At 38.8% G+C, this 576,716-nt stretch overlaps 11 protein-coding genes, 2 long non-coding RNA genes and 2 other non-coding genes across 30 annotated transcripts; 6 read left to right on the top strand and 9 right to left on the bottom strand.

Annotated features, from left to right (window-relative positions):
• Positions 1-31,980: 31,980 nt before the first annotated feature.
• Positions 31,981-73,622, bottom strand: ESM1 (endothelial cell specific molecule 1). 10 transcript variants are annotated; one of them, XR_002802574.2, is made up of 7 exons: positions 73,410-73,610; positions 58,747-58,860; positions 57,785-57,954; positions 48,871-49,525; positions 45,677-45,829; positions 41,507-42,348; positions 31,981-33,139 (listed from the first exon to the last, which is right to left on the bottom strand). XR_002802574.2 is itself a non-coding variant. In XM_005604270.4 (6 exons), the coding sequence occupies exons 4-6, from the start codon at positions 49,169-49,171 to the stop codon at positions 42,248-42,250; spliced, it is 555 nt and encodes a 184-aa protein (XP_005604327.1). In that variant the 5' UTR covers positions 49,172-49,525; positions 57,785-57,954; positions 58,747-58,860; positions 73,410-73,622; the 3' UTR covers positions 40,808-42,247. The 10 variants fall into 10 exon arrangements, 6 of the variants coding, with proteins under 6 accessions (XP_005604327.1, XP_070102368.1, XP_005604328.1 ...); XR_011430373.1 differs by having other exon boundaries at positions 48,871-49,677; positions 73,410-73,592; XR_011430374.1 differs by lacking the exon at positions 57,785-57,954 and having other exon boundaries at positions 73,410-73,590.
• GZMK (granzyme K) lies at positions 72,742-81,250 on the top strand. The gene is made up of 5 exons (XM_001497014.7): positions 72,742-72,924; positions 73,201-73,348; positions 78,286-78,436; positions 79,194-79,463; positions 80,855-81,250. Exons 1-5 carry the CDS (start codon positions 72,861-72,863, stop codon positions 81,014-81,016), a joined length of 795 nt encoding a protein of 264 aa, XP_001497064.1. The 5' UTR covers positions 72,742-72,860; the 3' UTR covers positions 81,017-81,250.
• Positions 81,251-136,885: 55,635 nt separating this feature from the next.
• Positions 136,886-145,509, top strand: LOC102149072 (granzyme A-like). Of its 3 annotated transcripts, none has more exons than XR_001379369.3 (6): positions 136,954-137,057; positions 139,493-139,726; positions 139,904-140,042; positions 140,143-140,325; positions 143,212-143,463; positions 144,540-145,507. XR_001379369.3 is itself a non-coding variant. In XM_070246266.1 (6 exons), exons 3-5 carry the CDS (start codon positions 139,960-139,962, stop codon positions 143,458-143,460), a joined length of 360 nt encoding a protein of 119 aa, XP_070102367.1. In that variant the 5' UTR covers positions 136,954-137,057; positions 139,493-139,726; positions 139,904-139,959; the 3' UTR covers positions 143,461-143,463; positions 144,540-145,442. The 3 variants fall into 3 exon arrangements, 1 of the variants encoding a protein (XP_070102367.1); XM_070246266.1 differs by having other exon boundaries at positions 140,143-140,170; positions 144,540-145,442; XR_011430372.1 differs by lacking the exon at positions 140,143-140,325 and having other exon boundaries at positions 136,886-137,057; positions 139,904-140,048; positions 144,540-145,509.
• Positions 145,510-160,566: 15,057 nt separating this feature from the next.
• On the top strand, positions 160,567-168,156 carry GZMA (granzyme A). Its single transcript, XM_001494044.6, has 5 exons — positions 160,567-160,834; positions 163,455-163,593; positions 165,053-165,194; positions 165,407-165,676; positions 167,924-168,156. Exons 1-5 carry the CDS (start codon positions 160,582-160,584, stop codon positions 168,083-168,085), a joined length of 966 nt encoding a protein of 321 aa, XP_001494094.3. The 5' UTR covers positions 160,567-160,581; the 3' UTR covers positions 168,086-168,156.
• Positions 168,157-171,030: 2,874 nt separating this feature from the next.
• CDC20B (cell division cycle 20B) lies at positions 171,031-230,221 on the bottom strand. Its single transcript, XM_001494024.5, has 13 exons — positions 228,061-230,221; positions 226,584-227,336; positions 226,244-226,306; positions 203,221-203,449; positions 200,320-200,450; positions 197,267-197,360; positions 191,133-191,249; positions 186,576-186,772; positions 185,364-185,458; positions 183,090-183,315; positions 177,887-178,012; positions 177,262-177,379; positions 171,031-172,426 (listed from the first exon to the last, which is right to left on the bottom strand). Exons 2-13 carry the CDS (start codon positions 226,644-226,646, stop codon positions 172,326-172,328), a joined length of 1,560 nt encoding a protein of 519 aa, XP_001494074.2. The 5' UTR covers positions 226,647-227,336; positions 228,061-230,221; the 3' UTR covers positions 171,031-172,325.
• On the top strand, positions 214,981-219,775 carry GPX8 (glutathione peroxidase 8 (putative)). Of its 2 annotated transcripts, XM_005604269.4 has the most exons (4): positions 214,981-215,095; positions 215,182-215,248; positions 215,818-216,079; positions 219,161-219,775. In XM_005604269.4, the coding sequence occupies exons 2-4, from the start codon at positions 215,219-215,221 to the stop codon at positions 219,322-219,324; spliced, it is 456 nt and encodes a 151-aa protein (XP_005604326.1). In that variant the 5' UTR covers positions 214,981-215,095; positions 215,182-215,218; the 3' UTR covers positions 219,325-219,775. The 2 variants fall into 2 exon arrangements, with proteins under 2 accessions (XP_005604326.1, XP_001496949.2); XM_001496899.7 differs by having other exon boundaries at positions 215,016-215,248.
• Positions 224,583-224,642, bottom strand: MIR449A (microRNA mir-449a). The gene has a single exon (NR_032979.1). It is a non-coding gene; the product is annotated as a microRNA mir-449a (primary transcript).
• On the bottom strand, positions 224,669-224,793 carry MIR449B (microRNA mir-449b). The gene has a single exon (NR_127959.1). It is a non-coding gene; the product is annotated as a microRNA mir-449b (primary transcript).
• Positions 230,222-260,328: 30,107 nt separating the features above from the next.
• On the bottom strand, positions 260,329-267,727 carry MCIDAS (multiciliate differentiation and DNA synthesis associated cell cycle protein). Its single transcript, XM_001493977.6, has 7 exons — positions 267,224-267,727; positions 267,034-267,130; positions 266,769-266,860; positions 263,490-263,562; positions 262,729-262,952; positions 261,975-262,085; positions 260,329-261,733 (listed from the first exon to the last, which is right to left on the bottom strand). The coding sequence occupies exons 1-7, from the start codon at positions 267,338-267,340 to the stop codon at positions 261,293-261,295; spliced, it is 1,155 nt and encodes a 384-aa protein (XP_001494027.2). The 5' UTR covers positions 267,341-267,727; the 3' UTR covers positions 260,329-261,292.
• Positions 267,728-271,160: 3,433 nt separating this feature from the next.
• CCNO (cyclin O) lies at positions 271,161-273,900 on the bottom strand. Its single transcript, XM_001916627.5, has 3 exons — positions 273,190-273,900; positions 272,398-272,583; positions 271,161-271,876 (listed from the first exon to the last, which is right to left on the bottom strand). Exons 1-3 carry the CDS (start codon positions 273,574-273,576, stop codon positions 271,391-271,393), a joined length of 1,059 nt encoding a protein of 352 aa, XP_001916662.1. The 5' UTR covers positions 273,577-273,900; the 3' UTR covers positions 271,161-271,390.
• Positions 273,901-293,838: 19,938 nt separating this feature from the next.
• DHX29 (DExH-box helicase 29) lies at positions 293,839-341,498 on the bottom strand. Of its 3 annotated transcripts, XM_001916390.6 has the most exons (27): positions 340,953-341,498; positions 333,508-333,581; positions 332,202-332,315; positions 331,157-331,286; positions 330,275-330,420; positions 328,630-328,758; positions 325,416-325,542; positions 324,253-324,411; positions 320,641-320,806; positions 320,255-320,378; positions 318,179-318,787; positions 316,728-316,871; positions 312,436-312,612; positions 311,647-311,787; positions 310,345-310,489; positions 310,096-310,213; positions 309,382-309,466; positions 307,754-307,842; positions 306,530-306,658; positions 306,361-306,436; positions 305,404-305,628; positions 304,216-304,352; positions 303,124-303,217; positions 299,298-299,600; positions 297,949-298,080; positions 296,747-296,843; positions 293,839-294,130 (listed from the first exon to the last, which is right to left on the bottom strand). In XM_001916390.6, exons 1-27 carry the CDS (start codon positions 341,131-341,133, stop codon positions 294,075-294,077), a joined length of 4,107 nt encoding a protein of 1,368 aa, XP_001916425.2. In that variant the 5' UTR covers positions 341,134-341,498; the 3' UTR covers positions 293,839-294,074. The 3 variants fall into 3 exon arrangements, 2 of the variants coding, with proteins under 2 accessions (XP_001916425.2, XP_070102366.1); XR_011430369.1 differs by lacking the exon at positions 303,124-303,217; XM_070246265.1 differs by lacking the exon at positions 325,416-325,542 and having other exon boundaries at positions 340,953-341,086.
• Positions 341,345-457,601, top strand: MTREX (Mtr4 exosome RNA helicase). Its single transcript, XM_023625667.2, has 27 exons — positions 341,345-341,686; positions 350,644-350,781; positions 352,371-352,437; positions 355,841-355,903; positions 356,815-356,927; positions 372,901-373,075; positions 374,636-374,726; positions 376,314-376,438; positions 382,974-383,072; positions 383,538-383,640; positions 385,366-385,497; positions 386,829-386,908; positions 388,430-388,540; positions 390,408-390,509; positions 391,631-391,756; positions 400,203-400,353; positions 410,463-410,635; positions 411,186-411,254; positions 419,007-419,135; positions 427,785-427,895; positions 429,696-429,884; positions 434,560-434,723; positions 439,025-439,130; positions 442,772-442,828; positions 444,194-444,356; positions 455,767-455,871; positions 457,317-457,601. Exons 1-27 carry the CDS (start codon positions 341,553-341,555, stop codon positions 457,367-457,369), a joined length of 3,129 nt encoding a protein of 1,042 aa, XP_023481435.1. The 5' UTR covers positions 341,345-341,552; the 3' UTR covers positions 457,370-457,601.
• Positions 457,486-553,351, bottom strand: PLPP1 (phospholipid phosphatase 1). 2 transcript variants are annotated; one of them, XM_023625668.2, is made up of 6 exons: positions 552,825-553,351; positions 521,414-521,568; positions 487,023-487,303; positions 468,249-468,306; positions 458,455-458,631; positions 457,486-457,948 (listed from the first exon to the last, which is right to left on the bottom strand). In XM_023625668.2, the coding sequence occupies exons 1-6, from the start codon at positions 552,880-552,882 to the stop codon at positions 457,817-457,819; spliced, it is 861 nt and encodes a 286-aa protein (XP_023481436.1). In that variant the 5' UTR covers positions 552,883-553,351; the 3' UTR covers positions 457,486-457,816. The 2 variants fall into 2 exon arrangements, with proteins under 2 accessions (XP_023481436.1, XP_001493944.5); XM_001493894.7 differs by lacking the exon at positions 521,414-521,568 and adding an exon at positions 491,995-492,146 and having other exon boundaries at positions 552,825-553,333.
• On the bottom strand, positions 548,551-552,807 carry LOC111769757 (uncharacterized). The gene is made up of 4 exons (XR_011430371.1): positions 552,766-552,807; positions 550,397-550,482; positions 548,777-549,072; positions 548,551-548,678 (listed from the first exon to the last, which is right to left on the bottom strand). It is a non-coding gene; the product is annotated as an uncharacterized lncRNA (long non-coding RNA).
• Positions 553,352-553,603: 252 nt separating the features above from the next.
• On the top strand, positions 553,604-556,958 carry LOC102148723 (uncharacterized). The gene is made up of 3 exons (XR_011430370.1): positions 553,604-553,775; positions 554,837-554,925; positions 555,539-556,958. It is a non-coding gene; the product is annotated as an uncharacterized lncRNA (long non-coding RNA).
• Positions 556,959-576,716: the final 19,758 nt, after the last annotated feature.

Genomic DNA, 576,716 nt, shown 5'->3' with positions numbered 1-576,716 from the left:
CTAATGATTAGAAAGAGATTTTCTTAAGTGCCTGGAAATAATCAATCTTCCAGCTTTTGCCAAGGGGCTCTCTACGCGTGTAGGGGCATGCCTGCAACATTCAATCAGCAAGTTTATAGCTCTGCCTTAGCCTTCACTTCTTACTTCCATGGAGCCTCAAGGTTAACCAGAGTGAGAGCTCAGGGCCTTCCAAAGTCTTCCGTGAGCGTGCACACAGCTCTACATACACATGTGGTCATCTAGATTTTCAGGAATATGTTGGAAGTTTTCAAAGCACCTATGGCTAATTCCTTCTTCAGCGTCTCCTTTTAAGTTTTTGTTTAATTGTTTGCCCCATTGTTATCCATCACCTCAGGCAGTCGTTCCACATATGACCCCAGGAAAAGGGTTTTAGCCTTGGGTGAGCTCAAGTTAGGTTAAATAAAACAAGATCTTTTGATTGAAGTCTTCTGGGGAAGCACTAAAAAAATCAAGTAATAATAGTTCTTTGGGAATGAGGCTTTGAAAGAACTCAGATTCCATCTGCTCTTTCAGGTACCAGGCATGCAGACTGATTTTTTCAAGGCTACCACTGAGCTGGAGAGCAGGAGATGAGACTAGAGCATGTTAAAATGCCATAAATCTCATTTTTTTTAATGAGATTCAGTAATTTTTCTCTACTAAACACTCCTCAGTTTTCTGTAAGTTTTTGATTAATTTCTAGATTTCTGAAAAAGTTGATTTTATCCCAGTAAAATCCAAGCAAGTTATTTTATGAGTATAAACAAGCTGATTCTAAAGTTTATATAGAGAAGCGAAAGACCCAGAATAGCCAACATGATATTGGAGGAGAAGGAAAAAGTTGGAGGACTGATACTACTCAACTTCAAAGTTTATTGTTAAGCTACAGTAATTAAGATAATGTGGTATTGGCAAAAGAATAGACAAATAGATCAATGGAACAGAATAGAGAGCCCAGAAACAGACCTACATAAATATAGTCAACTGATCTTTGACAAAGGAGCTAAGCAATACAATGGAGCAAAGAAAGTCTTGTTAACAAATGGTATTAAAACAACTCGACATCCACACGCAGAAAAAATGAATCTAGACACAGACCTTACATCTTCCACAAAAACTAACTCAAGATGGATCATAGACCTAAATGTAAAATGCAAAACTATAAAACTCCTTGAAGATAACAAGAGAAAACCTAGATGACCTTAGGTATGGTAATGCTTTTTTAGATACAACACCAAAAATACAATCCATGAATGAAATAATTAACAATTTGGACTTCATTAAAATTAAAAAGCTCTGTTCTGTGATAAACAATATCAAGAAACTTACAGACAGGCCACAGACTGGGAGAAAGTATTTGCAAAAGACACGTCCGATAAAGGACTGTTATCCAAAATACACAAAGAACTCTTAAAACTCAACAATAGGAAAACAAATAACCTGATTAAAAAATGGACCACAGGTCATAAAAGGCATCTCACCAAAGAAGGCATACAGATGGCAAATAAGCATTTGAAAAGATACTCCACAGCTTATGTGTCATCAGGGATGTGCAAATTAAAACAACAATGAGATACCACTACACATCTCTTAGAATGGTCAAAATTCAGAACACTGACCTCACCAAATGCTGGTAAGGATATGGATCAACAGGAACTCTCACACATTGCTGGTGGGAATGCAAAATGGTACAGCCACTTTGTAAGGCAAAGTGGCTTTCTCTTTTGCAGTCTCTTATGAAACTAGACATACTCTTACCCTACCATATGGCAGTCGTGCTCCTTGGTATTTAACCAAAGGAATTGAAAACTTATGTCCACACAAAAACCAGCACACGGATGTTTATAGCAGCTTTATTCATAACTGCAAAAACTTGGAAGCAGCCAAGATGTCCTCCATTAGAGTGAATGGATAAATAAACTGTGGTACATCCAGACAAGAAAACATTTTTCAGCACTAACTAGAAAAGGGCTATCAGGCCATGAATAGATGCAGAGGAACCTTAAATGCATATTACTAAGTGAAAGAAGCCAATCTGAAAAGGCTGCACACTGTATGATTCCAACTATATGATGTTCCAGAAAAGGCAAAACTATGGAGACAGTAAAAAGATCAGTGATTGCTAGGAGTATATGGGTGGGGGTGGGGAAAAGATGAATAAGCAGAGTACAGAGGATTTTTAAGGCAATGAAAATAATCTGTATGATATTATAATCATTATACATTTGTCCAAACCCGTGGAATGTACAGCATCATTAAATTTCAATATTACCAAGTGATAATATTTTACCACTTAGTAAGCATCAAGAGTGAACCCTAAGGTAAGCTATGGACTTCAGGCAATTACAATGTGGCAACGTAGGTTCATCCTTGGTAAAAAATGAACCAATTCTGTTGCGTGATGTTGATAATGGAGGAGGTTCTGCATGTGCTGGGGCAGGGTATATGGGAAATCTCTGTACCTTCCTCTCAAGTTTGTTGTTAACCTAACACTGCTCTTTAAAAAAATTGGCTTTTTTTTAAAAAAGAGTTGATTCTGACCATTTTTTTCCAATTTTTTTGTTGCCTTTCTGGAGGGGCAAATTTTCAGAGGTCCGAACTCTGTCATTTTTGCTGACACTCCCCTGTGATGTGGTTTTTGCTATCCCTGCTCTAGAAATCTCATGTTCCTTTCAGGATAACATGAAGAAACATAGACATTAAAAACATATCAATTATGTAGTCCCCCTGTGACAATATACCCCTATACTGATCTTATTAAATTGGAGATATTATTGTTGGTGTTTAGGTCAGAATGAGACTTACACTAATTCCATTGCAATCAATGATGCCTTTCACTACATTCAAATTTTATCAGGGTCATGAGGTCCAAGCCAAAGAATATAAACAAGAGGAGCTTGCAGGGAAGAAAGAAGAGTCAGTGCACAGTATGTGTTAGCTGCTGTTAAATGCCACTGATGAGCAATCCCATTTGTACAGAGTTCATTGACTTCCCCGCCTTCCAAGGACACTGGGTCTGGGCCCTACACAAAGGAATGTGTCTGGGCTCGGGGCCAAAGATGGCCACTTCGGCCCTGACTCTAAGGCACAAGTTACAAAGAATATGTTCTGCGTCACGTTCCTTGTCTGGGCTGGCCACCCCGCCGGGCACCTGATTGGACTTTAGAAACATCCCATCCGTGGGAACAAAAAGGATAGAAGCACCCCATCCGTGGGAACAAGAAGAAATAACTCAAAGTATCCAAATGTCTAAAACCCTGACTCAGAACCCAGAGAAACCCTAGGATAAAAGGGAGTCACAGCCATAGAACAATTGGAAGTCTCACTGAGGAAAGGATGCTATGCCTCAGATCCGGACAAACAGCACTCCCACCCGCTGTAGAAACTATTAGGACTTCCCTGACTGATTGTGGTGTGGATGTTGTAAGTACCTACTTGTTGTTCCCCTTTATCCCTGCTCCTCGTTCTGTTTCCCTTTATCAATAAACTTTGATTGCTTAAACAACCAAATAGCCTTGGCGGTACCTGTCATTCCTTGCCTTTTGCAGCTGCAGGCAACACGACTGAACCATCCTCTGAGGAGCTTTATAACATCACAGAAAAGTTAATCCTAGGAAGAAAGGTAGTTGATCTACTAGCTTTCATATTCCATTTGCCAAAAGTCCACTTTCCTCACTGCTAGGTTGTGTATGCATCATAATTAAGCAAGGTTCATCAGCATTCCATGCTCAGTATCCACAGGGAAGCCCATGGAAGAAGATGGGGGCGGGGGAGGTAGGCCAGGAGGTATACCAAATTGGAATGATCTTGAGGAAAGGCCCAGTTGGCTTGTCCCAGTATGAAACCCACTCCAGCCCTCAAAGAGCTGACTTCTCACTGAAAGCTAGAACAAGAGACAGTTATGCAGACTGGGATCTGAAATGGTACCTAATGAGTGGCTGACAAGGTGAATAAATAGGATATTGATGCAAGTTACAAAGACATAGATCAAAATTTGGAAAATATAAAGAGCCATAAGAAAGATATTAAGCTGAATGCTTTGTGGGATTCAGAGAAGGAAGCAGGGAAGTAAATCCGGGCATGGGAGGGGTCAGGAAAACTTTCATGACTGAGGAAACATTTGAGCTCAACTCAGAGGGATAGGAGGACTGTGGAAATGGAGTGGAGGTTGTGGGGTAAGGGAAAACAAAGGGGCATTCTAGCTAGGAACAGGGTGATCAGTGGTTTAGCAGCAGAAAAGTGCCTTAGCTGGGTTCCCTCAGCAGATCCTGAGACAAGGATTTAAATGCAATAGTTTGGGAGATGATCCTGAGAAGCTCAGCAGAGGAGTGAGGAAGAGAGAGAAGGAAGGGAAAGAAGTCAATTCAGGATATGTCACTCGAGCAGATTCATCTGCAGGCAGCTGGTGCCCACTGCCACTGGAGACGTCTGGAAGAGCATGTAGAGCAAGCCACAGAGGCTCAGTCACTTGAGGATGCAGAATTTGGAGCATTTTCTTTTTACCTCCATTGTCATTGCTTGAGGGCATCACCTCTCTGGTTTTCTGGCCTATCCTCCGTGTAGGCCGATCATGCTCCTGGTTAGAGAATCCCTCCGGCAGAGTCACAGATGATTTCAGTAGAAAGTCACTGACATTTAAGGGAATGGTGAGTGCCAAGGGGATACGGTCTGGGCACTAACAACATCTGCTCAAAAAGTTAGCGTTTACTTGGAGAACAAGGAATTAAAGAGTTGGGCAGGAATAGCGGCGTGTTTAGAGCTGGGGCCACAAGTGCCTGTAGGGGCTGAGTAGGTTACCTAAAGAAGTGATGTGAGTGGGTAGGGGGCTGGGGCACACTGGGGTTCTCATGATGATCAAAAGTGGTAGCCACTACTCATATCTAGCTGATCGTGACATTGGGGAGATATAGACCCAGTGTTGCCACATCTTTCAATGTTTCAGAAGAAACCAGAAATCCACGTTTTTTTGTGTGTATGAAATGTCTCAATGCCTAAATGTGAACAACTAATTAATAATTTAAGAAAAGTAGTCTGCTAACAACAAAATCTGCAGATTGGGAATAACCAGTCTGCAGGCTGGTTGCCACCTCTAATGTGATGTAACAGTGGGACATAATGCGAAACATTTAATAAGGTTGGGCTAGAGCCACATTATGAAAAAAATGGATTTCTAGCGTTGGAAATTGTGCCTAAATTATTTTGCACTGGAAAACTACCAAATAGTTTTGAGCAGGAAAGTGGAGTGATAGGAGCCCTGCTAGAAGAAGATGAATCCGATGATGGAGTAGAGAATAGACAGGAAGCAGAAGGCAGGGAGATGACTTATGAGGCTACAGCTATACTTTAGGTGGGAGATCATGAAGACCTGGGTAGGATTTGGGTAGAAACTTAAAAGAGGCGCTCAACAGAAAGGAGGTGTCAGGCAGAATAAAATGTAGATATATCAGTACAAATAAAACACTACACTCTTGCTGGAAAAAAAACATTCATAGGGCCCAAGTCATCCTGAAAGTTTAAGATCTGGGTGAGAAAAAACAAGTGGGGTGTGAATGCTAGCCAGTTTTGGAGCTGTGCCCCCTGCCCAGCCACCCTGTGGAAACATGGGTTTCATACACTCCACCCCACATACACACATAGCAAATAGCTCACGGAAGAGAGCTCTAAGGAACCAGGCAAGCTAATGATGATAAGGCAGAGGACTGCCAAAGGGTGACCCATTTGAGAAGTCAATCATAATGGGCTGGGAGACACTTCATAAAACTCTGCCTTATGCATCACCCAACTCTCTCCTTATGTTAATGGAATCCCCAAAGTTCAGAAGGACCAAAAGGACTAGGGCAGGTTCCAGACCAGCTACAAAGTGTGTCCTCCAGTTTCCTTCTATCTCCCAGGATTCTCAGGCCAGAGCTTCCAACATTGAAATCTCACCTCAACTCTCTATCTTCAAAGACTGTTATTCCAACTTCTGTTGACTTTTCTTTTCCTCCTTCCTCTCCTCTCTCCTCAAAACAACTCATCCCTTTGCTCTGTTCTTTCACACTTTTGTTCTAGATCACAGGATAAACCAAGTAATGCACTGCTGATGCTACACCTCATACTGTCTCACTCTACCTATGAGTTCATCTGCAGCTGCAGTGGGCAGCTCTGTCCATCAGGCTTACATCAGGTACGGCCATCCTGCTGTCCTCTGCCTGGGGCTTTCTCCTGTGCCTTGGGAGCTGGCTCAGCCCATGCATATCGCAGGGTCCTGGGTGGTCCAGGGATTAAACACCCCCATGGACAACCTTCAACCACTGATTGATGAATGTCGTGGGATAAGTACCTGGTTTTCTGAGGTATAGTCCTGAAGTGCATTTCTCACATTTCCTTAGAGGATCTTCAGCTGGAGGGAGGCCCAGTGGCCAACAGTAGTAATTCTCTCTTTAACACAACTTTTCTTGGTTTTCTCCCTTCACCGTCTGACTTGCTCCTCTACCTCCTCCCACCTTCCTGGAATCACTCCCCACATAAACTGCCTGCGTCAGAGTCCTTGTCTCAGGGTCTGCCTTTACAGGTCACTCAGACGTTACCTATTCAATCTGTGAACAGGTCATTGTGTTATTAGGTTGCCCTTTTTAGATTACACTTGAGTTCTTATAGATACCCCCACTAGAGAAATCAAAAAAAAAGAATCTCTTAATATAAAGGAGTGACAGCAGAATTGGTGATTTGGGACACAACCATAGACCATAGAGGAGACACTTTGAGGCACATGGCGCCTGTAAATACCCCCAAAACACACCACCTAAACTCTACTTACAGGATTTTGCCCCATATGAAGATGAGAACATGCCTCCCATACTTACATTTACAACCACAGTGGAACAAGTTGTGGTTCCATGACTGGACAAGCTGCTTTGTTCATTAGAGAAAGATATAAACTGCTTTTTCTCCATGGAGATCAATTTGAACTGCAAGTGATGAATGTGGTAGAGGCTGAGGGAAGTCAAAATTGGCACTACTAAATACAACCATTGATTAATGACCTGCTATGAACCGAATGGTCAAGGAGCATTCAAAAGATGTCTACAAGCCCTATGATTTATTTAAATGGGAAAATTTTTAAAAGCCCAAACCATTTCACAGTCTTTCATTGCACTCATATAAAAAAATGTCAAGTTTAATGTGGAAATAAACTACATTTACATTTAAAATACATTATACCCAGAGCAGGGAGAATGGTACAGTAATGGTCAGACTATTGGCAATGTGTTGTTTCTCTTTGTGTAAATTTATATTCCTACATTTTCCATCAGCTTTTCACCTTCTGGATTTTTTATAACCCATCAGTCCTTTAATATATTGTGTCAAATTTATTTGTTGAGCAGCTACCTTACTAAAGACGTGATGCCAGGCACACAGAGATGAATTATGTACTGTAGTTCTGGCTTTCCACAAGCTCATGATCTAATAGGAGAGGGAGCTAACACAAAGGATTACATTTTCAAATCAAACTTCCATGAATCAGAGATCTTACCCAATGTCAAGCTTTGTTAATAATTCAAGGATACAACATTCAGGAAGCACAGACAAAGCCAGGGTGGGGGACGTCTTGGCTCTCCCATGTGGCTCCCGAGGTCCTTGCTCTCATTCTAGACATGTGCTTTCTGGCCCAACATCGATAAAGTCTCTCAGCAAGAGCCATGGGTCACCTTACATATCAGGGAGCACAAAAGTTATGAAATATTTCCATTTTATACCCAAGGAAATTGTATAGCACACAAAACACTCCCCAGGGAACTATGCTTCATAAATCCATAGGTACCAGATATGTTTCCCTAAGCAAACCAAAGACATCCTGTGAAGAGCAATCCACAGGCAAAGACTATCCTCCTAGGAAATATCATTAGTCTATTTCCCAGCTACCTAGTTACTATGTTAACAAGGAGATTGAGTCAAGCCACCTCCTTTCCTTTCTTTCCCTTGGGATCATCTCCCACAATGGGGAGAGAAAATGGATCATAGGCCGGCAGCTTCAACTTCTTCCTCCCCAGCCAGGGAGATAGGACATATTCCCAAACAACTCCAAGATCCAACAGAAATCAGTAACTTTTATAAGGCAGTGACTGATAGAGAATTCAGAGGATGCCAGAGCATAGAAAACTCTATTGTCTGTGAGAGTTCGTCATGAACATTTAAAATTTGAAATTATGGCTCCTAGTTATGATAAACATGTCCAGGGAGCCCCAGACACCAATCGTGTCCATTTTTTGAAGATCTGAACCAACCAAATGGAGATATGAAAGTCCAAAATGTTCAAAGACAGGAGACCAGGGTGGGTAGTTATGGGAAAGGGAGATCTGGTTTGAAAGGCAAGTGCTATTAGATTGTAACATTCCTTAGGTCAAATAGTCATCTTTAAGAGGGTTGTTCCTCCTCTTCATCTCCCCTTCTTTCTCGCTGTCTTACTCTCTCCCTCTCTGGTTTCCTTCCCTCCTCCTCCTCTTCTCCTTTTTCCTCTTTAATTCAGTGACAGGTCTTGGGATAGACATAAATAAATATATTTTATACCATATTATAAAAATATTTTGTAATGTATATCTATATATCATAATGTAAGTTCTAAATTATATTTGTGTGTGTTTCTATGTAACAATTGATATTGATCTTAGAAAATACTTATTGAATGCCCCCATGTGGTGCCTGGCACTCTTCTTAGTGCTTGATACATCCATGAACAAAATAAACAACAGCTTTTCCACAGTGAGCTTAGCTTCTGTCAGGAGGAGATAAATAACAACCAACAAACATAATTAATAAGTAACCTATGTAAGTTTGTTAGAAAATCATAAGTGTTGTAGAAAAAGGAAAGGGGACTAGGAATGCTGAGAGGGAGCAGGCTGAAATTTTAAGTCGCATATTCACCCTGCACTTAGGAGAATAATAGAGTGAGGGGAAGAGGCAGATGATAGAACCCTACAGGTAATTTTTTAACTTTGGCTTTTATTCAGAGAGAAAGGGGGAGAACTTGGAATGTTTTGGGTAGGGTAATGCTGTAGTCTGATTTATGCCTGCCATGTTGAGAAGACTAGGGGTCAAGAGAAGCAAGGAGACCAGTTAGTAGACTATGAGATGAGGGTAGCAGTAGCAATGGAGGTGACAAGAAGTGATCAGATATGGACATATTTTAAAAGTGGAATCAACAAGATTTCCTGATGCGTTAGATATAATGTGTTCAAGAAAAAGCAGTCAAGGATATCACCAAGGATTGGGTGTGAGCAACTTAAAGGAATTACCCTCAACAGAAATGGAGCAGATGGAGAATGGAGCAGGTTTGAATGGTGTATTGGTTATTAACTGTTGTCTCTCAGCCCCATACTTGCCTATCTATACTCTGCTTAGTACTTCTGGGGCTAGGAGTCTGCAAACTACATTTTCCAGGCTCCCTATTAGAAAGCCCCAGTAGGAAACGAGAAGGTAGAAGGAAGAAAGAATCTCCCTGCTCTGGGACAATGTGGTAGTTGCTGGCAGTTGCTGAAATGAGAGTGGGTAGAGGTGATTGCAAAAGCGAGGAGCACATGCAGGGACAGCTTCCGCACTGATCCAACAGCCCTGACGAAATAGCATCTCCAACAGCGCAGGCTCGTGAGCTCCAGCATGGGAGAGCAAGCAGTAACACCCCGTCTTCTTTTATTGCCTCCAGACCTCTGCCATCTCCCTTTTGCACTTCTAGCCCTTCCCATGCCTAGGAAACTTCCCTGTATTGAAAAGTGCACAGTGTTGTTTCTGTTTTCCTGATTGGACCTGACTGACATGGGGAAAGACCAGGAGTTCAGTTTTGGACATGCTAAGTTCAAGAAGTCTGTTAGAAATCCAGTAGTTGATGCCAGGTAGGCAGTTAGATGTATGATTCTGGAAAAGGCGAGATTGTCCTCTTTTCTTGGGAAAGAAGTGTAGGTTTGAAATATACTTTTGTTGCACCTTGGCAGTATTTGAAGTCATGAGAGTGGATGAGATGATGAGAGAGTGAGTGCTGATCAAGAAGACTTCCAAGGACTGAGCCGTGGACCCTCCAACATTAAGAGAAGGATCTGGTAAAGGAGCCCAAAAAGGGACCTAGTACTATCATTTACCAAATAATGACCTAATTCAAGTTAGTAATCTTTCTGAGTCTCATTTTCTTTATCTGTAACAAGCATAACGCTGACAGCAGAATGGCCATGAGAATAATATGATGTATTTGCAAAGTACCTGATATGCGGTAAACAATAAAAAAGAAGTTAGCTCTATCCCCTCACCCCACATTCTTAGAAATTCAGCAGGCAAGTGATCATATTTTAACATCAAATAATTTCTAAATATAGACATGATGAAAAGCCTGAATTGTTTTAATTCGATAAGGCAGTGAGCCATGAAGTTATGAGCAATGTTCTCAGGAAGTGAACACTAAAACAACGAGAACCTCAATTTGTCTAACTCAACTCAGGTCGTGCCTAACCAGCAGGTTCAAACGTTAGACAAAGAGATGGATCGGTCACCCTGCTTTTGTTTGTTTTATTGTTCATGGTACCGGTCATGTTTCAAATGATTAGATGGATTCATGCCCATGCCTTTCTCTCTGTGTGTCTATTGTCCTTTCAGAGCTATCTTTGGTGCACTGGGTTCAGGTTTCCTTTTGGAGGCATCTCACTTTCTTTGACTCAAACTGGCAAATCTACTCCTAACCTGCTTGAAAGTTGGTTAGTGACAATGTACCCAGAGGTTTCCTAGGCTGCGAGTGAGCTGGACCCTGTTGCTGCTCTGGGAAGGTCATGGCTGAGCAGCTTCCGCTTTGCTGCTTATGCTTCTAGTGTACGTACAGGACAGTGCAGGAGGGCTGTAGTAGCTTCCTAGGGCTGCCATAACAAACTGGCACAAACTGGTTGGCTTAAACAATAGAAATTTATTGTCTCACAGTTATGGATGGTAAAAGTCCAAGATTAAGATTTAGTTTCTTCTGAGGCCTCTCTCCCTGGTTGCAGATGGCCATCTTCTCGCAGTGTCCTCACATGGTCCTTTCTCTGTGTGCACATCCTTAGTGTCTCTTTGTGTGTTCCAAATTCCTCTTCTTCTAAGGACACTAGCCAAATGGGATTAGAACCCATACTGTTGGTCTCATTTTAAATTAGTCATCTCTTTAAAGTTCCTATCTTTATATACTGTCAAATTCTGAGTTACTGGGGCTTAGGGCTTCAACATATGAATTTGGGGGGACACAATTCAACCCATGACAAGGGCTGACTTAGGGTCTTAGGGAATAGGACCCCTTTTAGGCAGTGAAGATACAGGGCGGCTTACAGGCAGAGGCAAAAAGAGATACCTAAAACATAAGACTCTGGGAGTTCAGGAGGAGTGTGCTGCCACAATGAGGGGGAGCTGTTACTATTAAAATAAGTGGCAGAGCCAGGATTAGAGCACAGTTTTCCTGGCACCAGTTCAAGTCTCTGTCCACTACGGTATTCACCGGAAACAGGGCCAGCAAGGATATACCACAGTAATTCCTTCTTTCTCTCACAGACTACACAGGCTCAGGGGAGAGTGAGATCTCTTCTGTATGTCACTCCCTTGACCCTGAGACACCATCCCTGCTCTGTACTGTATGTCACTCCGTACATCTTTTACACAAGTGTCAGAACTATTGTTGTAAGAGGTCCTAGCTGAGGGAGTCATCCTTGGCTGCCTCTGAATAGAAACTGAGACCCAGAGGAAATGGAAGAAATGGAGACAGAGGAGGCTCTGCTTCCCAGGCATCTACTCCCGGGGGATGTACTACGTTCAGATGGAGATGAAAATCAAACACAGCGTTAAAGACCACAGAAATTAGACTAGACTTTTTACTTCCCCAACAATAATGAAATGATCCTTTCATTTATATTGATCCAAAGCACATTCTCTGAGCTCAAACAGCCAACAGAACATACAAAGAAGGTAGTCCTCCAACAAGGGGGTTCTCGTCCCTAGGTGAACATTAGAATCACCTGGCAGCTTTGTAAAATGCCAGTACAACCTCCTCCACTCCAGGCTTACGAAATCCAAATCACTGGGAATGGAGCTCTGGCCTCAGTATTTCTTAAGTATCCCAGATGATTCCACCGTGCAGCCCAATAGTCTAATATTAGGATTGCATGATTGAGAAACAATTTTATAGACCTAATACTGCCATTGAACATAAAAGCACATTTTGGATCTATGTTAGTTTCCTACTGCTGTTGTAAAAAATTATCACAAGTTTAGTGACTTAACACAAATTTATTATCTTATAGTTCTGGAGGTCGGAAGTTCAAAATGGGTCTTACTGAACTAAAATCAAGGTATGGGCAAGGCTGTGTTCCTTCTGGAAGCTGTAGAGGAGAATCTATTTGGCTTTTCTGATGTCTATAAAGCACCTGAATTTGGCTCCTGGTCCATTCCTCCATCTTCAAAACCAGCAGCAAATGGCATCTTCAAATCTCTCTGTCTCTCTGCTTCTACTGTCACATTTCTTCTCTGACACTTATAAGGACCTTTGCAACTACATTGGATCCATCTGGACAAACCAGGATCATCTCTCCACCTCAAATTCTTTAATTTAGTCACATTTGCAAAGTATATTTTGTCATATAAGATAACATTTTGACACGTTCTGGGGATTAAGGTGTAACCATCTTTGGGGCTTCGTTATTCTGCCTGCCACAGATCTTTAAAGAACTAGAGACATGGTAGTAGGGACAATCAAAGTAAGATTACCTTTGGCTGCAGAGCTGGGTAAATTTTAAAAACTGCCTAGATCCTGAGAATGACTTCCAGAGTTTTATCCTATCACCCAGAAAAAAGTGGAGAGATTTCAGGTCAGAATTCTGTGTCGACTCTCACTGCTGCGCACCCTTTCCCTTCTTGCCCCCAACCCGACTCCCCAAAAAAACTTTAGGTTTCTCTGCAGGCTACTAGACAAAGGCCTTAGTGCTTTTTTACAGTAAGTCAATTCTGGGGAAAAATAGAAAATTACAGTTTTCCCACTTTTATCAGGAAAAATATCATTTATAATAAAAAGAGAGGAAAAGGTTCTAAACATGTGAACACAGTTGAGCAGTTGAAGCATGACCACTCGTTTCTTTTCTTAGCTGGGACATGCATGTACCCACAGGCGTCCATTCACAAGCTGACATTGCTCTCCAATTGGAAATCCTTTTAAAGAAGGAGGGAGAATCTGTTGTTATTTTCTCTCATCATCTGTGGGAATAAAACTCTGCAAACAGACAGGTGTCATGATGCAGAAATCTTTTCCGAAATTCTCCAGAATGAAAATCCCACTTTCTCCTCCATTTTTAATCACCCTGTGCATGTGGGATCCCCTTCTTTCTAAGGTCTCACCTTGTACTGCTTGCAATTGCAAAGGAGATACTTTGATAGATTACAAATTGTTTTCAGTAGCTGACCTAGACATAACATCACCACATCCTGATTATATTGATATGTGTTTCTATTATTTGCTTATTTGCGCCTCCAGAAACAATTCTTTTTTGTTGTTTTACTGTAAACAGCACTGCAAGGTCTCTGTATTAAATCATAATTATTTACCCATGCAGTTCATGCACCTTTGTCCCTAGGGAATCTGGTGACGTGAATTTACAGGAACATCAGGGTATTTCTCACCAACAGTTTCCTGTTATTGATATGCTTTTGTTTAGTTGTGATCTTTTTTTTTTTTTTACTCATTCAGTTTCTCAAGGGAAAAATAAACAGGCACGTGACAATTATCACAGTCCTGGGATATCATCTGGGGACCTCACAAACGTGTTTTCATCAGGGACTGGGCCCTCTGGCAAGGCCAAACGCTGTGGAATTGTGTAGACAGACAATTGGTTATCATTCATTTGTTCTCTTGGTTTTCCCATGTGCTTCAGATAGCTATCTTAGCGAATGTGTATTGCATTATGGAGGAGAAATTCCACAGACTAGGAAAAGCCTATACTAAAATAGAAAACCACACAAGAGATTTACCGATAAGAAATAATTGATTTTTCTGAGCTCTGAAACACAGAAATCCAAAGCTTGACTTTTCCACTGCCAAATAGTATAGTCTAATCAATATAGATTAGGACTCTCATGAGCTGAGGTATGTATGCCAATTAAAGTAGAACTGTATTACTTGATTACTGAATTGGGACTGTACAAAACTTGGAAAGATATGGAATGTACCCAAGTTTTTCAGTCTTGCTTTATCGTTACTTAAATATACATTTGTCATGATTTTCAGTGTCCATTTTAATTGAAAAATGAGAATCTTTACCCTCAAAAACATTCAGGAAAACATAGCTGTTTCTATAAGTCCTCTCTTCTATATCAATATGCTTATAAAACATAAGCTGAAAACTGACATCAGCAAATGACCGTCTAGAACTGTACTGTCCAAAACGATGACCGCTAGCCACATATGGCTATTTAAATTTAAATTTTAATTAATTAAAATTAAATAGCAGTAAAAATCCAGTTTCTTTGTTACACTAGCCATATTTCAACTACTCAATAGTCACATGTAGCTTGAGGTCGTTGTATGGACAGCATGGATTAGTAAACATTTCTATCATTGCACAAAGTTCAATTAGATAGCAATGTTCTAGAATGGCACTCAACAAGCATTGATTCAATAAGTAGAAAGTTAATACCTTTTGAAATGAGCATTTACTGATGGAAATGTCACTGAAATTTTCTTAGGTTTGAAAATTTTCCATTTCTAAATTTTCTACAATGAAGGTGATCCTCTTAAACCTAAAATCTCCTGTCTACATTTCTCTGGCCCCCTCAGATTTTGTTCATTTCAGAAACAAGTTAATAAAATATACAGATCTGGTAAACCTGAAAAAAAGAATCAGAAATATAAAAAGGATTGTGGAGCAATATTGTGTCTTAGGGCAATAGTATCACCATGGCCAACTGACAATTTGCCTGATGCTTACTTGTTTTCCTTCTCTCCTCCTTTAAAATGTCAAACTCAAGTGCAGGTTTAGGAGGACATCAAAGCATGTATGTATAGGAGACCAGTAGTTTGAAAATTCTCTCTATGTTCTGTTTGCCCTTAGCATCAAACTCCTTCCTTCTATAACCTCTCAAATTTTGTTAGCCGTCTCCCCACCCCAAGAGTCACTTCTAGCTTATTGATCCCTTAAATATGCTGAAGAGATGAACTGAGAAAAAATCTCAGCTCAGATTTTAACTCCTAGATCTGCCGTTTATCTTGAGCCTCATGACTTTGGGCAAGCTACTTCTTTCTGAGTGATAACTCCTCACTTCTACAAACTGAAGGATGCTGCCAAGAATAACTATTCCACAAGGTTGCTGCGAAGCCCCTATGGGAGGACAGATGTGATGGCATCATGTGAGTAGTAGAGCACAACACAAATGCAAGTGGCTGCTCTCACCAGTTATTTCACTTTACTGACTCTATGTGAGGTTCTGAATGCCACAGTGCCCGGGAGTCTCATGCAAAGAGAAATCGAATCATTGATTCTCATAACGTACAGAAAGCTCCAGGAGAACTGGACTTGTCAACTCATTGTTAACTCTAGGATCCTGTATCAGTATTTTTCACCTTGTTTTAGAGATGAGGAAATCAATGCTCAACATTAAAATGCTTGTCCAAGAATGCACAAGTCTTGGCCAGTCAGAGAACTTGTACTGAAGTTCCTTATTGAAAACTAATGTAATCTAATTTATATAACCTAATTATTTATGTCATCTAATGTGGGTATTGTTTTCAAAACTCTACTCAATAAGAGGTAATGTAAATGTAAACATAACAAATAAAACAAAATCACAGTAAAATGAGAATGAAGGGCAAACATTTATCTGAATAGAGGATTTACGATTTGTAGATAGTCTGTTCTATTTTTCCACTTAAACTTCACTAGAAGATTCTTTTCCAAGCAAAGAGAAAATAACTTTTGTTCTATCCCTTTTGTACCTAGTCATCTCAGATTTGATTCTAGGGAGGATTTCCTTGTTGATGAAACAATGATCGATTTTTAAGTTCGCGAAACGGAACTCTTGCCAGGACTCCACCAGCCACGGCAGTTCGTGCAACAATCTCTGAGCAGGCTTCCAGCAAGCCCCTGCTGCTTCTCCCCACCAGGTCTGGGGATTTACGTGGTCAATGATGTTAAAATCCTGAAATGATCACAGAACCGAGTTCTCTACTGGACACCTGAACTGGGCATTCATTTACAGTTCCAACACTTTCTCTTTTGCAGTGTAAAATTTACCATTTGGAGGTAATTAACCTTGCTCTTCTTCAGTTTCTTCATCTGCAAATTGCCTGCCTCACAAGGGGTATTGTGAAGACTGCACACATTATCCCATTTAACATGCTAGCACGGTGCATGGCACATGGGAGACACACAATAAATATAAGTCGATCTTCTCCTCCCTCTTGTATTTGCGTAGTCAATTCAATTTAACAAGCATTTACTGAAAGGGCAAGACCCAGCTGGCACTGGGAGGGAAGCAATGATAAACAACATGGTCTTCACTCTCGAGCTGTTTACACTCCAGGAAGGGTGATAAAACAAGCACACAAATGACTGTAAAACAAGGAAAAAATATAACAAATGCCTGAGAAGGTAACAAGCAAACTTCTAAAGAAAGACAGAGGAAGGAGAACACGATTCAGGCTGCGGAGATTTCTTGTGATTTCAAGGAGGAGGTGACATTGGCTCTGTCTTTGAAAGGATCATAAGAGATCCATTGTGCAGATGAGGAAGAAGGGTATTCCAAGTGGAGGAAACAGAAAGAGCAAAGCATGGGAGGCAAAAGTGAAGGGTTTTAGCAAAGGATGGGTAGTCCAGGGAATATTCCAAGGGCTGTGCATGAGGGGATCTGTGAGAGGTCAGGCTGGAAGGGAAGGGCACAGGCAAGACTGTAAGACCTTGAATGCCATACAAAGGGTTTAGACCTTGTAACTAGTGCTGGGGCCTGTCAGCCTCTTCCCTGTCATGGCACATATAGAAAATAACCATGTTTGTACAGCATACTGGAGTAAATGGATGAGACTGTCTTTGGCTGGATGCCATAGCCTGGAGCTCCCCAAAGCCCAGGGGGATCAATACCTTAACACATCTATAATTTATTTGTGGTACAGCTGGGTCACATGGCACATGGACAGGAGGGAGATCAAGGGCAATCTCTGCTCTCAATAAATGGGGACTAGGGAGGCTTTCTGGACAGGGATGTTACAGCACCAGAACTTCCTATCAAATGGTCAGCATTCCAAATTGTAAGTACATATGTCATGGCTGAAGTCCAGAAAGTGGAGAATGTCTGCAAGGGAAAAGAAATCACTGTACATTGGCCTTCTGTTTAGCCTTCTGTCTGAAAATCTGATGGCTTAATTAAGGGTGCCTGACTGTTAATACTATGTCTTAACACATAGAAGTATCACTTATACCCAGTTTGCTAATGGGAAATGTAAGACTTATGAAATTAAAACATGTTCATGCCTGAATGGCCTAAATCAACACATCAGCCTTCCAGAATAGGAAGGTGAGAGAAATAAACTTGGTAGTTGTTTTTCTACTGCAAACCTTTGCTTAAGTTTGGTTCATCGGCTGTAACATATATTCTCATTTTTTCTGACACTTCTCTTTAGGGAAACTTTGTATATGTACAACAAAACTGAAAATTATCAGGGAAAATCCTTGTCTCCAGCCAGAAAGAAATATACAAGCTTTACTTTTTGAACTATTTAAGTGTTGAGTAATTCTTGTGTCTAGATAGGCTGTTCAAAGGTTTTCCAGAATTCCTATGAATATTCAGTCATTTTACTTTTGCTTTCTGTCGTGCCGCACTGGCATCTTACAGGAAAGCCTGACACACATAAATCTAATGAGTAAAAGAGGAAAATAGAGTCAGACCCCAGAATTAAAGCAGGCATTCGTATTTTATGTTTGTCTATATATAATCTTTAATGAAGATGGTGAAAACTAAATTAAAATATTTTAATGCAGAACGATAAAAATGTATATATGATAATCTCTCCTCCCTCTCTTTCCCTCTTTTATTTCGGGGGAAGGAAATTAAATTCCTTCTTAGATGATGTTGACTTTCATTGTTTTATCTCAAAAGTCAAAGATGATTGTAGGGGCTGGCCTGGTGGCACAGTAGTTAAGTGCACACGTCTGCTTCGGCTGCCCAGGGTTCGCTGGTTCGGATCCTGGGTGCAGACATGGCACCCCTTGTCAAGCCATGCTGTGGTAGGCGTCCCACATATAAAGTAGAGGAAGATGGGCACAGATGTTAGCTCAGGGCCAGTCTTCCTCAGCAAAAAGAGGAGGATTGGCAGCAGATGTTAGCTCAGGGCTGATCTTCTTCAAAAAAATAAATCAATAAAATAAAGATAATTGTAAATGGTAGAAAAAGAGGGACTATGGGTTGTCAACTTATTTCAACAAATATCCTAATACACGCTTGATAAAAATACAAACACATAGGTGCTGGCCCCGTGGTCGAGTGGTTAAGTTCATGTGCTCCACTGCAGGCAGCCCAGTGTTTTGTTGGTTCGAATCCTGGGCGCAGACATGGCACTGCTCATCAAACCATGCTGAGGCAGCGTCCCACATACTACAACTAGAAGGACCCACGATGAAGAATATACAACTATGTACCAGAGGGGCTTTGGGGAGAAAAAGGAAAAAATAAAATCTTAAAAAAAAAAATACGAACACATAAACGTGTATGTATGTATGTACACATATGTCTCTATAAATGTATGTAAGGATGATGTGCTGGAAGCAGCTCCCACTGGCTCAAGAAAGCTGGGAGGGTGTATCTCTTCCCAACCCCTAGTTCAGTGACATCGAGTTGGTAGCTTGAAATCGGCCATGGCGGAATCTTTATACCATGGAAATCAGCAAACACTACAAATTGGGACATCCTCCCCTAACGCCCCAGAAAGCCAGTTAAGTATTTGCCAGCACACACTGAGTGTACATGTATATCTATATGTATAAGTTTATGCAATAAATATATATGAGCATGTGTATATCTAGACATATAGACATATATATGTTTTGAAGGTTAAGTAGGGTAATAACAGATGAGAGGATATAAGACAGGAGACTTCATTATCAAGAAAACAATGTAAGCAGTGACAAGGAGGTGGCAAAGCACAGTGTGTATTCCAAGAAGACAAAATCATTTGTTGAGGCCAGAGTGAAAAATATATGAGGAAGAGAGGTAGGAGGTCAGTCTGGAAAGGTTTTTTGGGACCAAAGGAAGAAGACTTTAAAAGCTTTGCTAAGAATTCTTTACATACTGGTGAGTCCTTGCAGAATGACCTTGCAGTCGTTAACAGTAGAAATAACATCATCTGATACACGTTTTGTAAAAATAAAGAACAAATGGATGGACTAGAGATCGGAGGCAGTAAAGCCAGTTGGAGCTATTTCCATTGCCCATATCAAAGATGTGGAAACTCAACCATGACGGTAGCAGTGGGAAGGAAGGAAAGCATAAAGTTGAGAGTGATTTTAGACTTAGAATCAACAAATCTTGACAATTAATTTGATGTGGAGAGTGAGGGAGAAAGAGAAGTAAGAAAAAAGTGATGGAAAATATAAGAGACACCCAGCTTGGGAAGAGAGAGAAAAAGATCAGTTTGCATGTAATTAATGAGTGATATATGCTGGGATATTTACACATCTACTATAGACCACACAATTGAATCTATTCTGAACACTGTATCAGTAAAATGAATACCTAAGTCTATGTACTTAAAGATCTCAAGTAGCAGTGATTCCTCAAGTGATGGTCTGAGGGAGCAATTGGGCTTTTCCTGTTTCAGGGTTTTGTCAGATGAGTGAAGCAAAAAGTCAGAGGTCCAATCTGGGGAATTGGCATGAGTTTTTTTGTTTTCCTTTCAGCTGAAGTACCACGAAATCCCAGATTAAGATGAAAGGAAGTAGAGGCATGGAAAGGCTGACGTATTTGAGGCTGAAGTTCTCCTGCAAATGTTGATGGTGTGAGTAACTGGACAAACAGATTGAAAGGAGGGTGGCCTAGTCCGAGAGCAGGAGGTCTGAATTAGTGATTTTGAAAGTAGAGCAGTTATGAGCGCTTATGGTCTGAAGTAGACTGTGGATTTATTGGGTAAAGAGAAGGCATTGTAGATGGGGATGTGGTGGAGCTGAGAGGCCCTGATGTTGGATGGCTTATTCACATGGCTGTGAAGTGGCCCAGGAGGACAATTTCATGGAAGCCTATGAGCCAAGAGCCCAAGTCATCAACGCTCAAGGGGAAGAGAACCGGACGCTGGTAGGTGACCAGTAGGAGGGAGAAATGGTGCCATAGTTGAGTGGCATGAGTCTTAAATACACAGGGTTTTTGCTTCATTTCTCAAAAGCAGAAGAGGAGTTCTCCAGGGCTTCAGGTTACCAAGGTTAGGGAGGTGGCTAGAACCTCTAAATTTCCCAGCTTGTAGAATTCTAAAACCATCCTCAAGATAGTTTCGATTTTGTAGACAGACGGCTTATGTTTTTATGGTCTCCTCTGCTTTTTTGGATACTGATTCTAGTTTTACTGGATTAACCCAGTCATAAAGCTTCACTTATCCTAGGGATCTGAGAGCATGGTAGACTTTCCAGAAGATTTTGGGTTTGTTTAGAGATGATTTACAATGAAGCAGCACAAATAATTGCCAATTAAATCATGGCCATCACTGTCCTTGAAATGTCCCCCAGCTAACCCACCCGTGAATTTGAGCTTCATGCACCTTCACCTTACCTGTTCTCAGCCTCTCTCCATCTTATTGGCTCCTCTCTTCCTTCTGTTCTCTCATCTCTCCAATCCTATCCAATCTGAGAAATGGAATACAATTTCAATCACTTAGATCAACTTACTAACATCTCCATTTCCAAAATGGGAGGTAGCAGGCTTTGTTGACAGTTGGAGAAGTAGCCCAGTATCACTGAACTGACATTAAATAAACCTCTCTCTCCCTGCCTAGCGAAACAAATAAATTCCTTTCCTTCTTCATGCAGAGGAAGTCTTCTCTCTGCCCTAAAGCTATCAGCATTTCCAGGCCATGGGGATCTCACCTTTTTGCACTGATTGATCCTTCCCTAAGGGAAATTCTGGTGTCAGATGTTGCAACGGTAATATTCTGTTCTACATCATCACTCCTATTTACTACCTCTTGCCACTCTGTCATCCTAGTCAGGCTTACTCCAGGGCTACCGGGGGCAACCCTCCAGTGCAGGCTGTGCTCTGGCCATGGCAAGAACTTGAGAGAGAAGCCACAGTTTACTAGAAACATCACAAAGCCTATACATGCCTGTCAGTTACATGCTCTCTTTTAGGTAAAGAGGCTCCAAATGGCATTTTTCTGCCCAAGTTGCTACGAGTTTTACCACTGCCACTGAGTGAAACCAAACCATCTACTCTTGCCACAGCTCATTTGACCAGAGGTGAGGGCCTGAGCTAAATGAAAGGCAAGGCTGAATGGACTGGGCAGGAGAAAGCCAGCCTCCCAGGGGTGATTTGCACTATCTCTGAACAATGAGGGCCCTACGTTTTGAATGGTGACACATTATCTCAATCCAACCCTTTCTTCAGGTGATCAAATGCTAGAATCAACCAAGAGAAACTGAATGTTCGGAAATGATTTAATTTAATTTTGGTAATATCTATCCATGCTGATTACCTTCCTTCCCTTGCCCCAGTTTGAATCCTCCATTCTCCTCCTAAATTGTGTTTTTCTGTTTGCTTATATTGTTTTCTTCTCTCCGCGTCTCTCCTACTCCCTGAGAATACATGCAAGACTTTATCTCAGGCTGTGCTTATGGGGAAACATCTATTGTAAGGCAAAACACAATACCCAATAACTATTTGTTTTTAGGATAAGAACTTTGTCTTCCTTAGTGTTAAGATTTCACATGTATGATGTTCTCCTCCATGAATGGATTTGCGGTGGTCACTGACAGGTGCTCAGAACCCAGTACTGCTGCTGTCAACTGAGCACTCAAAATTGAAGTCATTAGGTAACAGTCCATTAAAAGCTGAATAATTCAGAGACAATGTGAATAAACTGCATCTTCATTCTCACGTGGTATGACGCAAGGTATGATATTTGTGGTTTTTTGGTGAATCAAAAACTGTATTATTTTATACCTAAGACTATCATAGCTGGTGTGGAGAGAGGGGATTACAGAGGTACTTTCATTTTCACATTAAAGTTTTAAAATAATCCTAAAGTATATGAATATGTAAGTATTAATTTCCATAGTTGCCTAAGATACCTTTTTTCCATTCCTTTATTTTTCTATCTTTTTATACCATTTTGTTTTAAAGTATGACTTTTGCAAGCTATGGGATTTGGTTTTTTTTCATCCAATCTAATAAACTCTATTTTTTTAATGGACAAAGAGGGAATCCACTCACATTTATCAAAATTATGGATATATTTGAATTTATTTCTTCCATTATCTTTATAAAATTTTTCTACTCATAAATTCAACAGAAGGCAGAAACAATTTTTTTAAAAGGATGGTTAAGTTTCCTTTACTCATTCTCTTTTTTACTCAGTCAGTTTCAAAGTTAATGGCTACATTTTGATTTTTTGTGATTACTCTTAAATACGCACGTTTTTAAAAGTAATTGAATTTTTCCTACTAAGTCTGAAGTTATTCTATCCTCTTCTGAACAAATGAAAGATCTGAACGTGCTTTAACTACCTTTTCAACACTGTCTCCTATTGTAATGTCAAAATTTAGTTTTACCTTTTTTAAATGCATGTGCACACAGACACACACACAAAATGATCATTTTCGTGTCCATTTTTAATCCAATTTACCAACTTTTAAAAAATTGATCTCTCTGTTCACAGTTATGTCTTTAATTCTCTGTGTTTCCTTTGGGTTCACTTTTCCTCTTGTTGAAATACATACAATAGCAATTCTCCCACCGAGGACCTATGGATGGTTCACTCCTTTAGTCTTGTATGTCAGAAAATGCCATTATTTTGCCCTTGTCCTTGAAAGAGAGTTTATTTGGCTACAAAAAGTCTTGTTGATAAGCATTTTTCCTAGAACACTGAAAATATTATCCCAGTTTCTGGTGGCATCTATCATTGCCAATAGGAAATCTGCCGCCAGACAGCTATTCTTTTGAGAGTAATCTGTCTTTTCACTCTGGAAACTTTAAATTATTTTCTCTTTATTCCTAATGTTCTGCAGTTTCACTATAATGAATCTCAGTGTGGATTTATTTATTTTTGTTTTGACCCTTTGGAGTACATTTTCAATATGAGAACTCCAGTTCTTTTTCTATTCAGCATTTGACTCTTCATTTACTGATTCTCTATGATTCGCCTGGATCTCTCCTTCTGGGATGCCAAGGAAGGAGAGGCTGAGAACCTTCAAAGTGGGCTCTTCACTGCTCGTTGAGGTTTTTGTGTGTTTCTTTGTGTTTCATTTGGCTGAATTGCTCAGTACCTTCTACTAATTCATAATTCTATCTCTGTAGCCAGTCCAGGCTTTACTTCATTTACTGAATATTTTATTTAATAATTAAATTTTATATTTCCAAGTTTTCTAACTGGTCCTCTTTCATAACCAACTATTCTTAACACATTTTTTTCTGTTCTATTTTCATGCGTGTACGTATTTCTGCGTAAAAATTTAAATGTCTATTTAGAGTCCTCAGGTTTTATAAAGTTAATTTTATTTTTAGAAAATGTATGTTCCAATTGTTGATCTTATTGGATGACTTCCTTGGGTGGATTTTGGAAGTCTGACGTGCAGGTGTATTTTTGAGTGGAAAGCTTTAGGATTTTGTTTTTGTGAGGTTTTTCACTGTTCCTCCTCCACGCTCCCTTCCCTATTTAGCGGTTTTGAGTTGACTCCATCAGGTGCCACTGGCCCTGTACAGAGCCTAACAGGTCAGAGAGCTTGCACAGGGATGGTTTTGGAGAGAGACTGCAGATCCATCTACCCAGTCAAAGGGCATCTTCGTTTCTAGGCGTACGGTGGCAGGTTTTCCTAGTTCAGAAGCTTCCTTGAACCATAGCCCCCCGCAGAGGCTTCCACCTCCTTTCACATCTGTGAAAGCCCACCCTATCCTTTCACTTCAAGTGAGTCTGGTTCTTGTCCTCTGTCTTTCAAAATGCTTGTCCCCACTATCCTTGCAGAAGCTAAACCTCCAGCTCCAGCCCAGAGCTCAGCAGGCTAGTGGCTTTAGCCCTGCTTACCACATTCCAGTGTCTTCCATTTCATGAGGATTGTTCATGAGGATATTTATCTTGTTTTTTAGTCTGGCTACGTCTTTTTTATTTTCTCAATACGTGCACCACATCACAACATTTTGGTCAATGACCAACCACATATACAGTGATGGTCCCATAAGATTAGTACCGTAGCCTAGGTGTGTAGCAGGCTATACCATCTAGGTTTGTGCAAGTACACTCTGTGATGTTCGCACAACAATGAAATCACCTTACGACGCATTTCTCAGAACGTGTCTCCACTGTTGAGCAATGTGTGACTGTATGTGTGTTTGGCACAGGAGGGATTACTCAAACATGACTTATCGAGCCATTTTGACAGAAGTCTTCTATTACTTTCACATTCAAGAACAAGAAGAAAGAAATTTTTTAAGTAACGTATTCCTTTTAAATCTTAGCTCTATTTAAAAAAACTATGAAATGGGAACTCATTTTAAGTTGCAAAAGATAACTTTGTAATTTACATTTTTCAATGTGTTTTTCTTTCTTCTGTTAGAGCTTTTGTTATCTCTGGAGACATTTTAAAAATGTTGGTGGCAATGTGGTTTTACAGTCATTTTGGTTCTTCACTATTAAGTTATAACTATGTTCTGTTTTTGAAAGAACAAACATCCAACGTAAAATTAAAAAACTATCCTGGCAATACACTCTTTATGAACTAAATACTAGGCTGATCACAGTAAGTGTAAAGTTAATGGCTGGTTTGAAGAGCCTCTAAAATATAGGCCACGATTCTCCATTTAAGTTGTAGGATAGGAAATTTGAAATATGTTTATGGATCTTTTGGCCAAACTTCTTAAAGTGCAATCCTTCCTTTGGCAAATACTCCATTTGAAAAAACAAAATAAAAAGCACTCAAAAGTAATAGGAAAAGTTTTTATTTATCCCGATATTTGATCCCAAACATATTTAAAATTTTTACTTTCTGGGTTTTTTTGCTTTGCTTACTTTCACATTTGTGCAAAGTACTAAAACAAACAAACAAACTAAATCTGACAGCAGAATTTGGAGCCAACGGCACCTGCTTCCTTTTTCATGAAGAATCATATTCTTCCCCAGGATTGCTGTTTTCTTTACTATGACTAGCTACATACTCTCCTTCTGCCTATTCTGGAGTCTCGCTAAGAAGACTCTGTGCTGCTTTGCCACAGATCCAGTAAAATTTAACATGGGATGCAGATGATTAACTAGGGTATCAGTAACAGGCACACCTGCAGTCATGAGGCTCCCTCAAGCCACACGCATCAACGCTCTGAATGTCAGGCCATGGCACCCTGACGTATCTCCAGTTTGAGTTTGTTCCACAGTCGGTCTGCCAGCCCAGGGCCACCTTTCCACAGAGTTAGTTAACTCATCGTGCGGAAAGGCGCACCTGAGGAGTTCCATCTCCCCAGTACATGGATCACTTCTGGCAATCATAAATTTACAGAAAGAAGGTATCTGCCACAAATCGCTGTGCGATTTTAGATATGCCATCTAACTCCACAGTGGGGAGTCTGGGATATCTCTGCCCCTGCCCATCTCGCAGCCTTGTGTAAGGGTCCAAAAGGTGTTATATTTAGAAGACATTTGAGGACTGAAAATTCTCTCCGCATGTAAGGGTATTATTCAGTTATTTGTGTTTATCCAGCTTTGGATATGAGGTCATTCCATCGCATACTAAATATCCCGACAACTCAGATTTACTGTCCCTACTACTCATCATCATCCCTGTTTCATTCCTGGACTCTATCTACCTCAGCAAAGCTACAAGAACACTTCTTCACCCGTTGTTCTGTGTCCATTACACTAGTGTACACACATACAATTGAATTCATCATCGTACAGACGTGCATAGAATTGTGCACAGAACCACATACAGCTTCTACTTGTTTGCTATAGGAGAAAATCAACCTGTTGGACATAGCACTGAAGACGTTGCACAGTCTCTCTTGAGCCTGCTTCTACAACTTCATCTTAAATTGCTCCATCCCATAGACCCATCAGTCCTACGGAATGATTTCAAATTCCCATATGTGCCGTGATCTCACAAATCTCCATGCCTTTGCATATGCTGTTCCCTCTGCCTCAAACTTCCTTCATCTACATTGTTCCTGACCAAGTCCCTACAAATGTCTGCTCACCTTCTCTGAGATGCTTCCCTGGTCCCTGGATACACCTCACTTCAGAGCTTAGCCCACTGTATTGTCCTCTCTGTATAATAGCGTGTCTTTCTCCTGAACTATGAGTTCCCTTTTGATCCATAGAAGGCAGTTGGTAAACTTATTGAATGAATAAATCAGTGCAAAGGCATCTTGTGAAAGACCAAGGTTGATCAGTAGAGGCCAGATTCATTCATAACTAAGCACCTATTGCTCTTCCAACATGTGTGAATTATTGGACCAGGTTTATCAAGGTTACAAAATGACCCCCCACACCCCCCACAGCCCCTCCCCTATCTTTAAGGAGCTTACATTCTGTTCAGGGTGGTGACACATATAAATAACAATTCAGGGCAAATCTGCAGACCTATCTCACTTTCCCAAGTCTTCTGTACAAAGGAATTTTTCTATTTTTACTTTTTGGACACTTTGGATGTTCCATCTACAGTTTCTTTTACTTGGCCTAAAATTAAATTTAAGTAGTCCTGATGGAATTGTGGTGCCTTTTCTCTGGTTCCTGTCTATTGTTCGCCAAGAGCCCATGGGTATAGTGGTGAGCTATCGCAATACCCAGGAGATGCCACACGACACTGAAAAAATATTTTTTGATTGTGCCTAAATAGCAAACAGCAATGGACTCCTCAGCCATTTTCCTGCCACCTCAGGAGTTGCCTTTAAATCTGAAGAGCGATTTCCGTTTGGCATTTTCCTCCTTCAGATTAATAAAAATCCCAAGGACCTGAGCTCTGATGACCTACCTATGGAATTTCCTTTTAGTTTATTTTTTTCCTCAAATTCAAGACACTATATTTCACTTCCTTCTTGATTTTTTTTTCCCAGAAATAGTTTTGTCTTTTTTATAGTTTATCCAAACTTAAGTAATAGGCCTGCACCATGGTGATATGGAGCTTGGGTTGACAAAAGACACTTTCTGGTGGTTTAATGTGAATTGCAAAAGAAGACCCACCAGGCAGATAAATTACAAAGGTGGTTCCTCCCAGCTGATGAATTACACAAAGGCACCCCCTCCAGGCAGAGGAGTTGCAAAAAAGGCACCCACTGAGGGCAAATGATCAACAAAAGGCAGCTGTTGCAGCCCCATTGGCTACAATTTGGTGAGCAAACCTGGGCTGTGTGGAAACCCACACTGGCTGTCTAGGCTGGGTGCTTGTCGCAGGTTTTGTTCCCCGGAAAGCCAACTCTGAGATGGAGATGAACGTGTGCAGGTGGTTCATTAGGGAACACTCTTGGAGCAACACCTGCAGAAGGGCTCGGAGGGGAGAGGAATAGAGGGGAAAGAAACAGGATTGGACAGAAAGAGAAGCTGAGCTGTGATGCAGTCTCCAGGGAAACCTCAGAGGACCTTGCCGGGAGTTTTGAATCTGGGAAGACGGTTCAGAGCTGTACCAAGTTAGGGCAAGGGGACTGGGCCTTTAGATCCCCACGTTGGTTCATCTATGGATTCAGGTAGCCCCATAGAAAGACTCTCTTTAGCAGAGACAATCCTGGCAGGAAGCTGACAGCTGAGGGCAGGCAGCACTCCTAGCAAAAGGGTGAGTAAGTCTTTCATTCCTGAAGGAGTCTCTGGGCAGCATGCTGGAGTTTCCACCCCAGACCTGCACAACTGTCTTCACCTTTTTAGCTTTGGATGGCCCTCCAGCACTGCCGGTCAATGCTCTCCACATTAGCACCCTCCTTGCCTCCCAGAGCCATGACTCTCTCGCAGAATTGTCAGCACCATAGAATCAGACCTGATGTCCTCCAGGATCCTGAGGACAATGGAAGGAAGTGAGGCAAATCCAAATGTCACCATACTATTCCGCTTTTGTGGCTGTTCTTTAGATGGCACAGCCCAAGTGTCAAGGATCCACAGAGGTTACAATTCTTCTTTGCTTAGTGAAAAGATATGTGGATTAAAAGATAGCTCTGCTCTGCCCCACATTGCCACTATTAGCAACAACCAGGCTCTACTTTGATCGTGGAACACTAGCTAACACAGAAACACATCCAGCCTTCCCCGGGAGAGGCAGGTTGGTTTTCATATCTTGCCAAATGAGGGATGGATGTGGGGTCCCTTAAGACGGTCTTTGGGTCCTACATGATGCTTGGTGTTAAGAGTTTATACTGAGAGGGTAAATGCCAAGGAAGAAAAGCCTAATCACATCAGCTATCTCTTGACTAAGTAAAAGGATGAGAGTTCTGGGACATTCTTCCCTCATTTGTCACTAGTCTTAGCCAATCATAGACCACACTTGTGAAACGTAAGTTGAAAAGAAATGCACGGAAGGGAAACCTTGCTATATACAATTTTCCCTGATGAAGCAAGCCATCTTAAAACTAAAAATTTAACAAATACTTATTGAGTCTCTACTATATGCCACGCACTGTGCTACTTCCTGGAGATAAGTGATAAACAAAAACAGACACAGTTTCTATCTTCATGGAGCTTATAGTCTCACCAAAAAGCCTAATGTGTGCCTAACAGATACTACCTGCAGCTGTCATGGATGCCTGCAGGGAAACTGCGTGGTGCTGGGAGAGCATATCAGAGAGGAATTTAGCCCAGTCTAGGGATCCAGAGAAGGCTTCCCTAAAAAGGGGACAGTTAAACTGAAATTTGAAGAATGACTGAGTTAACTCAGCAAAGGATGGGGGTCGGGGGAACATTATAGGCAAGAGAACAGGAGGCGCTGAAGCCAGTGTGCTCAGGGAGTGCCAGACAAGCATAGTGGGAAGTAACTCGGGTCTCTGACCAAAACCTAAAAATGGATCAATGCTGGAGTTTCAGGCACTATGCCAGATGGCGGGAGAAATTTGAGGGCAAGTGACAGTTCTGTTGTCTTCAAACCGCGTCACATGGGAAGCCAACTTTGCAGCATGCTCATGAGTCTATCTGCACACACGCACATCCTCCCTGGACTCATCTTTCTACTCTGAATTATCTCGAGTAATGAGATGATCATTATAACTCAGAGGAACAAAGTAGAACTCAAGACCTTTAAGATAAAATAATAGAATTTTAAAACTGGAAGGAGTCCATAGAGATCAATTTAACAAGTCCCTCATTTTACAGATGGAGAAAACTGTGGCCCAAGGAGATTGAGTTTCTTGCCCAATGTCATACCCCTAGTTAGTTGCACAGCATGGCCCAAATTCATGTCGCCTGGCACCTAAGTGTTTCCTTCTCCTAAGGTCAGGTGCTACAGTATACTTCCCAGAACTTACCTACTCGGATATGCCAAGGCCAGCCGTGTTAGGCATGCTTTACCACATTTGCTCCACCCATACCGTCTTATCAGAGACTTTTCCTCCTGGCTACAGCTCTTTAGATCCTAAATTCATTTGGTAGCATGTGAACTGTGCCCCATCTCACCCCCAGGTACAGCCAGTTGTGACAGAGTTGGCCCTCTAGAATTAACAGGTATTATGTCTGCTGCTCTGCATTCCATCACCTTTTCCATCTGTTTTTGGTATCTGAAACTTTCTTTCCTATGGAAGATTCTTCCATCCTCATTCCCAACCCCGCCCTGGTCATTCAGACTATCCCCCCAGGGCGCTTCCTAGGACTTTTCTGCTGTAGCTATTGGGGAAGTCCTGCAGTCACTACATTAGATTGGCCACCCCAGACCCCCCGCCCCTAAAAGATGGGGAGTGAGACAGAACCCTGATGAAATAAATGTAGCCACTGGATTCAGCCAGACCTGAAACTAGCAAGACTCACTTTCTGGGCTTCCCAGTTAGGAGGACAAATACAGTCCGTTTTTTATTTAAATAATTTTATACTGAGTTTCTATAACTTGCCACCAAAAAAAGAATTTGAATACATAGTGAAAGAACTATGATAGATTCATCTTTTAAAAAAAGATAAACTGGTTGGCCTGTGACCAAGCAGAACTTTTCTCTCAAAAATTTGTACTAATATACCCAGAGACTGTCCTGTAGTCAACCAGTGTGTTGAAGCTCTAGAAATAAAAAGATTATGTAGGGTTGGGGAAGAGATTACTGCCAAAATATGGCAATGTTTTGTGCAAGTCAAAGAAATGGAGGAGATAAAATGGAGCCAGACTGACTGAGTTTGAGACCTGGCTCTGCCACATACTAGGTATGTGATCCTGGGAAAGTTACTCTCTCTCGCTCTGCCTCAGTGTACTTATCTGAAAAATGAGTAAAAAAATTGTACCTGCCTTGTAGGGTTGTTGTGAGGACTAAACAAGCTAATCCATGTAAAGCTCTTAGAACAGGCTTGTACAGAATAAACAGTGTTAGCCACTACTGGTATTATATTAGCATCATTAATGTTATAGTTAAGCAGAAGAAGCCAATTGATAGAAAGGAGAGTGCACCAGGCATAAAGAGTCAAGCAAGATCAAAAACAAAGTCGCAAGATTACTGACCACGGAGGGAGAGAGGAGCTGTCTCTGTTCCAGATGCCTCCCCAGTTCCCATAGGGCCAGCCATACTTCATAAGATTTCTGTGTCCTTAAAATAGCCACCCACCCACCCTTTTTTTTTAACTTGAGCCCCTTTCATTGCATTTCTGTTCCTTGTAATCAAACAAGCCTAGACAAATGCATAGCATTTGCAGAGCCCAGTGCAGGGCAGACCAAATGGCACTTCATGGTTCGACACCGTCGACTGCTCCTGGGGCATTTCATTTATGTGTACTCTCCTGAAAATCCATCTTACTCTGAAAAAACAACTCAGAAGCAAAAGCCTCTCCATGGCAGGCGCCAATGTCATCTCAGTTGTGTGGACAGCATGTTATGCTAACCAGGAAGCCCTGGTCCACTGATGCGTAGGAGGACAAGAGGGAATCCTCTTAATTTCCACCTTTGAAGAGCAGGTAAATCATTTCCTTTGTTGGGATCAGGCATCCAGGACTGCCATGTGAATCCAAAGCGTTTCTAACACTCTTTGCTGAGTTCTATTCATAGAAAAGCTTGGCCTGACTCCAGGTGCGTATCACATTGTTTGTGTGGAATGAGGATGTACTCTGCTTTTTCAGAATAACAAGCCCATGTTTTCGAGTCATTAAGGGAAAAACTTTTCCCACAGCATAATGAGCGGAGTTCACTTCATCACACCCAAGGTGTGTCATTCCAAAGACACAAATAAAATGTCCCCAAAGAAGAAATCCCAAAGCCACACACATTCCAGCTCCCTTGTCAGTTAGTAAACAATGTGTCTGAGAAGATTTACCCCAGTGCCCTCACACATATTCTTCCCCAGGAAACCGACTCCCTCTCATACCTTTTCTTCCTACTTCAAAACATGTAGAAAACTAAATGAGGGCAGATGAGTCAGCCCACAAGGGAAAGAACACAGATACTGGAAGAGGAGAAAACATCTGGCCCAGTTTTTCCCTTCTGAGTTTTCACCCATCAATCAGTCAAAATCCACACTCGTCCTGAATTTGAGAATTTTAGATTTACCACCCTGACATACTCTACAACAGCCATCACCCCATGAAGATGGAAATATGTAAATATAGTAATAATCTCTCTACCAATTAGAATATTTCTCTGAAGATGGAATATTAATCTTGCTTGAATAAGAACAAATAGATACACGTAGTTCATTGACCCTTTTTTTATTGAGGTATAATTGACATATAACATTATGTTAGTTTCAGGTGTATGACATGATTTGATACTTATATACATTGCAAAACAGTCACCACAATAAGTCCAGCTAACATCCATCACCAGACATAGTTACAAAAATTTTTTTCTTCTGAGTACCTTTAAGAGCTACTCTCTTAGCAACTTTCAAATATGCAACACAGTATTATTAATTATAGTCACCATGCTGTGCATTACATCCACATGACATTTATTTTATAACTGGAAGTTTGTATCTTTTGATCACGTGACCCATTTTGCCCACTCCCTGGCCCCTACCTCTGGCAACCACCAATCTGTTCTCTATATCTATGAAGTTGGTTTTTTGTTTTGTTTTTAGATTCCACATTTAAGTGAGATCATATGGTATTTGTCTTTCTCTGTCTGACTTATTTCACTTAGCATAACGCCCTAAGGTCCATTCATATCGTCACAAATGGCACGATTTGCTTCTTTTTTATGGCTGAATAATAGTCCATTGTACCACGTTTTCTTTATCCATTCATGTATCAATGGGCACTTGGGTTGCTTCCATGTCTTGGCTATTGTCAATAATGCTACAATGAACACAGAGGTGTAGATATCTTTTCAAGTTAGTGTTTTTGTTTTCTTTGGATAAATACCCAGAAGTGGAATTGCTGGATCCATTAGTTCTTTATTTCTTGGAAAATAATTGCACAAACAAATGAAGACAATGTTGACCAGACATGGTGCTTTACAAGAAGTGACAATGATCATAGGGTTAAGACGAACTTTGCACCTACCCTGGGAAATTCCTCCTCAGCCTCCCTGACATATCATCTCATTTGGTCATAGACTCCTCCCTCTAATCATGGCCTTCACTTGCTGCAGGTGACAGAGTCAGTCATGACTTGGCCCTTGCCAGCACTGCTGCACTTCCGCCTGCAAAAAGCAAATGTTCTGGTCCCTCAATGATGCAGTCTTGGCCTTTCCTGTTCCTTCTGGGTGTCATGGTCCCCATGTGGACTTGGATGGAGAAGTAGTGCTTTTCAGGGCCTCAGAAGCAAGGAGGTGGTCACCATCCTGAGCACATTTCCTAAGAGAGGCAGCTTGTCAAGATTTCTAACAGGTGTTGTGTTGACCTAATTCTTCTAAAGACAATAAGGAAAAGATAGTAAAGGAAGCAGTATGGAAAGTCTAGTCAAAATATCAAAGACCACTTTTTTAGCATTTACTTTGATCTAATTTCAGACTTACAGAAAAGTCTCAAGAATAGAGAAAAATTCCCATATTACGCTTTATCCGGATTCCCCAGATGTTAACATTTTATCATGTTTACTTTATCATTCTCTCTCTTGCTATGTATACATATTATATGTTTTTCCTGTTTGAGCATAAATTGCAGCCATTTAGGTAGAATTGAAAAGAAGAAGATTTTTAACAATAAACTTCAAGATGAGGAGCAAAAAGTCACTGATGTTAAATAACTAGATTTTTTTTAAAACAATTTTGCCTTAAAGCAATTGTGAATAATAATTTTTTGTCTTTAACACCAAATAAAGTCATTTAAGAAAAGAAATCAAGTCAGACCATGAGACTGACCTTTGACTTCATGAGGTAAAGGAGGCAGTCAAATGGGTACTGCTTCCCGCCACCAACACCACAGCCCTTGCCCCGATGCTGGTCCCATCAGAACCTGGCCATGCCTCTGTTCCAGCCATCAAGAAGCTTCAACCAACCCACAAAGACACTAGAGTAACACATCCCATGTTTCCCCCAAAAGTACCAATAACACAAATGATGTAGGGCAGACTCCTACTTCCTAACTTCCCACAACCACAGGGTGAGTTTCTTTGTTCCCCAAGGCACGCCTTCCTGACCAGATCTTACTCCTACTTATTATCTTATCTTGTTATCTTACACAACTTGGTTTTCGCCAAAACAGTACTGCCCCAATAGATCAACATCTCATTGACCACACTCTGAATGGCTTTGGTTACATCCAAAAATGCAATCCACCTACAAAGGAAGAATATTGGTCACAATTGAGCTATTCATTAAAATGGGCCACAAGGTCTGAGGGTAATACCCCAAAAAGGAGTTTCAAAGAGGCTTAGAACAATGGAGTAGCACTAAAATACGAACAAACAATGGGAGCCCTTTGTCCCAGCAGCAGCACTCCAGCAAGAATGTCAGTTTGCTCCTGTCACCTGCACCTCCCAAGCTGCCCTGCATCCTCCAAAGCAACTGACTGAGCAGGTGTTTTGTTTTTTCATTTTGTGAAGCACCCCATATTCTACAAATAAATTACCCTTTTGTCAAAATTGGCCAAAGTCAGTTTTGTTCATTTTTTTGTTTTGTTTTGCTTGCAACAGAGAATCATAAACTACCACACATGATTAAGTTGCACACTTGTGTGCTTCAGTTTTGTTTGTCCCATCTCCACAGGCTCTTTAAAGACAGGAACCATAACTTTTCATCTCCTCACTCTGTTTCCAGTGACATTGTGCAGAATGAATGCTCTCCAACCAGACTACCTGACTACTCATAAATAAAAAGTGAAATAGCCCTAAACTAGACTTACTGGACTTTCTCCTTACTTTTTAAACTGGATTTTGCTTTTGTATAAATCTACTGAAACAGTCCATTTTCAAATTCCTCCAGTCTCTATAAGCCATGAACAATTTCATGAAAGTGGTTTTCGAAATCTACTCATCTCTGGCCGCAGATCCCTCCATAGCTCTGATTCATTAATAACTAGAAAGTCAACAGTGATCCTGATTTCCAAGGTTGTTTTCAAACCAGGAACTTTGCTGCTGCCAAGACTAGCAGGGGTTTCTGAACTGGCCAACATTCCTTGAGTTTCCTTTGAGAGATGGAAAAAAAAGGCAGCTGAAATGCATTATATCAGAAAGAAAGGTATGAACACGTTAAGGGGAAACTACAAAGGAAGCGGGCCAAGTCCCAAAATAAAAGACAGGAATAGAAAACTAAAAATAGCACACGGGGAAGTGTGCCGCATCTGTAGGGCTCCCTCGCATTCTCCTGAAGCATTGTACCTTTCTTTTTTTCTGGAGCATGCTAATGATTGTTTGGAGATTTAAATAGAACACTATTATTTGCTCTTTAAAAATAGTCACTTCTTTTGTAGAATTGTGAGAGAGTTTCAAATGCTATTAATTGAACTTCACTCATTGCTATTTATCTTTTACAGATATCTTCAAATTTGTTAAGGAGTCAGCCAATTTTCTTTAATCTCTTTATTTTTTTCATCTTTAACAGAACATATAAAATATTGCAATTATTTCAGTCTTGCTGCAATTAATGGACACTTGAAATACCAAAATAATGAGTTTTGGCTTATACGATAACACTTTAATTATCTGCCATTTATTGGAAAGCTTGGTGTATGCCAAACCCAGTGATAGGATAAAATGGCATAAAAAGAACATGTGGAGAGGACCTCACAACTTTGCACATAAGCCACTACCCACACTTTATACAGAGGACACTAAGGGGCATTGCGGTTAAGTAACACTCCTGAAGTCAATAACTAGTGACTATTACAGTGAGTTAATCCTGGCTCCCTCTGACTCAAAAACTCTAGGGTCCTTCCACAGTATTTAAGATAGTCAAAAATATTTTTCACATAGGCTAAGTACATTTAGTGAGCACGGAGCCATCAATAGGACATTAACTGCTCACTTTCTCAGTTTTGCATACTTTTGAAGACTTACAATTGGATTTATTTTTAAATCTGAAAATGCATCGTACACATCCCATGACTAAGATAGGTACCATTCCTCCTGGGTATAAGGTTTATCTTCCACCATCCAATCAGTTGTCAGATTATTATGACAATTACTTTTTTCCCTTAAGAGAAATATGTTATGATAGATTTTAAGAAAATGAAACCTCATACTGGGAACTGCCTATGTAGAGGTCATTCACGACATTTGTTTAATAATCACTTCCAAGTTGTTAATTCCTGTTTTCTCTAGACAAAACAAAAACAGGAAATATTTACCAACTTCACAGGTGTCGGGAAATACTTTAGAAATCCTGGTGGCTGACCACCCGCTTAAGCAGAAAGCATTCCTGTGCATAGGTGCAGAAGGTATATTGTCATTTAAAACGTGTCCTTATGATCCAGAGCCCTTCATCTACACTTTCTAAGGATTCCCAGCTTTGCTTCTGTCAGACCAAAGATCTGTTCCAGAAAGGAGTTGCCATTATGCTAATGCGCTTTGTAGCCTTTCAAGTATTTACAGGAAAACTACAATTCTCTACACTTACTTGGTTTGAAATCCTATTTTCATATCTAAGTGCCAAGATGACAAAGTACATCCCAAAACTACTGAAATATAGGATTATGTTCTTAAGTCACCATTTATGTAGTAACCCACTAGTTTGTTTTCATTTGTTTAAATTTGCTGCAATTTAAATTTTCAAAAATGGAGAGAGCTTTATTGTTTTTCCCAATCATAAAACTAACTGCAAAACTTTCAGAAAATAGTTAAAAATATAAAGAACAAGATAAGCATCACTCTTAATATCTCAATTTATATCCATTTATATATTTTTTTTCACAAAAATTAGAATCTCCCTATAGCATTGTAGCATGCTTTTTCTCACTAAATATGCAGTAGAAGTGCTCTTAAGCACCCTTTACTCAATCATCTCACTTGAGTTCACTGCATCTCTACTCTCCCTGGGTACCATATGACTACTGTCATCCGTGGTGTACTGAAGGATGCAGGCAGGCAGGCCTCCCTCTGGGATGCACCCGCACACTTGCATTTCCACTGTTGAAATAAAAACGTACCAAGAGTCTTTTGCATTTGTTCCCAAATCCATTTGCAACAGTTACCACTGTTATATAACATAATTAAATATTATGTAGATCAATAAGCTGGCAATGCAAAAAGAGGATTGTCGTTTCTACAAAACCTAAGGTAAATGTTTGAGGGAAACCTGATATAAAGGTATCACTTTAAAAAACAGCTGCTCTCAGACTGGGGAGAAGGTGTCATGAAAATCTAGGAGTCTGCTCCCTGATTGTGGTTTAAGCGAGGAAGACCGTGTGCGCTCAGCAGCAGCCACACTACCTGTCCAGCTCCCAGCACCAGTTACATTGTCACCCTCTGCTTTGAGTGAACATGTTTGTGTCAACCACTCTATATGCACCTCATCATTTTCAATATCTAAATCATAGTCAGTTCTTGGCTACACTGCCATTTCCTTAATCAATAACCTATCAATGACCTTTTCAGTTTGCTTATCACTTTTCAATACTGTAATAACTTTGCAATGTTTTTTGTACATATGTTTATTGTACATTTTAAAAAATTATTTCCTTGGAATAAATTCATAAAAGTAGAATTTTTGCATGAAATGATGTATACTTTTTTAAGCCTTCATATAGATATATATGTGCATTTTGTTTTAATATGGGGTAGGTAAACTAAAGAGTCTAATGTTTTTAAAAATTGAATGGCTAAAAGTGGTACAATGATAAGTAGTAGAGTTTTCACCACCACACACAGCATTTTATCACCGAATTTCCTTGGAGCCAGGTGTTTTCATCTGTAAAATAAAAGGTTTAGACTAAATTCTTTAGGCCTCTCCTCTCAAGTCCAATATCTCAGATTCCCTGCACTGCTATATTTTCTAGGGGGCTGGAAAATGTATTTACTTTGTAAGAGTTATGTCTCAAAAACCTATGTAAGTGGAGCTTTATAAACCAGATTCATATAACCACATCAAACTATGTCATTGCTTCAGGAAGTCTTTATCTCCATTTATGACTGACAACCCTGAGCTTAGAATGGTGCCTCCCTAATCTTTGAGGGGCAGGGGGAAGGTAGACAGAAAGAAACAAAAACTCTTCTAGTGACTAGGGTCTCCCCTCTCTAGTTGTAGACTAACTGCCCTTCTGTCCTTCCTGGATGACTTCTAGAAAAGTGCTCACCTGCCATGCAGTTTTCGGCACCCTTCACTCAGGCTTCTGTCCTGACCTCTCCATAGACGCAGCTCCACTGTGGTTACCAGTGGAGGTAACCTCAGGTTACTCCTGAGGACTCTTCAGGTCTTCCTGATCTCTCCATGACACAAGGCACCACTGGTCACTCTTCTCGAATGTCTTTTTGTGTGTATGAGGAAGATTGGCCCTGAGCTAACATCTGTCGCCAGTCTTCCTCTTTTTACTCAAGGAAGATTGTTGCTAAGCTAACAAGTGTGCCAGTCTTCCTCATTTTGTATGTGGGATGCTGCCACAGCATGGCTTGATGAACAGTGTGTAGGTCTGCACCCAGGATCTGAACCCGTGAACCTGGGGCCACTGAAGCAGAGCATGCGAATTTAACCACTATGCCACTGGGCTGGCCCCTTGAATGCCTTTCCTTCTATGAGACCACAGGCTCCTTGATTACTTCCTAAGTCTCTGGTTCTTCCACCTCCATCCTCCTTTAATGGTCTTCTACTTGTCTCTGACAGGTCCCCACAGTTTAGCTTAAAGTGTCTCTGACGTTTCTCACCTCTCTCAGCTGCTTAAATAGTTAAACATCCTCAAACAAAAAAATTGAATGAACCAACTGGTTAGGAAATATTGCAGTGTATTTTTTCATTAGGCCAGCAACGTTTGGTTTCGATCATCTCTTAGTTTATCTCCCTTCTAGGCAAGTCTACATTTCCTTATATCAGTGATTCTCAAAGTGGGCCCCTGGACCAGCAGCATCTGTATCACGTGGGTACTTGTTAAAATGGAAAATCCTTGGGTCTCCCCTCAGACATACTGAATCAACAACTTGTGTTCTAGCAAGGCCTCCAGGTGACTCTGCTGCATACTAAAGTTTGCAAACCACTGCTCTATGACATGCATCCTTTTACAGCCAGGCTTTAGTTTAATGACTCGTGTTAACTGATGGGTAACCAGAAATAAGCAATTCTCCCTTTAAATATCTGTGTGATGTTCAATTACATCTGTAAATGCTTCACTTGTAGGGAGCTTAGGGTAAAGGAAAGGAACAAAATGCAGGATGGAAACAACAGTCCTCCCAAATTGCCTCTCACAGAAAATGACAACACAGTCTGGCTACCACAGAAATTGCTTTATGCATTTTGCTACCACTGGTGACATCTCCAGAACCTAAGGGAGAAGTGCTCCCTGTCTCTATTGCCCTGGACAGCTCTGTCAGATCCACTGACTCTAACGTACGTCCCCAGTTTTATCAATCTCCTCATGTCCCAATAAGCAAGATAAGTAGCCATCAGGGAGACAGGGGAGCTGGCAGATGAAAGAGGCCATCGGCTCCCTCAGTAGCTGTGCTCTGCTGGAAGACAGAAGGCCTGTCACCTGCTTCATCCATCCACTCATTCATTCCTCCAGTCATCCATTCACCCATTCCCTCCCTCCTCCCATCAATCCTTCTATCCACCTATCTCCTCATCCACCCTTTCACTCATCCATCCACCCATTCATTCATTCCACAAATATTTATTGTGTGAAATATGTGCCAGCTTAGCTTCTCTTCAATATCAAGTGAAGTTGCACCTCAAAGGAGACCACTGACCCATGGCATTTTCTTTTGCTTCTCCAGTGTTTCCCAGGATGGTCCACTGGGGTGCAAGGGAGAAAATCTCAGATCTATATTTATTTGTTTTCCTTTTAAAAATTTCTAGGGGCCGGCCCAGTGGCATAGCGGTTAAGTTTGCATGCTCTGCTTTGGTGGCCCGGGGTTTGCAGGTTCAGATCCCAGGTGCAGACCTAGTATGGCTTATCAAGCCACGCTGTGGCGGCATCCCACATAAAATAGAGGAAGACTGGCACAGATGTTAGCTCAGCAACAATCTTTCTCAAGCAAAAAGAAGAGGATTGGCAACAGATGTTAGCTCAGGGCCAATCTTCCTCACACACACACACATACACACAAAATTTCTAGTTTGAGCGTATGTTTTAGAATGAACACAATGCGCTAGTACTATGCCGTGTGTACAGTTTAAAATTGCACACTCAAAAATATTGCAATCAAAAAGTGTGCAAAATCCAAGATTTTGGAGACCACTGCTATGAAGAATAGAGTGAGAAGACTACAGAGCAATTCAGAGTAGAATGTCATTAGCATTTGGAGTGAAGAGCACAAACAGGCCCTAGCAGCATGAAGCTGGGCAGCTAGAAGACAAGCCTGCAACTGAGAGTGGATGAGCCCGCCCAAGTTTGATTTTATTGCCCATGGTCACACAAGTTGTTGCTGCAGAGCCCGGAGCAGAGGCAAGTCCTACCCAGGCTAGCTCTTGTTCCCCTGTCCACACTGCCCCAAAGGGCAATTGGACTGCAGCCCGGGCTTCAGGCCAAGAAGGCAGATCTTTAAGCAACCTCACTCACTGAGAGGGTATCCTGAAACTTCATTGCACACTGGTGAAAGTAACGATTTTCAGTGCTTTCTGTTTTTATTTAATAACAATGTTAATATCTTGCATTAACATGGCTTTTTATCTCATTCAAATCCAATTTTTTTCATCTTAAAAAAAGATTAATTGTTTTTCCTAATACAGACATAATATATACATATATATATGTGTGTGTGTATTGCCTCTGTAGAATGGGTTAACATATAGGGACCAACTTTTTAGGAAGTAGGCACAGGTAGACCAAAAAAATTAATTTTCTGGCGTCATGTTTTGGCTAAAGATACTTATCTGTAGCAGAAAATTCAGGTGAAGAACCTGCCCTTTAATATGCATAGAAGAGTTCTTATTCATTGAACAAATCATTTAAACAACTTTCAACAATTTAACAAAGTCATGAGTGGACTCACAGCAGCTGTCTGGTTTTTTTTATTGAACAATCATAAACTTGTCCTTTTAAAACAAATCCTAACAGCTTATTCAGCTTACATTCAAAGACCCTCCCACACACACATTCACAACTCTGTTGGCAAAACTTTGAGAATAAAATATAGGTAAATAGTGAAATAATTCTTAAATAATTCTTCACCCCAAATAAAATACTTCTGTAAATATTTCCTAACAAAATCTAGTAAAACAATCTTGTTTATGCTAAGATCCTCCCAAGTGTACTCATCATTCCACTTATAAACCAAGTTTAAAGGGAAAAAATATGAAAATGAACTACATTTTAAAGCTGATGTTTCCTGGTGAAAATTGACTCTTTTCCAAACCTCCTAAAAAGCATTTTCTACTTTAAATTTAAAACTCATCCAAGTCACTGCACTTACTTTTAAGTAAATTCCCTCTCTTGCTCATTTTTTGACATTTTATAAATCCATAGTGACTAAATTTTTCTGTTTCTCTTATGTTAATTACTGATAATATTACTATAATTATTAACGATAAATTTACCATGCCTTGGATGTTTTCAAACCTTATAGAGTTACACTTGTATTCTAATCATTTTAAACAAACAATATTATGTTCATTTTCTCAAGAGGGTGATAAATACGGGTATGGAGGATGACTCGTACTAACATAATTGTTTACAAAAATATATAAATATTTACCTTCAAACCTCCTCCAGTGGGCAAAATAATTCCTAGCTCTCTCTCTGAGGTGGCGTTCTTTAAAGCCATTTATCGAAGCGTATGCTTGCCCTCTGCTCCAGAACCATCCTTCAGAGACGGTAACCTGGGAACCACATCAGCAGCCCTTTGAAACCTGCCTCAATTCAAGGCTGCTACTCAAACTCCCACAAGCTTCAAACATCCCACTTCTTTCAGGGATTGTTTTGTTTTGACTTTTCCCAAAGTGAAAAAAAAGAGCACAATTAAATTCTATTAAAGCTACCACAAGGAAGACCTAAATATCACACTCTCCCACCCCACCCCCACCTTCTCTTGCTCCTAACTCTTCCTCCATGTGGTATCCCGATATTGACAGTCATCCAAGTCGAAGAACTGGGCACTCACTGCGGTCTTCAGCTTTGGCTAGCTTTCCCTTTGGCTCACCTGTCTCCAGGTCAAGATTGTCTAAATTGCATTTCGAGTTCTTCAGTATTGCTATAAACACATATTTAACAAATCTCTATGCATTCAAATATTTAACAAATATCTAAAAGTGTTCAGTCATATGCATTTTATGGATTGTTAGTAGCCTACTTTTTTGTTTTCTGGACCCACCCTGAATCACACTTGGTCTCCAAAAATTACATGTCCATATGCTATAATCTAGACAATTCCTAAAATGTCAGCTGTGTGTTGAATGAACATTAAAATAGAGTCTTCTCTTGGACATCCCACCCAGGATCAGCGGGGATTTAACCATTTCATTACAGGAGCCCGGGCAGCATTCTCTTTCACGAGTTCTTCTCTCACAGCATTGCCATCTCCAGATGCCATGTCATGCTCTGAAATGAGAAGGGATACAAATCATGTCCTAACGTTTATAACTCCACGATCAAGTACAGTTTTGTCTTATTTTTGTATTACAATGGATTTACAATGAAATCTTTAATAGATGTAAAGAGCCTGTGCTTACCCACTCTCTATCAATTAGCACCTCCCATCAAAGACAGGACCTTCTTGAATTATTTCTCTTCATACATCTCTCATCACCTGACATTATCTTACACATGCATTTGTCTTTTTTTTCTGTCTTATCTCACTCCACCACTAGAATATCAGCTCCATGAAGGCAGGGGCTTTGTTTCATTCACTGTTACAACAGTGCCAGAAACATGGTAGGCACGTAATAAATACTTATGGAAAGAGCCAATGCTGCCGGAACAGATCTCTAAGTAAGATTTTTATACCATGTGGTATGGAAAAGAGGTTAGCTTATTGGTGTGGCTCCAGAAGGCAGAAGGCAGACCAAAGGGCAGAAAGATTATTCTTGCTCCACATAAGAGAAGAGTTTGCAAGATTTAGAATTTTTTAAAATGAAATTTTTCTGCTTCTCAAAGTAGTGAGGTGTGTTCGCTTCTGCAGCGCACATCCTGAAATGGAATGCTATAGGAAGATTAACACAGTCCAGCAGATGAATGCCTGGAAATTCATGAAACATTCCAGATTTTACCACACCTTTCCCAAAAAAAAGTTGTTTGTGAATTCCAAGTCTTGGAAAGTGTGGAAGTTCACTACAAAAAAAAAAAAAAAAAGAACAACAGATGAAGACAGGAAGGCGACTTGCCAAGAGTATTGTAGTCAACAGGTAGACAGAGAAGACAACCTCATGCAACCAGGGCATGAAAGGGACCTCCGGAAGTCCCTATGCTGTCGAACCGTGGCGCCATTTCCAAAGGCTGGGCCAAAACAGGTTTGTGCAAAGGTGACATGAAGCCCAGGGCAGGACTGAGGCCCCAAGCCCCCTCTTGTAAACTGTCAGGCCTGAAGCCCAGGAGGGCCCATGCAGACAACACACAACTGTCTGGAAGAGATCCAGGGCAGCCTCTCCACAAGGCCTTTAGGATGCTCTGCTCTCCATCCTGAGCCTAGCTAAGATTACCAAGATTACACTCATAATCGTCTTTTGCTGCTCCTTTAGCCAATGAAAGAAAATGCTTTTTCCGTAAATTTCTAATAAGGATCTTGATACCTCATTTGGATATAGAAATATTTTCTGTGTGACCTATAACATAGCAAAGTATCTGTTTTCAAGGCATCCCCATAGTAGTCAAGATATTTGCAGAACCTGCAAGCAAATGAGAAAGGGGGCCAGGCCTGAGGGAAAGAGACTGCACACTGGTCCAGGGGAGAAGGGACCCGCTGCTGTGTGTGCAGCAAGACGGACGGAGGTGAGACGCCGAGGGTTCTGTCATTGAGGATTATTCCAAAGGAGCGTTCACGGCCTCCCAGACATTCAGGCCAAACACGAACAAAGATTCACAAGGGATTCAGTTCTCTCTCGGTGGGAAAGGTTTAGGTGTAACCTTAAAGAAGTGAAGGGGAATGTGCAAGCTGTTCCTTCAAAGCTCTTTTCAGCCTGCGGTTTTAAGAAAGCAAAGTAAGACAAAAGAAGTGGCAAGGGTTTGAGGCAGCTAGCTGAGACAATAGGTTTCGAATCTATACAAAAAGCGATCAAATCATTCAAAACAGTTTTAGGTCTCAAAAAGTACATTGGGGGGCCGGCCCAGTGGCTCAGCAGTTAAGTGCTCATGTTCCACTTTGGCGGCCCCAGATTCACCCGTTCGGATCCCAGGTACAGACGTGGCACCATTTGGCAAGCCATGCTGTGGCAGGCATCCCACATATAAAGTGGAGGAAGATGGACATGGATGTCAGCTCAGGGCCAGTCTTCCTCAGCAAAAAGAGGAGGATTGACAGCAATTAGCTCAGGGCTAATCTTCCTCAAAAAAAAAAAAGGTACATTGGTGGTGCCAGGGGATGGAGGGGTGAGTAATGGGGGTAACTGCTTAATGGGTACAGAGGTTTTCTTTTGGGCTAGTGAAAACGTTCTGGAACTAGATAGAGGTTGTAGCTACATAACATTGTGAATGTATTAACTGCCACTGAATTGTTTACTTTAAAATGGCTAATTTTATGTGATGTGAATATCACCTCAATAAAAAAGTTTTTTTCAGGACTTAAACCTCAATCTTCTTCCATTTTTCTTTTCAAGGACTATAAAGACAAGTCACAAGTATTTAAAATGTTAATAACAATCTCAAGTTCCAGATCAAATATTCACAAAGATATTCACCTAATAGGTTAAAAAAAGAGAGAGGTTTCCATTTTAAATTAATGCTTCGTGGTATAGCCACTCTTAAAAATAATAATTCACTTAAAAGTGCAGTATTTCCCCCTTTATCTTAATGTACTTATTTGTACCCATGTGTAAGAAGCAGGTAAAGCTGGGAAATAAGCACATTTGCCAAATATTTCAAATTGTAATTAATTTGAAGAGCAAAGAACCAGAAACAAAAACTAAATAAAATGGGTTTGGATTGCCAACTATTTATATTTAAGGGAGAAAAGTGTATGATTTGTTAATACCAGTAGTTGCTGTGGCTACATGTTGTCTTAAATGAGCTACTTTCAGTTTAATGAAGCTTTACTATACTGGCCATTTATCCAAAAAGATAACCGAATAGATGCATAGCACCATCTCATAGGCTGTATTCCCCATATACTAACAACTGTGTAGAAAGCACGCGAGCACTAACAAGCAGCATGTGACTATTACTACAATTTTACTCAAAATTCCCAAATTTCAATCACAGATACGAGTTCTTATCCTTTCCAAAATCCATAAAAATACATGCTTGGAATTATTCCATTTAAATACTTCCACTTGGTTAAAAATAAATGTTCTATATTTTCTATCTTGGCTCTTAAACCTCATCCAGTAAATTCTGCAGAGTGCTTTTTCTATGTGAAGTTGGGAAAGAAGTAGTTTTGTCTAGTTACGTATATAAAACAGATCCCTAAAGAATTTAAAGAACTTTGTATATCTTGGTTATTTTTTTATTACAGGTTTTTTGGTAATCAATCATATTTGTCCTCCGTATAAACTGGTAACTTTATGAGAAATTATATCATCTTCAAGATTACTAACGAGATCTTTTTAAAAAACAGCTACAGCAACCAACTCAACAACCACTCACCTCTCCCCTGACTAAAATAGAGGAAACAAAATCATTCAAATCAACATCTTATTCCACTCATCAGTATTTTTTAAGTCATTCAAACTGAAAATGAAACTATTGTTCCAATGTCTATGCTGGAATCAATTCTTACCTGTGTGAGAAACAAATCTCCTGTTGGACGACTTGGCTACGGAAAATTGGAAGAAGGGAAATTTCAGACATTTGCCGGTCACCCTGTCGCATATGCCTGACTGACAGTTGCAGGTCTCTTTGCATTCCATCCCGAAGGTGCCGTAGGGGCAGTCTGAGGACAAAGGGAAGGTTTAGAGGGAGCTGCTGGTTGTGCATAAGCCTCCATCCTTATAGCCTCAGGGTTTGAACAAACCTCATGAATCTTGACTGTTAGATAAAACCCAATTCTCAAAAAACCCCAGGCTTTAAAAGTTGAAACTTTAATTCACAAATGTGAAATCCCACACAAAGACCAGAAAATAGGCACCTCAGTTGTAGCGCCCCACCGTGAAGTTTAGTTGACGGCATAACCAATATCCTTGAACGTATCTTAATTCTGTTTACTCTGCTGAGAGAGCAACAGACCAATTCTCATAGCTTATCTCTGTGACAGCTCAGTGAAGGTGGGCAATTGAACAGACGCAGGCATCAGCTCCTCAAAGAGTTTAAAAGATATGATGCTGTGTTTTAATCCCTTGCAGTATTCACAAGACAATTTACTGCTTTAAATGTATAGAAAGAGCTTCAAATTAAGCAGGAGCTAAGAGGGCTGTCATCCCAGCTCTCCATGAAGCAAGCAATCAATCTTCAATCTGCTCCATCACTTATCAACTTCCTTATCTGTCAAAATGGCAGCACAATTTACCTAACTTCCCCAGATGTTAGGAGGATTCGCTGGTTAAACCCCCTGGAAAGCTAAGATGCAACATGCTAAATGAACAAGAAAGTTGAGAATTTATTTGTATACCTACCCAAATCTGGAAGCTTTTAGAGCTTCAATGTTTTCATACTTAGACTAAAACATACTATATTGAGAAAAAGAAGATAAACTTATTTATCAAAAATGCATGGTTTTTATGACATAAACAGCATCTCAATAGACTAGACAGTCTTGAACAGGCAAGCAGACTAGATGTAGAATATTTATTGTCTCGGCATGAGAATGTCCTTGTAAATGTACAAGCACATACGGGTAAAGAAACAAGTTGTGAGGCGTCAGAACCTTCACAAATCTAGTATTTCACAGAACAATCAAGATAGACATGAATGAAATCTATTTCTAAATGAGGTTTAGGATTGCTTTTTTCGGCATCCTTCAGATTGCAGAAGAGTCTGGTTTTAAACACTGACCTCTCTGCTGGGAGAACAGTCCTTGAAAGGGATCCTGGAAAAGCCTCTTGCACAAGGGCACACAAGACAGGGATTTGACTGTGTCTCCAGTGATATTGAAAACTAAATCTTAGTCAAAATCTCAGTTCTACTTCTATTGTCTCCCCATGTATTGAATAGTGCTGGGCAGATGGTAGGTGTTCAATAAACATGTGTTGGCTGGCTGATATCTGGCAACACAACGCCGAACATCTGAATATTTAGAAAACATCTGGATATGCAGCTAGAGTATACAGTTTTCATAGGAACGTTCTGTAAAAAAGCTGAAGGAGGGAGTTCGCCTATAGCAAAATATAATGTCTCTATCTAGTGTTTCTGAGGTTCACACAGGCTCTCTATTCCCAGCAGAGAGAAGAATGTTCGAAACTGAAATTGCTTGCAATCTTAAGGATGCCAAAAAGAGCAATCCTAGATATCTTTTTAAAATATATCTCATTGACAGCTACCTCAATCATTCAGTAGAATACTAGAGTACTAAAGACTTCGCATGCCTTACATTTTGTTTCTTTACCCATGTGTGACTGTGCACTTACAATCACATTTACAGAGGAGATTGTTATGCCAAGAGAAAAAGCAATCCACTGCATATACTTGCTATATCATAAGAATGATTGTGTTAACCACTTCCTCCCTAATTTCCTTATGTGAAGTACTGTTTTCTTGGCTGATAAGCCCTGTAATTTACAGAAAATACAGATCCTATTCAGCTGAAAGAAATACATGTGAATGTTCACCAAAGAAAATATTTGCTCAATATTCTACCTTTTATTGGCTATAAACAAAAATAAACTAAGCAAAAAGTAAAATTCTCCAAATAGTTCAAGTATTTATTTCCTAACCTTTAGTTTGTTTTATGGATTAAAATGTGATTAATTTATAAAATATTTGTCTAAAAGGTAGGAGAATTAACGACAATAGCTCAATACTGGATGATTATCATTCATAAAAGCATACAATTGTATTAAATACATAAAATATAAGAATTATTTTAAAATTTCCCAGTCCCTTTAATAAAAAGGTTCTTTGTGTTGTAAAACTGACAAATAGGGCTATATCATATGTGTTGCATCTTAATAATAGCTCTTAATGATGAGATCATGAGGTATCCATATAGAGAGTATTTTAAAATCGCCATTCTTTTGATCCTAAACATTTTAATCATTTTAAACTATAGTCACTAAGTTTAAAATAAATTCTATAAATGCTTACCTACGTTGTTTAGCTATAATTTCAACCTAATGAAGTTTTTAAGTCTGTAAGACTGCCAACCTCATTCTGTATAGACTTCCAATTTTTATTCCTCTTTACTGTTATTTTGTTTGTCTTACACCATCTGCTATTTTTCTAGATGACCAGAAACCTTTATAAAGTGGAATGAAGTTTGTTTCATACCTCAGGAAACCTCTTGCAAGACTGACAGTCATTTTGTTAGATGACTTAAGCCCACCCTATTTCACAAAGTGCATTAGCGTTCATCAGAAATATTCGATCTTGAGAGATGCCCTCTGGTCTGTGGACCCTTTCAAGATCAAAGAATCACTAAACCCTGTGGCTAGATACCCCTCCAAGAGGTTATCTAGTGCAGACCTCTGTAATCACTGCCTTGCAGAAGAGAGCATCTAAACCATCCACAACAGATTACCTGTCAAGTTTCTAAAGTTTTCTAGAAAAGGAGGCAAAACAATCTTCCATTGCAACTTTTTTCTTAAATCTCTTAAACTTGAGTGAAACACTGCATTTCCTTCTGTGCTTTCCTGCACACTGGGTTCAGTTGCTATTTGCAGTTATCCCTCTCTCTCCCTATGACACCTGTGTGGGGGCTTGTCCCTAACCCACCTGCATTGTCCCCCTTCCTCATGAGGAGGAAAGGCTCGTCACTTCCCACCCTGGCTGAAAGCCCTCAGTGTGCCCTGGGTGGGGAAAAGCAAGGGGGTCACTCGTTACCTTTGCAGATACCAAACTCGTCACCAAAATCATCCTCCTCACTGTAAAACTGACACCTCAGCCCCGGGCCACACTTCACGCCATCCATGCCCGAGACTGTTCGGTAGCAAGTTTCTCCCAGCCCCGCGGCGCACACCCGGCAGCAGCCACAGTCGTCGAGCACTGTCCTCTTACAGCGCAGGCTGCTTTTGCACACGTTACTGTCACAGCGTTCAGGGCAATCCACCGCATACTTGGTACTCCAGGCCGTCGCCAGGTGCGCAGGTACAAGGAGTGTGGTCAGCAGCAACAGGCTCTTCATGTTTCCCCGTGGGCTCGGGCTTGGGCTCAGCTTCCAGTGGCGTGGTCTTTGCTGGCAGGAAGCAGCTGTCCAAAGTGGTAGCTGAGCCCCTGCCTACACGTTTATGAGTTTTATAGTACACTGGGTTGCCCGCATGCTTCCCCGTCATCAATTTCCTCAACCCAGCAGCAGCGCTGTCCTCCTGCCAGGCTCTCTTGTTTTAGTTTATGAAATCCAGGATGAAGGCTGGATTAACACGCTGCTGCCATCCAGGAATTGAAAAGCCCAAGCTGATGTCATCTGTTATGTTTAGATGGTTGTTTTGCATGAGGACTAAAAAACTCGCTCACATCCGTCTCAAGGGCTCAAGGACATCTGTGAAGGGAGAATAAAGAAGATTGCATACCTCCTTCAGGACAGGAATTGTTCTGACACTGGCATATCACTTGGGGTGTCGCTTTGTCTCAGAGCCTCTGCAGTCCGGAGGAAAATGATATCAACATGAATCATCAGGACCGAAGAAGCTTCTTTAAAAAAATAAATAAACATTTGGTATTTCCCCTCAATAAATAGCTATGAGATCATTTGAAAGAAGAAAGGGTTATATTGTGCCTTTTCAATACTTAGAAGAAAGAAAATATTTTGAAAGGGATTTTTTTAAAGATCCTCTCTTCCTTCCTCCCATCCATCTCCTCAAATGTTATTTCTAAAATAATTCACATCACATATATCTAAGTTTATTGTGGCTGTAGCTGTATTTCTAGTAAGAGTGGAACTGCCGCTGAGAATTTCCTTTAAAATCAATACAAAACCCACAAAAGAGGTAAGATGTTGCTGGCACTGTTTCTGGGTTACTCAGTTCTGGAAAAACTTATCAGTTGGACTTCTGCTGACCAAAAACTCCCTGGAGAGGAGGCTCATCCATCACCGAGTCTGCTTGTCCAATGATTGAGCCCATTCAGAGCCCTTCCCCTCACCTCCTGGCATCTATCAGAGGCCTCACTAAAAACCGCCAAACAAGGCAGGCAGCCCAAGGAAACAAATGAGCCAGCAGGGAAATCAGAACGTGGCCCATAGAGGCAAGTCACAGAGCAGGGAAAACATTACCCGTCAAGAAACAAGGTCTTCATGCTATAGAGGGTCACAGGGCCTAGGTCCCACTGGGGAAGACAGAGCAGCCCTCTAAAAATATTAGCTGGACCAGTGCCTTGTTAAGCAAGGTTAGTGGGGCAGAAAGAGCAAGGTGAAAGAGGAGAGAGGAGAATTCTTACAGCAGCCACAGGTTGGATTCCAAGCCCCCCGACCCACTTGTCAAAATAGATATAAACCCACTGTTATCTAATAAATTCACATCCCAATAAAGTTCAGAACTCTTGATCTGTTGCAAATTAGTGATGGGCAAACGCCAGGACCTCTCAGCCTCAGCCTCCTCTTCTGAGAAGTGATGATGTAGGCTAGTTGATCCCTAAAATTCCTGTCCCTTCTAGAAGACGAGGCAGAGGCCATGGGATGTGACTTGATGATTAGCCTTCAAAAGTGCAATTTTAGGAGGATGGAGGGAACAGAATCCAGACCGCAGGAAATTGAGGAGGTGGGAAATGAAGGCAAGAGTTTTAGCTTGGAAATTTCCCAGTTTCCATGACAATCCAATTTGAAATATTCTAGCTGCATCTCCCCAGAAGGAAACACATACTTAGCAAATGGCACACTCTGATTTATCGTTTTCAATAGTGGGGAATGTTCACTCGGTGCATAATATGTGCCAAGCACCATTCTGAAGCATTTTACATGTATTAACTCACTTGCTCCTCACCACAACCTTATGAAATAGACACTATTATCATGCTCATTTTGCAAATGAGGAAACTGAGTCAGAAAGAGGTTAAATAACTTTCCCAAGGTCCCCATAATTTCAGAGATCAAACTTGAACCACGTCAGTCTAATGTCAAAGACACACACTCTTTCGCCTATTACAACACAATCATGCCTCCAATGGCCAATGGTTCTGATGGCCTAGTTCACAGTTTAGGCTGACCCTGGGAAAGGTTTCTTGTTCAAACTTTGCTGAACACCACTTTCTGGGGAGAGAGTGGTTAACTGTAATAGTGGTTAATAATAACACCTAACCATTATAGATATCTTGCTATATGCCAAACACCATGCTGAGCACTTGATATGGATTATTGCATTTAACCTTCAAAACAGCCTCAAGAGCTAGGCATTATCCTTATTCCCATCTTAGTGATGAGAAAATGGAGGCCTAGGGTGGTTAAGTAACTTGTCCAAGGCCACACAGTTAGCAAATGGTGAAGCCGGGCCTCCAACTCTGAGACAGACTGTCTTTAAAGACTAGAACAGGGATCACAAAGTGAAACGCAGGTAGGTGCCCAACAGGTGACCCAAGTGAGTGAGGCAGTAACCTATGCCAGGTATAGTGTAGTGGAAAAGAGTGGATTTTGTCCACCTGAGAGTACGTGACTCCACTAAGGGAAGCATCCACTCCTTAGGGCCAGTGACTGCTGCCATGCAAGATTATGAGCCCACTGTGCCCAATCTAATTTTTTTAAAGAGAAGCTGGAATACAAACGTTTTAATGTAATACCTTAATTTCTAAATGTTGACCAGTATTTCATTCAAACTAGAAAAGTTTATATGTGCCCTCATTTCTTGTGGACTAGATGCAGTCTGTCACCTGTTCAGTCCTGCTAAAAATTTTGGATTCTGACAGTGCTGGATTCGAATCTCTGCTCTGCCACTTACTACCTAAGGGACTTGGAAACTTATTTTAATGTCTCTAAGCCTCCATTTCATCATGATGTACAGTGAGGTTAATAACACCTTCTTTACAGGGCTATTGTTAGGATTGATAAAATAAGTGATGGAAAGTGTCTATCATTCATTCAATAAATGGTGGCTATTCTTCATTTTAAAAATATAATCATCATAAAGTTGGCAGTGAATAAAAACAGAATAAAAGGGTAAGAACTTTCTGATCTTTTATAGGAACCTAAGATAGAAATAATAAAAGCCCTTGAATGTCAACATTGTAAGTGGTGAGGGAAAGAAGGAGAAGAGGAGCTGGTGGACAACCACCTTCTGCATTTCCAAAAATGGATGACACCTTTAGTAAATGACAGCTAAACAGAAAGAAGATGGAAGTCGAAGGTATCAAATCCCAACAAGAGTAAACCAAAACACAACACACGGAAGAGTGAAGAAAATATGCTCAACAGAGTTCATAAATGGTGGAACTATCTCAATACATGGTACCTAACTACTCATTCTTGGGGAATCTTCAATTTCTTCCAAGGCCCGACAAAAACTCTGTCTCAGCACAATACCTATGGGACTTTTACGTAGTTGTATTTCTGTCTTTCCAAACCTTAAGCCCAGATCAACCAATTTTCTGAGGAAAATTAGCAATGACCACAAAGGGTTAGGAAATCAGAGCATGAGTCAGCAAGGGGACGACAGCAAAAAAAAATAAGGCAAAGTTAAAGCTGTTAATGATGAGGACATGAGGTCCACCCTGATTGGTTTGCTTTGTGCTGGGGCTGGCAATCTCTAACCTTGCTCTGCCGGTTCATCATTTATCAAATCAAAGAGTGAAAAAGGCCTGGGGGAATCACATAAAGCATTTCTCAACTCTGAAAATGCGAGTTCAGGCTGTAGTAGGTCAAACCACACCATCTCGGGATCCAAAGGACAGTATGCAGCCTCTGCAGTGGGGTCCAGAGAAATGATAAAAGTAAATACTAGCCCAGGACACCCTGTTCATTTCAAACACCATTGTGATGAATTTTGCTTAAACTTCATATTCTGTCAAGACAGAAAATAAGCCTAGGTAATGTGCATTGGATTTTTTGCTTTATTTTGCACATTACAATTGCTAGTAACCAAATAACAAGAATTTTTTCTGGATAGGCAAAGTGGGAAAGGCTCTGGAAAGGTTCCAAACCCTCATGTCAAGTCAAATTGTCCGATGCTTACTGTGCCTTCCTCACAAAACTCTTTACCAGAGAGATTTGATTTAAATTGAATTCTGAAGCCAGCCTTGAAGGTGAAAATTTCCAAGGGGCAAGTGAAGAAATTTAGGTGTATAAGACTTTCAGTTTTGATTTTGTTTTTAGTACCATCTGAAAGTTCTCCTGCTTGGACACCAGCTGATGGCAATTTTGCATGCACCTAGAGCAAAGTCTAGCGCATAATAAGAACTTACTACTTAATAAGCATGTAAATGTAACCAATAGTTTCCCAGAGTTATTTTCAGAGAGCAGTAAGTTAAAATGGGCACCGATGTGTTCCCCAGGGAGAGCAAAGTGAGGCCCAGGTTCTTGGACAGGTTGGACTGAGCTGCAGACCCTGAGTGATTCTTTGTAGGAGTAAGGTAGAGGTTTCCAGAGACAGCAGAAGCAGCTGAGATGGAATGGGGTCTGAGCAGGCACGTAAGGCTGGTCATGTCAGCTCCTGCACAGCTAACCAACTTCGTCCTCGACCTTCCAGCCTTGAGTCTGGCAGCACCACACCTACCCTGAGAAGAAGGTCATGGAAGCTCCTCATGGCCAATGGACCCTGAGGAAACATATCTGCCAAACTGACTGAGCTTTACAGCAGTCACTGGTCAGCTGTCACATGCCCTGGGGACTCCTTCCAGAGCCTCCTGCCCTAGGAACAACTTGCAGAATTTCTAGAAACAGCTCTGCCACTACCAAGTTATGTGATCTTAGGCAAGTCACATGACACACACCCTAGGCCACTCCATCTCTCCTCTCTACCTTAATAATGAGTTAAAAGGGGCCTTATGACTATCATTATCAAGAGTCCAAATTTATAAAGATTTACTTCATTCTTTAAAAGTGATCTTCTATCTTGGAGCAAATATTTTGCCCAAAGAAATCTCTCTCCAGTTTTCTAAGTTTCAATTCTTAATAAAGACAATTTTAATAGTAAAGGAAGATTCGATGTTACAGGCAATTTTCAAAAACTACACCTGCTCAGGAGAGTAAAGCGAAGTGCCACTGTTTTAATTTGGCTTCTTGCCTGCACCGGGATTTGTCTGAATGAGCAGATCATGGCTGTAGGCAGCTGGGGGGCAACCACAGTAGCGTATAGCAAACAGCCGTATAAGAACCGTGAGCACAGGGGAGTTGAGAAGATAAGGACATGACATCCACAGTGTCTGCTACAGACCTCGACCCTGCATCTCTGGGCACCCCTCAGAGAACTTTGCCACCATATCCAGAGCTCTGGCTACAGTGGAGTCCTCTGAGGAAGCAGACACAGAATCGGGTGTTTTTTAAGTTTGGCCAAATCTAGAAACTTCAACTTTGGGTTCCCACTGCCAGGAATTCTTTAGAATTCTGTAGAGGGAGAAAGTCTAGACTTGGGAGCATGTGAGGAGTTCTCACTACATAGCTGACTACTTCTCTTTGCTCTCAATTCTGGCAAGTTCTAGAGCGAGGAGTCAGTCAAGTTTTTCTAACAGCTAGCTTTTTCTCACATCAGGGTTCTGAGTCGATGAACCCATCTGCAAGAGATTCCAGTCATACGGTATCCTTCGGCCTCCAAAAATGAAGCCATGTTCAGAAGCACCAGGTGCTGCCCTGATACAAGACCACAAGCAACATGAGTAACAAAAGTAGCTCTGAACTTGGAACCAGAAGACACGAGTTTGAGTCCCAGCTGCATCGTTGGTCCTGGGCTAAGACACCAACCAGCCTTCCTGATTGACATGAACTCACTTTTTCAGAAAAATGTAAAGGATAGAAACATCATCCCTTTCTCAAAGAGATGTTGTGAAGATCAAAGGATAACGTAGATGTGAAAACATGTCAACTCTAAATTACCATACAGGTGTAAAACATTATTACTTATTCCATGAGACAAATTATCTATCGTGAAAGAAAATAAGCCTGTGGCTCTCTATCTCAGACCTCACCCATTCCTCCATTCCACTCACCTTCTGCAAGACGGGGTAATTTTTCATTCACTTAATTCACAGAATGATGGCTGAGCATCCACATTCCCGCTGAGGAAGACCACCACGTCCTCCGCAGCCTGCCTCACCCATCCTAGCGTGGGATGACTAAACAGCTCACAATCTGCTCTTGGAGGCCAAAAGAGTTTTTTTAATCACCAGTTTCCTAAATGACTAGAGAATTAACTTAGGCATTGGGAAGTCATTTAGACATTAGAACTATCTGACATGAGAGAACATAGGTTTAAAAAGTCATGTTAGAAGTTATTGCTAAGACATTTGGAATGTTCACTAGGAATTTTGGAAAGACTGGGATTTCTGATTAATACAAGAATCATAGGAAATGATTCTGCTACTTTGCTTCTCTAATAACACGGCACTTCCTTTGCCTAACCTTAAACTGACCCCTTTCACAATGTCATAAAACATTCATCAGGACCACCCTCGCCAGACTCATCAGAGTTTGTCTAGTGATGAAGAGCCTTGGCCTTTACATGACATGTGAGTGGAATAAATGATTGAATGTTAAAAAAACAAAAAAAGTTGAAGGTAATCACTAGAAGAAGAGAAATAAGAAGCATAATTTCCAAGCCCCTTATTAAGAATTTTTTTTAAGGAATTGGCAGTTTCAGACTCACTCTCTAATCTGGTGTCAAAATATCTTGGCTCCTTTCTTTCTGGGATGTTCTGAATGAAGGGCACATGGTGACCTTCTTTTCTTTGAAAAAGTGTCTTGCTTTCTTTTGGCTGTCATGGGTTTCATGAAGTCTCCAGGCCTATAATCTGAGAGCTAAATGTACACTGAGGGTGCCTCAGACAGAGCTCAGTGCACTGTGCATTAGAGCTCAGTTCTCCAGACCACCTGCATCAGAGTGTCCTGGGGAGCTTGTCAAAATGCCACAGCCAGGGATTCCAATTTGATGGGTCTGAAGTGGCCCTGGGAATCAATATTTTTAACAAGTAAGCCACTTGATTCTGACACACTCAAAAATTTGAGAAACCTCTAGACTAATGGTTTCTCCCAGTCACATCACTTCATGCTAGCAGAATTAGTACTTAATCTTTACTCTGGAGATTTCTGATAGGAAAAGCCTGTCTTTGAGGGATTGACCTAGAATTTTTAACTCTGTTATGCACTTCAAATTTTTGAGCATATGTCACTGTATCTAAGACATGCATCTTGACACATTAACATCACTGAAGTTGGGATATGGCCATTATGACATCATTGTCATTGCCTATATGTGCACATCAAAACTTGCAGTTGAGTGCCAGTCACTTGGAAGAGACTCTTGAAGAGAGTAGTGGAGCTATCTTTTAAGAAATGCTACATTTTCTGATTGTGATTACTGATGATCTCAGTGGCCCAAGGACCTATATTCTGTGAAAAAGACATGACATTGATACATGATCAGAAGGACCAGATATGAAAACGGAGCCATTTAGGAATATTTTAGCCAATTTATTGAATTTATATTTTCCTTTCTATAATGTTCAAAAATTCTAAATGATAGAAAGCTATGTCCAAATAAGCCTAAAAGAGTGCTTTCCGTAAGTAGAAATAAAAATTCTAGTGATATAAAAGCAGTATGTTAGAGTTTAATTAGAAGAATTATTTTTCTCGCTTAATGATATATAAAATAATGGCACATATCATACTGAGAAAATCTTAGATTCAGTGAAATACAGTAGTTGCCTAAATAAATAGACCTGCTTTTATTTTTATCAACTCACCATGAACAGTTTGCTTAGCAGTAGAATGAACTGTTTGCCCCTCTCTAGGCTTCTGCTAGAACTGTGCATGATGAAGTCAAAGACCTTGCTCTTGCAAGCTGCCTGATAAACATCATCTTAACTTGATCAGACTAGAGGTGATCTGGTCTGAGTGAGAGTGAGATATAGGTACCGAAAGCCCAAGTTTAATATCCCATGCAATTCCAAAGTACACACACATGCACGTGTGCACACACTCAGCTTACATTTCTAACAGTGGATCATGAACCTGTGTGCACACAACCACTTCCAGACAACATGCTGAGCCTGTCTCCTTTGTAAACATATTTAGGAAGTACTCACTGAATAAAACACCAAACAATGTCTCCAAGAATGAAAGGAATCCAAAGGACTTTTGGCTTTCTGTATTCAAAGTGTTCTCAAGATGGCAAATCAAAATTTCAACCTTCATGCGGTCTAGGCTAGAAAGCTAGTCTATTAGGGATCAACAGTTATTACAAACGGATAATTTAATAAGCACTGACCCATGGTGATTTTGTAGTATTAATGCCTTCACTTTATGAACTTAAAATAATGGAACTAAAAATAAGGCCATGACTAATTGCCTTTCAAGCATCCTACATCCAGACAAGAACCTATATTGATAAGAAAATGTAGGGTGTCTGAGCCTACCAGGAAATATCTGCCAGGCACTTTTGAAGGAACCTGAGAGGAAACCACTTAGTAAAGCTGTTGGAAAAAGGGATAGCACATGTGGCATGCTTGCCACAACAACCCTTCCTAACTGGTTAACACACACACACACACAACCCATAAAAGCAACAGCAGCAACAACAAAAATTGTGAGAGATTCACTCTGTGGAACAATCCTACACGGTGAGTCTTCAAAACTGTTCACTTGCAATTGCAAAGCCACGCAAACCTGCTGCAGGAAGACATGCCTCTCCTTTGAGGGGCGGATGCGTCATCAGAGCACTTCACACTCCATTAGGAGAGTCCGTTTTGCTTCAAAACACAAAGTAAGGCTCTTCTCCACATCAGTCCCACTGCTAGGGCCGTGAGAATAACCAGATAGTCAAAGGCCTTTAGTACCTGAAAAGAGGAGAAACAGGTTGAAGCAACAAATGTGGCTCCAGAAAGCTCCTCAAGCCCTATATACACCAGACCTCTGAGCTTAGAGCTAGGAAAAGTCCAACTTAAGAAGTGTTTCGGGGGCCGGCCCTGTGGCGAGTGGTTAAATTCACGCGCTCCACTTTGGCGGCCCAGGGTTTCACCAGTTCAGATCCCAGGCGCAGAGCTAGTACCACTCATCAGGCCATGCTGAGGTGGCGTCCCACATAGCACAACCAGAGGCACTCACAACTAGAACATACAACTATGTACTGGGGGTCTTTAGGGGAGAAGAAGGAAAAAAAAGAAGATTGGCAACAGATGTTAGCTTGAGCGCTAATCTTTTTAAAAAAAGTGGTTCAGGATGAGTTGTTCACTCAGCTGCCAAAGAAACCAGGTTAAGAAACATTTAATAACTTGGAATTTTGCCATTTATAACTAAATGTTTTTTAAACTTTTATTTTTTAACCTTGCCCTATAGTAGCCATACAACATTAGTATATACAGTTTAGTAAGTTACTAAATATTTGTCTTCATAGAAAATAAAAATGACCAGATTGTAGGCATATGTGTCCACAATAGAAGACAAATGCGGCCTGGGCCTGGGGCTCCTCCACCATGCACCTGCTTAGCCTCTTTTCTCTAGCCATCAAAACACTTCAGCCCCCGAGGCTGGGATGCCAGGGCCTGTGTGATGCCCTAGCTGAGCTCCTCCAGGCCAGAAGGGATCCCTCACCCAGCTTGGCATTTAGCACACCTAGCACCATCCTTTACCTGCAGGGGCCCTCTAGTTCCACGAGCAGGAAACATTTTATGATCATTGTGTGGTCTTCACAATCCTTGGCTCAGGTCCAGCACTTCCGAGGGGCTCAAGAAATGGCATAGCCTCTAAGAAGAAACAAGCGAACTTCAGAGACAGCCTCACGAGCCCCAGCCCTCCAAGTGAGAGTGGACGGGACGGACCTCCCTGCTCTCCAGTTTTCTCCCACTCTGCCCAAGCTCTCAAGGAGCAGTGCTTTAAAGAACGCTCTCTCACTTCATCCTCTTCTAAAATTGAAATGCTAGAGGCAGCTCTAACATTACCTCACTAACCCATTTATGGAAAAGTTTATCAGATCCTTTTCCTTTCTGCCCTGTGTCTTCTACCCCGCTACTCCCGCCTGCCCCAAGCCCACCACTCCCCGTGACCCCAGCTCCTCTGTCAAGAAGTAAAGAGAGGTGGAAGTAGCAAATTTATTTCACCATATAGAGAAGTGGCTAAGAACATATGATTTGGGGTCAGATCACTTGAGTTTGAATCCTGAGTGTACAATTTATTAACAGTATAGACTGAGCGCAACATCTAAATCTCTAAGCCTTGATTTCCCCAGATGCAAAAATACATGAGAAGACCTACTTCATAGGGCTAAACTGACACCCAGAGCCCGATGCCTGGCAAGTAGTGCGCACTCAAAATATGCTGATAACAACATGGCCTTGGGCTGGGGCTCCACCAGACACCTCCTCCTGCCCTGGTTCTCCATGACCTCATGATCTCTGGTCTCCTTAGAGCACCCAAGTGGATGTACACAATGGAAAAAAGGGATGGAGAACGTCCCCGGGAAGTGACAGAAGCTCAGGCTGTGTCTACCCACTAAACTCTTTGATCCCATTTACTTGGGGGGGCGGGGAGGAGGCGAGGGTGTGGATGAAGCTTAATTCATACAATAAACAGTCAATTTAACCCCAAAGTGTTAAAGTGGTTTATTTTTACAGACACGGTCTTGCACATGTGGAAAGAGCCCTCAAGCATTGGTCCAGAGTTCTGGGGGCTCTGGGGTCTGCAGAATCCAGCCTTGAGGCTGAAGGCCAAGGCGGCCAGGAATGGATCTTATTTTTAACAGCCCACAGTTTCCAAGGCAGTGAAACAACAAGACCTCGGATGAGATGAGTCACTCAGACTCGCAGGATCAGAGAAGTCATGGAGGATCAAAGAACGGATGAGCCTTCCAGCTCTCTGCCCCTCTGAAACCGAAAGATGCATTTCACAAGGCTCACCATAATCCGCTCCGACTAATTTTCAGGGATTGAGTCTAGAGGAAGAGTCAACAGGAGATTTAGTTGCTATGGCCACTTGGATCCCTGACAAAGTGGGCTTCAGTGGAATAATAAAAAGCCACATTTTCCCACAATACTCTCCCCCAAACAAAATGAATGGAAGTCAAAACCTTACTGAGGATGAAGGGATTAAAAACATAACTGAGCAACTTGCACAGCAATCAGAAATAAATAGGACATAATTGAGCAACTTGCAGTACACCACAAATAAATATTACTAATTTATTCAAGGGTGCTATGTAACTGTTTTTTTATGGGCACATCTATTTTGCTTTTCCTGTTTGATTCTTTGTCCCATTGTGAGGTCTGCCCACCACCCACAGACTAGGTGTCACACTGATGTTACACAAGCTGGGTCATAACACTCAATGCTCATCCCACTGATCACCTCACTTTGCAAAGCAACGTAGGTGAGTATTGTACAGCCGTCTTGGCCTCATGAGCTGGCATGCAACTGATTAAAGGAGATGCTGGCTGGAGGATGCGGAACAAGAGGACTCAATGTCTGCTGTGGGAGCTTTGTTGCCACCCATGCTACCCTGTCAGTTCCTGTCTGGGTTTCTTGCAAACAAGGGCGACTGGTAAAGTAGTGCACAGGCACCAGGTCTGACAGAGCAGAGTTCACTGGGAGACGGGATCAATTTCCTCATGGCCCACCCTAGAGCAGCGCAACGAAAGTCAAACAGAGCTAGACTTTGGGCTGCATGATTAGGAAGGAAGCCCCTTCTCCTCACCTGGTATGATCACGGACTGGACACAAGTATAACATGACACATCAATACCTCAACTCCAGCCCTATCCCACCAGCTCAGGATTCATGCTTGGGGAGAAGCTAGTCTTTCTTGGCATGATGGAGGCTGAGGACTGAGTCTTGCAGGTCTAGGAAGTCACAAGCTAGCTGCAGAATCCCCCTATAAGCATTAGCGGTTGAGGAAGCATCAGCCCCTCTCCTGGCATGATCAGAGGCTGATCAGGACTGGTTGCCATAGGCACTGAGGCATCCAGGTTTCCTGAAGAATCCGTCTCTTTTTTGGGGGAGGCCAGTCTGCTCACCTTTAACAAGTGAGCACTCACCTCTACGAGGTGTAAGCTGCTTCGTACAGTCGCATACCTGCTGCCCACATGTCCATCTGGGCCCTGTCTAGGGTTAGACAAAGAAAGGATTTGGAGTTTCAAATCTGAGCACAAAGAACAGATTCCTAAGGTACCGTGTGGTTTTTCGCCATTTGCCCTACCCACTCCAAATCCAATATCTGCCCTTTCCTGCCCTGTTCCATGTCCTCTGTGGACGACATCACCCTGACTCCCTTGCCTTCTGGCTTCTGGTTGGGTTTGGCCTATGGGAGGCACCTACAGAGGCTCAGAGGAGGGGAGAGGGGCAGTAGTATTTATTCCCTACTCCCTCCCTGGTTTGGCCTGCATATATGGCAGGGGCTGCATCCCTCCACGCCTACAGCTCCTGTCGGGCACCTCATCCACGGCTCAGCTCTCACTGGGTTATCAGAAGCAGCAATGGCTTCCTGCTGCTGCTTATCCCTGGGTGCCTCAAGTCCTTTGCCCTGCCCACACCTCGCTGAGTAGTCTCTTTGCTAAAGTCTCTTCATTCGAGCCACCTGAGTCAGATTCTATTTCCTGACAGCATCTGATTGAAACAGGTGTCTTTCAGCAATAACATCCTGTGGTTCTAACACTTGTGGTCCAAGCAGACATATATGCTTTGTTAAGCCACATCCTGAAAGGAGTACATTATGGACACCAGAAGTATGACTTGTGACTCAGATGGGTTTTGTTCTGCCCTGGTAACCCTACGTAGGCTGTTTCTTTAACTCAGGACTTTAGACTGTAAAAGAATCTGTTGATAATGATTGAATCCAATTATATCAAGTTTACTAAACAGTCACCTTGAAAAATACATATATAAAAACACATATGAATACTAAAATAGCATTACTGGTAAGGCTTCAGGTATAAGCTTTGTGTTGACTAATGAACTGGAGAAAACAGAATATTCCCTGTTGTAGACTTGTCTCTTATTTGCATTGTCCACATTCTGATCATCCTTCTATGTATGTTCCATGTTGATCTTGTTTCGCGTCCAGGACTTGATTCTCTGTCTATAAAATGAATTTCAGCAGGGACTAAGCCTCCATTGCTAAATTATTATGGAGTCTTGGCTTCGCTCTGATGCACTTGGCAAAACACTGGCTGCCTTCTTCTTTTATTCCTCGTTTTCCCATCAGAAGAGTAATTTTTATTTAAGTTAAAAATATAGTTCAAGATGCCAGTTGTTGCCAATGGTTATTAATACTACTTTAAAACTTGAGAATGAAGAGATTTCCCCCAGAAAATTATTTTTAAATAAAATTCAGGTTTACCACATGTTGGGTTTTGACCCAGAAATTTTACATCAATTTTTCTGACTCTCTTCTCTAAGAGAATTGGTTATTTGGATGCACACAACAATTTGTCATCCCCAGTCTCCTCTCTCTCTCTGGATCTCTTCTGACACTTTCACAAAACAACATTCTAGGAATAAAAGCCTGAAGAACAAACGATGAAGAGTGTTCTAGATGGAAAGCTGACTGGTCTGCGAGGAGAGTTTTCCTTCTTCCCTAAACTATGAATTATTAAAAAACTTCTCATCTTATAAAACACTAGGAGCACCTTGATGTAGATCCCACGACAAGCATCCTTGGCTTTAGTTTGGGTTGGTCTCTTTGCATACTGTCACCTGGTGCTACAACCTGCTGGCTTGGATCCTGTCACAAGAACACTTTTTTTTTTAAGACTTCTGATTGCATAAGAATTGTTCTTACAGCAGGTGTCTGGCAGTTAGTAACATGGGAAATGTCACTTAGAGAAGGACTTTCTTCCTCAACATCATGCTACCTCACTGCCTGGCTTCTTATATTTTTAATACATATTACCTGGAAATGTGTGTGTGTTAGGACAATCCGTGAACTGGAAGCCCATACTGTTTCTGGGGCCCTCACTCTTTGGGTTCTTTGCTTCTTCAGAGAGGTGTTTAAAACTCATTCTAGTGAGAAGAGTACTCTCTGATTGAAGTCCAAACTTTACAATATTTCTCTGGCCACATCCTGCACAACCTACACACACATTGGGGAGAAATACATGTGCCTTAGCACTTCTGGTGTGACAGTTTTAAACATCCCCCTGGCAGCAGCAGTTCAGGGGCTTCGGGCTTACCAATTACCCAACAATATTGCAAAATCAAAACATCATTCCTAGAGCCAGCCTATCACGTGCCCAGAGTAGGTGATACCTATGTTGTGTGACTTAAACAGAACAAAGAATATTCTCTCCCAAACTGCCTCCATCCCCATCACCATAACTGACAGCTCATCAGTAGAGGTGCTTCCTCTGAATCTTTAGAGTTTTTTTTATTATTTAAGAAACTTTAAATAAAATGAGAATACACTGCAAAGTGGCAACACCTTAAAATATTCTTGAGCTATGAGATGTTGGTGGGTATTTGCTGACAATAAATCCTTGCAGATGAGGACTGTTAAGAGAAATAGGAACACAAGAGCAGAGATGAAAGGGTACCCATGGTCATGTTACCTGTCTCGGAATTTGGTCTTGACCAGTTCTGAAATTCTGTTTTTTTGGCAAATTTCAGAAAGCATAGAGAGAACTAAAAGATATATATTCAAACTTCATTTTGTTTATTAAGAGAGAAATGGGCAGAAGTGGATTTTGAAACATGATCTTTCCTGTTGACACATGTTCAAAGAATGTCTGGAGGAAATACTAAACTAAAATACAGACTGATTCAACTATTGGCATCAAATCACTGACAATGAAATATGGTTGCTATCTTGAATATGAGGGAAAGAAAAAGAAGCTTCCCAATGTTATAACTTTGCTGAAAACAATGAAAAACTTAATTGAGAATCTATTTTATGTTACCTTGATTTCATCATTGTGAATTCCCTTGGAGACATTTACTCAAAATGGCTCTATTATACTCCTGGCTCCTGATATTACTGGTATTAAGAGTACAGGGGGGAAAAAGGCTTTAATATTTCAAATGCAGAATCAACAACGTGTTCACTTGTGAACATTCATTCCTTTTTATAATGTAAATTTTTAGTCTTCCTCCTAGAAAGTCAGGAAAGATAGTAGATAGGTAACAAGTTACAGAATCTTGACTAAACACATTATTTGACACAACTCTCTGTCCATACTTTCACTCACTTAGCAAATGCATAGAATGTGCAGCATAGTCTGTGGGGAGCTGAACAGGATATTAATGTAAAAATCCACTTGAGCCCATTCCCACCTTGCTAACAGAGCCCCTATTTTGTTCAAGTCTCTATTCCTCATCAAAGATGATCCAAACCCCAGCTTGGCAGATGTGTCTAAGCCAGTCCAGTGGGAGATCCCATTGCCAGTGATTGGTTTTGGGAAGGCAGGTGATCTTGTTCTGTCCAATGAGAAGTTGGTGGGGAGAGGTGCCAGCACAGAAAAGGTGTGAGATACTGAAATATACCTATAGGAAGAGCTGTATACTTTAACCTTCCCTTTAACTTTATTGTAGCCAGGTGTGACACCTAGGACCATGAGGTTAGTGAACATGAGTAGTGAGGATGCACATCTGAGTCCTGATAGTAACTTTGAGCCACAGAATTAATCAACCCTGGTGCCACCCTATCCCGAGCTTCTTGTTGTATGAGAAAGTGAATTGTCTTGCTGCATAAGTCCCTCTGGTTGGGTTTTCTGGTACTTGCAGCTGAAGGCTTTCCTTGCTGGTACAAAGTGCATAGACACAGTCCTCAAGAAGTTAACAAAATCAGAGATGAATCGGCTGAATATGATAAATACTATAATAATATGGAGCAAGATCTTAACTATTACTTCTAAGGATTCCTCTTATATTTGAAAGAAGGGGAAAAGCGCTTCTACCTGGAATGATCAGGAAATACTTTGTGGAAAAGGTAGCATTTCCTATAAGACTTAAATAATAGAGTAGGTTCTATAGTAGAAAATAATCTATTCCCTCTTGATAGTAAGGAGGCTAGAGGAGAGTAGTAGAAGAAAAAGTTGTGAGAGCAATATTATGAAAAGAGGTCAAGGTGGAAAATTGGAAAATGTACACAGTTTTCCCCCATGAGTTCTGTGGAATCCAGGTCCCTTGATATGTTCTATGAAAAGAAATGTTCTTTGGTCCAACAAGTTTGAGAAACTGAGCATACTATCTCCCCACAGAGCCCCCTGGGTATTAACAATACACATCAGCATTTAAATGCTCTGAGAAGTCCTGAAGACTACAATTACATTTAACTTTGTTAAATTACCTATATGTTCCTGAAACTTCTTGGACAACAGAACTCTTTTTTTGCCTCAGGACAACTGTTATCATCACACCTGTGGCTAGTGCTCTATGGTACACACTTTGGAAAAGTCTGAGCTAAAGAGAATAGTAGAGATTTACAGAGAGCATTTGGAGAACAGGAAGAGGAAGTGGCAGTAAAGAGGCAAATAGTAATAAAAGGGGAGAAGAATATCAGGACAGAGAACCGGACAGGAGTCGGGGCAGAGGATGCTTCAAGGAAAAGCTGGTCAGAAGAGTGAAAAGATGCAAAGAAATCAGAGAGAATGAGGACTGAGAAAAGCCCACAAGATTCACCAATAAAGTGTTTCACTAGTGCAATGAGAAATGAAAATAATTTTTCAGGATGACAAGAGAGACCAAGAAACTATGAAAGAAAGGACTCTGATTATGAAAGAAAGAAAATGAATAATAAATTGAGGAGCAAACATGTTCAAGTGAGTATCGTTCATGAATAGGTAGGTCTGTGTATGCTTGCCTACAAAATTAATGTAGGGGTGGATAGATGGATGAATAGATGACTATCGAAGAGACGAGCTAATAAAGATGTAGAAATGTAGGTTGCCATATAAAGAAATAATTAAAAGGTTAAGTCCCCAGGAGATGAGGAAAAGAATAGAAGTGTCCCTCTATGGAGTTATTCCCACCTGACCAGGAAGAAAAGATGAGCAGTTAGATAAAGAGATAGAGTTCACCTTCAACTTCTAAAGTAGAAAGTAAAGTGAGGGAGTCTTGTAAGGTGGAAAATGGGGGCCTGGGAAAAATGAAGAAAGTCTGGAAAGGCTACTGTGGCCAGTGATCTCAAGAATGAACAAGAGACGTGTGAAAGAATTTCTAGAGTCCAGTGAACACCCTGCTCTTGAGCTGATGAGCTAGCCCATCGGAGTCCTGGGCAGCAGTACTCTTTAAGGCAGAATCTGAAAAAGCAAATGGTAAGGATGGTGTAAGAGTAGGCAGTCCCATAGTGGAAGGTTAAGGGGATAGGGAAATGTGGAGTAAATATAAGGGCCATGTTACCACAACTATCTTGTTCAGACTGAAAAGAGGTCAGAGGTGTCCAGAAGAGAGTTAGTGAGCACGGTTAAATTACAAGAAAGTCAGTGATTTGGAATTCTGGTGAGAACAGAAAAGTACGTATTTTGGACTTTGGAGAGAAGAGGGGAATTAAGGAAGCTGTAGAAAGAAAGAGGGTTTACAAAGTTCAGGATCTAAAAGGAATAGCAGGGTGATTACATTGTTGCTAAAACCCATCAACTGACTAGTCGACCAAAAATGAGAATTTAGTAGATTAATTCTTTTGTTGATTTATATCTTCTCAACCTGGTGGTCTTTTTATCAGTTCCTGCTATGATTGTTGTGTATCAAACTTATACTTACTAAGACTTGCAAAAACGTGAAATGTGCTTTATTTTTTATCCTATAAATACTAAGATTTGTTTTATTGTTATTTATACTCTAAGTCCCTAATGAGGAAATTTAACTAACTGTTATTTCATTTGTATTTACATTGATTTGTTCACCGTTGAGCCCATTTATTATTACTCATCTTTTTTGATTGATCTGTAAGAGCTCTTTATATATTAAAGACACTATTGTTTGGGGGAAATGTATTTCAATACAAATGACAAACATTTGATCATATGTTTTTGGATATTGCCTGTGGTGTTTTTTGCCTTACAAAAGTCAAAGTTTTATATACTTTAACATATTGGTGGTTTCCTTTTTACCTTCCTCTCTCAAATATTATTTTTAATTTACCATTTCATTTAGTGTTTATAACAATTTCATTTTTTTCAAAGAAAATCTTTGATCCACCTAGAATTTATTTGTGATAAAGAGTAGGATAGGGATTCAGAGATCAGTGGGTGTTGGGTGGGGATGCACACATGTGTATGTGTATGTGGGTGTGGGTGTCGGTGTGTGGCTGGGTGGGTGGGTGTTGTTTGGTCCATCATTAGCCTTTGGAAAAAGTATTTCTATCATACTTAAACTGCCTAACAATTTCTACTTGTATTTATTGTAAATGAAAAATTAAGGAATTCTAAGTCAATTGATTTATTGAGTTCCAGCTTGGCCATAGCATTTACTGTATTTCCCTCCTTAGTGAATCTGATCATCTCCTTTGAAATAACTACTATTTTGCCTGCTATGACTTTATTTATTTTATGAAACCATTTGGATTAAACAACTGAATCACTTTCCATATGATAAGGTTATTCCTAATAGACCTGTTTCTCTTGTAAAGAGATGACATATTTGGCTTGGGACACATCACAGTACCTGAGATGTTGAAATATAAATGGAAGTGTTCCATTGTCCCACCCTCAATTGCTCGTTTCCTCCTTTCCGCTACAATATTTATTTATTTCCTTCCTTTCCCTTCCTGCTTCCATCTTTCTTCTGGTCTTTATCACTGGGTTCTTTCCCTGGCATCTTTCCCTTGACTTGACCTACACGTTGACTCCAGTTTTCTCCCTAAAACTCCACTAGGCTCATCCAAGTCCTCAATTCCTCTGCGCAAAACCAGTGTCCCCACAAGCCCGTTGCTTGGGAGAGAGGTCAGGGCTGCAAACCTTCCTTTGGCAGTCAGCCCTGCTGAAAGGATTTTCACATGTGTAAATCTTTTAGGACAAATATTGCAGACAGTGTAAGTGATCTGCCTTGGGTCCAGTGACATCACAGGGACCACCCCATGTGGGACCTTCCCCACCCCTCCCATGACATCTCAACACAGTGAAAATGAGCATCGAAAGCCACCCTGAAGAAGAAAAGAAAAAGAAAAGTTTTCACAAAAGGTCAGCTTGAGGCCTAGGGGAAACGTTGAGATAAGCACAGGGTCCCACCCGGCAGCCAGCTCCAGGAGGACTGGGAAACCCCCACTTGCCAAATTCTCAAGGTGTTTTCCTGTGGTTACTCCTTATGCCACGATCCTGTACTCAACTATTGCACTGCTCATCCACTGCAATTATTTCCTAGTCAACTTGGAGAGGAGCAAAGGAGGAAGAGGTTAAAGGACGATTGTGTTAACTCAGTAATGGTGGGTAGGAAACATATTCATATTTAATAAAGGAAGATAATTAATACGTGAAATATGTTCTGATTAAAAGTTAAGGTGGAGGAAAATAAAAAAAAATTTCCCTGCCTCCCACTCTCATCAGCACTGTCATTCCACCAAGGGGAGGCCACAGAGCAGTTCCCTGAAGGATTTAAATTTAAGTAGCTTAGGAAAAGGCAGTGGGCCATATGCCCCAGCCCAGATTAACTAGTTTCCCTGCATTGAGGGTAAGGCCAAAACCCCAGATCCTAGTCAAGGGGTACTTGGCTTTCCTTTGCCATTGCTCTCAAGCTCATCCATTTTAAGAAATCTCATGAGAGGAATGGCTGAAATCTGAAGTAGGATTTATACTTTCTTGGGACCTTGGGACATAACGTCATCATATAGCACCCCAACAGCACCCCCAACTCCAAAGCTGCCATAGTTTCACCATAATTATTAGCGGATTCATTATCAAATTTGCTAAACCATTACTGGACAGAAATCAAGGTCCAGGGGGTAGTGGGCCACAAAGGAGAAACCCAGGGGGATTCTGCCAAATCCTGATCCCAAGTGCTTGGGGCTCGGGAGGGTGGGACAGTCATGGAAACCTTGGTGTTGCGAAACTTTTTCAAAGGAGGCTAAAGGGAAGAGAAGAGAAGGGCTTGAAACACATCTGCTATGCAGTCGCGTCTACAGAGCCGTGCTCACACCACCTGTGGGGAAGACCAGGTGTGTCTGGGGTTTTTGTTTATTAATTTATTTGGTTTTCGTTTCAGTCCCTTGTGGACTGATACTTCTATACAATACAACACAAATGAATAGAAAAATTAAACTAAATTTAAAAACAAAGGCATAAAAAATACACGCTCTATTTTCTGATTAGACTGAACATGCATTAAATTGCATTTCATTAAATAAAATAAATTAGCATAGAGTCACAAGAAATGACTGTAACAGCTTCTAAACTCTGACTCTTGATTTCTGTCCTCATCTTGCCCCAGATGGGTAACAAACAAGTCACACGCTGGCACAGGTCTGGGAGGTATGCTTCGAGTGACCTGGCTTTAGAGGGCATGGCTAATGAATGTGCCGAAGCAGTGACTGAGCTGGTAAAGAAAAGCAGCCCAATGGAGAGAACGCACGTGGCCTTTGGAGCTTCCAGACAGCTGTTCTATAAGGATCTCCTGAAACACAGGAGGGTCGAGAGAGAGGAAGGATGGAGGAAAACAAAAACCCTATGCTCAAAAACAGCATCTCTAAGAGCAACTAATGAGGACAACTGAGCACAACACAGCAAAGGACCACAAGGCCCTCAACGTGTGAAGCCAGTCCTGTGATGAGCACCGTCTCACACTTGCTCAGACCAGCACAGCTGCTGCAAAAACCATCCAAAGCAAACATGGCTCTCCCCACAGCAGACTCAACAGAACAAAAATCAACACCCAGAAATGAATTAGATCGCCCAGCTCATCATGTTACACAGCCCACTGTTCTCAAATCCAGGATCCTGAATATAATAACAAATGATGCTCTTCACTGGCCCATCGGTCTAAAGCCAAAACCAAATAACTCATTATTATAAACCAGCATGAGTCTCAGAATTTTCCAGGTCAGCTACAAGAAAGATTTATGAGACTGTCCTCTCAATTGAACTAAATCTCACCCGTGTCTAATTGCAGTATATATGGCTGAATCCTTTTCCCCTCGCACAGCCAGTTTGCCTCTTAGAGCAACTCAGCCCCAGGGACTTCTCAAAGAAAGGCAGGCATGTGGTCGGTCAGGTTGCAAGCAACATGGAGCCTGGAGGCAGCACATAAGGGTTTAAGAACTGACTGTACCACTTGCTAGCACGGTAATCTCCAGCAAGTCTTTCCCCACAGAACAAGACTAATGACAGCTGCCACCCTGTAAATACAGCGGAATATGCTTAGCAATTTGTAAAAAGCGATGTGGATGTTAGTCCTTATGACAAAGAAATAAGCAGCTGAGAGATGTGGGGGGGGGAGGGGTTGTTTTTTGTTTTGTTTAAATTTTTAAGAATAGCCAATTTTTTTTAAGGTATGCTTTCTTTGGGTGAGGAAGATTGGCCCTGAGCTAACATCTGTTGTCAATCTTCCTCTTTTCTTTTTTTCTCCCCAAGGTCCCAGTACATAGTCGTATATCCTAATTGTAAGTCCTTCTAGTTCTTCTGTGTGGGATGCCACGATGGCATGGCTTGATGAGCAGTGTGTAGGTCCGTGCCCAGGATCCGAACTGGGGAACCGCCAAAGCAGAGCACACGAACTTAACCACTTGACCATGGGGCTGGCCCCTGAGAGGTGTTTTTAACCATACATCCCTGCCCACCCCACCAGAAATGAAGCTTTGTCTTTTACACAGTTTGTTTCTTCCTCATAGTTCAAATCACTCCCACATGTCACACATTATCTTCCTTATGTTCCCAACATCACTGGGACACAGCAGGGAACTGGCATCATCATATCCACTTCGCAGCTTGGAAAAGCGGCACACAAAGGATCCATCTAAGGCACATCAACAGTGACAAAGATGACTTGAAAACTGACAGGGGCGTTTGGCTGGAACTAACAAGTTTGGTTTATTACATTTGTGGCTTTTCTTAATCCGGCTCCTCCTTGTCTCACCCACAGGCTTCTGTGACAGGAAGTTGCTACTCTGCATTGCTTTTGTTAATTCTGTTTTTTCAATATGCAGGAAAACTTTATTGTTGCTGCATCTCTGTAAAGTGAAAACAGAATATTTCTCAAATTCTGTGCTCCGGCAGTGTGTTTATTAACACAAAAGTTATTTCCGGTCTGGCAAATGATTTGGTCCAAGTCGTATGCTGTGTAAATTTAGGCAAATTACTTAGCCTCTCTGAGCCAATCTTCAGTTGTAACATAAACATAATAGTGGTCCTGCCTTCCTCATGGACCTAAGACATGAAAATATGTAAATAACATGTAAAGAGAATTTTGGAAATAATTTAAGGCACTTTTTTTTTTTTAAAGATTTTATTTTTCCTTTTTCTCCTCAAAGCCCCCCAGTACATAGTTGTATATTCTTCGTTGTGGGTCCTTCTAGTTGTGGCATGTGGAACGCTGCCTCAGCGTGGTTTGATGAGCAGTGCCATGTCCGCGCCCAGGATTTGAACCAACGAAACACTGGGCCGCCTGCAGCGGAGCGCGCGAACTTAACCACTCGGCCACGGGGCCAGCCCCTAATTTAAGGCACTTTTTGTACATTTTTAAATTATAATTATTACATATAATATACAATTTTACTATTATTTATTATTATTCCTGCTGTCTTATGCTAGCAAACAACAATTTGGTAGGAGTCTCTTGAGATCTGCCAAGCATAATAGCTCTGGCTTTCAATTCTCCTTTATAATAAAAATAGAAGATAGGATGCATGTATCTTAGAAAAAAGAAAGTAAGATCTGTTAATTCAAGGTACATTTTGGTGAGTGTTTCTGGAAAATGATTGGGGTTCTGGTGCCTCATTTGCCTATTTGGACTCATTTTATAACATCTGCACTATTGATCAGCACCCAGCACAAACAGAATCCTGTGGGATCTTAAGTCTAATAGCTTTTGTAGTGAAGGAGAAAGTACTGTAGAAAGCCTGGCAACGCATTATCATCTGTTCCCGGGGAGAATGACGAAATGCAATCGTTGATTTTCAAAAGATATTATTATTAAGGTCCTGCATAAACACAAGGTCATTTTCAATTACAAATGAGTAAAAGAGAGACTTGGAATTAAAAATATGTGGCCAATGTTTCCCTTTAATATCATTATGAAATCTCCCAAAAATGTAGCTAAAATTTAACCAAAATGGCCTGACTAGGAATAAGTTTGCTACAAAAATGTGGGCTTCTCTGGATGACGTTCAGGCTTCACCTAAGCCTTACTGTAACGCAACCACGATCTGTGCAAGGTCCCATGTCTCTCTACATCATAATCCTACGTCCAAATGAAAAATAGAGAGAAACTACATATGATAGGCATCATCTTCTGCCAGGAAAAATAGTAAGTATTGCTCTAGAGCAACGAACATCTTTGAACTCTGCCTGCAACTTCATTAAGTTCTTACGGCTTGAGTATTTCTTATTCTTTCATCATGTATAACATGAGTATCCATACAGACATTGAAGACAGCTAACCCCAGAAATGAGTTTTTATTCACACATTCCTCTCCCAAAAAAGTGCTAAAAGCTTAGATCTGAAACTCCCCAAAGTGATATATACCTTTAAACTTAGGTGTGAAAAACCTCACCTCTAGAACACTTGTGGTAAGAAAGTTAAAACTTGCAAGATCAAATCTTAATCCTCAGAATCTTCTTCCCTCTCCAATGCGGTCAGACTATTTCATCTGGGCTTCTTAATCTAAGCTAGTAAAATGACCAACTTTTCTTCTTTTCTTCTATTTTTTCTAACAGCTGGGGCTTATATGACTCCAGAGTGTAAGTATGTCCTATGCCTACCACATACCAGCATTAAATGAATTTCTAGTCATTGCACCGTTATACTATAAATGAAAATGATTTTTCACAACCATACCTATCCCTCTAAACCGTGATGTATTATACAATTGTTAATCGAGAGAGTTATAACTATTAGGGAACCGTAGGGTTTTTGTTTTTAAACTTTGAAAATTATTTAGTGACTGTCGAAAGAAGAATTACACGAAAAAATCTGCTTAGATATTTTATGTTAAATCTTTTGGTTTTCTTTTGTAGGTTTCAGCATGGAGATTATCGGAGGGAGAGAAGTGTCCCCTCATTCCAGGCCGTTCATGGCTTCCATCCAGTACGGCGCCACACACATTTGCGGAGGCGTTCTGATCCACCCGCAGTGGGTGCTGACGGCGGCCCACTGCCACCCTCGGTGAGTACCCACACTTTCCGCGTGTGTGTTTTCCCTCAAGTCGGCTAGAAGAGAAGCTTACCTCTCCAGGGAGAGAATTGGATCTACGGTTTACTTCTGCGATAACTGACCAACTGGTGGAGTTTGTTTACCCTCTCGCACATCCTGTTTTCTGCCCTGAGTTTTCCTTTTCGGGGAGAGCAGGTCTACCTGTCTCAGGCAGGCCGTTAGACAAACTCGAGCCGCCCGTGGAACGCCAGCGCACGCAGCTCGGGTAATAACTGCAGCAGCCGTGGTCCTGACCTTGTGAGGTCATGCTGCTCGTGAGCAGATCAGACCACCTGAGTTTGCATCTCCGTTTCCCAATTTTGCAAATGAGTCATAAGAATAGTAGGACCTGCTTCATGGGGTTTTGAGGATTAAATAGTATCTATTTAAATTTTTTAGTCTGCTTAGCACATAGTAAGTACAAATAAGCTGCAGCTATTATTATATGCATGAGGAGCCCGCTTTGCTGATGGATTTTCAGACCCCTTTCATTAACTCCTCTGCACCACCCACCCCAGCCCAGAGGTCTGGAGGCCCCCAGTTTGGGAATCACAGCTGTAAGGGGCAAAAAGCTTACCAGGTGAAATAACAAATTATAGATGATTTACAGAGAGAGAGAGAGAGAATTATTTTTCTGGACTACTTAGAACAAAAGCTTTCTGAAAACAGACCATAGCCTATCAAAGTCCATTTCAGCCTATAATTCTCTTACTTCTGCTAAAAAAAGTGGAAAACCCTTCTTGCCAAACTGCAGCCATCACAAAAGGAAAAGCAATAGAAAATTAATTTGTTGTTTGTTTGGGTTTTGGGGTTTTGTTTGCATGTTTTCTTCCTTATATTTCTTGCCTGAATAAGCTAAGAAGAGACGGGGCCTTCTTTCCTTACAAACGGTACAGCGCTTCACTTAAGAATCTCTTAACCATAGTGGTTTGCTCTTTCGGCATCAGCTATGTCTAAACGGAACAACTGAATTGACTTGCTTCTCCATGTTTGGGGGGTTTTGTTTGATTGCCCCAGTTTAATGAGACAGTTTGAACACAAATTAGAAATTTTAATGCTTGCACACAGTGAGAATTTGTTTTATTTCTAAATAGCAAGCCACTAATTTCTAATTTAATATGGCTACTTCATTTATATAGGGTTCTTGCTGTCCTCGAAATCACTCTTGCATTCCCATCACTTCTGTCCTTTCCAGGGCACTTGTCCCCTGGGGACCAGCTAGGCAGAGGGAGACCATCAGTCAATGTTCATTCAATTCAAAATATGCACATCTTCGAATATGTGTAGGGTACGCATTCAAATGGACTATAACCTCCCCAGACACAGACCTTGACTTATTATAAATGCTCAACAAATGCTGGGTAGAAAGAAGCAAATTAATTGGAGGATTTTTTTCCCCAAGCCAAAAACACAGTGTGTGAAATCTTTCACAAGCCATAAGGTGCTATCCAAAGGTAATAGTATTATTAAGTTGAATTTTTAATTTTGTCAAGTGAACTTGACTCATTAGGAGTGGATTCCCAAATTGAGAAGTTGGGGAAAAGAGATCTTGGAATTTTTTAAAAAAAAAAAACCTATTGCTAAATATCATTTTAAATGGCTAGAGTTTAAGGAACTCCAGAAAATATAGATCAAATTTCCTCTACAGGACACCTGGGTGTAAAAATATAGGTGAATTGGTACTTGGAAAAATATTAAGCTTTATGAAATCCAAAATATTTGTGAAATAGTTCAATGGTGGCTTCCCACAAATGTGCTCCCAAGTATGCTGTGGGAACAGCTTACTACCCCAGGCCCCTCTCTCAGCAAAATGGTGAAGGAGGCCATATCTGGAGTGCTCGTTTCTCACTACCCATCCACGTGGCTCCTTGCTTAGTCGCTTGGTCCCTTGATTCATTGCCATGCCAATTATAAAAGGAAACTGGTTAAAAAGCTTTTTGTATAATCTTATTTCCAACATTTGAATGCGTCAGAAGGAAAACTCACCAACTCTTGTCCATTGTCTTCTGGTGACCCCTCCAATACCTTCCCTCACTGAGTGCTTCTCCTCCTCTCACCTGCCTTGTTGGTGAGTGGATGGAACCCGCACAGCCCCTTCCACATGGCCTCGCTCCATCTCACATCACTCAAGGCTCCCAGAGGAGAAGGGTTAAAAACTCAGGCCTTGGATTCAAACCACTGAGTTTGTATCCCGCTTGCATTTGCATCCTGGAGCCTCTGCTTAATATTTGTGGGACTTTCTCAAGTTTGTTCATTTACCTGAGCCTCAAATTCCTTATCTGCAAAATGGAGATAATCATAACATCTCCGTGTTGGGGCTATTGTGAGGGAAAATATGCAAAATGCTTAGCACAAAACCTGGCACACCACAATAACTAATAAATATCATCTAATGTTGTTAATTATTATCTATACCTTGCATGGTAATCACTGAGGAACAAATCTGATGATCCAGTCATGTTGATCGGGTAGGACTGTGACAGCCCTCTCTGACAGCCAGGGCATTTCCTCCTCTCTTAGGCAAAAGAGACCTCCAAGAAAGGGGACCCTGCCTTCACGGTGAGACCTGGAGGAGGGGGTCTAAGCAGAAACGCTGCTCAGTGTCACCGCAGACTGGCAGAGGAAATAAGAGGCTTGAAGAGGCTTGGCGTGGGGCTTATGGAGGTGATGCGGAAAGAACACTGGACTTGGAGTCACAAAAGTTGCTTTGGGTCCTGATTCCCATACTTACGATGTGCATCACCTTTAGCCAGTCAAAGAACCCTTTCACTAGTAAGGACCACACAGCCAGTCGGCTTTAACAACGCTGAGAAGAGTTCTTATTAAGCGCAATAGAGACCATGTTTATGGGTGTCGTGAGCAGACAATGGAAAGACTTACTGTCAGCAATACTTTGCTTCTGCTCTGAATGTAGTTCTGATCCAGGTAAGTCCAGGAGGGGACTCAGAAAGCTGCGTTTTAAACAAAGACCCCTAGATGATTCTGAATCAGGTGGTCCAAAGACCACCCATGGAGAAACACTATGCTGTACAAATGAAAGACACTGGTATTATTACTTCTCCTCTGTGTGAATTCAGACCTGGCTTTAGCTAAGGAGGTGGGATCCTAGAACTCAGTTAATTCCAGGTATCCTGTGGGCAGAACAATTGACCTTTGAAGTACAGATTACGGTTGAAGTGTATCCAGAAATGGAAAGTTCAGAAAGCATTTGTGGTCTGCTTATGTTGTTTTTGGTATTAACTTGTCCCAGTGGAGACAAAATAACAAAAACATTTCAAAGGCATTAACTAATCGAGGAAATTGGTAAAAGATGAAGGGAAGTGAGAAATGTTCCACACCCCACATTTGTACCTTGCAGCCCTCCTTGTTAGTTATCTATGCGTGTATTCTTCTTTCCTAGTAGAGCAGTAGTCCTGGGGATTTTATATCATCCTTCCCCTCCAAAGCTTTGGGTTTAGTGAATATGTTGAATTTGAGTTTGAATCAATCCTAGGAAACCTGATCCACGTCCTTTGAGAAATTTCATCCCCTGATTTTGCAATAGACAATCTTTTCAACAAATAAAGCTGGAATTCCCAAAATAAATTCTTTTGGTTGAAACCTAAAAGTGGTAATTCCCAGCAGTCAGAGCCCTGCCATATGCAAACCTGCCCCACCGTAGTCATGTACTCATTCCCCAAACCTGAAACAAGCTTTTCTTCCTTTTTCTGTGCTCTTTTTAACTTTTTTTAATCTTTATTAATATATTATTAATATTAACATATGAGTATGTGTGTTTTTATTGTAATATGCCTTAACCTTTTTCAAGTGACAATGAAATAGTTATACATAAACAAATAAATACAATTCTTTTTATAAACTTCTTTGTTCCAAAAATGGATTTGAAGTGGCTTCCTAAAGACACACATTAACATGGGACATTTTTATAGTATGCAAATGGATCTAAGGTGGTGTTAAGATCTCAAAAGAATCATTTCTAGTTTCATAACTAGATGTAAATGTAATTTTATTCAACATACAGTAAAATCAGATCAATTGTGGCGCTGTTGAAACAGTGGTACTAGAACTATACACAACCAGGGATTTTTTTTTTAATGTTTCCTTATCTAACTCACAGTTTATATCCAGTGAGTTTCCACAATGGAATATCACTGGCTACTAACCCTGAAGTGTCTTCATTTCAAATTAGCAATGATTTTTCACCTTGGGGAAAGTTTTGCTTTCCTATCTAAATCATCTTTCTAATTGAAAGGGCAGAACATATGAGCGTGTTTGACAGCCATGAAATGGACCTTACTTCTTCATTTGCCCTGAGATGAGGTCTAGACATACTGGATTAGCAAGCGCAGGATTGAGTCGCTACCTTTTAGCTATTAAAACAGTTAACATTGGGAAGATGAAAAAGTTCTGGAGATTGATGGTGGTGATGGATGAACAACAATGTAAATGTATTTAATGCCACAGAAATGTACATTTAAAAATGGTTAAAATTGTAAATTTTACATTACATATATTTTATCTCAATTAAAAAAAAAAAAAGCCTTAACAATGGTGGGTATAAATCTTAATCCACAAACTCAAGAAATATGATTTCCTTTATTTTTACATAACAACACAATTTTCTAAACTTGATCTCAGTCAATTAGGATTTCACTCCTTTTTTCCCACAGTAGGGCACAAGTTCTGATATTCTTTGGCAATGCTTGGGAATTGGAGTGGGAGGGGTTTGAGAGTGGGTCATTTGGTCCTTGGTATCATCCACTTAAACCTCTGTCACTCTGCCTAATCCTAGACAAGTTACTTTGGAGATGGTCCCTGTTCCTCTACGTATATGACCTTCTCCACCATTTCTGCTCTCACTGGGAGATTTGGGAATCACTCTGTTGCTTCTATTCTCTTTGCTTTTTTAGGTTTGTCCAAAGCCAGTCTGCCACAGTGGTTTTAGGAGCACACTCTCTCTCGAAGAATGAGGCCTCCAAAAAAACGTTTAGGATCAAAGACTTTATACCGTTCCCAAGATTTACGTCAGATCCTGAATCAAATGATATTATGCTGGTTAAGGTATGCAGCACTGCCTTGCTTCAATTTCTCCAACATTCTTCTAAGCATAGATCAGTTGTTAAATCTTCTATACAATAACATTTTATCACTCTCCCCATGTTTGAAGTGACTGTGACATATACTGTAGGGGCCCATTTTACTCCATATACTGCCTTGAAAGAAATAAGAATTTATTACAAAGCCATCAGAGCTGTGTTTATACAAGGAAAAGCAACTCTGATGCTCGCATATGTGGGAGGGGAACATCCCAAAAGACCCAAGGATTCACACTGAAAGAATTTCCCAAAAGCTTTTATCGTTAGCAAGTGAAAAATATGTCATTTATACAACAGCGCCAACCAAGTGACTTCAAGGACACAGAATTGAGTTACAACTTAGTCTAGACCACACTTAGTCTAGTCCAAACTTAGTCTAGACCATGCTCAAGGGTCCTATCCAGCAGGAAACAGCCCAGCCCTCGAAGTCATGACCTGTGGATGTTATTCCACAGAAAACCATCCAATGCAGAGCAAAGGCCAGTTTGCTTGAGACTGGGCAAAATTCCTGCTCTGCTTAAGCTCCCTTCCCAAGCATCGATGGGAATGGAGAGCATGTTCAGAAAAGCAACAACCGCAAATGCAGCTGTGAGCTACCACCAAAGTAGATTCAAGAAAAGGGACGCCCTCCTAGAACAGAGGGACCACACATACATCGCTCAGGCTCATAGCAGAATACTATGGGGGACACATGATAACTTATTCTCTTTTTAATCTGTCAGCTTCACAGGGCTGCAAAACTCGACAAGCATATCCAGCTGCTCTACCCAAGATTCAAAAATGATATTAGAGCTGGAACAAAATGCCACGTTACTGGCTGGGGAGCCACCAACCCAGAAGATTCAGACCCCTCTGATACCCTGCAGGAAGTTACTGTTAGTGTCATAAGTCGAAAACTTTGCAACAGCCGAAGTTATCACAACCACCACCCTATTATAACTAAAGACATGATTTGCGCAGGAGACACCAAAGGCCAGAAGGATGCCTGCCCGGTAAGAGCATATCACTAAACAGGCCTCTCAGAATGCTGTGCTACAGTCAAGGCTCCATCTGCTCACTAGCACAGAGGAGGCGAGGCATGAGGAACACAAAATCACCATTCTCAAAATTTACTTTCCATTCCTGCATGGCATTCTCTATTCTTTTTCATCCACCGGTGTGAAGAGTCATAAGAACTTCCCTAACACATAATAAGCACTCATTAAATATTTGTTAATCAAGATAATAGAATATATAAGATAACTTTTATAGGCTTCCTCTGAGGGATGTTACTGTCCTTAGAAAGCCTACCGACTCTGAGGTCACTAGTGGTGATTAGAAGATAACTTCTCTGAAAAAAGACCCACCATTTAAATTAATCAAGAGACAGGTCTTATAAGACTCAAATGCAAAAAGCTCAAATGTATAGTATCTGCTTCTTAAATAGTGTTGACTGACTGACTAAAAGGAATAACAATCATACTTTTCAAAATCTTTTGTTTCCTGAGTGAGTAAAAAAAATAGATGTTCAGGTTTATAGGTGACAAATAGGTAGCAAAGATGGATTAATAATTTTTGAAAAATTAGAATACAACATTCACATATTACTATATTAAGCATTGTTGAGGAGAAGGTATGATTTCAAAGATCATGTGCATCTGCAATGCCCCAAGATCATCGTTCCCCACGCCTCTGTTTTCCTGACCGACCAGAGCACAAAGTACTGTAGTGTGCCGTGAGAGCGGCAGCGGAGGCGAAGGCTGCTCTTCAGATTTGGAAGCCATCTCTTCCTCTGAAAGCCCGGGCCTCTGTCACCCTGTCACTTTCCTCGACAGAATTTTGGTTACACATTTCATTGTCAGAGTGAGTCCTCAAGAATCAGTTCACTGAGTAAATATTTGCTAAGTGTTGTGTACGTACAGAGCACTGTGTTCAATCACATGAGGATACAAACACAGGAAAAAATAACCGAGCAGACAGCGTCCATGCCACTAAGACATTGACTAGAATACATTGCTCTTTTCTTTCAGTCTCAATAGCAACTTAATTTCAGATCCATGAGCACCAAAATGAAATTCATAGTTTAAAAAATTTATTTTATTTCAGTGGGTTGTTTCAAATTTTATGTCTACTTGTTCCTTAATAAATAAAGTTCAATGGTCACTGATTACCAAAGGATACATATATCCATAGTCCTAGACATGGACGGAGAGACAGACAGACAGACAGACAGACAGAACCGTGGTCCTGGATAGAGACAGAGACACAGAACCTACACTGAGTAAAGGACTGTTTCAGGGACTCTTCAAGGACTCAGACAATAATGCTTTGAGTAATCAATAGTTGGTGGTAGAAAAAGTTCAGCAGCTTCTTACCAGGTATCTGCCCCTTTTCTTCTTTCTAGGGTGACTCAGGTGGCCCCTTGGTCTGCAAAGGTGCCTTATATGCCCTGGTCTCTGGAGGTGGTAAATGTGGTGTTGCCAAGAAACCTGGAGTCTACAGCCTATTAACCCATAAATACCAGGCTTGGATCAAAAATAATCTTGATCCATCTCATAGAAACTAAAACTACAAATGATTTTCTTGGATCTACCAGTTGCTTGTTTCTGTTTTTCATAACATATTCTACGGGTCAACTTGATCTTCAGGTGTAGTTGGATGTAGTTAAAGTGGAGCACGGTAATGGGCCCCTCCTGCCCCGTTAGGACTAACTTTGTTAAGGAATCAAGTTTTTTTTTTCACATATATTGCTGATGTATTTCTACTATGCTGATTTCACTGAATAAAATTTATAAAACTATCTGTCTATTGTGGAAATAGGATTCATCAAATTAAATATCCTGCCCACTCTACCCACACTCCCACAAAGGGCAAAAAAGTGATTAAACAAGACAGTTATGGCACCACCTTCAACCAGGTTTATCTTGTGATTTCTGCTAGAACATCCTAAGCCGTACTTTTAAAATAAGAAACAGTACATTAAAGCACCCCAACTCAAGAAAGAATTATCAAGGTTTATACAAATATTTAGGATAGTACTTATTATTTATTTATGTCACACTTTGTTCCAAATAGAATTTAATGCAAGGTACAAAAATACCTGCAATAAAACAAAGTATATAATTAAAAACAATTTTTCCTCAAAAAATTTAAAAAATACCATATGATTCAGCAACTCCACTTCTGAGTATTTATCCAAAGAGAACAAAATCACTAACTCAAAAGATATATGCACCCCCATGTTCATTGCAACACTATTTACAATAGCCAAGATATGGAAACCACTTAAGTGTTCATCAATGGATGATGGAAAAAGAAATTATGGTGTATATGTATACAATAGAATATTATGCAGCCATAAAAAAGAATGAAATCTTGCCATTTACAACAACAATGAATGGGCCTCAATGGCATAATGCTAAGTGAAAAAAGTTAGAGAAAAGCAAATACTGTATGATCTCTTTCATACACAGAATCTTTAAAAGAAGAAGAAGAAGAAGAAAACCAAGCTTATAGATACACAGACAGACTTGTGGTTGCCAGAGGCTGAGCACGAGGGGTGGGGGAAATTGGTGAAGGAGGTCAAAGGGTTAAAAAAAGTAAAGTAATAAGATAAATCAATAATTTGGTGACGAAATTGAGGCAAGGGATAAATGAGAGTAAGAAAGAGAAGACAAAGACAGGGATGTTATTAATACCCGAAGTTCCATAATTTTCTTCTTATACTTTTGCTAGAAGGAGACGTATTTGCGTCTATGCTTCATGTGAGTCAATGCAAAAAGATAAACACAATCAGTTATATGAATTACAGTATCCAGGAAATAAATTAAACTATTTTCCCAAAAGCAGAACCACTGATCCTGAAACTGAGACCAGAGAAAACTTTCTTCCATGATCCTCTTAGGAAGGACACTGTGTCATAATCACCATGTCCTTACCAACTGCATCAGGATCGCCAGAGAAGATTGTTTACAATACACATTACCCTGACTCCTTGCCCAGAAATTCAGATTGAATAGGCTTGAGGTGGGCCTTGAAATCTGCATCATTTAAAAGCAATTCAGTTGATTCTGATAAATGGGCAAATCTGAAAGCCATTGATAATGAACATCCTTAATCACATCTTAGAAAAAAGAACAATAAGCAGTGACATCAGGATCATGGCAGAGTGAGTTGTTCCCTTTGTCTCTCCCCTCTAAATTACAACCAGTAGGACATCCATTTACCAAAAAAAGACTCTCTGCACTGCACACCAGAATACCTGAGAGATCCACACATCTATGCATCTGAAGGTGGGTGGACTGGACCTCTGGGAGGCAGTGGAAATAGGGGAGCATCCTCCTCTCCCTCCCCCAGTGGTGGTGATCAAAAATGCAGATACCCCAGCAGGGGTGGTGGTGCCCTGACCTGAGGTTTCAAAAAGCACACCAGAGCCAGAGACCAGAGGCTACAGGAGCAACAGCTGCACTCACAGCTCAGCCCCTACCCCTCCCCTAGCAGTGACAGGTAGCACCTGGGACCTGAGTCTTCAGAAGCCACAACAGAACCCATGCCCCAGCCCCCAGTGGCAGCACCCTCTGACACTGGCTTTACCAACAGCGGGAGCTGCATACAAGACCCCAGGACCCCACAGTGACAGTGATACATGTGAACCCAGTGCCCCTGCAGCAGTGCTGCCAGTGCCCCCAGATAACCTGGGAGCAACAGCACAGGTGGTGCATGGAGCAGCAGCACCTGAGCACATGGAGAACCTAGAGAGTGCCAGTGGGGGAACACAAGACCCAGGTGAACCCAGAAGCACCAAAGGTACCGGCAGCCTGGTGATCCTGGTGATGCTGGTGGCAACACCCATGACTGCAAGGACATCATAAGCAGCAAGGCACCAGCAACCTCAGAGGCACAAGCAGCACCAGGAGGGCATGGGTGATGCCTCCGTCAGAGGCAGTGGAGGGTGGAAAATGCAGGCTCTCAAATGCAACCAGAAGCAGCTCAGAATCAAAGTAACCAAAGTAACCAAAGCAACCAAACCAAAAAAGAAAGGTGTTTGCTACAACAAACACAACAGCAGAGGAACAATTCATCAAGCACCATTGCAAACTACTGTAACACAGTAGCACAGAAAGAAAATGACAACTCTCCAGAAACCAAAATGGAAGTCACCGAAGACTGTAATCTAACTGACAGAGAATTCAAAATAGCTGTCATGAAGCAATTCAACAAGTTACAAGAAAACTCAGGAAGACAGTTCAATGAGCTCAAGCATTAAATTAATGAAGAGGAGTACTTCACCTAAGAGACGGAAACTCTATAAAAAAAAAAAAAAAGAAATTCTGCAGATAAAGAACACAATTAATGATATGAAAAATGAAGTAGAAAGCCCTGGAAATAGAGCAGACCATATGGAAGAGAGAATTAGTGAAGTCGAAGACAGAAATCTAGAAAAAATGATTCAGGTGGAAGAGGAGAGACAACTAAGATTTTTAAAAATGGAGAAATTCTACAAGAAATAGCCCACTCAATTAGTAGAAGCAACATAAGGATAATGGGAATCCTAGAAGGAGAAGAGAGGGAGAAAGGAGCAGAGAACTTATGTGAAGAAATAATAGCTGAACCAGCCCTGATGGCTTAGCAGTTAAAGTTTGGTGCTCTCACCACTTTGGTGGCCCAGGTTCAGTTCCTGGTCATGGAATCACACCACTCGTCTATCAGTAGCCATGTTGTGGCAGTGGCTTACATAGAATAACTAGAAGGACTTACAACTATGATATACAGTCATGCACTTGGGGTTTGAGGAGGAAAAAAAGAAGAAAAAAAGAAAATTGGCAACAGTTGTTAGCTCAGAGCAAATCTTTCTCTGCAAAAAAAAAAAAGAAAGAAAGAAATAAAGAAAAGTTAAAGAAAAAAGAAAAGCTGAGAACTTCCCAAACCTAGGGATGGAACAGGATTTACAAGTACATGGAGCTAATAGAATTCCTAATTATCTCAATTAAAAAATGGCATTCTCCAAGGCACATTATATTAAAACTGTCAAAAGTCAGTGACAAAGAAAGAATATTAAGAGCAGCCAGAGAGGAAAATAAAAAGGAACTCCTATCAGCATATTTCTCAGCAGAAGCACTACAGACTAGGAGAGAATGGAATGATATATTCAAAATATTAAAAGACAAAAACTATCAGCCAAGAATACTCTGTCCAGCAAAGTTATCCTTCAGATATGAAGGAGAAATGAAAGCTTCCCCAGACAAACAAAAGCTGAGGGAGTTCATTGCAACTAGACCTACCTTAGAAGAAATGTTGAAAGGAGCCCTCATACCGGAAACAAAAAAGCAAAGGCATACAAAGCTTTGAGAAAGGTGACAAATAGGCAGGCAGAATCCAAATATTGGGGGCCAGCCCAGTGGCATAGTGGTTAAGTTCACACACTTTGCTTTGGTGGCCCGGGGTTCTCAGGTTCAGATCCTGGGTGCAGACCTACCTACCATTCATCAAGCCATGCTGTGGCAGCACCCCATATACAAAATGGAGGAAGATTGGCAGAGATGTTAGCTCAGGGACAATCTTCCTCACCAAAAAAAAAAAAAATTTTAATCCTAAAATTGAAACTCTATATCAGAATAGGTTAGCAAACAATTATAACATAAAGGCTAAAGTCAAAGAAAGCATAAAAAATAAGTATAACTACTTCAATTTGATAATGAACTCACAATGCAAAAAAGGATAATTTGTGACCAAAAAACATAGAGAGGGGAGAGGAAAAGGATGGAACCCGCATAGGCTAATGGACATAAGATACTATCAGCATAAAAAGGACTGTCTCATCTATGAGATCTTTTACACAAACCTCATGGTAACCACAAAACAAAACAAAAAATCAGACCAGAATCACAAATTGCAAATAAAGAGGAAATGGAGAAAAACATCACAGAAAACCACCAAACTAAAAGGCAAACAGAAATACAAGGAAAAAGAAACAATGAAAATATAGAACTACCAGAAAACAAAAGATAAATTGGCAGTATAAATCTTTATATGTCAGTAATCACTCTAAATTTAAATGGATTAAATTCACCAATCAAAAGACACAGAGTGGATGGATTAATAAACAAGACCAACCAATATGCTGCCTCCAAGAGCCCCATCTCAGCTCTAAAAACAAACATAGGCTTAGAGTAAAGGGTACTCCAAGCTAATGGCCAACAAAAGAAAGCAAGTGTTACCATACTTTTATTAGACAAAGCAGACTTCAAGTTAAAAAAGACAATGAGAGACAAAGAGGGGTAGTATATAATGATAAAAGGGAGATTGCACCGAGGACATAACACTAATGAATATGTATGCACCTAACACAAGAGCACCAAAATATATAAAGCAGCTATTAACAGACCTAAAAGGAGAAATTGACAGCAACACAATAATGGTAGGGGACTTTAATACCCAAATTACATCAATGGATAGGTCATCCAGACAGAAAGTCAACACAGAAACATTGGCCTTAAATGAAACACTAGACCAGATGGACTTAGATATATATAGAATATTCCATCCAAAAGCCATGGAATACACATTCTTTTCAAGTGCACATGGAATGTTCTCAAAAATAGACCATATGTTAGGAAACAAAACAAGCCTCGATAAATTTAAGAAGACTGAAATCATATCAAGCATCTTTTCCAAGCACAGTGGTATGAAACCAGAAATCAACTACAAGAAGAAGTTTGGAAAAGTCACAAATATGTGGAGACTAAATAGCATGCTACTGAACAACTATTAGATCAATGAAGAAATCAAAGGAGAAATCAAAAAAAAATACCTGGCGACAAATAAAAATAAAAACACAACATACCAAAACGTATGGGATGCAGTAAAAGTGGTAGAAAGAGGGAGTTATATAGTAATACAGGCCTATCTTAACACCTAAGAAAAATCTCAAATAAATATTCTAACACTATACCTAAAAGGACTAGAAAAAGAAGAGCAAATGAAGCCCAAGTCAGTAGAAGGATGAAAATAATAAAAATCAGAGTGGAAATAAATGAAGTCATGCCTAAAAAGACAATAGAAATGATCACCAAAACTAAGAGCTGGTTATTTGAAAAGATAAAGAAAATTGACAAACCCCTAGCTAGACTTTCCAAAAAAAAAAAAAGAGAAGACTCAAATAAATAAAATCAGAAATGAAAGAGGAGAAATTACAACAGATAGCACAGAAATATAAAAGATTATAAGAGAATACCATGAAAAGCTATATGGCAACAAACCAGATAATCATACAACTACCCAAAACTGAGCCAAGGAGGAATAGAAAATCTGAATAGACTAATCACAAGAGCTTGAAACAGTAATCAAAAACCTCCAAGAAAACAAAAGTCAAGGACCAGATGGCTTCTCTGGTGAATTCAACCAAACATTCAAAAAAATTTTAATACCTATCCTTCTCAAACTCTTCCAAAGAATTGAAGATGACAGGATGCTTCCTAATTCATTTTACAAGGCCAACATTACCCTGATACCAAAACCAGACAAGGACAGAACAAAAAAGGAAAACAATAGGCCAATATTGCTGATGAACATAGATGTAAAAATCCTCAACATGCTATCAGTAAATTGAATACAACAATACATTAAAAGGATCATACACTACAATCAAGTGGGATTTATTCCAGGGACTCAGGGATGGTTCAACATCCACAAACCTATTGATGTAATACACCACATTAACAAAATGAAGAATAAAAATCACAAGATCACCTCAATAGATGCAGAGAAAGCATTTTACAAGATTCAACACCCATTTATAATAAAAATTCTCAATAAAATGGGTATGGAAGGAAAGTACTTCAACATAATGAAGGCCATATATGACAAACCCACAGCCAACATAGTCTTCAACAGTGAAAAACTGAAAGTTTTCCTCTAAGAACAGGAACAAGACAAGAATGCCCACTCTTGCCACTCACATTCAACAAAGTATTGGAAGTCCAAGCTGAGCGATTAGGCAAGAAAAAGAAATAAAAAGGATCCAGATTGGAAAGGAAGAAGTTAAATTTTCACTATTTGCAAATGACATGATTCTATATATATAGAAAACCCTAAAGAATCCTCCAAAAATCTATTAGAAATGATTAATGAATACAGTAAAGTTGCAGGGTACAAAGTCAACATACAAAAATCAGTCACAATTCTATACACTAACAATGAACTGGCAGAAAGAGAAATCAAGAATGCAATCCCATTTACAACTGCAACAAAAAGAATAAAATTCCTAGGAATAAATTTAGCCAAAAAGGTGAAAGACCATACACTTAAAAATATAAGATATTGTTGAAAGAAACTGAAGGAGATATAAAAAAATGGAAAGACGGCCAACCCTGGTGGCCTAGTGGTTAAGTTCAGCGCTCTTTGCTTCGGCAGCCAGAGTTTGGTTCCTGGATGCAGACCTACACCTCTCTGCTGGCAGCTATGCTGTGCTGGTGATCCACATAGTAAAAAACAGAGGAAGACTGACATGGATGTTAGCTCAGGGTGAATCTTCCTCAGCAAAAAATAAAATAGAAAGAATGGAAAGATATTCCATACTCATGGGTTGGAAGAATAGACATAGTTAAAATGTCCATATTGCCTAAAGCAATCTACATATTCAATGCAATCCCAATCAGAATCCCAATGACATTTTCCACAGAAATAGAACAAATAATCCTAAAATTCATATGGAACAACAAAAGACCCAGAATAGCCAAACTAATCCTGAGAAAAAAGAGCAAAGCTGGAGGCATCACCCTCCCTGACTTAAAAATATACTACAAAGCTATAGTAATCAAAACAGCACGGTACTGGCACAAAAACAGACACAGAGATCAATGGAACTGAATCGAGAACCAAGAAATGCACCCACACATCCATGTGCAGCTAATTTTCGACAAGGGAGCCAAGAACATACAATGGAGTAAGGAAAGTCTCTTCAATAAATGGTCTTGGGAAAGCTAGACAGCCACATGTAAAAGAATGAAGGCAAACCCTTATCTTATACCTTATACAAAAATTAACTCAAAATGGATAAAAGACTTGAATATAAGACCTGAAGCCATAAAATTCCTAGAAGAAAATATAGGCAGAAAGCTCTTTGACATTGACACTAGTAGCATCTTTTTGAATACCATATGTACTCAGGCAAGGGAAACAAAAGAAAAAATAAATAAATAAATGGGACTACATCAAACTAAAAAGCTTCTTCACAGCAAAGGAGACCATCAACGAAATGAAAAACAACCCACCAACTGGGAGAAATATTTACAAATCATATATCTGATAAAGGGTTAATATCCAAAATATATAAAGAACTCATACAATTCAACAACAACAAAATGAAGAACCTGATCAAAATATGGGCATAGGATATGAATAGATATTCTTTCAAAGAATGGGCATATGAAAAGATATTTGACATCACTAATTATTAGGGAAATGTAAATCAAAACTATAATGAGATATCATCTCACATTCATCAGAAAAGCTGTAACTAACAAGACAAGAAATAACAGGTTTGTAGAGGATGTGGAAAAAAGCAAACCCTCATACACTGCTGGTGGGTAAGCAAACTGGTGCAGCCACTATGGAAAACAGTATGGAGATTTCTCAAAAAATTAAGAACAGAAACTCCACGTGATTCAGCTATTCCACTTCTGGGTATTTATCCAAAGCACATGAAAACACTGATTCAAAAAGATATATGCGCCCCTATGTTCACTACAGCATTATTCACAATAGCCAAGACTTGGAAGCAACTCAAGTGCCCATGAACAGATGAATGGATAAGGAAGATGTGGTATGTATATACAATGGAATACTACTCAGCCATTAAAAAAGACAAAATTGTGCTATTTGCAACAACACGATGGGCCTTGAGGGTGCTATGCTAAGCAAAATAAATCTAAGGAGAAAAAAATTACCATGTGACCTCACTCCTATGTGGAAGGTAAACAAACACACACACACATACGAAGAACAGATTGGTGCCTACCAGAGGGGAAGAGGGTGGGGGAAGAGCAAAAGCGGTAAATGGACACATATATATGGTGAGTTTAGATGGAAGCTAGACTCTTGGTGGTGAACACAGTGCAGTCTATTCAGAAGTCAAACTATAATAATGTACACCTAAAGTTCATATAATGTTATAAATCAATGTGACCTCAATAAAATAAATTTTGAAAAGAAGAACAAGTGTCATTGGATTGTTTTTTTATAAATCTCTCAGTGTAAACTGATGAGTGAAGACCAAAGTGCAATTCAGTAAGTGCACTTGAGGGTCTCAGCTGTCCTAGACTGTGCTAGTCCAGTCATTAGAGTATTAACAATTTCTAATTTGGGTGGGAGGTGGTGGAGGATGGGAAAGTTATTCAGGCTTCTCCTTCAACAGTCAGAAACCAAATGGTTAATCTCAGTTCTATATTTAACTTGTGTTTCAGAAGATAAATAGCGCCGATCCAGGTGGCACCATCAAGTTTTCTTCCATTCGTATAGAAGTGGAGGCTTTTATTTGTTTGTTTGTTGTCATGGTTCTCAGAAACCATTAAGAAGTACTACTCTACTATGAATACTTAGACAAACGGAGGCACTAGGTTAAAAAGCAACCTAATGAAAATTATAGAACTGCTTTGAGACTAAAGTAGTAAAAAGAGTTCTTGAGGACCAGCCTAGTGGCGCAGCAGTTAAGTTCCCAGGTTCCACTTCGGTGGCCCAGGGTTCACCAGTTCGGATCCTGGGTACAGACCTACTCACTGCTTATCAAGCCATGCTGTGGCAGGCGTCCCACATATGAAGTAGAGGAAGATGGGCACTGATGTTAGCTCAGGGCCAGTCTTCCTCAGAAAAAAGAGGATGATTGGTGGCAAATGTTAGCTCAGGGCTAATCTTCCTCAAAAAAAAGTTTTTAAAAAAAAGTTCTTTAGGTATTCCATTTTGTGTCATTTTGATTCATTAAAAATATACTAATTATGACCAGGACATCTCAGACTATATTTCATAAGAAAAGAAAGGGAGGAGATTGTAGAGACTCTGGACTCACCATTAAAAAAGTTATCTATTTCTCCTAAATTTCACATCAATAGAGCATATCATTGTAAGTCTCTTTAGTCTAACAAAAGGACTCTTGAGAATTCTTCTGATTGCAGTTGGTGAGTACCCTGAAAAGTTGTCACTAAAACCTAAGAGTTATGTTTTGATTTTAGACTCTATGCCATTCACATCCAATAGTCAAACCAGATCACATTGCAGGAGAGGAAGCTTCTGTCAACAGCTATGACAGACGGGTAACTCTGAAATTGGAAGATAAACAGTTTATTTTGACAAGTAGCTGATGATGGAATCCACAATTGAAAAGCATCCCTCATCCTTCCAGGGAACTAGTATTTTATTAAACATGTGAAAACCTCAAGATAGCCTAAAATAATATCACATTTTAGTTTTGGGAGTTCTGTCTTTGAGAGATTATTTGATTCCATCTATGGCCTCGAAGACAAGTTGAGACTCAAAATGCGGCAAAGGTCCAAATTTGAAAACTTCTCAAAGGTTTTAGGGGAACATGGTTGGCTGTTGTGGTTCTGAATTATCCCACTTTCTCCCTTCCTCATGACTGTGGACAGAATACATTTGCCTTCCCCGTAGACACAGAAAAAGGCTTCATGCTTTATTTTGTGTCCAGCCAGTTTTAATAGAAAGTGACAGCATTAAAAACATAGGTCCAAATATAACGCATGAAATAAATCAACATCAATTCAAGTGAGCAACTAAACCAGTCTAGAACAAAGTAGCAGGATGAGTCCTACCTTCTGACACTCACAGTTTTTGCACATAATGAATCCCAGCTCACCCTGGAATGATAGGAAGAGCAGTGCTTCAGAGACACATCTCATTAAAGGAGATCTGTTCTCAGTCAATCTTGGACATTCTTCCTCTTTGACTGAGCTCTCAGTTTAGGACAGGGCACACACGTAATGAGAGAGAAAGGAGACTGCTCAACTTGTCAGTGGGCAACGTACCCAAATCTCTCAAAAAGCTTACAATTTCATGATATTATTGAGACACACCTAAAAGCTACTCATATGTTACCTTATGAGTTATTTGAGTACCAAGTGCATGCTGGCTGAACAGCTGGGTTCCTTGCATCTTGAATGATTCAGTCCTGCTTTTAAGCTTTCACACATTGACTTCCTGTCTACAAATGTTAACTTCTTTAGTCTTTTTGTTGAGTCATATCAGTCGACTCTAGATTGACATTGTCTGCTCATAACCTTTATCCTCTACTATGAAAGCATCATGTTCATTTTCTGGTTTTAACCACAAATGTCTATGTAACAGCCTAGTGGAGGCAGCATATGGGGTTCACACTGAAGCTTCTCCTGGGAACTTAAAAGGAAGGAGAACAAAATTGCCCACTGAGAGTTAAAACTTAAACTCCATACATATTTAGTCAGAGCAGAGATACAGACAATCACTCTGACGAGATGGTGAGGTTCCCAAGCCTACAAGACTGGCTGTAATCTGCTTGAAGGTTAACAACTCTCAAGATGAGTGTCTCAATCAGAATGGCAGAATGTCAGCCATGGATACAGGGAAAAGGAGGCGACAGACAGACAAGAACTGATGGGGAAGGGAGGGAGGTGAGGCCCTAGACCTGCCTTGTGGTTCCATGGCAAGCCCATCCTTACGTTAGCCTGATTTCACTAAGCACTCAGCAGACTTACCTGATCTTTTTCTAATTCCATGCTTAGAATCCTTTATCAGCTCAAGCTGACTTGCCCTATAAAGGAAAGCCAATTAGATTGGAAGCTTGAAATTGAAAAAAGAGCAGAGCTCAAACCAAGAGTGTTACTGAACCAGGTTCATTTTGCCCACAGCATGATCATGCTGATCACTGAGATGACGATTTTGGAGCAGAGAAAGAGTTTAATTCACAAGGCAACCAAGAAAAGGGGACGAGAGAACCAATCTCAAATCTGCCTCCCCGAAAAATGAGGATTAGGGTTATTTATGGGATAAAAGTATGGGGTGGTCTGAAGCTTGGGAATAGATGATTGGGGGTAAGGAGAAGTGAAGTAATTGATAATATGTGCAAGACTAGTCAAGCTTCATGGTTCTTCATAGGACACATGTTCACAAAATGGCAGCATTATCATGATCTAAGGGTGGAGGTTTTGGTTCTTTGGCATCAAAGGGTCACCTATCAGACATCCACACAGCCCCATTTGATGAGTTGGTGGTCTTAACTGGCCTGAACAGGACAAGGAGTAAACACAGTTTGTGAAAAATTCAAGTACCCATTACCAGGGTGACCCAAACATCAGAGATGTTCACTCTAGAGTGGGTTTTAATAATGCATTATATAACTACTTTTGCAAACAGACAACTGAGTGTAGTCAAAGCAAGTTGGCCCCAGTTTCAAGAGGAACTTACCAATGGCCCTTGGAAATGGCGAGAAAGACGGTGAACTCAAAAGTGTTCGCAGGTGCCATGCCTGTGTTTCTTGTTGTCCCTGAATGCTGTCAGAAGTTCACTTCAGATCTAACACTAGCACCAAATCTGTTAAAAAACAAAATTCAGCTGAGTAAATTTGAAGATCTAATTGGCTTTATTAAACAATTCATGAATCAGGCAGCATCTCATCTAGCAACTAGAAGGGTGCTCCAACGAGTTGTACAAAATGGAAGGCTTTTACAGGCAGAAGGAGGGTGGTGCAAGAAGGTATTAGCAAAAGAAAAGAAGGATTGTTTCAGGCCAGGACATCTCCTTTAGGGAGGAAGAGAATGACAGGGGTCCTCTTTTTTTTCAGGAGTACATCATCATATTTTGGTTACTGTGAAGGTTACATCATGTTCACCACTCAAACACTAATTACAATCCATCACCACACACATGTGCGCCAAATCACCCATTTCACCCTCCTCCCTCCCTCCTTCCCCTCTGGTAACCACCAACCCAATCTCTGTTCTATGTGATTGTTTGTTGCTGTTTTTATCTTCTAATTATGAGTGAGATCGTACAGTATTTAACTTTCTCCCTGACTTATTTCACTTAGCATAATACCCTCAAAGTCCATCCATGTTGTCACAAATGGCCAGACTTCATCATTTCTTATGACTGAGTAGTACTCCATTGTGTATATATGTCACATCTTCTTTATCCATTCATCCCTTGATGGGCACCTACATTGTTTCCAAGTCTTGGCTATTGTGAATAATGCTGCAATAAACACAGAGGTGCACGTATGTTTACACACTCGTGTTTTCATGTTCTCTAGATAAATACCCAGGGGTGGAACAGCTGGATCGTATGGTAGTTCTATTCTTAATTTTTTTAGGAATCTCCATACTGTTTTCCATAGTGGCTGCACCAGTTTGCACTCCCACCAGCATTGTATGAGAGTTCCCTTCTCTTCACATCCTCTCCAACACTTGTTGTTTCCTATCTTGCTAATTATAGCCATTCTGATGGGAGTGAGGTGATATCTCATTGTAGTTTTGATTTTCATCTCCCTGATAGTTAACGATGTTAAACATCTTTTTTTTTTTTTGAGGAAGATTAGCCCTGAACTAACATCTGCCACCAATCCTCCTCTTTTTGCTGAGGAAGCCTGGCCCTGAGCTAACATCAGTGCCCATCTTCCTCTACTTTATATGTGGGATGCTCACCACAGACTTGACAAGTGGTGCATAGGTCCTCATCTGGGATCTGAACCAGCGAACCCCAGGCCACCCAAGGGGAAAGTGCGAACTTAACCACTGTGCCATTGGGCTGGCATCCTTGAACATCTTTTCATGTGCCTGTTGGCTATCTATGTATCTTCTTTGGAGAAATGTTTATTCAGATCTTTTGCCCATTTTTTAATTGGGTTGTTCGTTTTTTCATCGTTGAGATGCATGAGTTGTGTATTTTGGATACTAACCCCTTATCAGATATCCGATTGGCAAATATCTTCTCCCAATTGTTACGTTGTCTTTTAATTTTGTTGATGGTTTCCTTTGCTGTGCAGAAGCTTTTTAGTTTGATGTAGTCCCATTTTTTAATTTTTTCTATTGCTTTCCTTGCCTGGTACTTGAAAATATGCTGCTAAGACCAATGTCAAAGAGCATACTGCCTATGTTTTCTTCTAGGAGTTTCATGGTTTCAGGTCTTACATTTAAGTCTTTAACCCATTTTGAGTTAATTTTTGTGTATGGTGTAAGATAATGGTCTACTTTCATTCTTTTGCATGTGGCTGTCCAGCTTTCCCAAGACTGTTTATTGAAGAGACTTTCCTTGCTCCATTGTATGTTCTTGGCTCCCTTGTCAAAAATTAACTGCCCATAGATGTGTAGGTTTATTTTTTGGTTCTCAGTTCTGTTCCATTGATCTATGCGTCTGTTTTTGTGCCAGTACAATGCTGTTTTGATTACTATAGCTTTGCAGTATATTTTGAAGTCAGAGATTGTGATGCCTCCAGCTTTGTTCTTTTTTCTCAGGATTGCTTTATCTACTTAGGATCTTTCGTTGTTCCATATAAATTTTAGGATTCTTTGTTCTATATTGTGAAAAGTGTTGTTGGAAGTTTGATAGGGATTGCATTGAACCTGTAGATTGCTTTAGCAGGTGTGGACACTTTAACTGTGTTAATTCTTCCAATCCAAGAGCATGGACTATCTTTCCATTTCTTTGTGTCTTCCTCAATTTCTTTCCACAATGTTTTATAGTTTTCAGTGTACAGATCTTTTGCTTCTTTGGTTAAGTTTATTCCTAGGTATTTTATTCTTTTGTTGCAATGGTAAATGAGGTTGTATTCTTAATCTCTCTTTCTGCTACTTCGTTGTTAGTGTATAGAAACACAAATGCTTTTGTATGCTGATTTTGTATCCTGCAACTTGACTGCATTCATTTATTACTTCTAAAAGTTTTTTAGTGGATTCTTTAGGGTTTTCTATATATAAAATCATGTCATCTGCAAATAGTAACAGTTTCACTTCTTCCTTTCCAATTTGGATCCCTTTTATTTCTTTTTCTTGCCTGATTGCTCTGGCTAAGACTTGCAGTACTATGTTAAATAAGAGTGGTGAAAGTGGACGTCCTTCTCTGGTTCCTGTTCTCAGAGGGATAGCTTTCAGTTTTTCTCCACTGAGAATATTAGCTGTGAGTTTGTCATATATGGTCTTTATTATGTTGAAGTATTTTCCTTCTATGCCCATTTTATTCAGAGTTTTTATCATAAATGGATGTTGTATCTTGTCAAGTGCTTTCTCTGCATTTATTGAGATGATCATGTGATTTTTATTCTTCATTTTGTTAATATGCTGTACAAGGTTGATTTGTGGATGTTGAACCATCCCTGCACCCCTGGAATAAATCCCACTTGATCATGGTGTATGATCTTTTTAATGTATTGTTGTATTCAATTTGCTAGTATTTTGTTGAGGATTTTTGTGTTGATGTTCATCAGTGATATTGGCCTGTAATTTTCTTTTTTTGTGTTGTCCTTGTCTGGTTTTGGTATCAGGGTAATGTTGGCTTTGTAGAATGAGTTAAGAAGCTTCCCTTCCTCTTCAATTTTTAGAAGAGTTTGAGAAGGACAGGTATTAAGTCTTCTTTGAATGTTTTACAGAATTCACCATGGAAGCCATCTGGTCCTGGACTTTTAATTTTTGGGGAGGTTTTTGATTACTGTTTTGATCTCCTTACTGGCAATTGGTCTATTCAAATTGTTTCTTCTGGATTCATTTTTGGAAGGTTGTATGATTCTAAGAACTTATCCATTTCTTCTAGATTATCCATAACTTCCAGATTATCCATAAGAAATGGAAAGATATTCCATGCTCTTGGATTGGAATTTGTTGGTGTATAGCTCTTCATAGTATTCTCTTATAACTGTTCATATTTCTGAGGTGTCCATTGTAATTTCTCCTCTTTCATTTCTGATTTCATTTATTTGAGCGTTCTCTCTTTTTTTCTTGGCAAGTGTAGCTAAAAGTTTGTCAATTTTGTTTATTTTTTCAAAGAACCAGTTCTTAGTTCCATTGATTTTTTCTATTGTTTTTTTAGTCTCTATTTAATTGTTTTCTGATCTGATTTTTATCATTTCCTTCCTTCTACTGATTTTGGGCTTTGGGATTTTTTTGTGTTTTTTAGTTGGGGGGTGGTTGGTGAGAAGATTGGCCCTCAGCTAAAATCTGTGCTGATCTTACTCTATTTTATATGTGGGATGCTGCCACAGCATGGTTTGATGAGTGGTGCATAGGTCTGTGCCTGGGATCCCAACCTGTGAACCCTGGGTCACCAAAGCAGAGTGTGTGAACTTAACCACTATGAAACCTGGCCAGCCCCAGGCTTTGTTTGTTCTTCTTTTTCCAGTTCCTTTAGGTACACTGTTAGATTGTTTATTTGAGATTTTTCTTGCTTTTGAGGTAGGCCTGCATTGCTATAAACTTTGCTCTTAGAACCACTTTTGCTGTATCCCATAAATTTTGACATGTCGTATTTTCATTTTCATTTGTCTCCAGGTATTTTTTTTTAATTTCTCCTTTGATTTCTTCATTGATCAAATCATTTTTCAGTAGCATTTTGTTTAATCTCCACATATTTGTGGCTTTCCTGATTTTCTCCCTGTAGTTGATTTCTAGTTTGATACTGTTGTGGTCAGAAAAAATACTTGGTGTTATTTCAGTCTTCTAAATTTATTGAGACTTGTTTTGTGGCCTACTAGGTGATCAATCCTGGAGAATGTTCCATGTGCATTTGAAAAGAATGTGTAGTCTGTGGTTTTTGGATGGAATGTTCTATATATGTCTACTAAGTCCATCTGGTCTAATGGTCTAACAGTGTCTAAGGCCACTGTTTCCTTATTGATCATCTGTTTGGATGATCTATCCATTAGTGTAAGTGGAGTGTTAAAGTCCCCTACTCTTATTGTGTTGCTGTCTATTTCTCCTTTCATGTCTGTTAATAATTGCTTTACATATTTAGGTGCTCCTATGTTGGGTGCATAGATATTTACAAGTATTATATCCTTTTGTTGGATTTTTCCCTTTATCATTATGCAGTGCCTTTCTTTGTCTCTTGTTACAGTTTTTGTTTTAAACTCTATTTTGTCTGATGTAAGTATTGTTACCCCAGCTTTCTTTACTTTGCCATTTGCATGGAGTATCTTTTTCCATCTCTTCACTTTCAGTTTGTGAATGTCTTTAGGTCTGAAGTCTGTCTCTTGTATGCAGCATATATATGAGTCTTGATTTCTTTTATCCAATCAGCAAGCCTATGCCTTTTGATTGTACCATTAGTCCATTGACAATTAAAGTAGTTATTGATAAGTATCTACTTATTGCCAGGTTGTTATTTATTTTCTGGGTGTTTTAGCAGTCCTTCTCTGTTCCTTTCTTCTCTTGCTCTCTTCTCTTGTGGTTTGATGGTTTTCTTTAATATTATGTTTGGATTCCTTTCTCTTAATTTTTTGTGTATTTATTATAGGTTTCTGGTTGGGGAGTTACCATAGGGTTCATATATAATAACCTACATATATAGCAATGTATACTAATTTGATGGTCTCTTTAGTTTGACCTCTTTCTAAAAGCTCTACTCCTTTACTCCCCTCTCCCTACATTTTATGTTTTTGATATCACATCTAACTTCTTTTGTGTGTATGTGTGTATCCATTACCCTCTTATCTTGGAAATAGGTAATTTTAGTAATTTTGTTTTTTGACCTTCATATTATCTTCGTAGGTGGTTGATTGCTCCCTTTACTGTATTTTTGCCTTTACCAGTTATTTTATTGCATTTTTAAAGTAATTTTCTTATTCTTATTTGTGGTCTTCTCTTTTTCACTTAAATAAGTCCCTTTAGCATTTCTTGTAAGACTGGTTTCTTAGTGATAAACTCCTTTAATTTTTGCTTGTCTGGGAAATTCTTTATCTTTCTTTCCATTCTGAATGATAACCTTGCCAGGTAGAATATTCTTGGCTGTAGGTTTTTTCCTTTCAGCACTTTAAATATATCATGCCACTCTGTTCTAGCCTGTAAGGTTTCTGCTGAGAAGGCAGCTGATAGCCTTATGGGGTTTCCTTTGTATGTAACTTGTTGCCTTTTTCTTGTGGCTTTTGAGATTCTCTCTTTATCTTTAACTCTTGACATTTTAATTGTAATGTGTCTTGGCATGGGCCTTTTTGAGTTTATCTTGTTTGGTGCTCTCTGTGCTTCCTATACCTGGATATCTGTTTCCTTCCTTAGGTTAGGAAAGTTTTCAGCTATTATTTATTCAAATAGATTTTCTGTCCCTTTGTCTCTCTCTTCTCCTTCCAGGACACCTATAATACAAATGTTAGTGCTCTTGATTTTGCCCCAGAGGTCCCTTAGACTGTTTCTGTACTTTTTAATTCTTTTTTTCTTTTATCTGTTCAGCTTGGGTGATTTCCTCTAGTCTTTCATCCAGCTCATTGATCCCTTCTTCCATATCATCTACTCTGCTATTGGGTCCCTCTAGTGAATTTTTCATTTCCAGTATTGTGTTCTTCATTTCTGATTGGTTCTTTTTTTATTTTCCAGTTCTTCATTTAAACTGTCACTGAGTTCATCGATTCTTCTCCCAAGATCAGGGAACATCCTTATGACTTTTTGTTTGAACTCTTTGTCAGGTAGATTGTTTATTTCTGCTTTGTTTAGTTCTTTTCCTGGAGTTTTGTTTTGTTCCTTTGCTTGGAATGTATTCCTTTACCTCCTCATTTTTCCTCTTTCTCTATGTTTTTATCTATGTGTTAGGTAGCCCAGCTACATCTCCTAATCTTGGAGAGATGCCTTATGAGGTCCAACAGTGTTCTTCCCTCTCATCACCAGTCCAAATGTTCCAGGAGTGTCCCCTGTGTGGGCAACATGTGTCCTCCTGTTGTGGCAGGGTTGCTCTTGCTGCAGGTGCCCAGGGAGGCTAGGCTGTCCCCCTGGCCAGTTGGTTATAATGTTCAGCTGTGTGTGGCTGCTATGGACCCTTCAGTCACTTTATTGGGTGTGGGGAGCCCTAGCACAGTTGGCTGCAAAGTATAATAGCACATGCCTGTTGCAGTTTTTCTGTTAAGTGAGTAGGACCCAGGGTGTCTGCTTGATAGGCTCAGGGGCTTAAAATTTCTGTAGGTAAACAGTCTTCAAGGATCTTGTCAGCTGTCTCAGGATTGCAGCTGAGTGGGGCTGGCCCCAGGCAGAAAAGCACCCAATTGTTTCAGGCTTTGGATGATGGGGCTGATCCCATATGTGGCTGTTTGAGAAGCACAAGTTTTCTGCAGCTGACAAGCCCCACTGCCCAGAGGTCCACACACACTGTCAACACAGTCCTGCCCCATGTGTACTCCCCAGATCCCCAGAGCAGACCCTGTCGTCCCACTGTAGAATCCCCACAAACTCCACCAATATACCACACACTCCACCCGCTCCTTGCACATGCTGTGCCCCACTGAGGCAGACCCACTGGCTGGACTGCAGAGGATCCAGTCACCCAACCTATGCAGGCCCACAAGTTGCCCAAGGGCTTGCTGTTGGGTGGGGCCAGTCCCTAAGGCAGGCTGCATGCCCTGGCTGAGATGGATTAAATCAGCACTGTAATGATTGGGTCCAACCTGGGGCTAACAGGTCCATGGAAGAACTCCAATAGTGTCTACCAGTGTTTGTGTCAGCATGCCTGTGCTACATCATGATAATGGCTGCCACGTGTCTCAGTCCCTAAAGAGGTCTCATTTCTTACTAAGAGTCACCCAGAACCTATCAAGTGAGCCTATTTTCACCAAAGGACTGTGTACCTTCCTTTCTGGTGATTTTAGGTTGTCTTCCAAAACGGGTGGATTTGTGCATGGGCCCTTTAAGAGCTGGCTTTATTTCCCTATGTCCGATAGCTTTTCTGGGGGTGTTCCCCATTGTTATTAGCAGCCAGCAAAGCCAGGTATTATGACACTCATCTCAGTTGTTCTGAGTCCAAAAGATGCTTATAGTGGTAATGCTCCCCTACTCCTCCAGGGAAGGCTGCATACCTTAGGATTGCTCCCAGCCAACCATGAAGTGCCGCAGCTTGTGAAGGTGGCTTTTTTCTCTCCAGAAAGGAATTTCTGCCTCTTCTACCTCAGTCAGGACTGTCCCTTGTTATAGGGGTCCCTTGTATCCAGTTTTCAGTTCTCTCTCAGGGGTAATTTTTCCCAGAGTAGTTGTAAATTGGTTGTGTCTTTGGGAGGAGGTGACTTCAGAGCCCACCTACACCACCATCTTGACGCCAACCAACCAGGGTCTTATCATGCAGATTACTCACCAGTGCCGTCAGGAAATTTCACCTTAACTGTTTAATTGTCACATTCCTGGGAGGGTCTGAAACTAATTAAGTCTTGGTTTTGCTGTCATGGAGCAAAATGACTCCACTTCAGGCCTGTTATTTCTTTTTTTAACAGTTGGGGTAATTTGAATTTCTCTTTGAAAGTCAAATCCACTCTCCATGTGCTGAAAAAAATCAAGTTTCAACCCCTGCAGTAATAAAGGTCAAACCCTGAACCTTGGTAAATTCACCAACATCATGAATGTTAACCACCCCCTGAGACTTTTCAACAGATGGACAGCCTGCCTTTCCCCTAGAGAGTACTCCTGGCATCCTGCTCTGGCCACAGGCATGAAATGCGCTCACATTTGAAGCATCTGTACATCCATATTCCCATTAGTACTCTGACTATCCAATAACTCCAAGAAGTATGGTTTTTCAGTTGCATTCTGTCTAGTTCATTCAGTAGCAAAGACTACTGGTTTGCTACTCAACATCTATCTCCTCTCTTCCCTAGTAACAAAACTCAAATTTTATTTGGAGCCACAAATGTACACAGCTAAAAGATGGTATTGTAACAGCTATATCTTAAGTTAGCATGAGGGAAGCCGTCTTAGGGAAAGGAAGCAATATTGTAACTATGACCCTACTCACTAGTCTCTGTGAATACATTCTAGTCTTCACGTAGCTCGGATGATTAAGCACCTCTTGCTTTTGCAAAATACACTATCTGCTAGTTCTGTGACTCTTGCTTACATATATCTCCCAGCTGTAATAAGACAATAACTTTGTTCTCTGAGTTCCCCAGGAACATGACAACCTCTAGAAAGAAAAATTCTGCATTGATATCCATCAAGAATGACAGAAGAAAGTGATAATGTGGTGCCTTGAAGTTCGTCACAGCAGATGGTCAACATCCCCAAACTCCCTCCTTCCCTGCCCATTTCCCCTATATAACTGCCTCAAGATTCTGGATGATTTAATATGGCTCTTCAGGACACTAGTCACCATCTTCTGATTCTGCTAGCTAATTATATAAACTTTCCTTTCTCAATCATTGGCTTATTTGCAACTGATTGGCACTGGATTGAGGTGAGCAGAAGGTGCCACTTTTTGCTCAGTTATGGTATTTTCCAGCTTCTCTCACTGCTACTAGTGGTCAAGGAGAGGTAAGTAAAAGTCATCGGCTGAGATTTTCAAGAAGTTCCTTTAAAGAAAGCTGATTCAGCAGGAAGGAGTACGCTTTCCCCTTGCCTCCTTCCTACTGCCTGGATTGCAGATGTGATGGTTAGAACTCCAGCAACAATGCTGGAACCATGAGGCAGAAAATAAATAGAATAAAAAACAAATAAAAAATAAATAGAAAATAACTAGAAATAAATAAATAGAAAATAAAAATAAATAAGAAATAAATAGAAGCCAAGTATTTGTGACAGTGAAGCAGAAGGAAGGAGCCTCTATACCAGTCCTGTAGTCTTTACCTGAGAATTTCTTTTACATGAAAGAAAATAAACACTTATATGTTTAATCCACTAATATTTGGAGCTTTCTGTTATATACATCCCCACCCAATCCTAATAGTTAAAGTCAGAAACCTAAAATTTCTGTCCATGATGTATGCTCCAAACAATGACAAGCATATTTCTTTATGCACTTAGGGCAGATCCTTCAAAATCCCAAACGACTTTAGCTTTCAACCTTGTCCTATTTAAACAAGAATTGATTCAGAAAAGTCACTTTTAAATGTTATAATCAATAAATAATTTTCCTCTCACCATTCCATCCTGTGGCTTAACATGGAGAAAATGCCCTGGCTTCCTTGAGAAGATATTTTTATCTTAACCACATTCTGCTGCATGGCAAACATTCTTGTTCCTATTGTAAAAATAATACATGAGGCTCAGTCATCTTTAACACTATTTTCCTCTGTTATGTGTATTTTGTAAGTGGATCTTGTAGAACCATTTTTTGTAAAGTTCCATGAAAATAATGTTTTCTGGCATTTGAGCTTATTATTTGTTTTATTATTTCACAATCATTTGAAATAACATGGCAGTTTTTCCTTTCAAACTACAAAAGGAACTCCATTGGAAGGCAGTCATATATAGTAATACCCTGAATACAAGCAATGTTGTAGAAAAGCTGAGCGGGCCCACATGTGGTCAGACCAACCAACAGGGCAAAGAGTGACTATGTTAACAACCAATCCAGATAAACTCCTGAATCCTCACAATTGAGCATGCAGAGAGATTCCGTCATTCCTTCATTCCTTCATTCACTCAACAGACACTTATAAAACGCCTCTATTTACCAAGCACTATGCTGGTCACTGGAGATACCAAGAAGAAAAGACACACATCCTGCCCTGCAGGAACTCATAGCCCAGTGAGCACACAAGGACATGCAAAAAAACAAATATACTATGCTCCAAAAATTGCTGTAAAGGTGACATGTATAGAATAGTCATAATGGAGACACGCAAAACAACTATTCTATGATCCAAAAATTGTTACAATGGTGACATGAGTGTGGGAACAGAAAGCTCAGTGGAGGGTGAGTCATTCAGAATTCCTGCAGGACTAACAATTTGCTCTACCACTCTGGGTCTACAGATGAGAACTGATTCACTTGTAGTTTGTCAACAATTTCCCAAAGTAGACGAAGGGAAAGAGCTAGACGACCAGATTTGTACTACCACCTCTGACCAGATAAAAGAGAGCAAGAGCTGCAGCAATTGCTGTAAAACTACGTCAATAAAGGTGAATACATTTACTCTTTAAGAACTCAGCTCTCTCCACAACCTAACCCCACCATAGCGACATCCAAAACGAAGCAATGTGAGCAGACATTTCTCAGGACGAAATGTTCCAATTCTCTCAGCAAGAAATGATTCAGCTTGTTCTGTGAATCAGGAATGGTTATTCATCTGCCCTTTTAGAAGCTTCAGGGATCAGGGAACTGAAGAAGAACTTGTGAACCTCAACTTGACAAGGCAATTCTAGGATATACCCATCCCAAACTTTGCTTGCCTGCAGCCTCTGTTCTCTTAATCATAAAAAAAAAATAATAACTCGACAAAATAACATTAAGACAGAAGGGGACTGATATATTGGATTCCATGGGCCACCACCCTACTTTTCCAAGCGAGAGACTGGCACCCCTCATAGTGATCTAACCATATTAACCTGCACAGACTACAGGTTTGGGTTTGTTGAAACTCAGCTATATTTACACGAGGCCTCTGTTCTCGTTCCAAATGTTCTTATCTTTACATCTGTGTAGTTAAAAGTACTAAAACCTCAAATTAATTGAGTCTTAATTAGGAAAAACATATTTCAAAAAATATTTTAGAGAGAAATAGTATAATCACAAAAATCTTATTAGAATTTATGCTTTAGAATTCACTATACCATTAGCTCCACAAGAGCTGAGATCCATGTGTTTGATCACTACCGTATAGCCAGAATTTAGCATAGGACTCCACATGTGGTGGCTGCTTAATAATTAGCATTTGTACATAGATGAGTGAGCAGGTGGGTGAATAGATGGATGAATGGAAGAATCTATTATACTGATGATGGATGGATGAGTAGGCGGATGGATTTGTAATAGATGGATGAGTAGGTGGAGGAACGGATGCATGAATGGAAGAATTTATTTTATTGATGAATCATTGAAAGAGTGAATAATGAATTCAAAAATCTTTACTTCTGGAACCATTTAAGAATACAATGGTTATATACTTGAAATCACCTTTAAAAATTCCTCATAATGGCAAGGGGTATGATGGTATTGGGGGTAAAGTAGGTGACCTAGAAAGTCCCATGATTATTTGATAATTCTTGGAGCTTCATGATAAAAAAAATATTATATAAACATTGAGTAGTATTATTTATTTGAAAGTTTCATTGAGCCATCCTTTATATAAGACTTGGTAAGCATTATCATTGCTTTGTAAGAGCGGAAAAAAAGGTTATGAAAATAATTAGTATGCCTGGTCTGAAAGATATTACTTTCAAAGTTACTTGTTTTGGCCTTGTCATTATTGTCTAAATGCTGCAATAGTTTAGTCAGCTTTTAGCAATATTGAATTTTAAGTGGTAAATTATTTCATTAACTTTCATAAGATACTTGTTTTCTTCAGTTCATTGTATACTTAGATTTAGAAATGCTAATATTTTCCAATTCTGTATAAAACTATACTTTCAAAGGATCCTGATGAGCCTGATGTGGTCATTATAATACCATCTGAGTCAGTAAGGCTGAGGATGTATATAACCTGCAAATCTTGTGGATGGTGGTATTGATGCAAGGGATATCAGATAACTTGTCTCTAGCCCAAGCTTGAGTTTCCTGATTTCATTTAGGAATTGGTTTGTCAAAAGAGGTCGCAGTCTTGAGCTTTACAGAGAAATGGTTTTTTGACATTTTTCCCCTTCCCAAATGTCATTCTATGTGGTTTACTTGTCTCAGGAGGGTTTGTGAAACTATTAATTCTGAATACCTATTCCTTACTTACCCCAGGGAGACTGCCATAGAAATATTTGAGACCAAGAGGGTGTCTATCCTACACTGCAGTAATAGCTAAGTCAGAAAAAAAGCCCCTAAATGTGGGGGTTGGATATGTGGGAAACAGAGAGAGGCAGAGAGAGCAAGAGGTGAGAGGGAGACCAATCAAATACTTGAAGGCGGATATCTTGGTTGGGCTCCCCCAATAGCAGATCCTGATTCACAGATTTGAGTGTGTGATATTGTGACTTATAAGAAATATATATTTGGCCACTCAGATGACCAAAATATATCTGTCATATATAATTGGTCTTTGTCCATGGTTCCTGGCTCACAGCTTCCAAAACCATTTCCTGAGCAATAAGAGCAGTGAGAACATCCTTGATTATAATATTTGGCCTCTTGTCCTCAGCTTCTGAAATTTCTTCAGAGCCATAAAGGTGAAATGGGTGTCTTGTTATTCATAACAAGCCCTTTTCCACTACAACTGAATTTATGTTAATGAGATGACTTTTGGAAAGCACCTAAGGATGGGGGCCGGTTGCTAGGGGAACCAACCATGAATAGAGGGTGGGAACTTTCAGTCCACCCCCTGATTTCTGGGGATGTGAGAGGGGCTGAGGTTGAACCAATCACCAATGGCCAGCGATTTAATCACTCACACCTATGTAATGAAGCCTCCATAAATTCCCCAAAGGAGGAGGTTCGGAGAGCTTCCAGGTTGGTGAACCAGAACACTGTCAGGTGCCACCATTCCAGGCCCAAAACCCATGGGGACAAAAGCTCCTTTGTTTGGGACTTTGCCCTATGTATCTCTTCATATGACTGTTCATTCATATCTCTTAATATCCTTTGTAATAAATTGATAATCTAGTAAGTAAACAGGTTTCCAGAGTTCTGTGAGCCATTCTAGCAAATTAATTGAGGGGGTCATGGGAACCTCTGATTTACAGCCAGTCAGTCAGAACCACAGGCAACACCCTGGACTTTCAATTGGCATCTGAAGTTGGGGCAGTTTTGTGGGACTTAGTGCTTAACATGTGGAACCTGAAGCTATGTCCAGGTAGATAGTGTCAGAATTGAGTCAAATTGTATAACACCCAGTGGTGTTGAAGCCATGCTTGGTGGTGTGAAGGAAATCAATAGAAGAGCAGAGGAGTGAGAAGGAAGGGAATAAAAAGCCAATAAAGGGCACATTTCCATGCTGGTTACCACTATGGGCAATGGAAGCTCAATCCCATAGGGAACTCAGGGCAACAGTGTGAACACATCTCAGAGTTATTCCAAGTAAGGGACCAGGAAGCTGAGATATTAACCACCAATTCCCCCACCATCATTGTTGGAGAGTCACTCCAGGGTCATTAACTTTCCTTCACTTACAGCTTTTCCTGTTCATGGGCTGAAGGCACTCCCACAGCTAAAAAAGAAAATCACCCTCAGACAGAGTTATTGGTTTTTCAGTAAGCAGCCTTCTGTGTGAAGAGGTGAATGCCAAGGGGATATGGGCATGCACAATGTCTGCTATAACTGCTTTGGAGGTACTCAACAGATCCCCTCAGTCTTGTTCTTGGCTGTGCTTCCTGCCATAAAGACTTAGCTAAATGACTAGCTCTCTCAGATGATAAGTGAATTACCAGTGAGGTGTTAATGACTTATAAGATAACATTTACTACTTCTGGATAACACAATTGACTGAAACAATCTTTAATGTCATTATCCAAGGCTGAGACTTTCAGGCACTGTATCAGCTGTGGTTTGAAGGAGAATTTTAGTATCCTAAAATCACACCCCACAAGTAGGTTCAACAAGCAGGCCCTTTTTGAAATTACCAAGATACCTACAAGTAAGTCCTATTGGTCATACCCAATGACTGCTACTTGCATCCAATTTCTCCTCTTACATTGATTGACTGAATGGTGCCAGGCATTGGCCTAAGAGTTTTGTACTAACTCATTCAGTCTTCACAATGACACATGATGTAGGTGCTATAATTATCCTTATTTTATAGATAAGGTACAGAGTTGATAACTTTCCACGGTCAACAGCTAGTAAGTGGTAGAGCATGGTTTCAAACTCAGATAATCTGACTCCAGAGCCCCCTTGTCCTCTAAACTCCTTCCTGGGATCTGGTAAACACAAACTCATGCTCTGATATGCAGCTTTCTTCACTACCAACTGTGAGTCACAATTCCCTCTAAGGAGTTTCCTTCAGCCAATTATGCTATTTTGAAGTCACACTACCCACTTCCCACCAACACACATTTCACTAGCCTCTTTCTCCTTGCACTGGAAGGACTGAAAATTCCACAGTGTAGTAGCATGTTGCTCCAGAGAATTGGTAATATCAATTATAGGGAGTTCAGACTGAGACCAAGGAAACAAATCAAAGTCCCACCTACTCCAGGTACAGGGTGAAGGAAAGAGCAGTGAACTATGGAAATTGGTGAAATATGAGCTCTGATCCCACGTCTTCCATGAGCTGTGAAATATTGACTAAGTCACTTCATCTCTTTGGGCTTCCATTTCATCTGCCACAAATGATTTGGACTAGACAGGCTATAAGGTTTCTAACAGCCCTAAAAACCCATGACCTTGGATTCAAAACTTTGTCAATTATTATGCTGCTACATGGAGTGGAGGCAATATTTTATGTTCCTCATTTTTAAGCAATTGACACAGCCTTGCTGTTGGAGGTCCCTCCTTTTCAGATGCCACATTATTTCCAAGCCACAGCCACACATGGCTGTTGGGTTTCAGTATCAGAGACCAAATGGAAGAAGCAGAAGCCGAAAGAGCAAGTCAGCAACCACATGAGGCTCCTCACTCCAGTCTCACTTTCACAGGTTTGGCAGCCCCCGATATTTCTTACATTAGGGGAGCATACGGAAAAAGTATCTCAGCAAAGTCGTTTTTCTTTTTGTAATAATATTTGTTGGTATCTAAGGAAACGAGAACCAGATGACAGGTCCTAAACATGGTCAGACCGAGGCTAAATGAACTCAGAGAGTAAACCTTACATTAGGTGGGCTATCTCTTTTTGTAATTAACCTTTTATTATGAAAATTTTTAAACATATGCAAAAGTAGAGAGAATGTTCTAATGAGTCCTCATGAACCCATCACCCAGCCTCAACAACTTTCAATTCACAGCTAATCTTGTTTCATGTCTACCCCACCCAGTCTCCCCAACTCTGGATTATTTTGAAGTAAACGCCCATCGGTATCATGCCATCTATAAATATTTCAACATGTATCTCTAAAAGGCAAGGACTCTTTTTAAAAACGTAATCATTACTGTTGTTTTTAAAACTTTTTAATTAGCATATTTTTAAAATTAATGTTAATTCTTTAATATCAAAAACTATCCAGTTGTCCAGTTTTTTAAACAACTAACTTATGTGTCCAAATATGGTCCACATATTGAAATCAATTAATTGATTAATATGCGTCTTCAATCTCTTTAAATATACAGTTTTGCTTGCTATCACTTTTTTCCCCTTATAATTTAGTTGTTGAAGAAGCTGGGTCATTTTTCCTGAAGTTTCCCCAAGTGTCTTTTGATTATTGCATCTTTATAGTGTCGTTTAACACGTTCCTCTCTCCATTCTACTTTCTGTGAATTGTTAGTGAGATCCAGAGGTTTGATGAGATTGAGGTTCAATTTTCGGGCCGTATGTGGTTTGTATTTATGTTTGGAACACACAATATTTGTCTGTCTCTCTTGTTGTGATGCTAGCTGCTATTGACCAGCACCTAGATCCATTAATTCCTTAGAGTGCTCCTGACTATTAGATTAATCACTGTTTCTAGGCCTTTCCATGGACACAGCTAAGAAAGGAGTTTGTTTCTTGGCTTTAAGAAAACACATAACAAGTACTTACTGACGCTTCCTATTTGAAGATTTGAAGTCAGGTCTGCGGGGTATTTACCTAATCTCATTCTTGCAATTCGTATCTCCTTTTCCTCATGTTGAAGTCCCAGTTTTCAATGACAAAAAGCATAATTACTTATTTTCTTTTTCACAAAATACACGCATAACGGCCTCATAATGACAATATCAACATTACCACCAAAAATATGATTACTGAAAAGAATTTGAGTTTTTTATTGTTGGGGGGAGGTTTGTTTATTTTGCAGGGATTTTTTTCCTTCGGATATATCCCACTAAGTATTTAGAGACAAACTCCTATGTTTTACAGTCACTTAAAATGGTTCTTATTTGTATCGTTATGCAACCAACCTGACACATAGTTCTGTTTGTTTCCTACTGCTTTCAATTTTTAGGGATTAGTTTTTTAAATCGAATTTTGTTTTACAGTTATGTGAAACATTTATGTGGTTTCAAAGTCAAATCTACAACAAAAGAAATATTAAGAGAAGTACAGCTTTGATTACAGTCTTATTCCTTCCCTTTCCTATAGGTAACTGTTTTTACTAAAATTTGTCTTTAATTTGTCCTTTCATTTTTTTAATGTTATTAACATTTGTTTTAATTTATCCTTCTATTTCTCTTATATGATAGCATACTTTACATACTTTTACCCACCTTATTTTTTTTAAGTTAACACCGTATTCTAAAGATAACTCCCTAGCAATAGACAGAGATGTTTCTCATTCCTTTTTACACCTACATGGTACGCTATTGTGTGGCTATTCCAGTAATTTATTCAGCCAGTCCTCTACAGATGGACATTTAGATCATTTCTAGTCTTGTCAATTCCAAATAATGCTGCAATAAATAGGATGTCTCTTTTCTTTCCACTGTTTTTTTATAAGGGTCACACAGAGAGAGTTAAAAGAGAGATTCTCTCTGCTTCAATTCTCAATCCTCTGTACCTTCCTTGACTTTGTGTCTCTAAGGCCTGGTACAGAGTCTGACACATAGTAGAAGCTCAATAAATGCTTGCTGAGTAAAGAACTCAATCATTCATATGCACAATCTACAGGTATACCCATTAATTACATGAATGAAAATTGGGAAATATTGGTGAGGCTAGTGCAAATCCTACAGTCTAGTGAATATTTTGTATACTCAAAGACTCATTTATCTATGAGGAGGGTAGCTTAATGTACTATGAATCTAAAAGCTTCTCCTAGCTAAGACATTATGAGGATGTATTTTTTAAAAGACACTTTCAGTGAATTATAGAATCTTGGGTTTCTTTTCTGGGCCAATTATTGACCAAGGGATTACAGGTGGTAGTAACCAGTGGGGAAGAGAGAATAGAGTCTGGCTCCTAGGTATGTGTTTATCCATATGCACATGGCAGGTACCACCAAAAGGCTAATAAAGATATGGTTCTCACATCATGCTCTGTACTAATTAATAGCACTTTAATTATTTTATCTAGCTATAATTTATTCATTCCTGTGAAGTCTCTGTTCCCTAGTAGAATGTAATTCTTCATGGGCAGAGATCATACCTATGTCTGTCTTGTTCTTAGTTCTCTCTTCAGTGCCCCACATTGAACCTGGCACAGGGTAGATACTCAATTAACATCTGCTGAATAAAAGAATGAATCCAGAGTTTTAATAGTAAACACCTCTCTCCAGTGCAAACCAAAAGGTTACTGTATAGCAAACCTGATTTTAACCTTCGGTTTTAACTGGCTTCCTCTGACACAGCTCCAACAAGAGAAGGTGAGACACCACCTCATTACTGCAAGGTGGAGGTAGAAGTCCAGGTTTCCCACTTAGCCTTCATTGATGCCTGAGGGGAAGGGGCCCTTCATTATTGCAGGGCAGAGGGGGGAAATTCTGGCTTTCCACTAGGTCTCCACTGATACGTGTCTGGCTGTCAGGGTTCAGAATGCCTCATTGTTACTCTCCACCTGCCCCCCACTGACACCACGTGGGCACAGGCAGCTCACTACCATCCTGTGCGGTTGAAGTCCCAGCTCCCTACTCAGCTTTCTCTGGCACCACCCCAGTGAGGAGCTTAGGAAAACTCATTACAGACTGGGTAGAAGTCTAAGATCCCCATCTGGCTTTTGCAAGCATGGCAGATGGGGGGTGGAGGCAGCACAGTTTTTTTGTGGTGTTTGGCTGGAGTAGAATGGTTATTGTCTAACAGTTTTCTGTCTTTCTAGGCTGCTCCTTTCCTGGTCCTTTGACAAGAGAGAGAAGGCTTTTGTTGGGCTTTTTTCATCTGTGCAAATTGGTGTTTCCAGGTTGCCAACTCCCTCAGCTGTAAGTCTGGGAAATGACAGGCAGAAAGAAAACTCAAGGAACTCACCACTGAGTTCCTCAGGTCCCCAGGTCCTAACGAATCTGCCTTCTTCTCTCCAACTTCCAGAGTCTTCTTACGTGTGTTTTGTTTTTATAACACCCAGAGAAGGAATAAAGGAAAGTAAATATCCTATGTCTTCCCAGAAGTAGAAGTCTGACATTACATTCTTTTATTCTCTATTTTTAAACATTGATGTGTTAGGCAATGTTTTATCACAGTGACATTGAGTATATCCTCATCCACTTATTTGTTAATTCAATGAGAATTTGTAGAGCTCTTACCACGTGCCCAACACTGAATCAGTCCCTGACGGTACAAGGATGAACAAGATCTCACTTCCAGAGTCCGGTAGAGGAGACAATACAAAGTGATGTGAAGTGTAATAGAGATCTGTACAAGGCACTATAGGACACACAGGAGAAAGCAATTCACTGGAATGGGTTGGAGGTGAGGGTGGAGTAGATTTAGAGAAGGCTCCACAGAGGAAGAGACTGTTGAACCGGACTAAAGAGTGAGCAGGAGTTTTCCAGATGGATGAGAGAAATGTCACCATAGGCAAAATGTTCGGCATGAGCAAAGGCACAGTGGCATGAAAGAAGAGACAACAGCAAGTAGCTTCACCAGGTAGGAACATGGGATAGGAGAAAAAAGTGATAAAAGACAAAACTGGAAAATAGATGTGAGACAGATCATGAAGGGCCTTTGTCAGAAAAGGCCAGAGCCACAGTTTTCCTTAAGCAAAACTCATGCAGGCTACACTACATGGATGGCAAAACACCCCACACTTCCCCTTCAGATGTGGCAGAATCGAGTCTCCTCCCATACTTGGTTGTTACGAATTACTCTCTTTATCCAGCCAAAGCACGTTTCAGTCAACAGTTTGTCAAATCCCAGTTCCCCAGGCATTGCCACAATCATATCCCAAAGAGAAAAGACTGGTGCATTTGTCTCAACCAATTAGTGGTTCATTTGTGTCTGCCAGCAATTTAAAGACCCAGAAACAATTTCCCATGAAGTTTATTTATGTCATTGCTGCCCTAAAAATGAAAATGATAGAACAAAAGAGCAAGAAAGTAAGAAACTAATGATATTAAGCCTGAGAGGAAGACCTTAAACTAAGGCTCCAAACTTAATCTTATCCCAAGTGGGAGGCCCACATAGAAAGGAAGTGGGCCTGAAATTGATGGGCTTTGGCTGGAACAGCATGCTCATTTGACAGGCCACAGAAGCGGCAGCTATAATCGAGGGGAGAATTTGGCCCTTCAATGCCAATCAACATTGCTGCTGGGGATTCTCCTGGACTAGCTGTCCCCCACTGTGGGCTGTTTGATGACCCCTTGACCCTAAGGCAGGACCACAAGCTCCACTCCTGTTAGAACAAGTTTACTGCTCATGCTTTGAGGGGAAAAACAACAACAACAACAACAAAACAGAACCTACATAATGTTTTCCTAAGCTTCAGGCTATACCTCTAACTTATGATGATAGGCATAGAATATTTGCAGGTGAGTGTCCAAGCTCATAATTTAGAAGACTCAAGAGAAGGAAAGTATATTGTATTTAACCATATTTTTGCTTACTATTTCTTTCTTCCCTCCTGATGTTCCAAGATTCCTTCTTTTATCATTTCCTGTTTGGAGACCTTCCTTTAGCCATTTTTTTTAGGGTAGATCAGCTGGCAGCAAACTCTCTTAGTATCCTTCATCTGAAAATGTCTTGATTTCCTCTTTCCTCCTGATATTTTCACTGAATATAGGATTCTGGGTTGACAGGTATTTTTCTTTCAGCACTTGAAAAATGTTGTGCCATTTCTTTCTGGCTTCCACAGTTTCTGATGGGAAATCATGTATCATTTGAGATGTTCTTCCCCTAAAGGTAAGGTGTCACTTCTCTCTTGCTGCTTTCAAAATTTTTGCTTTGTCTATAGTTTTCGAACTTGGACCATGATGTGCCCTAGTGAAGAATTCTTTGGATTTATCCTGTTTGGGATCTGCTCAGCTTCCTGAATCTGTAGATTTATGTCTTTTTCCAAATTTGGGAAGTATTCTGCCATTATTTCTTAGAGTACATTTTAAGGCCCACTTCCTTTCTCCTCTTTCCAGACCTCCTATGACATGAATGTTAGACCTTTTTTAATAGTTCCACAAGATCCTCAGACTCTGTTCTTTTTCTTTCTTTCTTTCTTTCTTTTTTTCCAGTCTATTTTCTCTCTGTTTTTGAGATTGGGAAATTTCTATTGCTGTATATTTCAGTTTACTGATTCTTCCTTTGTCCCCCTATTCTGGTGTTAAGCCCATCCTTTGAGTTGTTTTTTTTCTCTTTGCTTTCTGCATTTTTCAGTTCTAAACTTTCCATTTGGTTCTTCTTTATATCTTCTATTTCTTTCTGGAGACTTTTTATTTATTAATTTGTTTCAAGTGTGTTGTAATTGCTCATTGTAGCATTTTATGAGGCTGCACTAATATTTTTGTCAGGTAATTCTAACACCTCCATCATCTCAGTGTTGGCATTTTTGTCTTTTTTTATTCAGTTTGAGATCTTCCTAGTTTTGGGTATGACGAGGGATTTTTTATTGAAACCTGAACATTTTGGGTATAAGTGGACTTCTCTAGATTTTATTTGGTTCCAACTTATAATAAGGACATCAATACAGGATACATTTCATGATCTTCTTAATTCTAAGAAAAGTAACAGCAAAAGCACAATAATAAACAGTAATTAGCACTTGATCTTACTGTTGATGGACAACTGTAAGTGGTGGAAACTGTGGCAAACTGGAAAGTGATTGCTTCATCTAAAGGTGGCAGCTGCTAATTAGCTCTTACTGATTGTTGATGAATGAGATTGCAGGCTTAATGCTGCCAGATATTCTGATTTTTCAGGAAAAGTCAGACATCCAGATTTGTATATGTAATTTTTCTAATTTAAAATGGTTAAACCTGATTTGAATTATTTAAAACAATGTGTTGGTCCATACCAGGAAGACTAAATATAACTGTGATCAGAATATAGTTTATGTGTAGCCAGTTGACAACTTCAGCTTTATAAAAACAAAATTTTTTCTAAGCAAGAATTTAGTGGCTGAAATTCAGTTTTTGTTTTGGAGAGAGATATATGTTCTCATGTGAGTTGCTCACAGGAAACCAGGAGTCAAGACGTGAGTCCTCATCATAGCTGGAACTGGAACTAGACCAGTCTGGAGGAAGCTCAACATGGACAGCACTGTTGTCTTAATTGTAGTGTTACTTAAGAATAAATAATCCTGGGCTGGCCCCATGGCTGAGCGGTTAAGTTCGCGCACTCCGCTGCAGGTGGCCCAGTGTTTCGTTGGTTCGAGTCCTGGGCGCGGACATGGCACTGCTCATTGAGCCACGCTGGGGCAGTGTCCCACATGCCACAACTAGAAGGACCCACAATGAAGAATATACAACTATGTACCGGGGGGCTTTAGGGAGAAAAAGGAAAAAATAAAATCTTTAAAAAAAAAAAAAGAATAAATAATCCAGCCTTGGAAATGTGAACTGATGAAGGGCTCTCCTAAACTAATAGAAGTGTTCTTTTGAGACCCAAAGGTAATACCACCCACAATGAATAGGAATGAAGTTTTCCCTGAAAGGAATGGACATTCCCAATGTCAACCATTCTGGGAGGGGAAGATCCCAGAAAAGAAATAAAAATTTAAAGGACGAGGCCTGGACTGGGGATGGGAAAATGTTGCAAACTGACCTAAGCCAATCTGTCCACTCCACACACATGAGGTTCTAACTGGTAAAGATCTGCAGCCTCCAGCTTAGAGGTGGGTGAGAGCTGCGTGCCTTCTTCCCCAAAACCTCTTCCAGACAGTGTTTTACACTGAAAACAAAACTGAGACACAAGTCTTCTCTAGTACAAATCTTTTTTCAGCAAGCAGGAACAAAAATACTCAAGAAATGTATCCTGGAGGCTCAGGAAATTCCTACCTGTCCTTTAGAAACTCAAGCAAGCACATGGCATGAAAGGTTCCCTGTTAGGGAAATACAATTTTTGACAGAAGTATTAGGACAAACTCCTGCTGTTAAGTGGTATAACATAGGACTAAAAAGTTTTGGTCCTAGAATTCTGTCCTAAAGGAATTAGCCTCCCTCGACTTTTATATTTCATTTGTGCAAGGGTTGACGTGCCTATAAAATCTTTCTAAGCAACCATGTATCTTAACATGATGCATTTCACCAATTAAAATATATTCTTATCATCCCTTATGCCACCAAACCAGCACTTCAGTACAAATTTAGATAATGATATTTGAAGAGTTTATTGAAGCCACCTCTGAGTAAGGACTCCTGATTAGAGTCCTTCAAATGCTAGCCTCCCCTCAAGTGTGGGTCCTCCCACCCAGGGTGTGGATTAATGTTAATACATGCATACACGTACACATGCACACACACAAACATACAAATATAATTGCACACACACAAACATGTGTCATGTGTCATACAGCCTCTAGAGCCTGTCTAGACTCCCCCTAGTCAGTGTTTGACCTTAGATCAGTTACTTACCCTCTCTGTGTCTCAGTTTTATCTTCTGGTAAATTGAAATGATAATAGGACCTACCTTACAGGATTGTTATAACAATTAAATGAGTTAACATACAATATGCTTACAACAGAACCTGATATATAGTAAAATCTATAGAAACATAATCTGTTGTTATTATTAATGTTTATATTTTTGGTGATTAATTTTTAAGTTAATGAAAGGCAATATAACAATAGAGAACACCTTTCTGTCGAGGTTCGGTGGACAACAAAGGTTGCTGAGAACCTGATTCTCAGGAAGAGAAATCAGTTTGGTGGAGCTTTCAGGTGTTGGGAGGGGGACCTTGGCTCCTTCTCCAGGGCAGCAGGATGGGATCTGAATCGGGGAGGCAGAAGATCCCGGGCCTGTGCCCCAAGGGCAGCCACACTCAGTAGCCAATTGATAGTCACTCTTCATGTTATAATTCCCTTTTCTTACCCTTGAGTTATCAATAAAATCCAACTAAAAGATATAGCCTGGCTTAGCAGTTCTGTGGGGAACTAAGGGAAAAAACATGCCCCCCTCGGCCAGATAAATAAAAAGGGAGGGAGTAGGAAGAGTCAGCGATGGGGGAGCAGGAAGGGGGTATCCAGAAGCACAGGCACAGTGGCCTGTGGCTAAGCAGAGAGTCCATCTAGGTGACTGCAAAGGCACAGATGCAGTGGGGACTGATGAGGCGACACCTGCTAGACAATCCTCCAGATCAGTTGATGGGGAGAACATCAAAAGGAGCGAGTAGAGGTCCTGCTCTCACAGAGTGGGAGCATTCACACAAGAGCAGATTTAATGTAATCTCCTTTATATAGTCAAATGAGTGAGACCTAAAGGTTATTTGGTCCACATTCATTATATAGATAGGTAAACTTAGGCTCAGAAGTGATAACAGTAATAATAACCAGCAAATAACAGAGCTGGCATTTGCACCAAGTTGGACTGACCTCTAACTGGAAGCCTACAACTGGAGACCTAGAGGGTAAGGAGGAGGCAGAAGTATTTTTTGCCAGGGAATGACTGGCCAACTGACCAAGATAGAGTTAAGTCACGTGATCACTGAATGTGGTCACATACGCTGCTTCAAAAATGATGATAGTCCAATAGGCAGCATCCATTGAATGCACTTGAAGTTCACAATTCTCAAGGAAAAACAGAGAAAATAAAAAAGCACACTGCCCAAAAAGATTGCTGCTTGGCAAGTGGACCTACAGAAGTTTTGATGACCAGGTCTCTCAGCCTAACCTAAAACTGGCCGTGGGCCACAACCTGTTTTCATCCCGGGCCACAACTTCAGTGTAGAAAGAGGACTTCTTTGACCCAGTCGGACTGTATCAGTGGCCCAAACACATAACTTCCTATATGTCTCAGTGTGGTGGTCTACCTGCAGAGGAAGAGAGGATCCCCCGAATGCTGCCTCAATCTTCGAGATGACCCCCAGATCTCATGGATAGTGAGATGTAAGTGCAATGCCCTTGAAAGCACAGCAGTCAGTGGTGTACTGGTAAATGGTTAGCAACTGGCTGGTCCTCAGGGGAAAAGTCCTAATTTATAGTGTTTGCCAATTTCCCTGATGTAAATATTCCTCCATAATCAATTTCGAGCAACCAATGTGACATCATTGAAGATGGAGTTGGGAAGAGAGGCATGATAGCACACCATTATACAGTACAGACATGATTGAAATAAATAACCTTGAGAGCATAGATATTAATAGAAAATAGCAAAATAATTAAGAAGTGGTGAGTTTTGTGTATTAATTACCTTTTCTTATGTGATTTATTTAATTGTAAGCTTATCTAATTTAATTTTTAATATTGATAGTTTAACAACTGGCTTACAAAATTCCTGAAAATTTAACGATTGACTTTTGTGAGCTGGTACAAGCCAGAACCAGCACACCACTGAGCCAGTCTTTTCTTTCATGGATATGTGTTGACTGAAAGGTGAACTAGTAAAAGGATAGGCTTTTTACAAAGGGGCAAATCATCCAAGGAGGTAACACACACACACTTGACTCTAAACTCTAAAGCAATCTCAGGGTTTTTTTAATTCATACTATGTCAGAGTAGGTTTGCAAATTTTCATCAAAATTTGCTGTATTGTTTTAATTAATGTTAATGATTTGTTGAGCTGAGACTTCTCTGGTCTTTTGTGACCCCTACAGAATAAACTAAAGGCCTAACTCAGTCTTACACATGTTTCCATTAGAATAAAATATAATAGGTACTATCTTTACAGCTTTATCTGTCTCATAAATAATGTTAATGGGGGCAGAGGGTGGATTGAGGAAGATTAAAGATGAAGAAGATAAACTGGTGGTTTTGCACCACTTCACTCACACAAACTCCATATTAAATGTAAGGCTGCTCCCAAAGATCAAAGAGGCAGATGGACACATGTGGAAATCAGCAGGAGGCACTGGAGCAGTTAAAGAGCAAAAATCTGCTCTTGCGGATTTTTGTTCATCACTGTGTCCCCAGTGCCCAAAACAGTACTCGGCAGGTGCACAATGGTGTCTGGTGCTCACTCGTTGACCATTGGTTCTCCCATCCTTCAGAAGCAAGCTCAGCGCCCTTGAACGCAGAAAGGCCTATCGAAAGAAGGACTTGCTAAGTAAAAGGAATTTATCCTGTAGGAAAATTCAGCTCCCTGCCACACCTGTCCAGAGACCTGAGGAAGAGCTTCTGAGGAATATTTATATTATCGGAGGGCTTACGGGGAGTTTGTAAATTGTACCACTCACCTCCAAACCTCCATGAGTTATTAAGGAAAATTAATTTGCTACCACCTATCTTGTAACAACTGAACAGACAACCACATCAAGGTCAATTTCTCCTTAACTTGATAATGGGTTTAGTTTCTCTGAGAAAATCTTCAGGTTGATTTATGGGATTGTTGGCCACCAACTAAATCTAACCCCCAGCTGGCCTCAAAGCTTTAAGAGAAATTATATTTTCCCACCAGAAGTTTCTTCCTCAGAGTCTGCCTTTATTCCCTGGAAAGGATCCCCTTCCTTGAGCTCCTGGCTATAAATTTCATCTGACTTTAAAACTTTTAGCGAATCTGCTGTGAGACATTTAGACTGCCAATAGCACCAAAAAAATTAAAAATAACTCCTTGGCCACATACTTTTCAGGTCCCACATAAATCTTCACTTAAGACACACAAAGTATACTTATGGCAAATCATGTTCTCACATAAGTAGAAGTTGCTTGTCCAGGGATCTTTAAACTATATTCCCTCTTGACATTCATGAAAGTAACACTTGGGAATAGGAAATTCAAAGAATGGTCTATCAAAAGAAAACTAAAAATATTGTCCATTAGAAGGGCATAAATTTGACCGAGTGAGATTTCCTGAAATTTCACAAATGAAACTCTCAGCACAAAAGAAAAGGCAATAAATATTTCTCTACGTATGGAAAGCAAGGAGAACAGAACTTCAAGGCCTATTTACCTTCTAAGACTAAACATAGCTGGAAACAATAATATACCCAGGAGCAAGCAAGAAGCCATCTTTCCAAGTTGGGACACTGTATGAATCAGAAATACACTACATAACCTGAGACATCTGTGAAAGACACAGGCTGCAGGCTAAGGATAACAGAGACACAACATTTTCAAACATTGTGTATAGAAGAATGATCAAAACTTTGAAATGGTCAAGGAAATTCGTTTTTATTACATATTTAAATAACTTCACAGGGAAAACACACATAGATTGCTTTCACCAGGAAGAAAAAGCTCTGGTTACAGAAATGTATAATAGGTTCTGAAGCTTATTTTCACACAAACATAATTTTGATCCAGTTATCGTCCTTTTCTAATGTAACATTATTTTATAAACTCTTTACCACGTCACGAAAAAGTCCACATAGTCATCGTTGCAAGGACTATCGTAGGTTGGGTCCCTCCAGAAGCAGATGCTGAGACATGGATGTGAATGCAAATAGCTTCTTTAGGAGATGATGCCAATAAGCACTCATAGAAAACCAGAGAAGTGAGATGGGGAAGGGAAGGATGCCAATGAAGGGTATATTACTGAGTAGGCTATTGCCATGGGCCACCAGGGCTCAATCTCCAATGGGGACCTCTGGGAGACACTGTAGAACACACTTCAGAATTAGCCCAGCCAAGGAGTGAAGCAGCTGGGGTATTTCTCCACTAACTGCCATCAGTCATTGGTTGAGGGATGTTCCCAAGGGTGTTAACTCCCCAGCGCTTCAAAGCTGCCCTGCTCATGGGCTGAGAAGGTGCCAGCAGCTAGAAAAAGTTTTCAGGCAAAACTTTGCAGATGCTTGCAGTTGGAAGCTGTTGGTTAGAGCACATGAATGGTAAGTCCTGAGGGTGTATGGTCAGGGTACAATAATTATATGTCTCACCACATTACTATGCCACTGTTTTTCTATTTTCTTTGAGAAGTACAGATTTAATTGTCCAAGTTTTGGAAAGAAGTCAGTTAGCATAACATCCATGTGAAACTTAGGATAGATACCTCAGGAAAGAGATGTATTAAATTGTTTTGTAATCAATTTTGTGGAAAGCTAAGTAAGTTATTATTGTTCCAAAAGTGTTCATTCACTTCACATCCATTAAAATAGCTATTATAAGAAAAACCAGGGGCTGGCCCCATGGCATAGTGGTTAAGTTTGCGTGCTCTACTTTGGCAGCCTGGGGCTCGCTGGTTCAGATCCTGGGCATGGACTACACACTGCTCACCAAGCCATGCTGTGGTGGCGTCCCACATTGGAGAACTAGAAGGACTTACAACTAGGATATACAACTATGTACTGGGACTTTGGGGAGAAAAGAAAAAGAGGAAGATTGGCAACAGGTGTTATCTCAGGGCCAATTTTCCTCACCAAAAAGCTTTCCTAAAGAAAGTAAGAAAAGAAAAACCAGAAAATAACAAGTATTGGCAAGGATGTGGAGAATTGGAGCCCTTGTACATTGTTGGTGGGAATGTAAAATGCAGCTGTTATGGAAAACAGTATTGCAATTCCCCAAAAAATTACAAATAGAATTACCATATAATCCAGCAATCCCACTTCTGCATATATAGCCAAAAGAATTGAAAGAAAGAACTCAAACAGGGATTTGAACACCCATGTTCATAGCATCGTTATTCACAATAGCCAAAAGGTGGAAGCAACCCAAGTGTCTATCAGTGGATAAATAGGGAAACAAAATGTGGTATAAACATATAAAGGAATATTATTCAGCCTTGAAGAAGAAGGAAATCCTGACACAAGGTACAACATGGATAAACTTTGAAAACGTTATGCTAAGTGAAATAAGTGAGTCACAAAAGAACAAGTGTGTGATTCCATTTATATGAGGTATCTGAAGTAGTCAAATTCATAGACACAGAAAGTAGAATGGTGGTTTCCAGGGGCTGGGGGTGGAGAAATGGGGAGTTATTGTTTCATGTGTATGGAGTTCAGTTTGGGAAGATGGGAAAAGTTCTAAAGATGGATGTTGGTTGCACAACAATGTAAGTGTACTTACTATAACTGAACTTAAAAATGATTATAACAGTAAGTCTTATGGGTTGACTTCTCCTGCTAGCAGTGTATCCAGCAACACCTTCTTTGATCTATTAACATAGTATTCACACAACATAGCCTCAGACCAAAGGACACCTTTTATCACAAAGGACATGAAGCAATGGGTGCATGACCATTGGATCCTATATAACCTATTATCCAAAAATAGCCAGCTTAATGGAATGGCAAAATGGCCTAATAAAGATTCAGAAAAGGTCACAGCTGGGAAAAAAATCCCTGTGGTTTCCTGGGGCTCTCTGACGTTCTTTCCATCCTTACTCTAAACTTGTACACACGTGAGGTCTTCCTCATGCCAGAATAAAGGTAGTGTTGGATCCAAAAATGGAATGCTTTTGCTTCTGCTCTTTCTCCAAGATACAGTTCACTTACAGTTGTGTTTCTGGTGTTTGTGAAGAAGAGTCAGCCTAAGAAACTAATAGCTTTCAGTGTCCAGAAAGAGCTGACAGCATAGGTTTGCCAGTGGCATCCATGTTGGTTTAACTGCCCCCTTCAGAATGGTTGTCAGAATCTGTTCAGGAAGCCATAAAGGAAGGCAGTTTTCAAGTTGGTCTTTTGGCATTCTTCTTTCCTTGGCAGGATCCTAAAGACTCCATGAGAGAGGTGATTTGATCCCTAACTCCTTTCTCATCAATACTAATTGAGGCAAGAGTTGGGCCTGATGTGTCTTGCATATGATATCTTATTCTTGAAGGTGCAGGAAGTGAGTGAGAGGAAATCCTCCTAATCGCCTTCAGTAACCTCATGTTTCTGCCAAACTGAATTGCTGGCTGTGCCCCAAACACTTTCCCTCCTCCCACCATTCGCGCATGAGCCTCCCATCATCCGGAGGACCCTTCTGCCCTCCCTCGCCAATCTCTGCACATCCAAATCCAACCCCCTCCTCCACAATTCCGTACCTAATCCCTACAGTTGGAGGGAAGTTCTTCCTCTTCCAGAATCCCGTAGCACTTTAGCAAGACCCAAGAAATTTAGCAATTTCTACCCTGTGTTTTAGGTATTGATATTTTTATCTTTTTTCCCTTACTAGACTCTAGCCTCCTTTAAGACAAGATCTCTGATTTACCTTAATCCCCATCCCACTCACTCCCCACCACAGAATGTTAGTTCATCATCTTTCTCATAATAGGAAGTCAGTAAATATCTCACAAATGAATGAATGAACCAATGAATGAATATATAAAATCCTACAAGAAAAGCCCAGTAAGCCTGGAAAAAGCTGTGTGACCAACCATTAGTTTTTCGAATGCCCCTGCTTCTGGCCATATGCTGCCCCTCCCCACCTCGGCAGGAAATAGATGCTGTAATGGGAGACACGTCATCATCTTCAAACTCCTATCTCCATCACTTGAGCCTCTAAGACACTAGACAAGAAATAATCCCCATGCTGCCTCTCTCTGCACACTCCCATCCCCATGCCTTACAGTCACTTCGAACATGAGCACCGGATTCCACCAGTTAAGGAGCCTGAGTATGGACCACAGCTTTTCCAACTGTTCCCTGGAGCCCTATAGTTCCAAGAAGATGAAGGGGCCATGAGGAGGAGCCAGAGATGGCAAAGCCTTGGGACCCCCATACACATATACACACATTCACATTGTGCTTCAGCAAGAGCAGCCCTGGTTTTCATCTATTTTATATATTTTAGTTTCCCAGAGAAGATTTCATGGAGAAAAAAAGCTTCCCTTCTAAAAAATAAGATATTTGAAAAACACTGGTCTAGCCACATGTTGTATGTATAATTGGACTATGATCTCCAGGGAGGCAAGAGGTCAGAATTGTACCACCACCCCCGATACCTGGCACAATGCTGTAAACTTAATTAGGAAGCTTCTTCATGGCACGAGGCAAGAAATGCCCATTACCTGGGTCCTAGTCCCAGCTCTAGTATGAACCAATTGGGCAAGTCCTTTCCCTGAGCTTTAGTTTCCTCATTTTCAAAACAAAAGGATTGGTCTAGAAGACTCTAGAACAGCATTATTCAATAGAACTTTCTGAGAGGATGAAAATGATCTATATCTGTGCTAACATGGTAGCCACCGACTATATGTGGCTAGTTAGCATCTAAAATGTGGTTATTACAACCAAGAAACTAGATTTTAAATTTTAATTAATTTAATTTATTGTCTACTATGTTGGGCAACACAGCTCTATAACATGATCTCTAAGAACACTTCCAGCTCTGACATTCTAGAACTCTCTAAATAATCCTGCCTCGTCCTCACTCCTCCCACCACCAGGCCATTGCTATTACAGCATCCCTCCCACTTCCCCTCCCTCCCCCGACATGCACACAAACAAGACAGAGACACTTGAATTCGAAGGACTAAAGTTAGCTGTCTTCCTGAAAATAAACAGCAGGTGTCTCCATTACCCTGGACAACCACTGCTGCAATTGCCTCAGAAGCTCCAGCGACTAAAGCAGACATTGTCCTAGCCAGTGTGCTGTCACTCAGCTGTAACTAGGCCCAGGAATCAAGTCACTCTACAGGAAACTCTCCGAATGCTGGACTACTGGGCAGTTTCCCCAAAGGGCAGAAAGTCAGGCTACTCACAGGTCCCTGGACAGCTGCCCAGCCAGTCACCCTGAGTTGTTCTCCCCTGTCCTCTGGGCCCCAGGGTCCCCTTCATACTTTCTCAGACATTCTCACACTTTGCCCAGACAAAGTCACAAAGGAAATGTAGATCAGTATACATTTGCCCAAGACTACATTTTGCAAATTAATTTTGCAAGGGATTCCCTTAGCCTCTGAGGAAGTTCAACCACTTTACTTCTAACTATTCTCCTACCTAAGAGAGAGAAACTGTAGCTGCAAAGTAAAATAGATGGATTAGAGTGGCGGCAATCCACAGGGCACTGAGTGAGTCAGGGCTAGAATCCAGATTTTCTGCAGCTCTCCACCCACTGTAAACAGGCTAACTCAGGTTGACCAGCTCCCTCATTTGAGGGATAGCTTCAGACATCACTGTTGCACAGACACCTGCATAGATATCACCATTGCACAGACATCACTGTCCCCAATACATTCCCATTGCACAGACCTCACTATTTCACAGACATTCTTGCACAGACATCCCCACTGCACAGACCAGACTATTGCACAGACACTCTTACACAGACCTCAGTGTTGCACAGACACTCTTGCACAGACCTCACTGTTGCACAATGGTTAAGAGCATGAGCTCTGGAGTCAGCCTGGATTTGCAATCCAGGTGCCTTATTAACTACCTGTGTCAAGTTACTTAACCTCCCTAATCATCTATTTCCCCAAGTGTAAAGTGGATAGTTGAGAAAACCGCAAGAGACCATCACAGCGGCAGGCTTCTACACATATTCCACTCAAAGAAGGCAAGTTCTTTTCTGCAGCTCAGCTATATAACTGCTTTTCCACCTTACTCTTAAAAACTGGTGCCATTCTCAAGATGTTCCTATTTAGCCTCTTAGTAGAACTATCTCATTCATTATTTTCTCAGCTTAGTTGAAGTTTTTCATTTTAACTAAAGACATCTTAATCAGGCCTTTGCTTTTATAATTGGTCAGCTTACAGCACATGCACACACACACTCTTTCACCACACACCATCCCCCTACACATCACCCCACATCCCGCTGCCCAGGGCACCCTGGGACCCCACCACATCCCTTTCCAGGTGTCAGTTAAGAAGCTAAAGAGATCTCATTCTCCATTTACCCCTAAATACCTTCTTGAGAGGTAACTACATCTAATCTAATAAAGCGCTCTGGTGGACAAAGCAAACGCTATAACACAAATTGCCCACAGGAGTCCGCCAGTCCTTAGCTCTATTCTCCCACAACAGAAGATGCGGTTTTCAGCCTCTGAACATTTAGTCTAGTAAGATGGGGTGTATCTAACTCGAACAGCTAGGACGTCACCACTCCCGGGCCCAACAGCTGTGCTTTCAAGTGGTTCAGCACCCGGCCACAAAGCTGTGTGTGTGTTGCTCTCTAAGAACGCCATACAAAGCCAAACATACCCATACATTTCTGCAAATTCACCCAGACCAAAAAAAATCAGCTGTCTCACAGACTATCAATAAAACAACTCAGAAAAGTCCAAATAAAAACAGAATAAACATTTAAAATACACTAAAATGAAGTTTAAATCTTTTTTACCCATTGTAATTAGCCGAGTTCTTTTGCGGTGTTGATATGAGATATTTGGTGAACCAGCCAATTCACCAATACCTCTCCCTATGAATGGCGAGAGTATGTAACCTTTCTGCCAAAGGTAAAATTAACACAGACAACACAGGGAAGCCATCAAGAACTCTCTTTTCTTTTCTTTTCTTTTCTTTTTTTTTTTAAGATTGGCACCTGAGCTAACATCTGTTGCCAATCTTCTCTCTTGTTTTTTACTTCTTCTCCCCAAAGCCCCCCAGTACATAGTTGTATATTCTAGTTGTAGGTCCTTCCGGTTCTGTTATGTGGGATGCCACCTCAGCATAGCCTGATGAGCAGTGCTAGGTCCACGCCCAGGATCCAAACTGGCGAAACCGTGGGGTGCCAAAGTGGAGCACGCAAACTTAACCGCTTGGCACAGGGCCAGCCCAAGGACTCTATTTTTTAACATCCAAAGTATAGAGAATAATACATGAATCCCTACATATCTATCACCCAGCCCCCATCACCAGTTAATTATCAAATTTTGCCAATTCAAGGACTCTTGAAAGGCCAATTTATGTCTTACCCCATCATCTAAAGTACGTGTTTTCACAAAAAATAAAACAGGTACATGGTTGTTTCGAGGAAGAGAAAAGACTGAATTCAGTCTCAGGGAAATGAGAGGAGGGCACTATCCGCGCTCTAGCTGAGTACATTGCAGAAATGGGTTGCCTTGGGCTAACGTACCTGATATCCAGGTCCTGAGAGAAACTTTAACCTCCTGTGTTCCTGGAAAACAAGTCTCAGGCAGCTACAGCCCATCCAGTATCTGATTCACTCCATCCATTCCCCACCCCAGTCATGATAAAGAAGAAATCAGCTTTACCGTCTGGGCTGCATCTGGCAAAAGACTGTGATGTGGAGGTGATTCCAGGTCAGTACAGGAGATGCAGGAACATTTGCTGAGTGCCCACTATGTGCCAGACAACTCTACATCAGCACTTCTCTGCCCTGACTACTGCTTTAGAACCACCTGGGAGAGATGCCTGGAGTCTTTCCAGACCAAGTATTTTAGAATCAGAACCATTGCTTTACAGCAATCTTTTCAACAGCCCAATAAGCTATGTACCACTGTGCTCAGATATAATGTGGATGCTAAATGGCAGAGTCAGGATTTAGAGGCAGGGTTATCTTCTTTCCAAAGTCCTACTCTTCTCACTGACCACACCACTAGACACTAGTGTCTCTAGTCTCTATTTAGCCTATAAAATCCATTCGGGCAGAAACTCCTAGATCTAGCCCGTAGTAGGTACTTTATAAGTATCTTAAATTGAATGAATAAGTGAATGAAAATATCGTGTTCTAGAAATTGATTTAGAGAGGTAAGTTTGTCCATGTAGTCCTGATTATCAAAACAAAGAATGAGACTCTAAGGGTAGGCTCAAGCTAACGAAGAAAATTACAAAGTCTTTTATTCCTTCACTAGGGATAAAAACCTCACCCTATTAACTATCTTTTCAAATATTTCTTCTGCCACCTTGTCTCTCTTTTCTTATTGGGATTCCAATTATATGACTGTTAGTTTGATATTGTCCCACAGCTCTTGGATGGTCCACCCTGGGTTGTTTGTTTCTTTTTTTCTTTCTTTTTTCTCTTTGTGCTTTAGTTTGGCCAATTTCTATTGACCTATCTTTAAGTTCACTTTTTCCTCAGTTGAGTAAATTCTCCTAATGAGCCTACCAACGTTATTAGTCTTTCACCATGGTTTTCACTTCTAGTGTTTCTATTTGGTCCCTTTGTATAGTTTCCATTTTTCTGGCGATATCCTTCATATAGTCAAGCACATTGTCCTTCTTTTCCACTAGAGGCTTTAAAATAATAATCGTATTATTTAAATTCTCTTTCTGATAATTCTAACGTCCGAGTCATATCTGAGTCTGATTCTGTTGATTGTTTTGTCTCTTGACTGTGTGCTGTTTTTCTGTGCTTCATTCTGGGTCTCATAATTTGCAGGACAGCAGACACTGAGGTAAATAGTTTCGTGTCTGGATATATAAACAACTCTTGTTTTTCTAGGACTCTACTGTGAGGAATTGAGTCAATCTAGTCAGAACTTAAACCCAGGACTGGGTTTGCATTCGTTGTTGCTACAGTTACCCTCAGTATACCCTAGATTTTAAATTCCTCTAGTGTTGCCTTGTACCTATGCCTGGGGTTGAGTTACCAAAAAGTGTTTCTCAATGTTATGTTCCACTTCAGCCTATAAGCCTGAACCTCAAAGAGATTCTCTTTCTTCACTTTTGCCCATCTTCTAGTAGTAGATTGCTGCTATTTGCTACCCAGTTCTTGCTATCTTAGGGGTGGGAAGTGGGGAGACATTGTCTGCTGTCCATATTCAGCCCCAGTCTGAGGCAGGCACTGTGTACCTTGGTCCTTGGTTTGGGGCCATCTCAGTGATCCTATTCTTCCCCAAGTAGAAGAGGACTTTTTCCTGCCTCTCCCCCAGAAATAGTTGATTTTCTCTCCTCCTTTCCAGCAGCTAAAATGGATCTTCAGCTATGCCCTGAGTGTGTAAGAATTTGCTGCCCTTTCCTCAGCAGTTAAGGGCTTTGGCTTTGTGAAGAAAATAGGGGTAAAGAATCCTGGCAAGGCTTTTTCCTCTTCCTGCAGAGGTAGCTTCTCTTCTCCCCTTCACCCAAGTTGAGGCTGTCTGCAGTCTCCTGCCTTGGCCCTAACTTTCTCATGGTGAGATCCATGGAGAAAAGCCCACTAGCTAGTGTGAACTCTCCTTGTTTCTGTAGATCCCAGGGGCACTTTATTCTCAAACTAACCCACACTCAGCCCTTAACAATTTATTTAAAAATTTGTCTGAATTCTTCTGTTCAGTTTCTATGATGTCCCGCATCTCTTCCCATCATGCTTTGCTCCAGATAAGCAAGTCCCATCCCTCCATGGAGGTACTTGTCATGCCTTATATTTTAGTCTGCTTGGTCGACCTGCAGCCTGAAAAGTTATGATTTTGTAGATTATCTAGATTTTTCTTTGTTGTAAAGGTGACATTAACACTTTTCCCAACTTTCTACATCCTAATCAGAAACCAGAAGGCTGTAGCCAGGGTGCTGCAAGGATCACTACTTGTATATTGAAATCCCCAAGAATTAAGACAGAAGTAGAGGGAGAGAAAGTGACAATAAGCTAGGACCTAAAATTGTCAAGTGAGGGGGTTCCTCAGAAAGCTAAATATAGAATTTCCACATGACCCAGAAATTTCACTCCTAGGTATATAACCAAAAAACAGAGATTCAAACAGATGGTTGTATACCAATGTTCACTACAGTGTTTTTCACATAGCCAAAATGTGGAGACAACGCAAATGTCCATCAACAGATGAATGGATAAGCAAAATGTGTTGTATGTGTACAATGAACTATTATTCAACCATAAGAAGGAATGAAGCTTTGATACATGCTACAACTGAACAAACCTTGAAGACATTATACTAAGTGAAATAAGCCAGACAAAAGGACAAATATTGCATAATTCCACTTATATGAAATATCTAGGATAGGCAAATTCAGAGGGACAGAAAGTGGACTAGAGGTTACTAGGGACAGGAAGGAGAGGGGAATGGGGAATGGGGAATTATTGCTTAATGATTACAGTTTCTGTTTAAGGTGATTAAAATGTTTTGGAAAGAGGTAGTGGTAATGGTTGCACAGCATTGCAAATGAACGCTACTGAACTGTACACTTAAAGTGGTTAAAACGGCAAATTTTATACACGTCTTACTACAACTTTTAAAAATTAATAGTTTTATATACAAAACCATTGAACTGTACATTTTAAATGGGTGAATTGTACAGTATGTGAATTATATCTCAACAAAGTGGTTAAAAAAAAGAAATGAAATGAGGGGGATTGTTCCAGTGATCACAGTAGATGCAGCAAGAGTGATGTGGGGCATGATCTAATGGGGTGATATGAGATGCAAAGCTGGGGGTTGGGGAACAGAAGGAAAATGATCTAGTAGCTTCATTACCTAGAAAACGCACCACATAGCAACTTCTAACCCTAGATCACTTCTAACTGACCGAATTGCAACCAGAAAGGTTTGGTGGGAACCTCATGAAAGTCTGCTCTCATGATAAAGTTCATTCTAAGTCCATAGTTCAGAAAACCAAAGAAGTTATGATTACCCCTCTCCCACCTGCCTCACTTTGGGGAAATTCTGTTCCCACACATGTCCTTCACCAGGGCAGGAGAAGCACAGGATCCCACTGCTTTCTCCACTCTCCAATCCAGCCCACTCTTCCCTGACCCTGTCTCTTTGTGGGAAATTCATTATCACTAAACAAACTAATTTCATTCCCTTTTTCTGTCCCATCCCTTCTATCCCTACAGCTTCAGTTAATTCTGACCTGGGCAATAATTTCCTAATTAGTCTCCCTGTCTCCAGCCCCATGTCTTCCTCCATCACAAGAAGCATTTGGCCTCAACCCCCAAACATGAATTTCTGCCAATCTCCTCCCATTAAGTATCCCTCCACAATAAGCATTCATTCTAGGTAAAAACTGGGTCTTCCTATGCAAAGATCACTCTAAGACAATTTCCAGATCCCTGCCTTCCAACAGATTGCTGCCCCTAAATCCTCTTATTTACAGACGTTCCAGAGCTGCCACTGCCTCCACATTGGTGCCAGAGTGGTCCCTTTTTAACAAGGACAGAATCCTGGGCCTCTCCCACTTAAAACCCTTCAGTGGCTCCCCATTGTCTCTGTGATAGTCCACATACCTCATTTATCTTGGTGCTAAAAGTTCTTCATAATGTTCCTATCTCTCTACCCTCATCTCCTACTCCTTCCCACACTCAGGTTCCTGTAACACTGAGCTACTTATAGTTCCCTTACCCAGGTCTTGAGGGTCAGGATTTATCATTCGTCTAGCCCAGTGCCCAGCATGTAGAAAGCACTTAATTACATATGGATTAAACTGTATATACTGATATCAACTCAGTATGTTAGGATAATTTTTCCACATCAGCTTCAAGTATCTCAGAAGCAGCGTATTTACCCTACCATGTTGATAAGACAACATCCACTTTTCATACCTATTACAGTTTCTGGAACACAGCAGCCCCTCATTAAATACTGAGTGGATGGATGGATGGATGGACAAATGGAAGGAACTGAAGGACTATGAGAGAAGATAAGAGACATTAGGAGAAGTACTTCTCTGGATGGTGAGGTCCTTGAGTGCAGAGAACACGTCTTAATTCATCTTTGCATTTTTGGAGTTCAGAACACAGTCTAACTCAGAAAGTTTTTGACAAATATGTGAAGAAAAAATGAATGTGCAATTATGTGAATTACACAAATAGTATTTTTATTGTAAACCTTCAGCATCTTCACTCAGTGGGGAAGCCCAGGAGGGAAGAGATGAGAGATACACTGAGAGGGCATAAGGTAAGGCGACATCGAGTGGTATCCATTTAAAGTTGGTTGTAGCCCATCCATATTTACTTGCAATAGTAAAAGCTAGGAAGGAATAAGTGGCCTGGAGACAGGGCAGAAAGCATCTGAGGTATCCTTAAAAGACATGCGATACAAATCTGTTATAACTGGCCTCTATAATGCAATATGGTGCCTCCATTTTTGTGAGAGTGATTCCCTCACTTCTTCCTTAAGAGGTGCAGGGGATATGGTACACATTCCATCAGAGTCCCCTTCAGGTTGGTGGGCAGCCACAATCTCTGAAAAGGCTCAAGGCAAGAGAGTTAGTGAAAAAAGCTACAGTCTCTTTTCTTGCAGCTGGTCTCACATTGAAATGTATCATCTCCCTTCTCTATCATTCATTCCAGAATTTTCTCAACTTTGGCCAGCAATTTGTCTTCTCTGGGTTTCTCTCCTGGCATGGTGACCCAGATCTTCATCTCCAAGGCGCCTAAACCTTTTATTGCCTTGCCTTTGTCAGGCCATGATTATTGTAACTGCTCATTCACCATTATTCGTGGGCGCAAAAGCACCAAGCGATACCCAGTGAACCCACCAGGTTCCACACATTCTCTTATCTGCCCACATTATGGAGCAACAACTCTAGCTTGCCTCATAGTAAGCAGGGTCATTTACAATCCCTCCACATCAGTGCCTCCACTACCTCCACTGCCATAACTCCACTACCGGTCCACTGACATGAGCAACCCAAACTGGCCATATTAGTCCCAGCTTCCAGTTTAACAGAAGCTAAAGCTTCCATTTACTATCTTACTTTGTCTCAGGGAGAAGTGGCTCTCCATCCTCCTCGATCTTGAACCAGGACCTATACCCCATCAGAACCTAATGTTAGAGATGTAAAGCACAAAATTCTACAAAAGAGTCACCAGGAGTCTTGATAAGAGGGATACCATTCCTGCTTCTTCATCTCTCTAGATTCATGCATTCCAGTTTGGGGGGACATAGCACCATGTATTGGCCATTGGTTCAGCACTTCAACCCCACAGGGAGTTTTTTTCTCAGCTGTCACCTTTTCTGAATCTTCATTAGACCATTCTGCCATTCCATTAGACTAGCTATTTTTGGATGATAGCTTATATAGGATCCAATGGTCATGCACCTAATGCTTCACGTCCTTTATGGTAAAAGGTGTCCCTTGGTCTGAAGCTATGTTGTGTAAATATTAAGTCAATAAATCAAGGAAGGTGTTGCTGGACACACTGCTAGCCAGAAAAGTGAACCCTTCTCTGGAATAGAATCTGGAGTAGAAATCAATTTCTGAGAATGAATTGCTGTCCCTGCTAGGGTGAAAGGGGCCTGATATAATTGATATGGTGCCATATTTAGAGTTTATCATCAGTCTTTGCTGCCGGCAAGTCGAGTACTCAGCGGCAACAGTAGCTGGATTGCCTTAGTGAGGAGGTGCCCACACTTAGCCTCCATCCCTTCTACCATGGCTATTTGTTCATGGCCCAGTGTGTCAGTACCAGAATAGATGAGACGCTTGAACGATATCCACATTATGAGCTTCCCAGTCCATCTGTTGGACAGTGGGGTTTAAGTTGTGTAAATAAGGAAGAGAAGACATGAAGAGGGTGAGAGGGAATAAAAAGGAGATAGTATCAAGGCCTGGAAGTCCTGGTGGGATCAAAGGATTAGTAATCAAGGGTACTAAAGAGAGTGAGCTAGAAAGATGAGAGGTGATATGGAAAAGGATGCATGAAATTGAAGTTAGGGTAAGGATGCAAGGGTGAGGTATCAAGGCCTAAGGTATGACCATGTATGGTCATTGTGAGAGGCTGAGGGAGTTTGGGGCCCCCTGTCCTCCAAGGCTAACACCCTTAAGATACAATCCCACGTGTGTTCTCTCACTTTGGGCTGATGCAAACTTGTCAGGTCCTGCTTTTCCTTTGCAATGTAAGCTAACTTCTCCCAGAGCAAGCACAGTTCTCCACTGGGGCTGTGCTGAGAATTGACTCAGGTTGTCAGTCTAGAAGCCATGAGGAGCGGCAAGGGCAGATCCTTCAAAAAGAGAAATCTCATCGTGAGGCACCTGTCTCAGATGAGTTCACTGCATGGTGTCCAGGCAAGGGAAGCATTCTTCCTTGGGCACAGGTTCAGGGTCTTCTGCCAGCCCACAAGGTGTAGGCGAATTTGGGCATTCAAGATTCTCAGGCTTGCCTCGCAAACATCCCCTATGTGGGTCTCAAGGCCTGACTTTTCCTGTCAGGGCCCTGACTTTGACCTAGGAGACATATTGAGGCTGTACAGTCAGTGACCTTTGCAGCTTTTCCATCATTACACCCAGATTCTGGGTCTAATTTTCAGATCAGCCTGAACCACAGCTCAGATGATTAGAGTCTCCTTAAAAGCTGCCACAAAAGCCCCTGGCTTCCACAAGGGCCTTAAGTTGGCAGTCAGCTGCCCTAGTCTGCTGTGTTTTCTCAAGGCTCCTAATACCATTAACAGAAGCCCATGCTCTATAATTATCATTGTCACCACACTGCCACACTCTTCACTGCAACAACTGACATATATCCCCTTTTTTCTCCCACCTATGCCCCATCTCAATTAACTGTAGAGAAAATCCTTAGTAATGTGACGCCACTGAATGCTACTGCATGCTAGGGCTATCACCACCCCACTTATCACCAGCAATGGGATCCCTACTGTGTCAGATCAGTGAGTCATTCAACTCCAATATCATTTCATGAGTTTAATTTACAAGGCCACTCAGAACTCCTGGTGCTATTCCCAATTGTTTTAGCCCGAGCTCCCAGAGAGCAGAGATTACGTGCTACCACTTTCTTAGGGATTACAATAGTGGGAGGTGGGGGCAGTGGACGGAGAAAAGAGGAGCGTTGAGGAGAAGCACCAACACAAGTGTGCACAGCTGGGCAGGAAACCTCTTGGTATCAAACACAACTGGTTATTCAGCCTTATCTTCCAAAAGCCATAAGAATGACTGCTTCAAAGAATACTGTAGGGGGAGAAGAGGGAGGAGAAAAGAACTTATCCCCTAGATTCTGTCTCCTGCTAATCAACAGACTTCCCAAAAAGGCATGAACTCCCCTGCTTTTCTGCATCCTGCTGCATCCTAGACCTCAGCAGCAGCAGTGGAGTCCAGGGATGGGAAACAAAAGGTGCATCGTGCAGGCATGAGGCAAATATCATCAGGTGGTGCCCAATGAAGACTGTCCAAGGCCATGCAGAATGGTCTCCACCAAGGAGCAGGAGAACAAGTGGCCAAAGTCCATGGACTTTCATGGGGTCAAGAGGATCTGTGGTGACACATAAGAGTTGTCCACTACAGCAACATTTTGTGGTCACTTTCCATGTTATTTAATGATTTCATAGAATGGTTATATGGATTAATTATACTTACTATAGGATGCAGAATAATGCCTCCCATCCACCCAAAGATGCCCAAAGATGCCTGGCGTCTGTGAATATGTTAGTTTACATGGCAAAGAGGAATTGAAGTTGTGGATGGAACTAAGGTTGCTAATCAACTCATCTTAAAATAGGAAGATTACAGGGCCAGCCCAGTGGCATAGTGGTTAAGTTCATGCTTCACTTTGGTGGCCAAGTGTTCGCGTCCCGGGCACGGGCATAGCACCGCTTGTCAAACCACACTGTGGTGGCATCCCACATAAAATAGAGGAAGATTGGCACAGATGTTAGCTCATCAACAGTGTTCCTCAAACTAAAAGAGAAAGATTGGCAGGGCCGGCCCCATGGCCGAGTGGTTAAGTTTGTGCACTCCACTTCGGTGGCCCAGGGTTTCGCCAGTTCAGATCCTGGGTGCGAACATGGCACCGCTCATTGGGCCACACTGAGGCGGCATCCCACATGCCACAACTAGAAGGACCCACAACTAAAATATACAACTATGTACTGGGGGTGCTTTGAGAGAAAAGGGAAGAATTAAATCTTTAAAAAAAGAGAGAGAGAAAGATTAGCAACAGCTCAGGGCCAATCTTCCTCACCAAAAAAAAAAAAAAATAGGGAGACTACCTGGGTGGGCCCAATGTAATCACAGGGGCCCTTAAAAGTGGAAGCAGCAAGCAGAAGAAAAGTCAGTGTCAGTGTGATACAGTGTGAGAAAGATTCCACCAGCCATTGCTAGCATTGAAGCTGGAAGGGGGCCATAAGCCAAGGAACGCAAGCCTCTGCCTCTAGAAACAGGCAAAGTAATGGATGCTCCCCCAGAGCTTCCAGAAGAGAATGCAACCCTGCAGACACCTTGGTTTCAGCCCCGTGAGACAGACCCACATTAGGCTTCTGACTTACACAAGTGTAAGATAATAAGTTTGCATTGTTTTATGCCACTAAGTTTGTGGTAATTTGTGACAGCAGCAGTAGGAGACTAAAATGCTTACCTAATTCCTCATTTTGGGGCATTTAAATTATTTTCCACATTTTCTCATTATGAGCAACAATGCCATGGAACTCCTTATAGCTAAATTTTTATGCATGTCCACTACTTTTTTTAAATTCATAGACATTACTTGTTGGGTCAACAATAATGAAAAATGTAACAACCCTTTAAATGTATTACCTTTCAGAAAGATAGTAGCACTTTGAAATACCATCAACACTTGAGAATTTCCAACAATAGAGGGTATTCTTTTTGTTTTTTAATTTTTGGCTATTTGACAAGCAAAAATAATACTTAAATGTTTTAAATTGCTTTTTGTGGAGGGGGGCAGGAAGAAGATTGGCCTTGAACTAATATCCATTGCCAATCTTCCTCTTTTTGCTTGAGGAAGATTGTCCCTGAGCTAACATCTGTGCCAATCTTCCTCTATTTTGTATGTGGCACACCACCACAGCATAGCTTGATGAGCAGTGTGTAGGTCCACACCTGGGATCTGAACCCATGAACCCCAGGCCACTGAAGTAGAATGTGTGAATTTAACCACTACTCCACTGGGCCAGCCCCTAAATGGCATTTTTATTATTGATAACTTGTGCTATGTGCTTATGCATTCCTCCTATATAGACTAGGAATACAGCAGCCATTTTAATTTCTTCTTTTGTAACTTACTTATTCAAATTCTCTGATTATTTTTCTTTTTAAGTGTTCATCTTTTCTTACTGCTTTGTAAAAACACCCATTTGTGTCACATATATTGAAAGAGTTTGCAATTTGACTTTGTTATATTTTAAGGAACAGAAGCTTTAATTTTTCATAATTGAATTTATCAGTCTTTTTCTTTACGATTTCTGCCTTTAGTGTCATATTTCAAAGTACCTTTCTCATTTCCACATGTGTATAAATATTCATCTGAGCTACACCTAGTGCTTCTATAGTTGACTGAGTGAGTTAAGAATCTAACTTCAGTTTTTCCTCAGTGATTCCTAGCAGCCTCAACAATGAATGCATCAGATATCTACCCTTTCTCCATTAGAATTGGTTTAAGGATGAAATTTCAAAACAATTTCTGATATAGACTTGAATTCTTAGCTTTTTAAATAATTTGTATTTGAAAGTGAAAAAGCCGTCAAAAGAAGAGCAATTTTCTCTTTAATGTTCTTGATTTATCAGTCTCCATGACTTCATTTACACAGGGGAGGTCTAACCCCAAAGGAAATGACCTCCCCTGCAAAACGAATAAATAACCACACCATCGCTAAAATAAGGTTATGTTTTTCAGTAATAAAACACCAAAATCTTCAGCAGTACAGCAGAGAAAGAAAAAAGAGAGAAAGCCACATCCTTTGCGTTTTATTGTATGTTACTAACATTAATATCTGAAACTGAATGGCCTCCATATGTGGGGAACACAGCCATGAAAACTCCTGTTCCATTCTCATTCCCTGCTGCCACGTGTCTCCTTCTAATTCCTGGCGGTAAGACTTGTTTCCATATGCTCTTCAGTTCTGCTCATGAGAAAATGGAATTCTATGTTGGTTTAATTTATGCTTAACATTATGTAAAAAGGGAAAAGAAATCATAACTTAATTTCCAACAGTTTTTAATGCTATTATGTGTCTTTCCTGTCTAAAAGGCATGTTGGCCTTATAAGATGAAAATGTACCCAATGGGTCTACAGCAAAAATATGAAAGCATTCACTACATCTGCTGGTTCTCATCAACTCAGGCCAGATCTACAGAACGAAACATTTGAATGAAAAACTGACACAGCCATTAAATCAGGATGTATAGGCTACTTATTAACTAGACCTCCCAGTCATCCGTTTACAACTGAATAACCCCAGCTCTCAGTTGTTTAAACTTCTGGTTTCAGATGTGTTTTTGAGTGTCTGTTTCTAGTGGTGGGAGTGGTAAAGAAAACAATAATATCAGTGTAAAATAATCCAATGAAACACACATATATATATGCCAACATTTTTAAAAACGTGCAATTAAGCATAGCAGTATTTTAAGTGTTTTACATATATTAGCTCATTTAAGCTTCTTAAGTATCATCATTATCAGCCCCATTTTATATATGAGGAGACTCAGGCAGAGAGAGGTTAAGTAGATTTACTGAAGTCATCAGCTAGTGAATTATAAGTCTGGGATTGGAACCGAGAGTTCATGGTCTTAACCACACACTATGACATCTTATAGCTCAATGATGCCTTCAGAGCTGGGATTCTTAACAATTTTTTTTTTTGAGGAAGATTAGCCCTAAGCTAACATCTCCCACCACTCCTCCTCTTTCTGTTGAGGAAGACTGGCCCTGAGCTAACATCCATGTCCATCTTCCTCTACTTTATATGTGGGATGCCTACCACAGCATGGCTTGACAAGCGGTGCATATGTCCACACCTGGGATCCAAACCAGTGAACCCCGGGCCGCCAAGCAGAATGTGTGAACTTAACCGTTGCACCACAGGGCCGGCCCCTTAACAAATCTTAATGAGTTCCTTCAAGGTCATTGATGGGCATCAAGAAATCTGTGAATCTCCCAGAACTGTATGCAAATATTTACATGCATACGTGTGTCTGTACTTTAGTGGGTTCTCGAATGGCTCTATATTTCAGAAATCAAAAATAGAAATGATAAAGAGCCACTACTTTAGGAAAACAGCGCTTCACAATGGAAACAATATGGTTTTTACATGATGTAGAACCACGTCAGAACACCGCTTTGCCATTTTCGTTGTGTGAACTTGGGAGAGTTAATTGCCCTGTCTAAACTTCCTGTTCCTTATCTCTACATGGGAAGAATAACACCCCCCTTGCATTGTAGTAAACGTTCGAGCCAGATAGCATGGAAAATTGTAGAAATTGGAAAAAACTTAACCTGAGCAATTAAAAAATAATACCAAGTCAAGTTGTGGCTTTAAAAAGATCACTTTGCTAACAGTCATCATTTTGAGGACTGGCTCCGGGGTAAGTGTCAAGTCTGGACTCCAGAGGCATTTAAACATGCTGGATGATTAGGCTCATTTAACATTTCTCTGAGGGCCATCTGCTTCATTCTCATAATCCCCGACCATCACACCTGAACCTGAAATCTCCTCCAGCCCGCGCCTACTAGCATCCAGTATTTTTCCAATCACTTTCAGAAATATATAAATATATAAGCAAATAAATAACCAGCCTTCTTTGTGAAAACTTCTCAACCTCCCTGCCAACAGCATTTTCTTGTGTCTCTGAATTCCTTCAGTTCTTCTTTTATACTGTCTCAAGGCACTTAGCTCATCATCTTGCATTGTGATCATTTGTATGTAGCCGGGTATCTGTTTGACTTTAAAACATAGCCATTTCCTGTGGTTCAAACTAATATATTTCCTAAATAACAGTGCCTGTTATTGCCCAGGGCACTTTAGTATAAATTGCACGAATAAAAGAAGAGGCTTAAAAACTAACTTCTCACAAAGAGAATCCAAACACATTCACATTATTCACATTATATTGTTGTGTAAAATGAGAATTCATCAAGCAGGAACTTCAGCACAACACGTGCTGTAAATAAAGTTAGCCACTGGCACACTTCATTAATAGGCCCGCTTGGTGCAAAGTCTGCCCAGCAAATCAAGAAATGCTTGTGCCCACCTCTCCCAGGGTAGCTATCCTTAGGTTCACAAACTAGACTGAGGGCTAACCCTATTGTGTGTGCTTGCTTCTGTCTATGTGTATGTGCATGCATGTGTTTGCTTAGATTCAGCTTTAAAACTTCACTACAAAATCAAGATTCATTTATTTAGTCCTACCTATTAAAAGCTTGACTTTTGTCGACCTGTGTTATCTCCAAAGACTTACGCAAGGTGCATTATTTCCCTGAAGCACAGAAAAGCGAACCTGCTACTTCTGCTCCAATTCTTGGGTTTAGTCTCTTCCCTTAGGTGTGGATTCCACAAATCCAAAGCAGGTGGAGGAACCAGGAGCTCCTCTTTCGGTAGCAACCCTCCTTGGTCATCATCCCAGCATCCCTGTCCAGGCCTTCACAAACCCAATGCTCTTGCATCTGCCAGAAGACCTGAGATCTCCTTTCTGATGCTTCTTCCTTGAAAAGATGTGATGAAGTTGAAGCAATTTGTGATAATACACATCCTGGGAGTTTAAGGTAAAAGTCACTAAAATACCAAAAGAAAAAAGCCCCATAAATTCCCTCTGTCTTGCTGTGCTTGTTTATAAATAAGAAGCCATGTGAAAGAACTGATCAGATTTGAATAAATTAAGGTTATGACTTAATTTCATCTATTCTTTCACATAGATGATATGTTTTCCTTGTTTTTTCCAGGAAGGGCAAACCTCAAGCTACTCTTGGAGCCCACTCTACATCCCACAAAGAGAAACATGACCAAATATTTGCCATTAAAAAGGCGATTTCCTATCCATGCTACGACCCACAGTCATTTGAAGGGGCTCTTCAACTCCAGGTAAAGGTGGGTTTTTTTTCAGCAACTAGTCTGAAATAGCATAATTTTGAAATTTGGTCAGTTTAACCTGAAACTGGTTTTTGCACACTCTGCCCCACAGCCAAGCTTGGCTAACACAGGATATCAGGGTAAGAAGTGCAGCTGAGACCCAGCACAATTGCCACAGGCAGACCTCTTCTTGGAATTCAGTTCAACTCAACAGATATTGACGAAAGTCCTACCGAGGAAGGACCTGGCGATCCAATGTGTGATGCCACCAGGAACTCACCTACAGTCAAACCAAGTTGGGTCTATTACAGTTTGCTCTACAAGGGAGACTGTACGCCATGAGGAACCACAGGATGGTTCTGTAGGAGGGTGTTAGATGGGGGTTGTCATCGGATTTGGGCTTGTGTCAGGCAATTTAGGGGAGAGTTCAAGGAAGTAGAACTTTGCTCTGAACTGAATGTTGTCAGGAAGTGGGGTAATTCTGTGATTGGGCATCTCAATGAATCTTACTTATCTAGGAGGCAGAAAGAATGGAGAAAGGCTAAAGCTATGGTTGATAAAGAAGCAGCAGTCACTCATTTTCACTAATAGAGGATGTGTGGTCATTTTTGTGGTGTGCACAGTGACCTTGTTTTCGCCCATACTCTTACATGACTGCAGAGCGGCCTTGGTTTGCATGCTTCGTTAGGGTCACTTTGTCTGATATTGGTGATCAGAGTGTGTTTGATCATCAGGAAAAATCATGGCCCAGCTGTAAGTGGTTAACTGTGAGTTTTGGTCTGCTTTTCTCTTCCTCTGAAGATAAATAGTAATCGGGTCCGGCACTCATAGTCTACCAGGAGAGAAAAGTAGATGAACGGCTCTGATCTGACAATGTTTTACTCATCAGTGACAGAAGCTCTCAGGGAAGCTTTCCTAGAGAAGATACAGGAATCAGCAGAAAAAAAGGGAGGGAAGGGTCTTCTGAGCAGGAAGAACAGCACATATAAGAGAGGTCTTTCTGGAAAATGCATTTTGGAGGAAGAGGGTTGAGAAAAGGACGTTATCGGGAGATTTGAGAAGGAAGGGACAGAAGTCCATGGAGCCAGGCATTGCAAATTATGGTAAGAAGTTTGAACTTTATGGGGAAGGAAGTGGGAAAGCGTTTTAAGCAGAGCAGTGACAATCAGACAATCAGACTTGTTTTTAGAATGATTATCTGGCTGCTGTGCATAAAGTAGAACAGAGAAGGCAAGACTGCAAGGCAGAAGGTTCACACTAGTCCAAAGGGGGCTGATGAGGAATTTGCCCAGCAGGAGTTAAGAGAAAGCTCAGGGGATCCACACACCCTCAATATCAGGAGTAAAGAGAGGGCCCGAGAGCTCTGCATGCTTCTGGCAAACTCCCTACACTCCTTACCCTGCCTCCCAATTCCTATACATGACCTCACACTATCTTCCTGAGGACCAGCAGGCTGGACCTCTGTCTCTGGTCCCTCCTCCTCCCCATACTCTAATTCCCATCCAGTGTCCTGGGCAGTGAAAGGCAACTCCCTCCCCTGCCCCAGAGGCTGCTCCCTGACCTACTTCCCTCTTGTGTTTTTCTCCTTAGCACGCATCTCTGATATACTTTAGATTGTGTCTACTTGTTTGTCTGCCTCCCTCACTGGAATGTAAGCTCTACAGACGAGGTATTTTTGTCTCTTTACTTCTATGTCCTCCAACACCTCGAATAGTGCCTGATACATAGTAGGCCCTCAATAAATATTTCCTGAATAATTTTGGATAAGGGATGGAATTAAGCTAGACAGTGGCAAAGGTAATCAAGAGAAGGGAAGAGATTCTGGACTCAGGTTTCAAGCACGTGGTAGAAGTGGTCAGGTCTCCTTCAGGGCCTAAAATCTTACCTTTACAAGGGGGTGGGATGAGTAGCAGATATGAGGGGTCTGTGTTCTTGGTGTAGAGTCAAGAAACTCGCTCTCACTTCTGACACTGTAGCCAAGAGAGTGATGTTGCTAGAGAAATCATAAAGAGTGTGTCAGGACTTCACCAAGGTTAACCTTCCGGGGTTAAAACCTAATGATGTGCTCATTGCTGTTCTGTGTGCTTGTCATCAAGAGAGCTTGAGAGGACTGCTCCTTACAAATGTATGCTTCCAAGACTCCAATTTTGATCCATTCTTGTAGACCCGAATTTCCTTTGGGGGTTCTCCTACCTCCTTGTCTGTCCTACCAGATAACAGCATGAAGGCTATGAGAAAGCGTGAGTGGGGGAGAAGGAGAGAAGTTACACACAGGCATTTGAAGTCATGTTCTATAGAAAGACTTTCATTTTGGCCATTTCACCTTCTAAGTGTTAGCAAGATGGGATTTTGAAGCACCAGCAACTCAGAGAGGGCACAGAGGAAATGGGGACAGTCAAATGTCAGGAAGTAGGGGCTGAAAGCAATGCAATGATAGGAATGTGACAGTGGCCCTTGCTGTTGTGCTCCTGTGTTTTTAGAAGTTTCACAATACTAGAGCCTTCAGTTTCAAACAGAGCTTGAGACAAGAAGAAAAGAAAGAACTAGAATTGTCTCCCTTTACTGTCTACTCAATCTTGATCACACTCCATATTCTCCTTGCTCTGACTTTTTGGAAAAAGACAGAGCAGGGTGGTAACCCAAGAAGAGGGTTTTGTGAATGAAACAAAAGGGCAGAGTGTGGGTGAGCATTTGAAGGCAGATGAGATCCCAAGGGTGTTTTGTACATGCTCAGAAGTGGGGAAGCCGCATTTCCACTGAAGTGGAAAATGAGGACACTGGTCACTTTCCCACCCTGCCCACTGCATCAAGAGCCTTGGTTTCCTTCCACTGGTCTCAATACGAGTCAGTTCACAAGCCTAAGACCATGTGAATAAGACAGTGCTTGAGTTCTCCACTACAGCTTTCAACCAGAGAACTGTCAGCCACCACCAGTATAATTTTATCATTGACAAGTCAACTGAAGTTTACCTAGATCAGTTTAGCAAAACACTCCTGAAAAGGTGTGCCACAACTTTTTAAAAGTCAATTACTGATAGTCAGTTAGTTTGGAATATGTCTCCAGCCATGTCCTTCATAAGAATATGCTAAATAAGCAAGATATATATTCCAATCAGAGCTATTTTCTGGGTTTTGTTACTGTTGTCCTTGCCTAAAACTGCATTTCCTGTCTCTTTTCTAGCTAGAAGGTAAAGCAACTATAACCAAAGCCACCAAAACAGGAGATGTCAAACCCCACACCAAGTTTCATGTGGCAGGAAGGGGAAGCACCAAAAGAGACTCTTGCAAAATTTCAAATACCTTGAGAGAAGTCAATGTCACTGTGATAGACCAAAAACTCTGCAATGACGTAGAGCACTATAATTTTACGCCAGTTATTGACAACAGCATGATCCGTGCTGGTCCTCGAAAAGGTGAAGATGATTCATAAGAAGTAAGTAAATTACAAATTTAAGCCATTTTTTGGCTATAGGAAATAAGGTAAAATAGAGTGCTTAGGAAGCACAGGGTGGACAACTGTTATTACTTGTTATGTATAAGGCCTGCAAGGACTACTATTTGACACTGATGTTGTGTGTCCGGCTTTGTCCCAGGTGAAACCTTCTGCTCTGGGAGTGTTCCCTCCTTCATAACGGTCATTCTTAGGATACCATTTAACCACCATTTATGGATGCTCTCCATCCCTCTCAAAAATGATCGTGCCAGCTGGCATTTATCAAGTGCCAGAGACTATACCAAATTCTACACTTCGTGCCACTTAATCCTCAAGTAAACCCATGAGATAGGCACTATTATCATCAACTCTATTTTACAGACAAGAAAATTAAGGTGTAGAAAGTTACTTAACTTCCTCAAGTTGGCTATCAGTAGGGTGGATTTGGACCGAGGCCATTTGACTCTCAACTCCTGCATTGTTCTGCCTCTCAACGTGCCAAGAACAGGTTTGACCAGGGTTTGACCTATTTGGAACTCATGATCCATGAGTGGTTTGCAAGGTCAGAGAGAATATGAAATAGGATGATGAATCCTGGGGAAAAAAATCTCTAAAAATTGTTTGAAATTCCAGAAGTAGCCCTTGGTCTGAGATGGCTTAGCTAGTGTCCTCCTCAGAGCAAGGAGGAGTTGAGATCTCATCTCAAGTCTTCTAGAATCCCATTCAGTTTCTTCCCCTAACATCTATTGACCAACAAAAGAGGACACAGGCCGACTGAAGGAGACAATTATTTTCATTGTGAAAGGTTTCCTTTGTTATTCTTTTTTCTTTTCCTGATGAAAATGAGTTTGCACATTTTCTCCAGAATTTCATTTTTCAAAAGATGAATGATTGGAAAAGACGAACAAAATCAGTATTAATTGATGCTGAGGGCAGACTATTAATAAAAGAGATATTAAATTAGCCTTTAAGTACGGAAAGAGAGAAAGAATGCATGAAGGAATAAATGAATGAAGAAAAAGATGAACAGCATCTTTGGAAAGCACTCATTTCAAACATTTGCCTTTCTGTTCCAGGGGGATTCTGGAAGTCCTCTGATATGTGATAACACTTTCAGAGGTGTCACTTCCTTGGGAAGTGTGGGAACCCCCAGAAGCCTTGTATCTACATTCTCCTTACAAAAAAGTATCTCAGCTGGATAAAGAAAACCATTGCAGGAGCCATATGCCATTCCTTCTTCAAAGAAGAGAATGGTGGTAACCACCTGGAGATGCCAAGCAATCCTAAACAGCACCTCAGCAACCCTCCCAACCTTGTGTACAAATGACAGCTTGTCTGAAGCAAAATCAGCAGTGGAAAAAAAACAGCTTCTTGCTGTCACTCTTCACGAATAGCTAAGACTGTTTCATCACACGTTCTCCATCCACAGCAAGAGAGGACCTTTGAGAAAAAGTTTCCCAGTTCAGTGACTCTGCTTTATTCAGAATTTGAGGACTGTCACTGTTGTGTTTCTCTTTAAAAGGAAGTCAATCCCAGGAAAAGTTACAATATTCTTCATTCTTCCAAATAAAGCTCCAAAATATCAGTTGCCCTTGGAATTTACAACCTGACACTCCATTCAGTGTGGGAGTGAGGCGAGAGATGAAAGGGTATTTTCACTTCTTACTATAGACTTCTGTAAATTTTCATATTTTACAAAATTTTTAATTATAAAGACAATGAGAAAGATTCAGTGTTTCAGATATTTGGAAATTCAGAACTTGAAGTTAGGGATTGTTCAGGGTATTGCATCATTTACTAATTACAAGTAGACTAAAGTTTCATGTAACAATGGGCCATAGTCGAGCCAATATCTTGATGTGTATTTTGCCTTAACTAGTCAATTTACACCTGTAAGCACTAAACTTAATTCTATGTTATTCTCAATAACTTGTGATACATAATAAACAAAGTGGGTTTTTTTACCACCTACCATTTATATCTCATCTTTTTGTTGTGCTGTTTTTCCAAAGAGTTGATTTATAATAAACTCATTCTCTAATAATCGCCAGTGACTTACTCAATTCAATTCCTCACACATTTCCTGAGGGCCCACCAGGTGCCAGGCATTTTACTCAGCTCTGTAAATACTAAAACATTTTCACTGCCTTCTAAGTGCTTGAAGTCTAGTAGAAAAACAAGGAGAAATCTGTAAACAAGAAAATATCTACTTCAGGTTCTGAAGAATCTATAACAATGCTGTCTACTGTGTTAAGTAGGTGACGAGAGGAAAGATAAATAATATTTCACTCTCCCAGCAGCCATCACAATTAGCCCTAAGAGTCTTGCTCCTGAGATCCACCCTTTACTGAGACAGACCTATGCACATTCTGGATTCCTGACTAGAATGCCACAGACATCACAACATCCTTGTGGAAAGATCACGTGTATACAAGACAGACACCAGCTCCATCATTAGAAAGTATAAGACCTTGAGCAGGGAATTCGTCTGTGCCTCCATTTTCACATCTGTAAACTGAGTTTCACATTTGTAACATAAAAGAATCTAAAAGGATATGCCCCCACAATTTGAAGAATTATCCATCCTCCTAGTTCATATCCCCTAAAATGGTTATCATCAAAAAATAGACAGTAACAAGTGTTGACAGGGATGTGGAGAAACTGGAACCCTCACTCAGTGGTTATGGGAACATCAGATGGCACAGACACTGTGGAAAACAGTTCAGCAGTTCCTCAAAAATTCAGACATAGTGTTACCATGTGACCCAGAAATTCCCCTCCTAGGTACATATTCAAGAGAAATGATAACATGTGTCCTTGCAAAAACTTGTACATGAATATTTATAGCAGCATTATTCATGATAGCCAAAAACTGGAAACAAACCGAATGTCTATCAATTGATGAGTAGATAAACAAAATGTGGTATGTCCATACAATGGAATATTATTCAGCCATAAAAAGAAATGATGTACTGATACAGGCTATCATGGATGGCCTATATGAACACGGCTGAACACAGATGAACCTTGAAAACACTATGCTAAGTGAAAAGAAGTCAGAGAGAAAAGGCCATATATTGTATGATTCCACTTATAGGAAATGTCCAGAATAGGCAAATTCATAGACAGAAAGCAAGTGAGTGATTGCCAAGAGGTAGAGGGATGGGGGAAATGGGCGTGGCTGCAATTGGATATGGGGTTTCTTTCTTGGAGTGATGAAAATCTTCAGGAATGAGATAGTGATTACGGGTGCACAACCTTGTGAATAGATTAAAAACCACTGATTTGTACACTTTAAAATGGTGCACTTTATGGTATATGAATTATATCTCAATTTTTAAAAAAGAATTGTCTGTCTTCTGAGACTGAAACTAGAAGCATCAATTTTAAATGGGTGCACAGCCCTGACCAAAGCACCTCACCCAAGGGGAGGAGTTGTGAAGGTGCCACTGAAGAGACTTGAGAAAGAGCAGATCATACAGCGTCTCCAAAGGGCATCCTGGGAGACTGGGAAATAACTGAAGAAAGCTATTCTTTAATCTAATCCTCTCTGTTATCACCAATAAGACTAAAGAAAAGGGACTTTATACAGGAGGGACAGACCAGTTTCTGGAAAAGGATGGATAATGATGAATCATTTGTCAGTGTTTATTATTGCAAAGATTGTGCTGCTTCTGGAGAACTGATGTCAGTTCCTTTGATAGAGACATCAATAGATCAGAAAGCAGAAAGTCTTACTGGAAGGAAATACAACTTCAGATTCAGAGTAGAACGGAAGGGAGTTATATATTCCTGTCTAACCAAGCAATCTTCTGCGTTTAAGTTGATGTGCCTTGAGGAGAGAGGTTGCACCCTGAGCAAATAAAACACGCCATTTATTCTGTCAGATAATAGTGTCATAAGTCAGCTTCTCTTGTGCTAAATCTGCTTTCTGTTTTAGATGTCAGTCTCCTCCAAGTTTGGGTGCATGAGTTAGGCCTCCAGAGCTTCAGCAAAGAGCACACCGCAACATCGTGTTTCAGGAGTCCCTGTCACCTGCTTAAGGACATCAGCTTCAGTAATTTTACACCCCTCTCCGCCCCTCTTCACGTCCTTGATTTTCTCCATTCCCATAAGCATATAAACTTGCTTTTATCCTTTCCATCTTAAAAAGAAAACAAGACTCCTTCTCCAGGCATTTCCCCATTTCTCTGCTTTGCTTTACATCAAAATACTTCAGACGAGATGTCTTCAGTTTCTCTCCTTTCATTCTCTCTTAAACTCCAACATGGCTCTTGCCCCACGCTCTACTGAAATGGCTGTAGTTAAGCTTCACCTTGTCAAACCCAGTGGTCAGCTTTCAGTCCCTTTCACTTGCCTTCTCAGCAGTACTTGACAAGGTTGAGCTCTCCCTCCTCTTTGAAGCATTTGCTTCACGTGGTTTCCAACACACCACACTCTCCTGGCACACTTCTACTTCACAGGTGGCTCCCCATTGCTAGCTGCTCCTCTTTTCCACCTCTTCTTGCCGGGGCCACCCACAGCTAAACTCTGGGACCTCTTCTCTTCTCCATCCTCACTCACTCCCTTTCCAACAGCATCTAGGCTCCATGACTCTATAGACAACATGCCATCTATGTGCTAATAATTCCCAAATCTGTTTAGCTCAGACATCTCCCTAACTCCAGACTGCTTAGTCTGCCACCTTAATCTACAACTCCACGTGGATGTCTAGGACACATCTCAAACCCAGCCTGTCCACAGCAGACTCATCTTCCCCTTCAAACCTGCTTCAACTCTAGACCTCCCCGTTTTATTTCATGGCAACTTCATCCTTTCAGTAGCTCGCCAAAAATTCTGGAGTCTTTTTTGACTCCTCTCTTTCTCTCACACTGCACATCAACTTGCAGGGGAATTCTATCTGCCCTACCTTCCAAATATATCCAGAATTCAACCACCCCTCATGACCTCTGCTGCTGCCACCTAGGTGCAGCCCACCATCCTCTCTGGCCTGAATCACTACAATCGCCTCCTAACCTTCCTACTTCCACGCTTGATCTGGTTCAGTGTGTTCTCCACATAGCAGCCAAAGTGATCCTGCTCAAACAGGTCAGATCATGTCACTCCTCTGCTAAAAGCCCTGCCATGGCTCCTAATTTCACTCAGGGTGAGGGGCAAAGTCCATACAGTGTCCCACAAGGTGCTCACAATTTTGCCTTCCAGTGTTTAGCCGACTTCAATTCCTTCTCTCACTTCATTTCCTCACTCACTTCTCTCCAACCACACTGGCCTTCCTGCTCTTCCTCAAACCCAGCAGGCACAGAACACACATAGGGCTTTTGCACTGGCTTTTCCTTCTTCCTGGAAAGTTGAAAAATGAGATGGTAATATTGGCTTCTCCCCAGGATTCTGAGGCCATGCTGGTGAGAGGTCCTTAGAAGGGATCTAATAAATATCAGTTTTCTTTCTCCTTCCCTCTTTAAGTCCAAATTCCCTCTTCTTTAAAATATGTTGAAATAGGGGCAGCCTGGTGGTGTAGTGGTTAAGTTCACCCACTCCGCTTTGGCTGCACGGGGTTTGTGGGTTTGGATCCCGGGCTTGGACCTACTTACCACTCATCAAGCCATGCTGTGGCAGCATGCCACATACAAAATAGAGGAAGACTGGCACAGGTGTTAGCTCAGTGACAATCTTCCTCAAGCAAAAAGAGGAAGATTGGCATTGGATCTTGCCTCAGTTTCCTCACACACACACACACACCTGGCTCCATTCCCACCTGGGGCTTTGTGCCCAACCACTTGCCCTCACACACATATTCACACACACCTTCCCATCCATACAGGCACTCACACCGGTACATACATGCTCACATGCACACATTAACATGCATTCACATCTGCACTCACACTCATTCACCAGCAAACTAGGTTTTGTTGGGTTGTCTCCTTTTCCTTCAGCAGGTTTCTGCTTAAACGTCAGCTGCTCAGCAAAGCCTTTTCTATCACCCGCTCTAAATAGACCCTCTTCTAACATTCTCCGTAAAAAAATTAGCACCCAATTTTTTTCCTTTATGATACTTAACAACAACTTTAAATCATTTCATATATTTATAAATTTCTTCCTTAGTAGACGCCATGCTCCATAATGACAAGGATTAAATCTGTTTTATTCACCTCTGCTTCTTATCCCCAGCCTTTAGCATTGTCTCTGGACCTAACACACATTCAATAAGAATTTGTGTAATTCATTAACTAATATGATTCCATGCATTTTCCCCAGTAGTGGATTCACTCTTCTACTCCTGTGGAGGGAGTACATCAAATTCAAAAACAAACGCATGTAACAGCATGCATTGCTCTTTTGAAAAACATCAATTCACTGATTTCTGTAGATGTTCCAAATGTTGACACATTTTATTACACAATATTTTTTCAATCACATTTGTTAGCATCACTACCATCTCAGGAAAGTCCTTAAGTGCTGGGAAGATGTCAAGCTCATGATAGCAGACACAAGTGTTCCAAACATTCTAACTTTCACTTGAAAGTTCTAATTTTATTATTAGCAACAAACATTGTCAGTTGTTTTCTTTAAAGTGATGGGCTCATTTCATTCATACTTGAGAAAGTGTCTGCCAAACATCCAAGTCTGAATGATCGTATTTTGTCTGTCAGCATTCTTGCAAGTAAAAATAGTATTCCATGGAAGAGATATAGCAGTTCCCAACTCAAACAACTGCACTAGTGCTTTTCCTCAAGGTAACCATCGTACTTCAGTGTGCAGCCTAAGTGCAGCTTTATGCATACATTGCATACTTCCCACATCACATAGAATATTGAAAAGCCATTTATTACAGGACAAAGAAGAGTTAAAATTGAAACTTTTTTTTACTGCTTCTACTGTTTCATCAAAGACATTCTTAAGTGAAATTGGCTATTTTTTCTTTCCTTTTTTTTTTTTTTTTTTTTTTTTGAGAATTCCTGACAATGAAGAATACAGTGATTACCAGCACAGTTTGGTGCTACTGCATTGATTTGAGCTAAGGCACCAGCAGTTTTACCCATCACTGCTTTTGTGCCATCAGTGAAAATTTCAACACACAGGTGAAGAGGCAAGGAACACCTCAATATTATGATGAAAATGGTTTTGACCTCATAGATCCCTGAAAGGGTCTCAGGAACACCCAGGAGTCCACAAACCACACTTTGAGAACTACTCACTTACAATATTGCAACGGCTCATTCACAGTTGGAATAAGTAAATTTTTTCCCCAAGAATATAAGGAAATAGCCTGCATACACAGTTTTTTAAATTTATATTTCACAGTCAAAAGAATCCTGAAAAAGATTGTTGGAACAGAACAAAGTTAGTGGAAAAGTTAGTAGATGCACATTTTTTAATTTCAAAACTTTCTACAAAGCCACAGTAATCAAGATAGTGTGGTGTTGGCATAATGAGGTACACTATGGTGCTGGCCTAATGATAGACAATATTATAGAACTGAGAATCCGAAAATAAACTTTAACATTTATGGCATATTGATTTTTGACAAAGGGATTGAGCTCATTGCATGGGAAAAGAATAGTCTTTTCAACAAATAATGCAACTGAATATCCACATGTGAGAGAATGAACTTGGACCCCTACCTCAAACCATACACAAAAATTAACTCACACCATACAAAAAATTTAATTAAAAAAATAGACCTAAATGTAAGAAGTAAAACTATAATGATCTTAGAAAAAAAAGTAAGAGTAAATCTTTGTGATCTTGGGTTAGTCAATGATTTCTTAGATCTGACACCAAAGGCACAAGTAATAAAAGAGGTTGATAAGTTGGACTTCATCATAATTTAAAACTTCTGTGCTTCAAAAGACACTGTGAAGAAAAATAAAAGACAACCCAAACACTAGGAAAAAATATTTGGAAATCATATATCTTTTAAGAGACTCACATCCAGAGCATCCAAAAAACACTTACAACTCAATAAAAAAGAGAAAAATAATGCAATTAAAAAATAGATGAGAGAGAGTGACATCAGCCTCATGGTGGAGTGAGTTGTCCCCTTTTTCTCTTCCCTCTATGTTACAACTAAATAGATATTCATTAACCAACAGAAGATTCCCTACACAGCCCAACAGGATGCCTGAGAGATCAGTGCAGCCATACCCCTGAAGATGCATGGACTGGGTCCCCAGGAAGCAGTGGAACTAGGTGAGCACACCTCTCCCCTTCCCTGGCAGAAGCCATCCAAGTGGCGGATCCTAACACAGCAGCTGGCATCACTGTAAGTGGAGGCAGGGGTAGGCTGACCTGCATGCAAATGCTTTCAGAGTGGTAGCCTGGCCCATGGGAGCACCCACCCTGCCATAGTGGCCCCACCTGTGGGAACACTCCCCACCAAGTGGCAGTGGCTCAGACCCCATGAAGGTGCCCACCCACCAAGCACAGCAACTCAGTCAAACTGCCCACAAGCACAGTGCCAGCCCTCATGAAAGAAAGAACCCTTTCTGCCTAGCACAGGAGCTCAGCCAGTCCCCTGCAAAGTGCAATAGCCCCTCCCACATGAGAGTGACGCACCCTCTGGGTACAAATGCCCCACCTACAGCTCACAACCAACCCACTGAGGGAAGAGGCCCTGCCTACATGAATGCAACCTGCCCAGCAGTTGCACGCAGCCAGCCCATGAAATGCAGAGCAGCCCTACTGGTACAATTACCTGGAGACAGTGTTGGATCAGAAAACACAGCTCCTGCCTCCCCCCGAGTGGTGGCAGGTAGTATCTGTAACCTGACACTACCAAAAATGCACTGGCAAAGGATCAATTCATCAACCACCATGAATAACTACAGTAACACTTCAGAGGAGAAGCAAAATGACAAGTCTCCAGAAACCTATCCTGAAATCACAGATGTTTACAATCTAAATGACAGAGAATTCAAAATAGTTGTCATAAAGAAACTCAACAAGTTACAAGAAAACTCAGAAAGACAGTTCAATGAGCTCAGGAATAAAATTAATGAGCAGAAGGAATACGTCACCAAAGAGATTAAAACCCTTAAAAAAAAAAAACTATACAGAAATTCTGGATATGAATAACACAATTAATGAGATAAAAAATAATCTAGAAACCATTAAAAATAGAGCTGACGTTATAGAGGACAGAATTAGTGAATTAGAGGATAGAAATATAGAAATGCTTCAGGTGGAGGAGAAGAGAGAAATAAGATTAAAAGAACAAAAAATAAATTCTTTGAGAAGCATCCAACTCAATTAGGAAAAGCAATATAAGGATTATAGGTATTCAAGAGGGAGAAGGGAGAGAGAAAGGAGAAGAGAGCTTCTTCAAAGAAATAACAGCTGAGAACTTCTCAAACCTAGGGAAAGAACTGGACTTACAAATACATGATGTCAATAGAACTCCTAATTACATCAATGCAAAAAGACTTTCTCCAAGTCATATAATATTAAAACCAGCACAATTCAATGACAAAAAAAAAATATTAAGGACACAAGGCAGAAGAAAACAAGCTACAGAGGAACCCCTATCAGGCTTTCAGCAGATTTCTCAGCAGAAACCTCACAGGCTAGGGAGAGAATGGAATGATATATTCAAAATACTGACAGACAAAACCTTTCAGCCAAGAATACTCTATCCAGCAAAAATATCCCTCAGATATGATGCAGAAATAAAAGCTTTCCTAGAAAAACAAAAGTTAAGAGAGTTCATAGCCACTAGACCTCCCTTACAAGAAATGATGAAGGAAAACCTCCCACCTGAAACAATAAAGCAAGGATTTACAAAGCTGCAAGCAAGAAGATAAATAGAGAGATAAAATCAGAAAATTTCAGCTCTCTATCAGAACAGATTAGCAAACACTAAATTATAACATAAAAGATGAAGGGAAAGAAAGCAAAAATAACTATAAGCACTTCAACTTAGTCAAAAACTCACAATACAAAAAAGAATAATTTGTGACAACTCACAAAGGAAGAGGAAGGGAATGGAACCTGTTTAGGCTAATGGAGACAAGAGGCTATCAGAAAATGGACTATCTCATCTATGAGATCTTTTATAGAAACGTCATGGTAACCACTAAACAAAAAATCAGAGCAGAGCCACAAATCATAAATAAAGAGAAAACAGAGGAAAACATCACAGAAAACTGCCAAACTGAAATGACAGTCAGAAATACAAGAGAAAAGAAACAATGGAAATATAGAACAACCAGAAAACAAGAGATAAAATGGCAACATTAAGCCTTCATGTATCAATAATCACTCTAAATGTAAATGGATTGAATTCTCCAAACAAAAGACACAGAGTGGCTGGAAGGATTAAAAAACAAGACCCAACAACATGCTACCTCCAGGAAACACTTCTCAGCTCTAAAGACAAACACAGGCTCAGAGTAAAGGGATGGAAGACGATACTCCAAGCAAATGGCAAACAAAAGAAGGCAGGTATTGCCAGACTTAAAGCAGACAAAGCAGACTTCAAGATAAAAAAGACAATGAGAGACAAAGAAGGGTAGTATACAATGATAAAAGGGACTCAACCAAGAGGATATAACACTGATGAATATGTATGCACCTAACACAAGAGCATCAAAGTATATAAGCAACTATTAACAGACATAAAGGGAGAAATTGACAGCAACACAACAATAATAGGGGACATCAACAACCCATTACATCAATGGATAGATCATCCAGACAGAAAGTCAACAAGGAAACAGTGGCCTTAAATTAAATACTAGACCAGATGGACTTAATAGATATAGAAGGGAACATTCCATCCAAAAACAGCAGAATACACATTCTTCTCAAGTGCACATGGAACATTCTCAAAGATAGACCATATGTTGGGAAACAAGGCAAGCCTCAATAAATCTAAGAAGATTGAAATCATATTAAGCATCTTTTCTGACCACAATGCAAAGAAACTAGAAATCAACTACAAGAAAAAAGCTGGGAAAGGCACAAATAGTTGGAGATTAAACAACATGCTACTGAACAACCATTGGATCAATGAAGAAATCAAAGGAGAAATCAGAAAATATCTGAAGACAAATAAAAATGAAAACACAACATACCAACTGTGACGGGATGCTGCAAAAGCAGTTCTAAGAGGAAAATTTATAGCAATACAGGCCCACCTCAACAAACAAGGAAAATCTCAAATAAGTAATCTTAAACTACACCTAGCAGAACTAGAAAAAGAAGAACAAACAAAGCCCAAAGTAAGCAGATGCAGGGAAATAATAAAAATTAGAGCAAAAATAAATGAAATAGAGACTAAAAAAAACAATAGAAAGGATTGATGAAACTAAGAGCTGGTTCTTTGAGAAGATAAAAAAATTTACAAACCCTTAGCCAGACTCGCTAAGAAAATAAGAGAAGGCTCAAATAAATAAACTTAAAAATGAAAGAGAAGAAATTACAACTGATAGCACAGAAATACAAAGGATTATAAGAGAATACTATAAAAAACTATATGCCAACAAATTAGACAACCAAGAAGAAATGGATAAATTTTTAGACTCATGCAACCTCCCAAAACTAAACGAAGAAGAAATAGAGAGGTGTCAACCCTGTAGCTGAGTGGTCAAGTTCACGCACTCTGCTTTGGTGGCCCGGGGTTTTGTGGGTTCAGATCCTAGGCACAGAGATGGCACTGTTCGTCAGGCCATGCTGAGGCAGTGTCCCACAGAGCACAACCAGAAGGACCTACAATTAAAATATACAAGTAGGTACTGGGGGAGTTTGGGGAGAAGAAGAAGAAATAAATAAATAAATAAAAATAAAGATTGGCAACAGACGTTAGCTCATGTGCCAATCTTAAAAAAAGAAGAAGAAGAAGAGATAGAGAATCTGAATAGACCAATCACAAGTAAAGACATTGAAACAGTAATCAAAAACGTCCCAAAAAACAGAAGTCCAGGACCAGACGGTTTCTCTAGAGACTATTACCAAACATTCAAAGAAGATCTAATACCTATCCTTTTCAAACTATTCCAAAAAATTGAAGAAGATGGAATGCTTCCAAATTCATTCTATGATGCCAACATTACCCTGATACCAAAGCCAAACAAAGACAACACAAAGAAGGAAAATTACAGGTCAATATCACTGATGAACATAGATGCAAAAATTCTCAACAAAATATTTGCAAATTGAATACAGCAATATATTAAAAGGATCTTATACAATGACCAAGTGGGATTTATACCAGGGATGCAGGGAAGGTTCAACATCCACAAATCAATCAATGTGACATACCACATTAACAAAATGAATGATTAAAAATCATGTGATCATCTCAACAGATGCAGAGAAAGCATTTGACAAGATCCAACTTCCATTTGTGATAAAAAAAAAAAAACTCTCAATAAAATGGGTATAGAAGGAAAGTATCTCAACATAATAAAGGCCATATATGACAAACCCACAGCTACCATCATACTTAATGGTGAAAAACTGAAAGCCATCCCTCTGAGAACAGGAATAAGACAAGGGTGCCCACTCTTGCCACTCCTATTCCACATAGTACTGAAGGCTTTGCTCAGAGCAATTAGGCAAGAAAAAGAAATAAAATGTATCCAAATTGGAAAGGAAGAAGTAAAACTCTCACTGTTTGCAGACAATATGATTCTATACACAGAATACCCTAAAGAATCCACCAGGAAACTATTAGAAATAATCAACAACTACAGCAAAGTTGCAGGGTACAAAATCAACTTAAAAAAATGAGTTGCATTTCTATATACTAATAACAAACTAGCAGAAAGAGAAGTCAAGAATACAATCCCGTTTACAACCACAACAAAAAGGATGAAATATCTAGGAATAAATTTAACCAAAGAGGTGAAAGTTCTATACACTGAAAACTAGAAGACATTATTGAAAGAAATCAAAGAAGACTTAAAGAAATGGAAAGATATTCCTTGCTCATGGATTGGAAGAATAAACATAGTTAAAATGTCCATGTTACCTGATGCCATTATTTAATATTATAAATATAAAAACTACATTAAAAAATATATATACATAAAAATATAAAAATACAAAAATAGTACAAATATTAAATATTTATTAAATAATATAAATATTAAAAATAAAATATATTAAAAATATTTTTAAATAGGTAAAATATTTGAATAGATATTTCTCTAATTTAGGTAATGTACATTGACTCTACAGATTCAATGCAATCCCAGTCAGAATCCCAATGACATTCATCACAGAAATAGAACAAAGAATCCTAAAATTTATATGGAATGACAAAAGACTCCTAATAGTCAAAGCAGTCCCGAGAAAAAAGAACAAAGCTGGAGACATCACAATCCTTGACTTCAAAATATGCTACAAAGCTATAGTAATCAAAGCAGCATAATATTGGCACAAAAACAGATGCATAGATCGATGGAAAAGAATTGAAAGCCTAGAAATAAAACCACACATCTGTGGACAGCTAATTTTAGACAAAGGAGCCAAGAACATACAATGGAGAAAGGAAAGTGTCTTCAATAAATGGTGTTGGGAAAACAGGACAGCCACATGTTGAAGAATGAAAGTAGACCATTATCTTACACCATACACAAAAATTAACTCAAAATGGATTAAAGACTTGAAAGTAAGACCTGAAACTGTACAACTCCTAGAAGAAAATATAGGCAGTACAGTCTTTGACATTGGTCTTAGCAGCATCCTTTCAAATATCGTGTCTACCCAAGCAAGGGAAACAAAAGAAAAAATAAACAAATGGGACTACATCAGACTAAAAAGCTTCCGCAAGGCAAAGGAAACCAACAACAAAATGAAAAGACAACCCACCAACTAGGAGGAAATATTTGCAAATCATATATCTGACAAGGGGCTAATTTCCAAAATGTATAAAGAACACATACAACTCAACAACAAAAGAACAAACAACCCAGTCCAAAATTGGGCAGAGGATATGAATTGATATTCTTCCAAAGAAGATATACAGAAGATATACGTGCCCAACAAGCACATGAAAAGATGTTCATCATCACTAATTATTAGGGAAATGCAAAGCAAAACTACAATGAGATATCACCTTACACCGTTAGATTGGCTATAACTAACAAGACAAAACATAACAAATGTTGAGGATGTGGAGAAAAGGGAGCCCTCATACACTGCTTATGGGAATGCAACCTGGTGTAGCCAGTATGGAAAACAGTATGGAGATCTCTCAAAACATGAAAAATAGAAATACCATATGATCCAGCTATCGCACTACTTGTACTTAGCTAAAAAACATGAAGTCAACAATACAAAGAGATTTATGTGCCCCTATTTTCATTGCAGCGTTATTCCAAGACTTGGAAGCAACCAAAGTGCCCATCAGTGGATGAATGGATAAAGAAGATGTGGTATATATATACAATGGAATACTACTCAGCCATAAAAAGAAGGTAAAATCATCCCATTTGCAACAACATGGATGGACCTTGAGGGTATTATGTTAAGTGAAATAAGCCAGACAGAGAAAGACAAACACAGTATGATTTCATTCACATGTGGAAGATAAACATATGGATAAGGAGAACAGATTAGTGGTTACCAGAAGGGAAGTGGGGGGTAGCCGAAAGGGGTAAAAGGGCACATATGTATGGTGACGGATGAAAACTAGACTATTGGTGGTGAGCACAATGCAGTCTATACAGAAACTGATATATACAATGTACACCTGAAATTACACAGTTATAAACCAATATGACCTCAATAAAATAATTTTTTAAAAATAGGCAAAATATTTGAATAGATATTTCTCCAAAGAAAGTATACAAATGACTAGTAAGCACACAAAAAGAAGCTCAACATCATTCGTAATTAAAGAAATGCAAATCAAAACCACAAGATGCTATTTCACATCCACTAGAGTAGCAATTATCAAAAAACAATTAAGAAGTATTGGTAATTATGTAGAAACATTAGAACATTCATGCATTGCTGATGGGAATGTAAAACAGTGTCGCCACTTTGGAAGACAGTTTAGAAGTTCTTTAAAATGTTAGACATAGAATTACATATGACCCAGTGGTCCCACTCCTAGGTATATTCCCAAGATAAACGAAAACATATGTCCATACAAAAATTTGTACATAAATGTTCATAGCAGCATTATTCATAATAGGCAAAAGGTAGAAACAACACAAATGTCCATCAACCGATGAATGGATACATAAAACGTGGTATACTGATATGATGGAATATAATTTGGCGATAAAAAGGAATAAAATACTGATAGATGCTACAAGATTGAAGAACCTCAAAAGCACCATGCTAGGTGAAAGAAGTCAGTCGCAAAAGACCACATATTACATAATTCCATTTATATGAAATGTCCAGAAGAGGCAAATCTATGGAAACAAAAAGCAGATTAGTGGCTGAGTAGGGCGGGGGCGTGGGGGAAGGAGGGTAATGGGGAGTGACTGCTAATTGGTGCGAGGCTTCTTTGGGGGATGATGAAAATGTTCTAGAATTAGTTATGGTAATGGTGGCACAACTCAGTAAATACACTAAAAACCATTGGATTCTACATTCTAAATGAGTGAACTTTATGGTATATAATTCTATCTCATTAAGCTGTTAAAAGTCAACATGAATAGAGTATAGCAACCACATTCACATAAAGAGAAACAGAATTGTCAATATTTCCTTTAAGGAATTTTCAGTAGCTATAGTCAATCAATATTTGATTTTTTTAAGTCTGCACTAAAATTACTCACTAAAACCAGAAGCCAGTAGCCCACTACTATTACTGAAAATGACTAACCTTTGATGCACTAGTAATATCTAAGAAATGGAAACACAGGGGTCTCAGTGGGGCTCCCTTCTCTAAGATCATGTGATTTCTGAAAAAGTAACCACTGGGTCTGAAGTCATCAGAGTGTCAACTCTGGGGATGGTTGGTTTAACACCAAACATCCTGACAGAACATTTGACCAGATGTATTATGATAAAGACCATATCCTCAGCTCAGAACAAGGGCCAAAGACATTTCTAATAGAATACTGAATACTGTTCCATCAGGGACTGAGGTTGATCTATCTTAGGGAGAGATGTTCCCCAATATTGGAACAAAATAGCTGTGTCTGACTCCCATTTTTCTTCTTTAGCTAAATCCAGAAAGAAGGAAGAAAGGAAGGGAGGGAGAGATGAAGAAAAAAAGGAGGGAGGGAGAAAGGTAGGGAAGAAGGAAGAAAGGAGGGAAGGAAGGAAAGGGGGAAAGAAGGAAGCAAAGAGGGAAGGAAGGAGGGAAGGAAGATGAGAAGGAAGGAAGGGAGGAGGGAAGGAAGAAAGGAAGGAGGGAAGGGGGTAAAGAAAGAGGGAAGGGAGGATGGAAGGAGGGAAGGAAGATGAGAAGCAAGGAGAGAAGGAAGAAAGGAGGGAAGGAAAGAAGAAAAGAGGGAAGGAAGATGAGAAAGAAGGAAAGAAGGAGGGAAGGGAGAAAGGAAGGAAAGAAGGAGGGAAGGGAGGAAGGACGGAAGGAGGGAGAAAGGAAGATGAGAAGGAAGGAAAGAAGGAGGGAAAGGAGGAAGGAAGGAGAGAGGGAGGAAGGGAGGAGGGAGGGACAAAGAAAGCAAAACTCAGAGATACTTTCCTGTTATCTAAAGTTGTAAAATCCAACAATCAGAGGCAGCACAATCAGAGGCTAGAAAGAGCCAACACCCCTCACCCCCACCAGCCTTTGTCCCCACACCTGCCACAGACTCCAGAAAGGAGCATAATAAATTATCCTCCAAAAAAATAGGGAAGGAAAATCCAGGCAGGAGATGACAAATAAACAAGGCTCCCAACTGCATCTCCACTTGCCCTTGGCCTTTTGATCCTTATACAACCCAAAGAGATAACTAGAAAGAAATTTGGTTCGTGACCAATTTTTGACATTTTTTGAAGTCTTAATTTAAGTCTTAACAGAGCTTCCATTCATGGATACGGAAAACAGTATTGCTGATGATGAAAACTAGAATCCTAGAAATCTCCACTGAGACATTTTAGAGTCTCTTCTGGTGTACTAAGTCCTGAGGGTAAAAACACCCCCATACCCCCACCCACCGTGTAGAATTATCGTCCTCTCCCTCTGCAGTCCTAGCCAAGGACAGCATGCCCACAGGCAAGAGTGATTTACAAGTGATCTCACTTACGTTTCATTTCTGGATGCTCAAATTTGAAATGGGAAAGAAAGAAAAAGAAGACAGGAAACCACATCCTTTGTCCTCTCAGTATATAGACAGAGTCAGTCACGAACTGAACACAGATTTCGTGCTGATTGATGTGGGGACACCAGCCACAATGAGGAACTCGTTTCTGGCATCCTCTCTCTCAACTGTCATTTTTCTCCTGCTAATTCCAGAAGGTAAGACTGATTCTTGTCATTTCCCTTATAATCATTAGTCAAAACAGAGCAGACTTTCATTGAACTTTTGACAATATTAGCTAAGAGTACTAAGAGGAGATTTTTTTTTCCCCAAGCCTTAACATTCTTTCTTGGATTCTAAATATGTCTTTATTTTAGGAGGAAAAACATCCTTCTTTCTTCTTTACAACTTCTTCACAAAAGATATAGAACCACCAGTACTTATTGCTGTCAATTTGTAGCTTGAAAATTGCCAAAAAGGAGAAGGTAAAAACAAGCAAATAAACAAACAGCTCTTGAGTTAGGAAAATAAATAGGACTTTTCAGGAAAGGAATAGTGTTGCCTCAGCCTTTCTTGCTGCAGAAGATGCACAGATTGTTTTAAAGGCAATTAAAACAAACCTGACCTAGACGCGCAAAACAAATCAGGAATGATTTGAATCTTTAACGTTATTTCTCTAGGCTAGTCTTAATAGATTAGGACATTGGGAATGTCCCCACATCGATTCTCTGGAAGTGCTGTAGTATTCTGTATTGAGCTAATTCTCTGGTGTACTAAGTAGTAACCAACAAGCCTAATTTTGTGCGAGCTGCACATGCGTCAGTTTGAAATGCTATAAAACCCATGGCATTATCACAAGAAGGGTAATAGCTCCAGATTTTCATTAAAAACCTCTTAGGAAGTGAGGACTACTCTGGGGCTAGGCTGAACTGCGCTGACAAGTGTGGAGCAGCAAAGCATTGTCCCCAGGGTCTGTCAGATTTTGGAGGTGGGAGTGGTGGGCATGGGCTGATGCAACAACCTGTCTTACCAGAAATTCCCGAGGAAGTTCTCTGGTTTATCTTGCACAAAAAATGAGAGAAATTTTAAAAATAACAAGGTTATAGGACATTTAGGACTAAAGGATGGGCATAGTATAAGCATAGTATACTATAAGTATATGACTATGTTCAGGCATGTTAAATCCTCCATGACAGTGAAAACAGGACAGATTAAAAATCCAATTATATTTTTCCTTCAAAGGAAACAACAAAAGCAACTTGCTCTGCTCTTCTTTGTTTCCTGTGGTGAGAGAGAGCTATGTGGGCCCATAAATGGAACAGACACTGAAAGCAAGTCTTGATGCTCTGGACCAGTGGTCTCAACCTCTCCTACTCATTAGAATACTCTGGAGGGCTTTTAAACCATACTGACATCCCTGCCCCTGCCCCAGAGATGCTAATTTATTCTGATTCTCTGTGGGGACTAAGAACTTCTAGTTTCTAAAAGCTTCTCACCTGCTCTAAACCCTACCCCCGACCCTTCTAGGAGCGGTTGGTTGCAGGAGATTTGGGCTTTTTTCCAAGGTGGTAAAAGTGCTCACCAAACACAGGACTCTGCAAAAGGGAGTATTCTATTGAGTTTACCATTTCTGCAGCCCAGAAGGTCTAAAAATGCACCTTTGGAATCCATCTATATATATACACTCCAGGAAAAGTTGAGAAGTGTGTGAAGTTCTCTTGGTTTCTCTAGTTCCTTCTCCTTTTACTTCTAGAGACTAGAATTTCCCCATCCCAATTCCCTTCTGGAAATTAGAGCTCTCATGGTCACTCTCTTCCCCTTCCCTCGCTCTCATCGTTTACACCTTACAGTGAATTTGGCAATGAGTTAGCTTTAATAATGGAGTAACAGGCCCTGTGCCCTATTTAAGGAACCGCAAGTCTCAACCGATGGTCAGGAGAAACACTTTAGGAGAATCCAAGAACATCCAGTGTAGGAAGGGGGAGAGCTGAGAGTACATCACAAAGGCAAAAGATCCTCTCAACCAATGTGGATGGTTTGCTTGGTGTTTGGGTCTCGTTCCTAATAAGGAATCCAAACTCCTGGTCTAGCATCAAGGAAATTTGAGTAAGGCAGAGTTCTCTTCTTATAGCATCTTTTCTCCTCCCTCCCCCTACCTCATCGGAAAAGGGCTTAGATTAAACCATGTGGTTCAGTCTGGAGATTAAAGAGAAGCCTCAGGGGCAATAGATATTATTCTCTCAACTTACAAATGAGGAGAGTACAAATTTCAACAAACAGAAGTCTCACAATGACCAAAGAACTCATTGGTAGGGTCACAGCTAAAAGGTGTTCATATCAATTTGTAAGCTATGTGGTTTTTGCAAGGGCTTGGGGTGGAAAGAGCAGTTCTCAGGGTTGTAAAAGCCACTCTGCTTCCCCAGATTAATACTCAGCCTGAAAGTGGGAGGAGTGGGAGGGCACTCAAGGTTGTCATCATCACTAGCATCTCCTATAGCAACTGTTACTGGTATAGACCAACGCACAGTTGTCTGCCCTTTGTAAGCCCAAGGCTCAAGGTCAGTGGTTGCGACAGATCACCAGCCTGTTAATCCCCAGAACTGCCGATGGCATGGCTTCTGTGGGTGAACGAACAGGACCCTCTCAGAGAGTCCACTAGAAATGGGATTTATATTCAGATATCTGAACATCTATATGGAGAGTAGCGGGGGCAGGGAAGATGCTCTCATCCACACTTCCTCTCCAAGCAGGAAAAGCATGTCTGGTCTTCGAAATATGGTTCTAGGGAGAGCTCTGTGGGGTGGACGCTGATGTGATTTGCCTTTTTCTTTTTAACAGATTTCTGTGAAAAAATTATTGGAGGAAATGAAGTGACTCCTCATTCAAGACCCTACATGGTGCTACTTAACGGAGACAAAGTCTGTGCTGGGGCTTTGATTGCAGACAACTGGGTATTGACTGCAGCTCACTGTGTCATGTAAGTGCTTGGGTTTTAAAAAGAATGTTTGTGGAGATAATCCAATTTAGGCGAATATTAATAAAAAGAGTAAATCCCACTAAAGCCATGGAGGCTCACATACTGCTTCACATTACGTACCTAAGTTTCTAGAAACTTATTTTCTTTACCCCAACAGAGAGTTAAGTCCAGACTTGACCCCAAAGAATCAGACCAATGGGGAAGCAGCATCCCCAAGTTCTTTCTGTAGGTCTCCTCTGGAGCCGATGGGTCAGGGTACTGCAAGGCTTGGCTTCTGGTCTTAATTTCGTGAGTGGGTAGAATTAGCCACAGTGTGGGAGGGTAAAACTTTCAGTGTCCCCTCAGGGCCCTGAGCGCAACTGTCCAATAGAGAAATGATTTCCTGTTTCCCTTAGTGAATTTCTCTGACACCTTCAGCCATCTCAACCCCTGTCGATCACCACCTTCAAACTTCTTCCAGGCCTGGTTTTTTCTCCACTCCCTAAATCAAGCCTCTGAACTTCAGCTGTCCAATATCATGGCCACTATCATATTGGCTATGTAAATTTATACGACCCTATATAAATTTAAATTAAATTAAATTACAAATTTAGTTCTTTGGTCATACAAGCCACATTTCAAGTCGTCAGTAGCCACCGTGGCTAATGGCTACCATATTGGACAGCGCAGATTTATAGAACATTTCATCATCAAAGTACGCACACTGAAAGCACTGTTCTAAGGGATTAAGTGAGATTAATATCGGCTGGTGTAATGGAAAAACAGCAGTGCGAATATCTGGGTGGTGGTTTATGCTAGGTTGTGAATGATAATAGCCTTAATAATTATTACATCAGAGAGTATTTTGATTTTATTAACCACAATGAACCTTATCATAGGGTAAGAAAAGAAAAACATCCTGGACCCCACCTTTAGACCACCTTCCCCCCAAGATACACACACTCAATGTCATTCAAATAGGGTCCTCCACTAGGTAATCTATTTCTGAAAGGTTTCCCATTTAAGATGTTTGTTTTTTCTTACCAAGATCCCCTCAGTGCATTTCTCTACAACTATCCAGTGACTTTTGCTTCTGTTTCTAGACTACTGAGACCTTTGTTTTCTAGTAAGCCTGATTCTCTATCAATGCTTAAGGAGGGTCGGGTGGGTGCGGCACTAAAACCCCAAGAGAGATCTCAAGACTTGGCCTAGCTGCCATGGAATTCTCCTATTACTTGTTTCCAACGAACCTAGTTCAATTTGTTATAAATAAGCTGGTAATGATAATGATGATAATAAATTCATAAACATATTGCTTTTTATTCTTTAAAGTATACCTTTTTCTCCCTTCTGAGCCACAAACAGGTATTTCCATCACAACCATATTGACAAATGGGACAATGAAGCTGATCAGTGCCTCGTATGCTCAGCTCCTGATTTAAAGAGTAAACCCAGTTAATAGCGTTGTGTCTGTTTTCAGGAACAGAAAGTCCGAAGTCATTCTTGGGGCTCACTCAAAAACCAAGAAAGAGCCAGAAAAACAGATCATGTTTGTTAAGAAAGAGTTTATCTCTCCATGCTATGACCCAGAAACACATGAGAGTGATCTTAAACTTCTACAGGTATGTCCCTTTGACTGTACCTTTGACTGACTTAAAAGTCATAGAACCTCCTACAACCTGGCCACCTACATGGAAACCTTTCCTTAATGCCCCTGTAGCTACAGACTATAGCTACATAAGGGGGTTCTTGGGAGTTGGGCTAGAATTTAAGTAAAAACATGAATATTTTAATTATTTCATTCCGTAAACTCTTTATGCTTGTTTTCCAACAGCTGAACAAAAAAGCAACAATTAATAAAAATGTGGCTATCCTTCGTCTCCCTAAAAAGGGGGATGACGTGAAACCAGGAACAGTGTGTCGAGTTGCAGGGTGGGGGAAGTATTCCAATAGGTCACCTGCATCTGATATCTTGAGAGAAGTCAATGTCACCGTCATAGATAGAAAAGTCTGCAATGATCCAAAGCACTACAATTTTAAACCTGTGATTGGACTGAATATGATTTGTGCCGGAAACCTCCGAGGTGGAAAAGACTCGTGCAATGTAAGTAAAATGAGATCCCACAGTTTAGCTATTGGATTAAGTCAGGCAGATATAGAAAACATCACGCTTAGTCTTATCACGGCATTGGCTTCTACAGAGTCCTAGTGCTTTTTGGAAAAAGTTTGATAAATCCCAGTCAAATAAATTAATGTTCTCATCTCAAGTGAGTTGTTCATCAAAAATAAGTTCAGGGGACAGCCTCATGGTGTAGCAGTTAAGTTCACCGGCTTCGCTTGAGCTGCCCGGGCTCGCCAGTTCAGATCCCAGGCATGGACCTATCCACCACTTATCAAGCCATGCTGTGGCTGGCATCCCACATGTAAAGTAGAGGAAGATGAGCACGGATGTTAGCCCAGGGTCAATCTTCAAAAAAAAAAAAAAAACAAGTTCATTGCTACTGCATGAGATGACCTACCACATCTTCTTGTTTTATATCAAAAACCACTAAGAAGCAATGGTTTTTTCCTCATGTTTCATATTGACACATGTAGATCTAAATTTTAAAATGCGTAACACTCAGGAGAGCCAAAGTCAAGTTTCCTCCAGAGCCATCAGTACCCTTTTGCCCATCACAGCACCTCCCAAAAATTCCCCCACCAGTTAACTGGGCAAGTCTGAAACTCCTATAATTCCCAAGCCTGACTGAGGATCTTAGGCTAGACCCCCATGGCTTCCTAGAGCCAAACTCAATCCCCAAGAATAACTTCCAAGCATAACTCATACCAGAGAATGTGTAAGCCTCCATACCAGAGTTCCTGGAGAAGGGATGTGACAGGACCCTGCTTAACAATAGAAATAGAAGGAACATGTTATAAATGTTTAAGCTCTGCGTACTGGCTTATCATTTCTCACCTTTCCAAAAGACTCTATAGAGCCTTATCTGAAGAGAAGGAGTGCGCAGTGTACATGGTTTGGGAGTAATCAGACACTGAGAGATCCAGAGGTCTCTGCCCTTTCCAGGTGCTTGTCTAACATCAGCGTAATCTGAATGGACCAGCACAATGGAATGCCTTCAGGACTAAGGCTAGGCAAATCCCAGGAAAAGATGGTGTTTGTCTTCAGCACCCTTCCACTTTCTCTTCTTTGCTCTCCCTCACCCCTCCTCTCCTCTCATCCCCGAGTCCTGGCATTCAGGAGCCCAGAACCTGTATGCTTTTGAAACCCACATGCAACATCCTGAGGCCACGACAGCATCCCAAGATGGCTGTCCCCCTCCCACCAGCCCCCTCTATCATCAAAGCTTACCAATTCGTTTCCGTTCTCTCAATGCCCAAGACTGCCTGGAATTGGCCCTTGATGAGTTAAATCTAAAGGACTAATTCTGAAATTTTCAGGCACTCTATTAGGCAGGAGAAATATACTCATCCAGGAGGACCCCAGCTTCTCACATGGGTCTTTACTTCATATACTCATAAGGCTAGTTTTTGCCTGGAAAGGGAAAATCATTGGTGCCTTCCCATTGCTGGGATGGAGTTGGACCCTCAGAGCCTTGCATTTGCAGAGCTCTGTGTACATGCCTCAGTGGCCCTCCATCTGGCATTGCCAGTCTTCCCTAAAGCCGTAGCAGTGAAATGGCCAATCCAGACTCTAGACCTCCAACACCTTAACATATGCTGATTCTAGAGTTCCATGAGAGATTACAAGATCACACACTGGGTGACACAGTCAGAAAGACTAAAGCAACAACTTACAGCTAACTGAAGCTCTCTGCTATGGAATCAGTTAGCTCCAAAGTGTAATCACTGATTTCCGGGAGCTTCCATCTAGCATCGGATGCTCAAAGAAGACTTGGGGGAGCAGTTTCTGTCTATTTGAGAGGATGAAGGGAAAGGTTGCTCTGGTTTTGTTTCATTGGGAAGACAATTATCCACTGGAAAAACTAGAAAACATGGTTTTTACTCTTTGCCTCAGTGTCTCATCTCCATCGATTATGTTATCCCTTGAGTTATTAAGCATTTTGAAAAAATGACAAACAGGAGGGTTTAGTTTTTAAAGCGGAGAAACAGTCTCAAAATAGTGGGTAACATAATCAGTAATACAAGTTTCATTTCAATTTTCACAGGTTTATAAATAAATTGAGTAAGCCAATGTAAAAACATTAAAATATTCTCAAATATTTTATTTTTTTAAGCACTAATTTTCAATTAAGTCAAGGTTTATCTCAACTCCACATTAAATGAAATTTCTTTGTTCCACTAGTGGCTGTGTTTGATGCTGATCCCCAGCACCCCTCTTGTTTTCCTCCAGGGAGATTCTGGAAGCCCGCTGATATGTGAGGGTACTTTCAGAGGTGTCACTGCCTTTGGCCTTCCAGGGAAATGTGGAGACCCTCGAGGACCTGGCATCTATAGTCTTCTCTCAAAAAAACACCTCAACTGGATAATTAAGACTATGCAGGGGGCAGTTTAGATAACTGCATTTCACTTTACTGCTGTCACTTCTTAATCTTATCATAAATAAAATCAGTTTGTATGACTGTTCTCGTTTCTCTCCTATAACTTTAGTGGGTAGATCTCCACCAGCAAAGTGAGGCAGAGTAAAATAGTGACCTCATGGATGATGCAAGGGGGAGATTAGGGGACCATTGTCACCAATGTCATCCACGTGTCAAGTGACATGCTAATTTTGCTTGAATTATTCACTTCACTCTCTCATTGGGACCCAGCAGGAGTGACACTAAGGTCAGTCTGTCTAGTAACCAATACAGTGAAGACCTCAGCAATTCTGCAGGAAACAAAAACAGCCAGTCTGGAGCATTTGGGTTAAAAGGAAACAAGTTCACCCTTCAAAGGCCATTGTTCCACATCAACATCTGCTATTCAGATTTACATGCAAGAACCTGAGTCTATGGGAGAAATAGAAACAGGAAATGCCTTAGAGTATTTTCCAAAGGCAGATGAGAAATAGAAATTAAAATTCTAGGGGATATAAATGGAGCATTTGGCCAGCTCAGAAAATTATGTAACAGAAAGTCAGCCTCCTTTCTCAGTAGTTTGCATTTAAGCCTTGGATTATCTAGGTGATTTCTTGGTTCTCCTTGTCCCTGACCCTGTGTAGGTCCAATCAACATGGTCGCTGCCATAGTAGGGAGTGAGTGTTGAATTGTGGCCAGAAAGTTTCCTTTGGAAAAAACCCCCTGATGTTTATTCAGCATATTGAACTTAATGGATAGTCATCAGCCCAGTAGCCACTTCAAGATGTGATTATGCGAACAGATTCCTCTGATTCCCATCAGTTCCTTTAGGAGTATAAATTGTGTGTGTGAGTGTGTGTGTGTGTCTACCACACACACAATGTATATCCAAACCAAGAACGTACAACACTGAGACAGTATCTTAAAACAAAGGAAGAAGCAGAGCTTAAAGACTGACCAAAAGACTAGCATACTGGATTTCGACTACGGCTCACCAGACTCTTTAAAATTACCAGGCCCTGGCCCCACCTCTAGAAATTTTTATTTAATTGGTATTCAGTGGGACCCAGGACATAGCATTCTTTACATAAGCAGTGCAATGATTCTAACATGCAGCTAGAGATGAGAACCTCTATACTAGAAAGTAAGACCTGGTGCTAATATCTAAAAGAGAAGCTCTAAAAAAGTCATTAGGATGATATTCTACATACCCACTATAATCCCTAATTCCTAGTTAGGATTTTAACAGCAATAAGAGGATGTAATATTCCCTACTGGCAACATTTGTTACAAGTTTTGAAGTCCACTTATGAAGTAGTTGTATGGAAACCTTGTTCACTGCTGGTGGAAGTGGTACAACTAGTACAACTTCTTGGGAAAACTGGCAGTGTCTATTAAAACTGAATGTACACACACCCTACGGCCTAACAGTTCCACTCCTGGCTATATACCAAACAGAAATGAGTGCTTGTTTCCACAAAAGATGTGGTTGAGAATGTGCATAGGTGCTTTATTCTTTAAAGTCAAAATTGAAAGTAACTCAAATATCTATCCACAATAAAATGGACAAACAATGAAAAAGAACAAACTACAGTTACATGCAACAACATAATTTAATCTTACGCACTTAATGCTTAGTGAAAAAAGCCAGACAAACAAGAGCATATACTGTATGATTCCATTTATCTGAATGTTGACATAAGGTGAAACTACTCCATGGTGATAGAGGTCAGAATAATAGAGGGGTGTTGACTGGGAGTCTTTTAGGGTACCAGAAATGTTCATATTTTGATCTGGAAAGTGGTTACACACAGTTATCTATTCATAAATTAAAACTCATCAAGCTATACACTTAAGACTTACGTACTTTCCTATATGTGAATTATCACTCAATAAAAATTTTAAATTACAAAACTAAAAAATCAGTTGTACAAAGGCTTCTGTTTTATGTGTTATCTATAAGTTCACTTTTTTTCTTTACTAAAACCATATCCCAGACTTCCCACCAAAATGAACAGCAGGTAAAAGATACATTGCTATCTTTCTTAAATGTGAGCCTGTTGTCACACACCAGTATTAACTGAGAGAAGTGATCTTTAGTAATGACATAGTGTCATAAGACTGTTAAGACAGAAGTACCCAGATCAGAATGATGGGGAACACTGGAAATGGTCTGATCATTTTGCTCATTTCCCTGCTAACTATTTTCTTATAGTTTATAGCTAATTAAGAAGAAGATGAAATTAAACCATTAGCTTAAAGACAAAGAATGTGTATTGCAGAAAAGTATAATATTTGCAGCTTTTGGTGACCTAAAAATTTTCTAAGGCAAGAATTACTAGCACTACCAAGCAGATTTTCTGAGTTAAAAAACAGAAAAAATAAAAGAATATATTGGCAAGTTAACACTAATTTGACAGGAGAGTCCTAACTCCCCTTGTATATACCATTCCACTTTTCGATTATTAAAGCTTTTGTTTTATTTTATGGGGGGTGGTTTTTGGTGGGGCAATGGGGGTTAGGGGAGTATGTATGTATTGCTAAAAAACATTTTATGACAAAGAAAACAAATCAATCAATATTGTTATCTGACATATGCAAAACATTCCAAGGGGCACTAAAAAGTCTATTATAGGGGGCCGGGCCGGTGGCGCAGTGGTTAAGTTCACACGTTCCACTTCTCCGTGGCCCGGGGCTCACCAGTTCGGCACACCATGCTGTGGTAGGCGTCCCACATAGAAAGTAGAGGAAGATGGGCACAGATGTTAGCTCAGGGCCAGTCTTCCTCAGCAAAAAGAGGAAGATTGGCAGTAGTTAGCTCAGGGCTAATCTTCCTCAAAAGAAAATGTCTATTATAAGCTCCCTCAACTCCTCAATTTAATTGTCCAGGGGAGAAATAAACACATTAAAACTAAAATAACCAAAGATTCACACAGTAATAAAAGATTTAAAAAACAACTAGAATAGTTTATTAATACCAAATAGGTGATACCAACTGATGTCAAGAGTTCAAACCCAGGTAACAGCATTTCAAAACACTTCCTGGAGAGATTAGGACCTATGTGGCTAAGCAAAGGAAAGGCAGAGAGGAGCATGAATTCCAGACAAGAAGAAAAACTTCAACAAAGGCACCAAGGCAGGAAATCACAAGGCTTAGCCCAGGGCAAATGTAGGAGATGAGTGGGAATTAATCTTAAAAAGACAGAACAGTGGACTGAAAAGCTTGAAGAAAGCTTAGCAGTTATCAAATCCTAATTCCTATTCTTGCAAATGTTGTGACACATTCAAGGTCAGTTAGTCAGTTTATGACAAAGCCGAGGCAAGAACAGTCCCCCAACTTCAGGTTCTGGGCTCAGGACTCCAAGGTTGAGGCCAAGGGGTTTAGGAAATAGAGAGTCATTGAGAGTTTATGAGCAGGGGACTGACAGGATCAGCACAGTGCTTTTAGAAATTTGACCCAACAGTAGTGTGAGATCCATGAAGACTGAAGGCAGGAAAACCAGTTAGAAGACAATTATAACAGACTAGGCATCAGGTATTCAAGACATGACTGGTGTGAACAAAAGAAAAGAGAACAGGGATAAACTGAGAAAGCATGGAACAGAATAATCAGGAGATTCCCTGATAGGGGAGGATATCCTTGACCGGGATAAGGATGAGACCATGAAGAGGGAAAAGAGAGTCCTAAAGAGGAGCTCATTTTGAGAGGAAATAATATGGATGCTTAACACACTGCCTAGCAAATTATAGGATTTTAATCAACATTTTTCAAGTGAACAAGTTGTGTCTTTAAGGCATTGAGTTTGAGCTAAAGAGAGGGAAAGGATCTCAAACAGGAAATATCCAGAGGCAGACCAAAATAGATGGCAGGAGCTTGGGAGAAAAGTCAAGTGGGAAAGAAGTATTTAGAAATCTATGCTATACATACTATTCTGACTATAGCAGTGAAAATGCATCTCTAACAAGGAAGAGATAGAGAGAGAAGAATAATAAAAAGGAGGAGAAGGAGGAAAGTAGAGAGAGAAGAATGGAAGGTCAAAGACAATGTCTGGGAAACACAATGGGAGGAAGCAGAGCAAATAAAGTAACCAGAGAAAGAAGGTCAGGAGGACAGAAATTCACCTCAGGAAAAGCACTTCATCTTGTTTGGTCCTGACAACAACTCCATGGAGAAGGCAAGGCCAATATTATTCTCACTTAGAAACAAGGAAACTGAAGCTCAGAGGGGCAGAGTGGCTAGCAGCAATTCCACACACAGGCTGTGCCATCAGCTGCAGCAGAAAACACTCGGGTCTGGTCCGGACTCAACGCCAAGTGCAGTACTCTGCCTCTGTGGCCTGTGGGAAGAAGGAAACACAGCTCATGTTCCGCATTACAGGTGCTATTGATGAGGACTGGGGAGCAACCTAAGGTGGGGCCACAAATCCCATCCAGGATAAAGGGCTTCTTCGAAACCTGCCACCTTCAGAGCTGGCACTCCTACTGCGCCTTTGCTGTGGTAAACACCAGTCAGGGCTGACTCTGGGCAACATCCTAATGTGGCTGAGGTTTTGCTTCAGGGTTTCCTCTTCAGGGCTCTTCCCCCTTGTATTAGTCTCTAAGATGGCCATAACAAATTACCACAAACTACCCGGCTTGAAACAACTGAAATTTATTTTCTCACAGTTCCGGAGACCAGAAGTCCAAAATCAAGGATTTGGCAGGGCTGGCTCCCTCCGGAAGCTCTAGGGGAGATTCTGTTCCTTGCCTCTTCCAGCTTCTGGCAGCTGTTGGAAGTCCTAGATTTGTGGCCACATTACTCCAGTCTCTGCTTCCACGGTCACATCACCTCCTCTTCTGTGCATCTGCTCTCCTCTGTGTTTCTCTTATAAGGACACTTGTCATTGGATTTTGGGCCCATCTAGATAATCCAGGATGATTTTATCTCAAGATCTTTAACATAATTACATCTGCAAAGACCCTTTTTCCAAATAAGGTCATATTCACAAGTTCCAGGAATTTGACGTGGATATCTTTCGGGAGACCATTTTTTAGCCCACCACACCCCTCATACCCCACATCATCATTAGTTCTATGTTCTTGAATTCACCAACACCCAGGAATTGCCATTGCTGTGCTCCTGCCACCCACCCCATCCTTCTTCCTATCCTCCCCCAAAGTCAACCCCTTGGGACCTAGGTTTCAAGACACTAATCAATAAACTGATGCAACTTAATGGAAAAGGACCCAAAAAGCTCTCCCACACAGCACACATGAGTCTTACTTATGGAATTCTAGAGACAATACCCTCTTTCTGTTATCTAACTGAATAATGGTCAAACCGAGAAATGTTTGGTCATTTCTCAAAGAACATTCTGTGGAAAACAGTTCTATATGAGGTTAATAGGTATTAAAAATGAAAAGAGTACATAATATTCATATTAATTTGGGAGCTCCAGGCTAAGAAAATTAAACAGGATTCCTTATTTCAACACTGCTATATGCATTACAAATATTTGGGAGAAGGGGCTATAACAGGCAGCATTTCTGAAACTTATGTGGCCAGAGTCCTTTTGACTTGAGCCTCTCAGCGACTAGTGTTCCTTGGAAAATACTTTGCAAAACCTATCCTAACCCAACAGTGACTTTAACAATCAAAACTTCAGGCCAGAGTAGGGGAAGTGGAGTCCATGAAAAGAGACTGGGGCTGGGAGAATGGAGGGAAGGAGGGAAATTGGATAAGTTTTTGAATGGGTAGGTATTGGAGGGCACAACTAAAATCAAACTACGTGGGTGGTCACCTCCTCCTAGGACCAGTACTGCTTACAACTCAACTGAGAGCTAGAATTGCAGAAATAATCTTGTGCTCTGACACAGGATTCTCAGAAGCAAGTACTGCATATACCCTATTCCACTCCCAAAGGAGAAGTATCTTCAACACTTGGGGCTTTTTCCATCTACACACATCACTTCCAATGCTCTCATTCATGCACACACGCACACACACACACATATAGAGAAGCGTCCCCAAGGGACCCTGGGTGTGTCAGCACCTTAAAAAGTTTACATTGCATACATTGATACATTGCAGCCCCCTTATTTTAAAGGTGAAGAGAAAATTTAAGAATATCAAATGCCTTGCCCAAGATCACATCACTAATAAGTGGCAGAGCCAGAAGTAGAATCAAATTCAATGCTCTAACCATTTAGACCACACTCCAATCCCACAGCAAAGAAGAATCTCTTTTTCTATAAGAGGCCACTGTCCATTATTTTTTAAAAAATTAAGGCAATATAAATGAAAAGCAACTTAATTTAGTTAGGATAAATATAAAACATTACACTAATGCTTTTAAATTAAACTGAAGGAAAATCTATTCAATAAATATAACAGGTGATAAACATGCTGTCATTCTTTATTATGATGTGTTAAGATGAAAAAGAAGGAAGAAGACAAAATGGAGAAAGGAATAGCAGAGGAAAAAAATCCCAAATCTTTTCCAATGCAGGCTTTGAAAAATACCTCAACTTAAAAAATGGACAGCTACTTCTGGAACTTGTTAGGAAAATGGTGTTTGGATTGGAAGCAAAGGTGTTCTTGGAATACTTCCCTCACATCAGTGACAGTCTTAACTTACTAGGTAGTGGGAAATGCCATCTTTATCTCAAAGGTCATCTTTTAGGACTTATAGTCTCAGACTCCAACAATATTGTCACTGGAAGCATTGAAAGTTTTGTTTTCTTTATGCAGGTACAATCAATCATAAATGAGACCATGTATTGATGCAAGTGCTATGGTCTGATGAAACCAAGTCAAAGGCCAGATCTTGCCTATAGACTAGAAAAATACCTATTCCTGTTTCAAAGCTCAGAAATTACAACTCTTTGGGGGTGAGGAGAAAATGATGTGTTATTTTTCTTCTGTAGTCAGGTGGGCGAGGCCTCTTTAACTGAAATTTTCCCCCAGAGAATCGTGACTGTGGCTAACAGGGTGAGACTTAGTAAAGACATGACCATGATCTAGAATACCTTTTTTCCAAACTTTTGACCACAACCCACAATCAAAACTATATTTTACATAGAAACCCCATATATAGGCACATATACGTACTGCATAACTATAACAAAAGTTTCACAAAATAATACCTACTTCTCTATTTTTTCCATTCTATACTATTCTATTTCATTTTTTTTTAATGCTGATGTTGACTCATTACATCCATGATCCAATGGGCCGCAACCCCCAATTTGAAGACCCTCATCCAGATCTCAGTCACTAAGGTATACGTCAAGACAGCTGTCCTTGAGCCACAATGGAAACATTGACTCACAGTGAAAACACATGGAAATCAATACCCTAGCAGTCCCCTGCCATATGGCACGCTCCCTGAAGTGTATTCATGGAACAAGTACCTCAAGATGCTCCCAAACAAAAGATTTCCCAAATGTGTTTGAGGAACACTGAATGCTATAACCCCCTCTTGGAGATTTACAATACTCATAATTTATCAAAGGCTTTGAGACATCCTTAGGAAAGAAAAACTTGCTATTTAACCAGGAATTTTCAAACTTCTCAGACCACATAACATATATTTGTATAACAAACATCCTACTAAACAACTTTGGGAAATATTGCATATAGGAGAAACCACGGGGTTAGAGATGAAAATTAGTGTCTAAGCGCTCAAAAGTAACTGCATCTACTCCAACCATAAATATTTCAAGAGAAGGAGAAAAGGTCAAATGTACTATTTGGAATTCTGTCTGGTATCAATGAAAAAAATTCACAAGGCATTAAAACTAAAGAACTAAAGATCTCTGTTAAGGCCAGAGAAACAAGGAAACATACCTGATAAGTTCAATCTTTATTCCAAGCAACAGCAAATTGACTTGAGTATCTATCAGACGCCCTCACCTAGCTGAAGGGTCTACTTAGCCGCTGGAATTGCAATTTTGTAAAGAATTGGGTTGAAGGCTTGATTTAAAATATTTTTCTAGTCAGAAAAAGTCCAGTGAATTGCATGTCTTATGATTAAAAATACACAAAGGATCAACTCATGCTCCTCCAACACTCATGCCTGGCCATCAAAGTGGCTCTGTCAAGAGCTGCCTGTATTTTTACTTACCAAGTCACATAGTATAAAAGCTTAAGGATATAAAGGGCATTCTGAAGCTAACCAGAGGTCCAACCAGACTGACCAACAGAAGAAAGAAGCCTTTCTGTTGCCAAATAACATTCTCAGAATCTCCAAAGAGAGTCAGAGCATTATCACTATCTAACATTGTATGTATTTGGGTTTTTGTCTGTTTCTTCCCACAAAAGTGTAGGCTCCATGAAGGCAAGGATATTGTCTGTCTTGTTCACCTTGTTCACCTGTGTAACACCCCAAAAAGTGCCTGGCACATAGTAGATACTTGATAAATAAATGTTAGATAAATAAACTCCAGAGATTGACCAGGAGACAAGTTCAGTGGAAAGAAGATAGGATATGTTCTTAGAGATCAAGAGATTGGATGCCAGTGCTCTGTTCCTTCATTAACCATAACACCTGTCTTCCTATTTCCCAGGGCTGGGTGGAAGGAGATACCTACTAACCCCTGAACCTCTTTAACAGTCCAGATTGCACCCAAGAGGATTTAAGACCCTTGGGGACAAGGTCTCGTCTTGTTCCCCATAATGGGGGATTGCTCTCAAGAAATACTCAGTAAATGTTTACAGAACTACACTGAGAAAGAACAGTTGTTAGCCTTGAAAGTGCAGAGGCTCACCAGACCTCATGACCTTTAGCGGCCTCCCCACACAGAACAATGCTCACCCTCTTCATATTTCCTTATCTCCCAAGCATTCTAGCACTGCTGGTTCTTCTCCAAAACAAGGAAAGATGAGTTATGATGGTAACTTCACAGTTCAAAAACACAGTTCAAAAACTTTTCATGATTGTCACTGCATCATCCATACATGTGTGCAAGGAGAAGAAGACACATCAATGATGAATGACAGTGATGAATAATCTTAGTGAAATTCAGAAACACTCATCTATACACCCCCTGAGGTGTGGTGGGTGTAGGCCTTTTTCCTATGATGAAATATATACTTAAAAGAACCAAAAGAAGAAAATCTTTCATTCAGGGCTTTTCTCATAAATGACAGTTCACATTGCTATAGCTACATTTAACTCACCTATTTACTTACCAAAAAATCCACCTGACTTGGCCAGAGCAGGACAGGCCCACACAGTCACATCATTCTTAGGAGTACCTTGGCCAGTTGCAATCTCCTTTGTCTTAGGTAGCCAGATTAGGGAACAAATCTGTAATAATAACCCAAAAAATAAAGAATTACGGCAATTCCTGATTCATTACAAATATATTTCAAACTGATTCTAGGCAGTATGCTCTGTCCATATCCATCCTCCAGTCCACAGCTGGGGCTAGGGTGTTAAGGGAATTACATCAGTTCTAGGAAGGTTTATCCCAACGTAACAAAGGGCTATATACAAATAGTCTTAGGTGCAATAAATCTACGAATTTAAGTGGATGATGATCATTGTCCAGGCATAGTTGGACTACTGTCAAGTTTCACAGTCAAAGTAGTGCTGAGAAAGAAGGGAAATGAGGGGGAAAAAAGAGGATACACAAGTTAAATTAACTTTAGACTCACATATGAAAGTTTTACCAAAAGAAACTTCCAAGAACTGAAATCCTCATGGACTCAGCAGGTATAAAGAGGCGTGTTTAGGTCCTATGCTCCATCATAAATTATTTTCACAAGATTCTAGAAGACCAGAATGAAGGCAAACTCCAGAGGAGACATTTACCTGGGAGTTTGTGCTTGGGGTCTGGATGCTCCGCCAAGTATTTATGTCCAAGATGTGTAAGTGTCCATCCTTCATTCCTCCTCCAACAGCAAGAACTGCAGACTGCCAGGGACACCAATTCATGGCCTTTAAAGTTCCAAATAGTCACACAGACAGGTCAGCCTTGGAGGAGGTGAACTTGTGAACGTGATGAATTCAGGCAGGCAGAAGTTCCAGAGGTCTGCACCCATCACAGCTCTCATGGATCTCTCTGACCCAAAGGCAGAAGCAGCTGCACTCTCAAGAGATTACTCCTGGGGGACTAGAAATTACCTACTAGATGCCTTCCTCAAATTTTGGTAACAATTGGAAACATTTTAAACATAGAAAAATCACACAATTATATGTTTGAAAAACTACATTCAACACATCCTATGGGGCAAAATCTGCTGCCGGAGTAGTTGACATGTGTCCTTAGAATCTGGTTATGAAATGAAGCCTTTCTCTGGTTTGTCTACCTGTGTCTTTAGGTTCCAGCTCAGAGAAGAGACTAGAAGACAAAACAAAGCCATACATGATTGCTCACAACTCAAAAAGTCCCATGCATTTCAACTCCTAATACAATTCAGAAAATGAAACTGCTTTTTATTTACTTATCTACTTGTAAATTATTATAGTTAATTCTGAAAAATAGGATTTAGTATTGCACATTTATATTGATAACTACAATGACCAGAAACAATAGTTTTAAAGAAAATTTTAACAACTGTTTCAGTTATATTTATCTGTATATCCTTATCAATCATCTCGGTAACAATTCTCACTATTTCATATTATCTATATGTAAAAATATTTTATAAAGCACTAAACATAGTGTACACATTTTTATTTTCCTGTTGTTTTCACTTATTATATAAACAGTTTTTCATGTTTAACATATTTTTCATGATTAGGATTTTTAATAATCCCATAATTTTCCATTACGGTATTGTACTCTAATTTTTGTTCTAATGCTGGACTCAGGTTGATTTCTTATTTTGGTTTGGTTTGCATTGGGTTGAGTTGAGGTTTTTGGAGAGGAGAGGATTTGTTTGTTGTTGTTTTTTACGTGTTTTGTTTTAACTGTTTGAGGGGGTTTGTTCTGCACTTCTTTTTTTTTCATCTTTTTTTTTTAGGTAACATTGGTTTGTAACATTATATAAATTTCAGGTGTAAATCATCATATTTTTATTTCTGTGTAGACTTGATCATGTTCACCACCCAAAGACCAATTACCATCCATCACTGCACACATTCGCCCTATCACTCCTTTCATCCTCCCCCATCCCCTTTTCCCTTCTGGTAACTACCAATCTAGTCTCTGTATCTATGTGTTTGTTGTTTTTATCTTCTACTTATGAGTGAAATCATATGGTATTTGACTTTCTCCATCTGCCTTATTTCACTTAGAAATGTCATGTTGTCCATCCATGTTCTCACAAATGGCAAGATTTCATCTTTTTATGGCTAAATAGCATTCCAATGTGTATATATATATATCACATCTACTTTAACTATTCATCCATTGATGGGCACTTAGGTTGTTTCCAAGTCTTGGCTATTGTGAATAATGCTGCAATGAACAAAGGGGTGCAAATATCTTTTCGTATTTGTGTTTTCATGTTCTTTGGATAAATACCCAGAAGTGGAATAGCTGGATCATACGGTAGTTCTATTCTTAATTTTTTAAGGAATCTCCATACTGTTTTCCATAGAGGCTGCACCAGTTGGCATTCCCACCAGCAGTGTATGAGGATTCTCTTTTCTCCACATCCTCTCCAACACTTCTTATTTCTTATCTTGTTAATTATAGCCATTCTGACGGGCGTGAGGTGATATCTCATTGTAGTTTTGATTTGCGTTTACCTAATAATTAGTGACATTGAACATCTTTTCATGTGCCTTTTGGTCATCTGTATATCTTCTTTGGAAAAATGTTCAGATCCTTTGCCCATTTTTTAATTGGGTTGTTTGTTTTTTTGTTGTTGAACTGTATGAGTTCTTTATATATTTTGGATATTAACCCCTTATCAGATAGATGGTTTATAAATAACTTCTCCCAATTTTTAGGTTGTCTTTTCATTTTGTTGATGGTTTCCTTTCCTGTGCAGAAGGTTTTTAGTCTGATGTAGTCCCATTTGTTTATTTTTTCTTTTGTTTCCCTTCCTTGGTGAGACATGGTATTCAGAAAGATACTGCTAAGACCAATGTCAAAGAGTGTACTGCCTATGTTTTCTTCTAGAAGTTTTATGGTTTCAGGTCTTAAATTCAATTCTTTAATCCATTTTTAGTCAATTTTATAAGATAATGGTCTACTTTCATTCTTTTGCATGTGGCTGTCCAGTTTTCCCAACACCATTTATTGAAGAGATTTTCCTTTCTCTCTTGTATGTTCTTGTATGTTCTCCCTTGTCAAAAATTACTTGTGCATAGATGTGGGTTTTATTTCTGGGCTCTTGATTCTGTTCCATGGATCTGTGTGTCTGTTTTTCTGCCAGTACCATGCTGTTTTGATTACTATAGCTTTGTAGTATATTTTGAAATCAAGGAGTGTGATACCTCCAGCTTTGTTCTTTTTTCACAGGATTCCTTTGGCTACTCAGGGTCTTTTGTCATTCCATACAAATTTTAGGATTCTTTGTTCTATTCCCGTAAAAAATGTTATTGGGACTTTGACAGGGATTTTCGTTGTTTTTCATGTGTTCTAAGTGTTTGCTTTTGTAAAGAACACTATAATTAATATATTCTGGCATATGTCTTTTGTTTCTGACAACTTATTTTTTAGGTAATTCCAAGCTTCAGAACTACTGACATAAAGTTTTCCAAATAATTGTAACTTTTTACAACAACAGCATCAAATGAGTACACTAATTTCATCCTGACTTAAAGGCTACTTGGAGATAAAAATTAAATCGCCCATCCCACATGTCCTTCTAGAACTTTGCCCATTTCCTCCATCAATAGATAGAATCTCATTCCCCTTCCTTTGAATCTGGGGAACTTGTGACTTGCAACCAACAGCAGCAAAAATAACACTGCAAGACTTCTGAAAACTAGGTTATAAAAGGTTATGCCACTTTCACCTTGCTCTCTGAAGCACTGGCTCTATTGCCCTGAACCACAAAGTTCAACCGTCTTAAGGCTGCCATGTTGTGAGGAAGCCCAAACTAGTCCAAACAATGTGGAGAACCTCTGAGACTACACGAAGAGGGAAGGATGCCTGGCCAGCCAACACTGCTCCAGCGCCCAGCACTTTTAGCTTCAGCCACTGCCTAACTACAACCACATGAGAAACCCTGAGCCAGAACTGCTCAGACCAGCCTTTCCCAAAGAAACCATAAAAGATAATAAAATGATTGTTATTTTAAGCCACTAAGTTTTGGGGTAATTTGTTACATGGCAATAGGTAATCAACATAGATATCATGAGTAGAAATCTTAGACAATGAAATACGGCTATAATTCACACAAGAAAGACAATGAAGAACTCTGATCAGCCAACCTACATTCAAAGTAAAGACCTTGGCCTTGTATTGTGAATAAACATACAATTTAAAGTTTTCAGTCAAAATAAAATATTTACAATATGTATATATCATTTCCTACCCGCCTTAATTGTCTTTTTCAAATTATCATTCAGCTACATACCACTGACTGGGCTGGATAAGACGGCTACTTCAGTAAACGCAAAATTTCGCATAGAATTTCAAGAGGCTCAGAAGTCCCCCTGAGCCCATGGCCCCGTTTTACCATGTGATGAATATCAGTATTTTTTATATTTATTAGTAATAATTTTTTTAAATACCCTACTTCCAATTAGCTTTTACTATAAACAAGTTGTTTTGGAAAAACTAGAAGCTCCATCTTGAGAGGAATCACACAGACGTCAACCTCTGAAGTCCACTCCTGCTGTACCAATTGGCTAGTCAGTGGTGAGTGTGAAGAGACACACACTGGTGACCGTTACTGTGATTCCCCAGGGATTAGCTGCCGTGAGGCTTGGCTTGCTCAGGTTTCCAGAAACTCTCTCTTAGCTCAATTCATTGTATTTCTGACAACAAGCCATTTAAGAAGGTAACTTGCTTTGTTTGGCTTTTTGTTTTGCTTTATTTTTGCTTTTTTATTTTGTTTGCAGACAGAATATTTTACATACATTTCTCCTAGATTTTTTTCAAGTCATTAGTAATGGTAATTTGGACCTAAAATCATTCTCAAGGTCTGTGGACATTAAAAACCACAAGCTAAAGCTATTGGGCCAGTACTACACAGTAGCAGTAGGCACTGTATATTCTACCCTATATCAGGAAATTTTATGATAACTTTTAAGGTCTTATTCTAATAAATCTGTTTGTAGTTAATAAAGTAGAATCATTTCCTTGCTTTACGAGTGAAAAATATTCTAAGACTATGTTAAGGCCAAGACATACATCTATGACACGAAAGGAAGGAAAGTATGGACTTTTATTTTTACTAGAAATAAGAATTTAAAACACAGAGAAATAAGAAATTATTATGCAGAGTGTGGTAGAGTATTGGTTTAACTCTATCGCACCTTTCCTCTCTCTTCCGGAAATGGGTCTCCTTTCTTGGGTGTGAGCTCATGACCCAGGCCTGGCAGTCAGTGTGCCCATCTCTCTGGTCACAATTATCAAATGAAAGATGCGAATGCAACCAAAGCCAGACCAGAGTCCTGCCTAGGACTTTTCTACCAGAGTTATAAGGAACAATGTTTTCTTATCAGCTCCTATCTAGGAGAGTCTGAATGTGAAGCTGCCAAGAGCCATCTTGCCCACAAAATGGAGTCTGAATGAAGAATGAAACTAAACGGAGACAAGCAGAGCCAAGAGCTAAAGAAACAGGATTCTAATGACATTATTTAAGACCGTGGATCCAGCCAATATTTGAAAGAGCTGTATGTACCCAGGATTCCTCAGTTACACGAGAAAATATATTTACTATTTTGCTTAAGCTCAAGCTTGACTTTAGTTTCAGTCACTTACAACCAAAAAATCTGACACATGGGGAGTATAAATAGGATTGTCTTCCAGGAGAGTGATGGCAAAATCCAAAACAAATTCTGGGGGAAGCAAATCTCCAAATATTGGCTTAATGATTTGTTTTTATGTGTGAAGGAGATCTACTGGCCTCAGAGTAAAGGGAAACCGAGAAACTGTGGGATTTCTTACCTTGACTGCCGTAGGTTGGGGTATGACTTTTAGTGGTTGACCCTGTGCACTCACACCTGGATCATGGGGCCATATGGTCAGCAGTCCGTCACTACAGCCACTGGAAAGCAGCCTGCCATCAAATGACCACTTCAGAGCACACACGGCTTGCTTGTGGTGAAGTGTTCCGACATGATGCTGGGCTACCCGAACATCGTGGTGATAAACACGGCCCAGTCTCGACCCACTGCACAGAGGAAAGGGGCAGCTTTATGACAGAAAACTCGAGCCCTAATACTACATAGACATTTGAAAATGTGAAGGAAAACATAGTTCAAACTACTGAAAGACCCCTTAGGAAAGATTCAAAAGACAGTAGGCATTCCTTGGGTTAATGAGGATAGAGTATTCTGGCTCGGTGATTCTTTTCACAAGTCAAATAGATTTGTCTGGCAGAGTTTCACATCTGGATATCGAGAAGATATCCTTTGATAGATGTCTATAATGACTTTAACATGATGCAGGCAGCCACGGAAAAGATAAATTTAGAAGATTACCAGATTTTCTCAGGTAGTAGTATATATGCTGAACCTAGGAAATATTACTTTTCTGGAATTCAGAATATTTCATATTATCTCAATGAATGGTTTTAGTGTGTGTGTGTGTGTGTATATATATATACACACACACACATAGTAAAATGTTAGACATAGAAATTTATTATTTCCTTTTTCTATTGATCCATAGATCCACTATTAGTTTTGCTAATGCTGCTAATATCTGAAAAGAGTATGAAGCTATCTGAATGTCAGAGCAAACCGCAATGATTCAAAGTCAGTGGATAACATCTCTGCTCACTCTCAATGATTTGGATCCAAACAATAAAGATCCTGTCACTCTGTCAAAGATAATGAACTCTTTCCGAACTAATTTAATTTTCTCCAAGGAGCAAGTAAATGACTGCCTATAATTCTTTCTGAAATTTCTCAAAGTTCAGTGTCATATTTTTAAAAACTATTCAGGCACAACACTGAATAGCATTCTGATGAACAACAATATGGTCTCCGCAGCCAGCCCACCTGGGTTCAAAGGCTGACTCTTCCCTTATACTAACCAGGTGACCTCAGGCTAGTGTCTCAGGCTACTCATCAAAAGTGGGGGAGATAAGAAACCACTGTACAGTGTTATTGCAGGAATTAAAACACTATTACGTACACAAAGAGTACAACACCATGCCTGGCACAGAGTACTTCAAAAATGTTAGCTGCTGTTATTGTAAGAAAGGATCTGTTCATATTCCTCCTGGGTACTGAAACTAAACTTAAACAATTGAGACTCCAAAAGGAACCTGAGTCTAGAATTGACCTGACAGCAACAACTTCTCAGGGTAAATATTTAGGCCTTTATAGGATGTTTTGCGTAAGTGGTTTTAAGTTTGGCCTACAATCACAAAGTATTAAAATCTCAAATCTACATCTGAGCTACTTTAAAAAACTGCAAAAGGCTTTGGAATTAATTTAACTTAAATCTACCTTAAGAAATACAGTACAAAAATGAATGGCTATTATTAAAAGCAAAATATATTTAAATCAGTTATGTAGGATCATAGGGACAGTCGCAACTTTTCTGGTTAAAAAGAAGCAGTTAGACTAAATCAGTAGTTCTCAAAAGTGATGAAGCATCAGCATGACTTAGGAAATTAGAAATGCAAATTCTCAGCATACCGTAAGACCTACAGAATCAAAAATTCCTGGAGTGAGGCCAGCAATTTGTATCTTAAGGAGCCCTCCAGGTAACTCTGATGCATGGTCAAGTTTGAGAACCAATGAACTGGTTATCTCTGAGGCTACTTTCAGTTCTAACCTCTGTGGGTCTGTGAATTGGAAATGTGCCCCAGAAAGCTTAATATATTCAAATTATTGATACTGGTAGCAATAAATATTTAATTGCAACCAAATATCTTTCTAGTAAGTATTATTTGGAACAGAGAAACTTTTCGCTTAAACAGAGTTTTACATTTTGTCTGAACAATTTAGTGAATCCTGCACCTCACACTGCAGTACTAGCACATGCTGTGGGCACACAGCCACCACGGTACACGTGGTCGCTGCACCACCTCCATCACCAGAAGATCTGAATGCCTGAGAGGGTAGGATCATAACTGATACTAACTAATGTCTTGTCTTGTTTCATTTTTGTTTCAGTTTTGGTTTTAAATATTATGGTTCTGTTCACTCAGCCCCCCTAATCAATTGGTGGTACAAATATAATTCGTTCCAAGAAAATGCTTCTTACCTGCTGAGGATACAGTGATTCCAGCTCAGAGCCCCAACTACAGACAAATGACCAAGCATATTTCTCAGCCGCTTTTTAGTTACCACATCCCATAACTGAAAAAGTGAACAAGCAGAGTTATGCAGCACTGATATGTTCACAGTCCGCTGTCTTCTGAAAAGCCCGATAGCCAATTAATGCTAATATAGCCAGTCCTTGAACCAAGTGAAAGTTCAGCACCTTTAACCCTAGTCAGCAGTTCTCAACCCTGTCTGCATATTAGGATCACCTAGGGAGCGTGCTATGGATGCTAGCGATTCTATTTAATGATGGGGGTAGAACCTGGGGATATGGCATTTACTTTAAAGTTCTCCACGTGAATTCAGTGGGCAGCCATGAGTGGAGAATCACTATCACACTTCTGGTTCCTTCTAAATAGTTGAAATTTCAAACCTGGAAATCTACCTACAGTTACAACAAAATTTGGGTACCTAGACACTTTGTAGAGTCAGGATTTCCATTTACTGCTAAGGGACTCCTTTCCTGCCAACTATAAATGATATTCTGACCCATATGAGGAATGAGAACTTTGGTGTAAGAAGAAATCAGGACATAACCTTCACAGTATCCAACATCACTGCAGAGATGAGAAAGCAGTGAGAGCCATCTGTGGCCCCCCACAAAGTCATCAAATACATGAGGAATATTGTTCACACTGTTGCTAAAAAACAATAATAATGACAATAAGAAATTACATAGATTGATGGAAACTTGGTAAATCTCCATTTCAGAAAGCCTATCAGAAAAAAAAAATCCTTTTCTAAATGAATTTACAAATTCATGTTTTTTTAATTCACTCATTTTAAGTAATTCTATTCCTGATCATGGCTTGAGGTGAGAAAGGAGAAGTGAAAGGTTGTCTTCTTCTCTCCAAAGTCCTAAAACTGGAGATTCTACAAGCTCAACTTTAGTTTCAGAGAAAAGACTAAAAAAAAAGGATATGTGACAAAAAGAAAGATTGTGTGGAAAAACTAAGCAGAGTACCCCAAAGTGCTCATGAAATGCCATTCAGAAAAGAACCAGAATGGTATATCCTCTCATCCCCCGTAGCTTCAAGTACACACCCACCCAATATAGTTTCTCTCTTTTGTATTAACCTGTTAGTAAAAGTCAATTTTAGTTATCTAGCAATTACACAGAGCACATTATGAGAAAGAAAAAACTGTCCAGTACTTGCACTTCTCCCTCGCTGGTGCCAACCGCCAGGCAGCTTCCCTCTTTTATCCAGGACACAGAAGATACATAGTTACAAGTGAGATTTAAGTCCATATTTTCAATCCTATTGTGGTTTTCCCCATTCCAGATGCATACAGAAGATCCAAGGGCTATAGCAACAAGATTTTGAAAATTCCAGTCTAGGATATTCAGATCTACAAGAAAAGCATTTCAAATTAGGGTAATTATGCAGCCAAATAAAAATATGTTCAAGTAAACAACTTTATTTATAGGAAGAAGACAAAGATTACTACTTTCCCCATGGTCACTTGGAAAACAGAATCACGAATCCAACCAGATCACTAGAAGTTCAAAAATGAAAACTGGAATAGAAACTTGTGTCACAGTCTAATAAGCAATAATGCTTACCATTTATGCTCAGTTATATTTATTTAAAGGCATTTAGAAAACTTGGCAGTTTCATCTGCCATTTTTAGTATATATGGATTTCATCTAACAGATCACTGAAATTAAAAGCACGTAGTTCTTATGGAGACATCCTTGGACCTAGGACATCCATGGGAGATGTCACCATCATTTCTAACCTAAAATACCACCCAGTATATCTAGAACAGGTGGTCACTGGCTTATTTATGATACCTAAAAGTTCTTAGTAGTATTCTCTAGCTTACACTATAAGAAAGCTTTGACTGCTAAAAGAAACCATATTTATATGACCACGTATTAAAATCTACCTTATCTTATTTCTTATAAGACAGAAACTCCTATCCTGATTGACACATATCAGTATGAAACTATGAAGCACACCAATTCTAATACTGCAGTCTAAGCCCCCTATAACTCATCCCTCCCACTAATGACAACTGTAAACTCTGAACAAAATATAAAAAATAAACATCTGAGAACTCTGGAAAATAAGTAAAAGCAGGTAAACTAAGTGAAGGAGTCAAAACTTGGAGAAGCAACCTGCCCAGGGGTGAGTTTCCCACTTTTTTTCTCACATGGCTTTGCCCTGAGGTTGGGCCCCAGTCATGGATTAGCACCCGCAGCTCAAGCTCTAGTAGAAAGCCCACCATCTTTCTGGTCAGAGGAACCATGGAAAGGAGCCTAAGATGGCCAAAGTGTGAGAGGAAAGTCCTTGCGGGGAGAGAGCCACAGAAAGGCATCCTCTTATTGTGAGTGTATGAACCCACACACAACTCAGCTTTACCCTGAAGTCACATAAGAACAGCAAGGAAAACTCAAATCAGCTTAGTAAAGGCTTTGAGAACTGAACTAAGTTTTGAAACATCCAGACAAGTCTCAGCTTAGACTCTGATCCACATACATGGGAGATAGACCCAAACCAGCATAGTCAAGGCTTAAGAAACTGATCTGAGATTTGGAACACCATCCACGGAAGGCAAGACAAAACTTAAGCTGTGAACCTAACTAAGACAAATATACCAACAGTGTTGGAAGTCCTAGCTACAGCAATCAGACGAGAAAAGGAAACAAAAGGCATCCAAATTGGAAAAGAAGAATTAAAACTATCACAATTTTCAAATGACATGATACTATATACAGAAAACCTTAAGGACTCCACCAAAAAACTATTAGAACTAATAAATGAATTCAGCAAAGTTGCAGGATACAAAATAAATATACAGAAGTAAGTTGCATTTCTATACACTAACAACAAACTAGCAGAAAGAGAATTTTTTTTTAAATCCCATTTTCAGTGACACCAAAAAGAACTAAATACCTAGGGATAAATTTAACCAAGGAAGTGAAAGACCTGTACACTGAAAACTATAAGACATTGATGAAAGAAATTGAAGACAACAAAAATAAATGGAAGATACACCATGCTCGTGGATTGGAAGAATTAATATTCTTAAAATGTCCATACTACCCAAAGCAATCTACAGATTCAATGCAATCCCTATTAAAATAATCCTTATTAAAATTCTGAAGAAAACACTAATTCAAAAAGATATATGCACTCCATGTTCATTGCAGCATTATTCGCAATAGCCAAGATACAGAAGCAACTTGTGTCCATTGGTAAATTAATGGATAAATAAGATGTGGTATGTGGTATATACATGTAGATACATATACACGCACATATTGGAATAATACTCAGCCATAAAAAAAGAGTAAAATCCTGCTATTTGCAACAACCTAGATGGATCTAGAGGGTATTATGCTAAGTGAAATAAGTCAGGCAGAGAAAGAAGAATACTGTATAATTTCACTTATATGTGGAATCTGAAAACAAAACAAATGAACAAAAAAAAAAATAGGAAGAGACTCATAGATATAGAGAACAAATTGGTGGTTACCAGATGGGAGGAGGGTGTGGGAAGGGCAAAATAGGTGAAGGGGATTAAGAGGTACAACTTTAAGTCATAAAATAAATAAGTCATGGGGATGTAATTTACAGCATAGGGAATACAGTCAACAATATTGTAATAACTTTATATGATGACAGAAGGTTACTAGTCTTATCAGGATGATCATTGTATAATATATATAAATATTGAATCACTATGTTGTACACCTGAAATTAATACAATACTGTATATCAACTATATTTCGTTTTAAAAAAAAATTTTAAAGGGGCTGGCCCCGTGGCCGAGCGGTTAAGTTCGCGCGCTCCGCTGCAGGCGGCCCAGTGTTTCGTTGGTTCGAATCCTGGGCGCGGACATGACACTGCTCATCAAACCACGCTGAGGAAGCGTCCCACATGCCACAACTAGAAGGACCCACAACGAAGAATATACAACTATGTACCGGGGGGCTTTGGGGAGAAAAAGGAAAAAATAAAATCTTTAAAAAAAAAAAAAAATTTTAAGGACCTGACTAGAGGGGATTCAAAGACAATGTGGGGAGAGAAACAGGAAATTGTGAATATAGACACCTTTTGACAAGTTTTGCTGTCAAAAGGAAGAGAGAAAAGGGGCTATGGTTTGAAGCAGAAGTGGGAGCAAAAGGTTTTTTGGTTTTTTTTAAAGATTGGCACCTGAGCTAACAACTGTTGCCAATCTTTTTTTTTTTTTTTCCTGCTTTATCTCCCCAACTCCCCCACCCCCCATACATAGTTGTATATCCTAGTTGCAGGTCCTTCTAGTTGTGGCTCATGGGACGCCACCTCAACGTGGCCCGACGAGCAGTGCCATGTCCGCGCCCAGGATCCAAACCCTGGGCCGCCACAGCGGAGCCGGGAACTTAACCACTCGGCCACGGAGCTGGCCCCGCAAAAGGTTTTTTTTTTAAATATGAGTGTGGTATTTTTTAAACATCTCTTGAAATGTCTCCTCCAACTGTCATTGGTCACGACAATAAAGTCTCTTAGAGAAGGAGCTATAGGAGAAGAAAAGTAGGAGAACTGTTCCCTTGAATGATTTTGCTTCTTCCAGCTCATTGTTCTCTGTGAATGTTCACAGAACCCAGACCCCTTCCCTCTGCTCCTTTCTCCCTCACCAGGAGATCACACACTGGCTCTTGGCCTCAGCCATAACTATCTGACCTCTAGTTTATCCTCTCTTTTCAACTACCAACCTCACTTCTAATGATCTGCTGGAACCTCTTCTATGTCTCACTGTCCCCTCAAATGTAATATTGCAAGAATGGGGTCTTTCCTACCCAAAGCACTTCACTGCTAACCTGTCTTCCCAGTGACATCACCTTTGTCCTGCTTCAAAAACTTGAAATAATCTTAAATTCATCCCTCTTTCCAGGTATTTTTCCTCATGGAGAGAAAAAAGTCCCTTACCTTTTGGTAGCTCTCTCCTACTGAATGCATTCTGCATCCTCTGCCATGAATTTTCCTTTGATTTTTTTCATAGTCAACAACTCCCACAGCAAATATAAAAATCTACACCCAACTTTTGATTCTCCATAATCTGCATTCACCTACATATTCAACAGTTCCCAATATATCCTCTTCATTGCCATTAATTATCATTAATTACCAACATCCTGCCTTTGCTCATGCTGTTAACATCACTGAAAATGCTCTACATTCTCTCCTACACCCCCTCCAAATCCTACCCATCTTTCAAGACCCAGCTCAACTCTGAGTATCTCCACAAAGTCTTTCTAGACAACTCCAAAGATCATTGAGCTCCCTAATCCTTATATCTCCTTATAATGCACAGTTTATTATTTATATTTTACATTGGCATGTTGGTAGCAGTTACATGTGGGTTAGTCTTGTCTTTCCAACTTACTTACAAGCTAGGCACGTAACAAGAAAACCCACTGTGGTTGTTTGACTGATTAGATTTACCCAGCTTCAAAATATATGCATAAGAAAAGGCTACCATTTGTACAGTTCATTCTAATATAGTAAAACAAAATGTATATTCTCATGCCCCTCCAATACCAACAATACCCATTCCTGAACATAAAAATTGCACAAGGAAAAATCAACTATTTAATCATATTTGGATGGTACACTATTTGGACATGAAGCAAAGGCCCATCTGGTTCTTCCAGAATCAAGTTTCAAGTTTATGGCAGAGCACAGGACCAACTTTTCATTTCATGATCTAAACAATAACTTACAGTAGTCATTTCGAAGACCAGTAAGATGAATCTTCACCTCTGGTTGGAGTATGGAAGAGTTTATATCACTGAACCTTTTAAGATAGAAGGATTCATCTCTGACTCCATCTCTGCAGCCTATAAGAAACAAACAGTTCCACACATCTCTATGATCCTGGAAACATAATATTTATCCTTTCAGATATTAAGAGATAACAAAGTGAAAAAGAAAGTGGTATTGTAATAAAACTGAATTACAAGTTGCAGGGGGAAGAAAGGGAAAAAAGAAAACTTCAGTATTAATTTAAACAAATACATTTTTTAAATATTCAATAGCATTTTCTAACAAAAATCACTGAGTGCCAAACCAAAATGTAATGACAGATCTTGTGGGGAGCACACAGAGACACTACATCTTGCTTTGAATATTTACTCAAAGATTTTAAAATAAAAGTAATTTTTGCATATCCATATGTCTATCACATCCACAACTACCCGCTAGACCTAAATCCCACTCTGAGTCTTTGTCAATAAATATTTGTTGATTCATTGATTTTGGCTCTTTCTCTCTCTGTTTCTGTACCAGAGCACACAAAATTACTTTTGGCTTGTATTACCCATGATTATCTGGGTTCACAATTATATCTTATGTTCAGTTTTAATTCTCATCAAAAGACCCCACTAAGTCTAAACCACAGACCACTGTCTTTTCATCTCTCCAACCACTTGACCTATGATCAAACTGAAAATTACATGATCAACAGGAAGTGACCCCACCTAGGTGACTTGTGGTCTCTATGACCAGATAACTTCTGATAAAGGCATGAGAGTTCCACAGTGCTATACCAAGAAGCCAAATTGTTACTCATAGCCTCATTGTTAGCTTTGAAATGTGCAGCTGTGGAAAGAACTGCAAGCTTACTAGAAATACTCAAGCACTACCAGAAAAGAAACACTAAAGATTTTACAAAATAATAATACCTAGAGAATCAACAAAAAACTCCTGGAACTAACGAGTGATTATAGCAAGGTTGCAGGCCACAAGGTTAACATACAAAAGTCAATTGCTTTCTTATAATTCAGCAATGAGCAGTTGGACTTTCACATTAAAAACACAATGTTATTTACATTAGTACGCCAAAAAATGAAATACTTAGGTATAAATCTAATGAAATATGTACAAGAGCTATATGGGGAAAACTCCAAATTCTAATCAAAGAAAATCGAAATAAATGGAGAGTTATTCCATGTACATGAATAAGAAGACTCAATATCATTAAAATGTCATGTCTTCCCAACTTTATAGATTCAGTGCAATCCCAGTCAAAATCCCAGCAAGTTATTTTGTGGATATTGACAAATTGATTCTAAAATTTATATGGAGAGGTAAAAATCCCAGAATAGTCAACATAATATTGAAGGAGAAGAACCAAGTTGAAGGATTGGCACTCTCTGACTTTAAGACTTACTAAAAAGCTACAGTACAAAACAGTGTGGTATTGGTGAAAGAATAGACAAATACATCAACGGATCTATGGAGAGCCCAGAAATAGACACATACAAATATAGTCAACTGATCTTTGACAAAGGAGCAAAGGCAACACAATGGAGAAAAGTCAGTCTTTTCAACAAATGGTGCCAGAACAACTGGACATCCACATGTGAAAAAAAAAAAGAATGAATCTAGACACAGACCTTACACTCTTCTCAAAAATTAAATAAAAATGGATCATGGACCTAAAAGTAAAACACAGAATTATAAAACTCCTAGAAAATAACATAGGAGAAAATCTAGATGACTTTAGGCTTGGCGTTGACTTTTTAGATACAACACTAGGCATGATCCACGAAAGAAATCATTGCTAAGCTGAACTTCATCAAAATTGGAAACCACTGCTCCGTGAAAGACAACGTCAAGAGAATGAGAAGACAAGCCACAGACTGGGAGAAAATATTTGCAAAAAATTTATGTGATAAAGGACTATTACCCAAAATATACAAAGAAACTCTTAAAAGCAAACAATAAGAAAACAAACAATTTGATTTAAAAATGGGCAAAAGATCTGGGCACCTCACCAAAGAAGATATACAGATGGCAAAGAAGCATAGAAAAGATGCTCAGCATCATATGTCACTAAAGAACTGCAAGTTAAAACAACGAGACACCACTTCACACCTATCAGAATGGTCAAAATCCAACACTGACAACACTAACACCAAATGCTGATAAGGACGTGGAACAACACGTGCTTATGGAAATGCAAAATGGTACAGCCACTTTTGGAAGACAGTTTGGTGGTTTCATACAAAACTAAACATGCTCTTATCACACGATCCAGCAATCACACTCCTTGGTATTTACTCAAATGAGTTGAAAAGTTATGTCCGCACAAAAAAACCTGCACACAGATGTTTCTAGTAGCTTTATGCATAATTGCCAAAACTTGGAAGCAAGCGATGTCCTTTAATAGGTGAATGGATAAATAAACTGTGGTACATTCAGACAATGGAATATTATTCAGTGCTAAAAAGAAATAGGTATCAAGCCATGAAAAGACATGGAGGAAACTTAAATGCATATTACTAAGTGAAAGAAGCCCATCTGAAAAGGTTACATGCTGTATGATTCCAACTATGTAACATTCTGGAAAAGGCAAAACTATGGAGACAGTGAGAAGCTTGTCAGGGGTTAGAGGAGGAGGGAGGGATAAATAGATGGAACACAAAGGATTTTTAGAGCAGTGAAACTACTCTTTATTCTACTGGTGGATACATGTCATTACACCTTTGTCAAATTCCATAGAATATACAACACCAAGAGTGAGCCCTAATGTAAACTATGGACTTTGGCTGATAACGATGTGTCAATGTAGGTTCATCAACTATAATAAATGTACCATCCTAGTGTGGGATGTTGACAGTGGGGGAGGCTGTGCTGGGGGTAGGGGATATATGGCCCCCCTCTCCGTAATTTCTGCTCAATTTTTCTGTGAACCCAAAATTTTTGCAAAAAAATTATATACAGTCATGCATCGTTTAATGACTGGGATACATTTTGAGAAATGTGTTGTTAGATTATTTTATCACTATGCAAACATCGTAGAGTGTACTTACACAAATCTGGATGGCACAGCCTACTACACATCTAGGCTCTATGGTACTAATCTTATGGAACCACCATCATACATGCAGTCTATAGTTGACCGAGACATCATTATGTGGTGCATGTATGTATATACAAATATATATTTAAGATACCAGAATAATATAAATATAAGTACATTCTCTCTGCCTTGATAGAATATGTAATTTTTGTTCTACATGAAATATTTAGCATCTTACAAAAACACAAACTTGTTGCTGGTCAGATCAAAAGAAGATTAGAGAGCTAAAGGAAGACATGTCCCCAAATATTTTATTTTGATTTTTTTTTAAATATCATCCAAAAGAAAAGAAGAAAGAAGAAAAGGATAAGTGTCACTCATTCACCCCAATTGTACATTCCCAAACCTCCAAAAGAATACTCAGCAGGCTTGAAACTTTTTGTGCTCATTTCAATGCATCTAAGTCTGTTTTTGTCCCCTTTACACAGTTGGGAAACAGAGGCTTGAGGAGTAAACCTGCACAAAGTTCTAGATGGAAAAAGTGTGTATCTTGGTATTATCTATATAATTTTTTAAAAGAAAATTTCCAAAAACAATTTTAAATGAAAAATTAGGATAGAATGTAAAAATAGAGGTATACTTTAGCATTAAAGATTTCTCTTTGTTGTTCACATTTATATTTGAGACCCTCCCAAAGCACTCAATGGATTTGCTCACCAGAACTTATCACAGAGGGAAATGTAACAGGCAAGTTTCCTTGACATTAATGAAATGAGCTCTCTCAACAAGCTTCTCTCACAAAACTCAGGCACCTAATCAATTACTTTCCAACCAGGATAACAATTTCATAAATAACACAAAGACTTCCAAGATGGAGAGAGAAAGTTGGAAGGAGAATATGTGGGGCTCAAAGTAAAATTGACTTTGGGAGCTTTAAATGCAGCACAGAAGGAGGATCTTCTGGAAGTTGCAACAGTAACCATTCTCTCCCCAGTACATGGCTGCAGAGCTGCCCTGATACACTCATGGCATCACCATCCAAAGATCCCCACCAGCTTTAGGCCTAATTGGTACACTTACTCTGAAGTTTCAGTCTTATCAGATATGGATAAGACATGAAGAAGAACTTTATATACACAGCACCTGGATAAAATTTGTACCAGTGATCTACTTGTCTAAGATCAGTTACTTGGCTTATATGGGATCCATTTCATACTTTAAATCCCCTTAAAGGAATTAAGAGCCCTATATAGAATATTCCAAGGACCTCTCAATGAGTCTCTGCCTCCAACATCCTCCCCTTGAAATCTTAATGCTGCCACCAAAACACACACACACACACACACACATACACACGTGCACATGCCAGAAGAAACCAGATGTTTATTCCCTGGACAAATAAAAAATAACAATCTCTTAACTCAAGAACACCAGGCACCATGGAGATGGATATATGGTGCCTGTAAAATTAGAGATTGAGTAAAAATCTTTATACTGATTTGAGTAGCCCATAGCTCTTTATCCCGGTACTATTTCCAGAACACCACACATTTCAGAAAGCTTTTATGTTGAAAGGGAGAAATCTAAACAAATAGGGAGGGAAAAAAACTAAGGCAAAGAAAGACAATTCATGGAGAAGAGGAATATTTCCAAAATCTATCAAATAATACTATCAGAGAAATGAGAAGATAGTATATCCATAAAGCATGAAGAGGATGCTGTTAAAAAAAATTTTTTAAATGTACAAGAAATTTATAAATTAAAACTAGAATAGCCATAATAAAAAATTTAATAGCAAGGCTAGTGGACAGGGTTGACGTAACCACCTAGAAGGTAAGGGGAAAAAAAAAACAGTGACATGAAAAATAGAATAGAAAAAAACAAGAAAATTAGAGAGTCAATCCAGAAGGACCAACATAATAATTTCAGAAAGAAAGAAAAAAGAAACAAAGGTAAAGAAATTTCTAAAGAATAATTCAAGAAACTTTCCAAGAACTAAGTTGGTCTCTAAGATTGAAAAGATCCACCAATAGGCTTTTCACTTACGAGTTCAAAAAAAAAAAAAAGCACACCAAGCTTATTATTATGAAATTTTAGAACACTAATGATAAGAGATTTTCCTAAGAGCTTCCAGAGAGAAAAAGCAGGTGGCATACAGAGCACAGGAATTCACAATAGCAGATGACTTCTCAACAGCAATAGTGGACGCTAGAAAACAATAAAGCAATAACTTCAAAATTATAAGTGAAATTAGAATTTACAGCCAGACAAACTATGAATCAAGTATAAGGGTAGAATAAGGACATTTCAGACCAGCAAACCCAGAAAGAGCACAGCACAGCTGCTAGGAAATAGTGGGTTTAACATGAGAGAAAAGACCCAGAATTACAACTGTTCAACAGGCTTGGGTGGGAGGTCACCATGGAAAACACAAACTGATATGGGCGGATACATGCAAAAGGTCATTGATAGCTTTGGAACAAAACATGGGCGCATTTGGTGGAAATAGTCTTGGTTTCATAGGCATCAAGTAAGTGAAAAAATAAAGTAACTTTTTAACTTCAAGAAAAACAAAGAGTTACCCTAGAAAAGCGGCATAGTTATAGTACACTACTGGGCTTGGCAGTGAATAACAGTTGTAGTGTAATGTGATGTAAACATTGACTACTAATTTTGCCTCTTAAAAGTGTGATATAAGTAGACTGAAAGAAGTGAATGAGGCAGGAGGAGAAATAAGTTCTTCCCTACTATGCTAGAAAGTCATGATAAAGTCTAAAATTGAAGAAATAGTAGTTTACAAATATTATTTAGAAAATAGGTGTAAATACCAGGGGGACTAGCTCGAAGAGCTAAGGGCGGTTGCCTCTGGGAAACGGGACTTGGGGGTGGGGATGGTTAAAGCAGACAATTATGAGAATTATCTAAATTTTACAATTATATTGATTTAGTCTAGTAAATATAAAAATAATATATTTTAAGATGAAGAAGAAATGAAAGACGCAGGGAGAGAGGAGGGTAGGAAAAGACAAACTGAAAATCTTTGGCCCATACCTTTCCAAACACATTGGGATTGCTCACAGAGCTGCATTTTCCCATTCACCTGGTGAGCTACCTTCTGGGTTGAAAATAGCTGATTTAGGCATTTCTGAAAACAAACACATAAAGAGAATAATTCTTTAGAAACATATTTGTACATCTCAGATGTGATGTATGATACAGAGCTAAAACTGATAATTCACTAGGAAGTTCAAAGATTCCACATTATCAAAACCAACACCATAACAATTGTTATTATTCATTATCTAACCACCATGTAATAAACACAGTGCTGAGCATTTTGCATATATTATTTCTAACCTTTCCAACAACTCCATAGGGCAGGTATTACTCAGCTAGAATAAAATCCTCATTTATCCTTCTAGCCTAAAAATCCTTTTAGCCCACAAATCAACCATAGACCAGTGATATCATCAAAGTCTACAAGAGCTGAAATGTCATGATATCTCGAATACTTTCTGAAATTAAAAGACTTTCCCAACATAATAAAGTTGATCATTAGTAAGGCTACTTTTCTCAAGAAAGGTTTCTTTCAAGGGGTGCCTCTCAGCACTCAACTCAGAGATGTTCCCTCAGTCTGTTACTGAGATTTTTCTCTGGGCTTCAATTTTCCTCATCTGTAATACATTGGGATTGAACTAAATCATCTTAAATGTTCTTGTCCATTAACACCATTAAAAATGGGAACATCAAGTCCCAGAGATCTTAAATAGTTTGCCTAAATTTCCATGAGCAAAAAAATCTGGTTGCTGTTTCTTTGGACCAGTACATAAAGAGCACTTCTGACATTCTCATATCCAACTTCAATCAAAACCAGATAAGAAAATTAGTAATAAGGGTAAAGAAAAGTATTTGTCAGAATTTTCTAAAAACGTAATAGTGAATAGTTAAAGAAGAGAAGATTCTTTTTTCTTCTTCACAACAATATATTTCATCTTAAATGTACAACAATCACTGGATTACCGTAATTCAGACAGAAGTCTCTCTGACAGGCATCATTTTGAAATTTTGGTATTCTTCCCAAATATTATGTCACATAACAGGCATTGCCAGTCAAGTAAATCATGGGTTTTGAGGTATTCAAAGCAGAACATTAAGTATAAAGCAGAGTTTCCCAGTCTCAGCACTGTTGGCACTTGGCGGCAGATAATTTGTTATTGTGGGGGCTCTCCTGTGAATTATAGGATGTTTAGCGGCATCCCCCGCCTCTATCTACTAGATGCCCTCCTCTTGGGTTGTGATAATCAAAAATGTCTTCAGATCCTGTCAAATGTCCCCTGGGGAGCAAAATACCCCAAGTTGAGAATCACTGGTATAAAATAACATTCCTAAAGTGGCCTGCTGGCCAGTAGCTCACTGTATCTCTTCACAGACTCGCTTCTTCAGAATCCCATAGTTACCACAAAGCTCACTAAGGCATTGTCCAGCACGGTGTGCTTCTGTTCAACGTACCCAGGAGTGCTCTTCCCTAGGCGAGATCTACTATGACTTAAATGAGCAACGTGGCATAGAGCTCACTGGATATGAGAATTCTGCATGTCTCCACAGCTATGTAGGCTTTCGCTGGGAAAGCACCCTCCAGATGATCTCTAAGAACCACATGAAGACACACATTTACTGTCAAGGTGAAAGTCCTCACTTTGTTTCTTCACCATTCTTGATGCTGTTTGACTTCAGATTATTCATGACAACAAATGCTCTAGATACAGTACAGTCATGTGTCTCTTAACAATGGGGATATGTTCTGAGAAATGCACTGTCAGGTGATTTTGTCATTGTGTGAATATCATAGAGTGTACTTACACAAACCTAGATGGTATAATCTTCTACAAACCTAGACTATATGGTACTAGTCTTATGGGACCACCATCATATATGCAGTCCATCATTCACCAAAACGTCATTATGCGGCACATAACTGTAGTAAAACAGTTTCCATGATCTCCTACCCTGGTTCTTCAGTGACGCTGTAACGATGTTCTGGCTGGATAACAATTGCTGTAACAATGGTAACTTGCTGACACCATTATGACGTCGCAGAGTCACCAACTTTGCTGCCACCAGCTACCAAACAGCATAAGAGCAAGGAAAAGGGAAGTCCTGCAGGACGGGGCAGTAAAAACTCCAAGAGAGTGGAAAGGACAGTGGTGCTAATGCCCTAGCCTGGGCATGAGGTCAACAGTGCCCCAATTACCTCAGTAGAATTCCCTGGCCATCCCCATCCCCAAACCTTACCCAACAATAAATCACCCAGCAAAAGACCTGCTTTAATACATGTGTTTCCAATTGCATAAGAGTTTAAATAATCAAAGTTTTACATTCACAATATTTTATTGTTCCTCTAGCAAGATATATATGCCAAACACTGGAGGCACACACTAAATGAGTAATTTTGCCTAAACTGAGAACTTACACTTTCCTAGTTCAAAGCTTTTTAAATGAAAATTGATTTCTTCAGGGGCTCTTCATTGCCTTTGATAAACTTGAAAACATGCTGCTGATATTTAATATGCCCAAAGGATTTAGGGTGAACTCCTAGGATCTTAAATCCATCATAAATAAGAGACACCTAAAAGAACTAAATAAACTGAGTCAAGAAACAAACAAACAACAACAAAGACTTAGAGGAAATGTTTAAAAAACCATGTTATAAAGGAAAAATTGAACTTATCCTGAGAGACTCCAAAGGACAAATCAAGTCACCAAATGGTTGGAAATGATGGCCCAAGAGATCTTTTGGCTAGAAAAAGCACACCACAGTATGTATAATTTTACGTATTTTCAATCTTTACCTTTTTGATGGTTATTCTCATTTTCACTCTTTTGATCCACACTTACTAAATACTTTCTTGTCTATTTGTCGGCTATTTTATTTCTTTTATGAAGCACTTCTATTCGTGTCCTTCACTCATTCATTTTTTTCTATCAGGAATTCATCATTTCCTCATTGAATGCAAGAGCAGCTAAGATAGCTCTTTCCTCGCATTTGGGACTCTGTTGTCTAGCTTCTCAAGATAAGAGATCTTCAGTTTTCTGTCTTTACCTACCTGGCCTTTTGAGGCAATGTTTTCCTTCCAGCCTCTGTCCAGGGCATGAGGTGCCTTGCCAAAACGGAGAGCAGAGTAATTTGTTTCGAAATTTCCTTTGATGGGGGTATTCCGTGGTTCTTCGTAGGATCCTGTCAGAAAAACATTTAGCTTTGAACTTGGTTTTTAAAACACGATAATCACTTTGACTGGAGGTCAGCCCATGGCATCTTTCACAGTAGAACAAAATGTGGGGACACACGCCCTTGTCTCTCCAAAATCCTGGGGCAGCAGGGAGGAGGAAGGGCACAGGGCCCTATCCAGAGTACTGGGCTCATAAGTGAACACTGGATGAAAAACTACATCAATGGGTTCCAGAGCTAAATCAAATGGAAATGCCAAAATTAAAGGCCTGACCCCAACTGCAAGAGCAGCCGAAGAAATGCTTTATCTCTGCATGGAAAGAACATATTGCACATTTGAAGACTAGAAACAAACAGTTCAATAGTTTAAAGTGATAGAGCCAAGAGTGTCTGGCTTGCCTAGGCTATGATCATCCTGCCAGGACATCACTATGGGATGCTTGCTTTGCCAATCATCTATATTAACTACATGATCAAGAGCAAGTCATTTTGCCTCTCCCTCTTCCTATTGCAGAAAGCTGTTGTAAGGCTAATTTGAGATGACAGCATTGAAATACTTTCTGTTAAACTAATAGAAGAGTCAATGTTATTTGCATCATTATTATTCATATCTATTCTCTTCTCAAGATTAAGAAAGCTCTCAAGATTGAGTAAGCTCTCAAGATTGAGTTATCCTCTAAAACTAAGTATCTGCCATATCACTTACTTGATCATCAGAGGGCCCAAGGGACTATTGGAAAATCTTGGCCTTTTGCAAACATGGCAATCCCTTCTTCACTTGGACAAACATGGGCTTGATAAACTGTCATTAATGTTCCTAAAGCCCAGCACCTCGAGTCTGGGCTATCCAAAATCCAAGAAATACAGCTTACATCAAAGGGAAAGGGAGGATGAAAACAGGAAATAGCTGCAAAGTTTTAGAACTTGCTCTTTGTCCTGAGAAATGATGCATGCTTGTTTGCTGTGCTATTTGTAGATGAGTATAGAAGAGAAGAAGCCAGCTCTCAGAACCTCAAATGAGAAAGAAAAAGTTGCAGTTGGATGCTAGTACTGACAATTATCCTAGTTATCAACAAAGAGGTCGGGTCCACCAGCCTAAGGAAGCAGGTACCTCTTAGGTTTTGCTTACAGAGCATGTCTGCAAGGGAACCTCTCTGCATACATCCCCTTTAGGATGGGAGGATCTTCAGTATTCACTCTTCTGCAGCAAAAATGAAAGAAACCCTACCAGCAAAGCAGTGAGAAACCAATGTATCTTATTAATACACAGTATTAGCTGAAGTACAAAATAGACTTTCTTTTAAAGTCCTTTTGACCAATAATCTGTCTCTTAGAATTCTGAATTTCTCATGCAATGCCTTACAAAAAGAAAAAATCCAATAAATTAATTAAGGTTTAGAGAGGCCGGTCCCATGGCCAAGTGGTTAAGATCACACGCTTCACTTCGGCAGCCCAGGGTTTTGCCGGTTTGGATCCTGGGCGCGGACCTAGCACCGCTCGTCAGGCCATGCTGAGGCGGCGTCCCACATAGCAGAGCCAGAAGGATGTACAACAAGAATATACAACTATGTACTGGTGGGCTTTGGGGAGAAGAAGAAGGAAAAAAAAGGAAGATTGGCAATAGATGTTAGCTCAGGTGCCAATCTTTAAAAAAAAAATAATTAAGGTTTAGAAAGGAAAAAGGATCCCCTAATTTTAGCCAGAAATTCCTTTAAAACAATCAGCATAAAAATCACCCCTCAGTTATAATGGGATACAAAAGATTTATTTCAGAAGATGGCCATAACGGTGACCTTTCTTACAACCCTATATTTCCTACTCATTCAACCAGCGACTTTCAGTATAGATACTCATCATTACATGGGAATATCATTGGTTTAAAAATGATTTGGGCTCCCTTTCATTTCAGTCCTATAGTCTACGGGACTTCACTGTCTCATTGTGTCTAATGTCATTGAGAAAAGAGCACCGCTGTTAACATTTGTCTTAAATATGCTGATAAGATAATGATTTATGTGGCCTAGGATTTTGAAAGGGGAGAACAGAAATTAAATCACTAGATTATAGTGGCAAGTTTTGCTTCCGAAAGAGGGGAATAGAAAAGGCTGTGCCCCAACGAGAGTTACATATTTTAGAAAGAGAGCTTGTTGATCCTGTATCCTTGCCCACCACATCAGAGCTTTGGTGCCCCTTCCCCATCTCTACCCCAGAGCAGGGGCCAGACTGCCTCTCACTCTCATCTCGCCTTCCCTTTTCTTCTCTCTCTCCTCTCCTCTTTTTTTCTCTTTTCTCTCTCTCTGTCTTTCTCTCCTCCCCTCTCCTCTTCTTTCGTTTTATTTTCTCTTCCTCTCATCCTCTCCTGCTTTCATCTTTTTATTCTCCTATTTCACACCTGATTATTTCATTACTAACATATCTTTTTCCAGACTGTAGTAGACCAGGAATCTTACCAAAGACATTAAAACTCTATACTTTGCAAAACTTGTGTGTGTGTATATATATACACACACACACATATTCATACATACTTAGAATCTTTACAAAAGTAGTCATCTACCAATGCAATTCTCAGAAATGTATTTAAAATACAAATACTTTCTTTTGTTTTTGTTTCATTTCCCACCCCCACCGTGGAAATTTCTTATTCAAAGGGAAAAAAGACAAAAGCAGTTGACTAAATGTGACACTAGATATTTCTGTAAGACAAAGATTCTCTCAGGAATGAATATATCCTTTTTTAACATTTCAAAACTGGCCTGTGGCATTTCTATCACCTCACCTAGAATCAAGGTCTGGTTCTCCGGTGTTATTTTCAGCACAGATGCAGAAGCTTCTGGGAGCTCAGTGGTTGAATGCTCTTCCTCAAAGGAATAGGCTGCCAGATCCCTGGTTTGGCTTTGCCGCCATCTTGTGGTAACTGGGCTACTGGCAACGGGAACCTCAGCTGACAGCCTCTTCACAAAGTTGCTCTTAAAGTTAGAATATGTAGTATTAACAGCATCAAATACCTATTTAACAACAAAAAGAGCTGTAATTTATAGTGGCCTCAATGATGCAGAAGTAGAAATTCCTTAAAAGAGGATTAGAAATGACTCATCTAGTACAACACAAATAAAATATATAAGAGATTTTTAATTTTTGTGACCTGGGAGAATATTATATGTATATATATATTCACACTTAGAGCAGCAGCTTAGGGAGTAATTATGTTTATAGTTATTACTGTTACATATCAATATAAAGTATGAAGTTGAAATAACACTATATACTAAACACAAAATGTTTATATAAAATTATAAAATTTCGGGGGCCGGCCCCATGGCTAAGTGATTAAGTTCGCGCGCTCTGCTGCGGCGGCCCAGGGTTTCACTGGTTCAGATCCTGGGCACGGACATGGCACCGCTCATCAGGCCACACTGAGGCGGCATCCCACATGCCACAACTATAAGGACCCACAACTAAAATATACAACTATGTACTGGGGGAATTTGGAGAGAAAAAACTGAAAGAAAAAAAAATAGATTGGCAACAGTTGTTAGCTCAGGTGCCAATCCTTAAAAAAATAAATAAATAAAATTATAAAATTTCAAATCTGGAAATAGAGAGCAGTTTTGTAGTCCAACCCCTTCATTTCACAGATAGGAAAACTGAGGCCTAACTTGCTCACCATCTGTCCATCCCTCTGAGAAACACCAGGAGTTTGGTATTTACAGATCCTATAGCAGTGAGCCATGACACGCAGCTATTCAAAATTAAAATACAAGTGACAAACTGGAAATGAATTACTTTTTAATAAATTAAAGCCATGTTATATTAATATAAAGAGCTTTTAGAGAAATTTAAACAAGTTTACCAACACAAAAGAAAAATGGGCATAGAACATAAAAAAAGACAATTCACAAAAGAGACATATAAATGCCCCAAAAATATTCAACCTTACTAGTAATCAAAGAAATGCAAATTTAAAACAATAATGAGAACAAGCAATGACTTTTTTTTAATTATAATCTCCAGTGTTGAAGGTGCTAGAAGCAAACATTGGCATACACTGCTGGTGGAGTGTAAATTAGTCTCTGGAAATGAAAATTTGGCAATGTCTGTCGAAAGCCTTCAAATATGTGCATGACCTCTACTGACCCAGCAATGTCACCTCTATGAATTTAAGAAAGAAATTACAGATGCAAGGAAAGATGGACAAAACCAACCAGCATCTATTGAGTGCTCACCACGTACGAGCCCATATGTTAAAGGTTTTACACACATTCATGTTTAATCCTCAGAAACACCCTGTGAAGGAGGTCTGTTACTTAATCCTATTTTACCAATGAAGAAACTAAGATTTAGAGGTAAAGTGAATTGCCTAAGACCACAGGGTGGAAATGCCACACCCTAACTTCATCTGTCTGACTCCACAGTCCACACTCTCAACTGAGAACATGAGGGTGTCACTGCAGTATATGTTTATGGGGCAAAAAGATGGGGAGACTCAATGTTTACCACTGGAGAATTGACTACGTAAACTATGCGACATCCGTAAAACGGAATACTCTGCAGCCATTAGAAATGATAACATACATTAGAGAAATGCAAATCAAAACCACGATGAAGTACCACTTCATATGCACAAGGACGGCTATAATCGATCAATCAATTAATAACAAGTGTTGCTGAGGATGGGGAGAAATTGGAACCTTTGTACATTCACTGCTAATGGGAATGTAAGATGGTGTAACTGCTATGGAAAGCAGTTTGGCAGTTTCTCAAAAAGTTCAACCCAGAATTATAACATGACCCAGCAATTCCACGTCTAGGTATACACCCAAGAGAAATTAAAGCAAGTACTCAAACTCAAACAAATACAGGTACAGGATGTTCATAGTAGCACTATTCACAATAGGCAGAAGGTAGAAAGAACCCAAATGTCCATCAGTGGATAAATGCATAAACAAATTGTGGGGGATACATGTATATGTGTGTGTACATACATTATACATTATAAATATATAAATATTACTCAGCCATAACAAAGAATAAAGTACTGATAACATGCTGCAACGTGGAACATACCTCAAAAACATTATGCTAGGAGAAAGAAGCCAGACACATTTATATGAAATGCCCAGAATAGGTAAATCCATAAAGATAGAACACAGGTTGCTGGTTGCCAGGGATTGGGGGAAGGAGGAAATGGCGAGAAACTGCTTAATGGGTACAAAGCTTTCTTTGGGGTTGGTGAAAATGTTTTGGAACTAGATAGAGGTGGTGGTTGCACAACATTGTGAATGTACTTAATGCCACTGAATTGTTCACTTTGAAATGGTTAATTTTACGTTATGTGAATTTCATCTCAATAAAAAAACTAATAAGAAAATGATAACATAGGATAACATTCCATCAAACATTAAAATACTCACAATGTATTGCCAAGTGGAAAATGGAGACTCTGTGGAAGAGTATTCCAATATGGTCTCATTTCCTGTCTATAAATGAAAGATAGGAAGGAAACATGCCAGAATTTGGGGCAGTAAATATTCATTTCGTTGGGGTTTTTTTTCCCTTTTTCTCCCCAAAGCCCCCCGGTACATAGTTGTGTATTCTTCATTGTGGGTCCTTCTAGTTGTGGCTTGTGGGACGCCGCCTCAGTATGGTTTGATGAGCAGTGCCATGTCCGCGCCCAGGATTCGAACCAACGAAACACTGGGCTGCCTGCAGCGGAGCGCACGAACTTAGCTACTCGGCCACAGGGCCAGCCCCAACATTGCGTTTTTTTAATAAGCATGTGTGAAGGTGATCACCCAGCCCGCCTGCAGCCACTGCATCTGATGAAGCGAGCTCTCTCTCCTCACTGCTGCTTTGTGTTTTCCTCCAGAAACTGCACCGAAGAGGACACCTTCCCCAGAAAAAGGGAAGTCAGGAGCCCGAGACCTCAGCTGTTGTAATCAGTGTTGTTAGGGGTCTTCTTATTTTTTTTTTTGCCTTTTAGATGTTCTGCTGTTATTCTTGGTTTTTCAGTAGGAAGGGGAAAGCTGGAAAGAGGGAACGATAGAGCCCTGGAAATGTAAAGCAGGCGTCTCGAACTCTGAAGCCCAGACAGGGGAGCAGAAGGGACGGTGATGAGAGAAGCAGGCCTGGAGGGAGAAACGTGGCCCACTCTGACTTCCATCCTCCCACTTTTCGGTTTCTCTCCTCCAAGGAAACCTGCAATGCCAGTTCAATGGCTGGGGAGACTGGGCCCCAGACAGAGGGTGGTGGGAATCTCTCTAAAACTGTAATGCTCATGTTTCAGCCTCAGCAAGAAAGAGGGTCACAGGAGCATGTTGTCCCATGTAATAAGAGAAGTTAGAAATTCAAACTTCTCATATCAATTTCCCCACTTTGTAAAGTTTTCAACTAATTCAGATTTTTTTTAGAACACTGTAGCAGAGCATGTCTGTGGGCCACATTCAGGCTATAGGCTATGTCTGCGTCCTCTGCAGCACTAGATAAGTAGCCCTCACCTTTCTAGGGAGCAAGAAAAGGAGGAGCCACCATATCTGAATATACATTTGATTTGCAACAAACATGAAAGAGACACTTGCTCAAAGTTTTCCTTGGAGTCTCAAATTTAAACATACAGTAATAAAAAAAATAATCCTAAGTTTAAAAGAAGGAAAATAAAGAAGAATTCAAAATGTCAGCTAAGAAAAATGATCGAAAAATTTCACATTGACAATCTCACATTGCCTTGGCAGGTCTCTGTTTCTCTGGCTCATCTATTGTCACTCTCTCCATACTGTTTCCCCCACTGAGATGTTCTTTCACGATTCTCTGCCAGGGTAACTTCTAGCCTATCTCCATGGCTAGGATCAGCCACCAATTCCTTCAAGAAGATGTCTCTGACATTCTCTTCTTCTCCATTCTAAACTGGGTTAGGCAACCCGTGGTAGGCTAAATAACTGTGGTGGTGAATGTTATGTGTCAACTTGACTGGGCTAAGGGACGCCCAGATAGCTGGTAAAACATTGTTTCTGGATGTGTCTGTGAAGGTGTTTCTGGAAGAGATTAGCATTTGATTCAAGAGACTGAGTAAAGAGATCCTCCCTCACCAGCATGGGTGGGCATCATCCAATCCATTGGGGGCCCAAATGGAACAAAAAGACAAAGGAAGGGTGCATTCTCCCTCTTCTTGAACTGGGCTGTCCCTCTCTTCCTACCTCAGACATCGGAGCTCCTGGTTCTCAGATCTTCAGACTCCTTGACTTACATCAGCAGCCCCCCAGTTCTCAGGCCTTTGAACTCCAACTGAATTACACCACCAGCTTTCCTCGTTCTCCAGCTTGCAGATGGAAGATTACGGGATTTAGCTTCCATAATCTCATAGGCCTCTTGTATACATCTATATATATCCCATTGGTTCTGTTTCTCTAGAGAATCCTAAGTGATACAATAATGGTCCCCTAAAATAAATCCAGATCCTAATCCCTGGGACCTGTGAATGCTACTTTATATGGCAAAGGGGCTTTGCAGATGTGATTAAATTAAGGACCTGGAGATGGGGAGATTATCCTGGATTATCTGAGCAGCCTGTAAATGCAATCACATGTCTTTCTAGAGGGAGGCAGAGGGAGATCTGACTACACAGAAGAGGAGAAGGTAACGTGACCACAGAGGCAGAAACTGGGGTGATGCACAAGCCAAGAAATGCTGGCTGTCACCAGAAACTAGAAGAGACAAGGACTGGATTCTCCCCTGCAGCCTGTGCAGGAAGCAAGGCCCTGCTGACTCCTTGGCTTTGTCCAGTGAGACTGATTTCGGACCTTTGGCGTCCGTAACTGTAAGAGAATAAATGTGTGTTGTTTTAAACCACCAAGTTTGTGGTAATTTGTTACATCAGTCGTTGGAAAATAATAGCCCTCTGTGTGCTTCCATAGCTCACGGTGTGTGCTTCCAATAGAGCACTATCCCATTTTATTGGTAACAACAACATTTATCAAGTGCTCAATATGTGCTAAGCATTGGGATAAATGCATTGGACGGATTATTTATTTAAACTTCCTCACGAGGTAGGTACTATTATTTCCCCCATTCTACAGAGTTGGAAAATGAAGGTTAATAGGCTTGAGCAAGAATAACTGGAGCAAGGATACAGAGCCACTGCATGCAGTTGTACACATCGTTGTCTTTATGAGTGGCACCCCCTGGAGCATGCAGTGCACAACCCCACAACCAACCAGAGAAACCCTGCCAAGGTTTGAACTCACAAATCGATCCAGTCCCTCTGCTTTTAGCACCTCTGCTCACGCTATGGTCTGAATATTTTTGTCCTCCCAGAATTCATGTTGAAATCCTAAGACCCAAAGGGGATGATATTAGTAGGTGGAGACTTTGGGAGGTGATTAGGATATGAAGGTGGAGTCCTCATGAATGGGACTAGTGCTCTAATAAAAGAGATCCCACAGAGCTCCCCAGCCCTCTCACCACAAGGATACGAGAAGTCTGCAACCCGGAAGAGGGCCCTCATCCGACCATGCTGGCACCCTGATCTCAGACTGCCATCCTCCAGAACGGTGAGAAATAAATTTCTGTTTGTTATAAGCTGCCCAGTCCGTGGTGTTTTGTTATGGCAGCCCGAATGGACTAAGATAGCTCATTTTCCACTTTTCTGATTATTTTTATTTCTCTCCTACTATATTACAAATTCCTTAAGACCAAGGACGTTGTCTTTTATCTTACTTTCCTCAGAGCAGAGGACATTCATTGGCATCTAGGAGAATCCATCATGAATAAATGAATGAATCTCTTCCCCTAGAGGCAATTAATGCTAAAGAGGTACAAGGGACTTAAGAAAGAATCCAGAGGCAAAGAACTAAGCTATTTCCTTTCTTTCTTCTCCATTAAGAAGAATGATTTTCAAGTTAGGCGGGGTATAATAAACATTTCTACAGAAACTGGAGAGTGAGATAAGTTAAGCAGTAAGTATTCATCTGGGCACTTTAAATAAGCTGAAGTCTCTGGGACCAGATAAATGAAACCTCAGAGAACTGACAACACTTCCAGAAAGGATGTTAGTTAGTGATCTACGAAAAACATGACAAATGAGAAAAGTGTCCCCCAAAATAGACAAATGTTTTCCAATAGGAGAAACAAGTAACCAGAAATAAGTAGCTTGCTGCCAGTGCCCCGGATGGCACAAGTCTCAGGGATCTATCCTATGTGAATCCCCCTGCATTGTACCCCAAGGCTTTTGTCCCTGGTGTTACGCTGTCCAACTTGATCTCAGTGGCTTGAATGGAGATTTATTAATCAAAATTGTTTATCCTAAGTTGAGGAAGGTAGTTAAAATATTAAAGGACAGAAGTAGGGTTCAGAATAAAAAATATGGGACAAGGACCAAAATTGGCAAAATTAAATTCAATAAGGATACATGAAAAATCTCCCCATTGAGATATTTTTTCCCTGCAGAGACATAACATGGGGGAGAGTTGATACAAAGTGCAAAGGACTGGCAGTATCAGGCAGCCACCCAGAATATGAGTTTACAGTATCATGCAATTACTCTTTTTTGAGCAGTACAATTTTAGGTCTCATTAAGGGGGGAAAAAAGTGTCCAGAACAAGTACAGGCAAAACCTGATTGTCTCTGCACTGGTCAGAACTGATCTGGAGAACCATGTCCAGTTTCAGAACAATTCTGTAAGAAGGAGATGGACAAGCCAGGATTCAAAACCTGAGTTTATTTAGAGGGAAAGAACCACAGTGACAGGAGGTCAGGGAAAATACAGTAACGGAGCAACACGCGAATGGAGTGTGGGCTCCTGCGGCTTTTAGTCTGGAAGAAAGAAGCCCCAAAAGGAACCATCTTCAAATATTGAAGGCAGTTTTTGCAAAAAAGAAAAACTTACCTTGTATTGCTCCCTGTAACAAAACTAGGGCCAGTGAATGGGGGGAGGTGAATTTTTATTCAACACAAAGAACTTTCAAAGAGTTCGAGCACAATTTTCAATAACATTTTGAATATAAAGCACAGTTCTCAGTCAGTCCCTCCACTGGGGACATACGGGTCATAGCAGTACAGATGAACATTTTTTAATAGTATGTATTTTAAGGTGCATTTTTAAATGTTTTAAAGTTTTCGATGTTGATATAAAGTTTTCCCTCAGAAAAATTAGAGTGAAATAAATGAGTCCATCTGAACAAAAAATGTTAAGTAACTGACAAATGCTATGCAGATATGGCAGAAATCACAGAGGTGCTACACAAATGACCGCAGCTTAGGAAACACCGTAGATTGTGCTATTTCATCTTCGGTGTTTTTAAATTTTCATCCCAGGACCTCTCTCCTGCTGAGGAAATGCCTGTCGCATAGCTTTAAATGACTCAAGTATTTATTAATAGAGAGGAAGAGGAAGATAAGAAAAATAAGACAAAGAAGGGAAAAAGGATGAACGACTTGATACTCCAAGCACATCAGCTTGTTTTGTTTACCTTTAGAGTTCACATCATATTGACACTAAATCGGGAGGAATTCAGAGCAGCGGGGCCAAAAAATAAATAGAAAGGAACCTAGAGAGGTTAAAAATAAGGTCAGGAAGTAACAAAATGAAACAACTGGGAAAATAGAAACAAATATATATCGAGTGATAAATAGTCTGACACACAAATATTCAGGGGGTGGGAAAAACCTGGACATTCCGAGGAAAGACATGCTGGTGATGCCAGGGTCTTTCTAGAACCTCACGGCAGGGACGAAAGTAACAAAGATGGCCCATCAGCACTCAGGCATATTATCCCTCAAGCCCCCTTCTTTAGCCTCCAAATATCTGTCCCTCCCACCTATCCCACCACCCCCTGCCTAAAGCAGCAGCATTCTGTCCATAAGACATTGCAAAGCCAGGGTCTCAATACTATTTCAAATTAATTATTTAGACCGAAATGTTCATCTTCTCATTTTTGAACCTCCGATGCCTTCTCATCCTAGTGGGCAATACAACCCAAGTCAAAACCATCAAGATCAGATATTCTTTATTCTCCATTGCCAGCACTTGCCACTGGGGGCTCCAGAGTGTCTTTAGCATCTATCCCTTCCCTTGTAGGGCATGACCAACGCTGTCTTCCTTAAGTCATCTCTGAGCCTGACTCGTTGCTCCGCAGACTTCCTGTGACCCCTCCCAGATAACTTCAGTACACACAGACAAGCTTTGTTGCTGTTGTTCTCCACTCCTCTCCTCTTTAGACTCTTACAGAGATTTCTTACAGAACTAAATGTCTCCTGATAAATAAAACTCCTTCATCAGAGTATTACAGCAATCTCACCTACCACGTTTTCTTCTAAGTAAACATATTTTATTTATTCAGAGAAATGGTTTAATATAGTTGAAATAATTTTGCTTATGAAGTTGAAAGTCCTAAACTCTAGTCTTGGTTATTCCACTTAACAGTTCCATGATCTTGGGCAAGTTATTAACTTTCTATTTCAAAGAATTATTGCATTATGTCTGAAAAGAGCTTTATACATACTACACATGATCCTCTTTAATATATATGTATATTTATTTAATATGTAAATAAATCATGTGTAGTATAAAGCACTCTACAAACAAATCATTTATTATATTTACATTTAACATATATTTATATATATGTTATACAAACACAAGTTATTTACTTAGCACTTGGTTATTTGCTATCTCATAATTGTTCCCTAATTGTTTCATGCATGTCTCATCTCCAAAATTGATCTCAAATTTGTATGAGGTTGGCTCCACCACTTACACTTTAGTATCCTCTACTAAAGTGAGTGCCCGAGTTGATTAACTGAGTCAACTGCTTTATCCCATCTTGACCCAGCAGTTTCCCTTAACCTTGACCTTCAACCTCATCAATCTTTTCCCCTCTTTTAAAAAGACTTCCTCGGTCTTCTGAAGGAGTTCCAGTGGTTTTTCTAGCATACCATCCCCTATGCAGACAAATCTGCAACCGTAACATATTTATAATCTGAGAATGGTTTTAGGATAGACAGAACACGGAGCAATGATGACAGACGCCCAGAAAACTGAGAGATGACGATATCAAAATATATACAGAGAAAGACTCTGCCAATGAAGAAAGAAGAGATTTCTAAGGGCCAAAATCTATCTGTGTTCACCACTGTGCAGGGCAGGAGTTCCCCAAACTGTTGTCTTGAATGTTTGGTTAATGGGCCAGTATGGATATTTATATATCATAAATATATACATTTATATATCATGCCCTTAAGCCTTAAGAATCATAAAATTAACAAACAGGTTCTGATCTCATCCTAGGAAAGAGACTTACTTAAGCTTTCAAAGTACTTTTTCATATAGACTGAATTTTCTGATCAAACTAATGTGGAACATCAGCCTGCACAACAGTTCCATTTCTGGTTGTAAAAGCTGGCATGCTGGCTTACATAGATGTCTTGCAAAGTTATATAATTTTGGCCTTCTCAAGTCCACTCAGCTCTGGATCACTTGACGGGAGTTTCTGTATTTATAAAACAACAGACTAAAAACTATCATAATGATTTTATCAAAATAATATCACCCTTTAAGGCCCTGCCTGGGGGATGGTCAGTCAACATCCCTCCCAGACTTGTCCCCTCCCTCAAAATAGTTATGCTGGGGTAGGTTTACATGGTTCAAATTACAGCAGGTGTTCTATGAATGAACTTTTAAAGCCCTTTGCTTGAATAGCCTGAGGAGGTAGTTAAAATATCTAGTGTAGACACAGAGACATGAAACATAGATACTGTGGAAGACAAAGGGAAACCAAAGAACTTCTTGCTCTGAAAACCACAAAAAGATTGAGGTCTAAGGTTTCTCAGACATAAGTGTGCACTTGAGTCACGAGGGGATCTTGTAAAAATGCAGATTCTGATTCAGGAAGTCTGGAGTGGGGCCTGAGACACCGCATCTCTAACAAGCACCCAGTTGATGGCAGCGCTCCTGGCCCAAGGACCCCACTTAGAGCAGCAAGGCCAGAGAACTGAAGTTACATAGTAGTGTCAGGGTGTAATAGAAACACAAGGACTTTGACTTTTTCAATAAGTTGGCCAGAGAACACCAAAGTAAAACGATCACAGGAAGTGATAGAACACTTTTTGTGCACATTTTTGTTCTTTACTAGAAATTATGTTTACAAGAGAATACTTTTCTATTGTGTCCATTCTGATCAGGCCATGAGAGTGGGAGTAAAGTGGTTTATCTGTCTCTGATAGGTTTTACACACCTAAGCTGTGAGCTGTGCTCAACTACCCGCAAACACACAAACCACAACAGCGGGGACCAGAAGCAGAGCAGGCAGCCTCCTTAAAACATCCTCCAAAGCTCCAAAGATCTAATAGTGATGGGAAGGGCACTCCCACAAGCTTCCCGGGTCATTCCATGCACTTTCCCAGAACTGTCTGGAAACACACCGTGACACCAACAGTAAGGTCCAAGTGGAACAAAGCACCTTAATTCAAAACTTGCTGTGTATCTTAAGGCATTTTCTAGGGTCACTAAAGGAACCACACGTTTCAGGATATGCAACCCTCAATTTCCTCTCCACACCTACCCCTAAAATTTTCAACAGGAAAGTTAGGCTCTTAAGGAAGGCAACAGCCACAGGAAAAATAAAGATTAAAAATGAAGCAATGAGATGATGCACTCAAGTAGAGGTGGGTTTGGGTTTTTTTATGTCTGTTTTTGCTTTTTTTGATAGAATTATCATATTTAATTGTTAAATTCCTACTTTATTATAGAGTTCAGTATTTTTCCATCCACAGCTCATTTGTGAATCATGAAATCATTTTCATGGGTCAGAACCAAGCTGTTTTGTAAATGCAACAGACCAGGGTACACTGCAGTTCAAAGGGAAAGTTTCATTGTTTAATGAAATTTCTCAGTTACATGTGTCCATGTCTGTGTGTACTGAGTTACAGTGTAAAGTGCATTTCTTACTGTGGATCACAATCAAAAATTTGAAAAACACTGGACTACGGTTTGCTTTATGATCAAGGAGGGTTTTGTAAAGTCATCATTGTTGTTAATGTATTTATTTTCACTATGTTCACCCAGCATTGCCTTAGCTAGATGAAGTTAGAGTAAGTAGCCTTTTCAGATACTTCACTGGCCTTTCCACTCTAAATTCCTGGAACTCATATGGCAGATTTAATCCATACATATAATATTAAATTCCTTCGGGTCATACATCCTATTAAAGATCAATTTAATCTACACTCTGAACTATTCCTGGGTATTATGTACCTAAATCCTCTGCATGGCACCAATTGCTGGGAGCCCTTCACATCTTTCAAGCCACAAGGGCACCACCTTCTGGTGAAATATTTTCTTTGTTGGGAAGATGTTAAAGAGCTACCAAAAATGTCCTAATTTTTCTAGCAAAAAACGTAATTGACAGCATAAATATATTGAAATTCTTTAGACCTCTTGACTTCATTCAAGAGTTTCACTCCATTCGCCAGCTGAGAAGGGTCTTTCTATTCCTTAGCAGTGAAAGGAGCTAGTCTGTCCTTCCTGCTTTTCCGTTAAACTGAGCCGGTTTCAAGTTTCAGCTCCTCCTTGAATTCCAGCCTGCTGAGACTTCCCTCTAGAATCATCCAAAATGGAGCCTCTCACAGCTTACCCGTTAAGATGCTCAGGGCCCAAAGCAAAGGTATTTGCAGTTTTGCTGTCTATGGTTCTGTGCACAGTAATGCTATTTCTTCTACAACTAAAATTTCTAAAACCTAAAATCAACAGCTTTTATGCCTTTGAAGTGAAAGATGCAAGAGGAAGAATGGTTTCTCTGGAAAAGTTTAAAGGCAAAGTAAGTTGCATCTTCTGGTTTTATGTCTATTGTTTGTCCACGTTCTCTGTTTATTCTCTTAATAGAACCTGGTTTTCACTGTTAAATTGTCTTAAGTTATAGTCTTTAATATTATTGGTGTTTCAGAGTTCTCATAGTTTATATACTTCTAATTGATCAACTCTGATTGTCTTAACTGTTTTAAAATGCTTTATGTGCTGAACTAATACTTTAAGTTGTTTAGGAAATTCTTATAGTAATATGAATACAGAGACATTTATTAATAAAAGTATTAATTAATCTAACAACATTAAAATAAACTCTATCGATGATCATATAATTAACTTTTATTTCAAAATAAACTGTTGCGAGTACCAGATGCTTTTTTAAGAGTAGTGATCTTTCCGTCTTAACTCATGCATCCGGGTCATGATTTTCAGTAAGTTGAGTATGTCTAAAAATGTGAAATAACCATCTATCAAAGATTGTATTCCCCCAAAATAGTTTAGGGTTTTAACTACTTGCGGAATTTTTTTTTAATCTTCTATTTGCTTCACTTTCCGGTTGCACTTTTTTTCTTTTTCCGGGAGGTTGCACTAGTTGTAAACGTGGCTAGTGACTGCCAACTCACAGACAGAAATTACTTAGGACTGCAGGAACTGCACAAAGAGTTTGGACCATTCCACTTCAGCGTCCTGGCTTTTCCATGCAATCAGTTTGGAGAATCGGAGCCCCGCCCAAGCAACGAAGTAGTATCTTTTGCAAGAAATAACTATGGAGCAACGTTCCCCATCTTCCACAAGATTAAGATTCTAGGATCTGAAGCAGACCCTGCATTTAGATTTCTCGTTGGTAAATATCTACCTTGCCTCACCAATATAATGTTTTTAATGGCTTTTCATTTTTAAAACAAATATACGAGGACCACACTTACCTATTTCATTTGAAATGTTTTAGTGGGAAAGTTTTCTAAAACTATCAAAGTGCCAGAATCTCATCCTTCGTAACTTTCTAGAAGTTATGCCTCCCTGAAATCAATGTTTTAATTTCTCGGATGGAAACATAAATTTACTCCAATGTATTGTATTCCTTGTGATCATTTTCCTGAACAATTTACTTGAATTGTCAGCATAGCTATTGTCACAAAATATCTCAGTTCTCCTCTCATGTAACTAGCACTTAGGGAAATGCCCCTCCCCAGTATTAAAGCTGCACATCCCTCATGAATGTTGCTGAACATTATTAAACATATCTTTGTGGTTAACTTTATGTTGTCTTACTTATCGGAGATATTATCCTCAGGGATGAATAATATCTCAGTTTATCAGGTTTTTGCTAAAATTCAAAACAGAATATATCTTGATTTTTTGGAGGAGGTTAGTGTTAAGCTATCTCTGCAATTAGACTAGCTACAGAAATCCATATAAAGATTTTCCAGGGTCAGTTAGCATAAAGGTAGTGTGGTATAGTGAGTAAGAGATAAGTTTTGGCCCCAGTCTATCTGGGTTCAAACCCCTGCTCTGTTGCTTTTCCTGTGTGGCTTCAGGCACATACCTTAACTTCTCTGTGCCTGTTTCCTCATTTGGAGATTATCTATGGTATCTACCTCCCAAGATTGTTTGGAGGATTAAGTACATTAATAAGAAAAATAAAGTACTTATCCACTGTGCCAGATGCTATTGTAAAGGACATTGAGCTAATGTCCTCTCATCTAACTCATGCAGATGATAATACCCTAAGTCCCATTTTCACTGTAGACCATTTCAGTCTTGATAAAACTCTGACCTCAGTCAGGCAATCAAGCTTCCAACAGACCAGCTAATGATGTTCTACATATTTCATTTAAGTGTGAAATCAGAATCTTCCAAAAACGTTATATTTAGTTTCTAGGGAGACTCAATACAGTTACTAACACCATGAATGGCCACTAGAGCGAGGTCTTCATCCCTTTTACTTCCAGGGCACACTGAGGAAAGAAAAGCCAGAGCACGTGCCCTTGTGATCATCCCTCAGTTATAGCAGCCAGATACTTGGGCACAATAGCTCCTAGGTTCTTCCCCTTTATTGCTAAAAAAGCTTCTGAAACTCTGCTGATGGTGTGTAATCAACAGGTCACAGTGATTTAAGGTTTCACTGAAGTCAGAGGAAGCTTCAGAGACAAAGGCTATGAAATGATGGCCAAATGAAAATTAGATCTTTTAAAGTGGCCAAAATGGACGGTAATTGATCATGTGGTCACAAACAGGACCGCTCCGTACAAGTGTGCACGTTGATCACTAAACAGGGCACCTGGGTAAGGAGGCAAGTGGAGGCTGAAACCCAGCCCAGCAGCAAGGCATATGCTGAGGGACTCCACCTGGAAGGGTTTCTTTTTCTAATTCACAAGATGTTACATCAGTTAGAGAGAACCCTGCCCCGATGGGCATTGTCTTTAGAAACATTTTCCATTATAGAAAAGGGTTATTTTTTAAAATGATTTTAAGAAGGCTTTAAGGTAATAATATGATGCTCATACTGAGTCACTGACGTTTGATCAGGAATACTAATAATGAAATAACCAATTTAAATGCTTGACACAGTATGCAAGGTAAAGCACGGATAGGTAAATATTAGGCTACTTTTTATTATTTTTAACCTATGCCTCCTCACTGGTTCTTTTCCCAGCATAAAGCAAGTATTCCCCACCTTCAAAAACTCTCTGCAGTGTTCCTTCTACCTGCTTCATCACTGTTTTGAAAGAATAGTTCACACGTGTCTTCTCCACATCCCTGCCTCTGTTTCTTTCTTCGATCACTGTATCTGGCCTCTCACTCTGTGACCCTCCCAAACCTGGCAGGTTGTGGTACCACTGACTTCCACTCTGGCTCTTCCCTTTCTGTTTTGCAGGTCCCTCTTTTCCATCCACCCTTAACCCTACTGATCCTCCGGATTCTGCCAACAATCCACTTGGGCTCTTATTCTGTCCCCTTTCCCTGAGGGAGCTCTCTCTCCTAAGATCCAGAGCCAGAGACCCAGCTGCTTCCTCTGATTGCTGTCCCACATACACCTGAATTCCCTTGTGCACAAAAATGAATTTGTCATCTTCCTCCTAAAATCTGCATGCTTTGCCATGTCCCCTGTGGAGAAAATATAGCCCCAGAGATGAAGAGCACAAGCTGTGGGGTAGGAAGGTCTAGATACCAGTCAGGCTCCACCGCGCTCGCCACGTGACCGTGAGTCTGGGCCTCCACTGTTCTCATCTGCACAGCGGGGATAATAAAATACCCACCTCACAGGGTTGCTGTGACGATTAAATGAGAGGATCCATTTGAAGCACTCAGGATACATGATTAGACACGTAGTAGGCACTTAGTAAATTTTAGTTACAGTTATTTATATTTTTTTCTAATGTTAGCCAATAATAATACAGATAAATCCTGGATGATATACGTGGAAAAAAATCCATATTTCTTACATAAATTAAAATGAAAAGGATGTCATAATTTCTCCAATGATTATTTAGAACTCTTTACTGCTTCCAGTTATGTAATATGCAAATTAAAAACATAGATATGAAAAGTAATCCATACATTTCCATTATCAGTGACCTTTAGAACATCATTTTATCTTCAATAATGTTAAGAAACTGAAAGTGTTGAGCTAGTGACAAGGTAAACTTTTTGTTGTTTAGATCAACAAATCTAAAATAACCCACTTTATTTCATGATTCTACATCAGCAGAATCATCAGTGAAGTCGCCGTATATATAGACAGCTGGTTACTCAAACCTTGAGTTTTGCCTTGTTTGGTTGTTTTGCTTTTTGTTTTGTTTTGTTTTTCACATGACAATCCTAGAACTTAATTCTAAAGTTATCACTTATGTAGATAGTAATAGAAATGACAATCTTGACAAGAATAAAATTATTCTCACGAAAACATATTCTGATCTTTTAGATTCTTCAAAGAAGGAACCAAGGTGGAATTTTTGGAAGTATCTGGTCAACCCTGAGGGTCAAGTTGTGAAGTTCTGGAGGCCAGAGGAGCCCATTGACGTCATCAGGCCTGAGATAGCAGCTCTGATTAGACAAATGATCTTAAAAAAGAAAGAGGATCTATGAAAATGGCATTGAACCACTCTAGTGCAATAGTCAGAATACGCAAATGCCTCCACGGAGGGTTTGGTCTCATTTTAAATACTCTGACAATTAAATGTGGCAGTGAAGGAGGATTTTTTTAATGTTACCTTGCTAGTGAATGGTAATGAACGTCCTCATGATAGAGATGTTACCCACAGCAAAAATAAAGAGTAGCCAAAGAATCAAAATGAAATATACTAAATACTTCATCTGAACACACCAAATGATTCAGAACACACAGTTGCCAATGTGCTTCCATAACCTATTGTTCAACTTGACATTTTCTAGGATGGTACTTGTTGGAAATGCCAGCACACTAGACCACTGTTTTGAATTCAGGACACTGTGTGACTGAAATTTCTGGAGTAACTGACTGTAAATGGCTATTTTTATGTAATAAAACACAAAATAAACATTGAAAACGTAAAATACATATATAGACTCAAATCCTTATATATTTTTGCTTGTTTCACGTACAGGATTTCATTTGTTTTTAGCTGAGGAAGATTCGCCCTGAGCTAACATCCATGCCAATCTTCCTCTATTTTTTAGTATGTGGGCCAACCAGCACAGATGGCCGCTAACAGAGTGGTATAGGTCCGCACCTGGGAACCAAACCCAGGCCGCTGAAGCAGAGTACGCTGAACTTAAGCTAGGTCACTGGGGCTTGCTTTTGTTTGTTTTTTAAGTACAAGTTTATAGTATGTTTTACTACATCTGGCCAAATAGTCATTTATAAATGACATTATCATAACCTTTGAAAAATCCTTCATCATTTTCAGTATTTCTCTATTATTTTCCAGAAGCAACTCAAATTCCATTAATAGAATATTAACAGTTGAGTCAGTCTTTATTTCTGAGTGAAAATCCCACTGTAAGAAAGATGCCATGAGTATATGATCGTTTAGCTTGGTTCCTTACAGGTTAATTTTGGTTGCTAATATATTCAGACTAGATTAGTCATTTGGAAAGAATCCAGGGCTACAGCGTTCTCATGGCTGAAACAATAAGAATCAACTCCAAGAGCCAAAACTCAGGGTAAAAAAGGGAGTGACTGCAATGACACGTCCTAAACCTCAGCAACCTCTGAACCTTGTGATGGAGTCACAACACACTTTTTCTCCCAAAGAGAAGATCTTTCCATGTTGTCAGACTTGTAATTATTGGCTAACAAAGCAAATTGCCAAGTTGGTGAAGGTTAATTATTGCCCCATAAAATGTATGTTCATTTCATAAAAGAATTAAATAGGAAGACTGGGGCAAAAAAAAGGTTAAAATACAGTCATGTAAAATTTACCTAAGAAGGAAGACCCAATCCAAATAGCTGAGTTGGCTCCCAAATTCTGATCTGATTAATGAAAGTGAAGATTCTGTTTGTATGGTGCAATCAGTAATGCAGCCTCAGTATATAATTCTGCATAAGTGTTTAGACTAAAGTTCTTAGAGAAACCAAAAATATTTCCTGGAATACTTTCTGCTTCACAGTATATGTCCAACCACCCCATTCCGAATGTCTGTAGTAAGATATTTGGTGGGGCTGGAGGTGTAGTTTCCATCAGAGGCCAAGAGGATTTACAGGGACAGCCTCGAGAATGCCAGATTGGTGTGTCAGCAAAGCTGCTTCCAGCGCTCACGAGCAGCATGACTTTGGGCAAGTCATGTGACTACCTTTCAGTTTCCTCTCCTGTAAATTGGGGGTAGAAGGGGTCAAACTGAACAGAATCCCCTTCCAACTTACCAAGGTGTTTCAAGGGATCAGGAAAGGAACCAGTAGCAACCTGGACTGTTGTCAAAGCAATATGAGCCACCTAACAAGTCTGTGTCCTTTGCAATTTTGCCCCAAAGGCCTCTTAGCAATTTGAATTCTAAGGTTCTAAAGAAAATTTTGTTGGGGCAACCCCTCCAAGTGTTGCTTCCAGAGCACTCTTGCCATATACCCCCACTTATGACTCCCACAAGTTCTGAACAGTACTGCAGGACTGCTGCGGTGTTTTATCTGGTCACATTAGGGGTGTGAGCAGCAGCGGATATGCCAGCCCTACACAGGTTACATAGACTCCCCACTGCTGACAGAGGGTAATGAGGCTGCGCTGGGGAGCGACCAGGCCCATCCCGGTGACTGAAATTCAGCTGTCCGTCCTGCCCCAAGTCACCAGTTCTCTCCAAAGCCACATAAAGTGGGGTTTTCACTTACAGATCTCCAACACTGGTTGCCTTATGCAACCTGCAATCTCTACTATCGTCAGTGCTTGATTCTCTCCCCTCGACCCTTTGGGTACAGGGAAGGCAGGTGGGGATTGGAAAGTGTGCCATGTAGGTGTCCACTCAGTGTTCTGTAATGACTAGGCTGTGTGTGCTGGAAGAGGGAGTGGAGCCATTTGCTGACGTGCTGCCACCCATAACTCAAATGTCTCGTGTGAATATTCCCAGGCAAATATACACTGAGGAAAAATTGCATCCTTCTCGAATTGAGTGTAATACCTTCCCTATCTAAGCATCAAAAACTCTGAGACATAGACTACTATGGGCCGCCTGAACTCAGGAGTATAACAAAAAATAGCAGGCATCACATAAAAGGGTATTCAGCTATTGTCCTCATGACAAAGGAAGGGGACAAAATAAAACGCATTTAATTGTGGTCATTATTAAATCTGGTCAAAATGCATTAATTGGTGCTTTGCTTTATTTGGGGGATGAAGAGGAGTACTTCATACTAACTCCTGATCATCTCACGGCAGATGTAGCAATAGCATTGGAGAGTGAAATAAATACGAATTTGCCTGAAATATACCCTGAAAGTTAAACTTCATTCTTGAAAATGCTTAATAACTATAGTGTATCCATAGTATCTGTATATGTGCATATATATAATTCTTAAGAGTTAGAGTATATATAGCACATATACAGTGGTGGCTGGTAAATATTTAACAACCAACTCTCTGGGGAAGGAGTCCCGATTTGCAGTATTTGCCAATTGCCATGGTGTAAATGCTCCCACATGGTCAATTTCAACCTACCAATGGTTTCATAACTGGCTTGCAAAATTTCTGAAAATCTAACCATCGGTCCTCACAAATCAGTACGAGCTGGCTCCAGCACACCAAAATTCTTAAAAATCAGACTTGATCAGAGTATCATAAGGATTTCCAAAGAGAAAAACCTAGAGCAAAAATATATCATATATACTCTTTATTATAAATATACTATTTTGACAGGTTATATAAAAACATGAAAGTATATGCAATTACTGAATTATGAAAAGCTGCTAACAGTATACTGCGTAATCACGCTAAAACCGAATGGCCTAACTGGATTGTCTGCAGGTAATCTCAAGTAGGAAAACACTCCAGTAAAAAAAAAAAAAAAAGAAAAAGAAAGCCTGAGAAGAAAAAAACTGTATTTTCTTTAAATGTGTTTCAAAAAACTGCCTTACACGAGCTAAAAAGTGTCGAGCAGTCCCTGCACATTCATTCACGGTGTTCCTTTGAAAGAAAAAAGACACGTTTGGGTGGAGCTAACACGGAGACGCTGTGTCTGTATTGATCCTTCAGCTTGATTTCATCCTCCCATGGGATAATGCAATTCTAATAACTGGTACACCTAGAAACTAACACATCACACGCCTTCCCACTCTTGCTTTTCCCTTCTCCCACTGCAGTGCTAAGCCATGCCTTGCAGAGTGAAGCAGCCAGGAAGGAGGAAGCCCTCCAGAGGGTAGTGATGGGCAGCAGTTACTCCCCAGCACCCTGAACAGCATAGCAGCTGCCCCAAGAGAAAACACCGGGGAGAGAAAATGCTTCCCAGCCAGCAGAGCCTCTCTCCTCCTCTTTTTTCAACCCCCTTTCCCTCTTCTTTTCCTTTGAGGTCCCAGGAGTGGATCCCTCGCCTTCCCTCTCACTCCTATGGAAACATTTTCTCTTTGAATGTGTATATTCATTCTCCTCCTTACCTGTTGATCTCCTTAATTTATCTTTATTGAATTCCATTCTTTCCCTCCTTTCTCATCATCTCAATACTATGGAACTGAACAACAGCTTTAAATATGTATTCTATTTATTGAGTATAAATGTTGGCATTTTATGTCTTGCTCTTTAGTTTAAAAAAATTAAAACACAAAGGCCAAGCCTTCTAAACTTAGTAGGTTTTATTTTTATCAACAGGTCAGTGACTTCCTATAGAAAATAACATGTTGAAATTTAACCTTTAAAAAAAACAAAAGGAAAACAATACTTACATGGAACAGATACTCAAACGTAAAGATGATGAAAATGGAATGACATTGGGCAATAATAAAAAGAGAATGAGATTTAAAGTAGTAAAATGCATAGAATCTAATTATAGATATCTATTTAACCCATGGTTCTAGAAATAAGGTAAGAATAAAAGTTATTTTACCAATAACTTAGACTCCAACACAATAAAGAGTGTGATATACTTCTCACATCTCATTTAGGGTGTAACTAACTGACCAGACCACCAAAGCCATGTCCACGAATTTGCTGCAAATGTCTACAGGAGTGCGGACTGTAAGTCTGGGACCCGGCACATACCTGACCCTGCTCCACGGCTCAACATGGCCTCCAAGGGAAGGAGAAAATATTTGAAATCATATTGTACAGTCAGTTCTTCCTTTCTCAAACTAAATCTCATGCTTTCTTCCAAATATTTTATGATTCTGTTATTTTAAGGAAAATGAAGCGAAGAATTGAGGCAAATCTTCCAAACAAATTCAACCCCACTCCCCAAAAATCTCCATTTTTCTTGATATTCAAGTGAAAACGTTTTGGTTGACTGACTCATCTGGAACGTTACCTCAATTCTCCCTTCAGCTGGTTGCCACATATGGTCACACAGACCCAGAAACTGATCATCCAGAAAGAAAACTAAAGACTTAGTTGAAAATTTGGGGAAGTATTTTAGGCTTTCCATTCTAAATTGTCATTGTATTCTAAATTTTATATTAAAAAATAAATATATAATTTCATAAATACTTTAATACTATCTACACAAGACTTCAAAAATATTACCTGGAAATTTTTTTCATAATTAATTGTAGTAGTTTCTTCACATTACAAAACTGTCTATTGTATTATAATTGAGTAACTGAACAGCAGTAACAAGTGTAATGGTAAATAGTGCAATAGTGCCCTGGTTCATAGCAAAAAATATACACACACACATACACACACTCACATTCCAGATTTAATTATACTCTGATGTTTATTGTATATGCAATAAGATAGCAGTTGCTTGTTAGCTGATGCCATTCATATATTCAACCAGCTAACAATACACTGCCAACCCATCACACACAGGTAACGAATGCACTTTGTTAATGAGAAGAATTTATCCAGAAGCAAGTGGCAGGGTAGTTGTGGCTGCTGAATTGACCTAAAGCAGCCAGCTAACAACACACTGCCTACCTGACTCAGGTCACTGCTGCTTTCCACGGCCCGAGGTTACATTTATATATGAAACACAGTGGCAGAACTTTAATCTTAATAGTCATATTAAAGAAAACTTATAGACAAAACTTGTTCCTCCAAAACTATTATAAGAAATAAAACTAATATTTAGCCCATTCAAAAACTTAAAAAAGAAAAACCTTGAGAATACTTACAGTTAGCTTTTACAAATTAAAAGCTTGGATATGAAAATATGATATTGCAGTTCAAGTGAATTAACAAAGTTATACTTAACTATAGCTTTTCCAATTACTTCTATTTACTGACCAAAAGACCAGTTGTCTGTATTAGGCAGTAAAATATCTAGGACTCATGGTAATACATAAGCCGGGCATAAGAAAAAACTCTAGCTATGCTTGGGGAAAAAATCAATATTAAAATACTTAGGAATTTAAAGACTTAAACGTTATTCTTTATCTCCCGCTATAAATAACATTAGTCATTGCATTCTGAAAGTGCAGTCCTGTGTTTGATTTATCAGAAGATATAAAAATGTATTAAAATGATAATAAGTTTGAAACTAGAATCTATGAGTAAAAATTAAAGGAAATTAGCATAGCGAGAAGCAAGGTAATGGTGATAATTAGAGACTCACAGTATACGAGGGCTGTTTAACGTAGGAAAAAACAAGAAAAAATCAGGGCCACCCCAGGGCTGAGTGATTAAGTTTGTGCACTTCCCTTCGGCAGCCCAGGGTTTCGCTGGTTCAGATCCTGGGCATGGACATAGCCCCACTCATCAGGCCATGCTGAGGCGGCGTCCCACATAGCACAACCAGAATATACAACTAGAATATACAACTACGTACTGGGGGATTTGGGGGAGAAGAAGAGAAAAAAAAGAAGACTGGCAACAGATGTCAGCTCAGGTGCCAATCTTTAAAAAAAAAAAAAGAAAAGAAAAAATCATTTAGATTTTATTTTTACACTGATTTCAAGAGAAGCTAAAGGTCTTGGGGTTCAGGAGAAAAAGTGCTACTACATTGGATCAAATTTTAAATTGCTAACCTAAGGGCCGAGGATTAGGCCACTTCTCTTCATTGTCCACAAGATGGCAGCATTTCCATTTCTTTTGGGGGCAAGCTTTCGAATGCAACAGAGGGGAGCGCAACCAGCAACTGTTAAAATGAAATAGCCAGCTAGCAATGCACTGCCTACCTGACACATCCAAGCTTCATCTGTTGCTGTTGAAACTAGAAAGCACCATTCAGGTGCAGATGATTACCATTATTTGTCAGGGATCTTCAGTTTCTTGCAGAATTTTTTTTTTTGGTGGTGTATAATTAGATTCTGCAGTGATATAATAAGAGATTGATTTTTTAAATTTTCATATTTTAAGACCAGCCTATACTTCCAACAAATATCTTCTTTCGAAAGAATTAGTTTGATCAAGATCAGAATTAACACAAAGAAGTAGAGCAAGCACTAGACACTCACCTTGGAAGAACCTTGGCTTCTCTTCTGCTTCATGTCTTTAGCGAGCACCCGCATGACATTTTCCTTTGAAAATATAAATAACATACGAAAGAGAAACTATTTTTAAAAACCATAATGTTAGGGGTGGAATGTTTCCAGATCATTAGCTTGTCAAATCACATTCACTTTTTTTAAGCAACCAGGTAGCTCCAGGATATAACTAAATTACACAACTCAAAATTAAGGTCAGAGTTTGGAGTTTTATACTACCTTTTGGCCCTAAACAGGTGTTACGAACGGTGCCTTCGATAAGAAGCCCCTCTAGGGAGTTGAGACAAGGAAGCCAAAGGGCGTTACTCACCCACAGCATCTCTTCTTCGGTCCGGACCCGCCGCGGGGCGGTGCGCTCCAGTTTCCACTCCATCTCAGGAGGACTTTGACCTCTCCTTGGCCGCCTCCTGTTTTCCCCTCAGTCTAAGCCCGTCTTGATGCCTAATCGTCAAACCTCTAGAGTCTCGTCCTATTTCACCCCCAACCTCAATGCTCCCATTCCTCCCACGGCTCCCAGAGAGCTTTCCCCAGGGTACTGTTTAAAAAGCCGGCGGGGCGGCAGCCAGAGCGGGAATCCCCCTCTCCGGCTTCCCATTGGCCAGCGCTTCGGTGACGTCAGAGCCCGGGAGGGATTCCCCTTGTCTTCCTCCGGGCCGGCGGCCCCGCCCCGCAGCCGCCTGCTCTTTGTCGGCGGAGGCGCGCGCAGGAGCGCCAAGCTTTGCCGCGGGCGGTGGCGGGCCTGAGCTCGGCCGGGAGCCGAGGGCTGTCACAGAGGCAGGAGGCGAGGGGGTTGGCGGGCGAAGAAGCGGGTTCTGGGAGCTTGCGTTCTTTCCATTTTCAGAAACAAAAAGTGCTTCGTTATAACGGATCCTGATCCCTTTTCCTCGGCTCCCACTTCTCTTTCTCCAGCCCCATCCCGCCTTTGAGGGGTCAGAGGGCTACGGTGACTCTCCGGCCTTCTCTCCATTGGTAATGATCACCGTTTGTGTAGGCTGTTGATTTTAGACGTGTTCATCAGCTCTTCATCTTCGAACAGACAGGAAAACCCGGCAAGATTTCTGTGCTGATGAGAAGGGGAAGCATTGACATATTTATTCAATAAATTCTCTGCTCGAGCCCTTTGGAAGTGATCAGTTTCTCTCACTTGAGCTTCTGAGCTATGTTCCCAAACAATAGGCTAGTGAGGGAGGTGAGAGCGCCAGGGAGGACCTGATTAGGAGTGAAGAGCCAGCAAGACAGCTGAGCAGACTGGGGGCTAAGTGATAAAGGATGATATTGGGGGTTGAGGGAGGGGTTTGGAGGGAAATGACAAGAAGCCAGATGGTCTGTGCAGCGTTAGGTGCCCACCTAAGCTGCCAAGAGAGGCGAGCTGTGTCACATGCCATATGGCAGGAGGGGAAACTGTCTGGGAAACTTCTCACAGTCTGGCAGTCCACTTTTCCCTCCCCATTACCTCCTCCACCCCACCCCCACCCCCACTTGATGTTGGATTGCTTTTGCTCGAATGCAACACGTGGGCTTGTGTATTTTCCAGGGGAAATGTTCATAGATATCAGATACGCAAAAAGATCAGTGATTTAAAAAAAAAAAACCTAAACTCACTCTCCTGCTTTCTTTCATATTGAAAGCAAGAAAAACTGGCATCAAAGCTAAGACTCAATCTTAGACCAGTTTTCCATCTACCATGATAAAGATTAGGGGAAATGCTGCTCAGGATAACTTAATCTTCAAATGAGATTTATCACAATGCTTGATAGTCAAATAACCCTCAGATTAAAAGATCTCACCCAAAAGAATTCTACTCTCCTTGCAATGCATTCAAACGAGTACTCATTTCAACTGCCAGTAAATCCTTTCAGCAAACATTGAGGCTAAATAAAGTGAAATATCATTGGATGAGAGTCAGATGTATTGTTAAAGGGTCAGTTTTGCAAATGCCAACTAAAATTAGCAATACATTGGAAATAATATTAAAGACTTCTGTCTTTGTTCCACTTTTAAATACCATTTTACACACCCATTTATGAGAATGGCTACAAACCAATACAATTAATGAGCTTATAAATCCATGTAAATTGAGATTTTAGAATCCAAGTTCTTACAAGTACTAAGAATAGTGAATTATTCATTTGAAATTCAGAAGTTGTTTGGGGCCGGCCTGGTGCTGGAGTGGTTAAGTTTGTTAACCCAGGGTTCGTGGGTTCAGATCCCTGGTGGACCTACACATCGTTCATCAAGCCATGCTGAGGCAGCGTCCCACCTACAAAATAGAGGAAGACTGGCCCAGATGTTAGCTCTGAGCCAATCTTCCTCACCAAAAAGTAAAATAGAATTCAGTTATCTGTTAAGTAATTCACTCATAAATTCCATTTCAGCCATTAATTCCACAGCATATCACAGCCTCCAAATGCCTTTTTTCCCCTAGTGTAAAGTAGAAAAGTATTAGGCAAATATTTTCCTTTAAAAAGTTATTGTGCATTTAAATATTCAGATTGAAATATGACAGCAGAATGATGGAAACAGAAAAATCACCATTTGGCAAACACCACAGGGCTAACTTGCAGTCAAGATTCATCAATGCTAAAATCGGTATACATATGATGAAGATGTTTGCCTCCTATGATTAAATACAAAAAGAAAAATCACAACTTTTCACTGGACAAACCTGGCATATAGCACCTTAACCAAGTAATCGACTAATGTCACCATCAATGAAACACTGACATCAAGTGCCTCCTGATATGATGCACTGGGAAGGGCACACTTCTGTGTATTTTTGCCAAAAATGCATAATCTAAATATAATCACAAGAAAATATGAAACAAATTCAAACTGAACAACATTCACAAAATAATTGGCCAAGAGTACTCTTCAGAAGTGCCAGTTATGAAAAAAGAAAGACTGAGAAACTGTCACAGATCAGAAGAAACCAAGTAGACATGACAATTAAATGCATTGTGAGACCCTTGATTGAATCCCAGATCAGAAAAAAAAAAAAGGATTTTTTTGGATAATGGTAGAAATTTGAATAATATCTGTAGATTCGTTAACAGAGTAGTAGTATTGCTAATTTCCTAGTTGTGACCATTGTAACTATGTTATGTTGTACTATGGTTATGCTAAATGTTAGCATTTGGGGAAGCCGAGTCAAGGATATAATAGAATTCTTTGTAACTTTTTCCTAAGTTAAATTATTTCAAAATGAAAACAAAATTGAATTGAACATCATGTGGTCATACTAATAGGAACACTATAGTACAACTGTACTATAGAAAATAGAAACATCCTGTAAACATTTTATCTTAATTTTTACCAGAGACGGTTTGAGAACAATGTCTAATTCAAAGGTTCGGGTGCCTGTGAGCAATTTACTATCCTCAAAGTGTTTCCTCCGAGAGTGGGCTTTGCAGGTAGATTTGTAATAATGAGAAAGGCTGTGAGGAAGAAGCCCCCCGCAAAGGCCACTTCGAAGGATTCCCAGTAAGGTGAGGGGGAGACGAGGGGGCGCAGCGAGGAAGGGAAAAGGGTGAGTTTCTTGTGAAAAAGCTTTTCTTGACTCAGCTCTTGCCGGTGCTCTCAGAGTCTGAGCAGGTCCCCACCGACGGGAGGCAGGAGGACATCCAAGCTTCCCAAATGCAGATTTTTTTTAATTACATAATTACATTGTCGCTCTAAATAATAATAATGTTTAATATCTCCGAAATATCCAATGGACACAGTAAGCTCCCCTCATCCGCTCTTCTAACCTCCTCCTTCCCCCAGAGCTTTGTCAGACCTTTTTCTACTCATTTACATGCACACGTGCGTACACACGGTTTGGCGCTATGAATCTTTCTAAATGGGATCTTATTATACTTATCGTTTTGCAACTTGCTTTTTCTACTTCAATGTATTCAACTGCTTTTCCAGAAACGCAAACCGGAGAGCTCCGCATCCCCAACTCCAACTGTCTGTCCTCGCGCCCCTCGGCCCGCGGCTGCTCCCGAGCCGGCCCGCGCGCCCACCCAGCTCCCGCCGGCGCCTCCCGCGCCCGCCCGCCCGCTCGCGCCCGCCGGCCCTGGCGCGCCCGCCCAACCCGCCCCCGCGCGCGCGTACCGGACGAAAGAGACCGTTGGTGTTTGCTGCAACGGTCCCCCGGGCACGTGCCCCGCCAGGTCGGGGTCGGGGGAAGGCGCCACGCCGGCGGGGATTAACGCAGCGCCAGCCTAGGCGGCAGGGAGAAGACTGGATGGAGAGGAGGGTTCTGGATGTGCGCGCGGTGGTGGGATGAAAAAGCCGTGAAGGGAAAAGAAAGGGAAGGAAACCACCGTGTCCTGGGCTAATAAACTCTGAGCGTATCTGCTCCGTGGAGTATGCAGCTCAAAATAGCGCATGGGAAGGAAAGAAGGAATCCCTCATAATTCAGACCATCAGTGGGACTCTAAAACCTTAGCTTGCAAAACGTTCTAGCAATGTAACAGCCTCACTCAGAGGAGGAGTCAGTAAAGTAGCACATCACCTCTGGCTATGGCTTATTATTTTTTCAATTATAAGTAGTTTGTATATATGCATGTGTCTCCGTTACTGCCTGATTTCTAAATACAGGCTCTGTCCTTTAAAATGTATTTCTCTATCCATTCCCCAATTAATGAAGATGGAAGGTAAAGTTTGTCCAGTTTAAAGCATGAAAATCAGATCTCTTTCTTCCAACCACTTTCCTTAGTGTAATTTTTCCTTCTCTTTCTCCTTAGGGTAGCTCTTGAACAGGGCACTAAGAAAATAAGGTACTTCACAATTTTAGGGCAATGTAAGGAAAATATCAAACTAAATTAGTACAAATCTGTATATAACAGTGGATGAAATTGGGCATATGAACATGATACCGCCCCCCCCCCCAAGAAAAGTGGTCTTGTGAATGGTCCAGACTTGAAAATCTTTTTACTATATATCCTACCAGCACTTCAAATGCAATCTAATCCAAAACAGAATTGAGAGTCTTTCCTTATTCCTACTCTCCCCAAGCCAGCCACCTATTTCTCCTGCGTGCACCCTGTTCCCAATATCACCATCTTCCTGGTGGTGCAAAGTCAGCCTTCTTTAAATCTTTCCCCTTTCCCTTATTCCCAAATCCAGCTATCAAAGTCTGTCATTCTCACCTCTGCAGTGTTGATTATATCTGCCCTCTTCTTGAACAATTACTATAACCTCACTGATAATTCAACCTCTAGTCTCTTGCCCTCTAGCCCATTCATTTAACATGTTTATTTGCACCCAGCAAGTGCATTGCACTTTGCAAAGCAGTGGAGATCTAGTGATAAAGTTATAAAAGGCAATAAGCATTATCTTGAGCTGATCATCTATCCCCGCAGCCTGAAATCCCTGGAAGAATCTTCCTTACATATAAAATCGACTTCCAAATTCTCTTGCTCACAGACAAGCCCTCTACAATTTAACTTCTACCTTTCCTGCATCATCTCCCACAAGACTGCCAATACATCCTGTCCCCCACGATCTTGATGGTGCTCAGCAATCTCCTGCCTTCAGGTTTTGCTGAGGCTGTCTCACTTCTGGGCTCTTTTTCCCTAATCTTCTGGAAAAATCTTACCCTTCAAATTTCAATTCCCTTTTCAAAAAAGCCTTCTCAAATCTCCCTAGTTGGAATTTTTTTCCTCTTCCCTATGTTCTCACACTATTTCATTTGTACTGCTGGTCTACATAACTCCATATTTTATATACAAGTGTATACATATATACATACATACATATATATATATATATATATATATATATATATAATGTATTCTCCACTAAATACAAGGATCTTGTCTTTTTCATCTTTGTGTCCTCTTCAGAGAATGGCTCAATGCTTTGCATGTAGTACGTTTGTACACAGTTGGTGTTCAGTAAATGTTTGCTGAATTGATTTGCAGATGACATTGGGACCTTTCCCAAATCATGGAACTAGGATTATAGAGTCACAAAAGAAAGACCTTGCTATGGCTATGCTTAGAATATGATAAACCCAATTTTAAGAAATGTATGAGTTAAAAGGTGTGATGGGAAGCAAAGGTGCTTGGAGTAAGGTAACGTAGGTCCCTCCAGGCTGCCACATGCTAATTGTGTAACGTGAAACATGTTACTTCACCCCCTTTAAGTCTCAGGTTCCTCATCTGAAAAATGAGATAATTATTATCTACTGTACAGATTTGTGATGAGAATCAAGAGATAATATAAAATCCCTAAAAGTAGAAATTTTTTCTTTTGAGATAAAGTAAATGGTACTTAGATGGCTAATTTAAAAGAGTATTTGGATAATAAGTATATCTCTATAAAGCTCTTGTCCAGAGGACAGTATCCTCAGTAGGTGCCTGACACATAGTAGGTGGTCAATAAATAGTATACGAGTGAATGAATTCTAAACTTTCAATCCCATTATCTAAATAAATATACTAAATCAAGAGGAATCCATATAGCTACTCTAGTTTGATGGTTATGTCACTAGAGAATACACATTTAAATGTGTTCCAATTCTGTGCTCACCAAGCAACATTTTGATTTATGACTTAAACTTAAGTCTAGGAAGACATCTCCTGAAAGGGAAGTGTCTCTACTCTAGACAGTTGCATATCTACAATTGAAAGTGAATTGAATTCTGGTTTATCCATCAGATTTGAGCTTTGCTAATGTAAGTCATTACCCCCCAAGTGTAATGAATTCAGAATAGTTCTGGAGAAGTAGAATAGAACTGGAGTGGTGAAAAGAAGAGTGGAGTTCTTCTCCAGGCCAGGCACTCTTGCTCTGCCATTAACTTACAGTGTGATTTTGGCCAAGTTAGTCCTCTCCCAAAAGTCTGATTACTTATAAAATGAGGAGGGTAGACTGAGGGAGCTCTTACAGTCTTCCCATCTCTGCATCATGCAGTTCACAAATTACCAACCAAAGTGACCTCAGCATGTTACTACCCGACTGGAAACTCTGCCTTAAATCACAGCCAGTCATCCTTTCACATGTCTGATTGCGGCAACACTAATGCCCACTGGAAAAGTTCACACCAACACATGAGAAGTTAGTTTCCTAGAGCTTAACGTGCAAGGAAGCAGAGTACCGTCAAGGAGCAATTTGGAGACTTAAGTCCTAAAACCAAGGGTTCTTTTTATAATGCCAGAGGGTGAAGATTTGGAGGGGAAGTTTAGATAAATCCATGCAAAAAGTTGACTAATTTAAAAATCTATACTTGTCTCTTATTACCTATTTTATGATTACTTGCATTTATGCTTTCTTTTTTCCAACTTTTCCAGGGACCACTTTTAATTTAGATACAAGCCTTGGTGTCTAGGATTTGATTTTATCTATTTACAATCTAATAAGTTCTCCTATTACTGTTTCATGGATGCTGGCAGAAGTCACAAGACTCCTGGGTCAGAGACAAAGGACTTTATTATCCACAACACAGCATGCAGCATGAGCAACATGTTCATATCAATTCACCTTGCCCCGAAATCCCACAGGGGCAATGAGGAGAGTCCAAATAGAAGTCTTCCCCCACAGCGGGTTGCATTAGAGGAGAAGAATGCTTAGCTTGGGGAATCCATTGCCTTCATAGTAAGCAGAAGTAAGCCTGTTCTTTGTCCTAGATGGAGAGGTTACTCACCCTTCAAGATTGCTGGCTGCAAATCAATTCTAAGAAATGTCTAGATAAAGAGTCGTCCAGTCAGCAAGATGTGCAGGAATGTGAGAGACACATGGAGGAGTGTCTTCCAAGACAAATGTTAGGGTTTCTGCTCCTAATAAATTTTATTTTGATTGAGTTTTATTATCTTCTTTAAACTTAGAATGACACAAAATATGTGCGTTCTTGCCCTTTTGCTCCTTTGGAGCATAGAGTTGTGAAAAGACCACAGGCTTTGGAGCTAGAAGACCTGGGTTTGGAATTCTAGCTTTTCCATTTACTAGCTGGGTGAACTTGGCCAGGTCATTAACACTCCCAGAGCCTCAGCTTCTTCATCTGCAAAATAGAACAAACGATGGTATGATGATGTGGCTGACACTATGGCTTAAAAAATGAGATTTTAACATTGTTTCTATATTTCTAAATACTTAAAGCTATTTTTCCTCATTAGCTGTATAAGTGGGAACTGACTATATTATGGTATGTTGCATTGGATTTTCTCCCTATAATTAGCAATTTGGGTGTTGATGTGGTAAAAGGAGGGGATTACTTAGAAAACAGCTTCATGAAACCAAGGAGGGAACATCATCCCACCAATGTACTCACTTGGGGGAATGGTTCTCTGTGATTTTGTATAGAGCTCTATGAATAGCCTGTGTATCTTTAGGCTTTACAACATAGATCTGAAATATGGGCTGAGGTAAGTAAGCTGCACATATGGCAAAGTTAATACAGGCGTCTTCGTAGCAATTCAGCTGCAGTTTTCTTCTGTCCTAACTCAAATGCCTTCACTCTTTTTTAGTGAACAGTAGTATAAGTGCCGACACTTGCACGCAGTCTTGTAACTACCTCCATAGTCACGATATAGAACAGTTCCATCATCTCCAAAAGTTCCCCTGTGCCCCTTTGTAGTCAGCTCCTCCTCCCACCTTCAGCTCCTGGCAACCATGGCTCTATTTTCCATCCCTGTAGTTTTGTCTATTGAAGAATGTCATATGAATGGAATCATAAGCTATGTAGCCTTTTGAGTCAGGCTTCTTTCAGTTACCATAATGAATTTGAGATACATCTGAAATGCTGCTTGTATCAATGGGTCTTTCCTTTCTATTGCTGAGGCTATCATGTGGATTTAGCACAGTTTTTCTATTCATTCACCAGATGAAGGACATTTGGGCTGATTTGGGTTGTTTCTGTTTGTTTTATTTTGTTTTGTTTTGAGGACAATTAGCCCTGAGCTAACATCTGCCACCAATCCTCCTCTTTTTGCTGTGGAAGATTGGCCTTGAGCTAACATCCGTGCCTATCTCCCTCTATTTTTTATGTGGGACACCTGCCACAGGATGGCTTGATAAGCAGTGTTTAGGTCCGCGCCCGGGATCCCAAAGAAGCCAACCCCAGGCTGCTGAAGCAGAGCATGCAAACTCAACTACTGTGCCACCTGGCCAGCCCCATCATTTGGGTTGTTTCCAATTTTTAGTAATTGGCTCAGAAGTTTTTTCCTCAGTTTCCTTTTCATTTGATTTTTTTTTCTTGCATTTTATCTTTTAAGATTGGCCCTGAACTAACATCTGTTGCCAATCTTTCTTCTTCTTCTTCTTCTCCCCAAAGCCCTCCAGTACGTAACTGGATATCCTAGTTGTAGGGCCTTCTAGTTCTACTATGTGGGAAGCCACTTCAGCATGGCTCGATGAGTGGTGCTAGGTCCGTGCCCAGGATCCAAACCAGCAAAACCGCAGGCCACCGAAGCAGGGTGCACAAACTTAACCACACAGCCAGGGAGCAGCCCCTTTTTCATTTGATCTTCACAGCAACATGTGAAGTAGATATTATTACTGTTTTGCAGATGAAGAAGCTGAGGCTCTGGGAGGGAGTGTTAAATGACTTGGCCAAGTTCACCCAGCTAGTAAATGGAAAAGTTGGGATTCCAAACCCAGGTCTTCTAGCTTCAAAGCCTGTGGTCTTGTCACAACTCTACACTCCCAAAGGAGCAAAAGGGCAAGAAGGCACATATTTTGTGTCATTCTAAGTTTAAAGAAGATAATAAAACTCAATCAAAATAAAATTTATTAGGAGCAGAAACCCTAACATTTGTCTTGGAAGACACTCCTCCATGTGTCTTTCACATTCCTGCACATCTTGCTGAATATACTAAGGATGCAAAGTCTGGACAACTCTTTATCTAGGCATTTCTCACAATTGATTTGCAGCAAGCAATCTTGAAGGATAAGTAACCTCTCCATTGAGGACAAAGAGCAGGCTTGCTTCTGCTTACTATGAAAGCAGTGGATTCCCCAGGCTAAGCATTCTTCTCCTCTAATCCAACCTACTGTGGCGGCAGGCATTATATGGGCCCTCCTCATTGCCCCTGTGGGATTTGGAGGCAAAGTGAATTGTAAACATGATGCTCATGCTGCTTACTGTGTTGTGAGTAATAAAGTCCTTTGTCTCTGACAAGGGAATCTCGTGACTTCTGCCAGCATCTATGAAACAGTAATAGGCTAACTTATTAGATTGTAAATAGGATAAAATCAAATCCCAGACCCATGTACTTAAGTGACAAATTTCATGAGACTGAAAGAGCAGAGAACTGAGTCCCATATAGTCAAAGAATTTTTTATGCTTTCTCTTTTGCATCATTTTCATAGTCTGATTTCAAGATATCTGCAGATGGCTAGAAATGTATATATCAGAGCAATTTAGGTAGCCCACAGGCTTGGTATAAGATTAAGATCAAAATTATTACTTCAATCTCTGCACAATTCATTTAGTTTATTAGATTTAGTTCTAAGTTTTGAAATTATTTGGATACCTTCATTAAAAGTCAATTAGTTCCAGTTTATAACTTTCAGTTATAAAATAAATAAGTCCTGGGGGTGTAATGTACAGCATGGTGACTATAGTCAATAATATTATATTGTATATTTGAAAGTCACTAAGAGAGTAATCTTAAAAGTTCTCATCACAAGAAAAAAAAATTCCGTAACTACATATGGTGATGGATGTTAGTGACTTATTGTGGCGATCATATTGCAATATGTATAAATATCAAATCATTATGTTGTACACCTGAAACTAACATAATGTTATATGTCAATTATACCTCGATAAAGAAAATTAAACCTTATTTACAGATCACCCATTTGTACTAGTAGACTTTCAATTTAGAGAGTAGATGTAAGCTAACAAAATTATCCATGAAGAAAATTATTAAGCCAATCTGATTTTTCAACAATAAAAATCACATTTTAAAAGCACATTTTAAAAATTTACCATTCAGTGTCACATACAATGCAAACAAAATAACATTGTGATAAAATATTAACAACCCTTAAAATATTAACATCAGCTCTATAGGGCCCTCTGTCTATTTCTCATTTCTGGATATGACTCAGAACTTTGTCCCAAACAAGAGCACTCTAAAGGATGATGAAAATACATCTGTATAAGAACCTGTCTTAAAGCAATAAAACATTTTCTTTAGTTAAACACTTCCTAATGTCATATGGAAAGCCTTGAAATAAAGTTTATTACAAATGGCCAATTCCCGCCCCACCCCCGGCACACACACACACACACACACACACACACACACAAAGTCAGTTAATTCAAATGTGACAGATCAGAATAAAAAGCCCAATAAAATGCATTAACAATTTACATTCTAAATACATGAAACTTGTTCCATGGCTGAAGTTTTTAATGCAATTCCATTTAAGCCATTGTATCCTCTAATCATTCTAACTGAAATAACATGTTCAAAGGACCAAACTGGCCTATTCCACTCTATATTTTCTGATGTAAAATTTTTACTTTATTTCTTTCTTACACACATTGTAGCACTAGTGAAATAGTGAGGTCATATTCAACAAAAGCATTTCTCCTTGGTTTGTTTTTGTTTTCAATTCTGTATTATCTTACTTAGCAAATTAAGGTATTTCCAAAGACTAAATGTGGGTCTTTTTACTCCTTCAGTAATTTATGGAGTGTGGGGGCGTGGAGGCAGGAAAAGAGGGGAGCTTAGTCTCTGTTCAGTGAAGGAAGAAGGCATGGCCCTCTGAAACCCAGGCTGAGCCATCTCCAATGACACAGGAAAGATACACTCATTCATTCTCGCTTCATCTCACTTCCCATTTGCTTCACTGCAACTCGATCTTTACTCGGAACAATTCTTGGTACTGAGAACTAGAAATACCAAAAGAAATTTTAAGCATTTTATGACTTTTTTTTAGAAAACATTAATATCTTTATTTATTAGAGGATTTTCCCTTATGAGGATATTAACCATTTTTCTTAATTTTTTAGTTGTATTTTTTAAATTGAAATTATTTCTTAAGAATATAACGTTACCTTTAAAACACTTATTTTGCATATGAGAAAGACCTCGTCTTTTTTTTTAACTTAAATCTGCATATGGTACTTGGTTAAAAAAAATGTTCATTCAAATATTTAAGCCTACATGAAGCATAACATGATGACTTTGTTCCATGTAGAAATTATTAAAGCACTAAATAATTTAAGTGCTCCAAAAAATCCATCTTATTATTTGAAATCAAATTAGGTACTTGAGGTCATTAATGTCCCAAATTTCACCTTTGAAAATTTAAAGGCAAGATATTATAGAGAGTCTACCTATTTTAAAACTTCACTAGCCCATTAGCTATTATGGGCTAATCATTTGTAACTTATCATTATATTGGTCACTTTTAAAGTATTTTTCAATCATCCAAAATACTCATAAGATGTGAAAAAGTCAACATGTCCAGAAGCATTAATTCAATAGTGTCAAAATCCAAAATTACCTCTCCAGGCTGTAACAACATGCCAAAGTTACCAAAATAATATTTCATCAAGCTAAATGTAAAATCTATACTTAACCCTTAAGAAAAACACCAACTGAAAAAAAAAAACCCATCATATTCTTCCAGCAAAGGATGATTATGATGAAGAGAGAAAAGTAACGCTTAAAAAACACCACCATATAATAAAAAATTGGGAGTTTTATTTGACTGCAAGTTAGTATGAGTAAATAGGATGATGTTATTGTGGCTACCAAAAAAATGTAGATTCCATTAATAGAACTGTAATGTCCTCAGGAGAAAAATGTTACTCCTTTTTGTATGAGGCCGACCCTATCTGCAGGTATCACACTTGAGTATCACACTTCATAATGGTTATTGACAGTCATATCCAGAGAAATCTCACAAGAATATTAAAGTATCTAAAAATCATGTCAGAAAAAAAAATCACAAACTGAAGGGTAAATCTGAGGAGAATAAATCCAAGTCTGAGTCCTGGGCAGTCCAACCTGTGACACTGTCCTTCTTCACTCTCTCCTGTGCAATAGAGAAAATAGCCCTTCTCCTAAAGTTAATTTCTCCAGGAACTTTGCCATCATCTCAGGGCCCATACTGTGGCAGCTTCCTCCCCGCCCTCCCTGCCTGTCCCTCTCTGCCACCTCTCCCTCTCTATTGGATTCTTCCAATAAGTACTGGAATGTGTGCAGTTGTCTGGCTATTGTTCTTTACTATCCTCCCCACAGCTGAGTTTCTCAGATTTGTCTGTACCCACAGTCTCAATTTCCCGACTCCAGCTCACTCCTCAACCTATTCGCCATCATTTCCCCATTGCTATAGCTCATAGGTGTCTCCTTTCATCTTACTTGATGAAAGTAAGCAATATTTAAGATTATTTATCATTCCCTTCTCCTTGAATTTTTTTCCATTTTCATCAACACTACACGTTTTTTATTTTCTTCCTTCTCAATAATCACTACTGGTTCATCTTTCTTACCAGGTTTTGAAATGTTTCAGTCTTAGCAGTGGTATGCTGATAAATCAGCTGGAAGGCTGGAGGAGACCTAAAACTCTAAATGTTTGCCATTCTCTGTGGCATAAATACTCCCACCATTGCCTATTTCAAACTACCAACATAACATCATGCAGAGTTGGGACGAGAAGAGCAGAATCGGTTCATTGAACAGTACAAACCAGCTCCAGCCCACCGCTGAAGGGCTTATTCTAACACTGTACTCTCCATAGGTAATCTCAACCTTGTCCATGGTGTCAGTGACCCATACCTAATACAGAACAATATGCTTCACAGGTGCCTCAAACTTCTATCCAAACTGAACTAATGACCTTCCCTCCAAAGCTTGGCTTCCTCCAATATTCACTAACTCACTGAATGTGCCATAATCCATCCCATTACAACCCAGAATTTTAGGACTCATTCTTGATTTCTCATTCCCTCTGCATGTCCAATCCATCATCAAGTCCAGCCAATTTTACCTTCTAAATTTTGCTCAAATCTTCATAGCCATCATCTTAGTCCAAGATACCATGAAGTCCTTTTTTTTTAAAGATTGACACCTGAGCTAACATCTGTTGCCAATCTTCTTCTCTTTTTTCCCCCCTTTCCTCTTCTCCCCAAAGCCCCCTGGTACATAGTTGTATATTCTAGTTGTAGGTCATTCTGGCTCTGCTATGTGGGATGCTGCCACAGCATGGCTTGATGAGTGGTGCTAGGTCCATGCCCAGGATACAAACCAGCGAAACCCCAGGCCACTGAAGCAGAGCACATGAACCCAATCACTCAGCCACAAGGCCAGCCCCAATAACGTCTTTTTTTAATTGAAAAAAAGGTGATAAAACAGCCACAAGAGTAAATAATTGGGAAAAAATCACAAGGAATTTGCTGGTCTTTTCCTAGTTGGATGTATTTCCATTGAAATCAAACAGTTTGGAATTTTAATCTGAAAATGATCTTTTTCAGTTGCCCTCTTAGAAAAAAGCACATGTAAGTTTAAGAGGTCTTGTTCTGCTAATATCAAGATGAGCAGAGAAACTCCATCACTTATGGATCATTTATGGCCTGACAGGTGAAAGCCAGGACACAAAAGATGAGAAAAAGGGCTAAAGGTTTCCAAAGGAAGAGGTAATAAAAGTCTGGAATTTGAAACCCTAAGGCCCAAGGCTATAAGACTAGGATGGGGACCCACCACTTGGAGATGCCTTCAGGTAAGCATGTGAGCATCTTCCTTTAAGCAAGCTCTTATTGCAAAACTATAGAGAAGCCCTATAAGTGACAATCACCTCTTGACCTAACAACAGCCATAGCTGCCTGGCTACTCTCCCGTATTCATTCTTGTTCTTCTCTAATCCATTTTTTACAGCAAAGCCAGAGTGATCTCTTTTTAAGAATAGATCTGCTTAAAGGTCCTCTGTGGCTTCCTAAAGACCAGAATCTTCACAACACCTAAAAGTCCCTGTATGATCTGGTCTCTGCTTTGTCTCCAGCCTTACCTGGAACTACACATCTCCTTGCATTCTATTTACAGCGACCTTTCTTTTCCTTAAAGAAACCATACTCCTTTCGTTTTAAGATTTTTGTATATTTTGTTCCTCCTGTTGCCCCTCCTCCTTGACCTAGTTAATTTCTGACCTTATTCGAGAGTTCAATTCAAACATTACTTCCTTTCTTGACTTTTCAGGCCATATCCCAACCTCCAATTATTTGCTGTCATAGCACCCTCTTCTTTTCCTGCTTAGGATTTACCACGATTCACCCCACCCCAAATGACATTGGACAATGCAGCCCTGGAAAGTTCTAGTACCTCTCCCCCTTCCCCTCCCTCGGGTTGTTTAATCTGACCTTCTCCAGCTTCCTCAACCAATTATTCATCCATTGGGTAATATTTTAATTACTAGAAGTAAATAATTGCTTAATTCCATTTTTTATTTGATATAATGGAAAATTTCCTTATGAGACTGGTTAAAGGCAGAAATTCTCAAGGAAAACTATTGAATCTCTTGGAGATAACATAAAAACTGCATAATTTATATATTATAAGCTAAGTATGGTGTTCCAAAGGAAAATAAATTAGAAACCATATGCATTTTATTTCTCTCTCTCTCTTTTTTTTTTTTTTTTTTGGAGGAAGATTAGCCCTGAGATAACATCTGTGCCCATCTTCCTCTATTTTCTGTGTGGGACGCCTGCCACAGAATGGCTTGATGAGCAGTGCTAGGTCCACGCCTGAGATCCGAACTGGTGAACCCAGGGCCACCAAAGCAAAGAGCAAAACTTAACCACCATGCCACCAGGCCAGCCCCATGCATTTTATTTCTAATCAATTTTTTAAATGCCCCACATCAAAACGTAAAAGCCCACAGATTGATTTTCTGCACTGAACACAGCCAGGTAGAAAGAATCAGAGGAGATAGTCTCATAATAATAAATTAAAACAAACATCGTCTTTATTATGCCTGATCTTTAGGTACCTGAGCTGGCTCAATCCAGTAAGGATACATTTGCACTAAATTAAAATGAAACTTCTCTTTCCTGAAGGTGGCACTGTGAACAAGGAAAAGTAATTAGCTCTGCTCACTAACATTCAGGAACTATAGTGTTATCTTATTAGGTTAAAAAAATACAACATAATACGCATCTAGGTTATTCTCGTGCCTTTCATTATCTTAATTGCTACTTTAATTTTGATTCTTCTCCCTTTTTAAGATCAAATTTATTAGTTATTGTGACTGCATCCAAAAGCTTTGTGAGCTTTTATATTATGATATTGTTTTCTTTAAAAAAAAACGAATAGCTGAAACTTATTGAATGCTATGTTCAGTCATGGTCCTAAGCACTTTAAATACATTATAGCAATTTTATACAAACTTCAGCAGTGGAATAAAGAAAGGAGCTATTTTAAAAGAATATTTAACTCCCACAACTCCAACTTGCTTGATTTTGCTAGGGAAAATAAGAGTTTATAAACATGTTTCTCTGATTTTGAGGCGGGAGGGGAGGCATAACATGTAAGGAGACAAGATACGATGTTTTTCTCTATTAACTGGAGACTTGACTAAGAGCCTTTATTTTGTTACCCGCTACCAAAAAAAAAAAGATCTAATTAAGGACATTTTCTGTTTCCTGTTAACAAACGCCAACCAACCCTCACCAGAATCAGACCTAGTTTAGCAAGGCACAAGCCACCTAAATTGATTTGTCATGAGATGTGGGAAGTTGTGATTCAAACAACCTAAAATTTCCAGTAACCTTACTGCTCAAGAGGCTAGTAAAATTTCACAGCCTTCGAAGTTTGAGGCAGCATAATTTGAATACATGGATTCACTGTGCTCCACAGGCACTACCATTCTTGATCTTTCTTTAGACATCTCACAGCTTCATCTCCTAGATACTTAGTCCAAAAAGTGCCCAGAAAACTTGAATTATGTCACCACTATGGAAAACTTGTCCCTCAGCTGCGCCACAAGAGTGTCAGATCATCACACTTCAATGAAACACTTCCAACCGTGGCCATCCAGCAGGCAAACATAGCTGTGTAAATACAGAAACATTTAGTTAACATTTCATACAGTTCAGATTAGCAAGTGGATCATAATTTCAACACAATTATGTTGACATTTCAGTAATATTATACACAGGGACCTGACTTACTGGAGTGAGGCAGTGAGGAGAAGCTCTTCAATTCTTCCTCATGGGAATAGGAAACGCAACAGCACACTAGCAGTATTTACAGAGTCACATGCCTGGCAATTCCTGTAGAAGCTTATGAAAATGAGCATAGTGACTGCAGGCAGGACTGAACTATCGCTGCTCCCCCTTCCTTTGAGATGTCACAATTATGCTCAACTCCTATTCGATGGACATTTTCTCTTCAAACAGCATACACTATGGGGTAAATAGACATGAGATGATTTCTGCCCTCTGGGAGCTCACAGACTAGAAGTGAAGAGGAGACATACATGATAATTCTACATTGATGGACTGTGAGAGTGACATAACAAAAATACAAGATGTTATGGGATATTCTTTTTGTATAAATAAATATAAATATAGGCATCTGTAAGCTTTCTCAAATAACTGCAATTCCTATTTCTCAATGCTGTGTTTACTGTCCTCCTCTGAATCCTCAGATTTCAATATTTATCTTAGATTATAGAACCCAAAACTTTACCACCATTATAAATGCCTGAAAGACTGAATTTTGGAAGAAATGCCGTACTGCCCTTAATTTCCTAGCATTTCATTCACTTTTGAAATAATTATAGAAATGTTCATGTTCCCGTGCAGATTTGTTAAATATCCAGCCACAGGGTATTGGTTAAATAAATTATTCCTCATCTATATAATGAAATGAAGTTATTAAAATATTTCAGAAATAAAACATAAAAAATTCATAAATACTGTTAGGACAAAAAATGGGTGCACATGGGGTATGACTCCTGTTGGGTTTTTGTTTTTTTTTAATGATTGGCACCTGAGCTAGCATCCGTTTCTAGTCTTTTTTTTCTTCTCTTTTTCTCCCCAAAGCCCCCAGTACATAGTTGTATATTCTAGTTGTAGGTCCTTCTGGTTGTAGGGATGTGGTGTGGGATGCCCGCCTCAGCATGGCCTGATGAGTGGCGCCATGTCTGGGCCCAGGATCCAAACCCAGAAACCTGTGAAACCCTGGGCCACTGAAGCAGAGCGTGACCTTAACAACTCTGCCACAGGTCAGCCCCTGATTTCTATTCTTTTAAGTATGTATTTGTATGCATATTTACAACAATGTCTAGAAGTCTCCATCAAAGTGAGAGGAATATGAGTGTTTTATGTTACTCTTTTTGCTTGCAGTCATTGATTTTGTAACAAGAAAAAAAATAAGATGCTTCAATTTTTAATAAAATTCTCAGAATTAAAGCAAATTTAGAATCTTGGTTTATTACCACAAGAGGCCTAAAAAATCTAAAGAAAAGAAGTGTTTATGAGAGAATTCTTACAGTTTTAGGACTTTTAGGCTAGTTTTGGAAAGGCAAAATATACAAGCTAAATCATAAAAATCAGACCCCACCGCAGTCAGGCTGCCTCAGCAATGATACGTCATTGTACGTAATGATATGATTGGAGAGTTGCCATATCTTTGGACTGTACAAGTTCTTTTGGTTTTTAAGATTTCTCTTTTAACGTGGAAATTTCCTCGACTAAGTCACACTAAGTGCTATTTACTAACATCTTATGGAAAATTAGAAGCAAGAATAAAACAGGGATAAACCCTGGCATTGTGGAGTGGAGGAGAGGCGAGAGAGAGCGACAGACATCAGCAGAGCTTCCAGGGCCAAAAACAAGCTGCTCAAAATTGTACTGAGGCAGAAGGAATGTAAATTTCCCACGTGCTTGTGTTATCAAGTGAGAAAATGTATGTAAGAGTACTTTAAAAATGTTAGAGTTCTCTTCAATAATAGCTAACTAACATTTATTGAGCTCTACCGTGAGCGCTGTACTTGTCTCAGTTAACGCGTTCAGTTCAGCATAAAACCTGTGTACATCAGCCTGGAGTGAAGTAGGCCATGCCCGCACCTCCATTTTCCAGAAAGGAAACTGAGGCATAGAGAGGTTAATTAACGTGCTAGATCCCACAGCTAGTAAATGGTTGTGCTGGGATTAAAATCCAGATGGTCTGCTCTAGACAGCTCTTAACCACTCAATATTTTTCCTTAAATGTTAGTGTTAAGGTTTTCTTGTTGATTTCTTCAAAGACAGTATGATTTTTTTTTGTTTTAACAGCTTTCTAGGGATATACTTCATGTAGCATAGACTTCACCTTTTGAAGTGTACAATTCAATGACTTTTACTATGTTTACAGAATTGTGCAGCCATCACCACAATTAGTTTTAGAACATTTTGATCACTCCCGCAAGAAATCCCTTACTCTTCAGCAGTCACTCCTGGTGCCCCCTTTCCCCAGCGGAGACAACCATTAACCTATTTTCTGTCTGTATGAATTTGTCGATTCTGGACATTTCCTGTAAATAGAATCATTCAGTATGTGGTCCTTTGTAACTGGCTTCTTCTATTTAGCATGTTTTCAAGGTTTACTCATGTTATAGCAGATATCAGTACTTTATTCTTTTTTATTGCTGAGTAACATTCTATTGCATGGACATACTACATTTTATTTATCCATCAGATGATAGACATTTGGCTTGTTTCCACTTCTTGACTATTATGAATAATGCTGCAATGAACATTCATGCAAAAGTTTTTGTGTGGACATGTTTTCCTTTTTCTTGGGTAGATACCTGACAGCAGAATTGTTGGGTCATACGGTATCTCTGTTTAACCTTTAAGGAACTGCCAAACTGTTTTCCAAAGTGGCTGCACCCACTTTTACATTCCCACCAGCAGTATATGAGGATTCTACCTTCTCCATATCCCTGCCAGCGCTTTTTATCTGTCTGTCTTATTATAGCCGTCCCAGTGGGTTGAAGTGGTATCCCACTGTGGTTTTGATTTTTATTTTCCTGATGGCTAATGATGTTGAGTATCTTTTCATAAGACACCATATTTTATTTCTACAACTTAGAAATTCAAGACTGGAACCAATAATAAAATGGGACAGACCTTAACCTGGGAAAGATCAAGCTCCTGACAACAGGATCCAGGTCTCATTCATCTTGGAGACTTTCTCAGCACAAAGTACCATTATTTAGATAGCAGAGGTGTTCCATAAATGTTTGCTGAATCGCACTCCCGATGTTCTTTTATAAGTCAATTGCACTTTCCTATGGAACTAATTTTTTTTTTTTAAAGATTTTATTTTTTCCCTTTTCTCCCCAAAGCCCCCCAGTACATAGTTGTATATTCTTCGTTGTGGGTCCTTCTAGTTGTGGCATGTGGGACGCTGCCTCAGTGTGGTTTGATGAGCAGTGCCATGTCCGCGCCCAGGATTCGAACCAACGAAACACTGGGCCGCCTGCAGCGGAGCGCGCGAACTTAACCACTCGGCCACGGGGCCAGCCCCCCTATGGAACTAATTTTAAATGGCATTTAACTTCTGAAATTAATCCACAAGCCTTTTTAACCTATAATGTAGCAGAACCATGGCATTAATAATACAAGTTTGAATGCTAGGTCCTCTTAACAGAGCGCTGCAGTACAGCAGAGGGTGGGACAAGCAGAACTTTCCTAAACCTCTCCTACCGAGGGCAGAGGGCCAAGCCTATGGGGAAAAACTTACTTTTTTACTGATACATAACACACATAAAGTGCACTAATCTTAAGCGTATAACTTGACAATTTTTTTTCATATGAATCCGCCTGTGTAACCATCATCCAGATAAAGACATAGAACATTTCCATCACCCCAGGAGATTTCCTCATTCTCTTCCCCAAGCCAATACCCCTCACCATAGGTAGCCATTTCTCTGACTTCAAAACCCTCAATGAGTTTTACCTAGGACAACTTTTTATTTAGAATTTATCTTTGTCACCCTCCCACCTCCAATTCTGGATCCCTTTCTCTGGTTACCTTGGGGGAAGAAATTGTCATGCTTTTGACCTGTCCTGGGTCCAAAGTACTCTTGGATCCAAGTGACCTGTCTCCCTTTCCTTCAGTCAATACTCTCATTCTTTTGTTGATCCAACTTCCCCCAAGTAGACTGAGCTCCACAGGGATAGGGGTTCTACCTTCCTTGCCTTTAGACACCTGGGAGACGTTCAATGTGCCTGTCAAATAAATAAATGCCTATGACCTCGGGTAAGAAAGAGGGAAAAAAACCCAGCGTAACAAAATTTCACTAAATTATGAATGCCATACTGTACCAGATTCCTCCCAGGGAAAGTTAAAGAGGCTTCTTATTCATCTGGGGGAGGGAAGGTTATGATAAATAAGTGGAACAAAGGAGTCAAAATATTGTGGACTGGATGATCACAGCTCTGAGGAAAATACAACCAGTGGTTATAAAAAAATAGAATGAAATTCACCAAGATGTGAACAATGATTGTATTTGGAAAGTGAAACTAGAGATAATTTCTCATTACTTTCTCTATTTTCTAAAACTGCATTAATGAACACATACTACTGTTGTAATGGAAAAAAAATTTTTAAATGAGACTTCTTTATTAACCTCAGTTAATCTTTAATCAGAGGAAAGTCAGACCATGTATCAAAGTGAAATGAAAAGATTTGATGGGAAATAGAGCTGGGCAGAGCAGGAGGCCTCCCTTGGCTTGGTGTCCACTCTCCTAAGTGAAGTCTGCTTTTCATAGTTCTTTCCCTGACTCCGTTTCTGAAACCAAAAATCTTCCTTAAAAAGCCCACCTGTTTCCAGACATTAAAGCATTTTATTAGGAGAAGAGTCCCTGAACTATAGTAATAATATAGAGATTTCTTATTTTTTATTTGAAAGCTAAAATTAGAAAAAATAAATTAAAACCCATTACAAAATATTTTAGATGCTTTCTTTGTATAGAGAGTAAGATGGATCACTGAAGCAATTTTCGAAATTTTGTAAGTCAAAAATTGCTTTTTCTGAAAACTTCCAGAAAACCAATTGCCTCAATTCTTGATTTCACTTTGCACGTATAGGAATAACTTAGTCTGCCCACTTTACCTTTACATTCTTCTGTATGGATGATATCTAAGCAAACTTTTCAGCAATATAGGCAGCCACAGTTCCCTCATTTGTAGGCTTTATTCAGCATCGTGTACTTGTCTTCACACAAAAGTAGGCTTAAATTCAAAATATGATCACTTCTCCGTCTTTTCCTTTGACTTACATCTTCATTTGTCTCTATCAGCTGTTCTAGCGCGCAAAAATAAAATGTCCTCAACATTCACAATGGCGATAACAAACGCTCTTAAGATAAAACCAAGATAACCAAGTGTTTTTAAATGTCTTTCTACTTAGTGATCATTAGTTTGATTTGAAGGAAAAAGAAAATGTTTTCTGCTTCCCAACAACTCTACTCTCCTTTGAATTCATAAGGATTTTATATGAATTTATAAATTTCCTACATTACATCAGTTTACGTGATAGAAAATGAGAACAGACATAGCCAGCACCACAGAGTATAGTTAATACTCCAGGTTGAAGTAGAAAGTCTGTATTTGAAAGACTGAACGTTAGAGCAACTGTAAGTAGACTGCAAATTCTGCAGTTAGCATATCAATTCAGATACAGAGAACTAAATCAATTTCTCAAGGGCCAGTGTAAGGGATCAGGGAATATAGAAATAGGCCGAAGAATGATACAAAAGAGGGACATTTTAAAAAGAGAATAGATCAAGGGCAGGTTATGTGAAGCAGCCTGGCCCAGGGCTTCATCACCACCCTAGTGAGAGATGACTAATTGTTAACTTCAATCACATGCTGCAGCTGTATACCCTTTGTCATCTGCTGCAGACGTGCAAATACCTATTTATAAATTATGCATGATTTATTCATAGACTGTGCATTGTCTTCTTTTCAATCAGTTTTCTTTATAACTTCTCAAGATAAAGGAATCTCTTCAGGTATTTTTAAGGAGAGGCACTCTAAATGAGTAAAGCCAACAAATATTCATAGACACCATCCCCGGCAAGATCTGCGTTCAGCCAAAATCTTCTCACTGTAACTATACCTCCAAAAATTAAATAAAAACAAACTTAGGCTAAGAGATTGTAAGACCTCTTAACAGGCCGCTATTTACCTGATTACTGAATTACTGATTACTGATTACTGAAAATCACCTAACCGTATTATGTACTATAGTAGATTCCATAAGCTGGTCTGATAAAAATGTGTTACCAATAAATATAATACATTTAATAGAATAAGGACATTATTGTTTATATAATAAAAGAATTTATATTTTTACATTTTGTCAGTGTGTTATTGGTGTGCCCTTAGTTTTAATTTGTCATTCTGATTTGATCTAGAAGTTCCATTTAGTTGATAGGTTTTCAATCTATAAAAATTTTCCCTCCAGTATAAATCTATTAAGTATTTTTGTGCCATCATGAAGCTAGCTTTTGGGTCCTTTAAGTACTTGGTTCAGAAGATAAAATACTTCTTGAGTAAGTCATTGTCTAAATTAAACTCAGATACAAAAACCATTCTCCTGTTATAGATGTGCCTTTTAGATGTTCAAACTTCTTTATACCATGACTATATAAAGATTTTTCTATACTATAGCTGTTTTCATTATTCATTTAACAACTTTGAATTCATTTTTAAATTCCCATAAAAGTAAGTTTAACACCCAGCTCCATTTCCTCAACCTCGCTCTTTGTGCCAAGCTCCCTCTCCACTTATTCTCTTCCTTCCATCCCCTCCACGCAGCAGAGCTCTCCATTCCTGGTATACATGCATTATGGTTAAGCCACTTACTGTGGAGTGTTTACTTTTAAGAATAGGTATCAGCAAAACTTTCCAAATTTAAACAGAAACGTGTCGTACTTTCAATCCAGAAACAAAAGAACCTAAAGCTGAGGTTTCTCTAAGTAGTAACACCTGTAAGTTCTTTCTTTGTTGTTGGATTTGCAGTTTTACATTTTGATTGTGCAATACTGGTGTTCATCTTGCTTTCAAAGTAACATTCTGATTTTACTTTTTAGTTTTTGCTAATTAGTGGTTTCCTAAGCATTGCAGAAAAACCTAGCTTCAATTTCTCCCCTCCAGTCTAAAGTTTGTTTTAAGTTCACCATTCAAAGACACGGGAAAATTTAAACTAGAGGATCAAAAGCAAGAAACTAACGCGAGGTTTGGTTTTTTTCTTAAAAGACTTAAAATTTACAAAGAGATAACTAAACATAACAAGGCCTAGGGAAGTGAGGGCGAAGTGAGGAATCGAACGTAGAGGCAGCTCCTTCACTGATTTGCTATGAGAACTTAGTAATGGCATCTAACCATTGCGTTCCGTCATCTGTAAAATAAGATTAATAGCATTCGCATGTAGACTAAACTATTGCAAAAATAAATAATGAAAAGTATTAAAAAATAAATAACAAATAAGTTGGAAGTAAAACAAGAAGAAAAGATAGTCCATGCCCACAATATTCATAGGAAAGCAGGAGTAGGTATGTTAATACCAGGCCAAATAGATTTCAAGACAAGCATATGTCTATAGACAAAGAGAGACACTTCATAATGATAGAAAGGGCCACTGTCTTAAAATATATGTAATAATTATAAATATATGTGCCTAATAATAGGGTTCACAATACATGAAGCAAAAATTGATAAGACAAAAGGGAGAAATAGACAATCCCACAATTATAGTTGGGGATTTTAGTAGCATTTAGCGTGACAAAAAAGCAAAAATCAGTAAGAATATAGAAGAGCTGAACAATAATATCAACCATGTCAATCTAATTGACACGAATAAATGAAGCCTACACCCAATAACCTCAGAAAACATATTCTTCTCAATGCATATGGTGCATTCACCAATTTAGACCATAAGCCAGGCCATTAAACAAATCTCAAGAGATTTCAAAGATCAAAATCTTACAAAGTATGTTCTCTAACCAAAGCAGAATTAAATGTTGACATCATCTCAACTAGTTAAAGTAGAATCTTTGCAGGTGAGGCCCACATATTTGGAACGTTTTCAAACTTCCCGAGACTATTCTAATGAGAGCCAGGGTTGAAAACCAGTGACAGAAGTATGGCAGCAACTAGCAAGGGAAACAGCCAAAAGAGAGAAAAATGGCTGCATCTGGGGACTGGGGTGGGGATGGGAATGTCAGGAGAGAGATCATTATCTTTCATAAAAGTTCTTTTCTATTATTTGATTTTTTTAACCATGTTTATATATTGCTTTGATAAAATTTCAAATTGAATACTTATAATTTCTTCCTCAGAGAAGCATTCCCTGAGCTCCCTTATGTAAGTGGATTCTCTGGGTTCTGTCTTCATCAAGGTACCTATTCCAAGTTAAGTTATGTATTTTTGTGTTTACTGTTTATCATCTGTCTCATTCCCTCCACACCTGTTTTATTCGCCAATATATATATACCCAATACCTAGCATACAGTAGGTATTCATTATATGTTAGTTAAATGAATTATTAAATGGCTGGATTTATTTTTCTTTTCTACAGTAAACATGTATTACTGTCATGTGAAGAAAAATAATGTATTTTTAAGATAAATAGATACATAAATTGGAATGACAGTGGTATCCACATTCATGCTTGCTTAAGTTCCTTTCCTGGTTCAGTCAATTAAAGATAGAAAGAGATTCTCACCAAAAAAAAAAAAAAAAGAGATAAATTTGTGAGGTGATAGATGTGTTAGTTAACTCAATGGGAGCAATCTTTTCACAGTGTATATGTATATCAAATCACCACAACATAACTTTAAAGATCTTAGAATTCTGTTTGTCAATTATATGTCAAAAAGCTGAATTTTTTTAAAAAATGAAAAGAGAAATACCATGCAATTTTCAAGGCTTATTTTACATTAATTATATCAGGCTTTCTTGTTTTCTATGGTCTTATGCTCTTATTTTATGGTTTCTTACTCATAAATATTTTTATAAAATCTAAAGATTTGTGGAGAAAATGGAGACATTTAGATTAAATCTTCATGTTTAGAAGTAATTCTATACATGTGTTGGTTTCGATTAGTAGATGACTTGCTGTTTTTCTACTTTTAGGGAAAGATTCATTTTTGGTTTATATCAAAAAAGATTTCTCCCACTCGTTTCTCTTTTCTGCTCCACATACGCAAGTTGATGTAGGTTCATGGAGTGAATGACAGCTGTTTCGACCTAGTGACCTTTGGAAGACATCTGCCTCCCTCTGATTCCTCCCACAAATACAGCAAATGGTGGAGGCCAATCAAAAGTAAATTTTTTGGATTATTACATTTCTTCAAATGTTATTAATATTCACAAAGAGAGGATGCCTTAATTTTGGTCATAGCTTTATAAATGACCTCTTTTCACACCAAATTATGAGTAGGAGGCAGCAGAGTACACGATGGACTGGTTTTGCTTTGCAGCAAGTATACAAGGGTCTCCAGCGTGCTGATGAGCAAGTATGTTTACCGTCCGCAGTGTGTGGCAAACCAAAGAGCATAATCATCTGTCAACAAAAGCCACATTTTCTGTTTTAAACGTTGAGCAATACATTATTTCCTTTGGAATTAACTAAAACCTAAGATTTATAGGAGGCCAAGGACATTCAATTGCATAAAAATAATATTCACAAAGATCAATAGCAATTAAAGCTATGGTAGTTTTTAAAGTTTATCATTTTCTCAAAAAAAACAATCCAAGAAAAGAAATGCAAAGAGGAATTTTTTAAAAACTATGTATAGAAACAACATAGTTAATAATATCATAAAGTCTCTGACTCTTGTAAGGTTTTTTTAGGAGGACTTTATACTGCACAGGTTCCTGACTTCAGTGTAAGTAGGGACTGTTGGTTTCCCCCAAAGCTTTGAGATCACCAAGGAAGAATTGTTTCACCCAGGCACCAACCCCTTGACAATCAGCCCTAACCTGAAGGTCTCCTTCCTCTTTATACTGGGAAAAAGGAGAGGGGCTGTCTGTCTGCAACTTAGTTATCAGTATCTTTCTGCCCTCTACCCTTCCCCTCCCCGCAAAGTAGCTGCCCCCCTGCGGCACTTGACGCGCTTCTCTTAGACACGGACAGCTCTTCGGAGGTTCAGAGCTCACTTCACTGATGGTCATCACCTGGAATGCTCCACTACATTCCTCTTCCAGAATGGTGCCTACCTCCCAGTTTTTTGTTTTTTTTTTTTTAGGAAGATTGGCCCTGAGCTAACTACTCCCAATCCCCCTCTTTTTGCTGAGGGAGACTGGCCCTGAGCTAACATCTATGCCCATCTTCCTCTAATTTATACATGGAGCGCCTACCACAGCATGGCTTTTGCCAAGTGGTGCCATAGCCACACCCGGAATTGGAACCAGTGAACCCCGGGCTACCGAGAAGCGGAAGGTGCAAACTTAACCGCTGCGCCACTGGGCCAGCCCCCCAAATTTTTGATATTATCAAATTTTGGATCTTCTTCCCAGCATTTTGCCATTAAAATGACCATAAGTCTCTAAACCTCAGTTCCAAGTTTGAGTTTTCCCAGGAAAGGGAATTCTGATTGGCTTATCTTACATCAAGAATCTCTGGGTCCAAATATCAATGTAATAAAACATTTTAATAGCATAAAGGACAAAAACTACATAATTATTTAAATAAATACAAGAAAAGCATTTGACAAAATCCAACACCCTTTCATTAAAAATGCTCAGTAAACTAGGGGGAAAAGACGACTTCCTTAACCCAATAAAGGGCATCCATGAAAAACCCAGAGTAAACCTCATACTTAATAGGGAAAGCCTGAATGTTTCCCTCTAAAATCAGGAAAAAGAGAAAGATGTCTGCTCACCTCACTTCTATTCAACATTGTACTAGATGTACTAGTGAGGGCAATTAGGCAAGAAAAAGAAATAAAAGATTCAAATTGGAAAGGAAGAAGTCAAGCTATCTTTATTTACAGATGACATGATCTTGCATGTAGAAAATCCTAAGGGATCTATTTTTTAAAACTATTAGAATAGTTACAGTATACAAGGTTTTACATATTGATCTTGTGCACAAGGTTGTAGTATACAGGATCGATATACAAAAATCAGTTGTATTTCTATACATTAGCAATGAAACAATTTTAAAATGAAGCTAAGAAAACAATTCCATTCACAATAGCATCAAAAATAAAACGCTTAGACATAAATTTAACAAAAGAGGTATAAGACTTGTACACTGAAAACTACAAAACATTATTGAAAGAAGTTAAAGAAGATCTAAAGGGAAAGCATTCATGTATCAGAATATTTTGTATTGTTAACATGGTAATACTCCCAAATTGATCTACACATTCAACGCAACCCCTATCAAAACCACAGCTAGCTGGCTTTTTTGGATAAAATAAGACAATTCTAAAATTCATTTGGAAATGTAAGGTACCCAGAATTGCCAAATCCATCTTGAAAAACAACAAAGTTGGAAAAACTCACACTTCCTGATTTCAAAACTTACTACAAAGCTACTGTCATCAAGACAGCATGGTACTGCTTAGATGTTCAGATCAATGGAGTAAAATCAAGAGTTCAAAAATAAACCCTTACATTTATGTCCAATTGATTTTCAAGCAGGATGTCAAGATAATCCAATGGGGAAGGAGTAGTCTTTTCAACAAATAGTACTGGCATACCTGGATATCCAATGCAAGAAAAATGGAGTTCGACCACTCAACATACACAAAAATTCATTCAAAATGTATCATAGACCTAAATTAACAGATAAAACTATAAAACTCAGAAGAAAACATAGGAGTAAACCTTTTTGATTTGGGATTAGGTAATGGCTTCTTATTTATGACGCCAAAAGCACAAGTGACAAAACAAAAAATAAATAAATTGGACTACATCAAAATAAAAACATTTTTGTTGCAAGTAATATCATCAAAAAAGTAAGACAAACCACAGAAGGGGAGAAATTATTTGCAAATCATATATCTGTTAAGGAGCTTATCTCCAAAGTATATAAAGAACTCCTACAACTCAACAAATAAAAAGACAACCTAATGTAAAAATGGGCAAAGGATTTGAAGACATTTCTCCTAAGAAGATACACAAATGGCCAATAAGCATATGAAAAGATGGTCAACCTTATTAGTCATTTGAGAAATGGAAAGCAAAACCACAATGAGATATTACTTCATACCTGCTAGCATGGCTATAATCAAAGAGACAAACAATAACAAGTGTTGACAAGGATGTGGAGAAATCGAACTCTTATACACTGCTAGTGGGAATGTAAAATGGTGCAGCTGCTTTGGAAAACAGTTTGGCCGTTCCTCAAAATGTTAAACATAGAGTTATCAAATGACCCAACAATTCCACTCTTAGGTATATGCCCAAAAGAATGAAAATATAGGGGCCAGCCCCGTGGCCAAGCGGTTGAGTTCAGGCGGTCCACTTTGGCAGCCCAGGGTTTAGCTGCTTTGGATCCTGGGCACAGACATGGCACTGCTCATCAAGCCATGCTGAGGCGGCATCCCACATGCCACAACTAGAAGGACCCACAACTAAAAATATACAACTATGTACTGGGGGGCTTTGGGGAGGAAAAGGAAAAATAAAATATTTTTAAAAAAGGAAAAAAGAAATGAAACATATGCCTACACAGAAATTTGTACAACAAGGTTCATAGCAGTGTCTATACAATGGAATATTATTTGGCAATAAAAAGGAATGAAGTACTGATGTGTGCTATAACAGGGATGAACCTTGAAAACATTATGGTCAGTGAAAGAAGCGAGTCACAAAAAAACACATATTATGTAATCTTATTTATATGAAATGTACAAAATAAGCAAACCTATATAGACAGGAAATAAATTAGTGATTACCTAGAACTGGAGGATGAGGGAGGAGAGTGAGAAGTAACGGCTAATGGGTACACGGTTTCCTATAGAGGAGACAAAAATATTTTAAAATTAGGTTGTGGGAGTGGTTGCAAAACCCTGTAAATATACTAAAAAACATTCAGTTGTACATTTTAAATGGGTGAATTATGTAGTATGTGAAGTACATCTCAATAAATCTGTTTTAAATAAAGAATCTCCTGGCTCCGTCAGCTACTGGTTGTGATGTGGATGATGAGGGCAAGAGGGTGATGATAACACAAACTAAACAGACCCAACCCTGTGTACTCAGGTCTCTTTCCAGAAAAGGGGCAATCATGATGAGGTTGGAAGCAACCCTGAGAGGTATCTTCTGCATTAAGAGTTTCCATGTTAAAGAAAGAAATGAATGACAAATCCTGAAACCTTGGGAGTTAGGCATGATCTTTTGCAAGTGCTCAAAGCTATTATCATCATCACTCACAGAAGATGGTATTTGTATTTGCTTTAAACCATGACATGGCTTAGAAATAGTTGAATTTTCCATATCCTCTACCTAAATGCAATTCTAATTATTACTTGGTTGCCCATATAAATCCAAAGTAAAGCTATGGAGTTTCCTTTCCCTTACATCAGTATAAAACAAATAAATGTAAATAATTGTGATACGTGGTTTACCTAGTATTTTGATAAGCACCTAAAAGTAAATATTGAAAATAGTTGTTAGTTATGCAAGTTTGAGCAGGTTTTTGCCTAAAGGAAGGCTATAGGTGTTTAAGTGTAGGAATGGTTGAATCAAAGCAGATTACTACCCCAACTATGCTGATTTCCTTATATTTAGTGGTACTCAATTTTAACTATCCTATTTCATGTGAGTGTTCATTACAAATGGTCTCAGATTAGTTTTGGATATAAGTGGCAATAAAATATAAACAATTAGATGAAAATAATATATAGGGCCTCAGTAAATGAATGAATGAGTCAAAGTTCACTCCAGATAGAAAGAGGTACTGGATGAAGATGACATTCCTTAATATGAGAATGGAATTTTTCAGAGGAAGATCTGTTAGGTACATAGGATGACAATAAAAACTCTGTTAACCCAATGATTTAGAGAAAAAAATGTAGAACTTTTTAATAACTTTTTTTTAGTAGGCCAGTGGTGACATTAGAAGAACGCATTTTTAGGCTAGGTCAGAGTTGCAAGACATTGAGATGTGCATGAAATGCTCTCTTCTCAACTTAAATAATTCCATCTGAGGTACCTTAAGGCAGGGAATTCCACTGGAACGCAAGAACTGGATTTACTTCCCTATTTCTGGATTTCTTCCCCACAATTGCCTAGAAGTATTAAGAAATTGTTGAGAATGTCTTCCAGCACTTCTTAATAAAGATGCTCTCTGGATTTCCTCCATTTGACAAATAGGTTCCAGAATACAGCTGTGAGCAAGGACACCATTTTTGCTCTCCAGGTAACCCATGCACCCACTTTTGACGTCTAACTCATGCCTATGTTTTTACTTCCTGGGCAGTTTTCTGCAGTTGGAAGCAAGAAAGAGATACAGAGGAAGGGGAAGTCAGCAAGATTGCAGTGTGAGAAGGACTTGACACACGTTGCTGGCTTTGAGATGGAAAGGCCCAAGTGCAAGGACCAGAGTGACATCTAGGAGTAAAGACAAGTCCCCCAGCTTGCAGCAAGCCAGGAGACAGGGACCTCAGACCTACAACCGTAAGGAACTGGATTCTGCCAACGACCTGATTGAACTTGGAAATGGAGTCTTCCCAGAGCCTCTTCAACTTGCCAATCTTTTTCTTTTCTCCCCAAATCCCCCCCAGTAGATAGTTGTATACTTTTAGTTGTGGGTCCTTCTAGTTGTGGCATTTGGGCTGCCGCCTCAACATGGCCTGATGAGTGGTGCCATGTCTGCACCCAGGATCCAAAGTGGCGAAACCCTGGGCCACTGAAGCAGAGCATGCAAACTTAACCACTCGGCCACGGGGCCGGCCCCCACCAGAGCCTCTTAATAAGAGCCCAGCCAACAACTTGATTTCCAAGAAACCTGGAGCAGAGAACCCAGCTGAGCCCATCCAGACTTCTGATCTACACAACTGTGAGACATAAATTGTGATTTAATCATGTCATGTAGCCTTAGATGCCATACATAAACTGATTCCTCCCAACCTCAACCTTTCTCTTGAACTCCACACTCAAATATCCAGGGATTAGGACATGGACATCTTTGGGGGGCCATTATTCTGCCTACCACAGCCACCTTGGTATAAATTACAATTATCCCTCACCTAGATTATTCCAGTAGTCTTCAAGTGAGTTTCTCTGCTTCCACCCTTGCTTCCCCATGCCCACTCTACTACAATTCTCCCAAAGAAACAAGAATACTCCACTGAAAATTTAAGTATGTGATCCCTCAGCTGAAAATCTCCAATGGCTTCCCATCTCACTCAGAATAAAGCCAAAGTCCTCGACAAGGCCTCGAGGGGCTATCTCCTTCTACTCAATGTCCCCATTTTCCCCCTTATTCACTCAGCTGTAGCCACACTAGCCTACTTGCTGTTCTCAGTCAGGCACACCACCCCACACACACACAAAAATAGAAATTTGCACTTCTGGTTCCTTCTGCCTGGAATGCCTTTCCCTCAGATATCCATCAGGTTTATTCCCTCACTTCTTTAGGTCTCTTCTCAAATGTCACTTTATCAGAAAGGTCTTCCCTGACCAGACTGCCCTATCTTAGCATCAGCTGCTCCTGATATTCTCCATCTGCTAAGGATTGAATGTTCGTGCACCGCCCCCACCTCAAATCCATATGCTGAAGCCACACCACAGCCCCCAGTGTGATGGTATTTGGAACTGGGGCCTTTGGGACGTAATTAGGTTTACATGAGGTCATGAGAGCAGAGCCCTCAGGATGGAATCAGTGACCTGATAAGAAGAGGACAGAGCCCTCTCTCTCTCTCTGCCAAGTGAGGATACAGCAAGAAGGCGGCCATCTGCAAACCAGGAAGATAGTCCTCATCACAACTGACCGTGCTGGCACCTGAACTTGGACATCCCAGTGTCCAGAACTATGAGAAAAAAAAGCCTTGTTTAATCCACCAGTCTGTGGTGTTTGTTATAGCTGCCCAAGCTGAATAAGACACTATTCTTACTCTTCTTCGTTTTCTTCATAGTACTTATATATTTATGTGTTAAGCATTTATCTCTTCCCAGGCGAAAGTAAGATCTATGAGGGCAGAGTCTTTGTGTTTTGTGCCTTCGCTGTTTTCTTAGTATCTGTATTACTGAGTTTCTCAATAACATTCAATAAATATCTGCTGAATGAATGAATGAATTTAATTTTTTAACTCATCTACTGCTAACCAATGCAAAGTTGGTACTTTGTGCCATTAGTTCACAGGAGAGCTTTTTTCTCCCAGAAATGGAAGATACTTAAGCAGTTAGAGTTGCCAATGGCTAACAAGATAATTATAGGTCTATAATCTTAAAGGCAGTAAGAACTGCAACTTTTTAAAAGTCCAGGCATAAGACAAATAGAAGAAAACACATAATTTTTTTACCTTTTGGTCACTGAAGCTAACGCATTCTGAAAATACCAATTGAGGAGTGAAGAGGAAAAGAACTTTTGACAAGAGGGTTGTTTCTCGGGACAAGTTAAAGATTTTTGTTTTGTTCTTTTTGTTTGTTTGTTTTTTCTGATCCTGAACTGCAGTAACTATACTTGACCTGGTAAAAAAAAAAAAATCTGGACCGTCCAGTGGATTTTTTTAGTCCATTTGTTAGACATAATATGAGGAAATGTGGTCTATTTTATCGCTGTTTTTGGTTTCTAAATGGCTATTTAAATACAGATAACAGTACACATGACAAACTGGAGGAGCAGGTTCTGCCACCCTGCTCAGCTCTGCTGTTACCTGATATCTCCACTCAGACGGCAGAACCAGCAATGGGGTGTAACAGGCTGGAAACCTGCCCAAGCTGAGCCCCCAAATGCAAGGAGCAGCCCTCATGTTGAGAACTGTGGAGATCCAGACAAATCACTACTACATGCTACTCACACAATTTCACAAAAGAGTAGAAAAAGGAACCCCAGACAGAAGGGAACAGAAGAAAAGTTGAAGTGAAGGCACTATATAACACGTAAGGGTTTCTTAGAAGATCAAGCCAAGAAATATAAAACATGAATGTGCACCCCAGTTTTATCCACGGAATTCAAATAGGTAATTTTACTTTTACCAAGATTTCCACATTTGGTTTCTGGCAAAAAAATTATGAAGGCTCTTTCTCATGTGAGATATCCCATTTTCTTAAAACAACTGTTTCTTATTAACAAAGTTTGCTTTTTGCGTGGTTATTCTGTTTAGACAAATAAAACTGTATTATAATTTATATAAACATTTACCACAAACCTTACCAAATTGTATGAATAATCATTACAAACAAACACGTTTAGCACCTGTTCAGTCGATTGCCCATTGCCTCGGAGAATTTGCATTTTTCTTTAGTTTATGGCCTGCCCTAAGGCAAGTGTTTAAGCTGCTTCTCCTAATTTTTTTTTTCTGGCAGCTAGAATTAAAGTTTTCAATAGTAACAAAATTAAATGTCCTCCCAGGACCAGGGGAAGGTGAGTGATGTGTTCACCCAGAGACCTGGCTTCTGGGCCTACAACCCTTAAATGTCTAGTGAGAGCCATTGGAAGGTTCCAATAATGCTAATTGTAGGAAATTACTTAACCTCTTAGAGCCGCCTTTTCCTTTTTATAAAAGTAGGGCATTATATAACTATAAAATAGACAAGTGGTTTGTAAGTCCCTTCCAGCTCTTAAAAGTACATAATTCAAAATAAATACTTTTAAAATTGACTGTGATATATGTGTGTGTATAAGTATACATAGACATACACAAACACACACACACAGACACACGCGCGCGCGCGCACTGTTTTGCTGTGAAAAGGGGAGGGACTATTCAACATTTCGTACCAGAACTTTACAGTGCATCAGTGTCAAGACATTTCTGTTCCTGAAAAAAGTAAGTTTCAGGGTGGCATCCCCCCTGCAGGGGGAGTTCTGAGAAGCCAAGTTCAGGAAACAATACCAGCTACTCCCGCTTGGCTTCCAGGCGCTTCAGTCAGGATACAGGGGAGTGTTTTGGAGCCCAGCTCAACTGGGGACCCAGCGGAATTTGTAACCCCCGTTGGCTGTCCGGATGGTAAAGGCATTGCCCTGAGGGAAAGCGAGGGTGCGGATGGTGCTATGGCTGCGGATGGGGGTGCTGAAGGAGGCGCCCTCCTCCAGCTCACTGTGGCTCAGGTTCAGCGCGCTCCGGCTGCAGTCTGTGCGCAGCCCCCGGAAGGCGCCGTGCAGGTTCCCGGGCCTGCCGTCCGTGCTCCCGGGCTCCGGCTGCAGCCGAAGCCGCTTGGGATCGCGGCTCTGCAGCGCTTCATCGCAGCGCTCGGAAATCTCCCTCAGGATGGCGTCCACTTCCGTGCAATCCTGCCCCGCAGCGCTGAACAACTCCTCCAGGCTCCTTTTGGCGGTCGCCTTGAGCAGGAAGGGCTCTGCTGCCGCCCCGCAATCCCGGGATTGCGTGATCATCAGTTTCTACAAAAGATGGGGAGGAGCGCCGCCCTGGGGCCAGCTGGACTCGCCTTGTGCGGAGCGTGCGAAGCGGACCTGGGCGACTGGGAGGACTGAGGCGCCCCCGGCAAGTGGCTCAGCGAGCTCCCAGCGGTCCTCTCCGTTCCCTGACCCCTGCCGGGTCCCAACACTGGGAGCAGGGTAGGGGGTGCACAGGAATACTTCCGACTTTGTGCAGTGTCCCACGTGGCCGCGCCCCACTTACATCCAGCACTGAGGCCAGGTGCCGGGTGCGACTGGCGAGTTCCCTCAGTTGCACGTTCCGCTCCTTGAGCGAGGCGATCTCCTCCTGTTTCTGGGTCAGCGTCACGTGCAGCTACAGGAGGAAACCCAAACATTCAGAGATAGGCCACCGTGCTCGGTCTCGTCTGCATACTCTGCATGAATTAAACCCAGATCCTAATGTCTAATCAGGAACAGGGGACCCGAGGGCATTCACACTGCTGAGAATAATAGTCAATTTTCTTTTCTTTTCTTTTTACCAAGCACTTAGACAAATGTTTCTCAATTAAACCTCAGTGTAGCATGGTGGTGAAGAGTACTGACTTGGGCAACAGGCAGATCTAGATTCTGCCTCTGAAGTTCAACTTTCCTACACCTCAGTTTCTTTATCCGCAAAAAAAAAAAAAAAAAAAAAAAAAAAATGGAGCTAGTAAGAGTATCTCTATCTCAGTGGTTGTATTAAATGAGAAGAGAAAGTAAATTGGTAAGCACAATACCAGGCAAATAGAAAATTTTCAATAAAGATTCGTAGCCCTATTAAAAATCTAAGGGGGGGTAGGATCCTTCCCACTTAGTGAAGTTGGAAACTGAGGTAGAGCCGCTGGAGCAACAGCAGCTACAGGAACCACTCGGCCCACTGGTTCTGAGGTCCACAAGGGCACGTTCCCGCTCCTGTAACCCCCGCTTCCACCCTGTCTCCGCCCCAGGAGTCCTGGCCGCCAGCCCAGGGTCCCTACTTGGTTATTCTCAACGAGCGCGTCCCCCAACGCCCTCTGGTTCTGGTCGGCCACCTCCTTCCAGTACTGCTCTGGCGGAGGCACGTCCGGAGGACGAAGCGGCGGTGACTGCAGGGCCCGTGGGTCCAGCGGCGGGGAGAGACAGGACCCGAAGGGCAATACATCGCAAGGAGAGAAGGGGAAGTTTCCGCCGGCCAGGGGAGGCGACATCAAAGAGGATGAGTCTGAGGAAGAGCGGGAGTTGGGTTTACAGCCTCAGACTCATGCCCAGCTAGCTACAGGGACAATGCCACGCTGGGCGTAGGGTTTATGTGGAGACTTTTCTTTATTAAGTAAAGCACCCCTCACTCTGCAAACCCTACAATTCCCAAGCCCTTCTTAATATCCTGTACGAACACAGCAGTCGCTCAATATATGCCTGTTGAGGTGATCTGAACTGAATCTCCACGGTGGCCAGGGCAAACTGCCCGAAGTCACACACGCCCGCTGCTCTGCACACTCCTATCGCTCAGCCTCTCCCCGACCACATCACAGCGCAGGCTTCCCTCCCCCAGAACTCATACTGACCAACTGAGAGAGCCATATAGATCCAGTAATTCATCTCCATTAGGAAGGGTGGGGGTCTCCTAAACATGGAAGAATCTGACCCTTTGATAAATTGCTGGGTTTACCACCTTCACGACCACGAAATCTGCACTAGTCTGATTTGGGGGGTAGGGGACAACCCCGCAGTTATTAAACTGCAAGGAGACTGGCCTTGCCTGCAATGAGATCGTCCACGGTGTCTCTGAAATCTTGCAGGTCGAAGTCCGCTGGGGTTTGCAGGGAATGGTTCTGAAATAAACCAGAGGCGTAATCTAGTTACCGTCGAGTCTGGCAGGCCTGCAACACTTCCTAGATCGACAGTTGTCCTCCCCGGGTTCCGGGGCGGGCCTGCACGCACTCGCTGTTCGCACCCGAACTTCATACCTGAAAGTCAAAACCCCATCCGAGACACGGAAGACACATGGCTTGCACTGCCATGGTGGGGAGCGGGACGCACAAAGCGGGGACAGGCTCCGCGAGGGCCCAGCAGCACTCCGAAACTGCGCGCCTGTGGCCGGCGTCTGGCCTTCCGCGCGCAGCGCAGCGGCCCCACGCCCAGCCTCGGACAGCAGGCACAGCCCCTGAGCCGCCTCATTGGCCAGCCACCAGCCAACCAGCTGCCTCCGTGCGGCCCGGCGCGGTCCTCGTGCGCCCGCTGGACCTCGGCGCCGACTTACCTCCGACTGGCCTAGGAGCCACCACTCTAAGAGTAGGAAGCTGGGCGTGCGAACACTCTTTTTCTTCCCAAGATCCTACAGCGTGCAAAGTCATCCAAAGCAGTAATTCGAGGCCATATATCCCGCCAAGGCTCAGTCACAACTAAACCACCCCCTCCCCATAAAGGAAGGGAAAAGGTAGGCTATGATGAGAGGCCAGGGATGCTATGGAAAGTGCCTGTGTTCATCACGCAGGCGTGGCCCCTATTGCTCTTCCTTTTCTTAAAAAAGTCGGAGTTGACTTTTCCTGTACAGTGTGACGCGCCTCCAGCATCTCGCACTGGACACTCTCCCGGGTTCCCGCAACGTGCCTGGGTGCCTGCGGCGGAAGGAGACAGTAAAGGGCTGGCGGTCCAAGAACCTTCTTATTCCCTTAATTCATGGCCATTTAGAGTTGCCAAAACTCTTTTAGGTAGAGTCTTTTCTGTCAATTCTCGCAGCAATGTGGAAAGCAGGCAGGGCCCAGGAGGTGACTCCTCCTCTGATGGAGAATCTGAAGCTCAGAGAAATTGGGTTGCCCAGAGTTTACCTAGCTCTGAAATGGTGGAATTGCGGCTCCTGCCCCAGAATGCTGGTGCCTATTTCAGTTCTCTTTCCTCTATACCTCATTGCCTCTAGCTTTTCTCTCTCTTTTAGGAAAGCCTGGCTTCCAACGAAGAGAGCACTGGGAAGGGGAAAGAAGTCTCTCCAGGGGCATGGTGTGAGGGATGGATCAAATAAACCCATATCTAGTCTACTGATTCCACTATTATTGATTTATTCCTTAGTGTTAATCATACTCTTCTCCCAAAAGCCCTTCTTTACTATTCAAATATTTCTGAGGAGAGGAACTTATTCTGACCCTAACTTCAAAGACTGGACAAGCATCAGTTCTCCTCAGGGGGGAGAGTTGCAATCAGGGAGGCCTCTAGCATCAGTTGGAAACTGAGGCTATAAGGGGAAAGGAGCTTAGAAAGAAAGGACTGAAAGGCCCAGATAAATCCTGAAGCAAAAGTTCTGCCCTGGTTAAAGGAGTCAGAAACGAACTCATTTCCCAAGGGCTGAAAAGTTTCCCTCTCAGTAGAGATTGAAGAAACGCCCTTACCATGAGGAGACTGGAGGCCAGTTCAGGAACTGGGGCCCAGGAGATGTTTCCTCCTATGCTACCCCAGGTCTTGGCCCGTTCTGGACCTCAAACACTTCTCGAGCATTCCTCTCTCTGTTCACCTTCCCCAGCAGGAAGAAGGCTGGGAAATGTTATCTGAGTGTGCACTGGCCAGGGGTCTTTCCAGGGCATTTTCCCCCAAGGGTCCCTCTCCCTCTGCACCAACCATCTTCCCCAGGAAACACCCTGGACCTCTTGGGCTATCTGGTGTGAGCTCTGTCCTGGAAACTTTGAATCCTACCTTCCCAGTTAGATCCATATCTGGCATTTCTTCAACTATAACAGTAGCCAAAAAAGAAAATAAGACTAACACAGAACCTGATGTCCAGTTTAAGTTCTGCATACTTAAGCAAAATTCAGCAAGAGCCTGCTTGATTTTTGCTACTTGCAAAACAAACATGTTGGAGTAAGGGAGTGATGTAGGCCTCTGGGTCAACTGAAAGATGCTCAGGCACTGTCTTTCCCCTGTTTGAACATCCAGACCTAAAAAGAATAGAATGGCCTCTGCAGGGCAATGCCCACTCTCACTTTTTGACCTAACCATCTTTGCTGTCAGTGTCCAGCTACACTCTATCCCAATTCTAAGAGGCCCTTAGAGGAGGTCTGGGAAGCCTTGCTCCATCACCAACCCCAATTCTGGGAGGTGGTCGTATCTTCAGAAGAGTTCTGTGCTGGGCCTGTCCCCAGGGACCTCATGTCCCCAGCATCTGCTGCAAAGAAACTGGCAGTCTTCCTGTAGGCTGCATCTGGCTAAGACCTCCTGTCCTCTGGGCACTTCATATCCCACGGATGAGCCAGGCTTCTGGCCTCCCAGACACCAGTGCTGGAGGCTCCATCCTCTGCTGAGGAGTATCAGCTCTGGCAAGTGGTAGAAGTGGGGTGGAATCAAGAAGGTAGGTTTTTTCTGAAAATAAAAAAGTCAAAAGCCTCTTTGCCCCGTAAAAGTAAATGACAGGAGGCTTTGAAGAGGAAGAAAAGGATGTTTTAAAAGTGCCCAACTGCTGAAGGACCATCCCTAAAAAGAGAAACGTTTTCTGTCAGATTTCTTCCAGAATCCTTTGTCCCTCTTTCGGCATCCCCCTAAACGTAAACTCTTCTTTTACAGTCTTGATAGAAAAATTATCCTCCTATCTCCACATTCCTTAGATACCAGGGAATGAGAGCTGTTAGTGAAAGGCCAGGAAGGGGATGTTGGGCGCACAGACAGGACACGTATTAGGTACCCAGCGCGCAACTTTGCACCCACCTACCCGCCCGTTCCCACAGTGCGCAATCTCCACGTTGCTTTGTCGCAGCTCCAGGGTATAGTTGGGGAGGGGATGGGGAGACCCATCTGGCAGGGTAGCCCTCCAGGTGAATCCCCCTGTCCTGAGTAGGCCAGAACAGCTCTGGGAATGAGGCCTTCGTAACATACTAGGAGGGAAGAAGAAGTTCTGATCCTGGAGGCTCAGATTCCGGCACGATGTCTCCCCTCAGTATCCAGACGTGCTTGCGCTCCCCACCCGAGACGAGCCCTTGCGGAAAAGAAACCATGACTCCGGAGTTGGAGTTTGGGCTACCGGAGGTCGCGAGGCTCCACGAGGAAGGGGAGGTACCTGCGAGGTGGCCGAGTCACCACCAGGCGGCGCGTCGGACCCGAGCAGCGAGGAGCAGTCGGCGAGGTCCTGCAGGTCTATGGTGGTGAGGGCTGCGCAGGAAGAACCGGAGATACGCGCCCCTCAAAGCCTGAGCCTCCCCGCAAGGGCTCGCCGCTAGCATCCCCGCCAGGATGTCAGAGCCAGGGCAGCCGCGCGCCTCCCCCCCCCCCCCCCCACGCGCCGCGGGGAACCCCAGGGGTCTCGCGGGGACCATCGCGCTCACCTGGCAGCGCAGCGGGCTCCGCGTCGCGGGGATCCTCATACACCAACACCGTGCTGCCGCCGCTGCAGCCAGGAAAGAACTTCCGCGGAGAGGCGAACTAGCCGGGCACAGAAACGGTGAGCGCGGGTCAGCCCTCGGGGCCAGGAGCGTGCGGACCCCACCCGGCTCCGGCCTCGGCCCACGGCCCCACCTTCCTCTCTAGCTTCTCAGGTTTGCCGAAGGGCCGGCCCCGCAGCTCCAGCATCCTGTTGGGACAGATGCTATCGAAGGCCCGGCGTCCCGTCGCGGCGCCCCCGCCTGCCTGCATCCTGTCTCCCCACGCCGACTACTCGGAGTCGGAGGCCAGGCTGCGATAGCGACCCACACCCTGCGCTCTGCCCGGAGCCTGCAGGCTCAGAAGCCGGCCGGAGGTCGGGGAAGGCGCGTGGCCGGGGTGGAGCTAAGGGACGGCTGTGGAAGTGCGGAAGGAGGGCCAAGTGGAGAGGGAAGACCGCTGCGCGGGAGGGGCGGCTCGCGCCTGAGCGCCAGAGGTGGCGCCTTCAGCCCCGGACAATCTGCGCTCGGGCGGAGGCGTTAAACCCAACCTGGCAACGCGGCTTCCCCCGGGAACCGCGAGCGCGGGGCCCCGGCCCGCGAGCGCCCTTTTGGCGAGGGTTGGCGCCCCCGCCTCCAGGCCGCGCCAGAGGAAGGGAGTGAAGGAGGGGCGGACGAGCCCTACCGGTCCCTAACACTGCGTGCCGCCTTCCCGTTTATGGACAGTGGGGATGGAAAAGTTAACGATTCTTATTTTCTTCCAATCCAGCCACAAGCCACGAAATAAACGTGGAGAGACGCTCGCCAAAGCCAGACTCCCGCATTTTCCCTGTCCTGTAGGATTTGGTGGGGATGTAGAATTCCAGCAAGGAATTCCCAGAACAGCCCCTAGATTACAGAAGCCCCTTCCCCCAGTGCTGGGGTGCACCCTTGGTCTTGACTCCCCGACTTCCACTTGGTCCCTTTGGCCTGATGCTAAGAGACCCGCCCTTAACCCCTAGTCCCGCACTTTCCCGGGCAGCAGCGCGTAAGCATAGCCTTTAAAAGAGGGTCAATTAAGAAAGAAAACGTGACCTCTACCAACTCTCCTCCAGTTTCTGAAAATGCCACAAATGGACAGTCCCAAATCCTCTAAAACCCAGGTCTCTGTCTCCCCTGGAGCCCTCAGCTGCCCACTGCAGCATTTGTACAGCCGGCCTCACTTGCTCTGCCGCAGTCTTGGCTGCCCTTCCCAAGCCCGAAGCCTCTCCCAGGAAGGGGCATCTCCAGACCCTTGAGTAAGGGGGCCCCCTCTCAAGACTACTCTTATATCCATCCAATCTGAACAATCATCTGAAATTGGAATCTTTGTGACCTCCTGTTGGGCACATTGTTTGTTCCTTATACCTAGTAGTAGTAGTGAAAGATCCTCTTTAAAGTGTCATGATCCTCTTTTATTCACACCTATTATCTGGGTTAATAAACAAGATACCCCTAACAGCGATGGAGAGTAACTCAATGGTAGAGCTAGGATAGACTTAGAGACTCTCTGACCCATCTGTAGATGCCGGAACCCAGTTGCCGACAGGGCAGCCAGCTAGAGTTGGTGTGGTATCGCTGATGGTGAGGAGCTCTGGCTTTTCCATCAGAGTGCCTGAGGATCTGAACCAGATCAGTGAGCCCTAGTTCTTTAGGAAAAACATAACATGACTTCAATAGAGTTGCTGTAAAGATGAGATTATTTATGTAATGTGACTGGTGCTTGGTGTGGATAAATTAATGTTGTTGTTGTTGTTGTTGTTTTAAGGAGCCTTTTCAGCTGCACCTCCAGCCTCCCACAGCCTCTTCCTGGCTCTGTCTCCTGCTTCCTCTGATTCTTAAGTAGGCTAGCCACTGGCCTAGAGCCCTGGTCCTCCACACCCATCTTTACCGATTTTGCAGTCTGTCAAAGGAGTAGGGGAGCTCTTAGCTGAGTTTTTGGGGAGATCTCTACCCATGGAGACCATCACCGATTTTCCCGAACAGGCCCATTTTTCATCAATGAGTTCCAAATTGGGGTAGAAAAGTATAGGCATTGTACGTAAAAATGTACAATAGATTATCTGTGGCAACAGGAGCTGGAATAGCATGATTATGTGACTCCTAGTCTGGATGACTCTAGAACCATAGCACCCATATCGACCTTGGCTGAGTGATGGGGTAAATGGTGGTGAAGACAATTCCTCCCAAAGTCCCTCTTTTTGCAGAAGGGCAAGTCGCTGCTGCCCTCCACCCCCAACAGCCAGTCTGAGGGCTCCAGATGTATTGGGACTTGGGACAGATATGACTTTTCTCCTGCTCCTCTTCACCATTGCAGACCAGCTTCTTCTCAAATAGCTTGGGGATCATCACTTCCCTCTACCTGAGCCGAGGAGGAGAAAGTTCCTGGAGCGCTTGGCATATCAACATATCAGGAGCCCAGGGTTAGGTGCTCCTGGCACTGGAGAGTACTTGGACCATGTACGTGAAGAAAAGTGCAGGGAAGATTCTTTAAATTTGCTTTGAGTTTGTTTGCTTTTTATTTGTGAGAATTTGTCATACATTTGGATTTATCCTAAATAGAGTTAGAGAACATGACTTTTTTCCCCAAAAACTTTTTTCAACCGTACAGAAAATTTGAAAAAAAAACAGTACAATGAACAACAGTATGTTCACCTCCAAGTGTTAACATTTTCCTATATCTGCTTTATTTCTATTTCCTTCCCCAAGTTTTTTTCTGTGTACCCACCCCCCATCATTGTGCAGGCTGCCGCCAGCCTTCATCTCTTGAAAATGTGCTATGTGCCGGGACCTGTGCTGGACGATTTGTGTGGAACATCTCATTAAATCCATACCTCAGCCCTACCAAACAAGTGCTACTGTTCTACCATTTTTACAGAAGAGATTTAGGCATAGAAATAACACTTGCTTAAGGTCACTCAGCCAATTGACTCCAGAGCCTACTTGTTTAATCACTGCTTGATACTACACCTCACACTCTCATTCGGGCTTCACAACAGCCCTGGTATCAATTGTTGGGCTCAGAGAGTTTAAGAAACTTGCTGGAGGTGACAAAGCTGAGATCCAGGACCTACAGCAGATTCACCACAGTGAGAATGAAGATGATGAGACGGCTGTGGAGTCACAGCTCCAGCAAGCCTATCTCATTTCTTAGTTTTCCCATCTTGTAAAATGACTTCAACATGACTGGAGGGGGGGACCGTGCTGGCTCTCCAGATATGTTCTCTGTAGTCCCTATTGAATGGATGGCACTGAGTAGATTTGTCCCATACATACCTCAGGAAGAGGGGTTTTTGAGCATTTCCAGAAACCTGTAAGTGCGGGAAGTTGAACAGTGTGGCTAAGGGTGGCACTCTGGATTCTGATCACCTGCCTTCAAATCCTGGCTGCTCCACTGTTGTTTAACCTCTCTGTGGTCCAGTGTCCTTCTCTGGAGAATGGGAAAATAGACTCTGCTTCATATAATTGTTGGGGGATTGAAGTAATGAATATTGAACACAGTGCCTGGTACTTGTAAGCACTCAATGATAGCCATGATTACTATTATACCATTGTTACCCCGGACTCACATGTAGCAGGTGTTAAGACTTGCATGAAACATTGAACAGTGTGATTGCAGGGTAAATTGACTCCACTTGTAATGGCCATAACTGCCTGCAAAGCCTTCGCTGCCAGCATCTGTTAGCTGTTGTAGTAGTTCTTGCTTCCTTCTAGTTAGTGTGTGCTTCCCAAAGCTTCCCAGCTGGCCATCATCCACATCCATATGTGCTCCCTGACTCCTCTAGACAACATGGAGTGCTGTGGGTTCTATTAGGCCTCATACTGTGCCCCTTGGACCTTTGGAAGTGAGCAGTCCTCAGCCTCCTGACAAGAGGGCCATGGGATACAGGTCTACAAGTGCCCCTGACTCATCTTGTAATTGAAATCTCCGGGGACCTGGTGTTCCCACAGAGATGCCAACTACAGACCTGGAGGGAGAGAGGACCCCTGCTCATTACTACCTGACTGTTCCCAGGGTTGCCTTCACCTTCCCTCTCTGGGGAGGAACGCGGAACAGCAGCACGCAGACAAACCAGGACAGATAGCCTGTTTATTGGAGAAAGACTCAGCTCTCTCGTGTGCTTTCCAGCAAAATAAATAAACGACCAGACGCTACTATCGTACACTATATACAACATGCATGATGACCTGGTGACCAGGTGGGAGCCCTGAACACCTCTCTGTGGGCCAATACTGCACTTTCAAAGCAATGGGAGCAGTCCAGCAACAGGGCCAGCAGGGGATAAAAGGAGACCAAGAGTCTACTTTATTTCAAGCTCGGGGATAGGCTGCACTTCTCGCAGATCTGGAGGGGCAGCATGTGAGCCAGGGAGGTTCCGTTTATGGCCACCAGTAGCTGCAGCTTGCTCAGGCAGTCCTGCAGCGCCGCCTCAGGGTGCCCGCCCAGGCGCAAGTTCACCGGGCGCGGGAGCTGCAGCATACGGTCAGCCAGCGCCAGACAACAGATGGCCAGCAGGGAGGGGGTGTACCTAGTGAAGGCATAGTCGGCCAGGCTCAGCTCCGCCACCCCACGAGCCAGGGCTTGCGCCTCCAGAGCTTCAGAGACCTCGGCCTGCCCGGCCTCCACGCGGGCATGTGTGAAATGCTCCAGGAAGAAGCTGATGGTTGGCGCGCCCAGGCTGAAGTGCAGCTTGTGCAGCACGATGCACTCGAGGTTGCAGAGCTGCTGCCGGGAGAAGGCGCCGCAGCACAGGGCCAGGAGCTGCTTCACCCGCGGCGGGTGCACCTCCACCTGCAACACAGGGGCGCTCAGGCCCCTCTGAGCCGTGCATCCCGAGTCGGAGGCCCGCCCCAGTCTTAAACCCGGGAGAAACCAGGAATTCTTACCCCCACTTACTCCCCCCCAATCCCTTCCAACGAGACAGCTGGGGCTTCGCCTCTCCATTACTTCCTCTTTAATCACCTGGAGTGTACTTCCAGAGCAGTTTCTCTAACTACTGCCCAGCTAAAAAAAAACTTTGAGAAATTCTGAAGGGTTTTTTTCCCGGAGATTGGAATAGCAGGGCTGCAAAGGGCTGTTGGGACTTACTTTGGGGCCGACTTCAGCCTATTTCTTTGGGTGCGGGATGAAAGGATTATTAGTTTGTGGAGGAACTGTGAAGTTAAGACGGTGGGATGTGTAAATTTGCAAACGTCCACCTAAACGACTTCAGGGAATCCAGCACTAAGTCATGTGATCGTGTGCCCTGGACAGCCAGACAGAGAGTGGCTGGGAGTTTGGCTGCCCCCACCCCCGACCCCGCGTGGAGGTACCTGCTTGCAAGCGATGAGCAGGGACGTGACCCCGAGCAGCTGGAAGCAGTCTGCAGCCACAGGCGTGGTGGTAAGGAAGCGATCCAGAGTGTTTACCGTCAGGCACAGCGACTCGAAGGAGAGGCCGAACTGGCGGTGCACGGGGATCAGCCAGCTGAGCAGTTTACAGCGGGATTCCGCCGTTACCTGCCAGGAGGAGGGAGGCGGGCCGGCTGAGCCTAGGGCGGAGAAGGGCTGCGGAAGGGACAGGCCAAGAAGACCCAGGGAGCTTCCTCGGAGGGAGGCAGGAAGAAAGGAAAGAGCTAAATACGCTGGAAACTAGGAAACACTCGGGCAGCGCTGCTGCGGAAAGAGCACGGGCTGGGCTAGGAGCCGGGACGCCTGGATTGGTGGCTGGCCCTGTGCTGAGCGCGTGTACACATTACCTCGTGTAATCCTCTCAGCAATTCGGGAGGGGGAGGGGATCCCCACTTTGCAGATGAAGAAACAATCTCAGGATTATTAAATAACTTGCCCGGGTTCCGTAGGAGTCCGGACTCGAACCTAGAAACTGTCTTAACTCCTTTGCATTCTACTGTGTCCCCACTAACGAGTTTGGAGACTTCGGGCAGGTCACTTAAGCCGTCTAGGCCCCACTTCTCTCCATCTGTAAAATGAGGCCGGTGGCCCAGCCCTCCAAAGCCCCTTCCCGCGCGGGCCGGGGCGCCGCAGAGGGCAGACAGAGCAGAAAAGGAGAGAGCCCGGGAGAGGAAGAAGAGCGGCGGTGGGGAGCTGGCTCTACCAGCGCCTCACTTGTGGCTGCCGCGCCAGCGACTCCCGCGGGTGGAAGTGGCTCTCCCGCGCCTTGCAGAAGGCGTAGCAGCTCTGACCGTAGTCGCGGAAGGTCTGTAGATCTAGCTGCACCAACTGCTGGGCAGGGCCGGGTAGGGCGCTGCAGCCACGCGCCGCGGACGCCGCAGGACTGTCCGCGCCGTCCGAGCCGGAGCTGGGGGACTCAAACAGGTCGCGAACGCCAGAGTCTCCCAGGAGCGGGCACGGGTTCAGCGGCTGCAGCGGCTGCTTCCTCCGAAGACGTGGGCGCTTGCTCTTCTTCACTGGGGCACGGAGGTTCTGGGCGTTGTCCCGCCTCCCAACCCGGGCGGCGGGGCTCACAGGGCTGGTAAGGCAGGGCGTCACCATGATGCAGCCGGGTGGCCACCCTACTACTGCCCGGCTGCGGCGGGCTGGAAGCGCGAGTGCGAAGGGGGCCAGGCCTGATGGGCGCTGAGGCCCTAAGTACTCGGCCTGTGCCTTCCCTCTACCCCACCCCCGGCCTCTCACTGGCTGAGCCCAGAGCGGCACGAGAGCCGCGCTTTCCCGGCTGAGGAACCGCTCCGAGGTGAGCTACCGGCAGCGCTTATCCTCCGCAATCCGCAAACGGGAGGAGGAGTTACAGCCTGCGCAGCCCGCTCCGTGCGCGTCCCGCGTTCCCCGGGCAACCGAGCCAGGGTCGCGGCGGGAGCTGCGCGCGCGGAATGGAGTGGGGGTGGGGTGGCGGCGGCCGCGAGGCCAGGTGAGCGCCGGATCCAGCCGAGGCTCTCGACCATTCCCGGGAGAAGATTCTCTCGGGGCCCATCTCCCCATCCTTGGCCAGATCGTCTCGCCACGCGCGAGCATCTTCCATGCGGGCTCTAACCCACGTTGGTAATTTGGCCAAAAGTCCGTTTCCGAGCTCCAAACGAAGGCTCCAGCTAGAATTTTGTCAGCACAAGAGAAATTTTCTTCAGTGACCCATACAAGCAACAATCCTAATTCACTTGCGTTTGTGATTTTTGTTTTAGGTGGGTCCCGAGTAGCGAGGATCCTTCCTTCCGCCGGAGGTTCCTCTGCGATGCTGTGTCTCTAGGAGCTGGGGCAGCAGCCCGCCAGGCAGACGGGCAGGCGTTCGTGCTCAAAACAAAACCCAAGACTGTCCCAGGAACCTCAGACAGCAGCTCCGCTGTCCTGTTAGACTTTCGCCCCACTTCCCACCCCAAGCCAAGTCAGCTGGAGCGGTTTAAGAACATAACGTTGGAGGATGGCAGTTCTAGCTTTATCAAATTGCTCACAGCCTGTTCTGTTTTAGGTCATTAGCTTTTGACCCTTTGCCCGGAGCGGCCTAACCTTGCTTGGTCATTCCCTGCTTCCTGTTTCTTGCTCCTTCAGACTGGAAGCTTCCTCAGAGGAAGTTCAGCTTCCTCTCACGGAAGAAGCTCACGGAAGTAGAGCTGGAGTGGAGGGCGGTCCAGGCAGGAGAGACTGGACTGGAAGTGTCAGCTTCCTCAGGTCACTGCTGCTTTAGTCCTAAACTCCTGTCCTGGTAGAAACTGGAGTCCTTCTCTGGCCTGAGTGAATCTTTCTGAGGGGCTCAGATCCCTTAGGAGAAGGGACATTGGGGGCACAAGTAGCACGTAGTCAGCCTTATAGGCATTTCTCAGTGGCAGAAAGCCCACGCGGCATCCGCCTGATGAACATTTTTCAGAGGTGCTCCAAGAGGTGAGATTACTAGGTGCCAAGAGCAGGTTCAGCCATTCTCGCCTCATTTCAGAAGAAAGCTGACAAATGTATGTAATCAAAGTGAAAATCTTTGTCCCCAGAAATTTAGTGGGGTTTGGGGTGGTGTCTTCTAGAGATGCAGGTAGAAGAAAAGGGAAGGATTTCAGGTTCTGGTCAGTATGACTCCTATTTCCCTGTAACTCTGAGCAAGGTATTTCGTCTCCAGACCTAAATAGTGTCATCTGTAACGAGAGATTAGCTAAGAATCATCTTTATTTCAAAATACAGGTGCCAGGCCTCCCTGTCTCCTCTCAGTCTATTGTTGGGGAACCACTGTGGGAGGAGCAATTAAATCTGTGGAGAGGGGTCAGATATCAGACTTCCTCCTTGAGAGGCTGCCTAGGTGAGGAGGAAGAACCCAGGAATTCTGATTCTTCAAACCCGCCCAGGTAGCCAACGTGGTACAGTGGAAAGAGCACAAAGTCAACTCCTAGGCTCAAAATTGTCGCTCCCATTTATTGATCATTGGGAAAGCTGCTTACCTTCTCTGAGCCTCCATTTCGTCATCTGTTAAATGTGGATTTTAATATTTGCCTCGAGGGTCAAGTGAAATAGATATGAAAGCTCAAAGTCCTTTCTGAATATACAATAGTGGGGTCACCTTAAGGCTCACTGGGGAGTCAACAATATTATCACACTGGAGATATTCTGAAAAGCAGCACCCTCATTTTATCCGCCACCTGTGGACCTGAGGCCAGTGGTACTTTGTTGAAAATGCTTTGCTCTCCCAGGAGTTTGCCTGCAGTAGTTAACTCCCAGCAGGGGGTGCCTGAGCTTTGACTCGATAGATCTATTCCTCAGTATTCGCGGAGGGCCTGCCATGCCAGGTCTAGAACAGTGAGCAAGGCGGCATGGGCCCTGACCTCCCACAGCTGACGTTCTAGTGGGGGAAACAGAACCACCTGTCACACCTTTTAAATTATTGAAGTGTGGTAAGGGTTATGATAGAGGATCTCCTGAGTGTAAGGTGGACAGACAAAATACAGGACACCCAGCTAAATTCAAAGGTCAGATAAACAACAAATACATTTTTAGTATAAGTATGTCTCAAATATTGCATGGGACATGTTTATACTAAAAAATTATTCATTCTTTATCTGAAATCCAAATATTGCAAGGGGCATACTTATACTAAAAGATTATTTGTTGTTTATCTGACATTCATATTCAGCTGTGCCTCCTAACATCTGGCAGCCCTACCTGGGTGCCATGGGAGCCCATACTAAGAGCAACTGGCCTGCACTGGAAAGGAGTCCCAAAGCAAGCAGTGATTAAGCTGAGACAGACAGACGGGGGTGGAAAGAAAATAAGAGGTGGATTTAAGCAAGAGTATTCCAAGTGTAGGAACAGGCTGTGGGAGGGTCTGGAATCATGGTTCCTGGGACATTCTGGGGCCTACCTGATTCAGAATGGCTGGAACGCATAGTTGGAGGGAAGAGAAGAGAAGTCGGGGAGATAATAGCTAGCACTTTATAAAACTTATTATGTGCCAGGTACTGTCTTATGTTCTCTGTGTATAATATATTCGTTTAACCTTCACAACTCTATGAGACAGATTCTATTATTGTCCCCATTTTACAGATAAGAAAACTGAGGTACAGAGAGGAAAAGTAATTTGCCCAGGTTCACACAGATAGTAAATGGCTGAACTAGGAGTCAAACTTAAACCGCCTGGCTCTTTGCTCCATGCTTCCCATGCTCTACTGCTTCAACAGCAAGATCATCAGTGCCTTGTAGGCTACATTAAATGTTTAACCTTTACCCTAAGCCATTGAAGAGAGGGGACCAAGGGAGAGAGATGATCTGTCTTTCGTTTTAAGACATTACTCTGGCTGATCTGTGAAAAATGGATTGGAGAGGGCAAGACTCAAGGCCCTTTGGGGACAGTGTTTGTGGTATGAACAACATGGTCCAAGTTAAGGGCTTTTTTTGGTTTGGTTTTGTTTTTTTAATGATTGGCAACTGAGCTAACAACTGTTGCCAACTTTTTTTTTTCTGCTTTTTTCTCCCCAAATCTCCCCAGTACGTAGTTGTATGTCTTAGTTGTGGGTCCTTCTAGTTGTGGCATGTGGGACGCCACCTCAGCGTGGCTTGATGAGAGGTGCCATGGCGAAACTGGTGAAACCCTGGGCCGCCAAAGTGGAGCATGTGAACTTAACCACTCAGCCACGGGGCTGACCCCCAAAGTTAAGGGCTTTTTATCTTCCCTATGAAGAGTCTTTAAAATTAAATTCTGTTTTCTAATCACTCTGGGACCTGGGCCCAATGTACCTTAAAGGCACTAGGTAAGCCTTAAATACTTTAAAAATGTAAAACCTAATTAAACCCAGGCTTCTCTAATGAAAGCTGCTTAGCTACAATTTGACCCTGCTAATTCTTAGGTGTGGTTTATAAAATCTGCAAGAGAGTATTAATATAATGGAACCAAAGTTGTCCTTTTTCCTCCAGTTTGGCACTTCGACTTCTGTCAAAAGCCCCCACTCTCACTCTGCCCCAGGTCTAGGATTGGGATTGAAGTAGGAAGAATGCATTTACTGACAGTACTTTGTTTCAGCAAACAAAGCAAGTGGGTTGCTACCTAAATGTGGACAACTTTGTTAGCACTTCAAATGATCCTTAAACTCAGTTTTGATGTCACTAAAAATTCTATTTACTTAAGACTCTATTTTCTATTAATATATTTAAGCACCCAAATTGAGAAGTGTTTAAGATACATGAAGTCAGACAAGTTTTGCTGGTATTTAGTAAACAAAGGGCAGAAATTTTTAGCCCATTTTTTAAAGCCAGACGTTTGATTTACACGTCTAAATGTCCACCAGTATCCACACCTGGGTAAAAGGCCATCTCTTTGTTTACCTGCCTTCCTGGTGTTTTGCCAATTACCAGTTCATCAAGGGTTCAGTACACACATTCAAGTGCATTTCTTCTCCCCTCATGCATACATGTTCTTTTTCTCCCAACTCACACCTACTTGTGGCAATCTGCCAGCACAGGTGGTACCCTGTAAGAGCTTCGGCTCTGGAGTCAAAATCCTTGGGTTGGAAGCCCAGCTTTGCAGCACACCAGCTCTGTAAACTTGTGTGAGTTATTCAACCTCTTTATTCTTCCGTTTCCCTAGCTGTTAAAAAAAAGTGGAGTAGTAAGAGTATTCTATAAAACTTTTGTGAGGGGGCTGGCCCCGTGGCCGAGTGGTTAAGCTCGCGCGCTCCGCTGCAGGCAGCCCAGTGTTTCGTTAGTTCGAATCCTGGGCGCGGACATGGCACTGCTCATCAGACCACGCTGAGGCAGCGTCCCACATGCCACAACTAGAAGAACCCACAACGAAGAATACACAACTATGTACCGGGGGGGCTTTGGGGAGAAAAAGGAAAAAATAAAATCTTTAAAAAAAAAAAAAAAATTTTTGTGAGGATTAGATAAGGCATATAATGTGCTCAAATAGTGCTCAATATGAGTTAGCTGCTGCTATAATTATGTTTTTATCTAGCTAAGGTATGTATTTTTGCCAGCCAGGGTGGCTGGGGAAAATACTATCCATCATTCAGTTTGTTGAGAGATATATACGTATAATATATATTATGTCATATATAAAATGCATATCTGACTTACATGTTTATAGTTGTAAGGAGCAAGGAGGCTGCTATTCATATTACAGTTCCACTAGATTTCATTTGCGATGCAAGGCTGGTCTCTGAGGTGTTGGACTAGAGATGTAGCCCTCCAAACAGGGGTACCTGGGGTACCATTTAAGAAGTTCTGCTTCCGTAAAGTATATGTCTCTTTGCCCCATTCAGATGCTGAATTTCAGCTATTAGAAGGAAGATGTAATATCGGGGTGGGAGGTCTCTAGCAGCAGCCTGTCCTTCCAGGGCTTGGATCAGAAGTGGACATTGAGAAGAACTAAAAGAGTAGTAAGTACAGTAGCATAATGATGCTTGAGGTCAGCCCAGGCCCCAGCTCTCTCAAGATACGGGAGACTAAGTGACTTCCTTCGGTGGGCCTTGAAAGCGTTCTTCAAACTGTGTTCGCAGCCTGATGGTCACTCTGCTGTTTTCCCTTTAGATGGCGGGGTTGCCCGTGTGGACTCAGACATATCAGGACGGAGCAGCCCTCCTAGCACTCCTAACACTCTGTGTGTAACATTTAGGGCGTTGACATTCACTTGTGATACAGTCAAGATGTTATACTATCAGACTTGTTTTGGATATTTATTATGTAGCTTTATTAAGCTACTACCAGTGATGGAGAGCAGAGTCTTACCTGAAGAATGAGGTCATTTGCTTGGAGAAAAGGTGTGCCTTCCCCAAAAGAGACCAGAATAAAAGGAAAAATGTTGATAATCTGCAAATAAGGAAATGTCTCTTTCTTGTACTTGTCCCCACCCTGGCATTGAGATATCCATGCAGACTTGTTCATTCATGGTGGCTGTTAAAGTGGTATGCCTCAGATTCTGTGATATTCTCAAAATAGGGAATTATGCCACAAAACCAAGAGACTGTAAACAAAAAGTTGATAAATTTGATTATGTAAAAGTAAAAAAATTTACTGGGAAAAATGTATTTCCAGTCAAAACTGGAAAAATACTTGTAACTTATATCACAGACACAGGTCTAATTAAGTGTAAAGAACTCCTATAAATCAGTAGGAAAGAGTGACAACCTAACAGAAAAATGAACAAATATTTTGAATAGTTCATAGGAAAAAATGTCTTAGGTGAAAAAATGCTCAAATTCACTCATAAGAAGAAAAGTGCAAATTAAAACTATTATGAGATATTATTTTGCACTCAATCTGATTGATAAAAGTCCAAATATTTGATAAGAGGATGTAAGGAAATAGGGCCTCAATATGGTGAGAGTGTAAATTGTACAACCATTTTGGAAGATGATTTGTGAAGATCTGTAAATGTTTAAATGCACATAGTCTTTAACTCAGCAATTCTACTCTGAGATAATTATTATACATCGATACAAAGTGACTTTATAAAAATATTCATTACAGTATCCTTGTTAAAAGCAAAACATTGTGCTCAGTAAGAGACATCTAAAAAAACAGAATATTATGCAACTATTAAAAAGAATGAAGAGGTTTATGGACTGATATAGAAAGATTTTCAAAATAGAGTGTTAAGTAAAATAAAGCAAAGTACAAAACAGTATGTCAAACGTTGTCATATGAGTAAAAAGAGGAATATATACATATATCCTATATATGCATAGAATCTCCCTGGAAAAATACACAAGAAAAAGGTGACACCGGTTGCCTTTGGGGAGAAGACCCAGGAGATTGGGAGACAGACATAAGAGGGACTTTTTACTGTATACCTTCAGCTACCTCCTGAATTTTGAACTATGCATGTATGTTATCTGTTTTTAAAATGGCATTTTTCATATGCAGATAGGCTGAAAGTTAGAAAGCAGGGAACCCAGGCAAGGTCTGAAAAGGGATGATGACCTTCATATGTGGACATCAGAAAAGAGTGGATAGAATAAAATAGGGCTTGGGCACTCTGGGAGCTAAGTTGTGTAATTTCATACATGAGACTTTTATTTTGGAACTTGGATTATATCAGTGAACAGAACAGACACACATTCCTGCCTTCATGGAGCTTATACAGGGTGGCAGTGCAGGGAGAGACAAATAATACAGGGACTGGGGCACTGGGAGTGCTGGAGACAGGCTGCAGTATTAAATACATTAGTCAAATCAAGCCCATTGGGAAGATTTGAGTGGAGACCTCTAGGGAGTGGGGGTGTTGGCTATGTGGACAGCTGGGGGAAAAACATCCTAGCCAGAGAAAATAGCCAGCGCAAAGGCCCTGAGGCATGAGCAGGCCTGGCGTGTGGAGGTAACAGCAAAGAGGCCAGTGTAGCTGGAGTAGGAGTGAGGAGAGTAGCAGATGAAGTCAGAAATGTAATGGGGCCAGATCTGTAGGACCTTGTTATTGTTAGCATTCATTCAGTTCTTACGCTTTGTTAGATTGCACTTAAATCTCTTGTAGCATTTAATTATCACCTCAACCATATGAGATAGGTAAAATTATTGTCCTCATTTTACAAATGAGAGATAAGGAGCTTGGTTGAAGATACAGAGCTAGTAAGTGAAATACTAGGGCTTACACCCAAGTCTGTAATTCTAGTCTGGACGTTCATCTCTATGCTGTTCTGTATGTATTAAATACTAAGGGAGAACCAAGGGAAGACTCTGAGTCCACCCCGGGGCTGCTGCTTGGAAAGGAGAGCAAAGCTGAGGGCATAGAGCCCCCAGAAGAAGGAGGAGCCCACAGGACCAGAGCTGGTTGCATTTTCTTGTGATAAACCTTGGAGGCTGTGGTGTGGTTTAGCAAGGCAGGCAGAGTTGCCTTGTCCCAGTGTGCGCCAGGAGGTACAAGTTGAGCTGGAACAGGGAGTAGTGGACAAAAGGAAGCAAGGCTCTGAGGCCAAAGGAAGTGTGAAGCCATTCGCATGTGATGAGCACAGACTATCTAGTGTCTATGAATGAGCTGCCTCTTAGGAGGTGATCACATGAGGAAGTGACAGTTTTCTTAGCTTCTCAGAGAGAACACTGGTGCTGAATAGATGAGTTTAAATTGTCTGGAGTGTGCAAGTTCTGATATCTAGCAGCCTGCTGGAAGTAAGAAGTGGCCTGAGGAGTGAGGGAAGCTGCTGCCTTTGTTCTTTAGCTGTGACTAATGGCCTGTTAAAAAGTGCAGCTTTCCTTTCACCTTCCATTCCTGGTGCAAACATATGTTTCACATGAAGTAGCAGATCGGAGACAAACCACTAAAGGAAGCTTTTAAAAAGTTCTTCTGTTACTAGAATTTAACTATCCCTGAATACTGTAGTCTCTGCTCTTCCACAACCATCATCATCATCATCATTATTATTATTATTTTTGGTGAGGGAGATTGTCCCTGAGCTAACATCTGTGCCAATCCTCCTCTATTTTCTATGCAGGACACCACCACAGCATGGCTTGATGAACAGTATGTAGGTCTGGCCCAGGATCTGAACCTGCAAACCCAGGCAGCCAAAGGGGAACACGCGAACTTAACCACCACGCCACTGGGCCAGCCCCATCCACAACCATTATTTAATGAGGACCTACTAAGCACTGGGCATTGCTCTAGATTTGCATCAGTGGATAAGATACTCAAGGCCCCTCTCACATAGGGAGGGAGGCAGGAGGCTGAAAGTAAAGCAGTAAACAGTATATAAACGGTATCAGACCATAGTAAGCTCTGTGCAGAGATTTGAAAGCGTGCTGGCCTAGAATGTGGATGGATGGCTTTAAACTGGAGGGTCAGCAATGCCTCTTTGAAGAGAGTTCGCATGTGTGGCTAGTGTTTGCAAGTCAAAACATCAGTCTTTTTCTTTTAATGTTGTTAAAGTCCATTCCCTAAGTGAGATTTCTCATACTGTTGCTTAAGTTGATATGTCATTGTTTGGGGAGCAACGTTTTCTGGTGGGGAGGGGATCCTACAAATGTCTAGATAATGGTAGTTAAATTCTCCTAAAGTAGTTGTCTCGAGGCGCTCTGCAAAGGAGCGAGAGTGTGAAGTAGCTCACTGTATACAGCGGATTCTTCCAACCAAATGCAAGATAAAGCTAATGCAGCCCTGTGTTTATTATTGTTGTTGTTGTTATTTTAAATGAAGAAGGTCCAGCTTGCAGACAGGTTGTCTTATCTCCGGTGAGGCATCCTATGTTAACAAAACCTCAGCCTTCTCTGTTAGATGGGGCAGATCCATTGTGTCTTTTCTTTCTCTACCATACAGAAAACAAAGAGGGCAGCAATTAGTATCTTCAGACCATGGTAAAATAACCCCCGCCCCAAATGTAAAGCAAAGCCGGTCCTATTGAAAAGCAACAAAGGGGCAGGCTGAAGGGCACAATATGCAGTGCGCCTACTTGGATGTCAAATCACAGGGTGCGGATCAAAACAGAGCAGCTGTTGAGGGCTGCCTAGTCATACGTTTCTTAGAATTTATGAGAAAAGGCACCAAGGGCCTACAGTTAATAAAAGCGCTCAGCGTGTCGCAGGTTAGGCCGCCCTGCTGAGAGGCAGGATCCAGTCTCTAAGTGTGTTCAACTATGCGGATTTGAGATGAATGGATGGAGTGGCTGGATTTTCTCCCCGTGTGGCAAGTCCGGATGTTAAAGTTTCATCCTTCAAGAACAAGGTTTCTTAGTAATTTTGGAGAAACAAATTCTGTTTCCTTCAGCATCATAACCCAAATTTCTGTATTATTATCATACTTGCTGTTTCTGTATCAGTTGGAGGAATACACATGTGAACTGTTTGTGGAGCATCTGTTTTGTTCCAGACATTGTGCTCGCCTCTACTCTGTAATTTAAAATCAATTTCTAACTCAAAGACCAACTGGAAAATGTATTTTTGGTGATATGCACATACAAGTTTAACACGGAACTGTGAAAATTATTTTCACCAAAGTAACATATTTAGAGAATGTTCCTGACTTATTTTGGGGATGTACAATCGCTCTAAAATATATAGGCATTCCAGGAAGAGCGACGACCATAGCATGCGCCCTTGCTCCAATATGGCGATCAGAATACTCACCACAGGGATACATTTCAGTTCATCCACCAATGTTCATTCAGTGTCTGCCCTGAGCCTGGATCAGCTACTTTTTCATTAATGACATTTATTGTATATTCCCGATTAGAAAAGTAATACCTGTTTATGGCAACAAAATTAGAAAATTTTCATGTTGAATAGAGTGTTTTAATATTACAGTTTTATAATAGAAAACACTAATATTTTGGTACAAATTTTTTCAGGTACCTGTGTGTATATCTAAACACATACACACAATGCATACATATATGTTTTTATATATACTTTTAAAAATTTTAAACAATTTTTAAATTCAATTTATTTAAACTAAAAAAAATCAAAAACAATTCACCCATTTCTCCCATCCTCCACTCCCTACCTCTGGCAACCACCAATCTGTTCTCTGTACCTATGATCTTGGTTGTATTTATTTATTTATTTTTAAATTCTGCATATGAGAGAGACCGTATGGTACTTGTCTTCCTCTGTCTAACTTATTTTACTTAGCATTTTGCCCTCAGGGTCCATCTATGTTGTCACAAATGGCAAGATTTCATTTTTTTTATGATTGAATAATATCCCATTGTGTATGTATACCACAATTTCTTTATCCATTCACCCATCAGTGGACACTTAGGTTGTTTCCATATCTTGGCTATTGTGAATAATGCTGCAATGAACATGGGCATGCAGATATCTTTTTGAGTTAATGTTTTTATTTTCTTCAGATAAATACCCAGAAATGGAATCATTTGCTTATATGGTAGCTCTATTTTTAATTTTTTGAGGAACCTCCATACTGTTTTCCACAGTAGCTGCAGCAATGTACATTCCCACCAACAGTGCACAAGAGTTCTGTTTTCTCCGCACCTACACTTGCTATTTCTGTTTTTGATAATAGCCATTCTAACAGATGGCTAGATATGTCGTTTTGGTTTTGATTTGCATTTCCCTGATGGCTAATGATATTGAGCATCTTTTTATGTATCTGTTGCCCATCTTATATATTCTTCAGAAAAATGTCTATTCAGATGTTCTGCCCATTTTTTTTTTTTTTAAGATTTTACTTTTTCCTTTTTCTCCCCAAAGCCCCCCGGTACATAGTTGTGTATTCTTCGTTGTGGGTTCCTCTAGTTGTGGCATGTGGGACGCTGCCTCAGCGTGGTCTGACGAGCAGTGCCATGTCCGCGCCCAGGATTCGAACCAACGAAACACTGGGCCGCCTGCAGCGGAGCGCGCGAACGTAACCACTCGGCCACGGGGCCAGCCCCTCTTCTGCCCATTTTTTAATCAGATTGTTTGTTTTTTGCTATTGAGTTGTATGAGTTCTTTATATATCTTGGGTCTTAGCCCCTTATCAAATATATGATTTGCAAATATTTTCTCCCATTTAGTAGGTTGCCTTTTCATTTGTTGGTGATTTCCTTTGCTGTGCAGAAGCTCTTTAGTGTGATAGTCTCAGTTGTTTATTTTTGCTTTTGTTGCTTTTGCTTTTGTTGTCAGTTCCAAAAAATCATCTCCAAGACCTATGTCAAGGAGATTCTCACCTGTATTTTCTTCTAGGATTTTTATGGTTTCAGGTCTTCCATTTAAGTCTTTAATCCATTTTGAGTTAATTTTTGTGCAAGGTGTAAGATAGTGGTCCAGTTTCATTCTTTTGCATATGGCTGTCCAATTTTCCCAATACCATGTATTGAAGAGACTGTGCTTACTGCATTGTATATTCTTGGCTCCTTTGTCATAAATTAATTGACCATATATGCATAGGTTTATTTCTGGGCTCCCTGTTCTGTTTCATTGGCCTATGTGTCTGATTTATGTCAATAGTGTACTATTTTAATTGCTATGGCTTTGTAATATAGTTTGAAATCAGGGCGTGTGGTACCTTCAACTTTGTTCTTTCTCAGGATTGCTTGGCTATTGAAGGTCTTTTATGGTTCCATACGTACATGAGCGTGGAATATCTTTCCATTTATTTGTGTCTTCTTCAGTTTCTTTCATTAATGTCTTGCAGTTTTCAATATACAGGTTCTTCACCTTCTTGGTTAAATTTATTTCTTGGTATTTTATTCTTTTTGATGCAATTGTAAATGGGATTATTTTCTTAATTTCTCTTTCTGATAGTTCATTATTAGCATATAGAAATGCAACAGATTTTGTGTATTGATTTTGTATCCTACAACATTACTGAATTTATTTATTAGTTCTAACAGTTTTTTGATGGAGTCTTTAGGGTTTTCTCTATATAATATCACATCATCTGTCAATACTGTCAGTTTTACTTTCCATTTGGATACCTTTTATTCTTCTCCTTGCCTAATTTCTCTGGCTCAGACTTCCAATACTAAGTTGAATAAAAGTGGTAAGAGTGGGCAACCTTGTCTTGTTCCTGATCTTAGAGGAAGAGCTTTCAGCTTTTCACCACTGAGTATGATGTTAGCTGTGGGTTTGTCATATATGGCCTCTATTATGTTGAGGTATGTTCTCACTATACTTGCTTTGTTGAGAGTTTTTTTACCATAAATTGATGTTGAATTTTGTCAAATTCTTCTTCTGCATCTGTTGAGATGGTCATATGGTTTTTATTCTTCATTTTGTTAATGTAGTGTATCACATTCACTGGTTTGTGGATGTTGAATCTTCCTTGCATCCCTGGAATAAAAATCACTTGATAACGGTGCATGATCCTTTTAATGTATTGTTGCATTCAGATTGCTAATATTTTGCTGAGGATTTTGGCACCTATGTTCAAGGATATTGGCCTCTGATTTTCTTTTCTTGTGGCGTACATGTCTGATTTTGGTATCAGGGTAATGCTGGCCTTGTAAAATGAGTTTGGAAGTGTCCGCTCCTCTTCTGTTTTTTGGAAGCGTTTGAAAAGGATTGGTATGTATTCTTCTTTGAATGTTTGGTAGAATTCTTCAGTGAAACCAGCTGGTCCTAGACTTTAGTTTGTTGGGAGGTTTTTGATTACTGATTCAATCTCCTTACTAGTATTCGATCTTTTCAGATTTTCTATTTCATCATGATTCAGTGTTTTGTTGTTGTTGTTTGTTACCATTTACAAGTGAGAGCTTCATTTGGATTCTGATTTTTTATTATTTTATTGAGGTCATGTTGGTTTATAACATTGTGTAATTTCAGGTGTACGTTATTATATATTAGTTTCTGTATAGACTGAATTGTGCTCACCACCAATAGTCTACTTTTTATCTGTCACCATACACACTTGCTCCTTTACCCCTTTCACCCACCCCCCTACCCTCTTCCCCACTGGTAATCATCAATGTGTTCTCTTTATCCATGTGTTTGTTTATTGTCCACATATGAGTGAAATCATATAGTGTTTGTCTTTCTCTGTCTGGCTTATTTCGCTTAACATAATACCCTCAAGGTCCATCCATGTTGTTGCAAATGGGACGATTTTGTCTTTTTTTATGGCTGAGTAGTATTTCATTGTATATGTATACCACATCTTCTTTATCCATTCATCAGTTAATGGGCACTTGGGTTGCTTCCACATCTTGGCTATTGTGAATAATGCTGCAATAGACAAAGGGGCGCATAGATCTCTTTGTATTGTTGATTTCATGTTCTTTGGATAAGTACCCAGTAGTGGGATAGGTGGGTTGTATGGTATTTCTATTTTTAATGCTTTGAGAAATCTCTATATTGTTTTCCATGATGGCTGCACCAGTTTGCATTCCCCCCAGCAGTGTATGAGGGTTCCCTTTTCTCCACATCCTCTCTAATACATATTATTTCTCGTCTTGTTATTATAGCCATTCTGACAGGTGTAAGGTGATATCTCATTGTAGTTTTGATTTGCAGTTCCCTAATAATTAGTGATTTTGAACATCTTTTCATGTGGCTGTTGGGCATTTGTATATCTTCTTTGGAAAAATGTCTGTTCACATCCTTTGCCCATTTTTTGATCTTTTTTTTTTATTGTTCAGTTGTATGAGTTCTTTATATATTTTGGAAATTAACCCTTGTCAGATATATGATTTGCAAATATTTTCTCCCAGTTGGTGGGTTGTCTTTTTGTTTTGTTGATGGTTTCCTTTGCCTTGCAGAAGTTTTCAGTCTAGTATAGTCCCATTTGTTTATTTTTTCTTTTGTTTCCCTTACCTGAGTAGACACGGCATTCAAAAAGATGCAGCTAAGACCAATGTCAAGGAGTGTACTATCTATATTTTCTTCTAGGAGTTTTATGGTTTGCAGTTTTATATTCAAGTCTTTAATCCATTTTGAGTTAACTTTTGTGTGTGGTGTAAGATAGTAGTCTGCTTTCATTCTTTTGCATGTGGCTGTCCAGTTATTGAAGAGACTTTCTTTTCTTCATTGTATGTTTTGGCTCCTTTGTCAAAGATTAACTGTCCACAGATGTGTGGTTTTATTTCTGGGCTTTCATTTCTGTTCCATTGATCTGTGTGTCTGTTTTTGTACCAGTACCATGCTGTTTTGATCACTATGCCTTTGTAGTATATTTTGAAGTCAGGGATTATGATGCTCTAGATTTGTTCTTTTTTTCTCAGGATTCCTTGGCTATCCAGGGTCTTTTGTTGCTCCATATAAATTTTAGGATTCTTTGTTCTATTTCCATGAAGAATGTCATTGGTATTCCGATTGGGATTGCACTGAATCTATAGATTGCTTTAGGTAATATCCAACAATAAATAGAAAAAAACTTAAAAGCTGGATATTGTGTGTGTAGGGGAGGAGTGGGAAAATACATTAACCTTCAAAAGAGTAATGGTAAGATTAATAGCTGACTTTTCAATAGAACTCATAAAAGCCAAGATACAATGGAATGACATCTTGAAAGTGCTGAAAGGAAAAAAACAAAAACTGCCAAACTAGAATTCTATATCCAGTGAAGATATCCATTACAAAATGAAGGTGAAGTAAAGATGTTTTCAGACAAACAAAAGCTGAGGGAATTCATTACCAGCAGACCTATAGTATAAAAAGTACTAGCAATAATAACAACAATGTTTTGGTGTTTATAATATATGTAGAAGTAAAATATGTGGACAACAGTATCACTAAGAGTGGGGGAGAGTTGAATGAAGTTAAATGTTATAAGGGTCATTGTCTTATTTGTAACCGTGGGATTTTAATTTATGGAGGCGTCTGAGTGACAACACAGAGAGTCCGATGGCATTGAAAGAAGATTTATTACTTACATTTCCTGAGAGAAGGGGTGTATATTCCATGCCAGGTCATGTGGATAGCAGCAGGCTTCTCTCAGGAGACTGAAGCAGGAGCAAGGGGAAAGTAGGTCAGATCCTTTATTGGGGTTTCTATGGGAGAGGCCAGGTAGGGCAGAGTAAATAGCTTAGGATTGGCTAGTTGGAATAATTCTAGTAGGCTTTGGGCTATAGGGGTGGTCTCTCATTGCCTGGTACTTGGCCCTGGGATGATTTGGGGCAGGGGAAATATTAGCTTGGTGTTTGAGAGTTAGATAAAGGGGATTGTTGGGGGTATAAACTTGGGGTTAATTGCTTTGTGTATGAAAGGCATGCTCCTGGCCAAGCCCTTTACTATCTCTAAGAATTGGCTAGTCCTGGGAAGCCAGTCTCTCCCTGGTCAGCAAGATTTTTAACATGTCGAAACATCATAAGATACAGAAAATGAAAAAACTTGATTAATATAGTCATGCATTGTTCAGGAAGTGGTAAATGTATTAATTTAAGGTAGACTGTAAGAAGGTAAGGATGCATATTTAATATCTGTAGATATGCTGTCTAATATAGTAGCTACTAGTCATGTGTGGCTCCTTGTATTTAAATTTAAATTAATTAAAATTACGCAAAAGTAAAAATTTAGTTCCTTAGTTACACCAGCCACATACAAGTGCACAATAACCACATGTGGCTAGTGGCTCCCATATTGGAGAGCATAGATATAGAGCACTTCTATTAACACAGAAATTTCTATTGCACTGTGCTGCTCTAGGGTATTCACTAAAAGAATAATACAAAACAGTTTAAGTTAATAGAGTATATCAATGGAATAACACAAATACTTATTTATCCAAATGAAATCAGAATAGAATGAGAAAGGAACAAAGAACTGATTTGATAAATAGAAAACAAATAGTAAGATGGTAGACAACGCCAAATGTAAGTGGACTTATACACTTCAATTAAAAGACAAACTAACAGAGACAGAAGTCAGATAGTGGTTCCCTCTGGAGCAGGGAGGGAGGCATGTTAGGAAGGAGCAGTAATGCATTACAGTACATGTAAGCGAGGTACGGGGTAGGGGTGGGTGGGAGGTTTATTTTCTTCAGTGTCCATTCTCTACTCTTTAATAGGCTTTTACTACTGTTTGTTTTTCATTAAATATTCTACGATGAAGAGTCACGTCACCTTTTCCTTTTGGGAGTATTAACAGAAAATTGAAGTTGTGGAAGAAAAATTTCTATGACATTGCTGCTTGTTGGGCTGTGGGGAACTTGAGGTGGATGACTCTGAGATTGCAGAGTCGACGTGCTCAGCATTGTCAGATAGTATTATGTGGCCTTACTCTTAGGAATAGCATTCTGCTGGTGTGTGAAGACCACAGGTAACCTGTGATGGCACAGAACTTGATGCTTCTCTGACAATATTTTGTAAACTCATACTAACCTTTCCTTGCTCCTAATGTGTTTCTAGCCTTCTCAACATCCTATTTCTTATAAAGCTTATCTCTGCCTTTTCTCACACCCAATCCATTCCTTTAGCTTTTTGCTGTGTACTTTTTGGGACTTCGACTCTATTGAGCATAGCAGTCCAGAGCCAGGACTCCAGATCTTCACTCCCAAATCTGCTCTGTCCCTACCATCCTTAAATTTTCTCTTTTTTTCACACCTCACACCCAAGCCATTAGCAAATCCTACCAGCAGTATCTTCTAGAATCACGGTTTTTCACCACGTCCAGGGCTATCACCATGGTCCTACCACCATCGTCTCTGATTGCCATAGCCTCCTAAAGAGTCGCGCAGTTTCTCCCTTGTCCACGCCATTTATTTTTTACACAATGTCCTTTATGATCCTTCTAAACTCCAAGTCAGACTATTTTATTCTTTTGTTCAGAACCCACCCTCATTTTACTTAAAATAAAAGCCAAAGTCCTGTAGATCTTAAAAGCTTTCATCACAAGAAAGAAAAAAAGAAAAGAAAAAGAAAAAAAAAATGTAACCGTGTGTGGTGATGGATGTTAACTAAACTTAGTGTGGTGATCATTTCACAATAGATGCAAACATCGAATCATTATGTTGTACACCTGAAACTGATATAAAGTTATATGTCAATTAGATCTCAATTTTTTAAAAGTCAAAGTCTTTATAATGGCATAAACGGCCCATGTGACCTGGCCACTCTAACCTCCTGACATCTCCTAACCACTCTCTCCATTGCTCTCTCTATTCCAGCTACACTGGCTGCCTTGCAAATCCTTGAATATGCCAGCCCATTTCTTGCACTGGCAGTTTACTCTACTTGGAATTCTCTTCACCCGTGTCTTCATGGCTACTTCTGTCACCTTTTTCAAGGCTTTTCTCTGTCATCATCTCATCGAGGCTTCTCTGAGCCCTCTAAAGTGCTCCTCTCTCCTCTCCACCACAACACTGTATCTCTTCTCTGCTTTTACCCCTTGTACTTATCCTCTGACATGCTGTTGATTTTACTTGTTTATTATCTGTCTCCTTTCACCAGAATCCATGAAGGAAGAGACTTTTGTCAGTTTCTTTCACTGCTCTATAGCCCATACCCAGCACAGTGTAGGGAAGCGCTCCATAAATATGCTGAATGAACACCTGATGGTTCGGTGCCTGGCCCTGAGTAGGCATTGGATAAGTGTTCATTGAAAGGATGGCAAAGTAGTTGCTTTCTGACCAATCTCCTTGCCTTTTTTCTATTTTAATCCATCCCTTACCACTGTAACTTATGCTTTCTTAGAATGATACAAATACTACATAAACGAAAAAACCATATAGAGTAAAACACACACATCACTCTGTTAAAGTATATGATTCAGTGGTTTTTAGCTTATTCAGAGTTGTGTAGCACTCATCACAATCTAATTTCAGAAAATTTTCATCACCCCGGAAAGAAACCCCATTCTCATTAGCAGTCACTCCCCACCCCTCTTTCTGCCCAGCCCCTGGAAACCACTAATTACTTTCTGTTACTACAAATTTGCCTGTTCTGGGCATTTCGTGTAAATAGAACCATACAATAATATATGGTCATTTGTGATGGGCTTCTTTCACTTAGCATGTTTTCAAGGTTCATCATGTTGTAGCATCATCAGTACTTCACTCCTTTTTTATGGCCAAATAATATTCCATGTATTGATAAAAATGTATTGGTTCATTGTATTGAATTGATTCCATTGTATTAATACAATGTGTTAATACACATTTTTTCATCCATTCATCAGTTGATAGACACGGATTATTTCTACTTTTTTGCTATTGTGCACAATGCTGCTGTGAACATACAGTAGAGGTTTTTGTGTGGGACATGTTTTTATTTTTCTTAGGTCTATGGTTAGAAGCAGAATTCATGCTGGGTCATATAGTAACTGTTTAACTTTTTCAGGAACTGCCAAACTGTTTTCCAAAGTGGCTGCACCATTTTACATGCCCACGGTAACAAAGGTTCCTATTTCTCCAAATTCTCACCAACATTTGTTATTGTTTGTCTTCTTAGCCATCTTAGTAGTGGTGAGGAGGTATCTCATTATGGTTTTGATTTGTATTTCCCTAATTACTAGCAATGCTGAACATCTTTTTACATGCTTACTGGTCATTTGTGTATCTTCTTTGGAGAAATATCTATTCAAATACTTTTGCCTGTTTTTTTTTTTGTTTATTGTGGTAAAAAAACATAACATGAGATCTACCCTCTTACAAAATTTTCAAGTGTACATACTGTACACTTGAGGAAATGAAGTAAATGGACTTTGAAATATGGAGTTCTGAAAGATTTCAACCTCACTTATCTTCTGTCTGCTCTCTCCTTTGGTGATTATCTCCACTTGCACATCTTTAACTATCACCTCTGTGTGGAAGATTCTAGCCCTATGACCCTAACCCTGATGTGAGCCATTGTTTCACATTTTCAAAGGAATTATGGTTACATTTCAGAAATTTAAATGGTTCTAGAGCCATAATGCCTCTGCCACTATCAGTGTGATCTTGGACAAGTCCCCTATCACTTCTCTGTGCCTCACTTTCCTCATTTGTAAATGGGGATAATGTACCACCTATCTCACAGGGTTGTTGTGAAGATTAAATGAGCTAATACAAAAAATTTAGGCACTAGCTGGCACACACAAAGTGATTGATTGTTAGTTCCACCTGCAGGACTCTCCATATGTCACAAGCTGAACAGCCTTTAGCACCCAACCTAGCTCTTCCACCTGAAATCTCCATTTCTATTAATAGCACTAACTAGAGATTCCAAACTGCAGTCACCTTTGACTCCTTGCTCTCAATTCCCTTATTACACTGCAAGTAGAAACCTAAAATTAGAGATTGCGACTATTTTTTACTTCCATCTGCACATAAAGTGAAAGTTACAGCTTCCTTTTATTCATTCAACAAATATTCATTGAGTATCTATTATGAAAGTGAAGCAATTGGACTAGGTTCCTAGTAACTTCTAATCTTTTGTCCTTCAGATACAATTTCTGACATTTAGTCTACACAGGACTACATTTGAAGTTCCTCAACAATCTTGATAGGAAATGAAGGGAAAATTCTTCTACATATTCAAAATGGAGTTTCAGAAGATCCTCAGTAAGTGAAACAAATGAAACCACTGAAAAATATCTAAGCATGCTGTACTATCTCAAGGTTACCGACCTTACCTACTCAATTATGGGTACAAAAAGGGTTCAAGGGCAGTGATATCAAAGCTCAGGATTGAGGAAAATGGTGCAAGCTATTCATCCCAAGGTCGACAGTAGCACTAGTCATTCCTGCCTGTCCTCCAGCACTACATCTTTATGCTTAGTGAATGGTACTGAAATAGTGGCATCTATAAATAGTGTATACTTATTTAGGTTTTGATTTTGAGTATCAAATATTAAATAACTGACTTCCTTTTCATGGAAATTTAATTACCACTGGTTTTGGAGCTCATTTTCTCTTCTGGGTCAAGAAGGTCTAAACTCTCCAGATGTCAAGGACTGAGGGAGGGTGAGGCGGGTACACAGGGAATCACAACACTAAGTTACAGATACACAGACAGAGGCCTTGCTCGTAAGGCACACAATGATGCATAAAACATGGATGATACCAAAGAATTTATTGTAAATGTAGTGGCAAATACATTGAGAATAATCATTAAAAAGGAACTAGAAAATTACACATGTTTCAAGTATGTGCTTTTTTCCACCACCTTTAAGTTATGGCTAGTACCAACATTTTAAGTACTGAAATACTCAATGGGATGGTCCATTTTCACGTAATTTTATGACAGTATCTTCATCTTAGTTTTTAAAGTAGTTGATCATGAATTTCAGTTTCAATTATTATTCTCCGTTTTTATCAGTTCCGTAATGATCTGTAGAACCTTGTCATCTGAGTGGAAGAAAAAAAACAACCCGTGAACAAATTCATCACTGGCTAATTTTCCAATGCATACACACGTAAACAACAGGTATACTTCAAAAAAGATTCTCTTAAATTTGAATACAAAACTAACACTAGCAATATCCACTATAAAACTAGAGACACATATATAATTTGTTGGCCTACAAATATTATTTTAAGTATTGCTATAGTTATACTACACGTGCTTTGACAAAAAATATGCTAAGACTCCAAGAGATGATGTGATGTAACTGTCAGTCCTTTTTAAGGAGTTACTTCTTTAAAAATTCCTTTAAGACAAGAAGTGTCCTGACTTTTTCACCTGACTCAAAGATACTAAAGGCTCTACTGACTCTTCCAGCTTCCTCAGTGTGTCAGGATGTCCACAGTACGGGCAAGGAAGAAGGAACTGTCACCAGTTTCTCCATGTTTAGTCCAAAGGAAAGAAAAAATTTTAACAAGGAAGTGCTCTTGGAGAGGTGTCAATGGGGAAGTGACAGACCTCCCTACACAACAAAGGACTCAAACACCAATTAATTTGACAAATAGAGCAAGAGAGGCTGCGTTATTTGTTAAGGAGGTTTTCTTAACAGCTGCTTCTACTTCTAAACAGTTGCTCTGATATTGTGACTTCCTAAGAACGGCATCACCACTCTGGACATAGCTGTAATCATCAGGACTGCAAGACTGAAATTCTGTATTTATATTAGACGCTTCAATAAGAGAATGCTCTGCAGTTTCAACAGTTGCATTGGGGAATTCTGAGAACTAGGCCCATGGCATGACACTCAGGTTCCTGGAGGCCGTGGCAATAAAAAAAAAAAAGAGAGAGAAAATAAAGGTCACTTGCTGCAAGGGGAACAATGGTAGGTCTAGAAAGAAATGTGATTTTTAATCTGAGGAAGAACAGAGTAAAAGAAAGCACAAGAGCAACTTTAGTTACTTCTTTTTCAAAAGCTTGGCATTATATCACAACTTTTCTTATTATAAAGTCCAGAAAGAGAAGACACTAATGTACGTTATCTTCCCTCTCAAGTCAAAACTATATGCTTCATCTCAGGGTAAGTTCTGCTTTCTCTTTTATGGCAAACACTGAAATCATTTTTTTTTTAAAGATTGGCACCTGAGCTAACATCTGTTGCCAATTTTCTTTTGTTTTTCTCCTTCTTCTTTTTCTCCCCAAAGCCCCCCTGGTATATAGTTGTATATTCTAGTTGTGAGTGCCTCTGGCTGTGCTATGTGGGACGCTGCCTCAAGATGACCTGAGGGCAGTGTCATGTCCGCGCCCAGGATCCGAACCAGCAAAACCCTGGGCTGCTGAAGTGGGACACACAACCTTAACGGCTCAGCCATGGGGCTGGCCCCTGAAATCATTTTAAAATTCATTTTTCTTAATGTAAAAGTTGAAGTTCAACCTGTACTTTATATAATGTAATTCTTTTGAAGGTTCAGTTGTAATGCACAAAATTGCCTAAGAAAAGAGCCCACATCTCTTAATATGTCAAGACCTGATCTAAGTTTCCAGCAGTAAAGGAAAATTAACACAGTTACATGCTTACGCATTCACATTTAGTTATACAAATAAACAGGGTGCGAGGCTTCAGGGTAGCAGCACCAGATCAGTGGCTCCCCGACTTGCCTGACTATGAGAATTAACTGGGATACTTGTTAAATACAATCACATCGAACCCACTGATCAATTCGTAACATCATTAAGAGCAGGAAAACTGAATTGAAGTGCTTCCTGATGTGATGCAATGGGAAGACAATATAGCACCACCTAGAAACTATTCTTCCCCTAAATATCTGATTCTAGTCAAGCCTTTGGATATAACTACCAGTTTGTAGGAAATAGAGAAACACGTTAAATCAAAGCATGAAGATGCAATGAACCAAATCCTAAATTTGGGAAATGCTACCAGAAAAACAATGCAGTTTATTAAAAATAATTGCATTTAAAATCGGGGATGGTAATAGAGGGGAAGTGTTATAGATTAAAAGAGATTAAAAAATAATAACCCAGCCACAGGCTTCTCCCATAGGGAAGATTCAGCATGGCTGGGGTAGGTCTTTGGACTTTGTATTTTTAACAACTGCCAGGATGATTCTGATAATTTGGCAAGTTTGGGAAACACGCCACCAGACTAACTGGAAACTCAACTGTCCATTGCAGGTTTCTGTTAAATCATGTGCTTATTTTATATAAACTAATAGTTCTGCACTTGTGAGAATGATAGAGAAAACATGCTGGGAACCTCACAGAAAATCCCTCATTCTTATTTTTTATAATGACTATATTACTAGTTTACTCGTATGCTAATAAGTAGCAAAGTTTACAATGCTCAGTTTTATCATCCTTTTTTCTGTGAAATGGCCAGAAGTTTAGAAGTGAAGCTTAGAAGAGGAAGGAGAAATTAAATCTTAAGAGGATAATTAGAGGTTGTGAAGAATGAAGAATTGTCTATGAGTCTGATGGAATTCTGCCTAAAATAAATTTTATTAAAACAATTTTTAATCACATGGAATTTCTGCAATGTGTGCTATAGTGTATTCCAATGTTTAAAAGTATACTGTTTTCTACCTAAATTATAATCAAACACTTACTTTCAAGGGACATCTTAGGATTTTCAAGTTTTTTTCTTAAAACAGAATCAATGAGAACTCTTAGCTGCTTGAAAATGACGGCTATCTTTACAGGAGCCTGTTGAGGAGATGATAAATTGGACAAAGTTAATCCCTGGGAGTATGAATGTGTTTAAATAAATCAAGGTAACTATGTATATCTTACAGTCTGCCTTAACACATCTTAATTTTAATATAAAACGTTATGGTAAAAATACAGGCAAATTACTTCATATAGCTACACAAACCTCAGTTTCCTTAGGAAGTACCCATAAACTTCATCTTTCCAATATCAACCATTATTCAATCATTGTTTGTTTTCTTCTCTTATATGAACTCTGTAGGAATGAAAACTGCAGCTTTTGGAATGGAATTTTTCTTAACAGATTTACTGAGGTATAATTTACAATCCATAAAAATTTACTCAAGTGTACAATTCAGTGATTTTTAGTAAATTTATAGCTGTGCAATCATCACCACAATCTAGTTACAGAACATTTCTACCACCCTAGCCTCCTTGCAAGAACTGCATATATTTTTTAAGTTGCATTTGAAATTTACCTCTCCATCTCCAGTCTTACACAAACAGCTATCATGGTATACCATAGCAGAATGTATTAGATTTGCTTAATTTAAACTGGTCAATGTTGATGAGGTAACAGAGAAATAAACCTATTGCCAGTAGCACTGGTTGGCCTTATTCTTCCAGAGAAGAATTCGACAATATACATTAAAAGCTATGAATCTGTTTGAGTCTTTTCATAGGTAGCACAATGTAGTGGAAGGAGCATGAGTGTGAAGATAGTTAGTTCTAGGTTTAAATCTTGCTTTACCAAGAACAATTTATGTAATCTAGGCAAGTTATTTAACTTCTCCCTGAGCTTAAGTGCCTTAAGTTATACAAAGGCAACTATAGAAATTATCTAACAAGGTTAACTACTGAAGTACACAACACATGGCAAGTTATAATTGTTACTGATAATAAATGCATTCTGTAATAGCAATATAATTTGATTTTCAAATTTAACAGATTTAAAACCATAGAGGAAAGATAAAATTAGTCATCTATTTTAAGTCAAATTATAGGAAGAAATTACACAAACTCAAATAAAGTTTTTAAAAATCTCAATGGTATTGGAAACAAAAATTTTAATGTAGTCATTAAGATCAGTTGTAGCCTGTACCTGAAAATAGATCCAGCCATCAACAGAAAGAAGACGTTCCCGGTGTTGAACTTCTATATCACCACCAAAAAGTAAAACTGGAAAAGGGGTTATCAGGGTAGTTTCCCTCAAATACACCCGAGCATACCTTATCTGCAGAGGAATAAAGAGAAAAAAGAAACTTCACAGTCTAAAAATATAATAAATTAATTTATCTACTTCATGTAAGCATTTTTCTTTAATTTGCTACTTGTATTTTAAGTCATAAGTTTTGTAAAGCTGCATGTTCACATCCTCTTGTGCATAATTTGCCAATTTTATAATAATCACAATCACCACTTGTCTATTTATACTATTAAAAGGCATTTTAAACATTAATTGTAAGGCTGAATTATATACCTTGAACATAAATGAAACTATGAACAAGCAATTTTATAATGCTAATGCTGTTAAATAATTAATTAATGCAAAAATAAAATTATGATTAAGCTTCAAGGTGGTTTCTAGACCAATGATCGGCTATGGCCATTAATCAGTAATTTCTCACGGTTTACTTTTTTTTTTGAGGAAGATTAGCCCTGAGTTAACATCTGCTGCCAATCCTCCTCTTTTTGCTGAGGAAGACTGGCCCTGAGCTCACATCCGTGCCCATCTTCCTCCACTTTATATGTGGGATGCCTGCCACAGCATGGCTTGCCAAACGGTGCCATGTCTGCGCCTGGGATCCAAACCAGCGAACCCTGGGCTGCTGAAGCAGAACGTGTGCACTTAACAGCTGAGCCGCCAGGGCGGCCCACTCGTGTTTTACTTTTAAGTTTGATGCTATGCTGGCAGTTATTCAAGCCAGTGGGTGAGTTATGGATCCTTGTTACTTTCACAAGCTATGATTCAAAAGGTTGACTGTTTTAATTGTAATTGATAAATATTTACCATTAAATTATCTTAGGTTACATTGTGACTCAAACTGTTGCCATATCACATATAGTTCTACCATCCCATCCCATATCCCCCTTATTTGGGAATGTACATATAACATGTCTTTTTTCCCTTTTGAGATAGCACCTTTTAGTGAAATCTCAGGGAACCGATACATTATTAAACAACATCTATTTCCTATAGTTATCTTTATTTCAAGTAGAAAAGATGATGATGGTCAGAGTAGAAACCTTAATATTTTTCTTTCATTAAATGAAAGAAATAAGGACTTCTTTTTCGTTGAGAAACTATGTACATCTTGATTTCAAATCCAAACAAAAATGAATAGCTCAACTTAAGAACCAAATATAATACTTGTTGAGGCATCCTAACTTGTTATGGCGGACTTCTAGAAGAATGCCCTGAATACTGGAATTTAAGAATGAGCACTTTACCTTCTCCTGGTATAAGAGCCATCCATAAGTTTGCAAATCTCGATTTACTGAGGATGGATGAACTTGTGCTTTGCCTTGGGCAGTCTCTACAACACAAGCCAATTTTTCTGTAACATCGACTGATTTTGTATAGATTATCTTCCCCACGTTGTCATACAGTCCAGCGGCCAGCACAGCTTTAAGAAGGGCAATTTCTTGGAAGGAAAGGTTCTGTGAGGCTCTGTTTCCTTCCCAGCCATTGGAAGGTGTGGATGATGAAAATCCTGCTGCCTTAACCAACTTTATTAACTCCTGCTTTACATCCTAGATTGGTTATGTTAGAAAGAGACAAGATCATAATCAATTAAAATAGAGAAACTGCCAAATAATCTTGTAATTTATATTACTGTTTCCTATTAAAATGGATAGAATGTCAAATTATCATTTGGTTAACTATAGCCCAAATTTAATTAGGGAAAAAAAAGATACTGGAAAGTCAAAGATTAAACAGTCATCTGTTTCTGCTATCCCAAGACTTTAGATGTCATAAAACATAAGAATGTCTAAAATGTGAGAGCAATAAAAATATGCCTGAACACATTTTCTTTTGGTGTATTTACTTCAATAGTAGCTCTCCTTGCAATGTTTTTACTCAGTGAGGACGGTCACACAGAGAACAACACTGAAGAAGAATTATGGAGGAATCTTGATCCTAGACTGCAAGTACCATCTTCATTTGTCTCTGGGAATCTCATCTTAATTTCCTAAAGAACTCTGACAAAGTTTATTAATGGAAACTTCATTTATCTAAAACTGTTGCCAAAAATCTTTTTCTACCTTTAGTAGTGCCAATCAGCTAAAATACTACAGGAAGGATGAGCATTTTTCAAAGTAAACAGGACACTAGTGATTAAAAGGTGATGTTTACATTTAGGATTTCCTTTAGGTGTCTGGTTTGGTGCTTAAAGGACTTTGATGCCAGGGGAGGAAAGACCAAACAGACAGCTGCTGTAACACCACAGGGTTGATGAAGAGATGGAAAACTTTCCAGCCCAGGGGAGGTGAAGAAAAGGCTCACAGAAGGAAGGGGGTGGGAGGCAACTTGAAGGCTGGGAGGAAGTGGAGTGGAGACAAAGGAGTGTTGATAAGCTCTCCACATCTTGAATTCCAGTCAGTTGGCCCAGAGGCGACTATTTCTTCAATTTATCCCTTTATCTGCTTCGAGAAGGACAAAGTTCACTCCACTTGGAGAAGTCCTTGCTGTCATCAAAGCAGTTATTTTAAATCACAAAAAATAACGGGTCAAATTATATGGGAATAAAATATTTTTTAACCTTTTAAAATATGAACATAGAATAGAGATAAAGTAAGTTTATTTTCTGAATACTTTTATAGCATATCTGTACTAAACACCATTTCCCATGCGCCAAGAACAAAAAGATAAGTGTGGAGGAGGCCGGCTTTTCACAATCACTTTACCTCAATTCTACTCCCTCCTCCCAGAAATATTACTGGTCCTGAACAGCACTCAAAACCTGAGTGATGGGCAAAATCATCAGGTTTCCTTTCTAAAAGCAGATTTATAAACCTGGTCACAATGAGCCACAGGATATGATGCCCAGGATGCCTTTTCATAACTATCATCCCATAGAGCAACTAAGTAGCTGTCTAATATATAGGAAAATATAAAAGAATTTCATTAAAAGGAATCAGGGCTCTTAGGACAAATGACTGATTCCAAGGCTGGAGCATAAAATGCACAAAATAAGCCTGAACATGTTGTCAAAACAAAAACAAGGAAGCCATCAAAGATTGCTAAGGTTACATGAAAAGGACTCAGGGAAAAGCATGAAGGGGCTCTCACTGGCCAATGGGGACAATTTGAGTATCAGAAAATTAATATCCACAGAGGACTGAAACATATCAACTATATTTAAGTCACTAAGTTCATAATGATTTTTACAAAAACAACATTCATTGATTACCTTTGGAGATGCTTGAGAATCAACTCATTATGAAAACTGCTAAGTAAAAGGAAAGAATCATTTATCCTAATTTTCTTGTACAAACTGCACCTCAGGACATCCTTGTGTGTGTGTGTGAGGAAGATTGGCCCTGAGCTAACATCTGTTGTCAATCTTCCTCTTTTTGCTTGAGGAAGATTGTCCCTGAGCTAACATCTGTGCCAATCTTTCTCTATTTTGTATGTGGGATGCCGCACACAGCATGTGCTGCACACATTTCCCATGGCTTGGTGCATGGGAAATGGTACTTAGTACAGATATGCTATAAAACTATTCAGAAAATAAACAATATGTAGGCCTGTACCCAGGATCTGAACCTGCAAACCCTGGACCACTGAAGTAGAGCACATGAACTTAACCACTATGCCACTAGGCCAGCCCCAGGATATCCAAATATTGATAAGGGAAAAGTTCTTCATAAAAGAATCTAGCTAACAAGCAGAATTAGACTATCACCATTTTGCAACCCCAATGAAGCAATGGGTCTTAGTGTTATTTTAATTTTTCTTTTTAAAGATTTGATTTTTCCTTTTTCTCCCATAGCCCCCCGGTACATAGTTGTGTATTTTTAGTTGTGGGTCCTTTCAGTTGTGGCATGTGGGATGCTGCCTCAGCATGGCTTGATGAGCAGTCCCATGTCTGTACCCAGGATTCGAACTGGCGAAACCCTGGGCCGCTGAAGCAGAGTACACAAACTTAACCACTCGGCCATGGGGCCAGCCCCGGTCTCAGTGTTATTAATGGCTGCCAAAACAATTACATGAAAAGCCAATGGGCAATTTTACAATGGATGAATCTGGCTGACCCCAATAATAAATCTTAACATTAAAAAAAGGGAGACAACTCCAAAAAAGAAATGAAAACCTGAATTGGATTAAACCTCTGTGGGAAATACAGGGGAACAAAGAATGTGCTAAACACCACCACAGGGATACAATCAGACATATCCAGAATGCAGCAAACTCTACAGGACAAGTTACCTGGTTTCTTCAAAAAATAGCAAATAGGAAAAAAGTAAGAGAGAGGGCTAACTATAAATTAAGAGACTTAAGGGACATCAACCAAATTCAACCTGTAGACCTCGTTTGGATCATGATTTAAACTAGCTGTAAAAAAAAAAATTATAAGGCAGGGATATTTAAATACTGTATATTTGATGATATTAAGGAATTATTTTTTTTTAATGCATGATAATGTTAAAGAAAAAAGTTCTACTCAGCGATACATAACAATCTGATGCCTGGGACTTGCTTCAACATAATCTAGAGGGCAGACAGTGGAATAAGGGAAGTATAAATCAAGACTGACCACATGCTGATACTCATGTACACAGGAAATGGGTACACAGGAGATCATTATACTATTTTGTCTATTTTTATGTGTGTTTGAAATTTTCCATAATAATTAAAGAAAAGTAACAACTGATTTTCAGAGTTGAGAAGAACTGTAGATTATCTTCATTCAATTCTTCTTAAATGAGAAACTGAGACGCAGGTTAATTAACCTTCCCAAGCTCAGCTGTTGAATAGACAACTATCCTAATTCCCAAGCTAGTGTTACTTCTATGAAATCATGTTGCCTCTTGTTTTTATCATTTCCTGAATATATTATGATTTTTAAACACTATTTTAAATCACTGTGTAATACATACAAGTTACCTGTTGGGAGAAACAATAAAACCAAAGACTACAAATTTATTAGTTCAGCAAACGTTTGCTAAACCCTTACGATGTGTCAAACACTATCCTAGGCACTTCCTTTTCCAAAATAAACCTTGTAGTCAATCATATGACCCTGAATTACACAGTTGTATTAAGACTTACCTCTAGGGTTAACAGTGATGTTCTATTAAGAAAGTTCCTTCGGCAATATGCTATTTCAGAACGATAGCCTCCTTCTTGCCGTGCTTTCTTCCATCTACATAAATAAAATGATCAAAGCTCGACATGTTTTCTTTACAAACTCTCTTTTTCAGAGGTACTAACCAAAGTAAGCTTTAATTAAATTATGATCATTTAAAAAGAGGAGAGGTCTTGGGGCTGGCCCCGTGGCCGAGTGGTTAAGTTCACGCGCTCCGCTGCAGGCGGCCCAGTATTTCGTTGGTTCGAATCCTGGGCGCGGACATGGCACTGCTCATCAGACCACGCTGAGGCAGCGTCCCACATGCCACAACTAGAAGAACCCACAACGAAGAATACACAACTATGTACCGGGGGGCTTTGGGGAGAAAAAGGAAAAAATAAAAAAAAAAAATCTTAAAAAAAAAAAAAATAAATAAATAAATAAATAAAAAAAAAAAGAGGAGAGGTCTTGCTTATTATACGAGCTAGCAATTGTATGTAAGAATTTAAACGTCAATACAGATATTTTTTCTGTTTATGTGTAACACTAAATTATTAACTTCAAAAACAAGGTAATACACATATAATAGTACAAAGTACATTGTTCTTAAGTTTTAGGAAGGACTATCAAAATATGAATCTCTAGGGGCTGGACCTGTGGCCAAGTGGTTAAGTTCATGCACTCTGCTTCAGCAGCCTGGGGTTTGCCAGTTCGGATCCTGGGCACGGACCTAGCATTGCTCATCAGGCCATGCTGAGGTGGTGTCCCACACAGAGGAACTAGAAGAACCTACAACTAGAATATACAACTATGTACTGGGGGGCTTTTGAGAGAAAAAAAAAAAGAAGATTGGCAACAGATGTTAGCTCAGGGCCAATCTTCCTCACACACACACACAAAATCACGTAAAAGATTTAAAAAAATACATACATCTCTAAAATAATTCATTATACCTTGACAGATGAAGTAACTAAAAATAAATTTAAATCTTAGATATATCTTTTTAATGAAAGTCAAAGATAAATTTTTAAAAAACTAAACCTCAGATCATTACACCCAGATTATTTCTTTACCCTAGATATGCATTGTAGATCGTCAGGTGGTCTGAATCTGCCATAGCCAAAGCTGATTTTGCAAGATCTGCTTCATCTTTGCGACCAATTGGCGTGGTAAAAGGAGACTTCTCTGTCATAACTGCAGCTAGTGTTGCCTATCCATAAATAACCAAACAACTTATCATTAAAGAGGTATACATTGAAAGCTGATTTGTAAAAGAAAGCAAATCATAAAAGAATCTCCATTTCAAGTTGCGTGTTTCTTCTTTTCAATACATTTACCATGTTCTAGAATAGGTAACATTTTCATTTCATGGAATTTTAAAAATGTATCACTTTTATACCATTTTTGTGAGATGAGGTAATATTACAGAATCAGAGATAAAAAACCTGAATGTCTGTCTAAGTGACGTACAGTTGGTCACACTGTTAGAAGCAATGCCAGAGTCACAGCTCCAATCTATTGACTCCTAGCCTACTGAATTTCTACTGCATGCAATGCTCTTTAAACACTTAAATAATTTAGACTACATAACCACCCATTTGTTGTTGATGCAGCTTTTCAGATCAACTATCATGGTAGAGGTTATTTTTTGGACTTAGCACAATCTGCTATCTATTTCTAATACTAGAGAAAAAGAGACTAGAGTAAGTCATACTCTCTCTGTTTTGTTTTTAAACAGACTTGATTTGTAGTCCCAGAAAAGGCCACAGCTTGATAAAGTTGGAACATCAGGTGTATGAGCCCAGCAATTCAGACAGAGGCACACAATTTGTTAATTCTGATATAACGGGAGAAAACAGAACTGCTGGTAATTGCTGCCTCAGAGAGATAAGCCAGAAAAAGGGAAGGAAGGAAGTTTTGATTTCTACTTATAACGTCTGTGGGGTTCAAAGCTTCCTAAGTATCATTCACTACATATTCAATTAAATATTTCAAGTGGGATGTTTGATAGCAAAAGTTTAGACAAGCCAACCCACTTACAAAACGGTATCTACAGTACACTTAGTAAATGGATGAATCTATTTTCTTCTATATAAATATAAAAAGTTAAATATTAAAAAATTCTCATCAACTATTCAGATTTTAATGTTGGTACAGACATTCTATTTAGTTAAAAAATATTTTTTAATTGTTTCTAAACTTAATAATTCCCACCCAAAATGATATTTAAAGTGGAGAAGCAGCAGCATCGTATGTCTTACCACTGGGTCAAGGCAGCCAAATATGGCACCAAAAATAAGCATCTTGCCAATCTTGACATTCACAGGCAAAGCTGCAAGGTGCTGGCCCAATGGGGTCAGTTTAGGCTCATTTAGTTCACAAGCTCCAATTTTTCGGAGTAAATGCATTGCATTGCTGATTACTTGAAGCTGAGGAGGATCTAAGGCTTTGGAGAGGAAATCTTCAGGAGAACCAAGATTGCATTTCTGCAGATTGAAAAAGAGTGATAAATTGGTATACAATCAGAAAGAATTAACATTACCAAAAGACATGGTCAAATTGGAACTAAATTTGAGTCAAGTAAAATTTTAAGTAAAATTGTGTGTGTGTGTGTACGAGAGAGAGAGAGAGAGCGATCAAGGGGTGAACATGTGGACGAGATCTTCCAGTCCTTATTTTTAATTTCTTCATGCCTGATTTTTATAGAGTCAAAAATCAAAGAAATGAAAGATATTATAGATCTTTCAGACTAGGAAGCCCTTGGTGTAGTCAGGGTTTCCCACTGTTGTTATTTTGGCCAGATAAGTCTTTGTTTTAGTGTGCCCTGTGCCCTGCAGAATGTTTAGCAGCACTCCTGGCCTCTATCCACTAGATGCCCATAGTATGGCCTCCCTCTCACCCCAGTTCTGACAACCAAAAATGTCTCTAGACGTTGCCAATCATGCCCTGGTGAGCAATATCGCCCCCCAGCTTGAGAACTACTGGTCTAGGTTATGAGACTGCATTTTATTCTATGAAGTTTGAGTGCCTGTGGCAGAATTAAAGCACCAGTGGGTTTACTTATAAAAAGATGGGAGGAAGGGCATTGCATAAAGAAGAGTAAATAAAATACTTGAAAAACCAGAGGAACACAAGGTAAGATAAGTTTAGGTCTTCATTTTTTTTTATCTAGAAAGGGGTGAAGAACAGAAAATTCATCCAAGTTCCTTTGGGATTACCATAATATGAAGACATAATTCCTCCAAAGGCACGCGTAAGATTTCAGGGACAGAATAGTCCAGAAAGCCTTCAAATCTAAAAAATAAAATCAAATGATACTAAATACATATTATCAGAACCGCCACACTGTCCTGATTCATGTGTGTTCATTTCCAGTGCTGGCCGTACCTTTCTCTTGTGTACAGTCGGAAGCAGAAGCCGTCTCTGACCCGCCCAGCTCTCCCCTGGCGCTGCAGAGCACTTGCTTTACTGACAAAGGTCTCCACCAAAGAACTCATCTGACTGCTTTCATGGTACCTATGTTTTAGGAGAGAATATGTAGCTAAGTGACTTAAATCAAAACCTGAAAAAGCTGGAGATATTTGACTCTGAAAATTTAGTTGAAAATAGGCTAAAAAAGGTCCATTATCATTGTGGACCAATATTTCCCAAATTGTGTTTCATATTTAAATAATTTAGCAAACACTGCATACTAAATCTCATACTACCAAATTAAAAGCTCTGACACAAGAAAAACACCTGTTTAACTTACCCTTTCCCAAATTAATGTGACCATGGACCCCTTTTTGATTTAAGTGGAATGCCTATTAATTATGCAACAAGAATTCTTTGAGTTTGAGAAATGCCACTATGAACATTACCACAATACCTTTCACAGGATACAGTTAAACCTGAAAACACTTCCTCTAAAGGTACAATTTAAAAGATCAGGAGTTTATTTTATACTGGATAGTCGTACTCTTTTCCAAATATTGCTAAAGTTTTCTAATATTAGGGACAGGCTATCAATTATGATAGACTACTCAGGTGGTCTCCCCTATTCATGCAATATAAACATTAAAACATTTATAAAGTAGTAATTTTTTTCGTGGAGATTCACTTAAGGTTACCTATTACATGCCAATTACTGTACTTGGCACTGTCAATTATGAAATTTTCATTTTCCACATTTATATATGAGGAAGCTGATGATTATAACTGATGATTATATTCTTTGCTCAAGATTACAGATCAGAGATTTAAATCTGATGCCAAAACCCACGCTCTTTTTTATAATCACACAAATAATGCTGTAAAACAATTTACAGAAATTGTAAAACAATTTGTTTTACAAACACATTTACAAAAATTTATGTTCTGAAGATTTTCTCAGGGAGCACTTTTCTAAAAGTAGCAGTACATTAGCATTATTTATGGGAAAACCCATGACAAAATTTGACATTTACTCTCAGACCTTCTAAGGTTTCCTACAGATTCTCTGAGGCTTTTGCTTTGGGCAGAATTAGGACATCTGGGGTTTTCCCTATATAATCTGTGATTTCTCCTGAGAATTCAAGAGCCCCAAACCCTTTTCAGGTTAAAAATGTTTTGATTTGGGAAATTCAAACTTACTTATTTTCTTTTGTTCTTCCAGTATCAATTACAAATACAACATCTGGAATAGTGATACCCGTCTCTGCAATATTTGTTGCTAAAACAATCTGAAAATAAACAAAAAGCCAAAATATTTAGGTGACAACTTTTAGCAATGTGCCAGGATTTAAACTTCTTTAGAGAGTTTGAGCCTATGAATTTTAAAAAGTGAGTTTCAACTTTATTTACAAAAAATCACAATCTATTTGCTATTACTGTGTAATTTTAATTTACTCCAATTAGTTTTATCACCTCAGCTTGCTAATTAAAGTTACAGATTTTTATTCCAACAAAAAATACCGTTCCCCTAATTCTTATCAGTCATCTTAAAAATGACATAAATAGAATAGGAATTGGGTCAGAGAATGGAGACAGCTCAGTACAACTCTTCACAATTAATTAGGAAAAACCAGTACACCAATAAGAACTGGGTTGCTGCCCTGGCTCTGCTGCTTATTAGCTTTGTGATCTTGGGGAAGTCATTTTACCTCTCTGGACTTCAGTTATGTCAGCTGTAAATTAGGAGGTAGAAACAGATGATTTCTTAGGTCTTTTCTAGCTTTAAAATTCTTAATGGTGATGACTGAATAGTGCAACCTTCCACATTTTTTTCTGTTGAGTCCTTAGAGGTAAAACATTTAGGAAATTCTACGTCAAATTCAACATGTATTGCTCTATCTCAACTCTGTATTTCAGTATTGAATGCTTGCTTTTCTTATTCATTTATCCTAGAAAACAGAACCCAGATTAGTCAGACTTAGATGGGACCTAGACGATCATTCTACCTCAGTGGTGTTCGGATTTTTTTTAAGAGGTGAACTCCTTTCTTCAAAGAAAATCTGACAGGGAAGCCCAAATATTATAGATCACAGCACAGCCTCAGAATCCCTGGAGTTCTCAGGCACAGTTAGAAAACCATCAGTTTAATCCAATTCCTTTTAAAGACAAGAAAGTGAGGCTAAGTGAGTGGCCTTTCTGCCAAAGGCCACAGACATGGTAGCAACGTAGGGATGAGAACCCAGGCCTCCTGCATTATAGTGTGGGTTCTTTCTGGGTGCTCTGTGTTCCCCATAGTTTCTACATTGTGTTCTTCTTTCCTCTTCTGAGAGAGGGTTAAAAATCTGAGAAACTCTCTTTGCCTAGTATTGCTTCATTCCGAATCCTGAACAGAGGAGACAATGAAAATAGTGAGATTGTTTCCTAACCTAATGGTCTTGTGTATTACAAAAACCGTCAGGGATGAATAGCCTAGAGAACAACAAAGAATCCTCCCAGGATTCAAATAGCTTTCTGACGCCCAACATCCTTCATGATGCCTTCTTGGAGGAAAAGTACTGATTTTTCTTTTCACAAGCAACATCCATGCCATATTTTTCAACTACCACACCCCTAAAGAGTCTTGTCCCTTTAATAACGTATAATATAAATATTCAAATACTTGAATTTTAATATTGGATTCACTTCTGATTATGTTCAGGTGCAGAGCATTTGGAGTCCGCCATGCACTATAAAGTACATAGTAAGTGTCTTTGATGATAAAAAGTCATAACACTTGCATAAAATACTCTCAGATGGATGATACGTAAATTTGCTGTACTGAATTTTACCTTCCTGACTCCTGGTGGGGGAAGTGTGAATGCTGCAGCTTGATCTTGAGTTGAAAGAATAGAATGCAGAGCTATCACTTTATATCTGAAAGTTAAAATCATAGTTCTTAGCAAGAGTTTCTCTTTAGAAGACACTGCAAAGAATAACAAAATTTATTTGCAAATAGGAAGCAACTTTTCAATTTTTATTATGAAAAATTTTAAACACACACACAAGTTCTGAGAATAGTATAAGGAAACCCTATATATGTGCAGCAAAAAGAAAAAGTTTAATGTGAATGAATTATATGGAATATAGGGTCTAAAGAATTTTTAAAATATGTTCTGATGTTGAGATGATAACCATGACAGCAGTAATAAAGTGTATCAGAACAGATATAGTAAACAGTCAATTCATTATGTACAGATTATGAACTGCAACCCTGTTGAGGTTTTGTATCACCCGGTAGGTCGGATAGGAGTCAACATCTTACTCTTAACCACAGGATTCTCTCTGCTTAACCATATTAAGAAAATAGAACAAATGCAGAAATAGTACCTAAACCTTTTAGTAGGTAAAATGCTGTAACAGAAATGTTAAAAAATAAACTTGCTTCACCATGGACAATTTTAACTAAAGGTGAAAAGACTTTGAAAGCTACGATCAAAAGTTTTAACGTACGAAAACATTTTTCTATTTTAAAACTACCAGGAATATAATGAAGATTTAGTTACCGTTCAGAAAAAAATCTTCTGTCAGTTGACAGAAGATCATACAATTGTTGAATGTGAGCAAGGCCTGGTAAAAAGATCAGTACTGCTCCTTCAATGTTTCTGAATTGGGGGCTTCTGTCTGAAATTTTAAAAAAAATACAATATTCAAAATAAAGACAAGGAATACCATGTAAGATATTAATAAAACATCTCCAGTTATAGGGACGTTTTATCAAAAGAAAAGGTGACACATTAGAAACAGATATATACCTAAATATGTAAGAAGTTCCAAAATGAGATCCAGGTTGATTTTATGAGGATTCATGTAGAGAATAGCATGCTGGGTGCGGGTGCTGTACTTTTGGTAATATGGATTTAAGTCCGTACTTGCTCCAGCCTGAACTGGGATGTATTCCTAAAAGAAACACAATCAGAAAAAGCTGAACAAAAAAATTAAATATTTTTACAAGACAAAGAAGGAAAAAAAGAGGTATTTGCATTCATTCAAATCTATATTTTTCTCATTGTCATGACTATCATTTTCTTACAATATAGTAAGAGTGCAATTTTTAACAGTGGAAAAAACTGTTATAAAATTTCACCTCTCTCCTATAATTTAATTTTATCTAGCCCCCTAACTATAGCAAAACTTTTTGTCTTGGCATGTATATACTAAATTAAAGAAGAAACGAAGAAAAACAGAACAATGTCTGCATTGTTCTGTGGCAATGAAAAGGGGCCAAGCAAAGAGAAGTCAATAATAACTTTAATAAGTAGTTTATACCTGCCTCATTCCTTCTGGATTCTACTTTGGTTGCTGAGTTCCAATCACCTCTTTTGAAATACCTTTAATTTTCTGAAGTCTTTCTTTAGTTTCTAATTTCTACCTCTGGAGTTTTAGGGAAAGATTTTAGTTTTTGCTTTCTTGGTTTATCTGCTTAATTAAAAGATAAAGTAACTTTAAGCTTCCATTGGATTGGATACATGTATGAAATATTGTAGATACAATGAAAATACTGGACATAGTACCATTGGCTAAAATACGGGATAATACAGCTTTTGTGATATTTCTAAAAACATGTCATTGAAACTCTCTAGGAAGAACTGTGCTTACCCTGGACAGCTTCACTACAGAGCCAAGGTTGGCTCACGTCAGGACAGAGGCTGCTAAGAAAACCAATGGCAAGGATCTACATTTTGGGCCTGCCCCATCCTGACCATGTAAGATGTTCAGATAAAGTAGAGAAAATCATTACAAATTTACTCCTCAGTAACCGATCATTGCTATGAAACAATAAAAGTTGCTTCTTATTTACATGGTTCTTGATTTTTTGTGTGTATCTATAAGGCCCATAATAGTGTAAAGAGACAAAATATCATAAACCAAAGACTGGAGTCCATGAAACAAAGATTAAAGAAATGACCTTCAAAATGTGCTCATAATTCTTTCTGTTCCCCTTCTACCAAATTATACTTGAATCCACTGTGCCAGCCATATGATTTTAAAACTCTCACAGCAGGTTATGCCCTGGATGTCATTATCAGCGGTCTTTAAAAATGTTTTCTTCTTACCTGATACTTTTTTACTCCCCCTGCTTTGCTTGTAACATTAATAGTTATTTCTTCTTCCTCCTCCAGAAATTTCTGACAATATTCTGAGTCTTTCTCCAGTACAAAGCCTGTTTCTTCTATTATATCTTCAAGATGAAAAACCTGCATAGATTAAAGCATATAACTGGTGAACTCAAATTCATTTCAGTAAATATCATCTTAAAGAGAACAAGGGGATTGTCACCTTTTGAATATCACCAAATGCTAATTTAGAATATTGTGAAAAAAGCTTTTTCCTGCGTTATTTGGGAATGAAAAACTTAGTTGACAGAGATGGGTCTGTCCCTGTAAGTCTCAGGACAAATTACATTGTGGTATATATTTTTTATATGTGAAAACCAATTAAAAGAGCAGTCTTTATCAGCTGAACCCAAAGTGCAAACATTAAGAATAAAATAGGCAGAAAAGAAGCTTTCAAAGACAGCCCTAAATTTGAAGGGTGGGTGAGAAAGGAGTTCCTTCTTGCCAGGCAACTATCCTCAATCTGGATATAACGGTTTTGCTAAGGAAATGTGTTTTATGTTCTGTACTTCTCAGGTATGTCTTTCAGCAGAATCTTCCCTTCCAGCCCACCTACTCTGAGTCAAGGCAGCACCAGCCATCTGATTCCCAAGGCCATCTCCAGGTCCCCTCTTGACTTGCAATACCCTAGGAACACTTCTGGGCTCAGACTACAAGGGCCTATCTTCTGGGAAACTCCCTGGTAAGAATGTAGTTTATGTTTACATATGCATTATAAAGAAAACTTACCTCAACAGGATAACTTCTTCCTGAAATTCTGAGAATAGGGCAGTGTGTGAAATACATAGAAAACTTTTCACTGTCTACAGTGGCACTCATTAGAATCAAGTGTAGATCAGAACGTTTCTGTAAAATTTCCTTCAAGATAATTAGTAGGAAGTCTGACTGGACACTTCTTTCATGAACCTAGTATAAAGGGAATAAAAAACCAATCATATATAAGGTCTAGTAAGAGGTTAAAGCAATCAGACATTCAAATCTACTAAAAGTTAATCAATAGTTAAATATAGTCAGTAGATGTGGAGGGAGAGAGAAACTGTATGATTCAAATAAGGCAGGTCTTCAGAATTGAAAATAAAGTCATCTTCTAAAATTGAAGCCAGTAAAAATCAGCATATACTGAACAAGAATAGTTACAATTGTAGGGCTCTACCTTAGGAGATGGTTTGCAAGTGTGCAGCTGATAAGATTAGGCTATCTCCCAAATTTCACTTAGAAGCCAGGGTGACTCCTAAAGCTCTGCCACTAATATAAACTGTACTGTCACCATTACCACAAGACAGATGGTTTATTCCTTGTGTAGAAAAAGGGGAGTTCATTAGTATAGTAATCTGACAGGTCGCTATCCAAGAAAAAGGGATTTGTGCCCTTCCAACACATGCATTATAGGAAAGAGCACTGTAAATCTGCTACAGAGCATAATAAACATGGTACACTGCCAGAACTTACTATCTGCTGAAGGTACCAGTCTATCTTCCAATTTTCTGTACTCTGACTTACTTCTACCCCATTTTATTTTATAAGATTTAAGGCAGCATACAGAGATAAAATATCAAGATAATAAATTAAAACATGTTTGATCATTCATTTGCTTAGAAGGGAGGCAACAGTGGTTAAGTCTTCAGGCTCTGGAATCAATTGCTTGGGTTCAATTCTTTGGCCACTTACAGTATGACTTTAGGAAAGTTATTTAACTATCTCTGGGTCTATTTTTTTCTATAAAATGAGAATACAAATAATACAGACTTTATAGAGTGGTTGGGACAATCAAATAAGATCATGCAAAGTGCTGAGAACAGAGCCCAACAAATAGAAGTACTCAGCATCGTGCTAGATGCTGGGGATTAAAAAATGACCAAGACAGTTCTCTTCATTTCAGAATTTATGGTCTAGAAAGAGGATATTGTACAGGATGGTTTGAAATTACATTTAAAGGAGAGCTAGTTCAAGTTGTCAGGAAGTCTACTAAGAGAAATTGCCATCGATGCTGAGAACTGAGAGATGAGTTTGAAAAAAAGGAGGAAGGAACAGGATGAGAAAGGGAGAAAAGTGGCCATGGGACACAAGTTGTGCAAAATCATGGAGGAGAAGGGGATCATAATACGTTTTGGGAACCGGAAAAACAAAATTGATGCCTTGAGTATGGGATGAGGAACAGGCAAGAGATAAAGCTAGGAAGGTACTCAGTAATCTACCTGTGTAAGGCCTTGTAAATCAATTTAAGGAGTTGAAACTTTATCTTAATGAGTTGGGGCAGTGATTAAAACATTTTAAAGCAGGAGACTCACATGGTCTGAGTTTTGTTTTAAAAAAGATAACTCTGGGCCGGCCCCATGGCCTAGTGGTTAAGTTTGGTGCGCTCCACTTCCATGGCCCAGGTTTGGTTCCCAGGTGCAAACCTACACCACTTGTCCACAGCCATGCTGTGCCAGTGACCCATATACAAAATAGAGGAAGACTGGCACAGATGTTAGCTCAGGAAGAATCTTCCTCAGCAAAAAAAAAAGATAACTCTGGCTACATTGTGAAGAATGTAGTAGAGGAGAGCAAAATAAAAGCAGGAAGTTTAATTAATTAGAGGCTTTTGTAGTAATTAAAGAGATATGGTGGCTTATATGAAGGCAATACCAATGAATATGGAAGAAAGTGAATTTAAGAATCAAAGTAGAATCAACAAGGCTAGGTGACTGGATTTAGGGGATGTGGGAGAAAGAAGAAGGAATAAACTTGGATCTTTTTACTATGCTGGTTTGACCAGGATATTTATGTTTGAAGCTCAGAAGAGAGATTTCCTGATAAATAAAAAAGATCTTGGGAACCTCCTCAAATAGATGGTAATTTATACATACTGATTTAAAAAAAAAAAAAAAGGGTAAAACATAAAATAGAACTAATACAAATGTATATTTTATTATGTACACTACTGGTAGAAGTGGGCAAAAAATTTGGCTGTAAACACAATAGCAACCAGCAGGAAAAGCTACTTAACTCACACATTGACCATAAACTAAAACAAACCACACAACTATTCTTAATAATAAGGCCAGAAATAATATCCTGAGCATTTTCATAAAGAAGGTCCTGAATTATATTGTGAACTCTGTCCCAACATGCCTTACATTGTTATATTTAACATAATGATGAATTTCACTATTTTCTTACTCTTACTGTATTGTTCAAGAGGTTGACAGTATCACACTGAAGCACAACTCAGTAAATCACATCTGCAGACTGCTAATACTAACCCATCAAAGAACAGCTTCCTGAATTGGTCTTTTAAATTAGGGTTCACCCCGACATATATTTACCAAGCAATTTTCTGATACTTTGGGACTCCAAGAAAACTTACTGACTAGCTGATACAAATATTTCAACTTACCCAGCAATAAAAATTCTCATTATAAATAGATAAGTTAGCATTTTGGCTTATGTTGATTCTTGTGGATACTGATAAAATCTAGGTGTTGGCTATGCAAAGCTACAAGTGTGACACTCCATCCCTCACCCATCACTGCCAGGAACAGTTACTCATGGGCCTCTCAAGGAGCTATATATCCTCTTTCTTTCTGACACCTTAGTGATCATAGTACAATTTCTTCCCCCATTAAAGAATAAACACTAAAGACTCCTTAGATAAAAATGAATTCTGATCACTTATCTATTACCAAAATATTATATTTAAAATCATCTTAATGGGGCTGGCCTAGTGGCATAGTGATTACGTTCACACGTTCCACTTTGGCGGCCCAGGGTTCACGGGTTCAGATCCCGACGTGGACCTACACACTGCTCATCAAGCCATGTTGTGGTAGCGTCCCACAGACAAAATAGAGGAAGACTCACACAGATGTTAGCTCAGGGACAATCTTCCTCAAGCAAAAAGAGGAAGACTGGCTACAGATGTTAGCTCAGGGACAATCTTCTGCACACACACACAAAAACTTTAATGTAAACTTGTCCAACAAAAGTAAAATGGTTAAATAAATTATGGGACATCCAAATTATATACTACTATAAAGCCATTAAAAAAATCGTGTTTTTGTAGACTAATAATATGAAAGAATTATAAATATATACATACTAAATCTACACATACACAAACACACAAATGTCAACGATGATTTTTTTTTCTGGGTCATGAGATTATAGATCATTTTTATTTTCATTTTTGTACATCTCTATACTTCTAATGTTTTATAACAAAAAAGAGGAAAATAACCCAATAATCTATATGTAGTCTATTGATTAAAAATCAGTGAATGACTGAATTTTCACTACTGCCTTCTGAACGTGGTGAATTAACAGACATTCATAAAAACTTTACAACTGAGAAAGTTTTGAAAATATTTTTTGAATAACAGAAATGCTATATATCTTATTTATTCTTGAAAAAATTATGTACAAAGCTAATCAGTTTACATACACTAGGTTAGCATGCCATTTAAAATAATTATAATATGAAACTTTTGGCATAATTCAAGTTAAGTGTACATTCAAATTTGATTCAAGTAGCAGTATATCTATAAAGAAAATGACATATTGATGAAGATTGCTTATGTTTTGTAAGAATCAGAGAAAATCCTTTAATAACTAAATATAATTGAGGCAGTATACTGGTAAGAGCACAGATTGTAGCCAGATTGCCTGGGTTTGAACCCAGTTTGAACCCTCAGTTACAGAACTTACTGGCTATGTGAACTTTTTCAAGCTATTTAATCTCTCTGTGCCTCAGTTTCCTCAACTGTAAAATAGAGATAATAATATCTACTTCACTGGATTGCTAGAGGATTAAATTAATTTATACATATGAAGTCCTTACAATAGCATCTGGCATAAGCAAATGTTATATAGCATTTACTAAGTCAACATGAGACACATTTGTTAGAGGAAATTAATTACTGTATGTAAAGTGTCTGACATTTAGTAAGTCCAAAGAAAACATTAGCTAGTATTAGATGTAACATCTTTTGAATACAAAAATGATTAGAATTTATCTGAACACAACTATGGAATCTACTCACCTCATCTACAATAACATGAGACACATGTGTTAGGAGGCCATCTTCTTGAAGTTTCCGTAGCAAAACCCCTGTTGTACAATAGAGTAACCTAGTAGATTCACTGGCTCGAGATTCCATTCGGATCTGATATCCACACAAAGAATTCTGAAGGGAGAACACAAGGCCGAGATCAGATTCTCACAAGTGATCTGGGAAATGAGCTTTAAAGAGTGAAGCACAGGTGCTGCTCCTGCTACTGTATGGAATACTCCAAGTAAATCTATTTAGTGCAGTTTACTATCAAAATTATTTTCCCATGGTCTTCAATTACATAAAATTATACCATTTGTTTCGGTAATTTTAAAAAAGAAAAACTGTTCTTTTCAAAATGTTGAGACAAAAAGCTGTTCACCGGCTTCAAGCACCATTAATATGATTATGAAAATATTAATAGATGTTTAATTAATTTCTTATTAAATTATCTTGGAGCAAAATATTGAGGTCTCAGGAACAGAGTTTGAGAGTAGCTCCTACAGTTTGATCTACTCTTCTATCAAGATCTCATAAAAGCTGCCATCATTAAAAAGTAGTTGATATCACACCAGTGGGCCTGATGGGAATCTTGAAGTCACTTCTATTCCTATTGCATTTTCTTACTCCTTCAGCCATTCCTTTATTTGTGTACATGTCTGTTATCCCCTTAACATAAGTTCCTTAATAGACAGAAATTGTGTCTTTTTTCCTCTTACACTCCATGAGAGAAACCTAATTTGCTACATAAGAAATTTTTAATGATCAGGTACCTATCCTAAATATAGAGACCAAAATGCTAAATATCAGCTCTAGAAAGAACAATTCAAAGTATAATCAAGCTGAGTTATATGAACTTGGAATTCATTATATTTGGCTCCAACCAATTTTATTAATTCCTCTACTTTACACTAGTTACTCTGGTTAAAGTTTGGCCAGTTTTGTGTATACTTGCAAAACAAGATATTTAAGTACTTTTTCTATGTTTTTTTGAATATGGAGTTTGAAAATAGTCTAGCATTTTCTTCTATATTGCTTTTCCTTTGTGCTCATTGAAAGGAATAAATGAAAATCATTCAGGAATACATTCCACAGAAGACATTAGAAAAAACCTGAGATATATGATATTAGAGTCAAATTTGTATTTCTCTGTATTCTTTGAAAGTTTAATTTATTATGTAATATTTGAATATGCAATTATTAAAGTTAATATATTTCTTTTTTTATATGAGAATTTTAATGACAGAATTACTAATAATCCTTTTCATATGAAGGAGAGTGGCATAATACCACATCAGAGAAAACATGAAAAGTGCCTAAGATGTGCTACTGAACAACAAGTAACAGTCAAAACTCATAAACGGTACAGGTTCCATTTGGATCCCAAGAGCAAAGATGAGTAACGTCACCATTCACTGAGGTGGAGCTGAACACCATCTTACCCTTCCTCCAGGTCCATTTTCACAGCCCAACTCCTCACACACTCTTGTGGCTAAACTCACTGCCGAGATTCTTCGGGGCTGAGTACAGACAATGTTACATTTACTTGTTCCACACTCATTTAGAAGCAAATCTTCCAAAAGAAAATGTGGCACTTGAGTACTTTTACCACTCCCTGTTTCACCAGCCACTACCACTACCCGGTGCCTTTTAAGGGTTTCGACAATTGAATTCCTGTGTTTGAACACAGGTAACTGTTGCCTTTCCTTTAGAAGTTTCTGATACTTGGGTGTGCTTTGCAACTTTCTAAAGAGGTTTCTAACAGGTTCCAAATCTTCTGCCTTTTCTGATTCCAAGGACAGTGCAGAAAAATCCTCATCAGAAACTAAATTTTCCCAAGATTCCTCAGGATCTTCGGAGTTTTCTCTCTTATTTTCAGGATGCTGTTGTTGCTGTTGCTGCTGCTGTTTCAATTTATTCAGAAGTTTGGCAATAAAAAGATCACGTGGTTTATTGGTTTCCATTTTATTTAATTCTTCCTTTTTCTTTTCTGCATCACTCCACTCCAGCCAAACATCTCGGTAAGTGGGAGGAAGTAACTGGTGAACTGACTATAAAAGGAAAAAAACAGCAGTGTGTTATTTTCACTAACTATTGGATACCAAAATTCAATAGGTTAGAACTTAGAAGGATAGCTATCTTCCTCTTAAAATATAACTTGTCTTAAACTGGTAAGTTACTACTTTAAGATATACATGTATATGATGCAAATTTATAAACAGCACATCATATTCAGGCTTCTACACTTAATAGCTTTCTGACCCTAGGCAAATAACTTAACCTGTGTCTCAGTTTCTACATTTGTAAAATGGGACTAATAATACTACCTCCCTTATAGGTATACTCTGAGGTAAACTTTAAACGTTTATTATTGGGGCCGGCCTGGTGGCGCAGCGGTTAAGTGCACACGTTCTGCTTTGGCGGCCCAGGGTTCACTGGTTCGGATCCTGGGTGCCGACATGGCACCACTTGGAAAGCCATGCTGTGCTAGGCGTCCCACATATAAAGTAGAGGAAGATGGGCACGGATGTTAGCTCAGGGCCAGTCTTCCTCAGCAAAAAGAGGAGGATTGGCAGCAGTTAGCTCAGGGCTAATCTTCCTCAAAAAAGAAATAAAAAAAGTTTATTATTTATTCCTACAGTGGTGCTACTTAAATATATAGATGATCCATAAAGCATTTCTAAAATAAAGCTCCCTCTGAGATTCTGGCAGTTGTATATTACAGGTCAAAGCATTTTAAATAAACTACATTGGATGGAATCTAAGTTATCCTAATTCTATGCTACACAAGAGCCCACAATTATCTCTATAACTCTGTAACACTGACAATCATTTCTATCAATTAAGCTTAGCTTATGACACTTTATTTTGCAAAATGAGGGAAATAAAGACAGTAAGAACTTTTACTGACAGAAACTAGAAAAGAACTATTGTTTGGAGTTCCACTTAATCAGTGTCTAAAATTTTCAGTGGCTCTAATTTCCCATGAAGAAAGATACATACATTTACTGTAAAAAGGAAATTTTGACAACCCAAAATACAAAAAGCACTGTGTTCTCTTAAAAGTGCTTCCTTCAGTAGTACTTTATTTTAATTGTTCCTTAAACTGGAAGCTTATAGTTAATATAACCAAAAACTGAAAACTGGAACCAATGTCTACCATTTTTTAAAGTTGAGAGACAATATAACATTAAAGGAAAACTGTTTAAAAATTCTCCTTAATCAACCACCCTAGCACACCTATTTTTAATCTGTAAATTAGTATAGCCTGAAAAGTCGCACCAGTCAAATGGTTCAGAACTTCTGGTCCAAGGAGAGAAAGACTGAAGAAGTCAAAATTATAAATAAGCAGAAACAAGGAAAAATTAGATGCAGCAGTCAGTAAAGAGGTAACTGGGACAGAGGGCCATAATTAAATATTACCTTTCACATGCAGATACAGTTTTATGTTGATAAAAAATAGTATACCCATTCTTCCACATATGATTTTTTAAACACCAAGGTCTAAAAAATCTCACCTGCCCTTTCACTAAACGATAAAGAGCTAAAGTAGCTCCCAGGTGCTGAGCCTGCATGCCATCCTCTGTCAAGATCGTAGGGCACACTACCAGTACATCATCTTCAGATTTGATTACCCTTACCCTACAAAGAAGCCAAAAAAAACTTTTTAATAAAAATATGAAGTAAAAGTTAGAAGCCCATTAACGTTGAATTTAAGTTTACATTAATTATTTAAATTAGATATTTCCATGGAAGACATTGTACTAGATAATGATTTATAAACTCTATCACTGTGAGATGTGGAATTAGAGAGCTTCCTAAACGTCTACTCAACTCTTAGGAAATAAAAAGATTTTCATCTTAGATTTTTCTAAAAGTTCATTTGGCTAACCAAAAAACATACCTACATTTCCAGTATCTACCTACTGGAACTTTTTCAAATGAAGGATTTGGACTCTTGGGAAGATTCTTCCTGACCCAATCGATCAGAAACTGTTTGGGAGATTTTCCAGTCCAGCTTCGAGCAGTATAGTCAAAATTTCTTACATCATGAGGTTCTTTCTTTTTCTCTAAAATGACAAAGATTGGTTCTTTAAAAATGGTTTTACAGTAATATACAGTCTCTTTTGAGTGCTCAAAGTCCTCTTACTTCTGGGAACAGACTTTTAGAAGAGAATAGGTGAAGAAAGGACAGACAGAAAGCCTTGGTCTTCTATAAGTGATGTAAAGAAATCTTCTTGATGGATAAAACCACTGAAAATCTGAATCTTTAAAAAAAGTATCTTGAGTATCAAATGTATTCTTATAAAATATCTATGATACTATCTATGAAAAAAATTATTCAGGATACTCTGAATTACAATGTTTGGTAGGTTACCACACAGAAAGGGTAATCTTTTGAAAAAATATAAATCAGATATCATTTCTTTGCTTAACAGCTGCCACCATCACCACCACCACCTTCAATGGCTTCATGTTACATATAGAATAAAGTCCAAATTCTTCACTACTGACTAAAAGCCCTCCATGGCCCACCTCTGCCTGTCTGTTGTCACTCTTCCATCATGCTCACTATGCTGTAGCCACACTGGCCATCAGTTAATTCCCCAAATGCTCTGAGCCTGCCTGTTCCAATACAGTAGCCACTAGCCACATGTGGCTAAATTTAAATTAATTAAAATTAAATTCTTGATTTCTCAGTTGTACTAGTCACATTTCAAGTGTTCAATACTCATATTTGGTTAGTAGCTACCACATTGGATAGCACAGATACAGAACCTTCCCATCATAGAGTGTTCTGTTGAACAGTACCGCTTTAAGTTCTCTTCAACCTTAGACTCCCAAGGTACTGCCTCCCTCCTTCGAAGGCTCTTTCCACCATCTCATCACCAGGCTAACACCTAATCATCTGTCAGATCTCAGAGCAAGTCATCAGCAAGGTGTCCCCAATCCAAATTAGGCACCCTTGTTATCTCCATTATTAGAAGACAGTTTTCTTTCTTTGAAAAGAAAGTACACATCACAATCTGTAATTATATATTTGTGTATATTTAAAGCTCACCTTCTCTACTAGAGTGTACACTTGAAGAGGGCAGACACTAGGTTATTTTGTTAATAACTGCACACATAGCACCTGACATTGTGAACAATAAGAATTCAATAAATATTTCAATAAATATTTGTGGAAAGAATATATAATTAAAAGAACTGACAATTTATTGTGGGACTTGACTGACTACATTACAGACTGATCAATATTAAACTAGCTATATCATTAATGTACTTAGGAGCACAAAGAAGCACACAATTCCACACATCTGGTGGCATGGCAGGAATCAGGGAAGGCTTTAAGAAGAGGTGCTGTTTGAGTTGAGCCTTGAAGCGAGGGAAAGCTTGGCCAAGTAGGGGGTAAGAGGATGAGCAAAGTCATGGAGCCATGAAACAACATATATTTTAAAGAAAGAAGTGGCTGTAGTACATAGCTGGGAGAACACAGTGGAAAGGCAGACTGTGGCAGAATGCAAAAGATCTTCAACGCCATGATAAAGAGCTTGGACTTGTTACTGATTAAAGGTTTTTAACAGGAAACATATTTAGATCTGTGTTACGGAAAGATAATTCTGGCAGGAGTTTGGAGGACAGACTGGAGAGAGATGAGGCTGAAGCAAGATATTTGTAATTACAAAAAGCAAAACAGCATGGTACTGGCAGGAAAACAGACACACAGATCAATGGAACAGAACTGAGAGCCCAGAAATAAACTCACACATTAATGGACAGCTAATTTTTGAGAAAGGACCAAAGAACGTATAATGGAGAAAGGAAAGTCTCTTCAATAAACGGTGTTGGGAAAACTGGACAGCCATATGCAAAAGAATGAAAGTAGACCACTATAATACACCACACACAAAAATTAACTCGAAATGGAGTAAAGACTTGAATGTAAGACCTGAAACCACAAAACTCCTAGAAGAAAACATAGGCAGTATGCTCCTTGACATTGGTCTTAGTGGTATCTTTTTCAATATGTCTTCTCAGGCAAGGGAAACAAAAGAAAAAATAAACAAATGGGACTACATCAAACTAAAAAGCTTGTGCAGAGCAAAAGAAATCATCAATCAACAGGGCCAGACCTGTGGCAGAGTGGTTAAGTTTGTGCACTCCGCTGCAGCAGCCCAGGGTTTTGCCAGTTCAGATCCTGGGTGCGGACACGGCACCACTTATCAGGCCATGTTGAGGTGGCATCCCAAATGCCACAAGTAGAAGGACCCACAACTAAAATATACAACTATGTACTGGGGGCATTTGGGGAGGAAAAAAGCAATTAAAGAAAAAAAAGAAAAAGAAGATTGGCAACAGTTGTTAGCTCAGGTGCCAATGTTTAAAAAAAAAAAAGAAATCATCAACAGGGCCCGGCCTGGTGGTGTAGCAGTTACATTTGCGTGTTCCGCTTTGGCAGCCTGGTGTTCACTGGTTCAGATCTCAGGCACAGACCTACCATCCCAGGTGTGGACCTACACACCGCTTATCAAGCCATGCTGTGGCAGGCGTCCCACAAATAAAGTAGAGTAAGATGGGCAAAGATATTAGCTTAGGGCCAATCTTCCTCAGCAAAAAAGAGGAGGATTGGCAGTGGATGTTAGCTCAGGGCTAATTTTGCTTACAAAAAAAGGGCAGGGGATCTGAACAGACATTTTTCCAAAGACATACAGATGGCCAACAGGCACAATGAAAAGATATTCAACATCGCTAATTATGGGAGGGAAATGCAAATCAAAATTACAAGAAGATATTACTTCCTGCCCATCAGAATGGCTATTCAAAAGACAAGGAATAGAAGACCATATAGAGATTCCTCAAAAAATTAAAAACAGAACTACCATATGATCTAGCTATTCCACTTCTGGGTATTTACCCAAAGAACACAAAAACACTAATTTGAAAAGATATATGCACCCCTATGTTCACTGCAGCATTATTCACAATAGACAAGACTTGGAAGCAACCTAAGTGCCCATCAACAGATGAATGGATGAAGATGTGGTATATATATATACAATGGAATACCACTCAGCTATAAAAAAAGATGAAATCTGGCCATTTGTGACAACATGGATGAACCTTGAGGGTATGCTAAGTGAAATAAGTCAGATGGAGAAAGCCAAATATTGGATGATTTCACTCATATGTGGAAGATAAAACAACAACAAATAAACGCACAATAGATTGGTAGCTACCAGAGGGGAAGAGGGCTGGGGGAGGGCGATAGCGGTAAAGGGCAGTATTTGAACGGTGACAGGTGGCAACTCAACTTTTGGTGGTGAAGATGAAAAAAAAAAAGTTATACAAGTAAGTTATCATAATCATTACTTTTCTAAGACAGCTTGTGGAAGCAAAACTTTACTGCCATCTTATGTAGTTTGCTAGAATACAAAGTAACAATTTCTCAATTATATATTCTCTGACATTTTACTATTTACAAATTATACCCCAGAATGCTTTCTCTTCATTTTACCTTTCTCTTCTTCAGTAGCAGCTGTAGATTTTTCAAATAAATTAAAGTTCAAAGCACTTTCTCCTTCTGTGGCTACTGGAGGCTTTTTCCTTTCATTCTGTTGAGGTGAAATCTTTATGGCTGGATTGAATATTGGATGGTCTTCTAAACTTTCCATTTCTACCAAGAGAAAAAAATGAGGTTTAGTTTTCCGTATTTGTTTTTTATGCCTTTTTATTTTGCAAAGATGGTTTTAAAAAAGTAGCATTCCTTCTTTCTCCTTGTAGCCAATTATTCAATACTTCCTAGTAGGAATTTGTGTTAGAAGTCGGAGGCAATCTACCTTGACATTATATAGCAATTTTTTAAATAAATTATTTAACAGATGTAGACGGCTTGGAGAAGCATCTTCATTAGAAATAATTACTCATAGAATTGTGTCCACCTCTCCTTCTTGAATGGAGATGTTATTTTACGGTGTACATCAGAGGCTGACAATTATGGCTTGCAGGCCAAATCCAGCCCCACTGCTTATTTCCGTACGGCCTGTGAGCCAAGAATGACTTTTATATATAATTTCCTTTTTTTGGGGCAGGGGAAGATTAGCCCTGGGCTAACAGCTGCTGCCAATCCTCCTCTTTTTGCTGAGGAAAACTGGCCCTGAGCTAACATCTGTGTCCATCTTCCTCTACTTTCTTTGTGGGATGCCTGCCACAGCATGGCTTGCCAAGTGGTACGTAGGTCCACACCAGGGATCCAAACCTGCGAACTCCAGGCCGACAAAGCAGAACGTGCAAACTTAACCGCTGCACCACCGGGCCAGCCCGACTTTTATATTTTTAACTGGTTGAAAAAGATGAAGAGAAATATTTGTTGACGTGCAAATTATGTGAAATTCATATTTCAGTGCCCATAAATACAGTTTTATGAGAACATAGTCATTCGTGTATGTGTTGTCTATGGCCACTTTTATGCTGTGCAAGGAGAGCTGAGTAGCTGTAGTAGAGTCTGTATGGCTTGCAAAACCTACAATATTTACTATTTGGCTTGTTATAGAAAAAGTTTGCCAATCCCAGGTATAAACTGTTAGAAAAGAGGAGACATAGTAAAAAGAGGCAACTTTCCTTCCAGAAAGGCCAATAAAGAAAAGACGTTTATACATCTAAGCATCTTAAAGTGTTTACCTCTTTGAAATTTTCTTATTTTTTCCTGAGCCTCTTTTTGGCCTTGCTTGTTTTTCTCTAGTTTAAAGGTAGCTGCCTGCTCTTTTGCATCCAGAAGTTTTGCTGCAAGGTGCAAGTACCTTTCATTCTGTTCCAAATAAAATGATGATAAGGAAATAAGAGCAAGATTAGTTTATCTATTGTCAATGTATTATATCAACTTAAATAAGGCAAACTACAGAATCAAAAGTAAGTATAAGCTCATTTCTGTAAAGAGAAAAATTAAATTTTTATTTTTATACATTTTATAAATATACATATTTAAAGGATTGCATAGGCAATAATATAATAATATTCATCTGAAAGTTCCCTTCTCATAATCTCCATCTTACAGAAGGATAGTCAGGGAAATTAAATTACTGGTCTTTTCCTCAGGTTAGGTTAACAAGGGACAGGAGATGTGTAGGAACAAAGCCTGGGGTAAGAAGATGAGGGCATGCGTAGCGCTACTTTGAAACCATAACTGTTAGGAGGAAGGGAAGAGAGACAACTAACGCAACACAACCCGCTGAATTCTGGGACCATTCTGTGCAGAAGCAAACATCGATATAGCGTAACAGAGAGGAGGGTTAGCCATCTCCTCAAATTCACCCAAATCATAACTCTTCTTTCCATCTTTCCCATCTATGGCACTGATACCACCATCCCTCCACCTACGAATCTCTTGCTGTCTTTTGCTCCTTAACCTTTATATTCAGTAAATCACCAATTTTTAGTGATTCTTGCTTTAAATGTTTCTCTTCCTTTCCAAATTCTTTTTTTTTTTTTGAGGAAGATTAGCCCTGAGCTAACTGCTGCCAATCCTCCTCTTTTTGCTGAGGAAGACTGGCCCTGAGCTAACATCCATGCCCATCTTCCTCTACTTTATATGCAGGACGCCTAGCACAGCACGGCGTGCCAAGCGGTGCCATGTCCGCACCCGGGATCCGAAATGGTGAACCCCAGGCCGCCGAAGCGGAACATGTGCACTTAACTGCTGCGCCACCGGCTGGCTGCCCAATTTCTGATTTGGGACCTTATTATTTCAGACCTGAATAAGTGAAGTAGCTACCAAATGGCCTCCCTACCCTTTCCAAATCATGCTAAACACTATTAAATATTCCAAACCACCTTAAACACTACTAAATTTCACCTAAAAAGTCAAATTCTTCTTGTCAGTCATCTGCCCTGCCCACCTCTAATGGCTCTTCACAATCAAGAGGAAAAGTCAAATTAATTTTCTGGGCATCAAAATCTTTTAGTCTCAGCTGAACTCACCTATTTACTCCTATCTGCCAGTACTCACCTACACATTTTATTGTCTGTATATACTCATCTATTGTTTAATACTCAAGGCTCCTTGCACAATCCCACCTCTGTACCCTTGTTCACACTATTTCACCCATCTGGACCATCTTCCTATCCTTCATTGCCTATGCACACTCTACCCACCCTTCAAGTCCCACTTCTCTTCTTTGAAGTCTTGACCTAATGCTCCAAATAGAAGAGACGCTCTTTCTCTGAAACTCAAGGTAGACTTGTACTGTCCTAAATTCTTTTTGTTTATATTACTTTAAGACAGTCACACAGTCAAAAAAAACTTATAGGGGGCCAGCCCATTGGCACAGTGGTTAAGTTCAGCACGTTCCACTTCAGTGGCCTGGGGTTCGCAAGTTCAGATCCCCGGCATGGACCTACACCACTCATCAAGCCATGCTGTGGAGGCATCCCACATACAAAATAGAAGAAGATGGGCACACACTAAGTGCAGGGCCACTCTTCCTCATCAAAAAAACCAAAAAACCAAAACAAACTTATAGGATACAGAAGAAGATAAAAAAGAAGTCTCCCTCCCACCCTACCGCCCCAGTCCTAATCACTAGTAACAGCTTCTGGTGTATCTTTCCAGATGTTTTCTTCACATACATATGAATGCATATATATGTATATATATAGCTTTTCTTTTACACAAATGGGTTCATCATACTATTCATGCCGTTCTATAATTTCCTTTTTATTCTTTCTAAACTAACTTTATTAAAGTATGATTTACTTACAATAAAATGCGCCCATTTTAAGTGTACAGGTAAATGAGTTCGATAAATGTATACATCCACGTAACCACTATCATAATCAAGATATAAAACGTTCCATCATCCCCAGAAGTTTCCTCATGATGCTTTAGAGTCAATCTCCTTCCCCAACTCCTGGACTCAGGCAACCACTGATCTGCTTTCTGTCACCATAGATTGATTTTGCATAGATGACCTTTCTGGAATTTAATACAATGAAATTACGCAGCATGTACTCATTTGTGTCTGGCTTCTTTCATTCTTATACAATGTTTTTGGGAGTTGCTTGCAGTGTTTTACTATAAATAAAGGTGCTATGAACATCTGTGTAAAAGTCTTATTTTTCAGACATGTTTTCATTTTTCTTGAGTATATACCTAGGAATGAAATTGTTAGGTCATATGGTAAGTTTATGTTTAACTTCATAAGAAAGTGCCAGTTTTCCAAAGTGGTTGTACCATTTTACAATCCCACAATCAATGTATGAGTATTCCAGTCACTCTACATCCTCCCAACACTTGGTATTGTTGATCTTTTCAATTTTAGCCATTTTGATGGATATATTGTAGTATCTCACTGCAGTTTTCATTTTCATTTCCTTGATGACAAGCAATGTTGAACTTATTTTTACCTGTTTATTGGCTATCTATATATCTACTTCGGTGAAGTGTCTGTTGTCCTTTTAAAACTTCTTTATAAATTATAGATAGAAGTCCTTTGTCAGATATATGTATTGTAATATTTTCTTCCTACAACTTGCTTTTTTCACTTAATCTCATATTTTCAGTTTATCTTCTGATATCTAGGTTTTTTTCTCTCCAGACTACAGGTTTCCTCTAGAAAGGAAGGTGCCTTTTATTTTTAATATCCAAAGAATTTAGCATATTCCTTACACATATCAATCATTTAAAAATATTTGATGATTATCTCTTTAAACATGGAAGGAATGTAATTAATATATATTGAGCAGTTATTTTGTGTGACGTTTTTCCCTAAGTGTTATTTTGTTTAATTTTCACATCAACCCCTTAAGGTATTTACAAATGGGGGAATTAAGTTTCAAAAAAGTTACATATTTTGCCTAGGAATATCTAGCTAGAAGTCTAATATAAATTTCTACTCACAGGGTCAAATTTTTCTTCCTCTTCTAGACTTTTAGAATTCTCACTCTTTTCTTCTTCATTTTGTTGTTCAGCATACCGCAAAATCCATTCTTTCATATTCACTTCCAAATTTTTTTCTTCCTTTTTTGGCTAGGAAGAAAACCACAAATATTTGAAAAACCAAAGTTAGAAAAAGGTGTCAAAACTATCATCAGTGTCACTGTTTTTAGAATTTCTTTATACTCAGGAGGAACAGACATATAAGCCTCAAAAATCATATTCTCTACTGTTCAATGAAGGACAAATGAATTGAACTCAACATTACTTTAGGAAGTCTAAACTTGCATAATTCAAAGAATATGTTTACATAAAGAAGCAAAAAAAAGAATTGTTAAAAACTAGTGTTATTACTTAAGAACAATGGTGTTGTGGGGATAATGCTTCCATAGGTTTTTGTTTTGTTTGTTATTTTATTGAGATATAACTGACATATTAAAAAACTGCACATACTAAATATATATGTTAATGTCACATTAATTCATTAATTAAATGTTAATGATAATGTATATATAAACTTATCATTTTGCTGAGTTTGGATATTTGCATATACTCATGATACCATCACTACAATCAAGGTACTAAACATACCTAACCTCCAAAAATTTCCTTGTGTTCTTTTGTGCGTGTCTGTGGGTGTGTTGGTGGTAGGGAGGGGTGGTTGTGGTAAGAACACTTAACATGAGATCTGTACTGTATAGAGCTGTATTGTTAACTATAGGGACTATGTTTATCTCTAGAACTTATTCATCATGTATAACTGAACCTTTATAACCATTAAGCAACGTTTCCCCATTCTCTCTCCTCCCCTTAGCCCCTGGTAACTGCCATTCTATTCTCTGCTTCTCTGAGTTTGACTATTTTAGATACCTCTTATAAGTGAAATCATGCAGTTCTTGGCTTTCTGTGACTGGCTCCTTTCACTTAGTATAATGTTCTCTAGGTTCATCCATGTTCACAGATATTTTATAATATGCAGAGTATTCAAGTGTAATACTCGAATGACACAAACCATCCAGTATTCATGCCTTTCTGTAATCTCCTTCCACACAGATTTTGGACCTGGCCATTTCACTTGCTTCAACCAATGGGACATTAGCAAGAGTGATACAAGCAGAGGCTTGATAAAAATTTGTACATTGGGGCTTATCATCTGGAAATACTTGCTCTTGGAAGCCAGATGCCATGTAAGAAGCCCAATCACCCTGAAATCACCATATGTGAGGAAACCCAAGTTAGTCATGGAGAGAGAGGGATGCCTGGCTAGTCCCTAGCTGAGGCACTAGTCATGTGTGTCAAGAAATCATTTTAGATGTTCCAGCCTGAAAACATACACCTCATGGGACAGAAGAACTGCCCAACTGAGCCCAGCCCAAACTACAGAATCATAAGAAATAATAAATTGTTGGTTTAAGTCACTGCATTTTCGGGTGGTTTGTTATGCAGTAATAGATAACTGAAACACACTGTGATAGAAAAATTTGGCAAACTAATTAGTTAATTTCAGTAAGTAAAATGTTGTGGCAACCTAATATTTATACTCTTATAAACTGTTACATATGCTTCATTCTGATTTTATACAACTTTAAATTTTTAATTCTTAAATTACCTTAATCTTAGGATCTTCTTCCTGTTTTTTGGTTTTAGGTTGCACTGGAGGTGAAATAGTGGCTTGTATTTGAGGAGACTGGAATTTTGGCCTACTTTTAGGTTGTTGCTCTTCAAATTCCTGACTGAATCCCTCAGGAAGTGCATCTTAAAAGAAATTGGGATGAAAATAAACATGCGTATGATACATAAAACACACAAATATTTATTAAACATACACAGAAACCTTGCGTGGACAAAGAACAGCTAATTTTATCCCACTTCTCTTCTCCTAAAAATAGAAACCCTACGATGAACCTGGTTTATTGTCAAACCAGAAGTGAGACCACTCATCAGATGATAGCTAGCCCACCTCTATTTGGCCATTTATTTCACCTTCAATGTGTTAGGCTCCTAAATTTTCATAAAAAGACCTTAACTCTTCCCACCTTTTGCTTGCCTGTCACAGCATATGGTAGTATCCTTACTCAATTATGAAAGCAATTTGCACTCCAGGTTCTTGCCAAAGATTAAAACCTTGACCCTCCACTTAGTCAAATACTATTAATCCAAGGTCAGATGGCCCTAATCTCTAGACTAAAACCAGGAGATACAGCCTAATAAATTACAGATAGTCAAACTTTGAGAATTTGTTGTATTAAGTACATTCTAAAATGAGTATCAACAACTGAAAGCAACACACACAAAAATAATTTCTTCTTGCATAGACTACAACCTCTAAGGAGAATTTACTGACAAGAGTAGAAAAGAATAAGATAGTCTAAAAATAAATAATTACAACACAGTGGTAAAATTTTAAGTACAGGTCAAAAGCTTGATACAAATCTGAAATTATTTCAAAAGGTTTTAGAAACTGAAAGAATTTTATGACAATACTGCTTACCATCTGAAAGGTTTAAACAGAGCCAATCCAAGGCAGAATGAAGATCACCTCCATGTAAGAGTGTGTTAGTCATGGCATCTTCAATGTCCTTAGTCTTAAATGAAAATGCTTGTAAAGCCATGTATAAATCCTATGAAAGGGAAATGTAAAAAAGTCATTTTGTCAATTTTCTCTCCTTTCATTAGTAATATTATCCTCCTGTTCATTTTAAACGAGAAACTCTGACACAGATTCTAATTTCAAAAATATCTTTCTTTTTCTTTTTCAGTTAGCAGACTTAAATGTGCTCACTGTATTGAGAATTTGAGAACTACAGATAAATTAAAAAAAAAACAGGAGAAATTGCTCATAATCTCACTACCCAAAGATACTGTTTGCAATACAGTATATGTTTCCTTTCAGTCATTTTTCTACGGTTTGTAAAATCAAAGTTCGTTTAATATTATAACATAAGTATCTTCCAAAGTTATTAGAGACTCTTCATCACTTTTAATAGTTACATAATATTTCATTGGGCAGACACATCATAATCTAATTATACATCCTCCTATTGGTGATCATTTAGGATTTTTTCTTATTACAAGCAGTGCTTCAATGAACACATTCATACATAAAGTAAAGCATTTTAATGTACTTTCTAAAGCATGATCTTTAGAGCTGGGCAGAACTGGGTTCAAATCCAGACTCTGCTCACTCTGCTACTTACTAATTAACAACCTCAGCCTATAATTTATGTAATCTTTCCAAGCCTGAACTCCTTCACTTGAAAAATGGGGCAAAATACCTCCTGGGATCGTTGTGTCAGAAACAATGTAAGCAAAGTGCCCACTACAGAGATTAAAATACTTTGGGGAATGTAAGTTTTCATATCACCATTTTAATGTGTGTAGTTGTATCTAGCACAATTCCTTCCCTATTCTTGCAGATGGAAATGACAGTCGTGAAACCTAAATGGAAGTTGAAAAAGTCACTTTAGCTCACATGTGGAGCTGTCTTAAAAATGCTCCAGTAAAAATGAGGAACTTCAAAAATGTGTGCAAAATACCTGTAGTTTTTTGGCAGTAAGTCTTCCAGAAATCACTCCCTTGTCATTATTTTGCTTTTTATGCTCATTGATCACTCCAATAATTCTTTGTTCTAGTTTGTTATTAATTACCACCTGTTGAGGCCAAAAGTCACATCAATTAGAAGCTAAACTATTAAATAATATTTAATAAATAATTAGAAGCAAATCATATAGTTTTCTATATCCCTGAAAACCAAGCCCAGAATTTCAGCTAAAATCAAATACACTAATTATCATATTTTGGACCACATTCCTACCATATATTTCAGAAAAAATGGGATATGAAAAAGGCAACAAAATATGGCAAGAGAACATTCCTTTTATAAAGCCTCTTGAAGCCATAAGTCTCAAGACGTTGTCCTTGGACTACCTTTGGATTACGATCACAAAGACAGACTCCTAAGCCCTATCTTAAACATACTGAATCAGAACCCTTGGGGATGGAGCCCAGAAATCTCCTTTAATGTAAACCAGGCCCAAGCACACAGCCTGAACAAACGGAGGCTACACCAAAAAGGGTGCATATCAAATAAACTCTATATAAATAGTAATAATTAGATTACACAAATTCTTTTGGTTCCAGAGTTTCACTCCTGTTTTTTTCCTATTAGCCATTTTATCTTCTGTTGCTTCCAAATTTTTAACCTAAGAGTACAATAGCATCTACCTACAAAAATACTTTCCCTTTATTACATCTTTACTGAAGGCCTACTATGAGCCATACACAAAACTATACTTCAGGAATTCAGTCTAGCACAGTAAACATATATAAAAAGATAAATTGTAACCCAGCATGGCAATTATTTAAACAGAAATATGAAGTGCTAATGGACCACTGGGAAAATCAACCTGGTAAGTTATGAAGGACTTCATAGAGGTCACAGAGGTGACAAATGGAGAAGGGGAAGTAGGGCATTCTAGGTAGAGAGCCCATGGGCAAAAGCCTGGAGTCAGAAAATCACGTGGGATTTGGGGGGACAATGAGATGTGAACTAAAATTTTAAGTGGAGAAGAGTACTGAAGAGGAGGCTGGAAAGATATACTAAGTCAGATCTGAAAGGATGTGTATGCTATGCTTAGAAGTTTGGACCTTATCCAGATCTTCCTTAATTTCTTAGAGGCTCTCGACATATGTGTATGATGTACTCCTATTTAGTATAGATTAGCAATTAGTGTACTATTTACACAAATTTAAAATACCCCATTTTCTTATATTTAAGAATATATCTTTTTCATTTTTTTAAACAGAACATTTCTTGAAATGACTCAAAACTTTGGTACTTACTTTCAAAATAGATTTATCCAGATTTGCAGGACCACCAGAATCATTTGCAGAATTAAAACTATAAATTTTTGGACCTGTATATAACAGACAATAGTCAAGGCAATTTAATGATTAATATCCACTACACTATTTTAATTTCCTCTAAAGATTGCTAAATATTAAAAATTTGATTTCAGCTTTTCCCCCACTTCACCAAATAACTCAATCTAGAAGTCAGCAAAACTCCCTCTAAATTTTTGAAAATACTTTACCAATTAGCATTCTCTAGGTTAACCAATTTCTCATAAGGTGCAAATGCTTGTACGTATATCTTCTAGATTAAGTCTGTCTTCATCCTCATGTTTTTAAAACCATATGTTCTTCTGCCTGACAGCTGAAAAAGATCTCAGAGGATATTAGATTCCTGGCAGAGAAGATGGGTAATTCTGAAGAGAAAGCACTCCCAAGGTAGAAAGGAGATGGGAGTTCCTATCATCTTCTATTGAGTTCAAGGTCACTGTACTAGTTTCCTAGGGCTGCTGTAATAATTACCACAGATTGGTGGCTGAATATAACAGAAATATTCTCTCACAATTCTGGAAGCTAGAAATCTAAAAGCAAGGTGTCAATAGGATCACACTCCCTCTGAAGGTTCTAGACAAGAATCCTTTCTTGCCTCTTCGGGCTTCTGGTAACCCCAGGCATCACTTGGCTTGTCTGCTTCCTTCTTCACATGGGTCTTCAAATGGCCTTATTCCCTGTGTCTCTCTGTATCCAAATCTCCCTTTCTTTTCTCTGGATTCTAGTCATCCCTAAACCCAGGCCAATTTCATCTCAACATCCTTAACTAATCACATCTCCAAAGACCTTATTTCCAAATAAAGTCACATTCTGAGGTTCCAGGTGGACAGGAACTTTTGGAGGGAATACTACTCCACCCACTACCCAGTTGCCAAGTTTGTTCCTGTCAACAGAAATACTGTATCTTACCCCTAACAATGAGTAACCAGGAAGGAATAAATATTATTTTCAAAACCTTTGATCTCATGATCTCCTCACTCTCTTAAAAATTTACTGAAGATCCCAAGCACTTTTTGTTAACGTGTGTTATAATATTGATATTTACCATACTATAAAACAGGAAATTTTTAAAAATATTCATTAATTCATTAAAAATAATAAATCTGCTACATGTTAATATTAATATTTTTTATGAAAAATAACTACATTTTCCAAAACAAAAAAAATTGTTTTCCAAACAAACACATAGATACAGAGAACAGACTGGTGATTACTTGAGGGAAGGGGAGTAGGGGGAGGGGGAAAGGGGTAAAGGGGCACATGTGTACAGCGAGGGATGGCAACTAGACTTTTGGCAGTGAATATAATATAGTCTGTACAGAAGTCAAAATATAATGACGTACACCTGAAATTTATAGTTATAAACCAATGTTACCGCAATTAAAAAAATTGTTTTCCATTTTTGCAAATCTCTTAATGTCTGGCTTCTGCATTCAATCTTCTGTAATATTACACACCACGTAGCCACTGGAAAATGCCATTGTACACTTATGAGAAAATTAGCAGGAAAATGGCAAACATCTTTTCAGAACTATTATGAAAGTAGTCTTGCCAGAAAGATCTCAAGAATTCCCCAGGACCCCCTGGGCACACTTTGAGAACCACTTGCTGTGTAAGAATAATCCTAGAATCTAATAAAACCTAGTTACTCTGCTTTTAAACACCTTAAAATGGGAAATTTTTTTCACTTTCAGAGAGAAACCTAAGCACTAAATTTAAGAGTAGCTTATTATGATTTTAAAAGTCAAGGACTTTGGTCTCTGTTGACTTACATTAGATTGTTCAAAAGTTTTCAAGAATAACTATTTACATTTGGGCAGTCTGAACTAGGGACATCTGTGGTTTCCTGAATTACTTCTGTGCTATAGTTATATAGGAGTACTTAAGGTTACCTGGAATATGTTAAAAAATAATAACAAGTGTGGTATAGTATGGTTAGTTTCTGTATCTTTTAGTCTCAGACTTTACCTTAATCCTAGGAACTTTGCTCACAAACTCATGTCAGTGGTAAAAAAGAACAGTATATATCAGTAGTCCTTAACCATTTCTAAGGGTCTAAACAGTTGTAGTAAACTCATTCACAAATTTAGCATACTAACCAGAGTTTTAGAGGTCCCTAAATCTTCCAAGGGGCCCCAGTTATAACTCTTTGAAAAGCTACAGATGGCTGAACAGTTCATTATCAAGAGTCTACTGAGAAACAGCACAAGGTTGATGTGTTACTGACAGAGGTGAGATTGCAAATTCCTTTAATAACATTTTTTGGTCTTGTATTTTAAATTAGTGAATTGAAGATTGCAATAAGCTCTCATTTGTCTCCTCCAACCATTCCACCTAAGACATCCAATCATATCACTTCCTTGAGGTCAGCTTATACTGCAAACTTCCAGAGGGCAAATAAAAGAAGAGCTGAGTCCCAGAAAAATCAGAAGGGGAATATACGCAAAAATTTGCTGTGCATTCACTGAGTGTCAATCAGGGTCTCTAAAAGTGGGTGTGTTTTCATTTTAATCAATACTCAGGAACTGAAGCAATAAAGAGGTCTTGCCACAGAGATATCACCAATTAAATCAAGTAAACCAGTAAGGCCCTTTCACTTTCAAATTCTTCCTAAAACCTGTTCATATAAGATTTTTAACCAGTGTGAATGAAAACTGCAGAATGTGAAAAGCATTTTTAAACAATTTGATGGAAATCCTTCTAAAATGTATTTATACTTCCTGCCAAATTCAAAGCAAAATTGAAAGCTTTTTATGATGCATTACTTATTATGAATATCTGTTACTTTGCTGAGAGGCTTGCACAGGCTACCAAAAAGGCTGAGCCAGCAGAAGAAAACAGATATTCAAACTTATAAATGAGTAACCCTATTTTCAAATACAATTCTAAGTCAGTAAGCCATGGAATAAAGATGGTTCCCATCTTTATTTTTGCCAAGTAAAGTGCATAAGATTTATGACAGCTAGTTTCCCTGCTGCTTAGAAACCTTTATCCATAAGTTTTGGTTCTCTGTTTCAGATGGAAGGAATTACTGGAAATCTGACTTGAAGTAAAAATGTTAGTGTGTAGTATCTCTAAGGCAAAAGTATTATGGATTTCAAATTTATAAGTGATAGTTCATGGGAAAATGCAACACATAACTGGCTCTCAAAAATATTTATTACATTAAAGTCAAAGCACATAAAAACCAAGTGATTTCTTCAAGATGACTCAGCTAATAAAAAAAAGCATCAACCCGAATCAATTTCTTGTTGCCCAGTACTCTTTCTTTTAGAATATATTCCTTTTATACTGTATTGCATTTTACATCAGATGGTGATTGTAATGACCCACTACCACTAAGACATTCACTTTGAGTTCCTAATGTTGGTGACAGGTGTACTAAGGCACCCCAGCTCCCTGATCAACAGTATACACCTGCAAGGGGATCCAAACCAGCCAAGGGATCCAAACAGGGATAAATAAGACCTAGTTATTGTCCTCATGGAGCTCATATTCTGGTGGAATAATTGAGCAACTAATTATCCAAATAAGCCATGAAGGGGAAGTACAGGGTATCCAGAGAATAAATGAGGGTGAACTGATATAATCTGAGCAGTCTGGTTCTGTGAGGAAGTCCATACTGACAGAACCACCTGACTAATCCTTTAAAAACGCCAACTAGCTAAGGTCTCTCCCCCACTTAATACCCACACTAGACCCCTCTCTCTAACGCCACCCACAGAGACTTTCTTCTTGTCGTCTTGCACATGTCAAGCTTGTTCCCATCTTAGGGCCTCTGTCCTTGTTCCCTCAGCCTCAACCATAGTGTCTCTGGATTTTCCAATGGCTGGTTGCATCAAATCATCTCAGCATAAATGTTTCCTCAGGAAGCCATCCCTGTTTTAAACCAAAATAGATCCAATCACTCAATTCTTTACCAGATCACTATTGTTTGACCGCAATAGCACTTTTTCTGTTCCATTTTGGTGATTCTAAAAAATATTTATAATGGCTTTTTATGAATTTACTCATGACATCAGTCTCCCAGTCTTATTTCCCTCTTAAGATTTTAAGTCTAAACTAGGCTTAAGAATTTTCACAAACACAAGCCTTATGGTTAGAACCCCCCACCCCCACCCCAGCGCCCAATAATGCAAGCTCCTTAAAAGCAGGAATCTGTTTTGTTCATGTGTTATTCCCAGTGCCTAAAACCTTTCTTGGCACATAGCAGCTCTTCAAAAATTATTTGATGAACAAATGAAATGAAAAAACAGGAGTGGCAGAACACCTAGAACTGCACCAAGAGCCATTTTGTGGCACTAGTGATTTTCTACCTTCAGACATGAGTACAGGTTTTGAAAAAGTATGCTTTGTACAGTCCTTCAAATAGTTTGAAAAGGTAGAGGGAGATGGAAGTGGGGGACATGGACATTAGGAACTACAAAGAGTTCAAAATAACGTTTTTTCGTGTATTTTTCTACTTTTTTCTCCAAAGTAGGCCTATCACACGTTATCTAACAATACCCAAACAGAAAAAATCATGTGGTAATCCGTGCAACATTTTATTTACACTGCTATATATATTAATTTATAGTTATAAAAAATCCCCTATAGGGGCCGGCCCAGTGGCACAGCAGTTAAGTTCACACGTTCGGCTTCTCGGCAGCTCAGGGTTCACCGGTTCGGATCCTGGGTGCAGACATAGCACCGCTTGTCAAGCCATGCTGTGGTAAGTGTCCCACATATAAAGTAGAGGAAGATGGGCATGGATGTTAGCTCAGGACCAGTCTTCCCCAGCAAAAAGAGGAGGATTGGCAGTAGTTAGCTCAGGGCTAAGCTTCCTCAAAATAAAAAATTCCCTATAAATTTAGTAAATGACCTCTCATTTTCTCTCTCTTGATTTCTGGGTCTTAATAATTCCTCTGAATTTCTCCTTGTCACTTATCCAAGAAATTTTCTGAATGACTATAGGTACAGCATTGGAGTAGATACTGAGGGACATTAATACATATCCATGCAACAGTTCCTACTCCCTAAAATTTTGTAGGATAAATAAAATATATAATTCCTCACATACCATAGGCAAGATTTAAACACCAAAAAGAAAGATTCCAACAACAATGGTACATGAACTGTGGATACAGGAAGAATTCACAAAGTAGTTGACATCCAGGGTGTGTATTATAGGATTTTGGAAAATAGTGTTCGGGATAGATGGCATTCCATTAAGAGAAAATGGCAAGAATAAACATGAGTAGGCAAAAAGCCAATGGCTGCATTTGAGCAGTGAAAATACACCAGATTTGCTATAGCTGAATATAGGAGTTAGTAAGAAAAGGCTGGAAAGGGGGTCTTACATGCTAGCTGAATGATTTGGACTTTATCACAAAGTCAGTGAGGATGCTGTGGAAGAAACGGGGAAGCACTATGATCAAAGTGGTGTTTCTGAAAGATCAGTCTTATGCTTGCATGCAGGACAGACTGGAGGAGGCAGAAGAGTAGAGCTAGGGAGACCCATTACAAGGCTTTGCTGGTACTCCAGGAATTCATGAGTGCCTAGATTGAGGTGTGAACAGTACAAAGGAGAAGTGAAAAGCGTATACATAGAAGATAAATAAGGGAAGACTGCACAGGGCTTGGCAGTAGATTCAACGTAGGGAAAAAAGGAAGGCATCGAAAATAACTATTGACATTGCATAAAGAGGACTGTGGAAGAAGAGAGACAAGGAAGTCAGAGGAGAAGCTACTTTGAGGCAGAAAAGTGTAGTTCAACATTAGCCGTGTTAAATTTGAGATGCTTGCAAAATAGAGCGAAAAGTCCAAGAAAATATAAAAATGGCTGACTTGAGCTTGGACTAGCGATCAGGATTGGACATGTTAATCGAGAAGTCATCTACAAAGGAAAAGACAGAAAAAGTAATGGAAGTAGATGAACTCTCCTAGAAGGGCTGTAAAGAGGGAACTATACTGTCACAGACCGACACCTTCGGTAAGGGTCACACCTTCAGGCTGGGCTAACAGGAAGCCAAAGAATACCACTAATGACTATTAGAGAGTTCAAAGAATTCAGGGGAATATCAGGAAAAGACAGAGTCAGAAAGAGGCTGATTCACAGAGTAAAAGTGCCATAGAATAGTCAAGGAGAAATTCTATGTATTGCTAATTACAGGCATAATAGTTTTGTAGTTAAAATGTTACAATAAATTGCAGAGCAAAGAATTATTATCCACTTTCTGGTGGTAATTATTGTTTTCTGGTGGTAATTATTATTTCTCACCAAGGCTTGGTACCTGCCTACTTCTTCAGTCCCATCTCCTCTCCTCTTTAGGCAATGCTTACATTCTATGAGTACCTCAGAAGCCCAAGCTCTTTGCCAACTCAAGATCTTTGCACGGGTGTTCCTTACCTCTGCCAGGAATACTAAAACCCCATTCTTTACAGAGTAACACCTACTCATCCTCCTGATCTCAGCTTAACTGTCACTTTCTCATAGAGACCATCCATGAACCCTCCTCCTCCTCAGCAAAAATTAGATGACCTTGTCAAATTTTCTTCCTTAGATTCTCTTTGTGGCACTAATCAATTATAAAGCAATGTTTGTATGTTTAATGCCTGTGTCCACCATTAGACTGGCAAGCTCCCTGAGAGGCGATGTGTCTATTTTGCTCATCCTATCTCTAGGATGATACCAGATAACCAGTAGGTGCTCAATAAATATTTGTTGGATGAACATTTTAGTAAGAACTACAAACAAACAAACTAGGCAGAACACCACAGTGTGGAACTGTTCATCTTTTGAAATCAGCTGTAGTAGTGGCCTGCCCATCTGCAGGAGGAATGGGCAAGCTCTAAGTTGAGTTATCAAACCAAACCGCACTGTAGGCAAAAAGTGCATGGCTGCAGTAAAGACTGCAGATAATTTTACAATAGGTTATACACATATTCGGTGTGCAAGTACTGAAATTCTTAAGTATTTATTTTCCATAACACATGGGAACACTGCGTCGTGGCTGAAAATTTTATGAAGAGCAGGCAGAAAATGGGTCTGGCTCCAGGAGGGCAGGAAGTCCACACACTACTCTATTAGCCTAGCTAGTTCAGATGATGGCTCAGGACTGATTCCTGCTGAAAGTCGAGCCAATGTAATTTTTGTTTTGTTCTTGCAAAGAGAAAAAGTGGGGGTTAGGTGGGAGTCGTCAGGCTGCAACAGGCCTACCGTCGTTAACTTGGGAGGCCCAAACAGCTCAGACTCATCTAAAACAAGGCCACCCGAAGGGGAGCTAGAAGCTCCGTGGAAGAAGCAAATTTTGAGACCGAGGGTCCACCCAGGTGCGAAGGCTTCTCTCTCGGGACAAGCAGCAGCGGCTCGGGAGGAAAGCCCAGGACCCGACAACCGCTCGTACCTTGCTTGACTCGGGGCTCCTTGGAGCTGGCGGCGGCGGCCGGGGGCGGCCTGGCCACAGGCTTCTTGCTTTGGGCCTCCCCAGCAGCTCCGGCCTCGGCGGACTTGGCCCTGGAAGCAGACACGGCAGCCCGGACCGCCGCGGCCCCCGGCGCCTTGTGTTTCTTGTTCTTGCCGCCCATATTGCAGCTGCAGCAGAATATTCCTCCCGGTCTAGGTCCCGGAACCACCCCAGCACGGCGTCCAAGAACTCTTTACGTTCCCCGGGTACCGCGCAGCCACCCTGCCTCCTCTATCCGGGCTTCTGGGGCCTAAGCGACCGCTGGCCTCGCAATTGGTCCAGTTCACCAAGGTCCCGCCTCCTCGCCGCCTCCCAGGTGCCTGCTGTGTGCCGGGCACCCTCGCTGCGCTGCCTGTTTAGCCACCGAGTTGCCCATCCACTCCAAAGAAAAAAGGAGTCAAGGAAGTATTCTCGGCGGCAGTGTGACTCGACTACTTTTGTCTCTCACGGGCCACTGTTGAGGCTTCACTTCGCGTCACTGTCGGCGCGGTCGCGGAGCATCGTGGGCAGGAGGGAGATTCGGTCTCACAGCTCCGGAAGATGGCGGACGCGTTCGGGGATGAGCTCTTCAGCGTGTTCGAGGACGACTCGACTACTGCGCCCGGAACTAAAAAAGACAAGGAAAAGGAGAAGGGGAAATGGAAGGGGCCGTCAGGGTCTGCGGAAAAGGCCGGGTAAGGAAGCTGTCCAGGTTGTATTTTTCTCTGCAGTGCTGAGGGAAGAAAACACGACTCTTGAAGAGCACGAGAAAGTGGGGTGTACAATGAGTGGCGTCGGGAAGTGATGGGGTTTGAGAAACGTTGACGAGGGAGAACAAATGTTGGTCTGGGGAAGCGGGGTCTTGGCGTTTCCCGGCGCCCCACCAGCGTGGCTCATGCAGCCGCGCAGCCCTTGCGCCTGCGTTGCTGACCCCGCGCCTGTCCGTGCGGTGGGGTCGTGTGGGTGGGTAAGGCCTCTTTTAGGTTCTGCACCCTGATATGATACCTGTCGCGTAGTAAACGAGACGAATAACGAATAATTAAACGAAACGAATGATCAGTTGAGTAAAGGGTTAAGAAGCTAAGAGAAAGTGACTTAGATTGACTTGGAGAGGAAAAGGGCAAATAGCAACAGAAGGGAGAGAAATTTCCAGGCTGTAGTTTTCTTGCCCATAAAAAGGAGATGATAGTGCCTATCGCTAGGGTTGTTGTGAGGAGTAAGTGAGATAATATATGAAAAACAAGCGTAATAAATTCTCAAATGCTGCCTATCGTTGAGTTTAAGAAAATCTTTGAAAATTGCTGGTCCCTAAACATATGTATATATAGATTGATGCATATAACCACCAGAAGGTGTGCAGAATTGTTTATAGATCATGGAAGACCTAATACTTGAATTAGGTAAAATTACACGATTCGTTCTTAATCAACAATTTACTCTTGACATTGGGGGAGATACCCAATTATACGTGATTTTGCTGTCAAGGAATTTTTAGTCTGAGTAAGGAGGTACAACCGATACATATTTTAAAGAGTTACTAGGTGATTGAGATAAAATAAGTTGTATATACAACTAAGTGCTATAAAAGTTCAGGAAAAAGGTCTCGATTTGTGACGTCCAGGGAGCCTTACATCCAAGAGGCTATTCTCGGTAGAGGAAATGATTAGTTATTTGCGCGCAGATTTTTTTTTTAGTAGCACAAATTGGGCTAGAGGGATTGTTTGCTAAGGGACTACAAGAGATGAAGCTAAGAATATAAATTGGTTTTAGATCATGAAGAGCCTTGAATATCAAGCAGATGAGTTTTGATTTTATTTTTAAAACTCTGGTGAACAAGGTTTTTATTTTTTCCTAACTGGGTGTTTGGATAAGTAGAGTGATGGTTTAGGGAAATTCATTTGGTCGTGGTTGTCAGTGTATATTGAAAAGAGAAAAGATACTGATAATAAGAAAAGTAAATTAGGAAAGTATTTAATTTATCTAGTTATGAAATTAAAAGAACCTTAACTCAAGGGGATGTTGGAAGGAAAAGGAAAGAGAAAATGTGAAGAAAAAAATTGGGCTTAATTAAGGAGAACAATGGAAAAGGAGGCAAAATAGGCAGATTTTGAATTTGGATGTCAGGGAGAAGAAAAATAGGGAAATTTAGAGGAAATTTTGATTTGGAAATAAAATTACTTTGGCTTGAGACAAAGTGAAGTGGTGGTAGTGTATCCATATAGAAATGTTCATTGGGCAGTTTTAATCAGGGTTTGGAGAAACAGCAGAACTGGAGGTATATACTTGGATGTTATTTGAATGGTACTGCTTGAGGTGGAGATCCCTGTGGGAAAGTGTAGTGACACTTAACACAGAGACTAGAGGGATAGCTGAACAATCAGGAGTGAAATGTCACATGAAGAGTGAAACAAAGTAGAAAAATAGTTGTCTTCTCTCATTGAGTTAGAGGGAGTAGGAGAGTTTGCGGGAACTTTTCAGGGAAAATGAGAAAGGGGGATAGGTTGTTTCCATTAATGTTTTTTTCCAATAGGAATAATTAATATTTGCTGTAGTTTGAATGGGCAACTATGATATTATGAAGACAATACATATATAATTTCCTACTTTAATAAATAATTTGCTTCAAAGTTACTATGGGAAAATTAATTCAGTTTGCAGTGTAGTAGGTGTAATCTATTTCCACAGCCTTCCAAAGTGAAAATTTATAGGATATAAAAATAATCTAATTTACATTTTGATTTTATTAGGAAATATGTGAACATAAGGCAGGAGAACTACATAAAAAAATAGAGAATATTAGTAACTTGAGAGACTTTGTTTACTAACAACACTTCTGGCTAGGCCTACTCTGCTAGGTGTTCTTAGGAAAAAATCCAATTTGCCTGATTCCAACGATCATACATACTGTCATAGTTATTCATATCATAATCAATATGTATAGGGTGATTTACATCTGATTTGTATAACATAGGAGGGCAAATTCATGGAACTTTAGAGGCACTTGTCTTATGTATTTAATATTCTAGACCAAGTCAGTGCTTTTTTAAAAACTATATTATCAGAATTGTCATATATAGAGAGAGAGAATAGTAAGAACGTCATGTACCCATAACTCAGCTTCAGCAATATCAAGTCATGGTCAATCTATTCCCACACCATTTTTTTGTAAATCAAATGCTACACATCATATTATTTCTCCCTAAATATTTCAGTATGCATCTCTTATTGTTAATGACTTTCTTTTCTAGCATAACCATCATGCCGTTATTACACCCAACAAAATTTACACTGATTCCTTAATATCATTGAATATTCAATCCAGAGTGAAATTTCCCCAGTTATCTTAAAGGTTTATCTGAATCAGGATCCAGACAAAGCCCACACACTGTTTTGGTTTGTTACATCCCTTAAGTCTTTTCTTCTACAACAGTCTCCCTCTTTTTACCTTATGTCATTGATTTTTTATGGAGAGGTGGGTAAGAGGAGAAACCAGGTCATTTAGCTTCTATAGTTTCCCACATCCCACAAAAGAATTTGCTTTCTTATACTGTAGTTTAACTGGCTCTTCTATCCTCAAGTATTTACTGTAAATTGTTCTTATATGTAGAACTGCACTGTCCCATGTAATAACTACTACCCACCTGTAGCTATTGAGCACTTAAAATGTAGCTCGTCAGAATTGAGATGTGGTGCTGTGTAGTTCCTATTGCGTTACATCATAAGACGGACGTGATGTTGTTCTACGCTTCTAAGATCAGAGGGTTAAGATAGCGTCAGCCTGATCCCTCATCAACCTTTCACATAATGGCTTTCGCATCTGTGATGATTGCCTAGATCCATTCATTTCAATAGTAGTGAAATGTTGATTTTTCTATTTTTATGATTTCTTTCTGCATTTATTACTTGGAATCCATCTATGAAAAAAGAACATTCCTGGGGCCGGCCCCATGGCCTAGTGGTTAAGTTTGGTGCACTCTGCTTCAGCAGCCTAGGTTCAGTTTCTGGGCGTGGATCCATACCACTCATCAGCAACCATGCTGTGATGGTGACTCACATACAAAATAGAGGCAGATTGGCACAGATGTTAGCTCAGGGCATATCTTCCTTAAGCGAAATAGACAAACTGGCAACAGATCTTAGCTCAGGGCGGATTTTCCTCAGGGGAAGAAAAAGAAAAAAGAACACCCCCTCATCAGCTGTTTACCTTCAAATGCAGTTTATAGAGGAAAGGCAGGATAAATACTTGATTCTCTATCAATTTTAAGAGAAATGAGTTGTGTCCTAAGGAACTCCAATGGTGACCAACATGAGTGTGTGATTATGTGTTTAGTTTCTTGCTGAATGGATGGATTTTTATATATTTAATGCGTTTTGCTCTTTTGCACTCATTTTCCTTTATTTTTTGTTTTATTTTTTTAAAAGATTTTATTTTTCCTTTTTCTCCCCAGAGCCCCCCAGTACATAGTTGCATATTTTTAGTTGTGGGTCCTTCTAGTTGTGACATGTGGGATGCCACCTCAGCATGGCTTGATGAGCCATGTGGTGTCTGCACCCACGATCCAAACCAGTGAAACCCTGGGCCGCTGAAGTGGAGCACGAGAACTTAACCACTCTGCCACAGGCTGGCGCCTCCTTTATGCTTTTTAAAACTTTATTGGAATATAATTAAACTTCGCTAAACCAATGCCACAATCAAGATAACAAACATTTCCATCACCTCCAAATGTTCTGTGTGCCCCTTTGTAATGCATCCCTCTCTCCAACCCTCCCCCCAGGCAACCACTGATCTTTCTGGCACTATTGGACAGCTTGCATTTTCTAGAATTTTATTTAATCGGCATACTAAGGTATATATTCCTTTTTTTGCCTGGCTTCTTTTGCTCAACATAATGATTTTGAGATTCATGCACGTTGTGGTATGTATCTGTTCCCAAGCCTGAATGGACCCATAACATGCAAGTAAGTCCTTTTGCCCAGAGTCGCTCATGCCAATAGAACAAGACTGGGTTTAGTCTTGAATAGAACAGAAACTTTATTCATTGATTGAGGAATGGAGAAGGAAGAGCTTGTGCTCTGAAAACACTTCTCTCTGAAGACAGGGAAAAGGGGAGTTTTTAAAGGACAAGGGGTTGTGGCCTCATCAGGATTCTGGGAAAGCGCCAGAGATTTCCAGGAACAGTTGGTGCCTCTGAAATCCTTTGTGTGCCACCCCTGGGGCAGGGATCCTAGCATGGTAATGAGGCAAAAGTGACTCCAGGTTCTTCTGTGCAGACACTACTCCTGTGGTTGGGCTAGAACTGTTTTAGGGTGGTTTACAGCTGTGGGTTCTTTGAAGCATAGCTGAAAAACATCTCAAAGGAAAATGTGAAGTATGGGCCAAGGCTATTTCTCTATTAAGAATGCATGTTTGAGTGCCAGGGATGTATGGGTGGCATATCAGTAGTTTCTTTTTATTGCTAGGTAGTATTCTGTTTTATGGATATACCATACTTGTTTATACCTTCATCTGTTGATAGACATTTGAGTTGTTTCCCTTATTATTTTTCATACTCCTACCAATGAGAACTCTTCACGTTGTCTTTTGTGTTCTTTTGACAAGACCTTGTCAGTCTTTGATAGCTTCTGTGCTTTTGGCAAAAGATTTTCTTGACTCATAGTATATATTTTCAGCCCCAAACCTGGAATCAGCCATATCTCTAAGGAATCTCTAGTTGTTTATAGTGGGAAATGTTGTTTAGTGCTTAGGATGCTCATTGCTACTGGATTTCATTGCTTTTAGGCCTTTACAGTGGAAAGAACTGAGGAATCTTTTTTTTTAGAAAAAACAGATGATACTGACGTTTCCGTTATAGGTAATAATACAGGATTTTTATTTAACTTCTTGATTTTTGTAAGTATATCCTTTTTCTTTTTTGCTGAAAATCTTCATTCCTGATGACAATTAAGCTTTATCTTACATATACCTGTAATAGTATAAAAATAACACTAGTAATATTGGTAGTTAGAATAAGATATTGAATGCAATTTGTGGTTCTTTTTGTCCTTAGAGTATATCACACTAACAATGAAAATACTCTGTAGTAGTTCCTTTGCTAAATGTTTATGCTACTAACTTAATACTTAGTGTGTTCATTTGTTCATTTACTTTCCGTTTTTAAGGATGGCTAAAAATTTAATTTTTAAAAAATTATGTAAAATATTATTTTATGGTTCCAAAATCAAAAGTGTAAAACAGTACATTCTTGCCTTCATCCTTGCCCTTTCTGCCCTGTTTCTTCCCTCTCCTTGAGTTTTTGGTTTGTCCTTTATTATTTATTTTTGAAAATCTCCTCAAATTGTGCGTGTGTGTGCATGCATCGCTGTCTTCTCCACTCTTCACTTTTTATGCAAAAGGTGCCATTTAAAAACTGTTGCTTATCTTGCTTTTTTCACTTAACATTACAATATAGAGATCACTCTATTAGTAAGTATATAGAGATCTTTCTTTTTTACAGCTGCATAGTTGTAATCCATCTGTGGATGTAATGTAGTTGATTCAATCAGTGTTCTCTTAATAGAGATTGAATTATTTTCAGTCCTTTGCTGTTACAAGTGATGTATCAGTGAATAGCCTTGTACATGTCTGTTTTTTAAGATTTTTAAATTTTTTTTACCATTTTATCTTTGGGATACATTCCTAGAAGTGCAATTACTAGGTCAAAGGGTAAGTGTATGTACTTTTGCTAGGTGTGGCCAAATTCCTCTTCATAGGAGATTCACTTGTGTTTTCAAAAGTGTGGTAGGCAGAGTGATGCCCCCACAATGATGTCTATGTTCCAATCCGGAAAACAATGATCAGAACTAGGAAATTAACATTGATACAGTACTGTTATCTAATCTACATTCAGATTTTGCCAATTGCTTTAAAACTCTTTATAAGAAAAGGATTCTATATAAGATTCCACGATTTGATTGTCTAGAAATAACATTTTCAGACAGTTTCCTTAAATCAGAACTTTATTCTTAAGAGTAAGTTTGTCTACAACACTTAATTTCCAGTCTTTCTGTATACTTCACGTATTTCAAGTGTGCAAGTTCCACATGTGACATACATAGCAAGGTATCAGAGAAATAAATAATTGGAGTCCTAAAAGTCTAACATATAATATTAATGAATAATTAAGCTCTTCTGAAGGAAAGTGTATTATGAATTTGTTTTAAGTTTCTCAAAAGTTATAGAACTGTTTCTTTGTTCTATAGTCATCACCAGCTCCTAGTAGGTTTTAATTACAGTGGTTTTGTTGATGCTTACTAATTCAGAGATAGAATTTAGAACTAGAGGGATCTTAGTTATCATCTAAATGTCTCGTTTGACTGAGGCCCAAGGATATTGATGGTTTGTCCAAAGGAGATTCACATCAGTAGTCAGCAACAAATAAGACAAGGATGGATACCTTTTCCACTAAATTGGGAGTGATAAAATTTGCAAAATTTCAGATTTTGCCAAGCATCAAAGAATGAACTTCATTATGGAAAGATTGTTCAAGCATAAAGATCAGTAGTACTGTTTGTTATTCTTTTTTAAAGAAAACTTTTTTATTGAAGTAAAACATATAAAGAAGAGTGTGAAAGTCATGGGATAAATTTTTATTGCATGAACACACCAACATAACCTCCATTTAGGACAAAAAATAGAACATTGCGGGAATCTCTCTTTTTCCCTTAGAAAAGTGACTGTCCTGATAACGACATGTGTTAGTTTTTTTCTGTTTGTAACTATAATGTAGATGAAATCATACAAAATATATTCTTTTGTGTCTGGCTTTGGCTCAACATTGTAAAATTCATGACTGTAGCTTTAGTGACTGTCATTGTGTTTGAGATTTAGTGTGCAATCAGAATATTCACAGTTATCTTAAAAGTCTGCCCTTTTTCAACTATATATATAACTGTGTGCGCCTGGATTTTTCTTCGGATACTTCAGCCAATAGCAGTATATCACACCAAGTTGAATGCAGAAATAGATGAGAGTCCAGCTGCTTTCTATTAAGCCAGACATTAAAGAGATTTGCAAAAGTGTAAAACAGTGTCACTCTTCTCATTAAAAATTTTCTTTCTGGAAAATACTAATTTTTTTTATCAAAAGTGTTATTTAGTTAACATGTAATGGTTTATTATTCCCATTTTTAAATGAATCGATAAGTAAATATTTTTTAAATTTCCAGTTTTAATATCTAATATGGTGAATATCAGTAGATATCAGTAGATTTATCTAGAGTAGATAGATCTACTGTAGATATAATAGTAGATATATCAGTAGATATAAGTAGATATAGATCAGTGATATATCAGTAGAATATCAGTAGATTAGATATAATCTAATATGGTAAATATCAGTAGATATATCAGTAGATATGAGCAAAATTCTTTGGAATCCTCAGTAATTTTTAAGACTGGGAAAGGATTCTGAGACCAAGAATTTGAGAGCCACTGACCTAGTAGAGTCTAATTTACATCTTCTTGATAAGTAATGATTTTGAACTCCTTTTTACATGCTTATGGGCCATTTGGATAGCCTCTTTTGTAAAGTGCCTGTTCAAGTATTGTGCTCATTATTTTCTTGGGTTGTCTTTTTTGTTCAATTTGTAATCCTCCCCCAATATTTTAGAAAAATGCTTTTTATCAGTCATATGTGTTTCACCTATCTTCTCTCACTCTTTGTCTTACCTCTTTACTCTTTTTTTTTAAAGACTGACCCCTGAGTTAACATCTGTTGCCAATCTTTTTTTTTTGCTTCTCCCCAAAGTCTCCCAGCACGCAGTTGTATATTCTAGTTGTAGGTCCTTCTGGTTCTACTATATAGGATGCCTCCTCACCGTGATGATCACCTGATGAGCAGTGCCATGTCCATGCCCAGGATCGGAACCAGCGAAACCCCGGGCCGCCAAAGTGGAGCACACAAACTTAACCACTTGGCCTCGGGGCCAGCCCCCCGTCTTTACTCTCTTAATGGTACCTTTTGATTAACAGGAATTCTTAGTTTTAATGGAGTCCAATTTATCAAAGTTACTTTTTGGTTAATAATTGTATGCCCTGTTTAATAAAACTTGAAGATAATTTTCTCATTTTATCTTCTAGAGGCTTTGTTACCTTTCACAATTAGATCTAAAATCCACAAGGAATTGATTTTTGTGTGTAATAAGGGTAGGGGTCAGATTGAATTCCGCTATGAATATCCAGTTCACCAAGCATCATTTGTTGTCATGACTCTTGACCAGCGAATCCAACCACACAAACAATTTTTTTCCCAGATAGTAATGTTCATTAGAGAAAGCGTTAAATGTTTATTGAAGGAGCTTATGTAAATGTCTAATGATGTTTTAATATGCAATTTTTAAAAAATATTATGTTAATAGTTATGTTAACGTGAGTTGCAAAATATTTTTTAAAACAGAACTTCCAAGAAAATACAAAATGCAAAAGGAGTAGTGTTCAGTTTTATTAGTTAAATTAGGGTATTCTGGGCTTTAGCCAGTTTTGGTTTGTACATCTGTTTACATGACCTTTTCTTTCTGTCAATGGTGTATATTATATATGGAATAATATTTTATGGAGTCATCCTTAAAGTAAGAACTGATACTGCAGAATTCATTCTAAGATGTTTACTTTTCAGGAAACGTTTTGATGAAAAATCACAATCAGAGTCAACAAATATTGGGAAAACCAAGAGAGATGCAGATTTCGACGGCACAGATGAACCCATTTTTGGAAAGAAGCCCAGGGTAGAAGAGTCAATAACTGAAGACGTAAGGTAGGATTTCCGCTATCATAAGTGTTAGTAACTTCGTAAGTTAGGTAGTTGCAGGAAGTTTTGAAAATTGCTTATATGTTGTTGCTTTGTAAAAGTATTTGCTGAATAGAGAAATGAAGATAAATATTCTTTATTCATGTAAGCCTATAAATATAGAATGTTTGGGGAAATGAAAGACAGTATAGAAGAGATTCATCTTTTAATGCTTTAGAATCCAATTTTGAGAAGGAATCTCGAAGCCTGATTTTTTAAAAGAAGTGACACATTTCCTGTATTCATAACGTCCCAAGAAGCACATCACTGAAAGAATGGAATAAAAGGGAAGAATAAAACTAACCCAGTGGAAGGAATAAGCACAAAGGAACATTAGGAGGAATTAAATATTCACTGTCGTATGTAGCAGTAGAGTGGCTATGAATCTCAACACTACTGTCAATGAGGGAGACCCATAGATATCTATAGCTGAAATAGCTGGTATTTCTCTGATTTTGAAAGCTGGAACTTTCTAGAAGTTGATGCCAAATTATTAGGTTGACCTGTTTCCTATTGTGGTGATGATCTTCATGGCTTTGCCTCTCCCTTCCTGTATGCCCTATTCTAGCTTGGCACTACCATGAGGAATTTACTCTTTTGTGATTTTTCTTTAACCATTTAGCTGTTGTTGTAGCTGGCAAAAGTAGCTACTATAAATGGTGGTAGATTTGTCACTGAAATATTTAAGATGAACCATTTGCCCAAGCCAGTGGTATAGGTTACTAGATAATATTGGCAATTTAAAATGGCTGTTTATTGTAGTAACCCTATGGTTTTATCCAAAGTATGATTATTGATTTAAAATAAAAATCAAAAGTATAATCAATAAGAGAATGATGAATCTAGCACAGAAATACATCTATTTTTCTTTAATTCAACCTAGGTGAGTATAACTTAGGATTTCAATAACAATAGGGAAGACTTCTATGAATTATATAGCAACATCTGCATTACACTAGTTTATTTTATGTTTTCTATCTTGTAATGGTTTTTATAACCAGCTTTGTGTTTTGAAGTAGGGGCAGTGCTTTCGAGAGGTACTTTTTATTTTATTCACAATAGTTACTGGGGGGCAAGCCCATGTCCGAGTGGTTAAAGTTCTGTGCAGTCTGTTTTGGTGGCCTGGGGTTGGCAGGTTCAGATCCTGAATGCAGACCTACTCCAGTCATCAGCCATGCTCTGGAGGCATCCCACATACAAAGAAGAGGAAGATTGGCGCAGGTGTTAGCTCAGGGCAAATCTTCCTCACACACACACACACACACAACAAAATAGTTATGAAACTAAGCTGACATAATTCTTTAAATAAGCCACTTCAAGTCTCTTTGTTTTGTATATGTAATAAAAGATGTTAACTGACCATTTTCAATTCTCAGCATGTATTTGAGTGATGTGAAAAATTTTCTGAATATTGTTAATAGTCAAACTTTTTCCAATTTGGAATCCTGATAATTAGACGGTGTCATTTTCCTTAACAGTGCAGATGGGAGGCTTATTATCTAATTATGGAAAAATAATTTATTTTAATGTAAGTGTAACTTTTTTCTTTTTTTAAGTTTGGCAGATTTGATGCCCAGAGTTAAAGTACAATCAGTTGAAACTGTTGAAGGTTGTACACATGAGGTAAGCACAAAGAGTATACAGTAATTTTGGGTTATAGATGGGATTTTGCTTTGGACTGTCTAATATGATTGGCAAGCAGGTTAGCCGTAAGGGCTTTGGAAACAATAAGTTGTTTCTGTGGGGTGCACATAGTCTAATGGAAGGAGCTTTGTATTCAAGCCTGAGCTCAGGCACTTGACCTAACTATAGTCTTAGATAAATTTCTTAACCTCTTTGACATTGGTTTTTTAATTTGTAAAATCTCAAATAGTGGGATTTACATCATTAGGCGGTTGTGAAGATTATATAAGAGAATTAGGTAAAGTACCCAGTACAAAGTTGGGTGTTCATTTCTATATTCCTGAAGTCAAGTAACAGTGCCATTTTGCAGGTCACATGCTTTTTCTTTCTTGTTCTGACGACTGATCTATTGCAGTTTCATTGTTCTGCCACAAGATGGTGGTCACTGATAGCTTTTCAAAGTGAGAGCTTATAAACATGAGGGATATAAGGAAACTGTAACACTATTTCTTTCTATTAAGCCTTCTCTCTTTACAATATAACCTACAAGTTATTATTTACAAGTGGTTGGGGAATCTTATTATTAAAACCCTGTTGAATAAGCAGAGTAATTCCAAATTAACAAAAAAGGCTTTTGATAAAGATTTAGAACCTTATTTCTTTGAATACCTGTTTTTTTTACTGAAAGTTCCTTATGTTCCTTTAGAATAGCACTTAGTTTGACAGATGTAATACCCGTTTGATCATTCATTCAACCCTTATGTTAGACCCTATTAAATTCTTTGGTCTTAAAAAGATGAGAAAAGGGGCCGGCCCGGTGGCACAGCGGTTAAGTTCGCACGATCGGATCCTGGATGCAGATTTACGCACCGCTTGTCAAGCCTTGCCATGGCAGGTGTCCCGCGTATAAAGTAGAGGAAGATGGGCATGGATGTGGATGTTAGCTCAGGGCCAGTCTTCCTCAGTAAAAAGAGGAGCATTGGTGGCAGATGTTAGCTCAGGGCCAAGCTTCCTCAAAGAAAAGAAAAAGATGAGGGAAAAAACAAAACACAAATTTTGCTCTCAAGAGGTCGAAGTTTTGTCTGTCTTCCTTCACACTTATTCCCAAGCCCTCCATTCTGTCACCTCTCACTTTTTTAACAGGTAATTTTACCTTTTACTTAATCCAGAAGCTTGAGGATATCAAGTTGGGAATGTCCTCTGATTATAACCTCCTTCACCAAGGGTGTCTGCACCTGTCACATCCACTCAAAGGAAAAGATACTGCCTCTTTAGGCTAGGAAGAGTGACTCTGTTGGTGTTCTTGATTGTATCTTATCCTGCTTCCATAAAAACATCAATCATTCCATTTTCCCTTTACTGTTTCTGGAGTCTCATTTTCTGTATTTCCCCTTTCTTACCAGCATATAAATATCCAAAAGCTTCTCTTTTGTTCTAGGTTGCTTTTTGGCCGCTATATTGTTTTTCTTCTTCCCTTCTCCCTTGTAGTCATTCATTCAATACTTATAAGTCTTTTGAGTGCCGGTACATTTTATTATTCACTGAGTATAAAGAGATAAAAGAGAGACGATCCCTTCCTTTTCAGAGTTGCTATTGAGTGCTCTGCTTGGAAAATCCCTACTAGACTTCCTGACTTTCCATTCATCTTTTAATCTACTACAGTTAGATTTCGTCTCTCTCCATTTCTTTCAAACTGCTCTGGCAAAAATCACCAGTGACTACTTGCTAAGTCTGTTTGACTGTTGTTAATTCTACTGATTTTCTGACTCCTTAGTCCCTGCAGACTTCTTCTCTTCTACCTGTCTGTTATGTGTGAGTGTTACCCAGACTGTTTTCAGAGAATGAAAACAAAACTCTTTGATATTGATACATGAGAAACACAATTACTTGTTGTTGCTACTGTTAAATCTCAGACTCACTAAAATCTTTAATTGCTTCATGCTAACCATTTTTTGTTCATGTCATAGAAAGTATCAGGAGAGATGTGAGGGAGGTCACCCAACTCACCAGATATGGCCCCACAGGTTGATCACACCTTGATGGGGATCACACCATGATTTACGATCTAGTCTTCAGATTTTCAGATCTGGAAATTTGATTTTATCAGTGTACCAAGGATTGTGCTCTCTGGGATAGACTCACTTTTATCATACTCCTGGTATGGTATATGAAAGAATGTCATTGTCTTCATTTCATGGGCAAGTAGTCCTCTCACCATCAAACTACCTGAGAATCAGAAACTACTTAGAAGTTTCTTAGAATCATAAAAAAAGGAAATATATAGTCTTAAGGGAAGCTATTCCTCTCCCCCATAAGTGTTCATTCACTAATAAAAACAACTCATAAGTTAACTCTTTCCTGATGTGTGCTGGATGTACTACCAAATTCTGAGTTGTCTCCCCTTTACAGATTCCATTTAGAATATCACAGTTTCTTCTAATACATTCATCATACTGGGTATTATTTATTAAGTTTCACTTAATTGTAGTCAGGTTCTAGTTATTCCCTTTTGAAATACTACTCACATCATCTTGATTGTAATTAAGTTGCAAATCTACCAAAATCTCAATATTTCTTTCTTTCTTTTTTTGAGGAAGGTTAGCTCTGAGCTAACTGCTGCCAATCCTCCTCTTTTCACTGAGGAAGACTGGCCCTGAGCTAACATCCATTCCCATCTTCCTCTGCTTTATGCATGGGACGCCTACCACAGCATGGCGTGCCAAGTGGTGTCATGTCTGCACCCGGGATCCAAACTGGTGAACCCCAGGCCGCCAAAACGGAATGGGCGCACTTAACCGCTGTGCTGCCTGGCCGGCCCCTCAATGTTTCTAAGACAGTTAATCTCATCTAATACGTGTTTATTGAAGTTTTACTCTTAGAAATTATTTTTAATTTGTGTACCCTACTTTTCCCCTGTAGATTATTTATATGCTAATTGGTTTAAGTCCTGGGAATTTAGATAAATTGTGAACTGCTCTCCATATCTTACTCTTCACTTGAGGAAAATTAATTTCCTGTTCCAGGGAATAGAGATTATCATTTTATTCCACATAATTTTCTTTCATATAGTAATGTCCCTTTTTATGTCCATTCAGCGTTTTTGAGCATTCATTAATGTCAGGCAGTACATTAAATGGAAAATACCAAGATAGCCAAAGTAGGCCCTAGACTTTAATAAATACAGTTTTTTCAGGGAGATAGACTTATAAACTTTTAATTATATTGAATTATGTTGAATAAACATTAGTGGAGGGTTTTTGAATGTTGTAGCTTTATCATTTTGCCTTGTTCTTAAAGGCAGTACACTCTAGTTCCTCACTTTTATTTTTCAAAACATTATTAATTATTGTGTTGAATGCATCATTTCTTGAATAATAAGTTAGTGGGGTTTTTTTTTAATCAGGTTGCACTTCCTGCAGATGAAGATTATTTACCACTTAAACCTCGAGTTGGAAAAGCTGCAAAGGTCTGTACTTTGGTCAATACAGTTTGTACAGTTTTTTGAGTCTCTCTTTTTCCTAAAAATCTTAAAGGTCAACTCTTTCAAATGAGATGTTTATACTTCTACTGTGTATATTACCAAGAAGAAGCCACCTGAAGTCAAATATAGTGAGAACTTAATCAGTCAACAGCCATGCTGAAAACCAACCATCATGTTATGAGATTTTTAAAAATTAATGATTCTCAATCTTTTTAAAGAGTCTAATGAACATTATCAGCTTTCTCTAGGAAGAAAAAAGGCGTGTGTATAATAAGTTTGCATATAGTTTTAGGAGTTTAACAATCTTCTAATGAAACCTAAACTCGAATGCTTGTATTAGATGGATTTTCAGGTTCTGATAGACCTTGAATGATTAATATAAATTTTCTAAGTCATTTTCTCTAAATAAAAAAAGCAGTATGGTGGGGTCAACACAAAATCTTAAAGTCTAATAGATGTATCATTCTGTCTCTGCTGAGTGAACCGAAGTAGGGAATTTCACTTTTCAGAGCCTCAGAGTTCCCATCTGTGAAAGGAAGTAATGCCTATCTTACAGGTTATTGTGAAGATTACTAATACAGAAAATGTATTGCACAATGCCTACCACAAAGTGTGTCCTTGATAAATGGTAATGATTATTGTATTGTAATTAATAAGTTGTGTATATATAAGCATAATATAATAATTGAAACATTAGATACCAGAATTAGCTTCTGTGTTGTCTGGTTAAAGATTTTTTTATTCTTCCTAATTTTCTCTAGTGAGTGGCATATTTCCTAAATAGAATCATAAAGAAATGCTCCCAGAATGCTTCCGGGGGTAGTGTCTCTTGATTTTAAGTGTGCTTTGATGTGGGAGGGTATTTTCATGCAGATATTAATACTTTGTTTTTGTAGGAATACCCGTTCATTCTTGATGCTTTTCAAAGAGAAGCCATTCAGTGTGTTGATAACAATCAGTCTGTTTTAGTATCTGCACATACATCAGCGGGAAAAACTGTATGTGCTGAGTAAGTAGCTTTATTTCTTTTTGTTGTTGTTGTTAATGGTTTAATTTTTTTTATTGAATTCATAATAGTTTACATTGTTTTGAAATTTGAGTTGTACATATTTCTTGTCTGTCACCACGCAAGTGCTCTCCTTCACCCCCTGTGCCCACTCCCCACCCACCTCCCCTTGGTAACCATTGAGCTGTTTTCTTTGTCCATATTTTTGTTTATATTCCACATATGGGTGAAATCATGTAATGTTTGTCTTTCTCAGTCTGGCTTATTTTGCTTATCATAATACCCCCCATATCCATCCACGTTATTGCAAATAGGGTGTTTTTGTCTATTGTATATATATACCACATCATCTTTATCCAGTCATTGGATTGTTTCCATGTCTTGGCTATTGTGAATAGTGCTGTAGTGAACATAGGGGTACATATGTTACTTTGGATTATTGATTTCAAGTTGTTTGGGTAGATACCCAATAGTGGGATAGCTGGGTCATATGGTATTTCTATTTTTAGTTTTTTGAGGAATCTCCATACTGTTTTCCATAGTGGCTGCACCTGTTGGCATTCCCACCAGCAGTGTATGAGTTTCCCTTTTCGCCACATCCTCTCCAACATTTGTTGTTTTTTGTTTTGGTAATTATAGCCATTCTGACTGGTATAAGGTGATATCTCATTGTAGTTTTGATTTGCATTTCCCTAATAATTAGTGATGTTGAGCATCTTTTGGTGGGTCCATTGGCCATCTGTCTGTCTTCCTTGGAAAAATGTCTGTTCATATCCTCTACCCATTTTTTGATCAGGTTTTTTTTTTGTTGTTGTTGAGTTGTGTGAGTTCTTTATATAATTTGGAGATCAACCCCTTGTCTGATAAATGATTTGCAAATACTTTCTCCCAGTTAGTGGATTGTCTTTCCATTTTGTTCATGGTTTCCTTTGCTTTGCAGAAGCTTTTTAGTCTGATGTGGTCCCATTTGTTAACTTTTTCTTTTGTTTCCCTTACCCTTGTAGACATGGTATTCGAAAAGATGGGGCCAGTGTTGAAGACCAATGTCAAAGAGTGTACTGCCTATATTTTCTTCTAGGGTTTTTATAGTTTCAGTTCTTACCTTCAAGTCTTCAATCCATTTTGAGTTAATTTTTGTGTATGGTGCAAGATAATGGTCTACTTTCATTCTTTTGCATGTGGGTGTCCAGTTTTCCCAACACCATTTATTGAAGAGACTTGCCTTTCTCCATTGTATGTTCTTGGCTCCTTTGTCAAAGATTAACTGTCCATAGATGTGTGGTTTTATTTCTGGGCTTTCATTTCTGATCTGTTAATCTGTTTGTCTCTTTTTGTGTCAGTGCCATGCTGTTTTGATTGCTATAGCTTTGTAGTATGTTTTGAAGTCAGGGATTGTGATGCCTCCAGCTTTTTTTTTCTCTCAGGATTGCTTTGGCTATTTGGGGTCTTTTGGTTGTTCCATATAAATTTTTGGATTCTTTGTTCTATTTCCGTGAAGAATGTCATTGGGATTTTGATTGGGATTGCATTGAATCTGTAAATTGCTTTAGGTAGTGTGGACATTTTAACTATTTTTGTTCTTCCAACCCATGAACATGGAATATCTTTCCATTTCTTTATATCTTCTTCAGTTTCTTTCAATGACATCTTATGGTTTTCTGTGTACAGGTCTTTCACTTCTTTGGTTAAGTTTATTCCTAGGTATTTTATTCTTTGTGTTGTGATTATAAATGGGATTGTATTCTTGATTTCTTTTTCTGCTAGTTCATTGTTAGGGTATAGGCATGCAACTGATTTTTTTAAATTGATTTTGTACTCTGCAACTTTGCTGTAGTTGTTGATTATTTCTAATAGTTTTATGGTGGATTCTTTAGAGTTTTGTATATATAAAATCGTATCATCTGCAAATAGGGAAAGTTTCACTTCTTCAGTGCCTACTTTATTATGTTGAGGTACTTTCCTTCAATACCCATTTTATTGAGAGTTTTTATCATAAATGGATGTTGGATCTTGTCACATGCTTTCTCTGCATCTATTGAGATGATCATGTGATTCTTATTCCTCTCTTTGTTTCTGTCGTGTATCACATTAATTTGCAGATGTTGAACCATCTCTGCATCCCTGAACTGAATCCCACTTGATCATGGTGTGTGATTCTTTTAATGTATTGCTGTATTTGGTTTGCCAATATGTTGTTGAGGATTTTTGCATCTAAGTTCATCGGTGATATTAGCCTGTAGTTTTCCTTTTTCATGTTGTCCTTGTCTGGTTTTGGTATCAGGATAATATTGGCCTCATAGAATGTGTTAGGAAGTGTTCCATCTTCTTCAATTTTTTGCAATACTTTCAGAAGGTTAGGCCCTAACTCTTCTTTGAATGTTTGGTGGAATTCTTCAGAGAAGCCATCTGGTCCTGGACTTGGTTTTTTGGGAGGTTTTTGATTACTGTTTCAATCTCTGTACTTCTGATAGGTCTATTCAGATTCTCTATTCTTAATTCAGTTTTGGGACCTTGTATGTGTCTAGGAATTCATCCATTTTTCTAGGTTATCGAATTTGTCGGCATATAGTTTTTCATAGTATTCTCTCCTTTTGAATTTCTGCAGTATCTGTTGTAATTTCTCCTCTTTCATTTCTAAGTTTATTTATTTGAGCCTCCTCTCTTTTTTTCTTGGTGAGTCTGGCTCAGGGTTTGTCAGTTTTCTTTATCTTCTTAAAGAACCAGCTCTTAGTTTCATTAATCCTCTCTACTGTTTTTTTAGTCTCTATTTCATTTATTTCTGCTCTGAGTTTTATTATTTCCTACTTCTGCTGACTTTGGGCTTTGTCTGTTTTTCTTTTTCTCGCTCTGTTAGGTACATTTTAAGATTACTTATTTGAGGTTTTTCTTGCTTGTTGAGGTGGGCCTCTATTGCTATGAATTTCCCTCTTAGGACCACTTTTGCTGCATCCTAGAAGAGTTGGTATGTTGTGTTTTCATTTTCATTTGTCTCATGGTATATTTTAATTTCCACCTTGATTTCTTCAATGATCCAATGTTTGTTCAATAGCATGTTGTTTAGTCTCCACGTATTTCTAAGTTTCCCATTTTCGTTTTTGTGATTGATTTCTAGCTTCATAGCATTATGGTCAGAAAAAAATGGTTGGAATGATTTCAGTCTTCCTAAATTTATTGGGGCTTTCCTTGCTACCCAACATATGGTCTGTCTTTCAGAATGTTCCATGGGCACTTGAGAAGAATGTATATTCTTCTGTTTTTGGATGGAATGCTCTCTATATATCTATTAAGTCCGTCTGGTCAAGTGTTTCATTTAAATCTACTATTTCCTTGTTGACTTTTTGCCTGGATGATCTATCCATTGAAGTGAGTGGGGTGTTGAGATCCCCTACTGTTATTGTGTTGCTATTCATTTCTCCCTTTAGGTCTGTTAGTAATTGCTCTATGTACTTTGGTGCCCCTGTGTTGGGTGCATATATATTAATAAGCATTATTTCCTCTTGGTAGAATGTCCGTTTTATCATTATAAACTGCCCCTCTTTGTCTCTCTCGTTTTTTTTTTTTAACTTGAAGTCTGCTTTGCCTGATAAAAGTATGGCAACACCAGCTTTCTTTTGTTGGCCATTAGCTTGGAGTATTGTCTTCCATCCCTTCACTCTAAGCCTATGTTTGTCTTTGGAGCTGAGGTGCGTTTCCTGGAGGCGGCATATCGTTGGGTCTTGTTTTTTAATCCATCCAGTTGCTCTGTGTCTTTTGATTGGAGAATTCAATGCATTGACATTTAGAGTGATTATTGTTATATGAGGGCTTAATGTGGCCATTTTATCTCTTGTTTTCTGGTTGTTCTATGTTCCCACTGTTTCTCTTCCTTTGTAGTTTTGACTGGCATTTCATTTTGTTGGTTTTCTGGGAGAGATTTCTCAGTTTTTTCTCTTTTTGTGATTTGTGGCTCTGAGGAAGATTTCTTTATAAATGAAATTTAGGTCTGTTAATATTTGCTTTATATCTTTAAGTGCTCCTATGTTAGGTGCAAAATACTTAGAAATGTGCTATCTTTTATGTTGGATCGGCCACTTTATCATTTCTAATGCACTTGTCTCTTATTGCAATCTTTGTTTTAAAGTCTGTTTTGTCTAATATAAGTATAGCTATCCCAGCTTTCTTTTGGTTTCTATTTGCATAGAATATCTTTTCCCAGCCCTTCACCTTCAGTTGTATGTGTTCTTACATCTGAAGTGAGTCTCTTGTAGGCAGCATGTAGCCGAGTCTTATTTTTTTTAATCCATTCAGCCACTCTGTGTCTTTTGATTGGAGAATTCACTCATTTGTATTTAAGGTAATTATTGATATGTATGTACTTATTGCTATTTTGTTAACTGTTTTATGGCTGTTTTTTAGTTTCTCTCTGTTTCTTCTTCTCTTGCTCTCTTCCTTTGTGGTTTTTAAATGAAATTTTTAAAATAACTTTGTTCCTCATCTCACCCTTTAAAAGTTTAAATTTTTTTCTATTTGATTTCTGCAAGTAAAGAGAGTTTTACTTCTTCCTTTCTATTTTGGATACCTTTACTTTTCTTTTCTTGCTTTATTGAACTAGCTAGCATGTGCAGTAAAATGTTGAATAGAAGTGATAAGAGAGGACATTCTTGCCTTATTCCTGATATTACAGGAAAAACACTGTCTTTCATCATTAAGCATGCTGTTGTCTGTAGGTTTTTCAATAGTTTTATCAGTTTGAGGATGTTCCCTTCTATTCCTAGTTTGCAGTGAGTTTGTGTGTATATGTGTGTATATATGCATATAAAATAGCTATTGGATTTTATCAGATGCTTTTTTTGCATGTATTGAAATGATACATTTTCTTTTTTGTTCTACTGTGATGAATACATTGATAGGTTTTCAAGTAATAAACCATTGTGAGATAAACTCCACTTGGTCATGATACATGACCCTATTAATATATTTTTGGATTACATTTGCTCAAGTTTTCTAAGAATTTTCATGTTTATGTTCATGAGGGATATTGGGCTATAGTTTTATTGTAATGTTTCTTTCTGGTTTTGGTATGAGGGTAATGTTTGCTTCTCTGTTTTTTCATGACTAGTCTGGTAGAGTTCTATGAATCATATTGATCTTCTCAAAGAACAGGTTGTAAGTTTCATTTTTTTTTTTCTGTTTTCTATTTCATTGATGTAGACTCTCATCTTTATTTCCTTTCTTCTGCTTACTTTGGGCTTCATTGGCTCTTTTTCTAGTTTTTTTAAGGAGGAAAGGTGAGGTCATGGATTTGAGACTTTTCTTTTTCTAATACAGGCAATTAGTGCTATAGATTTTTCTTTAATATTGCTGTGGCTGCATTACGAATTCTGTTATGTTTGATTTGATGTGTCTGGGAAATGTTTTTGATATGTTTTGAAATGTATGATCTACATTTCTATATGGCATCATTTTCCATCTGCCTGTAGGAACTCCTGTAAAATTTATGGTGGGACAAGTCTCCTGATGAAAAATTCTTTCAACTTTTGTGTATCTAAAATGTCATTTACTTTGGGGCGAGCCCCATGGAATAGTAGTTATGTTGGGCATTTTCTACTTTGGTGGCATGGGTTTGCAGATTCATATCCTGGACGTTGACCTAAACCACATGCCAGCCACGCTGTGGCAGTCTCCTGCATATAAAGTAGAGGAAGATTGTCACAGATTTCAGCTGAGGACTAATCTTCCTCAGTGAAAAAAATAAAATGTTGTTTACTTTGCCTTCATTTTTGAAAGATATTTTCACTCAGTATAGATTTCTAATTTTTTTAAGAATGTCTTTTGACTAGAATAGTTTATGACAAGAAATCCACTGTCATCCTTACCTTGGTCTTCTGTAAATAATGTGTCTTTTTTCTTGGCTACTTTTAAGAGTTTATGAGTGATTTTAAGCAATTAGTTTATGATGTGCCTTGGTGTAGTTTTTTGCATGTTTTTTTGTGCTTTGGGTTTGTTTTTCAGTGCTCCCCAGGGCTCTTCTCCTTTAAGAACTCTAATTACAGTTGTTTTACTTAGGCCACTTAAAGTCTGACAACTTGGGGGCTGGCCCCGTGGCTGAGTGGTTAAGTTCGCACGCTCTGCTGCAGGCGGCCCAGTGTTTCATTGGTTCATATCCTGGGCGTGGACATGGCACTGCTCATCAAAGCACTCTGAGGCAGCGTCCCACATGTCACAACTAGAAGGACCCACAACGAAGAATATACAACTATGTACCCTGGGGCTTTGGGGAGAAAAAGGAAAAAATAAAATCTTTAAAAAAAAAAGAGAAAGAAAAAAAGTCTGACAACTCACTGATGCTATGTTCATTTTCCTGGTATTTGATTTTGGGTCTTTTCTAATGCAGTATCTTCAGATTCTTTAATCTTTGCTTCTGCATTGTCTGATCTGTTATTAATCCCATTCAGTGCATTTTTTATCTCAGACGTAGTTTTGTTAGAAGTTCATTGGTGTGTGTGGGTCTTTTTGCTTTGTTTTTATGCTTTCCATGTCTTCTTAACTTTCCTCTAGCTTCTTGAGCAGATGGAATACAGTTTAAAAACTGTTTAAATGTCCTTGTTACTCCTACTTTCATCTATGCTGTCTCCTAATCTGTTTTGATTGATTGATGTTTCCCTTAGCTACTCCTACTTTCATCTATGCTGTTTCCTAATCTGTTTTGATTGATGGATGTTTCCCTTAGCTATAGGTCAGCATTTTCCGGCTTCTTTGCAGACTGCTTTGATGGGATGTTTGGCTGTTTTTAACTTCATCACTGACTTTAAGCAGTTTGATTATGATGTGACTTTATATAGTTTTCATGTTTCTTGTGTTTGAATTTGTTGGGTTGCTCAGAGCTGTGGGTTTGTTATAGTTTTCATCAAATTTGGGAACATTTCAGCCATTTTTTGTCTCAAATAATTCTCCCTCCTCCCAGTCCTGTGGGGGCTTCAATTATACTTAAATCAGACCAATTTAAGTTGTCTTGCAGCCTGCTGATACTCTGTTTATTATTTTATATTTTGGTGTTCATTTTCTGTATTTGCTTTTGAGCAGCTTCTCTTGATATGGCTTCAAGTTTATTCATCTGTTCTCTGTAACATCTAATCTGCTTTTAGTCCTATCCAGGGTGTTTCATCTCAGACATTAGATTTTTCATCTAGAAAAGTTTGATTTGGTTCTTTTAATGTTTCCCATGTTTCTGCTATACAAACCATTCAATCTCTAATCAGTCTTCTTGAACATATAGAATATAGTTATAGTAGCTTTCAGTGTTCTTGTGTACTATCTTCTATCTCATTTTTTGGATGTGTTTTTACTGATTTTCTTTTTTTTTTACTCATTATAGGTTGCATTTTATTGCCTTTCTTTGCATATCTGGTTATTTTTGATTCCTTGCCAAGACATTGTGAATTTTACCTTCTTAGGTGATGAATATTTTTGCGTTTCTATTAATATTCTTGAGCTTTGTCCTGGGATAAAATTATTTGAAAAATATGTAATCCTTTCAAGGCTTGCTTTTATGATATTTTTAGGCAGGACTAGAGCAGCATTTAGTCTGGGTTTGATCTTCCCCATTACTTAATCAATATACTTCTTGGTATTCTATTTAGTATCTTGTGAATTACCAATTTTTCCACTGTGTCTTGTAGGAATCTGAATTATTTCCAGCCATGTGTGAGATTTGGTCATTTTTATCTCTGCTCCTTTCGGTTGGTTTTTCCCTCACCTTGGGTGGTTTCCTAATACTTACTCACTGATTATTACTTACCTGAAGACATGCAGATGCTCAGCAGATGTTCGGCACTCTCCCCCTCTGCAGCTCTTTCCTCTCTCCTCACTGGAGTCCAGCCCCCTTGGCCACCCCAGACTCCCACTTCTGTCTGTTCAACTTAGGGAAACTTCCAGGATCTACCTCCTGGAATCCTGGCTTGGAAACTCTCTAGGAAATAATCTGGGATTCCTTCATTTGATTCCCCCTTCTCAGGAATTACTATGCTTATATCCAGTGAAATCACTGTTTCGTATACTTTCTCCTGTTTTATAGTTGTTTCAGGTGGATAGGTGAAGCCAGTCCCCTGTTACTGCATCTAGGCTGTAAATGGATGTTTTTTTTTTTTTTTTTCCTGTTTTATCTCCTCAAACCCCCTGTACATAGTTGTATATTTTAGTTGCAGATCCTTCTAGTTGTGGGATGTGGGACGCCACCTCAACGTGGCCTGACAAGTGGTGCCATGTCTGCGCCCAGGATCCGAACCCTGGGCCACTGCAGCGGAGCGTGTGAACTTTAACCACTCGGCCACGGAGCCGGCCCCCGATATTATTTTTAATGTACATTCTGTATTACTACAGTCGTTCACATATCTAATTTATAGGGAATTATATACGTATTGTCTATGTTCTAAATTTTTTTAATAGGTATCTTTTCTTCTAAAATGTATTTAAGGACCATGGTTCTGGAGTCTTGCCACTCAAAGTATGATACTTGGACCAGACACATGGGTATCACCTGGGAACTTGTTAGGCAGAATTTCAGGCTCCACCCTAAAACTACTGGATCATAATCTACAGTTTAACAAGATTACCAGGTGATGAATATGTCCTTAAAGTTTGAGAGGAATTGGGCCATTCTGAAAGTGGACTGTACTCTTTATTGTAGATGGTATTTTGCAATCTGTTGTAGATGCACTTTTGTGAGTTATCATTTTTTTTTTCCTTGATGTTTGCAGCTATCACCACTATCTAGTTCCCAAACATCTTCGCCATGGCGTTAAACAGTCCATTAAGCAGTCATTCCCAATTCCCTTACTTCCACTTCCTTTCAGCCACCTATCTGCTGTTCATATGGATTTCCCTTTTCTGAGCATTTCATATAAATGGAATCATATAATATGTGGCCTTTAGTTTCTGTCTTGTTTCACTAAGCATACTGTTTTCAAGGTTCGCTCATGTTGGAGCATGTAGAACTGCATTCCTTTTTATGGCTGATTAATATTGTATGGATATACCACATTTTGGTTTCATTCATCAATTTGTGGACATTTTGGTGTTTTTAATTTTTTTCTCTATTATGAATGATGCTGTTAGAAACATTTGTGTACAAGTTTTTGTTTGAACACTTGTTCTTACTTTCTCCAGGATACCAGGCATGTAATTACTGAGTCATATTTAATTTTTAACTTTTTGAGGAACCACCAAACTGTTTCCACAACAGCTTCATCATTATATATTCCCACCAGCATTGTACAAGAGTTCCAATTTCTCCATATCCTCACCAACACTTATCACCTTTTTAAAAAATTATAGCTATTCCATTGATTATGAAGTGGTAGCTCATTGTGGTGTTGATTTACATTTCCTTAACGACTAATGATATTGAGCATGTTTTCTGTGCTCATTGGCCATTTGTATGCCAGGAGAAATGTCTGCTCAAGTCCTTTGTCCATTTATTCATTGGGCTGTCTTGTTACTGAGTTGTGATAGTTCTTTTATATTCTGAATACTAGTTTCTTGCCAGCTATATGATTTGCCCAAGTTCTCTCCTATTCTGTAGGTTGTCTTTTCACTTTCTTGAGAGTGTCCTTTGAGGCACAAACGTTTTTAATTTGATGAACTGCAGTTTATATTTTCTTCTGTTGCTTGTGTCATATTTAAGAAACCATTGCCTAATCCAAGCTCACAAAGATTTATCCCTAAGTTTCCTTCGGAGAGTTTTGTAGTTTTAGCTCTTATATTAGGTCTTTGATTCATTTTGAGTTAATTTCTGTATAAATTGTAAGGTAAAGTACAACTTCATTCTTTTGCATGTGAGTATCTAGTTGTCTCAGCACCATTTGTTTAAAGACCGTTTTTTCCCCATAGTCTTTGCACCCTTTTTGAAAATCAGTTTGGGTTTATGTGCTAACTTTTAGCAATTTATAGCATATTTTATTTCTCCGTTATGGAGAAATTGTAGCTTTTCTATTGGACACCTGAATTAGGTACTCTTAACTCTAAGCACCTAAAGAATAGAGAAGAACATAGAGAAAAGACAGACAAAAATCGCCAATGACCCCATCCATTCTCTTTACCTTGGCATGTTGGTGGAAATATTTCATGGGTTCTGGAATGTTTTTTTCCCTTGGGATACTCAGGGCTTATCTGGTCACTATATATTATTAGTTCCTTCAAAACCTTGGCTTAGGTATAACTCACAATTTTTCTTTTTGTAGGGAGAGTTAGAGGAGTGAAGCTTGGATCTTAGAGTGTCATTCTAATGTTATCAGCCAATTGCAGAATAGTCTTGATCCATTTTTCAGCCTCAAACACTTTATGGTCCTTTACGGCCCCAGTTCTGTACAGTAGAGTAGGACTACTTAATAGTTCACCCCTTTTCAGAAAGCGCTCAAGTCAGAAACTAATTTCCTCCTAAGGCAAAGATTTAGAAGAGGTTTGACTACTTTTAGTTCAATTATTTTCTATCATTTAGAGAAGCACAGAGTATGTTTGGTGCATTATCCACTTATGAAGCCAACATATATAGTCATTAGAATTCCGGGCATTCATGTAGCCTTGCTTTCATTTTTCCTACAAGAGGAGAGAAATTTTCACAAATATTCTGAAACCTGCTCTTAAACTTTGGGTTAGAAAATCATGAAAAGAAATTTAAGAAATTCGTTAGGGTTATGGACAGTTTTGAAAATCTGGTGAGGGCTGCTGTTGAAAACAGGCTGGTAGTTATTCAAAAAGTTAAACATGGAATTATCATGTGACGCATCAATTTCATACCCCAAGGCACTGAAAATGAATACTCAAATACTTGTATACAAGACTGTTAGTAGCAGCACTATTCACAATAGTGAAAAGATAGAAACAACTCAGAAGTCCATCACTGGATGAATGGATAAATAAAATGTGGTATATTCATACACTGAAACATTACTCAGCCATAAAAGTGATGAAATACTGATACATGGTACAATGTGGATGAACCTCAAAAACATGTGGAGTACAAGAAGGCAGACCCAATAGGTCACATACTGTATTATTTCATTTGTGTGAAATATCCCAAATAGGTAAATCCATAGAGACAGAGACCAGGATGCCAGGGGTTGTTGACAGGAGGGGAGCAACGGATAACTGTTTAATGGATACAGGGTTTTTTTTTTGGAGGAGAGCAATAAAAAATGTTTTAGAATCAGGTTGAGCTGGTAATTGCACAAGAGTGAATGTACTAAATGAATTTGTACACTTTAAAATGGTTAATTTGGTGTTATATGAATTTCACCACAAGCAAAAAATCTGGTATATATTTGTATATGTGTACCAGATTTTATGATTTCAAGGAGTAGTTCATGGATGTCAGATAAAAATTTCCTGTCAGAATTCAAGGACTTCATGTAAACTCCAACTTTAGCTGTTAACTGTGGCAAATATAACATTTTATTTGTAAATCTGGTACTAGAATAAACATGTTGGTACCAGATTGTTTATCTATGCAATTGATTAGTTTTCCTGGCACTGCTGGTTTTTTATTCCATGTAAAGCTTTTTTTTTTTTGAGGAAGATTAGCCCTGAACTAGCATCTGCTGCCAATGCTCCTCTTTTTGCTGAGGAAGACTGGCTCTGAGCTAACATCCGTGCCTATCTTCCTCTACTTTATGTCTGGGACGCCTGCCATAGCATGGCTTGCCAAGCAGTATGTAGGTCTGCACCCAGGATCTGAAACCAGTGAATCCTGGGCCACCAAAGCAGAATGTGCAAACGTAACCACTGCGCCACCAGGCTGGATCCTCCATGTAAAGCTTTTTTAAACAGCTTTATTATTATATAATTTGCATACCATTTAATTCACCCATCATAACTGTAGTTCAGTGAGTTTTAATAAATTTGTACAGTTGTGGAGAACCCTCACCAGTTTTAGACTTCATCCATACAGTTCTTTTGTGTGTGTTTGCTTTCAGACCTATTCCTGCCTCCAACCCTAGGCAGATACTGATCAGCTTTCTGTAGGTGTAGATTTGTCTTTTCTAGAAATTTCATATAAATGAAATCATATGGAATGTTTTATGTCTTTTTTCACGTAGCGTAATGTTTTTGAGATTCGTTCATGATGCATATATCACTAGTTCATTTCTTTTAATTGATAAGTAGTAGTACATTTTATGGATACTCATGACATTTTGTTTATTTAGTCGCTAACATTTGAATTATTTTGTGTTTTTAGCTATTATGAATAATACTGATACAAATGTTCATGTACAGGTCTTTGGACATGTTTTCATTTCTCTTGGGTAGATACCCAATTCTTTGTTATTTAGGTTATGGTTTTCTGTTCCCTCAGGGTTGGTTTCTGGGTACTTGTCACTTTTCTTCTGGTCTGGAGCTTTAATATACCTACTCATACTGCTTGATAGAGTACATTTTTGTTTCCTCATGGTGCTCTTATCTGGTCGCAGCTGCCACATACCACTACAGGCTGGGGATCAGGCACTGTGTATTCTGGGCCTGGCACCAGCAGGGGCTCCTCAGCTCCAGCCACTGACTTCTTTTCTCTCTGAGCAACTGATCAATGGCAGATCTGGAGCACCGGGCAGGGGGAGGGGTACTCTCCTTCCCCAGCACTTCCCCTAGCCCCTGCTTGTCTCTGAACAGATTTCTGGGCCATTGCAGGACTTTGCTCTTTCCCTTTCTGTGCCGCCACTACCAAGTTCTCCGCACTATGCTCCGGAGGATTCTGGGGCTAGAGTACCAGGCAGGGGCCGGCACGCCTCTCTCGGCAGTGTACTTTCCCCTCTGTGGCTGCCACACTCTTTACACCGTGCTCCGGACGACTGTGGGGCTGCGAACTTTCCCCACCGCCAACTTCTCTGCGCCTTACTCTAGGCGATCCTGGGGCTGGTGTGCTGGGCAGGGACAGGGCACCTCCCTCACCTGTGCACTTTCCTTGCCCCCACTGTCACACTCTCTGCACCATGCTCTAGATGATTCTCAGGCTGGGGTGCCGAGTGGGGATGGGGGTCCTCTCCTCACCTGCACCCTTTCCCTGGTGCCACTACCACGCTCACTGTACTGTGCTCTGGACGATACTGGGGCTGGAGTACCGGATGGGGACAGGGCACCCTTTTTACCTGTGCACTTCCCGCCACCACAGCCCGTCCCTCTCCACCAAGCTCCTGCGGATCAGTTTCCACTTCCCCCAGAGGATCCAGCCCTACGACCACCTTCAGGCGTATGGCTGCGTGGGTCTCCCAGACGTCTTTTGTGGTGTGTGTATGTCTTTTCTTGGTGTATGAATGTCCTTTTGGTTGTGTCTTAGAGGGGAGAGTCCAAGGGAAGAGCTCACTCTGCCATGATGCTGACTGGTATTATCTTTTTTTATACCTGTTTTAGTGAGTATGTAGTGATGTGATGTAGTGGTTTTATGACTAATGATGTTAAATATCATTCCATGTGCTTATCAGCCATTTGTATATCTTAAATCTATTTTACTCTTTTGCTGATTTTTTAAATTGGGTTGTTGATCTTATTGCATTGTAAACAGTTCTTTATAGTACCCTAATGGTGTCTTTTGTAGAGCAAAAGATTTTAATTTTGATGTTCAGCTTCTCAGGTTTCCTTTTTTCCATGGCAATATCCCTTTTATTGATATTAATCAAAGTATGAGGTCTTGTACATCAGAAAAAAATTGCATTATGCACAACTACATATAAAGACGTAAAAATACACATACACCAACCAGTTAATCTCAACTAGTCAACCCTTGAATGTGTCTTCAATTTTGATCATCAGTGCTTTGGAAAGAACATATGTAAACTCAGCACAGGGTTGGCCTTTTGGGGTCTTAGAGCATTCACAGCACAAGGTGTTCACCTTTGAAAGTAGTGAAACATGTAAACTTTGGGCAGGCATTGGTAACACAGTGCCTCAATACCTAGCTCTTGGGCAGCCTGCCTTGGCAGTGGAGCCCAGTCATGGTCCCATATGCTCCTTTGACCAGTGAGGACTGCAGGCCTTACTGTGTTTGAAGCAGACATGTTATATCACCCCTGTTGGAGAAGCTGTACGAATGAAGGAGTACATTTGCTTCTAGTCTACTTAAAGTCATTCTTTAGGGTCATTTCAGAATGGTGACTTGGCTAAAGTTTTCTAATCCTAAACTCTCTGGCCAAACTCCAGCAAAGCCTGCTGCAGCTTAAGAGTTCTGGGTCAGGTTACAAGTTACGAAATGGTAACAGAGAAGAATTTCACTGCAGATTCCAAATGTCTTTCAGTCACTTAAATTAGCTTAAGTGGCTCCCTCCATAACTAAATGAAGGGTTTGGGTTCTAGCAGTTGGCTGGTGCCCCCCAAGCCTGTTAGAAAAATGAAGGCTATAAACTTATCAAAATAAACATCTAGGGGATTTGGACACCATGACAAACCACTTTGCTCTTGGAAACCCTAGAGATCAAAGCCACACTCTGTCCTCTTATCACAGGCTCCCTGTCTGTTCACAGTTTTCCTAATTCCCCTACCTTCAATAGTGTCAATCTTTGCCTTAAACAGAGAGCGAAAAAGACTAACTTATTTTTTTCCCTTTTCTTTACCCCCTCCCATACAACTTCTTCCTAGGGGAGGTAGGCGAAGGTGCATTCCTCCTTGGGCTGGCTTGGCGTTGGAAAGTACTTGCTATGTCCACGATGCTCCAGTTCTGGTCTAGAGGGGTAGAGTATTAATGGTGGCAGATCAGGAGGGACAGACGAAAGATGTCCTGGCCATTGTGCTTTTAGTCACCATGCAAAAATGCTTAGGTGACTTCTCTCCTGGTAGCTTGCTTCTGTAGGTGACTTTGAGGAGTTGCCATTGAGTCTAGTGAGGGAGACTGAAGGTACAAAGCAGAGATTTTCCTCATCTGTATGTCCTTGGTAATCCCATGAAGAAAGATTCCATTTAGTGACTCAGCAAAAATCTGTGGTTCCATGACACCTTGAAATTCCAAGTAAAATCAGTCTCTCTCTCAAAAGAAAAGTAAACATTGTCATATTATAATCAGAGTCAATCAGGATAATGAGATGAAAAGGAGAGAAAGGAAAATTGTTTTAATGTGAAGAAAGGAGCACGTGGTCCAATAGAAGCCAACCATTGTCATTTCCTCACGCTGCCTTTCCTGGGGTCTGAAGCATTTCAGCACTAACCCAGGCCAGTGTCCAGTGACTTCATCACCACGAATCCCAAGATGGAGGCCCAGGATGCAAGCTTCCCATTACCACTAATCTGAGCCTCGGGGATGATGTTGTCCATGACCACTTAGATCATGGCACCAGCGGCAAAGGCCAGAGCATAGGGCAGGATGGGCTCAGCCAGCACCTCAGCAAACGCACCAAAGACCCCAGCCAGAGGCTCTACCATACCACTTAGTTGTCCATACCAGAAGACTCTCCAGGTAGAGAAGCCAGCCCCTCACAAAGGGAGGCTGACAGCAAGGGCCTCTGGGAAATTCTGGATAGCAATTCCAGTGGCTAAATTTCCTGGCACTCTTGAAGGTGGCAGATGCCATCTTTTCTACAGCTCCAAATCCAACTCCGACAGCAAGACCCTCTGTAGGCAGAGGACTGCAGTGTTTCCTCATTGTTTTATAAACTGACAGGCCGAAGCTCTAAACTTTTGGAGGCACGTGTATAGAACCAAAGGTGTTTTATTCACAAGAAATGGGGTACCCATTGGTAATCCATTGATATTAGTAATTAAGTTACATTAAATCTAAGAGAACAGAGTTAAAAATGTTCATTTAGAGCACTACACTTCAGACTTATAATAATAATAATTACTGTAATAGTTTGTCAGTAGCAAATAGAATAAGATATTAATTAGTGTTTTGCAAAGTCCATTGAAGATGAGTAATTAGGGAAAATTTGGATATTATTTATATATTAATAGAATTTTTCAACTCATATGCTTTTAAGAAAAGGTTTTGTAAATACTTTATTCTTATTTGTTTTCACATTTTTAGGTATGCCATTGCATTAGCCTTAAGGGAAAAACAGCGTGTAATATTTACCAGCCCAATTAAGGCTTTGAGTAACCAGAAATACCGTGAAATGTATGAAGAATTTCAAGATGTTGGTCTGATGACTGGAGATGTTACTATTAATCCTACAGCATCTTGTCTTGTTATGACCACAGAGGTAATTTATGTGGTGCCTCATCCAGTTTTTCCTTTTTAATTTAGTTAATGTGTCTATTCAATTAGAATATCTAATGTTTTATCACCTGTTCTATATAGATAAAATGTAATACTTTACTTTCTGAGTAGATTTACTTCAAAGAGTTTTAAGGTTCATCTTAAAACATTCTAGCAATTATATAAATTTAGTTGTAAATTACAAATATTTCTGTTTCTCATATAATAGAGATAGTTTTTTCTTCAAGTATTTTTAAAGACTTATTGTCAGTGACATGAAAATACTTTGATGGATTTGAATACATAATTTCATTTACATAGTGACTCTTCCCTGTGATTTTTTTCTTCTGCATCTGAGTGTTAATACAAATAGATAAACAGCTAACTTTTTTAAAAAATGCCCAAGTATGTTTAGCTTCTTCCTATAATCACAGTTAAATTTTACATATACTTATAACATTTTACGTTTGGCCATGATTAGCTGTCTTTACTGTACTAACTACTTTTGTATATATTTGAATTATATCCTTGCATTTTATGAGGACACAGTACAATAGAGACCATAAATTAGCTTCTGATCTACAGAGTCTACGAAAAAGCATTGTTCACTTTTCACTTTGGTGCCCAAAGTAAATTTATTTTGCCTTCTCAAAACTTGCTTCCATCTGTGGAAGATTTTCTTTAACTCAAAAATCAGGATAATGGGGGGCCAGCCCCATGGCCAAGTGGTTAAGTTCATATACTCTGCTTTGGCAGCCCAGGTTTTTGCCAGCTCACTTCCTGGGCGTGGACCTAGGACTGCTCATCAAGCCATGCTGAGGCAGCATCCCACATGCCACAACTAGAAGGACCCACAACTAAAAATATACAACTATGTACCATGGGGCTTTGGGGAGAAGAAGGAAAAATAAAATCTTTAAAAAAAAAATACCAGGATAATGGGGGGCTGGCCCAGGTGGTGTAGTGGTTAAGTTCGTGTGTTCCACTTCAGTGGCCCAGGGTTCACAGGTTCAGATCCCTGGCACGGACATAGACACCACTCATCAAGCCATGCTGTGGCAGCGTCCCACATACAAAATAGAGGAAGGTTGGCACAGATGTTAGCTCAGGTCAATCTTCCTCACCAAAAAAAAAAAAAAAAAAATCAGGGTACTAGTTGCCAGAAAGTTATTCATTTTGTGAGATGAGGCAGAAAATAATGGATAAACAGTATGAGATCCAGTATGTTGGATAGAAGATAATTTTAAGTTGCTGTCGTATCCTAATAAGTGTGAATCTTGGGATAAATGCTGTAGATATAAGAAAGTGGCTTCATATTCAAGATATATGAAGGTAGAGGTGGTGATAGTTATCTCCATGGATTGTATCTGATTACTAACTGTTGAGAAGTCATTATTTTAGATTTATGAGAAAAGGAATATAATTTGATTTATGAAATATATTTAAGATACATAACTCTTAAAATTATTTTAATTTCTCCGTTAAAAGAATTTCCAAGATTCCTTGTTAGAAAGAAGAGCTTTTGTTATGTCAAATCCTGCTAAGTCTCCTATTTTTTCTTTAGATTTTGAGAAGTATGCTGTACAGAGGTTCTGAAGTTATGCGAGAAGTTGCTTGGGTCATATTTGATGAAATTCATTACATGAGAGATTCAGGTATATTCTGTCGTATTGTTGAGTTGTGTGCCATGTATTTTCCTTAAGAATAGCATTAAGAATTTAGAACAAGTAGTTGTTAAATATTGCTTTGAGTTTTCATGTGGCTAGAGTTCTAGTAAACTAAATTGTGGACATGATATAATATTTCCAGTAGGGTCTCATTCAACTATAGCTTCTTAATAGTAATTGTTCTGGGTGAGAAAACGCAAATTCAAATAAAACAAATGGAATTAAAACTTGTTTGCTTTTAATACGGAGCTGTCTAATATGACTAATGTTAAAGAGTTTCTAAACTGTCTAGCCTACAAAGTTAACTTTCTTGATTTCTATTAAGTAATTTTTAATTTTTTAAAAAACTAAGAAATGCATATTTATGGTAAAAAATAAATAAAATGAGGATTATGAAATAAACATGAGCCAAAAGAGAAGTTATAAATATCTTTTAAACTCTTACACTATTATAATGGAAAAGAAAGTGTACTTTGGATTTTAGGTGGAACTGGGAGGGCTGATGTTAACAAACAAGTTTAAAAGTTAAATGTTTAATTTGTGTGCACTTAAAATAAAACTTGGTGATTTTTTTGTTTTGTTTGTTTTTAAAGATTGGCACCTGAGCTAACAACTATTGCCAGTCTTCCTTTTTTTTTTTCCTGGTTATTCTCTCCAAATTCCCCCAGTACATAGTTGTATATTTTAGTTGTGGGTCCTTCTAGTTGTAGCATGTGGGACGTCGCCTCAGTGTGGCGTGGCAGGTGGTGCCATGTCTGCGCCCAGGATCCAAACCAGCGAAAACCTCGGCTGCCGAAGCGGAGCGGGCGAACTTAACCACTTGACCATGCTGCCGGCCCCAAAACTTGGTTTTTATTTAAAGTGAAGCACTGAGTTCATTTGTGTTCATAGTGAAAGTAATGCGATTTAAGAAATCACTTACCCTTTTCAAATTCATAAAATTAAGTTCTGAACAGAGTTGTGTTTATTTATTTATTTTTTTTTGGTTAATGATAGGTTACAATATTGTGAAAGTTCAGTTGTACATTAATGTTTGTCAGTCGTGAATCTTGTATTGATTTGTTTATTTTAGGGGGAAATTCTCAACTGCCTTTCTGGTTATTTTTCCATTTTGGTGAAAACTGACTTACAGTTTTTCTGTTCAAGTCTTTCATCTCTAGAGATCATGAGGGTAGTTTGGATGAAAGATGCCATATGGAATAGTAATGGTGTTTCTTCTAAGTTTGTTTCTGTAATTTTATAGAAGCCATTAACTTCTGCTTCTCAAAGTGAGATGGAAATACTATTTCCATTGTTGTGGGATTCTTGTTGGGCTCTTTGAAAAAGATTCAGTCTGGAGCTATTCATGGCAGGGTGTTATTTCAGAGTACATTGTGTTTATAGTGGTTTAGTCTGCTATCTTTCTGCTGGATAGATTCATGGTAAGTACTAAAGTAGTTTTCAGTAAGGGTCTGTGGCTAAAAATATCCTTGTTAAAGTGGTCTATATTTCTAATTATTGAGCTTGAGAGAAAATAATTTTAGATACTTTTCAATAAAGTGACACTGAATTCGAAGGTATGTTTGTTTTTTTCAGAGCGTGGTGTGGTATGGGAAGAAACTATTATTTTGCTTCCTGATAATGTTCACTATGTCTTTCTTTCGGCTACTATTCCAAATGCTCGACAGTTTGCTGAATGGATTTGCCATCTACATAAACAGGTATTTTCTTTCTCTTTTTTTAATGTCTTTAATATTTAAAATGTTGTAAGTTGGCCTTACTATGTCCTATACTTTGTTCCTAATGCTGTCTAGAATAAAGAAGACGTTTTAATGTGAAATTACTGCTCAAATCAAGCAAGCTTATCGAAATCAACTGACAAGCTTTCTACAAGTTTAAATTTCTGAGTCCCCTCTCAAACAATATATCAAAATCTCCGGGGGTAGGGTCTTGAAAGCTCTGACTTTTTTTTTTTTTTTGAGTTCATAATAGTTTACAACATTGTGAAATTTCGGTTGTACATTATTATCTGTCCATCACCATATAAGTACTCCCCTTCACCCTTTGTGCCCACCCTCTATCCCCTTTACCCCAGTAACCACTGAACTGTTCTCTTTGTGTGTTTGTCTTCCATATATGTGTGAAATCATATGGTGTTTGTCTTTTTCTATCTGGCTTATTAACTTAACATAATACCCTCCAGGTCCATCCATGTTGTTACAAATGGGATGATTTTGTCTTTTTATGGCTGAGTAGTATTCCATTGTATATATTTACACCATATCTTCTTTATCCACTCATTAGTCAGTGGGCACTTGGGTTGCTTCCACATCTTGGCTATTGTGAATAATGCTGCAGTGAACATAGGGGTGCATGGGACTTTTGGAATTGCTGATTTCAAGCTCTTTGGATAGATACCCAGTAGTGGGATAGCTGGATCATATGGTAGTTCTATTTTTAATTTTTAATTTTTTATTTTTTATTAATCTTATGATAGATTACAACCTTGTGAGATTTCAGTTGTACATTATTGTTAGTCATGTTATGGGTACACCACTTCCCCCTTTGTGCCCTTCCTCCACCCCCCCTTTTCCCTGGTAACCACCGATCAGATCTTGCCAATATAACTTCCACCTATGAGTGGAGTCATGTAGAGTTCGTCTTTCTCTGACTGGCTTGTTTCGCTTAAAGTAATACCCTCGAGGTCCATCCACGTTGCTACGAATTGGCCAATTTTGTCTTTTTTATGGCTGAGTAGTAGTCCATTGTGTATATATACCATATCTTCTTTATCCAATCATCAGTTTCTGGGCATGTAGGTTGGTTCCACGTCTTGGCTATTGTAAATAATGCTGCAATGAACATAGGGGTGCAAGGGACTCTTGGGATTTCTGATTTCAGGTTCTTAGGATAGATACCCAGTAATGGGATGGCTAGGTCATAGGGTATTTCTATTTTTAACTTTTTGAGGAATCTCCATACTGCTTTCCATAGTGGCTGTACCAGTTTGCATTCCCACCAACAGTGTATGAGGGTTCCTTTTTCTCCACAACCTCTCCAGCATTTGTCGCTCTTGGTTTTGGATGTTTTTGCCAATCTAATGGGTGTTAGGTGATATCTTAGTGTAGTTTTGATTTGCATTTCCCTGATGATTAGTGATGATGAACATCTTTTCATGTGTCTATTGGCCATATTTATATCTTCTTTTGAGAAATGTCTGCTCATGTCCTCTGCCCATTTTTTGATCGGGTTGTTTGTTTTTTTGTTGTTAAGCCCTGTGAGTTCTTTGTATATTATGGAGATTAACCCTTTGTCGGATAAGTGGCTTGTAAATATTTTTTCCCAATTAGTGAGCTGTTTTTTTGTTTCAATCTTGTTTTCCCTTGCCCTGAAGAAGCTCTTTAGTCTGATGAAGTCCCATTTGTTTATTCTTTCTATTGTTTCCCTCAACTGAGGAGTTATAGTGTCCGAAAAGATTCTTTTGAAACTGATGTCGAAGAGTGTACTGCCTATATTCTCTTCTAGAAGACTTATTGTTTCAGCCCTAATCTTTAGGTCTTTGATCCATTTTGAGTTTATTTTGGTGTGTGGTGAAAAAGAATGGTCAATTTTCAATCTTTTGCATGTGGCTGTCCAGTTTTCCCAGCACCATTTGTTGAAGAGACTTTCTTTTCTCCATTGTAGGCCCTCTGCTCTCTATTTTTAGTTTTTTGAGGAATCTTCATACTGTTTTCCATAGTGGCTGCACCAGTTTGCATTCCCACCAGCAGTGTATGAGGGTTCCTGTTTCTCCACAACCTCTCCAACATTTGTTACTATTTGTTATTTTTGTCATTCTAATGGGTGTAAGGTGATATCTTAGTGTAGTTTTGATTTGCATTTCCCTGATGATCAGCGATGATGAACATCTTTTCATGTGCCTATTGGCCATCGTATATCTTCTTTGGAGAAATATCTGTTCATGTCTCCTGCCCATTTTTTAATTGGGTTGTTTGATTTTTTGTTGTTGAGTTGTGTGAGTTCTTTATATATTATGGAGATTAAGCCTTTGTCGGATGTATGACTTGCAAATATTTTTTCCCAATTAGTGGGTTGTTTTTTTGTTTCAATCCTGTTTGCCTTGAAGAAGCTCTTTAGTCTGATGAAGTCCCGTTTGTTTATTCTTTGTGTTGTTTCCCTTGTCTGAGATATGGTGTCCGAAAAGATCCTTTTAATACTGATGTCAAAGAGTGTACTGCCTACCTTTTCTTCTAGAAGCCTTATGTTTTCAGGTCTCACCTTTAGGTCTTTGATCCATTTTGAGTTTATTTTGGTGAATGGTGAAAAAGAATGGTCAATTTTCATTCTTTTACATGTGGCTTTCCAGTTTTCCCAGCACCATTTGTTGAAAAGACTTTCTTTTCTCCATTGTATGCCCTCAGCCCTTTGTCGAAGATTAGCTGTCCATAGATGTATGGTTTTATTTCTGGGCTTTCAATTCTGTTCCATTGATCTGTGCACCTGTTTTTGTACCAGTACCATGCTGTTTTGATTACTGTAGCTTTGTAGTATGTTTTGAAGTCAGGGATTGTGATGCCTCCCGTTTTGTTCTTTTTTCTCAGGATTGCTTTAGCAATTTGGGGTCTTTTGTTGCCCCATATGAATTTTAGGATTCTTTGTTCTATTTATGTAAAGAATGTCATTGGGATTCTGGTTGGGATCATGTTGAATCAGTAGATTGTTTTAGGTAGAATGGAGATTTTAACTGTTTATTCTTCCAATCCATGTACATGGAATGTCTTTCCATCTCTTTACGTCGTCCTCCATTTCTTTCAGAAAAGCCTTGTAATTTTCGTTGTATAGGTCTTTCACTTCCTTAGTTAAGTTCACCCTGAGGTGTTTTATTCTTTTTGTTGTAATTGTGAATGGTATTGTGTTCGTGAGTTCTTTTTCCGTTAGTTCATTGTTAGAGTATAGAAATGCTACTGATTCATGTAAATTGATTTTATACCCTGCAACTTTGCTGTAGTTGTTGATTACTTCTGAAAGTTTTCCAATGGATTCTTTGGGGTTTTCTGTATACAAGATCATGTTGTCTGCAAACAGTGAGAGTTTTACTTCTTCCCTCTCTATTCTCCACTTTTTTCTTGTAGTTAATTTTTAGTTTCCTAGCATCATGGTCGGATAAGCTGTTTGTCATTATTTCAATCTTCTTAAATTTTTTGAGGCTTGCCTTGTTTCCCATCATCTGGTCTGTCCTTGAGAATGTTCCATGTGCACTTGAGAAGAATGTGTACTCTACTGTTCTTGCATGATATGTCTAAATATATATATGACATATCTGTCTATCTATATATATCTATGAAGCCCACCTGGTCTGGTTTTTCATTTAATTCTCGTGTTACCTTGTTGACTTTCTGTCTGGATGATCTGTCCATTGATGTGAGTAGAGTATTGTGGTCCCCTACTATTACTGTGTTGTTGTTATTGTCCCCTTTTATGTTTGTTAATAGTTGCTTTATGTACTTTGGTGCTCCTGTGTTAGGTGTACAGATACTTATAAGTGTTATGTCTTCTTGATGGAGTGTCCTTTTGATCATTGTATACTGCCTCTCTTTGTGTCTCTTTACCTGTCTTATCTTGAAGCCTAATATGTCTGATACAAGTATTGCAACACTTGCTTTCTTTTGTTTGACATTAGCTTGAAGTATCAGTCTTCCATCCCTTCACTCTGAGCCTTTGTTTGTTGTTGGAGCTGAGATGTGTCTCCGGGAAGCTTCATGTTGTTGGGTCTTTTTCTTTAATCTATCTCGCCACTCTGTGTCTTTTGATTGGAGAATTCAATCCATTTACATTTAGAGTGATTATTGCTATATGAGGGCTTAATGGTGCCATTTTATCACTTGTTTTCCTGCATTTCTTTTGTTTCTCTTCGTGTATATTTTGGACTGCCAATTTGGTTAGGTAGTTTTTGATGATGGTTTTCTTAGTTTTGTCCTTGTTTATTGTTTGTGTCTCTGTTCTACTTTTTTGCTTAGTGATTACTATGAGGTTTGTATGCAAAATCTTGTAGATGACATAGTCCATTTTATGATGACCTCTTATTTCCATAGACTAAGCCAATTCAGTCCCTGTGCCCTCTCCTCCTAAGTTGTTTTTGTCATACCTTATTCCATCTTGTGTTGTGAGTTTGTGGTTAAAATGACAAGATTATCTTTGTTTTTTGTGTTTTCCTTCCCTTTATCTTTAATGTTTTAATTGAGTATTTGTTAACCTGTTCTGATGGATAGGTACAATTTTCTGATTTTGTCTATGTATTATGTCCTTACTCAGGGCTTTGTAACCCCTTTCTTCCTTTTTTTTCCAGGTATGAGGGCCTTCTTGAGGATTTATTGTAGGAGGAGTCTTTGGCAATGAACTCTCTTAGCTTTTGTTTATCTGGGAAAGTTTTTATTTCTCTGTCATACCTGAAGGATATTTTCACTGGATAGAGTATTCTTGGCTGAAGGTTTTTGTCTTTGAAATATTTGAATATATCATTCCACTCTCGTAGTGTATGAAGTTTCTGCTGAGAAATCTACTGAAAGCTTCATAGGGGTTCCTTTGTAAGTTATTTTCTTCTATCTTGCTCCCCCAAGTATTTTTTCTTTGTCATTGACTTTTGTTGGCTTCACTACTATATGCCTTGCAGTTGGTCTTTTCACACTGATATAGTTAAGAGATCTGTTGGCGTCCTTCTCGTGGATTTCCATCTCTTTCCCCAGGTTGGGGAAGTTCTCCAGTATTATTTGTTTGAGCAAGCTTTTTGCTCCATCTTCCTTCTCTTCTCCCTCTTGAATACCTGTCGTCCTTATGTTGCATTTCCTAATTGAAACAGATATTTCTCAGAAACTTTCTTCATTTCTTTTTAGTCTTAGTTCTCTCTCATCCATCTAAAACATTTCTACATTTCTGTCTTTGGTTTTGCTGACTCGTTCCTCCATGATACCAGCTCTGTTGTTCAGGGAATCCATATTCTGCTTGATCTCATCCATTGCATTTTTCATCTCCAATGTTTCTGATTGGTTCTTCTTTATAGTTTCAATGTCTTGTGAAGTTGCTCCTGAATTCGTTGAACTGTCTAGCATTCTCTTTTAACTTGTGTTTTTTAATGATAGCTATTTTTAATTCTCTGTCAGTTAGATTATAAATTTCTGTGGCTTCAAGATTGATTTCTGGGCAGTTGTCATTTTCCTTCTGGTCTGGAGATTTAACATTTTTTCATACTGCTATATGGCATGGATTTGTGCCTCTGCATTGCGGTAGTATTTGATTGCCACTTCCACCTGTTTCCATTGGGTGGGAGTCAAGAGCTGGGTATTCTGAGCCCACTGAGATCTGCAGGACAGTGCCCAAGTGCTGGGCTGGGGCGCCCAGCTCCAGGGAGGGGTCCTTTGAAAGTTCTGACTTTGAGGAGAATCCAGGTTGATCCTGACGATGTGCCAGGTTTTGAAACTACTGCTTTTACTTTTACAGAGAGCCGTGAGTACACAGTAAAGAATTTCCTCTAAGACCTCAGTACCAAGGAAAAGCTAGGCATCTCCTGAGCATATGATTTGATTTTTCTTAAGTGAATATAGTGAAACTTGACTGTGTTTCCTTTTGCATTTCTAGTCCAGTTTAACAGTGGGATACGACCTTATAAGACCGTTTGTTTATGTGTATTAAATTTATTCTTCATTTTATTTTCCTCCCCTTAATTTTCCTCTACAGCAGTATCCTCAGAAACTTACTTTTATCTGTTTATAAGCTCTCTGATGGCATTTTTGTGACATCCCTGTTGCTTCTGTAGGATAGAAACCCAGTGGATCTTCTGGAGTAGCTAGGTCAATCTACTGCTTTAGTAAGGCTTTGAAAAGCCTCTGTGGGACAGAAAAGTCCTATTTTACCTCGGGGCATTATCTGTCACCATACTACTGCTCTGTAGAAACAGGCGTGTTCTTTACAGCATCACAGGTCTAGGGTATGGATCCAAGATTATTATTGAAACTCAAATCACATATTTGGCCCTGGTTGTGGAACTGGTGAAATTGAACAGATGGTAGAATAATTTGATAGATCTAATTTTTCCATATTCTTCTTTTGTCTGGTTTTTTAAGTATTTTTAAAAGTATTTTCCTTTTTGAAATGTTGAATTCAGAAGTTTATTTCCCCATGGTCTTTTAGGTAGGTCAAATACACAGCATTATTTTGAAGTAATAAAATATATATTTTCATTATTTCTCCTTCTTTTTACAGCCTTGTCATGTCATTTATACAGATTATCGGCCTACTCCATTGCAACACTACATTTTTCCAGCAGGGGGAGATGGCCTGCACCTTGTGGTTGATGAAAATGTAAGGGAGTAATTGTCATTCCTATATCTATAATGTCATACTTTGTTGTTTATATCTGTCTCAATCTAGGGAAGAATGGCAGAGATCCTTTTTCTTTTCCTAAATAGTTTCACTATCCAAAGTTGTTTTTGTGTGTGTGTATTTTTATTTCAAAAATTATATTTAAGACTTGTGTTTTTGTTATGAATGAGTTAGATTCCCTTCCTTTCCCAGTATTTTAAAATGCCTGGAGAATGGGGACCCTAACATGTTTCACATATCTTATGCTTGCTTTTCCTGGTTTTATCATCTCTTTATCACCTTTTATTAGCTCTTAGCACACATCATTTTTGAACTATTTTAGTGCATTTGTTGTAATTATTATTGAGTTTCTGTTATTTGAGTAGGCTTTGTTTTGAGGTATGAAAAATGTTTAGATTTCGATTAAATATTAGTGAAGTTACATAGAAAAATATCTGATTCCAGGGTGACTTTAGAGAAGATAATTTTAATACTGCAATGCAAGTACTTCGAGATGCTGGTGATTTGGCAAAAGGAGATCAGAAAGGGCGGAAAGGAGGAACAAAAGGTAATTTGGAACTTTATTTTGAGAGAATTTTACATTTAAATTGTATTTTCAAATTGCATTTCTTGTTATTTTGTTTAACTTAGGCAGGTATATAAAGATCTAGATAGTATATGATAAAATTGGATAAGTAAAGGTAGAACTCTTTTTTTTATATGACGTTTATTGAGGTATAATTCATATACTATACAGTTCACCCATTAAAGTATACAGTTTATGCAGCCATCACAACAATTTTTTTACTGAGATATAATTCACATACCATGAAAGTCACCATTTCCAGTGGATCTTAGTATATTCACAAAGTTGTGCAACTACTTTGCAGTACAACTACTAATGCAACTAATTCCAGAGCATTTTCAACACTCAAAAAGAAACCCCGTATCCATTAGCAGTCTTTCCTTATTTTCCTCCAGCCTCTTCCCCAACCCTTTCAGCCTTAGGCAATCACTAATCTACTTTCTGTCTGTGTTTTCCTTTTCTGGACGTTTCATATAAATGGAATCAAAATATGTGTGGTCTTTTGCCACTGGCTTCTTTCACTTAGTTTGTTTTCAAATTTCATCTGTGTTACAGCATGTGCCAGTACTTCGTTCTCTTTTATAGTCAAATAACATTATATTGTATGATTACACCACATTTTATTTATCCTTTCAGTTGATGGACGTTTGGATTGTTTTCACTTTCTGATTGTTGTGAATAATGCTGCTGAAAACCTATGAGTAGTACAAGTGTTTGTCTGAACGTATGTTTTCTTTTCTATTGAGTATATAGCCAGGAGTGAAATTGCTGAGTCATATGGTAATTTTATAGTTAACCTTTTGAATAACTGCCAGATTATTTTCCAAAGTGACTGCACCATTACACATTCCCATCAGAAGGGTATGAGGTTTCCATTTCCTCCATATCCTTACCAGTACTTAGTATGTATTCTGTACATTTGGCTGTAGTCATCCTAATGAGTATGAAGTGGTATCTCAGTGTGGTGTTGATTTATGATGTTTCCCTAGTGGCTAATGATGTTGAGTATCTTTTCATGTGCCTATTGGCTATTGTATTATCTTCTTTCAGGAAATATCTATTCAAATTCTTTGCCTGTTTAAAAATTAGATTGTCTGGGCCCAGCCTGGTGGCCAAGTAATTAAAGTTCCTCATGTTCCGCTTCAGTGACCCGGGATTTGCAGGTTTGGATCCCAGGTGTGGACCTATTCTACTCACCAGCCACTCTGTGGGCGTGTCCCACATACAAAAAAATAGAAGAGGATTGGCACAGATACTAGCTCAGGGCTAATGTTCCTGAAGAAAAAAAAGGAGGACTGGCAGCACATGTTAGTTCAGGGCAAATCTTCTTCAGCAAAAAAGAAAAAGTTAGATTGTCTTTTTGTTGTTGAGTTTTAAGAATACTTTATATATTCTGGATATATATAAAGACTCATATCAGATGTGCGATTTGCAAGTATTTTCTCCCATTCTGTGCATTTGGCTTGTCTTTTCACTTTATTGTTGGTGTATCTTGAAGTATAAAAGTTTTTAATTTTGATGAAATTAAATTTATCTGTTTCATTTTTTGCTTGTGCTTTTGGTATCATATCTAAGAATGTTCTGCCTAACCCAAGATCATGAAGATTTACTCCTGTATATTTTTTAAGAGTTTTGTAGTTTTAGTTTTTACGTTTACGTCTATGATTGAGTTAATTTTTGGGTATGGTTTATATACTATTTTTACAGGACCATCAAATGTGTTCAAGATTGTGAAGATGATTATGGAGAGAAATTTTCAACCTGTAATTATATTCAGTTTTAGTAAGAAAGATTGTGAAGCCTATGCACTTCAAATGACCAAATTAGATTTCAACACAGGTACTGTGTCATTTCAGTATAGTTTTAATGTTATGTGAAAATGGGTATAAATATATTTCTGGTAAGACATTGTCTATTGTGTACTACTAGGATATGCGGTTCCCCTCATAGGCACAGTGGTAGGTACTCATCACATTTGTAAAAGCTTTAAGAGGCCCTTGATTTATCATTTCTTTCCTTTCTTCTGTCTTCTTTTATTGGAAGGTGTAAGTACATGCACTGTGTAAAATTCAAAGAAGGCCACTGAGAAATAGTAGAATCATACCTTCTTATGCATCATTGCTATAAGCTCCTTAGTTATTGTAGTTCTCTGGCTACTTAAGGATAGATCTCTTAGTCAGACCACCTTCTGTATAGAAAGTACTGTGCTCCATTCTTCTAGAAATCCAAACTGGGAAGATCTGCCCTTACCTAATTGTGGTATAATTTTTGAATAATGTGAAATAACTTCTAGCAAATTAATAAATGATTCTCATATATTAACTATAAATGTAACTCACTTAAAGTCACACAGCTAGATAGTTGCACAGCCTGGCTACAGATTGCAGCATGATAAATACCAACCAAACCATCATTCATTTCAGTCTTTTGTATATGTAATCCTGTACAGTGAGAAGTAAATAATGTCTTCAATCATCCAAAATCAAATTTCAGTTGTATTGTTTTCTTTATCAAGGCACAGAACTATACTTGCATATCAAAGCTAATTTTTACTTATCCATGGATAAAAGTAACAAATGACAGATAATACCCACATTACTTCTTCAAGCCAATAATAGCTTGTGTTTTGATTACATGAATTGCTCTGCTTAGAAATGTTTATAACTACCTGTGCTGAATATGCTTAATGTTGCAGGGTTATATATTGATTCATTGAACAAATATTTATTGACTGCCTATTATTTAATAGACACTATATAAGAAGGTAGTATAATGGTTAAGAGCATAGGCTTTGGAATTGTTGATCCAACAGTTAATGGCAATGCCCATTATTTTTTCTAAGCCTCGCTTTCCTCAATAATGGATATTAATCCCTGTGTCCTGTAATTGTTAGATTTAAATGTTGCATGTAGAGCACTTAGTGTAGTTATTGTTACTATTTTGGTAAGATAGTACTTTTATTCATGGATTAACTCTGCTAGATATATTTTGAAAGGCAGCGAATTTTATTAAACCATTATGTAGTAATTTTTGTCTGCTTTCCCTTCTGACTATCTTAAATATTGACTCTTTATTTTTATTCTTTATAGACTCTCATTCTTTGCACTGTGTGAGGTTTTTGTATTGCTGACTCATTTAGATATTTATGTACCTTGGATTTTCTCTCTTAGATGAAGAAAAGAAGATGGTTGAAGAAGTATTCAGTAATGCAATTGACTGCTTGTCTGATGAAGATAAGAAGCTCCCTCAGGTGTGTGTTTGATGTCCCTAAGTAGTATGGATATTAGTAAATAGCATATATTCACTTTGCATTTCTTGGTGGTTACTATTTGCACATTGCAGTAAATATGTTGCATTGTGCACTGCAGTAATAACTTGACTTATGTTTTAAACTTCTGAAAAGGTGACAAAAGGAAAGATTTGTTGCCTGAGGGAACTTTGAAAGCTAGCGTGGTCTGGAAATTACTGTTCCTCTTCCTAATACTACAAAATTTTTAATGCTGGTATTCAGGCTCTATATTTTGTAATTTATAAGTCTACCAAACAAAACAGTAGAGCATATCTAATGAAAATCATGTGTTTAATGACGGATTTAATGTCTACTTTGCTTTAATACAGTGGTTTTTTTTCCTTTGACTATTGAAATTGCCTGGGGAGTTGTAAAATATACTGATGTCTGTGTGCCCCTCCCAAAGATTCTGATTTAACTGGTCTAGTGTGTGTCCTGGTCATTAGAATCTTTCATAAGCTCCCCAGGTGATTCTAATGTGCATCCAAACCTGAAAGCTAATTCTTTAGTCCAACCTAATACGTGAAAGTTTTGTTTTGTGAAAAGAAAAATGGAGAGGTCATGCTGTGCTTACAAGTGATTGCTTTGATTTATAAGGGATTTATGATAAGACTGCAGTAGCATGTTTCTTGCTTTTTTTTTTTTTTTTTGAGGAAAATTAGCCCTGAGCTAACTGCTGCCAATCTTCCTCTTTTTCACTGAGGAAGACTGGCCCTGAGCTAACATCTATGCCCATCTTCCTCTACTTTATATGTGGGATGCCTACCACAGCATGGCATGCCAAGTGGTGCCACGTCCACACCCGGGATCCAAACCAGTGAACCCCTGGCCACCAAAGCGGAGTGCGCGCACTTAACCACTGTGCCACCGTGCAGGCCCCTGTTTCTTGCTATTTAAAGTAGTATTTAATTTATAACATTTTTTTGTAAATTTTCTAGCTGAATTAAGGGCTAAGCCATGTCTTTATACATCTTTGTTATCCTAGCACACTTCTAATAGTGTGATATTTAATGGCATTTGATATAGTGTTATTGAGAATGAACTCTTCAGTAATCCATTTGTTTTTAAATGGAGTACATATTTATATTAAATCTGCTTTATAATTATTTCTTTTTGGTTTGAGTTGGCCTGTATTTTTTAAGTTTATTTTGTGCAGATACAAACTTTCCCCTCATAACTTTTAATTTTTTGGAGGAGATGAAGTGATGCTGGAAAATTTGAATGAGGCAGCCAGACGCTTGTAGTTTATTTAAAACATGCTTTTCATATTAAAGAAAGCTAGGACAAAATTATATTGTGTTTTGAGTGTAATAATCTCTGGGAATGTGGGTTTGGTTTTTACTTTTATTCTGCAAAGATTATATAACATTTCTTTGAACAGCTTTCTTTCTTTATTACCCATTTTTCTTATTTTGGTTAGTTTAGCATTTTTAACTTCCCTTTCCTCATATCATTGTAAAATAAATGTTATTCCAATTACAGGTTGAACATGTACTTCCTCTTTTGAAGCGTGGGATTGGTATTCACCATGGTGGTTTACTTCCTATTTTGAAAGAAACTATAGAAATTCTCTTTTCCGAAGGATTGATAAAGGTATGATTTTATTTGTTAGGTTCTAAAATTTTGTTGTGGGTGCCAGCCCTGTAGCCAAGTGGTTAAAGTTCTGTGTGCTTCACTTTGGCAGCCCAGGTTCACAGGTTCGGATCCCTGGTGTGGACATACTCCAGTCATCAGCCATGCTGTGGAGGCATCCCACACACAAAATAGAGGAAGATTGGCACAGATGTTAGCTCAGGGACAGCCTTCCTCAAGAAAAAAAGGAGGAGTATTGGCAACAGATGTTAGCCCAGGGAGAATTTGCCTCACCCCCCAAAAAAAAAAATTTTGTTGTGTGAGTAGTTTGAAAATTGTCAAGAACACTGTTTATAGGTGGTTTTGTATTTTTTTTTAACTAATCAGATGAAATCACTAAGGTAGTGAACTTGATTTTTATATAGTGTTATACTTTATAAATTTTGGGCCATAGGTAAAAAATCATTTGTTTGCTTTTCTATCCTTAAGAAATGCTGACACTCTTGGATACAATGTGGAATTTTGCAGGAGGTGCTATTTAATTATCAGACCTGCACTTGATTCTATAGGTAGACTCCTTTCTATGTACAGACGTAAAGAAGTAGTTTAGAGCAGACCAGGAGAATTGCTGATTAGACTTGTGAAAGAGATTTATTTAGGATGTCCTAAATTAAACCAAAGAGAGTCTGATTTAATTTTTAAAATTATGTTGATGTCTATACCCAGAAATGGGATATTAAAAATGGGAAACATCTCTAAAATGTAGTCTTAAGCCTATATATGACTCATAAATTATGTTATGTTTAAAAATCAGATTATAGATTTATCATGAGAATGCCAATACTATATAGAATATTTAAAAGAGATTTACTCACCCTGAAGAATATGCTGGAGGGATTTTAGATAAAGACTTGGTCGCTATTTGTACTTGGGTCCTGGTAAGGCCCTATTCATAGTCTCTTCTAGATTGTATATTTTGCTGAGGCCCCCTTTTTTTTTTGGTGAGGAAGACTGGCCCTGAGCTAACATCTGTTGCCAGTCTTCCTCTTTTTGCTTGAGGAAGATTGTCACTGAGCTAACATCTGTGGCAGTCTTCCTCTGTTTTGTATGTGGGACACCATCACAGCGTGGCTTGATGAGCGGTGCATAGGTCCACACGCAGCATCCGAATCTGTGAACTCTGGGCCACCAAAGCAGAGCGCGTGAACTTAACCAATTTTCAGTCCTGCTGAGGCCCATTGTAAAGAATCTTTTCTTAAAAATATAAGTGATACTTGTGGGTTGTAAAATTCAAATAAAAAATTGTACCTAAAGTAAAAAATAAAAGACCGTCATTGCCGTTCATTTCTCATCATTGCCGTTCACTAGCATACATACAAATAATACATGATTTATTTTTTAAACAAAGTGATTTTACTAATGTTATCCAATTTCATCTTATGCGTAGCTCTTCGTTCTTTCTAACAGATGAATACCATTCTGTTGAGTTGATGAAATAAAGTATTTTTATCTTTATTATCTATTTAATAGTACGTCAGTGACTTTACTTGTACATATACCTTTGTGTGCTTAAAACACACACAGTTTTTGTGTAGTAAAGTGTTTGTTGGTAAAATCTTAGAGGTAAACTTAAAGAGCCACTGATTCTGATCTCCCTCGGAGATTCTAAAGCTGTCTTTAAAACTGTTGCATCATCAGTGAAAACTAGGAAATGTGACCGTGTGTAGAAAAATATTCTACAGTCTAATGATTTGTCTATTTGACGAGTAGCATTCTGTCATTAACAACTAATTTTAAAAATTAGTGATTTGTTTATTTACACTTGAAAAGTACAATACTAGTTTTTCGGCATAAAAACGTTTACTTGTATAATTATTCATTTATTTAGGCCTTATTTGCCACAGAGACTTTTGCCATGGGAATTAACATGCCAGCTAGAACTGTTTTATTTACAAATGCCCGAAAATTTGATGGGAAAGATTTCCGATGGGTAAGTAAAATAATTCATGTATTGAAATAACTTTTATCTTTAATTGTTTTACTTAAGGTGATTTTGGCTCATGTAGTCTTTGAGATTTTCGGTTCTGAATTCTCAAGAACTTGTACCTGAGCTAGTACAAGTTCATCAAGGTTAAACTTCAGATCCTTTATATTTCTATCCTTTAGGTAAAAAGATCTTCTTTAGATGAAAGAGTTTGGTGATGAGGGATAAGTGTGCAGATGATTCATGAACACTTGAAAGCATTTTAAATGTACAGTCATGGCCTGCATAACAATGTTTCAGTCAACGACAGACCTCGTATATGGTGGTGGTCCCATAAGATTAAGGCCATATAGCCTAGATATGTGGTAGGCTATACCATCTAGGTTGTGTATAGGTATACTCTATTGTGTTCACACAACAACAAAATTGCCTAACGCATTTCTCAGAATGTGTCCCCGACGTTAAGTGGTGTATGATTATATGCCTTCTTGTAGCATAGTGATTCTTAACTCTTCTTGAGTCAGATATTTTTGAGACTCTGAAACCTCTAGAACCTTTCCACAGGAGGAAAGTACACATGGACTTACAGATAAAACTTTTCGTGGTTCAGTGTCACCCTAGGAGTCTATATGGGAGGCATACTAACCTTTTTCCCCTCAGTTTTTCTTAGTGATGAGTGGATTCTACGGAACTCCACGGACATATACTGAGAATATAGGAGAGAATTTTGCTTTTATAAATTAACTTTATATTAATCTCATTTTGCAAATTTAAAAAATTTATTATGATCAAATCAGAATTGATATTTAGAGTTTGAGTCATTGCTTTCTTAAACTTGACTGTTTTCCAGAATATCTAGCTCACAGATGTTTTTTATGTCAGAGAATTAGCCAATATTTCCCTGTAGCTATGGCATATTTGTTCATTTTGGAGCTAAAATTTATTCTTAAGCATTTTGCATTTTCATGTTCTTTCTTAAACCCTACTAAAAGTTCGTATTTTTAATCATGTTTCCTTCCTTGGAATGTATAACTTGTGCTTGTGTATTTCTGATAAGATAAATTTTAAGAAAATGTGTTTTATGAGGTTTGCTCCTAAAATTCGAATTTCTAATTATGTTCTTTCAGATTTCCTCTGGTGAATACATTCAGATGTCCGGTCGTGCTGGAAGGAGGGGAATGGATGATAGAGGGATTGTAATTCTTATGGTGGATGAAAAGATGAGCCCAACGATTGGAAAACAACTGCTTAAGGTAACTGAGTTAAGCTTCTGTGCCTTCATCAGGAATTTGAGAAACATGTATCAGGAGCCGCCTCGAAATTAGTTTTGTCCATTCAGATACCTTTCTAAGTAGCTGAGCTAATTTACTAAACTGTCTGAGCCTGGGGAGGTAGAAGAGGGTCACTGCTTAGAGTGCTGATATTTTCTACCCTACTTTCTTTTTTTTCCCCCTGCTTTTTCTCCCCAAATCCCCCAAGTACATAGTTGTATATTTTTTTTAGTTGTGGGTCCTTCTAGTTGTGGCATGTGGGATGCCGCCTCAACGTGGCCTAATGAGCAGTGCCATGTCTGCGCCCAGGATCCGAACCCTGGGCCGCCGAAGCAGACCGCACGAACTTAACCAGTCGGCCTCGGCGCCGGCCCTGTACCCTACTTTCTGTTCTTATAGGCAAAGAGCAACTCATGTGATTGGAAGGGATGGGAAGATCCCCAGGGAGGGCAGAAATGTTTACTTTGCCCTTTAAGTTTGAGATACCTCTGCCCCCTTCACTGCACAGATTGCTCCTCACCTATCAAAAGAGGAAGTAGGCTACATGATAATAGTGTTTTGGGCAGTTATCTTCCTCTACCTTTGCAAGCCCAGATAGCTTAATAAATTAATTCTACAATCTACCATTCTAATTCATCCTATTGATGGATTATAAATATCTCAATAATAATTTAAAGTTTTAAGCTTTATTTCCAATTAATCTGTTCATTTTGCTTGCTAGTATTTGTGTTTTGGATTGTCTAAGATTTTTATTTTTGTTTTGTTTTGAAAATCTTCTCAAAGACCTGGTTGCTTTCCTTCTCCTTCTCATGTAGTAGGAAGTTATTAAATGAATCCCTAGAGAAAACTATTAATAAGATAGGAAACGTAACATTAATTAATGTAAAATTAACTTCTAGCTTATTAGCTACTTAAAGCTTCAAAACATGTTAAGACATGCCTAGGTCAGTATTTCTGAAATAGACTGTGCTCAACTTCTAAGACTTGGGAACTGCATGGAGAATTTGAGATACGATTGTGGGTAGCCTGGTATGCCGAAGCAAAAATAGGTCAAGGTGTATGTTTTTATATGAGTGAAGGTGAAGCTTGTCTGTACATGTACATAGGAATCATATAGTGTCTTATTTTCAGTTTTAGAGATTAGTACTTGGAAACCTATTTTTAAGCATTCATATAAGTTTAGTTCTTCATGTAAGGAAAGTGAAACAAGACTGAAAATTTATATTTGTATTCTTTTCTTTAGATTGTGCCAGATATGGTAAACACTATTTTTCTTGTACTCTGTATATGGGAACAATTGAATCAGGTTGCCAAATTGTAGGAGGTGAAATTTTAATGACAGCTTCTGGTTCCTTTAGTGTAGATTTTTCATTCCACTTATTTGACATTTCTGGCTTTATTACCCTTTAAGTGTGAAGTTTTATCATCTTTCATGACATTTAAAAAAATTTTTTTTTTAATTTTATTATGGCGGCCAGCCCAGTGCCACAGCAGTTAAGTGCACACGTTCCACTTTGGCGGCCCGGGGTTCGCCAGTTTGGATCCCGGGTGCGGACATGGCACCACTTGGCAAGCCATGCTGTGCTAGGCGTCCCACATATGAAATAGAGGAAGATGGGCATGGATATTAGCTCAGCCAGTTTTCCTCAGCAAAAAGAGGAAGATTGACAGCAGATGTTAACTCAGGGGTAGTCTTCCTAAAAGGAAAAAAGAAAAAATTTATTATGGAAACAACACTTAACATGAGATCTACTCTCTTAACAAATTAAGTTGTAAAATATGTTTTTGTTAACTGTAGGTACAGTGTTGTAGAACAGATCTCTATAGCTTATTTATCTTGCTCGACTGAAACTTTATGCCTTGTGATTAGTAACTCCCCCTTTATGTCTCCTCCCAGTTTCTGGCAACCACCATGTCACTCTCTGATTCAATGCATTTGACTATTTTAGATACCTCATATAAGTGGAATCATGTAGTATTTGTCTTTCTGTGACTGGCTTATTTTACCTAGCATAATGTCCTCAAAGTTAATCCGTATTGTTGCATATTGCAGAATTTTCTTCTTTTTTAAGGCTGAATATTATTCCATTGTATGTATATACCACACTTAACTATATCCATTCATCAGTCAATGGACATTTAGATTGTTTGCACATCTTGGCTATTGTAAATAGTACTGCATTGAACATGGGAGCGGCTAATATCTGTTCCATATCTTGATTTCAGTCCTTTTGGGTAAACACCCAGAAGTGGGGTTACTGGATCATATGGTAGTTCTATTAATTTTTTGAGAAACTTCCATAGTGGCTGTGCCATTTTGCATTCCTGCCAGCAGTGTGCAAGGGTTCTAATTTCTCTATCATTTCTAAAATTAACTTTTTTTTTTTAATTGAGTTATTGATAGGTTACAATCTTGTGAAATTTCAATTGTACATTAATTCTAAAATTAACTTTTTAAAACAGCTTTATTGATATACGTAATTCACATATCATACAGTTCATCCATTTTCATGGTTTTTAATATATTCACAGAGTTTTGCCACCCTCACTGCAATCAATGTTAGAACATTTTCATCAACCCAAAAAGCAACTTTGTATCCATTAACAGTCACTCTCCATTTCCTCCCAAGCTGTTTCCCCTTCCCCCAAACCCTAGGCAATTCACTAGTCTACTTTCTGTTTCTATAGATTTCCCTGTTCTGGAAATTTCTCATGAACAGACTCATACCATATGTGACCTTTTGCATCTGGCTTCTTTCATTTAGTATGTTTTCAAGGTTCATCCATATTGTAACTTCTGTCAGTACTTCATTCCTTTTTATTGGCGAATAATGCTCTGTTGTATGGATATATCACATTTTATTTATCCATTCATCAGTAGGTGGATGACATTTGGGTTGTTTTCACTTTTTGGCTGTTGTGAATAATGCTGCTATGAGCATGTGTTTACAAGTTTCTATGTGAACATGTTTTTATTTCTCTTAGGTGTATACCTATGAGTGAAATTGCTGGCTCATACAGTAATTTTTTGTTTAACTTTTTATAACCTGCCAGGCTGTTTTTCCTCAGCAGCTGTACCATTTTACGTTCCCACCAGGAATGTTATGAGGGTTCGAGCTTCTCTGCATTCTAGTCAACACTTGTTATTATCTATCCTTTTGATTTATAACCTTCCTACGGAGTGTGAAGTGGTAACTTTCACTTTGAATACTATATCATTTGACAGGTTGAAAGGATGTAGTACCTGTTTATTGATAATACTGCAATTATATAAGCAAATGATTACTGTTATCCCCATTTTATAAATAAGTAATGCATGCAGAGATTAGATAATTTTTCCAAAGTCGTGTTGTTGTTAAAAGGCAAATCCTGCTTTTGAACTCAGGCAGCCTGGCTTCAGAGTCCATGCTCCTGTCCACCATCTGTTACTGCAGCTCAGTACTTCATACAAATAGATTTTTCAGTTACTGGCTTGAACAGAATTTGGTGTGACAACAGTTTGTTCTTTTGATATACTTAATATAGCATATGAACTAAGAAAATCAATTCATTATAATGTCAGGTCTGTTTTATTTTAAGCAAAAATGATTGAGATTCACTCTTAAGTAATAGGACTTTAATGAATAGAAAGAATAAAGTTATTTTCTCAAGTAAAAATTAAAATACACAGCTTATTCAGTCACATTGAATATAAAAATATTTAGTATACTTTGTACATTAATAAAATTCAGATGTTTGTCATATTTAATCATTTTTCCTATTATTGGGTTAAGTAGTCTTAGCCAGAAAGATGGTAAAATACATGTGTTCATTGATTGTTGGCTGAAGATTATTTGTAGTGATTTTCAATATCTCAGTACAAAAATACACACATTTACATATTTGTGCATGTAAATAATTTGGTGATCTTGAATTTAAAATACTTTAATAATTTCTTTCCTTTGCTTTTTGGCTTGACTAGTTTTCTGAGGAGCAGTATAGAAACCTATTAAACTTTTCCAACCCTGCTGTTGTAACAGTATCCTCTTTTTGTTTAATACTTTCGCATCCATTCCTTAAGGACAGATTTTTCAACTGTGAGCTCAAACAAAATTTGACATAGGACAGCAGTTTGTTCTTTTGAAATACTTGATATGAACTAAAAAAAAAATCAATTCATTATAATGTTGGCCCAAATGAAAAGTTGAGTCAGATGGAAAGTGTGTGTTTAACAGTCTCCAGAAAGACTTGTGAAGGCTTCTTTTATTTTCCAGTAAAGAGATACTCTGAATTTCTTCAGTATAAACAGAAGAAATAAGCATTCCAATATAGTGTCCATATTTTCAAAAGAATGTAAAAATATCACAGTACTTTGAGTAAATGTCCTTATTGATTTTATCAAAACAAAGCTATTTCTATAATTTCTAAAATGATGAAATAAACATACTAGTTTCTTACAGTACATAAAGTGCTAATTCTAGGAGACTATACAGGCTTTCTGCTCCTAGTCAGTTGTGTGTTCATTTGAACAATGAACCACATTGTTAATGGATAAGGAGAATTAAACTGATTTGAAGGAAAAATAATTTTGACCTTACTGGTTATTTGAAGTCTTTGGAACTTCAGAAAGACCATACCTATTCCCTTAAGGTTAGTTCTCTGAGGTACTCAAGATAACTACTTATGGACATTTTTTGGAGAATAAGAAGACCCACATTTATTTGTTTTATTCTGTCTTCTACCACTATGGTTCAAAATGTAAAAATATTTAGACTGGCAATTTTTTAAACTACTTACCTGAGTGAACTATATATTCTGAAATGTAAGAGAGCATTAGAAGTAGAATAACATACAAAAGGTAATATTACAAAAACTACTTAGAAAATTGATGTTGTGGGGCCAGCCCTGTGGCCTAGTGGCTAGGTTGGTGCGATCTGCTTTAGCGGCTTCAGCTGCCCAGGGTTTCACAGATTCGGATCCTGGGTACGGACCTAGCACCACTCATGAAGTCATGCTGAGACGGTGTCCCACATAGTAGAATTAGAATGTACAACTGTGTACTGGGGGACTTTGGGGAGAAGAAGAAGAAAAAAAAAAGATTGGCAATAGATGTTAGCCCAGGGCCAATCATAAAAAAAAAGAATTAGCATTGATGTTTGGCTTTCTCAATCTTAACATCTTTTCATTGAGCAATTTGACAACTGAAAGAATCTTTCAGAGTTTGTCTAGAATGAAGCTAGTTTAAAGTCTTTACTTATCATTGGCTACCTGTCTTGTTCCAGTTAAATTTTGGGTAGACCCTTTTATTAGGCTATTTGTTGATATATTATTTAAGAATTTTATAAGTTGACTGATCAAGTTAAATACATAAAAAGTAGAGAATTACTTGACCAACATTTGAGGGTTCCTATGATTTTATTAATGCGAGTATTGAAAAGACAGGGCTGTAAACTAAGTTGCAATTTGTATTTGCCCTTTGGGAGGGGTTTAGCCCAGAGAGTCCTAAGTTTTACCTCCTAACTATTTAGCCTGGGCAAGCATCTTCACCTCTTGTAACCTGTTTCTTATTTAAAATGAGGACAGAATCTGTTTTGTTAGGAGTATTGTGAATTGAAAGTTTATTAAAGTGCTTACTTAGTACAGTGATTTGCACGTGCTACGTCCTAAGTAGATGGTGACCATTTTTAAACTGAGACTACCTGTATACATAGAACAAAAAGTGAACAAGACGCAATATACAGCTAGATGCCAGAATATAGATTATTCTGATAACTCTGGTTTAGGGAGATTTGAGGTAATTCTAGGTTAGGTGATCGTGATTTAAGGCTTTATGCAGGAAATAGAGCCTGAGGCAAGCCCTCAAGGTATAAAGCAGGGGTGGAAGTTGCAATTTGATTTCCAGCGCTAACAAGAAAGCCATTTCAGAAAAGAGAAGGGGCTTTAGAATCAAGAGTTAACACGCATTTGTGTTCCTTAGTTTTACTAGATCAAAGGAGATGTATGGATACTTATGGATGAGACAGGTGAGTTTATTACCTTGATTGCTAAATTGGGTATTTGGACCTGAACCTTAATATTTTTCAAACTTTTTTACCCCAATCCTTATCAAATGAAACAGTTCATTACATTATGTCCAGTGCACTTTACTTCTGTGTATGGATGTGTGTGTGTGTATCTGAAATAAAAGTTTCTTAAAACAACACACTTCTATCACAATGCATTATTTTTTCAACTTTTTGAAGTATAATTGACAAATAAAATTGTAATTTTATTTCAAGTGATGATTTGATATATATATATACATTTTGAAATGATTCTCATCATCAAGTTAATTAATTGACACATCCGTCACCTTACATATTTACCCTTTTTTTTTGGCGAGACGTCATGATATTTTCCATTCTATTTCGTGGGAAGAAAATAAAATTTGGTACGACCTACTAAATTTCAGGGTCTACAGAGATGTTAAGTAGTGATTTATTATTTCTTAATAGGATATCATATTTCAGTGAAATATTTCAGCATGTCTGGCAGCAGCATGCCAAATAAATTGGAAGGGAAATTGAAACCAGATTAGTAAGGATGATAGTTGTAGTAATCTAGATAAGATTTGATGAAACTTTGAACTAGGGTGATGGCAGTGTAAAGAAACAAAAGAACTAATCTTAAAATGTATTAAGGAAATAATCTGCAACAGTTGAGTGACTAAAATAAAAGAAACGGATAAAGCAGAAGAAAGAAACAGAGAACTCTAAAATTGGAACTTAAATGAGTAATCTCGCTAACCATTAATCTATGCAAGAGGGAAACTCAGGAATGAGAAAGAGCAAGAGAGATAAATTTCATTTTAGATAGTATAACTGTATTATTTAGCACCCAAATTAGGATACTGTAAGAGTGAAAAAGAAGACTATTAATAATTGCATTAGTATAGTAGGTATAAATTGGGACTATTCTGGGCTCACTTGGATACGATGTCAAAATGCTATGTTGAGTTTCAGGTGACTGAGAAGTCAGATAGGTGTGTTCTACAGCAGTTGAGGATATAGTAACAAAGCTTGAAGTTGGAAATAAACATTTGCAACATTAAAGCCCCAGAATTTCTTCAAGGGGGAAATAATAGAAAAACAACAGAAAAATAAGGTCTTTGTCTGTTTGCAAAATTATGAAGTAGCTGAAGTTTAATTACTCTCTTCCCCAAGAATGTGCTTTTCCTACTGACTTCACATCTGCCTTTGGCCCTATTTCAAGGAAACTGGATAAAAATCAAGGTTTTAGGGACTTAACTAACTATCCCCCTAGGGTGAGAGGCCTTGATTTTTTGGTTTTTAAGTACCACCATTTGAGACTGGTGAAAGTTCTCCTCATAAAATCCTATATGCATACATTTAAAATTCTGAATGCAATAAAGTTGGCCTATGGACCTCAGTCAGCTACTGTAAGAGTATTTGTGTATTTTTCTATGCCATTTAGAAATATGTAGCATGTTTTGTGACATTTTACTTCTAAATATTTCAGCATGCATCTCCCAAGAATTTGGTCATTCTCCCACATAACTACATGATTATTCTTAGGAAGAATAATCCTTAAAAAAAGTTCCTGAACACACATTGCTGAAGGAAAAGTTTAGAACTCAAAGAAGTATTTTGGATATAAATCTTATTTCAAGTTAAGGTCACATTATTGTAGACAAATGCTTTTTCTGCCAGATCATTAGCCTGGCCCTTCTTTGGTAATAGCCAGAGTTAGGAGAAGAAAGAGGAATCTTCAAAGTGTAGATAAAGAATGGTCTGCAAATTTGGGGGAAGCACTAGCAGTTTTATGTCATTCCAGGAAGCTGAGAGTTTCAGATACTAATTTTTATCTCAGTATCATTCTGAAATAAATTTAGTGTGCTCCGTCAGCACAGGTTAGGTCATGCTACAGTAACAAACTTAAATCTCAGTAACTTACAAGTTTATTTCTCTTACCTGTTCACTGCAGGTTTATAGGGGAGGTTCTGTTCATTGTTACTGTTTAGGAATGCAAGCTGATAGAGAAACCACCATCTTGAACGTTGTCAGTCACTGTGCCAAAAGGGAGAAGATAGCTTTTCATACTGGCAATTAAATGCTTGGCTTGGAAGTAATACATCACCACAGCTTAATTCCCCCAACCACTGTGGGGGCAAAATGTATAATCCTGTCAAGTGCCTAGAAGATAGAGAGCTAAACATACTTGCAGATAGTATTTTAACTACTACTATCCTATTTAGTAATTTTTTTCTCTTCAATTCCCCAGAGATGAACAGTTTTGTCATTTTGTATTGGTCCTCTAAAGGAAAGAAATTAATATATTTGTATAGTATTTTTTAACATAGACTAAATTATTAAGCAATTTAACAGGTTAAAAATATTTGTGTAAATTTATTTGAAAAACCTACAATATTAACATTTTTTTTCTGTCTTAGGGATCAGCTGATCCTCTAAATAGTGCTTTTCATTTGACCTACAACATGGTTTTGAACTTACTACGTGTAGAAGAAATTAATCCAGAGTACATGTTGGAAAAATCCTTCTACCAGTTTCAGCACTATAGAGCCATTCCAGGAGTAGTAGAAAGTAAGTATAAAATAACCGTAACAGAGCCTCCTTTAGCTAGGATACTAAATAGCAAGATCACTGCATTATTGCTGCTTTTGCCATTGTTTTTATCTGATAAGCCAAATCTTGGTCGTTACATACAGTGAAGTAAGAACTACAGTCTGCTCATTGTAAACAACTAGGACATTTTCAAGTGAAAGTAAGAAAACCCCGACAGCACACCTTTCTACAGTTGATTCAAATTTAGTATAATTTATTGTTATAGATGTACTACATGATAACTCATGTTTATCAATAATGATAAAACAAAAAGCCTGGTATATTAAAATTTGATCTGTAAGAAGCATGTATATATTAGTTTTGCTCTTCCCATTTTGTCATTATAAAAGAGTACCATAGCATAAGTTTATGAATGATTAAGGAAACATAATACTTTAACTTGGATTTAAGTTCAGCTTTTTTAGAATTTCTAGCTCCTAATATTAAGATAATACTTTCTAAAGTCCACAAAGTAAGTGTTCTATGGTAACTACATTCAAGTAGAATTATGTATTTATCCTTATCTTAGAGGATATTGTGGCTGATCATCATACAGAGCTGATTAAAATTCATAATAGAGGCAAAGATTTAAAATACTGGGTTGGGGGCCAGCCCCGTGGCTGAGTGGTTAAGTTCATGTGCTCTGCTTTGGCGGCCCAGGGTTTCACTGGTTCGGATCCTGGGTGCGGACCTAGCACTGCTCATCAATCCATGCTGGGGCAGCATCCCACATAGCACAACTAGAAGGACCTGCAACTAGAATATACAACTATGTACTGGGGGGCTCTGGAGAGAAGAAGAGAAAAAAAAAAGATTGACAACAGGATGTTAGCTCAGGTGCCAATCTTTAAAAAAGTTAATTAATTAAAAAAATAAAAATAAAATACTGGTTTGGGCAAATCTTATAAAAGCAATGCATAGTCATTGTAAAGGGAAAGACCAACCTGGAAATTCAGCAAAAGATACAGAGGAAATTTAAAATCATTTGTGATCTCACACAGAGATAGCCACACAACCACTGTTTAATACTTTGTAGTTCTTCTATCATTTTTCTTTCTCGTACATATACTCTTTTTTTTTTTCCTTTGGTGAGGAGGATTGGCCCTGAGCTAAGATCTGTTGCCATTCTTCCTCTTTTTGCTTGAGGAAGATTGTCTCTGAGCTAACTTCTATGCCAGTCTTCCTCTATTTTGTATGTGGTATGCCACCGCAGCATGACTTGATGAGCTGTGTGTAGGTCTGCACCCAGGATCCAAACCCATGAACCCCAGGCCACTGAGGCAGAGCATGCAAACTTAACCACTACACCACCAAGCCAGCCCCAATGTGCTGGGTTTTTTTTTAAGGCAGAATCAAATATGCAGTTTCTGTAATAGTAATGATGATATTTATAACTGGTATCATTTGTTAAATATTTACCTATGCACAGCCTTGTGTTAAATGCTTTACATTCACTAACTCACTAATTCTGGCTTTTTAAAACTTAATTTCAAGTATCTTTTGAAAGTATGATTTGTAATGACTGCATGATATTTTTACTTTGTAGATGTACTATGGTTTATTTAACAATAATGGCAAGTTTGAGATACCTTTCTATCATGATAGATAGGATAGGGCATGATGGATAGGGCATTCCACTCAGTTTTTTTTTTTTTTTTTTTTTTTCCTTTTTCTCCCCAAAGCCCCCCGGTACATAGTTGTATATTCTTCATTGTGGGTCCTTCTAGTTGTGGCATGTGGGATGCTGCCTCAGCGTGATTTGATGAGCAGTGCCATGTCCGTGCCCAGGATTCGAACCAACGAAACACTGGGCCGCCTGCAGCGGAACGCACGAACTTAACCACTCAGCCATGGAGCCAGCCCCTCCACTCAGTTTTTATATAGCCAAAAGTAAATGAAGTATAGTAATGTGCCTTTTGAAAATGAGAAAGTCGTAGTATATGGAAGTGAGTTAAATTCTCTCTCTCTCTTTTTTTACCCTTACCTGGATGATAGATAGTAATTATTTCTTCTTTCCTCGATTTCTCAGCTCTTAATTAAGAGAGGCTTCTTCATTACAAACTACAGAGCTGAAAGGAACTTTGGCGTCATTTAACAGATTTAAAAAAAGGCCTACAGATGTTGTCAGTGTCTCTAAGATTACACATTTATTGATGCCAGAATTGAGATTGGAATCTTGTACTCCTAAGCCGTGCTGTGCTATTTTTATTAAGGCATGGGTCATCCCTTTTTAATGTGAGAATAGAAGTAGTAACTTCTCTGACTGAAAAAAAAAAACAAGGAAAAGGTGATTTTAAAAACTTGAGTTAGCTGATTTTAAGACTTAACGTTTACTTAAATTTCCACAAGCAAAGCTGTTGAATTTTTAAAACACACCTTATAAAATTAGTCACACATGTATAATTTCAGGTCACACTACATTTTATTATTTTCTTGTGAAGTATTTAATGCCATTTATCTTGGTGATAAACTACAGCAGTAGCAAAGAGAAAGGAGATAATGATTCTAGTCTCAGAGAACCATATTTTTAAAGGAGCTATAAATTCGTTCTTTTCCTGCAAAAAAAAAAATTAGAATTTAAAAATATCAACAGTATTTTAGTATGGATTTAGATTTGGAGTAAGATGGGGTTGAAATCAGATTGGTACTAAAGAAGGAAATTCATTACTTATATAAATTTCAGATGCTGTCATTGAAACAAGTATAAGGGGGGCCGGCCCGGTGGCCTAGTGGTTGAGTTCACATACTCCGCTTCAACGGCCCAGGGTTTCACTGGTTCAGATCCTGGGCACGGACCTAGCACCACTCATCAAGCCATGCCAAGGCAGTCCCACATAGCACAACCAGAAGGACCTACAACTAGAATATACAACTATGTACAGAGGGCTTTGGGGAGAAGAAGAAAGAAAGAAAAAAGATTGGCAACAGATGTTGGCTCAGGTGCCAATCTTTTGAAAAAAGAAGAAACAAGTACAAGGTTACAAATCAGCTTAATACTTTAAATAAAAAGAAATAAACTTTAAAATATTCCTTATAGGCAGTTATCACTATGTCTTGCATGACTAGAATAATTATGCATACACACACAGCCAGCAGTTAGACTGGTTTTGAGACTAAATAATCAAGAGCAGTAGGGTGCACGTTGGTGCACCTACCATTGCTTCCCGCCCCCCTTCTTTGTAAAAATGGTATCTTCCAACAATAAGTAAATTACTTTTCTTTCTGTCTCTCTCTGCAATATCAATTTTTTTTTTATTGTGGTCCTAATAGCTTACAACATAGTGAGATTTCAGTGGTACATTATTATTTGTCATATACCATATAAGTATGCCCCTTCACCCCTCGTAAATTACTTTTTAAACTTCACTTATATTATTCATTTGTAATTTCATAGGAAATATCCAAGATACAGTGGGAGATAGAGGGAGAACTCTGAGTATTTTCCCATTTATTTAAAGCCTTTTTTATAACTTCTAGCTAGGCTCAGTTTGTTCAGTATGACTTTGACCAAGGTTCTGCTACCCACTCTATGAACTTAAATGTTACCACTATTTCTCCATCCCTGTCCTCTATCTCCCCAAGCCCCAGCTGTTGTTGCTATTGTTTTCAGTGTGGGTGTAACTGACTTAACTATTAAAAGGATTGTGAGTGACATAGTCTGATCCCTGGTGTTACCACAATACACTTGAATCTTCTCATGATTGAATTATCCCTGCATTTCCCTACCTCTGTTTTCAAAAGGGGCAAGGCCTGTTTTTCTAATATTTTGAAACCAATAAACTAAATATCAAAGCATAACAGACTTTTTAATGGAAGAGGTAGGAATTTAAGTGATGAATGAGATAACTGATGAGGGAATTACAACATCTTTAGTCCAGTTTGCCGGGCTGAGTGGTGTGACCAAATTTTTGGGGCTATCCTGTGTGCTTTTAAGATATAGAGTACATCTTGAATGAAGTTTATTCCCATTTCACTTATTACTTGGAAGAGTATAATTCCTTTTGCTGTTGATACTACCTTTTCAAGAGACCTTGTATTATTTTTACCACCTTAAATATATCAAAATTAAAATGTAGACTATTGTCTTTGGAAATAGAGAATTAATCTGTATTCTACAAATACAATGCTTTATTTTTTATAATGAACTTAGATGACTGGCATACATGAGATGTTTTTCATTTTGATTTACTGAATACACAGTAGATTTTCCAGTGAGCCATAACAGTAAAATTTCCAGAATTTCACTGTTCCTTTCCTGGAAAGAAAAATGCTGTCTTAATTTTACTCTTTTTGTTTAGTTTCATTAATAGGTAATGCCATGGTTAATAGCAAGAGCTGTGGAGTTAGACATGGGTTTGAATCAAGACTACCTTATCCTTAGTTTGCTCTTTTATGCAATTGGGATAATATCTAGTTCATCCAATTCATGAAAATTAAATGAGATAATTTGTGTTAAATGCTCAGTAAGTGCTTGTTTTAGTTACTGATAGTATTGCCATAGATCAGTAAAGCCATTTAAATTTTAACCTATTGCAAAATTTACTGGATACTGGGAGAAGCAGTCCATTTTCCCATCATCCAAAGGTCTGTATCTATTGCACATATTGTAGGATAAGAATACATTTTTGGAACCACCACCTCCCTTCTCTCTCAAAAGGAGGAAATTAGTTGCAAACTCTATTAAGAGTTTATGGCCATATCTCACATGCTGTCTCCTAAGATACTGAGGCTTTCCTGTGGTGGCGCACTGCTGTGAAACCAGCTTCTTATACTGAGGTTCGTCTGCTCTTTGATTGGTTTGCAAGAGATGTGATCCTTAATTTGGAGAAAAAGCAGACTGCACCTACACTTTCTAACTTTTGGGAGTGGTGTACAGCCGTAGTTAGAGCCCTAGATACAAAATACATGTGACTCCTTAAAAATGTCTCTCAAACTTTTGATTCTTTAGTTGAGTAGTCTGAGTACTGAAGTGACTTGGAATAGAAGATAGGGGCAATATTTAAGCATCCAACCAGATTTCTTTGTCTATCATCTCTCATCAACAGCTCTAGTCAGTGCTTAGTGGTCCACTGATTCCTGCAAGCAGTGTTGCTTTGTAACTTTAGGTGGGGCAACAGGATTAGCATTTCAGTGTATAGTTTTCCTTCTCATGTAACTTCTTCTTGCCTTTAGTCTTTCAAATATTCTTTTCTGGTTTTTTGTTTCTTTTTCTGGTAATGTTTACTGCCATAATATGTGGTAAGAGTAGCCTTCTAGTCTTCAATGAATGGAATACAATTCCTCTAAGAAGTGATGCAGTTCATTTGAAAAAACCAGGATGATACCAAATGCCCAAGAGAGTCCAAAACACTAGAAGTTAGAAGTAAAAAGAAAGGAAAAAAAATCCAAAGAACATGTCTTAGTACTTCCAACAGAGTTTTTGGCAGCATCTGACTCTAGTGTCACTAAAATAATCAATCAATCAATCAAAATAGATAGGCTTTGAGGAGGAGGGAACGCTCTACAAACTCTGGGTCTCCTCCCACATCCCTGATAATATTTCAATCTCCTTCAGTCCTTTTTTAAATGTCTAGATGTGTCTCTCTTAAAATGTGGTGCCCAGAGATAAATCATATATTCCATGTCAGATCTGACCAGGGATAAGTACAATGGAAATATTGTTGACTTTTCTAAGAGAGAGAAGTCAAGTACAAGGAGAGCTAGAGAGAAGAGTGTAGAGAGAATAGTGTTGCGGTTGCTGTCCCACTGTTGATCCAGTAGATTGCATACTGAAATTCTTCGCACAAATTGATCTAAGCCCCCTTTCCCCAAGCCAAACCTGTTGATGATCTTAATAATATAGTACATAATAATATAGTACTTAATAATATAGTACATTATAGAGCTACAGATATCTATTTTTTTAACAGACGGAAAAAAATTATAGATTTAGAATTTTTACAAAAATTATTTGTGAAATGATGGTCATCATCAACAGATGCAAATTTATACGTAGGTACTTATTTTGGAAAGATTCTTGAGCAGCTGGAGATAAAAGGAGATGGTTTGTTTATTGTTAAGGATGAGGGAGATCGCAGAACTGGATCTTAGGGTTCTAATGTTTGGTTGTGCTCCCATGTGGCATGTGATTTGGGTTTCCTAATTGTGACTCAAGTCCAAGAAGAATAAAAGTGATATTATAGTATCTACTTTGGGTACTTAAAAAGATTACGAAGATCAGATTAAATAATTTTAAAAAATTGCTTTCTCAGCTATTAAGTCCTCTGCATGTGTGAGCTGCCTTTGCCATCGCACACCCTCAGTTGGCTCTGTATTTCAGGGTTTCAGCTTGAGTCAGAATGTTCTGTGGAGCTAATCTGTGCTCCTCGTTCTGCCCCTGCAACCGTCCTAGGCCTGTTTTTAATAAAAATTAAAAGCAACCAGCCACAGGTGGTTGTTCTCTATCTCTTTATAAATGGGAGATTGCTGTTGAGTTGACTTTTTTTTTCCTCTTGGGATGCTTTCTGAATGCATATTGGTTGTTCTATTCTGGACCACCCCTCATACCCCCAAATTATTCTTTCATGCCTCAGTTCTATAGACTAAAACTGAACACAGGGGTGAGAAATCCTCAGTGATTGGAAGAATAGTCAAGAGTTGTTTGTAAGGCATAATCTTTTCCAAAAATAAGGAATTATCTAGGACTAAGAGTGAAATGAGGCAGGATGAAGTCCTCCTGCTATGGGAGGTGTCTGCACCTTCTGCTGGAGAGGAGTGTGGATGAAGTCAGTGTTGAGGCCCTGGGGGCCAGACTTTGCTGGGTACTGAGGATATAAGGATGTCCAAGATGAGGGTGGGCTTACAGGAGCTCACATAAAAACTCCAGGGGCACACAGGTAAGCTGAGGCCTGGCCTGGCAAGGGAGCTTGAAGCTGAGTCTGCAGGAAGGAAAATGCTTAAGGCAGGGCTCTCTGGTGGTCAGTTCACAGCGGCAGGGTGCAGGGTTGCAGTGTGGCAGTGGGAATTAGGAGCTGCCCATGAGGCATGTGGGCACTATTCAGAGGGAAGGGAGAGAAGAGACCTGTAAATATTTTCTTTCTTTATTTTCTCTTTAATGGGATGCCTCCTAAGCAAGTGAGTTTTTGAAGGTGGTATCATTTACTTAGAGAAGATGCACAGGGAAAAGACCTGGGAAATTGGAGAGAGGAACAAACTTGTAATAGTTTTGTTGTTTTCTTTTTAAGTTAGAAGATCGTGTTGTTGGTGACCAGCATCTTTACCTTCTGTCTCCGTGTAGTAGGAGATTGTATTTGCTGCTGTTGTTTAAGGATGACTTTGTGCAGGTTGGGAATTTGGCCAGAAGGTGGAAAAGTGTGGTGTATTAGGGAATGTTCACAAATCGAAAACTTGGCTTTCTTTATTCCCATGCCTGATATCATGATCCTAGGCTTTCTCTTTTTCCTTTTACTTCTATCCAAAAAGATAAATAAATAACCAGGATGATGCAATATGCTTAAGAGAATGCAGAAGACCAGAAGTTAGAGGGAACAGTCTTTGAGAAAGTTGAAGATGATAATAAAAATAATACAGTAGTAATATACTTCCTAAGTGTTTACTGTGTGCTGTGTACTGTTAGCTAAGTATTTTTCGTATCTCTTGTCAGTTACTTTCTAACTATAGCCTTGTGGGGTTTGGGTGCTATTGTTATCCTTATTTTGTTGATAAAGAAACTGAGGCACACAGGTTAAATAGAGGAGTCTGATCAATGGAATAGAATTGAAAGAGTCCAGAAATAAACCTACATATCTGTGGGCTATTGATTTTCAACAAATGCTGCTGAGACAACAGGATAGCCACATGCAAAAGAATGAAGTTAAACTGTTACACCATATACAAAATTAACAAAAAATGGATGAAAGTCTTAAATATAAGAACTAAAGCCATAAAACTCTTAGAAGAAAACATAGGTATAAATCTTCCTAACCTTGGATTTGGCAATGGTTTCTTAGATAAGACACCAAAAGCACAAGCAACAAAAGAAGAAATAAGTAAATTGAATTTCATCAGAGTTAAAAACTTTTGGGGGCCAGCCCCATATGGCTGAGTGGTTAAAGTTCTGCGTGCTCTGCTTCAGCAGCCCAGGTTCACAGGTTCAGATCCCAGGTGCGGACCTACTCCACTCATCAGCCATGCTGTGGAGATATCCCACATACAAAGTTGAGGAAGATTGGCACAGATGTCAGCAGAGGGCTAATCTTCCTCAAGCAAAAAAAGAGGAAGATTGGCAGCAGATGTTAGCTCAGTGTAAATCTTCCTCCCCCCCAAAAAATTAAAAACTTTTGCACTTCAACAGACACCAACAATAAAGTGATAAGAAAACCTACAGAATGGGAGAACATATTTGTAAATCACCTATCTGTTAAGGGTCCAGTATATAGAATATATAAAGAACTCTTACAACTCAACAACAAAAAGACAATTTAATTTTTAAATGGGCAAAGGATTTTAATAGACATTCCTCCAAAGAAGACATACAATTTGCCAACAAGCACATGAAAAGATGTTCAACATCATTAGTCACTAGAGAAATGCAAATCATAACCACATTGAGATGCTACATCACACTCACTAGGATGGGCACTTTTTCAGAAGGTTAATTAACAAAATGGTGTGATCATTGTGGAAAATAGTTGAGCCCTTCCTCAGCAAGTTGAATACAGAATTATCATAAGACCCAGTAGTTCCACTCCTGGGATATAATCAAAAGAACTGGAAATATCTTCAAACAAAAACTTGTACATGAATGTTCATAGCAGCTCTATTCACAGAAGCCAAAAGGTGGAAATAATTCAAATGTCCTTCAGCTGATAAACAGATAAACAAAATGACATACCTATGTAATGGAATATTATTCCACTATAAAAAGGAATGAAGTACTGATACATGCTACAACGTGGATGAACCTTGAAAACATTATGCTAAGTGAAGGAAGCCAAACAGAAAAGGCCACTCATTGTATGGTTCCATATATATGAAATATCTAAAACAGGCAAATTTGTACAGACAGAAAGGTTGCTGGGGGCAGGGGGAAGAAGGGATTGAGGAATGTTGGCTTAATGGATTTGGAATTTCCTTTTGGGGTAGTGAAAATATTCTAGAACTAATAGTGGTGATGGTTGCATATGTTGTGAGCATACTAAATGTCATTAATGGTGAATATTATAACAAAATAGTGTTTGTTCACAGTGGGATGGAGGCATAATGGAATGAGTGAGGAAGGGAGGTCAGCACTAGATGCAAGAATTGGAGCAGGGAATGGTGTTATTGATGGTTAGATTAAATAAGAAGAAAATTGCTGAAAAGTGCTAGTGTTTTGACCACTGACTGTGTAGAGAAATAACTATGGTTAAATTGCCTGTCTTCAGTTTTAGAGACCAAGTCGTGGTGGAAGCCTGGTGATATTAGTATACTGGATTCTTTGCTGAGAGTTAAATCAGCATATTACTTAGAAGGTCCAAAATAGTACTGTCCCAGTAGAACTTTCTGTGATGGTGGGAATGTTCTATGTCTGTGCTATTCAAGTACAGAAGTCAGTAGCCACATGTGGCTATTGAGCGTTTGAAATGGTGCTAATGTGATTGAAGAACTAAATATTTAATTTTAACTAATTTAAATAGCCACATATGGCTGGTGTTCTACTAGCTATTATACTGAAAAGTGCTGACATAGAACATTTCTACCATCACATAAAGTTTTATAGCACAGTGCTGTGTTGGACAGTGTAGGTCCAGAATTCCCAAAGATAACACCCTCTACCCCATCCATAGGAAAGAATTAACTCGCCAGATATAAGTACTGCCGATTCAGACTCACTTTGAGGATTCACAGTCAATGAATTGGAGAACTGTGGGAAGAGATAAGAGAAGGTGAACCTTAATGGAGAAGGGAGAAACTAGACAACAGGTCGTCTCTGAAGCTTTCTCCAAACCTCCTAATTTATGCAAACTGACTTTGTTTCCTACAATTGTAGTAGGAAAAAAGATGTAACTTTGGTATAATTTACATAAGGTGTATAATTTTTTGAAAGCGTACATCTGTTTTATTTACAGAGGTAAAGAGCTCAGAACAACAGTATAATAAAATAGTAATACCAAATGAAGAAAGTGTTGTCATCTATTACAAGATTAGACAGCAGCTTGCCAAACTGGGTAAAGAAATTGAAGAATATATTCACAAACCAAAATATTGCTTACCATTTCTACAACCAGGTCGTTTGGTAAAGGTATGTCATTATTTCTGGATAAAGATGATAATTTTTTTCTGTTGATAAACTGCTTTCCTGCTACAGTAGTTGAGCTATACTAATTATGTTGTTTTACCTGTTTCACATGGTACTGATTAAGAGGGAACCTTTTACTCTCCAGTGATTTTCATTTGTGGGGATATAAATTGAAGTAGACAGTTTTGGAATTAACATGAAAATATTTCCAGTTATAAAATGCTACCTAAAAATAAGGCAGTTTTAAGTCCTGGGTGAGTTCATTAGCTGTAAAAGACTTCCAATATTCTCAGAACAAATATATCATATCATTTTTAACATTTGCTTGCCAGTTGCGAGATTCCTGTTCTTGCTGTTTAGAGACCTATGAAGTTTGGCAGTGATTTCTTTCTGTAGGGTTAATATCTTTTTCCTTAAGTTTATTGTGATCTTTCAAAAAATATTTTACCAGGAAAACTCAAAAAATTTTATTAACCTATAATGTGGACATGGAAGTCTAAAATTGCCTTTTGGACATAAATATTCTTGTTTACTTGCTTTACTTTCTTTTCAGGTAAAGAATGAAGGAGATGATTTTGGCTGGGGTGTAGTGGTGAATTTCTCAAAAAAGTCAAATGTTAAGGTAAACCGTTGACCTTAAAGTAGAATTGTTTATAAAGTTCCAGTGAAATGTTTTCTCAGACTCATGAAATTGACCAGAGTAGAAACAGTACTACCTTAGGAGAAGCTGTAATAAATTCCACCATAAGGAATTAGTTTTTTGAATAATCTTACATTTTGTCTTTAAATGGTATTTTTATTTTCTGAACAACAGATTTTAATTTCATGACAAATTTTAATTTCTTCTCTGAGTTCATGGCTCTTTTGTAATTTTTCTGTTTAATTTGAATATTAGAAAAAAATAAGCTTCTGACACTGCAAATTAGAATTTTGATTTAGGTATATATTAGAGACTTAAAGAAAAGAAATTAGGGGAGCTGGTCAGCTTTACTTATTCTCTCTAAATGAAGGCAATAATACAGTTGATTTTGGTCATTATTTATATAAATACTTTCAAAAAGTTACTTATATAAAATCAAGGATGATTTCATTAATTTGTTAGAAGAATGACTATCTTGAAATTGTCAACCATCCTGTTTGATGCTATTGTAAATGAGATTTTTTAAATTTCATTTTTTAATTTTTCATAGCAGATATATAGAAATACAGTTGATTTTTATATATTGATCTTGCATCCTGCAACTTTGCTCAACTAATTTATCAGTTGTAATAATGTTTTAGTGGATTCCTTAGGATTTTCTGTATACAAGGTCATGTGTCTTCTATAAATAGAGATGGTTTTACTGCTCTGTTTTCATTGTGGATGTGTTTTATTTCTTCATTTTGCTTAACTGCCCTGGCTAGAACCTCCAGTACAATATTGATAGAAGTGATGAGAACAGATATCCTTGTCTTTTTCCCAGTCTTAGGGAGAAAACATCCAGTCTTTTACCTTTAAGTATGATATTAGCTGTGGGTTTTTCATAAGTGTTCTTTATCAAGTTGAGGGAGTTCCCTCCTATTCCTAGCTTGTTCAGTGTTTATGTCATGACAGAGTGTTGTATTTTTTCAAATGCTTTTTATATGCCTATTCAGATAATCATGTGGTTGTTTTTTTATTCTGTTTTGTATTTATTCTGATATGGTATATTACATTAATTGATTTTCAGTTGTTAAACCAACTTTAGATTCCTGGGATAAATCCTGCTTGGTCAAGCTGTGTCACTCAATTTTATGTGACTTGATTTGGTTTGCTAGTATGTTGTTGGAGATTTTCATACCCATATTCATAGGAGATACTGGTCTCTAGTTTTCTTGTGATATCTTTGTCTTGGTTTGGTATCAGGGTGATGTTGGCCTCATAGAATGAGTTAGGAAGTGTTCCCCTCCTCTTCTGTTTTTTGGAAGAATTTTTGAAGAATTGATATTAATTCCTTAAATATTTGGTGGTGAGGTCACCTGGGCTTGGACTTTTTTGTGTGTGTAGTTTTTTTTATTACTAAGTCAGTCTCTTTACTTGTTAGAGGTCTGTTCAGATTGTTTGTTCCTGAGTCAGTTTCAGTGATATGTCTTTTTAGGAGTTAGTCTGTTTTTCTAATTTTCTGGTCTACCATTATTCATAATATTGCTTTATAATCCTTTTTATTTTGTTAGGCCATTAGTAATGGTCCTTCTTTCATTTTGATTCTAATAATTTGAAGTCTTTCATCTAGCTAAAGATTTGTTGATCTCAAAGAACGAGGTTTTGGTTTCATTGATTTTTCTGTTTTTCAGTTTCATTAATTTCTACCCCATTATTATTTCCTCCTTTATGCTTCTTTAGATTTAGTTTGCTGTTCTGTTTCCATTGTCTTAAAATAGAAGGTTAGGTTATTAATTTGAGATCCTCTTTTTTAATGTAGGTATTTACATCTATAAATTTCTGTTTACAAATATTTTAGCTACATCCCATAAGTTTTGGTATATTGTGTCTTCATTTTTGTTCATCTCAAAGTATTTTCTAATTTCCCTTTTGATTTCTTCTTTGACCCATTTGTTATTTAAGAATCTGTCCATTTTCACAAATTTGTGAATTTCCAAAATATCTATTTTTTATTTTTAATTTCATTCCATTGTTGTTGAGAACATACTTGGTATTATTTTCCTTTTGAATTTATTGAAGTTTATTTAATGGCCTGACATATGGTCTATCCTACAGAATGTTTCATGTGTAGTTGAGAAGAATGTGTATTCTGTTTTGGGGTAAGATGTTCTATAGATGTCTATTAGAGTCTAGCCAGTTTAGAGTATGTTCAGGTCTTCTGTTTCTTTGTTTGCAGATCCTTCTGTCTAGTTGTTCTATGCATTACTAAAAGTAGGATATTGAAGTTTCTTAAATATTAGTGTTGAATTGTCTGTTTCTCCTTTCACTTCTGTCACTTTGTGCTTCATATATTTTTGTGCTTTGTTAAAGTGTATCTTGTCTGATATTAATAGACTTCAGCTACTGAAGTAAGCTTTGTTTTGGTTGTTGCTTACGTGGCATAATTTTTTCCATCTTTTTTCTTTGTCTTTTTTGTTATTAATGAGTTTAAAGTGTACCTCCTGTAGACAACATATCTGGATCTTTTTTTATCCAATCTGAAAAATCTCTGCCTATTGATTGCGTTTAACTTTATACTTTAAATATTTTAAATATTTAGATATTTTATATTAAGTAACATTTAATATTATCATCAGTATAGTTGGATTTATGTCTGTCGTGTTACTTTTTGTTGTCTATGTCTCATTTCCTTTTTGTTTTTCTATTCCTCCTTTACTGCTTTCTTTTGTGTTAAGTTTGTGTTTCCTAATGTAAACATTTTAATTTATTTAATTATTTTTTTCCTCTACATTTTCTTTTTTGTTATTTTCTTAGTGGTTGCTAGGGCTTTCCCTATACATATTAACATAATAGAATAATTTCAGATTTATACTGACAATTCCAGTGAGATACAGAAACATTACTCTTATATACCTCTGTTCCATTTTCCCTCTTTTTGTGGTATGGTTGTTATATATTACATCGATAAATGTTACAAACTCAACAATACATATTATAGTTATTTCTTTGTAAAATTTTATGACTTTTGAAGAAGCTTAGAGAAGAAAGGAGAGTAAGTATATGTTTATAGCTTTTGTTATATTACCCTTCTTATTTATCATTCTGGTTCTCTTTATTAGTTCCTGTGGATTCAAGTTACCATCTGGAGTTGTTGCCTTAGCCCAGTACAGCTTTATTCCCACCCACTTCCTTTGTATTATTATTGACAAATATGCTGCGTTTCTACATGTTACAGGCTCAACAAATCAGTGTATCCATATTGTTTGATATAATTGGTTTAAATCACTTAGGAGAAACGGAAATAATCATTTATACTATCTTTTATAATTACATAATTGCCAGTGTTGTTTATTTTTTTGTGTGGTTTCAAATTAATGTCAGGCATCCTTGCTTTCGGCCTCAAGAACTTCCTTTAGTATTTTTTGTAAAGCAGGTCTGCTAGCAACAAATTCTCTTAGTTTTTGTTTATCTGGGAATGTCTGGTTTTGAAAGGATTCTTGGTTAACTGTTGTTTTGTCTGTGAATATGCCACCCTACTGCCTTTTGGCCTCCCTTGTTTCTGCTGAGAAGTTTCTGCTTTTAATCTTATTGTGATCCCCTTGTAAGAGAGGTCTTTTTTTTCTCTTGTTGCTTTTAAGATTTTCTCCTTGTGTTTGGCTTTCTGCATTTTTACTATGATGTGGCTGTTTGTATCTCTTTGCATTTATTTTTCTTGGAGCTCATTGAGTTTCCTGGGTGTGTAGATTAATGTTTTTCACTTAATTTGGGAAGTTTTCAGCCATTATTTCATTAAATATTATTTCATTCCTTTCTCTCTTCTTCTGGTACTCCCATTATTGATATGTTGTGCTTATTGGTGTCCTATATTTCTCTGAGACTCTGTTCATTTTCCTTCATCGTTTTTTTGGATTGCATAATCTCTTACCAGTCTGTCTTCACATTTGCTGATGCTTCCTTCTGCTAGTTCAAATCTGCTTGTAAACCCCTCTAGTGACTTTTTCATTTCAGGTATTGTACCTTTGAATTCCTGAATTCCCTTTTGGTTATTTTTTATCATATCTATCTCTGTATTGATATTTTCTATTTGATACCCTGTTGTTACACCTTCCTTCTTTTATTATGGTTCCTTTAGTTCTTTGAACACATTTGCAATGGCTACCTTTAAGTCTTTGTTTAATCCAATATCTGATCACTCTCACAGACACTTTCTGTCGCCTGCTTTTTTTCTGGTATGTGGGTCATGGATCATACTTTTCTGTCTAATTTTTTGTTGGAAATTGGACATTTTAAATAATTTATTGCAGTGCTGTTGGTACTGGTCCCCCTTCTCCCCTCAGGCTTATTATTGTTATTTGCTTGTTTATTTGTTAATGACTAGCTAGCTTATTTGAGTGAAGTCTATTCCGCCCCACTTAAGCCCTCCTCTCCCCTCTACAGCCTTGGATATGCCCACAATTACCCTGGAATGAAAGTGCTTTTGAGAAGGGTCTATTTGTATCTTCCCCTAAACATACCCTGCTGTTAACCCTCACTAATTTCAGGCAGCTCCCTCTAGCTGTTTTTTGCCCTAGATTCTGTCCCGCAAACTAGCTGACCCACATTTTTAGTCTATATCTCCAGTGATTCTGCAGATCTCTTCCCAATTGTCTTCCGCCACTCCCTTCACTATTTTTGAGTGTGCTCTTAGACTTGAACTTCCCCAGACTTGATTGCAAATGAGGTCACTTTCTTTGGGAAGATATTAAGAGCTATCTGTTTTAAGGCCTGCTTCTCCGCCCTGGTAAAATCTCTGCGCCAAGGTTCTAAAGCTTGATGTGGGGACAATGGCACAATTCTCTCTGAGCAGCACTCCTGCTTTAAGACCTAAGGGCTAGGTAGAGCATGGAGGTGGTAGCCTCAAGTCTCGTCAGTTTGCCTCTCCCAGCATGGAACCAATGCCTTATAAGCCAGGACAAGGGCAGTTGAGCCCCAGTATTCTCAGCAGCACTACACCCTAGATATAGCCTCTGGCCAACCACTGGGGGCTGGGCAGAAGAAGGGAGCCCCACATCTCAGCCTCAATTGCCCAGAACTTAGACTGAGCAACAGGTAGGTAGAAGCGGGATAAGAAATACTGACATCTTGCGCCTCCTGGGAAAGTAGACCTCTAACTGATTGCTTCTGGGAGAAGGAGCCCTGTTCTTGGCTTCACCAGTCTGCAGTTTCTGTCTGAGTTAGGAGCGAGGAGGGGCGTAGTCTTGGTTTGGGTATCACAGACTCTTGCGTTCTTACTGAATTTAGTACATTTCCTTGAATAGATGTTTCTTCACTTGCTATATGCCCTTGGAACCATTTCCAGAACCATTTAAATGGTTGAGTTTTTATAATTCTCTCCAGTTTTTCTGGGGAACTGGTTTGTGGAGCTCCCCATGTTGTCATGCTGGTAGTTGATCTCAGGTTTTACATTTTTAAGGGAGAAAAACTATGCCTAACATAATTACACACACATTCACACATGCACACACACTGTGAACAGGTTTCTTAATTATTTGCCTCTGTTGGTCCTTAATCCATGTATAAAAGTGGTGTCAGTTGTTGAGAGTTCTTTTAGGCAGAGATGGGATGGGGAATAGAGAGGAATACATTCATTTTTTTCTGCTTAAATTGAGGATGAAAATGATTTTTCCACTGACCTGCTTACATTTGTTTACTAAAAATGTGAAGTATGTTTTTATTGATTTCATAATCTAGGTCAGATACTAATTCAAAGATTTTTGTAGCCAAGAGTGTTAGCTAGAGAGAGGGTAAATAGATACCAATGAAGAAAATAGTTTGAAGCACTTTAAAAAGAGAAAAATGTAATTGTCAATACTTATTTCATCTTGTTTCTTTCCTTTCTACAATCTTGAGATTATCAAAATTATATTTTAATCTGGTAATTTCCCTTTATAGTAAGATATCAGCCACGTTTTAAAAGGAATGAAGAGAAGTTAGGAAAAAGAAAGTTCAATTATGTGATAAAGAAGTTAAAAATTAGAACATATGAGCAAAAGTTTAAAGAAGTTATGCTAAAACAATCATTGGAAAGCCAAATAGAACATTTAGTTAACTATTTTCTCTTATGTGAAGGATGACACTGTTGATCATCTTTATCAGAGTACAGAACTAGAAGAAGTTCCTTGAGAAAAATTTTACAATCTTAGGAGATATTTTTAACAGCAAGTTTTCATCTAATTTTGCAATGAAGAAGGCTTTTGAGTGTGTTTTCTTAGTAACACTTGAGGACAGTTCTGTAATGTTATTGTAAGTGGCTTTGGTAACTCTACAAAGAGATGATTAAGATACGCCTGAGTTCTAATAGTCATTTCTGTGATTGTTGTATCTTATAGAATGAGAATGTTAAATTTACAAATAAAATCTACAGAATTGGAATTAAATCCAACAACAAAGTTCTGGATTATTTAGCCACATTCTAGTTCTAGATTATCTAGATTGTTCATAAATCTTGTTATTTTTGTCCAAATACTGTCACGTCCTCTTAACACTTTGGAGTTAATTCATCAAATGTTGAATGCATCTTACTCAAAGGGTTCTTTCCCCTCTGGAAAGCTAAATATAATAGTTAGTAATTCTCTTTATAATCATTTACCACATGGAAGAGTTGGCAGTTGGTCATAACTATTTACTTATCTCATTATTTATGAAACTCATTTTATATTGACTAAGCTATACATATGCGTAATCTTTGCAGATACAGATCTAATTGAAAATACTATACAGCTTTGCTTTGTGTCAATAGCAAGTTGAATGATGGTTTGAAACTAAAAATAACATTTTGCAAAAATGTATGCTGAGGAAAAAAACTAGTTTTCCTTTTGGATTGGAAATGGAGCTTATGCTTTCTTCGAGGAAATTTGAACTGAGTGATATAAGATAATTATGATTGTATTTTTGGTTTGTATTTGGAAATAGATTTTATTGTTAAACGATTGGTAGTTTATTGCAGAAATAGACTGTGGGTATGGATTCATTGTCATTTCTTGACAGTTTTTCATTTTTGAACAGGAGCTGTGTTGAGGGGGTGACCAAGCACTCACTTCTTTGCCGTGTTCCCCCCTCAATCAAAATGACTTCCCTTTTATCTATTTTATACAGAAGAAATCATTCAGATATTAAAGAGTAGAGAGAAATTCTTTACTAATGAAAAAAGTCTTCTGTTACTATTTGAAAGACACTGCTCTCAAACATAAATTGTCATAGTGCAGAAGATGTGATTAGTTCTTGAGGATCACGTTTTTATTACAGAATATAAAAAACTTAATAAAATGATATGAAAACCACGTTATAGAGGTGCCACTAAGCAATAAAATGATCTACTCTCAGTATATTTTTCATGTTGTTTAATTAGAGTGATTTGAAGATACAGATTCATTTTCTAATACTGATCATTTCTTTTAGTTTATTTTTCTAATTCTAGTATAATTAAATAAAATTATAAACTGACCATTCGAAACTTAAAGTGGCATTTTATGTCACTGTCAACTGTGATCATACTATTCAAATACATAAGTATCAAGTAATTTCTGTTTTCTCTTCCATTGAAGCATGTTGAAGCATGAAGAGGGACAGCTCTCATTTCACGAAATAAACATTTACTGTATAGTATGTGCCAGTCATAATGCTAAATGCTGAGAATATAGTCCCTGTATATATGGAATTTAAAATTTGTGGGCCAATTTTTAAGAATTAATACCTATCATCTTGTTTTTCTAGCCTAATTCTGGTGAACTGGATCCTTTATATGTAGTAGAAGTACTTCTGCGCTGTAGCAAAGAGAGCCTGAAAAATTCAGCTACTGAGGCTGCAAAACCAGCTAAACCAGATGAGAAAGGAGAGATGCAGGTTTGTACTTTATTTTTTATCTTTGGATTTCAGATATTTTGTGAATTATTTATAATCACTAAATTTCCTGATTGTGATTATAATGAACATACTGTCAGGATTTCTAAATTGAAAGTTTTCAAGGTATTTTAAGGTGTGTTAAAGCCATCTAAAATATCGGTAGGATGATTAATGAGATTTAAGCTCTCTTTCTCTTTTACCAAATTATGGGCGTGGTAAATAATGACAAGGTGAAAGATAAAGAGAATTTAATAATATAAATTTTTCCATGAAGCTGGATTTTATCTGGGCTAAAAAGATGTTTCATCATTTTTGTGGCCAAATAATTTTACAGTTTTATTCCATCCATGCTGTTTATTATATTCCTGTGAAAATGACAATTGAAGCAGTGTTTTGATAATGAAAAATTCCTACCCAAGTTTCCTTAGTTAAAATCATTTAATTTACTTGTGCTTTTAATGAAATGCAAAACATTCAGATTGCTACATGAGATACCCATATTTCTTAAATGTCTCCTGTTTTATTTTATTTTAAAATAATTGTAGGTAAAATCTTCTTGTAGACATTCCAAGTATCTATTTGAAGGCTAATATCATACTGGAATTTTGTTATTTTTAAACATTGCTTTAAGTATGTGGCATATTGGCTAGGTCTTTTAGGAAATGTCATTGTAATGGTATTTGTTATGATAAGCTTTTGTTTGCAGAAAGTAAAATCTGCCACTGCAACTTCATAGGCTACCACTTTGGATCAATTGATAACTATGAGATTCAGAGTTGGCAGTATTTAAGAAGACTGTTCATTATTAAACATTTTTAAATAATGGTTTAAAAGTATAGTTATTTATAATTGTAAACACCAGCTAGCCTTTGGTCTCTGGTCCTCAATCTTCTAATTTATTCTCCTCCTGAATTCCACCACCATTGAAACTTGTAGGGTTCCCCCCCCCAATGTTTATTTTACCAACTGACTGCTTAACTATAAATGAGGCGAAAACTCCCACAGTTGGGCATATATTCATGTACCCAAAGGGACCTTTGAAGTTATTGCAGCTTGGAATGGCAAATATGTGGCACACATCCCAACATTCTCCTTCTCTCATGGGAAACATTGATAATAAGTCATGGAACTCTTTCACACTGAAAGCCTAGACTCTTTTTCAAAGAAAATGATGTAATGACTGATTCATTGGAATTAGCATTTTAGGTGAAACTTGTCTGCTGTCTGTCTCCATTCTAGGCCCAAATTTTGGTAAGCCTAGCAGCTGGGCCTGTTTTACTTAAAGATACTGAGAAGCTTTGCAGTACTTAATAATCATGATTTGGTTCAGTTTAATAGACAGCTTCTACTGTGAAGGCTTCACTGGACCCTGGGCAAACTGAGTGTCTTTCCTCTACTCCTATTACATTTTTTATTCAGTTGATTTCAGCATGTGCTGCTAAAGAAATTAAGGGGGAGATGTGTTAGCATAAATTATGTATATAGTCTTTGACATCAAGAGGTTTACAGCTTAACGGGGAGAGCATTTTGTGTTCAAAGAGCTAGATAAACATCAGAGATAAATCTCTAGAGGTAGGATGGGTGTGTTTGGAGGGAGGATTAGTAAAGAAAGCTTTATAAAAGAAGTAGTGAGATTTGAACAAACTTCTAGAAATATTAGAATTTTTTCAGACAAGAATTGCATTCCCAGCAGAGGAAGCAACATGTGCAGAACATGAAGCATCCCTCTTTAAAAAGAACTCCCAGGTTCTCTTCTGTATGGTTGAATGACATAGGTGTAAGAATAAAACAGAGAGGAGGACTGTTATCTTTAGAAACAGAATATATAGATAATATCGTTTGCTTTTGTAAATTAATATTTTGAATAGGAATCTTGGATATAGGGAAATACTTCCAGAGGCAGTTTATAAGAAAATCTCATTTCTCAACTGCAGTGACTATGTAGCACTATTCAGGGAAGGTTTGGACCAGACTTCCTTTGCATGAGATATGAGGAGGAAGTAGAATTTCCATAGTTATCTTTCACTTCTCTAACTCTGAGTCTGTATAACACCAAATTTAGCTTTTTATTAGCCTTTGTACAAGACTACTTTCTAAAGTGACTTTTCCTTTTAACTATGAAATAAATACTCTTGAACTTTTTTCCAGGAAAATAAAATGGCTTAGAATATAGCCAGCTCTGGATTACAGTTCATTAGTAGAGATTAACACTTTAGACAGTGTATTCTAAAGATTGCTTGCAATTTTGTCATTGTTGCGTTGCCAGCTTCAAGTATGTGTAACCACTGCCCCTATCACAGCCTCTTCATGAGAGTTAAATGAGACTTGGTGTCAGGGAATGAAGACCATAAATATAGGGTCTAGATAAGTGATTTCTGTTTTGTTTCCCTAGGCAAAGAACTTACTAGAATCATTCAGCATTAGATAAAAACATCTATAAAAGGACATAAAATAGCACATTACAGGTTACAACTATACACTTATCATATATGACAACTGTTGGAGAATCAGGATACCCCTTAATAGTTGTGATGGAATGAGATTTAGTTGTTTTGTCACTTAAAGTTTGCATCAAAAGTATACTATTTATTACAAATTGAAATCGGATTTTTGCGGCGGGGGTAGACTTTGAACATGTTTAAAATAGCTGATTTAAACTCTGGCTATTAAGTCCAATGTGTGGACTTCCTCCGGGACAGTTTCTATTGACTGCTGTTTTTGCCTGTGTATAGACCACACTTTGTTGTTTTTATACACGCTTGTAATTTTTTTGTTGAACACTGCTGCACATTTTAGTTGATATCATGTGGCAACTTGAGAAATCAGATACCCCGCCCAGAGTTTATTTATGTTGCTATTTGTTGTTTGTTTGCTTGCTTGTTTGTTTAGTGGACTTTTCTGAATTGATTCTGTTAAACCTGTACTTTTTGTTGTGTATGGCTGCTAAAGTCTCTGCTTGGTTACCTTAGTAGTCAGCTAATAATTAAACAGAGACTTCCTTAAATGCCCAGAACCGTTAAGTTTACCAGTCTTTGCTGAGGTGCTCTGCAGGCATATTGCAGTATTCCTTTAAACACTCAGCCAGGCAGTTGACAACACTACCTTGGCCTTCACTTCTTGTGTACACAGTCTCAAGGTCAGCCAGAAGTGAGAGCTTATTAGGGCCTTCTCAGTTCTTTCTTGAGCATGAGCACAGCCCTACACATGCATGTGGCCTTCTAGATTCCTAGGAATGTGTCAGAGCCTTTCAGATTCCCCTATGAACATTTTACTTCCCAGCTTTTCTTTTTAAGCTTTTCGGTTAATCTATTTGCCCTGTTATCCACCATCTCAGGAAGCCATGATGTTAAACAGTTGCCTCTTCTATTTTCAACAAATGCCCCCAGCAAAAAGGTTGTTTACTCTGGGCAAGCCCGAAGTCAGGTCAAATAAAGACAGCCTTGTGAATGGAGTCTTCTAGGGACCACTAGACAGGTGAAATAATGACACTTCTCTGGGAATGGGATTTTGAAGTAGTTCTAACCCTGCTTTGTCCCCTCCAGTGGCTACTAGACTAATTTTCACTGTGATTGTAGGCTGTTGGTTTTGAAGGCTACTGTAGAGTGGGTAGAGGAGGAGAGATGAAGGTAAGTTAAAACACCTTAAAGCTAAACTCTCCTTAGATTGCTGTAAGTTGTTGGTTAATTTTCAGAGTTCTGAAGAACTTGACTTTGACCCTTTTTGCCAGTGTTCTCAATGCTTTTATGGAGTTTTTGGAGGTTCTTACTCCTCTGTTTTCACTGACATTCTTCTGAATAAACGTAGAGAAAATATCTAGTACATTCAGTAGATTATTACATCAGCTTTTAACTTAGATCAAGACACAAATTCAGTTTTTAAAAATCTAAAATTTAGTATCAGTTTAAGTTTTGTCTGACTTGATTGAAATTCATTTGCTTTAGAAAACATCTTTCTGGTTTGGATAAAAAATTCAAAAATTGTGTTCAGCTAATAGTCTTGATTTGAAGAAATGACATTGCTTGAAATTCACAGAATGTATTGGCTTAAAACTTACTGACTTCTGATATTATCTGCCTTATCATTTGCTTATCTTAAAAGGGGAAATTGATTTATGGCTAGCTTGCAAAGTTTCAAAAGGTCTAAGAATAAAAATACTTGCTCCTATTGATATTCTAACAAGTTTCTAATAATTGCCCTCATGATTATTTGGATTTGTATAGACCAGTGTTGCATCATGGTGAACCTGAATTCTAATTTACTTTATAAAGGTTATTAGGTTTAGAAAGTTGAATAAACTGCTCCGTGCAAATATTGTGATATGTTTTTAAATTGGGCCAGCCCCAGTGGGCTAGTGGTTAAGTTTAGTGCACTCCCCTTCAGCAGCGTAGGTTCATTTCTGGGACACGTACCTATACCACTCATCTGTCAGTGGCCGTGCTGTGACTGCAGCTCACATACAAAAAGAGGAAGATTGGCAGCAGATGTTAGCTCAGGGCACATCTTCCTCAGCAAAAAATAAAATCCCTGTGAGTGTAGAGATTTATAATTTCATGGCAACTATTCAGTTGGCTTTTAAACATTTAACTTCTCATTTACAAAACTTAAGTCTTAGGATCTCCCTTTCCTGTACTTGTAGAAGAGCCTTTGTAGTCTCTTTCTTGTTGTTAATGTGAGAGTTAGTTGACTGTTTCTTGAATGGAGCTTATTATGTAAGCAGTGTTAGAAATTGGACAGTTTGTTTTTCTTCTCCATCAAGTCTTCGCAGAGAATGTTTATTCTGTTTTTAAGGAAATTCTCAAGTACTTGTGCGTAATGAATTCAGCTGCAAGTACAAAAAGCGTATACTTGCTCTCTAAAGCCAAGTGAATTATTTTTTATTTTTCTGCCATTTTGGATTATGTACATGTACCTCAGTGTAGAAAACTTGTGCATCTCTCCCTTTGAGTGTTGGCTGCTTAGTACATTATTGATTATTTTTCATGTCCTGACTCGTCTTTTTCCAGCCAGACAGTGCATCTAGGATTTGCATAGATCACAAACTGGTGGTTCAAAAGCCACTTCAGCCCACATAATGTCTTCTTTAAAAATGAATTTGACGGTTTGAGAATAAAAATAATGATAGTAAAGGATAATAATAAAGTGTAAATGAAATAAGAATCTACCAGTCCAGACTGAGATAGTAGGTAGATAGATAGATAGAAGGATAGATAGATAAAATGTGAAAGGAATAGTGATATTAGGAAAGTCACCATTAGGCAACTACCTCAAATACTAATTGACTCAGGCAAGAATAATCTGTGAATGCTAAAACTCGTGAGTTGAAAGTTTAATGGGGAATAGGATATTTACAAATTCTCGGGGCCGGCTCCGTGGCCGAGTGGTTAAGTTCACGCACTCCGCTGCGGCGGCCCAGGGTTCGGATCCTGGGCGCGGACATGGCACCGCTCATCAGGCCACGTTGAGGCGGCGTCCCACATCCCACAACTAGAAGGACCTGCAACTAAGATATACAACTGTGTACAGGGGGGTTTGGGGAGATAAAGCAGGAAAAAAAAAAAGATAGGCAACAGTTGTTAGCCCAGGTGCCAATAAAAAAAAAAACAAATTCTCTAAAGAATCTCCCCACAAATTTGTTACTAATTGAAAGGGGGAAGTAGTAACTTTACAGTAGAGAATGCTAGCAGATACCACTTTAATTAAGGGATCAAAAGTACTGTTACCAGTGATGTTGACCAATGGATTGAGAAGGGGAAAAAAAATCACTTCTGCCAAAAATGCATAACCTGAATATGATGATTCTTCATGATTAGACAAACCCAAATTGTGGGTCATTCTACAGAATAGCCTATAGTATTAAAAAATGTCACTGTCTTGAGAGTCACAGAAAAACTGAGGAACTGTTTCAGATTAAAGGAGAATAAAGAAATATTACAGCTAAATTCAATGTATGATCCTGGTTTGGATCTGTGAAGTGGTGGGGGACAAAGGAAGATGGTATAAAAGGCATTATTGGGAAAGTCGATGAAATTTAAATATGGACTGCAGATTAGATAATGTCATTATATCATCGTTAAATTTCCCCCTTTTAATACTTATACTGTGGACATGTGAGTGTGTATGTGTGTGTGTAGAGAGAGAGAGAGAGAATGATAAAGTAAATGGGACAAAATGTAAATAATTGGTGAATCTGAATAAAGTTATATGAGAGCTCTTTATCCTATTCTTGTAACTTTTCTGTAAATTTGAAATTATATGAAAATGTCAGTATCAGAACAAAAAAGGTGAGTAGTATTCTAGATTAAAGAAGACTAAAGAGACTTGACAGTTAAATGCAATAAATGGTCCTTGGTTGGATACAGGATCCAAAAGTAGCACAGTCATCATGCGTAGCTTAATGACGGGGATATGTTCTGATAAATGTCATTAGGCAATTTTGTTGTTGTGCGAACATCATAGCATGTACTGAAGGGGAACAAAATTTGCCATCCCAAAATGAGTCTCTTTTACATAAGGACTATTTGAGGTTGATTATTTTTAAGAAACAAAAGGCTGAGTTTTTCTTGTTACGTCCCCATGAACTGCCTAAAAGAATTCAGATATACAAACCTGTCTCAGGAAGTGAGCTGCCACCTTAGCATAACATAAACTAGTCTAGACAGAGAGGAACCTGGAAAAGCCTGTTTGTTGGGCTCCCCTTGTGTTGTTCTGTTTCTGTGTGCCCAAACACATGTTTTTCAAACTGTGCTCCTTTTCAACTACCTGTGAATTGACTTCCTTCCCTTTGAAGTCTCTGACTCTCCCCACCCCCAATGTCTTCTTTCATCTTTAGCTAAGGATGGTATTTAAGGTGAGGGCTTTGGCCATTTTGACGAGTTACTTGCTTTCCTGGGTTTCTCCCAGGTATACATGTTATTAAACTTTTGTTTGTTTTTCTCCTGTTAATCTGTCTCATGTCAGTTTAATTCTTTGACTAGCCAGAAGAACCTAGAAGGATAGAGGAAAATTTCTTCCTCCCCTGTGGTACTTTTACAAACCTAGATGGTATAACCTACTACACACCCATGTTATGTGATCCTATTCTATGGGACCACCGTTGTATATGTGGTCTGTCATTGACCAAAACGTCCTAGTGCAGCACATAACTATAGTCGCGGCAGTAGAAATAGTGATCTATAAAGGACATTATTGAGTCAGTTGAGGAAATTTTAATATGGACTGTATGTTAAATGATATTCTATTGTTAAATTTTTATGAGCTCATAATATTGTGACTATGCAGGAGAATGTGCTTGATCTTAAAAGATACTGCTGAAGTGTTTGCTGGTGAGGTGAAGTAACCTGTTGTCTGCAAATTAATTTCAAATGGTTAAAAGAAGAGGAAGAAAAAGAACGACAGAAAGAAAGAAAAAACACCCCCAAAGAACCCCTCAAAAACTTATCTAGAGAGGGATAAAGGCACATATGGCAAACTATTAACAGTCGGGAAAATCTAATTGAGAGAATACAGTGGACAGTTTATTGCATTATTTTTTTCAGTTTTCAAATAGAAAGTTGTACTTGTCCACTTTAAACAGTGCATGTTCTCCATTTTTTCAGTCTCCATCCGTCTCACTTATTAACACTTAATTATCTACCTTTTCTCTTTGGTATTTCAGTATGATTTCTGCTATTTTAACACTGGTATATGAAGATTTGTTGACAAATATTTATTACACTAAATAGTATTTTTAAAAGGTGGTTAGGCACTATTTTAAAGTATTTTACATGCATTGTCTCATTTAATTCTCACAACAGTTTAATGAGATAGCTATAATTTTATCCCCATTTTTAAAATGGGGAAATTGAAGCTTAAAAGTGCTAGCTGACTTGCTTATGGTCACACAATTAGCTGAAGACTAAATTGAACCCAGGCAGTCTTGACTTTGGCACCCATGCTTAACCACTGTGCCATTTTGTTCAGTAAAGCACTATGAATATGTTTGTTAGCAGAAAGCGAATGACAGTTGTTTTTTCAGTGGTGATCAGAGTAAAGGTGGTCATAGGAGAGCAGTATACTCGTGAATTTGGACCTGAGAAAATGTTAACCTCTCTTCAGTTTATAGAGGCCCTCTGAATTTAAAGAAAGCAAAATAGCATATTTGATGATGAGGGAAGAGTATTCTTGTCAGGAGAAAGGATGGAAGAAAGTTTGAAGATGGGTGATCTTGAAGATTGTCTAATAGAGTATATACTGTTTTCTCTGCTTGAAATCTTTTTTCCATCTCTTCATTCTGGCCCATCCATAGCTTACGTGAACTGTACTTGGCTGTCTAAACCCAAATAGGAGTCTTTCTTTCCTCTGTAGTGCTATAGTACTTTTAGGTATTCAACAAGTGCCAAATACTGAGGACACAAAAGTGAATAAAGTATGGATTCTGTATTGAGGGAATCACTTATTTTTTATTTGCCTGTTATTAAGGGGTTTGAATTAGTTTTTAAATATAGTCCCTACTAAGATGTAAGTTTCCACAATGATTATTATCTACTTATTATACCTGTCATATGTTTTTAATATAGGTTCCTTTTAAGGATTCAAGCTAAATTTAGGAAATGGCAGAATTTGAAAGTGTGCAATTTTAATTGTAATGTATATATAACTTTTTGTTGATAGGTTGTTCCAGTTTTGGTGCATCTCCTGTCTGCTATCAGCAGTGTTAGGCTTTACATTCCTAAAGACCTTCGACCAATGGACAATAGACAGAGTGTTTTAAAATCAATACAGGTATACACGTTAATTTTATAAATTGAATATAAATTTTATGTAAATATAAATAGGATTTATAATGAGGCAACTGAAATGCATTTAAATACATTGCTTTCTTTCAGAAAAACTATAAGTACTACCAATAGTAGCAGTTCTTTTTAATAAAAATAGTGACCTCAGATCTACCTGTAGATTGTTCCCTCTCTCAATCTACCAACAAAGTGGGTTACTAAAGGAGGGTTCACAAAGGAAAACGTGGCCACTATTATATGCTGAATATGTTCACCTATTTGTTGAGTGAAGATAACTATAGGCTTTGGAAAATTTTGTGCATAAAATCATGTGCCAGGACTTTTAACCATTTTTTATTATAGTTAATAAATGGATGAAATAGTTTTCCTTTTTTTTTTAAAGATTGGCACCGGAGCTAACAACTCTTGCCAATCTTCTTCCTTTTTTTTTTTTTTTTTTTGCTTTTTCTCCCCAAATCCCCCCAGCATATAGTTGTATATTTTTTTTTAGTTGTGGGTCCTTCCAGTAGTGGCATGCGGGATGCCACCTCAACATGGCCTGATGAGCGGTGCCATGTTTGTGCCCAGCATCCGAACCATTGAAACCCTGGGCCACTGAAGAGGAGCATGCGAACTTAAACACAGCCGCGGGGCCAGCCCCTAGTTTTATTTTCAATAGGAAAAATTATGACTTTCTAGGAAATTTTATTTCCCAGCAGGAAAAAAAAAAAGAGAGACTTTGTTATTTAGTCAGTAAGCATTTGAATAGCATTTACAATTCAGTGAAGGCTGGAATCTGAGAAAACAAGCATACATAAGCAGGATGCTTTCATTGTAGGGTAGGAATTTTTAATTGTGGTCCATGGGTGGGTTTCCTGAAATGAATACATCTCTTAGGCAGTTTTACAAAATTTTTATGTGGATAACCTTTTTTTAAAAAATTCCTAACTAGCCAAATCCTATCTTGCCTTTAAGGCCTATCTAAGACCCTGGAAGTCTCCCACAGGGATAGCAGCCTCCAGTGAGCTATCCCTCACTGTACTTAACAGTTAAATGTAAAAAAAAGTTTAGTGACAGGGATCTGGACTCTTTAAAAAGTTTGTATCTTTTAATTCAGTAGTGCCCTCCCTAGGAATCAGCCCCAAGGAAAGAATCAGAAAATTGAAAACAATTTACACTTAAGAGATGTTTGATACAGGATTATTAATGATGAGAAGAAGTTACAATCTAAATATACAGTAATGAGTTTATCAATAAGTTGTGCCACATCCCGGATTATTGAACTCTAAGTACTAGAATTATTAGTAAATTATCTCTCTATATCAGTAAATCATAGTACAATGATTCAAAAGGAGTTTTCAAAAACAAATGCAGTGGGAAAATGCACTCCATTTTAAGTAGGAAAGACGAAATTATATATGTGGCGTCCTTTTTATTTTTACATCTATGTGCATAGGAAAAAAACAGGAAATTTTTTTTTCCTTAAAGTTTGGCACCTGAGCTAACATCTGTTGCCAATCTTTTTTTTCTTCTTCTTCTCTCTAAAGCCCCCGGTACATAGTTGTATATTCTAGTTGTAGGTCCTTCTGGGTCTGCTGAGTGGGATGCCACCTCAGCATGGCTTGATGAGTGCTACTAGGTCCCCACCCAGGATCTGAACCAGCAAAATCCTGGGTCACCAAAGCAGAGAGCACAGACTTAACCACTTGGCCATGGGGCTGGCCCCCTAGAAGAAAGGCTGATTTAGTTTAGTCTTAACTAATTTTGTCTATAAGATGAAAAATGAATTTTAAATCTTTTGTTTCAGGAAGTTCAGAAACGTTTTCCTGATGGTGTTCCCTTATTAGATCCTATTGATGATATGGGCATTCAAGATCAAGGGCTGAAAAAAGTCATCCAGAAAGTAGAGGCTTTTGAGCATCGAATGTATTCTCATCCACTTCACAATGATCCCAATTTGGAAACTGTGTATACACTTTGTGAAAAAAAAGCACAGGTATGGCAGAAACTTACTTTTTATTGTAGAATTCTATGTATTTCACTAAATAAATGAATATATGTTTTTCATTTTCTTTTCGTATTAAGAAATGTCTAGCTGTGTTTTAAGCTATCTACTCTTACCAGCAAGACAAGATGAAGATCATTTTACTGTAGGATTTGATATATTCCTTTTTTTTTCCCAGTTTTTTACTTTTTTATTGAGATACAACTCACATAGCATAGCATTCACCCTTTTAGAGCATACCATTCAGTAGTTTTTAATATTCACAGATATCTGCAGCCATAACCACCATCGAATTCCAGAACATTTTTATCACCCCCAAAAGAAACCTCATACCAGTTAGCAGTCACTCCCAATATGCTTCACCCTCCAGCCCCTGGCAACTATGTATCTACTTTCTGCCTCTGGATTTGCCTGCTCTGGAGATTTCATTTAAATAACATCATACAGTATGTAGCCTTTTGTGTCTGCCTTCTTCCACTTAGTATAGTGTCTTCAAGGTTCATCTATATTGTAGGATGAATTAGTACTTTATTCCTTTTTATGGCAGAAAAATATTCCATTTATATATACCACATTTTTTTTTAACCATTCATCAGTTGATGCACATTTGGGGTCTTTCTACTTTTTGGCTATGAAGAATAATGCTGCTGTGAACATTTGCATACAAATTTTTGTGTGGACATATGTTTTCATTTCACATGGGTAGAATTGGGGGGTCATGTAGTAATTCTGTGTTTAACTTTTTGAGAAACTTCCAAATTGGTTTCCAAAGTGGCTGCACCACTTTACACTCTTACTAGCATTTTCTCACCTACACTTGTTATTGTCTGAGTTTTTAATTATAGCCATTCTGATGGTATAAAGTTGTAACAGTCAGCTTTTTAGGGTAATTAGCTGTAATCTCTAACCAATAAAATCACTCTTACAGCCATTCTGAATAATGAATTTAGAAAAAGGTTTTTGAAGTGAACACATTTCTTTCCACTATCCACTTCTCTTCAGCTAGAGTCTTTTGTATTACACAAATGTCACTTCTTCCTTGAAGTTTTATAACTCCTTGCTGTTATGCTTTTTCAACTTTTATCGCATGCCACTTTCATCATGTTTGTCTTCCTGTTTCATGAACTAGATTTTAAGCTCCTTAGGGTCAGGTGTTTCATTTTAGCTTATTTTTACTGTCACATGTCTCCCATAATGATCTATCTTTATAAAGTAGATATCTAGTATTTATTTAATAAATATGTGAATAGAAACTTCTTGGCTTAATAGATTAATGTGTTTAGTTTACAGTTTTACAATACTGCCCGTTTCTAGCTTTCTGTGAACTAACATAGTGTGGCCCTGTGCCATGTGGGGCACAACAGCTGTATTCTCAATGAACATCTAGTACACTATGCTCAGGCCCACCATGAAGGTACTTCTCAGGATGAGGAACCTGAGATACTAAAAGCTTTAATAACTTTCACACGTATACTCAGTTGTGATCCTGGCCTGCTCATCTCTCACCAGGACCACTGCAGTGGCTCCCTCTCTGCTTCCAGTTAGTCCCTACATGGCCACCAGAGAGTCAAGCTTAACAGTTCCACAACACGAAAACAGAGAGACTTGAGCTTGTTTGAATGGTGACTGGAAAACATCCATGGAGAAGGTGGTTTGAAGCCAGAGAGAGAGGCATTATTTGAGCAACTCATATATAGCTAAAAAGGCTCTAATGTCTGACTGAGAGACTGACTAAGTAAACTTGTTATGAAGACTGTGCAATATATGGAAAAACGCTTATGCAGGAGTGTTAGATGAAAAAATGTAGGATCTAAAATTTATGTGAACTATGATTTCAATTTAGCAAAAATAAAAACATACACAAGAAAAGACTGAAAGATAATTCATGTAGCATAACATTCACCCTTTTATGAATCAAAACCTTAAGTGATTGTGTTTGGGCAGTGAGATTATAGTGGTTCCCCACCCCCAGTTGTCTGTAATGTGCTTGTACTGCATTTTTTAATGAAAGAAAACTACAAAGAGTTAATAACTTAGGGAAAAAACAAATCTTTTTATGGCCACCTAGTGATTGCAAAATAAATTTCACATCCCTTAGCCCTGCCTTCAAAATCTGACTCCTCAGCTGTCAGCATTTTAAGCTTATCTGTACTGTCTCGACCCACTTAACACTCTTGGACCCAGCTTTCCCACGTCTAGAATGGAGACTACAAAATGAGGCAATGCAGAGATGTTCTTGTAGCATTGTTTGAAAAAGTAAATGAATACAAACAACCTCAGTGTTCACCAGTAGAGAATTAGATGTATGAATTATGCATATTGACACAATGGAAATCAACATGGTCATTAAAAAGAGTGAGGTAAATTTCTGTGTTCTTTTTGGAAAAGAAGTCTTGACGTATTCAGTGGAAAAGCAAGCTGATTTCACTTCTATGGGAGAAAAGCTCCTATACCTATGTATCCATGTATTTACAGACATGGTTATCTATGTTCTTTTAAAATGTGTAGAAAAAGATCTAGAACAGCATCATCCAATAGAAATATAGCGCAAGCCACAAATGTAAATTTAAGTTGTTTAGCATCCGCCTTTTTAAAAAGTGTAAAGAAACAGGTGAAATTAACTTTAATAATATTTTTATTTAACTTAATATGTCCAAAACACATTTCAACATGTAATCAGTATAAAAATTATTGAGGTGTCAGCCCCATGGCCAAGTGGTTAAGTTCACGCTCTCTGCTCCAGTAGCCCAGGGTTTCACCAGTTCAGATTCTGGGCATGGACATGGCACTGCTCATCAGGCCATGCTGAGGTGGTGTCCCACATGCCACAACTAGAAGGACCTGCAACTAAAAAATATATAACTATGTACTAGGGAGGGTTGGGGAGAAAAAGAAGATTGGCAAGAGTTGTTAGCTCAGGTACCAATCCTTAAAAATAAAAAAATTATTGAGAAGGGGCTGGTGCTGTAGTGGTTAGGTTCATACGCTCCACTTCAGGAGCCTGGGGTTCACAAGTTTGAATCCCAGGTGCAGACCTAGCACCGCTTATCAAGCCGTGCTGTGGTGGCATCCCATAAAATACAGGAAGATTGGCATGGATGTTCACTCAGGGCCAATCTCCCTCACCAAAAAAAAAATATGTATATATTGAGAAATATATCTTAAATGGTGGGCTCTCTTCTACTAACTAGTAAGGTTTATATGCCTCTGAGTACTTAGCACAGTCTTCTGCTCTGCTCACATGGACATCCTCAAAGAAACTTTAGAAAACAGTTTTTTTTTTTTTCCTATAGGCCTGATAAGTCACACTAGGTAGCATAGAGTTGCATAGAAAGCATTGCTAGCATTATGACAACACGTCTGTCCATAGCAATATAAATAGTCATTAAGAGCTTGGATTCTAGAGTCTGATAGACAGGGTTTGAACCCCATGTTTATGACTCACTAGCTCTGTGATCTTAACCAGTTTACTTAGTAATCTCTCAACGCATCAGTTTTCTCATCTGTAAAATGCAGATTTAATATTAGTTACCTACCTTATACTATTGCTATAAGAATCAAATGAAATAATGTAAAGCACTAGAAATAGAGTACTTAGCTGTCAATAAATATGAATTACTCAACACCATCATTGCCTTTATCATTTCTACTCCTAAATTGAAGTGTAATAAATTATCTGCAAAATTCCAGTCTTTGAATTTCAGCTTCTCAATCCCTAAACTTTTCTTTCCATCAGTGTTTTTCTGAACTTCAAACTTCCTCTTCAGGATCCCAGTGTTTTCTTGCTCTTGTACTATCATACTCATCACAGTTGAAAAGTATGTGATATTTACTGATTAACAGAATTTTAAAACTCATCCACTCTTTGGGATGACCTCAGTACAGTTTTCTTTTAAGCTTTCATCTCTGTCTATAGAATAAAGACCTATTGTCTTTGCTAAAGCCATTTCCACCTTAGGCAGATTTGTGATGTAATTTGACACCAAGAGAAGGAAGCTTTTTCAGGGTATCATGGGGAAAATATAAGTAGTCAAGAGATAAGATTATATACCTTCATCTTTCTTTTCCTCTTCTCTCAGTTACTCCCTAATTCCCTAAGGATGAAAAGCTACAGCTGATGGGATTGCTACTTAGGAGCATGATTAATTGTCAAATGAATCCTGTCTTGAGACAGCCTATCCTAATTCACCACTGACTTTCTACCTCCTGCTGGTTATCTGATCCAGCTCCTGGCTATCCAACTCTCCCCTCCTCCTAGACTGTCCTCCTTACCCCTTCTCATTGAAGCAAGAGCCGTGCTGTATTCCTCAACTTCTTAAGTTTTTAGCAACTTCTAAATCTCCCTGCTCTGCCTCAAATTTTTCAAATGGACATTTTATATTTTCCACGTATTTAACATTTTTGCCACTTTCTAAGAATGTCAGATACTAGTATTTAGCAACTTCAGATACATCATTCCTCCTGTATAATATCCTGGGAAAGTATCTGAGAAGCTCCTATGCGCCCCCTCCCTCTCCACCCCATTAAAGCTTTAGTAAAAGGGAAGCTAAAACAGAGATGTTGTAGGATGTCCTTATAGAATATTTTTGGTTTCATTTCATGAGTAAATCCCATTTTACTTTTTCACTTTATTACTGAACTTCCTTTATGTTCTTATGTGTCTTAGATTGCAATGGATATTAAATCTGCAAAGCGAGAACTAAAGAAAGCAAGAACTGTCCTACAAATGGATGAGCTCAAATGTCGCAAACGTGTTTTAAGGAGGTTGGGATTTGCTACTTCTTCTGATGTCATAGAGATGAAAGGACGAGTGGCTTGTGAGATAAGCAGGTAAAACCTGGTTGTTCTAGAAAACTGATTTTTAAATGGGATACTGTTTTTTAAATGAGGACTATTAATCTTTTGGAAAAGAGCTGTCTTAAAAATATGAAGTTTATACAATATATTATATTATATATAGTTAATACATATTAACTGCAGGTTTTGACCATGAAGTTAGAAAAGGAGATTAAAAAAAGTCTCTTGGATCCCAGAACTAACCCAGACACCCTTAGCATTTTGATGTACTTCCTTTTTTTTTATTCTAATGCATTGTAGAATCTTTATACAATTGTAATCTTGGTTTATATACAATTTTGTATACTTTTTATTCTGTTACAATTATGAACATTTTTCCATCTTGAAATGTAGTCTAATAGCCATTATCCTTTTATATGCATAACATATTTTATGAAAGTTTTGGGCTAACAATAAGGTATTATAGTACAGCATATTATAGTCCACAGCTTAAAATTGGATATAAGCTATTGTCTGTTTTGGTAATCTGTTGCCATTATTACAAATGACCTTAAAACTAAATGATTTAAGCAGGGCCAGGCTGGTGGCACAGCAGTTACGTTTGCACATTCCACTTTGGTGGCCCAGGATTCGCTGGTTCGGATCCCGGCTGCAGACCTATACACTGCTTGTCAAGCCATGCTGTGGTAGGCGTCCCACATATAAAGTAGAGGAAGATGGGCACAGATGTTAGCTCGGGGCCAGTCTTCCTCAGCAAAAAGAGGAGGATTGGTGGCAGATGTTAGCTAAGAGCTAATCTTCCTCAAAAAAAATAAAAATAAATAAAATAAATGACTTAAAACAACAACAGTTATTTCATTCTCGCTAGTGATTTCTGTGGGTGAGAAATTCAGGAAGAGCCTGTTGGACAATTCTGGCTCAGAGTCTCAAGTGGTTGCCAATAGCCTGAAGGTATAGCTTGCTTTGTCCATAGCTATGACCATTATTCTCAATGAGTCCATAAAAGACATTTTTGAAACAGTTTTTTATGTCTTCTCCATGTCCCTAATGGACAGGGCCAGAGAATTACAGGCCTTGTATATGGTTTCAGACATTTCTGGTGAAGACTTATTCATATTGTTCTTATTGATGATCTAGTTCAGATGTCATGAACTATCATATCTCCACAGGGGCTAAGAGGAGATTGCGGCAAATGACAATTCTTGGCTACTACAAAGGGACAGTGACTAGTCAGCCCCAATGGGTTATTACAGAATAATGTGATATCAGATTTTCTAATTTAGCAAAGCCAAAAATCCAGAATTTTAGATGAAATCCCTTGATTTTTTAAATGTTCAAAAACTAATTTAGAATTATTTTTTTAGTCACCGTGTGAGCCAAATAAACATTCCTCAAGTTAGATCTGGCCCGCAGGCTTCTAGTTTTCCTTCAACCTGTGTTAAAGTTCAGTTTTGCTACTTTGTAATTAAAGAAAACCTAGGCACCATAAAGTTAATAATTTACCCAGGATTGAATCTAGACCACAACAGTGGGCTCATGATTCATATGCAAAAATTAATGTTATTGGAATTATTTCTTTGTGATATTATGTAGTATTTAATAATACATACATTAATTTCTCTTAGGTGTCTGCAGCTAGATTTAGTCTTGGAAGAATGAGTATTGATTTTATGCTAAAATAGAATCCTTAGAGAGAGAAAACAATAACAAATTTCAAAAAGTATATTACCTTTCCCCAAAATTTGCTTCTCCCTCTGCTTTTTTTTTTTTTCTTTTTAAGAAGATTAGTCCTGAGCTAACTGCTGCCAATCCTCCTCTTTTTGCTGAGGAAGACTGACCCTGAGCTAACATCCATGCCCATCTTCCTCTGCTTTATATGTGGGACGCCTACCACAGCATGGCTTTCCAAGCGGTGCCATGTCTGCACCCAGGATCCGAACCAGTGAACCTGGGCTGTGGAAAAGCGGAACATGTGAACTTAACCGCTGCATCACCGGGCTGGCCCCGTCCCTCTGCTTTCCTATCTTGCTGAATAAGACCTAGCCACTAAAGGCAGAAACTTGGAAGTCACCCTAGACTGGTTCTCTCCCTTTTCTCTCTCTTCGTACATTTTCCTGATTGTTTCTTCTACCTCCATGCTCTTTTAAGTATTCTCACTGACTAATGCCCATCCTGCATTATTTCTTGCTTAGAGTCTGCAGCAGTCCCCCTAACTGTTCATTGCCTCCTGTCTTGAGTCTCTACAACCCATCCTGTATACTCATGCTTTCAGAGTATTCTTTCCAAAGCACAAGTCCTGTCATGACATTCTTTTGGTAAAAGTCTCTTAGTGATTTCCTATTGCTTTTAGAATAAATTCCATAATTTGGTGTATTCTTGCCCTTTTCTCTCTAGCCTATCTGTTGCCACATCCCACACATAGTTTTTCTTTCACTTAGCATGACCGTTCCCTCACTCCCACCCTACATCTTGCTAATAATTCCTGCATATTTTTTCCAAGGTCTTCTGGAATTTGCTCTAAATTTCTCCAGTCTGTCTTGAGGCTCCTCAACTTTCTTTGCATAATCGCATGTATAAACTTCAGTTAAACTGCTGTCCTGTGATTATTATCTTTATTGTCTGCCACCCACATTAGACTGTCTGTAGTTCCTTGAAATCGTCTTGCCTTATTTGTATTATTGTCCTCTTTGCTTGGCTTAACTCTCAGTTTACCCTTAGGAACCCAAATTTAGTTTTTGACTTTACTTTTGAATAGTTACAACTGTTTATAAAGATTGATAGTTCATGACTTTATTCTCTTTTAGAAGTCTTCCAAAAAAAAAATTTGCCCTTTTTTTAAGTAGATAAAACCCTTACAGTTGCTAAATGGGTCCATTAAACCCTTTTATATGTGTAAGATACTTTATGGAACTTTGATTATAGAATTCTAGAGACATTCTTTGTAGTCTTTTTTTAGCATTCATTGAACATGATTGAGAATTCAGAATTTTTTATTTTCCACCCACCCATGATGGCAAAGAGAAAAATAACAGAAAGATATTTTACAATTATTACTCAAATCAGACGATTACACAAAAAGACAAAAAGTACTCTAGACACAGTGATGATAGTGAAATTGATCATATAAGCCAACTCTCAGACCCTAGGTAAATTCTCAAACTCAAGAATCAGTGAGGGAATAATGTATTTCTAAGAACAAAAAGAAAATTCTAAGATTCTTACTTATTTTACTCTCCTTTCTGTTCAACAGGAAGGACTTAGTAACGTAATGTTTTATGATAAGAACTTGGATCATCTCATTTTGCTAAAAAGGATTTGTGACAATAGTCTTTCATTTTTTATGATTTGTACACTAAATTTTCCTTGCACGGTTCTTAAGTGGTCAAATACTGAAGATAGTTATAAATATAGGGGAATTGTTAAACAGGTGATGAAGAGATGAAAAAAAATGTTGGATTGATCGTTCTAATCTTTATAATGTAAGTCTTCTATCTTTGTAATATAAACCTGAATAGTGAAAATGTTGTACAGTTATGGAGCAGAGAAGATGGCCTTTCTTCAACGAAGTTATGACTTCTCAAAGTTTTTTAAAATACTGTATTTTGATGATGTAAAGAGGAATCAAAAATAACGATAAGCTGGAACCTGAAAGAGATGTATTTAAAATCTCTGAAGTAGTCAGTAGTATGTTTTAACAAGGCAAATGCAAGAAGAAAGAGAAGTAATGGTGAGCTAGTACCTATCAGAGGTATATTTGAAATCTGGGATAGTATTTACTAGATTGATATAGTCCAGATTCGTGGATGACAGTTGATGAGCAGCACTTTGTTGCATTCAAAGGCCACTGCCCATCTTGGTTATATACATTCTCAGCACTAGGAAACTATGGAATAAAATGTGTGTCTGCTATGCATACATTCTAATTAAGGTTATTAATAAAGTTTTTCATTATCTCTTTATAAATTATTTGTAAAATAAAGTGAAAAATAATTAAAAGGGTCCTTGGATCCAGATAATAAATGCTGATGACTATTTTTCCCGGTATATTGAGAGTTAAGACATGGTTCTTTATTTCAGTGAATATGTGCATTTTGGTGTTTTTGGAATGGGATCTTTATATAAAATACCCATTTTACATTTATTATTTGTGTGTTGGTAAATACAGAGACCTGTTGGTTCCTTAATTAAATAAATCTTTGTCACTCCTCAATGATTACTCTTCATGGTCAAATAATACATTTTATTAAAACTGCATTTTAAGGATGTATGAGTGCATATGTATATTTTTATATCCTGACATTTGAAACTTATTCTTTTTTTTTGTGGCGGTGTAGTGCTGATGAGCTCCTTCTAACTGAGATGATGTTTAATGGCCTTTTCAATGACCTATCTGCAGAACAGGCAACGGCACTCCTAAGCTGCTTTGTGTTTCAAGAGAATGTGAGTTGATAGATTTAGCACATTTTATTCATTAATTCACACATACTATAATTTAATTTTAATACTATTGTGCTATTTTTTATTATAAAAATATTACTTCATATTTACTTCATATTTACATATGGGTAATGTTAATTAGAAATCAGTGCAACTTTAACACAAATTTAGTAAGAGAAATAATTAAATGTGTATCATCAGAAAGGAGAGTAAAATAGGATTTTATTTGTGGACAGTCATCATTAACCAGATTCCAAGTTTTAAGTTTGTTCTATAACCCAATGCGTTGTTTGAACCTCTGGCCTAGTCAGACAGTCCTAGAAAGAAAAAGAAAAAGTAAGATTAGGTAAAACTAGTAAAAGTGAAAGGGGATAGTAAAGTTAAATTAATATTCCTCCTCCCAGTATTGGAGAATAACTCTGAAGCAGCTAAAGTCTTAGTTTTCATAGGCAAGGTCTGAGATAGTGGGCGTAAGATTCTCATTGCCGGTTTAGCAATAATTTTTTCATGTGAGTAGTTAGTTCACTTTCAGCAGCTCTTAAATCAAAAAATGAAGTGCTGGATGGAGCACCACAAGAATACTAATCACACTTGGTTATTCCAAAAACCAGTGTGATTTGTTTTAAAAAGTAAAACACATGTTTCACATTTCAAATTTAAAACTATTCTTTGTGGATAACATGGACAAAATAACAGTAAGATAAGGACATTTGCCTTCTAAAAATAATTTTAACACTGCTATCTAAATTTTTAGAGGACCTTTTACTATATACACATTAACTTTTAAGTAAATTGTGAAAGAACAAATTGTTTTTTCAGTTCTGCCATTGATCTGTTTACCTGTTAACTATTTCCTTATTTATTAATCAGATCAAGTACATTACTTCTTGATGTAGTAGATACTTTTCTCTCAGCTCCCTGATTACAGGTCAGAATTACAGGTATAGTGGCGATTATAACAAACAGGACAGTAATCCCAAAACAATTTATGCTATCCTGAGAATGCCTACTATGCACCTATAAAGTAGTTTGTACATGGAGAATGCATTATGTTTGGCTGTTTTTTTTCTTAGGTTCAAAATTTTATTACATTAATTTCCAAGTAATTGTTAAGAATATTTTTCAGATTTTCTTTGAACAGATCTAAGGTTTAAGAGATTGCTTGGGGATTGGTGGTCTTCTGCCTTTGTCAAACTTTGCCTTGTAGCTAATTTCTTGCATTGAGCTTTTTCTTTTTAATGTGGCACTACAAGAATTCTGTCTTCTGAGAGGTCAAGTAGGTTACCTCTACAATGGAGTTGCCTTAGCCAAAAGAGAACCCTTAAATCTTGGGGCAAGATACCACTATGTGTGCTAAAGATAAATTCAGTGAAGCTACACTGTGTTATAAGAAGCGTCATCAATTCTTGTGGTGCCTTTCAACAGTTAGATGGAAAATTGTATTAAAAGTCACATGGAATTTTGTTGATACTTCTAAAAGAATGTTTTCTAGCCAGAAAGAAAGGTAAATATAGTAAGATACTCGTTAAAAATATAATTAAGTCTGGGGCCGGCCCAAGAGGCCTAGTGGTTAAGTTTGGCACACTCCGCTTCAGCAGCCCAGGCACAGACCTACACCATTCATCAGAGGCCATGCTGTGGCAGCAACCCAGAGACAAAATAGAGGAAGATTGGCAACAAGTGTTAGCTCAGGGTGAATCTTCCTCAGCAAAAAAAAATAATACAATAAAGTCTGCTTGATATACTGACTTCTATTTTATTTAATTAATTAATTTTTTTTTTTTTTCAAAGATTGGCACCTGGGCTAACAACTGTTGCCAATCTTTTTTTTTTTTTCCTCTGCTTTATCTCCCCAACCCTCCCCCCCGTACACAGTTGTATATCTTAGTTGCACGTCATTCTAGTTGTGGGATGTGGGACGCCGCCTCAACTTGGCCTGACGAGTGGTGCCATGTCCGCACCCAGGATCTGAACCCTGGGCCGCCACAGCAGAGCGTGTGAACTTAACCACTCAGCCACGGAGCCAGCCCCCTAACTTCTATTTTAAAATGCGTTCTTTCTAAAACTGCGCCCCCACATTTTTTCATATCATTAAAAGTAATTTAAATGTTACATACAATCTTTATAATAAAAATATCAAGTATCTACAAGTATTTTTTAAGCACCCACTGTATGCAATGCACAGGTCCAGGCACTAGAGATACAGTGAAAATTTTTGCTTTCATGATACTTATGCTAGTGAATGAAGATAAACAGTAAAGAAATAAAGTACGCACATTTTATGTCAAATGGTGAGGAGGGGTTTGGAGAAAAGTGGAGCACAGGAGACAGATAGAAATCCTTGGGGGATGGGGTTACTATTTTAAACAAGATGATTAGAAAAGACCTCACTGATAGAGTGAAATTTGAATTGCAACTTGAAGAAGAAATGAGGGAGCAAACTGTGCACATACCTGGTGGGAAAGCATTGGTAAAAATCACACTTAGTTTACTTATGTCAGGACCAGTGCCTGCTACTTATAGTGCCCAGCAGAGGAAGAACTCAGTAACTATTGACCATGAATGGATACAATATCAAAGACATTTAGCAGTCTTGGATTGTTTTCACTGTTAAACTGAGATAGTGAGTTCATTCTAGCCATTTAGCTTTTTCATCACTCGTCATGATTTTTTGTTTTAACAGGAATAATGCAGAACCTGGGTCATGATTTTATTATATAATACACACACATATATATATATACATGATGCAAATCAAAACCAAGTTCTGTATAAATACTGATGCTTAAAACAGAGACAGATCTATTGGAACTAACCCATAATTGCTTTCTTGAAAATTTGCCTATAATTACTTTAAATCCTGTCCCTGTCCCCCCCACACACACATACTAATCTTGATAAAAGTTTATCTTTGTCAAAAATTGTGCACTAATAATGTCTTTGTTCTAATCATAAGGCTATAGGTTTTGAGGATCTGACCTTATTATTTCTCTTTGACAGGGTAAGAAACCAACACACACAATTCAAGCAGCTTGTCCAAGTCCATTTGGCTAGTTAGTAATAGACCTGAAACTCCTATTATTCTAATTGAGAAATTGATGAACTTTTCACTAATTGGGAAGGCAATATTAAGAACACTGAAATTCAGATTAAACTTTTAACTATCTTATACGTGATTAGAGAGCTAGAAGTATCTGAATAACATTAAAATTGAGAGCATTATTTCTAACATTCTTGAGCCCAGATTTTTAGTTTCCATGAATTGAGTTCCCTAGAAGCCAGAACTGTTTCAGAGTCAAACTAAGATAAAAAGTTTATACTAATAATGTTGATGTAACTAAACTGCTACGCATGTTTACAATATTTGCTCTCCCTCAGTTCCATTTATGGTCACAGAAAATAGCTAGATTAACACAGTTTGCAAATTTAGCAGTGTAATATTTTCTTCTGAAATAATATTATAATTTAGAATGAGAGGAGTGGTAATTTTGTTTAAATAAACTAAGAGTTGACTAGAAACTAAATGCTAATGACTAAGGTCTTATAATTTGATAATGGATATCATGAAAACTTTGTGATAGTATATACTGCATTTTCAACTTAAGATTATTACATCTAATCTTTTTATATCTTTTCTTTTATAGTCTAGTGAGATGCCCAAATTAACAGAGCAATTAGCAGGACCACTTCGTCAAATGCAGGTAAGATTTTTTTCCAACTATATATTTTATGAAGAGAATATTATAAAATAAACATTTTTGACAGTCTTATCATAGTATTTATTATTCCACAGAGACAACTTCCTCTGAGATTAAATATGTCTCTTGATGTTAACATTTAATGCTATTGATAATATCATTTGTGATTTTTATTTTAATACTTAAAGATTCCCCCCCACCAATGTAATAAATTGTATAGAGTTGCTATGAGTGCAGATTTAGCACTGCATAATGTAGATAGGCTATACCAGCAGTTCAGTGCTTGCATTGTTTTCCTTGGTATTAAGAATCGCATCTTGATGGAGTAGGATGTAGTTACCTTAATTTTTTGTACACTTTTCCATCCTAGTTTACAACAAATTTTAAAATCTGTTTTATCCTAAGAAATTATTTATCTCTGGGTCCTCAAAGCCATAGTAGTTTATAGTCATAAATTTGTGTCTTTTATTTTCTTAGGATGCATTAATTTTTATCTACCTTTTCAACATTAGACAGAAAGACAGGGAAAAAAGAACTATAAGACATTGCAAGAGAGGAATAAAAAGTGGATCATAAAAATAGGCCCCTCCAATAGAACATTTAGCATCCCTTAATATTACTAACAAATTTAAACTTCCAGAACCGGGGAAGTCTTTTTAGACCTAGGAGTTTTTGACCTTTCAGATTACCAAGAAGAAAAGAATGAATCTAAATTTCTCATTGTGGGGAAAAGAAAAGATTTACCTTTTTTGTATGTGTGTGAGGAAGGTTGTCCCTGAGCTAACATCTGTGTCAGTCTTCCTCTGTTTTATATGTGGGATTCCTCCACAGCATGGCTTGATGAGGAGTGTGTAGGTCTGTGCCTGGGATCCAAACCCGCGAACCCCAGGCCACCAAAGCGGAGCATGCAAATTTCACCAGTATGCCACTGGGCTAGCCCCAAGATTTACATTTTTTAAAGTATTTTTAGTGGAGAAGCATCATTTTGCCATGGGATTCGTGTTTCTCTAAATCTGTTTTGTTGTTTTTGTTTTATTAATTAAACAGTTAGAGATTAATTAAATGATACTCTTGAATAATTTTAATGAAGAGTTCTGTTTTTCGTAGAAAAGGTATAACTGGGTGAAAATCATGCCCTTGATATATTTTTCTTAGTTAATTACTTCAGTGTAATAGGAAAACTTCGGTGTTTGATCTCTTAGCAATGGAACAGGCACTGTGGCTACTTAGAAGCCAGATATCCAAATTGCAGACATATTACTGAGGAAGACAAAAGGAGCTTGTGGAATACTGGCCTTGAAAACCTAAAGAAAAAGTGATATAGGAGATCATAATAAGAAATTTTAAGTATATCTTTTGTCTTCAAAGGAATGTGCTAAAAGAATTGCAAAAGTTTCAGCAGAAGCCAAATTGGAAATTGATGAGGAAACTTATCTAAGCTCATTCAAACCTCACTTGATGGATGTAGTATATACCTGGGCAACTGGAGCTACATTTGCTCATATCTGCAAAATGACAGATGTCTTTGAAGGTATGGTTCAAGTTGTATACATGCATTTTTTTTTTGATGTAAGAAATATACTTAGGGGGTGGCATTTTTTTTAACTAAACAAGAATATATGATTTTTAACTTTTGGTTAAAAAATTGAATCTTCTGCCTGTGTAGATCAAAAATATTCTTCACAAATCCTTTGTATTATTTAATAAGCACAATCTGCTCATTATAAATTCCTTAGGGAACTGTTTTAACAGTTTGTAATCATGTGGAAAGGTCTCTGCAATCACAGATAAACAGATGATCCTGGTAAGACATATTTGTGTGGATATTTTTACTTTTTGGTTTTATTTGCATGATAACTTAATAGCTTGCTGTATAATTCCACTAGAAAATAGCAAAGCTGAAAATGCTGTCCATCATTGCACTTCTAATGACAAACTTGGCTTCCCTCAGATTGTTACGTCAGCACAAATCAGATTAATGAGCAGAATTTCAGGAAACTGAAGAATAACTATTACTCAATTGAAGAGAAATTTTAAGTGAAAAAATAAAGGCAAAGGGAATATATAAGGAATAATTACAAGTGAATTCAAGGAGCAAAATTTAAAGAAGACCATAGTTAGAAATGCTGTATTCATTGCCAAAAGATTGGTTTATGTAGATATTTATAATAGAGAACTTCATTTAGTAAATTAGATATTTATATTGAACTTTCTTAAAAAGGAAAATAAATTATCTTTAATGTCATAAAGATTATAATAATATTTAAAAATAACTTACTATTGCTTATAGTTCTATTTTTAGAAAAATTATATTTTAATACACCAAATATTATATGCTTTTTAACTGATGTTATTTAAGACTAATAGATTACTGAGTTTATGAATCAATGATTTTTATGATGTGTAAGTTAAACCTCTCTGCAACAGAATATGAAAATTTTCAATTATGAGCCTTTACTTCACTACATTGAACTTTATGGGTTTTAAAGTCTCAAAGGTTACAGTTCATAGTACCTTATTCTTTTGTTATGATGTGCTATTTTAGTCCTTTCCCTGAAGTTTATTTCTAAGCTTCTATTAAATGATCATTTAGTAATATGGTCCCAAAAAGTTTCCTGTGAATACTATATTCTGCTATTGGGAAGGTCATTATTTATTAATTCCTATGTACCAGGCATTGTGCTAAGCCCTTTATATAATTTATATCTAATCACCAAAACAGCAACTCAGGGTAGATACTATTGTTTCCACTGTGCACAAGGAGACTGAATTTTTTAAAAGGTAAATAATTTGGCCAAGGCCATGGAGGTGTAGTATGTGATGGCACTGTGATTTGAACCCTGGCCTCTGTGACTACAAGTCACATGGTAATTGATAACTTCATCTAAGTACCATAATACCTTATCCTTGAATTTTGGATTACCTAGAGACTTCTTAAATCATACCCTAGCTTATAGCATCTCCATCCACTGAAAATTCATGCTCGTAGGAATGGTAGGAAGGTCTGTGATGTTCATGGTGGGTAGCTACAGTTGAGGCTGTGAGAAGAGGGAAGCATGACCTACCTCACTTGCGAACATTGCTTAACACATGGGTAGATGTATGATGGCTTGTATGTTTCAGAGGTGCCAAGGCAATCAAATACAGCACCACCAATCTTCAGTCTGACATCTTGAAACATAAGAATGAAACTAATGATTGCTCTATGCCTAAATAATCCAAGACTTGTTAATGTATTAGCTCATATTTATATAATCTCTGCTGCTCTTGAGAAGTCAAGTACAATGACATAAACAATAGTGGTGCAATGTGGAGAGTAGGTTTTGTTTTATTTTCTTTGTTTGTTTTAGGAAAAATCAAGAAGCAATAGACCTGGAATAGGGAGTCCCATAAAATTGTCTTTGTGGATTATTTTTCTGTTCTTTGTACTTAAATGGAAAAGTTATCACAGTATGGAAGATAAACCCTAAACTGCTAAAATTGAAGATTTTAGCACCTGTGAGTTAACCTTTTCCACAGCATACTAGCACTCCTGAAATCTGTTTTGCCCTTTTTCAATTCCTTGGGGCTATTTCTACATCACAGTTTGCTTGAGAATTCTAAGTTTGAAACTACGAGGAATTCAGTTTATAACTTGAAATCGAGTCTAACAGCACAATTTTCATGTTTTTCTGGTCTGGGTGCCAGTATATCAGCTACACTTTTTCGTTCTAAAATTGGAATAGACTATATATTAGCTCTTAAAAATAAACATGTTAATTAAACAAAAAATGGAACTGAGAACCTTGATTTATTTAGGATAATATTTCCTTTTTCCAGCATACTGTGTCTCTCTCTCCACCCTCCCCCCCTTTTTTAATCATGTTGTTACGTAGTTTTTCCATTTCAGAATAGCCATTCTCCTCATCTTATTATTGTACATGCTTTATATAATTGGGAAAATACTGTAATCAGAGCTCTAGCCCATAACTCTAGTGTTTTTATTTTTACAGGCAGAAAATGATTATGTTAAAACTTTTTAATGTGCTGTGCTCAAATCATATTTGTTTCTAATTAGAGTTTTAATTTTCTTTTTATATGAAAATAAAAGTGTCTAATCATTTTATATCATGAACCTCAGAATTAGTTTTAAGTATTTTTCAAATATTAGCTGGAGCTAGTTAACACTATAATGTCTTTGGGGGATGTTTGATGCAAGAGAAGAATTTATACTGTGATTCACTTGTGGAATGTTGAAGACTTCATATAAATAACTATTTCCTCTTTTATCACCCTGAAAAAAAAGATAGAACATAGATGTTTCTTATTTCCATCAAACTCAACTTGAATAGCAATTTTAAAAAATAACTCATATAGGCTAAAGCCTAGAGTTTCAGTCTACTAATCCATGTAGTAGATCCATTGTAACCTCGACAGAGCCCATTACTATTTATTTCTGTCTATACCAAAACAATATTGTACTCTTCATTATGCATGAAAGACTTCTTTCCACAGTGTACATGTCATCAGGAAGGCTCCTGTAACAAGTTATCACTTAAAAGTATTTACTTTACTTCTGCTTGCCATAGGTTTTTAAAACAAATGCTGTGTAGTGCATTTCCACACTCTGCCCTCACCACATGTTCTTCTCAAGTGCCTTTCAGCTGGCATGGTTTTACCCTTCTCTAGGAAAGGCTACATCAGTGTCATAAGGGATTTTCCAATGGATTTAATTTTAAAAATACTTTTGCCAATAATAAGAAAGTAACATGTTATTAATATGCATCATTTCTGTGTTTAAATTTTGACACAATTTTAGTACTAAATGACTTAGGAATTAGTACATGATACTTACTCATTTGATGCATAATTACTAAGGCCCTAGTGGGGATCAGGCACTGTGCGAGCAGCAGGGTATGCCCTCCAAAAAGAGTTCAGCCTAAGCTGGGATCTAGTGGTAAATAATTGCAGGAAAATATATTTGTGATCCTAACCTCAGGCCAAACTCATTAAAACTGCCTATTTAGGGGTACTAAATTAGATGCAGGGCATGAACTGTGGGGAACCACTTTTGGGAATGCTAGAAAGCTGGAGGTAGAAATACTGTTGAGAGAAATGTGTTCCTTTCCATCCTCAATGAGAATGATGTTATTTTGTTCAAGAACCAGATGAAACTGATATTTGCAAAATTGCCCTTAAAGCACGTGCGCCCAAATGTGTGTCAGTGAGTGAATAATTAAATTGTGGTATATCCATACAATGGAACAGTATTAAGCTATAAAAAGGAATGAAGTACTGATTCATGCTAAAATAGGGATGAACTCTGAACACATTAAGGTTCTAAGTGAAAGAAGGCAGATACAAAGACCACCTATTATATGATTCCATTTATATGAAATATCCAGAATAGGCAAATCCATAGAGACAGAAAGTTAAGAGACAGACAAAAAGTGGTTTCCATGGGCGGGAGGACAGTGCTACAGAACTAGGGGTGACTGCTTTCATGGGTGTGGGTTTCTTTTTGGGTGATAAAAAATATTCTAAAATTAGATAGTGATTATGGTTGTACAACTCCAAATATACCAAAAACCACTGAACTGTACAAGTAATTAAAAGGGTAAATTTTATGCTATGTGAATTAAATCTTTATATGAGTTCTTCCAGAATGGTGATGTAAAACCCGAGTATAGAAAAGGGCAGTGACGTTGAATTGTACACTTTAAAATGGTTAAAATGGTGACTTTTACATTCTGTGTATCTTGCCACAATTTATTTATTTATTTATTTATTTATTTATTTTTATTTATTTATTTATTTATTTATTTATTTATTTATTTTGGTGAGGAAGTTTGGCCCTGAGCTAACATCCATTGCCAATTTCCTCTATTTTTTTGTATGTGAGATGCCACCACAGCATGGCTTGATGTGTGGTGTATAAGTCCACCCCCCGGGGTCTGAACCTGCAAACCCCAGGCCTCCAAAGCACAGCACGCAAACTTAACCACTACGCCACCAGGCCAGCCCCCACAGTATTTTTTTTTTGAAAAGGCAGTAACTAGTAAGAATTCAATTTTGCTTTCTAATACTCAATACTACTTTGGCAAGACTAGAAAAAAAGATTTGTAACAAACCATTATGTTACTGTGTTTATTTCCATTTGGTCAGCTTCAGATAGTCTGGGGGTGGGTTATGGCTTTGTAGCTTCTTTTTCCTAGCAGTTAATCTAGCTGGTCCTAATTGATGAGGCAGAATGATTTGCAAAGCTGGGAATAAAGAGAACCCTTGGACTACAGAGAACTGTAGTAGGTAGGAAACATGCTAGATAATTCACAGTAGTCTTCATTAATCCCCTTGGGGAATAGCGTTTATGCTGCAGGCAGCTCTGGACAGTGTTTGTGCACACACACACACACATACACACACACGGTGATTTGTTGACAAAACTCTGGCCAACAGCCACAGCCATTATATGTGCAACCCTGTACCTCCTGGCCTCATTTTCTTAACTGTTCTCATGTCATCTGAAACTGTCAGCACTAAAATTTCCAGAAATTGAGTTGGAGTGTTAAAGTGTAACACAGCAGTGCTCACTGGCTTGGACGTTAGTTCTGTTGCTTTAGTTTATACCTTATCTTAGCAATTTACTTCCTATGGTTTGGCCTCTCTGATACCTTTTGTAGATTCTGGTTATTAACGTGAGTTACTCAATTTGTAGAAACACCAGACGATATTAGGTTATCTGTGTTTTCCTGGTACACAATTCAAATCAGTCAAAATAAAGTTTGTTTGTGAGAGAGGGTACCTGGCTCTCCAATGCCCTACATAGCAGACGACTTTGAAAAGAATTTTATTTCAATCCTAAATGATTTGTGAGAATCTGTTATTCCTTTTTTAAAGCACTATATATTTACATTTTTAGCCACTACCTAATTTAATTCTCTTTGATTAGAAGCATTTGCAAAATAAACACATAATATCTGGTTGCATAGGTAATACGATGTTAATTACCTTCTCCATCCCAACGCCTACCCTCTCTTTAGACACCCAAAAGTTATTGCAACTGGATTTCCCCTTTCATTGCAAGGCAGTATTGGAGCCCAGCATTCCTAGCAGCTGCAAATAGAACTAACAAATGTAGCCAATATTTATTGAGCTCTTATTGTATTGTTGACACTTGTTAAGCACTTTACATACATTACTTCATTCATTTCTCACAATAACCCCATCAGTGTAGGAATTATTATTATATCTCTACTTTATAAATGAGTAAAATGAAATTTTTCTTAGGCTAATGGAAAAGATTTGGAAGGAAAGTGATGGGTTCACTTTTTGGAAATGTTGAGTTTGAGGTGCCTATAATATGTCTGGGTGATCAACATTTTGTTGGCAGCAGCATCTAGCTAGAATTAATAGCATTGTTTTATTCCTGTAACGTTTGTTTTTATTAATTATGACCTATTTATAAAAAACAAGTTCTTTTTAAAGTCATTTATTTAAGTAAAAGTGTTACCGCAAAAATGTGAGTGATACACTAATGATTGAAGTTTGTAAAATAATACTTTTAAAGATATAACTGAGGGTCCACAAGTGATTATCCTAATATAAAAATATCACACGTGGACCATCCAGAACCTTATGTTTGAGTCAGGACCGAAACAGACTCACCCCAGCTTCCTGTGGGCATTTGAATGAATGGTATTAGGTTTTTGAGCAGTTAGAGGAGCCCTGTTTCTCCTGGGATGCAGAGGGGCATAGGCTACCCAGCTGCCTGTGGGACTGCCACCCTCTCGTTAACGTTGCTTCTGCCCTGCACAAGGGCACCCAATGGAAGGGGAGGTAGAAGCTGAAATCTTGTCCCATCCAGAGGAAGAGATAAAGGTGCTGTCCATTTGTCAAGCCATGAATTTAGCCGTGGACCTAGAGGATGCTGCCTTCTGATCTTATAATGGCTAGTGGCCACCCTGGCTGCCTCCTGTTCCCAGGAAATAGGCTAACCCTCTTCTTACCCATATCTGTGAAGCTGGTTGTGTTTGCTTCGTGGTTTGGCTTTCAGCCCCATCCTCTTCCATATTGTAACCTCAGGGTGTTTTGTGTATTTTTATCCTCCCTGTCTCACCTATGTACCTATCCTTCAGGTGCCATTAAGACCTGCTTTATTTTTTTTCTCACTTAAGCCACTAAGTGAGCTTTCTCCTTCCTTGGTCCTGTCTCTTCATTTCACATTTAATTTCCTCAGCCAAGTTCACAGCAAAAAAACAAAATAGTATTTTCAACTTTTACAGGGTTCCAACTTTTACAAGTTCTCCAAGAACTCTTAGCCTCACAGTTGAAAGGGAAGCTGTTGTTCTCAAGAGTAGCTAATACAGACAGTTATCTTTGTCATTTCCAACAAAGCAGTATCGGTAGACTTCGTTTCTAATCCTAGATCTGAACTGTTAACCTGAACTTGAAAGGCACTGACCACCTCTTTGGTTTCTCGTTTGTAACATGGTAGAATAATGTTGGGAGTGACTAATGATTTAGTCTCTCCTACTTGGAAACAATATCTTGTGTGAAATCAGTTTTCTTTGTTAAAGGTTACTAGTAGAAGCAGCAGCAAGTCTTATTTATTTTTCACCTGTTCTGTTAATTTTCAAAATTTTGGAATAGTTTATTAGGGGCAAAATGAGTTACCTCAGTAACAAAAAGTAAACTCAAGGTAGATATCACATAGCTACTTCCTCATTCTCTTGGAGGCCTGTGTGGAGAGGACATAGCCATTCTGCTTCGAAAGAACCTTCCTTCTGAGCCCCTCACATAGTTCCCCATTTCTAGGAAGCAACTGAAATTCTTGTTCTTCTATCTGCTTTATGTACCACCAACTGGATCAGTCTAATAATTCACTTTGTCTGTTCCTATGCTTTCATAGAAGAAGTAGTAGTAAAAGCAGTAGTAGCAGTAGCAGTAGCAGCAGCAGTAGTAGTAGTAGTAGTAGAAAATTACTGAGCACCAGCTATGTGCCAGGCACCTTGAACATACTACCTCATTTAGTCTTTCCCACAGCTTGCTAGTACAGTCCCTTAAGTACTAAATGGCACAGCTGATCCCTGGTCTGTCCACCTCCAGAGACTGTGTCGTCTGTGCAGGACTTCTCTCTGGGCTTCCTCTGCTACTTCTCTTAGAGGCACTTCCAGATCATCACTGCTCTCCTCAAGCATCTGCCTCAACTCTGCTCAAGCTTTCTAGGTGATCAGTCCTGCTACAGAGGAAAGGGAGAAGCCATTAGGCCTGTCTTCTTACCTAGAAACTCAAGTGCATATGTCCTTTCCCCTATTTCCTCTTCAGAGGAAGGGCCCTTCTCCCATTGTTCTGAATCCCAGAGTCTTCTCCACACTTTTCTTTACCCTCCTCAGTCTTGAATCACATCCTTCCTGCTGCCATTTTAGCATATAAATATGCTTATATTTCTCATCCACACCTTCTCCAGCCACCAACATAGTTAAGAGCAAGAGCACAAATCTTGGGCTCAAATCTTACCCGCTCACTAGATTAATGATCCTGGGCAAGTTACTTAACTGTGCCTCAGTTTCTTTGGCTATAAAATGGGGAGGATAATAGTTCCTACCTCATTGTGAGGATAACATGGTGCATGTAGAGCCTTTAGCATAGTGCCTGGCATAGAGCTTTCAATAAATCTTAGCTGCTGCAGTCATTTTTTAGTAAGGGTTATTTTGTTGTCATCATCACCCTCAAACCCTCATTCCTTTTATAGACAGGCTTGGAAAGAGAGTAGTCAAGAATAGACCATGTTCGGTTCCCTACCTCTCATTTCCTTCTTGATCCACAGTAACCTGGTGCCCTCTTTCACTGAAGTTACCACAAGTCACGAATGACTATCTGCCAAATTCAGAAAACAAACCCTTTATCTGACTGGCTCCTACTTCCCAACTTTTACTACTTCCTACTTCTTAAAACCCATTAATATAAATTCTTTGGCATTACCTGGCAAAGATTTCTAGAGAAGTGAAGAACTTAGAGTAAGGCCTAGAAAACTTACAAAATATTTACAATTAAAAAATATTATTTTAAATTTATAAACTGAATTTAATTATAAATTGAAATTTATAAAAGTAATACATATTTATTATAGAAAATTTAGAAAATTATTTCTTTGAGGCACTATAATATAATAAGGTTAAATGCTTGGGCTTTAGAATCTTACTGTCTGGATTCAAATCATGTACTTCTGGCTCTGACTTTGGTCAAGTTATGTGTGTAACTTCTCTGAGTTTCTCCTTTTTGTAAAATAGGGATAATAACAGTAGTTGCCTTATGGAATTGTAAGGGTCAAACAGGAGAAAATTTATATAAAATACAGGTTACAGACCTACCACAAAATAAGTGCTCAGAAAATGTTGGACATCACACTTTTTCCTCAAAACTAATTCAGCCAAATTTCACCTTTCCTTGATGCCCAGATGTCATTATAAACGTCAATTACTTTACTCTTTCTTTACAAGAAAGCCCTCAGGGTTATTGTAAGATGTGTGTATGGAAGGTGAGGTTTCACTCTTGACTCTAGTGTTTCAGGGTTAGATTTTATGGAATTGTATCTCTATTCTGGCTGCCATTTTGGCTGTTGACTCTCATCTAGTAAACTTCTCTGCTAGGAGCCAGTAACTTTGATAGAATTGTGTATTGGAAATAGGCTGTAATTGAGTGCTGGAGGTTTTTTCCAAGAACTCCATGGAACTTTTAATGGGAGGAGAGAAGGAAGGACAAAAAAGCAGTGGACTTAGAATATTTTGGCTAAAGGGCCGTATTCCGACCTTACATTCCTTTAGAGCTTTGCCCTTGTCAAAGAATTTGTACGTCTCTTATCTCAAGTAAGACAAATCCAGGGTTAAGAAGAGCAAGCCCTCTGTTTAAATTGTTATTATTTATCTTACAGATGAGAAAGGGAAATGAGAGTAGAGTAAGGGCCTAGATTGCAGACGTAGTTTCTTAGCAACACAATCTGGACTAGAATCCAGGTCTCCAACCCAGGAGGTGCTAACTCCTGGTGCCTTGGCTCAGTAGGTGAACATCCTATATGTAGGAGATGGTATTGTCCTTTTTTAAAGGGGTATCCCCATTTTCCTTATAAGGTGACCTATGTGCTGGTAGTGGTCTTCTTTATGACCAGTCTCATCCCATAAACCTCCCACTAACAGAAATAGCATCTCTCTTCATTGCTCTGGCCCATAGGCAGGTTCAGAAACCAGACGTGTTGTCCTTATTGGTCCAGGCCCTCGTGTGCTACTTTCCCAGGCTCCTGGGATTTTCCAACAGGGAGAGAAGGTGCTTGGCATGGGCATGGGTACTTCCTGCTGGATTGTGCTGACTCTTTTAGGCAGATGCCTTGTAATTGTACTTCTGTCTAGGCTCAGATTCCATTGTGCTTTCTGAGTTAAATCTCCACTGTTCTCCCCCTTGGGCACATTGGAACATAATGTTGGAGGGCATTAAAAGGTAAAAAGGAACTTTCAACACTGCACAATGAGTGTATTACAAGAACTTGATAAACGTTAATTCCACTGTTGCAAAGAGTTTATAAGGACCTAGTTAAAGTGTGAGTTCACAGCTTGCAAATCAGAGGGAACTGATATTCCTAATTTATTTCATACATTAAAAAGGAAATCTTGGGAGGCTGGCCCCGTGGTATAGCAGTTAAGTTCACGGGCTCCTTTTTGGCAGCTTGGGGTTCACCGGTTCGGATCCACACACCACTTATCAAGCCATGCTGTGGCAGCATCCTACATATAAAACAGAGGAAGATGAGCACAGATATTAGCCCAGGGCCTATCTTCCTCAGCAAAAAAGAGGATTGGCGGTGGATGTTAGCTCAGGGTTAATCTTCCTCAAGAAGAAAAGAAAAATGAAGTCTCAGGGGCCGGTGAAGTCTCAGGGGCCAGCCCAGTGGTATAGTGGTTAAGTCTGTGTGCTTCACTTTGGCAGCCCAGGGTTTGCTGGTTCAGATCCTGGGTGTGAACTGACACATGGCTCATCAAGCCATGTTGTGATGGCATCCCACATGCAAAAAACAGAGGAAGATTGGCACAGATGTTAGCTCAGGGACAATTTTCCTCAAGCTAAAAGAGGAAGATTGGCAACAGATGTTAGCTCAGGGACAGTCTTCCTCACCAAAAAACCAAAAATGAAGTCCCAACAGTTTTAAACTTAGGCAGGTTAGCACTTAGAAAAAGGATCCCAGGCCCCTCTGTGTAAATCTGACAGAAATAAAACTATGTTTATAGGTTCAGCTTTGATACAAACATTTGTCTCAGATGGGGAGTCATATGCAATGAGAGGAGGCTTATGTCCTCTTTTGTGCTTCCCTGAGGACACACTATGTGAAGAAAGCACTGATGAAAGAGTCTGTTTAAGGGCAAGAAGAATGAATGATTGCATCTTTAAATTGACAAATCTGATCGTTACTCCCCTGCTTAAAAATCTCCTGTTGCATTCTCTTCACAGGATGGTATCTGGATACCTCAGTAGGCCACACTCAGGGTCCTCAAATGGCTGCAGTTTGTCAGGCTTTTCTGCATTGCCTCAGTAGTCTTCCCTTGTCACTGCCTGATAGACAACCTCATTCATATAGACCCAGCTTCATCTTTGCCAGCCTTCACCCCAAAATTGCTCTCTCCTCTGCACTCAGGGCAATTTGTTTACTTACCTCTGTAAGAGCAGGTGTCAACACATTATAATAAATCCATAATGCTACCATTAGAGAAAGATGGGAATTAAATTTTTCATCTTTAGAGCCTTTCTAGTGCCTAGCAGTCAGCCAGTTAAGTTTGCTAGCTGGTTTACTACATGAGAAGTCCCTCAGAGTACTATTAGTTAATCATCCCAAGTTCTCCTGCCTTGCCTCTTAACATAAGTTCTGCTATTCCTGATTATTTCCATTTTAGAAGTGATTTGCTTCCTTTTCTATCCAGGCAGCATAATTCGTTGTATGAGGCGTCTGGAAGAACTACTTCGACAGATGTGTCAAGCAGCAAAAGCCATTGGAAACACTGAGCTGGAAAATAAATTTGCAGAAGGTCAGTATCCAGTCTGTAACCTTCTTCTAGTCATTTAGGCAAATCTTGTGAGACTTGAGCTCTTGACCACAATCTAGGGGGAAATTTTCAGATGCTCTTCACTGGATTGCTGTGAAGGGCCCCTCTAGTAGTGTTCAAATAAAATTTTAAAAAGAGGGTCTGTGTAGGAAAAAGTTTTGAGATTTTATATATATTCATTTACAAATATTTATTGTACACTTACTATGTGCCAGGCATTGTTTTTAGAACTAGGAGATAACGGCAGTGAAGAAAAAGACACAAATGCCTGCCTTCACGGAGCTTACATTCTAGCGTGGGGAGATGGACAATAAGCAAGTCAATAATTGAAATATATCAGGTGGTGGTAAGTCTACAGAAGAAAACAAAGGAAGAGACAATAAGTAATTTGGGCACTGGATGAGATGGCCTAGGGGCCTCCACTCAGAAGGTGGCATTTAAGCCTTTCATATGCTTGACATACTTGAGCAACAGCAAGAGGCCAGTGTGGCAGGAGCAAGGTGAGCAATGAGTAGAATAGTAGGGGATGGGAGAGAAAAGAAATGATCATGTAGCTCCCAGCCCTTGGCTTTTCCCTTTGAATGACTGGAGGTTTTGAGCACAGGAGTGGTGTGCTCTGACTTGGATTTTTCAAGGCAATTCTTGCTGCTGCATTGTAGGCAAGTCTGTAGAGTAGCAAGGTGGAAGCAGGAAGACCAGACCAAGAAAAGGTGGCTAGACCAAGGTGGTAGTAATGGTGAGGGGGTGGGGGGGTGGGGGACACAACACGGGACATTCATGCTTGTAAATAGTTTCGTTTTATGTGAATATTGGCCATGAAAAAGAACTATGAGTTAAACCATCAAAGAATAGCAGTCACATTGTTGCTCTGAGTTGGTTGCTCACAGTCAACCTTAGTGATTTCTGCTAATAACTCAGTGTCCTAAGTGTTTCCATGTTGTTGATAGAGGTAGACCTATTTAATCACTCAGAGTTTAAGCCTAGTTATGTAAACTTCTTAAATAGTAAGATTTTTGTCCTGCCTTAGTCCAGAAAGAATTTCGTATGGTAACTGAAAATATAGTGTCTTCCAATGTAGGTTGAAAATTCATGCTTTTGAGTCAACTAACTTCTTTTGACAGCTTAGTCCTTCCCTAGATAAGTCTTTTTGAATAGTTTTAGCCCCTCCTACCCCCACCCCCCCACACACATATAGGATACTTTAGAGTCAAGAGCCATAAGAACAGGGGTCTGGTTTGTAAGTTTCCTACGTCTCAGATGTGGCTGTGAGCTCCTCTAGGTATCCTTCAGACCAGCAAGGTTTTGTATTTTCCAGGCTGCTCTCACCAATTTAATCAGAATTGTTATCCTGTCTTTAAAACCCCAGTAGAGGGGAATTATGCTCTTTGTGGTCTTGAAAGTTTAAATCATATTTTCTTTTCTTTTAGGAATCACCAAAATCAAGAGAGATATTGTGTTTGCTGCCAGCCTCTACTTATAATGAGTCAGCTAAAAGAATGTGGGGGTTTAAGTTGTTCACCACCTGTCTGATTACATTTAACTACAAATGCTTGCAAGTATTGATTTGGTTCTCCCATCTCAAGACAGTTGTCCTCAAACGTTTTAATATGTATTATATTTAAATCAAGCATCATTCTACATACACGTTTGTACGTAAGCATTACATTTTTTTAATAAAAAATGTACAGGTGGGGGGCATTGTTTTAGTGAAAGGCTTGAAATTCTTTTAATGAATTTAGAGCTGTCAGATAACCATTGTGTTAAATGTAACTATATACACACAGGTAAAGTGGGCATCCAAGAGGTATAGCAGCAGCAGTCCCTTAAAGGTTTATACACCGGGAAGAAAGACGCATCCTCTTGCCTTCTGGTTGCAATCATTTTCCTTTAGAAAGCAGGCCAGCTTCATCTGGACACTCTGCCACCTTCAAGGTTGGTGATTGTTCCGATAGTGATTTCCCGTCGTCGGTGTTTCATGCAGAGTTGTATGAGAGTCCTCCTCTTTTCTTTCTTTAAAAGGAGAATTTCTCTCCTTGAAGAAATCTGATACATATACAGCCTGTATAGAATAGGTTATACTTAGAATGAGGCAAAGTATTTAATGATATAATTTAAATAAGTTTAAAAACTATATTAAAAAATTGCAATAAGCAGTTTGCAAAAATAAATATAAACAAAGAAGGATATAGATTATGGGGTACAGATTAAGGGTACAAAAAATTAGTGGCTGACAATTTTTGTTAAGAGATTCTTTCAAATTGAGAGTTGCTTTGTTATCTCTTGAGCACAGTTATGCTTCATGTAAATTTTTTTTTCAATTCATACCAAAAAAACTTAGTCAGAGCCTTTTATAGTAAAAATATGTAGTAGGACTTTCATAACTTTTGCAAAGAGTAACCTAAAAAGTTTTTATCTGAAAAGACTAACAGTGGGGTTCCTACCCAGTAGCAATTATTGAGCCACAGTCCCTGCCTTTGCGTAGTTTTCTCATTGGGAAACTTTTTCTACTTATTTATCCAAGTGTTTATCAGTATCAAAATGTAGGCTGCTGCCCTGTATACTTACAACTAATATTGCAACCAGAGCTCCTTGAATGAGTCCGGTTAACACATCACTCCAGTGGTGTTTGTAATCGGAAACTCGAGAAAGGCCCACGTAAATGGAAACAGCAACAAGACCGAACTGCAGTGTGGGGCGCAGGAGTCTTGCCCAGTCTCCCTTCATCCTGGCTTGAAGATAGAGCTAACAGAAAAGATAAGAATAAAGAAAAGATTTTAACATACCAACTGGAAATTATATTTTATATTAAGTATCACTACACCTCTAAAGCACTGGTGTTTAAAAAGTTAATCCTTTAACTTTTAAAACAAACAAAAAAAAACTATTGCCCCAGTAACTTGTGTTTAGAAGAAATTTATTACCTATCTAACTAGACTACCCTTCAAATTTTAAACAAGGCAAGGGTTTCCATGTCTGTGACTTCCTAGAATTTGGGGGCAGCTTCTCCACTTCCAATTTGTGTTAACAATCCTGATTCAAAGATAAGTGTTGTCATTAGTTCTGAGTATTGGGATAACCTCCTACCATTCCGAGGACACGTTGCCCTTACCCTGGGCCAGGCTACTGTGTTTTCTGCCCAGCCTATCTAGGGAATAAGTTTGCTTAATTCACTGAAAATTCACTTGAGAGCTCCTCTAGCCTCAAATTACTTAACAGGGCAACTGAGACTAAATAAATAGTCTGTAGGTAGATTATTCTATTTTATAAATAAACAAGTAAAACAGATTGTGTAGTTTTAGTCGTGATCTAGCAAAGGAGTCTCATTCTTTCAGTAGCACCCCTACCCTTTAAGTTCTATGACTTCTCCATTCACTAATCAGACCTCTTCCATTGTCAGCTTGCCTTTTGACTTTGGATGCATTCCTAAAGATGGTTTTGTAAAAGGAATTTGGATAGTTTTCCTATGAACTCCTTTCGGCAAATCTGGTCTCATTAAAAAAAAATTTTTCGGCCCACTTTCTATCCAGTAAGAATATACTTTTTAACATTCATTTTTAAGATTCTGTTCAATAATTTATGATTCATATACTTTAAATGCAGTCTTCAGAAAATTTATGTGGCTGTGCCCATTGGTGCTGCCTATTTAAAATAGATACACAAATCCATTCCCAGTTCTTTGAGCACTGCTGTGAGTGTTCTGTTCTCAGCAGCTGGCAAAGACCCAGAGGTTATCTAATTTTATCATGTACTCAGTATAAACATTTAGTTCTAAAAGAGCATACCAGTTCTGTGTAACAGAGTCGAACTCATTAGCTGGTTTAAGTGCTACTGGCTTTCTGCAGCGCCCCCTCCCCCTTTTTTGTTGGTTATTGAAACTATACAAAAGCAAACAGTAAGAAGCTTGTGTCAAGAGTCTGGAATGGGGGAGATAGTTGGTTCTGGTTGAAACAAAGTTGGCATCTGACAACTGAAGCCAATTAGGTAACAATCATGCCAGATAAGATTCACCTCATTAGTTCTATTTTAATTGGAAACTTTTTATTCATTTTAAGGAGAACAGTTCCTTGCCTGGGGCTGAAGCCACTTTTTTGATATTACTGTCAAAAAGCTCAGCTGTCTCCTTCCTGCTTATTTAGTTGCCTTTTCATACAATGGGTTATTCAGACTCCAAAAATTTATACCTAGGAATCACAGATACTTAGATGAATGCAGACAGCTTAGGGAGAAGTCCATTGCTGCTAAGGACATAGCAAGAAAAATATAACTCTAAAGGGACTTAAGCTAGTCCTAGTTTTGGTACTTCCAACCTAAAGGAAACTCAAGAGACAGGACTTTTGAGGTCCTTCCTCACTTGGGATTCTAAAATCCCTCTAACAATATTTTCCTGCCAGAGAACCCTGACTTTGACTTAGGTAGCTACAGACATATGTTAAGTATTTATTTTGCCCAAATTTCTTCCTCCTCAGCATCCCTGTGAAAAGTCACTTAGGGATCAGTAATCAAATAAGCTCCAGTATACTCTGGGTGAAACCTTTACGCCTCCAAGTAGCTAGTTTCTCCTTACACATCTACCCAAGTATAGATGTTTCCCCCATCTGTGTGGACCCAGAGATTATTTCACCCTGAGGTGTTTCTGGAATTCCCCGATTGTGATTATACACCTAACCTTACACTCTGCTCTAGGCTCTGGTTCTTCTGGTGACTAATGGCCATGGCTTGAGTGCAGGCTGTGGTCACTGAACAACTCTCAGCTCTGGGAGACGTTGGCTAACTGAGTGTGCTTCGTATTTGCCTACTTTGTGTTTCCCTGAGTCCAGGGTACTCATTGTAGCTCTGCACAGGCCAGGCACTACGTATAGCCCTGGTCTTCCCCGTGAAGACTCTTCCATTTCAGTAGACCCCAAGGAGGTAAACACATTGAGTTTCTTGGACCTTGGGTCACCTGAGTTCCACAGTTGACATGTCCAGAACTCTGTACTTTGACAACTCCCCTCTCATGTTGCCAGTCAAAAGTATTTCCTATAGAAGCAGCTACAACAAAGCACACAATGCTGTCTTTCCAGTGGCTCCATTTCCTCAGCCTTTCCCAGGTTCTGCAGTGCAAATCTTTAAGTTCCCACCCTCTGGAGGCACTAGAGATTGGGCTTCCTCTACCATTCCTTTGACCACTTTCCAAAATCGTTACCTTTTGCTTATTGTCTCCTTTTCCTTTCTTTGACTTTGTGGGTTTATAACTTTATTATATTCCTTGTCTTTTGAGATGGGAGAAGTAAAGTATGTGTTCCTTTAAAAAGAAGTTTCTGATCCTCCATCTTTCCCTAACTGCATCAGAGAAATTGAATGTATGAAGCTTCTCGGCATTGTCCTATTAGAACTAGATATGGGGATACAGCTCATGCTTTAATGCCAGAGCTAAGAAGAAAAAGGCTGTGTAGGTCCCCACCTTTGCAACCTCCATTCTTCCCCACTCCCCACACAGGCATATGTTAATCGTGTATGCACTAAAGCCATTCATGGTAAGCCATTCGGTTGCTTATCTCTTAAGATTCAAAAGAACTTACAGAACTCCATATCCAGTATTGCGTATGGTACCAGACAGGCTCAGCAGCAGTGTCTACAACTTTCAGATTCCCCTTCTGGAGGAAACTGCCCATCCACAGGCACAATTGAATGGGTAGCCCTATTTGGACCACATAGCCCTGCCTTCTCTTCTGGGAGGGCACTGACAAGATGACTTATGACATACCTGAACCAGAGATCTGCTGGGCTGTATTCTCTCTGGAATTTATATTGGAAGTATCAAGGAGTTCTCCATTTTCAGAAGTTATAGAAAGGGCACCTAATACATACACGATAGGCTACTTGCAAACCAAAGTTATGAGGAAGCAAAAGCTGTGTGTAGGCCAGGAGAGCAAGCAATTTGGTAGAGGAAAGAATGGAGCAGAGTGGCAGCCATACTGTGAAAATTCAAGTGGCCAATGAGACACGTGAAGAAAGTTCAGTTCCTGGTAGTGTGTGCTAGTCCTAATCCATGTATATCTTTACTATAAACCATCTTTTTCTCTAGGAAGTGTGAGTGAGTCAGCTGTTTTCAAACAAAAGACAGAAAAGCCAATTAACAGCCTCCTCTATGTGTTTAACCCAAATTCTGTTTTTTGTTTTTTTTAATTTGGATTTCTGTGATTCAAATGATAGAGAATTTTACTTTTTAAAAGTAAAAAGTACTTCCTTCGATTGAGAAGGAAAACAGTCTGTATGTACCTGGGTTTTAAAACATTGAGAAAAACTTAGAAAAATAAAATCCTATCAGAGCAAACATCCTGAATGTCCACTGAAGGCGCCATTATAAGAGAACTGTGACACTGGGCATGGGATTTACTTTAATGACTTTTTTCTACAAACACTACGAGAGAGAGTCCCTAAACCAAATGGCTCATCTGTCTGGTCCCTCTCTTTCTGTCACTCTCTCCTCTCAGATTCTTCTCTGAACACGCTTCAGTTTGGCCTAGCCAACTGACTTGTCCATTGAGTATTTCAGTCAACTGGGGGACGGTGGCGGGGTGGCATGAGATACTACTTGATGAAAGATTCTCGCCTCTGGATCCCTCCCAATCCTAACTGCCAACTTTCTGGTGAAGGAAGCTCTAAAGTAGAAAGTTCACAACTAGAAATAAGAGACAGGCTGGAAAAGGCAAAACAGAAGCAATAAACTGCAGCGCCACAGAGGCCAAGGCTTTATACCTTATACTGAAGGCTTCATGAAGCCCCAGTACAGGACAGCAAAGGGAACAAGGACGAAAACAAATGCAGCTGGCAGGGTTCCAATCATGGCAAGGAGGTTTTGTAACTAGAGCAATCCACAAAACTCGCCAGCGGCAGACTTCCTGGTTGAGGTAAAGAGGCAGGTGAAAAAGAGGGCCTAATCCAGGGACTTAAGCTGAGGGGAAGTAGCTGAGTTTTTAAGAGGAGAAGCAAAGAGTCAGCCCAGGACAGAGAGAATGGATGGGGGAGAATCCCCAGTTAACTGCACAGACCAAAAAGGCTTTGCTTACTTAGAAAAGACTACCTCCTATGCCTACCTCTGCCCACAAATTTGAACACTGTCCTGAAATATTTAAGAGAACAATCATGTTTATAAATTCAGCCTGCCACTAGTGTCACCCTATTGTAGCATACAGGAAAAGGCAAGAGGCATGTGGCCTACAGGAAACCCAAACTGGGAATGAAGAAGAGTTAATGGGAAAAACAAGGATAACAGCATACACTTCATCAACCTTGATACTCCTCCCTCCTCCAGTTTTCATCTAATAAAAGGGGCAAGATAGACAAATACCACAGGACGATGTGATACGGAGAGGGAGTCAACCTCAAGGCCTCAGAAGAAAACCACAGTGTGGCCTATCGCGATTCCTCCCTGTCTCTACTAGGAGAAACTGTTTGAACCTGACCAGACAGGGATTCAAATCAAGAGCTCAGAGCAAATCACATCCAACCACTGACTGTGCATAGCCCAGTTTTAGAAAGCACAAACTAGTTTGAGAAGTCACCTTAGGAATCCACCAGTGTCCTCCAGGAATGTCCTCATTGAAACTAGCCATCACTACTAGCCCTTGTGATAAGGAAGGTTCCAGGTGTAGTTTTTGCCTCTAAGAAGAGCAGAGAGCAAGGGAAAACCCCAGGTCAATCTTACTGCTCGGTGCAGGGTCAAGTGTCCACTCACTTCGGTAGAAGCAAAGTAAAACCTTCTACTGAAAATGGGTTGGAAATAAGCTACTATGTCCAATATTTTTAAAGAAAATATTTTAAAGAAATAAAAGCGCCTTAGCTGGGATATTACCAGAGATTCATAAAAGCAATTTCTTACTCCTTGAAGCAATAAGGACAAAAGGGGTCGATTTGCTCAAAATAACCAGATACTCAAGCCCAGGGAGGAAGGCTGTAGGAAGAAGCCCCACCATGCAGGCGGCAAATGCTTCACTGCCAGATGCACACCTTCCTCCTAACCGTGGAGAATCTTGACATGACACTTGTGGACCACTTGATGAAGAGCGTCACAATAGTCTTATGGGGTATACAGAGAAGACCTGGTCAAAATAAACAGGGAGGACTTTTCATTGCACTGAGCCACACTGGAAAAAAATAACGTATATACACTTTTCCTTTTGTGTAAAAAATAATTACATATTCTTTTAAGTAAGGAAATTCAGTGTCTGTGACACTGCTTTGGCATTCTCTCATTACTTTTATCAAAGGGTAGGATATAATCTTTTTGCCCAAAATTTCTGAAAAAACATTTAGCTTCCATTAAAGGATCTAACTGTACTATCTCACCTTTAAAATCTGATTGTTAAACAAGATATTTTTTGAAGTTGGTTTTATTTTTATTTTGCCTTACCTTGACTGACCCTGTAACACTTAACTGAAAAATGCTGTTGTCTCATGAAGTCTCTTAATACTCTGTTCTTAAAAATAGGGGTTTTTTTTTCGTTTTCAACTAGAGTCAAGGGGTTGCTTGTGAACTAAGAATGGTTTTCACATTATTAAAGCTTTATTTAAAGAAAATATACAACTGAGACTGTATGTGGCCTACAAAGCCTCAATATTATCTGATCTTTTACTGAAAAAACCTGCCAAGCCCTGAACTAGACTAACTATAGCATGCTCAACACAAAGAAACATAGGTTGGTCGACTTATTTTCAAACACTGCTTCTAAGACCAAGCCAGGCAAACCAATGTATCGTTCCACCTACATCTGATGACAGATGAACACTGTAAGGCAGGCCTCAGTTTAGTCATCTCTAGACTTCAATTTTACCATCTTCAGGATTCAGAGTTCTTAAACTTAGATCTCGAATCCCACCTTAAAATGACTTGTTCATTTGCCCAATGCTTAGCATTAATCCACACTTTGGGAAATATCTTCATGAAATATCAACGATGCTAGGCAGTGTATGGTCAATGCCAGATGAGCGATTATACAAATCCTGAGGAAAGTGAGTGGTGTCAAAGAGTCTGAGGAAGACTGAGATGGCAGGCAGCACTGTCCAAACACAGAGGAGGGGGCAAGGGCCAGATACGAGGCATCCTGTGGCAGGGAGGGGAGTCTAGCTGAAGCAAAAACACTGAGAGGTGCTTGGGCCCCCACAATAGTAATTTACACAGGAATTTCATAACAGGCAGTAATATAACCAGTCTGGGATTTCAGCCTCAATAGGATGGTGCTGGTTAAAGTGTTTTAGTATATTCCTCACTGTACTGAACAAAGGACAGTCTCACACCATGCCTCTTTCCCTGAACAACCAAGTGAATTTGGAATCTTGGGCATTCACCCAAATTCAGGGGGAGTCACTAAGCACACGAACTGGCCATGTGCAAAGAAGACAGCCTAGGTGGTTCTCACAGGGGCCGACTCTCCTGGCACTGTGAAGTGTGCAGGGCTGGGCTGCCTGCCAGGAGAACAACAATGGTCAGGGTATTTTCTTTAAGAGATGTTTTTAACTAGAAGTTAATTTCTGGGTGTCCGAAATTCTTGACAGGGAAGTTTTGGCTATCAAAGACTGTCTTCAGAGAGGATTTAAATGACTACATCTCCACCCAAATCTGGGACTAACCTATGATGCCAAGATGCCTAGGGAAAGGATGAGTCATCGCCTAGGGAATTTTCTTCAGGGGGGAGGCTGGTGGTGGTGAAGTGTTGTACATAAATGTGAAAAGCTGGAAAGCAAGAAGACATCTGTGTATTCAGGGGCTGAAATAAAAGCTGGGGCCTACACTCACATCAAGTAAATATTTCCACTGCTTACAGTCAGTGAAAGGCAGTGCATGGTTGCACTGGTCTTTCTGCTGCAGAAAGGCCTGGGTCTATGACAAACCTATTTATCTAAATTTGTTTTTCCATTATAACTTTACATCTGAATGGCTTATACTGACCCAATTACCAAACTACAGTAAGGTAATCTTCCCTCTGCTTATATCCCTAATTTGCCTCCTCATATGCTCCTGGGTGTCCACAGAGCAGGCCTACCCTCGAGACCCTCTATACGTTTATCATATTTCACAAAAGAGCCCTCAGTAAAAGTTTCTATTTGACCATATATACACATGTTTTGAGAAGGGTCAAGGGAACAAAGAAGAAGAGCAAAAACTTCTAAGGTATGGAATATGATATATGTGAGATAATTCTTTAAAATTAAAAACAGTGGGTCAAAGTTGTGTGTCAAGTCACCATTTTACTTCCAGAGATCTGCATCACCTGACCTTCTTCAAAATTAGTGGGCTAGGGTTCAGATCAAGTAATCAATCAACAAAGTACGGGAGCCTGAGTAACAAGAGACCACGAGAGAGCTTACAGACTTGAGCACCCTCCTCCCAAAGCCCCCGTCTCCCCATGTGTAAAAGGGTGGCAATCATGCCTCCTCACTTACCTCCTGGGGGGTTATCAGAATGAGTCAAAATTTCAAGTAGTGTAAATTCCAATCATCAATATCAACTAAATCTCAGATTCTTAGGTCTCTCGCATAAAGATACTGACACACGGGTGAGTGACTAACAAACCGCAAAAGCTGCCCTGGTGAGCTCTGGCTCTGGGGCACACAAAACATGTCCACACCTTCAAAAGCCATTTAGTGTAGTCACAAATGTGTGCTTTGGGGAAAGTTCTCAGGATATTAATGGCTCCAGCCATTGCCCTGCCTTCCCCTTCTCCTCCAGTCCTCATGCCCTATTTAAAAAGAAAAAAATACGATGGCTCCTTGTAGAAAGAATGCTAAGTTTTCCTAATAAGATAAATGAACTGAGGATATTAGAATAGTAGTTGTTACTATCTTCAAATAGGTCACATTTCCCATGCACATTTTCAGAAAGATTTGGGTGTGCGTTTTCAAAAGGAAGCCCTAAATTCTGCAGAATTGGTATCCTGTTGCTTCCTCACAAAATTAAATTAACATAAGATGAAAGCCTTGCAATTTCCAGAAATGCTGAAGAAGCCAAAATTTAGCTCTATTATAATGGTTTTGAAGTTGTGGGTTTGAATTTTATATAACACAACGGCAACTTTACATTCTTTTAACTTTTGGAACTGGTTTTTCAAATAAAAGCAAGATTCTGGTAAAACTTATTTTAAATTCTCTCTAAATGAGACCAGTTAATTCCCAGCAGTCTACTCTTATTATTACACATGAGGGATTTTTAATCTAAGCATTAAATACTCATACAGCACTTACTGTAATCCAAGGGAGGAAAAAACAGGAAACAGCAAATTTACAGAGCACAACTATATAAAAATCCACTTATAAAGAAAATTATGGCAAAAATTATAGTTGATCTGTTAGGATCGAGATTTTCTCCCCCCTCTTTTCCCATCAAATTCTGATAATTTTATACATAGAGACACACAGAGAAGACATTATAAAAAATAAAAGTCAATTAAATCAAACTTTAAAGACCCCTTACATGTGCCCTAAAGCGTGGTCTTCCCATCAGTCACTCTCCATAGACATTCATCTCTAGTTTGATATGCAAAACGTGGGTACAAATCTTTTCTAACCTCTTCACTTTGCATAATGCAAGTGCAAACTGCCATGCTGCTGTACGGGTTAGCAATTAAAATTGGACCTGGAAACTGTATAATGACAGGCTCCTTCTGAAGCAGCAAGTAGCTCTCCCAGAAGTTGAAACCTTTCAAGTCCCATGGAAAGCAGTCTGGGAAATGCTTCAGGAAGTTGAAGGACCATAAACCCTGCTCAAATAGGAGCAACAGCAGCTGCCTTCACATCCAATAATCAAAGCTCAACTTCTCACCCCAGCACCCTCAGGAGGAAAGAAGCCAGGCTGTTCCATGCCCACACTGAGCAGACAATGCTGGGCGCCCAATTAGGGTGCGGTTATCAAGCAGCAGCGTCTCCTGGGCCTGGTATTTCAGATCAGTGACCTGCTGTGATTACACAGCAGCTCTTTGTATGTTCCAGAAAACCTCCTCAGGAAATATTCCCAAAGTAAGGGCACACACCAACTAACTCTTAGCACCACGTTTGCCGACTTGCTGATTAACTGTGAAAAAAAAAAACCTACTTCAAAAGTGAAAACTCCCTATTATCCTGAAGGTTCCCAATGCATACACTGTGCCTGTTTGCTACCTCTTAGTAAAGGACAAAAATACTTTCAAACAATTGTAACTGGCTTTGACAGAAGCGCAGGCATCCATTGCTCCGAACTTACTGCCACCAGCAATGGAGTCCAGTTGACTGAGAAGCTAAGGCACACGAGAATGTTGGAGGCGGCCACGCAGGAGAGGACACCACGACTGAACACAAATTGCACGCAGCACGTAACCCACTATCAACAGATACAGAGTACTTACTGCCACAAACAGCATGCAGTACATGGAGAATGAGGAATGGCCTGAGTAAAAGGACAATCTAGAAAAGAAAGAAAAGAAAAGTTAATTTTCTCTCCTAGAAGTAGAGGATATTCTTGATTCATAAATCTCCCTACCTCCCCAGTGCACACAGCTCCCTCCCTTCACCTTTAGGAATTAGAAGGGTGGGTAGAGTGGCAGTTAGGACAGGAATATTAGAGTCCTAGGAGGGTCTGAGGTCCAATTTCTATACAGTAACATGTTATTGAAGCTTTCAGGATGGGTAATGAGTCATTGAGAACCAACTTGCCAAGCATTTCTAAAGTAGTACTTGACAAGCCATAACTAGCATAAATGGCCTGACTTTATTACATATAAATTTATGTGACCATGATTTAAGTTTTATTTTCTACTTGAAGGGTTTGTCCCTGAATAACAGTAATACTTCCTTTGGAACACTCAAAAGTTGACTACTTTCAAAAAATAAATAGCAATTTTTAAAATTTAATATTTTAGCATTTTAAGTGGGCACACATCTTGGCTTAGATTTCCCTCCAGATTAAGTGCTTTGTTTGACATTTATTAACATTGTATTCTGACAGTCCTGTACCAGATGAATCACCTCTTTCAATATTATATTCTATAAACATCTGAGTACCATCATCCTACCTAAAAATGACGGAATGCTTGCAAAATTTAATTTTACGGCACTTTGGAAAAAGAGAGAGCTCACTAACACTCATGATCTAAGTTCTGCTTACATAGTATTAGCCACTGATGCAGAAAAGGCAAGCACGTTGATGCAGTAAAAGTATGCCGTGCAAAAAATGTATCATGCAAATAATTAGAATGTTTCTCCTGACTGCTTTCCCTACGTATGAATAAGAACAAAAGAGGAACAGGCTCTTCAGTATTTGACTTATTACGCCCTGCTTGGTTCAAAAGGAATTTGGTTCACTGGATTCAGAGAGGAGAAAAGACTCCTAAAACACATCAGAAAGTCTGTGCATGTTTAGCAAGTGACGGTAGGTGGGAGAGTGGAGATTTCTTAAGCATATATTGACGACGATTCTACCAAGAATTGTGATAGTCTTTTTTGTAACCAGATACATTCCTATGAAAGAGAATATTCTAACTCCTTGTGCCAACCAGGAATCACATAATTAAACCTGATAGTTATTCTGGGTTTCATCTGTGTAAAACAAGAAAAATAAATCACTTTCAGCCATACCAACTATTAGGCCGTAGAGAATTGATCCATACAAATCCGTATTTTAAATCAGATAATTAGAGCAGAGTTCTGTACATATTTTCTAGTTAGTTTCAGAAGTTATATTGAAGAGCCTACAAGTTAATAAAAGCCAGTTTCAAGGACTGTCAAATCCCATCAAGCCAACATGAGCATGATGATAGAAATGTTCTCAAAGCCAAGTAGGTTTCAACTAAAACCATGTTCAGAGTATTCATGGCACACTGTGCCACAAAATCATAAATTCCAAATTCATGTAATAATTTTGAACAGCTCTAACGCAGTCACAGGGTAATTTCATTACTTGAAAACAAAATGCTTTCAGTTTTTTATTTGAATACAGAAACAGGTATTTTATTCAGCAGAGAATCCGCCAAGGAAGTCTGGCTCCGACTTGGACAGACAGGGATTAAAAATGTAAAGGGAGAACTCTACTCAACCTCAATCTCTAAATCTTCACCCACAGTAAGTTATCAAACAGGTCATGGTAATATGGACTTTTATTTCTATTAAAAAGAAATCAGAATAAAACACCAAAAACATAACTTCAAATTATTTTCATATTCCATACAAATCTAACTCTTTATTGGAGTCTCTAGGAAACATAGCTCTTAAGAGCATCTTATTATGTCCATAATTAACAAATGAACAAATAATTGTATGGATAGTTTAATAAAATCCAAAGAGTCATTGAAATGCAGTATTTTCATCATGACCTGAACCAAAATGTTTAAGATTTTGGCCTTGACCTAAGAACCTTGCCCTGTTCTTAGATTTTAACCAATCCTAGACTACCATCTCAATTCATTATAGCCCCTCTGATGAAGGCAGACCGATTCTAACAATTTAAGCCAGCTTTCCATCAAAACTTAGGAAAGTCTTTTCAGAAACAAAATTTACAGAGATAAAAATGTATTCTGAAATCTACCTGTTTTCACTAACTCTGGGGCATGGTCTATTAAACAATGAGCAAGTAGACTCGTCTTGACTATATAACTTACTGTGAATGGGATTCTATTCCCCAGTGGCAAATTTAGGTTTGTTTTTTTTTCCCTTACATTTGTCAGCCAGGGCATCCCTTTCTCCTGGCAGAGCTCGTGAAACTCGGCCTGAACCACACAGCCATCCACCCACCCCCTACAGTGTCTGTGAGTTCCCACTCCTCAATTCCTCATCCTTCCGTCTCTATTCCAACATCCACATCAAGATAACTAAATCCAGCCGTTATCAGTCATCAGAGGTAATCAACTCACATAAAGTCTTTCTTAATTTTTTAAAATGGAATTTACTAATAAGTATTTTGGTGCTCATAGGGAGGTTAAATCACAAATAAACGACATCTTGCTGCTCTTCCCCTACCACCCAACTTTATTCCCCTTTTCCTCCCCACAGTTAAAAAGCACAAAACAGTTACAACTTTAGCTATTCTTTTTAGTTTGAAAATGTCTTTCCTTTGCATTCATTCTTGAATGATGGTTTTCCTGAGTATAGAATTCTAGGTTGATGATTTTCTCCTCATCCCTTTGAGGATATCATTATACTATCTTCTGGCTTCTACTTTCACTGTTAAGATATAGGCCATCTGTCTGCCATCCCTTTCTGAGTTATCTGTCTTTTCTCTGTAATCACTCCCTCTCCCCGACAAAGTCTTCAATATTCTGCAGTTTCACTATCACGTATTCCTTTTATTTATCTGATTTAGTATTCATTGGCTTCCTACATCTGAGGATTTGTATACTTCACCAATTTTGAATAGGTCTCAGTCATTATATCTTTGAATATTGTGTATCCTCCATCCTATTATCTTTTTGTGGGATTCTGATTCAACATGTTAGATATTTTCATTTCTATCCCTCCATATCACTTAACTTTTCTTTTGTGTTTTTAATCTTGGTCTCTTCAGGCCTATCTTCCATTTCAGTCCTCCCTTTCATTGTGTCTAATCTACTTAATCAGTCTATTTTTTTATTTAAATTACTATATATGTTATTTATTGAAGATCTCTTTGGTTCTTTTTCAAATCTATCTGGTCAATTTTGATTCTCATCATCCGACATCATATTCTCAATCTCTTATGTACATCTATACAGTAGACATACTGATTTTATATTCTATATGGTATCTAACACTTGCAGTCTTTGAGAGTTTATGTAGTTTGTTGTATCTCCTCACTCTCACTTAGGGTAGCTTGTTTCAGTGTACGTTCATTAATATTAGAATATGAGCTCATGTCCTTGGGACTCTATCTGTGGGAAATCTTACAGGCCTTGGTTTAAAGACAGTTCTTCCACAGAAGATGTGTGTTCTCTTCTGCTGGGTTCACTACCAATCCACTTTAAACTTCTAAGGTTTTGTGTTTTTTTTAAGCCACATAGTATGAATTTTGGCCCAGAACAGTGTGAGTGCGGTATTGTGGTTAAGAATTCTTTCGATAGTGCTTCCTGGGAGGATGTTGCCCTTTGGGAAGTCCTTACATTATCCATGGGCCTTTCACCTGTCTTTTTACTCTGCTCTGGCCTCAGCCTTTACCTCCTGTGCCCATGTTCAGAGCCTATCAAAACTCAGGCTCTAGGCTACCAGGAATTGGCACGTACTTTCAGGGCACACATGAGATCTATAGCACTAACTGATCTCAGCCTCATAAAAATTCCTTTACTCTCCTGCCAGCTCAGCTATTTATTTAAGAGACTTATATGTGTTTTAAGACATATTTTAATACATAATACATACAAACATGTGCATATGTGTATGAGTAAAATATTATCCAGCACGTTTAGTTGAACTGTATCAGTAAGCATTTCTAGTCCTCCATGTTGCCATAAATGGAAGCAGGCTTTTTTTAAACAGGACTGATAAAATGTTATCTAAAATCAGTTGCTTTACTAGGAGACAAAAGAGTTTGGCACATTTTCTTAATTATAAAGTGGCCAGTGTTCACAGATGTTTCCAATTATTGCTATTCCACCCAGTACTCACTGGGCATGCCAAAGTTGGATCTGCTGCAAATTAGAAGAACTTCCTTTTTTCTCCTAAAAATCATCCTGAAATTGATTCCTAAAGCATTCCAGGGCAGAAAGGTTGTCAAAAGACTGTTAACGATTAAAAGCCACTGAGTACCTTCTATGTGGACGTACTCAATGCACAGTCTTCCCACTCTTTACAAAAACCCCTATGGTAGGGACTGTCAATTCTATTTTACATATAGAGAAATAGAACCTCCCAGAGGTTCAGTAACTTGCTCGAAAGTCACATCTCTTTGAGGCTCAAATCTTAGTCTTCCCAACTCTTTCCCATCATGCCATGATTCCACTCCTGTGAATGGCAGGCAAACCCAGCAGCAACGTTAATTCTGCCATATCTGGGCAGGAAGCACCCGTCAGAAAGGAGTCACAGCTTATACATGGCAACACGTGTGAATGAAAGAGACAAAGAAGAACTTAGACAATCTGTGAAAAAACAAATGTTGTCAATGTGTAATCAGTCATTTTAAAAGAATACTAATTTGTCCTTTGTACACTCTAAAGCCCAAATAAAAGGAAGTCAAACTGCAATATGAGGCATTTTCTCCAAATTTTATTTCCTGATTTTAAAGTTTACACAACAGCAAATTAACTTGAAGGACATAAGTTTCCCTTATTGTGATAATCTTTAAATATGGACTGATCTCTAAAAAAGTTAAGATATGTCACATACAAATGCACATATGAACAATGACCTTTAGTGAACAGTTTCCCAAGTATTAGTCCTACTTTATTTCAAAAGGATTTTTACAACAAATAACTATGCTAAATCCTTAAGCAATGAGACATCAGGTTATTACCTAAAAGAGTATTACATCTAAGGCACTTGGGGAATCAGATAGGCGACGAATGGGGAAAGTGGGTACTTTCACCCTGCACGGATATGAACACACGCTTTTCAGAGAGTGGTCTGGCAGTATCTATCTGTAAAAACAACATATTTTTTGACCCAGTAATTCCACTCAAAGGCATCTATCCTAGAGAAACACACACGAGCACAAAGATGTCTGCTTCAACACCGCTAGCAAGGACCCAAGAAGATGGTTCTGTCACTATTCTTCTGAATGCCATAAGTTAGCTAAATTGAATTAAATAACTCTATGTGAACTGACAAAAAAAAAAATTGTCTCCAGGACATACTTAGAAATATGACATTTATTTAAACCACAGAAACTATATAATTTCACATTTAATATAAAAATACATAGAAAAATAACTGAAAGGATACACAAAACTGTTAATAGTGGCTCTAGGGAAAGATATCAAACGGGGGTTAAAAAAACTTTCACGTTTTCCAGTGATAATACTGGAAACACAACCTTATTACTACAAGGATGATATAAATGAAAAAAATTTTTTAAAGGTAATCAAGAGGCCGGCCAGTGGTGTAGTGGTTAAGTTCATGCACTCCACTTCAGTGGCCCAGGGTTCGCAGGTTCAGATCCTGGGTGCAGACCTACCTACCACTCATTAAGCCATGCTGTGGGAGCACCCCATTTACAAAATGGAGGAAGATTGGCACAGATGTTAGCTCCAGGCCAATCTTCCTCACCAAAAAAAGTACATAAAAGCAATCAAAATATCTTTGATATGCCTGCTAAAAACTTCCTACAAACCTCTTCCCCACTAAATATATACACATACACACATACACCCACCCCCCCCAACTCCTCTTCCTGAGCAGTAGTTTCCCTGAGTGTGGCTCTGCTGAGGGAGCCACTATTTGGAGTACAGTTGCAGCTCCCTACCTACAAACTCATGCCCAGAACCCAAGAGTGACTCAGGTCCTGAAGCCTGTTCTCACATCTCAATGAAATGTTGTCACATTTATAAGTATTTTTATATATCACAAGTTGTGTTTCCAATAAAAATATGTGCACACAATTTAAAACCATTGAAACTCAGTATATTAACTCTGTGGTTACTGCAAGCAACAGAGCCAATAAACATGTTATGTGTGTCTGAAAGGGAAGATTTTTTTTAAAGAGATCCGATTTCTAGAAATGTCTGGAAATATAAGAACCACAGGGTCTCTCTCCTCCCAAAGGGTACAAAGACGAAGGTAATAAATGGTAAAGGAATATAAGTTGGTCCCAACCAAATTTAATTTAAACAAAATACAACAAAAAATCATGCAAATTCATCTTATTTCCTTGAACCACCCAGAGATTAAGAAATTATTCCATCAGCAGTGAAAACCTTGTCATATATGCCTTCAATTATTTTTACAATGATTTTATTATATTTCTATTTAAAGCTCTGCTACATTATACAGGGCCAATTTTAACAAGGCTGCTTTATACATAAAAGTGACATGCCTATCTGAATAAAATAGATGTGACTATTCTATTTAATTCATTAAAATTAATGCATCAAATACCACTTCATAGCTACTAACATCAGCAAATCATATACTGAACAATCTAATATCTGCAGATATGAGATCATGAACCTTAAAGGAAAGAAACTAGCAGAACCATGAAAAAGGAGGAGGAAAAAGTAGGACATAATCGCTATGAGTGTAGGGTATCTCCAACTCCTGATTTAGTGAACCATTTGATGACTAAAAACAAATGATCATCTATCTTCTGTTTATGGAAGAATCTTACCCAAAAAACCAGGACTCTAGAAAGCAGGCAGTCGCTGGGAACTCTGAGATAAAGGAAAGTAGAAGTGGGTGTGTCTTAAAAATCAGGTGACTGGGGAAGAAATGGTTCCAAAGTCTCAGCAGGAAAACTGTGACTCTAACAACAGACGAGGAGAGATGACGTTGTGACAAAGGTTACTGAAGGTAAAACATACATAGGTGTACTAGCTGGGGGAAGAAAGGTCACAAATTTCCTTTGGCATGAGGGAAAAGTTCCTAACTTGCTGCAAAAGGACTCCAAATAACTAAAGCCACCCTATCTAAAACAATTAGAAAAGAAACAAGAGGCAAGTGATGGATTAAATGAAGACACACTACTGTAAAGCATCCCAATGCGGTCACTAATAATCCCTTGCCTACCACCCCCCTTTTAAAACTCCTTGAACAAGGAGACCACCCTTGATGAAAGGAAAAAGATTTCAGAGTAAAACAGAAGGAAAGACAATTCTAAAGCGCTTTCTAAGGTGTTTATTTTTTTAAGAGGCATGATTGCTAGCTAGAGGCAAGATCTTGAGACTTGTGGTTTAAGCCCTCCCCCAGAAAGACAGCACCAAGGCCGAGAATGCCTATTCCCACCCGGCCAGAACGCTCCACTTCCAACCCAAATGCAGACATAAAATCACCACTAACTCCTGGTCACGAGTGTCCAGGAGGATGAGGCTCAGGACATCAATAAAAGCGTCTTCAGTATTATACCCATACAGAACTTCAGGTTGGAGCTGAAGCAGACACTGCCAGTGGTGAGGGAAGAGGCAGAGTCCCACACAGATGTAAAATTCTTAGAGCCCAACAGGAAGCTGGCCAGAAAGGTCACTGTCGATTCCTTTCAGCTTAGACCAGATGACAACACTAGAGCTCGTATCACCACAGGACTAGCAGAACGCTGCAATACTTAGAGAAAGCTTTCTACCCAATGGAGAGGAGGCAAAAAGTCACATTTCCTGTAGATTCTCACCTCCTTCTGCTGTTAAAAGAAAAGGAAGCTACAGCAATTCCTATCATACATTTAGGTGCCCATTTTAGTAGATTTAGATTAGAATTAAGTGGAGGAAAACTGAACATGTTTAACAAGTACAAGAACAAAACATGACCATGTTCCTCTCCTATTTCAAGTCCTTCTCCAGCACAAACTGCTGAGCATAGAGAAACAGACCCTTCATGAGCCCCACCAACCTCTCCAGAACCATCATCCGCTACCAAACTACTTACAGTTCCCAACACACCCCGTTTATTGCCCTCTGTGTGTATGTATCCCTCTACCTGGAATCAGCTTCCCACTTTTCTTTGATAATTATTACACAAGAGTCAATTCAACCACTGTTTCCTCCAAGAAACCTTTTTTAAACAGCTGGGTTGAAGTTATCACCCTTTCTCCACAAAGGAAAGAGACCCACAGCACTCAGTGAACACATCTAACTCAGCACCAACCTTCTTACCGTAAATTCATCTGTTATTGTACTTTCTTCCTACATTACATTGAAAGCTGAGCAGGGGTGGAACAAGACTTGTTAAACAGCAATTTCTATAATTGTGTGTGTGTGTGTGTGAGAGAGAGAGAAAGAGAGAGAGAGAGAAAATGTGAGCTAACATCTGTTACCAATCTTCCTCTTTTTGCTTGAGGAAGATTGTCGCTGAGCCCAATCTGTGCCAACCTTCCTCTATTTTATGTGGGACACCACCACAGCATGGCTTGAGGAGCAGTGCTAGGTCCGTGCCCAGGGTCTGAACCAGCAAATCCCAGGCTGCCGAAGCAGAGTGTGCAAACTTAACCACTACGCCACCCAGCCAGCCCCTTCTGTAATTTTTTTTATTACATACGATACATTCATTATAAAAAATTCAGGAGGTACAGCAAAAAAAAATAAAAATTTCTGGTAAACTCCCATCCTCTGTGACTGAGATCACATCTTCATTCACCTTTATCCCTAACACCCAGCACCACCAAGATAAAGCAGATGCTCAATTTTTTCCAAGCAAAAGTAGAATCTTCTCTTGAATAATAAATGGGTTTTTATTTAGTTATCCCAGAAAATATAAAATTCTTATACTTTTCATATTTTAAATACCACAAACAAATCCGCCTTCCCTACTCCCACTTCCATCATGAAACAAGAATAAGATATCACTTTAGTGGCTCCACAAGAAGTACACCCTAACAATCTTGTATTTTGACAGCTGTAAAATGCATAAAATAAAACTAAGGAACATATATTCTCTGCATAATTTTATAATGTAATTAAAAGTCTGCATAAGAATGTATGTAGTTAAGTACATATTATGTTGTCTAACTTCATTTTCACTTTCTAAACAAAGAAGCAAAGTTCCCTTAGCTTTAAATGCCCCAGACTGCCTTTATAAATTAAACAATTAACAAACAAAACTCCAAAAATCAAATAGGGTATACTGAAATTAAGTCTACTAAAACAGAGCTGTATACCCTGAGCCCCTCCAGCCTGCCTGCCTCTGATCATGCTTCTCCCTGGACCTGAAACACAGTCCATCCCAATTCTACACATTCCAACCTTACTCATCCTCCAAAATGCGTCCTCTTCTGGAAGCAGTATTACCATCCTCTGATTTCCTATAGTATTTTATCTTCACTCCTTTAAGGCATGTATCACTTTCTATCACCCACACAACCTTCAAACACATCTCAGCTCCTATGTAGTGAGCAGCACAAGAGCAACACACACACCTGAGTAGCTCCTACACTGACCAGGACTTAAGAGCAACAGGTATTAGTTGAATTTAGTAACTTCATGGAATAGGCCGAAGCAATGGGTCTCAGATCAGAAGCCACAGCACCTTCTGGGAACGTTTTAGAAAAGCAAATTTTTGCTCCCACCCTCACCCCCACCCAGACCCACTGCATCAGAAACTATGGGGGTGAGGCCCTGCAATCTGTATTTTAAGAACCCCCCTGACAAGATACCAATGGAGCTGAAGTATGAGAAACACTGGGGCAAAAAGAGTCAGGGTGGTGTGGGGCTGAGGAAGCAGTCACAGCTACAACCTCAAGTGTCAGGTAGTGATATTCAGACCAGAAGAGGTAAAAGAGGTGCTGGCCTTGCAGTCACATTCCTTTTAAACACACTAATAACTCATGTCCTTTCACAGATGAAGGATCTTTTAAAATCATCCCCCCTCTTTCATTCTATACGCTGACATTTCCATATAGATATAAGACTAAAAAGAATGTTGTCTAGTTTACTGATATACACATGGGTGAGAAATACAGAGAAGCCCAAATAAATGACAAGCATAAAGGCTTATCCAATAATGCCTACAATTACACCACAGAGAAGAAGCCATTCTCTCAAAGTATAAAGCAGGTTTTACCAGGTACTTAGTACCACAACCAGTCAATCTCGTTATAATGGATTTTCACTATTATAGAAGGCACTCCCTCAAACTTCAGCTTTATTTACCTCCATGTGGGTTGCATTAAAAAACAGAAGAGGAAAATCATTTCTCATGTTCAACCCAACATATTGCAATTAAACACCTAAACATACAAAGCTGCCATCATCCCAACAGAAATAACTTTGTCTCGAATATCTGATTCATACAGCCAGAGAGCAATCACCCAGAATTGATCAGGAACACTGAGTTTATGCTTAAATAAATGTAACTTAAATAAAAGCCAGGAAAAAGTGAATCTCTTAAAGAAGCCAATAGTTTCTACGCTGTATAATCACAAATGACCAGCTAGCTGTGTAGAATCTTAAATTCACCCTACCTAACAGGGTGAATACCAGCTCCTGCATCCTGACAGTAGATGCGATGCAAGGTTGTGTTCCCATAATCCAGGTGATATAAAGCAGTGGTTCTCAAAGTGTGGTCCCAAGATCAACAGCAGCAGTAGCATCTGGGAACATGTCAGAAATAGAAATTCTCAGGCCCCACCTCAAATCTTCTAAATCAAACACTTGGGTATGAAGCCCAGAAATCTGTGTATTACTAAGTGCTCCAGGTGATTCTGATGAACCACAAATGTCTGAGAGCCATTTGATCTGAAGATTCTCTAAAGAGAATCTTGACATGGGAAGGGAGTTACAGGTCTAAACTACCTGGCCTCATTAGTAATTTTTTCAAAAAACAAAGTAATGCTATTCCCACTGGCATAAGCATGGCAGTTGGATGTCCTACTGTTACAAGTATAGCACCTTTTAGTTCACAGCAAATTCCCAGGCATGAATTTTAAATAATGAATAGGAGCTCTCTGGATATTACAATTAATAAGTATTCCATTCTAGTCCATTTATGTTCTCACTTCTATGTTCTGGACCCAATGGCCACCACAAATGAAACCCAGTAAAAGTCCTGTAACATCAGTGATATCAGACAGAGCACTAGAGCATGCACATGTGCAGGAAGGGAGGAGGAGAAAAAGAAAGTAAGAGAACAAATGGAAAAAAAATCAAGATCAAAAACCAAAATTGTAGGAGGTGTAATTCTTGACTCATTTCTAGGCAAGAAAAATGACTCATTCTGGGTGCTTACATTCCCTTCTCTCCTTTAAGTTTTAAAACTTAAAACTTACAGGGGGCAGGCTGTGGAGATAAATAAAAGAACAGATTACACTATTAGGATTATAGGACAATGTCTAGTCTGAAATGTTTTTGCATTTTTGAGATACTGACTTCTAAAATTCAACAGAAAAGGAATAGGAAAGTCTGTATCCAACCAGACTATGCTCCACAATAGAAGAGCAACGCCAAGCCACTGTAACGTACCACGTCATACGGCTCTGAAACTGGCACAACTAACTCATTCTGGAAACACTGATGGAAATCACATTTTTCTCAGAAGGTACAAAGTCGTCTTAAAATTTCATTTCTGTGTTGACTTTCCTTTCTCCTTGATTTAGAAGCCCAACAGATCTTCCAAATGAAAACTACAAATAATTATTTTTAACGTATATAGTTCTGAAATTTGAGTTACCCAGATATTCACACTGCTTTTGAAGAGGTTGTTTTCCTGACCCTTCTATGACTGTAAGTGTACAACTAGATGTGGTTGGTGTAGAAACTTTAAAGGGTAATGGGTAAAGCAAGTAAGTGTACTTAAGTCAAAAGTGCCATCAGAGTAATAGTACATGCTGGCCAATTTAGATCACTAGGAAGAAATAGTATGACACATATGGACTGAAAAATGTAATTATTTTATATCATTTTAAATAAATCATATTATTTCATATTTTGTCCAAATGGCTTGTGTAAGAAAGAAAAATCTATCAATAAGATATATTGTCAGAAGAAAATTTTGAGGTAAGATTTATGTACCTGAACCAGAGAAACAATACATGTGTGAAAAATTTGTGTCCTTTAAGAATCATTTGTAATGACATTTTCTGGAGTTTCAACTTCCTTAAATTCTTTTGCTGAGAGAAAAAAGAGTTTTCCTGTCTATTTTGTGTTAGGTGATGTAGGAGAGAGATTATTAGAGACACAGGCATGGTGCTCAGTGGAAAGTACTAAACTCATACTCAAATGGTGAAATGATTAAGAAGCTCAACAAACTCCAAGTAGGACAACTGTAAAGACAGAACCACACCTAGACACGTCACAGTAAAACTGATGAAAGCACTACAAGAGAACATAATACATCACATATACAATTAACAGATGATCTCTCATCAGAAACCATGGAACCAGAAGACTGTGCAATGACACATTCAATACATGGAAAGGAAAATTAGCACCATCGAAGAATTTTATATCCAGTAAAACTTTCTTGAAAAATGAAGGCAAAATCAAGACGTTTCCAGATAAACAAAAACTGAGAATTCGTTTTGGTTTTGGTTTTTCTTTTTTATTGTAGTAACATTGGATTATAACTTTCAGGTGTACATCATTATATTTTGATTTCTGTGTAGATTACATCATGTTCACCATCCAAAGACTAATTACAATCCATCACCACACACATGTGCCTAATCATCTCTTTAGCCCTCCTCCCTCCCGACTTCAAGAATGTGTTGCTAGCAAACATGAGCCACAAAAATACTAAAGAAATTTCTTCAGGCTGCGAGAAGTAACATCAGATGGTAACTTGAATCCCAACCCCTCTACTGCAGGCTCTGGAACTCCAATTCTATAAATAAGTTTCTTTAAACTCTTCACTGAAGATTCACTAATCTCCTAATCATTAAAGAGATCTTCACTTAATTTCCTCTATTAATTTCTTTAAACATGACTGTTTAAATCAAAAGTTACAACACTCTTTTGTTGGGTTTACAATGTGTATGGATGTAATATATACGACAATAATAACCCAAAGTGTGTATGGAAGTTGGGGGCAGAGAGCTATACTGTATACAAAGGGCTAATTTTGCCATAAGAAAGTCAGCATTAATTTGAAGTAAATTATGATAAAAAGATGTATCCTGTAATCCCCAGAGAAACACTAAAAAATACCAAAAAATAGAAAAAATGTCAGTAGAATATTTAAAATGTTACACTAAAAAATATTTGCGTAATACAAAAGAAAGCAATATAGGAGAAACAGAAAAGAGATAAAGAAAAGTGCACCTGAAACTAATATAATGTTATATGTCAATTATACGTCAATTTTTTTAAAAAGAGAGATGAGACAAATAGAAAACACATAGCAAAATGGCAGACATAAATCCATATGGATAATACATTTAATGTGAATTAAACACTCTAATCAAAAAGCAGGGATTTTTCAGATTGGATTAAAAAGATAAACAAGATTCAACCATATACTTTAAATAGCTAACAAACACTTTAAGTTCAGAGTCAAATAAACTGAATGTGTTACTTATGAAAAATATTACTATCCAAACAATAAATATAAGAAAACTGGAGTGGCTAAATATTAATATCAGATAAAACAGACTTAAGGCAAAAAAATATTTCAAGCAACATTTCATACAGAAAAGGGCACATACAGCAGGAAAAAAGAACACTTATAAATGTTAGACACTGAACAGCAGAATCACAAAATAAATAAAACAAAAGCTGACAGAAATGAAAGAACAAAGACAATTCAACAATTATAGAGATTTCAAACTCCTAAAGAATAACTGACAAAACATCTTTGTAGAATATTCATAAAGATCCATAGAAGATTTGAATAACACTATCAATCGACTTGGCCAAACTGACATCTACAGAACACTCCACCCACAAAACAACAGAACACACATTCTCTGCAAATGCACATGGGACATTCTCAAGGACAGACCATATGCTGGGCAATGAAACAAACCTCAATAAATTAAAAGCATTCTAATCAAGCAAATTATGTTCTCTGACCAAAATGTAATTAAACTAGAAATCAATGACAGAAAGATAAATAACCCATAGATGAAAGAGGAAAACACAAGGGAAATTAGAAAGTATTTTCAGTTAAATGAAAATGAGGACAAAACATATCAAAATCTGTGACACAGCTAATGATCTAAGTTTTCACTTTATGAAATTACAAAAAAGGAGAGTAAATAAAACTGAAAGCAAGCAGAAGGAAGTAAATACAAATAAGGGCAGAAATAAATGAAATTGAATACAGAAAACGAGAAAAATCAATGGACCCAAAAGAAACCAATGAAACTAATAAAAAGATTAATAAAATTGATAAACTTCCAGCCAGACCACTCAAGAAAAAGCGGTAAGACACAAATTATCAACGGCAAGAATGTAAGAGGGGCTAGCTCACAGTTCCTATAGACAATAAAGGATAGTAAGGAGACAGTATGAACAACTTGATGCCAATAAATTTGGTAATTTAGATGAAATGGATAAATTCCTTTAAAGACAAATGACCAAAGCTCATACAAGAAATAGACAACCTGAATCGTCCTACATCTCTTCAAAAAAACAAAATCACAGTTTAAAATCTTCCCACAAAGAAAATTCCAAGTCTAAATGGATTCACTGTGAATTCTACCAAACATTTCATACCAAATAGTTGATACCAAAGCTAGACAAAAACTTCACAAGAAAACTATAGATAAATAACACTTATGAACACAGAAGTAAAAATCCTTAACAAAATATTAGCAAATGAATCTAGTTAAGATAAACATATGATGCACCATGACCAAGTGGAGTTTATTTCAGGAATGAAAAGTTGCTTCAATATTCTAAACGGAATATACTGTATTAACAGAATAAAGAAGAAAAATATGACCATCTCAATAGCCGTAGAAAAAGCATCTAACACACATCTCCACATCTCACACCTTAAGAGTCCAGTCTTGGCACTGGTATCTTCATCACTCCTCAAAGCCATTTCTGGACCATTCTTCCCCTTCCCCTCTTATAAAATCCAACACACATTCATGATAAAAACCTAACAAAGAGCATCTATAAAAAACACACAGGTGATACAGTTAATGGTGAAAGACTGAGTGCTTTCTACCTAAGGTCAGGAAGAAGTCAAGCACATCTGCTCTCACCACTTCTTTCAAGGTTTTATTAAAGGTCTTAGCCAGTATAATACAGCAATAAAAGGTAATATAGAAGGGAAAAGTATAACTCTGTAGTCACAGACACTACGAATGGGAACAGAGAAAATCTTGAGGAATCTATAAAAGAAGTTACTCCTACTAATAAATTAGTTAAATTTAGCAAGGTTGCAGAACACAGCCAATATAAAAACCAGCTGTATTTCTAAACACAACAATTGGAAATAGATTTAAAAATTTTTTCAAACGTTTTCATGATAGCATCAAAAACATTAAAAAGTGATATATTTAACAAAATGTGTGCAACACATGGACACTGAAAAGTAAAACATTGTTAAGAGAAACTAAAGGGAACCTAAATAAATGGAGAGATATACCACATTCATGGATTGGAGGACTTAATATCAAGATGGCAATTCTTCACAAAATGATCTATAGATTAGAAGCAATCTCTATCAAAATAAACTTCTTCTTCTCCAACCAAGCTATTTGTTCATCCCCTCCATCCCAACTCCTCCATGGTACACTCTGGAACTCCAGTTCTTTTCTCAAAGTCCTCCGTGTTCCCCTGTGTCTTCAAACTCTTCACTGAAGGTTCACTACATATCCTAGTCAATAAATTAAACAGCCTCTCCCGAGGACACTGCTTGGCCCTGCAGTGCTATCAAAGCAGAGAATGAGATCTCCACATCTCACATCTTAAGAGTCCAGTGTTGGTACCAGAACCTTCATCACTCCTCAATGCCATTTCTGGACCATTCTTCCCCTCTCCCTCTTATAGAAATGCTTGCTCATCTAGGCTCAAATCAATACCACCTTCTACTATCTACTTCTCAACCACCTACCGCTCTAGTCACTTTTCCCTCCTTCATTCATTAAGAGTTTATACCCATATCTGTCCTCATATTATCACCTCAAAGCTTGCTATTCAAAGCCTCTTGATTCTTTGGCTTCATTATCAACAATGAGGTTCTATTCCATTGTTACCATTTGTTTAATGTTAGTGCTCCCTGCTGGACTAAGCTCTGTTTGTTTACTGTAAGTGTTCCCTGCTGCACTAAGCTCTATTTGTTCAATGTAAGTGTTCCTTGCTGGACTAAGCTCTATTTGTTTAATGTAAGTGCTCCCTGCTGGACTAAACTCTCTTTATTTAATGTAAGTGCGCCCTGCTGGACTAAGCTCTATTTGTTTTCTGTAAGTGCTCCCTGCTGGACTAAGCTCTATTTGTTTACTGTAAATGCTTCCTGCTGCACTAAGCTCTATTTGTTTAATGTAAGTGTTCCCTGCTGCACTAAGCTCTATTTGTTTAATGTAAGTGCTCCCTGCTGGACTAAGCTCTATTTGTTTTCTGTAAGTGCTCCCTGCTGCACTAAGCTCTATTTGTTTACTGTAAGTGCTTCCTGCTGCACTAAGCTCTATTTGTTTTCTGTAAGTGCTCCCTGCTGCACTAAGCTCTATTTGTTTAATGTAAGTGCTCCCTGCTGGACTAAGCTCTATTTGTTTACTGTAAGTGTTCCCTGCTGGACTAAGCTCTATTTGTTTACTGCAAGTGCTCCCTGCTGGACTAAGCTCTATTTGTTTATGTAAGTGTTCCCTGCTGGACTAAGTTCTATTTGTTTAATGTAAGTGTTCCCTGCTGGACTAAGCTCTATTTGTTTACTCTAAGTGCTCCCTGCTGGACTAAACTCTATGGTGGGAACCAGTGCTGTCTTCTTCACTGCTGAATCCCAAGCACATAGCATAGTGTATACCCTTAGCTAAATAAGGTGTTTTCTCATGCCCCGAAATGCAAAAATTGGGGGCTACTAGCAGGCCTGTGTAGCTTACATGAGAACCAACAAGAACAATAAAGTGTCTGGGAATCATATATACAAAACAATCAAAGGATGTTTTACCCAGAGAAAGTATCTGTTGGATGATGAATAAATAAGTGAAAATGACAGCTATCTTAAAATAGGATAATCATATACAAAAGGTAAGGCTGACAATTCTGAGACATGAGTTAAGCCTACTAATTAGTGAGATGACTAATTAATGTCTTTATTTAATGTTACTGGGCCTCTGTTTGCTCATCCATAAATTAAAGGAGTTGGACCTTTTGGCTTTCAAACATTCTATTTCATTCATGTCTAACTCCAGATACAGAAAGCAGCCCAACAAAGGTGTTATAAGAAGGATCTGAGGACCTAGAACTGTCAAGAAATGAATGCAGTTACCTTACAAGAAATCTAGTCTAAGAATACTAAGAGATCTAGCAGAGCTTCATCCACGGTTGGACTAGATCAGAAGTCGGCAAACTATAACCCCTGGGATAGCCACTATTTATGTAAATAAAGTTTTACTGGAACACAGCCACACCTATTCATTCAAGGATTATCTGAGGCTGCTTTTTCCTGTACAAAGGCAGAGTTGGATAGTTGTCAAATGAACCACAAAGCCTAAAATATTTACTATCTAGCACCTTAAGAAAACATTTGCTGACCCTGGACTACAGTAGTCCCCCCTTATCTGCCAGGGATATGTTCAAAGACTCCCAGTGGATGCCTGAAACCCTGGATAGTACAAACCCTATATATACTGTTTTCTCCTATACATGCATAGCTGTGGTAAAGTTTGATTTATAAATTAGGCATAATAAGAGATTAACAAAAATAACTAGTAGTAAAACAGAACAATTATAACAATATACTATAATAAATATACTGTTACTGTACATCTTAGCAAACAGCATGCAATTTTTTTTCTTTCCCTATTAAGTCAAGAACTTTTACCTTTCCACTTAAGGAAGCACTTTAGGCTTTTCTTTGGTATATCCAAATTGCCAGTACCACTACTCTTTTGCTGTTATTGGGGCCATTATTAAGTAAAATAAGGGTTACTTGAACACAAGCACTGTGATACCACAACAGTTGATCTGATAACTGAGAAGGCTAAGTGACTAACCGGCAAGTAGCATACACAGCATGGATACACTGGACAAAGGGATGATTCATGTCCCGAGTGGCATGGAGTGGGATGGCACAATATTTCATCATGCTACTCAGAAGGGTATGTGATTTAAAACTTACGGATTATTTCTGGAATATTCCATTTAATATTTTCAGACTGTAGTAGACCATGGGTAACTGAAACTGCACAAAGTGGATAAGGGGAGACTACTGTATATAATCTACAAGGTTCATTTCACATTATTATACATTAGAGATGAAAAGAGTTGCATTAAAATGCTCTTACATAGAGAATAGGGATAAAATGGGAAAAAAAGAATGACTAGAGTGAATAGATCAAACATACGATTTTAATTCACCTCCCAGTGATTACTCTAGCTATTTTCTCTAAGCTAGTGCATGGCTCATCTTCCAGTCACTGAAACTTCCTATCCCAAAAATACACAAGATAAAACAGGCATTAAAGATTTAACACGCACCTGCCCTCCTTCACTTTTTGTGCATTCCCTCGACATATGTAGTTTTCAATGTAACCATCACTGCAGTTGATTTTTGACCAATCTGGGTCACAAACATCCAAGAAGTGAGGCCGCAGTCTGCCTATCGAATACTTGGCAATGTCAGTCAAGGACTGACTAGCAGCTGCACCAAATAAAAATGTTCCAATGGCTTTGTAAATAGTGGCTATGTAGTTATTCCTGATAAAGGAATTTGAGTGCAAGAGGTTAAAGTAAACAGACAGGGTTTCTCCAATAATCATCTGAAAAAGAAACAGAAAACAATATGTTAAAGCAGCAACCAGGCATTTTAAACAAAATAAAAAATAGAAAAGAAAATGGTAAATCACAAAACCTGTTTTAAGAACACTCCCTTTTTTCCTTTATAAATGGAGAGCCAACTTACAATACCTAATTCTAAACCACAAAACAAGGTGTCAGATCAATTGTGGATACTGCTTACAAAGCAATGGCTGAGCCAAAATAATTGAAAAGTCTACCTGAAACAAGAAGACCTTATTTCTTTTCTTGTATTCAAACAAACTGAGTTTTAACAAGTGTTTTTTGTTAAATTATGTATCATGAAGGGCAATTATGTATCACGAGGGGCAAAAACCATGCTTTGTTCAAAGAACACAAACTTCCCCAATTAGAACATCCCTTATATAAGTACTTTTATTTGCGAGTCTTCATTTTTATCAAACATTCCTTTGAATCAAAGACATCCATCATATTAAAAAGAGTAAAACAGTTTCAGGGAGTAAAAAGTCTAATATAGAATCTAATATAGAATGTAGTAGTTAGATCTAACATAGGGATCTAACACTGCGGCCGAAGTGTACAGAGGGCAGAGATGAGCTGACAGGGCGCCCCCGTCCTGCCTCTCAGGAGACCTTTAGGCCTGGCTTCCTTAAGAAGTCTCACTGAAAGACCAAACACACACTTGATGCTCTCCTTTCCAAAAAAACATCTGAAATGACTCTTTCCTCTTTATTTTTCACTGATTTTTGCAAAATTGGAATTAATGCCTCCCCAGATTCTAGTAGAGTGTGTATGTGAGCCACGTAAGTAGGCATAAAAAAGGATTCCAAATACTTTACAAGTTCACAGACCAATACTTTGAGAAATTCAAAAGATACTGAATAACAACATTATAAAAAATTACATTTGCTGATAAAATAAGCCACACTGTAGCTACCTGAGACCACAATAAACACTTAAGAACAGCCTGCTTGCTAATTTACATTGGCGGAATAGAAGTCACAAAGTTTCAATTAAGATACACACTAGTTCCACTGCCTCAGCTTAAATTTAAACAAACAACTTTACAAAGCATTCAAACATTTCCATTTAGTGAGGCTAACTCTCTTCAAGGAGAGCCTTACCACAGGTGAAATAAATGGCTGCCTCCTGAAATGGATTTCAAGAACCTGACCAAAAATTATTTCCTTATCTGACTTCAATGGTTCCTAGAATTCCAATGTCATAACTTTGACAACTAGACTATGAACTCTACAAAAGCAGGAATAAAATTTTAGTTATTGAATAGAAAGGTAGAACCACCACAGGGATCTAAAGCAGGGTAGTGGTCAATAAATTTTAATTGAAGGTGCTGCCTCTTGGGTAAAAGGCAGACATTCTTAGTTGAAACACAATAAGCCCCACTGAAATCTTCTCCTCATCATAGGCCTTAATGGGAATGACAGATGCTTTTCTGGGAACAGGTCTCACAGGAGAGAAAACCACGTGTACTTCTAGGGGTGCTACCCCTCTGCAGTTTGGCTCAGGGCTGCTGCCCCACTGCCTCCGATGGCCTTATATAAAGTAAACACTGTCTCCTCACACTGTACGGGGTCCAGGAACTGCCTTAACAGATTAGCAGCAAGAAAGGATCTCTAATGATTCTTTATGAAGTTGATCTTTGATAAATTAAAATATATGCCAAGTATATTAATCAACCGCAATTTGAGCAGTCGAACCTTCCACATCTCAGCTGTCAGCTGTTCTTCTTGCGGAAGCACTCATCTATTTTCCAGGACCAGGAACTGATCTGTGTGTCTTCCTGGTCATAATGATCATTGTTTAGGGCCACCAAAACTCTGGTTCTTGCCACTGCTGACTAAAAGTTAGCTCACTAGGAGCACTCTAAGCACTGGGCATGGATTAAAAACTGACCTACAGAAGTAGTGTAAGCTGAAACTTGACCCTTAATACTGGGGAAGGGTAGGGGGACACTAAAGCTGACAAAAGGTAGGTAACTTACATCATTTTTTATTATGTGCTCCATCTTTATTGAGAGAAACAGACAATAGAGAAGTTCTAAATTGATTCTTCTAAATATAGGGATGTGTCTGTGCATTTCACTTACACATGACAGCCATATTTTTATCTTATTTTAATACCTTATCATGCCCTTCAAGCCATTTATGCCAATTCTTAGCCTTTAGTAAAGTCCACACTTAAGCTAACTGTGGCCTAATCATAGAGCTAGAATGACTTATCATGCGTTATTTACTCAGATTCTAAAAATAGGCTAAATTATTAAAGAACTAAAGATAATGTCTGGGGGAGTAAAACAGAATACTTTTAAAAATCAAAGCTAATAATTATCTAAATCAGTGTGATGCAACCATTTAAAACCTATGCACCACAATATTTTCTCACCATCTCCTTTATATCTCCACCAACCAAGATGATTTTATACATCTGTATATTGTCCCTATAGTTACGTGTCTTCCATTCAGGGCCTACCTTCCCAAAAGAATAGTCTAAATAATCACTAGCATACTTTCATTCCTTCCTAAATATCTCTAACTATGTCCATTCCCTTTATTCTACTGAATTTCTCTCAAAAGTTAAAATGGTCTCATCAGCTAAAACAGATTTTTATCAACCGTCATTTACCTTCTCAGTAGTATTTAACATCACTGACCATTTCCACCTTATTGAAGAAAGGCTTCTGAGAAACTATATTAATTCTGGTTCTCTCCCAGGCTCCCTCAAGCACTCACGTATTTGTAGATCATTTGCAAGTCACCTCAAAGGCCTGCTATGAAATCTGAATCATCCTGATTTTAAGATTTAAAGAAATGATTTACTTTCTAGTAAATAAGATTAAATATATACAAGTCTAAGTGTTGCCTGAAAGAAGCTGAGCTAATGAATAAACTTAGGTTATTTTAAATTAGTACATTAACCACTGCCCTAAGCAGTGTGTGTATTTGTTGATACGGTTGATATGAAAACAGTACTTTTATAGCACCTTCACACAGTCTGTTCTTTTTAAAGAAAACTACACTCAATTTACTTGCTGTTTTATTAAATATAAAGATAATTTTCTCACAGGTGATGTTGAAATAGTCAAAATTTCCAAGTTAATGCAATATAAATATGGAGTTTTTGCTGAGTGCCCTGTCGGGCCCTGCACTTGCTGTGTGGGCTTGCACGCCCGCGCAGTGCCCGCACAGTGCCTGGCAGCCCCACTGCAGGCCTCTGGTTTGTAGCAGATTTATGTAGTTTTGCTTGTGCAGCATCCTTTTTACTGAGACACAAAGAAAATTGTGTAGAATTGGAAGACAGGTACATTTGTAGCAGTGTCTGAGTACTCAAAGCCTGTCTGAAATCAGCTACTATTTGCAACTAAGAGTCCTCCTAAAAATTTTATATTTAAATAATTAGTAATCTCTCAGAAACAGATATACTTCAAAAAAAAAAAAAAAAAAAAAAGACCCTACTCTTACTCCCTCCTTAATGCAAGAATCACAGGCTTGGCTTTCTTTTAGTAGTAAAAACTTAGTGTAAAGATTTGTTTAGATTAAAGGGATCCACTGATATCTGAAAACGTCACCACACTGTAGGAGAGTCACCAATGTTACTGTGTAACTGCTTCTGTTCCATTCCAGCACCTGGGACATGCCAGGCTCCAGGGCAAGCAACGAGGATACGAAGATGAACAAGGCACCCTCTCTGCCTTCAAGGAGCTCACAGTCTCATGAAACAAATACTTGTATGGCAGAGGTTTTCTTTTATTAATTATGCACCACAAATTATGAGTTGATTAACTTTTAGTGTTAATAAGGAGCTGTAATCATTCTTGAATAAGACATTACATTTCTAAAGTAAGAATTTTCTTTTTTTTTTTTAATAGTAAACTCCAAAACAGACAAGATATATATGCTATTATCATGTTGGCCTATTTCCTGGATGGGACTACATTTTCTGCTTTTAACTAACATAAATCTTGTTTCTAAAGTTACAAGTTATGGAGCATAAAAATACTTAATCTAAGTCATAGTATCTCTGGGTCAAGAGATTATAAATATCATCTAGTCCAATCACTTGAAGTCTTCCCTGGAGCAGATTCTCTAATAATTTCTGCCTGAAATCCTAAAAAACAGTTACTACTGTGTTTCAGTACTAGTCAAAATTCTTTTGTGTTCACTGCTAATTATACATAGAACTTTAGCTTTTCTCTCCCATTTCTGGCATTATCTAAAAATTCTTTAAAGTAAACATGAGTTAAATGAAGTCTTAACATCAGTTAGCAATTTGTGTTTTCTAGAATTCAGTAACTAGAAAGTAGATACCTACACACAGATTCAACAAATTATAAAATAATATCCTAAGTATAAAGTATGCTAGAAATATATTGATATTACATTCAACTATTGCATGATTACTGAAACAATAGAAAATTAGAGCTCTAAAAATCACAGTGACTTAGACAAGATTAGCATAAAAACCTACACATATTCAGTAAGGTTCTTCTAATATACACTGTTAATCTTTTGGTCCCACTTAGAATAGCTGATTATCTTGATCAAATAACACTTTCAATTAAAAGTTAAAAAAACACATTGTTTTGGAGGGGTATGCATTCAATCATTAACAGATTAATACAAAATTAAGCCAATTACCCAAAAGTGATAAACTTGGAAAAGTGGATTTAACTTACAACGATAATACTGAATGGAATGATTATTCCACCTAATAACGCATAAGGTATGGTGTCTTCTTTGTAAGGGTACTTGATGGACTCATCATTACAGAATACTCCTCGTTGGAAGGGGGTATGCCTTGAAGTAAGAATTGCAAAAGGCAATCCAGCTAGCAAAAGGAATAAATGAAAATATCATTAAAAAGGAAATATCAAAACTAATTAATGGCAATAATTATCCCAGAGACTGTGTTTAAAAATGCATTTGCCATAAAAATGAAGAGGAGCACATGTAAAAAGGAAATGCAGCAATGCATGCAACAGAGGTCAGACAGATTACAGCTCAGGGGGAAGATCTTTTTCCTACAGGAAACAATGCTTCCAAGTCTTCTATTAACCAATTTAACCAAGAGCACCTTCTTCCTTTTGTTTCTGCCTAAATACACTAAATGGATTTTAGGGGAAAAAAATCTCTTCTCATGCTCTCGTTGTCATTTAATGCACAGGGTTTTCAACACTATTTCCAAACCTATTTGTCACATACTTTGCTTCCAAAAGGAAAACAGCATTTTGACACTGTCCATTTTATCTTTATATTACTACCACATTTAGACAGGTCGTGGTAACTGGCTAAGTTATCAGAGTATCTAAATGAAGCTTTATCCACTCATTTCTGTACTGTCTACAGTAAGTTTAGAGCCGCGGTAAAAAGGAGTCTGAACTTAAACCAAGTTTCTTAAGAAAAGATGGACAATGGAGTCAAGCACAAAAGCACCTAAAACACAGCTCTCTCTGTTTTCATCATCAATGTTTTCCCTAAGATCATGTCTCACACTCATCTCCTAAAATGTCTAACATTTGCCTAAATATGTGAACTTCAAGAATTCAGTTCTCCTTTACTGCACTGAACCTGGCATACTGATTAATAGTGCAGCATACTGAGTAGGATTGCTTTGTAAAAGAGAGACAGTCTAGGAAAAACTCTCAACACGAGGTCTGCCTCAAGACTTATCCAAGCATGGAAGATTCTCTCTGTAAGTGACCCATCCTCCGAGCAGTAACACCATAACCACTAAGCTAACATACTCAAGGGAAGTTCAAGTGTTCTTTCTCTGAAGCACCAAGTCCTGATGACCATTTACAGTTCTCATTAACTGAGTAAAGCCCTACAGGCTGAAGGACAACCAAGCCTTTGCCACTCTACCTGAGTGTATTTACTACAAATATCAAATGTGTTCAATCTACAAGGGCCAAATGAAAAGGAAAAGCACATTCCTAGTTCTTTTATTTATCTTTCTGTTTTTCATTTAGACCCTGAATACGTGAACCAAAGTTTATTTCTTTATGTTAGCCAATTTGCCAATAGTTGTCAACCCATTACAAGTCTTTAAGACGCTCACAGGGTTCCCAAAGCCATACTCCTAGTAAATATTACATTAAAAAATATTTTTTTAACTAGAGCTAACTTTGCTAATTGATCCTTATACTCCCTCTCTCATTTGAATTCAGACTATCCTCTGATTTACCAAATTGCTTGAATTCAGAGGAATGGGGTGAAATGCTCAATTCTTTAACATAAATACCACAGTAACAGCACGAACCTTTTGCACTGAATCAGCACACATTGTGGAGATGAATACTCAGATCTGTGATTTTAGTTGTTGACTGCCCTACACAGTAAATAAATGCTCATCCTTCAACCAATAACCATACTCTAACCCAATGAGCAAATTTATTTTGTATTTACAAAGAATCACCACTTCTACAATACACTTTACTTGTAAGAACTCCGGACATAACACTGGAAACTTTCGGTGTCTACATTGCATATTTCTGAATTGACTGAATTTTTCAATGAGCATTTCTCTCTTTTGAAGTAAGAAAAGAAATCTAGCACAGAAATTAAATGCACATATGATTAGTATCCAAAACCCAGTAGGCTTTATATCCTTATTCTTAGGAAAAATTCATATTAATAGACCCAAATACGTTGAAAATGGTTTTTAACAAGCATATCCATTAACATTAAGTTGGGTTTTTTTTTCTTTGACCATAAAAACTATGTTAGAAATTATTCTTAGATTTATAAAAAAAGTTTGTGGGTATTTTTTAGGATAGGAGGGAAACAAAATAAAATCAGATACAATTACTCCATTTTTTATAATAGGAATATTCAAGGGGGCAAAAAATGAGTAAATCCATTGTACAAGGAATTCTGCTACCAGGAATACAAAGTTGAATAAGGCACAGTACATAATTATAGCAGAGAATAAAGAGAGGTACAAAGATCTATGAAGGTTCAAAAGAAAATGAGAGCTGGTGAGGCTCTAAGTGGTGATATTCAAAAAGCTGGTGGGTACCAGAGTCAGAATCTCAGTAGAAGGGGTCTGGTACAGAGATAGAGATTTGGGGACACAAAGGATCTCTGAAGCCAAGAAGTAAAAGAAATTGTGCAGGATGGATATGAAGTGAAAAGAAGTGGAGGGTGAGGCACAGGGAATGAGCAGAGGAAGAAGACCCACTGAAGCAGACTTGGTGGGCTGAGGGAAAGTCAGGAGAGAATAGTGTCACTGAGGTCAAGAGCAGAGATAGCATCCCAGGAGGTGGTGATTGGTCCACAGTGTCCAGTGGGTTTTCAATTGCCAGACTTAGTAAAAGTGGTTTTAATAAGGAAGAAAGGGTAGAAATTAGACCATAAGAAATTATAAGAAAATGAGCATGAATCTACTACAAATGTATACTATTCTTTTGAGAGTTTGAATGAAGAGACTGTATCACAGAAGGCTCAGAAATATTTTTAAATTATAGTAATATCTAACATTTGCAACCTCTCATCTGAGCCCATGAGATGTATCACATCAGTCATTACCCAAAGCCATTTCATTTTCTCGCATCAACTAAACCTGAATGTAGACCCCCCAGAAGGGGAACGGAGAGGGAAACCAAACCACTGGTGGTTCACTGACTCACTTAAGGCTCAAAAAGATGAGACAGTCCAGATTCCTGCTCTGAAAATTTTGGACTTGGAACAAAGACTGAGTCAGAGCTGGCAAACAGCACCGGGCCACGCACAACAAAGACTGGCTGAAGAACAGGCTGAAGACAAAGGAGGCCTGCAAAGAAAACAGAAGTGACTAGCCAGATCCCTACGAGTAAGAAACAGAGAAAGCAGCTTTGGTTCCCCATTGCCAAACGGCCTCACTGATCTTGCTGCTGTGGGGTTGTGAGAGTGCCTCATATCCTTTCACTAAAAACCAATTTTACTTAAGCTAGTTAGAAAGGGATTCCACTCCTTGCAACCAACGGAGCCATAACTAGAACAATTACAACCATTCCCCTTTGAGAGCATCTAGGTCATTACTAACATTCTGATTAACATACAAATGTCAAAGTGAATCCAAATACCAATCCTTGTTTGCATTTCTAATTATTTCCTTAGAATATAATTTTTGGGGGAATTATAGGCCAAAGGACATAAACCTTAAGGTCCTCAACAAACTGCTCCAGAAAGGTTATTTTACACCACCAATTTACTCTACCAGCCACAGTGTACAAAAGTATGGAGAAATACAAAAATTTAAGAAAACATATCTGATGCTATCTTCTATATCTACTATAGATTTCAAGGCAAAAGTTAAGGGTCCCATTAACTCTTTCATCAGTTTAAATTAAACACCCTTTTCCCTTTTACCTGAAAGATTACATTTCTAAAACAATCCCTTTCCATCATTTGTCAAATGACTACATTTATCAATGTTTCTCCTAATACTTCAATTTAAAAAATTCATTTTCATTCCCTTTTTTTAAACAATTTTATTGAGGTATAACTTACATGCCATAAAATTCATCCACTCTAAGTATATAATACAGTGATTTTGGTAAATGTATAGAGTTGTGCAACCATCACCACAATCTAGTTCCAGAACATTTTCATTACCCAAAAAATTCCCATGAGCCCATCTGCATTCAATCTTTGCTCCCACCGCCAGCTCCAGGCAATCACTCATCTGTTTTCCATCTCTACATAGATTTGTCTTTTCTGAATATTTCATATAAATGGAACCATACAATATGTGGTATTTTATAAGTGACTTCTATCACTTAGCATAATGCTTTTAAGGTTCACCCATGCATTTAAGGTTCATAGCATGCATTTTGTTCCTTTTTATTGCTAAATAGTATCCTATTGCATCTATATACATACTACATTTGGTTTATCCATTCACCAGTTAATGGACATTTAGGTTGTTTCCGGTCTTTATGACTAATGCCACTAGAAACATTCATGTACAAGTCTTTGTGTGGACATACATTTTCATTTCTAATGAGTAGACACCTAGGAGTGAATGGTCAGGTCATATGGTTAAGTTTATATTTAACCTTTTAGGAAAGTGCCAAACTGTTTTGCAAAGTGGCTGCACCACTTTACATTCCCACATTCTGCTTTTTAACATGCTCCAGTGGCTAGTCATAATAGCCCATTTAAGAATTGGATTTCTTGCACAGTAAACTCATACTCACAAATAAATATAGCCTTCTACCAGTGAACATTTATAACAGTTCAAAAGAGAGCATGTTATGATACTGTAACTCATCAGTTCTACAAACTAAATACCACAAGAAAATTTCTCCATCCTTTATCAGCGACAGGAAAAGACAACATAAGAACATGGTCACACAACATCTTTAAGTTCATCTTGCATGAATACTCAAGATCTTGAAACCATAATACAAATACTAACAACTGAGTTAGTTAGAAAGATTGGTGGTGAGTTGTCCAGAAAAACTGAGAAACTGTAATTAAAAACTTTTTTACATATGAAGGAAATTCTTCTAATAGTGAAAACTACACAAATGCCTCCACAAAATAAAGGTTTAAAGTTCTCCCATGGTGTAGCACAGATTGGTATTTTGGTCCATTTTATTGCAGAATAGTATTCCATTATATGGATATAAAACATATCAGATGCCCAGGAGAGAGCAACATGTAACCACAGAGTCCACAGCAGCAAATCATTAAGGGACACACTTCCTCAGGGCTAACAGCAGTAAGCAACAGCCTGAGAAATCCTGACCCAAAGATGTCAGGCACCTCGAGATTGTTTCAGGGTCAAGTACCACACCTCAATAGCCTGGAAGGTGAAAAGACCCCACTGGCAGAACAAAAGACCCCATCAAAAAGTGAGGATGATGTCCATTTATGAAATATGTCAGAGATCACATTCTTCTCTTAATGCCCGAACAAGAAGGGAAGGATATAGAAAGAGACCAGAAACCTAAAGAATGCAAAGGTACAGGCTATACTGTAGAATAATGGGTCTATTATTATTTTTGCAAGCTGACCATACCCCTAGGCTAAACGGATATGTGAGGTGTGTGTGTATTTAGTCTACCTTCTTTATTAGGTCCTTTGTTTATTTACCAATGGGGAAAATTCCAAGTAGGAAAAAGTCAATTTTGAAAATACAAGCTGTCAAAAGATGCTTGTGAGTACCTAAAATACAATCATATTTAATAAGATAGTAAAAAGAATATGCCAATGCCTTATTTCTTTTCCTTCTGCTTATATTTAAGAGAATGAAACTGTGATGACTATTCAAGAGAATTCGTGAAGTTACTTTACCCCATTCATGCATGAACTGAAGTGCACTAGGGTAAATGGGAGTACATGATAAAATGTAGTTCAGGAAACAGAAGGACTGAATAAGAAAGAAAAATAACTACTGAACTATACCAAAAAACAAGAGCCAAGAAGAGAGAACTAAGATCATGAATACTGTATAACCGAAAAGATACCTGGACCACTACTTTCCTTTATTACCTAAAACATGATTTTTTTTTTCTTGCTGTAAACAAGAGCAGTTACCTTATACATAATGTACTCTCATGTTACATAGAGTGCTTATCTGAGTATATTTCATTAATATTAATCTCTATTAGAGGCAGGGTTTTAAAAAACTAAAAAATAATTCTTTTCAACCTGCATTAACAAATTATAACTAAAATAACCTAACTAGAACTTTTTCATTTTTGTAAACTCTATCACCATCTCTTAAAGGAAAACTTTGAAACAGTTTAATATTAACTACATTTGAACACAATTCAGTATACAGACCAAAAGGTTAAGAAACTTCACCTATAATAGAACTCTTAAGAATTCAGGAAACTCAAGGAATACGTAAAAACAATCGTTATTTTTGTCAACATTAAGGCACATTATAATTCAACTAGAGAAAGTAAGATCTCAGTCCTGAGTATCATTTCTTTAATAAAGAAGTAATCATTCAATTCAGTTCAATGATCAACTGAGTTCCTACTACTCTGTACAAGGCACAAGATTGAGTGGGGGTAGGGATCACAGGTATGCCATAAGTCCTATAGTGGTCAAATCCTGGATTTGTTTTGAAAGTAGAGTCAAGAGTATTTGCTGATGGATGGATTGAATATGAATGTGAGAAAAGAGGAGTCAACAATGACCTAAAGGTTTTCCATTTGAGAGACCAGAAGATTAAAGTTGCATTAACTGAGATGGGGAAGGCTGAAGACTGAATAGGGACAAGGGATAGATCCAAGAGTTCATACTTGGATGCATCAAATTTGAGGTGCCTATTAGCAGGGATATCAACTAGGCAGTTGGAAATAAAGTCCACTGGGGGAGAAGTCCAGGATGAAGATAGAAATTTAGCATAGAGGTGGTTTTAGAGCCACGAAACTTGATGACATCACCATGGAGCGAGTAGGGAGAAGAAAAGAAGACCCAAGGACTGATCCCAGGAGTACTCCAAAATTAAAAGACCAGGAAGAAGAGAAGGAACGTGCAAAGCAGAATGAGAAAAAGCAGCCAGTAAGATAGAATTAAAACCAAGAGAGTGTAGAAAATCCCAAAAAACTTATTCCAGACTCCTAGAACTAATAAGTGTGTGCAGCAAGGTGCTAGGATGTAACGTCAACACACAAAAATCAATCATATTTCTATATAGTAGTATAAACAATTGGAAACCAAAATTAAAAGCACAATATCATTTATAATAGTTCAAAATATTGAAATACTTAGGCATAAACCTAACAAAATATGTATCGGATCTGTATGCTGAAAACTACAAAACACTGATAAACGACATCAAAGACCTAAATAAATGGAAAGAGATACCATCTTCACGGATTGGAAGATTTAATGGTAAAGATGTCAATTCTCCTCCAAATTGATCTGCAGCTTTAATGCAATTCTTATCAAAATTCCAGCTAGATTTTTTTGTAGACACTGATTCTAAAATTTACGTGAAAAAGCAAGGGAACTAGACAGCTAAAACAATTTTGAAAAAGAATAATGAAGTTGGAGGAGTCACACTCCTTGAATCTTTTTGAGAAAATGTAGCTATACTTTATGTTTTCCCCCTACTCAACTGTAAGCTACTCAATACATTTTTGTTTTTATTGCCCAATATATAGATAGCTACAGTAATCAAGACTGTGCGGTATAAGAGGAAGGAAGGACACAAACATCAATGGAACAAGAATAGAATCCAGAAAAAGTGCAGCCAGCTAACTTTTTTTTTTTTAACAAAGGTACAAAAGCAATTCAATGGAGAAAGGAGAGTCTTCTCAGCAAATGATGTTGGAACAACTGATCATTCATACATACACACACAGAAAAAATGAACCTCGACCTAAGCCTCACACTTTATACAAAACTTAACACAAAATAGATCATACAGATAAGTGTAATTTAGAAAACATTTAAAGAAAAGCCTTTGCAATAGGGTTAGGTGAAGAATTCTTAGACATTACACCAAAAGCACAGTCTATAAAAGAAAAAAAAACCAATAAACTTGATTCATCCCAGTTTCAAATCCCAGCTTTGTCATTTACTAGATATTGGACCTGGGGCAAATTACTTCTCTTAGCAAAAATTTTATCATCTATAATTAACTAATTAAATGAATATACAAATAAATATCTAATTACAAAATGAGCAAAAGACTTGAACATACATTTCACCAAAGAGGATACACTGATAGAAAGCAAGCACATGAAAAGATGTTCAACATCAGTAGCCATTACAGAAAAGCAAATTAAGGTCCTAATGAGATATCACTACACACCTAATTAGAATGGCTAAAATAAAAAATACTAGTATTGGGGCCCGTCCACTGGTGCAGCGGTTAAGTTTACACTTCCCACTTCAGTGGCCTGGGGATCGCCGGTTTGGATCCAAGGTGCAGACCTAGGCACTGCTGGTCAAGCCATGCTGTAGGTAGGCGTCCCACATATAAAGCAGAGGAAGAGGAGCACGGATGTTAGCTCAGGGCCAGTCTTCCTCAGCAAAAAGCGGAGGATTGGCAGCAGATGTTAGCTCAGGGCTAATCTTCCTCAAAAAAAAAAAAAATACTAGTGTTGGTGAAGATGCAGAACACTCGACCCCTTATACATTGCTAGTGAGAATACAAAATGGTAATAGACACTCTGGAAAACAGTTTGGCAGTTTCTTATGAATTTAAACAAACATTTAGCAAAAGATCCAGCAATCTTACTACTGGGTATCTACTCCAAAAAAATGGAAACTTATGTTCACCCAAAAACTTGTAGACACATGTTCATAGAGCTTTACTTGTAACAGTCAAAAACTGGAAATAACCAAGATGCCCCTCAATAGACAATGGATAAATAAACTGTGATACATCCATATAAAGGGATACTACTCAACAATTAAAAAAATAACACACTATTGATACACTCAACAACTTGGATAGATCTCAAAGGCATAACTCTAAGTAAAAAAAAAAAAGCAAATTTCATAAGGATATATACTGTATGAATCCATTTATATAACATACTTGACCGAATTACAGTGATGGAGAATACATCAGTGATTGCCAAGGGTAAGGGTTTGGGTTTGGGTTTGGGTTTGGGGGAGGGTGTGACTATCAGGAGATAATATGAGGAAGTTTCCCAAGAATGATGAATAGTTCTGAACCCTCATTGTGGTAATGGTTACACAAACCTGCACATATGATAAATTTCATAGAATTATGCACACACAAAAAAAGGTTGCAAGTAAAACTGGTGAAATCTGAATAAGGTCTGTATTTTCGTTAATAACTATCATAGTACTGTATTTTATAACCATTATAACTACATAATTATTACAACTATCATCATACTCCTGTACTTTAGTTAATAGGTAAATAATAATTTTGTCATAGTTATGTAAGACGTTTCATTGGGGGATGTTGGGTAAAGGGTACATAGTAACTCTGAACTATTTTTGCAACTTCTATGTGAGTCTAAAGTTATTTCAAAATAAAACATTTTTTAAATGTTTTTAAAATGCTGCTGATAGATCAAATAAGATGAAGACCACTGGATTTAACAACTTGATTTTTAACACGTTGCTGGCGACTGACAGAACTGTTTCCACGAAGATGGTGATTAGAGAATAGAATGCTTAAAATTCAGATTATGGAGGGGTTCATTACCGAGGTTTGTTATGGAGTGTATTTATCAGAAATGTCATCAACTAAGATATAACCACAGGAAGTAAATGGCTGAGACAGACAAAGGACAGGAGCTTTGAGGTATAAAAGAAAAGGGAACTGAGAATTTCTTAATAAATTTAGGGAGGTGGAGGATCACCTTATTCTTGAAAGATTCCCAAGGAGGCTACCAAACCACATCAAGTAAAACAAGCAACCAAGCATCCTTATAGAGTTGCTGTGAGGTCCAGAGAAAAGCTAATAAGCACTAAATAAGTAGTAAAGATAGAAAAGAGCAGGGAAAGAAATATAGGCAAAGCATTTCACTCCTATTAAAAGGTGAATGATTGGCAGTGCCCTTCTCCAAAGTACAATACGAGAGAGGTTTGTTATATGTACTGGAGCTAAATCAATGAACTCTGTTCTTAAGAACAAAGACAAACTTCAAGATAGGTGCGATGTTTGCATCAACAAAACAAACCCTTTTCCCATCATGGCTTCTGATAAATGGAAAAGCATCCTTTTTATAGTTAGAAAAATAAATATGAACAGATTAAGTGACTTGTATAAAGTTACAGTGAACTTTAGGAGTGAAGCTAAGAAACAGATTCAAATTCAAATTTTCACTCTTAAAGAGTCTAGATCAGGATTCAGAAATTCTTCCAGCAGATACAGGCAAGCTAGGTTGCACTGTTCTCTTTGATGACTGCTATCACACTAACCCATTTCCCACCACTCTTTCCTAATCCAATCTTCACCACCTAGACTCACATTGATAACTTTCAACCAAAACAAAAGAGCTTACAGGACTTATCCACATCCATCAAAACAGACCCACTCTATACTGAGGACAATAACGAACGTCAAAAAGAATGTGAACAACACAATAAGGCAGACTTGCTGGGGTTAAAATCCCAACTCGGCCTCTTGGTAGGTGTAAAAGAGAAATACCTACCAACCTCAGAGAGTTGTTACGAGCCGAGAAAGAATCTCTAACACAGTAGTAGTTCATACACAATAGACACTCAACAAATAATAGAACAAAACACAGCCTTCCATTTACCATACATGGCAAAAATTCTAAACCAAACAATGAGCATCCAAATTATAACATTTTCAAAGAGAATAATCAAAATTCTACAGTAAACAAAATGAGTGCCTTCCCAGTCACTCTTTTCGTCTCCTTGCCCAACGATATTAATACTGGGTCCCACAGAACAGAGTTCCACACTGGAAACAGGTGTCTACCGCTAAAATTAAACAAGAATATACTCCCTCAAGTTACAGAGAAACTAATTTGACAGGAATCTCATTTTTTCTCTCAAATTTTGATAGCTTCTAAAAGGACGCTTTCAGGTATATTAGAAGATTAATACTCAAGTAGAAAAATGTATCTGATTGGAGTGACGTCAGCGACATGACGGAGTGAGCTCACCCAGGACTCTCTCCCCTGCAAATTACAACCAAAAGGAGCACCTGCATTCCAACCAAAAATATCCTACTAATACAGAAATCATCAGAGACCCACAGCAGCCAAATGACAGAAGGCGGAGAAGCTGGAGTCTCCCTGGGAGAAGCTGGAACGGGGTAAGAGAGAACTTCACTCCCTCCCCTACAGACAGGGATCGCTGCGCAGGTGAAGGAAGGAGCAGGGGAGGGGCCGCACATCCACGGATAGTCTAGGACTCCCACAGACCCAAGCAGCAGAAACCCTCTAATGGGGGAAAGCTTTCATGTGTGGGGAGCCCATCAAGCCAACGCCCCAGGAAACCAGAGAGTGAGAGCTGATCAGAATACCAGTCTGCGCACCAGAGAAAGTGCCCCTCATCCCCCAACCCACGCTGTGCCCCGCCATTGCAGCTGAAGGCGGAGGGCTCAGAAGGCATGGCTCTCAACACCCATCTAGTGGCGACAGGCTATAACTGCAACCGAATAATAGCATTATGCACAAAAACCACTCCTCTACCATCCAGCAATTTATAAAAGCTCCAGACCAGAAGGAAAACAATAAAAACAGAGAAGTATGTCCTGAGGACGTGGAAATAGGTAAACTAAGTGACAATGAATTCAGAATAGCTATCATCAAAAAACTCAGTGACATAAAGGGAACTATAGAGAAACAAGTCAACGAGTTCTGGAGTTACTTCACAAAAGAGACTGAAACTATAAAGAAGAAGAAAATCAGAAATACTAGAGATGCAAAATACAATGGATCAGCTAAAACAGAATACAGACTCCCTGAATACCCATGTAGACACCATAGAGGAGCAAATTAGCATAATCTAAGATAAACAGGTTGAACGGCTCGACAAAGGAAGAAAGAGAACTAAGAATTTAAAAAACTGAAGAAAATCTCAGAGAAATAGCCCACTCAATGAGAAAATGCAATTTAAGAATCATCGGAATTCCTGAGGGTGTGGAAAAGGAAAATGGAGCACAAAGTGTGCTCATTAACATAATAGCAGAGAACTCCCCAAATCTAGGGACTGAGAGAGAAATGTGTGTGGAGGAAGCTTTCAGATCTTCTAGATTTGTCAATGTTAAAAGACCTACTCCAAGGCATATAGTAGTAAAAATGGCAAAAATGATTCACAAAGAAAGAATAATCAGGGCAACAAGGCAGAAGAAAATAACCTACAAAGGAACTCCTATCAGACTTTCAGCGGATTTCTCTACAGAAACCTTACAAGCTAGGAGACACTGGAATGACATATTCAAAACTTTAAAAGATAAAAATCTTCAGCCAAGAATACTCTATCAGCAAAAATATCCTTCCGATGTGAGGCAGAAATTAAAGCTTTTCCAGCCAAAGAAAAGCTAAGGGACTTCATAGCCACAAGACCACCCCTACAAGAAATCCTCAAGAAGGTCCTCATACCTGTACAAAGAAAAAAAGGGAGAAAGGGGTCACAAAATACAGAGTAGGGAGACACACAGATAGAACCAGAATAGGATAGCAAATATTCAACTATAGCATTGCAAAGACAATCTTAGCACTCTAACAACAAACTCACAACACAAGTTGGAATAAGAGATGAAAATAATAATTTAGGAGGGGAGGAGGAAAAGGACTGAATCAGTTTAGGCTAAGGAAGTAAGAGGCCACCAGAAAATGGAGTATGTTATGCACAAGATTCTGAATACAAACTGCAGGGTAGCCACTAAACTAAAAAGCAGAACAGAGACACAAAACATAAATAAGGAAAAAGCTAAAAAACCCAGCATAAGAAATTGCAGAAGTCAACGGGTAGGCTAAAGTGAAACAAACAGAAAGTGAAACAAAAGAAACACAGGAAAACCGGAAATGAGCAACAGAAGGACAGCATTAAGCCCTCATGCATCAATAATCACCCTCAATGTAAATGGACTGAACTCTCCAATAAAAAGACACAGAGTGGCAAGATGGATTAAAGAACAAGATCCAACAATCTGTTGCTTCCAGGAAACACACCTCAGCTCCAAGGACAGACACAGGCTCAGAGTGAAGGGGTGGAAGACGATAATCCAAGCTAATGGCAAACAAAATAAAGCAAGCGTCCAATACTTACATCTGACAAAGTAGATTTCAACATAAGGCAGGTAAAGAGCTACATAGAGGGGCAGTATATAATGATCAAAGGGACACTACATCAAGAAGAAATAAGGCTTATAAATATCTATGCACCCAACACAGGAGCACCAAAGTGCATACAGCAAATATTAACAAACCTAAAAGAAGATATTAAAAATAACACAAGGGGCTGGCCCCGTGGCCGAGTGGTTAAGTTCGCGTGCTCCGCTGAGGGGGTCCACTGTTTCGTCGGTTCGAATCCTGGGCGCGGACATGGCACTGCTCATCAAACCACGCTGAGGCAGCGTCCCACATGCCACAACTAGAAGGACCCACAACAAAGAATATACAGCTGGGTACTGGGGGGCTTTGGGGAGAAAAAGGAAAAAAAAATAAAATCTTTAAAAAAATAAATAACACAATAATAATAGAGGACCTCAACACCCCACTCACATCATTGGACAGATCATCCAGACAGAAAATCAACCAGGAAACGGTGGAATTAAATGAAAAGCTAAAACAGTTGGACTTAATAGACATATATAGAACACTCCACCCAAAAACAGCAGAATACACATTCTTCTCAAGTGCACATGGAACATTCTCAAGGATAGACCATATGTTGGGAAACAAGGCAAGCCCCTATAAATTTAAAAAAATTGAAATAATAACAAGCATCTTCTCTGATCATAATGCTATAAAGCTAGAAATTAATTACAAGAAAAAAGCTGAGAAAGGGACAAAGATATGGAGACTAAACAATATGCTATTGAACAAGTAATGGATCTTGAAGAAATTACGGAAGAAAAATCAAAAAATATCTGGAGACAAATGAAAATGATAACATGCCATACCAACTCATATGGGATACAGCAAAAGCTGTATTAAGAGGGAAATTCATTGCAATACAAGTACACATTAACAAACAAGAAAAATCCCAAACAAGCAATCTCAAATTATACCTAACTGAATTAGAGAAAGAAGAAAAAACAAAGCCCAAAGCCAGCAGAAGGAGAGAAATAATAAAAATCAGAGCAGAAATAAAGGCTATTGAAACAAAAAAGGCAATAGAAAGGATCAATGAAACAAAAAGCTGGTTCTTTGAGAATATAAATAAAATTGACAAACCCCTAGCCAGAATTACAAAGAAAAAAGAGAGAAAGTTCAAATAAAATCAGAAATGCAAGAGAATAATAACAACAGACTGCAGAAATACAACACATTGTAAGAGAATACTATGAAAAACTATATGCCAACAAAATGGATAACCTGGAGGAAACTGATAAATTCTTAGACTTTTAAAATATCCCAAAGCTAAGTCAAGAAAAAGCAGACAGTCTGAACAGACCAATCACAAGGAAGGAGATTGAAACAGCAATCAAAAGCATCCCAAAGAATAAAACCCCAGGACCAGACGGCTTTCCTGGGGAATTCTACCAAACTTTCAAAGAGGATTTAATACCTATCCTTTTCAAGGTATTCCAAAAAATTAGGGAAGATGGAACACTTCCTAACACAGTCTACGAGGCCAACATCACGCTGATACCAAAGCCTGAAAAGGACAGCACGAAAAAGGAGAACTACAGGCCAATATCACTGATGAACATAGATGCAAAAATTCTCAACAAAATTCTGGCAACTCGAACTCAGCAATACACCTAAAGGATCATACTTCATGATCAAGCGGGATTCATAGCAGGGACTCAGGGATGGTTCAACATCCACAAATCAACCAACGTGATAACCACATCAACAAATTGAGGAATAAAAACCACATGATCATCTCAATAAATGCAGAGAAAGCATTTGACAAGATCCAACAGCCATTTATGATAAAAACTCTGAACAAAATGGGGACAGAAGGAAATTACCTCAACATAATAAAGGCCATATATGACAAACCCACAGCCAACATCATACTCAATGGGCAAAAACTGAGCGCCATCCCCCTGAAAACAGGAAAGAGACAAGGATGTCCTCTATCATCACTCTTATTCAACATAGTACTGGAGGTTTTAGCCAGAGCAATTAGGCAAGAGAAAGGAATAAAAGGAATCCAAATAGGGAGGGAAGAAGTGAAACTCTCACTGTTTGCCAATGACATGATCTTATATATAGACAACCCCAGAGAATCCATTGGAAAACTTTTAGAAATAATCAACAACTCCAGCAAAGTTGCAGGATATAAAATAAATTTATATAAATCAGTAGCATTTCTATACTCGAATAACAAACTAACAGAAAAAGAACTCAAGAACACAATACCATTCACAATCACAACAAAAGAATAAAATACCTTGGGGTGAACTTAACTAAGGAAGTGAAAGACCTTTATGACGAAAACTACAAGGCTTTTCTGAAAGCAATGAATGATGACATAAAGAGATGGAAACACATTCCATGTACTGGATTGGAAGAATAAACATAGTTAAAATGTCCATTCTACCTAAAGCAATCTACAGATTCAATGCCATCCCAATCAGAATCCCAATGACATTCTTTACATAAATAGAACAAAGAATCCTAAAATTCATATGGGGCAACAAAAGACCTCGAATTGCTAAAGCAATCCTGAGAAAAAAGAACAAAGCTGCAGGCATCACAATCCCTGACTTCAAAACATACTACAAAGCTACAGTAATCAAAACATCACGGTACTGGTACAAAAACAGGTGCACAGATCAATGGAACAGAATTGAAAGCCCAGAGATAAAACCACACATCTATGGACAGCTAATCTTCAACAAAGGAGCTGAGGGCATACAATGGAGAAAAGAAAGTCTTTTCAACAAATGGTGCTGGGAAAACTGGAAAGCCACATGTAAAAGAATGAAAATTGACCATTCTTTTTCACCATTCACAAAAATAAACTCAAAATGGATCAAAGACCTAAAGCTGAGGCCTGAAACCATAAGGCTTCTAGAGGAAAATGTAGGCAGTACACTTTTTGACATCAGTATTAAAAGGATCTTTTCGGACACCATATCTTCTCAGACAAGGGAAACAACACAAAGAATAAACAAATGGGACTTCATCAGACTAAAGAGCTTCTTCAAGGCAAAGGAAAATAGGATTGAAACAAAAAACCACCCACTAACTAGGAAAAAATATTTGCAAGTCATATATCCGACTAAGGGTTAATATCCATAATATATAAAGAACTCACACAACTCAACAACAAAAAAATCAAACAACCCGATTAAAAAATGGGTAGGAGACATGAACAGACATTTCTCCAAAGAAGATATATGGATGGCCAATAGGCACATGAAAAGATGTTCATCATCTCTGTTCATCAGAGAAATGCAAATCAAAACCACACTAAGATATCACCTTGCACCCATTAGAATGACAAAAATAACCAAAACAAATAGTAACAAATGTTGGAGAGGTTGTGGACAAAAAGGAACCTTCATACACTGTTGGTGGGAATGCAAACTGGTGCAGCCACTATGGAAAACAGTATGAAGATTCCTCAAAAAATTAAAAATAGAACTACCATACGATCCAGCCATCCCACTACTGGGTATCTATCCAAAGAGCTTTAAATCAGCAATTCCAAAAGTCCCATGCACCCCAATGTTCATTGCAGCATTATTTACAATAGCCAAGACGTGGAAGCAACCTGAGTGCCCATCAACCGAAGATTGGATAAAGAAGCTGTGATATACACAATCGAATACTACTCAGCCATAAAAAAGAACAAAATCGTCCCATTTGCAACAACATGGATGGACTTTGAGGGTATTATGTTAAGTGAAATAAGCCAGATAGAGAAGGACAATCTCTGTATGACTCCACTCATATGAGGAATTTAAAAATGCAGACAAAGAGAACAGATTAGTGGCTACCGGGAGAAAGGTGGGGTGGTGGGTGGGCACAAAGGGTGAAGGGGTGCACCTACAACACGACTGACAAACAATAATGTACAACTGAAATTTCACAAGATTGTAACCTACCATTAACTCAATAAAAATTAAATTTAAAAAATGTATCTGATTGAACACATTTGCATATTTAACTAAACACATGATTGGTGCATTGTGCTTTAAAACTCCCAGAGAAAATCAGTGAACCACTAGTCCATTCTCCCCGCTCTTACCGCCCTGCCAGTGACCCCTGCTTACATTCCCCCTAGATAGAATAAGATCCCAGATTGGATCTCCCCCATCCCCACCCAGCCCTTTAAGCCAAGACAGCCGTTGGAAAGTCATTTAATGACTAAAAAGATTCCTCACTGCTGCTACTTACCCTGGTGCGAGAGAGGCAGCAACTGGGGAACTGCCTTCTGCGAGCAGCTTGCCCTAGTATCAGGCTCTGAACTGATGCTGACTGTTCAGAGTCCAAAAACAGATGGAAAAACACAAAAAGTTTTCTTGCCACAAGTAAAACAAAATTCCATTTCTTGATGTTAGAAAGACAGGTTCATGACAAAGCAGTAAAGTGCCATTTTTAAGAAAGATACTATCTCATTCTTATTCTAAATATGAAAGCTTAAAGATAACTGACAAAAATGGTGGAGAATTTTTTTAATTCTTATTTAAAGATGAAGCCCAAAGGAATTTGGCTACAATAGAATATTAAATGATTTTCCAGAAAGCCAGATATGCGACAAGTTATTTGTAGCTAAAGGGAAACACTGAAGTGTTTCATGAGTGGCTTCTTCCCAGGACACTACTTCTGCTCACACTTCACAATTACTGAATAAGGTGATATTCAAAATCGCTGTACTGCATTGGACATGTTTATTCTTCATGGCTTGCATCACCAATCCTGCACTCCAATCACAAATGAGTTAGTTTCACACAAGAAGTTCTAAGCTTATGCTTTTAACCTTAGGTCTTGCTCCTCAACAAAAACTAAATTTGGGATTTTCAAGTATTTGTTTAAAGTAACCACATAAGATGACTAAGAAACTAAATAATTTAAAATCAGCTCTCATTCAAAGGCCCATAATCCCTTATTCTAAGACCCAAAGCCCTCAAAATCCTAGTTCTTTTGTAACATTTGGTGCCAAAACCCAACCCGAACTTATCTAATGGCAAAACTTAGCCTGAACAAATGAAGGAACCACCCTAGCCTTTACCTACCCCAGTTAGACTAGTCATATTTCACTGTATAAATATTAATGTGTTGATTATGAGGTACTGTCCTAGACCTTGCTGAGGGTGTTACATAAGGTATATGAATCATATAACCTTTCAAAAATTCAAAAAGTTCTGGCTTCAAGAGTTTTGGATGATGGACTATGAACCTGTATCTAGATAAAGTCTTTACTATTAAAAGACGCTTCTAAATTCAACCTATTATTTTTCAGAGAGCCAAAACATTTTTAATGTATTAAAGATCTATTGCATAATAAAACTTGAAACAGTCCCTTAGGTCCCTTAGATAAAATGCACTAAATATATCCCACACATATATTTTCTTAATTATAGGACTGTAAGTGCCACAAGATTTCAGTTCCTGTTTGGTTTTTTTTCCATTATAAAAATACAGAAAACTTGCACTGAATTTGTAAGTACTATCATGCTTTCTAGATTTAAGTCTTCACTAGATTATTAAGTCTTATAAAGTAAAAGTTTATTCTATTTATTAAACTATCAACCAATTTTGCACTCCTTTTCTTTGGTAAGAACGAATTATCTCAAGTCAAAACAAATACTCTTATGAGTTAACAAATAGATAAATACTATGAATCGCAGCCCTGAAATTTTACTTTTTATATCTTATCAGATAATCCAATTCCTAGCAATAAATATTCACTAACTGGGAGGATAATCATTTGTAGCACTCATTACTAATAGTATATAGCCAAAGAACACTGACATTTTTACCAAACTTTATGAGCAAATTTTTTAACATTTTTTTAAACACTGATACACTTTATTTCTTAAAGCAGTTTTGGTTTATAAAAAAACTGAGGAGAAAGTAAAAGATACACTCCCTCTCCACAACCACCACGCTTAATTTCCTCTATTATAAACATCTTTCATTGGTGTGGTACATTTGTTATAATTGACGAACCAATATTGATACATTATTATTAACTAAACTCCACAGTTCACGTTGGGGTTCATTCTTCATGTTACACAGTTCTATGAGTTTTGACAAATACATAATATCATGCATCCACCATTACATCATCATCCAGAATAATTTCACTACCCTAAAAATCCTCCAACTACTCACTCCTCTTCTGTCCTCTCCCCAAACCCTGGCAACCACTGGTCTTTTTACTGTCTCCCTAGTTTTGCCTTTTCCAGAATGTCATATAGTTGAAATCACAGAGTACGTAGCCTTTTCAGCTTGGCTTCTTTCACTTAGCAATATGCATTTAAGGTTCTTCCATGTCTTTCTATGCTAGATAGATCATTTCTTTTTAGCACTGAATAATATTCCATCATATGGATATACCACAGTTTATCCATTCACCTATTACAGGACATCTCTGTTGCTTCCAAATTTTGGCAATTATGAATAAAGCTGTTAAAAACATCTGTGTACTGGTTTTTGTGTGGACATAAGTTTTTTACTCATTTCGGTAAACACCTAGGAGCAGGACTACTAGATCGTATAGTAAGACTATGTTTAGTTTTGTAAGAAACTGCCAAACTGCCTTCCAAAGTGGCTGTATCATATTACATTTCCACCAGCAATGAATGAGAACTTCTGTTGCTCCACGTCCTCACCAGCATTTGGTGTCATCAGTGTTTTGAATTTCACCCATTCTAATAGGTGTGTAGTGCTATCTCACCAGTTTTAATTTACAATTCCCTAATGAAATGATATTGCACATCTTTTCATATGCTTATTTGCCATCTATACATCATCTTTGGTAAGCTGTCTATCTGTTCAGATCTTTTCCCCACTTTTTGACTGTGGTGTTTGTTTTCTTATAGTTGAGTTGTAAGAGTTCTTTGTATATTTTGGATACAAATCCCTTATCAGATATGCGTTTTATAAATATTTTTCCCCAGTCTATTGCTATACACAGATCAAAAGTTTTTAATTTTAATGAAGTCCAACTTATCAATTATTTCTTTCATGGACCATGCTTTTGGTGTTGTTATCTAAAAACTCACTGCCAAATTCAAGGTGCAAATTTATCTTTTGATTATAAAAAATTGTCAAAGAAACAACATCTGGAGTTCAACCAATTTCTAAGGACCAAAAAGGTGAAGTACACAACATCCCCAGCTAGAGTTTTCAAAATAGTATTTATGAAACATAAAAATAAATTCACAAAATATTCACACAAATGCCTTCACTTCACTTTTATCTAAAGTATGACAGATGACACTCCCAAAATAAGTCATACTGGGATACTCTGCTTTCAAACTCTTTGGTCCGCAACAGAAAAATACAGATATCATCATGTTAATATTTTCATATATTCAGATGAAAGGTTGGTAAAAAGAAAAAAAAAGATTTGTCCTGTTTTACGAAAGGTTATGAATTAATGGAAAGGAGATAAATTTGACCTTTTTCATGTATTTTAAAATAACTGTATAATAATCTCATTATATCCATAAAAAATATATTTGTTTAGCCATTTTGCCAATTCAATGTTTAACAAATTAAAAAATTATACAACTTCTGCTTGAAAAGGGAGGGAGGGGGATGTAACTCTGATTGCAAGTTTAGATCATAAGAAGACAATTGCTGGTGGTAGGCAAAATGAACATCTTAATTTCAATTGTCTTCTTATCACATATAATTCACTGATGAAGCTCATTTAGTAGAAGTAAGAGCTTTCAGGGCTTCTCAAAAATGAGTTACCATCTAGGAATAATATTTAACCCATTCAAATCTTGCAGATTTCTCAAGATATATGCAATAGAAAAGTTAGAAGATAATTTCTACTAATTTAGTAGACCTGTACTCGGTGTGTGAACCAACAGCTCTTAACTACTTAATCTTAGCAAAGGCATTCCATAACATGCCCTGAAACTATTTTTAAGACTTTATGACCAGCAATTTTTCCCAATGAATCCCCTAAAGAGCACAGCATTTAAGGAAAATAACCATGGAATTCAGTAAGCTTGGCTAATGTGAAACTAATAGAGCTTCAGTTTTCATTATTGGCAGCATACACTCAATATTTATATAATTTTTCTTTCCTTTAAGTTCATCTGACATAAATTAAAATTCATCAAAAAACATTTTCAAGTGTTCTGTAAAATGGATGTATGACAAATACTCAATAAACCAAATCTACACATTACCTCTTCCAAAGGTAGCATGAAAAGCAGTTTTTTTGTTTTGGGGGGGTTTTTCTGCCAAGGAAGATTCGCCCTGAGCTAACATCTGTCGCCAATCTCCCTCTATCTTGTATGTAGGTCACCGCCACAACATTGCCACTGAGGAGTGGTGTAGGTCCACACCTGGAGAACCAAACCCGGGCTGCCAAAGCAGAGGCACACCAAACTTAACCACTAGGCCACAGGGTCAGCCCCGAAAAGCAGTTTTAAACAAAGAAAAACATCTGTGATTACAGCAAATTACTTACAGATGCATTTGGTATTACTTTATTTTGTGACAATTATATAAAGAAAGAGTGCTGGAACAACTGCTCATAAGAAGTGATTGAATCAGTATTTTCTATAACAACGTAGACAAGAAATGCAGCTCTACATGGAAATAAGTAAACAAGAAAATAAAACTTTTTTCCAATCTAAGAAACCAAGCTCCATAATATTTTATTTCTTAATTCAAATAGACATTTCCCCCATATTTTAAGATATCTGTAATCAGGATATATATTCAATATAATAGTGTCCCATTATTTTCCTGAAAAGCTGTTTTAATGAGGCATCTGAGATTAAGAGATGACTTGGAAACACATTTCCAAAAAGTTAAGTTGAATTTTCATGGTAGTAATTATTATTAAACATAAATGACAATCTTATTCCATTTCACATTTAGTAGCTTTTCATTAAATTTTTCTACCTATATTTACCAAATATCTATTACATACCAAGCAGTGTGCATGGCACTGAGGATACAATGGTGAGCAAAGCAGACCATCCCTTCCCTAGTAAAGTTTATTGCCTTGTGCCTATTGGGGTTAAACTGGGAAAAGGCAGCACAGCACCTATGTCAACATGGAACAAGGGGTTACAACAACCAAGTATGGACAATATACTGTTTTGATACCAGCTTCCTGGACTACCACAGGGAAAGAGTGGCTGGAGAGACTTGCCATGCCATAAAAGCCAACAAACACCAATGTCCTCCTAGAGTGCAGCAGGGTATTTATGGCCACTTTCGCCATAAATAACACTTTACTTTTATAGTACCTCACAGTTAATAAAAATAATAAAAATAAAATAATAATGTTAATAAAAATAAACATCATAACTCATCCATACCTTCTTCCTCAAGACTAGCAATTTATAACCATCGAAGTAGCTACTCAAAAATAATAAAAATTAGGCCTCACTTATCTTCTTCGAGACAGTCACCTTAAAAAAATATTTTTCAAACTATATGCCAGAAAAAAAATTTTCAGAAAATCCATGTATCCATAGTACATGATCTCCCTCAACTTCCCAAATATTATCAGATCTCAAACTTTACAGATGCAGTATTCCATAACAATTCAACCAAAAAAGTTATCTTGTACTGTCTTTTTCCTGGGGCACTAATAAAAGGAACAAAAGTGATTTTAAAAAATAAACTTGAAAGCAATTAGACTACCAAAAACATAGAAAAATATTTTTTCCAAGTTATCCTTTAATACTGTGAATAATCTACTTATTACACTAATAATACTTGGAGCAAAAATCTGAGGAATAAACAATGCTAGAAAAACACTAAGGCTGAATGCCATAAAAGCCAGACATTTTTTTGTTATGCTAACCCACACCACACCAGTTGAAAAGGATAATCCAAAGTATTTTATTCTAAATTTTGGTTTAAGAGGCTATTGACATTTCTGTGTTTTTTAGAATAATCACCTAGAATGACTTCACTAAAATCTCCAAGCAAAAACTGGAACAGTGCACATCCTAGAGTAAGAGAATGTTAATAGCCAAACACTTCAAACAATGGAGACATAATAGGATTTCAAATAATGGATATTTTTAACAAACTTAGGGTAAAGGTCTTTTGCACATTAAGATATGCTTACACAGATGTTCTTCTATCATCAGCTAATAACAATATATAATACAGACTTAGGATGAAGCTCATTATTCATGATAATAAATAGTGACAAAGACTCTCTGCTTGTCCAAACTTTAGTAAGGCTCCTCTGAGCCCTCTTCTCAACTAGGCTTCAACCTCGGCCTTCTGTGTCCATGCCGTCCTCGCTGGGCCTACAAAGGCCAGTATTAGCAAGAATCCCCAACTCGTGGTATCTGATCATACTTGATACCTGATCAAGTTCCTTATCCCCCACTTTTGATGTCTAGGTCCTGGTATGCCTTTAACAAGAATCCCGTTAGGTCAGTTTAGCAAGAATCCTCCTACCCTGATGTCTTCTCTTAGCAATTTTCCAACCACTGACCCCCAAATGCTCCCCACACGTCCTTGCTACATTCAGAGTTGAGCTCCATCTCTCACCCCTACTGCAATAGTCTTAAATAAAGTCTTCCTCACGGTTTTAACAAGAGTCAGAATAATTTTTTTTTTTAACAATAGGAACCTTGTTAGGGAGAAAACCTCCAATTCCTCAGTAAACTTTGGTTGGCAGACTGAAAGAAGGGAAAAAACTAAAACTTCTTCTTAAAATTAATCTATATTAGTGCAGCCCAGTGGCATAGTGGTTACATTCACACACCCTGCTTCAGCAGCCTGGGGTTCGTGGGTTCAGATCCCAGGCATGGACCTACACACTGCTCATCATGCCATGCTGTGGTGGCATCCCATGTACAAAATGGAGGAAGACTGGTACAGATATGAGCTCAGCAATAATCTTCCTCAAGCAAAAAGAGGAAGACTAGCAACAGATAGTTCAGGGCCAAGCTTCCTCACCAAACATCTATATCAACCAACATCTGCGTGCTGAACTGTGTTCACGGTACCTTGTCGATAGATTAAAAGATATAAAGACGTGTAAAAGAATTGGACTGGCCTTTGTCTCTGACTCCTGGAAGAGAGACTCTAATTCTTGGAATTTTCTGAGTAATATGAGTACCTTTGTTATCCATGAACCTGTTGGATCACAGTTGAGTTTACGCTAACAAGATGACTCAGGACAGGGTCTAGGCACCAGAAAGACCAACCAAGTTATTAGATGGATGAGGTTGTGAGCCCCAGGGAGGGAAGGGGGGCTACAGATTGAGGTTCAATCACATGGCCAATGATTCAATCAATCATAACTACACAATAAAAACACTGGACATTAAAGCTTGGTGGAGCCTCCTGGTTGGTGAATACGTCAGTGTGCCGGGAAGGTGACAAGCTCTGAATGAACTGAGAGAAGGTACAGATGCTCTGCATTCAGGCACCCCTAAACTCTCAGACCTCGCTCTATGTCTATCTTCATTTGGCTAGTCCTGATTTGTATCTTTTATAATAAAACTGTAATCATAAGTATAGAGCTTTCTTAAGTTATATGAGTCATTCTAGTGAATCATTAAACCTGAAGGGGTCATGGGAACCTCCAAATTTGTAGCCAGCTGATCAGAAGTACAGGTGGCCTGGGGACCCCCAAACTTGTGGCTAGCATCTGATGTGAGGGTAGTCTTGTGGGGGAGGGAGGTCATGGGAATCCCCTGGACTTGTAGCCAGTTGGTCAGAAGTATGGATGGCCTGGGGACCCTCAAACTTGCAATTGACACCTAAAGTGAGAGCAGTCTTATTGGAGACTTGACCTTAAACCTGTGGAGTCTGACACTAACTCCGGGTGGTTAGCATCAGAATTGGATTACTCTATACTGCAACATGCAAGACAAACTTTCTATCTTCAAGGAATTGTATGTTTATCTGTAGGTCCACTCAAGCCCACAGACAATCCATCACTGCTAAAAGAGCCTAATCAGCTACATAGGTTGCTGAGCCCCAGAATAAGGAGTTTTGATTTTGACTTATCGTACATTTTCAAAATATTATTATTTGAATCTTTTCTTTTGGCACTGTCTTGGAGACAGACAAAACTAACCTACATACAGAACAGTTACATTTCTAGAACAACTAGGTGAAGATGGATATATAGTTAAGGCAATTACACTTCACATTTACCAAAACGAAATTGGGATAGTTTCTAGTGGGATTTTAAAATTTAAAATAGCCTTCCTTATTTGAAAAATAGTATGTGTTCAAGGTTGGAAAAAAATAGAAAATGTAGAAAATAAAATGAAAATAATCTCATATACTAATAATACCACTATTCAGAGAGAACCATTAGTACTCTTTTCCCTCCCATCTCCACTTAACATATTATAAAGATCTGGGGCCGGCCTGGTGGCGCAATGGTTAAGTTCACACGTTCCGCTTCGGCGGCCCAGGGTTTGCCGGTTGGGATCCTGGGTGCAGACCTACACACTGCTTGTCAAGCATGTTGTGGCAGGTGTCCCACATATCAAGTAGAGGAAGATGGGCAAGGATGTTAGCTCAAGGCCAGTCTTCCTCAGCAAAAAGAGGATTGGCAGCAGATGTTAGCTCAGGGCTGATCTTCCTCAAAAAAAAAAAATTATAAAGATCTTTCCATGTCAATAAATATCCTCAGAAATTATAAAATGGATGAATGATCATAACATTTCATCACTGGGGTAAATCATAAATAGTCCCTTATAGCTCAAATAATTTATTTCCAATTTTCCTACTATAAAAAATAATGCTGTGATAAACATTCTTGTAACTAATTCTCTGCATGAAACTATTATTTTCTTAGAATAAATTGCTTGAAGTATAGTTTCTAAGTCCAACGATATATTCTTTTTAATATCAATTTACACCCTTGCCAGCTTTGTGTATGAGAATACCTGTTTTCTACACTTGACAAGCTGGGAAAGCTCTTGCCTTTGCCAGTGTAACAGGCATGTTCTCAGCGTTGCTTTAAAATGAACTTCTTTGATTTCTTAAGAATGTTAAATCTTTTTAAATATTTTTTGTCAATATTTTTCTTCCACTGACAACTTTCCGTTCATGCTCTTTTTGTCCATTCTGCTTTGGGACATTCATGTTTCTCACTAATTCATATATAAAGGGATTAAGCCTTTTTCACATACATCCACATACATTCCTAGTTTGTCATGATGCAGTTCAGGTCACTGTGAATAAGACAATGTCTCTTTAGGAGCTTTATAAGACAGTCACAAAAAAACATTGACTATATTATTATTTTAAGGCTAAACATTTTTACTAAAAGGTTCTATCATGGAATAATAAGGACCTAAGTAAAGCAACTACTCACAGTCAGTACTCAACTCAATGTAAAATAACCTATTAAACACAGATTAGAGTTTTCTATTCCCAAGCTATATACATTTTAAACTCTAGAAAATGTATACTTATTCATTACAACATAAGGATTTGGGATTTAACACTAAGTTTATTGTTACTATCATTACTCTGAAAGTCTGCATACAAATTCAAGCTTTTGCCGTTTTCTAGGAATGTAAAAATTTACAAAAGTAAATGTATAAGGAAGTGCAGAAGAACAAGGTAAACCTACATAAAGCCAAAAGAGGAGGAAAAGAAATTTGGTGTCAAATAAAAAATGGATCCTTAAAACAAACTTTAATGCAAAAAGCATACAAATCTATAGTTTTCTGAATATTGCATCTTTTTTGATTAGCTGATGAAGAAACAGTACAGAATCTATTTTTTTTAAGATTATGAACCTTAGATTGTAAAAAAAAAGTCACTGCTTTAAAATGTTCTATCATCCACAATCTTATTATTCATCATCGAATTATAAAGTATGTGTGTGTATGAACTTATATCAAACATAAACCACTTACAGAAAGCAAATTCTCTTCTACATCTGATGCTGTGTATATGTATATATATTAACTATTTTAAAAAACAAACAAACAAGTCTACCCTAGGAATTTGCAGGAATCCCTTTACTTTTTTTTTTTTTGAGGAAGATTAGCCCTGAGATAACTACTGCCAATCCTCCTCTTTTTGCTGAGGAAGACTGGCCCTGAGCTAACATCCGTGCCATCTTCCCCTACCTTCTATGTGGGACGCCTACCACAGCATGGCTTGCCAAGCGGTGCCATGTCCACACCTGGGATCCGAACCAGCGAACCCGAGGCCACCAGCGCGGAACGTGCACTTAACCACTGCGCCACCAGGCCGGCCCCTACATATTTTATTAATTAATCCACAAGTCACCAGCACATTTAAGGCCCAAAAACTGGCCAAATACTACTTCTTATTTTAATATAAATAAATTCGACTTAAAATATCTTTCCAAGTCACTCCTCTCCAGTAGCAAACTCATGGGAATTAATATCAAGGATTCAGATCAAGTCTTTTTCTACTTTTTTTTAAATTTAGCTTTACTGCTTTTAATTTAAGCTGCTTGATATTTATAATAACTCAAAAATATCTGTTATAAAAGTAAGTGAAAAACAAGGCAAAAAATTGAATTTGTAGTTTGCTCATAATGATCTAAAAAACTATCCACCTAAAGAAAATAACATCAAAATGTTAACAGTAGTTATCTTCAGCTAGTAGAATTATGGAGGATTTCTTTTCCCCTTTTCCTTTATAACAGATTTTCTTAAATACATAAATGAATATGTATTATTTTTATAATTAAACTTTTTTTAGAAAAAGATAAAATGTACCAAGTCAAGTAACTAAAAGCAACTCCTGATTCTCAAGCAATTATCTCCTCAAATCAGGGGCAGTGTTTAAAAAAACTTTATCTGGTAATAGTTGCTCACAATAATAACTACAAAAAATACCTTGTACTTCAAACAAGTGCAGTAACATTGTCTATTATCATCTAAGTGGCAGTACTATATGCTTTCCTGCACATTGTTTCATAAGCCCAAAGGCTAAAATAGAAGTTACCAGTTACGGTGGAACTTATTTCTTAGTAAAAAAGTAAATATCTTCTTAAACTAAATCCCAGATTTTTCTCCCCTTTTACTCCTATAAAAGTAGTTATAGGGGGCCAGCCCCGTGGCTGAGTGGTTGGGTTTGCGCGCTCTGCTTCGATAGCCCAGGGTTTCAGCAGCTCGAATCCTGGGCGTGGACGTGGCATCACTCATCAGGCCATGCTGAGGCAGCATCCCACATGCCACAACTAGAGGGACTCACAACTAAAAATATACAACTATGTACTGGGGGGCTTTGGGAGAAAAAGGAAAAATAAAATCTTTAGGAAAAAAAGTGGTTATAATCAAATCAGAACATGTAGACTATATATGGAAATATGTAGTATATCTTGGAACATAACAAAATCCAACTCCCCTTCACCTTCAGGATACTGTACTAATGACCATCAAAAAAATAAAAAATCTGCTAGCTAAAAAGAAAAAAATGAACTTAGATATGAACTAGTAAACCAAAGAACTAGGATATTAATTTTAACCTATTTGGAAGCACAACAGAGAAAGAAAAGCCAGCCTGTCCTATTGTGGAAATAAGGCTGCTGAGTTTGCTAAGACAATACAATTTTTTTAAGTCACCTATCTGGGGAAGACAACTGACAAGAGCCAGGGGGTCAAAGGAGAAATACAGCATGACTTGCTGCACTCCCAAGACGCTCAGAGAGGTAAATCTTTACTCAGCTCCCCTTCTATTTCCAAGTCACATAAAGAGACATAGGGTCAAGTTCAGGAATCAGAGCCAAGGATAAAGAAAGTAAGCACAATATCTCAAGTGCCAATCTTAACCTAGCTTGTGAAACTTAACCTGGAAGGAAAGTTGTCAGTTATCTAAAATAATGAAACCCGATTTTATCCTACAAACTGGTGGACTATTTAAAAGACAGGACAACTTTTAGTCTCCATGTATTCTGAGGATTTTATTTTGCATATGTATTTACATTCTTAGTGTTGAGTTTTCTCAAATTTAATAAAGAAATCTATCTCCTTTTTCATAGCCTCAATTTCCATTTAATAATAAGATTTAAAAAAAAGTATAATCTTAGTTTCAGCTCTACCATAAAATAGCTTACTGGGCTTGAGGAAGTATCTGGACCTAAGTTTCTCCACTGTATACCAAAAGGAGCTGGCCCAAATAACTTAAACGACCCCTTCCACTCTAAAATAATCATTCTATAATTGTTCATGACGGCATCAAGCTGTTTTGGGTAACATTCCCCTTTAAGTAGAGAAACAATGCCCCTGGATTAAAACAGGGGGCAGACTCCTCAAGCAATCATTCACCACATTAACACTGGTGAAGACAGTACTGTGGATTCACCCCCACCCCAACTCCATCACTTTATCCAACCTCCAGCACAACAAACCCATCACTACCTACTTATTAATTTACTTACAGAGGAAATGGGTAAACCAAGCCCCACTGTGCTGAGGACAGTGGTTGTGATGGTACCATCATGGTACGGATACTGGATGCTGTTGTCTTTACAGAAAAAGCCTCTCTGAAATGGATATATTTGGCCCAAATTTAGAACAGCCATAGGCATGGAAGCTGTTGGGGAAGGGAAAAAAAGACACACATGGTTAAGTTCAATTCACTCTGTTAGGAAGTAAAGTCTACTGAATGGGATGCAAATCTTAACCAAATTTTGCCCTTTCTGAAGAAGGATCAATACTCCATAATATCCAAGAGTGAAGATTGAGGAAACCATGCAGCATTAGGTTGTCCACATCAGTCCCACTTTCAAGTAAAAATTCTCTTACTTGCGTTGACCTCTGATTTTAGAGACAATCAATAAAAGAAACCCAAAGGGAAGAGAAGAAAATTGGCCCAAGGTAAAATAAAGTTGGGAAAACAAGAAGGCTTTATATTTTATATTTTGTAACCAATTCACCTTTAATTGAATTGCTCAATATCTTAAATATGTTTAAGAAGAAAAGGGAAAACTCAGTAAATATATTTAATAATTAGTAACATCATAACAGCTAAATGTAGTTAAGGAGGGTAAAGATATAAAATTTTATTTCACATCAAAATTTAAATTAATAGGGTTAGGAAAAAAACAGAAACCATAAGTACATTTGATAACAAAAACAGAAAGAAACAAGCCCTTTGTTTTCCAAAGACAAATTAAAATGGTGTTCATTAGCCCTGGCAAGGCTCCAATATCACTTAAGTTGTAGAGAAATAATTTTCAATTGTAATTTTCACCCAAATAAAATTAAACACCAAGAGAAATTAAATAACTTAGATCAGTAGCTTCTTAAAATGTTCAAACTGACCGTGCTTTTAGGCTTTGTTTTATACAATTCAAACGCTCAAGCATCTACTCACCATATGCTCAATACTAGACTAGGCCATACATAGGGGAGACACATTATTGTAAAACAGACACAAGGTTCAAGAGCCTAAATTGTACATGCAGAAACAGAATGCATACTCAGGAAACTGTTGAAAAAGTAATACCAAGATAGATTTTGGGGGCATGATTAAACTGTTCTATATCTCAACTGTGATGGTAACCCCACAACTCTAAGCATCTGTCAAAAAAGGTAAATTTTACTGTATGTAAATTTTAAAAGAAATACCATAAAAGACAAAAAATAGGACTTTTCTAAAATGGTATAAAAGTTCCTACAGAAATTCAGAGGTCAATGCGAACTGGAACAGTTAGAAAAAACTATTAAAGAAAAGGCAACTGAGTTGAACTTGAAAACAGCAGGTAAATCAAAGGCAACAGGGAAAAGGAAATGCTCAAGGAAAGCATTTAGTGGTAGAGGGATGCAAGGACAGCATGAAGTTGCAAGAACAAGAGCACAGAGGGAATGAGCAAGGAGTGTTCAAGGTATGTAACATTTTATAGCCAACAGGTACCACGTGCTCACACATGCCAGGCACTAGGCTACAAAGATTAACTCAACCCTTAACCTCAACCCTGCGAAGTAGGTACTATCACTTCCCCCATTTTCACACAAAGTTATTATGAGGCTTAGAGAAATGTGGAACCTTGCTGAAACTAGTAAGTAGTGCCCAGGATCCCAACACAGGGTATCTATTTCTAGAGTCAGTGGAGGCAAGCGATCTGGCCAAATTAAGAGGTTAGAGATGTAACAAGGAAGATACAATGGAGGGAGAGGGACCTAATAAAAACTCAAAGTTAATGGAACAAAATCTTCTTTGCTGCACATTACTCTTAATTCTGCAATTTTGTGGGTTTTAATGGGAGAATGAAGCTTGAGATTTTTGTGTTTACTAAAAAGATAACTTAATTACTGGCCTAAGAAAGGAGTTATCCTGTAGGAAATAAAACATTACTGTCCTCTTTTATTTTTTATTTTTATTTATTTTCTTTTTTTGAGGAAGACTAGCCCTGAGCTAACATCTGCCAATCCTGCTCTTTTTGCTGAGGAAAACTGGCCCTGAACTAACATCTGTGCCCATCTTCCTCTATTTTGTATGTGGGACGCCTACCACAGCATGGCTTGCCAAGTGGTGCCATGTCCACACCCAGGAGCCCAACCGGGGAACCCCGGGCCGCCAAAGCCGAAAGTGCATACTTAACCGCTGCACCACCGGGCCGGTCCCTCACTGTCCTCTTTTGCTCAGAGTCAGCAACAGGATAAAATAAGGGCTTTTAGACATTAACTTTTAAAAAAAAAAAGTAGAAAGGGGAGCATTTAATACAGCTTTGAAATAATCCAGTAACTAAGTGATATGTAGTATGTTGATAGTGAAAATAGAAAAGGATGCAAGAAAGAGTGTTTTGAATATGGAAATGACTCAACTTGATACCTGATCACAATTGCTGAAGCAGACCTGAAGATGACACTTCAGGGTTGAGAAGTAGGGAGAATGATGGTCCTATTGACATAAATGTGAAGCTGGGAAGGGGAGCTGATTTATGGTGGAAGAAAATTAGTTTAATATTGAGAACACTGCTTTTCACGTGATCTGACACCTTCTTAAATGCTCAGCTCAACTTTTACTCTTCCCCATGCAGCCCTTAAAGCTCCAATCATACTGAACCTCTTGCTGTTGCCTAAACATACTATGTTTTCAAAACTTTAAGTGCCTTCATATATGTTCAGCCTTCTACTGAGGGTACCCGCCCTCTCAATTCCCTTTCAAGTCCAAGCCAGGCACTCCCTACTTATCTGTCCTAGGGTACCTTGTACATACATCTATCACAGTGTATTTTAAATTGCTCTCTGCATTCTGTCAGCAACTTGAGGGCAAAGACTATATCATTCTTGTATCCTGTGCACCAAGGACACAGTTGGCTCTGAATAAAAATTCACTGAATGGCTAAATGAATAAAATTCAGGATAAAAATCAGAAGTAGAGAGAGATATGCAAGTTGTTGACATTAGAGGTGGTAACTTAAGCCAGGAAAATGAAACAGTTCTCAGAGAAAGTCTAAAGTCAAGACTAACAGAGACAAAACAATCAGCTAAGGACTAATCTCCAAGGTGAAACCATGAAAAGGGACTGCAGTAGAGAGAGGAAGAAAGGATGATTACATGCTCTAGAGGTCAGGACTTCATCTGTCTCATTCAGCAGTACATACTGGCCATTCTTTGAACAAAAGAATGAACAACAGAGAAGTAGGACAATGTTGTGATACGAAAGCCAATGGAAGTAGTTTAGAGTATCAAGTCTACATCTAGGTAAACGTAGGATGTCAAATGCCAAGACATCAAAGAGAGTGAGAACTGAGTAAAGACTACAAGGTTTGAGGAAAAAGAGTGTCAGTGGTAACCCGTGAGAGTGTATTACACAACCTCCACCAACACAACAATATCTTTACAAAGAAACTTCAATAATGAGCTTCAATATTGGGCTGTCATTGTCTAAGCATGAGTCTCTTTCTTCAAGCTAAATATATCACAATAATTTCCTCTATTGCTCATATGTTTTATATATACACATGTGCACACACACACCCACCCCTATGGACTGAACTGTGTACCCCCAAAATTCTTATGTTGGAGTTCTAACCCCCTATTTTACTGTATTTGGAGATAGGGCTTGTAGGAAGTAATTAAGGTTAAATGAAGTCATAAAAGTAGGGTCTTAGGGCCGGCCCAGTGGCACTGCAGTTACAGTCGCATGCTGTGCTTCAGCAGCCTGGGATCCACTGGTTCGGATCCCGGGAGAAGACCTACTTATCAAGATCTGCTTATCAAGTTATGCTGTGGCAGGCGTCCCATATATAAAGTAGAGGAAGATGGGCATGGATGTTAGCTCAGGGCCAATCTTCCTCAGCAAAAAAAAAAAAAAAAAAAAAGAGGCGGATTGGCAGCAGATGTTAGCTCAGGGCTAATCTTCCTCAAAAAAGAAAAAAAAAGTACAGTCCTAATCCAATAGGATTGATGGCCCCATAAGAAGAAGAATAAAAAGAGATCTCTCTCCCTCCACATGCATATACTAAGGAAAAGCCATGTGAAGACACAGTAAGAAGGTGGCCATCTGCAAGCCAGGATGAGAGCCCTCACCAGAACCCAACCATTCTGACACCCTGATCTCAGAATTCCAGCCTCCAAAACTGTGAGAAAATAAATTTCTGTTGTTTAAGCCACCAAGTCTATTGTATTTTGTTATGGCAACCCAAACAGGCTAAGACACACACACACACAAACACACACACACACAGAGGCATATCCATCCCTTTAGAGTAAACAGACACCTCTACTCTAAAAAGCAACGGAATATTCTCTATCTGCTATAGAGATTATTTTCAATGGTAATTTTTTACAGCAGTAATGGAAAGTTCTGTGTCAAAGTTAGTGTTATATAGTAAGATTCTTCTCAAAATAAACCCTTTCACAGGACAAATATATCCTTTCCTTAATGTATAAAGGATATAGACACTATTCTATAGAATTACTAATCATAATTCTAAGATATTTTTCTCTTAATTAAAACGCTCTTCTTAAGAGAAGTCACTTTTTAAAAGCTCAATCTTGCAGGGCCGGCCCTGTGGCCTAGTGGTTAAGTTCAGTGCACTTCACTTCAGCAGCCCTGGTTCAGTTCCTGGGCATGGACCTATACCACTTGTTGGCGGCCACACTGTGGCGGCGACCCACATACAAAATAGAGGAAGAATGGCAACAGATGTTACTTCAGGGCAAATTCTCCTCAGTCAAAAAAAAAAAAAAAAAAAAGTTTAATCTTGCTAAACACATTTCAATCTTGCTAAATGCATTTGTTAGCTATGGTTGTCTGCTCTTAACACATCCTTTATAAGATATATTGAGAAAGATAGATAAATGAATACCTGGATAGACATATGTATGGATGAATGTTTCCTATATTCTCCAACTAAGTGATAATTGAAATCTATCTCATTTTATATATAGTACATACTTCCCTAAAGATATGCTATTACAAAATATTCCAATGGAATAAATCTAAAATAAATTTTAAAGGGGCTGGCCCCGTGGCCGAGTGGTTAAGTTCGCGTGCTCCGCTGCAGGCAGCCCAGTGTTTCGTTGGTTCGAATCCTGGGCACGGACATGGCACTGCTCATCAAACCACGCTGAGGCAGCGTCCCACATGCCACAACGAAGAATATACAACTATGTACTGGGGGACTTTGGGGAGAAAAAGGAAAAAAAATAAAATCTTTAAAAAATAAAATAAAATAAATTTTAAAGAGAGAGAGAGAAAAACAGAAGTAAACTAGTGTTATTTCTAATATGTAGAAACAAAGGTAAAGAAAAACAAGTGCTAAGTTTACTTTTTGAAAAGAACGAAACAAAAATCTAGATGTTAAAATGATTATACTGACTTCAGTACCCATAACTTCCCCTCCTTTCTCAAAAGATCTCATTTCAGACACCTAAATAAATATTATGCTATATCACAAGGAAATTCAAATGTCCATCCTCTTGAAAATCTCCTCTCCTTATTCATTCCGACTTTTCAATTTCTATTATATGGCAGCTACAGTGCCGGGAGAGGAAAAAGGAAAACAGACTAAAAGAGGGAAGGAATGAAAAAAAACTCACAAAAAAATCTGAATAAAAGAGAGAGATAAGCGCTACAGGAAAATCACACAGCTGTAACTGCAGGCAGATCTGAAGCTTAGAGAGTTTGGACAATGCCACAGTCAGGATCCCAGCAGGAAACAAACTGGGTAATTTACAAACAACTTAATAAAAGACTATTTACAAGGTTTGAAAGGTGTGGGTAGTCAAGAGATAGTGCAACCTCCTGAAGCTGCTACCAACCCTAGGCCTTAAAGGTACAATCAGGGCCGCCTCATAGGAGCTACCACCTCTGGGACAGCCAATATGACATGATTTGGCAGGAGGAAGCTGGGAGAATAAACACAGCAACCCCACTCTCCTCCTGCCAGTGCTTCCCAGTGTCCAAACTCACGTAGAAGTCACAGGGCAAGGTCAGCCTCCTGGTACTGAGGAGAAGGTGGACAGTGATGAGAGCAGGTCTGCATAAGGAAACAGAAAATATCCAGAACCAAGAGACAGAAGGTAAGACCATTTGGGTCTGGGCATGGACAGACAGTAACTAAAAGTGGATAACTCAGGAGAGTTTAATGAGGGGACTATTTACAGAATCTATATTAAGTCTATATATTAACAAGTTTGGACTTTATTCTGTGGTTAACAGGAGACACACAATCAAATCTGTGCTTTAGTTAGGGGGAAAAACTCTGAAAACAGCTGTATAAAGGAAAAAGCAGTGAAAAGTTAGAACAGAGGGACAGTCCAGAGGCAAGAACTACTAGCGTATATGAGAGATGTTGAGGGCCCAAAAGAAAGGAATAACAGTGGGAATAGAAGAATAGACAGATTCTAAAAGTGTTTAGGAGATTGTTCCTACAGCACTATGGACCATGTCTCTGTACATGTATATATGGACATGTGTCTGTGTCTCTCTTAAACACATGCACACACACACACACACACACACACACACACAAACACACCCCCACCTTCAGCCTTTGGTATCTCTGTAGAATACATTTTCCATTTTTCCCTTACCTGACTAGATTACTATCTGATAGCATTCCTTCCACAATCCTGCTTACAGTAAGTACTTCAAGGAATATTTGTTGAATGAATAAATGAACAAAAGAATAAACAAGTGAGCAAAAGCCTCTGAGGCACACAAATAATTATCTTGTGTAACTATAAATTTAGGTTCTAAAAAGTTTTAAGTGATTTTTCTCTCCAAAAGACCAGAGTTAAAACAAATAAGCCAAGAAAAGACCAAAAAAAAACAAAACCAAAAAAACTGGTTAACAATCTAAAGTCCAGGAAGATGCTAGGGAAGCACTTCCAATTCTATATTCTAACAATTATTTCTCAAGCTTGCAGACTGATATACCCATGTTAACTGCTAAAAGAAATTTATAATTCACAAACTTCTGGAATCTCGAAGGAAATTCCTGTACAGTCCAGCACTACCTCCAAGCCAAGCTTCAGCCCAGGCTACTGCGGAGGCACTTCTCTCAGCAGCACCCCTCACTCTGTCCTCAAGGAGAAAAGAAGTTGGGGCCCCAATTCAATCTGCTTTACTGATCCACCCAAAACAAAGGTCCACAACTTCCCTGCAGGAAAGCAGAAGGAGCAGATTTCCAAATGAGGTGATGAAGAGTATAAAGCAATAATACTTAAAAATAGGACTCTACAAATAATTGACAATCAGCTCCAGATTCATCTTTTCCTAGTCTCTTCTCTAGAACGACTAGAAACAATGAGATCTTCGACGCTATCACACAGCACATATTTACAAATCCTACTCCAAGACAGAAGTGTTGGATTTCCCGTCTCAGCAACCATTCTACACATCTTCAAAGTTAGCAAAGGACTTTGTTCCAAGATTCTCATGTAACACATTTTCACATACTGTACAGCTTTATAGTACATATTTTGACTGTGCACTCAGTCAAAAGGATAAATCGTAATGTGGTCTCTTATTCACCAGTAAAAAATATTTGCTCTTACCAGAAGCACCTAAAATAATCAGGGCAGCCTAGCTTACAAAACTCTTAAATAGCAATCCTGCTAGTCTTGTAGCAGTTTATAAACCTGAATCACAAAACACAAACACACTTAAGAGAAAAGTTTGTTTTATAGTGAAAAGATTAATACCATGGTTGTTTGTAGATATTTACTGTGAGTTCTTAGAGTTTCACTACTCAAAAGAAACAGTTACTCACGTTCCATGGCCCTTCTCACATATGTCCAAGAGGAAGAATGGAAACTAACATGCACTGAGCACCTATTATAGGTCACCATCATGCTAAGGTACTTGCTCATACATTATAGCTGGATATCATCTTTACATAAAAACATATTTATACTCCAGATTTCCTACCATAAAATATAGAAAAAACTTTTAAAAACCTAATCAACAGTATGAGCATAGATCATATACTCAGAAATATGTCCATTACATTGTTAAATAGGCAAAATAATCTGTAAAAACATTATATTTAGTATAATTTCATTCATATAAAACAAATTATTTGTGTTTATGTCTAAATATACATTGGAAAGCCTAGAAGAATACTTAACTAGCTTTTAAGTAGTTATCTCCAGAGATAGCATTAAAACAAATCGGGTAGAAAACGCATTTCCTACTGTATACACTTCCATGTTTGAACATTTTATAATAAAACAAAAGATCAAGATTATTAATTTTGGGGGCCAGTCCAGTGGCGCAGCGGTTAAGTTCGCTCATTCCGCTTTGGCAGCCAAGGGTTTGCAGGTTCGGATCCTGGGTGCAGACACGGCACTGCTTGGCAAGCCATGCTGTGGTAGGCATCCCACATAGAAAGTAGAGGAAAATGGGCACAGATGTTAGCTCAGGGCCAGTCTTCCTCAGCAAAAAGCGGAGGATTGGCAGCAATTAGCTCAGGGCTAATCTTCCTCAAAAAAAAAAAAAGATTATTAATTTGAATTTCAAGAAATGCTCTATCACAATGAAAAAATTTTTTGTTGTGTTTCCTGAAATTATACTGTACATGCAAGTTACCTGAAAAAGTCCTACCTATGGTAGAGATTGTTTAAAAGGAGGGCAAAGGAAAAAGCCTATTTTTCTATTCTGTTTAAAACAAAAAACAAAGCAATAGAAATTATCCTTTAGCCTGAGTGATAAGATCTCAGAGAAGTAGGGCAACAGTGAAATAATTACTTTTTGAGATTTTCCTGTCTTGCAACTTTTGAGAACTATGATCATCAATCACATACGAAGTAGATGAATCATAATAAGTCTAATATCTCCTAAAAAGTGTATGAAACAAAGCTGGTTTTCACCTTAGAAATTTTGTTATGACATTGGAGGCCCTTCCAGAGCACGCTTATTGTATAGAGAGTAAAAATAATCCTGAGGGTTATCAGTTTAGTAGAGGCAGTCAAATACCAGCCATAATGAATATAATTATTTTAGTCACCACTTCTTGAAAAATCTTGTAAAATAATGGCACTCAGGCAGATGAACCTGAAAGGGTGACAATGTCTTTTTAACTATGTTACAAGCAAAGGAATATTACTCTAGTGAGCCCGTCAAGTTTTTTATTTTAAAAAAATCTCAAAATTGGTTACATATTAATATAAACCAGCGTTAGTCTGATGGAGAAGAGAAAAAGAAAATAATTTCATTTAGGGCAGTGTTGTCCAAGAGAAAATTTCTATGATGACAAAAAAGTCCAATACAATGCACTAACATAGTAGCCACTAGTCACATATGGCTAATGAGCTTTTGACATGCAGCTAGTGACAATGGACTGATTTTTTAATTTTACTCAGTTTTAATTAATTTCATCTTATAGCTATATATGGTTAGAGGCTCTCGTACTGAATGATGCAGATTTAGGGGATTACAAATTAACAAGTGAGAACCATCAGATTTCTAAATTGTACTAACACTTAATACACAGCAAAACTAACTCTGATTGCAGAAACCTGAGGAAATAATTATGAAGTACTTCAGTAAACATGGATTTCACTGTGAGCCAGAGCTCAGAAAGAAACTCCCCTACATGTACCCTCTTGGCTGGCTTCCTTTAAAGAACGTATTCTTACTGCATCTCCCTAATTTTAGAATCCTGAGCTGGCTTCTCTCTCTAGGCAACTAGCCTTCCTATAAGGAGAAGCAAGAGGCCTGTCAAGTCTGTCTGGTGTACCTTCCTACCTCCCTCACCAACCTCTCATCTTCCCTACTCTTCTGTCCTGGGGTAAGTCCCTTCATCTCGAACCCAGCAGAGTACCCTCTTGTCTCTGGATGGCGAAAGGTCACCTTTATAGCACACCATCTCCACAGCACTACCACCTGCTTCCTCTTATTCCCAGAATTATTCTTACCCTTAGAAGAGACCAAGAACACTTGGCTTAGCTATATAAAAATAATAGTAATAAAAGATTTCAGATTTTGTAATTCACAACAGGTATCACAATATTTATGCTTATAAAATATCATGTAGTTTTAAGTTTCACCTCAGTAAAAGTCAAATTCTGTTCTTAGTATACTGCCTGGTCATCTGCTTCTCACCCAAGGCCTTAGAAGGAACACTCAATCTCTCTCAAGAGGGTAGTAGTCAATAGAGTTAGAGCAGAAAAAACAGAAGTCTTTTCCGGTAGGCTTCTCAAGGTGTCCCACGTGGTAAAGTCGCTAAAATAGCAGGTCTTAACTTCCAGGGGCTTCATCGACCCCTTTAAGATTCTAATGAAACTATGGACTCTCTCCCCAAAAACATACAAACTTTTGCCATACAGTTTCACAACGTGCACACAAACACACCCCCCAAAAAGGTCATCTATGGACATTTCTATTATAAAGGCATAAGAAATATAATAATTAATATCCTAAAACCCCCAAACCGAAGTGATCAGTAGACTATGACCTCAAAGAAGACTAGAATTAATTCAACTTGCTATTCCTACATCTTTCCTTAATTCTGTCCCCCGTTCCCTCCTCCTAATTTTACCCTTTTCCCATCATCCCTCTACGCTGTCTATACTCTGTCTCCTTATTTGGATATATTATAGAACTAAGGTCATTTTTAGTATTACTTATGCTGATTGTAATTTTATGTTTCCTGTTCTAATTTCAAAAGCAGAAGTTTATTTCTTGAAGGAAAAGTGAAAACATTTGTTGAATATCCATTATTTGCCAGGTATTTGCCTATATATTATATCTAATTCTAACAATTCTATGAAAGGGAAAGAAAGACAGTCCCCAAAATCCGTATGCTTGAAAATTTAGAAGTCACTAAGTTGTAGGTCAAGAAAAGTCAAAATGTAAATCACAAAACAGTTTGAAATGAACAACAAAAATACAACAAATCAAAATGAAGTATATAGCTAAAATACTATAGATGAAAATGTAGACTTAAATTTACATACTAGAAATTAATGAAACAAATATTCAATACAATAACTTATTTTTTTAAAGTGAAAGGAATACAGAACAGAAATTAAGGAAGTAGAAAACAGAGGAAAAATCAGATCAACAAACCCAAATGAGTTTTTACAGGTTAATGAAATGATCTGTCTTGTTAAAGGTTTAAGAAAACAAAAGAAAAATACAACAAATTATTAAAATTTTTAAAGGAGACTAACTATATCTCTGGGCTAAATGTTATCAGAAATTCAGAGACACTAAGTAATTCACCCAAGAGTACACAGCTCTTGTGAAGAGCTCTTGTGAACTAGGGCAGATAACCAGCATTACACAGCTGGTAAGCAAGGGAAGCCGGGATTTTAACAAAAAGTTCCTTTTCTTTTCACTACATCATATCACCTCTCTTTTAGGAAAAGAGTTTAACCAGCAGGGTCTCAGTTTCCTCATCTACAAATGAGAAAGAAGAATGACACTCTCTCTTAGGTCCCTTTCAAGTCCTAAGCTGGCCTGTACGTAGACAAACAACTGATTTCCTCCTGTTGGTTAGACTCCAGGTGAAGGTGGAGTGGCTCTGTGTGACCTAAGATACATCTTAATCAACCATACACTTGGGCCGACTGAGCCACCCTGATGCCTAAATACACCTTGCCGCAAACTATGAAAGAGAAATGTGAAACCTCAGGAAAACTTACAAGAAAAATAAACAGTGAGGGAACTGCTTCTAGGAGCTGCTGTTTTACCAAAAAAGTAATGGATAAAACCCATACGTAAGAAATATTCTCCCTTAAAAAAACAAAAGTCCAGCATATGTAAATTTAACCATGTTTGTGTATTTTTCTACATGTATATTTGGGTCTAACAAGTAAGTCTACGGTTACTTTTGTGAAGTTTGCTTCTATAAACCCTTTCATTTTCTCCTTTTAGCAGTCCAAGGTTAAAAGTAAATAAAATTTTTTTGGTTCTTTACTACTTTGCGTTACCTGAGCAGTTTTTAGAAAGTTCTCCTCATTCAGAACTCAAGGAATGTTCTTTATTTGGTGTCCATTCGGTTTGAACAAAATACATTTGGGGGAAAAAAATGCAATATTTTTCTTGCCTTCTTTGGAAACAGGTGTTGCAAAATCTTTCCAGAATCACATGAAAAATCCTCCTGCTAATTGACAGGGGCTGTGTGTTATTTCTGAACAGAAAGGGTTTTCTTCCCCTCCTTTATAAAGCATCGTTAGAGGTCCAAAAGTAAAGACAGTCATTCAAAATTTTATCAACTTAACAAGTGATAAAAGTGATGTTTGCCAAGTAAGGTAGTTTGTTTCCACTACAAATCAAATGTAGACACTCCTTCCTGATTATTATTCCTGATCATTTGACAAATGTTTCATGTCTAGCACACAGCTAAATATTCCTATCTGGCACTCAAGAGAGAATGTGGACTAAAGATGAATATCTAAAATTATCAATTATAAAGGAGATAGTTGAAGCCATGAGGTTTTACTAAGATCACTCAGAGTAAGTGATAGCCATAAACTTGGAAAGAAAACAGAAAGTCAATATAGCCAAGTAATAAGGAATGAACTATCAGGAAACCAAGATGAAGAACACAAAAAAACAGATGGTGCAGGGAAAATGAAAGGGCATTTTTTTTAAATGTCAAAAACAGTAGTCACTTTTTACTTCACTCTCATCGTATATCTTGACAGTGTGCTAGGTGTTGTAGCTTTACAATCCTTCAATAACTTAAAAGCTAAATATTATTACATAATTTTGAAGATGAAGAAACCTGCCCGAGGCCACTTAGGTTGTAGAATTAGGATTTGAACCCAGGTAGGTCAAATGAGGCCATGAGCACACCGAGTTCACATGTTCTTAACAATAATGGATGCTGCTTACAAAGAAGCTGAGTAGGAGAAAAAGAGACAAGAGGCGCTGATGAACCCTGATAGAAGGACTGCAACACTTGGAGTAAGAACAAAAGACCTAAAAGAATTAAGGAATGAATATGCGGGTACAGACAACTCTAAAATGTCTTCTGATAAAAGGAAGGAAGGGGAGAATTTGGTCCACACTTGAAGGACAAAGGGCAGAAGAAGGGTAACAATTTTTTGTTTTTGTCTATAGAGCAAAAGATTCAGTAGTGAGCTGGGGTGGTGGAATGGGGGAGAAGGAAGAACGACTCGAGAATGAGGATGAACGGACAGAGCTAGATCCAAGGGAGATGGGAAGAAATGTAAGCACAGGTAGACAACCAAGACTGTCAAGAGCAGAGTCAGCTAGCATTTTTTTTTTAACTTTTTATTAAGATTATGATAGTTTACAACCTTGTGAAATTTCAGTTGTACATTCTTGTCAGTCATGTTGTAGGTGCACCACTTCACCCTTTGTTCCCGCCCCCCACCCCCCCTTTCCCCTGGTAACCACCAATCAGTCCTCTTTGTCTCTATGTTTAACTTCCACCTATGAGTGGAGTCATACAGAGTTCGTCTTTCTCTCTCTGGCTTATTTCACTTAACATAATACCCTCAAGGTCCATCCATGTTGTTGTGAATGGGACGATTTTATCCTTTTTTATGGCTGAGTAGTATTTCATTGTGTGTGTGTGTGTGTGTGTGTGTGTGTGTGTGTGCGTGTGTGTGTATATATATACACCATATCTTCTTTATCCAATCATCAGTTGATGGTCAGCTAGCATTTTTTACAAAAAAAAAAAGCTTCCTATATGGATGCAGTCAGGCCTTGGGTCCTCTGTGGGGAAGCCATGCCCAGTTATTAGTATTGGCTTTACTCTTCCCCCCAACACACACTCCCTTTGGCCTTTTGGTCCTGATGAAAACAATGTTGCAAAGGGGGCAAAAGGGGACACTGGGAGCACCTCTATGTGCCTCATCATACTGAACATTTAACATTAATTCTCATTTAATCTTCACAATACTAGAACACAAACTCCGAGAAGGTACAGATATTTTTGTTTTGTTCACTGATATATCCCAAGCACCTAAGTCAGTGCTTACAACAAGGCAGGCCCTCAACAAATATTTGATGAATGAACACAGAGTCATTATCTTGTAAAACAGGTATTATTATCCCCATTTTAAAGATGAGAGGATGACTCAGAGAGGATAAGTAACTTAATTAAAGTCATACACATAATAAGGCCGAAATTAAAAATATTTAACAACTAGTGCTGCACCAGCACAGGCCACTCAGAAGAGACGCCAACCGAGGCTGGAGGAGCTGGATTCTGCTTTAACCTTTCAGTTGTGAGATCCTGGGGAGGTCCACAGGAGGGACCAGGAGAATGGAAGGTTATGGGCAGGGGAAGGGCAGATTCAGACATATGCTTGCTATCAGCCTTGATAGTGGTGCAACCAGGATTCAAACATGTCTGACTCTAAAGCCTTCTAAATCAAGTGGGAAACAATACCACTTGCTGAAAAATGAGTAGAGCAGGGGATAACTGGAGGTTTTAATAGAGTAGAAAAACATTCAAAACAACTGCAATGGGAAATGGAATTAGAAATAAGTTAAACATTGATAACTTAACTCAATCTGTTGCCAGACAATAAAAAAAAAAAAAAACAGGAATGATCCGACTAAAGTAGGGTAAAGGGAAAGGCGGAATAAGGGAAATACGAGAGGCCCACCCGGTGGCGCAGCCGTTAAGTGTGCATGTTCCACTTCGGCGGCCCGGGGTTCACCGGTTCAGATCCCGGGTAAGGACATGGCACCACTTGGCAAGCCATGCTGTGGTAGGCGTCCCACATATAAAGAAGAGGAAGATGGGCACGGATGTGAGCTCAGGGCCAGTCTTCCTCAGCAAAAGGAGGAGGACTGGCAGTGGATGTTAGCTCAGGGCTAATCTTCCTCAAAAAAAAAAAGAAATACAAATGGGCAAAGCAAACTACAGTATGAGGATTTTCAATTCCAGGTAAGTGATCTGGATATGTTTCAATAAGAAATGAAAAATCAGCACTGACTCTTAAGCAAGAAAGAATCTGGTCAAAGATGCACTGCAGGAAGATGAATTTGTGCAAGGTAGAGCTGGAGAAGGGAAAGAGCCAGGAGCCAGGTGGGAGGGGTGGGTGGTAGACAGCACTGTATATTTGGGTGTGATTCACAGAGATGGCATGCAAAGTATCCAAGTGCAAGAGTTCAAAGAACAGTGCACCCTTGGCTGTTAGAGACATCTACATTCTGGTCACCACCTCTCTGTGGTGACATGGTTTTACTATAAAAAGTACTTAGTTATCTTGCTGGGTTTTTGTTTTGTTTTAAGTTGGGCAAAAAGGAGAAAAGGCAGTTTAGATATAAGTGACATTTACCAAGAAGGTTTTTACTTTTTGTGGTTTGTGTCAATAATTACCTATAATATCCTCAACCTTGGAGTCTCAGTTCATTAAGACACTTAAAATAAATCTCCGTATATATTTAAACAGCTTTAAAAAAAAATTCAGAAAGACCGTAAAGGCAGGTTATTTTACTATGGACTGTGATATTTCTACACAAAAAAACAAGTCAGTCTATTTATTTATACACTAACAAAAATAAAAAGCAAAAAGTTGGTCACCTGCTGTTCCCTCCCTAGAAAGGCACACAGTGCCAACTGGCCAGGAACAACATTAATTCCTTCCACCCCCTCCTGGTAACAGCTGTTCCCTTTCTCTCATAAGCTGGCAAACGCCACAATTCATAGCAAACTTCCCATTCAGGTTTCTATATGCAAAAGGCAAGGGTGTGGAGAGAGACAGCTGATTTTTCTCTATTTCTACTTTCTCCTGGGAACTTATCAGGAATCTGTTTGAGGCTTCTTTGGTATTTGAAGCTATAACTATAATAATTTCTCAAGCCAAAAGACATTCTGTTTACATGAAATGGGAGTTGGGGGCAATATAAGAACATTTTGAAAGAGGCAAAAAATTAAAGCAAAACTGTAGAGTAACACTTACATCATAAATGGTTACCTAATTAGAAATGCATTATGCTAAGTGAAGAGGCCAGACTCAAAAGGCCACATACTGTATGATTCCATTTATATGACATTATATGACATTCCATTTATATGACATTATAAGATGGAGAACAGATCAGAGTTTGCCAGAAGTGGAGGATGGTGGGAAGATTAGACTACAAAAGAGCAGCATGAGAGAATTCTCGGGGTTAACAGACCAGTTCTGTATCTTGATTGTGTGGTGGTTACAGGACTAAATTCTGAATTTTCTAAATTCATAGAATTGTACACCAAAAGAATGAGTTTTACTATATATGTGAATTTTTTTTAAAAAACCTAAATGTTGGTTTAAGCCTCATATTGCCTCTCATACTCCCCTCACCTGTTTCAAACTTCCTGCATGCTCAATGCAACGACCCCATCCCTACACCTAGCTAACGCCTACTTGCCATTCATTCTAGCTTCTGTTCAGCTTCTGGAGTCTTTGGTATGGCAGGGTGGGGTCCTGGATAGAGCTGGGATTTTGTAGTCAGATACGCCTGGCTGAGTTTACTTCGTCATTTTCCCAGTTACTACTTGAGTGAGCATGGGCAAATTACTCAGCTATCTGAGCTCGATTTCCTCATATGATAAATTCAAATAAATACTACTTACATACCTCCCAGAATTGCTGTAAACTAAGAGCCTACTTACATACCTCCCAGAATGGCTGTAAACTAACACAGCACTTGGCACATTAAAAGAGCTTAATAAATGCTTATTCCCTCTCTTTCTCCTTTGCCTACAGCCCTCACAACCCCTGCTCACTCTCTGAGTCCCCACAGACCTGATAAATACACACATCTATCACAACACTTAATTCATGTATGAGAGTTAAGTACATCATGCTAAATCCATACAATGAAAAACCAGGTATTTCCAAAGTCAAAATAGTAAAATATATTACAAACTCTATACCTTTGGAGAAAGAAACAAGATATGAGAAGCTCCTCTAGTGAAAAAGTAATTTTTAACTTGGAAAATCTATACGCACAGGAATATTTCATCAAATATTAACTACATGTATTTTACTTGTCTTTCTCTTTCTTTAAAGGCTTGTAAATAGCCAACAAATTTCAGAGACAATATAGGATAGCGAATCAAGGGGAAGTTTCCTCTTTGAAGTATAGTTTCTATAGCGTTTATTTAACCTTTAGTTGAAAGAAATTACGACCTCTAGGGCTTTATCTGGGTATTATTTAAACTTGTAAAACAAAGCATTTTGTGTTCAGGTGAGAACACCTGGTTAAGTTACTTCTCTCTTTGAACCAACAATGAGAATTCTAGTTCCGGCAATCCCATCCACAAATTTCCCTTAGCCAACGAAGTCTCCCTTATTCGTAGCTGGACAAGAGATAATGTCTTCCATTCAGCAGTTAAGGCCTATAATACAAAGAACAACAAGTGTGTGTTTACTATTACACTGACTCTTGAATAAGGCTGACAAACTGTAACGCCCTTATAAAAATTCTAGGATAGTTATCTTCTACAAAGGTAAATACAGAAATGCCTCTTAAGAGGCTGGGTACGTTGATGGATGGTTGGGAGCTGATTTCAAAACTTTTTTTTTTTTTTTTGAGGAAGATTAGCCCTGAGCTAAGTACTGCCAATCCTCCTCTTTTTGCGGAGGAAGTCTGGCCCTGAGCTAACATCCGTGCCCATCTTCCTCTATTTTATACGCAAGACACCTGCCACATCATGGCTTCTCAAGCGGTGCCATGTCTGCACCCGGGATCTGAACTGGCAAACCCGGGCCACCGAGAAGCGGAACGTGCGCACTTAACAACTGTGCCACTGGGCCAGCCCCTCAAAACCTTTAAGGAGACTGCTTTAGCAACCAAACGTAAAGAAAAGAAATCAGATTCACTTAATTTCACCATTTTGGTACAAAATTAGTTATCTCATTGCTCAAAATATGCATAGAAAATAATTTAAGAATCAAAACTACAAATAAAAAATGTTAAATAAACAGCCAAATAAAATACAGACCTGAGACCTCAACTGCTGTTACCAGTTCACATACCCCAATAAAAAATGTATTGTGTATTTTAAAATATTTAAAGTACTTACGTAGATCTATCATGTCTAGTCTGAAATTATGCCAAATGGCAAGGGTCCAGAAACTAAAATAAAGTTATACTAAGGTGTGTCTCAAAACAAAAACATAAAAACTCTTACTTTGGCAGGAAGTCACTAAAGTGGCATATCTAAATTGGTAAGCTTTGTTTAAAACACACACACTTTTTTTAAAGGCACATAAGCCAGAAAAGTTTGGTAAAATTCTTTTTCTTAATGGTTATGATTATTGCAGTAGCAAATCATATATCCATTTTCCCAAAAATGTATGTTTGTACCACTCAAGTTATTTTATACAGAAGGTAAGTTGAAAAAAGAAGGACTCCCACAAATTATTCCTTTAAGGCTAAGGGCAAACATATAATGCTGAAACTAGACAATAAAGAGCAGCTACCATGGGAAGCAAGAAAAAAAGAAAGGCAGATATTAGTTTGTTGAGTGCCTACTAAGTACCAGGAGCTTTATTTACATAGATTCTCATTTATTCCTAACAAATCTGTGAGGCAGACAATATTCTCTCCATTATGCAAGTAAAGAAACTGAAGCACACCAGGTGTGTGACCTGAAGCAAGAATATACAGCAAAGCAGAATTTTGAAACCAGTCTACCAGGCTCCACATCCCAAACCCGACCAGACTTGGTAACAGTTACTTGGGAAAACAACAGTATCAAGTAATCCACTGTTCTCAGCAAAGAGGGTTCTGTAAGAGTTGTTCAACTATTCCCATACCATTAATCTAAAAATGGTATTCCTCTATCCAGCAAGATCATCCCTCCCCTATCCAGCACATCATAGGAAACTATGACAACCTATTATCCCAGACTATTAGCGTTTCAGCTGATATCCCTAACTGATCTTCTTCCCATTTTCAGAAATGATCCTGCTGGCCTGTGCCTAGAATCTTCTCAAGAAGGCCCACAAGGTACATTTATTTATTCAGCCAATATTTGGGTGTCTTCCCTCTTAAGCTGCTACACTCTTCCTTCTCAGTTCAACTTTTTAAAATAATGACCAATACCCACAATTTCCATTTCTTCACCAACTACCTACTTCTCAGCCAATTCCTATTTGGAAATGGCTTTACATAAGGTTATCAATGACTTTTGTATAACTAAACACAAAGGACATTTTCTAGACTTTATGTCACTTGACTTTTCAGCAGAACGTAGACATTGTTACCACTCTCTCCTTGAGACACTCTCTTCACTTGGCTTTCAAGAAATAGCCTCCTGGGTTTTAAAGTGCTCCCTCTCAGTCCTGGTGGTCTTCATTTTTTCCAGTCAATCTGAAATGTTGGTGTTTCTCAAAGCTCAGTGCTAAACTTCTTTCCTTCTCACTTTAAAACTTCTTCCTGAGATTCCATCACTTCTCATGACTTCAACAACCATGACTATGCCCACGACTCCACAAAGTCAGACCACTCCCCTGAGCTGTAGACCCATTTATCCAAAAGAGGAATTGATACTTTCACCTGGAAATTTCAAAGGCACCTTAAACACAACATGCTCAAAACCAAACTCATTATCTCCTCTCCATTCCCCTTTCTTTCTTAAATCGGGTTCTCTCCTGTGCTCCCGAGCTCAGTAATTGGTAGGAACCAATATCCATATGATCATACAAGCCAGAACTTTCAGAACTATCCTTGATATTTCTCCCTGACTCCCCACATTCAATATGTCACCAAAACCTGTCCATTTTACTTCCCAGATACCTCTCAAATCCATCAACTTTTCTCCATCTCCACCACCACCTCTTTAGTCTCACTACCATTACCTCATTTGGACTGTTTCACCAGCCTCCTAACTGATCTCCCTAAATCCATTCTTTTCCAGGTCTAATCTATCATTCCACCCTGCAGCCAAAGTCATCATTTTAAAAAGCTACCTCATTTTCCTTATTCAAAACTCTTTTTATAAACTCTCATAGTACCCTTATTTCTCCTTCTTAGCACTCATTAGTTCTTTTTTTTTATTTATTTGTATGATTATATGTATCTCCACTGCCTAAAACAGAGCCTAACACACAATATGTGAGGAACTAAAATTTGTAGCATAAACAAATGCCTACTATGTAGCAGATATCAGGCCATATGCCAAGGAGAATATACCAAGGAAGACCCAGCCCTTTTCAGATAAAGTCATTGAAGTTGTGAACTTGGATGATTTACCCTAATGGCAAGTGATAGAACTAGGATTCAAACTCAGACCTGCAGGTTTCCAGTGTCCATATTCTTAACTTTTGTGTGCCCCATGAATACAAAAGAAATCTATTAAACTTTTACACATTAGTAAAAATAAGTGGAAATTTATTTCATATCTTGATAAAATACAAAATATTTTAACAAAGTTCTGTTGAAACTGTAAGGTAAGACTCACTCTACATTCTAATCTCTTTAAAATGGTACAACAGTCTGTTTCCCACTTATTTTGGGAATATGATGCTAATCTACTCAAAAAGTACCCATTCTCACCCTTTATTATAGAAAGTATTAATATGTCTTTATCTCCTATAGCATAAACACCTTCTCCTGAATTATATTCAGATAATCCACTAAAACATGTTTATGGTAGCCCTTATATGAACTATACATTTCTGCCACAATTCTATGATATATCTGACAGTTCAAAATTTCAAACTCCTCTGCTTTTACTACAACTTTAACTTCCAAAATAGTCAACCAAGTTATACTGTCTCCCAATCTCAATATTTCATTCTTAATTATGAAAAGTCTGAAGACATGAAATAAGGGTAACTACCACAAATTTTTTCCAGAAATCTGCCCCTTTTACCTAGTAAATCCTAAATTTAGGTTGAATTAACCAACCTAAAGGACACATTCCTTACTTAAGGAAATTTAAATCATATAGATGCGACACAGATTTATCCAAGTGAAAATCAGAATCTCCACCACAATCTCTTTCCTGGGCAGCAATCTCTTGCCCTACGAAGTACACCCTCTTGATTAATTCCATTCTCCTTCTTCCTCTCAAAGAAGCTTCATCATCTCCCGAACTCCTCATGGAAGGCAAAAACACACATCATCCAGCAATATTTACTTCTTCCATTTTTCATTTTCTTTTTCCTCCCTCTCCTCTTTGCCTCCCTTTTTATCGGAAGAAATTTATTTAGCCAAAGGTCACACCAAGGCCTTTGTTCTAAAGAGGCTCACTTGAGTTTTAAATCTCAGGCATGACTAGTGAATAGGTTAACGCTTTTAACTGTAAGTTTTAAATTATTAGCAAAAAATATGGCTCTTAAATAGGACTCAATTTTGTCAAGATTTTCTTACAACTTTGCCCATGGTGCACATATTTCTAATTGGTGTTGGGTTTCCATGGCTACTAGGTAGATGACACTCCTTAACTGTTTAATGACATCTGTATCCCAATGCCTTACATACTAATAAACCATTCTGCCAGCTACAGCTACACAGTAGCATTGAGGTCTCACCATTCCAATCATTAATTAGCTAACAAATGACCTGCAAGACTAGTACTGAGGAAAACAGAAACATAATCCTAGATAATGTAATTATTTCAAAGAACATCTCTCTCCTATTTATCATTCTGCAGGTGACTGGAATAGAATATAGCACAAGCAGATTAAACTGTTAGAAGAGATCCCCTTGGTGTGTCAGATCTTTGCCAAAAGAATTTGACATACTTCACTGAAGACAAACTTCTATTGAAACATATAACAATCTGCTGATATTCAGCAGACTAAGTTACCATTGTGGTTCCTATTCTTTTGTTTTCATTCTTTAATTAAAATGGTAGGTGAACATTAATCTTTCTCTTTTTTAAAACTGGAAATCTCCCTTCACTGAAATTTCAGTGAGTTTGACCAAATTCTATTTTACTTTCTCTTCTCAAGGTAGCATATGTCACCATTTCTCATAATATGACTGACATAGGAATAACAAACTGGTTGCAAGTTTTCATGAGCCACTTGATCACTGATAAAGTCGTGTACCTATGCATGGCAAAAGAAGAAACTCAAGCAGTGGGCCTACATTACACTGTATCAGGACCCATTTTTCCTATATCACTACTTCCTAAATAATTCAATCAGTCTTCAGCTTTTTCCTATTTCCTGCTGACAACACTCACCCCATTCTTGGCCAGGCTAAATTTATAATTGATCTCCTACAGGTCTGCTGCAGTTGTTCAAAATATCCCCTTTTAAACCCTGAGTCTAGTAGTGTCAAATGCTGCAATACATTCTACTGAAATACAAACCAGACTCCCATTTCAATGCTGTTTAAACTGAAGCTAGAACTACACTAAATTATGTTCCAAAAGAAAAGTCACCAGCATGTGATATCAAATTTAAACAGACTTGGTCAATTGTACCAAATTGGTTTATTAGCTTAATAATGATAATGATAACAACAGCAGCACAAGCCAAGACTATGCTAAACACTTCACATACATGTCTCATTCATTATCTCATCTAATTTCACAGCACTAAGAGGAAGGCACTTTGAGCATCATCTTTTTCCTCATTAGATGAGGAAATTCACAGAGAGTTGACATGTACTGCCCAATGTCATTCAGTTAGTAAAAGATGGAGCTAGAATTCACACCCCAGAAGGGTGACTGACTCAAGTACATTGCCTATTCATTCATGTAACAAATACCTGAATGCCTATGTACCACACACTTTCTAAGTACCCTCACCACAGTGTTTTCACCCAGGAATATAGATGGATTCTGAACTATCCATAGGAATTATTTCCAGAATTTAGCACTAGCCAAAAGTAATGTTCCCAAAGGTTTACATTCTCTCTGCCGGAAAGTAAAAAGAGACTGTCTCAGAGAAATTCTTCTGAAATATAGATTTCATTAAAATACCTACCCATCTCCCCTTACAAGGCTCTGCATACCTCTTGAGAATGGAGAACCTGCCTCACTCACTCTTAACAACCTCAGTGCCGGGACTTATCAAGCACTCAACATACCATAGAATATTGTCATTGTTTCTTATGAGTTTGTCTTCTACAATAAGCAAGAAGCTATTTGAGGTCTATGGGTTTTGTTTTCTTTTTTCACCCATTTTTGTATCCCCAGTGCTAGAGCATAAAATAAAGCTAATACTTTACAGAGTTTTGTGATGACTGCATGAGTTTATGTAAGCCATTTACCTAAGGTTCATTTAGGCATTCAATAAATAATGGTTTTCTTCTCTTCTCCTCATTTACTTCTCCAGCACCTAGGCAGCCAACCCAACTCTCTTATTGCTGACGTAAGTGAACCAAAAGGCAAGGCAGAACCTGGCTTAACAAGCTGCCAATTAACTCAAGAGCTCATCCGCTACACATTTCCTATATGTCATTTTCCTGGGAACCCCACCCTGTAAAAGACTCAGGAAACATCTCCAAGCAGTGACAACTGAGAACCAAACCACGAGGTTCTAACTATATCCGCTCGAATGAGTTACCTAAGGTGACTCTGAACTCTATACATATGACTCACATGAAATACAGTGAAGGACAAAGGTCTTCCCTCCTGTGTAGGAACGCCTACAACAACAACACTGTTTGAAGAAAAACTCTGTGGGTATATTACTGAACAAGGCAAATTAGCTACATCTTCCAGTATGATATACCTTTCTGGAAAATTCTTAGTAGTTATTAGGAGTTTGAGTTATGAAAAACTAAACTGCCTTCTTCAGACAGCAGACACATGCTCAAAATATGGTAAACAGAAACTGACTTTGAAGCTACATCATATAAAATTAAGACAGTCATAAAACATTCAGGCCACCTAAAATAATCATTGCTTTTACAGCCAATTCCCCCAATCCCTCTTTCCTCACCCTCTCCATGTACTACCACCTTTCCCAAACCTGGAGCAGTCATCTGCAGTCAAAAGTTATAACCCTCAAAAATGCACTTCGCAATGCCTGACCATATCACTTCTTAGCTGGGTTCCATTGGGAGAGTTTGCCAACTACTCTAAGCTTCAGTTCCATCATTTGCAGAATGAAGATGGCCAGGTTACCCTCCCTGAGCAAGTGATGAGAGACCTCCCAGGCTGCACAGGGTCTAGGGAGCACTAGATAAATGCCACTGATTATTATCCACTCTGATGTTTAGAAATAAGTTACGAAATTCACTATTCAGAATACCACGGATGCATACTATTTCAGCCACAGTGACTTCTTTTCTGTTACAAAATGTCCTTTGCCCCTTAACATCTGTTCTTCTCTATGCCTGGAATCATCTTCTAGCTCCTCCATGGCCTACGTATTTTTATCCTTAAATCTCAATTCAAATATCCCCTCCTCAGAGAAGCCTTCCTTGAGATTGCCACTCCCAACATCTCACTCTTCTAACCTTGTTTAAATTCTTTCATGGCATTTACAAACATTTGTAATTGTCTTGTATATTAGTATAGATACTTTTATCTTTTTCACAGTGATAGTTACAGGTCTTAGCATTGTACTCAGCACATAATGGGTGCTTAATAAATAAATAAATGAAAGATGATATAAAATAAAATATTATAAAAACTTAACATTGTGCTCACACAACATAAAAAACAATTTCAGGTTAACACACGTCAAAATAAACATCTGACTGAAAAAACAAGGTAAGAGGGAGGAGGGTTCGGAGAGATATTACACAACAGTTTTTCTTTGCTGCCTGCTTAATTGCAGAGAGGAATTCAAATAATAAAATTTACACAAATGAGGACGTACAATTAAGGTCATTCAAAAATTTTAGGAATATTAAGTCTACTTTTTAAATGGGGGGGTGAATATTTCCAAGACCTGGACAATAAAAATAGTGACTAGAGTGCAGCTAATTCTATTTTCTTGATTAAGGTGAAATTCAGGACTTACCACTGTTATCAAGTAACAGTTTTTCCATTTGTTTAATTACACTCTACCACAGACCTATATGGTGGATCAATTTCCACCATAGCTGGGATTTCCACTACTTGGAGAGTATATATGTGGTTTTTACACATGACTGATAAAACACTACTATTTCAAGATGCTCTGTAAGCTTCAAAGATATTCCATGAGTACTCATGGGAAACATTTTAAAGTGTGTTAGTGTTTTTGTCCCTAATACAAAACTAGTTGATGTTATTTCTACTAAAATAATTGTTATAGTTGGTAGGATTATAGAGGATTAATTTTATTTGACAACCATCTCACGCATATTAAGTGCAAGGCACTGCTCTAAGTCCTTTACATACTGACTCATTTAAGTCTCAAGACAACCATATAAGGCAGGTACTTTTATCATTACGCAGCTGAGGAAACAGAGGCACCAAGAGGAGACTTGCCCAAGGTCACCAAGATAGTAAATGGAGGAGCTGGAATGTGAACCCAGGCAGTCTGGATCCAGGGCCCATCGCTAGACTATGCTGTCTCTCTAATGTTTTAAAGAAAAATTTATAGTTTATGAAGAACAAGTCAATCCCAAGGTTAGACTAGTTTCAGTTAAGTAAAAAACAACTCTGAGCCATCTGGGCTCTAAACCTAGACAGAAAGAAGGTTGAAGGGAAGAAGGTGGTGGGCGGGGGGGGGGGGGGGGGGGGGGGGGGGCTGGCGAGACTGTAGTAAAAATGAAAAATTAGGTAAATAGAGAAAATAGAGGGACAGAAGGAAAGACGAAAGCTACTTGTAACCACCATTCACAATATCTGAATGGTGAATGTTTTTTTTGAAAAGAAAATAAGAAAAGAGAAAAGACAGTGTCTCTATAATCTCTAACTAGCTTATTACATATACGGTACATTTCCATCCCAAATGCTGGATTAAGCCACCTAAATTAGGAGGAAGCAGACAATTAACATTCCAATTCCCTTCCATAAAACTGAAGGTACATGTTAAGTGATTCCCTTAAATTCTGGGAGTTCAGTGACTTTCTACCAACTTCTCTCTTTTTCAGTAGGGGAAAGGGTAACAATTAAACTTCAATTTCTTATCCAAAAGAATCAGAATAATTCCCCAAGCTGAGTAACACATAGGAAACTTTGGTAGAGCTCAGCCAAAAATAACTAAACAAGAAAGAAAATAATAAATATTCACAGCATATCCAGGAGTTTCCAAAAGTATGTAATTATAAGAGACTATAAAGGAAGAACCACATAGCATAAAATCTATAGAGGGGAACATTCTCTGAACATTTCCATACTCTATTCCAAGCAAGGTAAATTTAAGTTAAAACTCAACTGTATAAAACCAACTAGAGCCAAAGAATAGCAATTTCCTCCAGGCTTCTGCTTTTGTCCCAAAGTGGCCACTTAAAGATAGGAAAAGCCTTGCAACAGGACTCCAGTCTGACCCAAGAATATGCTAATTTGACAAATTTTTGCTCATTTTTTGAGATTCCTTCCCTCTCTCTTTGGCTGAGAGGAAAGAGAAAAGGTACATAAAACAAAGAAATAAACCCGGGAAACTTTCATCAGAAGCAAAAAAGTTAACTTAATAGAAGTTGTAAGCTGAAATGGCAAGTGATCAGAATAAGCACTATGTCCTATTTGTTTATACTTATTTACTATTTGTATCTTCAGTACCTAACACAATGCCCAGCACCTATTGGATATTAAACAAATACGTACTCAATAATGAGTCAATGAACATAAATGTTACGAGAAAAGGGAAGGCTCAAAATGCTTGAGACTATCTAGCAAGAGAGAATCTTTCACTAAATATTTGCGTTTTTCTTCCTTGAGAAAGGGACCGCTCCTTACAGGTAATATTTATGGGGCAGCACGATGTCAGTATTACGGTGATGACATATGGCATCAGAATTTGAGATAATTAATGGAGAAGAGTAAGTAACTGGGATTCCACAACCACCTAGTATTGGCTGCCAATGTTTTTTTGCTGCCAGATTTTAATCTAAATCTATTGACTTTGATTTGGCGTAATGGTAATACCGCATATGAAGCAAGCTAAAGAAACCATGACTCCCTCCCTTTCCAAGAAAGCTAATGTTAGGGCCCATGAGCTCCTGTTTGCACCTGGTATTACAGGCAGCTATGATTGGAGTCAAGTCCAGAAAGGGAAGCTACCTCAGATCTGTTTTGGGCCTATATGAGTATTATCAGCAGGGTCCCAGCAAAAAAACAGCACACTCAAATAAAATATTCAAGAGAATTTAATGAAGGAACCATCTTCAAAGGCATAGGCAGGGTTTAGGGAAAGCAGCAAGGGATGGTGGCATACTCCCAGACCAGCAGCATGAGGAAGCCATTATCATCTTGAGGCCTAAAGGGGCAAATAAAGGGTTACCAGAACTCAGAAAGATCTGTAACTGTAGCAGGCTGGCAGAGGGGGCCACTGAATAGAAGCCATGACCTACTCACAAAACACAGAACAGCTCTGGCAACATAAATCCAGGAGCAAGGAACTGGCTCTTCCAGGCCTCCTGCTGATGACCCATTAGCCAAAGCCAACCAAAAACTAAAAGCAAGAGCTCTGTTGATGCAGTCCACAGAAGTCGCTTCTCAGCACAGAGCAGGGTGAAGAAAAGATCTGGAGGAGCAAAAGAATATGCAGCACAGAAGAGTATTTATTCTAAATGACTGCCGCCCAGCAAAACACAGGCACATAAAAAGGTTTTGCCAGTTCCACCTGAATCTTCTAGGCACCATGGGAATGCCTGCAAAAAGAATCACAAACACAGGTACTTACTTGGGTTCCTACTGCCCTTGGGGAAGAAAAAAAAGATTCTAAGAGTAATCCCAGGTAACTTCTGTCATTTCTGCATCTCTAAGAGTAACCACACAACCCAAACATCTGTAATTATTAGATCTAAAACAACTCCCTTCTCTGTACTCAAAGAGCATCTACTCCATACCTCCATTATTACTCTTATCATGACATATTGTAACCTCTTGTTTATTTGTTTCTCCCTCATTCGACTCTGAGCTCCTTTAGGGCAGGGACTGTCTTACTCATTATTGTATCCCTAGCACCTCATATGGACCTGGTATAGAATTAGCCTTCAATTAATGTGCACTGGATCAACTGGTGGACTCAGTGTCCATTAACTGGCAGCCTAATGCCACGGTGGATAAAATTTGGAATGACCCTCAGCAATTAAACACTAAGAAGGTTCTGGGTTTGTTTTTTGTTTTGTTTCATTTTTTGTTTTTGTGAGGAAGACTGGCCCTGAGCTAACGTCTGCTGCCAATCTTCCTCTTTTTGCTTGAGGAAGGTTGTCACTGACCTAACATCTGTGCCCATCGTCCTCTATTTTAGGTGGGATGCCGCCACAGCGTGGCTTGACAAGAGGTACTGGGTCTGTGCCCAGGATGTGAACCTGCAAACCCCAGGCTGCCAAAGCAGAGTGTGCAAACTTCACCACTATACCACCAGGCCAGCCCCTAAACACTAACAAGTTTTATTCAGGATATGGTTTAATACACTGGGCAAAAACATAGCTCCTTTCGTACCAGCCCACTATCACTCTTTGTAGAGCAGCTTTTCTTGAGTGCTCAGATGATATTTATAGCTTTTTCTACAATCATAGACTCATCATCAAAAGAGCCACAGAAAGATGGGAAAACTACGCTTCATTTCAGAAAGGAAGCGAATACACATCATCCCTCAAAATTCTCACTCTTTTTCCAAGAATTTACCAAGGAGGAACTAATAATTTGGATGTATTATATAGAGGAATTCATGTTTCATAGTGAAGACGACATTGACTTAGGGGTAGAAATGCTTGCACGCACATGTGCGCACACACGCAGGACACAGTTAATGATCACTTCAACAGACAACACCTTGGTAAAATTATAAAGTAGCCACGTAGCACAATCACGTAACATCGTCATATTAAAATGAATACACTGTACGATGTTGGAGTGGTCATTAACAGAACCTGGAACATATTCACATTATAATTATGAATCACTTTCACATAACCCTATATTTATGAAGTGCTTAATCATCTTTTTGTTGGTATAGTCAACTCTTACCTGTAGATTCTCCACAGAAAAAGAAAAAAGTTAATGCCAAGTTGATAACCCTCTTCAGGCTATGATGATTTCACGCTGCCAATCTCCTGCAGTCCATAAGGTTAATAAAAACTAAATTTAAAACGACCTTTAGACTCCACTAGAAAGATGAGCTTGCTATAAAACTATATTGTCTTCCAAAACTCAGCACGAAAAAGTTTTGTATCTCTTGTACCACTATTCTCTTTCATTGCTGTTTGTAATGGAGAGTTGATGTTAAGTCTAATGTCATTTTATATATCAAACTAAACTAAGTCAATACTTCATTTTCTATTTATGAAAAGGGAATTTGGGGCTTATCTTGACAATACACTGAACTACCTCAAAAGAAATTCTAATAATACAAGAACAGATAAAATGTGTTTCAAATAGATCAGGTATCTTTTCCTGAAACGTACTTAATGCATAAGTCCCCAAAACAAGCTTTTTTCCAAAACCATCAAAGACATTAAAATCGTAAACACAATTTTATCTTTTTGAGAGCCATCATAAACCCTGCAACTGTCAGATCAATGTAGCAATAACCTTACTTTTACTGCTAGAGGACAATTATGTGATGTTTCCATCATATTGAAAATATAGACTACCAGAACCTGTAATTTATAAAATCATACTACATATAGGTTCCTCCCTTATATATGAATTAAAAAACAAAAAAACATAGATCTACCATATAGCTGTGTTTAACGACAGTAGCTTCAGCTACCTCAGAGCAGTATTATGTTTCATGCGTCCTAGTACAGTGCTTGGCCCAAAGAAAACCCACGTTTGTTTTATAAATTAATAACGTCCACAATGTAGGAAAAGGGGAAGCTGATATAAAATTATGAGAGTACACAATATGTGGCAATGACAGAATATCCAATACGTTAGAATTATCAAAATTACTTCTGATCAAATTTTCCTCTCCCTTCACTAAAAGACAAATGAAGGTTAACAAGGCTCCAGTGAAACTGAGCAAAAGTTAAAATATGTTTCAAAATTTAACATCTTTACCAAAGGTAAACTTTTCACTGCAAATAAATCTGAATATATTTTAATGTAATTATTAATATGTCCTGACATCTGAAAGGATTACTTGTGCTTCTATAAAAAGTGTTCCAAAATTGTGTTTCGCTTTCCTAAACTTAATTCCTAAAATTCATGGTGGAGCTATACAGGAAGTGTCTTGGTAAACAATAAAGAAATTTCATTAAAAGAAGATTTTTCTGCAAAAAACAGGTAACATTTTATAAGTATTCAGCAAGATTGCAAGCGCCTAAATGGTCAGGTTCAAGGCAGGAGAGCGAAATACTGGATTAAAACCTGGGGGACTTCCTATCCCTGAAAAGCCATTACGCAGACCTGCATCTAGGACGCTAAAGTCACAGCTCTCCAACCCTGCCAACCTACCAGTACCATTACTTTGATACTTAAACATAAGTAGGACTACCCAAACCTCGAGCAGGTCTTGTTGGGGTTTTTTCCCACAACGTATAAACAGTTCACAACATACTGCCTTACACAATACATATAAAAAAGATGGAAGTCCCTCCTTCCAAAGTCTGTCCTTTATCCAGATGACTTCAATCCTTTCTCGTCCAAAGAAAGGAGAAACTGGCAACCAGAAGCCCCATAACTGAATTCATCAGGAAGACAACGCCAAATTTGCTGCAACCAAAGAATGTCTAGTCCTCCCTGCGGGCTGTTACAGGAGATGGAAAGCTACACCATGACAAGTCCTGTCCAGAGAAGGCAACAGCAGGTTTGGGGCACTCTCCCAATCCCCCCAAAACACAAGCTGCTTCTGATTCTGACCTATGGGCAGAAGCTTGGCACCCGCACACCCACTTACAACCTGACAATTTACAACCTGGTAACACCTTCTAATCAGGAACGTTCTAGCCTTTAATAGACGAAAAATTAACCTGCTTCCCACAAATAAGATCAACTAGGCACTGGAGCCTGTTACTGAGAACCCCTAGCGCATTAAACCTCCAGTTTCGGTACTGAACCTGATAAGCCAGTGACCAGGCTTCTCGACAGCAGAGAGGGCAGGAGCCCACCCTGCTCTGCTGCGAGTGGAATGGGAAAGAGAGGACAGGAGCAAGGGACCGAGCGCAGGGGCGTGAACAGCGTCCAAGCAGGGCTGGGCTGAGCGCACCGTTGGGCGACAGACAAGACAACAGCGGCCACACGGGAGCCGGGGTGCAGGCTGCAAAGCAGGGTTCCCGAGCTGCGGAAGCCACCCTCTGCGTCCCGCCGGGCACAGGCGCGCGTCAGGCACACCCCCCACGCCGGGCCGCGGCTCTCCGCGAGGCCCCTCCCAGGACACACACGCCCGCACCTACCGGGGCACCCACCCCGGGCTCGCGCACACACGCCCCTCCGGCGGGCGGCGCGTACGTACCCAGCACCACGCAGAGCACATCGAGGGCCACGTACGGGAGCCGAGTCTTGTCAAACATGGTCTCGGCGCGGGCGCCCCGGCGCGGGCGGCAGACGAGGCACTGATTCACGAGACCGGCCCCGAGCTACGGCGCCTCCCAGTCGGGGGAGAGCAGCCGACGGCGGACTGGCACCGGGCGGCGCTTGGACGGCCAGCAATGGCGCCCAGGACCCCTCCCCTCACAGCTCCCGCAACTAGTCGGTCGGGGCCGAGACGCTCGCGTGCCAGCCGCCGCCGCTCCGTGGCCTCAGGCCCTCCTCAGTCGACCTCCGCACGCCCTGGCTGTTCGCTGTCCGGATCCCGGCGCCCTCTCCACAGGCGGGGCGTCGGGACTCGTGCTTTAAGGATGGGGACCGGTAGGGAGGAGAAACGCGAGCCCAGCCCCTCCCGCCGGGCAGCGCGGGACCGGCCAGCGTACGGCCGCGCGGGCTGAGGGAGCGAGCCAGCGGCTGGGCGGCCAGTCAGGGGGCGGTGGGGCGGGGTAGGGGAACCCCAGGCCGCAGCGCGCCAGCCAATCAGCGCCGCGGGCCCCGCCCCCCCGACCTGCAGAGCCCGCCCCCGAAGGGGGACGCGGTGCTAGGGGCGTTTCTCCCACCCGCGAACCTCCGCTGGTCTCCAAGCACGGCCTTGTCAGCTCCGGCTGCCGGTCGTGGATGCCTCGGAGGGAAAGCTAGGCTCCCGACCCCGGATCCCGGAGCGCCGGTGCCAGCCCTGCCCACCCGAGGGCACTGGGTAATAAAGAGGTCCGCGGTAGGCAGTGACAAAGACTCTCGCCTTGTCCAAACTTGAGTTAGGTTCCTTTGAGCCCTATTCTCGCCTAGGCCTCCACCTAGGCCTTCCAGTCCGGCCCGGTATTAGCCCGAATCCTGCTAAGTCATCCCGTCACCCTTGATAGCTGATTGTGTTTGATAGGTAATCAAATTGCTTTATCCTCCACTTCTGATATAGTCTGCCTTTAGCAAGAATCCCCCTACCCATCCTGTTTCCTCTTAGTAATTTTCCATCCACTAACTCCCCTCACTTTGCTCGTTTGTTGGCTGTGAATTCCCAGCTGTCTTGGCTGTATTTAGAGTTGAGCACAATTTCTCTCCTATTGCAAGAGTTATGACCCCCTCCTGCAATAGTCTTGAATAATGTCTTCCTCACCCTTTTAACAAGCGGCAGAGTAATCTTTCTTTAACAGCAGTGAGTAATCCTCTCACCCCAGGTTCCTGGAAGACCATACTGAAGGTTTAGTAATCTCAGTGTCCTGATCTGTAAAATTGAAATGTTGATAATCCCTGCTCTCTGTTCTAGTGAAGAAGTGGCAAAGCCCGGAAAAGATAATATGAAAGTGTCTTCTAAAAGGTTACACTCTCTACAGATGTTAGCGACTTGTATCTTTCCTCCTTAGTCATATCTTACTTCCTTAGACAAAGATGTAAGAGGCAAATCGAAAACTGTATCTGCTACTTCTCAGACTTTTCCTATAAAGCACCCCCAGAAACAGTGAAGAGATAACGTTACCCTCAAGGAGTCTAAAGATAGAGCCTCAAGTAGTCCCCCTCAAGAAATGTATTTGAAGAAGCATGTTTTTCTTTAAAAGGAATGTGAGTTTTAGATTTCACCTTTCGTTTGAATATCTTTTAAAAGCTTTAAACAATTTATACCTGAGAAAGATGTCTCATTGTTTATTCTGTGGCTTCCCTTACTTCCAGAGTTGCAAGGACCCCAAATTGCAAGGCCACAATAAATTGAAATTACTTGTGATATGTAAGGATTAGGTATTCATTCAAAAAACAATTATCATGACTGTGTGCCTGGCTGAGTCTAGGCACAGAGTTTTATTTAAACACGTTTTGAAGTAAACATTTACTTTTAAAATGCTTTTTCAGAAGTAGACACTCAAAAAACCTTGTTAATTAATGATTTTGTTTGTTTTTTATTTAATCATTCATTCATTCCATGTTTGTTGAACCCTGAATATATACCAGACCCAGTGCACAGCTGTGGAGCGACTGAGATGAGCACGAGAAGATCTCTGCCGTCCAGGAGCCTGCTGCCCACTTAGCAAGACCGGCATGTAATTAAATGAATATTGTGTTAGAAGCATCTGGGAGTTTTACCTGAAACACTCCTTAGGGAGGTGATACTTATGTTGTTCTTTCCTGTCTGTCTCCCACAACAGCAGACGTTTTCTTAGGTGAGAAAGAAGAAAAACAGTTGATATATTAACAGATTGGTTGACCTTTGGAGGAGTTACAGATAATAGCTGTAAAAATAGGTCAACAAAGCAAAGTCCATTAAGATGTGTGTCATTTCCTGTAATTTTAAATGGGATCTGTGCTATGTGCAGATTATAAGCAATTAGTAAATCCTCAGATGAAGAGAGAATGACTAAAGAAATGTCATTTTGTTTTGGAGTGGGGATTTTTGTTCCTTTTTGGCGAGGGAGGTGTTCGTTTTAGTCTCTTGTCATGATTGGATTCTGATGTGATTACTGGAATCAAGAATGAGTGAAATAACTTGAAACAATGGTGAAAATAATAAAAAGGACACACTGAATAATGATACCCTTAACACCCCCCTCAGGGTAGGTACTAGTGTGTCTCTGGACTGGACATGAGACCTCAGAGGCTTTCTTAAATGCTTAACAAAGTTTATCCATGGGCCTATATTTTTCTCTCTGTAAACAGGCATGAAACACAAAAAGCAAAGTAAAGTGGACTTGGGAAGAATAGTCCTGAAGACTCCCTGAAGACGAGAGACACTGATTTCCTCTCTTCTTTCATTACTAAGCATTTTGAAAGGAGACAGTAATACATCCTTCGTTTCCACGTTCTCTTTAAAGACTTCTGTGTTCTCACTTCTGTCCCCCGTCCTCTACTTGCACTGTTCTTAAACATAGTATTATTGGTAAGTCTCACTCTCTCTGTTCTACGGGGCTTCTTGTCTCAACTACATTTTTGTTTCATCAAGTATCTGCAAAGAAATAAGAATAAATTTCCTTAGAGTATTTGTGTTTGTGCTCACGTCCTTTCTCCCCACCTGGACTGAAGCAAATGTGGTTTTTATTATACTCAAATTGTAAAACTAAAACCATTAAAAATGTAAATATCTGGTTCCTCAGGTATGTGCCTCGCCCTCAAAAAAACTACCACACTATGGCATATTTATAATCCTTTTTACACTTATTGTCAAAGTATTTGTTTCTTACCGTATTACAAATTTTTATTATGTAATATTTGATACATAAATATATAAAACATATAAGTAAGTTGTGAAGCATAATAATAAAATAAGCAGCTGTGAATCTGCTACTCAACTTAATACCTAGAGCAATGCAGTATCATTGAATCTGCCCATTTGTTCTATCCCTTTCTTGTTTCCTGCTTCAGGAGGAGTAACCACTACCCTGAATTTTGTGTGTCTTTTCCTTGCTTTGTTTTTTCCCTGTAGAAAAAAGTATAACCACATGTATCTGTATCTTTAAACATATACGTTGTTTAGCTTTCTTGTTTTTGTCTTCTAAAACATTATGCCATCTATATAGTCTTCTGCCTTTGATTTTTTTCACTCGTAATTATAATTCTTATACCCATTCCTGTTGCCACAATTCTTATAGGTCTATCATATGAATATATCGTTTTATTCATTCTTATGATAATGGCCATCTGAGTTATTTCCATCTTTGCTGTTACAAATAATGCAGCTGGGAACATTCAGGTACATGTCTCCTGCGTGGAATTGCTGGCTGGAACTGCTGAATCATAGGGTATGCCCACATCCAACCTCATTAGATAATCCTAGATTATATTACTAAGTGGTTATGCCATTTTACCACCCCTCCCGGCAGTGGATAAGACTCCACGTTTTCAACACTTAATATTTTAAGGTTCTTAATTTTTGCTAATTTACTGGGTATAATGCATATCTCAATGTAGTCTTAATTTGCATTTCCCTGATCACTAATGTGATTGGGCATCTTTTCCTAAATTGATTATGAAAATGTTTCCTCTTCTGTCAATTGCCTGTTCACATCTTTTGCCTATTTTTCTGTTAGGATGTTTATCTTATTTTTATTAAACTGTTGAAGTTCTTTTCAACAATTCTCAATTCTTTGTTTTGTAAATTTTTCCTTCCGATAATGTGGATTGTCATTTCATTTCCTTTATGAGTAGCTATGTGACAGAGTTCTTGTAAATGTAATGTAAGCAGAAGTCTGCTGGCAGGTTTCCATGAAAGTTTTTGCTTTCCTGACCAAAGGAAAAGACTGGCTTCCCTTCCTTTTTCTACCTTCCTTGAATATGGATATGATATTTAGAGCTACAGCAGCCATGTTGTGATCATGAGGGAAAGGCCAAGAAGAATAGTGTCACTGGTTTTTATAATGTTGAGCTACTAAAACAACCAGCAACTAGCTACCTCAAGATGTCTTCTTATACGAGGGGGAAGAAAATTGCTTAAGCCTCAAATATTCACAACTGATACCTGGCTCAAGAGTACTTTGATTCCCATTTCTGAGAAATCACATGTCATAATTATTCTAAGAAAACCTTTTACTTGAGCTAACTTAATTGAATTTCTGGTCCTTGAAACCACAAAGACCTGAATGAAACAATTTGGGTAGATAGAAAAGAGTGTTGAGGGAGAATGGACTTTGAAGAATGAAGAATGATTTTAGCATAGAGGCAAAACAAATGACATTTTCTTAAGTCTTTGAGTAGGAAAGGCTATGAAACAGAACTCACATTGAGGATTAGTGGAAGATAAGGCTCTAGAAGGTAGGTTATAGTAGTCTAGAGCTAAAAAATGTATCTAGAGGCAAAGAAAAATCCCTGAAAATACATAGTGACGTGCTGCAAACCGTCATTTAAAACAAGTTATCTAGAGGAAGTCATGATCTCTGCAGTGGGCTGTAAACTAAAGATGGGTAAACTTTGCTTTGTAAACCAGACTATCTAATTTCAAGTTCTTTTCTGTGTTTGTTTCTATTTTGTTATCTTCTGTCTTTCCTAAAATCTGATTTATGGCTTCCAGCCCTTTTCCAGTTTTGCTGCAGGGTATTAAAGGAGAAGTCTTCTGTTAACACTGGAGCCGGTCTACAAATGTGAGGAAGTAGTCGCAAGGGCTAGTGAAATATCATGAAAAGGAGGTGAATCTCTAGGATCAGAGTTGCGGCCTCCTGGATGGGCAAACCAGCTCCACCAAGATATTTTTGCACCAAGACTCTCCTTCAGGGTCACACTTGGAGGGCCTTAGTTTTATGTTGTCGTTGTTTTTTTCGGAAGTAAGTATTTTCTTAATAGACTTGTGATGATCAAATACAAAAACGTAGGTGCAGTTGCCTGTCAGCTGTCTGGTCTAGGCAGACATACGATACACATTTTTTCCAGAACAAAGATTTCTGTGAATCCACATCCATTATTTCTGCTTTCCTACCGCCCACTCAACCCCAAATCTACCATAGTTCCTTAGTCTACTGAAGCAAGGGGGCTGCTCTGACGTGACTTGTTCTTAGTAAATCCACACCTGGCCCTGGTAATTACCACTTCCGTTCTCTAGGATGCGCGCAAATTATTTCCGTAACAATCTCTTAAAAAATGTATTGCCAGAGATATAGAAGTTAATTACCTGTAAAATATCTATACTCTTAAAGTCATGGCATATATTTTTCTTTAAAAAAATCTTGGGTAGGATTGCCATCCAGTTACTGGTCTTCTTACTGGTCAGAATGCATGTTCACCTGTTTTAGAAATCATACTAAAATTCGCCCTTCTCTCACCTTCTGATTCCTTTTCTGTTCACAACCCTGTTTGTGCTCCCCTAACCCTCATCTTTGTATTGATATGACTGGTGAACTGAGCTCCTTAAGTGAAGGGAATAGGCCTTCTGCAGCTCTGTATTCCCAGCTCCTAGAGTTGTAGTTGGCACAATGAAGTCACATGCAGTTAAAAAAAAATTGCTGGGATAAACAAATGAATGAGAAAAAGAAAAATAAACAAGAGTTCAGAGAGAGTCAAGGTGTGCCCCCCCATCCATTTTTGTTACTGTTATTCTAGGGGGTTTTTTCCCCCCAAAATTTAAGCTTATCTGGAGGTAGAGGTAGGGAGTAGGGTTAATTTTCCTGCCACTATTCTTACAGGTCCACAGCACCACTTTATACACATTTTTTTATGTCCTGGATAATGTGAACTACTTTTCAAAAGAAGTTTTCTGTGTGAGGAAGTTCACCCTGAGCTGACATCAGTGCCAGTCTTCCTCTACTTTGTGTGTGAGATGCCTCCACTGCATGACAACGAGTGGAGTAGGTCCTCATCCAGGATCCAAACCCCTGAACCCTGGACCACCGAAGAAGGGCAAGCAGAGCTTTAACCACTCAGCAACCAGGCCGGCACCTAATGTGAACTACTTTGAAAAGTGGATCTATCCCCTTCTGAGTGTCTATGTCATGGAATACTTCTGATTGGACTGCAAAGGAAACTTACAGGTCTTCCTCTGTTTTTCCTCCTCTTAAAATCAGAGCCAGCAATGCATTTTTAGGAACTTTGTAGCACTCAGAGCCACCTTCCTTCATCAGAACCTAGTTGATGGTATGTCCTATTAACCTTGACCTAAAGATAGTATTCAGAGGCCCTCAGACCCTTTGCAATTGTATATTAAAGTCTGTGTTTGTGCATTTTGTTGTGAAATGGATCTGTAGCTCTTCCCAGATTCTCAAAGGGGTTCTGTGACATTGTACTGAGCTCGAGAACCTTGCTGCTCAGATAGTGCCCTCAGCTGGCAGTGTCTGCATTACCTGAGACCTCTCAGAAAGGCAGACTCAGACCTCACCCTAGACCCACTGAATCAAAATCTGCGTTTCAACAAGCTCCCAAGTGATTCCTGTGACATTTAACCTTTGAGAAGTATAGCTCCAGCAATTTCCCAAATTTCCCTAACGAGAATCATCTGACCTGCTTATTAAATATGCAGATTATCTGGTGTCTTTCTTGGAAATTTTGGTTCATTAAATCTGGTAAATTTTTTTTTTTTCTGCTGCAGAAGATTCACCCTAGGCTAGCGTCTGTGCTGATCTTCCTCTATTTTGTGTGTGGGAACCTAACGCAGGCCTCCAAAGCAGAACATGTGAGCTTAACCACTAGGCCACAGGGCTGGCCCTGTGTGATTTTTTAAAGTACTCTGGGTTGTTATACTTAGGGAGGAAGCACGGCCCTCAAAGATAAAGTCAAGTGAAGAATTTTTCAGATAATCTGTTTATAGCTGAAGGAGCCTTCCTGCAGTAGCCTTTTCCTCCTTTGCATACAAGAGCAGAGGAGAGGGTAGTTGGTACTTAGGCTGCTTCAAATCCCAGATACTCTCCGTTCCATAACTATATGAATCCTTGCGGTAAATCCCTCTTTCTCGAGCAAGCTTGGGCCTGTATACCCAGCTGCAAAAAATGCCTACACAATGCCACTAATTACCTTGGTGTTTTTTCAAATGTAGTATTTGATACATATAAAGGAACAATTGTAATGCGTGTAAATTGTAAAGCATAACAAAGTAAACACCTAATGACCCAACATAAGAGCTGAAACATCTCCAATATTGTTGAAGTTACCTGAGTGTTCCTTCGCAATCCACTACCCCACGTCTGCTCTATTTTCCATCTCCCACATTCTCAATTTTGTCTTTATCATTGCCTTTATTTAAAAGAAAATCATGGCTTTACCCTATTTATCCCTAGTCAATATTTTACATGTTTTGAGCTTTATAAAAACAGTGACATACCATGAACACTAGTAAGTGAGGATTTGCTTTTTCACTCATCATTGCTTCCAATGCTTATTCATGTTGTTTCCTGTTGCTGTAGATCAACCATTTTCACTGATGGACAAATTTCTGTTTGTGTGAATACGCTGCTTTTATCCATTCGCTTACCCATAGACATCTAGATGGTTTCCTTTGAACTTTTAAAAGGCATTTCAGATATTGCACCTGTAAACATTCTTGTCTGTGTTTCCTGGTGCACGTAGGCAGGAGTATCTCTAGAGCGCTTAATAGCGGTAGAATTGCTAGGGTCTGGTGGGAGGCTGGCAGTAGCCCCCAAAGATGTGTCCGCATCCTACTCCCCCAAACTTGTGACTGTTACCTTATATGGAAAAAAGTCTTTGCAGATGTGATTAAGTTCAGGATCTTGAGATGGGGAGATTGTCCTGGATTATCCAGGTGGGCCCTAATGTTATCATAAGTGTCCTTATAAATGGGAGGCAGAAGGAAATTTGACTCCAGACAGAAGAGAAGAAGGCAAGGCGCCCTGCCAACACCTTGATTTCAGTCTAGTGAAACTGATTTTGGACTTCTGATCTCCAGAAATGTGAGAGAATCAATTTCTGTTGTTTTAAGCCATCAAATTTGTGGTGATTTAAGCCATCCAGTCTGCTACAGCAGCCGTGAGAAACTGATACAATTATGCATATGTTCAGCTTTACAAGATAATGCCCAACTATTTTCAACCAAAATTGGCAAGCATCCAGAAACAGTGACGTGTCAATGTCATGTATCAAATATTAGCTCAAGTGTTGATTCCAGAATTCCTGTATAAAGAGGACTTAGGAAACGTATCTTGAAGCTAGCTGTATTTACATAAGACTTTACAAACAACTGGAAAAAAATTCAAAGGTCCCTATCAAAGAATCTGGGTGGAGAAGTGGGTCGCCATTGATTGGCACACTGTCAAGTATTACTTTACAGGTTGCAAAACAACCGACTGGTAACAGCCGACTTTTCTGCTTGGTTATATTATTCTCTTGCTGTTGTGGGGACCTTGGAGAGATCATTTTGTTGTTCCCAGGTCAGGGAGATATAACCAGTTCTCAGATGCGTGAATGGGTTTTTGGATCATTGGTGTGCCATATGTTTACTTGAATGATTTCCCTATTTATGAAACTATTTTTGTTGTTATAACAAGAGCAGGTTTACGTTGGAACGTTGCCCTGGCCTCTGCACCCTGCAGAAACAGCACTTCTCCTCATGACAGAGCCTCCAAGGACAGAGAAGAGGTTGAACTGCAGATAAGCCAGGCTTGCCCTTTACTCTTTGTGTATCTGTTATGATTCAATACAGTTCATAACTCTCTGTCTTGCCAAACTTCTAACATTCTAGGATCAGTGTTCCTGCTGCTGGTGACAGTTGCAGCCCATAAGGGATGAAAGCATGAGATTTTTAATAAGTTTACATTCCCAACAACCAAGAGAAGGAAGGTATATTCGTTTTCTATTTAAAAAATAATGTTGCATTTCCAACAACCAAGAGAAGGAAGTTATATTAGTTTCCTATTTCTGCTATAACAAATTACCACAAACTTGGTGGCTTAAAACACCAAAAATTTATTATCTTACAGTTCTGTAGGTCAGAAGTCCAACATGCGTCTCACAGGGTAAAATCGAGGTGTTGGCAGGGCTGTGCTCCTTTCTGGAGGATCCAGAGGAGGATCCATTTCTTTGCCTTCTTCTGCTGCTAAAGGCTGCCCACATTCTTTGGCCCATGGTCTCCCTCCTCCAACTTCATGCTCAGCCACACTGCATCTCTCTGACCATTCTGCCATAGTCATATCTCCCTCTGGCCGCATCAGGGAGAAGTCCTCCAATTGTAAGGACATGTGTGATTTTAGATTGGGCTCACCCAGATATCCCAGGATAATCTCCCCATCTCAAGGTCCTTACTTTAATTACGTCTGCAAAGTCTCTTTTGCCATATAAAGTAACATATTTACAGGTTCTGGTACTTAGGACATGGAAATCTTGGAGGAGGGCAATATTCCACCTATCACAGAAAACTTGTTTAAAGAGGGAAATACAGGACAAATACTATGCTTATTTAGCTGCAAGTGCTATAGACATATAAGTCATATAAGCAAACTGTTGTTCAGAGGGCCCATTAGAGCATTTCATTCCATTTAAAACTTTTTATTGAAGTATAATCTACATGCATAAAAGTGCACATATCATCAAAATACTGGTGGATAAAATTTTTATAAAGTAACACATCCTTGTAACCTGTACCCAGATAAAGAGGCGGAATATTGATGGCACTGCAGAAATCCCTCAGAAATCCCTCCTGTGTCCTCTTCCAGTCATCACCCCTGGCAAGGATAATTGCTGTTCTAGTTTCTAGTGTCATAAATTAATTTTGTTTCCATTTCAACTTAATGTCTATGGAATTACATAGTAGGTACTCTCAATATCAGCCCACCCTGGTGGTCTAGTGGTTAAGACTCGGTCTCATCACCACAGCCCAGATTTGTTTTCTTGTTAGGGAACCATGCCACCCAGCTGTCGGTTGTCATCCTGTGGCAGCCGTTTGTTGCTGTGATGCTGAAAGCTCTGCCACAGGTATTTCAAACACCAGCAGGGTTACTCGTGGTGAACAGGTTTCAGCGGAGCTTCCAGACTAAGACAGACTAGGAAGAAGACATTGGCCACCTACTTCCAAAAACCTGGCCGTGAAAGCCCTATGAATAGCAGCAGAGAATTGTCTGATGTAGTGCCAGAAAGCAAAAGGATGGCGCAAAAGGACTGGGCAGGGTTCTGCTCTGCTGTACACAGGGTCACTAGGAGTCGGCATTGACTCCGCAGCACTAACAACAACAACTCTCAATATCAATGGACTATATTGCTATCAAAGGAATTATACAATATGTGCTTCTTTAACTCAACATTATTTTTATGAGATCCATCCATTTGTTGCATGTAGTTCTAAATCATTCATTCTCATTGCTGCAGAGTTTTCCATTCTGTGAATATACCACAATTTATTTATCCTTTCTATTGTGTATAGGCACTTGTATAGTTTCCACATTTGGGGCTATTATGACTTGTGCTGCTATAAACATTGTTGTCCACTTCTTTTGGTGTACGTATGAATGCATTTGTATTGGGTTACACCTGCAGTGGTGTTGCAGGGTCATAAGGTGTGCATATGCTCAGCTTTAGTGAAGATTGCCAAATAGCTTTCCAGAATGTTTTTACAATTCCTACTAGCTATGTATGAGAATTCCAACTATTCCACATCCTCACCAATACTTTTTCTCTATAGGCATTCTGGTGGCTACATAGAGGTATTTCATTATGGTTCTGATCTGCATTTCCCTAGTGAATAATGAAGTTGAACACCTTTTTATATATTTATTAGACACTTTTATATCCTCCTTTATACAGTGTCTATTCGATTCTTTTGTGCATTTTTCTATTTGGTTGTTTTTATTTTTCTTATAGATTTTTAGGAGGTCTTAGTACATTCTGGAAACAATCTCTTTGTTGGATATATCAATTGATTGTCTTTTGATGAGCAGAAGTTCTTAATTTTAATATTGTCCAAAGCAATTTGTCAATTTCTCCCTTTAAGGTTAGCACTTTTGCTATCCTTTATAAAAAAAATTTGTCTTATATTTTAATTTAAACTTTGTTTTCTTTTCAATTTAAAAAAGGACGAATGCTCATGTTAGAAATCTATGGGTAAAGAAAAAGAAAAGAGGGGAAAAAAATCAACCATAATTCAATACCCTCAAAACAAAGATAATATTTTATAACTTTTCTGACTTGGAAAATTATATGTCCTAGTTATTAAGTGAGACTAACTACATGGAAATTTTGACTTCATGGAACTTTAATACATAAAAATATTTAATATACCAACCTACATTGAAAAATTGACCCATTAATCTCAATACATTTCGCTTTCTCCTGAGTCTTAATTCTTCTCCCAGGAATACTACTAGACTTTCAGTTTCCTGGGAGTGTTAACACTTCACTACAAAACTGGGGTGGAAATCAAACGTAACGGGCATCTGATGTTGCTTATCTCATTAACATGCATTTTTTGTAAAAGGAAGATACTGACTAATGTTCATTGCCGGGTAGATAAAAATAAATTCTTAGTTCATAGGCCTGGTTTTCTACTTAAAAAAAAAAAAATGACAACCTTGACTTAATCCCCAAAAGATATTATTCAGCTAAAAAAAAAATTCTAGTTATTTAAAAATAAAAATAAATACCTTTAGAAAAGTAACCTTTAATCTCCTTTTCATGCTAGAAATATTCATTGGATGGGGTGAAATAATCTTTTTCAAATTCTTCCCCCTAAATCTGATCAGATAGTTTCCCTTGCAAATTATGCACATCCACTCAATAAATATTTACTAAGGAGCTACTATATGCTAAACACTCCAGTGGTATGGTTTCCAGAAAACATTGTACCCTTGTGACCTTTTTTGAAGATCACTGGGTGCAGCCTAAGGGGAGCCACCAAGCTTCATCACACAGCTGGAGAATCCTGAAGCATAGACCCCAGGGACCCACCCTATGACTGGGCCCTCCCTATCTTATTCTCACTCACCTGCCTCAGGAGTGACTGGAAGCCTGGTTTGAACCCTAGCTAGCCCTGTGGCTGGGGCCTTGTATCAGCCAGGATCCAACAAGGAAAACAGAAACTGTTCTGACTATTTAAAATAGAATTTAATGAAGGAAATTTGTTACCTGAGTGAAAGAGTAGCTGAGAAGTCAATAGGGGATTTAATAGCATCCCAGATATTAGCAGCAGGAAGGCACTTCCACCTCTAGGCTGGAGGGACAGAGGTTGAAGGTGATACGGTTAGAGCTGGGAGTCAGCTAGTGGAAGCAAGGACCACAGTGGGCCTGTCTGAGGGAAGCTGAAACCATGAAGAAGACACAACTGCAGCCAGAGAAGGAGGCTAAGGCAGAGAAGCAAGAGAAATGCCCTGGCTTCTCTCTTCTGCCCTCCAGACTTATGTGAGTACCTCTCATTTGTTGACCCCAGCTGGAAGTCAGTCTATAGCAGCCTAGGAAACAACCTGCAGAAACCAGACACCCTGCTACACTAAGCAGAGCAGAGAAAAAGTTGAAGAATAGATCTGAGAATGAGTAACCCTGGACTGGTACAGGACAAATACGGGTCTCTATGGATGCCAGATCCTTACCCATTTTATAGTTTACCTGCAGCTGAGCTCTGTACTCTAGCCCACCAGAATTTCCTATTACCTCCTGCTACAACTCCCTATTGCCAGCTTCTTGCCTGAGTGCACATTGGAATTGCCTGGCGATCATTTGAGAAAGTATACATTCCTGGGCTTCTCCCCAGCTACTGAGTAAGAATCTTTGGAGCTGAAGTAGAAAAACCTATATTTTTAACATCTCAAGAGGATTCTGATGTAAGTGGTCTTTGGACTCATTTTTTTAAAAGCAGTGCTTAAAGATGGAGCTACTCTAGTTCCAAATTTCTGGACCCTCCAAGTTCTCTTTCCTCCTGCTAGAATTAAACCTACCATGCCAAGCTGGATTGTAGAATGAGGGCAGTCTCTGAACAAATACACAATATTTAACATATAAAAATAGATTGAACTTTATATTTTCGTTATCTCTGAAATCAAAATGATGAATTAATTTCAATATCATTCTTATCAACTGGATACAGTCTAGTAATACTTGGGAATACACTATTTTTCTAGTTTAAATTGAATTAAACATGGCATTAAAAAAGAAAACTTTCTCTGTGATCTGATTTTGGTTAATATTGAGATTAGCCCCTTTAGACTTTAGCCATAATTGTGTATATTTCACATAGTTTTAAAGGCACTAAATGTCGGACGCATGCATCTATAGAAGATAGGATTCATTTTTTGCAGATTTGGTTCCTCTTCTTATCACTATCTCGTCTATTATTTTGTTTCGTTTCTTACTTACTGTAGACCCAAATGCAGTCTGAGGAGGCACCTCAAGGACCACAGTACTAGGGGAAGAGAGGGACGAAGAAGAGTGAGGCTCTGAGCCCAGATCAGGCTTGGACCTGAGCAGATTTTGCTTTAGTGTTTTACGTATTAGGTTTCCATATAAAATTTTATTTGAAAAAAGAATTCCACTTACTCACTTTTGAAAATTCTAGATTCTGGACACTGCTTTACATAGAGCAAATTAATAAAAGTTTCCAGAATTGCAGGATCCCATATGTTTGGTGTTTCTGGGAAGCAAGCTCTCGTTAGAGGGGTAATTTAGTGCCACTTGGAGCCATAGGTTTGAGTAGGCTCATTAGTCTGCATTTTAACCATAGGATTTATAGATGACAATGGTATGAAACTATCTGACAGCTGCTAGCCAGTAATAAACCAGGGGATGAGAAACCAGTCAGCAAACATTACGATCAGGAAATGTTGTGATTTCCTAGATTAACTGCTAACGAACTGTTTTAGCTAGAAACCTCTTCTTGCTCTGACATGACTATTTTTTAAAGAGATTTTTCACTGAAATCTTAGGTGGCTTGGATTTTCTATCAAGAAATTATTTTTCATCTCTGAAATATTGGTTTATTCCCTTAGTAAAATTATGGAACGTGACTCTTTTGTATCTTTTCCCTACCTTAACAGATACAATGCAATTTTAAAAAATCGCTTATGTATTCTTTTTTGCCCCCAGCAAGATATATTTCATAGCTACATTGAAGCTCACTCAGGATGTGGTTAAGCCAGCCACTAGTGTTAGTAGTTAAAAACAGTGGGAGGAGGGAAATTCATTGCAATACAGGCTCACCTCAATAAACAAGAAAAATCTCACATAAGCAACCTCAAACAACACCTAATAGAATTAGAAAAAGGAGAACAAACAAAGCCCAAAATCAGTAGAAGGAGGGAAATAATAAAAATTAGAGCAGAAATAAATGATATTGAAACAAAAAAGACAGTAGAAAGGATCAATGAAATAAAGAGTTGGTTCTTCGAAAAAATTAAGAAAATCGACAAACCCTTAGCCAGACTAACTAAGACAAAAAGAGAGAAATCTCACATAAATAAAATTAGGAATGAGAGAGGAGAAATCACAACAGATACCAAAGAAATACAAGGGATCATAAGAGAATACTATGAAAAACTATATGCCAACAAATTGAACAACCTAGAAGAAATGGACAAATTCCTAGACTCTTACAACCTCCCCAAACTGAATCAGGAAGAAATAGAGGAGCTGAATAGACTAATCACAAGTAAAGAAATAGAAACAGTAATCAAAAACCTCCCCAAAAATAAGAGTCCAGGACCAGACGGCTTCTCTGGAGAATTCTACCAAACACTCAAAGAAGATTTAATACCTATCCTTCTCAAACTATTCCAGAAAATTGAGGAAGATGGAGCACTCCCTAACACATTCTATGAAGCCAACATCACTCTGATCCCCAAACCTGACAAGGACAACACAAAGAAGGAAAACTACAGGCCAATATCACTTATGAACATAGATGCAAAAATCCTCAACAAAATTTTGGCAAACCGAATACAGCAATACATCAAAAAGATTATACACCATGATTAAGTGGGATTTATACCAGGGACACGGGGATGGTTCAACATTCACAAGTCAATCAACATTATACACTACATTAACAAAATGAGAAAGAAAAACCACATGATCATCTCAATAGATGCAGAGAAAGCATTCGACAAGATCCAACATACATGATAAAAACCCTCAATAAAATGGGTATAGAAGGAAAGTACCTCAACATAATAAAGGCCATATATGACAAACCCACAGCCAACTTCATACTCAACGGATGAAAACTGAAAGCCATCCCTCTGAGAATAGGAACAAGACAAGGGTGCCCACTTTCACCACTCCTATTCAACATAGTACTGGAGGTGTTGGCCAGAGCAATTCAGCAGGAAAAAGGAATCCAAATAGGCAATGAAGAAGTAAAACTCTCACTGTTTGCAGATGATGTGATCTTATATATAGAAAACCCCAAAGAATCCATAGGAAAACTATTAGAAACAATCAACAGCTACAGCAAAGTTGCAGGGTATAAAATCAACATACATAAATCAGTAGTATTTCTATACACTAACAATGAACTAACAGAAAAAGAACTGAAGAACTCAACCCCATTCACAATCACAATGAAAAGAATAAAATACCTTGGGATAAATTTAACCAAGGAAGTGAAAGATTTATACAATGAAAACTACAAGACTTTCTTGAAAGAAATTGATGACGACATAAAGAGATGGAAAGTCATTCCATGCACATGGATTGGAAGAATAAACATAGTTAAAATGTCCATACTACCTAAAGCAATCTACAGATTCAACGCTATCCCAATCAGAATCCCAATGACATTCTTTACAGAAATTGAACAAAGAATCCTAAAATTCATATGGGGCAACAAAAGACCCCAAATTGCTAAAGCAATCCTGAGTAAGAAGAACAAAGCCGGAGGCATCACAAACCCTGACTTCAAAACATACTACAAAGCAACAGTAATCAAAACAGCATGGTACTGGTACAAAAACAGGTGCACAGATCAATGGAACAGAATTGAAAGCCCAGAAATAAAACCACACATCTATGGACAGCTAATCTTCGACAAAGGAGCTGAAGGACTACAATGGAGAAGAGGAAGTCTCTTTAACAAATGGTGCTGGGAAAACTGGACAGTCACATGTAAAAGATTGAAAATTGACCACTCTTTTTCACCATTCACAAAAATAAACCCAAAATGGATCAAAGACCTAAAGATTAGGCCTGAAACAATAAGTCTTCTAGAAGAGAATATAGGCAGTACACTCTTTGACATCAGTTTCAAAGGAATCTTTTCGGACACCATAACTCCTCAGATGAGGGAAACAATAGAAAGAATAAACAAATGGGACTTCATCAGACTAAAGAGCTTCTTCAAGGCAAGGGAAAACAGGACTGAAACAAAAAAACAGCCCACTAATTGGGAAAAAATATTTACAAGATACTTATCCGACAGAGGGTTAATCTCCATAATATACAAAGAACTCACACAGCTCAACAACAAAAAATCAAACAACCCTATCAAAAAATGGGCAGAGGACATGAACAGACATTTCTCCAAAGAAGATATAAGGATGGCCAATAGACACATGAAAAGATGCTCATCATCACTAATCATCAGGGAAATGCAAATCAAAACTACACTAAGATATCACCTTACACCCATTAGATTGGCAAAAATATCCAAAACCAAGAGTGACAAATGTTGGAGAGGTTGTGGAGAAAAAGGAACCCTCGTACACTGTTGGTGGGAATGCAAACTGGTGCAGCCAGTATGGAAAACAGTATGGAGATTCCTCAAAAGTTAAAAATAGAAATACCACATGACCCAGCCATCCCACTACTGGGTATCTATCCTAAGAACCTGAAATCAGCAATTCCAAGAGTCCCATGCACCCCTATGTTCATCGCAGCATTATTTACAATAGCCAAGACGTGGAACCAACCTAAGTGCCCAGCAACTGATGATTGGATAAAGAAGATATGGTATATATACACAATGGAATACTACTCAGCCATAAAAAAGGACAAAATCGTCCCATTCGCAACAACATGGATGGACCTTGAGGGTATTATGTTGAGTAAAATAAGCCAGACAGAGAAAGACACACTCTGTATGACTCCACTCATAGGTGGTAGTTAACATATGGACAAGGAGAACTGATTGGTGGTTACCGGGGAAAGGGGGGTGGGAGTGGGGGGTGGGCACAAAGGGGGAAGTGGTGTACCCACAACATGACTAACAATAATGTACAACTGAAATTTCACAAGGTTGTAAACTATCATAATCTTAATTAAAAAAAAAAAAACAGTGGGAGGTGGGGCCAGTCTGGTGGCATAATTGTTAAGTTCGCACTCGCTTTGGCAGCCCAGGGTTTGCAGGTTCGGATCCCCATGTGGACCTAGCGCTGGTCATCAAGTCACACTATGGCAGCGTCCCACATAAAACAGAGGAAGATCGGCACAGATGTTAGCTCAGCGACAATCTTCCTCAACCAAAAAAGGGAGGATTGGCAACAGATGTTAGCTTTGTGACAATCTTCCTCACACACACACACATGCACACAAAAACAGTGAAGGGTCAGTGTCTCATGTGTACAATATACATATGGCTCAGAAGTTTGCATTCACTTGGTAGGATATACAGCCATTAAAATGATACAAAGTTAATGTGCTATCATGAAATGATATAATCTTTAGTGGAAGCAGAGGACATAATTATATATGATGTAATTATGATCATATTTTAAAATATGTGCACAATAGCCTTTGACTCAACAATTTCACTTTCCAAACATGTGGGCAAAGATAAATACATGAGAATGTCCAGTGCATTGTTTGTAACAGCAAAAAATTAGAAACAACAAATCTTCGTCAGTAGGGATTAGATAAATAAAGTGTGGTACATCCATGCAATGGGATACTATCTAGTCATTTTTAGAATGGAGTAGATACACATATCTGGACTTTGAAAGATGTGTAGATGTATTGTTACATGAAAAAAAAAGCAAATTAGGGGCCAGCCCTGTGGTGTAGTGGTTAAGTTTGCATGCTCTGCCTTGGCCGCCTGGGGTTCACGGGTTCAGATCCTGGTTGGAGACCTGGCACCACTCGTCAGGCCACGCTGTGGCGGCATCCCACATAAAATAGAGGAAGGTTGGCACAGATGTTAGCTTAGCGACAATCTTCCTCAAGCAAAAAGAGGAAGATTGGCAACAGATGTTAGTTCAGGGCCGGTCTTCCTCACAAAAACAAAGCGCAAGTTACAGAACAGAGTGTATAGTGTAAGCCATTTGATAAAAATATCATGTCAATATATATAATAGATAATATGTAATAGATGTATATTAGATACTACGTATCAAGGTTGTATATATTATAACATATAGAATGTATATATAATAGATAATATTATCAAATTTTTCACTATAGTTAGCTTTATAATGATTGCGGGTTGAGATTATAGGAAATGTTAGTTTTTCCTTTATTCATTTCTGTATGTGAATTGTTTATAGTAAACATGCTGATTTACACTATATTATAATACATATGATTTGTAATACAAAATACATAAAATTTTAGAATAAAAAAAGACTGAAAGAAAATGTACTAACATGATTTCAATAATTGTTTCTAGTTGATAGATCCATGAAAGATTTTAGAAAATTATTTGTGCTCTAATAAATTTTATGCCACGTGTATGCCACATTTTTGCAATTAAAAAGAAGAAGAAGGTAGGGACTGAGGCAAGGAGTTGTTAGGGATTGGATTAGGTCATTTAAACACCTAATCATCTTCTAGCTTCAATTTACTCTCTTTGGTCACTGATAATGTTGCATTTTCAGAATGCTAAAAATGCAATCAGGCAGATCGGAGTATTTAAGAAGGCCAGATTATGGGGGAAGAGGCATCGGAGATAGATATATAAATTGCTTTTGCTGGGAGTTTCCACCAAATGTGTTCTTATCGGTGTATTAATCGTACAAACAGCTCATGCTGGAGTCCTTCACAGCAGAGGACACTTACTCCTGGGGTACGACTCCTCCATTGGCTTGTAAGGAGGCATCAATGCATGTGACTCCAAGCTAGAGTCAATTTTAAACAAATAGTGGCTTTGGCAAGTTTCTAGAGCATTAGAGTCTTGAGGCAACAGTGCTTTAACCCTACAGTGTGAGCTGATTTCTCAGAAGAGTGCCCAGCTGAGCTTTTCTCAGAAATGTTGACCATCTGAGACAAAGATGTAGACACCAGCTACTCACCTCAGAGATTCCTTTTCTGGTAAACTCTCTGGTGGGCAGATTTTAATATGCCAAGAAAACTTCTGCAGCAGACTTCAATTGCCCCAGAATTTGAATTCCATAGCTCATAGTCCATAAATGCTACCACCCATAGGAGACTCCTACCAGAACCCCTGTTTTCCCAGCACTTACAGCCCTTGCTGATTTCCACCTTTCTATCAAAGGAGGGTTGGGGGAGAGGGATGAAAAAACGGCTGCCAAACCAAAATCTGCAAGTCATCAACCAAGACTGCAGCAGGTGGGATTCAGCACAAAACCAGAAAGGCGACCAGATTTTTGGCATTTGAGTCACGAAATAACAATATGGCTTTGCAAGAAGCTTGCTGATGGAAACTATTTTATCGATGGAAAATCATCAAATTGCTTCACTTCTTTGCTGTTGTGTTTAATTGGCACGCCTAAGGCTTTGTGGCAAGAGTTGCAGAATACGTAAGTCATTTCATGACATACAACCTTTTCAAACGCCAAAATAAGGAAAGGAAAGAAGAGTTGATTCAAATGCCACAGTTAATTCAAATGTGTTTTTCTGGGACAAAGGAAAATGAATGATTTAAGTTTGTGGCAAATTTTAGTCTCATTCACACACACACACAAATAATCCTTTTTAAAAATTTTATTCAGCAGTTGGGTACAAGCACATGGTGTACCCAGGAAGTTCAAATGTCGATTATCATTATTAATACCCTTGTTTTCCTCACTTGCTCATTGCCAAATAAAACAAAGAAGTAAGCACAAGCTGCTGCAGCAAAATGCCAGGAGCATAAGTATCCTGGATAGAAAAGGCTTGGTCAGCTTTTCCGTTTCCTATAGGAAGGGTTCCTTAACTAGAAAGGATGGTCCCTACGTTTCTGCGGGTATGATGGAAACAGAGACAAGCACTCCTGAGACGGTGGTTACCTGCTTAGCAGCCAAAACAAAAAGAGATCCTGAGGGATGCTTCTATCTCAGTAGCTGTGTTTTCTCTCTGGAAATGCAACCTCCTTCTAAGGCCAGGTGTGGTTTTGTGTTGTTTTCTTGGGGTTGGGGTAGGGGGGCGGGTTTGCACAGAATTCTCCTATCTTAGTAGATGGTTCTCAGTCAGTTCTGAGACAGGAGACTAGAGCAAGGATGCTTTAGTCCCAGAGGTATGCAGTTTTCAGTTAAAGTGGCCAAAGGAATGTCCCAACCAGGAATTTCTACCAATGAGGCAAGCTAAGGGATTCTTTCTACTTTCTGGAACTTCACTGAGCTGTGGAAGGAAGAAATGAGTATGGTTTCCTTTTTTTTCTTCTTTTTTTAAAAGCTGAAACAGGAGCAGGATTGTAGCTGTCACAAGCTGACTAAATATTTTTTTACAGCACCAAAGCCTTTAACGTTCTTGGAACATTGGTGAGAACTTATGTTTATGTTGGGACCTTTACATTAGTTGAGGGGGGTGTGTATGCAAGTTACATGTGCCCAGTGCCAGCTGCTGCCCCGGGGGCTGCAAATCTGAGGAGAGCGAACCATTCTGTCCGTGGTCTGGAATAATTTAAGACTGCAGAGAAATAGACTTCAGCTCAACAATCTGAAAATGGACAAATCAGAATGAGGTTTGCAGCAAGCCCAAGAATGCCCTTGACATTCAAACCATGCACCCTAGCCTCCCTGACTACCAGACACGTAATTCTACTCTCTCTACCCTGCCTGTGGAAATTCTGTGCAGTGTCAGACTTCAGCCTGTAGGCCTCAAAACCCTGTGAGGATTCTGTTTCTTGGAGATAAGCCTAAGACCCAGTTGCAGATGGTTGATTTCAATCTTCTCCCTTAACAGAGGCCACCAAATTAAAAATAGAAAAAGTGAGACAGTGTGGCTTAAAAAATTCACTTTCTTCGGATTTATACCAGGGTGACTTAAGATTTATTTAGGAATTGGTTCCCAAGTTGAAAATTTTTTTTTTAAACGAGTCTATCCATCAGTTTGCTGGAATGTTCACCAAGTACTCTTTTGTACGTGTAAAATATTAGCTCTTAGTAGAGTTGTTGAGCCAGTTTACATGTGAGTTGACCCTTAGGCAATCTGAGTGTGACTGTAAAGGTCATTACCATGACTTAGAAAAATGACAAAAGGCTTCTCTTCCTGTGGTGGATCTGTAAGGTCACCTTTCATGTGGGAAATATGGTTGGCTACTATTGCAAAAGTATAATTTTCAGAAAGTGAGAAACATGGCCTTTAATACAAATATTTAAGTGAGCACATGTCAAATATTTATTTACTTTGTTAATTGGGGAGCCATAAAGATGGTAAAACTGGTTCATAGGAGAATTCAAGGGATTCAGTATATACACTTTATAAAAGAAAGAATCTAGGAATAAAGTTGCTAAATTAGATTTTTTTTAAAACAATGGAAATGTAAAATGGTGCAGCCGCTTTGGAAGACAGTTTAGCAGTTTCTTACAAAGAGAAACATACCCTTCCCATACGATCCAGCAATCACAAATGAGTTGAAAACTTATGTCCACCCAAAACCTGCACACAAATATTTACAGCGGCTTTCTTTGTAAGTGCCAAAAACTGGAAATGACCAAGAGGTCCCTCAATAGGTGAAAGAATAAATAAACTGTGATATATTCATACAATGGCGTTTTATTGGGCAATAAAAAGAAGTGACCCAAAAAAGACATGGAGAAACCTTAAAAGCATATCACTAAGTGAAAGAAGCCAGGTTAAAAAGGCTACATACTATATGGTTCCAATTATATGACATTCTGGAAAAGACAATACTGTAGAGACAGTAAAAAGATCAGTGGTTCCCAGGGGGCCCTGGGAGGTGGGACGGCTGAATAAATGAAGCACAGGAGATTTTTCGAGCAGTGAAACTACTCCATATGATGCTGTGATGGTGGATACATGATGTGACGTGCATTTGTTAAACCCCACAGAACTGTGCAACACAAAGAATGAACCGTGAGGTAAACTATGGACTTTAGTTAATAATAATGTTTCAATATTGGCTCATCAATTGTAACAAATGTTCCCCACTAATGCAAGATGTTATTAATAGGGGAAACAGCAGAGCTGAGGTGAAGGGGAGAGAGGGTATATTGAACTGTCTATTCGATCCAATTTATCTGTAAAGCTGAAACTTCTAAAAAATAAAGCCTATGAATTTTTAAACATTTGTTTAATGCCCTATAGGATAATAAAACTATAGCCTTTGGGATTCCTTTTGCTATCTGACAGAAATTATTTACAACTCTATTCTAGAAAAATCATTTGCCACTTATCAATCTTCTACAAGTTCGTTTCTAATTTCACAGAGTGTGGGCTCTAAACAATGATAAATGGTAAACTAAACAATGATGCGTTTCCCTAGAGAATTATATAGTATGTGGGTAGGCCTGTTAGACAATGCCTGTGTGACACTGAAAGAAGAGACATACAGTCATCCTTTTGCCATAGTTTTAAGTTTCAAGTATTTTTTCTTAACCTTATAACAGGTCCAGTTTGCTGGAGTAAACAATTTTGCCAGACTTTTGGTCAGTTTTGCAAATAAATTTCCAAATTATGAGCTAGCTACTTGCACCAGTCAGGGTCCAATCAGGAGTCAGAAACCATACCAATTATTTTAACAGAGAGAATTGAATATAAAGAATTATTCACCAACTCCTGGGGAACTGAAAAGACAAATGGAGAACATTAAGATACCACAGAAGTAGTAACTTCAGGAAGTGATTATCACCCTTGGACTGGAGGTACAAAGGGTAGAGGCTGGATTATTAAAATTTAGAACCTCGAGGGTGGGGCCTGAAGATCTAAGATGCTGTTTGTCTGATGTCTCAGGAACTCAGAGGAGGGACACTGAGGAGCTGGGAGCCAGATCTCTGAGGAGGGAGTGTGATTGGAAGGTGTGGAATCACTGGCCGGGGGTGTGTGCAGTGAGGCTGCTTCTGAGAATGTAGACAAACTGCAAAGTGGAATCAACTGCTGCTACTAGAAGGATCTGGCGCTGCCAGGATGAAGAGCTATTTCCAGGTTGACACGACAGGAAAAGGAAACAAATGGGAGGGGCAAGTAACTTGTTTCCTTAGCTCCTCCTCTTGGCAGAACCTATGGGTGGGGAGAGCAAGCTGGCAGAGAATTGTGGTTTGTGTCACAAAGCAGTGAATAGAAGGGCGAGTACGAGGCTGAGACAATAGCTTAACCAGCACACTGCTCTATCTGGAACACTTGTAATTAATATGCTTGCTGTTGTGGAAAAGCATGGGTTTTGGGG

The sequence above is a fragment of the Equus caballus genome, chromosome 21 (assembly GCF_041296265.1).
Source record: "Equus caballus isolate H_3958 breed thoroughbred chromosome 21, TB-T2T, whole genome shotgun sequence".
In the NCBI taxonomy this organism is placed as follows: domain Eukaryota; kingdom Metazoa; phylum Chordata; class Mammalia; order Perissodactyla; family Equidae; genus Equus; species Equus caballus.
Note: the sequence above shows the minus strand (reverse complement) of the source record. Positions and strands in the feature narration are given on the sequence as shown.

What these genes read in the sequence shown, in the direction of transcription:
- MCIDAS (XM_001493977.6), bottom strand. Translation starts at nt 267,340, where the DNA reads ATGCAGGCAGGCGGGGGCGCCGCGACGGGACGCCGGGCCTTCGATAGC. An exon ending in CTGAGAAGCTAGAGAGGAAG is followed by an intron (nt 267,131 to 267,223) that starts GTGGGGCCGTGG and finishes GTGCCCGGCTAG; the next exon opens with TTCGCCTCTCCGCGGAAGTT. An exon ending in CGCTCGTTGAGAATAACCAA is followed by an intron (nt 262,086 to 262,728) that starts GTAGGGACCCTG and finishes TTCCTCCTGTAG; the next exon opens with CTGCACGTGACGCTGACCCA.
- DHX29 (XM_001916390.6), bottom strand. Translation starts at nt 341,133, where the DNA reads ATGGGCGGCAAGAACAAGAAACACAAGGCGCCGGGGGCCGCGGCGGTC. An exon ending in AAAATGGACCTGGAGGAAGG is followed by an intron (nt 316,872 to 318,178) that starts GTAAGATGGTGT and finishes TTCTCCCTTCAG; the next exon opens with AATTCTTTGTGTGGATATCA. An exon ending in CTCATGTTATTGTAGATGAG is followed by an intron (nt 312,613 to 316,727) that starts GTGAGTAGATTC and finishes CCTTTATACTAG; the next exon opens with GTTCATGAAAGAAGTGTCCA.
- LOC102149072 (XM_070246266.1), top strand. Translation starts at nt 139,960, where the DNA reads ATGACCAAATATTTGCCATTAAAAAGGCGATTTCCTATCCATGCTACG. An exon ending in AAGGGGCTCTTCAACTCCAG is followed by an intron (nt 140,043 to 140,142) that starts GTAAAGGTGGGT and finishes TCTGCCCCACAG; the next exon opens with CCAAGCTTGGCTAACACAGG. An exon ending in GGCTAACACAGGATATCAGG is followed by an intron (nt 140,171 to 143,211) that starts GTAAGAAGTGCA and finishes TCTCTTTTCTAG; the next exon opens with CTAGAAGGTAAAGCAACTAT.
- CCNO (XM_001916627.5), bottom strand. Translation starts at nt 273,576, where the DNA reads ATGGTGACGCCCTGCCTTACCAGCCCTGTGAGCCCCGCCGCCCGGGTT. An exon ending in CGCTGGCGCGGCAGCCACAA is followed by an intron (nt 272,584 to 273,189) that starts GTGAGGCGCTGG and finishes TCCTCCTGGCAG; the next exon opens with GTAACGGCGGAATCCCGCTG. An exon ending in TGCTCATCGCTTGCAAGCAG is followed by an intron (nt 271,877 to 272,397) that starts GTACCTCCACGC and finishes CCTGTGTTGCAG; the next exon opens with GTGGAGGTGCACCCGCCGCG.
- PLPP1 (XM_023625668.2), bottom strand. Translation starts at nt 552,882, where the DNA reads ATGTTTGACAAGACTCGGCTCCCGTACGTGGCCCTCGATGTGCTCTGC. An exon ending in TTGGTTTACCCATTTCCTCT is followed by an intron (nt 487,304 to 521,413) that starts GTAAGTAAATTA and finishes TTTCTTTTTCAG; the next exon opens with ATGATTATTGGAGAAACCCT. An exon ending in ACTGCATGCTGTTTGTGGCA is followed by an intron (nt 458,632 to 468,248) that starts GTAAGTACTCTG and finishes CTTTTCTGTTAG; the next exon opens with CTCTATCTTCAAGCCAGGAT.
- CDC20B (XM_001494024.5), bottom strand. Translation starts at nt 226,646, where the DNA reads ATGGAGTGGAAACTGGAGCGCACCGCCCCGCGGCGGGTCCGGACCGAA. An exon ending in CCAGCGAGGGAGAAGTGCAA is followed by an intron (nt 185,459 to 186,575) that starts GTACTGGACAGT and finishes TCACTTTTTCAG; the next exon opens with TTATGGGATGTGGTAACTAA. An exon ending in CAAGTCAGGTGGATTTTTTG is followed by an intron (nt 172,427 to 177,261) that starts GTAAGTAAATAG and finishes TTCTTCCCACAG; the next exon opens with GCCACAGAGGCAGAGTACTG.
- GZMK (XM_001497014.7), top strand. Translation starts at nt 72,861, where the DNA reads ATGACCAACTTTTCTTCTTTTCTTCTATTTTTTCTAACAGCTGGGGCT. An exon ending in GGCTTATATGACTCCAGAGT is followed by an intron (nt 72,925 to 73,200) that starts GTAAGTATGTCC and finishes TTTCTTTTGTAG; the next exon opens with GTTTCAGCATGGAGATTATC. An exon ending in GCGGCCCACTGCCACCCTCG is followed by an intron (nt 73,349 to 78,285) that starts GTGAGTACCCAC and finishes TTGCTTTTTTAG; the next exon opens with GTTTGTCCAAAGCCAGTCTG.
- ESM1 (XM_005604270.4), bottom strand. Translation starts at nt 49,171, where the DNA reads ATGAAGAGCCTGTTGCTGCTGACCACACTCCTTGTACCTGCGCACCTG. An exon ending in CGAGTTTGGTATCTGCAAAG is followed by an intron (nt 45,830 to 48,870) that starts GTAACGAGTGAC and finishes CTTTGTCCTCAG; the next exon opens with ACTGCCCCTACGGCACCTTC. An exon ending in GAGATTTGTTTCTCACACAG is followed by an intron (nt 42,349 to 45,676) that starts GTAAGAATTGAT and finishes TTCTCATTTCAG; the next exon opens with AGCATGACATGGCATCTGGA.
- GZMA (XM_001494044.6), top strand. Translation starts at nt 160,582, where the DNA reads ATGCCCACAGGCAAGAGTGATTTACAAGTGATCTCACTTACGTTTCAT. An exon ending in TCTCCTGCTAATTCCAGAAG is followed by an intron (nt 160,835 to 163,454) that starts GTAAGACTGATT and finishes TCTTTTTAACAG; the next exon opens with ATTTCTGTGAAAAAATTATT. An exon ending in ACTGCAGCTCACTGTGTCAT is followed by an intron (nt 163,594 to 165,052) that starts GTAAGTGCTTGG and finishes GTCTGTTTTCAG; the next exon opens with GAACAGAAAGTCCGAAGTCA.
- MTREX (XM_023625667.2), top strand. Translation starts at nt 341,553, where the DNA reads ATGGCGGACGCGTTCGGGGATGAGCTCTTCAGCGTGTTCGAGGACGAC. An exon ending in ATGGGAAAGATTTCCGATGG is followed by an intron (nt 390,510 to 391,630) that starts GTAAGTAAAATA and finishes ATGTTCTTTCAG; the next exon opens with ATTTCCTCTGGTGAATACAT. An exon ending in TTTGTGAAAAAAAAGCACAG is followed by an intron (nt 429,885 to 434,559) that starts GTATGGCAGAAA and finishes TATGTGTCTTAG; the next exon opens with ATTGCAATGGATATTAAATC.
- GPX8 (XM_001496899.7), top strand. Translation starts at nt 215,045, where the DNA reads ATGGAGCCTCTCACAGCTTACCCGTTAAGATGCTCAGGGCCCAAAGCA. An exon ending in TGGAAAAGTTTAAAGGCAAA is followed by an intron (nt 215,249 to 215,817) that starts GTAAGTTGCATC and finishes TTTTTCCGGGAG; the next exon opens with GTTGCACTAGTTGTAAACGT. An exon ending in TGCATTTAGATTTCTCGTTG is followed by an intron (nt 216,080 to 219,160) that starts GTAAATATCTAC and finishes CTGATCTTTTAG; the next exon opens with ATTCTTCAAAGAAGGAACCA.